The sequence below is a fragment of the Emydura macquarii genome, unplaced genomic scaffold, assembly GCF_026122565.2.
Source record: "Emydura macquarii macquarii isolate MOO-44397 ecotype Brisbane River unplaced genomic scaffold, CSIRO-AGI_Emac_v2 contig_691, whole genome shotgun sequence".
Taxonomy (NCBI): Eukaryota; Metazoa; Chordata; order Testudines; family Chelidae; genus Emydura; species Emydura macquarii.
The window spans coordinates 17,321,481-17,808,466 of record NW_027130828.1 but is presented as its reverse complement, the minus strand read 5'-3'; the positions used below and the strand labels follow the sequence as shown (position 1 = coordinate 17,808,466).

Below are 486,986 nucleotides of genomic sequence, written 5' to 3'. Positions count from 1 at the left end.
CTAAGGATCTTTCCCTTATGTGCCAGCCACTGGGGGCAGACATCACACACACACTTATCCAGCGCAGTGCACTGCGATTAGAGCTGGTAAACACAGCCAACGATAGTTTTGTGTTGCCATTTGAAAGGGATCTGAATGAACCCATTTCTGCTTCTGTCTTTTTAAATTTCTCGTATTTTCTTTTAATTCCTCTCCCTGATATGTAGTATCAGAAATGTTATTTTATCTTATCATTTACCAGAAACCTGCCTTTCTTTATAGAAAATCATTTTCAAAAATAATTGCTGAATAAATTCGATAAAAATGTGATTTTTTTTTTACTTCCAAACAAAACATTACAACGTCTATCATATTTCATGCCTTTTTTAAATTTTTTTGTCCACAGAAAAAAATCGTAGTTTGAAACATTTCAACCAGCTCTGTCTAGTTCATGTCGCTTCTCCTATACAGCTCTGCTGTCTCTTGATTCTATTACCAGATGCACCACTGCAGCTCCTACCACTGTCATACAATTCCTCCCATGCTGTTAGTGAATCATTACCCTCAGCTGCTGCATCTGCCTCTGGAGAACCTTCACCTCTGTCAAGAAAGCAAAGGCTGCTCAATGATTTCCACGTCTCAGATTTGTCTTTACACACACAACAGCCCAATAGCATTAAAGCCCAAATGTGCCTGGCCCCTGCATTGTGTACATTAAAGGGGTGGCTGGGTAGAGTGCACCAGGGCAGAAAGGGACAGCATTTGTCTGGCCACCCTGGGGTGTACGAGAGAGGGCAGCATGTTTCGAGAGTGATGGTGCAAGTCGAAGAGCACTGAGATGATCTCAGGCACTAGAAAGTCCCACTGCCCAGCCTATGGCTCCTTGTGAGGCAGGCCAAGCCATATTCTCCCCTATTTATGCTGGTATTATCCCTAGTGGAAGATTTAACGATCAGCAAGGGCAGCAAACGCTGACTGGACCCCAGGTCTCATGTCCCCTCCCCCTGCCTTCTTGTTACTCTTGAGCCCCGGTGCAGGTTTTTATTGTGGGCCCTCATATGCCATCACATGTCCCACATGCTCACTTCCATCACCCCCTCCCCACTCATCCCTGCCTCTCACCCCCTGCTCTGCTCCTCCGTCTCTCCCAACACCCAGACTCAGTTCCCAGTGCCCAGCCTGCTGCTCCCTCTGGCTAAAGCCATCACCACTGCTCCTGCCAGAGCCAGACCTGCTCCCCGGGAGTCAGAGCCACGAACCACAGCTGCTGCTGCCAGCAGAGCGGGCGTCAGAGCTTCTGGCAAGAACATGTGCCGGGTCCTGCTGCCCCCGTTTGAATTTGCCCAGGCATCGGGAGGGGTAGATGTAGCCTCCGACCAAAACGGAGGCTCTGCGATTGGTGAGCCCACTCATCAGATTTCATGGCAGAGCCCCATGGATGTCCCCCGCCCTGGGCAAATTCAAATGTGGGCTGTGGGCCCAGCTCATGGTTCTTCCGAGAGCTTCCAGCTGGCCACAAACAATAGCAGCGGCCTGTGCTGGGCATAGCTCGTGGGGCCAAGCAGCCCTGAGTCTGCAGGGGCACGCCAAGTGCTTGGGCCCAGAGAAGCTGCATCAGCTATTCTTCTGCCACTGCCCTCTGCCCTCTCCTGCTCGATTCTGGAGCCCCACCATCACAAGTACCTGCACCAGTCACCATGGCAAGGGACCCCTTTGCTGCCTCAGGGCTAATGCGATTGCAGGGATTGTATGGGTCTAATACCACGCCTGGCTGTCATCCCCAACTTTTATAGGGCTCCCAGGGGACCCACCCTCACCCGCCATGCAAAGCCTTTGCAAAAATCCCCCCAGCATTTGCGCATGCCCAGCAATGACTGCTAGGCATAGAAATGTCCTTCCCCATCTTGCAGGGGTCGCAGCCACTCAGCATGCTCCAGTGCTGAAGGGGCTGCCGTTGGGCAATGGTGTTTGTTTCCACAGTCCCCCAGCTCTGTGGGACGCTGTGGACGACATCGACGGACAAGTAGATACAAAAGAGAATTTTGTAAGATTTGTGGCAGTAAATGAGGCAGATGCTTCATCCTTATGTGTGACCAGTTAACTAATGTTTTATTCTGCAAATATGGATTAGACCCCAAATATGTCTGAGCAGGGATGTGAGAGGGCCAGTGTTACGGCTGGAGCTTGTGGAGGACGGCAAGCAAAAATGAGAGAATATCTTTCAGACAAAGAAGTAAAAGTACATGCATCATACTTCCATTACCCAGCACATCAAATTAATTTAGTTTTGGTTCATGCTGCCGAAGATAAGGCTTGTCCAGACAGACCTGAAGGATTTCTTTGCAACTTTGCAGGACATATGTAAACATTTCACAGCTTCTAACTGTTGATGGAAAACCTGATGATTAAGGCTAAAAATAATCTTTGGCTTCAGACTCTTGCTTGAGAGAGTACGGTTTTGCAAAGAGAAGAGGAACTTGCTGATTTGCTGTGGGACCCTGAAAAAGTTGACAGAGCTGATCCATTAGATGAAATTAAACAGGTTTCTGAAGAACGAAGACCCTTGCACCTAATGGCACCATGCAAGACTAGATGAGAAACTCAAATGAAAGCCATTGATAGCACTGACAGTATATTTTCAGAGTATAATTGCATGTCTAGCAAAGACAATGGAGTAGTGAGGACATATATCAGGCAAAAAGCAACTTGTCTGTGATGAATTGGATGCCTATCTCGATGTGTTATGATGGCATAGAATCTTAGTTATCATGGATCCAGCCTTTGGAAGCCTTCTGTCAAAGAAATTGACCTGTTCCCAATCCTCTGGACATTTGAGAGCATGGTGAATGAGCTCAGCAAATTCAGATCTGAAGAAAAGTATGAGGAAATTGTAAAAGAATTTCAGAACAGGTTGGAAGCACTGGGTTTTGAAAATGCAAACTAGCCATGCCACAAGAAGAGATCCGTACACCACATGATGAATTTGCATATGATTCTGTGTTACAATCAAAAGATAACCATTGAAGAATAATATTTGAAAGTCTTAGACAATATGCAGGGTTTGATTTAGGAGCAGGCGACCTAGGCGACCACCTGGCGTACCAGGTTTGAGGGGCATCAGGCTCGGGGGCCATTTTTGTTCTTAGCGACAAAAGGGAAAATAGATTGTTTGAAATAAAATGTTTCAGGTATTCCATGTGTGGATTCATTTTTCACTAATCTCCTAGAATGTTCTGGACCTTTGTAGAATCTTGTGGAACCTTCCAGAATTTCTGAGCATTACATTTTCCCCAAATCTTCTGGAATGTTGTAACCAGGCCCTCACGAGTATATAAGAGGCGAGGCATCGCTAGTCAGTCAATGAGATACAACAACAAAGTGAGGTGAAGGGAGAGCCCAGCTGCAATATTGTGAACCTTGTTTTATTGTGTAATTGTGAAAGTGAACTTCAGTTTTAAGACTTGAAGAGTGTAAGTAGTGACTACTAAAGGACTTGCTTTATGGCTGGTGATCCTAAATTCTGCTGAGATTGATTGTACAATTTTGAACAGGCCAGGGAAAATCGAGGATATGATGTTTCCAGTAAATGAGCAAAAGTGACACTTCTCAAATTCACACTTCTAAAGAGTGCTCGAGAATGTAGAGAAACTGAATTGGCATTGGCTACTTTACTTTAAATCAACCAACAAAGTGTTCTGTTTTTGTTGCAAAATATTTGACAAGAATGCAAAATCGTTGCTTGTGCTTTCTCGGTACAATTACTGGCATAACTTAACTGATGCTCTGAAGCAACATGAAAAGGCACCCGGCCATTTTATGGCCTAGTCCAAATGGATGGAGGTTGAGTCCAGGCTCAAGCTGAATAAATGCACAGACGCAGAAGACCAGCACATTATTAATATAGAGACCTAACATTGGAGGAACATGATTGAGCATCTGATCTCAATTATCCTCTTCCTTGCAAAGAATAATTTGGCTTTCTGGGGCTCATTGGATAAGTTGGTCACTGAATATAATGGTAATTCCCTAGGTTTGGTAGGAAAATATGATGCTGTCATGTGCGAGCACCTGCTTTGAGTAGTTCATGAAGAAGCTATGGACCATTGCTGCAGCAAATCAATTCAAAATGAATTGATTGACCTTATGGCAAAGAAGGTGCTTGATAACATATTGATGGGGCCCAGGAAGGCGAAGTACTGCGCCGTAATAATGGACTGCACATTGGTCACAGTGAAAAGATGTCATTTACAGTAAGATTTGTTGACCATGAGGATGGCTGTATTCAAGTCAAGGAAAACTTTATCTGTTTCCGGTCTGGGGACGACTCTACTGGAAAAGGCCTAACAGAACTGGTTCTGAACGTTGTGAGTGAGAATAATATAAAGCTTCAGGACTGCTGTGGCCAAGGCTATGACAACAGTGCGAACATGAAGGAAAGAAACAGTAGCATCCAGGCAAGGTTCCTTGTGCTGAATCCAAGAGGTTTCTTTGTGCCTTGTGGCTGCATTCCCTCAACTTGGTTGTCTCAGATGTAGCGACATCTTCTTTACATTCAGTATCTCCCTTTGGAGTATTGCACAGAGATACACCTTCTTTTCAGCACCAACTATCAGGTGGAGGATTCTCACGGACACTATTACAAATCTGACCATGAAGCTGCTAAGTGACATGCACTGGGAGAGCTGCACTGACGGCATAAAGCCAGTGAGGTACCAAGTGACTGAGGTTTACGACACCCTGATGGAACTGGTCCAGTCAAGAAAAGCCGAGGCCAGAATCTGACACTAGGCGCAAAGCCTGGCAAACCAGATCACTGACTTCAAATTTTTAGTCTCATGTGTGGTTTGGCACAATATCCTTTCCAAGTAAACCTTGTCAGCAAGGCATTACCAACACAATCGATGGATATTGTGATCGCTGCTACTTTAATGAGAAGCTGCCTTGATTTCATTGTGGCCTACAGAGACAATGGATTTGAAGATGCCGTCACTGCTGCCAAAGAAATGGCAGAAAACTTAGGAGTTGAGCCTGTCTTCAAGGAAACTTGGATTCATTGGAAGAAGAGACAGTTTGGTTATGAGGGCAGAGATGAGGTGATGGGAAGCTCAGAAGTAAAATTCAAGAGGGAATTTTTTTGCTTATCATTGACACTGCTCAAGTGTCCATCAAAGAAAGGTTCAGAAAAATGAAGCACCACGAAAAGACCGGGGGAGGGGTGGGGGTGGGAAAGGGTTGTACGACCCTAGTAAGTTGCCAGCAGATAGGAAAACACTCCTGAGCAATTTTACAGATCTTCACTGGATGCTGACATATGGAGAATTTTCAGACGTCAATGATAAAGACTTCTATGTTGAATCGGACAACATCCGTCACCTTTTGCCATATGGGAAGCACTCGCTACTCCAAGTTCTCCAATACATTCATGATGCGAGCTGAAGAACCCTTTTCCGAACGTGTGCATAGTGTTGAGGGTTCTGCTCCTACTGCCAGTCACAGTCACGAGTGGTGAGCTCAGCTTTTCGTAGCTCAGACTCTTTAAAACATATCTTCGATCGATAGTGGCTGACAAGAGACTGACATCGCTTGCTATTTTATTGTTTGAAAATGCCATTGGCCAGTCTTTGGAGCTCTCTGACGCTGTGCTTCAGTTCATGAGGGGAAAGGCAAGAAAAGTGACCTTTTGAACTAAAGGAAGAGGGTTAACACTCTAAGGCCGTCACCTGCTGTAACACGATTTAATACTGGTCCACCCAATATTGGTGCCTACTTCCATTTCTTTGATGTTGATACATTTCAGTTATTCTTAAAATAAAAAAGTTTCTATAAGCTTAGAGGAAACTAATTGTTTTTATTTGCTTATATATGGCATGAATAAATACAGATTTACAGATCCTAGTGTGCAAATGTATCATTTTATATGACAGAGATATAGCATGAATGCAAATCATGCATAAAAGTAATGAAATGGGATACAAATGCAATAGAAGATAAGGCATCAAAGACGCTTCTTGCCTGGAGTGCCATTTGATCTAGGTCCAGCCCTGATAATATGATCAGTGAACTAAAATCTTGATGGAGGGATTTCAAGAGAGAGCTACTCCATTTGGTTTCCTCCATCCCAGGCAACTTCAAAATATAACCTTAGAAGAATCAGAGGAGGAAGTTCTTAAATTCCTGAGAAAATACTCAATTTTTTTTTCATGGTTCATGAGATTATGTTTTTCAAGATGTGTTATTTTACAAAGGACACAGACGTGTTCATTTTGTCACTTGCATTCCAGAGAAATTTGAATTTCATAGCGTCAAATTCTCTGGATGATGTTTCACCAGAAATGGAAATGTTGAATTGTCTCTTTCATTTGGAGTGGCCAGTGTTGAACGTGCAATGAGCACGTTAAGATGTGTTAAAAATGACATGCATTCAGCACTACCAGAGACATGGCTGAGTGACCTCGCTGTCTTTGCCATTGAGAAAGACAAGACAGCAGGGCTGGAGCCGGACAGCATCAGGGAACAATTGGCCAAGGAAACGTGTTACCCTGGTGCAAGGTACAAATAACTGGAAATACACAAACCAACACGCCCGGCTGTGAAGTGGCTTTGGGGTGAGATTCTGCTTCCTGTGATTTTTGTTTTATGATTTTAAAAAAAGGTTTTATGTTTAAAAATGCCTACGTTGATGTGACCATTGGACACCATGCTGTGTGTATGATGACCAAGCTCTAACCCTTAAATCTGCCCTCGGGCAGGGCCCAAGCATAATTTTTTCAGGCCCAGTACAAACTTGTAACACGGCCCCCTTCCACACACATACCCATGGGGGTTGCAGCCTGGGCTGGGCCCCCCAGGGCCTCCGGGCCCCAGTAAAGTGTACCCTTCCCCCCGCCCATGTGGGGGCCCTGCCCTCAGGGCCAGATTAAAGCAATCCATCTCCCCTAGGCATATCACAAGATGGCCTCCGCCAACTTGGTGTGCAGGTGGCAGGGATTCACAAGCAATGGCATGGCATGTCCTTTTCTTCCCCAGAAGCAGTGGCCTCTTTCTTCTCAAAAGAGATAGAGCTGGTAGCAGGAGGGTCCCCCAATGCTTAACCCAGAGCAGGGGGTTATTCTGTAGTCATGGTGGAGGGGCAGCTGGGCCAAAACTGAGCAATGGTTGCAACCCACATGCCAAGTCCCAATGCCACTCACGTTTGACCCAGCCACCCCCCATTATGTCTATTTAGGTTGTAGAGTCTTTGGGGTAGGGATGGCTGGAAGTTAAGCCTAGACAAATTCAGACTGGAAATAAGCCAGGCACTTTTTAACACTGAGAGTATTTAACTATTTCCCAAGAGCCATGGTGGATTCTCTATCACGGACAATTTTTAAATCAAGACTGGATGTTTTTTAATAGATCTGCTCTAGAAATCATTTCGGGAACTCCTGTGGCCTGTGTTGTAGAGGAGGTCAGACTAGATGATCACAATGGTAATTTCTGGGCTGAGAATCTATTAATTTATTACAGTCTTGTACTATGGGCTTGTCCAGCCCTGAGCACAATGGGGCTCCAAGCTGATATGAGGCCTCCTGTAGCTACTGACATACAAAACATAACAAGAATGCAGTTGGATATTAAATTTACCCAATCCTGCGCCTCTGGGTCACCCAAAGTTTCCTACTGAAGCCCTCAGGAGACTTGAAGGGATGGAGAAAGTCAGCTAAGGCTCATTATTTGGCACCCTACTTTAATAGTTCAGAGGACACATTCATAGGAACTTTGTGAGACAGGATTCAGACTGGCGCCATTCAATAATCAGCGTTGCACAATAGCGCGCTAGCTATGTGGATGAAGCAATAACTCAATCCAGTATTGAACTTGACCTACAGGGGTCATTTAATCAGCGACAGCTGTGAACTTTGTCTATGTTGCAATCTTGAAATCGCTGGATTGTAGTATAGGAAAGAGATGCTGAGAAGGCAGATGTGTGATTAGTTCTGTATGGTGATTGCATATAAAAGGCGTGCAAAACCGTAATGCTAAGTAGAGGAGAAGGTGGCAAGAAAACGAGTGGAGCTGCTATTGCAGAGACCCGCACCAACCATGGGGAGAGCTACCCAGCAAATCCTCATCTCTTTACTCTGTCTAGCAGCAGCTGTGTGTAAGTCTGAGGACACCTGCCCAGGTGAGTGAAAGAGAATCCTGAAAGAGCATTTCATACTATGGTTCTTGCCAATCTGGGCCCTGGAGAACTGGGAACTGTTGCATTCAGCTGCCTTCAACATGTAAGATCTTCAGGAATCTTTGTTGTCCTACCTGTCTATAAAGTGCCTGCTCACGGTGCTATATAAATAATAAGAAGAACAGCTTCTTTGAACAAAATTACTTTGTAAAAATTAATCTGTATTGCAGAAATGGACACCATGGAGGAGAGATGGTCAAAAATAGGACACAGTTTTTGCAAGTAATTTGGTGAAAATGTCTCCTTTTTAATTGAAATTTTCTGAAATTTGCTATTTTTTTACCTGCTCTCCCTCACACTCATTTCTCAACTTCTAACTCCTCATGTTGCTGCTGGAATCTCTCCAGCTAAAGCTCTCATCACCATTGTATGTTGACACTAAAGCATTTTAACGTGGTAATTCACCAACCCACAGACTTTGAAATGTCCAGTTATTGACACATTCTGAAAAATCTAAACCTGATCTTTAAAGCTCAGAGGAATCCTCTGATAGTAGATTCCTGTCCTTTTTAAACCTCATGGTTACTAAATTAAAAATACTTTTAATTTTTAAAAATACTTGTGTTATGTATCTAATATCAGAAATCCACAGTAGAACTCTTCCTATAACGACCCTTTCTCTCATTGCTGCACTTTGGATTGAAAATCCAGCAACATTTGAGGGTTTAATTTTAGTCCACCATGAAATCCTATGATCCTTATTCAGGATTTAGTCAAATTGGTGCAGACCTAATTCAGGCAAACTCGCTTTCAAGGAAATGGATATTTTGCTGAATAAGGAATGAATACAAGATTCACCCTCTTATGGATAAATTAATGTATTATTTCAGAGCAATGCTGCTTTTAAATTTAATTTCTTTACCTTTATGACATTTTAAAAATCATTCACTAGCTGTTATTTATGCCCAAATGTTCCAGGTTAGGAGCAGGGTTCCTATATCACAGGAAATATTAACTATTTTCCCATTCTGTTTGCCTCTAAAATTTCCACATTAATAAAGCACTATGGAGTTGACAGATGTGTTGCTATTTTTCTCCACTGATGTCTCTATTAATAATCTGAAATCTAACGATGGGGGGCACTGTTAAGTTAAAAAACACATTCAGTTTTTTAAAATCTTGCTTGTAACAGCAACTGTATTTAAAATTAATTTATTTTGGACAATTTCTTCACTGAATGGCCGCTGTTTATTTTTCCTCTGCATTTCATTCCACTTGCAGAATGAGAACAGACTAGTCAGTGTCAATTTTGTTTCTCTGTAGTTAATTTCATTAAGAGGTTCTCCCGAACTAGCACAATGCCGCAATGGTTGGATTCCAAAAACTGCAGGAGGATGTGCACATCAAGATTAACGCAAGCAATTTTTTTAAAAACTGCACTGAAACGTTTCTAAAAAATCATTTAAATTTAATAACTCTTTTTCTTTTAACTTTTGTTTTCACTAAAACCGAAACAAATAATAAAAGCCACCACCCAACCCTTTCATTTTTAGGGTATTGTTTCTGATTCAGAAAACTGAAGACAATGTTGCATTTATCACTAATAAAGAAAACAAAATTAAGGAATTATCTAGGCTCTTATTTTCTGGGTTCATCCCTCTGGATTTTTGCACAATGTTTCAGATCCCGAGAACCTCACAAATATTATTTATGGATTCATTTCTTTTCCCAGAGGTGAGGATAGTGGGGCTCAGCGGTTCTGATAAACTCGCCGTTCTCCAAGGCTGCCCTGGGATTCCGGGTGCTGCAGGGCCCAAAGGAGACCCAGGAGCTGAAGGAATGACAGGTACATTCCCAGGCCCTGAATGGGAACCAGTCGTGGATGGTGCTGATGGAAATGGGAGTTACTTATGTAATATGCTCAGACTCTGGAGAGTCCCCCACAAACCCTGATATGAGGAAACTGCCCAACTCACATGGCAAATCTCTCATCCTGTGCTGAGGGACTGGAGCTTCAGTATAACCCGCTCTGAAACGTTGTCCATTCCCTTGGGTGCATCAGACTGGCAATCAAGCCTTGAGTCTAGTTCGTTCCCCATCTGGATCACTGTCTCACTGTATGATCGTGGGCAAGTCACTGCCTCTCCCTGAGCTTCAATTTCTCCCTCTGTATAATGGTGACAATGGTCCTTTATCTCCCAGAGGTTATCTGAGGGGTATTTCATTGATCCGTGTAAAGCGCTCTGAGAACTTTAGATGAGATAAGAACAAATGCTGATTATTATTTTGAGCCATAGAATTTTTAATTTTAATTTTCTGGCACACAGCAAGATGTGCTCGTCCCGTTGACGTCAATAGGCCTCTATGCAAGAGTCCATGCTGGGGGAACCTGACGTGTGACCAGGGACCCAGGGAGCCAGAGGCAGAAACATTATTTGAATTTAGGCACAGATGGGTTATTGTAATTCCAGGCTGGTTGTGGGGGGGGAGGGGTTATACTTAGTATTTATGATATTTGGAAATTATTCAATCTGTGTTTGCAGGAGAACGTGGATCTGAGGGGATCCCTGGGAAGGTAGGACCAGCTGGCCCAAAAGGTAAAGTAACAAAGGGCTGAGAACTTTGTGTTCCTTTTTGGTGAGCTAAACACAGGAAATACGTTTTTAATCAAATGTTAATTAGAGCTATTTATAAAACACCAATTCCTTTAATATCTGGGCTCCAAAACCACCATAGCGTCCCTTCACTCTATATTTGACAATAAAAGGTTTATTATTGCAACAGAACTTTAGATCTGATCCACTGTCAAGATCTCTGTATCTCTGATAAATTTTTATTCTCTTATTTTTTGTTCAATCAGGAGAAAAAGGTGCTGCTGGCGCCCCTGGACTGAAAGGTGAGAGACTCTTCTTAATGCAGAGCAGGGCACTTTATGGTGCTGGTCATAGTGATAGAAGAATTGGGAGCCGCGCATCCCCTTTGTTCCACTGTACAATTTTCCCTTCCAGCTTGTTGCTGAAAGAAAAAGTTGAAAAAAAAACTGGGTCAGGTTGAAGAAGAACTGTCCTTTAACTCAAACCAAAATGTTTTGGATTGGGGTGGTTTTTTTTACCCCTTTTTGTTTTTCTTTAATAGACAAATGACTAAACAAAATGATGTTTCAAAATGAACAGCTGGAACATTTTAATGATGTCAAAACAAAACTTGTTTAGTAAGTGGGAATTTTTTCTCTCATTTATTTTTATTTACTTACTGTGGCTGTGTTTGCCACATGTGACCTGAATTCATGAACTGCTTCGGACATAAATTGTGGTTTTGGTGAGTAATATAATAGCTGAAAACATTTCAGCCAACTCTACTGATAACGTCTGATGTATCACAAGGTCCTAGACAGTCACAGGAAATCACTCCAGGAATCAGATTGTGCTAGGCTAACACATCTTCGCTCATTACATAGCAGCTGGGCAGCATGCTCTCAGCTGCACTGTTGACCTATCCTAAGGGTGAAATTCAGCCAGTGAAGAAGACAAGAGAAGATAAATGCATTACTTAAGGGCTACTTTAACAGATTGTGTTGAGTGTAAGTGATAATAGGCCTTGAACGAGTCCCCTGAACAATTAAACCCCAAGTGGGTGCTGAAATGAGAGTTCGAATTATGGAGATGATCGCTAGGGAAAACAAGGATTTTATTCTGAGTTCTTTCTTTAGGAGATAAAGGAGCATCGGGAACCCCTGGAACAATTGGTGAGACCCTCTACACTCTCCTTTATGCTGAGCACCTCCCTTCAGTTTCATTTCATTTAAGTGGCTTAAGAATCTTGCTTCTTGTATAATCACTATGCCCAAAGTATAGAAGTCACTAAAATTCTTGTAAGTGTTGGAATGTCTAAGGAGAGAAATAGCCCTGCCTACAAAACCAGGTGACTGATGCAGTGTGCCAACATCTGCAACAATTCCAAGCAGATGACCTTTGGTGTTAGATATATTTGGAATGTAAGTAAATCAGCAGATCCAGATGTGTATCCTGGAGAAGATTACTTTCTCTTAACCCTCCTTATACTTCCCACTCCTAGTATGTGATGTGTACGAGTCACAAGAAATTGATCCTGTTTAAATGCTCATTTAAAGGAATGACCTTTTTGCTATTAGTACTGTATTTAACTGATTTCACTTGGAATTTTTTTTAACATATTGACTTGAATTCACAGCTAGTGTAAGCAGGTGTAAAACCCCTGACTTTGTGGGCATTGCTTGTACTTATAGACCAGCAATTAATTTATTCCATTGAGGATGAATTCTTTCCCAGGCAAGCAGGACCCTCATGACAGGGTTACAAAACAGTGTTGGCTAGTTATGAATGCCATCTTTTTTATTCAGGCCAGGAAGCTCAGGTCAGAGATGTGTGTGCGTGACATGCTGTACCCCATGTATACCCTTATAGATAGTGAAAGACTCCTCAACTTTTAACAAGTTTCCTCAACATCCCCTGGGGTGAGGTGATCAGCCATGTCCTGCAATGGGCATGATTTCTTCCACTTAAGCCAAAATGCTCACAGGTGCTTAGGCCAGTCCATTGTTCCTGTATGCATGCCTCTGCTGGGCGTGGAAACACAGCTTTGTGTTCATCTGCATCTATTCCAGCCACCTGAGACACACATTTGGGGATAGGACATAGCAGAGTTTTCATATCTGTACATATGTGTGACATTGAAGGGAACATGCTACCACAACAATAATGTTCAGTGTGTCATGAGCATTCCAAAAACACCTTACATGGCCTACTTTGCATTAGACAATACACAGTTACACTGTAAGGTGAACATGAATGATACACAAATCGCATTATAAGGGTGTACATGAGGTACAGCGTGTCACAGCATGATTCCATTAACACTTGGTTTTGCACAAGTACAAACCTGTCTAGTGCATTTCAACTAGTACATTGTTATCCCAGCTGTCATTGTTGGCACAATTTTAAAGACAATACAATGTTTTCTGGTTCAATTTCACTTCTATTGTTTGTCTTTTCATGTCCAGAAAAGAAGGAGCTAGACAATATACAGTGTAAGACAGGTGAGCATTTCTTATAACCACTGAACTGTCATCTCATTCCATCCAGAGAACACAGCCCTGAAGTCTGAGCCCTAAGGAGTGATGAACAAATATTTTAAAATGACTAATTTGACAACTCGGCCCTTTTCCTGTTCTACCTGTAAAACAGCGGTTCTCAACCTTTTTTTTGCAGAGTACCACTCGGGTCAGGTACAGTCGGGTCAAGTACCGCTTCACCTGACTGTACCTGGCCAGAGTAGGACTTGGTGAAATTGCGGGGTTGCGTGGAGGGATTGATGCCCTCCGCCGAAACCCTTCCGCCATTTAAAACTTTTCGGCGGCAGAGAGGATGGGACTTTCGGTGGCGGCGCGGTTTCTCTGCGGCGGATAATGGGTGGGCTTTAATTGGGCGGCAAAGAGTTTTTGATCAGGCCCTTTGTGCAACTTAGAGCAGCCTACAAATCCGTGCCTCAAGGAGAGTGATACAACCAATTTACATGTTTCAATTCCTCTTTCGTCAAGGAGCAAAGAACTGCAAGGAGCTGTTAGCTAGAGGAAACGTCATGAGCGACTGGTACACCATCTACCCCCGTGACTGTAACCCCATGACCGTGCTGTGTGACATGGACACAGATGGTGGAGGATGGATTGTAAGAATGGAGCATAATGAAGCTCATTGGACATTTTCTCTTGAACAACAAACTTTTCTGTCCCAAGAATGGGAGGTGGCCCTTAGCCAGTGGGTTGAATCTAGGAAACAAGCAGGAGGACAGAAACTCTGAAGCTGTTTGCTCACCATGGCTGGCTGAAACCAAAACACAGACACTTCCTGAATCCTCCTAATCCTTCCCTGCAATATTCTGGTTTGCCAGATACCTTGGTTGGGAACACAGTGGGTTTAATGGACGGAACCTGGAGCTTTAGAGTCAAAAAGACCCCCTGTGTGAGAGGACATTTCTCACTGGCCTGACATGGTTAACCAGGTTTCCCTTCTCCTGGCTATTCTCTGCCTGGCTCTCACAGCCTCCTCAATCGCTGCCCCAGATGCTGGAACCTGAATTCCTTCTTCCTTCCACTTTGGTCACAGTCCTGCTACATCAGCTGCTCTGTTTTTCCGGTAGCCTGTGTCTGAGTGGAGAGAGCGTTCTAGGGAGCTGAGCAGACAAAGGGTTCGAACCCTGTAGATATATCACATTTAAATCTTCTAATTTTATGGTGGTTATTTATATTCCACTTGTGCCTAGAGAATCTGATGAAGATCAGGGCCCCATTGTGCTGGGTGCTGTACAAACTCATAATGAGAGACTGTCCCTATCCTAAAGAGCTCACAGTTTCAATAGACAAGACAGACAAAGGTCAGGAGAGAAACCTGAGGTGATATGATTTGTCCAAGTGGCAGAACTGGGTACAGAACCTAGGCCTCCTGCGTGCTGTAGATTTCAGTCCCTGTGATTCTTGAAGTGTTTGTTGCCAAGACATAATAATATCCTCTGGGACAAGCCTCCCACTGTGACAGTGACCTGAGGCTGAAATAGATTTAACCACTTTAAATCTCAGCAAATAAAATATAGTCTCAGAGTTTCCTGTCTCCTGCTCTATGTAAGATGGAAAATAAGGTGGGATTTCCCAGTTAAGAACTACCTGTTTCCCTACAGGTGTTCCAGAAACGAGTGGATGGCTCGGTGGATTTTTTTCGTAACTGGAATTCATACAAAAGAGGTTTCGGCTGCCGGCTGTCAGAATTCTGGCTGGGGAATGACAATATCCACCTGTTAACATCCCTTGGTAAAGACACCACTGATGCATTCTTTTTCTTACAGCTACTTTCTTAACCATGTTTTCTTCCGACATCCTTCCCTTGGTTACCAGATATAGAGTTGTACCATCGGTAGAGGTGACACTGCTGCTGCAGACACCACTTCCTGTGCCCTACTGTGCATCCCTGCCACACGAAGCTATTGAAATTAGTAACGCTCTGGTAGGTGGGCTGTCTCTGGTCGTGATTCATGGAACAGCATTTGTCCTTTTGTTGTTCGACCATGGTACAGCAACGAGGGATGCTACCGACTGGATGAGGTCATAGATTCTGAACTACTTTGGAGAAGAAAGGCCGGGTTGTCAGATGGAAATTGAATCGATAAAGGTCAATATGAAGATATTGGCTTGATGCAAGAATCAATGAGTGAAATTCTTTGATGTGTGTTATGTAGGCAGTCAACCTCGATGATCATAATGGTGCCAACACAATAAGGTCTGATTTGTGTTTGGGGCCTATACAAAAGCCCCTAGAGAAACAATTAATAAAAGTTAATAACCGCTAATGGAAGATGCTGAACATTTTGCTTTCAAATTGTTTTCTAAAGGAACCAATGAGCTTCGCATTGATCTCGTTGATTTTGACAACAAATCTCAATTTGCCAAGTATGCATCGTTCAAAATTGCAGGGGAGACTGAGAAATACAAGCTGATCCTGGGAGCCTTTGTTAATGGCACTGCAGGTAGGTTCTGAGCTCATCCTTTACCCTTCATGGGAGATGGAAAAATGGAAAGGAAAAGAGATGTAGAATAGTCTATGGCAGAAGCAAAAGGTGATGTAATCTTTGGAAGTTATTCTGTTGCTATCTATTTTAGCATGAACACACATTCTAATGACATCAACTATGTAGTGTAATATGGATATCCTGTCTGGGGAAGCACTGAAAGCAGAATTCTGAGCAGAATTAGGCCCAGCCACCTGCTTGTTGTTTTCCTACATTAGACCTGAATTCCCTTGAAAAATAGCTGAATTAAACCAACTAGGCACACCTGGATTGGCACAAATCACTAAGTGGATGGATATGCACCATTTTGTTCAAACTATGCATCCAGACTCCCACACACCAGAAATGTTTTTTGCATGCAGAGCCTGTTGCATGCCACTGCAGGATTGTTTAGACACATTGCTTAACCACACCAACTTGGCAACTCTTATGGAGGACTTTAAACTAGGTTCAAATGGGGCAGGTGACAAAAGTTCACAGCTTAACATAAAAAGGAACCACCTTAACAAAGGGCTAGTAGTTGGGGGTGAGGGGTACATGTACGGTCATAGGAGCAAGAAGAGGGGGAATCTACTCAACATGTCTATACATAAATGCAAGGAGTATGGGGAATAAATAGGAAGAACTGGAAGGATCAGCACAGTAGCTAAATTATTACTTAGTTGACATCAAAGAGAATTGGTTCGATAAGAATTGTTACTGAAATATTGGTATAGAGGGTGGTGGATTGTTCAGGCGGGGCAGGCTGGGAAGAGGTGTTGCATTACACATAAAAAATATCTACACTTGTTCTGAGGTCCAGAAGGAGGTGAGAGGCAGACCAGTTGACAGTCTCTGGATAAAGATAAAAGTGGTAAAAGATAGAGGTGACCTCATAATAGGGGTCTACTATAGTAGGTGGATGAGGCATTTCTAGAACAAATAGCAAAAAAAGTCAAAATATAATACCTAGTAATAATGGGGGACTATTACTATCCAGAAATCTGTTGGAAAAGTAATACAGCAAAACACAAAATTTCCAGTAAGTTCTTGGAATATATTGGGGACAACTTTTTGTTTCAGAAGTTGGAGGAAATAAGCAAGGGAACAGCCATTTTAGACTTAATTCTGACTGACAAGGAGGAATTGGTAGTGAATCGGAAGGCGGAAGGCAATTTGCGTGAAAATGATTATGAAACGATAGGTTTTATTATTCTAAAGAAAGTAAGGAGTGAAAGCATCAGAAGAAGGGCAATGGATGTCAAAAAGCAGATAAACTTAGAGAAGTGGCAGATTAGGTCCTATGGGAAGACAAACTAGGGGGAAAAGGAACTCAGGAAAGCTGGCAGTTTCTTAAGGAGACAATATTAAAGGCACAACTGCAAACTATCCCAAAGTGAAGGAAAGATATGAAAAGCAGTAAGAGGCCAATTTGGCTCCATCAGGAACTCCTTAATGACATGGAAATCAAAAAGGAATCCTACAAAAAGTGGAAATATGAACAAAGTGCTAAGGAGGAATACAAAAGAATAGCGTCACTGTAGAGACAAAAACAGAAACACTAAAGCACATATTCAGTCAGACCTAGTAAGGGACATAAGAGGCAGTAACAAGAGTTTATTTAAACACATTAGGAGCAAAAGAAAGATGAAGGAAAGTGTAGATCCTCTACTTAATGGGGATGGAGAGCTAATATCTGATGATGTCAAGAAGGTTGACATCATGCCTATTTTGGTTCAGTCTTCACTAAAAAGGTTAATGGTGACCAGATACTCAGCATAATTAATATTAACAATAAGGGGGAAGGAATGAAAGCCAAAATAGGGAAAGAACACGTTAAAGAATGTTTAGATAAGTTAGATGTACTCAAGTTAGTGGGGCCTGACAAAATTCATCCTAGGAACCATTAGTAATTATCTCTAAGAACACCTGGAGGGAGGATTTGGTACCAGAGGACTGGAGATAGGCAAACATAGTACCTATCCTTGAAAAGGGGAACAAAGAGGACTCGGAGAATTATAGACCAGACAGCCTAACTTCAATTCTGGGAAAGATATTGGAACAAATTATTAAACAATTGATTTGTTTGTACCAAGAAGAAAATAGTGTTATAAGGAATAGCCAGCATGGATTTGTCAAGAAGAAATCATCCCAAACCAACCTAATTTATTAAAAGTTATTGGCCTGTTGGATAAGGGGGAAGTAATATACATGCTATATTTTGATTTTAGTAAGGCTTTTAACACAGTCCCATGTGAAATTCTCAAAAACAAACTAAGGAAATGAAATCTAGATGAAATTGCTATTAGGTGGGTGCACAACAGGTTGAAAGAACATACACAAAGTAGTTATCAGTGGTTCATTGTCAAACTGTGTGGGCATATCTGGTGGGGTCTCCTAGGGATCAGTTCTGTGTCTGGTACTATTCAATGTTTTCTTTAATGACTGGGGTAATGGAGTGGAGAGTATTCTTTTAAAATTTGCTGATGACACCAAGATGGGAGAGGTTGCAAGCACTTTGGGGAACAGAATTAGAATTCAAAATGACCGTGACAAATTGGAGAATGGGCCTGAATTCAACGAGTTGAAATCCAATAAAGAAAAGTGCCAAGGTCTTCATTTAGGAAGGAAAAAATCAAATACACAACTACGGAATGAGGAACAACTGGTGAGGTGGTAGTATTGCTGCAAAGAATCTGGGGGTTATAGTGGATCAGAAATTAAATATGAGTCAACATTGTGTTGCTGCTGAGAATTATTCTGGGATCTATTTACATGAGTATTGCATGTAAGACACTGGAGATAATTGTTCCACTCAACTCAGCACTGGTGATGACTCAGCTAGAGTACTGTGTCCACTTTTGCATACTGCGCTTTAGGAAAGATGTGGACAAATTGGAAAGAGTCCAGAGGAGAATAACAAAAATGATAAAAGGTTTAGAAAACCTGATCTATGAGGAATGGTTAAAAAAAGCTGGGCATGTTTAATCTTGGGAAAAGAAGACTGAGGGGAGACCCGATCAAAGTCTTAAGGGCTCATACAAAGAGGCTGGTGATCAATGGTTCTCCATGTCCACTGAAGGTAGGATAAAAAGTTAATCTGCAACTAGGGAGATTTAGGTTAGAAATTAGGAAAAGCTTTCTAACTATGAGGTTAGTTAAACTGTGGAATAGGTTTCCAAGGGAGGATGAGTGACCCCCACCAATGGCAGCTTTTAAAAACAGGTTGGCCAAACACTTGTCAGGGATGGTCTAGGTTTACTTGGGCCTGTCTCAGCACAGGAGGCTGGACTCAACGGCCTCTTGAGATCCCTTCCAGTCCTACATCTCTGTGACTCTGTGATTCTTTAATCCTGAATCTTCTGCCCACTCCCTGGTAAACTGTCAGTGTTAGGAGCACATTGTGCTCATATTACACCATCATTGCCAGGCTGGGCTGTGGGAACTGAACTGTAAAAACGTACTAAATACACACAATTGTTTCCACAGGGGATTCATTGACCATCCACAACAACATGCCGTTTACAACCCGAGACCGTGACAATGACCCGTTTTCAAGTAACTGCGCCGAATCTTTTAAAGGGGCCTGGTGGTACAAGGAATGTCACTGGTCCAACCTGAATGGATTATATCTGAGAGGAGCCCATGAGAGCTATGCTGATGGAGTGAACTGGAAGACAAGTCAAGGGCACAAGTACTCCTTCAAGGTGTCAGAGATGAAATTTAGGCCCGTGTAGCCAATCAGGGAGGCAGTTATAATAATTATACTTAGCTCTAATACAACAAATTTGGGCTTGTCATACTGACCATTTAGTTGGAGATGTGCTAAGATGAATTATTTTTATACCACAATGTTTTCTTTGTCTTTTATGTTGTGTTTTTCTGCTTTTCCAATGAGAGGTGCAGCCATTTATGTAACAGACAGTAGAAATATGGGCTCATTATTCAGACTCATGGAATGGGTAGATCTCTGCAAATCTAATAAATAAATGGTTAAAATACATATGGACCCAAAGTCGTAAGTAGGGCTAGACCCTATCATCACTTCAGCCCCATAACAGCAAACCCCTGAACCAAGGAAGTATCTCTTAGTTACAGGTAATGGGCCATTTTCTTTATGCACTAAGCCACTAAGAGGACACATCAGTTCACACACACACGCACACACGGCACTGCACTAGGACTAGAGCTGTAAAAAATAAGGCAAAAATAATTTTGTGAAAAAAAAATTCAAAATTTCTAAATTGTTTTCATTTCAAAATGAACCTATTTTGGTTTTTTGTTCTTACATTTTTGCAGGGTTTTTTTTCAGTTTCTCCCCCTGAGATGTATTAACAAAAATGTCATTGAATTTTCTCTTTTATCAAAGTCCTGGCATTCTATATACAAAAAACTTTGGTCACCATCATGAGACCATTTTAGATTTAAAAAAAAAAAATGCTGAAAAAAATCAGTAAAAAATATTATGCATTTTTCCTGCCAAGGAAACCAATGATATTTCGTGAAAATTTTCATTTAAAAAAAAAAAAGCTGTTTGTCCATAGAAAAACTCTTCGGTATGTCAACACTGTGATTAAAAAAACCCCAGCGCACCATGTCTCAGAGCCCAGGTCAGCTGACTCAGGCACATGCAGGGATATAAAACTGCGGTGTAGACATTCACCGTTAAAGCACATTGCATCTGCAAAAGGCCTTTCATCCACCTGGATCATCACGACCTGCACTGTCAATTCCCAGTATAATAAGGTGTGTTTCTAGCAGCATCTCCTTACATGCCTGTAACAGGTCTCCATGGGCACCACCTGGGTCCTGAGAGGTGGGGAACTGACTGGGAGAGACACTTTTGGTTAGGAACACTGGGAACTATGTGGTCACATGACATAGAGTGCTTGCCAGCATAGCCTTTAGTCATTATAAAGCATTATTAATAGCGCTTAATATTTGTTTTGCTTGTATATTTCTCTTTAATCAAACCCTTACGTAAAGTTTATAACTTTCTGTTTGCTTATGTGCCTTTGAATTATTGGCGAGTTCATGTGTGGTAGCCATGGCCTTAGGACTGGTCTACACTGCAGTTAGGTCGGCGTAAGGCAGCTTATGTTGACCTAACTCTGTCAGCGTCTACACTACAATGTTTCCCCCACAGACGTAAGTCCACTGTGCCGACTTAATAAACTCCACCTCTGCGAGAGGTGTAGCGCTTAGGTCGGTGTAGTTACGTCAATGCAGTATCAGTGTAGACACTGCGTTGACTGTTCCGGCAGTCAGCCCCTGGTGGCTGACAGACAGAGCCCCGCCGCCCTGGGGCTGATCACCGGACCCTTGCCGTCCCGAGGCTGACAGACTCGAGGTGGTGGGGCTCCGGCTGTCAGTGCCTCACATAAGTCAGTGCAAGCCCTCCTGGTGAGGACGCCCAGCACTGACAGAAAGTGGGTACGTGGACACCAACAGCCGATTTAATTACTGTGACGGCTGTAGGTCAACGTAACCTAAGTTGACTTAATTTTGTAGACATGCCCATAGTGTGGTTAACCCCTTGTTTCACTGGAGGCTCTGCCAAGTAGTTTTATTCTTTACAACACCAGGAAGAGGAGTTGGGCACCTACCAGCAATATAGTGAAATGAGCCCAGGTGACAGAAAATTGGGAACTGTCCAACGACTGTGCGGGACCCCCTCCTCTTCACACATCATACAAAATGGTGGGAGGACGAGTTGCAGAGACCAGTGTGGTAGCTGACAGATGGCAGGGAAGGAGACCCTCATTCCTTTGCTCTGTCTAGCAGCAGTGTTTTGTGAGGCTTGGGACACCTGCTCTTGTGAATGAGACAAACCTCTTAGCTACAGCATGTCATAATATGGTTCTTGCCAACCTAGAACCTGCAGAACTGTAATCTGCTGCATTGAGCTTTGTATCTTTAGGGCTCTGGTCATGTTATCCTACATGTCTATGCAGTGCTTTCCCTGCTAAGGGTGCTTTCTAAACAACAAAAAGAATAGGTTCTTTGTATAAAATTACTTAGTAAAACATAATTTATATGGCAGAAATGGCCAGCACTGACTAGAATTGGTCCAAAAAATGCGACAGTTTTTGCAAATAATTTGGAGAAAATTTTGTCCCTCGTTTTCAGGGGAAATTTTCAAAATTTGAAATTTTTCAATCCACTCTTCTTCAGCCCCATTGTCTGGCTGGTACCCATTTCACATTGCTGCTGGAATCTCAGTCTAAAGCTCACACCACCTTACTTGCAGGCCAAGACCTTTAGCATCATTGCTTCATTGCTAGTACATGAGGCTGGCTTCCAACTGCACCTAATACCCACAGGTGTGTGTAATATTACTGATACTCGTGAGATGGTGACTGGGCTTTGCTTGGCATCTTCTCCTCCTCCAGCTTTGGGGAGGGCAGGGGTGCTTTTGATCAATCTTTCTTTATTAGGTTCCTAAAGACAATCTAAAAAGCCTTTCTGGAGTCATTGTCTCATTTTAATGAAACTTGGGTTATTTAAGATGGAGGCTGTGACCTTCCTGACCTCACTTGGGAGCTGAGACTAGCAGCCACACCCGTTCTAGAACGGAACATAGTGGAGCAAGGCTTTAGAGGGAGCTAATGGTCTCTGGGCATTCGCCTGCTCTAGAATGTGGCTCTGGAATAAGTGGAGCTGTGCTAAACTCCTTGTCATCACCTCCCTTTCTGGGAAATACTCCTCTCCAGAGGAGCTGTCTGGCTCCGGCAAAGTGTGGATTTGGTTCACTCTTCCTCATGACCCTCTGGTTCCCCTCCCTTGACTTATTGTGGTGCAGGAACTTCCACAACAGCTTCTCCACTGAGCTAGCTCAAGCCACAAAAGCTGGTTTCTTTTTTACCAGCCTAAACTGCTCCACAGAAGAACACTGTTTCCCAGCAGCCTCCCACTGGGAGGGGGGGGTCTGCCGGTTCCCTGGACACAGCTCTCAGACAGGGCCTGTAATGGGAGTGGCATCAGACAAAGACCTTTTTTGATGTTGTTTGGGAGTCAGACACCAACTGCTGAATCTGAGTTTGACCTGAACTCCTTCCACACTCTCTTTTCGTCTTTCAGACTGGGGTAGGGGCAGGCTTTCTGAGGGGAAATCAATGAACAGGTCCAGCTTCAAAGCAGTTGAGATCAGAGAAACACAATTCCTGGCAATCCCTGCTCCCGTTCGCCAAAGATGTAAGTACGCAGTCATGTGATCGCAGCCAAACCCTCGATCTCAATGACTGAGGTGGGCCCCTAACAGCGCGCTCTCTGAAATAAGGTGCACTCATCCAATGAAATAACACACAGGGCAACATGTGACCAGACTAACCAATCACAGGACTCTGAACCAAAACATTTCCACATCAAGTCAAAATGAAACAAGATCAAAATGAAACAAGATCAGAAAATCCTTTGTTTTGATTCAAATCGCTGTTCCATTTGGAAGCTTTTCCATCAAAATTCTTTTTTAAAAAGTCATAGAAATCGACATGTTCCCACAAAACATTTAGATTTAGAAGAAACAGTCTTTTTCAGCAGAAAAATGTTCCACATGGAATATTTTGACGGGCCCTACCCAAAGCAATGGACAGAGTCAGTTTCAGACAACAGCTTCCTGTGGTGTCACAGATGTCCTCTTTTGAGCTCCTTTCTAAGATTAGATCAGGTGTCACACAATGAACTCTGTCTACCTGGGTTTAAAAGAACAGTCCTTCCATGTGAGGTACATGAGAAGTCAGTGGCAGAACATCACTGGCTTGAAGTCTAGGGGAGCAAGAATCAGCCCCCATTTGGGATTTTTTCTAAGCTTCCATTTAATTTTTATAACATATAATAGATGCCTGGTAAATTTCAGCATTTGATGGAAGATGCAAAGTAAACTCCCCAGCGCAGGTTCCGTAAAACTTACCACTGATCCACGTAGCAGAGATGAGTGCAATTCTATAGTATCATTTTTTGACATTTTCAGAAAAATGAAAGATTTTCTGTGAAGTTTACACAAGTACAAATGTTGATATTTTGTGCCCAGGATCCGCCCAAACACCACAATTGCAAGGGATTTTCACACTTGGGTGCTTACAGCCTGGCACCTGGAATCCCTATGTGGGCACCTGAAATATTAGTATTTGGTTCTAAATACTACTCTGACAAGTCCATACAAACAACATTGGTTTCAAGGGAAGGGTGATTCAGGTCAACAGATGAGTTGGTGAAGTTAAAAGGTCTGAGCCTTGTGATGGGAAGCGTGATGTAGGTTGAGGGAAGTGTCCGCTGTGTTTAGGGAAACGGGAATCCTATTGAGGGAACTGAGAATCATCTGCAGAGAAGATGCTGACTTGTAATTTTCAGAATCACCACGTTATTTTCCCTTATGCAGCGATTTATTAGTGTCTGAAAAATTAACCAAGGCAGAAATCAGACTTAGGAGAGTCTTGTTAGTGAAGTAATATATTACTTATTCCAGCTGATTCTGATATGGGCTGGATCCTTCTCCCAGGGGAGTCAATGTGATGTTTGCCATTGACTTCAGTGGGACCAGGATTGGGTCCCTGTATCTCCTTCTCATTATTGTCAGGTTCCTCCAGCCACTCGTAAGCAGAGCCAGGGGACCAGAAAAGGAAAGTCTTTCCACATACACTTCTTCTATGCTGTTTTCACTGGGAGAAGCAGCCCTGTTGCATCGTCTTCTGCATTGTCTTGCTTCATTGCCATAAGCCACGTAACCTTAGAGCTCAAATCCAGTGGTATTCCCTTAATGGGTGAAGGCCTGAACAGGACACGGTGGCATGTAGCTAAGATACTGTGTCCTGCGCTTTTAACTGTGAGAAACCCACCTGTCTGCTGGGGGCAGCTGTGATTGGAAGATGTTGCTCGTGTTCTTTCTTTCTTTCTTTCTTTCTTTCTTTCTTTCTTTGTGGTTTTCCTAAAATCTAAAATTAAAGTCAACTAGACCAGGGGTTCTCAAACTCCGTCATGGTGTCAACTTCTCTCTAGCACTGAATCTGTATTGTAGACACCTGTCCTCCTAGGCACAACTGAGCAGAGCAGTTCGTCTATCATTAAGCATCATATAGAATCCCTGTGGCAACTACAGCAATTGTAAAGAAAGGAAGTGAGTGAAAGAAAGTGATATCAGGAAAGTATAATTTTAACACAGTGTAGCCAGCTAGCCACAGACCACACAGGCCACAGTTTGATAACCTCTACTCTAGACCAAGAGGGTGTGGTTTGCTCTATGTGTGTGTGGAAACACTACACTGACTTCCAGAGGAGGATGGGACCATGAAAAAAACCACCAAACCCACAACAAAGAACTCGGAGAGAGTGAAGCAGCGGTTAAAAAGAAAGGGGAAAAAAGAAAAATGGAACCGGCGAAGTGATCACTTATGGAAATGTGGAAGGTTTCCAGCTTAATGACAAAGAGGAATAATTTGAAATATATGTTAAGAACCATCATCAGTATTTTCATGCAAATGCTCCTGACGACATTGGGGGAGGAGGAGGGGAGAGATCAACCCTTCCAAGACAGCTGGGAAGGTGTGATATTTACAGAGACAAGGGAGGAATGGGGAAAATGAGAAGGAGCAGGAGGCAGATTTAGCGATTGCAGGGGAAGGGGGGATATGAGGGTAGAAGCAGGGCCCAAGCATAACTTTTTCGGGCCCAGTACCAACTTGTAACACGGGCCCCCGCCCACACATATCCCACAACCCCTCAGCCCACACACACAATCTCATGAGCCAGGAAAAAAGTTTGAATTCTGAAATTACTGTTACATATTCTACATTTCTGAAAAATGCTCCTCCCCTCCCCTTTGCTATTTTTCTTTAACATAACACTCAGAGTCCTACTGAGTTTGCTGACTCTTTTGTAACTTTTTGGTCATTATAAAGGTATTATAGCCTGTCAATGTCTTGATTTTTTTTTTATTCTAATGGACCAATGTGGCTGCAAACATTTTATAATTAGGCCAATTAACTTTAAAGCTTTATTTTTCTGGTCTTTTTCATTGCAAAATCATGAATTAGCCCCCCAAAGTCAATTTCCCTTGCACACTCAACAGACAAGATAGCTAAGGTGACTTAACCGGTCTTGCCCCATTGTAGAACGCCTGCGGTTTTTGATGAGTGCTAGCTTGCTGAAACTTCTTTCAGCTTCTGCCACAGTCACTGGCAGTGTGCAAAAAATCCATAGGGCTATGCACACTTCACTGAAAATTAGTTGCAGTTGTTTTTTGTAAATCTCATTTAATAAGATAAGTGGGGGTAGTTCATATTCTTTTCCAAAAGTAGGCTTGAAGATTTTTTTCAGGTGCAACATTTCACAAGGAAAATTCCCAGAAAGATCTGTAGGATGCTTGTGAAGTAGACATTTAGAAGCTTCTTCCAGTTCCCCAGGCTCTAGTGTCACATATTTTAGGACTGAACGGAATGTCAAACAAATTTCATTGGTTGCTTTGAATCTGTGTCTAATTGGCAGATGACATTGTCCAAAGTTGCATCAAAAACATTCCTTCTGAATAAAGACTCTGGTTCATTTTCAGAGATGGTAGAACATGATTCCTCAGGCTCAGATGTCTCAGCATGAAATCTTTTCCGTTTCATTCCTCTCTTCTTTGGCAATTGTGCCAAAATTCCCATGCCTTCTGCTACGAGACATGCTTCCTGTAGAATTTTGGGCCACTGATCTCTAAGTTGTTTTATTTCTTCAATAATAGCAGCAATGGAAGCTACCTCTGATTCAAGAAAGATTCCTCCGGCTTGTAAAATCTTGTTTCTGTCCTCAATACTTGAAATAACTTTGTACCAGGAGCTAGCCATCAAAAGGGATAAAAATGAGCTGAAGTACCTTTTCAGTGCTTCTACTTGTGATTGAGCATTATGTGCCATAGACACAGTCTCTATATTGAAATCATTTTCATCTTGATTTTGTTCATCTGCTTCCCTAGTTCGTATATTGCCTAGCTGCAGAAAGACCTTGTCTGATTTGAAAAACTGGAGGATAGATTGGTGTCCTTTAGCTTCTTTTAGTTCCTTTCTTTTCCCTCCTTATGTTTCTGGCTGCCTGATTTGTATTTATAGCCACCACCAGACATGGCAGTATGTGTGTGTGTGTGTGTGAGTGAATTAGACACTTACTCACATGTATTTTGGGCTGCAAATCCTACCAGAGGAAGCAGCAGCACCGGCTCCCACTGTCTTATGGTGCTTTGCTTTGCCCCGCCCACCAGCTGTCCCGCCCTCCTGCCCGTGCACAAGGCACTCTGGGACTGGTAGTTCTTGATTGTGAGATGATAGACCATGTCACAGAGAGGAGCACAAATCCCTCTGTCTCTCAGTCTCAAACGACAAGTCCTAGTTCAACTGCCCAAGCACACACTCTCTGGTCTAGAGAAGGGCAGTGAGGCAGGGGATGGGGGGAAGTTTAGGAGATGGTGCTGCTGGGTCCAGGGAAAGGGAAACCCAGGGGGAAGTAGGACGTGGAAAGAGTGGGGTGGGAAGGTAGGCGAAGAGGAGAACCTCAGGACAGCAGGATGAGAGGGGGAGGAGTCGGGGAGGTGATACTGCCTATTCTGGGGAAGAGGATAAGCACAAGGGACAGAAAGGCAGGATGGGGTGTGTCAAGACAATAAGAGAAAACAAAGGGCAGTTCCCGTATCTAAGAGGCAAGGAGAGGGTAAGTGCAATCTCCCTCTGAGCAGCCAGGGTGATGCATGTGTTTCTGTGTGCGTTAAAGATTGATTTTTCAAACTGAAGTCATCACACACACAACCAGAAGAGTAGAGGGGAGTTAAAAAGTCGAAAGACAGACTAAAAACATGGTTTGACAAAGTTTTTAAATATTCATGATTTGCATGGCCAGTGTGTTGCCTGTTGGGAATCTGACTCATGATTTTTATCTCTTGAGGCGTGATAAAGCCCTGGCTGGGATGATTTAGTTGAGGTTGGTCCTGCTTTGAGCAACGGGTTGGATGAGATGACCTCCTGAGGTCCCTTCCAGCCCTAATAAACTGTGATTCTATGAATCCTGGATACTAGTCAGGTATTTCTTTGGTACCATCCTGTCCATTTACAAAGAATGGACCCAACATCCTGTTTTCCTGAACACAGTTGAAATGTACAACAGCAGGGATTTCCCTTGCTCAGAAATCCCTAAGCCTGACTCTCCAGCAAGTTCTGTGCCCAGGAATCCTGGTCTCTCTGCTTCCTCTCAGGGCCAGGATCATCACTAGTCATCTGGCTTTTTGCCTGTAATACACAAACAGTTTGCAGACACCGTCCTCTAGTCCCTGTGTTTGCAAACCAGAAACCCTTTAGACCACATGGCTTAGCTCTACTCGGGCTTCGCCATGGAGCCCAATGCCATGGGCAGTAGCCTCTTATTCTTTCATAGAGGGGCTTAATTGCAATTTCCATTTAGCCTGAAAGATGCATGCTTAGTACATGCATTGGCTAAAACCAGGTCTGTGCTTGTTTGTAGCTCAAAGACCTTCTTGACAGCAGCCATTTACAAATGCCAGCTTAACACTATGCTTCTAGCATGTCCTCTCACTGATTTCCTTTCTGAAGGCTGTATTACTCTACAAACTTAGGTCAGCTTAACTACATTGACCCGGGCTGTGAAAAATTTCACCTCCTGTGCAATGTACTTAAACCAACTTAAGCTCCAGTGGAGACCCTGCTAGGTAGATGGAAGATTTCTTCCGTCACCTTAGTTACCACTTCTTAGAGACACAGATTCCCTACACTGATGGAAAAAACCCCTTCTGTCCACATAGTAAGTGTCTACACTACAGCATTTCTAACGTAGACCTAGCCTTCGGTAAACCGTCCCAGTCATTTCCATCTCTCTTCAAAGGACAGTTTCCCTCACCTTCCAAATCTTTTCCATCACCATTCTCTGAACCCCCTCTGTTTCTGCAATTTCCTTCTGAGAGAGGCTGAGCAGCACAGCACACAGGAGCCAGTTGAAGCTGCACCACTGGTTTCTCATTACAATTTAAAACACCCTTTTAGAACTCACATGTCCATGTTCTAACATTTTCCCCCTTAAATATTCACCTCTCCTGCTCTGGGACCTGGGCTGCTCACAGATTCTCCTCAGGGCACACAGGAGGAAGGGGTTAGATGAAGGCTCCCAGACAAGCGTCCCAGCCAAGCGTGGAGTGGGGGATGGTGGAAGATCCTTTCCTCAGAGGTGGATGATGTTCTGTTCTGGACAGTGCGGGGTGTGTCAGCAGAAGCCCTACTTCTCCTCCCCCTTTGTGGCCTGGGCTCATGGCAAGCTCGCTCGTTGGGGTAGCAGGAAGGGGAGCGGGGTGAAAGATGTGAAAAGTGCAGGGGGACACTGGAGTTTTTTCTCCAGCTATGAATACGAAATTCCACTCAGACAAAGTTCTCCAAGCAGAAAGCATGTTTATTTCAGCAGAAGCCTCCAAAGGCAGCTGGTGCTTCACTGCAAAATGGCACCGGGGAGGCGAGGCGCACAGCTGCTGCTTCACGCTACGAAACAGGCCTGAATTTCATTTCAGCACGCTTGTAGGAATAGTTATACCCCCGGCCCTTCTTCCAGAGCACACCATGACCAGGGTGATCATGGGCTCCCTGCAGATACACTCCGTTCAGGTGGGATTCATGGCAGTCATTGAACCACCAGGCTCCTTCGAAGGTGCTAGCACAGTTATCTGAACTCAGGTCATTGTCACGGTCTGTGGTTGAAAACTTCATGTCCTCGTGGTAGCTTAATGAATCCCCTGTAACAACCAAACAAATGGGGTTTGAACTCAGCCCTTCCCCTTAGTATAGGGACAGTCAGCTCTGAGAAGTTAATTACTTCCCACGTCACTGTCTCCAGAGTTTGGGCCCTTCAGCTCCCGGGGTGTTTTGGGTCTCTTTCAAGTCAAAACTGGGCCCCAGCCTCCAAACCGCTCTAAACTGGGGATGAAAATCCTGAGTTCTGTACTCGGTCCTCACTCAGCCAAAGTGCTGCTGACTTCAGTGTGACCTGCCAGTTTTGCCTAAGTGAGGGCCTCAGGAGTTGGCCCTGGGTCTGGTGATGGGAGGAACAGGATGGAAATAATTAAACACCAACCTGGGGGTGGACAAGAAGCCAACCTTGCACTGAACAGGTTTATTTTGCTTCTTCTGCAGGTTCTCTTACATTTCTGTTGGAGGGGGGTGTTTTTCCTTTGCTACGAATATGTCCAGTACCTACCTGCATCACCCGCCACCATGTCCCCGAGAACCAGGGTGTAGTTCTCAGACACTTGAGAAATTCTGAATGACTCGTACTTGGCAAAATATTTCATGTTTTCAAAGTCTGTGAGGTCAATGCGCAGCTCATTTTTCCCTGTCAAACACAGAGGCAATGTGAAATGTCTGGCAGGATCCATTAACGTTTTGCACACTCTTGGGTTTACATTTGGTGACCATCACCCATCCGGGCATGAAATACCAGCCTCTTTAGCAGCCTGGGGTTGCCTTGATTAACCCAGTTTCATCCCTGCATCTCATCTTTCCATCGGCAAACCCAACCCCAGCTAACACCTTTCCCCCAGAGAGGAAATCAGGATCGATAGCAGTGAGGGATGGGCAAGCTTTGCCGCCATTCTCACAACTCGAACCTGTAGAAAGGGAGAGTGTCTCCAGGGGCTGAAAAGCAGTGCAGCTATAGCTGATTGGCTGGCATTGGGCAGTCATAGTAGCTGTCTCACCTTGTGGAGATCATAGAGACATGATGGAAGTGACCTTGCATAATGCAGTGGTAGCCACTGGTGGGGCAGGGACAGTTTATGTAGAAACTGGGTTTTGCTGTTAATGCACGAGTCTTTAAGAGGAACCAACCTTTGACTGCATCCATGAGCGCGACAGTGTTATGTGTTCGACTTGTTTTCCATGTAAGGAACAGCCAGTGGTGATTCTGACAGCTGTTTCACCACTATTGGTGTGGATCAGAATGGGCGAGTGGCTACAGCCCTGGACTGAGACTCAAACCTGGACTACATTCCCAGGTCTGCCATTGACTTGCTGTGTGACCTTGAGCAAGATAATTCTTTGTTCTGTGCCTAGGCTTAAGTACCATGATACTTACACTCCCTGGCAAAGCACTCTGAGATCTATAGATGACAATCTCTATAGAAGAGCTACTGTGTTATGATCACTCTAAGTCATGTTGCAAAGGAGGGAAGCAGGGGGATGGAGGAAGTCTTAAGAAAAACTACATCCATGATTTCTTTACCAAGTGATGTCAAGTGGTGAATTTTCTCATTTCCCAACCAAAATTCTGTCAGTTGGCTGCCAAAACCATTCTTGTATGCATCCCAGTCACGACGAAAATCCACCGACCCATCCACCCGTCTCTGGAAAACCTGTAGGGAAACACAAAGGAATCAGGCAGGACGCTCGTCACTTCCCTTCAATAGGTGTTTGCCATAGCAGGGCCTGAGTAAAAACTAAAGAAGGCAAATTCCCACTGCATGAAAACTGAATAGCAATCTCACGATTTGGGCCAATATGAATGGAAGTCAACAGCTACCATTTCCATCCCTAATTACAAAAGTTCTGTGCAAGAAACAGTTGCTTATGTGAGCCTCATGCTTTTATAATGGTGAAGCTTTTGTTTTGAATTCCAAAGAAAGAGATGGTTGGTGGGGAGGAACAGATTTGTTGGCACCATTATGGGCAGGTGGTTCTGCCGTGTCGTCAGTCCCAAAATTGAAGCCATCAGTAGTTATGGTGGGGAAGCAAAACCGAGGGAAAGACAAGCGACCAGGAGTTCTCATTGAACTCAGCTGAATGATGACAGTACAAAGCAAAGATGTGGTTACCATCATGGCTTTTAGCATTTTGGCCATCTAGGAGATACACAAAGTAAGGAAAGGAAGTCTGCTATTAACAGACGGCTGAATGCCATTAGCTGCAAGGCTCTACTGGCCAGACTTTATTTGCTGAAAGAAGTGTTTGGCCATGCATAGCAGCACTGCAGCCTTCATTCCACTTCTGAGGACTCCAAGTGACACGTAATACATTTTAATCCACACTCTAGACTGAAAACTCATCTCTGAAGAAGATCAGTGTGGCAAAGATTTGAATGCCTATGTGCGCTAAAATAAGGAGGTGTAAATGTGATGCTGAAAATCTCCATTGTTATTCCCGTAGCTAATGTCTTTAATAGGGAATTTCCTCTTAGGAGTTTGCTTTGCATTTAATTTTCACTCTGCAGCTCTATGTTCATTCAAGCACTCTGACCTATCAAACACTCTGTGTATATCAAACACTTTGACTAAGGGAGAACTCATTTTGAGACACCTGTTTGCATGAGAGTATCCAATGAGCTTTATTCCGGTCAGTTCCTACTTACAATCCATCCCCCGCCATCTGTATGCATGTCACACAGCACGGTCATGGCAGCAGAACCTTTGGGGTAGATAGTATACCAGCCACTCAGCGTGTGCCCTCTGGCTAACAGCTCCTTGCAGTTCTCTGCATCTGTGCGGGACAGGTATTTCAAACTCTTGATTATACGGGAGATGAATGGTTAGGGTGAGTGAAAAGCATCTTATTCTGAATTTACCATGGTGAGATTTCTGCCTTAATTTAAAATGCATCTAATTATAAAATACAGACGGCATTTGTGCCTGATGAACCAACACGGGTTAGATTTTATCCACAGCGTAAGCCTAGACTCCTATTTCAAAAGACGGCATCAACAATTTCACAATCTTTGTGGAATAAAATTCCTGACCATCCACTGCCTAATTAGCTGCTGTGACAGAGAAACCTGTTGCCAGGCTAGTGTTAACGGCCTTACTCGCATGAGTGAGTAGGGCGGGACTATTTCTGTGGCTGTGAGTAAGGCAAGTAGGATTCAGCCATTTTCCTCCACAGTGGTTGTGTGTAACTGACCCCTTGTTATCCAGTCCTGCTCAGGGTTTCACTTGGTTTCCCTCTCCCATTATTCCTAAGGCCTCATCCAGGAGCAGTGAAAAGGGGATGGGTGGAGTCAAGCTAGCTTGAAGTGTCTCGTGTTAACTGGCACATTTCAAATAACTCCCCATGCCCATCAGGCTCAGTGCTGCACGGGTACATCCATCCAAGGGCCAGATTTGGTTAAGCAATGCGCTCCTTCCCCCTTCCTTGACTCCAGTAGGAACTGGGGATGGGCACAGAGTGGCTGCAGCTGCAGCATGCAACACCTCACACTGTGCCCTTACAAATGGAAAGAAAAAACCAGCATCAATCAGATGCTAACACACAGAGCTGATGGAGCACGGGGCTGGCACACCGGAGGCCTGAGTTCCTACCAGGTGAACTCGGCCAAGTCATTTCACTTATCTGTGCCTCGGTTTCCCCCTCTTTAAAATGGGGCTAATGATAGTGACTTCCTTTGTAAAGCACTTTGAGATCTACTGATGACAATGTCTATATGAGAACCAGGTATGGCTATTGAACAAAGTCAAATCCTGCTCCCCTGATACCAAAGGATACTGCTATTGATTCAGTGCGAGCAGGACTGAGCCCAAAATAGGAAGGTTTAAAGAAAATAATGTTAAAGGAAAAACATTTTCTGCAGCACATTCACCGAACTCCCTTTGGATAACAGACCCTCCTTCCACCTGTGTAGCGCTATATGGTGGCGTTAAGAGGAACCAGTATCAAGTGTCTTTAACGTTCACTCAACTATCTGGGTCCCACCGTCTGTGGCTTATTTCACACCTGACACTGCTTATTACTACTCTTCCAACCTGAGAGTTCTCTATTTAGCCAGGTACGTGAGCCGAGGTTACCAATGTGCAGCCCACTTTCCCATGGAGTTACATATGGAAAGTACAGGAATTCATAGCCCTTTACTACCCCAGAAGCCCAAGCAATGAACAGCCAATTTCTCATACGTGTATGATAACCCAGAATCATTTACTACTTTTAAAGGTGCCGCAAAAACTATTCACACAAAGCACCCGTAAAAGGAATGCTGCCTGTGAAAGTGGTGGAGGAATCATGTAAAATTCAAAGCACCAGGGGACTTAGCACCAGTTAGAGACCTGGATAAACAAGGAGGCTCACCACAGGGCTCAGGCCGGGGGCAGGCAGGGTTCCAGTAAGCAAGGGAGCCAGCCCCAGCCCCAGCCCCAGCCTCACGTGGGGAGGCAGGCAATGCTCAAGTCACCAACAACCAGCCCCACACGGGGTGAGTAGTGACACCAACCCCATATGGGGAGAGGGGCTCAGGTGAGTGGCTTGGGCCAGCCCTATGCAAGGGCGGGGGGGGTTGGGCTAGCCCCACACGGTGTCCCATTTTCCCTTTAGGAGATGTGGTCACCTTACGTCAGGGGAGAATCTCAGGTCTGGGTTTTCTCAGATTATGATGCCCTCTCAGGGAAGGTAGGTGAGTGAGAGTCTAAACTGGTGTAAAGGGATCTGGGCTTTATGCAAGTTACATCCATGTAGACGTAGAGCTTGTCTTCATATACAGCACAGCAGCAGCTCAGCTGCTAAGATGATGGGAGAGCTTCTCCCAGCAGCCTAGTTAATCACAATCTCTGAGCACACCAGGGAGGAATATCCACCTGGGGAATACCCACTGCAATCCCCTCATTAAACTTCTGACATCCTCAGTCACTGTCGCCGTGGACAGCATCACGAAAAGTAGGCCCTGATCCTGCCGCCCACATTCATGGGCATGCACGTGGACATCAGTGCAGCTGCTGATGGGAGGAAGACCTGCAGAGTCAGTGCCCTGCCCACTGCAGTGCTGCTGCAAAGCAGGTGCGGAGCTCTACAGGGAGGACAAATATCCCACGGCTCTCACCTGCAGCTCCAATGAGGCCAGGACGTCCTGACATTCCTGGCAGTCCTGGCATTCCTGGTGGTCCTGGCATTCCTGGTGGTCCTGGTGCTCCTGTTTGAAAACGAAATGAAAAGAATGAGCAGCGATGAATTATTTGTGGCTTAGACACCAGGGATCTGATTCTGACCTCTGACCCAGGGTCAATTAAAAGCAGCTTCAGTGAATTTATTTTGGAGTGAGAGGGAAACCAGGCCCCCCCAAGAGTGCAACTGCTGCTCCTGGGCTCAGTCCCACCTGGAGACCCTTGGAGGGCACAGCTCCAGTGCTACCCTTGAGGAAGACCCAGGGGTTGCCCTTCTCTGAGACTGGCCAGATCCACCCCCTGAAAGTGATCACTTCTGTAGCTCTCTAGGGCTATGTGGTGGGTGCTGCTCTGTGCAACGGGTGTGGGGCAAAGCCGTGCCCTCACCAACGCACCACAGCAGGGAGTGGTGCTGGATAGCTGCAGAGAGGGATACGTGCTCTCAGCTGTACCTTACAACCCTGTTAGCCTTCCCCTTTGTGCATACCCATTTGGGAAGATGCAAGCACTTTAAAAACCTCTCCTGGATATTTAAAATCACCAAAGTTCCCCTCTGCTCTTTAGGATTTTCCCTCTTGCCCCAGGAGCTCATGCCATTGCAGTGAAGCCCGAAAGATCCTGTAGCCCTAAAAGCACAAAAGATTCTGAATTAATGTTTTATTAATATTAAATATTTTATTATTTTACCTCTTGCCCACTGGTAGCAGTGGGTTGCTTGGGGAGGATGCTTCTGCATCTGACCCAGGCCTTACCCTGCATGTACCTTCACCTCACATATTGTGTCTACTACCAAAGCTCCAGGGCAAAAGATAATAGCCGACATTTCAGGCTGTGACTTGGCTACATTCTCTTGCTGTACATTATTGAAGTGAACACAGTTATCACCTCTTTCCTCTTTGCGCGTTGTGACCATTGGTCTCAACTTGCCAGGGTTAACTGAGGAGAGGTTTCTCCTGAAATCACTGATTCTGAGGGATGTTAGCGAAGAAAGCACAATCTCTGAGCACACCAGAGAGGAATATCCACCCGGGGAATACCCACTGCAATCCCCTCATTAAACTTCTGACATCCTCAGTCACTGTCGCCGTGGACAGCATCCCGAAACGCAGGCACTGATGGCACATGGACATCAGTGCAGCTGCTGATGGGAGGAAAAGCTGCAGAGTCAGTGCCCTGCCCACTGCAAAGCAGGTGCGGAGCTCTACAGGGAGGACAAATATCCCACGGCTCTCACCTGCAGCTCCAATGAGGCCAGGAGGTCCTGGCATTCCTGGCATTCCTGGCAGTCCTGGTGCTCCTGTTTGAAAACGAAATGAAAAGAATGAGCAGCGATGAATTATTTGTGGCTTAGACACCGGGGATCTGATTCTGACCTCTGGCCCGGGGTCAATTAAAAGCAGCTTCAGTGAATTTATTTTGGAGTGAGAGGGAAACCAGGCCCCCCCAAGAGTGCAGCTGCTGCTCCTGGGCTCAGTCCCACCTGGAGACCCTTGGAGGGCACAGCTCCAGTGCTACCCTTGAGGAAGACCCAGGGGTTGCCCTTCTCTGAGACTGGCCAGACCCACCCCCTGAAAGTGATCACTTCTGTAGCTCTCCAGGGCTATGTGGTGGGTGCTGCTCTGTGCAATGGGTGTAGGGCAAAGCCGTGCCCTCACCAACGCGCCACAGCAGGCAGTGGTGCTGGCTAGCTGCAGAGAGGGACACGTGCTCTCAGCTGTACCTTACAACCCTATTAGCCTGCCCCTTTGTGCATACCCATTTGGGAAGATGCAAGCACTTTAAAAACCTTTCTTTATTTAAAATCACCAAGTTCCCCTCTGCTCTTTAGTCCTTTCCCTCTTGCCCCAGGAGCTCATGCCATTGCAGTGAAGCCCGAAAGATCCTTTAGCCCTAAAAGCACAAAAGATTCTGAATTAATATTTTATTAATATTAAATATTTTATTATTTTACCTCTTGCCCCTGGCGGACCTGGAGGCCCTGGAAGACAAAAGACTCCAAGTTATTCTGCTGCAGATGACAATAGAGAATTATTTTTTAGAGAGAATCAGGGGGATGGGCCGCTTCCTGTGTGCCTTCTGCAAAGCCAGATTTCAAAATTAGAATTAAATTCCTTCTCTGCCCTGATCCTCAGATCCCTCACTGCCCTTCATGGGAATTTCCCCCGTGCCAGGAACGCAGGATCAAGCCCCTTCTCTCAGCTCTTGCAAAGCTGGGCTAAACAGAATGCCAACGACTCATGTTTTCAGGGCTGGCAGGTGGCTGGGTTGCAAACAGAAAGCCTTCAACAGGCCCCCGAGCATCCCCACCAAAGGAAAGGAGCCATTTCAGCTCCTGAGGACAGCTGCTCCAGAGGACAGATGCCGGCCCCCTTCTCCCACCCCCAGATGTGTTTGAGGGGCAGAGATGGCAGGATGTCTCAGTGTTGGTGACGGGGGGAGAAGGAAGAGAGTCCAGGGAGCAAAGGGGAAAAGGTCACCTGGGATCTTACTGGCTGAGGAAAGGGGCATGGTCCTGTGTGGAGAGGGAGGAGGTGGCAGGAGCAGAGAAGTTGAAGGAGGGTGGCAAAGGTGGTGGAAAGGCAGCAGGTGCTGTGGGTGTGGGGTTGGATGAGAGGAGGGAAGTCCAGCTATTTGGCTATAAAGACGCTAGAACTGGAGGACTAATGAGTGATTTTGTAGTGGAGGAATTCAGCCTGGTCACAGAGCTTCTGCCAGAGATGCTCCGTGGCATGAGAACTGGGGTATGGGAAGAGGTGCTGGGGGTGACCCAGGGCTGGGGGTTGGCAGGATGGGCCGTGCAATGGGAGAGCGGCACCAAGGAGATAAGGGTGGCGGAGAGAGCGGGGTGGAAGGAATCACTGCGTGAGTCACTGGATGGGAAGGAAGAGCAGGGGGCTGAGCGCAGAAGAGAATTTGTGGATACCGATGGATTGGAATCCCAGAAGGGTCAGGTGGGTGATGCTGAGGTGGTGATCAAGCAATGCAGAGACCAGGGAGGATGCAGTATGTGGTGAAGACCAGAGGGAGTGGCCCTACTGGAGAGCAGAGAGCTGGTCCAGGGCTGCAGGCCAGACAAGGAGGTCAGGGCGAGGAGGTGGGAAGCCTGGCAGCCAACCACAAGAAACAAGGATGAAGGTGGAGAATCGTGACGTGGAAATGGAAGAGCAAAGAGCTCCAGTGAGGAAGGAAGGCGGGTGACGGGTCATGGCAACATGGAGCAGGAGGGGAGGAGCTCAGCTGGAGCATCGTTCCACGGAGGAGAAAGATTGAGAGGGAGGATGGGGGAGGGAGATAGTAGAGTTGGGGCTGGAGCTAACTCGTGTCCCAGCACTGTGTGTGGAGGAGGGTTCAGGTTGAGGGGAATGTACCTGGGAATCCAGGAGGTCCTGGGGGTCCAGGAATTCCACAGTCCTTCGAATTCGCCACTGAGGAAAGAAATGAATCAATAGGGGACATTTCTAGGAGTCACCGGATCCCAAATACTTTGCAAATTCCAGTGGTAAATGAGCTCAGCAAATCGAGGCCAGCTCACACTAAGGCAGTTTGTGCCTCTGTGGTGACACTGATGCAAAGCCCATGTCGCACTGATGCGAGACTTCTGCAGTAGAGCCTTGCACTCCTGTTAGCACACTGAGGTACTTACATGCGTGAGATTTTTCCTCTTGCAGACCGGCGCTCAGAACCTACAGGTCACTTTCATTGGCTATAAATTAGAGCAGGTTGGAAAAAAACAAAACAAACAAATACCAGAATTTGTTCACCTATTGTTGGCTCATCCTGAGCCATGCAAACGGCTGCAGCTAGACAGAGGAAAGCAAGGAGGGTTTGCTGTGCTGCTCGCCCCATGACGCTGGTCTCTGCGACGTCAGCTCCGCTAGACTTCTCCTCTTCTCTGCGTTAGCTGCTCACCAGCTGGAGCCTTTTATAGATCAAATAAATGAATAATCATGGACTGTCTCCCCTCTTAACTCCTCCCACCAATCTGCACCTTCCAGCCGTTTCTGCTGCGTCTGCTCTCTGCATGATTTCTCCACCATCTCCCTTCCCGAGGTCTCGTGTGGTATTGCCAGTGTCAAACCACAGTCACTTCCTTCTTTAGCATCCCTGGGATTCCTCTTTGAAAAAGTGTCACTGATTCTTTCCTCAAAGCAGAGATTCTCTGATGGGGGATTATTGATTAGTCCACTTTTTACTGGGCATGGCGTAACATGCACACAGGTCTGATGGCCCGGACACTAAAAGCCCCCACTAACATTAAACAGTGCTAGACTCGGTTTGAGGTTTGTTATACAGAGACCTCAGCCCGCTTAGTACTATGACAAAAGCACTATCCATTTTTTAAAACTCTTTATTACAGATACAGAAAAGAAGGAAAAACGGTTAAAGTATTTGAAATGTAAAGTATTAAATTAGGCTCTCATTTTAACAACATCCCTTGTTCTCTTTTTCTTAGTTGGAGAGAGGTTTTAGAAAGAAACCCCCCTTGTCTGACACTTTTTAGATGGTATCAGAGATGCTAGTAACTATCTTTCTGGGGAAAGGAAAAGAAGGTAGCTGAGACAGGCTGGAGCTGTCCAATCCTGTGTTCTGGAAAACAAGCCAGGACAAACACCCTGAAAAGGGGAACATAGAGAACAGCAAAGATAGAAAATGCAGCTTCTGTCTCTGTCTTTGACTCTCACTTACAGCCTCCCTGCCGGAGGGGAAAAAGGCCCTGAACATTGTTTTATTAGCCACGAACTCGTACCAGCATCAGGCTGTTTAGAGCACTGCTTTTAGCTGCCTCTTTCTGGTCACAGGCTTACAGCAGTATTGCCAAATAGACAGACTTGGCCAGCTAAGTCAGACTCTTATTAGACAGAAGGAAAAAGGAGAGGGATAGGAAAGGGAAGAAATAAGATAGGGAAGGAAATGACCACATAGGAGTGAGAACGTATGTGTGAGTGTGTATGTGTGTGTGTGAGTGACAGAGTGTCCCACATCCCAGGTGCTATTCAGAATTTAGCCAGAGCTGGCGAAGGTGGTGATAGCATCTTGCTCCCTCTCTCTGCCCCTGTCTAGTCAGTACATCTCTCACGGTTAGTAGGAAGAGGGTCTGGGGTCCCAGGAGATGTTGGCGGTGGCAACCGTGATAGTGAAGCTTGCTCATTCCCCTTCCTTTGTCTTTCCATCAACCAACATTCACTTCCATCCATTCAAAGTCTCTTGCTGAGATTCCAAAAGGGAGTGATGGAATAGCCAGTCCTCTTATTATTTTGTCCACCAACTAGGCCTAATTTCTGACACACCAGTTTTGGTTCATTGATTATCAGTCTCACATATCTCCTGTTTACCGGGCATGGATCTTAACACAATCCTTGATTATATTAGTAGCCCTTTCGCTTTAGTCTAATTTGGGGGGGTTTTTGACTGCCTTTTGCACCATTTCCCACTAACATTTGTTATTTTTTGTTATTATGGCATTTTATGAACTTGTACTTACTTTTTTACATTAGCGCTCACCATTAGGACAAACTTGTAGGCCCCGTTATTACAAAGTGCCCTTTCGCAAGATGCTGTTAGCTCAGGGCACCTCGTCTAGATCGCAAACTACTTAGAACACATGAAGTTTGTCTCAAAGCAGAACTCTGGATCTAAACAGCACTAAATTTTGTGAGGGGTTGAAATGTAGATTAGAAATTTTACCCTGAGCCCATTTCTAAGTATCAATCAAATGCATTAGGGTATTTCAAAGAGATGAATTCATCTACCATCTTAAAAAATCTTCATCCAACCTGTATAGAGGATTAGCCATAAAGAACAGTCCTTTTTCCTTTGGATAGGAATTTCAAGTCATTGACGGAACAACATTGGTTTGAAACCTGGGGAAGAGGAATAGGCTACATTTTGGAGTTTTTTAACTGCCTTTGTATTATTTTTTCTCACATCACATATTCTATACTATTGGTAAACTTCAATTTTCAACATAAGCTGCAGAGAATGTTCCCCGGTATGGACACAGCACAACATAACCATTGATTCACCCACTAGAGATGAGGAAATTCTACAATTCCATTATCGACAATTTAAAAAAATGAAACATGTTCCCCAAATTCTGCAGAAGTAAAAATGGTGAGTTTTGCGCCAGGGGCCTTCCCAAAAAGATAATAACTAGGGGCCACCAGTCAAGATTGGGTGTCTAAAGCTCAGAACCTGAAATCTCTATGTAGCCCCTTCAATCAGGATAGGAGGGCCTAAATCTAGTGAGGTGGTTATAACAGGGATTTAGATGACTAACATAAAACAGCCAATTTGGTCTCAAATAGTGCCCTGAGATGTGCATACATATCTACAACTGGCTTAAAGGAAACTGTGGATCCGACTGAAGGGAGCTATGGACTGTGTAAAGAGAAGTGAATGTCGTGTTTAGGGAAGTGTGAATATCTGGAGAGAAAAATGAGCTGACTCATATTTCTAGCGTATTGGCATTAGCTGACCCAGTATATTATTTGTTTACAATCCTAAAGTTATTTCTTCTTTCTTGCTGCAGAAAGGGCAAGGGTATTTTATTGTGTGAGACTTTTAATGTACTAACATATTCATTTGTTAGGCCTGAAGCAGCTAAACCGAAACCCACAGTAGTTTGTGTTTAAAAAAAAAAAAATAAAAAATAAAAAATGATGTGTTAAAAATCAAAAATACTTTAAAACTCAGGGTTTTTGTTATAGAAATCACAGCAGTGATTGTAAGGCCTTGGTCTGCAATCAGATCTACAGTGCATGGGTGGGACCTTGGTGTTTGCATGGAGTCCCATTGAAGACAACAGGGCTCCTTGTGGGCATGAAGCTCCTCCCACACCTATCCAGTCGCAGGATCAGGGCTGTCCACTTGTGGTACATTGTCACTGTGTCAGTGAAATGATGTTCTTTCACTTTATGAATGGGTTGTAAGAACATAAGAATGGCCATACTGGGTCGGACCAATTTAGGGTTAACAGGCAGGCATACCAGAGCCCAAGGACAATGGCAAATGTAAATACCTGATAACTCGGAAGGCCAGATGCCCACTCTGTGATTCTGCCTCACAATGAGAACAGCACATTCTTTACACCCCCTTCTGACACATACCCTTCTATCTGTAAAAGATCCTCCTTCTCCACCCAGACTTCACTCCCGCCCAAATGTAGTCATAGATTCTTTGATGTAATCAGGGTGTCTCTGTATGTATGTTCTGTATCTGTCTTTATCACCTCTGTTCTTTCTGGGTGGAACAGTATCTGTATTTGTAAGTGAATACATAGAAGAAATGTAAATTGATTGTTTAAGTGATAAAAAAACAGTATATAAGTAACCTTTGTCACACCGTGAATTTGAAGCTGTTTAAGGCAGTCTTCCCGGTGCCGTGAATCAACCTCTTCTGTATTATCTTGTGCCACCTGATTCTTGGGGAAAGAATCCTTTTTGCTTCACACATTTATCAGAATAAAGGCAAAATCAGAGTTGGGAGAATCTTGTCAGGAAGGGAAAACATCACTAAGTCTGATATGGGCCCAGTCCTGCTCCAGACAAGTGACATCAAAGAGCTCAGGGAGCAAAGCAGCAGCAACACAGGGAGAAGAACAAAGACAGAAAAGCTACAGTACAGACTCTGCGGTAGGAGGGACAGGGTATCGGGACATGGCATACGCCACAACTGTGCAAAAAACAATGCACAAAGAGGAACGATAGTAAGTGGGGAAAGATTTTATCTGAAAGTTTTTGTGGTCAGAGGTAAAGGGGTCATAAGGATAAGAAATGAGGAATCTACTGAGCTGTGGTCACAAATATAAAGGTTCAGAAAGTGAAAAGGACACACACTGAAACCTGATGTCACTGAAATGACTGAAAGGAAAAATGGTTCCATTGCTTTTGATTGGCTTTAAGATGTAAAGGAAAAGGATTCCAACAGAAGATGAATGTCAAAGTGCAAATGAGCAGCGAGAATAGAGGCACATGCTAAATGTCCCTTTTGATAGATACCTTCAGCACCATCATAAACACAGAGCTCCTAGTAAAGGCTACATTTTTATTAGAAACTTAAAAATAACTTGCAGGGGGGTGTGGGAAGTGTGGTCTTTGTAACTGCTTTCTGTGTACTGCACCTTTTACAAGTGAGACATAGCTACCATGGTTTGTGGAGATGGTGTTCCTACACTGACAGAAAAACCCCTGTCACTGTCAGCTGTGTCTACACTACGGGGTCATGCTGGCATAGCTACAGTGATGTGTACACGTCTGTACTCTTTTGTCTCGTTTTGTAAGCAAATCATTTTTAAGGCTCAACAGCTTTCATATGCTGTGTCTTTGTCACATTTCTGGAGTCTCCGGGAGAGACAGAGTCAGCAACATTGAGGTGCTCAAGTGGGCCAGCATTCCCAGCATGCAAACACTCCTTAGACAGAGACAGAGGCCAGGATGGACCAGCAGGAAGGGGAGGCTGTGTAGAGGACAAATGCCCAGAGGGAAGCAAGGAGGATGATGACAGTGGTGTATGCAGTGACCAGAGCTGAGACTATGCCCCATTCAGACCAGGTTCCTTGAACCAACAGGACCTGGAGTGGCAGAAGCTGCAGCTGGAGGAGAAAGGATTGCTGCTGGAATCACCGTATCATCTTTTACCAGGGAGCACGAACTCAGAAGAAAGAGGCTGTAGAAATGCTGTGATCTGAGCTGGTGGTTCAGAGACTGGGCTCGGTGACCCGTATGGTAAGATGCTGTTAGCCAAGCGCACCTAAACTAGATACCAAATGTAAAGCTTGGTTTTAATGAAGATCATAGATGGGTCCAAAGTGAAGCTGCAATTTAAGTCTCCAAAGGCACATTTGTTGAGAGCAAAAGCTAAGGCGGAATGGGTTTGACTTGGGAATGTTGTCAAGTCATTGTGTAAGTCATTGATAGAAGAGCTCTAGAATGGAAGCGCTGTGTTCAAGTCAATGACAGACACACAGCCTGGTTTCCTATCTCCGTGGGAGTTGGGAGGCTGGGTTCTGTCCTCATCGTTGTTCAGTATTGGTGTTGATCAGTTGATGAGCGCAAGGAGCGGTTGTTGGCGGCATTGAACTTAGCACCATTCCGCTTTGACAGCAAGATGACATTGTCTTGTTGGCCCAGTTTGGTAATCGCTGCAGCTGGAGACCCATCTGGTTGGGGCAAGAAGCAGCATGCATTAGTCTGGTTATTAACCCGGGTAAAACTAATTCTCTGGCCACCACCATCAGGCAGATTCTGAATTATTGGTGAACTCCAAGGATCAACATAAAGAAAATTGCCCAGTACGGACACAGACCAACACATTCACCCACCAGAGAGAGGGGAATTGTGCATGCCCATTTTGCGAAATTTCAGAAAAATGAGAGATTTTCTGCAAACTTTGCTGAAGTAAAAATTGTGAAATGTTGTGCCAAGGACTTTCCAAAACAGCAAAATTACTAGTGGTCAAGAGTCAAAATTTCAAGTCTGGGAGCTTAAGTCTTGGCACCTGAGGTCCCTAGTGTGGCAAAGCTCTTCCTCTACCTCGGTGGGTCCAGCGCTTCCTTCCATCGATAGGTCAGGGAACGGCTTCACCCCTTAGTGTTCTTCCACCCTCTAGTGGTGGGGGAGGGTAACACAGCCTCTCTAAGATGGCCACTCCCTGCCGGCTCCCGATTCTTTCTCTTGTTCTCACAGGCCCTTGCCTCTTCGTTGGGGCTCTTGTCCCTCCAGTGAATAGCTAGGGGGGTGGGGGGGCTCAGTCCCACCCTCGACTCTGGGCCCCAACCCAGGGACCCTACAAGTAGCAGCCTCACACTGTGGCTTCAGGAAAGCTGCTGGCTTCCCTGGGTTACTTTCCGGTGCCCCTTGACTTAATGTCCACACCCTGCTCAAACAGGGGTCCTTCCTGGTCTACTTGCCAGGGAAGGTTCTTCATCCCTGACAGACCCGCTGGGCGTGGTAGTGGTGCCCAAACCAAATGTCCAGTTCAATCTTTCCCTTCTGGAAGGGTCTCTTCCCTTAGGCCTCGCTCTCACAACTCCAGCCACACCCTTTCTCTGCAGGGGAGGCTTTTAACAAGTCCTAGGGGGGACTTTGATTGGCTCCAGATGTGTTAAATAACCTGGAGTAACCCCTGCTCAGCAACCAGGGGAAAAGGGACTAGCTGTGTCTGGGGCTGATCTATTGGCCTGCTAGCACTCTCCAGTAGCCATCTGGTCAGACCCTGTCACTCTAGGAATGTATTTACATTAGGATAGAGGGGCTAGAATTTCAAAGTTATTTAGGCATCTTCAGGTGCAGATAGGCATGTAGTGGGATTTTCAAAAGTGCAAGGCACCTAACTCCCACAGATTTAGGCACCTGGGTGCTTTCAAAAATCTTACTGGGCATCTAGATACATCCTCTGATCTGAAATACCTTTGAAAATCTGGCCATAGATGCTAAATCTTACTAAAGTGCATGAATCTCATATTTAAATGGCTTACTTTGACATCCCAGCTTGTAAATCTGGTCTCAAATACTGCCCTCTGCTATGCACACTCACCTGCCATTGGCTTAAAGGGGAGTGTGAATCAGATCAAGGGAAGTGAAAGTCATACTAAGGGAAGTGTGAATATCATGAAGAGAAAAGTGAAGCATCTGCAGAAAAAAATGAGCTAGCTCACATTTCTAGTTCAGTGGCATTTGCTGACCCAACACCTTTCTCTTTCCTCCAGCAGGAAGGGCAGGGATATTTTATTATCTGAATTTTGCAGTCTGTTAATATAGTAAATGATCAGAACAAAGGCAGCAATTAGGGCTAGGTGAGCCTTGTGAGGGAAATTATCACTGATTTTAGCTGATACAGGCTTAATCCTTCACCTGTGGAAGTCACTGGGGCAATTGCAATTGGCTTCAGTGGGAGACAGATTGGGCCTCTCTATTTCCTTCTGATTCAGCAGGGCAAGTATCTACCTTGGTCTCATCTGGCAGTTTACAAGCTGAGCCAAGGTGCTAGAAAGGGAAAAGTCTTTCTTGCAGGTATGGGAAGAGACAGCCCTTCAGCTCTATCTTCTATGTTGCTGTGCTTCACAGGTCTAGTCCCAAACCTTAGTTCAGATGCAATGTTATTTCCTGATAAGTTTGGGGTAGTGTCGCCCATTAGTGAGAGTGCGGGTTGGTAGGGGAGCCCAGGCCCACCCAACTCTACCTGATTCCAGCCCAGGGCTCTTTAAAACAGGACACTTGCACAGGGCTCAGGGCCTGGTACCCCAAACTGCACTACCTGGGTCACTTCCTACCCTTGTTCCAGTCCCTCTGACATCATCGTGGGTTGGACTTGAGGTCCCTCCTGCGTTCTCCTCTGATAATGTCAAGAGTCTCTTATGCTGGCCCTAGCAAGTCATCACCCTCGGCTCCCACCGTCAATAGGCTTCCAGCAGGTTGGCTATGAGGCTCCATCTTGGTGGTGTGGAGCCCTGGTGACTTCCTGGCAGGAAGTTGCTGCACACAACTGCTCTCCTCCATGGTCAGCCCAGACTGAGATGAGTCGCTACCTTTTAAATGCTCCCTTCACTGGGAGCATGTCCAGCAGCGGTAAGAGGAGGCATGTCCTCTTGGGCCCAGAGTAGCTCTTTAACCCTCACCTCACCAGAGCAGTCTGACAATGGAAGAGAACCTTGATATACACTAACAGTTATTTCTGAAGCACGATGGGATAACAAAACAAAATGAGATACTGTGATACCTGAGAAGGACAGATTAACTCATAGAGGTTAGGATACCTGAAAAATTCCACAGAATGTAGTGAGATAAAATTTCTTAGTAGACAGGACCATAAAGTACAACAGTATCTGTATGGATATGAAACTTAAATCAAAAGAAGAGAAACACTAATGGATTTATACTACCAGGATCAGGATAGTAACTGCATAATACTGAGAAAGATGAAAGAAACATCAACAATATCTACTAAGACAGTGATAAAGGATGGCTTCACCTACGCACATAGCAGCTGATGAAATGTTATATTGTGACACAGTCTAGAGAAGAAATTTCTCAACAATTTTAATAACTTCTTGGAACATCTGGCTCTAGGGGACACAAGAGCTAAGTAATATACATATACAGGCATTAGTTGAAATAGTGACTCCTGGGGGAATTCTGTTCCACTGCACATAATTCACGTCCCCTGCAGATTATTTTTTCTCCGCAGAAAATACATTCTGCAAGAGATGCGCTTCAGTTACACCTTTCACCCACCAGGGGCTGATGTGGCACCAGAATGGAGGGCAGCCAGCTCACCGTAGCAGCCAACAGCCAATAGGAATAGAGCAGAGGCTGCTTTTCTCACAGCGACATACCTGCAGGGCCAGGTGAGGAGTGATGGGATAAGGGGTAGGAGACGGATAGAGCGGGCACACGGGGCTGCTGGGGGAGGTCACATAGACTGGGGTTTAAAAAGGCTAGTGGGGGGGACAGATTGGGGCAGGGGCTGAATGGGAATGGGGGGCAGGGCCACATGGGGATGGGGCAGCAGGTAGCTGAGTAGGGGTGCAGGGACACATGGAGACAGTGACAACGGTTGGTGGAGTGGGGTGCAGGGACACATGGGGATGGGGCAAATGTGCCTCACTGAATGGAAGCCAGTCATCCAGGGTCTGCAGGGGGAGGCTCCCCAACCCCCTAACAATTCCTCCCCCACACACAAAGAAACCTGGTCCATATTTCTCCCACCCACACCCAACAAACCTCCAGGTTCAATTCCAGGCTTGTTCCCAGCAATTACTTCCCTCTCCCTCAGCTCCTCCATTACACCTAATTCCCCCCAATCCTTCGCACTGCTTCTGAGGGGTGTGGGAAATACATTTATGTATTGTAATTTAAATGAAGTATTACTCAAAGTTTTGTATTAATATACCTCGTAAGGAATCTATTTGTCAGAAACATTTCCTGAATCTTTTTTGTTGTCTGTAGTGTTACAGACATACTTGATGACAGGTGTTTCGAAATAAACTACCAAAATAATGAAACTGGCATGATTATATTGTGTTATTTTGACAAAATATGTAGAATTTTGTAAAATTTTAAAATATTGTGTGCAGAATTTTTAATTTTTTGGCACAGAATTTCCCAAGGAATAATGTCTATACAACCCAAGTCAGAAAAATATAAATGCTAGTAAGGGTTTACTACTAGAATCAGGATACGACAGTAAGTTCAAAGTATAAAGGGAAATCAAATAGGCAAACTAGTAAGACGTGGGTATTGTAATACCCATTGGATAAAACAGCAGTAATGTGAGACTTCACCGACTCACATATCAACTGATGAAATATCACACTGGGTGTCACAGGGCTCATGGATCCCACCACTCCAGACGGGGTAAGGCAGGGAGCCTCACGGTCAGGGCCAGGCGACCTAGCAACTAGAGTCCATGGCGGTCCTCACGTAGCAACCAGTGTCAGTAGCTTGCGTTCAGGGGCCAGGCGGCCTAGTAGCCAGTGCAGCAGAAAGGAGGAAAGGCCACCACCGGTGGGTGGCCAGGATAGGAGGGCCTGGACCCTTCCTTCTTTACCAGGCCATGGCCCAGGGCCCTATCAATGACTTGGGCCACCAACTCCTGTGGCAGGCATAACGGCCTGCAGGCCAGTCTGCTGAGCTGCTCCCCTTTATACTGCTGCAGCAGTTGGAGCATGCCCAGTAAGTGCGGAGGGTGTGGCTTCTCCTGCCGTAGTATTGGCTTAACCCCTTCATCTCCAGTGTGGGGCAAGTTCATCCCATCACACTGGGATAAAATAAAAAAAGGAGAAATGTCTTTACCGCATAATGACTTCTTGCAACACCTCGCTCTAGGTAACACAAGACGAGAGGCTAGTCTTAACTAAGTAATATACAGGAGTTGGTTGAAGTAGTAACTATAGTTTAGCCTTTTACTAACAGTCAAGAGTACATAATTATGGCTAAAGTCCTCATGGGACAGCTCATACCAAAACCAGCAGTGTGACATTAGTTTTTATATCCCACTTTCTAAAGACTAAAGAAGGAAGCTCATTAAAAGGGAAACTAAAGTCAAACATGAGGAAATTAAAATCTTTATTCAGCATGGAGGTTACTTAAGGATGTTTTACCACAGAAGTCGGCAAGGAAATAAAACCCCTATCCTCACATGCTGGAGGAGAAATTACAGGAAAAAACCTGCTCTGCTCCTGCAGCCTGGCTGATTGCAGGAAAGGGTGTGTGAGGCCTGCACATGCGTCACCCTATGTGTAACATGTGTCAAGTTTGAGAGAGGTGCATAGACTCTGACAGGTAGAATGTAAGATGGAAATTAAGAAGGCTAGTGGGAAAATGCAAAAAGTAAATAACCAAAGGAATAAAAAAACCCACCAAAAAACCCTCTGTGGTAATAACCGAAGCTGAAAAAGAGCTGGTGGGTGCGCTGAACTAGCAAGAAAGAAGGGAGCTGTTAAAAAAGGAGACTGCATGTAGGGTTAGATCCACAAAAGGACTTAGCTGTTATGAAGCTCAGCATTGCAATACCTAACTTTTAGGAACCTTGAAAATCACTGGACCGACACACCGATCCACAAAGCCTGAAGTAGGCACATAGGTGCCCTATACAGTGAATGGAGAGAGTGATCCACAAAAGCCAACGCTCTAGGCATGGGCCACTTAAGCCTGCCAATGGGACATGTCAATCAGAGCTGATAAGCCCCACGCTTCTCAGGGAGATAGGCACCTAAGCTTGGCAACAGCAGCAAGGGATGTGTGCAAATGGAAGATGCCAACCAGAAGTGTGTATGCCAAGCCCTGCCCCTCTCATGGTGGTAGGTGTCTGAGCTAGCCAATGGGAGATGCTGACCAGAGTGTGGGGGGGGTGCTAAGCCCTGCCCCCTTGTAATGGGGGTGGTTCTCTTATTGCTTTAAGCCCAATGGTTAGAGAACTCATCCAAGATGTGGGAAAGACCCAGGTTCAATCTCCCCCATGCACACCTCATGAACAGAAAGCATTTGAAAATGAGTCTTCCATGCCTCCCAGGATAATTCTCTGAAAACTGACCAATGGGACATTCTGATTGGAGAGGACTCCCCCGGTCTATCCTGTTGCTGCAAGAAGAGCTGCATCAGAGACTGAGCCTCAATGCCAGGCTGAAGCTGGTGAGACTAAGAAAAGCCACTTCAAAAAGCAGAGGCTGAAGGAGCTGAGTGAACAAAGGCCTTGGAAGAAAGAGATTGCCTGCCTGGAAGACAGGGAAGGAGGTGTAGTAGCTCCTCATTTGTCAAAAGGTTGTAGGTGACGTCCAGAAGCTAGACCTGCAAATCATTGAGTTGGGAAAGGGGCAGGAAACTAGGGCCAAGAAGGTCAGAGCACAGCACCCCTTGGCAGAAGCCATGTTGTGGGAAAAAACAACTTCAGAAGCACAAAGAAGAATGCTCTGGAAACCCTGTGCAGACAAATGAGAAGATGAGCACAGAGGCAGAGCACCGAGAGGCTGATGTTAACACAAGGGAGCTGATTAATACTTCAGGTCTCCAAAAAGACCATTCTGCTGGGAGAGTTGGTGATTCAACACTAGGCTATGTATCCCAAGGTCTGAACACTGAGACAGGACTCAAGCCAGAGGCTGCAGTATCAGTCCTGGTTTCTATGTCTACACAGCAGACCCACACAGTGATAGACTGGGGTAAATCAGAGGAGAAGGCCACCTCTGTGGACAGTTTCCAGGCTAAAAACCTCATGCTACAAATCCAGCTCAGTGAGTGCTGGCGGGAGCTGAAGGAGACATGTTTTGTCACTTGGAAAGACCCTGGCGCAAGCCATCTCGTGAGAGCAGGAGCTGACTTGTATGAGAGCGGAGATGGTTGCAGGGGAGCAGCAGTGTGTTCTTTGCTATGGAAGGAGCTAACTACGCTAAAAAAAAAACCCCAAAAAACTGAAAATCCAGGCTAAGGTAAAGAGCATCTAACTATTCTCCACTCCGCCGCTTCAGCCACAGCTGGGGAGAGGATGTGAGGCAGGCACATGGGCTCCCAGCCAGTACTTCCGGTTGGAGCGGTGGCAGCTATTGTACCACCAAGCTCCCTTGTGGGGAGTTGCACATCTACTGGAACCTGGATCTAGCTGCTGATCTTTAGGTGAGAACGGCAAGTTGCTGTGGCCAGCTAGAGAATTCCCTAAGTGAAAGGAGAGACATTTCCATTTACTGCAGGTGGTAAACAGTTCAGGTCCCCCAAACATTGACCTTGACTCCTGGAGTTTACCCACTTCCCTGCTACTAAGGTCCTGATGCAAGTCAGATGCTGCATTACATCTCAAGCACATGTCATTTGAGATGCCCGTTTGCACAGAACAGCCCCTTCCAAGAACACAGCCACAGGTGGCAACAAGTTACTAACTATTTGTATTACGGTAGTGCCCAGAGGGTCCAAGGAGGATCAGGGCTCCATCATGCTGGGCACTGTTCAAACAAAACAGTAGATAGTCCCTGCCCCAAAAAGTCTACAAAAACTTGAGTGTGGCTGCTGGTGCGCTGAGACCACTGCTGATCATGCAGACCCAGTGTTGTCCCATTGTTTCCTTGCACTCCCCTATCCGTCTGTGGCTACCTGTTGTCTCTTAGTCTCAGATGGTAAGGTCCCTGGGACAAAAATTGTGGGGGGGAGGGCGGTTCTTGTTTGAACAGTGTCTAGCACAGTGGGTCCTGGCTCATGAGCAGGGCTTCTCAGCATCATGGTTGTATAAATTAGTCCGTCGTTTAGCTTCTGTGGTAGGAGTCTATATTTTGGTGCTGAAGGTCGAACCCTACACACAGCCTGGGGTGGGGTTGTTACAAGAACACGGTGTGCGTCTCCACTCCTACAGGCAGCAGCAACTCTGAAAACAAAATGGCAGCTCTCTCTGAAGGCAGGCGGCACTCTTTGGCAAGGAAAGGATCATTACACAAAAGAGAAAGGCATCACAATTTAAAGCTACATACACCACACAGGGCTCCCAGGGAAAGGCTTTTGTGCAAGATTTCTGCTTCTTCTCCCTCCAAAGCCAGCCTAAATCAGGGCATGCAGTGAGTCATGAATAGAGAAAAGATGGTTCACTCTTCTAACCTCTGAGTTATTTGAAGCAGAGCTTCAGATCTGTCTTATTTTACCTGAATCGCTTCATCCATTTTCCGTGAAATGCTCCTGGGACCAAGTCCTGATGTCCTCACTCAGTTTTTCCTCTGTCCTTACTCAGTCTACTGTCCATCTAAATCAATGAATGAGGACTGAGTCCAGAGGAAGGATATCCAGATTTGACCCTCAGAAACTGAACCGTGGTTGTAGAGGAGGAGTGTAATTTGCTTCGGTCTCAGGATGCTGTACATTTCCATTGGCTTTGTAGGATTTCCCTGTGCTATGAAACAGAGACCATGTCCAGCACCTGAAATAAAATTGAGGGTGGAAAGATTGGACCTTAGTCGTCTCTTTTCCGAGCTGAACTGTCCCAGTCTTTTTAATCTCCCTTCACATGGAAGCTGTTCCATACCCCTCATCATTTTTGTTGCCCTTCTCTGTTCCTTTCCCAGTTGCCTCCCTCCCTTCTCCCTTCCCTCGTCTGTTTAGCTGGTTACCTAACCAAACTTTCCCCACAAAAGTAAAAAAACTTCATGGCACTAACATGGCACTTTCCAGTCACCCCTGTGCTCACTCTGTATCTTCTGTCCCTTTCCCCTGCCCCTTCTCTATTTAGATCGCAAGCTCTATGAGGCAGGGACTCCCTTACTCGGTGTGTGCTTCTCCTGTGCCTAGCACAATGGGGCCCCAATCTTGTTTGAACTCTCCAGTCCCCTTTGAAAGTAAAGTGCTTTAAATGACTTAAATGCCCCCCCGCTGCTACACACACACACACACACACACACACACACACATTTAAGGATATGCTCCCTGGTGAAGTAGATGTTTTGTATGCAACTTTGGCCTATTTATTTTTGTCAAATAAACTAAATATTTCAGACACGAAGGGGCAGGGAATGCCAATACAATGAAGCTGTGATGGGAATGGGACTTACATCAGTTATCCTTTCTTCTCCTTTGATTGTGAATTGTGTACATACACACACAGAGCAATGCACCGGCTTAGTACATGTGGTCATGTCTCCATCTAGCAGCTGGCCTCGGTAGTGACTGTAAGAGCCTTTTGCTTTCAGACAGCTAAAGGAATCTTCCTTGAGATCAAGTGCCAGGGGTCTGAGTCTCCAGAACTGAAGGGCCTATTTCCTATCCCCGCGAACCCTGTGGCATCAGCATATGTGGCCATGGTTTGCTGCCCAGGCTTGTCTTTAAATAATTCTGACAGAAGTTATTCGATACATTTTAGAATGGAAAGTAATCAAACAAAAACAACTTGGGTAAAATTTTCAAGATTGCCCAAGTGACTTAGGACTCCCTCTCCTATTTTCAAACATGACAAGCATTTAGGGACCTAAGGCTACGTCGACACTTAAAATGCTACCACGGCACGGGTACCGCAATGGGATTGCTCCCATTGTTTTCATTCTTTCATCTCCCCATGAGGTGGTAGTGAGGTTGACAGAAAAATTATCTAGCTGAAACTAACTTATAAGGCTGCCCAGGCACATCTGGGGCTTGATCCAAATGCTGTTGAGATCAATGAGAGTCTTTCTTTTGACTCCCAGGGGCTTTGAACCGGCTTAGAAGTGCAGTGGCTGGGCTGACAAGGAAGCAGTGTTTTTCCTTTGAAGCCCTGCTTTGAGCACTTCTGCATCCCTTTCGTTCCACACTTACAGTCTGTGCCCAGCATAAGTAGTCTGTCGATGTGCTTCACCTCATCATGTTTCTGTAGCATCTAGCAGACCCTCTTTTCTTCCTCTGGCATCCGCATAACCCATTCTTGTTGGTTTTCTGAACTCTTAACATTTGTGTATTGATCCCTGAGAAACTGACAGGCTCTATCAAGCCGTCTCCGCCCTCTGCTCAGGCTGGACTACCAACAAGACAGTCTTCCAGAGGTCTACAAGGGCCAGGAGGAGACCCTGACAAATCAGCGGTCAGCAAGCCAGTTAAGAAGGCTTCTGTCTTCTCAGGGACAGTGTAGGGTGAGACTAGGGCAGGAGGAGAGCTTCTCAGGGCTAGCCCAGAACCTTAGGGTCAGGTCAGGGTCTTCCTTCAAGTGCTGCAACTAAGTTCTTGCCTTTGAATTTTGTTTGTTTAAAGGTGCCAACAGCCAAATTCTGAGTTTATTTTTATTTAATTGTTCAGAGACTGATGCCGAGCTCACAGGACGGGCCACTCTGCTCCAAGCAGGCAGCTACAACTTGTGGATGAAGGCAGGGAGCACCTGCAATATCATGTGTGGATCTGCAGGGAGTGCTACAGAGCAGGTGTCATTTCTGAAGAATGCTTTCTTCCTTTATAGAAACAGAAATCAGTGCTAGAGGCCCAACTCTCATAAGCAACCCTGCAATAACAAATCGGTGTGTAGACTCCAGCTCTTAAGAGCAGCCCTATATATAAAAAACAGTGTCTTCACTCCAATGCTCCCATTGACTTCCATTCCCACATGGACATTATGATTCTTTTTTAAAGATACCGTGACAACATTACAAATTGCTAGCCTGTATTTAACAACTATTATATCAACGTTTGAAACAAGAACAAAAACAGGGAAATTTAACTTGAAAGAGATCGACAAACACTTTAAAGCAGAAATCTCAAATTTCTGTTTCCAGTTCAATTACAGAGCTATGGCTAATAGCACTGGGAATTGCACTTGAGATTTTGTTTTGGAGGTTGCTTGTTGATGTCTTAACTGTTCAATTCCTGTTTCTTGATGTTTGTGTTAGTAATCTTATATATAGTTTACTAACCTTAACTTTCTCAAAGTCATTTTTATAAAAATTAAAAAATGAAATAAAAAGAACTAGGTTTAAACAAGTAAATACATATTACATCTGCTGATAACTTCTATACAGCTATATTTTTTCTAAAGACAACCCCAAAACTCAGGGCCCATACACATTTTCTCTGCTGCAACTCAGAGAAACATAGGTGTGGATTAAAAACTAACAGTCCTTCTGAATTTCCTATAGTCTGCAGGTTTGTATTTGACCTGGAGCACATATTTAACACATTGTACATACATTATCACATTTCTTGGATACCTACATGCAATCCAAGCAAACAAAAAGCCAGGATGTCCCAGTTACATTTATCTGAGGTCACAAGGTAAATAAGCCCTTAATCAAAGAGTACTTTTGTGTGACTTTTAGTACTTCCATGGTTTCCATCCTCATAAATACCTCTCAGGGGCAAGGCCCTGGTTAAACAACATTACTTAGTCCCTGGCAACATATGGTGTGTGGCATGCATGCACGTGTTCCATTTCAATAAGCTAATCAGTCTAAACTGCATCCTATACTAGAGCAGCTTGGAAAGGTATTGGAAATGGCTTTGTTTAGAGAAGGTCCGTTTTTCAAGACTGCTCCTTAGTAACTGGGAATTGTACAGCCCCCTTCCTCCTTCTCCCTGCAGACTGACCTAGAAGTGTCGAACACTAATGGAGAGAAAGTTGGAAGCTGTGATGTGAGTCCACCATGTCTAGTTGCGCCCTCTTTGACGCTAGATGCTCCCTTTTTCTGATGTATCCAGCATGCTCCCCCTCTTGCTTAGAAATATGTGGAAACAGACCTCTATAAGCTCCATGGAGTTAGGGCCACATGGGTCTGTGATAATGAAGGGATGGAAGTATGGGGGGGGACAGAAGCTCCCTGCAACATGCTCCATTTGGGAGCCAGTTAATTTCCGGTTACCACTGACTCCTGCTTTACCGCGTTCCCTTCCCACAGAGAAAGAGTAAGGCGTAGGCCTGGTGGGATGGCCAATAGCAGAGACCAAGCAATGGCCAAGTGGTTAGGGGGAGGCTGTGCAGTAGGGCAGAGCAGTTTCATATCACCACAGTGCTTGGCCGCTGCAATCCCGCCCTCTCCTCCCCCAAACGCCTCTCTGCCATGGGGAGCATTTGTTGGAAATGCCATGAGATGAACTGTGCCAGACTCCTTTGCCCTCACTACATTTTGGGGGGCATTAAAACCAGTTGAGAGTGGTGAATAAATCTGGCTGAAAAAAACAAAAACAAAAATGGAAATATCAAAGACATTTGTTCTGAACCAACATTTGGAATATTTTATGAAAACTTGTTTTTTATTTGGGCAAAAAAAATGAAAAAAAATCACTTTTGGTTCATTTCTAAATAAAATGTTCTGCACAACCCCCTCCACACTCCTCCGATTTTTCAGTTTGGCCACCAAAAAAATCAGTTCTGCCCTCAATTCTAGTCTGAGGCCATGTGGTGTAATGTAAATATAACCCATTATATTCCACACATTAAATACCCACCATCAAAATAATAAACCCCTTCCCACGGCAGGTATTTCAGAAAAACCCTCAACCCCTCCCCAGCCGCAAATACACCAGGAAAGAGATGAACCTTCCAGTTCAACTAGAAAATTAAGAAACAAAACCAAACAAACCCAGTTCAGGAGGACCCTTTTTTGAGGGTGCCCAGCTCATAGCATGCTCCAGTGGAGGTTAACCAGGGGTGGGGCATCTATCTTGTCATCCTGCAGCTCTGTGTTATGCTGTGTCTTTCTTTAAGGAATCCTGCAAGGATGGTTTAAGTTTTTCAATCCTTAGTAAATTCAGGTAAGCCTCCTTTCTACGCTATTCCTTAGCCATGGGAGTAGTCTTACTGGAGTCAACAGACCTACTCATGTGAACATGGGCTTGCAGTATTGTGCTCTAAAAAAGATTCCATGCCCTTACACTCATTTATAAAGTGATCAAGCCACAGATAGAAAAATATTAGCAAGACTGTCAGTCCTTGTCTACACAGTGGTGTAATGTGCTCTATAAAGATGTGACTTCTGAAGCACACTAATATGCTATGCATTAATTGGTCCATACAGACCCTGCTGGTATGCACTAAAGGTTCCCTAGTGCACTTTAACACAGTACTGTTTCAAACGGCAATATGTTGAAGTGCACCAGCAGGGTCTACGTCAACTAATTTATGTGCAACACATTAGGACACATTAGAAATCATATCCCTGTAGAGCACCTTACACCATCATATAGACAAGCATTACCCGTCTGCCTTTAGTGCTGCCCCAGGGCAGAAGAGAGCTTTCAAAATGGGGCAGCTCACGCCTCCCCCTCCCCCAGAGAACAAACACGCACACCCTGTCTTCACTGAATCAAGCAACAGGCATTCAAAGCTGTTTTAGAATCCAGGTCTGCCCTGTGGCAGGAGACCCATCCCTTCGATGTTCTGTGAACAAAGCTCCACTTGTCTCTGCTTCCTTTGTACCCATCACTCCAACATTTTCGGCATGGATTGCTTAAGAATGATTGTTCTTTTGTTTGTAGCCTTAGAAACTTTTATTGGGGCAGCAAGATGATTAGCTACTTTCGCTGTTCCTTTCCACCTTCCTTATTACTGCTAAACTAGATTGTTGGCCATGCAAATAAGTGTTGAAAGGGAGGAAGAGAAAATACAAAAGATAAAGGATTATAGCAGACCTCTCTAATAAAAGAGGTAAATTGCTTTGCTCACCCATTCTCACCTCCTACTCAATGACTGTCATTAAACCGCAAGTACCCGGCTTTCATCCACCTCCCCCATTGTTCTCTATGCACTTGTATATGTATATGATGATCCTATGTTTCTCATTTCTACCTCTGCATCTGATGAAGTGAGCTGAGCCTCACGAAAGCTTATTCCTGCTAAAATTAAATTTGCTAGTCTTTAAAGTGCCACAGAACTCCTGTTGTTTTTGCTGTACACAGACTAACATGGCTACCCCTCTGGAACTTAGGTAGGTTGTGTGTTACAGTAGATGTACATACTGATTTCATAAATTATTTCAATTATTTTTTTAAATCTGTTCATCTCACTTGGCCCATCATTCCTCTTATAAATCGGATGTTAATCTAATGCAGGCAGCGCCTCACTCCAAACCATTTAATTCTTTTATTCCGGTCAATCACATTTCTCAGGTTGGTATTCAGTTTTGCAATCTTTGGCCCCAACTCAGAGAAGCACTTACGCGTGTGTTTAGCTTTAGGCATGTGTGGGACTTAAGCATGAGCTTAAATGCTGCCCTCAGTGGATATGCTTTCTTATATTGGGGCCATATTTATAAAGTATGTGTGCGAGCTGCTCTCACCATAAGCAATGGATAGCTAGGGCTAGAGGGGGCTCTGTGTCCCTGTGCTATGTCCCAGGAGGCACCTCACCGCTACCTGCCCTTAGCATCTGTGCCTCCAGTGGATCAGTTCCCTGATTCCACCAGCCTCTGGCAACACAAGCACTACCTGCCAGGCCTTTCCTTCCCTTGTTCTCTCTGTGCAGGCTAGCAATAGGCACACATGAACCACTGAATCTTCCAAGTGGCAGTGCACAGCTCCTTTTCCACTGAACACTCACAGAATTCTCACAGCCGTTGCTCCCAAAGGAATGGAACACCCCTGACTGCAAGGTTCAGGTCAGGATCCTCACTCTACTTAACACATCACACTTCATATATATAGGCAGCGACAACTAGGATAGGTTTATTATCAGAAAACAGACATTCAAGGAATAGAAAGAGTATTGGAAACAAACGGTTACATAGAAAATAAAATCATAACATGCTTTTTAGGGCCTAAATTTAACTATCAAGGCATTCCCCTGTCTTCTACAAGGCAGCTTACCCCAAATCCTTTCTCCTGCATTTTCAACCAAATTGGCCAAGATCCCCATTTCATAAAATCAAGTTTGCTGGCAGTTTGTCTTCACAGATGGATAGATACTAGTGTGTCTCTCTGCCCCGCAAGTATACCAGAACAGACCTTTGATATTCACCTGAAAATAGATTTCTGTTCCCCTGCTGCTGAATCTCTTCCTGTTAAGTTCCTTCTGAAGTCTCCACCAGCTCTTCATTAGCATTTGACTTAGTATACTAATAGATTTCTGTTGCATGACACATGATATGCAATGGTCCACCAGGGAGATAAGTGTCTCACACTCCCTATCTGGAGAAGTCGGTCTCATGACATGCTACCTTTGAATGACCTGCTTTTAACTACAGACTTAGGGAACATAAATTTTAGTACATTGTACACACACACACACACACACACACAACTCCTCTCATATTTTCTGTACATACATCTCGATGATTATGATGATCAATAGGGTTTCATTACACACCTTACATGCCATTCTTTTGGTGAACCCAGGGGATCCCCGTACCCTTATGTACTCTTGTGCCCTCTGCTAGTTGGCATCAAGAAGCCCCTGGGTCACAGCCCCCCAAATCTACCTACCAGCTTACCAACCTTTCTGCAGTTTTGGCTAAGACCACCCCATGTGCGTGCCCAATTTGATAGGCAAAGCCCCATATCCAGCAGCACAAGGGCCAGAAGGTGGGGGGGAGTATCAGGACAGGAAGGTCTTCCTGCAGAGTAGGCCCCCAGCCTCCTAGACTGAGCTACCAAGCACCAGCACTCCTCTTTCACATCATAAGCTCTGTTCAGCAAGTCCAATTGAGGCCATGTCTAGACTTACAGAGCGGGCAGGTAACGTGGGCCAGTGTGCAACAACAATTCTGGTGCCAGCAGAAAGTAGCAATCTTAATGAAAGGGAGAAAAAACCCCACCATTATTGATATAAGTAGTGCCATAGAAAATACCCAATTAGGGTTTCTTTAATTTCCTGTGAGGCTCCTCTCAGAGAACCAGTACTGACCAGGCTCTGGACTAGATGGACCGCTGACCGGCACAGGCATCGCAGGTCCTTTAGAAAACCTCGGCGACATATCTAGTCTCTACTGGCTCAGGAAGCAAGACTGCTGAGGAATCATCCCACAGGTGTCTGATGTCCTGCTGTGATGTTGGCAGTGCTGCTTGATGTTGGTTCCTCTGCCTGTCCCCACTCCCCAAGGGCCAAATTAAACACAGCCTCTGAGAATGCCCCTTACTCCCCGAGGGTCATTTCCTCTCTCTACTTCCAGACATGAAAGAAAAAAAAACCTGGCAAAAACTCCAACATGTGTCAGATAGAGAGGAACCAACAAAACACCATGCCCCTCCCGCTTTTCCCCACACCCCACTGAAGCCCCTCCACATGACTATTGCATAGGGTTACATCCTGTGGCTACACATTACCCAGACAACAGAAACCTGCTGAAAAGGATATTCCCAGGTCAACCCTAATTATCTGGAAACAAAGAAGTGCAGCCTAATTTGAATTATAAAGTAAGGTTTTATTAGTTCTCAAAATGATCAGCAATGCAGAGCAGACAGAGTGTGAAAGATTTCAAACCTTTCATCCATAACCTGGTCTCACCCCCTTTGTCCTGCCGCTAACAGAACCATGGAAATCTCTGCTGGCAGGTAACATGGGCCAGTCTGCAAAAGCATTATTCAGGTGTCAGTAGAAAGTAGCAATCTTAATGAAAGGGTGAAGAAACCCAAAATTATTGAGAGAAGTAGTGACATAGAAAATAAGTTTACCCAATTAGGTATCTCCAGTGACACACTCACTTTGGTGTGACCACATGTACCTGCCTCCATGTTGGGCTAAACAGGCCTGAATTTCATTTCAGACCGTTTATAGGAGTAGTTGTACCCTTTGCCTGTCCGCCAGTTCACGCCATCTGCAAAGCTGCTATGGGCTCCCAGCCAGTACCTCCCATTCAGGTTGGAGTTGTGGCACGAACTGTACCACCAGGCTCCCTTGTAGGTTGTTGCACATTTGTTTGAACCAGGATCTTGCTCTCGGTCTTTAGTTGAGAACAGCATGTTGTTGTGGCCAGAGAGTGAATCACCTGTGTGAAGTAAATGAAATCACTGTGTATGGCAGGTCACTGGCAGTTTAATTCTTCAGTGGCCAAGTCTAAGACTCTTGGAGTCATGCTGTCCATTTCCCCCTTTCATCAGACTCCCAGAATCTCTTGGACTATAGAAGGGAGTCTGAAGTTCAGTTTAACTGCTTCCACCTCGGTTCCTGACATGGCAGGTGCTGGGGTACATACCAGCTCCAGCTTTCCTGAGGTCCAGGTATTCCAGAGAACACTTTTGGTTAAGTCACCTGATTTGGACTCAGAATATCTGGGTTCTCTACCCAGGCTTGTCACAAATATGCCTGGATTACCTTGGACAAGTCGCTAGAAAGTCAACGGGAGTTGGGTACCTTAGGCCCCTTTTAAAATGTCAGTCATACTATCTCTGAACTTCAGTTCCTTAGCTGTACAGTGAGGACTCTAATTCTTCCTTACTCCCACCCCCGTCTTGTCTATTTAGATTGTCTGTTCTCTCACCGTATGTTCTGTACAGCACTTACTACCTGACAGAACATCTCATTTAAGGCCTTTAGGTGCTGTCCGATCAATAACAGAACAGGCACTTCAAAGAACATGCCCGTTGCTTGTAGCAAACCCATTAGGGCCATGGCCAAATTCCTTTGAGGAAGGATGGGATGAGTTCAGAATCCATTTAGAATCAGAGAACTATACACAGGAGCCCTGAAAACGGACCCATATCAAACTAGAGGGTGAGGTCTAGTATTGACAGCAAAACAGCTAGCTCCTCAGCACCTTGATGGGCAGGATGCCCATCTGCCCACCTTCCAAGCTGGCAGGTTGTTTGGTAGATTGTTTGGTTTCACCAGTAATTCCGCTATATCGATGTTGAATTCTGATGCGAAAATGAAAGGTCAACAACCTAGAATTTCACGTTAAATGGACATTCCCTTTTCCAGTCAGCTTTACTCCTAGAGAAAGGCTTCTGTGTAAGATTGCTACGTCTTTCTGCCTCTAATTTCAGATTAAGTCATGCAGTCAGCAAGTCACGAACATGATAAATACACTTAAATACACTTTTTCTAACCTCAAAAGTTCTCTTCAGCATCCATTTGAGTTTGTGGCAAGATTCAGGTCTTCTCTTATTTTATCTGACTAACTCAATCCATCTGTAATGAAGCCCACCTGCAATTTACCTGGACCAAGTCCTGAGCTCCTGACTGTGTCCTGACCCAGGTGAAATGACAGGTGAAATGACTTTGATGAGAGTTTGCTTGGATAAGGACTGAGAAGACATGATTAAAAACCTCAGGATTTGGCCCTAGGAAATGGCAGAGTTAGGAAATGGCAGAGTTATTGTAGATGAGGAAAAGTTTAATTTACTTCTGCTGTGGGATCCTATACACCTCCAATGGCATTGTGGCATTTCTCTGTGCTATGAGATGTGGAGACCATGTACAGCACCTACCTGCATCACCTGCAAGGAAATCTTCAAGAATCAGTTTGTAATTTTCAGTCTCCCCTAAAATTTTGAATGACCTGTACTTGGCAAACACGTGGTTGTTATCGAAATCTGTGAGGTCAATGCGAAGTTCATTATCTCCTGAAGGAAACAAATTGGAAAGAAAGAAAATAGCTCATCATGTTCCATCAACCTTTTCCATCTTTAGGAGGAATTTTTGGGTGGCCAAACCCAAGAATTTGAATCTGGTCACCCAGTGCAGCTTTTCAGTTCCTTCAGCTTCATTTCACCAACAATCAACACCCAAACAAGAGGGACATAAACAGAACAGCTCTTATAACTCTAGTGCTCTATGTTCTGGAGTCTGGTCAGTCAGCCAGTCTCTCCGTGTCTCATAAGCAGGAGAAGATATGAATGTCTGGTTAGGAATATTTGCCCTTCGATTCATCACTCTATTTGCCAGACCTTGACTGGAGCCACCAGAGCTACAGTGTTAGCTAGTCCAAAGCGTTTTAACAAGAGGACTCTGTAAGTAACACGCATGTGCCACTGTTACCAGCATTTAACATTTTGTGGCTTTGCATAGAATTAACAGCGCACCTTAACAGTTATAGGATGGCAGCCACCATCTTAAATCTGTCTTTCTCTAGGAAAACAGAAAAGGAAAGTTGGTAGCTGACCCATGGAGGGAGCATCCTTTTCCTTATCGGAGAGCCTATTTAAAGTTACAAACGGAAGGCTCTACAATCAAGTACCTAAAGAGAACTTGTTGGGGAAAAATGCACACTATGCATGTTATTTAGTTACCAAAAGATGTTAATAGGTGAATATTGTCATTCCCCAACCAGAATTCTGTCAGGCGGCTGCCAAAACCTTTCTTGTATGAATTCCAGTCACGGTAAAAGTCCACTGAACCATCTGCCCGCTTCTGGAAAACCTGCAGGGAAGTCAAAGGGACACAGGCTGGTTTCTATCCTGAACAAAGCAAGAGTACAAAGCAGATTTTTAAAGCTTCAGCAGGCACTGTTAATCTTGTCACATTCTACTGTGCCTCACAGAATTTAAATGAGAGCTCAGATTGGTATTTAATTACTGGTATTTATTTTCACCTTTGTTTTAAGAATTGAGAAAGTAAATTGATGCTATAATAGATTCATAGATTTTAAGGCGGGAAGGCCTCTTGCATACCCAGGCCACAGACCCTCACCTTGTACTTCTGCTTTGAACCCACCAAGAGAAGTCTAATGCAATGATCAAATAACATTTCACCTCTTCCACACTGGAAAGCTAAGAAATTACTTGTACATGAGGAAAAAGTAAATGATATGAGATAGCAGCTGTGGACAAAAATTAGCCATAAGGAGATTTCTACTGCTGTGTTCCAGTTGGGTAAATGAAACTTTGTGAGCAGCTGGTGCCTTGACTCCCAAAAGGGAAATCCTCCTATTGTTGTGTTAATAGGCTTTAATTGATAATTAAAAGAATAAAATAATACTATGAGCTGGTCAGAAAATGCAGTTCCATTGAAACTGAAATGCTTCATAAAATCTTATTGAATTCCTCAAAATTTTGTATTTTATATTATAATATAAACAAAAGTCAAAATCAAAATGATACATTTTGTTAATATTATTAAAATGAAACATTTTTGATTGATCCAAAACAAATACAACTGGAATTTTCCTTTGGAGAATTTTAAAATTTTCAGGTTTCGTTCTGATTTGGAATTAAGCCAAATTTGAAAGAGAGAAATTCTTTGTGAAACAGAATTCCTCTGCGTGGCATATAATATTTTCCCTCTTCTTTCCCTTTCAACCCCATTTAACACAATGTGCAACGGGGTTTACTTTTAAAATACTATAAGCATTGGATACAAAGGTAACTAGGACCTGTAACACCTTACCCTCTTGGCCCCATCATCCCCTCAAATTTTCCTCACCTTATGTACCTCCTCTTTCCCCAGATTCTAAAGGAACAGATTACAACCATTCCCAGTTCAGCCTCAATTTTATCTTAAACACATTAACAAGTTGGAAAGTTTCCATTTAAAGTCCTGCTCCTAGTAAACATGCATCATTGGGACAGCACGAATAGCTATCACTTTCCACAAGGGGTTACACATGCCTTCACATGGTTGATGTCCTTTCTAGGAACTGACTTGTTTGAGCAAACCCTTGGCCCCAACCCACTCCCTGCGAAATCCATTGGAGTTTTGCATTGACGTGGATGGCAGCAAGAATGAGCACTCCATGCTTTGTTTTCACTTACTATCCATCCACCTCCATCTGTGTCCATGTCACACAGCACCATCATGGCATTACAGTCGTGAGGGTAGATAGTGTACCAGCCGCTCATGATGTTCCCTTTGGCTAACAGCTCCTTGCAGTTCCTCGCTCCTGGATAGGATGGTAATTTAATGTTAATCAATAAACTTTATTGGAATGGATAATTACCGAAGCAGCATTGATCCCTGCTCAAGGAACTACACTAGGTATTTCAAAAAGTTGTCACTTGAGTTTCCAAACCCTGGAGAACTGGATTTCTTTTTAACCAGTTTTCCTAAATCATGACTCCTAATCCTTCAGGATTACCTGCTGTGTATTAGAGTCAATAGGGTTTCTGGTAAAACTAAACCTCATGTAAGTCACTAATGCTAACATAGAAGAAACAGGTGTCAGTTAAATGAGTTGCTATAGAAGTCAGAATGAATTCCAGGCATTTTCAGCTGTGTCTCTACACTGTGAACTGAGCTCCATGCCCACGGAATGGGAAGCGTTGCCAGCTCATGTAATGTGATTCTAGAAAATACTCACCTTTCTTACAGTTTATGTCCTCCAGCTCCTCCTCACCTGTTCAGGAAGGAAATCACAAGGGAAGAGGATTGAAACCAGGAAAAGAATGATTTTTTCCTACACTCCTGCTAAGGCCACAAGACGTATATGTAGCACGAGTTAAGAGACGGTAAAGCATCTTAACACATCTCTGACCCCAGCTACCGATACATGGAGACAAGTTTTACTTAGACAGAGAACAGTATCCTAAATTCTGCCCAACCACAAATTTTACTTCCCACAACCCCATCCATAAAATAACATTCCTTCACCACCTCATCTGTGTTAATGATGAGAAGCAAAAATGTCTCCCAACAGGAGTGGGTGTTCTCTGCACTGAGCATTCTGTGCTTCCATTTCACACACTAACACACAGACGGGCCGTACTGTTGCTGGAACTTATGTGATTAGGGTGGGCAGGGGCAGAATCCTTCAAAGAAAGACTGCATTATCTCTCTACTTACACAGGTCTGGTATGGAAGGAACAGCTCACAACACACATACATAGATAAGAACCCTGGATAGGAGCTGCCCAAATTCCACTGGTCTTGGCACCATGCATGTTGTGCCTTAGTATTAAATGTGGAAAGGATCCCTAGTTCTGATTATGTCTTCTAAATTCCACTCAATCAAGCTATGCTTGGGAAGGAATTCTTTATCACTTATTGCAGTCAAATGCAATTATTCATGACTGTACTGTCCACTAATTGAGCATAGAAGTCCTTTACGTTAAGGCTTCTGGCTTGCATTATAAAATAATTTAGCTGGGTGATATTCCAGGAATTGCAGGATGTGAAATAAATTTTATCCTGTTAATTCCTCCTGCACCAGTAATTAGGAGGTAACCCAAAGAAGCACAATTTCACATATTTGCTGTGATCTGAGCCACCCCAAACTCTCAGGGGAGATCAGTTCTGGATCCAAATGCAGATGCAAATGTGACAGCCCATGCCCATCTCTAATTATTGAAGTCAAGTTTTTTCGCACTTTTGAGACATCTCATCAGATATAGGGATATTAGCGAATTCAGCATTGTGTGCAAACAAATTGAACTCAGAGTTTCCTATGAGGCTCATTTGGTCATGTTTTTAAAATCAAATTAAATCATTCTCTTGCCATAAAGGAGAGTGCAGATATTCTTACTTATAGTTCCAGGTATGCCAATGTCTCCTTTATCTCCTAAAAAAAACAAAAACCCACAAAGGGGCAAATCATTACATAGCCAAGAGACTGCATCCTGATCTAAGTGCTCACCACAGCACTTGGTGCTAATTCCATGTTGGTGTAAGATCCCAGTTCCCGTACAACACCACATGGGGAAAATATTAACCCTTCCAGAGTTTGATAAGCATAACACAAAGGGGAGAAAGCCAAATTCTTTTTCACATCAATGCTGCCCTACTGACGTCAAACGAGTTGAACAGGTACAAATGAGAAGGTAATTTGGGCCACTGTGTATATTGGTTTATTTCCTTCTCATTTTTGATGTGATAGCTGGAATTTCTAAAGAAGCCCAAACAAGTTAAGTGCCCAACTCCCATTGACTTTGAAGCCTAACTCCCTTAGGAACCTATGGAAATCCCAGTCCAAATTGAAATCTCTCTCTATAAACTGTAACTATGTGTCTGCCACACATAAATGATTTCGAAGGTCTATAAAATATCATATTATGGACCAGATTTTTAAGAGAACTTATCTCCTGTTTAGGCATCAAACCAATGGACAGATTTTCAAGGGTGCACATTGGGTGTAGAGCTCCTTTGAAAATCTCTTACCACATCACAACTGCACTCCCTACTGACTCAGTCTCTATCCCTATGGATAACACCATAAAAGACAGGCGTGTAGCTCAACCAGTAAAACTTATTGGAGGTCTCTTACCTTTCAGACCAGGAACACCAGTGTCACCCTTCTCCCCTGGTGGAAAATGGAAAGACTGAACAAAGATGTAGTAATCTCAATGAGCGCTTAGAACTGGGGTTCTATTGGGATAAGAGCTGGGTGAATACAGAAAAAACAGATCTGTGAATTTGTTTGTGAAAAATTACCCACAATGTAACTAGTGTTCATTTGTGGAGTCCGACTGTTTGCTGTTCGTGAATATTTAGATCACTGCTAGTATTAATAAAACTACATTCCAGTCCTGCAAACTGCACAAATTCATACCGGAAGCTCTTCAGTCAACATTCTCATATTAAAACTTTTCAGTCCATTATCCAGGGAGTGGAGACAATACTATGTGACTCCACACCATAAATTACTAATGCCTGTAGCAAGCATTTCACAAAATACCCAATGGCTGGAAATACTTTGGTGAACACCAAGGATTATGGATACATTCTTAGCAATCAAGAACAGTTCATGAGTGAGTCATAAACCAAAGAGAGGCCTAAATTTGATTCAGTTCATGCTCTAAATTTGGGAAGAAATTGGAGAATGGAGGGAAAATTGTTAAAAGTTTCATAAAAGGAAAATTCAAATGTTAAAAATTACTTGATGTTAGTTAAACAAAATTACTTAGTCTTTTTATTACTTTACCTTTCTCCCCAGCTGGGCCCACCTTTCCAGGGATCCCCTGAGATCCTTTTACTCCTACAAATACAGAAAATGAATTTAAATATTTTATAGATATTCAAACACAGAAGAAATTAGAACAGATCTGAGCTCCCATTTCTACCCTTTCTGATTGAATCCTCTGGTAATGTAAAAGGACATAACTCCATTGAAGCCAAGAGAGCCAAGCCAATTTTCATCAGTGGAGGATATCTCTAAAAAAACATGTAAATTACATGCAGGATTTTAATCAGCAACACTATGGTTATTTACTGAGTAATTCATGTTTGTGTCTGCACCATCCAAAGCAGATTCTCCTTCAGTGCTGAGGAACGTACCGTTCATTCCTGCAGCTCCGGGTTCTCCTTTGGCACCTGGGGCACCAGCAATTCCAGGACATCCTTGCAGAATAGCGAGCTTCTCGTTACCGCCAAGACCTACTATTTTCACTTCTGGAGACATAAAATAATCTTTATAAGAGACACAGGATGTGGGATGTTCTGCAAATGGTGAATTCCCGATGGAAGTGTGATCCGCACACAAGATCAAACAGAGCCCTTTACTTGACTAGAAACGCAAATACAAACAAGCAGTGTAGATGTCACGGCCTGATCCAGGAATGGTGCTGATACCAGAGAAATTCCCCTGTCTCCATTTTGTATTCCTGGCTTCCATTTTAAACAAGCAAGAGTCACTCCACCATTAGAAGCTGCAGCTCACAGAGCACTAAAAATAGAAGTGGCGGGGAAAATCAAAGTAGGGGAAAGATCAGCAGATCATAACTCTGAGGTAAACAATGGGCGCAGGCTAAACGTAGAACTGATGGTTTGGAATGACGGGCAGTTGGCATGCGTACGAGTACGATCTGACAGGAAGATATTAACAGACGTGTCTAGAAAGTTCTGACAGGGCAGTATAAAGGTCAGTGTGTCAGTGGACAGCTGATAGTTAGGAGGGGAGGGTTAGGAGCTGACAGTGAAGAAGCAGCAGCAGCAGCAGGACAGCATCAGAGGAAGTCCCGCCCTGCCACTGGAATGCAGAGACGCAGACTGGGACACAGGGAGAAGAGGCAGAGAGCTGAGGAAAAGACAGGGAAGTCAGCAGGCAGAGTAAGCCTGTCAGTTATAATCATAGGATAGGATAGGATAGCATGGGATAGGATGGGATGGGATAGGATAGGATAGTATGTGCTTGGGTTAATAAGGATTTGTGATTGTGTGTTAATTGTCAAAGGATGTATATATGTCAGATTTCGACAACATTTAAAAGTGCTGTCAGCCACCTGTGAACTGATCACTGTAAGCAGCTGCATCACTTAGGATCAACTCAACTGTAAGGAACATGGTTTGGGGAAGCTCTTTAACGTGTGATAAGGGATTTGTGTTTTAGATTACTATTTTATTAGGGATTGGAATTTGCACCAGTAAAGAAATGCCTTCTTTTGGAAAGAATGCTGTTTTGTGTCAATCGTTTATTGGAAGGCGGTATCCGTGTCCTCCAGGTATTTCCTTAGCCACTCTGGAGAACCATATCTTAGGAGAATAGATTGATTAATAAGTGGGCTGTTTTGAGGGAACCCTTAGTAGACCCAGGAGGGGGCAATAAGTGAGCTAATCTGGGGTACCCGAAATCTGTTGTCAGGTTAACATTATAGGCACAATTAGGAGGAACATGCCTCTTGTCCTTCGGACCCCAGCCCCACAGTGCCTCTCTGTGACTCTCACTGTGGAGGTCCTGCAGAAGAATGTTCTTTGGGCCTTAGGGAAGGCAAAATGAAAGCGGAAAGCCTCTGCCCCAAACTCTCCCTCTGCCTGTGGATTTTCTGGCCTGTCCAACTTTGGTTCAAATTCTCCCGTCCTCTCAGTCCATATTTCCTCTTGCTGGCAGACTGAAGTTTCAAGAGCTTCCATAGTCCAGACTGCATTGAAATTTAAACCTCTTTCTCACATATGTGTCATGTAATTTATTGTCCCCAGATTTACAGCACTAATCCTGGGTGCAGAGTGGAGCTTCTGAGAAGTCCACTAGTCTGAGTGATAATTACTTAAAAGTTGGACCTTAGAATGAGAAGTTTATTTCTCGGTCCCTCTAGCAAAGATAATGATGGGGAGATGGGAGTGGTATATTCATGGCACCTGCATGAAGTAAAGATGATTTCATCCCTAAATCCAGAAATGATATCACAGTCAAACATGGCAAATCTTTAACACACTACTGTACATGACCATGATACTCCTTCATTGTGTGAACAGTAGGTTTCCAAGCAAGACTGCAGGAAAAAAAGGTGTAAAGGATCAGAACTTCAGCTGGTGTAAACTGACAAATTGACGTCAATGGAGCTTTGCCAGTTTACACCAGTCCATCTAGTCAAAACATTGAAGACTGTTGTGGGGCATTGACAACTGTGTATTACAAGTTGTCACTGTAAGTTCTAAGGGGTTTCCTGGTCCTGCTTGCAGACTCAGTGGCTGTGAGGGCATCTACACTGCATATTCAGTCTGAGTCTGTGGGACCCAGGCTTGTGGACTTGGTATTTCCAAGCCCACGCCTGAGCATCCACATTGCATTATAAATAGGGATTTACAATTGCTGGACCTGGGTCTTGCAGCTGGGCTTATGCATCCACATTGTACTATGCAGACCTTCTGACTCACATCCTCAGCTTGAGCTGTGTCCACACTGCAAAATGGCACGGCTTGGATCCAAGTCACAGCAGGATTCAGGTGCTGATCTCCCCCACAGCAGGTCCTAGGACCCAAGCCCTGAATGTTTTCTGACCCAGGTCAAACTTGTGTGTGGACAAAAGGGGGGCTTGCACTCAAATCTCAGTCAGAACCCTGGCTTAGTGTGCTGTGTAGATATTTCCTGAGCAAAACATGAAATCTGCGGTCCTCATCAGTCAGTCTGCAAAAGAGCCAGTTTTGAGCAAGGTGGGGTGAGTCATGGCTCTCTGTTTTAGGGACCAGCCTGCTTTCTCTCGCTTTGAATTTGGTTGTTGTGCGTTAGATTTTATTTCTAATTTTCTGTGTTTATGCCACGAACACATCAGCTGTAGGAGGCTATCACTACAGGGGCAGGGTTGGGAAAAGAACTAGAAACATTTTATAAAATCACATTGTGAGAAAGTTATGGTCACTAACTCATGCAAGACATTGCCTATGCAAATACTGAAATGAATAATAAAGCCACCAAGTATCTCCCTAAACAGAAATTGCCAACATTACAACACCTAGGAAATGTGATAGGCGAGAAATTGTGTCTGGGATTCTGCTGGGAGGTTGTTTGTTTATGGCTTTACTGTTCATTTCCCTGTTTTCAATGTCTGTGTCGGTAATGTAACAGGGTAAGCAACTCTAACCTTTCTTACTGCAGCTTTTATGTTTTTTACATATTGAAAGCCATTTATGAAGGCAATCTAGGACCTCGGTTTATACAAGAATGTTTACTCAGAGTGTTGATTTAAAGATATATATATATAGCATGTTAGAGAATGCCAAGCTTTGAATACTTTAAACTATTTTCTGAACTGAAAGTCTATGGAGTAAGAGACTGGATTGAAGATTAACGGCCACACCTCAGAATTTCATGGGTTTGTTGATTCATAGCAGACACTTAGCATGAACCTGCAATACATACTGCCCACCACCAAATAGCTCAATAGATGCAAGTCTGTATGGAAGAAAAAAAAATGGTTTTCCTAGCTATTTGTATCCAACTGTATAGAGCAACTGAGCCTGTAACAAAACAGTATCTTTTGGTGCACACTTTGTACTAAGGTGAAATTTATAAACGTTGAATAGATGTTATAAGCACATTACAAACACGTAATGTGTTAAAAGTGGTTCTAAATACATCAGTAGAAGATGTTACAGATGGTTTTATTCAAAGTATCATTATAGTAAATAACCATTCATATTATTGATTATTATAAGCCATGGTAAGCAGCCTGTTGACCTGATGGACTCTACAACAATCTATAATCATAGACTATCCATGTATTAAAACATGTTAATCATTTACTAATCATTTATAAATGGAACCTGACTAGAATAGAACCTGACTATGTTTTGTATGTGCATTAGTACACCTGCATTTCCACCTTTATTCTACATTAACTGCAAAGCTCTGGGTAATACCTCCCAGGGACAAAGGAGTGAGGAAACAGTGTTGTGTGCCTGATAGATTGGCTTTGTGGGGACTGGCACATAAGCAAGTACTTGATTGAATGAGAATAATTAATCAGGCAGAATCAGAGCTGCTTGGGATGATAGTGGAGATGGTCTCATGTTGAGAAGGGGAATCTTTCCTGGTTCCCCCTTAATAACTGGGAATTTTACAGCCTTGTCTCCCTCATCCTCACCTCCCTAGCTCTGCCACAGTCCTCGGAAGAGTCCAACACTAATGGAGAGAAGTATGATGTGACCAGTTCCTCCCCATTCAGGGCTAGTTGTTCTCCTTCTCTGCTGTATCAGGTGTGCTCCCCGCTCCTCCTCAGAAATGAGCAGAAAATCCTCTCTACAGGCTCTGTGGAGTTGGGGCTCCCTGGCTCTGGGGGAATGAGGGAATGGAACAAGGGGGGCAGATGTTTCCTGCAACATGCTCCGTTTGGGACCCAGTGAATTTCCCATCAACACTAACTGCCACTTCAGAGCATCCCCTTCCCACAGAGGAACAGTGAGGTGTAGGCATGGTAGAGTGGCCATTCAGAAAGCCATGCCGCTAAGGAGCACGGGACAGGTTGTGCAGCACCGTGAAGGAGCTTCCTTTCCCCACAGCTCTCTAGGGTTTGGAGGCTGTGATGCTGCCCTCTTCACCCTCAAACTCCTCTCTCCTATTGGGAGTATTTGTTTGAAACCCTATGAAATGAACTGTGCCAGACTCCTTGGTCCTATGCCCCCTTCCTTTCACTTCAGGTCTAGAGTCGCACTTAGGCATCAGTGGTGGACAGTAACTACTGTAAAGTAGCTAGTCAGACCCATGTTGTTCAAAGGTAACAGCTTTGTTCCTCACTCACCTGGGCAGGTGTCCTGAACATCACAAACCACTGCTCCTAGATAGAGCAAGGCAATCAGGGTTTGCGGGGCAGCTCTCCCCATGGCTGGTGCTGGTCTCTGCAGGGGCAGCTCCACTTGTTCTCTCTCTGCCCTCTCCTCTGCTTTAGCATTTCAGAGCTGAGAGACTTTTCCAGGCAATGCAAATTATAATATTAAGCCCCACCTCTGACTTCTCAAACTCCTCAGCCAGTCTCTATATTCCATGTTTTTTCCCTACTGAGATCATTATACAGGAATTGTGGCCACCTGGATGCAAGGAAATCCTGAAACTGATTTACACATTTTTTTAGCATACAACCTCCTGCGGCCTGCTGGTTCCATTGTTCTGGTTTCCCTTTGGAGAGTGTAAGCTGATTTTTAGTTGCTTGACTATAGTTACTCCATTTTTGCAGCTTCTTTGTTTATAAGGCAAGATCATGTGCACAGATCATGGAAAGTTCTTAGGAATGCAAAAGGAGATAAGCCTCGGCTGAATTCAGCAAGCTCTGCAACCTTGATAGATAAGTTGTAGTTAGCTGCAAAACATCTGTAAAAGTATCTTATGAATAATAATATAGACCAATAGTTATAGAGAAAATAGGTTTGTGCCCTTGTAAGGGGGATATGTATGGTCTTGTCATGAATGTTTAAGTAGCAATAAGGTATAAAACTGTCTGTAATCCTTTGTTCGGGGTCTTTTTCCACTGTCCACTTGTGGGCTTGGGAATTGACCTTCTGCAGAATAAACTCTTTTGAAGACTGTCCAGCCTGAAATCTTGTGTGGGTCTCTTATCGGTGCAGGGTCACGAACCACACTTGGAATCTTTTTCCAACAAGAGCCAGGGAATTTTACCCTAAAGGTAGAGCTTTCGGGGTGAAGGGTTATTAGAAACTTAATTCCAAAATTCTGAGGAACTAACCAATAACTGAGGAACTAAATAAACTTCAGACCAGCCACTTTCATGCAACAGTTAAAGTATAAGCGGTTACCACAGCCAAATCTCTTGTCCTTTATAAAACAGAAGAAGTGTCCATCTGCATAATTTCAATGATACGCATACACATTTGTATCCTGGCCTGTTCAGGTTCTTTTATCATGCCCATCACCCTGGTGTGTGAGCATCTTCCAGAAAGGCACTAAGTCTTATGATGTTTATATTCTTCCTAATGGACTGTCCCACTTGCTTTAGGACCTGAGCCAAATAGCACTGAAATCAATGGAAACCCTCCCATTGATTTCAATAGGCTTTGGATCAGACCCTTAATAAATACCCACCAACAGAACAACAAACCCTTTTGAATGGCAGGTATCTTAATAAAACCCCTCAACTTCAAGGCTCCTCAAATAAGAAGAAGGCCTTGCAAAGTGCTTAGAACTATGCATAGCCTACTGTCCATCTCTCTGCTGTCAGAACTGCCTTCTTCCACTAATTTGGTAACTCCACTGTCTCTACCTGCTACAGTCTCCATTCCTCCGCCTTCTCAGACCAGCTCCACAGCAGAGGAGAACTCCCAGAATAGGGCAGTTTATACCTTTTCCTTCATACCAGTCCACCCTTAGTCCTTGAGACCTAGCGCGTTGTCTCTGCTACATGCTCAGTCTTCACTGGTCCCAGAAGAGTTTCTTTGGAACCCAGTTCTCTCCTGTAGCGGGATGATGTGACTGTGACACACTGTACCTCATGTACACCCTTATGGTGTGATTTGTGTATCATTCATGTTCACCCTTACAATGTAATTGTGTATGGTCTGATGCAAAGTATGCCATGTAAGGTGTTTTTGGAATGCTCATGACACACTGAACATTATTGTTATGGTACCATGTTCCCTGCAATGTCATACATATGTACAGAGATGAAACCCTGCTATATCATATCCCCAAATGTGTCTCACATGGCTGGAATAGATGCAGACAAGCAAAAAGCTGTGTTTCCACACCCAGCAGAGGCATGCATACAGGAACAATGGACTGGCCTAAGCACCTTTGAGCACTTTGGCTCAAGAGGGAAAAATCACGCCCACTGCCGGACATGGACCTGACCTTAGGGGGTGTCGAGGAAACTTGTTAAAAAGAAAGAAACATCTTTGTCTCTGGGGTCTCCCCTGGAATCTATCTTCCAAGCAACATCAAAGACTGGCACCTACTCACAGGGAGGGGGGGTCTGGTTGCAAGACACAGCGCAATCAGTCTGTGTGGTAAGCTAACGTCATAGATTGAAAGAGACTGGAATATTAATTCTAGTTTAGGATATGAGTTATCTTTTAGTTAATTGTGATTAACTCCTTGACTTATTAATAATCTGACTTAGATTCACTTAAAATATTACTATAATCAACACACTTATTTGTTTGTCTGATCTAAAACAGTGCACGTGGATTGAGCGTGTGCAGAGACCTCACTTGGACTGACAGAGCTGGTGCATACCAATTTCTTTGATAAATTAACGGACAAATGTAAATGAGCTTGCAGGGTGCAGTGTACTGCAAGACAGCAGTTCCCGGGAGTGGGGGTGTTTGCCTATCCCATGAGTGGCTGGTCAGAAGCACTCTTTCACTAGGTCAGGGACCAGTTACTCACAGGAGGCTGGGCGTGGGCTGATCCAGGAGTGGGTGGTTCACACAGCAAAGCCGGGTAAGTCGGGGCCCAGGAGTGAGGAATTGGGGTGACACAGCTACACACCAGTCCAGATTGCAGTGGGGGAACGTCACAGTGACACCCAGCCCTTCAGTGTTCTTAAATTACCTGGCTCTGCTCCCTCAGGGATGATCACACTAATGTTATTGGCATGGATTGTGCTTTCAGGGTTGTTTGTTTTATTGTTAATAGCCTTAAGAGTCTTGTTATGGCAGTAAGAGCATTGGCTGCTACCCAAGTTCCTTTCTTTCCACTTAATACTGGAGGACAAAAATAGATTTAGTTGGACAGAAAGGGAGAAAGGCACAAAGAGACTCATATAAATATTAATCTGCCAAGATTACCAAAGGAAACCTATCTTTGTTCACAATGGCTGGAGATAGGGTATGGATGGACGTAACCTGTGCTGGAATATGATTGCAGTGTTTGTCTGTTAGGACAGACAATGAACAATGAAACATTGTGGAACTCAGCACAGGGGGAGTGCCAGACAAAGGGTGTTTTAAAGTTCAAGGATTTTTAAAAATGTTCTTTGCAGTGTTGTTGTAGCTGTATTGGTTCCAGAATATGAGAGACATGAGTGAAGGAATATCTTTTATTGCCTTCAATTACTGAAAGGGGCATGCTTCTGAGCTGCACAAAGCTCTTCTTCAGGTCTCTTCCTCCTGAAAGAAGAGCTCTGTGTAGCATGCGGGCTTGTCTCTCTCACCAACAGAAGTTGGTTCAATAGAAGATGCTACCTCACCCACCTTGTCTCTCTCAAATTTTGAAAAATGGCCGCCTGATCTGGATGATGTTGGACAGGGCTGGAACTTCTGCTGAGCAGAGGCAGAATCTTGACCATGAAACAGAATGTAACATTCTATACTCACAATAAAAAGCAAAGCAAAAACAGCACAATTTAAAATGCTGCAGTCTACTAGCAAATGGAATGAGCCCAGCTTGCCAGCTAGCTGGAATCCCCGATATACTGCAAAACAAGGTCCGCTATCTCTACAATGCTGCAGTCTAGCAGCAGGTGGAAAGCACCCGTTAAATCTCAGAAGTCTCACAGGAGAATCTTTTGTCTCTTCTGGCCAGACACTCTCTTTATCCTGTAACTGCCCTCTGCTGAGAGCTGACAACCCCTGGAAAAACAGTCAGAGTTCTTCTAAGATGCCATCCTGCCTGTTGTCCTTCGCCATCACACGATAGGCGATGCGTGCGAAAGAGCCAGTGAGCAGCAAGACAAAGAGGATGAAGAGCAAGGGCCAGACCCCATATTCGATCCCTTTCAGGAATCTCAGCTTATCCTCTGGGATGGTATTCGTCAGATTCAGCATGTACCCAAGAGCCCAGCCAGGTGATGTGTTACCAACCTAGTGAAACAAAACAGCAGAGGAAGTGTGGGTCCATGGCAAAGGACTAGTGACAGGTGACGGTCAAGTCTGGAATTTCAGACAGACATCTTAATGTCCAGACCCAAAGCTTAGTTCATTTTATCCCAGTTTCTTTGATCTCAGAATTGGGTTAGAAGTCTCAAGAGACCAGGCTTTCTCAAGAGGTTACTAGTTCCTCCAAGACACTTCTGCTTCCAGTCCTGGCCAAAGGCAGGAAGGGCAGAGGTGTGACTTTTTTTTAAAGATGTGTCTAACCAATCTCCCCTCTCCTCTAGAGAATTCAGAATCTGAACCCAAATTTCACAGCTGGCCCCAGGCTCTGTGACAGATCATGCTAGCTCTCTAGATGTGAACACTCCCAAGCTTTGCAAAGCATTCAATAACCAGAAACGGATTAGGATTTTTTTTGGTCTCAGGCCCATCTTTCAACTCAGAAAACCACAAAGTTGTCCTTCTGCTCTTTGTTTTAAATTATCTTCAGGCCACCTTCCCTGATCTACCACCTGGAATGGTGTCCTCTGCCCTACATCACACTGCATTCCAACAGATGACTAATTGCTCGATGCCAGGGTTGGAATTTTGACCCATTCATTCATGATGTCTGTCACATTTTGCAACAGTGACTGACAGAGAGTATCATCTTTCTGTGGGTTAGTCGATGGTCCTGCTTGTCAAACTAGTGACTTTATTTTATTAAAATATAGCACTGGGGTATAGCCGCATAGCTCAGGTTCTGACTGTTTGGGATCCATTTTTTGTTTTATCCAAACTATTTTTCCCCATCACTTTTCCTTGAGAGGAACTGCTGCCAGCCAGAAATGCCAGCATCTGTGTAAGTTATCACAAAAAATAGTCATGGGAGAGGACATACCCCTCCCAGGTACTTTTATTTACCTCACCAAAGAGATATCTATTATCTAAAGCATCACATACTATATTACTGACCTTCTCCTGGAATGTAATCTGGCCAGAGCTGTCCAAGTCAAACAAGTATCCCCTTGTACTTAGATGGTAGATGAATGTGGATACATAGCAGTGATCAGCGAGTCTGTCTGGTCTCATCTGGGATCTCTTGCTCAGCTAATGGCATTTGCAAAAGAAGTTAGACAGGTAAATATTCACTAATTGCATTTCCGAAGCCTCTTAGTATGGTAAAACCCAGCCCTTGTGGCTCTGTGCAACTGGGCGGTGAACTGCAGCAATGCTCAGGAATGCTCTCAAGTGTCTTATTTATGTCTGTGAAGTGAATGCTTCCTGCAGCCTGCTGAGTGGGAGGCTTTTCTTTCACAGTCAGAAAAGGGAGTGACCCTTCTTCATCCAAATCACTTAAAAAAAATTATTTGTCTTTTCAAAGCAAAATCTCTTGAATTCCCAAGGGAAGGATCTACATGGGCCTCCTTTGTGTTGAAGGACCTCATGTAATGGAGTGCTTCATGTGGGAGAGAACTAGAGGAGATGATAGTTTTGAATGGAAAGAAGAAGAGTAACAGGAGATATAAGTATGTAAAATACAGAGAGCCAGTCAGGATCCCCTTTCTACTCCTGAATACAAAGGAAGGAGCACTTGATTAAATGAGAAGCACAGGGAGAAGGGCTTGGATCACAGCACCCATGGGTGATTTATCTCTTCTGCATAACACTGTACTGATTATATCAAAGTCAGGGACCCTATTTGTTCAGCACAATTTACTTATTGTCCAATGCTGAGCACTCAGGAAGCTACAGAACAACTACAAAGCAGTGATAAAAATGTAAAATACAAATAGACAAATGTAGACTGGACACATTTTGACATTTGCGGGAGATTATTTTTTTTTATAACCTGGGATCTCACAGAGACGTCCCAACCATACAGTACAAAACAGCCTATGTGCCTCCCCTGAAGATAAATCCCATTCAAAGCTTGATGGCACCTACATGCCATGCCAGCCTAAACCGCCGAACCATTTGGGCCACATCTTGCTGGCATTAGCAATGAGCGGGAAACATTTCCACCAGGAGGATACGCACAATGGCTAGAATTCTTAGAAGGACTCAAGCATTGGCAATCATGGCCTGATTTTTAAAAGCGCGCAACCTGTGCAGAAGTTGGGTGCTGAGCTCCTCTGAAAGCCTGGCCCTGATTGTGGGTGTTCAGCCCTTGGAAATCTGGTCCTGAGCTTTTTCAGAAACCTGGCCTGGCTAGACCAAGCAGGACTTGTTACACTTAGCTGTTGTCAGAAGCTGGAAACAAATCCAGGCCATCGAGAAGGTTGGAGAGTGTGTCTGCTCCTAGTACTTTCTCTCTCTCTGCCTTAAGGTGGAGCAGGGGCTTGTGCAATGCTTTACGAAGCGTACAAGGAAAGGCTCATCATACCCATCCCCACGGTACCATGTATGGACAGGTGATCGCCTCATGAGCTATACAGACAGAGGCAGAATAGTCCCTGCCTGCATGCATGGAGACAAGAATAGCTCCTATTGATAAGGGCATCCGACAAAAGAGCCAAATAATAAATCAGCTGGGCTTGCTTCTCAGTTGCACCAGTGGAGTCACTCTGCTCAGCCCGACTGTGACCAATAGCACAATCTGGCCCACTGAGTTGTGAGATGGTTTGGGGCTAATTTTGCATTCACTGGATCCCATTTCTTGAAAGTCACAAGGCTCTGGAAATGGGCTAGATCTTTAACCCAGCACCCAAGAGAACCCCACGACCTGCTTTGCTGTGGTCACCTGCTGGCAGAGCTTTCAAGGAGAACTGAAGGTCTGAGACAGGTTTTAACCCTGAAAGCTTTGCCTGCCTCACTTATCCCCACCCATACAATTGGATTAGCTCTCAGTCACCTCTTCCATAGACATCCCACAGAATGAGTCGACTGCCTGTCCCAGGTCGGTAGATGGCATCATTTTCTTCACAAGGTCCAGGGCTTCAGAAATCACCTAGAACAACAGCAAAAATCATCATTAGAAAATTCAGCCCATTTGTAGGATGAATAAAGCAAGGCAGTGACGTGATAGTGTATATGCATGTTTCCAGAACTCTCCCCCCAATACGTCTGTGTTTGGTAGCTGTGTCTCCATGACATGCACCAGGAGATCAAGCAGAATTCACTACACCTGGTTATTGAGCAAAGTTGCAAACAATAGAAATGTCTCTGGGAAGCTGCTTTTCTGGCCGTTAGCCCAGACTAGGGCAGCCCTTGTGGTCTTCAGCACCAGACCCCACCTGGGGCCTGCAGCAGCAGGGAATCACTGGGCTGCAGAACCATCCTGGACATTTTCCCAGCCCCTCTCACTGCTAGCCTTGAAATGCCTCCAACGTGCCCCATGCACCAAGAGTCCGGTGGGGGCTCCCTGTGCCAAGAGTAGGGTAACTGGTTAATCTGGTCCTCCAGCTATCACATTGAATTACTTTCCCTTGTAGCTTGTATGGTAAAGATGTGGCTGCAGCTGCTAGACACAGATCCAGAGCCTAGGAGAGAGTCTGGTCTCATCTAGCACCTTTCACGCTCAAGCTTTCCAAGAACTTGTTGCAGGCAGGTGAGTGAGGTACCAGCAGTACAGTAGCTGCGGCAGTCATTTGTTCAGCCCTGTCTCCCACATGACTCTGGACACTAGAACCTGTGGTTCAGAGAGGCGATGTTGGGCAAAACATCAAAGTCTTTCCCTACACTATGTTTAGAAAGTGCCAGAGGATCTATAGCTTCCACCTGGACAATAAGGAAATATGAGAAAGAATAGCACCTCCAGAAACACAGCACCCCACTCCCCTGGTACTTCATGGCAGGCTCAGACAGCATAAGCCTATGTTCCACCGTGGCACTTGAAGTGAAAGCCTTCTAGCCTAGAGGTCTACTGAGTAAACCATGCTGACACACGTGATGGCTGTCTGGTTCGTTAAATCCGTGCCCACTTAGACACTTGAGAGCTGTCACTAACCAGAAAGCTACCACTGTGTGGAACCTCATAGTGGGGTACAGTCAGATCCTCTTGGCTTGACAGTAGATCTCTACCATTTGAGCTAAAAAAGAATCTGTTGCTGTTATTAGTGTAGGTCCTATGACACACAGTTGAACAGGTCTCATTCCATCCATTAGAGGGCAGCGCTGCACACATATGCTACCCAGATCAATTCCAATTCCACCAAGCAGAGGGCAGAGTACTAATACACACTAGTCAAGCTTTCAATATTTATTAGATGTTGAGCTCCGTCCATCTCTTACGAGCACCATGCTTAAAGCACGCCCTAATGTAATGGAGAACTTACCTGAAATCTAGTTATATTGGGCTGGAAAACTTCATTTGGGGAACACTGTGAGAAGACGCAAAACGAGGAGGAATTGAACAAACTTCCTATGAGTTTCCTGCAGGCAGAAGAGTTGCTGGAGCCACTTATATGAAACACATCTTCAGAGGTAGGTGTTCTTAACACAGTGCTACTGGCAGTGCAGGGCCCAGCATGCACAGAACCAAACCGAACTTCCCGGGAATAGGAGAGAGGCCAGCAGGGATTAGACACATTTGTCACATAGCCATGGTCCTATAGGGATAGAATAAAACAGGAGTACAGAGAGCGAAAGACAGTCCTGGAGTCGGAACAGGACTTTTCAAATGACAACAAAATACAACGAAACTAAGGAGAGTTTGGATTCAACATGCCAGTGTTATAATAGAGAAGGGTGGATTTTAAAAGCTTTGCATAAACCAAGCCCCCAGCCATTCATATGCTCATCCAAACTATCTAACCCTCTGCAAAGTTGGGGCTTAAATTTGCATGATACTGAATATTCTCAGCTCCCGCAGACTTCAGTGGGAACTGCAAGTGTTTTGGCACCTTGTAGGACCGGGACTTGCGGGTGGGAATTTCGCAAACATGCCCCTTGTAAGATTCCTAGTCCTTCTTGTCAGACCAGAAATACAGCTTCTCTGACCCTCCCCTTCCCAGTGCAAAGCAGACATGCAGACACACCGGGAAGTTAAAGAATTTTCAAAGGTCAGATTTTTATCAAAGTTTCAAGAACAGGCCACCTGAATTTGGGATGAATGTTCAGTTCATATTTTATCCCAATCAGTCCAGTCCAACCCTAAAGATAAGAGATCCCTCTGCCCAAACTCTTTTCATCCTTCTGAGACTGGGGAGACACCACTGGGAATTTGGTTAATTACTATGCTGAAGCTCTCAACACACTGATTCTTTAAGCTGACTCAAAATGAAGAATCATCCAGTTGTTAGACCACTAGCTTGAGGTGTGGGAGACCTGGGTTCAATTGTGGCTTTGCCACAAACATCTTGTGTGACCTGGGCATTTCACTTTGTCTCCCCGTGACTCAGTTCCTCATCTGTACAATAGGGAGAATAGCTCCACCTTACCTCCCATTAAAGATTGTGAGACGCTACTCAGATGCTATGATAATAGGTCGTACCATACCTAGGACTAGCATTTTGGGCTGGAAGCCTCATTTCCTGATGAGCCCTTTGCAGGCATGGCCATGTAGCAGGTCACTGAAGAGCCAGTATTTCTGATTCCCATCACTCCATGGTAACACAAATGGGGCAGAGCAGGTTTCTCTGCAAGAGAGAGTTAAATCTGGGCCTAAAATGAGGGCAGCTCCTCATAGGGAGATGCAATTGATTGGTTCTTAGCCTGTATGTGTGTTACTCATACATACGATACACAGTGTCCATACTGCCATGTATGCAGTACACATATCGCTCAGAAGCCATGAAGTAGAGATAGGCTTGGCAGAATTCAATTTTTTAATATATATATAATTTTGTGGGGGATATTGATGTTTATTTTTAAGCATTTTTTCTATTTTTAATTTCATCTTTCACAGTTGCAGAAAATTGGGGGGGGGGGACGACAGACAGTAATTATTTAATGGCAGTAGGTGTTGAGATTCAAAAAAGTTAAAGCTTTATAGCTGTTAAAAATACAAATTGTCACCATCACATCCAGATGTACAAAGAAAATATCCTTAAACCAAACTTTAATAAGTTCTTAAGCAGCGTTTTTCTTACTTCGTCTATCCGTAAATGTCAATTATCATCAATGGAAATATTTTTGTGTGGGTACGGTGAAATTGACATTTAATGATAAAAATATAATCCTTCCAAGCCTAATTATATGTCTGTGTTCATGCCACAGACATGCATTTTATGCACACTATAAACAATGCTTGTATCTTATGCCTGTATACTCATAAGCAACCCCCTGCATTAAAGATGGTGTCTGAGATTACCCGCCTATGTACATACATTGCCATAAGTTATATTCATTTAACGTTACAGCTTTGAAGAAAACATGAAGCACCTGAGTATGATACACTCACTTGTATGACTTTCAACAGCAGCCTCTTGAGGAGCTGGTCCCTGCCATAGCACTGGAAGTGGTGGGTGTAGACCCTGTGTGCTTGCCCGTACAACTGTAGCGTCACCTCATTCTCAGGAGCTGTGCTCCTTTCTTTGATCTTGAAAGTGATCTGGGTTGAGGCTCCTCCTATGGTAATGACTCCGACTGTTCTCTTCCTGGAACGGCTCCATCGTCCAGTCCAGCCGTACTAGATAAAAGGGAACCAGGGAGGTAGATTTTACAAATAACATCCCATACACCTGAGAATATCTGAGCTCAGATGCAGTGAATAGGAAGGAGCTGGCAAATCAACACTACACCTGCCCCTGTCAGATGTGCCAGCCACTGCCTCTGCAGCCCCTGCCATTTCTCCCCATCAGCAGCTTCCCTTCCTTCAGTTTTCTGCTGAGATTTTCTCTCTTGCTGCTATTTCTGTATTGGTGGCAGAGGTATCTGTTTGAATAATGAGAACAATAGGCAGTACCCACATTAACATGAGACCCAGTCACCCATGGAATTTTCCAAAGCTTTACTGCACATCTAGCAAAATCAGCTTCCCACTGGAACATGGGCACAACCTTTAATCCCTCACAGGACATCTAGGAGTCTCAGGTCTTTACACTGAATTGTGATTTTTGAATCAAGCAAAGCTGTTAAGTGATGCCACACTGTGCAGCCAAATGAGTATGAACTGATATAATCATTTAGATTCTTGGAGCAATTTTGTTTCTGGGATGGATCTTGTGTGTTTGCTATTATACCCTTATCCAGCGCTGCCTGTTTGGGAATGCAGGGTTCTGTACCTGTACAGCCTTAGCACAGAGCAAAATAAATTGTAATGAACTGGCTGGAAAGTGAGGGTGCATGGAGATCGGCACAACACTGCCCTCTACTAGGTAAAGTCAGAACTGCTCACAGCCTCAGTACTACCACGGCTAAAGGAGATTTTACCTGAGCTGAAATGCTAGGGGCCTGTGCTGCTGGAGCAAAAAAGATCTGAATTCTGTTCACTGTCTCCAGCAAGTCCTGAGAGGTAACTGAACAGAACCAAGTGACCACCAGTCTGGAACAACAATGAGGAAAGCTGGTGGTGGTTACTGTCTGAGCAAGAGCTGCAAGACTAAGGGTCACCTTGGTTTTTTTGTTTTAAACAATCCCTGAATCTTAGGCCAGATTTGCTTCGGCTCACAAACTCTTTTAAATCCTGGACAAATTTTCATGTGAGTTATGGTGCAGAGAGCAGCACGTACACATCTGTAGAAGCCTATGCTAGGGCAGCCATTCTTTTAGCCTGATTGTAACAGTTTGACCCCTTCCACACTGGCCAGCCAAACGCTATTATAATATAGACTGGCCGTAATTGAGTTTAAGCAGTGTTTAAGAACTGTTTGAAAACTGTTGGAAGCCCCATATTGGCAGAACCCTAACAGTCCCTTCACTAACTCCACTTTATCACTCTTTACTCTTCCAGTGCAGGTCTTCTCTCTGTTATGCTGATGCGGCACTGCTGAAGTCAGTGGAATCACACCAGTGGCATGGAGCGGAAACTCATACAGGTGTCCTAAGCCAATCCTATAGCCTTTACCTTGATGAAGTTCTCCAGGAGATAGTTAACAGTGATCCAGCCAAACACCTCCTCGTTTTGTCTGGACAGAATTTCTGCCCCTTTGAAGTCAAAGGGGTACAACTTCAGCGTGGAGGTGACAGCAGTAAGCAGAGTATCCGAGACAGTGGGACTGGTGAGGCTGGGTGAAGAGGGAAGAAGCACATTAGATGATAAAGGCCCTAAGAACAATCCTCAGGGAGAACAGCCTCAGTACTTCTGCTGTGATGCTCATTTTGGGGGTAAGACAGTATAACAGCTATAATACGGCACCAACCAACTGCACTGATCACCAGCTTGGTCACACTGCTGGAGAGGAGCACACACAGGTTGTGCCCTGGGGAAGCAAAGTGTAAGGTCTTAGAGAGGAAGCATGGTTCAGTGGTTAGGGAACTAGGCTGGAAATTGGGAGACCCAGGTCCAGATCCCTGCTCCACCACAGACTGTGTGACTGTGAGCTAGTCAATCCATGGGACTTAGACACCGAAATACCTCTGTGGATCTGTGCCTCCACTCCTCATCTGTGAAATGGGGACAACAGCACTCCCCTCCCTCTCAGGGGCGCTGGGAGGACCAATAAGTTAGACTGTGATGTGCTTAGATAACGGAGGCCACCTTAGTACCTAAAATGCTTTACCTGTCCAGTGTAGTCAGGGATGAACCACGTTATAAAGCAGAGATGGGGAGGCTAGTTTATAAAACATGTGCCATCGGCACCTGGGTAACTGAAACCTTGACTCACTTCAGCAGCCTCACGCTGGCCGTGGCTCCCAAATAGATAGGAGTTTGCTCATGCTGTCCGACGGGGATTTCCTTCATTGCCTGGCTCAGGCATGGCTTTAAGCTGTTCCCAGCTTCCCACGGGGATCCTGAGTAGCTGGAGATTCCAGGCCCTAAGGTCACAAAAGAAACATAAGAAATATTACGACAGTTGGGGGGAGGGGGGAAGCCGTTAGCCACAGAGATAAATGCACCTTTACAGATATAAGCAGTTCTGTGCAGAGGTTAGGCTTTACTACAGCAGATCTGTAAGGTGATGAGTCACCTGTGCTAGGCTCCAGCCAATCCACAAGCCAGGAACTGATCTGGTGACACTCAGGGCTTGTATATAAGCCTCACAGGCGGAAGAGCATTCATTCTGCTCAATGTCATTTCACAGCTTGGAACTCTCGCCTGACTGATAGTGGCAAGAAACTCCCCAAGCTTTAACCTTTTCCAGCCCTGTTTCTAGTCCTGCTCCAGCCTGGCTCCCAATCCAGCCTTGCTCCAACTCTTCTTGCACTATTGATTCTGGGTCTGACCCCTGGTTCTGACCCCTAGGCTCAACTACCTTGATTCTGACCATCCCCATCACGGTTTCTGACAAGGTCAGACCAGAATCCTGCCTCCAGGAATGGCCAATACATGATGTTTCAGTGAAGAGAGAGAAAAAGTGAATGCATGTAAATGCAACACAATGCACCGAATTAAACTAACAGATGCAAATCTGCCAAACAATGTTTATCAGCCATAAACTACGTATATCAGCCATAAATGACACACATCAGAGATCTGAGAGAGACAAGTGGGAAAGCATGCAGCAGACTGAGCTGAGGCTGACTGTCAGATTCCTTCCTCATGTTCATAGGGAAGTTTCTGCACTGTCATTATGGTTGCTATCAGCAGTTGCACCGGAAGTCTTTGTCTAGGAGGCTGTAGGAAGTGGTCAATGCATGCACCATGACAGTGCAAAAGGAAGATTCCTGGGGCTCTTCAATTAGATTTTTTTCAGAACAGCCAATGTGTCCACTTCCCAGACTGTGGCCACTTGCATAGTTTATCTTAAACACTCAAGATGCTTGTTCTGTTCTAGGACCTCAAGAGAAAAAGCATCTTCTCCTGCTGAGCTCAACTCCTTGTTCAAACCCCAACTTCCATTCAGATATAGGTGCTATTTGTTAGCAATTAGCATGCACGGCATTTTACATAGCAGCTAGAAGACAAGCTCCTTGCCCAGTGCTTGTTCCTCTGAGGCACTGTCTATGCTACAAACAGTGCTGCCAACTCTCCTGATTTTATCGCAAATTCCCAGCTCCTGGAGGAATGTGACTGTGTGGTAATCTCAGCTTTCATTGTGAAAAAGTAAGGTTTTGGCCCACATGGTTGTGGAGAAAAGCTTGAAAATGTGACCTCCGAAAGGCTACAACACCAGAAGACAAATAAAAAGAACTCAAGTTGTTATTTTAAAAAATGGAATGATTTTTTGGGCCCAGGCTCTTGATTTTTGAATGCTTGAGGCCGGTAATGCTGAGATAACCAGATAATTGTGGTTGCTGCCAAATGTCTTCTTTTTTCATATTCTTTTCATTAAAATATTTATAACAAAATTTCTTTGAATTAAACAGCCAGAGCTACAAATATTCCACCTAATTTAACATGACTATCGAATGCCACACAGGCCTAAACAGTGTAACAATTAATATATTGTTAAGCATAATGTGGTGTACCTTCTTTAGAATTATACAGTACTAGCTAAAACAATGGATTGTCATGTGGGATCTGACGTATGGCCACTGAAGTCAATCTGAGTATGGCCCCAGTTCAGGAAAGTATGTGCTTAAAGTTAAACTTTTCAGATTTTCCCAGTTTTGCACTGAGATAACCATGGTTCAGGACCAAAGCAAATGCAAAAGATCAAGCTCAGTGACAGCACATGGCTGTGTGGTGAAAAAAGTTGCTGTGTGGACACCATGCAACTGCGTTGGTTGTAAGTGGGTCAGATGACTATCACAGTGAGTCAGCGGCAGAGGCGGGGATACTAAATCTCTAGCCTGATGCATTTTCTATTAGCACATTTGACAATAGTGGAGACAAGACTAACTGTTGTGGGACTCATAGACCTCCTGAAAGCTATTAGTTCTTGTGTGTGAGTTTAAGTGCTTTCCTGAATCAGGGCCTATCTGAGTCCCAGTCTATAAACAGTTTAGTAGCTTCCTCCGTGTATTCATCAGGCATATATGTTTAAGGTAGTTAATGAATTCTTTCTTGCAGGTTTCAACAGATGGGTGTTTCCCAGAACTCAGGTCCCCCACAAATATAGTGTTGTCATCAGTAATTCCAAGCAGACACAGCACTACTGTGTAGTTCCCATCATTTCATAACAGACTTGTTAAAGTTGGGACCAGAAAAAAGAACTTTGGGTGAAAGCTACTTGCAACAGCATAAAGCAGTTCTGGGCAGATCATAGTTTAAATGTAATCAGCTAAGCTTTAGATTACATTAGATCCTGTACATTAGATCTTGAGAAGTTGAATCCAGTAAACTACATTATCTTATTCTTTCCAATTTCTCTTTTCTACAGAGTGTCACACAAAAATGTTAGACTTTCTGGACTCTATTAAACATCTCCACTGTTAGGATATTATAATTCAGGTGCCCCTTGCTCAATTCCCTTAAACTTTGGTAGAAAAATTCTATCAAGGCCTAAAGCCTAATCTACTAAATCTTTAATCCAATCAACCATTGTTTACAGATTTTATAGGGGGACCAAAATCAGGCTTAAAATGGAAACAGTGCAAATATGGAGTGACTACTGCTGCCCTTGTGTGTCTATGATCAAATCTGTTTGTTTTATTCATAAGTTTTCAGTCCTACTGCTAGCCCCAGAACCAATGCAGATATGGGAGAGCAAGGTGGATTCTAATCCACCTTGTACATCACCAACAAAATTGTCAGCTAAATATCGTTTGAATTACAGAATTGTTTTCCACAGACAGTGGTGTAAGAGGCAGAAGAATCGAAGATGGATTTTCAAATCCTTGGAGGAGTTCGCAGAACCAGCAGTTAGAAACAACGTCTTCATTTGATATGAAAAACCATCCACAGTCAGTTTTATGTCTATCTACATTACAAATTTAACCCATCTTGTAAACAGCTAGTGGCATGGATGGATCTGAACATAGTTTGTGTTCACAGATCACACAGTTTATCTAATGACTTAGGTACTTCCCCTATTGCGGTAGCATCTGAGCAGCACCTCCCAGTCTTTACCGCCTTACAACAGCCCCTAAGGCATAGCAGGATTATTATCTCCATTTTACAAATGGGGAACTAAGGCACAGATAGGCTAAGTGATTTGTTCAAGATCACTGTCTTGTTGCAGAGTAGAGATTTCAATCCAAGTCTCCCATGCCCTGGGCTGGTGCCCTAACTACTAGACTAGCCTGCCTCTCTCTAATTTCTGTCCTTCATACTCACTGGCTAAGCCTACTCTAGGAGCGCTTTACTAGAATAGACTGGCAGAGCACTCCTAATATGGATGCAGCTAGCCTGGTAAAGCTGTGCTTTGTGCCGGTAAAGTAAAACCACACACCCACACCCTGAGCAAAACTAACTAAACTGGTAAAAGCGATTTTTCTGGCATAGCTGCGTCTAAACTAGAGGTTCAGCACAGTTGTCGGTCAGGGATCACACCTCAGCACACCTCTGACTGAGGTCTATGCAGGCAGAAGTCTATAGAGTAGACCTGGCTTCCATAACATTGTAGATAACCATGTTTCTCCCCTGCCAAGGGCCTATGCTGGCACGTGGATATTTGCCTGTAACTGGTTCAGCACTTTGTTTGTGTGTAGATGGGACCTCCTATCTATGTCTGCACAGCTGGTTTGGCCAGTCTTCCTCCTTCCCAGCTGCCTCGTGTGGTAAGGCATCCCAGAGTACACTGCTCCACATGCTGATGGGGCTGCCTCAAGGTGTCTGCCCAGCACTCCTTTCTCTGCCTCTGCTGAGGCACTATGGGATAGCTGTTCAGATTTTTCCCAGCATGCACTGAGATGAACAGGGTTCAGCCACAAAGCAGATGCAGAATCTAAAGCTCAGTGCCAGCACATAGCCGTGTGGTGAAAAAAGTTGCCGTATGGACGCAATTCAACGGCTTTGGTTGTAAGTGGGTCAGATGATTGTCCCATGCTCCTATCAAGAACATAGTTGTACTTGTGATATTGACAGATTTCACACTTTATAGAGAATAAGTGAGATGGGATGGAAACAGAGCTCACACCTCCTTTGTCAAATCAAGTGTGAAGGAAGTGGACTTTCACACCTTGGTTGCTGCCATGTTTTAGCTAGAGGCAGTTTTCTGCAGGGCTCGGTTAAGATGACACCAAAAAGTCTTCTTTGCAGTGAAAAGGGCTAGAAACCTGATTTTGCTGTACATGAAAGATGCAATCTTGCCAAAAGCGGATACAAGAACTAATAGTTTTCAGTAGGTCTAGGAGTTCCACAACAGTTAATCTCGTCTCAACTATTGTCAAAACGTGCTAATGTGAAGTGCACAGGCTGGAGATTTACTACGCAGCTCTGTTGCTGACTCACTGTGACATCTTCAGCAGGTCCCTACCTCGCTGTGTGCCTCAGTTTCCCCATCTGTAAAGTGGGGGCAAAAATTTTTGCAAAGTGTTTTGATATCCTTGGCTGAAAAGCGATCTATCTATCTGTGAGGCGACTCAGAAAAATCTGGCAGCATGGTTGCCGGTATCAGCAGCATCCTGATCTTTCTCTGTAGACCTGAGGAGCTTGCGAAATCAGGCACAGATCCTGCAAGCCACTTCCCATGGATACAGAGCCCCTTAGAGTGGTTGCAGCACAGCGTGAGCTACTGAATTGTTCTCAAACCCAATATCTATTGTTCCCATAACAGCCGACACACAGTACCACTGACACCAGATCCTGTTACCAGTGAAGAGACAATGCCATAAACACAATCAATGCCACTCCTACCAAGACACACTGGCCTCTCATATGCTTCAGCCAGTGCCATTTCATGGAATAGGCAGTTCCACTTAATTTTCCACCAGATGTTTCAGTCATAAGACAGAGCAGAAACAGCTTCCTGGGTCTTTAGTTTGATGGGGATTTATTTGCATCTCATAGTAATTCTTCTGTGCAGAGTTAGGAAAAGGGTATGTGGGGGGAAACGACTATGCAACGAAATGCCACCAAAGGCACGTGTCCATGCATTAGCAGCAGACAGCCGTCTTACCTTGCACAGTGCAGGAGCTATGTTCACTGATCACCCCGGTATTGTTCTCTTTGCTGGCCGACCACTGGTATATGAATAGGGCAGTGTGGGATGGGCCAGCATCCAGCACGATGCCATACTGAAAAACAACACAACGGTCATAAATCAATACACCTCTGAAGACAGGTATTTGCACACTGGTTTGTTATTGTGGGGCTCCTTGGCCTTGTAACTTGTCGTGTCCCTGAGAGCATCCCCAGTGCTCACCGGTGCCAGGTCATGAGTTTCAGCTGTTCTGATCAGTTCAGTGTACTCCAACTCACAGATGGCATAATCTGTATCTAATAGGTGGGATGTAAGAAATCACTGGAAAACGAATAACTCACTGACCATGAATAGTCTTCATGATGTATGTATGGGCTGTGTATTAAGAGTTGTGGATATATGCTGGAATTATGACTAAAAGGTGTTTAGGCCAGGCACATCAGGGGGAGTTACTACACAACACAGGTCTGCCCTTGGCAAAGGAATGTGTTTACTTCTCTGACCAACTCCGTCACAAGGCAGAGACAATAAAGGTCTATCAACATATTAGAAAACAAAACTAATCAATGTCCTATTGTTAATCAATTTGGGTTTTTATTTTAACTATAAACCGGCTCAGTGCTGTGTTTGAAGGGACGGGCGTATTTACCCCAGTTAAGTTAATAGGCTGTAATTCACTTTTGTCTCTTTAAAGACGCAACTAACCTTATTATTTCTCTGAGTGATCCAGGAGAGGGCTGGCCACTTCAGAACACACGGTTTTGGTGAAATTCAGGTCTGGGAGTGTGTTGGGGTCACCCAGCACTTGGTTGGTGGAAGCAGGGTGGGGCTCTTCTGCCAGAGTCTGCGTTCCTGATCCAGGGATGTACAGTGCACAGACACTCCGGGTGTGACCGGTGTGCTTATCTGCTGGCTGCTGGCATCCAGGCTGTGAGCCACAGCAGCAGGGCATTGAAGCACCCATTGTTACCAGCTAGGTGGTGACACAACCCCTGACTAGTCTGGATTGCACCCCAGAACATGACACTCATATGGATAGACTGCAGCATTTGATTTTAAGTACAAAGAAAGGGAGAAGGAGCCATGGGAAGGAGGCGTGGATTTTAGCTGAATTCTCTGTGTCTGCACACATGCAGAGAACAGACCTGTGCAACTTAGAAGAACCCAGAAACAGCCAAGAGTAGGGTGTGGCAGTTACTAGATAGGCTCAGTAGCTGTTTCTGCAGCCTGTGCTGAGGGTTTCCACTGAGGGCAAGCAGTCTTGCAGGTTTCATACATCCAGCGCCTGACAGCAGAACTAATCAGAGCTCAGTGGGGGCAGGGTCCTCTAGGAGGAGCTGGCGGCAACCTGTGGACTTTGCGTGGCTGAATAATATAAGGCTAAGGTGCATTTGCTGTGTGTTCTAGACCTTCGGCATTGCTCCTTAAGAAGTCGCATGGCATTCTGTCTCTGAGGTTTAACTCTGCAGTATATTTTTAAAGTCCTGAACAGACTGGCCCGTGCTTCAGCAGAGCAGAAACCTGAGGAGCAGCAGCACAAGAGCATATTCATTATTCATAATATTATCTCAGCACCTTCCTACCCTGTTATACAAGTGTAGACCATGCCCACTTGGCGTGGCCCTCTGCCCCCTTCTAGTATGTGAGTTGATGAGCCTGCGTCAGGGCTAGCTAACAAAGACAGGACTTTTAGCTCGGACAGTAAAGGCTTTAAGATCTAGAGGTCCCAGTTTCAATCTCTGCTGCCAACAACCCACCCAGAGGTGTTGGTGTTATACAACCATTTCAGAATCAGGACTCAGGCTGCAAAAAATCCAAGAGTATGGCTTAAATCATGAGATATTACAAAATAACACGTGGGGTTGTTTTCATTCTGGTTTCAAGGCCCTTCAGTTTCACTCAGGTCACATTTTCAGGCTTTTCTTTACAACAGGAAGGCTAGAAACGTATCTTTATTTTTAATGAAAACTGAGATGCTCACGTGTTCACATGATTCCAGCAGATAGGGCTTAAAAAAAACCCTGCCAAATAGCAGAGAGCAGATAAAATCACGAGAGCGGGCAGCAAGTGGAGAGCTCCACACATGAAGAAATGTGTGTTTTATAAGCACTCTGAGGGAGTGTCTATTAGGTGTTGTTTGCCAAATGCATCAATTGTCCAAGGAAAATGTCACCATCAAAGTAGTTTTCAGGCCCTTTTCTCCCTTCAGAAGTTTGTAATAATCCCATAAAAGCATAAAAATAAGATCTACTTCAAGCTTCCTTAGCGGGAATGTTTTCACCTCTATCAAATATGCACTTTGGTTTGTTACTGTAGGGTTACTCACTAAGGAGGGCTGAGCTGTGCACAGTGCTTTATGGTTATAATTAAAACTTGGTGAGTACTGCAAGAAAATTCCTGGCCATTTATTCAAAATTTGAAACAGGATTTGAACACCAAGTTCCTATTGAAAGTGGAGATAAATTGGGTGCCTAAATCCTTTAGGCCCCTTTGAAACATCCCAGCTTCAAAGTCTAAAATGTGAATTCTGAATGCTCAGAGTAATAGTCACTAAACAGTTTTCCAGCAAGCCACAGGCTCAATTCTGTTTGCATATAATATTCACTGAGGGCCTGACTCTCATTTACACTAAAGCCATTCTACACTGCTTGAGTCGTTAAAGTGAGATAGATTTACAATTACTTTAAGATCTGCATTTACACTGCCAGAGCTGTGTAGATCGGCCTTTGTGTAAATCAGAACTAGGCCCTGGATAATTTTTGAATGAACAGATTCATGGAAATGGCAATCTATTTGCAGACAAGTCACAAACAGAATGAAGGGCTAAATTTGACACAAAATATCTGCTGTGAATAGTTTCCCCAGCCCTAATTATAAAGCTGTTAGTGAGCATTTGTAAAAGGCTTAGGATGACAGATGTGTAGAAGTGCTAAGTATAATTCCAATCAGTGCTCTCACAGTTATAATAGCGAAAGTCAGCCGGTAAAAGTTACACAAGACTGTTTCATTATTTTATTGCATTCCCCCTACTTGAGGGCATGAAGACTGCTTAACTACATGTCATAAATAGATTTGGGCTTTCAAAAGATTTCCCATACCACCTTGGGCTGAAACCAAGACTTTTGGGGATTGGCATGAAAAACCAGCAAGAGAGACCCATCCTAGACTAGTCAATAGCCTGATGGGGAGGGCATTTCCTGGGATGTAGAAGACTCAGAGGTCTCCCATATTCCAGGTGAGTGGCCTTCCCACCATGTTATTGGCTATAATGGGAGGACTCCCTCCCATCCTGGACCTGAGAAACTTTCTCCACAAAAGTTTCATTGGATCTTGTCCTTTCCCATGAAAGGTTTCGGTTTTCACGAATCGGTATTTTTCAACAAAACGTTTTACGAAAAAGTTCTCGACCAGCTCTAGCCAGAAGCCCTGTGCTGCTAAGGGGTCATTGTCAAAGGGCAGGGCATCACTCCATCCCCTGCTGTCATGGTGACGTTCTGAGGTCACACTGAGTAGCCAAGTGACAGGTAGGCACTCCTAGGCGTCCACAAGTTTGTGACAGCGTGTATACCCCACTTTCACATGATAATAACTGCCCAGAGCAGCAGCTACTAGCTAGCTCCCAAGCAATACAAGGGCTTGCTGTAACTAAACTGCTAATAGCTGAACACATGCTCTCGCCAGTCCACACGTCCATCCTTCAGCCCCATTCGTTCACACCTACCAGACATCTACTAGCCAGAGGACTAAACCCACTAGCTAAATGCCATGACAAGAGATACTGTTCCAAGGCAAAGTACATGGGTGAAGCCAGCTCTCTCCTCCACCAGCTGCTGGGAAAGGGGCTGGTGCTGGAATTCCTGTCAGGTGCTGATTTGCTCAGGGCTCTTTCGTATCTGTCTCTGGGGAGCAAATATCTGATCACTATTAAGCCATCCCCCTCTCTTCTGGGCACTAGAAGGAGTTTTGTCTGTTTCCCACTTGGTGCCTGTTGATAGCTATGAGGGAGTGTGGGGGCGGGGGCTGGGGCAGGGAGAATTACTGTTAATCTACCCCTGCCTTTGCTTTCTCTCTTTCCCAACCTTAATCTTTATTTTTGAATCAACCTCCGCCCTGTAAATAGTTTCAGCCTCACTGCCCTGGCCAGAGCTACCCCAAGCATCAGCAGAATGAAACTGACCTGATTCTGATCAGTTTCACAGGTACCTGCAAGGTTCTAAATAGCAACAGTGAAAACTGAGGAGTGGTCAGTTTTCCTTCATTGAAACCTGGGAAAGCTCTCAGCAGCAACAGAGAAACTGGAGTTGTCCTGCTGCAGACTCAGGCAGGCTTTGCTTCCTCAGTTACACTCCATTCACATTTATAGGCTCATCTTTACAAACATAATGGCTAGAAACCTTTTTTTTAAAATGAGAACAATCATCATCATCAGTGTACATGCAATGTACCCAACCATTTAATGGCGCCATCAGCAGCCAGGTGGAGAGCCAGTAGCCCACCATCAAAATAAGTCAGTGGGCACTGGATAATGATATGCGACAGTCTGAAGTTGACGGCAGCTGCATTGCGGGTCATTAGAAAAACCCCATTTAAAGAGATTGGCGGCATACTTGCCTTATTCGAAACCTGTTCAGAGATGACCACAGGTGCCTTGGCAGATCAAAACTCAGTGGGCAGATGGTTGGGTAAGTGACAAGAGAGTGATTAATGACTGTCATTGCTGACCACTTGTTGTGCCAAACAGATTTCACCGTCATGTCCTGTGGTGGCATGAATGACCGAAAAGAGTGTCTAGAAGGGTGGGTGGCTGAAGAGGTCTGCATACCATGGCAGGTCGCTATTTTCACAGGTCTTGGCCAGCAATGTGACAGAGGCTTTCTCACCGTGAATGTGGGGCAGTGCTATGTTATTAAGTATCAGTAGCCATAGCAATGGAGTTGCCAATAAAGTCCCAGTAACAATCCGCATAAGCTTTGTTAAACTCTACATCAACCAGCTTCATGTGAGAGAAGCGATACCAGACAGAGCACAGCATTCTGCCATTGAATAGCAGAGAGCAAGAGCTGATGTTCTAAGCATCCAGGCACTTGCAGCCCAGGTTAAACTGGCCAGTTTTCTGAGCAGATTGTGCCGAGGGCTGACTTTGGCTGCCATCTTCCTCAAGTGGTTGCAATACGTTAATGACCTGGCCGATGTCACACTGAAGTAAACCAGGTTTGGATCATGCTGCAATGAGAACATTGATTCTCCAAAAGTTGACAGCACTTGTCTGGAAAAAGCTTCCTACTTTTCATGGATAAGTGGATTTTTCAAATCCTGCCTTTTGAGCAAAGACTAGATGACCTGAAAAAAACCCCACCTTCCTGTTTGCCATCCACTGAGACAGTTGCATTCAATGGGAATGCTACGGCTGTTGCGAGCAAGGTTGAAGTTCTTGGAATAGGAAGGTGTAGGGCCCTCGGTTGCAGAGGTCCTTACTGCAAGAGCTCATGATCATGGTCAAACCAAACAGCTGTTGGGGTGTTCGAATGAATGCTCACAAACACTTTTGCACTATTTAGATGGCTTTGCTCTTGGCTACAACCAAGGATGGATCTAATGCAAAGTATTTTCATATCCGATGCAAATATATCATATATATCATATATCAGATTAGAGGTCACTGGAGCATGGTACCTGTACCTGGCCTTCTAATGCTGTTATAGGGAGAGCCCAAGCTGTTAGCAGTCCTGACCAAATGCACGCCTGCATTCACACCCTATACACCATTGTAATAATCTTTGTACAGAATATGTCTTGTAAAATATCATCTGAAAACTAACAACTCACTGGTCAATAATATCATGATGAAATGTGTGCAGTAACAGTATATATAAAGTTACAACCATAAGCTGCAATTAGATCTGAAATGTGTTTACCAGACAAGTCTGGATAAATCTGTTTCTCAAGGATGGAGGACAAAGCTGACACTTCTAGCTAGGTGTCATCAAAGCTGATGGGCCATCACCTATTAAGTGGTCATTCTTTGTCAAGGAATGAACAGATCTGTATCATAGCAAACAACAGTGTGGAATCTTTTTCACCACCAGACTCCTTGACTCCAACCTCGCAGCAGGAATGAACTTTATCTAGGGGTAACCTTCAGGAAAATGCATTTCCAAAGGGGCCTGAACTATAATAGTGAGTCGCAAAAACACCTCAAGTTGTCTCTCCCTAGCCATATCTCTTCTTTTCACCTAAGATGACAAAAGAAACAGCCTTTGGACTTTGAGAGAGGATCCTGGCCTGAGAGTTTGGTTCTCAATGTTACTGTAAACGTCTTGAACCAAGCCTAGTTTGCTAAGTTTAGTACCAGGAAGCGTTTTATCTTCATTTTTCTGACAGCCATTTCTGACTTTAATGTCTTATACTTGTACTCAGTTAAAACCTATCTCCTTGTAATTATGCAACCCTTCTGCCAGACAGAGCCGGCAGCAGCAAGGGCCGGGTTCTCTATCTAGGGGTTCCTCTCAATGATACAGCACCAAACCGGCTCGAGCCCTCACCCAGTCACCTGGGAATTCACACACTATCCCCTGGGCACCCCCAAAAGGCAACACTTCCCCTCTCACAGGCACAGAGTCTGAGTGTAGAAAGTAAACCTTTTACTAAAAGGAAGGAAGTAGCACAGCACTGGTTTGGGAAAACACTGGCTCCTACCACCTGCGGATCCCCTCTGCTGGCTCCCGCTGCCTGCCAGACATGGGCCTCAACTGGCCTCCTCTGTTGGCTCCCGCCACCTGCGGGCCTCCTCTGCTGGCTGTCAATCTCTGGTGGTTTCCCAGCTCTAGTGAGTTTCAGCTTTCAGCAAGTTTCAGTTTCCAGCTCTCAGTTCATGGGGCAAACCCTCTGCTGACACCGGAGCACTGTCCCTGCTATTTAAGAAAACAAAAGACTCCAAGAGGAATAATTAATTCTACCTTTTAACAGTGGGAGGAGATAGTCAATCCATCCCCTGAAGACAGACTTTAATCTGGGCTGTTACAGTCTCAGCAGGAAGACCCCCAACCCTGCCCTGATTGCTCTTACAGTGCGCTAACATCCGAACGCCCCCTTTGTTGAGTTCTGTTTAGATGAGAGTGAATCTTTCATCAGAACAGGCTAAACACAGTTCTGCTGCTTTTGTTCATACCATAGGAGGACAACATTTCATTATGTAAATAAAGTGCCACCCCCTTTCAGTTGGCTGAGTAGGGGAGGGCCATTCAGATACACAGAGCTTGCTTACAATTAAATAAACTTGTTTTATTCTTTAATCAAAACTAATCCAGTGTTGTGAACTGTGTGGGTAACTCCATTTAGGGTAGCAAACTATTGTATATTGATCCTCTTAGAGGGGCATTGGACCTAATTATATCTGGACGGTCCAGGAGAGGGCAGAACACACATTTTGGGGGGAAATCAGGGACTGGGAGCGTGTTGGGGTCACGCTGCAAGGGGTAACCAAGGTTTCTTGAAGCCAGTGTGTGGCTGGTGTCTCCTGACAGGCTGCTAGGGTCAGAGTTGCTGGACGGGGCTCTGGCTCTACACAGACATTCAGGGTGTGACCTGCAGGCTGTTTGTGAGGATCCCAGGTTGGAAGCCACAGCAGCAAAGCATCGTGAGGCACCCCAGGTAGCAGGGCAGTGGTGACACAGGCCCTCGCTGGGCTGGACGGCACCCTGGAACGTCTTAGCAGTAAAGATACTGTACAAAAAGGAAGTTTGCTGATATTAGTCCTTGTCGCAGCTGCAAGGAGTCATGCCAGAGAGCGAGCTTTGTGCTTGTGGTCCTTTGAAGAGGGAGGGCCAGCACTCCTTGAAGTTTGCTACTGAGTTAATTTACTTCAGAGTACAGCGTGTTGCACAGCATAAAACGAGGCAGTTGTTAATGATTTGGAGACAGTGGTACAACAGATGCAATAATCCCAAAGTAAAAAGACAGGCTCCCTTGAACAGGGTGACCTGATTAGACCGTGATGTATGAAATATTCTGTGCTCGCTGATGTCAATATTAACCCTGGCACACCTCATGCCAGGCTAACCCCACCTCTGTGATAGCCATTCCTTACCTTGCACCTGGGAGGGTTCTGCACATCTTTCGTGGTGATACAAAGCAACAGGATCCCAATCAGCCCAGCTAAAATCACCAGGGAAGGGGGAAGAAGCTCACGCCAAGACATCAGGCTCCTTCTCCTGCTTCTGCTGAACAAAAGAGGAACCTGTGGAGCAGCAAGCCCAGAGATGGTACGTGAAAGTTAGTTTCAGCCTTCAGGGGGGGGAGAAAGGTGGAGTCAGATGCTGGCTTTCAACACAGCTCAAGCTGCAAGACTGTGACATGCTGTGTGTAAAGTGGTTTCCTCTTTCCTACCAACAAAGTGAATAAAAATATGGCTTTCTGCTTCTTTCGTGCCTCAAATTCTCAAAGACATTAATAATGCTCTGGATTAGTATCAGCCCCCATCTGTAGGTGGGTCTCTTTCCCTCTGCAATTGTAGGAAGAGCTTATTTTATGCCACTTTTAATTGACACCCGAAAGGCAAAGACACGCATTCTCCTTTGAATTGGCATTGCTGCCTCCTTTATGCGCAGATTATAGTGTGCACAGGAGACTAGATGCATTTCTGTGCTTTCTAGTATTTTCTATGTAGAGTAGAACTTTGCCCAAAAGAAACAAAGTTAAAGTGCAGAAAGTTAAGGGGACGTTCAGCAGAGAAGTTTGTGCAAGCAGCACAGGATAAGTGTTCAGAAATAGCTCTGGCATCAGTTCAAGAGGAACAGAACTACCTCAAATGAATGTGGATCGCGATGGTGGCAGAGGTTTATGGCTCATGAAGAGGGGAAAACCAAGGGAAAGAGTAGGAGTGGTGGTGGGCCAATGAAGTGCAAGTAGTGATCTGAAACAAGAAAATGGTTCATAAAGAAAAAACATAAATCCACCAAGTGTGAATGAAAATGAATGTAAAGAAGCAAAGCAAGCTACCAAGTGGGCAGTGAAAAAGTCCAAAAAGAGCACCCTAGATGTCCTATACACCGAGCTTTTAAATGACTCACATCTGGCTGGCAAAAACATCTACAGCATTGCAAAAATGAGACACAAAAGGAAGGAGGATGGTATTGCAGTACCATTTGTAAATCACACAAATGTAGGGCTGGAAGGGACCTCGAGACGTCATTAAGTCAGCCCCCTGCACTGAGGCAACACCAAATAAACCTAGAGCATCCCTTTCAGGTGTTTGTCCAACCTGTTCTTGGAAACCTCCAATGATGGGGATTCCACAAGCTGCTTTGGAAGCCTATTTCAGAGCTTAACTACCCTTATAGTTAGAAAGTTTTGTCTAATATCTAACCTAAATCTCCCTTGATGCAGATTATGCCCATTACTTCTTGTCCTACCCTCAGTGGACATGGAGAACAACTGATCACAGTCCTCTTTATAATGGCCCTTATATTTGAAGACTTATCAGGTCCCTCTTCAGTCTTCTTTTCTCAAAACTAAATGTGCCCAGTTTTTTTTAACCTTTCCTCATAGGTCAGGTTTTCTAAAACTTTTACAATTTTTGTTGCTCTCCTCTGGACTCTCTCCAATTTAACCATATCTTTCCTAAAGTGTGGAGCTCAGAACTGAATACAGTATTAAAGATGAGGCCACACCAGTGTGAAGCAGAACAGGAAAATTATCTCCTGTGTCTTATATCCAACACTACTGCCAATACACCCCACAAAGATATTAGCCTTTTTTGCAACTGCATCAGACTGACTCACATTTAATTTGTGATTGATCAGAACCCCCAGAACCTTTTCAGCTGTACTACCAACTAGCCAGTTATTCCCCATTTTGTAGTTGTTCATTTGATTTTTCCTTCCTAAGGGAAGTACTTTGCACTTGTCTTTATTGAATTTTACTGTGTTGATTCAAGACCAATTTTCTAATTTCTCATGGTCATTTTGAATTCTAATCCTGTCCTTCAAGTGCTTGCAACTCCTCCCAGCTGATGTCATCCACAGATTTTAAGCACATAGTGTCCCCTCTGTTATCCAAGTCATTAATGGAAATATTGAGTAATAGCAGATCCAGGACTGAACCCTGAGGAACCAACACTAGATATGCCCAGCAGACCACTGATAACTACGCTTTGAGTACAGTTGTGCACCCGACTTATAATAATTTCATTTACATCACATTTCTCTAGATTGCCTATGAGAATATAATGTGGGATTGTGTCAAAGTCCTACCAAATTCAAGATATATCACATGCACTGCTTCCCCCACAACCACTAGGAGAGTAACTCTGTCAAAGAGGGAAATTAGATTGGTTTGGCATGGTATGTTCTTGTTCATGATTCCTTGTAACTGTATTATCCTCTAGATGTTTACAAATTGATTGTTTAATAAATTGTTCCAGTATCTTTCCGGGTATCTAAGTTAGGCTGACAGGTCTATAATCCTCCAGGTCCTCTTCATTCCCCTTTTAAAAACAGGTATTATGTTTGCCCTCCTCCAGTCCTCTGGAACCTCACCAATGCTCCAGGAGTTCTGAAAGATAATCGCTAATGGTTCTGAGATAGCTTCGGCTATTTCCTTAAATCCCCTAGGATGAATTCCATAAGGTCCTGCCAACCTGAATGCATCTCACTTATCTAAATATTTTTAACCTGTTCTTTCCTTATTTTGACTTGCGTTCCTTCCCCCTTGTTAATATTAATTGTGTTGAGTATCGGATCGCCATTAACTTTTTTCACAAAGGCTGAAGCAAAATAGATATTAAACATCTGAGCTTACTTTAAGTCATCAATTATTAGCTCGCCTTCCCAAGTAACCTACACTTTCCTTTGTCTTTCTCTTGCTTCTAATGTATTTAAAGAACCTCTTCTTATTGCCTTTTATGTCCCTTGCCAGAGGTTACCCAAACAGTGCCTTAGCCTTTCTGGTTTTGTCCCTGCATGCTTATGCTATTTATTTGTACTTCTCCTTAGTACTTTGCCCATGTTTCCACTTTTTGTAGAATTCCTTTTTGATTTTCTAGCAATTAAATAGCTCTCGTTGGAGCCATATTGGTGTCTTACTATTCTATTACCTTCCCCTTCGCGCCCCACCATCCCCCAGCCCGGCATTCCTGCCTTTCCTCCTCCTACTCCTTGCCCCCATTTCCCCCGCTCCACTGCCCATCGCTACAGAAGACTGCACCATAAAGTGACATTATTGTGACATTATTATATGATTATAATATTGTGACATTATTATATTGTTTATGGTATTTTTAGTGATGTCAGTAAAAAGTTTACCATGTCAGTAAAAAACTAAAATGCAAGTTCGGCAATCACAGAGACAGAGCTGGGCGGGTTGGCTCTACAGGGTACTGCCATATCCCCTAGACAGATGCCCCTACGTTGCACTGTCTTCAACAGAGATCTACCAGCTAGACATCTCCCATATGCTTTCTTCCTTCAGAGACTTTTTATTGTGTATTTTGTGTCTTGCCTAATTGCCTAGGTTGCCATATCAACAGAGCTTAGCTTGTTGCCTTAGCAATAGTGTTAGACTATTAGGGGATAGCTTAGCCAGTCCTGTCTGGTTTTAGTGTTAGTACAATAAAGACGCTCTCTGTGTTGCATCTCTCTGTGTTCCTGTGCTGGTTTCTCTCTCTGAATACAAGCCATGAAAAGGTTTCAACATAACACTTTTATGCACTTCCCCCTGGAGATTGGCTGTCCTCCATCTCCTAAGAAAAAGTGGCCACACAGGGCTGCCTGTGTAGAGAAGAAGCCAGCAGACACAGGGTGGGGACGGGGGGGTTCATAGCTCCCAATTTTAGACGGGCTGAGCGTGTGACTTTTCGTGCAAATTACTTCCTAAGCCAGTTTGCACATCAGGAAATAACTTTAATCTTCACTTTACGGACATATGGCCTGCCCCCTCCAGAGACAGGACGCAGGGCTGCACAGACCTGGGCGCAGGGATGCCAAAAGCCTGAATGTCACACAAGGTGTGTGACACATGGCAACCTGCACTGGGGCCGGGGGAGGGGAGGGTATAGGGAGGAGGCAGCACAGAGGGGGGAGGAGGCAGCACACCCAGAGGGTCTCTATAGGGGAGCAAGCAGCACAGAGGGGTGAGTAGGGGAGGAGGCAGGAGAGGGGGAGCCATGGGTTGCAGAGGGCCCTGCCCACGCGAGCGAGCGAGCGCCCCCCCGCGGCAGCCAGGAACCTTCCGCGCCAAGACGCTGTTTCCGGGGGGACGGGGCCAGTGTCGGACCCGACGGGACTGGGGGGCAGCAAGCGGAGCGGACCGGGCCGGCCCAGCGTAGCGGGACGGGCTGGGAGTCCCGGGACTCGCTACCGGGGTCGGAGCCGGCTGGGCCCGCCGCCGCCATGTTCGCGGGGCTGCAGGAGCTGGGGGTGGCCAACGGGGAGGACCTGAAGGAGACGCTGACCAACTGCACCGAGCCGCTGAAGGCCATCGAGCAGTTCCAGGTGGGGAGCGCGGCCCGGGGGCTGGGGGGGTCCGTGGGGCTGGAGCTGCTCCCCCCCGGCAGGGCAATGGCCGGAGCGGCTCTCCTGAGGGCCTGGCTAATGCCCGGCTGGTCCCGCTAGGTACATCTGCGCCGCGCCCCGAGCCCCACCGCCGCTCCCCACACGTTTGAGCTCATCAGAGAGAAACACCCCCCCTCCACACACACACCCAGGGACCGCACCCGTCCCCACCTCGGCAGGGAGGCAGGCTGAGGGCACGGCTAGAATTTGAGCATCTGTTTCCATGGAGTCCAGGGTCCTGGAACCTGATGCTTACACATGTTGTGCCACCCCCCCGTTATAGAAATCAGCCCCTTGTTCTGCCAGCGACACCCCTGTGCTGATAACCACTCAGTAAAACGGGGCCCAGACGCCCTGACACCCATTATGGTGGTGGCTGAAGGCTGCAGGTCTTATTCTCTGAAACCTCCTCTGGTTGTGTCTGATCTGGACTCTCCCTGAGTGCTATTCCCTGTAGCTTGACACAGGCATCACTTTTTCACCTTTTATATCATCCTCCATTATGTTGCAGCCTCATTTGCTCTCTGGCCAGATGTAGCAATGCTGCTTACAAGCTGTGGGACAACTTCAGTGAGGGATTTTTAAATGTATCCAGTATTTTTTTAAAAATGTTTTAACTGAGACAAACTTTGGAGGCCTTCATAACAAGAAGGAGAATCTTAAAAATCTGCTTTTAAAATTAAGGAAGTCTCCCCCAATTGAACAGGATTTGACAGTTGTGCAAGCCGCTTTCCGATTTTGTTTTGGCACCATGTATCTTGCAACTTAACGCAGAACAGAATGTGAAAAGGAAGCTTTGGTTACTCTTGGCACTTACTACACGAGTGTTCCATAGCATCTTTCCACCTCTTCAACGTAATTTTCTGTAATACAAATGAAAGCTAGCTCTGTATGTTACATGACTTCTCTAAGGCTTCATGGAGCTATTGCATGAGTAGTTACGCAATGCTTCAGTGTTTTTAGGATTGGGGCATTGGTGGTTTAGCTTTGGTATGTTTCAGCAATGGCAGTTTATATATATAGATCATAAAGCTGGGCTAATGGAGGTTAGCATAATCTAGCCAAATGCATACATTTTAAAAGTCCTGGTAGATTTTTTGAATGATTAGAGTTCAGGCCCCAGATTTAGATATGATTTTAACAAACAAACAAACTTGTGAATGTTTTTGTAAAAGAATGGTTACCTTTTAGTGGAGCAATACTTTTTAAAACAAATAAACATTTCCCTGCACTGTTTACTAGCCATGCCTAGGAGTCAGAGGCATGGATCAGGACTCCATTGTGTTAGTGTGTTCACACTCCAGTGCTGCACTAGTGAATGAGAACCAGAAAAGGAAACTCACAAGTCATTCTTCATTGTGCCGGTTGAGTAAAAAGTAAATAAATGGCATCAGTGATGAAAATTAACTAGATTTTTAAGTTTTTGTCATCATTAATAGTATTAAGGTAAAAACAACGAGAGTCCACAGAACTCTCGTTGTTTTTGCTGTATACAGACTAACACGGCTACCCCTCTGGAAGTATTAAGGTAGTGCTAGTAACATAACTAAGGAATTTTTTTTAATATTATAGTTTCATACTCAATAATTTAGCTTACTTTTTTAATATGTCGTTTTAGTACTCTCGCTTGTTATTTATTGCCAGCAAGGAATTTGTGTTTAATCCAAAACTTATAACTGTGTGTGGTGTTTGTTTTGCTAGACAGAAAATGGAGTCCTCCTGCCCTCTCTCCAGTCTGCTCTGCCATTCTTGGACCTCCATGGTACTCCTAGACTGGAATTTCATCAGTCTGTATTTGATGAGCTGAGAGAGAAATTGCTAGAGAGAGTTTCAGCCATAGCCTCAGAAGGAAAGGCTGAGGAAAGGTATGTTACTGATCTTGCAGTTGAATATTAACTATCATTAGAAATTAATTGCAAAATTAATCATGGCAGGTAAGGTTTTCAAAGCTCCTAAGTGACTTAGGTACTTATGTCCCATTTTCAAAAGTGACTTAGACCTGTAAGTGCCTAAGTCTCTTAAAGTCAATGGTATTTAGGAGTCTAAGTCACTTAGGAGTTTTGAAAACTTTACCTGACAACTTTTCATGCTTGCATGTTTCCAGATACAAAAAGCTGGAAGATCTGCTGGAGAAAAGCTTTTCCTTGGTCAAGATGCCATCTATACAGCCTGTTGTGATGTGTGTCATGAAATACCTGCCCAAGGTAAAATCTCTTGCATCTCCTGGCTACAGCCCATTTCATTCCCTGCTGTTAGCTGGTCTGTATGCCACGTTTGCAAACTCTTCAGTAAGTTTGTCATTCACTGGTAGAGAATTTGGCATCTGCTTTGTTTGATTCCCATATCAGTTAATATAACGTAAGATAGTTCAAAAAGCATTTCGTATGTTCATATTTCCTAAAGGACCCTCTAATTAGAGAGAGAAGGTTGTTTTCTTATTTTTAAAAGGTGCCTGTCCCACTATCTGCCCCCAAAATAGATTGAGGTCAGTGGTGGGGTACTTTTCCATAACTGATTTAAACGGCAAATGGAAAATTGTAAGGATGCAGCTAGATTTAAAAAGAGGTGATATTTATGGGAAAGGCCACTTAAAAGGAAACAAACCCTTATTAAAGACACTATACTAAACTTAAGGTAATATCTTCAAAACCTGTACTAGTGCTATTGTATGCTGTAGAGTTTTGAACTGTCGTAGAATGCTGTGCTCCTTTTTTAATAGGTGTTTAAGACATTTGAAGGACAACTTAATGCTTTATCTAGGAAGCTAAATACTTTAAAACCAGGGTGGTGGAGGAGGGGCAGAGTCACTAAAGAAGGGCCTCTGCTGTTTCCTTGGGTTTTAATTGCACTGGTTGTAGAAGTTACTGGCCAGTTCAAAGTTATGATTTAGATCTGCCCTGAAGTTAACTACCTATCATTTCAAAAGTCAGGCAGGTGAACTCCTAAATTCTTTACTGACTCTGTGCTGTTGTTTGCAGGTTCCTGAAAAGAAACTGAAGTTAGTGATGGCAGATAAGGATTTATATAAAGCATGTGCTGTGGAGGTGAAACGCCAGATCTGGCAGGATAACCAAGCTCTGTTTGGCGATGAGGTGTCCCCGTTGCTGAAACAGTACATCCTAGAGAAAGAGAATACTCTCTTTAGTAGTGATCTCTCTGTCTTGCACAACTTCTTCAGTCCCTCACCGAAAACGAGACGTCAGGGAGAGGTAAGAGCAGGGAGAATTTTTACAGTGAAGTTTGGAATGCAATTCTTCAAACTTTGTCTTGAAAAGGGAGCATATTGGGTTCCTATCCTGCCAGCATCATCAGATAATTCGAGTGTCTATCTGGCCTTACAACTTTGCTAAGTTAAATATTTTGGCTAGTTATTTAATGTTAGTTCATTTTCATTAAACAAGTCTTAATCAAATCCATAGGTTACTCTGTTCAGTATTATTATATTTGTATTAGAATAGCGCCTAGTGACATAAAGTAATAGATTAATCTTTTGTTTAAACATTTTTTTAAAATAACATTTAAATAGCTAAACAAAATATTTAGCCAATAATATTTTTTTCCTGATTCTGTCTATCAGTCTTGGATTTAATACCATGTCCATCGCAATTGGGAAGAAGCATCAAAAGCTGTGTTTATAGCTAACCTATGGAACAGTGTGATCTTCTTAACATTACCTTCATCCTGTCCCCCAGCCACTCTTCCCTTCTATTGTATACTACCCTCATTAACTTGTCTTAAATAAGATTGTAAACTCTTCAGGGCAGGGATTGTGCCTTCCTACGAATTGCATAGCGTCTGTTGCTGTGGGGCTTTTAGACATTCCCACTATACACATTTTATTAAAATGATAAAAAAACAAAACAACCCCCCCAAAAAAAATCTATGCCCCAAGCAGTGTTTTTAACCCAAAAAGGGAGAAATGCCAGAGACTCTGTGAAGTCCCCAAGGGTCTTTGCTATTACTTTTGATTTTGTGTGGTGGGCACTCTGGTGGTCTATGGTGATAGATGGCAGTATAAAACCCTAAGATCACATTTATAACAAAAGCAATTCCTACTGATATGCTTGGTATAACAGGTCAGATTGTTTAGCAAAGGGAACAGAAGATCTTACAATTACAAAAGTCTTGACAAAAATCAATTAAAGCACAAATGGAATAGAAATGCTGAAAAATTCTGGTGTGAAATGCCCTTTAAACCTGTATTGTATATTTTAGTTCAGGCATTCCACAACTGATGCAGCGAAAGCTGTAATGCAGGAATATCTTTTGGTACTAAGTGTATGTTTTTCCATTTGGGCTTTAGGTGGTTCAGAAGCTGACACAGATGATTGGGAAGAACGTGAAGCTATATGACATGGTGCTACAGTTCCTAAGAACCTTGTTCCTTCGGACGAGGAACGTCCATTACTGCACGCTACGGGCAGAGCTCCTGATGTCGCTGCATGACCTGGACATCAGTGAGATCTGCACTGTTGACCCCTGTCACAAGGTAATGAATGCATGAACCAGGCACAAGTACTACTTAGGAATTTTCAGTCTGAGCAGCAGTCTGAAATTCTTATCATCCCTGGAATGACAGGTTCAAATCCCAGCGGCGTAAACTAAGCCTTTTGTGTTTGCATAGTAAATAAATTGTTTGTCATGTTGTTTGTGGTGCTTGGTATGAAGTCTTAGAAAATAATGTACCTTCTGACCTACATGGACACTGCAAAAAACAAAGTTCATGGCACTGGTTTTCCCCCATTGTTCTTGGCCAAAGTTTCCTTCCCTTCCCTGTGCATAGTATCGTGCACAAACTGATGCCCTTTGCCCAGAAGTGGTTGCATTTCATTAGTTTAGTTTGTGAAGTGCTATGGATCTTGAAGTATAAAAAGCATAAAATTAATAATTATTAAAATGTAGGAAGTTTTGCTGTCGTATTTAGCGCTAGGTTGTTTGTAATGTGAACTAAGTCACTCATCCTCTATTTATGCAGAATCACATTCTATTCTCTACACTTACGTCCTGGTTACATTATATACAGAGTTTATTTCTCGTGTAATATATGCTTCGAGATAAAAGATATCAATGATGAAAAATATTTTTAGTATTTTCTGTACAGGGGGTCTCCAAGCACTTCAGAAACATGAATTGATCGAGACTCACAACACCCTAGTGAGGAATATGTGGTTTTAATACAGATAAGGAAACTGATGCATAGGGGATATAGCTTGTTCAAATTTCCAATATAAGTCAGTGACTGAACCAGGGATAAAGCCCCGTTCATCTTGACTTCCAGTCCCATGTTCTCACCACTGCTGCCCCCTCAGCATGTACTCCCTCGTGTGTAAATCCACATTGATGGGGGTGGGAAATGAACTCTATTCCCATACTACATGGTATATGGTACATGTTAATTTTCAGGGATGCTTCTTGTGGGAGAGGAAAATGTGATGCCAGTTGAACTGCTGTACAACAGATTAATAGAGTGGTCCTCTGTCTTTGAATGCCAGTTGGGTTTCCTGTGCTCGTGATGTCAGACTCCCTCTAGAACTTCCCAACATGCGTTGGACACTGCAAGCAGCAGATATGGTCAGAGATTGATGCTGTTTGTATGGATTGGAAACTTTGTTTTCCCCTTTCGCATGCTGCCACGTGAACCCATGTTCTGTTGCACTGATGGAGGCATTGACTATAGTTAGAATAGCTCTAGGAGCATCATGCAAAAGGCTCGCCAGTTAAGGAACTGTTTTGTCACTACATCTGAAGCCTTTGAAAAGTCAGTGAGAATCTTAAAACTTACGTGTGGAGTATTTAATGTTGCAATCCCCTGTACAACTGTTGGGGAGGGGAGGAAAGGCTTATGCAGTTGTATTTAATTAAATATCGAGCCAACTGTATTATAGTGAAACCTTGGGGTGATTCATATATTGTAAAGCTAGTTTAGAGGAGTTGCCATGGGTGTATTAACAAAGTTTCCTTTTGCAGTTCACCTGGTGCCTAGATGCGTGCATTCGGGAGAAGTTTGTGGATAACAAGAGAGCTCGGGAGCTGCAAGGGTTTCTGGATGGAGTGAAGAAAGGACAAGAACAAGTATTGGGGTGAGCAGTTCAGGCTCTTGAAACTGAGGCATTGATAGCGATGCTCCCATTCTCCAAAATGGCTGAGTTATTTCAGTTGTTAGTTCTCCACAGGTGTCTAGTAACAAACCCAATCGTTACCAAACACAGTCCTGAGTGCATTCAGCACAATTACAGGTTTATTCTCTGTATTCAACCCCAGTGCTGTAATTCTAGTCAGTATCCTGAAAAATAAAAGCCAAAAGGATTTTTTTACCAGGCAGAACTCTGACCACGTTTAAGGATCTAATTGGTGATCTAAGGCCAAAACATAATATTTAAGTTGATATAAGAAGTTAGATTTTATCATTTTACATTTTGCTGCCTGTCTTCCTTCCCTGATAGCCTCAATGTATATTTAAAGGGACACTGCCAGGTTAAAAACCTATGTATAGTGTCTCAGATGTAATAGTTTGAACAACAGAAAATGGACATGATCAAAGTTTTGCTCCAGTATACTTTCTTGAGAAGCAGGTATCTTTGGCTGTGTATGGGGTTGGGCTATGAGGTTTGTTAGTAAATATACAATGCATTTCTGATTCTGTTCCCTTCAGGGATTTATCAATGATCTTGTGTGATCCCTTTGCCATTAACACCTTAGCTCTGAGTACCATACGGCATCTGCAAGAGCTGGTTGGGCAAGACAGCTTACCCAGGGTGAGTCTGAGAAACCTTCACAGATTACAAATGAGCCCTCTTCTGGTTATAATGAGACTGCATTTTTCCATGAGGGAGAAACTGATTCACACTACAGGAGAAGCAATGAGCCTGTGTACTGTCAAATGCATGAGTAAACTGAAAGAGAGGAAGAAATATACGTTTTGTTCTAATTTCTTTAATTTATAGTAATTTTAAGTATTGTGTAATTATGGTAGGTACACAATTTTTGGACATATAATTTTCAAGTTGACTGTGCCTCTTTAACATTTCTCACTCTGTACGAGGTACATGCTCTTCTAATTATGCATATGTGCAGGTAACTGCTTTCTGCCTACTTAAATTGCTATAGTTATAGCATTCTTTACTCCCTGTACTAAACTGTTACGGAGTCTTGCTTTACATTGGGCTGTGGATAGAGAAGGGGGGGGAATATAATAAAGTCAGTTCTTGCTGAATGACGTAACTGGAGAGAGAGTTATCTTTATTGTGCACTTAATAATTTTGTGAGGCACTCGCTGTGTGTATTGCTGCATTTGGCTGTCGACAAACCCTCAACATTAGCTGCAGTATTCTCAGGGCTAACCCGATGCCTTGAACATTAGGGGGCCAGAATTGTATCAGGAATGTCGGTTGGCAAGTGACCAGGGTTCAGCCCTAGAAAGGACTTAGAATGTGGTCTGCTGGTTGGATCCTCAGTTTCCCTGGTATGAAGCGGTACTCACGGGGTGTGTGACAAGAACGTGATCCTTTGCCCCAGCGGATCAGGACTCAGATCCTATGATGGGACCCATACAAGTATCTAAATAGATAGAAACACTTCCTATATTTCATCCCTTGGGTTGCTTTGTTTCATTGCAAGCCTAACATGATAAATTATTTATTTTGACAAAGTGCTTAGGGATACATGGTACTAGATAGCTGTAAGGCCAATATCATTTTTTATACATTCAGTACGAGATATTTACAAATGTGTATAGTTTCTTTTTGCCACATGTTGTACTCTGTTATGTCAGATTGGCTAGACACTTTTGAAAAACAGTCGTATGATCAGATTGCCTGAATGTCTCTAAACACACTGTAAATAAAAAGTTCTGCTGAGGTGTGTTCTGTAACTTTTGTAGTTGTTTGGGGCCCTCTGAGCTATATTATTAAAATTATATTGTTTAAATCATAGAAATTGACTGCCTCAGCAGTCTTTGTGATCAAATGTCTCTGGGTAATGCTTCTGAATCCAAGAAAAGCACTGAATATAAACTACTTCCAAATAAATCTCCAGCATGCAGAGCATTGAGGAAGAACTTAACTTTTATTTCGTTTGAATTTCCAGGAAAGCCCAGACCTCTTGCTGCTGCTTAGGATGCTGTCTCTGGGACAGGGAGCTTGGGACATGATTGACAGCCAAGTCTTCAGGGAGCCTAAAATGGTGAGCTTCTTGAAGAGTATTTCCTCCTTGATTTCTTCATCTTCCTCTCTGTTTAAAAAAAACCTTTGGTGTCAGCTTTTCCTAGTGCCTCTAATAAGCACTTGCAAAATTTGTAAATGTCCTGTTTGTATGGACAAAACCTTGCATTTGCGTGCACAGTTAGGGTAACAATGTACACACATGCTCTTTTTTTTTAGTCTTGAACATCTGGGGCTTAACTTCTTTAAAGCTGAATTTTGCCTCTAACAAAATCCGCACCAGTGGCTCATAACTCCTGGGATCTCTGCCCAAATGGCGAGATTGTAGATCAGAATTAATGTGAAAAACAGTATTCCTGGGGCTGGCCTTGAACTCTAATAGCAGCTCATTGCATTGTCATTCAGTGGCTAGCCCTTCTGCCTTCCTAATGTCATGTGATAGGAATGCTGTGGAGGCACCACATTCAAACTCAGGAAAGCGTGTTTTGGATCATTCAAGTGACTCTCCCCCTACTTCCCCTCTGGCTCTCACTCTGAGCAGGTTTGGTAGCTATAGGAGAAGTTATATTCAGCTATCTACAGAAGAGAGGGTAACCACAATGCTGGGCAGTGGGAAGGGGGTTAAAATAGGAACCTCCAAAAATTCCCTTGCTGTTTCTGTTCTGTGCTGCAAAGTGCTGCAAGACTTCCCCAGGGGGATGATTGAGGCACTTACCATATAAACTGCTAGCTGACTGCACGTTTACCCCAGTGATGTACATTTTCCATAGGTGTTTGTGTATTAATAGTCAGATACTAAGGCGATTAGGTATTTACATGGCCCTCGACAAAGCCTTGGCATACTTCTTAGCTCAGTTGAAAGGTTCCTTCTTCTCCTGTTGGTGCTATATGGAGAAAGCCCCACAACCTGCTTCATTTTTAATGAACGTTGTGGTTCCATACACTGCCACTTCCCATTGTTTTGATTTGATACAAAATAAGCAATTTTCAGGTGCTGTGGGAAGGGAGGAAATGAGTATGAACTTTCTCCTGGCACTCCTCCTGGGTACATGACTATGTGCAGTGGTTAATATCGATTCAGGGAATTAACAAGATGATTTGTGCTCATTAGCAAATTACTGGTCCTTACCAAGACCCTCTGTGTCCATCACATGCACAATATAGGATAAGGTCCTCTAGACGAGATATGTGTGTTATGGGGTAATTCTGTTAGAGCAAAAAAAATTCATGCAATAGTGTTTTTGTATACAAAACGAAGTATAGTTTTCTAATTAACTGATTATGTTCTACTGGAGGACATGAAAAGAGGGGAGTAGTGGTTAGTTAGAGCAGGGACTGAGTGTCTGAACACCAGTGTTTTATGCTCTGGTCTACAATTGGTTTGCTGCACGGTCATAGGCAAATCGTGTGCCTTAATTTTTCTAGTTGTATGATGGGGATATTACATGCTCACCTTTGTTAAAACACTTTGAGATGCTTGGATGGAAAGTTGCATAAATGCTGAATTTCTTTTAATATTGCAATGGCTTTTCTTTCCCACTAAGGAACATGAGTTGATCACCAAGTTCTTGCCAATGCTGATGTCTTTTGTGGTGGATGACTATACATTCAATGTAGATCAGAAACTGCCATCAGAAGAGAAGGGGCCACTTCCCTATCCCAACACCATTGCTGAAGCTTTCACCAAGTATGTCATCAACCTATGTACATTAGATCCTTTTTCAAAGCAAAGCATGAAGTAGTTAAGCGATACCATAAGAGAAGTCCATTATATGCAACCTGGCACAATTAAGATAAAAGAATTAACCCTAACTAATTGAAGACTGCATTTCCATTCATGTGGGTCTGTAAGTGGAAAAATTGATTAAAAAGATGCCAGTAAAACTGCAGATCTTGAATAGGTCAATAAAGAGAACCAAAGAGGTCTCTGGCAAGAAATATGAAAGAGGTAGTGCTGCTTTGGAGCCAGGGAGGAAGCTGTCCAATTTAGAAGTTTCCAGTCAGAGAGCTCAAATAACTGTGGCATTTTTCTCAAGGGCTCAGATTGAAAGGCCACTGCACAGGAAACAGAACAAAACACTGAGGCCCTGATTCAGCAAGGTACTTTATAGTCAGTGTGACTACTCATGTAGTTAAAGTTCGGCTCATGCTGAATCGGGGCCTGAGAGAACAGAACAATATTATCTTGGTGCCTTTGGCCTCAGTTATTTCTACATGGACCCTCCTGAGGAGAGTCCATTGTAGACAGAGCTGACATTAAAAAAAATTCACTGTGTAACGTATTGTCAAAATTAATTAACCATGAGCTACTGCTGCTTCAACCAGACTGTGCATGAGTGAGTTAAAGAGACCTTTCAGTGGAAGTAGCACAAGAGGTTTGCTATAGTTGTTAAAGCTTTTGTTACCCCATGGGAAAATGAAGATCAGTTCAGGCCTTCATAGTGGATAGACAGAGAATAGTTCTTTGACTGACAAACATGGCTGCTACTCAGCAGTAACACAAGTAGGGAGGAGTGAGTGACTGATCATCAATACTGGTTTCAAATCTAGCTCAGATTGCTTTGCCCTCATTTTCAAGGAAGCGGAGCCTGTGTCATCCTCACATGAAGTCCTTAGTGGATCCTCCATTTGAAAACATTAAAGCAACACGTGTGAAGCAGTACTTCCTGCCATTAATTTTTATATAGGCCTGGCCTAGGAAGGTGGACCATCGCATTAATGTTTCTTGCTACAACATTTCAGTTCAGTCTTTGTAAAGCAAATGGTAAGATTTGTTTTTTTGCATTGCTGTTTTCAAATAAAGGAGACACTTTGTCCTTCACAAGCAGAGTTCTATGGCTGCTTTCATGGTATTGTTGAATTTAGGTGCATTTGGGCTGACCACCAACACTCAATAGCGAGAGAATGAGCATCTTCAAATGTGCTATTAGAAGTAAGATGTCTGTACGTGTGATGAGAGGATTCAGTTTCTCTTTGAAATCCTAAAGGTTTGGAGGTTAAAAAATAAACTTCTCACACTTTCTCTTTGAACAACAGACAGAAGAGACTTCCATATGCTCAATCGTGTTCAGATCTTACACTTATTCCCAGCACTCTTCTTGATTGAATGTCAGTATCCAGAATACCACCTCCAGTTAGAATCACAGTCACAGTTGTTTCATAACACAGCTGGTGTCTGACCTGGGAAACCTTAAAACGAAACGGAATCAGATTTTCCATTGTGTTTAGCTTGGTCCTGAAGCTTCCTTCTTCTTATTAACTGTTCAGTTACAGTTGATTATTGGAAAGTAACAATGTTTGTTGAATAAATATTCCTTTGTGCCATGGCAGCAAACAGCTCTCATAGATCTGAACACTTTCTCTTAGCCACCACTTCACAGAAGGCTTGTGGTTAGATATTGAGACATTTCCCTGCTTCATTCTCTACATGGTTGTGGAATCCTGTCATTTTAAGGTCCTATTTAGTAAGTGGGTTCTTGTTCTATTGGTTAAGAAACTTTGTTTGTGCCATAACAGATTCCTTCAGGAGCACAGAATAGCTTGTGAAGTTGGGCTATATTATGTACTTCACATAACTAAACAAAGGAACAAGAATGCTTTTCTCAGGCTCTTGCCAGCACTAGGTGAGTCTTGTTTGCCTCTTACGTTTTGTACCCACTTGTCACATATAGAAGAGACCTAGAAGGAGGAAAATAAGGGTTTTGGGATGAGTATGAGTTAGTGTTGACAGCTCTTGAATTCTAGTTTCAGCTCTGCTAATGATTCATTGTGTGAATCTGTGCAAATCCCATGAGTTTACTTACCTGTTTAATAGTGATGTTTTCCTACTAAGCAGGTGTTTTGTGAAGCATTTTGAATGTTTGTAATTCCTCAGATGAAAGACACAGTACAGATTAGCTGTGGGCTGGCTGGAATAGTGCTGGAAGATAAATTGTGCTTCTGAGCACGTAGCTTCCTGCTCTAAACAGTCCCCAAGGGTTGCAGGGGATCAGAACTTCCCACTTTATCCACAAAAGGAACTCACAATGAAACAACACAGAATCTAGCCCAGGCTTAGCTGTTCAGAATTCTTCCTCAGTGATTGCTCAACCCACATCCTGGGTTTTTTCCATATCCCTTTATGTCTGGGTGGGGTAGTGAGGCACCCGCAGTGGCCAGTCAATAAAGTGCACATAAGATTTTTAGCAGGCTTATCTTTTGCTAACATGGTAATGTTTCCAGGCAAATGCTTGCCAGCCTATTAATCATTGTCCTTCATGTTGTGCAGTCGAGACATTCAGTGACCTAGCCTTCAGTGATATTTTCCTGCACCTGCTCACTGGTAACCTCACGTTGCTGGCTGATGAATTTGCGCTGGAGGACTTCTGTACCAGTGTCTTTGATGGCTTCTTCTTCACTGCCTGCCCAAGGTAACTGACTTCCTTCTTCAGAAAGCACAATGTTTATAAGATGAATGGGATGACTCCCACCTCTCTGAGCTATTGGTTAGCCTGTCTGCAGACTCTTCACTTAGCTTACCTTGGAAAGGCTGTGTTAGCTGTTATGGTGTTTTTTATATATTTAGATTTTGCAACCAATTCTGTAGCAGTGAAATCACAGAAAATACAAAGTGTTGATTATAAACGATTACACAAACCCTAAATTGTTGTTTAGAGACAGAAGGTGCAGTGGGGCAATGTCCTCCTTACATTGCAGTAGCAGATCTAATTTCTTCGTTGAATGTTAGATTTAAGTTGTAAATGCACGTAGAGAACCTATTATGACTGCTAAACGATTGTATTAATTCCTTGGAAGCCTATAGAAGCATAATATCCTGTAGCATGCAAGCAATTCCTTTACAACTTAAATATTTTTGATGATTGAAAACAAAACTCCCGATGTTGAACACCCAAACATTGCTCTGATGTTGTAATTTGCTCTCTCAAGTATGATTGTGTTATATACATTGGCTTCACCACTTAAAAATTGCTCTTTACAGAAAAGAGAATGTCCATAGACATGTGCTAAGATTGATACTTCACCTACATCACAAAGTGGCACCTGCCAAATTGGAATCACTCCAGAAGGCTTTGGAACCTACCAAGCAGGTAAGAAGGGTCACAAAAGGAAAAATAATTGCTGATGAAGTCAACTGCATTCCCTGAAGCTGCTTCCTGGAGCCTGGGTTCTGTTTTGATAACAGCTTTCAAAGTGTATGGAATACTGCTTAATTATATCATAACCGCCTCTTCCTGCTCTCCTCTGTGTTGAAACACTCCCAGCAGTCGTAGTACTTAACGTTCCAGCTAATAACAGTGAGAACGAAGTGTGACTCTTCTTTTTCTCCTCCCTCCCCCACTCATTCCACAGAGCGGCGAAGCTGTGAAGGATCTTTATAACCAGCTCAGCGAGAAACTGGAGCTTCGCAAACCCAGTCCAGCCCAGCTGGCTGAGACTCCATCCATGGAGCTGCCTTTGTCCACAATGCCCACTCCAGCCTCGCTGTGAGCCACATGATCGGGTCTCTGAGATAAGAGAGAAACTAACCGTGGCGCCCTGCAGAGTGAAGGCGTGGCAATGTACTGTTAAGTGTCTCTGCCTGCTGCGCTAGAAACTGACCTAAAGCCACTGAACCTTTTGCAGAAACAGGGAACTGACAGACACTGCAGTTTGCCCTTGATCACTACCTCTTGTTGGGTAGAAGGCTCAGTATGCAGTGTATTGCATAGGTTTACTTTGCCTAAGAATAGCTAGGTGGCTTCTTGTGGATCAACATAGCTTGTATGACTTCTTCAAAGGACAAATTTTATTTTTAAACTTTGTATCTTTTTGCATTTTTAGACTTAGTTTTCTGTGACAGTAAAAACCCAGTTGGGTAATCAGGCAGAGGGAGCGAACCCTTGAAGTCTGAGCCTACTTTCTCTCTTTGCCCCAGCTTGCTTCTTTTCTTAAAGCTGAGAGATGGTTCTCAACAGAAAGGAACAAGGCTGCAGATTTTATCCATTGTTCAAAAGTGGGGCTTCCCTGTGACCTCCTGGAGACTAGTGCTGTGCATACCTGTCAGCCAATCCCATCGGAGCAGGGCTGCCTAGGTCCAGCCCCCTCTTTGGGTTGGTGGATTGCTCTCAGACGTAGGGGTTGATGTAGCTTCAATAGACCTGGCAAGTTAGGCAACTACCTCTGATGTCAGGGGCTGGCAGCACACGCACCTGAGCCTCGCCTTATTGCATAGCAGCTGGTAATAGGCAGCCATCCTGGACCTTGGGCATCAGCCCAGCCTGGAAGCAGAGAAGAGGGTTGGAAAAGCTCAGCAGTTTCAATTCAAAGGCATGCTTTTTGTGGAGCCCCAAGATTTCTGGCCACGTGGGGTCTGGTCCCAAAGGGGGCTTCTCAGCACCGCGTCACAGACAGGCTTCGCCTCCCATCCCTCTCCCATCTCGCCACATCATTTGTACCCATCTGCCTAGCTCAGGCTGGCTGCACTGAAGAGCCTGCATGAGATTGCCCCCACTTTGTCCCCCTCCTCCCATGGCACTGGCCTGATGCTGTGGCAGCCTCCACCAGGGCCGTCGCTGGGACTGGAAACTCGGGATGTTCAGTACGAACCAGAGAGGCCTGTTGAGTTGCTGCCAGCAGGTGACTGAGATTCCCAGTCCAAAGTGAGCAGTGCCTGATACCTCTTGTGGTCCAAAGACCATGGCTGGCTGCAGGGATCCCTGAGGCTACTTATTGGCCGACCTGCCAGTTGCTACCTGGTGCTCCATTGGTCAAGGGGGCTCTGGCTGTCTGCCGCTGAAGTGGAGCAATAGAGGAGCAATGGAACGAAATATAAATGTGGGCTGGCCCCTTGGCATGTGCCCTGCCTGAGGCTAGCTGCAGTGAGCAGAAGGCCATCCAAGTAAACTCACTCTATGCTTGTGGTGGTTAGTCACTTGCAGATGGCTTGCATGCGCCAACATGTACCACCAGAAGGGCCCAGGGCTCCTAACAAGACTGTCCCTGCCCTGAGGAGCTAAGACACGAGACAACAGAGGGATGCACCAGACAGACGGGAGTACAAAGAAACTGTGGTCAGCATGGGAAGTAGAAATCACAGCACAGCAGCTGCCTAACCACTGTCAAGTCTTTTTGTAGATGTCACGGCAGAGGAAGAGCTTGAAGGAGGAGAGTGAGGTGATCTTGCAGATGTTTTATGGGGAGCTACTCCCATGTCTGAGGGGTGGCCTGGGAGAAAGTGTGTGTATGCCTAGATGGGGTCTCCTGCAGCCACAGGCTCAATTTCTGCCTCCAGGATACAGGTCTGTAATAAAACCTCAAGTGCTTTTTATCACTAGCACTGTACAAAGGAGGGCAGCAGCATCATCCCCATTGCACAGATGGGGGTAACTGAGGCACAGAGTGTTGCAGTGATTTACCTGAGGTCACGTAACAGGTCAGTGGCAGAGCTGTGCATAGAACCCAGGTCTCTATAGTCTGTCCCTCACCCCCTCTGATGTACTGGGTAGAGGCCATGGTTGGGGCAGTCACTCAGGGTTAGTGGTGCAGTAAGCTAGTTGCTTTAGGACTGTTTCCCTCCCCCTGCTGCAGCACAACCCACCTCTGTGCCCCTACACCAATACTCCCGCTCCAACTGCTCCTTCCCTCCCCATTCCATATGCTACTAACTATCCCATTGCACATACCCTCCCTGGCCCCCTGTAATTTGGGAAGGGAGAGCAAGGAGAGATGGTAGCTGAGGCTGACTGCAGACAAGAGAGAGACCATGGATTGAAGCCGGGGGAAGACTCCCAGTTAGCAAGTCACTGATAGTCAACCAGTCTGCATGCTGGCCCCATATGGGTTTCCCCCAGTGACCACCACACACCCATCTGTCCCAGCTGCTTCCCTTGCTTGGCCATCCTTCATCCTTGGCTCACGGGTTTGGTTGGGGAGGGGACATGTTGGCAGCAGTAGAGAATGGAAGTAGCTGGCATAATCTGTACTTTCAGTGGGTTGGCTTGTTGCAAAAAGAAAAGATGAAATACAAAATGCTGATGCTCAAATAGCTTATATGATGCGCTGATAGAAGTGATAAGGTTTATACCTTCCAAATATTGGAGTTATGGATTTCTCCGTTAAATAACATAAGAGGAAAACGGAGGGAGATGCCCTGGGTAGAGTATCAAGAATGGCAATTTTCAACTATTTATTTTTTTAAATTAGATAATTTTTCAAAAAGCAAACATCCTAGAGTGTCTGCTTCTATCCACAGCTGTTGCTGTGCCGACTTGGAGATGAAAACACTTTCATTTTATTGTCAGAAATTACAGAAACTTCTGCTGTAACACAACACAACAACCTGAACTAAAAGTTGTGTCCATGATGCACTTTCTCTCTCTGTTCCCCCTGAATGCAGGTTTCAGAACTGTGTATTGCTTCAGAGATCCCATCTGCAGTGGATCTTTTGTTTGGTCTTAATGTGTTCTTGTATCAGAGCCTGCCATACTGTGACTCACCTGGAAAAGTAAAACTAAACTATAAAGTAGCGATTTTTTTTCTGAATTCTCATTGTGCCTCCATATGTGAACACACATTGCCTTGTCTGGTGTTGTGGACCATGAGTCACGACGGCAAAGATGCAGTGGTGCATGTTTAATAATCATACATTATTGGTTCCTGGATAGCAGGGAGCAGGCAGCACTTGGACTGCAGTCTATCCTTGGAAATTAAAGTCATTTGTTGCTTCTTAAAGACCTTCCCAAACTATAGTGAATTATGGAGACACCGGTCACAGTTCCACTAATAAGTGTTGTTTCCATTTTATTCATACACCAGGGATTTTTGTATTCTCTCCAAACTTAAGGTACGTACTTTTTGAGTGAATTTTCTGAGCATTTACTAATAAATCTGTTCAATTAGTTTCAGTGAAAATGTAATTTAAAACTTGGTCCTTTAAGAAAGTTAGCATTTGTCAGTCTTTTCTTTGTCCTGAAAGATCTTAATAACAGAGTAATACAGACTACAAACTTTCCAGACAAGTAACATTAATTGAAATCTTATGCAGAGGCTGCATTTGAAGGAATTACGTTTTAATTAAGCTAAGTTACTACCTATTGTTTTTCTCTAATTGTTGCAAGTTTTATGTACAAGTACGTTAAGAGAACATTAAGATTGCAAAGTCAAGCACTCCCAAATGAGAGAACACCAGAATTAAATACAGCCTTAATTCAGCCCCCTTGCGCATGTGCATTATAATACAGTCTTTAATTACATAATCATGTACTGTTTTTTCTAAAAGACCCCTGTCTCATTCAGTGAATGAATCCAGTATTTCTTCTTATCGTCATTCAACGTGTGGCCCACAGACTTATTTACCACACACCATTCAAACCCTGCAAAGAATACAGAATTATTAATTTCCTCATGCGTGTGTTCTCGCCGTGCTAGCTGAGTGCTTCATAGACATTACTGAATCTATCTTTAGGGCACCCCTGTAAGAGTAAGTGAACTGGGGAACTGAGACACAGACAGAGTAAGGCCAGAATTGTCAGAAATGTCCACTAATTCTGGGTGCCCAACGTGAGACACCTAGCGCCTGATTTTTCAGTGTACTGAGCATTTTATAGTACTTTATCTGTTCAAAGCACAGCTCCTAGCCACTTCAGATGCAGCTGTACATCCTCAGCAAGACTCCATGTCTAGCCTCGGCATCATCCCCATTTCACAGATTCTCATGTTAGGTACCCAGAACATGAGGAAAACACAATTTAGTGGCCACTTGTAAAAATTGTGGTTTAAGTCACTTGCCCAGCATCACTCAGGAACTTGATGGCAGAGGCAGGGCTTGAATCCAGTTCTGCAGGGCAGCACTCAACTGTCTCAACCCTAAAACCTTCCTTTCTCTTCCTGCCATCTCCTGCCTCGTTCACTGCACACCTTTCAAGTTCTGCAACAATTGAAGCAGGGAACCCACGGACAACAGCCTCCTTCACTACGCAGCCCTGATTCATCCCAAAATCAGGTCTGGACTATGCACTGAATGAGGATGGGGTCCTATGGAAAAACTAGCATGTGACCATGTAACTAAAGACTGTCATAATACATATGCACAAGGGAGCTGAGTTAAGATTTGTGATGGGATGTATGCCCTCACAGAAGTGAGGAGAGTTAACCGGAGCTGGAGAGCTCCATTAAGGCTTCTGGTTGTAGGGATGCAGGTCCAATTAAAGATGAAACTCAGCTGGGTGGTTTCTATAAAGGAAAAGGTGTGGTGCAGGAGGAGGATGCAGAGAGACAACTGTGTGCAGTGTATGAGAGCGGGGGGAGAGTGGCAGGATTGAGAAGGAAGCCTGGGGGGAGAGTTGATCTTGGGATCCTCTCCTGAGTAGAAGCTTAGCAACAGGCCAGGACAGAAATAGAACAATCACTGGGGTGGAGCAAGCTACGGTGGGGAGTCCTAGAAAAAGGGCAGGATCTGGACTTCCACGGAGTCAAAAGAAATTGTCAAAAGCAATAATGGAAACTGCTGCTGAAACAAGGCAACTCACTGAGTTTTGGTTTAAACACACTAATTAACACGCTCAGAGGAGAGAAAACAAGTCCCCACGTGCTTTGCTACCACAAAATCATGTGGTCTTAACAAAGCATTTGTCAATTCCGTTTGGCACAGATGCCAATTATATGTAAACAAGGGCTCTGGAGGCAGTTATTCAGCACATTTCATGCATGCACAATGGCTTTGCACAAATGGACCCTTGGAATAACACTGGGACAAATGGTGGTTGTTAAAGTATTCTGGACCCAATTCTCAGTTGTGTCAGCCCCATTATGTTCCTTTGGCAGAATAAAGGGGACTTAAAATGGTTAGAATTGGCCCCCTGAGAATACCCATTACCAGTGCAGAGCCTGTAAGTGAGCTCTCCACTATTCCGGCTCATGTCTGTCGTGTTACTGGGAAGTCCCTGTATTTATTAAGCTCCTGCTGCAACACACACTGGTCCACTCTGTAACTCTGGAGGACCAAGAACTCTATAACCAGTCCACAATGGCCCCATGACACCGGGTACAGACCAAGGGTGTGTCAGAGGCACAGCCAAAGTGCACTGCACTACAGCTCTCTTTTTCCAGTTCCCATGGGGGAGAGGGAGCATTGGGAAGCACAGCATGTTACAGCAGCTCTCAGGCTGCATTAATTTACACCAAAGGATGGATGCAGGAAACCTAAAGATGGCTTAAATTTACCTTCCCCCACCTTCTCTGCCATAAGGGCAGTAACTGAGAATCTTATTGTCACATGTACAAGTCTAAAAACAAGTGGCAATGACCTCAGATAGTTTCAGATTCCAACAAAATGCTTTCCCTTCTCCCCCTAAACATGGTTCATCTTAGATTATTTCAGAGCCAAACTATAGGGAACAAGGGTGTACATACGCTAGCACAAGGCTTGGTAAGAAGAATTAATAACCAGTGACACTGTTTATATTCTCAAAGATTCTTAGCTTCCAATACTTCTACTTTTTTAAAAGCAAGCTTTCCACATCCCCCTCAGTCACTAGGAGTGGCTCGTGAGGCCCAGCTGAAGTATTTGCCACTGGATCCCATCTCTCTTCCTCTTCTGCTCATCGTCATCATCATCATCGGACAATGAAAAGAGGACTTCTGTTCCTGGGCACTTCCTTTGGAAGGGGACAGAAAGATTGTCCACACTCCAGAATACATCCTTTTTAGTCCCTGAATCCAAGGGTTCTTGCAGGGTTCCTGAGGGATAGATGCAGCATTCATGGCCTTTCTCCACGGAGATGCAGTGCTCAGGAACTCCAGAAGGTTTTTCCCATGGTGAGGTAAAAGACGGGTCACTGGGTCTTTCTGTTGTGGGATGAGATGCCTGCCCATTCTCCACTGCTGGAGACTCAGCAAGCTTAGAGGTGCTCGAATGCCCACTGGGTAGCAATTCCATGTCTGTGCTCTCATCAGGCGTGAGCGGACGATCAAACCCAGGGATGATAATGGCACTGTCCTTGCTGTCATGAGCTGCCCCAGTATCTTGACAGTTGCTGCGTTGGGGGAGGCTCAGTAAGTCTTCAGCCTTATCGTCTTTGTCTGCTGAGTCCTTGCTGAAATTGAGCCTTGCGACTTTCCCAAGAGCCAGGCTATTTCCAATGCCACGTTTCTTTTTCAGACCTGTAACAATGTGGTCCTTTCCTGATGTCCCTCTTCCCTTGTTGATTATCCCTTGAACCGCTTTTAAAGCCTGGAGTGTCTTTATACCAGAACCTTGTGGCAACGTATTCACACTGACTCCCTGTTCCAGTGCATGCCCTTCCTTTCTTGCCTTTCCTTCCGCTGCACTGCTTAGCTGGAGCTCGTTAGCGGAGAGCATGGGTTCCTCAGTGTTTGGCTGCTGCTGCACGTAACTTCGATTCACTGCTCTCCTCTTGAGGGAGTTCTCTTGATGTCCACGCGTTTCTTCGCTGACGAGCACTAACTTACTGACCTTGTGCGCTAGCTCCATCACGCCGTGTGGCATGGAGGATGTGCGCAAGCTGGAGAAGTCTCCCAGAAACTCACCAGGAACCAAGACAGGGGCACCAGGGAATGGATTTCTCCTAGTTGCAAAGGAAAACAAACACAACGGGACAGCAGTTAGCATGACTTCCCTGGGAAACAGACGGCCGCCTGAGGTTCAGAAAGGAAAATCTCGAGTGGATTCTTTGTTGCCAACACATTGAATTTGTAGAGCCACTCCGACTGATTCACCAGTAAAAATCTCTCCTATGCTGGGACACAATCTTCAAGTGAAGGGGAGTTTGGTCTAGTTGAAACTTGGCATTTCCATTTCGTGGCTAATGTCAATATTTCAACATTTGTTTTCAGTCTGGATTGGCATGAAGACAAGTGTTTTCTACATTTCCTGTGAAAGGGACATGTTGAAAGTTCCATTTCAGAAATGTCGTACTATGTCCTACCACTATTGATTTGTCTTAATACAACATGATTTGCCATATGATGACAAATCTAATAGTTGAAATGTTTGAATTTATTTCTAAATAAATGAGGGCAGCGGCTTCTTAGTACTAACTGAAAAATCTTTTCTTAATCAAAGTGTCTCCTGTTTGTGTTGTAGTAAAATAGTTTGACAACTGATGTCAATGAAAGTTGAACCTATCAGGAGAGTTAATATGTGCTCTCCCTTGTAAATAAGACCCCAGCCTATCAATAATCTGCCCTTGGCTTTGATGGAGTTGGATCTAGCCCTAATGATGAAGTAGTGTTAGAAGTTGGCAAACCTGCTTCTCTGGTAGCCTGTTGCTTAACTCAGTTGTTTCAGTATAAGGGGAACACATGCTTTGGTTCTGACTAAACTCTGCTTTAAACAGGATTTCAGCTTTAGTTGTTTCCTAACATAATTTGGACCTGTCTACACTGGGGTCTCATCTGCACAAGGAAAATTAGGGCCTGAAAATCCCCACCAGGGGTACCAAATACAGGAACTGTAATGTTGACAAGGCTCAGGCAATCTGAACCTCTTCTCCTAGGAGGGTGGTTAAAAAAAATTTGCCCTGGATAGAAACACTATGGTGGTAAATACACCTGAGTCCTGGCTGTGCTACAGCCTGGATTCCTATTTCTCTACAGACAATGTAGCCGGGCTGGTCTGGATGTGTCTGAACCCTTGTAGCTGGGTCTGTGTTTACAGCCCTGTTCTAAAGCCCAGAGATTTGGCTACTGACAGCTCGTACCTTAAGGTCCTATGGTTCTCCTGGTAGCAAACAGGAGGCCAGCTTGTTTGATGGGCTGATTTAGGTGGCTTCAGACCTGGCTGATGAGCTAGATAAATGGAGCGCAGATGCTGCTTCACATTCTCCCTGGTACAATAGTAAAAGGTCTTTCCTGGAATAAAAGTACAATAATCAATATGAGTGTCTCTGCCAGAGATCCTTAGACAAAACAATTTTAAACAAGGACTCAAATGTTTTCCATTCATTGCCTTTGCGGTCCCTAGAGATCACACCCAAGGCTGCAGAGTTCTCCGCCTTATTTTCCCCTGCACCTCCCCCTGTGCTGGGATGTTAGTGCCAGGTATCACTGAGAGCCCGTGTGTGTCATTCAAAATACTTACAGGACTGTGGAAGTGACCAGTCTTTACTGCCTTTGAACCAAAGTGCATAGAAACCACCTCCTGAGTCCTGCCAAGTGCATCCAGGTGTACAACATGTCCTGGCGGTGACCCCATGAAGGCTCACAGACCCCACTCTTGTAATCTTGATGTAAATCATTTAAGAACATCTGACAGAATATACACATATTCCAATCTTGAATTCCAACCCTATTGCCTAAATCAAGTGAATGAAGAGCCCTTTGCAATGAATAGAAAGGCAAAGCAAGGTGGATACATCCAACATCTCTGCACGATTGTGGAGTCCGGTCGTATATGATAACAGGAACAGCTGGAAAGTGGTGATTGATCGTTAGCCCCCAGAGTTGACACTACAAACATGGGAGGTTTGTACTTCTCTCCAGCCCAATCTATAACACGGAGTCACTGTGTTAGCCAGAGATGCTGCACGTGAGGCCAATGTCGTGTATCAAGAGTCAGCACTGCAAGACCTATCCGGTGCCGAGGGCAAGGTGCAGGGCCTGGTGCCAGCCCAGTCTTCCTCCTCCTCCCCAGATGAGGCTGTCATGAGAACTGACATTGTGCCCCCACAGGAGGATAACAAGGTGCATCGAGCTCCTAAGGAAGGTAGCTCAGAACCTGGGCATTCAGGGGGAGAAAATCAGAGAGTCCTCCCATTCCATTGTGGGCATTTTGACAGCAACGGGCCCTGCGAGAGTAGGGTTGCCCCTGAATTGATGCCATCATGGACCCCATCCGAGTATTGTGGCATACCTCAGCATCCCTTCAGCTGACAGCAAAGAAAACCAAAAGGAAATATTTTGTTCCGGCTAAGGCATTCAAGTTCCTGTACACTCACTCACTGCCGGGCTCTCTGGTGGTGTCGGCAGCCAACAAGCAGGAAAGGCAGGGCCAACAGGGACCAACACCCAAGTCAGCCCTAAATGCGGTGAACTCGGCTGCCCGATCCATGGCTTCTGCTGTGACTATGTGGAGAAGCTCATGCCTTCAATCATGGGGCTCACCACGTGAGGTCCAACAAACATTGCAGTACCTCCGTTTTGAAGGGAAGGTGCTCTTTTCTGAGCAGACAAACTCCGAACTGCACAGTTTGAAGGACTCCAGGGCCCCATTTAAGTCCTTAGGTCTTCATACACCGGTCCCTACGAGAAAGCACTATAGTCCTCAGCCAATGGCTCTCTTCTTCCCGCCACATGCTCAACAGGACTATAGCAGGAGGAGAAGCAGGGGCTATAGGAGAAGGCCTCCTCCACAGTCCTTCATCTCCACCTCAGTCCTTCATCTGCATCTGCACATGCACAGCCCAGACACTCGGCAGGTTTAAAGCAGGCTTTTCGATGGGATGCTCAGGGACGATGTGCCAGGATAGTTTGTGGATCCAAATTCCCCAGTTTTTGTGGACCAGTTATCCCACTTCTATCGAGCGTGGGCCTGTATTACCTTGGACCAATGAGTACCGCACACAATAGCACTGGGATACATCCTTCAGTTTTGTTGTTCACCTCCTTCCCACCTCTTCCCCGTCCCTCTTAAGGGACCCTTCTCACAAGCAGCTTCTAGCGCAAGAGGTGCAGTCGCTCTTAAGGGTGGGAGATGAAGAGGAGGTTCCACCAGAGCTAAGGGGCTAGGGATTCTACTCCCACTATTTCCTAATCCCGAAAGCCAATGGTGGTCTCAGACCAATTTTGGACCTGCAAAACTTCAACAAATTCATGAAGAAGCTGAAGTTCCACATGGTCTCCCTGGATCCCGGGGACTGGTACGTCACCCTCGACTTGAAGGATGCTTATTTCCACATTGCAATCTTTCAGAGCCACAGAAGTTTCCTCAGACTTGTCATGAACCACGTGCACTACCAATTTACAGTGCTCCCGTTCGGCCTGTCGGCAGCCCCTTGGGTGTTCACAAAGTGCACGGCAGTTGTTACAGCCTACCTCAGGAGATGGGGGTTCTGGTTTATCCATACCTCAACGACGGGCTGGTTAGAGGTTGGTCCAGACCTCAGGTAGAGGCACATGTGAGACTAATACAAGTGACCTTCCAAGACTTAGGTCTGCTCATAAATACGCAGAAATCTACTTTATCCCCGGATCAAAGGATAGCATTCATTGGGAAATACTTGACTCAGTACAAGCCAAAATTTCTCTCCCGGAAGCACGCTTCCAAGCAATAACAAGAATTATAGAAAGGCTCAGGAATCACCCCATCACCATGGTGAGAAATTGCTTGCAGCTTCTGGCCCACAAGGCATCATGTACCTATGTGGTTCAGCATACAAGGCTTCGGCTCAGACCTTTCCAGGCGTGGCTGGCATTGGTATACTCGCCAAGCCAATATCATCTAGACTCAGCCATTACAGTTCCCCCATCGGTGATTTTTTCTTTTGAATGGTAACCCGCTAGTGTACAGGAGTCCCCTTCTCAAGGCCCCAACCTTCAGTGTCCCTTGTTACAAATGTGTTGGCGATGGGGTGCAGAGCTCACTTGGGGTCCCTAAGAACTCAGGGCCTCTGGTCTCCAGAAGAGCTCTTTTTACACATCAATGTCAGAAAGCTCAGGGCAGTTTGCCTGGCCATCCAGGTGTTCCAACCACATTTTACGGGAAGCTGCGTGTCAGTCCTTACAGACAACACAACTGCCATGTTCTATATCAACAGGCAGGGTGGAGCATGCTCCTCTCACCTGTGCCAGGAGGCACTTCACTTATGGGAATTTTTCATAGCCCACTCGATTCACCTCAAGGCCCTTCTATCTGCTGAGTTCTCAGAACGAACTAGCAGATCACCTCAGCGGGGTCTTTTCCGATCACCATGAGTGGTCCATTCACCCAGAGGTCCTACAATTCATCATCCAGAAGTGGGGAACTCCCCAAATAGATCTGTTTGCAACGAAGCACAACAGAAAGTGTCTCCAATTCTGCTCTTTCCTGGGCCAGAGCCCAGGATCTCTGACAGATGCCATCCTCTTGCCTTGGATGAGCCATCTGTTCTACACGTTTCCACCTACCCCCCCTTCCCCCTCCTCCCACACACACAAAAGTTTTGCTGAGGATCAGACAGGACAGAGCCGGATAGCCCTGGCCTGGCTATGGCAGCACTGATTCACCACTCATTTGAACTCTTGGTGGAAACACCAATTCGACTACCCTAAGTCCCTGACCTGATATCCCAGAACCACGGTCACCTGCACCATCCGAATCTCGAGTCTCTTCACCTCATGGCCTGGGAGCTCCACGGCTGAACCCCTTGGAGCTGGCATGCTTGGGACCAGTTCAAGAAGTTCTTTTAGGAAGCAGAAAGCTGTCCTAGAGCTACGTAGCTGGTGAAGTGGAAAAGGTACTCAATCTGGTCTGTGCAGAAAGGTGTCTTACCCACACGGTTATCAGTGCCGTTCATTCTGGACTACTTGCTACACTTGAAGCAGCAAGGGCTATCCATGTCGTCAATTAGAGTCCACCTGGCTGCAATTTTGGCATTTCACCCTTGGGTAAATGGCTGCTCCATCTTTGCAAACAATATCCATAGTTGTTTTCTCCAGAGGCTTGACAGACTGTACCCCCAGGTACGACAGCCAATCCCACCCTGGGATTTTACTCTGGTATTGTAAAGGCTCATGGGTTCCCCATTTGAGCCACTGGCAACATGTTCTCTGCTCTACTTGTCCTGGAAGGTAGCCTTCTTGGTAGCCATTACTTCGGCCAGAAGGGTCTCAGAGATTAGGGCCCTTACTTCAGAACCTTCATACACTGTATTCTTCAAGGACAAGATCCAGCTGCATCTCCCCCAGCCTTCCTCCCAAAGGCAGTTTTACAATTTCATAGTAACAGGACACATTCCTTCCTGTCTTCTACCAACAAACAAGCAGAGACTTCACTCACTAGATGTAAAATGTGCGCTTGCCTTCTACATAGCAAGGACTACATAGCAAGCACTAGTTTTCTGAAACAATTAAAGTTTCAGAAAACTAAACTTTTTGTGGCTGTTGTAGACAGGATGGGGGGTCTTCCAGTCTCAGCCCAGGAAATTTCATCGTGAATTACTTCTGGTATCCACACATGCTACGACCTGGCAACAATCCCTGTTCCTACCCTGGTGGCACATTCCATAAGGGCACAAACATCTTCAGCTGCATTTGTGGGACAGGTTCCTATCCAGGACATCTGTAGAGCAGCAGACTTCACTCTACACGTTTGCATCTCACTGTGCCATCAATCAGCAGCCCTGGGATAATGTTGGATTTGGCAGAGCAATGCTAGAGTCTGCTTGCGCATGAACTCCGAACCCTCCAGTTGCCCAACTGCTTGGGAGTCACCTACCCTGGAATGACATGAGCAAGCACCAGATTTCTACTGTCATGAGTTCTTACCATCTGCTTGGGGGCCTATGAGAAACCAGCAGGGAGGTGGATTGATGATGACCACATCACAAAACCCCACCCTCACAACTGATCCCCTGTTGGGACTCCTGGAAGGGAGACACTGATTTCTAAAGAGAAGTGTGTATTTGTTTGCTTCTTAATTAATGTGCAATACAATTTTAAATGCCAGGTAGAGGTGTCTTATTGACAAGGCGCGTAGCATATAAAGATTCATTTCCAGTGCAATTCAATCAGCAACATGGAATGCAATCAAGTATCTTAACACAGTGCTCCTACAGCGGTCACCTTTAAACTTTCCAGCTTTGCCCTTGATAATATTATAGTGGCAATCCATATAGGAAACACTGAATATTGCAGTAATGTCACTTGGTTGCAAAGTTTTAAGGATGACTACAGCCTGCTGTTCTGGTTAGAAGAGCTTGTCTGATGTTGAAAGAGAAATTAAAATTACATGATGCATAAGAATCAACTTCCTCTTCTTGTAAGACACTTGCCTATTGGATATGGGCTTCTTACCTGGAGTCATAAACTGGTACTCTGCAATGGTTTGATATCGCTTCTTCTCCAGATCTTCTGGGGTCAGCCTTTAGCCAGAAAACAAGACAGGGAAAGCATCAGAGTTAGACCAAGCATTCACGTCCAGGTGTAAGAAAAGCAGCTCACTAGACCTGAGTATCAAATCATTTCACCTATGCCACTCTCTACTTGCTAATTAGATCACAGAGATTACATGTGGTACAATGTGAAGGTTGAAGAGGAGGGATGGAGTTTTTATCACAAACCCATAAAATACTATTTAAAAAACGTAATGGTGGTTATACCCTGAAAACGAACTCTAAAAATTGCAGGACAGGCTCCAATGCTAAGTCTGTTCTGTCAACAACTCAATATCAAATCTGCTCAGTTTACAAGTAAAAAGATGGTTTCTTTAGCTATCAACCCTCCTTGAGTCAAGCGGAACTAGACCAGCTGGAGGTCTTAGACAATTCAGTTGATGGTGCTCTGACCACATTAGTTCAGCTCCTTCTCCTCAAAGCTGAGTTTGCTCTGCAGGGTTACCAGGAGTAGAAACTTCTTCTTTGCTGTTGTTCAGTGAAATCAGTGGCAATGACTCAGAGACATGCAATAAGATCTCATGAGTAAGTGCTATTTTTTTATAGCCACAGTTCTGACCATAACTGCATTTAACAGGAATACATTGGTTACAATACTGAAAAAAAAACCCCGCTGTTCTGAGAAGCCCATTGGTCTATAATTCCGTTATAGGCTATAAAACAATCAGTTAAGAATGTTAGCAGGAGAATATATTACCTCTTATTCTCCCCATATCTGCTGAAATCATGATGTCTTTGAGCTTGTGATGGCTGTGAGTGGTGTCCTCTGCTGGCTACATTTCTGTCTTCACCTCTTGTTCTAGGCTTATACAGCTTTTCCTGCATTTAAAACGGAAAAGATACGAATAAGAAAAGAAAGGTCGAATGTATTTCCAAGTGAAGTGAATCCCCATGAAACACAAAGGAAAAATCAAACTCAGGGAAGCTGGACAGAGTATTTGTTGGTGGCAGACTCTCAATTTTACTTCTCTTGCAAATAATACCAGGCTCTGAAAGTGAAAGCATTTGTTGCAGGGGATTGTTAGTGGGATAAGGAAACCTTCACCTTTAGGTCACCAGTTCAAATCCTCCTCAAATAGGCAGTAGCCAAAAGTCGTTCCTATCTGATGGGCTATGTGAACTGGGTTTGATGGTTTCAATCCAATCTCTAGTAGACAGATGGCCACCTAATTACAAAGTTCCTATCACAATAGGCCTCCTTGTTGGCTGTCCCGGCAAGAGGCCAAAGACAGAATGGGCCATGGAAACTGACCTACCGTCTCACCCACTAGAAGTGGTCCCACCAGAACAGGGTTGAAACAAGGTAAGTGGTCACGGGGGTATGGTTAGCACCACTGCTGCTGGGCTGTATTGTTCTGGTGTTGTTTGAGGATTTCAGATTCAAATACACACTTTCTCCAGCAATAAATTGTGTGTGTGTGTGTGTGTGTGTATATATATATATATATATATATATGGAGGTACTTACACTTGCAGAGTTCTGTTGGATTGCTGGCTTTGGGGGAGCACTGTAGCATCTGGATTCTGCAGGTGTCTTGGAGTGAGACCCCAGTGTGCTACCATAGCAGTTGCTCAGCTCACTTCGTCGGTTTTGTATAAGCATCCTGTGTGTGAAAAACTAAATATGTTTCCACTTCTTTAATATATGACCCAAATTAATCCCTGTTGTAACCAGTGGTTTCAATGGGCTTGCTCTAGGGATAAACATAGCCCAAAGTTTTCAGGGTAGCAAAGTTGTTTCCTCGGAAAAATTAATATTACGAATAAGTGAGGAGAACTTGAACACCTCACCCAGTTTGCTGTTTGATTAGATGTCTGAAAAATTAGTTTTGCCTTTGTAGGTGAAGTCTGTGTGTTGCAGCTTGGGGTTTGTGACCCTTTCACGCTATTCTTCTGAAGCCTTAGTAAGCCATCTGTTTAGCACCCCCTGTGATTTATGGATTTATGGTTTAAACACACTGCTGTTCCAAGGTATTTTTTTCCAACTCAAGAATGCAATTTTACAGTTTTCTAAGTGGAAGAACTCAATTGCTGACACCCCAGTGTGCATGGCATTGCTAAAACCTCAGCAGCTATGGGATTTAAGGAGTATGGTGCCCCTAAATAGCAGGGAAGTCCATGAGCACAGGGGAGTGCAAAGGAGGCTGCAGCAGTGGGACCAGAGGAGAAACTACTGGATGTTGCCACCATCTGCAAATTGGGGACTTTGTGGCATTTCAGCAGGGATTCTGTACATTTCTGCATGCTCAAATACACGAGTTCCTGCTATTTCTAGGTATCAGAGAAATACAGGGCTGACATTGGTCCCAACCATTTTCTCATAGTAGCTGTGCACCCTAACGTGTTAATTCCATATGAATTGCTGCATGTTAACTGCTGTTACGATATGTCTATACCAGCATAATTTCCAGATCAGGTAGACATACCAGGGCTAGCTCTGATTGAGCAAGCATACAAAAATAGAAATGTAGCTACAGGGGGTGCAAGAAGTAGGAGGAGTTAGCCCACCCATGTCTGAGTCCATCTGAGACTCTAGGTATGTACTTGGACAGCTAACCTGTCCTGCTGCAGTTACAATGCTATTTTTTCTGCTAATGTGGGTATGTTTACTCAAGCTGGAAATTACCCCTTCTTGCTCCAGTGTAGACATATCCTTAGAGAATGAGATAACATAAATGCATGCAAAAAGCAGCTGACAAGGCTTGGTGCATTACCTCTTGTGGGTAATGAAATCCTGGTCCGAAAGAGTTCTCCTCTGTATTGGTTTCCGTCCCACAATACCTGATGCTGGTCGCTTTGTGACCCAGAGGGAAAGTCTGGTTTTCATTTCCTGCTGTTTCTCAGAGTTTTTCTTAATTCTGGGCTGTCTAGCATTCAGTCCTGAATCCTGCCTTCCTCTCATACCAGACTGAAAGAGGATTTCCTTCAATTGGGCTGCTTCTGCCATTTCTTTAAACCGTCTTGATCTTTTATTGTAAAAGTATTTTATTTGTAAAATTAGAGAATTATTCTTCTGAAGCTAAAAGGAGAGGAGAAGGATCATTATATAGAGAGAGGATACCAGACGCACATTAAATGAATAGCTTGTTGTTCTCAAATGATAGACACAAATCAAGGATATAATATTAATAGCAATGTCTGGGTGTGCATATTTGTGTGCGTACACATGTTATGTGAAAGTTTACTATACAGATTTATCAGCATGGCTGCATTACTCCCGAGTAGCAAAGCAATGCAATAGTCAAATTAATACCCAACCAAAATCCTTAATGATCCCCAATATTCTTGCTCACTACTGCTTGTCTCGAGTCTCTCTGTCCTGGACAAAGTCATCAGGAATGTGGTGTCAAACCGACTCCATTTGCATCTGATTTTTGCCAGTAATGTTCTCCTCATCAGGGTTCACACCAGGCTCCCACAAGGAGCCAGCACTGGGTAAAATAGCAGATGAGCGCCTCACAGCCAGTGCCAGCAGACAAATATTTATGCTGATGGACCGTGAGGGAATTTTGACTCATCCCAAAAGAATACTGTCGTGGCCGGTCCCTTCCAGTGCACACACTAATCAACAGTGGTGTCTCTGGCTTACTAGCACAGCCTTTTTACCCCTCTGATCTTCTTCTCAGGACACCTGCCTATAAATATATGGTGATTGTGGCTGCTTTTTTTTCTTAACTCTGTTTCGAGGGCCCCGCAGAACTCTTCAGAATCCACTGATTGACTACATCTCTGACCTCTGGGTTTGACAAAACACTACACTTCCATTTAACCCGAGTAAATGGAGCAATAGTAGCCTTCCTACTTCTTATTCCGATACAGACCGTCTAATCTTACCCGAGCTCAGCGGTGTGTCCCCTTCCGACCCTAGCTCTCCTCAGAGGTGCCAACGGACGAGCCTTCAAATTCAAACTCCCAAAGTTCCGAGTGAACTGGCTGGAGCTTTTGTTCCAGAGTCCAAGCCCCTGGGTACATCCACACTGCATTATAAACCTGGCTCTGTGGGACCCGGGATTGTGGACACTGTGTTTCCAGACTGCATTGTAAATCTGGCCTTACAATTGCTGAACCCAGGTCTCTCAGCCATTCTAATGGGTCCACGCTGCACCACGCTGCACTACCACTACACACTGCACTTCTGACTCGGGCCTGAGGCTTGAGCTGCATCCACACTGCAAAATAACAGGGCTTGGACCTGAGTCACAAAGGGACTCCAAACCACCCCCTAGTGGGGTCCTAAGACCCAGGTCCTGAGTGCTCCCTGACTTGAGTTAGACTGATTTGTGTGTGGACCAAAGGGGGCTTGGGCTCAAACCAGGGCCAGTGCCCAGGCTGAGTAGACATACCCTCTGTGTCTCCTTGCACCCATTATACAATTTTGCTTAACATTTATCCTATGAAAACATCTCATATTAAACAACTTTCAAAGCAACATATAGTTTTCTCCTCAAATGCCAATAATGTGTCTTGCCCCATTCTAACCTACCCCATTATATATTTTGTTTATGCCACATATTTTATAGAAAAATCAAGTAGTTTAAGGAGATTATAAAATATATATTGGTGATTTTCCTCTCTTTCCCCCATTGCAGCAAACCTACATTAGTACTATATGTCTAACTGTACAGGCCTAGAACGGAGAGGGAAATTATAACTAATACATTGTTAAAACCTCTGAAATAGATTTTGTATGCATAATAATATTGTGGTTTTATTTCACGGTGTTTAGAATGGACAGAATTGATGGAATACATCGGAAAGAGAGGTTTTCAGCAATCTGGTGGGCTAACGAATGCATTTCTAGCCCTACATGCTAACAAGATACTAGCCTTTTAAAGACATGGGGCATTGTTCAAAAGTGCAAGCGCAAATACTTGCCCAATTAGAAACTGATTTTATGATTTGCTGAGCTCCTCTTGACTTAAATGTGAGTTGAGGACTTTACAGGACTGAGTTCTTCAGCATCTAGATCTGTAGCCCTTACTCACACAGGCCTCCGTTCTGCAGCACATGTAAGCAAGGGCTTAATTTTAAGCACATGCTGATATGAGTTCTGGTTGTCCTCAGTATTAGGACTAGCTGTTGAGAGTTTCTTTCTTCTAAGCGCTTGATTTGAAATGAGGATTGGGAGGGAAGGAAGGTGTGGGAAATAAAGAAAAGAAATGACTGTGCAATCAGGAAAGGAACTAGGATCTGATCGTAAACCAACGAAGAGATCATTAGTGCCAGTGTATGTTTGGTGGTGAATTTAAAACGAGCTTTTTGTTGTTATGAAAGGCATCATGGTCCAGTGGTTCGGGGTTAGCCCAGGACGTGGGATACCCAGGTTAAATTACCTGCTTTTTCACAGCCCTTCTGGGTAAGCCTGGGCAACCTCTTTGTGCCTCAGTTCCCCATCTGTAAAATGAGGGATAATAGCCCTGCCCTGCCTCACAGCCGTGGTGTAAGGATCAAGATATGAAAACCTGTGAGGCAGTTGGATACTACAGTGAGGGGGAGCCATATAAGTAGCCTAGATGGATGGATGGCTTTCCCGAATTTGAGATCAAGTGAAAGAGAGATGATGATGTGCTGTGTGGAAGGAACACGGGGATGTGCTGATTGCCACACTCTGGTTCCCCCTGAAAGCGTCCGTGCAGACAGCAAGATCCACCTTTTAATTCTTCCACCTCCCCGCTCTCCCCATACAGGTACGTTACAAAGCTCAGCTGCCTTTCTGAATGAGCCTCCAGAGGCTTAAGAGGCGCAGCTGGGCTTCCCTCTGACACAGCGGTTTCCCCATCCAGCATAGGAGGGCACCCTGGGCTGGGGGGGGGGGAGGGGGGGGAAGGGGAAGCGCAAAATGGGTTTCCCAATACAGAGCCCACCCTGGTGTGGAAACAGGGCAGGCGGAGAACTCACCCAAGAAAGCAGCCGCTGCCTAGGGAGAGCAGCAGCTGCCCCTCAGCTGGGTCAGCCCCACAAGGGAACACGAGGTGTGGGGCGAACTGCTCGGGAACGAACGCCTCCTGCTGGCCGCTCCCAGCATTGGAACGTTCAGACACCGAGCGTTCCAGTCGCCCCGCCCCGGAACTTTCAGACAATGAGCGTTCCACCCGCTTCTTCGGGGTTCCGAGGGGCTGGGAAGCGAGAGGTGCTGGGCGTTCCGCCCTCAGCGGGCAAGGTAGCAGAGCGCCTGCTGGCTGGGGGCTGGGGGCTGTGGATGCATGGTTTCAGCACCAGGGACAGCTCCCTGCGTGGGGTGGCGCTGCATCCTGCTCCCTGCCCCTTGAGGCAGCTCACAGATGCGATCACGCTGGGCAACATGCCGGATCTCTGGGGGAAGAGGCTTATCATTGGAGGGGTCCAGGTCACTGATGGGGGAAGGGATCCTCTCTTTGTACCTGGCAGGGGCGAAGAAGTGCCTTTCTCATGGTCATTGGGGGATGAGGTGGTGCTAAGCTTAGCTAATGAGGGGATGCCCGGTGGGAAGAGGGTCTTATCTTGGGACATAGAGGGGAAAGGAGAGAGAATTGTTACTTAATTCCCTGAGTGTTGGGACATGGGGGTGGGGAGAACCCTGAGAATATTCTCCTGACCCCTGTGAGGAAGGGTTAGAAGAACTTACCCTGCTCCATGCGAAGGAACTTTGTTTTAATGCCCGCTGTAATTACAGAGCACAGTCAAAAGGGCAATAACCTGACTGATTATTAGGATCGTGACAGGCTAAGGAACTATATTCATAATAACAGAATAATAAAACAGCCAGGGCATTTTTCCTGCCAACTTCAAGCATCAGTTTTGCCTTAGACACATAATGTAACAATGAGTATTTGTTTCTTCTCCTCACTCCTACACGCACGATCAGATATTTTTACAAACAAGAGAAATAATTGTAAAGTCCCTGCTAGTTCTACCTTTTAAAGACAGGCCCACATTTGCAAGGAGAACAAGCAGGCACAAGCCCGTTGCCTTCAGACAAGTTGTGCCTGCGTCCACCAACACTGAATTTAGTTCAGTAGATTCCAAATTAGACTCTCGTAAAGAATTCCTTAACTATGCAATAGTAGCTGTCATCCCTAATATCTGGTGCTGGGCAATTCAAAAAGAAGTGTGTGTTTCAGTTCCCAAGAGTATGTCTTTGAGAGAGGAGTGATTCATGTTTTCAATAGAGCTGGTAACGTAATTCATATAATACTCACTGTGACATTAGCCTTTATTCTGTTTTTTTTAATCATTCACAAAGTGACCCTTATAGTCATGAATGTACTTGTTCATAAGTATTCACCAAACCGTTTGGAAGAAGAGTTTCCAGCCTGTGGTTTGTTTTGACTATTTGCTATGTGTGAGTGGTCATTTACGTCACATAGGCCTGGTCTACACTAAAACAGGTTTTCCAGGAAGCTATACCAGCAAACCTTCCTAATGTACACACATCTTCTACCCGTTCCATGAAGAAAATAATCTATGCCGGTAAAAGGACTTTTTTTCTTGTATAACTACATCTACACTAATGCTTTTGCCAGAAAGCTATGTCAGGTGAGAAGTGATTTTTTTTTCACACTCTTAACTGACATAGCTCTGCTGGTACAACTTTGAAGTGTAAACTTGGCAATAGTCTTCTTTCTCTTCCTGGACTGGATAAAACTGGATAATACAGGAAATTAATATATAGCAAGTAGCAAATATTTTGCCATGTTTGTGCTTCCTGTGGCTTTTGGATAAAGAATATTTGTGCTAAATACACATTTCAAGATGTGAACATTTTCTGACGTCGCCAGTGGTTGCTGGAATACGCATTATGGCATTATAGTGAAGTCAGGCTGTTTATTCATGAATATACTTTCCAGTCTGTTGGGGTTTAAAATTGTTGTTATTAAACCAGCTTTAATTTTCAAATTAATAATCAAATTTTATGGAAATAATTTTATATTTGCAAGATGCAGCATATCAACAAATAAAACTCTTACGGCCACATTGGGCTTCCTTTATTCAGACCAATGAGCACTTCCTCATATGGGTAGGCTCACTGACTTCATAAGAGCTCACCATTGTAAGTAAAGGGGTCACAGCCCATCCTTTAATCATTAAAAGGTGCAGAGAATGATTTATAAAATTACAGTGTTGTCATTAGTAGGAACTCCCCTGCAACATGAGTTATGCAGTACATGTGAACCTATCTCTTGCAGCCTGGCAACTGTCTCTGTTGCTATAGAAACATAGTTTCACCATCCTTTCATGTTGAACTTCAAGTATTTCTATTCCTCCCTCTTGATAACATTTTATAAATTTCCAAACACCTTCTGTTCGTGTTTATTTTATTCTCTCGATTATATGAATAATTAGGATCTCTTCCCAAATTATGAAATTTTTAAAAAAGTTATTCAGCACTTCTTGTTTCATTAACAAGAATATTTAATAGCCAAATAAAAGTCCAGACACATTTTAAACTACATGATCAGTTTACACAGCGTAACTATCATTGGATGTGTTTAAGATACAGATTTATAACATCATTTTTAATGTGACTCTTTGTGTATCATCATGTACATGCTTTACAAGTTAAATACCAATTGAAGGATTAAATAATGAATAACAGCAGCAGGAGCAAAAAAACGAAGAGAAAAAAACAAGGGGGGAAAAGATATTATGGCTGAGAAATCTATTTAGACAGAATTCGATTTGATCCTTGTCAGCTGTGGATCATAAACCTAACAGAAATATTGGGAGGAGACTAGCAAGAGAATCCAGATCAGTTGATTTTTTGCATATACAATTCTACAGTTCCTAAGTCTACAGGGTAGAAAAGCCAACTCTCTCCCACTCCCGCCAATCAAAATGGATTGTTCTGAAGCTGGATTGCTTGTGTAATAAAAGTGTAGGAAGCTGATGGCTGCAGAGAAATGCAGAAATAGCATGAGAGAGAGAGAGAGAGAAGAAAAGAATCTAGTAGCAGAGGAGATAATCAACAGCATTAAGGGAGACGTCCATAACCTCAGCACTGTGTTTATGCTGCTTTGTGTAATAGGCACCAGCCTTCTATCCCTGGGGAGATTTTACAGCATTAATTTGTTCTGCACAATTCCAGCCAGCAAGACCTTTCCCAACCCTCCACCTCCCTCTGCTACAGAGAGAAAGAGAGGTGCCAGTGGGAATTGCACCACTCCAGCTGACCTTCCTTAGCTCGCCTGGCCCAATGTCTCCTGTGCCCTATGACGCAGATCCCGAAGTGCCCCGAATGGACCCAAGGATTCTGATTTTCCTTCTCTATGTGATGATCCTCCATGAGCTAGTCAGTGGCTGGATGGAGTATCAGAAGCAGGTAACCAAACCTAAGAAGCAAGCGGGTCCAGTTTGGTCCTCTAGGTGAGTTGATGCTTAATATTAAATAAGAAGGGAATAGCTCGATGCTTGATTCATGTATGCAAAGATAGGAAGAGTTGCTTTCTTACAGATGGTTACATTGTGTCTGTATCCCTCCTTCTGCCCTATAGGGATATACTATCATGGGATTAGATCTGTTAGTCTTTTGACCATACACAATATGAACGCATTGTGGATTTGATTGATAGTCACAGATTTATGCTTGTGATTTGTTTTAATGTGGAAATATGCTATAACTCAGTTACTCAAACTCCCAAACATTGGAGTGGAAACATGTGGCTAACTACATTTCATGCATAATATTCATCAGTGTAACAGAAATCTCAATAGATGATTTGTAATCTGAGCATTTTAGATTAAATCACTAGAGATTATGTCAATACCAAGTGCTTTCTCCCCCCACTCTTTGGGTTGTGCCTATTATACCAATCTTTTTTTTCCTGCACAACATGAAATATTGTGTGGGGAGATGAGGCTGTCAAAAAAAAAAAAAAAGCCTCAGATGACCTTAATACTTAATATTAAGTGTGTGTCTGTACAAACATTAGCCTTACATTCCAGTAACATAACATCATAATGTTTGTGATAACCATGTCCTTAATAATTATGGAGTCTTATGATGACATATTATTTGGCATCAATTCATCAGGCGTGTGTGTAACACAAACTGTTAAAAGATTAAAGAAAGAGAATTAATATTAAAAGAGAGGGAAAATCCATTACAATGCCAGTCGAAAAAAGCTGTTCTATTTTCCTTCATTCAGATTTCAGAGCCACTGGCAGTAGCGAAACGACAGTCTCTGGGCCTTGGAGCAAAAGATACCAGAGACACAATTCTCACTGGGTCTCAGAGCAAAAGCAGTAGTGAACCAGCTTGCAGTGAGCCTAAGAACTGCTGAGCGGGTTATTCTTTATGTTATAGTAACACCTAGAGGCTCCAGCCCAGATCAGGGTGCTGCACAAACATCTAGTAAGAGACAGTCATGTCCCCAAAGACCTTACGGTCTCAATAGACAAAGGGTGGGAACAAAAAACAAAGCGGCTTGCCCAATATTGCATAGGCCAGTAGGTAAACCATGAATAGAACCCAGGTCTCTTAACTCCCGCTTCCATGCCCAATCCTCCAGACTTCACTTCCTGCCTAGCAAAAGGACTTGCATTAAGATTAACACTTACAAATACTGGTGAAATGACTTGCACTAGGACTCAGAGGCTGAGGTGCTAGTGGAACAACTTCTGCTAATAAGCAGAGCCACCAGCATTAGAGGAATGACTTGCAGTAGGACTGTTATTGTAGCCGAGTTGGTCCCAGGAGATTAGAGACAAATGAGTGAGGTCATATCTTTTATTGACCAATTTCTGTTGGTGAGAGAGACCAGCGTTCCAGCTACACAGAGCTCTTCCTCGGGTCATAGACTAATTGTGTTCTCATTGACATCAGATCCAAAGTTCTCATGATTTCAGGTGGGACCAGGATCATGCAATAGATATTAGTGAAACAACTGCTCCACCAGAGGCACTGTCACAGGAGTCCTGAATGGAGGAAGGCCCGGCCCCACCAATTGGCCCAGCTACACTATTTAAGCCAGGAAGAGACACAGGAAGTTGTCAGTGCAACTGGGTGGATTCTTGCTGGCTGCTACATTGGATCCTGCCTGATTCCTGAGCCCTGCTCTTCTGCCTTGTTCCTAATCCCTGGCCCTGTTCACTGACTCTGAGTCTGGCTCTGACCCACAGCCAGACTCCAACTCTTGCTCCATTCCTTGGTTTGACTCCTGACTCTGGCTCTGACCACTGGGTCTGAATGCCCAAACCCCGATCATACCCAAACTTGCTGGGGCGCTGGGACCACAAGAGGAGCAGCTCTGATCAGGATGTAGAAAGGCAGGGGATTCTAACAGCGCTGTATCCCATCCCAGCATGATCCCACTTTCCGTCAGAAACACCTTCTTCTAGAGGGAGTGAAGATAATTCTTGGGAGTTCGTTGCTGTTTTAAACAAGCTGATAGGGCCCAACCTGCCCCAAACACTTGTGTAAAAACTTGCACCATTACAATGAGCAGTCAACACCAACGTAGCAAGTAGCCGTAGCACTGACCAAGTATCCAGGGCTGGACTTAGTGAGAGAGAGTGTCTGAAGAAAGATATAAACTAGGGTTTAGCAAGTTTCACCCCCACCCCAGCAGAATATTCTTTCTGGTTCTTCTCTATTCTCCCTTCCCATGTTTAATCATTACTACTATTATTATTTGTATTGCAGTAGCACCTAGCAGTCCCAATATGGGACCAAGGCTTCACTGTGCACACACAAAGGCCTAATGGATAGAGCCCTGGATTGATACTCAGAAAACCTGGGTTTTCTTCCTGTTTTTGCCCCTGGCCTCTCAGTGACCTTCACCTCCGTGCCTCAGTTTACACTGCTGTAAAAAAGGGTACCTCCTTTGTTAAGTACTTTGAGGTCTGTAGGTGACAAATGCTATATAAGAGCTAGCTATTATCATTATTATAACAAAAAGATCGCCCTTCCCTCCAAGAGTTTACACCCCAAGTAAAAGACAGGAGAGAACAGATTCCTCATTCCCTGTAGAATTCCCTTTTCTAGCTACATTTTCTTTTTCGTTCACATGTCTCAACAAGAACAAATCCTGTTTTAACCATGTTGGGTCACTGTTGTGTTGGGGACCCGGTTACAACCTGGTGGCAATTGTTACAGTATGGACAGAAGCTTAGCACCAGGGCACTCAATCGGTAACATGGGGCCAAATTGCCAGTAGCTTTTTAAAAGCACAACTTCACAGGCCTCTCCTTGTTTCTTCTGGGTGAAGACTAGAGCTGGGCAAACAATGGGCAGCTAGCCACATAGTCTGGAAATTTATCTGCCTTTCCTGTTTGTGAATCACTTCTGCCCAGACTGCAATTTTCACAAGCGTATCACTATTCAAAATAATTCAGAGTTTGTAGAAACTAATTCCAGCCAGTGCAATGGATTACAAGCGGTTTGCTGGGTTGAGTAATTAGTTCTCAGTGTCTGACTGGTCAGCCAAGCCATATGCTATTGTCTCTATTCCCCCATTGGATCACTTAAACTTTATTATCAATTACTTCTGCCTGGATTAATTTCGTTTGTCACAGTGGATTTGTTGTTTTGACTAAGATAAAAGGTTTTTTTTAAATTGTATTAACTACCGCATACTAATTCCTTCTAAAACTCTAGTGCCGGCAAGACAATCTGTAGCTTAGCAGGTGCTACCTGATAGAGTTGAAAGCCTAGTGGAGGAGTGTGCCTTGTCTAGCGTTTTAGAAGACATTAGTTAGTATATGCCAGCGAGCACACTCTAAAAAACACCTTTGATCCTAGCCGAGAAAATCCTGAGGGCCAAATTCCCCCTCTTCCAGAGGGCGCAGCACTAAGAACGAGGTGTCACTTAGGGTTCATTTACACTGGAAAAAACAAACAAACAAGTGTGTTCTTAACATGGGTTAGTTAACTTGAGTTAAAACAGCAGTGAAGGTACTCTGCTTTTAACTTGGGTTAGCAGCTTCCCTAGAGGGTTGAGCTGGAGCTGCTAACCCAAGTTAAAAGCTGAGTTTCTGTGTCTTCAATGCTATTTTAATTCAAGGTAAGATCATATCTCTTTTTTTTCAGTGTAGACATACCCATAGACTAAAACTGCACCTAAATGTGAATAAGCCTTCTGCTGGTCCTCTGCATAGAGGTGAATTTCACCAGCATGAATTTTAACTTGTGATTCAGCTAATCTCTATTATGCAGTTCACTTCCCCCAGACATTCCTATGAGCCCAGCATCCCTCACGTGAGTGTTTGCAGGAAAGCAAGCTATAAAAGGGGGCAAACATGGTCACAGTGATACTCTCTTTAGAAGCCACCGTAACATTCACAAACAAACTCTCTCTAATTGCCCAATTCTGGGAGGAGCAAAGGCCATCACGTGCAAGTTTTTAAGGCTGATGAATGCAACCAACAAGCAGGTTCTAGCAACGTATCATGGAAGGCAAAAGTACAAGCAAACGTTAGGTTTGTGCGCATTTATTGTTGTTTTTTTAGAAAAATATCTACCTTTAGGGTGGGATTTTCAAAAGCACCTAAGGCAATTAGCTCCTAGCTTCCATGGGCACGTCTGAAAATCCCACCCTCAGATTCAAATAGACAAGTTCCCCAGGCAGCCCTTGGTATTGCAACATTTGGGCCCTTCTGGTTTAGTTGCTGTTGCAGCAATGGAGGTCCCAGAACCTTCAGCCTTTCAGAAGGCCTAAGAAGAGACGGGCCAGACTTCCACTCCTGTGGTCTTAAACCCTTGAGCTTTAGGACAAGTGCAGGTCCTCATCCAAACTGAGCAAGCATTGGCCCTTCCCTGGGAGTCTTGAATGCTCTGCTCGGGGAGGCTAGAGCGACTCCATTCCTGTGCCTACAGTTGCCAGCTCCCATAGGAGTCCCCACTAACTCAAGAGACTGACGCGTATCAGTAACAATGGCTCCTTTTATGCTTTTTAGCAGCTTCTCAAGATCAAACCACTCTGGCTCCTCCAGGCGAATGATGCAGTCAGCGCGGAGGGAGCGGTACCGGTATTGGAGGAAACCAGGGCGAATCATCAGGAAGGCATGAGGAGGACTCATGGGCCCTTTTGGAAGCTTGGCCTGGGATGCCCACTGATCCTGACGCACACCAGCCCTTGTGAAGTCTGCACTGTGAAGGCCCACCTACCTGCCACCTTGCAGTAGCCAGTGTGAAAGCATCCTCTAGGCACCGCAGTCCCCATCTCTGCCTGAGACCGACCCAGCTTTTATTGCTCCAAGATTGCTGAGCCTGGCATAGCTGAAGAGGCCAGAATACCTTCCTCCAAGGATCAAAGTGCTGCTCATCAGTGAGGAAACACCAGGAAGCGACTCATCACAGCTATTGGGTGAGATGAGCCACGGGTGGGTGACATTTATTTTTGCCAAGCTGCAAAGAGAAGAATGAGCTTATCCACATATTTCTGAAACATCCATTATTGTAGCTTTTGGTAGGGACTCTTCTTTTTCTTTCCCAGGACAAGTGGGTTGCATTTAACTCATGTAGAGTGAAATTCACCCCTCTGTAGAGGGCCAGCATGCTATTTCAGTCCCACTGAAATTCTAATTTGAGGCTTTAAACGATGGACAGGCAATATTTTCAAAAGGCACTGCTGATTTTTGGGTGCCCAACCTGGGACACTTTATAGGGGCCTGATTCCCAGGAAGTGCTGAGCATCCACCCTCTAAAAATTAGTCTCCTTTAAGGTGCCTCAATTATGGCACCTGAAAATTGCAGCACACAGCATTAATCACTTGTGAAATGTTGGCCCTCTGCAGAGGGATGGCTTTTACCCATAGGGAGAACATAACTCTCTCTTTCTTATATCCACCACTATGAAATATATCTGGGAAATATACATCAAACTCACTGCATGGTATAGCACCAAATTAGGAATTATTCCATCAGCTAAAATCTATTAAAATGATCTCGTAACCAGCATAGTTCAGCTGCATCTGAGCAACAATGCCTAATGTAACAGCAGCTTTCGATTGAACAGATAGATGGTGCTGAAAGACAGAGTTTCTCTTTTAGTAGAGTCTGTATTTTAAGCAGGGATATGATGGTGTAGGGACAAGTCTCAGTTTTCATATCCTGCAGCCACATCTAGCAGAGTCAAGTCAAGAATGGAAGAGGATCTGTTAGTATTGGAAGGACTCTTGTAGTAAGCTACTCAGCTGTGTTAAAAATGAACTGTTGCATTTATAGGTAGAGCTGGCTGCCTTCTTAGTTGAACATAAGATTCAGCATGAATGTAGCCCTTTTTTTGTTTGCACCTCTTCATACATCTGATTCCTGCTCATGGATTCATTATGCAGAAGGCTTCACCAAATACATCTGCTCATTTGATTGTTTTCAAATTGTTCGCCTTGTCTATCATGGTGTGTGATTGGCCCCCTAAGTCACATGAGGTTGTGTCTGCTGCCTGACTGGATTATCTGAATTTTTTAAATTTTAGAGAATCCAAATAATGAATAGCAAATCAATGCCTTTCTGGTACTGAATTTCAATGGATAGCCAGTTGTGCCAAAATCTGTGACACTCTTCGAATTTGTGGATATTTTCAGAAATTCCCAATGAGTCATGAATAATAAATAACAGACCCTCTGAATAATAGAGAGCCGGACACAGTGTGCTTTAGTAGGGAAAATATTAGTAAACCACTTCTTTTTTTTTTTCTTTTTCTTCCAAATATCCAATCAGTTTTAGTTCTGTGGGAGAAACATACCGCTGGATCGTTTTTCCCTGCTGTGCATGGTTTGCTGGCCCCTCCCTTGTCTTTTGAGTCTTAACATGAATTTGATTAAGAACAATTGTACATAAAAGGTGTTTTCATGTAATGGTTTGTGCAGTGCATGATGGGGTTTACCCTGGCTATAAAAGCCAAGAACCTGCCTTCAGCTGAAGCTAGTGGTCCTGGAAGCAACCAAGGGTGGTGCAGTCAGACTGTACTGGTAGCTGCTTTGTTAAGGGACCATTAATGGGTGTGAATACTTGGTTATGTTGACCACACGATTGGTTTATGTTCTGTATTGACTTTGTCTGTGTATGTTCAGATAAAGTGTTTTACATATAAAACATTTAGACTGTCTTCCTCTTTGCTCATTCCTTGTACATCTCTCAGCAGTCTTTGCCTTCAGTGGGCAGAATCCACCTCTGTGCTGAGAGGCAGCACTGAGCCCCTTAGGAGACCCAGTGAGACTACTTGTTCAGTATGACTCAAGGTATCAGAACAAGCCTTAAATAAATACACGGTCCTATTCAAACAATAGGACTGACATGTGCAAACTTTCTGACTGTCGAGAGCATGGTTAAAAAGAAGCAAAGGTACTTTGCTAAAAGCCCCAAGCTTAAGGGTGCCTAGTGCAAAAGCCACTCTGCACCGTGGCCATCTGGTATCCTCCTAAGGCAATACCAACATTCAAACCCGGAGAGCTTTTTTTAATCTGCTGGTGTGAGACAGCAGCGGAAAGACGCCACAATCATGGTTAGTTTCACTTGTACTCTTTATATTGCTCAAAGAAACCATTTGTATCTTTGCATCAACATGGGGTATCCTGCAATGTGTTAAAATGATTAGAGCATCCAATCTTACTAATTCTCTTCTCATACCCCTATGGGAAAGCCCAGGCCTGAGGATCAAGGCCAACTCCACACTTAAGACAATTTAGATAGAAAAAGGATTAACACAAATTAAAGATATAAAACAAGCTGATTGATTGGCCTCCTTCAATTACTTGTGCAACAAATATCAGGTACTGCTGGCTCGCAGTTCCTTCTTTCAACAGATATCCTCAAGCGTTTGCTCATAGATAGGGGACAATTGGCCCGTTTCAATTCTCTCACCTCTAGAAGAGCATGTTAAGAAATACGGAAACAAAAGTCACTTTGTAGGTAGCTTCATGTTTCGCATTACTCTCTCAAAGTCAGTCTCAAAGGAAAATGGGGAAATGAACCTAGCCTTACTGCCACAAGAGAAACCTGGGAGGATATCTAGCTTAATAGGAACACTACTTCAAGTCTGTATCCTTGTGATTATTTAAAACCATATATTAAACAGGTATAAATGGACTTCAGAACGTTTATTTAAGGCTAGACTGGCAAGAAACACAGTGAATGTTGGAGATGCAAATAGCCCTATGCCAACCTTTCCCACATCCACTATACCTGTCAGAAATGCATGTGTTCTGGAACACTATATTCAGTGCTCTCACACAAATTTTGTGTTGCTATTTTTCCTTCTCCAAGCTTGTGTATTTTAGGGTTGCTGGATGAGTTGGTATGACCAGACAGCATTAAGAAATGGATTGCAGCAAGTATTTTAGTGGCCAAAAGAATTATTTTGAGAAAATAGAAATTGCAATTCCTCCCTCATATACAGACTGGCTTATTGAGTTCTCTACTACTGCATTAATGGAAAAAATGACTCTGTCTAATAGAAACACTTGGAAAAAAATATGAGAATGTCTGGTCACACATGAAACAACTGCATACTTTTGCAGTTTAGTATATATTAGTCCCTGATACTCAGAGGTTATGTTCTTACTTATCTATTTAGTCACTTTAACACTTGATGCCCTGCAGGACCTCTGTGAGTTCAAGTGTTTTTGTTTGTTTGCGTGTTTGGTTGGTTTTGGTTTATTTTCCCCCCCAGGTTTTACAAATAATGAACACTGAATTTTGTTATTTATATGGTATTGCTATTTTGTGCATGCATTTGTGTTTTGTTTTGTATATATTTATATAAAACAATAAAAATAATGTTTAAAAAAATAAAAATAAAATGATGGCACTTTAAAAAAAACCATCACACACTAGCATTATCAAAGCCATATCCCTAATTAGAGGTGCCACTTCTGCTTCTCTTGTCTACTTTATTCAAGAAGTGCACTTACACTGATCCTTAGACAAGAAGCTGAGAGCTGGAACCAATGCAAACGAACAAGTCTATGGCACGAGACCAGCCTGAGCAACTGCATACGGCTCCCATTATTTCTTTGTTTAGAAAATCAGTCAAAAGGCTGAAATATTTCATTGTAAATTAAACCCCACCTACAAAGAACTCCATGGCCTTTGAGAACAGTTTGACGACTCCTGAAGTACCAAACAACTCCTGGAGCGATATGGCTGGTTGCAGCAGCGGCTTTGTGATCTTAAACACCTGCCCCAAATGCTCATGTAAGGACGTAATAAAAATAATAATTAATAATGCCTAGGTCTTCCAGAGCACTTTTCATCAGAAGAGCTCAAAGTTCTTTATACAAGGAGCAACTGTTTGTAGCTCACCCAAAGCTAAGAAAAGCAATATAGTAGCACACTCTAGGGTTAAGGTTGATCTGATCACTATACTCTAAACCATTCTTACTTTTCTCAGAAACTTCCCCTTTCGGCTAAAACTTCTTAGAGGAACATTGCTGATCTGATCTGATGTGGCAGCCCCAATCCATCTAGTCCAGCATATTGTCTCTAACACTGGCCCGTACTGAATGCTTTAGGGGAATGCACAAGAAACCAAGTAGTGGACAATTATGGAATAACCTACCCATAGGGGAAGTCTCTTACTAATCCCAGACAGCTATGGATTGTCTTATGCTCTAAAGCATAGAGGTTACCCCTTATGCATTTTAATCCTAATTGTGGATGTTTTGTGATTCATACTGAATTCTTGCCTTCAATGATATCTTGTAGCAATGAGTTCCATAGGTTAATCGCACCATGTACAAAAACTATTGGTCTTAGTAAACAGGTGAGTTTTCTTTGAACGATTGAGCAAAATCCATTCACCCATTTTCAAGTTGTACAAAAAAGGAAGGCGGGGACAAGTTTCAACAGTACCTTTTTTAGTCCCATTTTGCAGGCCTTTTTTTGCATACAAACAATTGAAAAATGGCTGAACTTAAACCTGGCAAACTTGGCATGCAGCTGGACCTCAGTGAGAAAGTAATTTTGCTAAACATAAAATAAAACCAGTTTCCTCAGACTTTGTGGACATTCCCTCAAATCAGGTAATGTTTGAAGTGTCCAGTAGACAACGTGAACAAAAATGCAATCCTGAATCCCCAGAAAATGTCAATGAATGGTCCTTCATGATGAGTTGATCTGGATTTCAAGGAATAAAAAAAGGTTTGAAATTGCCCTCATGGCATTCGTGAGTGTGACATCTTTGCCTCTAGGGCTGTGGAAAGCTAGACACACACACATGGCTTGTCTCTAGGATTATAGTGGCGTGGAGCATTACTCCTGGGTCAGCCACGGGGATGCCAGGGGAAGCAGTGTCATCAGTGTCCTCATTGGGTAGGTGAATTCTTTGCTGATCCCACCTGGGCTGACCTCTCTATTCATCCTTATTTCCTTCATGGGACTAGCGTGAGGGCTTTTCAGACACAGTCTTTGAATCGGTACTTCACTGCCCCGCCACTTTTATTAATAATGACTCTTAATAAATATGTGTATTGCCGTAGTGCTTTGAGGCCCCAACTGAGATTGTCCAATTCACCACAGCTCCCAGGCCATCCTCACCTGTCAATCCCTGCAATCAGCACACTAGTTGTGGGCTTTCCACCACCCAGGAAGACAGTGTTAACCCTCTGCCTGCCAAGCCCTGGATGGGTCTATACGCCCTATAACCTTTCCTATTGGCTCTTTACCTCTTCCTGGACTTGTATATATTATTGAAGGCAGGGGGACCACTTCCAAGGGCTGTTTTGGAGCTCAGAGCATGCCCATTTCCTGGCAGACTGATCCTTTTCCGAGTGGTACAATTCCACCTGTGCTTCCACTCCCACATGCCTGAATTGCACGGAGGAAGGAGTTGGGTTATCCCTGCAAGTCTTGTAGACACTGCAGAGGGAGATGGCCAGGAACTCAGAAGCCCAAAGGCGCTTTAGCAAAGCAAGTAGTCAAACTGTTTCCTGGAACGCTGCATCATGCACTTCTTTAGCTGACAGAAACTCCCTTGGCCGCTGCAGTCCTTGCTGAATTGTCTCTTCCTCCTGAGAGTCACTGAAGCCTCTTCCGTCCCTTCAACTCTGCCGCCGTCTGGATGTTTGAATGAATTTGTATCCATGTGATTTCCTGCTGAAGACTTGTCAGCTCAGCTGATGTAGTACAGCGGCACAGCTCCTCTTCCTGAGAAGGGTGGTAAGTCCCCCAGATACTTGTTTGCAAGGGTTTATTAATATTCTGTTTTTAATAATGAATGTGCATAGGACACAACAGCCAAGTTCACCGCTCGGTTAGATCTGGGTAACCCCAGTGAAATCAATAGGGTTGCATGAATGCCAAAGAGGGGAGAATTTTACCTCCAAATAGTAAACCAAAAATATTGTTTTGTTCAGAGACTCAGGGTCAGATTCTGCTCTCGGCTACTCGGGTAGAATCACTCTGGATTTATATTTACACTGCTGTGACTGAGAGCAGAATCTGGCCCTTAATTAATTACAATGCTTATGGGTTATGGCTTGCATAATTCCATTTCAAGTGAAATCGAAAGCAATTGGCTTTTCCTGCTTTGTTTTGTTAGTTTTAAAGCTGCTCTCAACTTACTAGGCAATTCCTAGAACTTTTCTTTCTACATCCCAAAAATACGCAAGAGGAGATTGAATCTTTGCTCTGACTCTGATGCCACCCTCTTGCAGAGTTTGATCCTGCACTCTTTACTCAGACAAAGCTTCCCTTGAGAGCAGGATCAGGTCCAAAGAGGGGGCTCTGAATTGAGCCCAGTTCTTGAGCTACTTAGCCCAGTCTTGATCTCATAAGGGTGTTACACCACTGATTTACCCCATTGAGAGGCAAATGAAGCCGCATAGCCTTTTATCTTTGTACAGTAGGTAGCTGCCAGTCTGAAATCTGTGATCATTCTTTGAGCCAACAAAGCTTCTGCTCTGGAGAGAAAAGGAGTCCATGCCACCTGTGTCCATAGATTTGAAGGATTCGGGCTCACTGCCGCCTGAAATAGGAGGTCCCTCACTTTTGTGGTCTTGGATTTACTTTGGAAAGCCATGTAGGCTTCTTGGTTTGGAGGATCATGTCGGGAGGCAGCTAAGGGTTTATTATAATAATCTGGAAGAATTTGCACCACAAATTTACAAATCCCTACTAGCAATCTGCAATTGTACACCAATAACTCTTCTCACCTGAGCCTCATCAGGGCTTTGCAAACAATAATTGAGCTTGAACAACTGCCAGGACTGGGTAATAATTAAGCTCCCCCATTTTACAGAAGGGAAAACTGAAGCACAAAATGGTTAGAGTGATCCAAGATATTTCCGGACTGATGGAAAAACCTAGGACTTGAACCCAGGTATCCTGATTCTTGGTCCACAGTGCTAACAAGTAGACAACACCCATCTCTAAACTCCCTAACAAATCCTTTAGCCAGTTCTTTTGTGAGCCACAATATAAAGACACTCGCTGGCCCTGAAGTAAATATAAAGATGCAATTGAATTGCAGGTTTCTACCTACAGCATGAACTGTGAGAGAATGAAACTGAGTATGTTCTAAGAATACCTCTGGGAGTGCGTGGAAGCCTATGAACTGTCACACTCACTTCCGCCCACGTACTCCGCCAGCCAAACCCAGCTGGCTAGCTAAGGTCACATAGCTCATTGCTCTGGAGGTGGTCGCTAGAGGCGAAGAGTCTTATGAGCTTCTTATAACCTGTGTCACGGACACAGGGCAAGTAGAACCAGATGCGATAGCTCGCTGATGGTGCCCGGTAGGCAGTCGGAAATGCGTTTCCTTTCAGGGTCTGTGGAGGATTTAAGAAGACTGATAAAAAAGGAGAAGTAGCGTACTGCATGCCGTAGCATTTTGTCCAAAATGCCGTGGAACACAGTGGGGTTTTGGGGGACAACTCAAGCTTCAAACGCTGAGCAGTGACTGATGTTGCGAGGGCCGATTTTCAAACAGGGGTGCCTTAATTCACGCACCAAAATAAGTGCAGATTTAAGAGCCTGAAATGGCTAGTTTGGCGCTTTAATATGGACATACGTACTCCACATTAGGTGCCCATGCTTGAAAAGTGAGCTGTAAACAACCTGTCAATATGGCCGAGGGTTTCATTTGTGTGCATCCAAGCGATGGTAGATAAAATTAACCAAGATTTGTGCCTGTCCAGCCAGAGCTCTGTGTCTTGCCATGACAGTCTAATTTAAAGACCAGCCTTTTTGGGTCCCAAAGGGGAATCCTGTCTAGTCCTTCTTGGCAGGAAGAAAGGACTTTGGCGGTGGAGGGGTTAACACCAGGAAAGACTTCGGGGGGGATGGGAGGGAGGGGAAGAGGGATGGGGGAATGGAACATTTCATCACCACTCTCATCCTCTCTGCCCTGCCTGTGCGGCAGTGATATTCCTTTCTATGGGCTGAATACAAGCCCTACATCAGATAGCACCAGTGCTTCCTGAATCTCCGTACCTGACCAGGGAGGTTTATGCTGCCTAGAGCTGGTCGGGAATTTTTTCCTGGAATGATTTTCTAACTGAAAATACAATTTCTGCAAAATCAAAATTTTCTGTGGGAAAATTTCAATTTTGCCAATTTTCCATCAGTGCAAATGAATTGAAATATTTTCTTTTGAGTCTGATGGACCTGAACTACGACACCCATAAGACAGTGCACTGATAGGGAAATGCAGCTGAATATTTCCTTGAACTGATGTGAAATCTTTTTAAAACGGGTGAGTCCAGCATCTTACAAGTGGTCTGAAATGAATGCAATAGCTTTTGGAACCAAGAGGTAAAAATACATCGTGTCAGGGCTCACTTGTTCCAACCTTTTCCTGGGATAGTCAGTAATATCTTATGTTACTGAAGAATCCCAAAGTGCTTCAGAAAGTATGCAGCACAACTGAAATGCAGCCATCTCTGGGGCAAAACGCAGCAGTCAACCCATGTAAAGCACCTTGCACAACAGTGGGAAGAGGGGAAAATCTTGGCCAAAGACACTAAACTCCTATAACAAGAAAAACATCATAGGTGTTTAAATGTCCATGGGGAGCAGACACGGCTTCATTTGTTAGGACCCACACACAATAATTTGCTTGGTGCTATATACGCATCCTTTTCTCTTTCCCCGTAATATACTGGGAAAATCCAACTCTGGTAGAAGCAGGATCAACTCTGCTGATTTCCATGGGTTTACATTTGCTTATCAAAGGGCTGATTTTGGCCTGCTGTAGCTACTGTATCTCATTCTTTGGCTAGCTAAATACTTAGTTTAATACACTTGGCAGATGCCTTTAGCCAAAGGGACATCGTATTGCAGTGGACTTGCAGGAGCCCGTCACTGTGTAGCTGATCTGCTTCTGCCATACTTACTGGCACTGTTCTAAAATTTGGCTCATCATTATCTCATCACAGGAGCAATGATGGACCTTAAAGGTTTCACTACTTCTTCTTTCTTGCCCCTTCTGCTGTAGGTCAGCCGAAGTATGGAGACTTCTTCCCAAGTCCTTAGCCTTCATTCCATCACGAACACCAGCACCGAGTGCAAGCCACAGGTCCTGCACCCTACCATCCCCATCCTGCTGAGCATGCTCTTCTTGGCTTGCCTCGTTCTGAACAGCGCCAGCTTGTGGATATTCTGGTTCCATATCAAGAAGTGGAATTCTGGCATGATCCTCCAATTCAACCTAGCCTTAGTGGATGCTCTCCTTACTCCCATTGTGCCTCTGATGGTTGCCTATTTCAGCCTGGGCAACAGTTGGCCATTTGGTCAGTTCCTCTGCCAGCTCCAAGTCTTCCTCCTCAGCACCCACTTGTATGGCAGCGTCTACTTCCTGATGCTCGTAAGCATTCACAGGTACCTTGCAGTCGTTCACTACAGCACCAGGACCCTTTGGAAGAAGAAGTCCTTCCTGAAGAAGCTCAGCTTGTTCGTCTGGCTTGTCCTGTGCATCCAAGGGCTGCCCTTCTTCATCATCCTCAAGACGTCGTTCCTCAATGGCTCTGTGAAGTGCCTGAGTATCCATCAGTCGGAGTTGGCCTATCTTTACTTGTACTACAACATGTTCATAGTGACGGTCTCCTTCCTCCTCCCCTTTGGCATCTCCTTGACCTGCTATGCTTTGCTTGGAGCTGCCATTGCTAAAATGAGCAGTGTGAGCCTGCGTGGGCGGGTGATGAAGACTAAATCCTTACAGATGATAACGGTGTCCCTGGTTATCTTTGTCATCTGCTTTGTGCCACTGCACGTGTGCAGGACTGTGGGAGTGATTGTGAAGTATTACGACATATCCTGTGAGCTCCTGCACCAGGTGGAGATTGCCTATTACGCCTCTTGGATTTTCACCATGGTGAACGGCTGTCTCAATCCCTTGCTCTACAACTTTGCTAATGAGAAATTTAATGAGTCCGTTTCAAAATCCCTCCGCAAACTCCGATTCACAAAGTGAACTGGCAGGATTCCGGGCCCGTGCTAACACTTCCAGGGGGACCAGCCAGAGGTGCTGTCAATTCTAGGAGCCAGACTTTTCGCAGTGCCAGAACTGTGCTCGACACAGTTTGGAGACAGCAAAAGTGACTCTAAAGGTGTATCTCCCCTGCACTGATGGGGTATGATTGCAGCTCATGTAGAAACATCCAAGCTAGCTTTAATCTAGCTGGCTTGGGTACCAGAGAAACGAAGCCGTGGCAATGGACACTTCAGTGTATGCCGTGCAAGGCTGCCTGGAGCCCTGGGTAATTACTCGCTGGGTAGCCCATGCTAAAGTGCACGCTGCTGCAGCTTCATTACTCCAGTGCTCGAACTAGTGAGACTAAAGCTAGCTCAGATGTGTCTACTTGAGTGGAATCATACTCCTTGATTGCACTCTAGACATACCTTGATCCCCAGGGCTGCTGAGTGCCAGTTCCTCCCCTGGCATAATTTAGAGCAACCTCAGGATTGCTCTATGCTCTGCCAGCCATAATGATCCTCAAGGGGTCATTCTTACAACCAGGGGATCACTGGAGTGGAAGGGTGCTATTGCCATATGTGTCCTGTTACCAGATTTGCCCTTCACCTTGGGGTATGCTCATTTATTAGGATTACCTTCCTGGAAGGGGGGTGTGATTCTAGGGGTGTGATTCTACTAATGTACTGCTTGTGTTACTTGTGTGTTCATAGGGCTACAAGCCCCTCCCAATGGAGGTATCCTGCAGGACCTAATGTTTTCAGGGCTGGGTTCCTCCAGCACAACCCCCACAGATACGCACACACACAGATACACAGTTCAGCTCAACTTAGTGCATCTGAGCAGACCGGGCTATCAGCACTCTCAGCTGACCCCTTATATGTCCCTGAACTCAGCAGGCTGGGTGACACCACACTCTCAGTGGCTACCCTTATATGCCCCTGTGCAACACACCAGAATAGAGCAGGCTGGGTCCAAACAGCACCTTTTTGGCTACTCCCCTTAATTGCCCCTTGGAATCAATCAGGCTGGGTCAAACAGCACTTGAGCTGCACCCTCATTTGCCCCTGGATCCCATAGGCTAGGCAGAGTAGCACTTCCTGGCTGTCCCCTTCATATGCCCCTTTGCACCACAATTGTTCTAGCAATAACCCCCTTGATGAGCAAACCCCATAGGATTTTTGGGCACTCCAGGGATCTTTGGCTTAGATAAGAGAAGCGTTGCTACAGAGCAAGATAGGGACCAAGAACACAAAGGAAGAAAATAAAGTTTGGAGAGATAGAGAAAGTGGCAACCAGCTTGATTATAACAGTTATTTTATTGCTAGGTATATAAAACTTATGATACTAATAGTAATACCATACAAGGAGAGAAAAACAATCAAACACTTACAGAACTACACAATTACAGTTGGGGTATTGGAGAAAGCTATCCCAGGTTTGATTACAAAAGTAGAAAGTTATACCTGGACTAAGAAGGGGGGGGGGGGGGAGAGACAGAGAGAGACCAGTTGTGTTGGGGGAAGAAGAAGGGGGGGGGGAAAGGGGTTGATCTCACCACTCCAGGCAGTTCAGAGGTTCCCAGGAACAAGTTTGTCAGTTCAAGGTCTGGAGGGCTTTGAGGCTGGCAGAGCCCCCAACACGATCAGTCAGGAAGAGAAGACAGGTTACAGTGGAACTGATGCAGAGTTTGGATCCAAACATCAGAACAGAGGTTTGAGCTTTGATAGGGGATTTGTAGATGCCAGGTTTGTTTATGGATAAACAATGTCTGGACAAAAGGAGCTGATCATTCCTGGAAGGGCGTCCTTTCTTGAGAGAGAGCTCACAATGCAACCAGGTTTCAGTGTTTTGCATACCAATAACTAGAATGGTCTGATAACTGCAGAGCTGGGTGTGCACAGGTGTGAGTCCAGTTACATCGAGAGCAGAGATTTCCCAAAATGCAGTGCTTCCCTGCTTCAGCAATCCCAGAGTTCAGTGCGTGTTCCATCTTTGATGTAGATGAGGCTTCTGTTCTTCATTCATGTGCTAAAGGAGATGCTTATGAGGCATGGGGAGTTGTCTCACCTTTGATGGGAGGGTTCCAAGTGTGTCTCTTGTATGAGGCATGGGGAGTTGTCTCACCCTTGATGGGAGGGTTTCAGTTGTGTCCCCTACCTTTTCATATTGAAATGCCTTTGGTTTCTGGTTCAAGCAGCCTTTGGTTTCTGGTTCAAGCATGGGCTGGTGGGGGGGTAATTCAGGTGAGCCAGAGAGAGAGAGAGAGAAAGAGTTGGGGTTTTGCGCCCTGGTTCCCCAAGAACACAGAGCTGCTAGGTAACAGTCCCCTGGTCACACCCCCTAAACTGACAGCTGTAAGGGGAAATCCTCAGGTAGCTAGATCTGCCAACTATTTTTCCTTTGTGCTGCTAGAATGGCACCGCACAGCCAGAGGGACTGGTTGACGAGCTGGACTTAAGACTGTAAACCAAAAGAAAATTTCTCACGGTCAGCAAACCCAGTGGAAAATCCCATTTCTGCAAATGTTTCCCATTTTTGCAAGAAGCAAAACACTTTGAGCCCTTGTCTTCCATGCAAATCATAACGCAATCTCTCACCAGGAGAAAAAATGTCTCTGAAAGTGACAAGCAATGCAAGGTGCAGGACTGATGGGCTTGTGAACCGAACACCAAATGATATAGGAAAGCGAACCCTCCTCCAGATGGACATCCTACCCCCACGTCATGTCATTGTCTGCAGAATCTAGCTGCATCTCACAATGCAACAGCCAGAGAGGAAGTCGTGTGGTTATAGTGTTTCGATAGCACCTAGCACAATTGGCCTCTATAGGCGACCACAACATAAATGTTAATATTTTTTTTACTTTCTATAGCCAATTACTTGACTATACTTGTGGTTCATTATGAAAAATGTTCAAGAGACCAATTAACCAAACATAGTCAAATGTATTGGCTAAAAACAAAACTGTACAATACAAAAAGGAGAGACACACCTCCTTCCAGGGAGCAATTTTTATCTTGTGGGATGTTCACCTGACCCAGACTTCCAAAATACGCATTTAAGCTAGTGATATTTCTAACATGGCTTTACAAGTTACAAAACTCTCTGTAGGTCACTGAAATCCAGTGCACCCGTTTGCAACGGTTCCTTAACATGTTGTTTTGTTCTTTACTTGTCTTAGTACTATGTTTTGGAACCTGCATTCAGTTGGCAACTGAATGCAGGTTCCAAAACAGAGCTGAGTACTGAGACACAGAACAAATGTATCTTGATTTTGACAAATGTAGTGTTTGCTGGTGCCAGAGCGGACTTCAGCTTTGCAAAGCGTTATGGGATACGTAGCATGAGTGAACAAGAGTCAGCAAAATATCATTCAAACATAAAGCTTTGCGAGAACATTTGTATATAAGATGTAATGCATATTCAGAAGATGTGCAATATGTATAACATACACTTATTGGCTAGCACAATAAACAAGGGATTCCTGGACTCTGTTCCTGTCTTTGCCACTGACTTTCTATTTAAATACAGCTACTACTAACAGCATTCTAGGGGCATGTGCTGTTTCCGTGTCCAAGGCGGACATGGAGCTTTTTTCTGAGACTGCTGTTAATCCAACTGTGCTGCAGAGAGATCTTGCCCCTCTGCTGCCTGCAGCTTTACCAGCCAGCGAGGAAACCAGTCTGGTGGGGCAGCCTGGGAAAAGACATGTATCTTGCTAGTCCACTACAGAATCTATCACAGGATTATAGCACTATTCTCAGACAAACACCTCCATCCGGGCGGGTCCGGGAGAGAAAGACAGGGCCCTGTCTACATGGGGTATTTGTCCAGTTCCAGCTGTTGACGGCCACTTGCTAACACAGCTGCACCAGAGTAGACAAGGTTAGCTGCTATTTGCACCTGTTTGAAACCAGGGAATGCCACCCCAGTGCAAACTACAGCTTACCTTGTGTATACTTGGGTATAAACGGTGTCTGTGTCAGTGTCAGGCCAGATTGCTTACATTGGGGCAAATTCCCAGTGTAGACAAGGTGTAGGATTCTATTTGCAACAGCGGTGTTCAAACAATGGTAACTAGCATGGCTGTGGTCAACATTAGGTTTAGGTAGGTCTTAAATTCTTACAGAGTATTTCTCAGAACCCCCCTTCAGCTCCCCTTCCCCTCCCGCCCAGGAAGTGCTGGGCTCGGGGTTCCTGTGCACACAGAGGGCTAGGGTTCCTTATTTTAAAAGGAAAGCCAAGGTCCCTTCTGCTCTACGGAACTCCTCAACCTCAGTGTCCAAGCTACTGGGTTTTTTTAAAGTTCCAAAATCAGTTGCACCATATCATGGCGATTTTGCTTGGCAAATATCCAGGCTCTCAAGCCATGACCCTTTAAGTGGGAGAAAGTTGAAAGCTTGAGTGACCTCCAAAATGTTCAGTGAAATGCACTGCCCACTTCTGCATGGCATCAGTTGCGAGTCGTTGAGGCCTCTCTGCATTGCGAGATGGTACAGAAATCTACAAGGTGAGAAGTACAGAAATCTGGAGATGGCATTCTGGGTCAATGCCCTAATTTTGCATATTTTTCATAACAGGAAGTGCCCAGATTACCCAGATCCAGCTGATGCCAGCTCCTTTTCTACGTCATATTAATGGCAGAAAGTTGTAATTACAAGGACAGGTTTCCCTGTCTCCTCCTGTCTGGCACTGAGGTATGGAGCTAAGACTCCCTTTGGGGGTGTCTTTCCCTTAGACCAGACTACTATATCTCTCCACTCCATCCATGGAGAGGCTTATTTTTATCCTTGGCTAGGATCTCCCCCACCTCCATCAGGCCATCATTGCCCTGGCTGTAACCCAATTCCAGCCAGGGTTGGCCTCCTGGAACATAGAGACCGGGCCTACGGTGTCACTCTGTCCCCACTGACTTACTTCCACCCATGGCGATGGGGCCTAGAGTTTGGCCCCCAACTCTCTCCCTCAGCACAGACAGATGGCTGGAGTGCTGTTCTACGTGATGCTGCTCTAGCTGTTTCTGTAGGGTTGGGGATAGCACTCTAGACGGGGGGTCTATGGGATCCCGCCTCTAGAGCAGAGAGAAGACCCTCGCCTGAAGTTCCTTATGTCATTAACCCCTTCATACAATGCACCCTGCTCCTCTCTGGATGTCTAAGAAATCTATCTGTGATTCTAACCTGACTCCACAGCCTCCCCCAGAACCTTGCAGCTTTCCCAGTGGAAATGGGTGACAGGAAACCAGGTGCGGAAACCTGAACCAGGGAGTTCCCCAGGACATTCACCAGGGATACACGTTTATCCAGGGATAAATTATCACCAGGGATACAAGTTTGTTAGAGGGTGGTTCCCCATTGGACACAATCAGTGTCTTTGTGCGACAGGATTGCCCAGAGATTTGGGCAGTAGCCTAGGCCTCAGGAGCTCTGAGATCAGTTCACTGCTCTGCCACAGACGTACTGGGCAAGTAACTTAGGCCAGAAGGGCTCAGCCCCTGCACAGGGCCCAGGTTTTCAAAACTGATCCACTCCCATGTGATCACCAACATAGGGGGCCAGATTTTTAGAAGCAGGTTGGTGCCGAGCGCTTCTGAAAATTTTCCTCTTGGTGTTACAATGGGAGTGGCTGAGTGCTGAGCACCTTTGAAAATATGGCTCTGTTCAGGGGCCGAAATGGGAGCTGAACTCTTTGGAAAATCTGCCCTCACCACTGGGCACTTGGGAAACTGGCCTTTAGTCTTTTGGTACCTCCGTTCCGCATCTGAAAAGATGGGTTACTAGTAGCTCCCAGATTGCGAGGAGGTCGGGTACCGTGGCAATGGGGCCACTTATCTAGAATTTCATCATGTAGAAGGTGGTTTTTAAAAGAGCGTCTGAACTGGAAGAGCTCAGGGAGACAGAGATGAGACTTTCTGGGACACAGTAGAGAGGTCCCACCCCCCAGTCTGACAGCCTCTGTGCTGTTGAGGAGAATGAAAGGCTCAGAGAAGGAGAGCATCAAAGCAGAGCAGACAGAAACGATCCCATAGTGGGGACCCTCCTTCCAGATGATGTGATGGTATCCCCTCGTACTGAGGATACCTCTCCGGGGTAGGAAGAGACAGGTAGTTGTAATGGGGATTTGATCATTAGAAATATAGATAGCTGGGTTTGTGATGACTGGGAGAACCGCATGGTGAGTTGCCTGAGGGTGCAAAGGTTGCAGATCTCTTGAGACATCAAGACAGACTTGTGTGCAGTGCTGCGGTGGAGCCGGTGGTCATGGTACATGTAGGTACCAATGACATAGGGAAGGATAGGAGAGAGGTCCTGGAGGCCAAATTGAGGCTGCTAGGTAAAAGATTGAAGTCCAGGACCTTCATGGTAGCATTCTCTGAAATGCTTCCAGTTCCACATGCAGGGCCAATTAGACAGGCAGAACTGCAGGGTGGATGAGACAATGATGCAGGGTTTTAAGGTTATTAGGAACTGGAGAACCTTTTGGGAAAGGAGGAGCCTACATAGGAAGTATGGGTTCCACCTTAACCAAAATGGAGCCAATTTGCTGGCATGTAAAATTAAAAAGGTCCTTGAGGAGTTTTTAAACCAGGGGCTGGGGGAAAGCTGACAGGTACAGATGAGCACACTGTTCAGACAGAGACATCCCTTAGGGGAGGATCTATTAACGGCGATTCTCTATATCCTAGTAAAGGGGAGAGGACAGAGGTTGACAAAGTACAGGAAGGATGTAAAGAGACACAGTCAAATGAAAAAGAGCCCCATTCAATTACATGAAGACAGACAACTAAATACTGAGCAATTTTATAAGCACTTGTATACAAACGCTAACAATCTAAATATTGAGATGGGTGAACTTGAATGTCTGGTGTTAAATGAGGATATTGATACAATAAGCATCACAGAAGTTTGTTGGAACAATGATAATCAATGGGACACGGTAATACCAGGCCATGAAATATATAGGAATGACGAGGAGGTTGTGCTGGTGGGGGAGTGGCAGTTTATGTGAAATACAGAATAGAGTCAAATATAGTAAAAGTCTTAAATGAATCAAAATGTGCCATAGACTCTCTCTGGATAGAATTCCATGCTTGAATAATAAGAGTACAGCAGTAGGACTATACTGCTGACCACCAGGCCAGGATGGTGATGGTGATTGTGAAATGCTCAGGGAGATTTGAGAAACTAGATTACACCAGCTAAGGATCTTGTCAGGCCCTGGCTCTGCTGCCAAATGGGGCATGTGCCACTCAGGTTCGAAGCAGGACAATATGACACTGAGTCACACCATCCACCTGTGCTGAGTGCTCTCTTAGAATGGTAGCCAGTCATCAGCAGACTAGTCACGTTCGCAGGGACACTTGGCAAATCTCAGCCTCAACACTCTCTGCTAAGGTCCTATGAGTGTGGTGTCTGCATGCAATCACTGGGGATCGGCACCATTTCTACAGTCTTTGAGCCAGACTGGGTTACATGGGTGCAAATCAGGAGTAACTCCACTGCAGTCAGTAGAGTGACCCTTGATTTACACTGGTGGAAGAGCAAGCCGCCTGGCCCTTTACTGCGCATTATTTGCAAGTTGCACCTACAGCATCATCCATGAAGCCAGCACACCGCTCAGGAGATGTTGCAGCATCACTGAGTTCTTCTAGAAGCTCTGGGTCTTTCTGAGCAAGTCCTTCTCTTCTGCACTTTCTTCCTTTGGGAGCCCCTGGCCTCTCTTTGCATTCCATTTCTGCAGGGGGAATGGAACCAGCTGTCATGTGCCTGTGTGACAAAGGGGGGATGCCAAAACGAAAGGAGCAGGCTAAATCTCTCTGTGAAGAACTGTACTGTACTCCAAGGGCCAGCCAGGAGCTGCAATCAGAGCCACCTGCATGTAATCAAGGTGGTTCCCTGCTCCACCCAAAGACAACCCTATTTAGAAAAGGAAGCTGAGCAGGAGGAGGTGTAGACTAGAAGGTGGCTGGCGATGGTGAGTGCTGCACCAGCTCCCTGAAGGGTGGGCTAAGCAGACTCAGAGTCTTTTAAGGTTTGAGTAGCCCAGACCTGGGCTCTGAGGTAAGAGCTTTAACTTTTGTCCAAATGCTCCTTTTTATGGCATGCCATTTAAGAGAGCCTTGCCTATGTTAATCAGGGTGTTTGGCTTGTCACTGCCCTGATCAACGCTGGGTAACACCCTGTTGGGGGTAATGTAAGGTCAGGTATCTCTGCAGGGCTGCCCCTGGCTATGGAGGGGGAGTGGTCTTTCCCTTTACCTCCTCTCACAGCTGCAGGGTTGTGATGCTGGTGCTGCCTCCTGGAGGATGGACCCATGAATTAGTTATCTAACAGCTACTCCAGCCTGATGCACCAATCGCCTGGTAAAGGGTGCTGTGGAAATGCAGCGCTTCCATCTCTCACCCATGCACTCAACAGATGCCTCTGAATAAACCAGGGAAGCGGAAGCCCATGTCCAGATTTGAGCTTGTTGTCTCTTGCTTTGGTCCTAGATATTGGCACTTGCTACGGTCACACTGAAGACACTGCTGGTGGAGGAGGACTAGTTAAGACAGGGCAGTCTCCTGAAAAGGTTTAAAAGACAGTTAAATCTTGAAGCATGACTGGGGTTCGAAGTGCTGTGGCAGAGCTGTAACACCACTCAGGACACAGCAAAACCCAGGGGTTAGCCCCATCTCTACAGCAAGCTCAAATCCTGTTTTAACCGTGTCCAGGGATGACGATGCTGGATCTGGGTCCCAATGTTCCACGTTGCAGCTCTGGGTATCCTGCTCATCGCTGTGCTAACAGGCAGCCTGGTCTGTTCGCATGGGGCTGGGGCTAGGGCCCCTCTCTCCTCCCATACCAGGACAGAGGTGTGATTGGAAGATTTATTGGTATTGGTGAAGGAAAGTTAAGGTGTAAAGATGGCTCCTGCCTTTGGATCTGATGAACTTGATCTTCTCAGAAAGGGACCTCCACAATAGCAAATCAGCTGCCCAAAAAGCTTTATCCTCACTCAGCCCTTGTGAGTCATGCTCTTCATTCAGGTAGATAGCAATGTTCTTTCTGAAGTGTGGGCAGAACCTAAATGTTTAGTTACACAAGTACTTCTTGTGCTACAGTACGGGCTAATCCACCAATGCGTGCAAGGTTATTTCAAGCACATCTGCAACTGAAGTTATGACACATGCCTTGTGTAAAACTTAGGCTAGAAAGCTAAACTTCTGCAGATCTGGGACGAATTCCTAGCAGAACTCCCTGCAATTCTCTCTTGACCCCCCGCAAACAGCTGTTAAGTTAGAGATATTGCTAGTCAGGAAATAAGGGTTGTTTCCTGGGTAAACTATGACTTTTTAAAGAGAACCTGAAAACTTTCAGCCAAAAAGTTTTGACAAAACCTCAGCATTTTCTGCAAAAGCAGACCTCTTGCAAAAATGTTATTGTCGTAAACCCTATTTTTCAAAAAAGAGCTTCAATGGAAAAATGTCAGCAACCCCCCACCCACACACTAGATACATGAATGGGAAGCAGAGTTTAATTACAAATCGTATACACTAAGTAGCAAACTGTGGACCAATAGGGAAAAGTGCTTTGCTTCCTTTGACTCCTTACTTACATTTTCAGTGATTGCATGTGGGAGGAAGGACATCTTGTGGTCAACTGAGGACCAACATGCATTACAGGAACATCTTCAACATCCTGACTTAGCTACAGACATAGGATCACAATGATTTTCTTCTTTTAGTTTGTTTTGCTGTGGTTCTGTCTGCTCTGTTCCTGTACACAGGTGGCCCTGCTCTCTTGAATTCGCTTTGTGTATAACAATGGCTAGTTACCTAAATACTTAGATTTTGATTGGTGGGTGACTCTTGTTTATGAGATGAGTTATAACCATGCCCTGGAGTCTATTATTACTCCATTACCAGGAAGCAAACCTTGCATTGTAATGAAATGGGCTCTCCCACTGTTGACAACCTTGAGTAATCAAAAATGATGTCAGGCAAAAAAAATGCAGATTGGCTTAAAAATCATGAGCTCATAATTATACATTAGAGATTCTTTTAATTTGTTTCCTGGTGTTGGAGCATCTAGCAGACACATTTTCAAGTATCTCAGCAATCACAAGAAATGGAAACTGCTTGGTTTGTTTTTTTTGTTTTTTTGTTTTTTTTCATGCAAACTGTGGTCTTGGTGTAGTCACGTGACTCCAAGAGCTGTGGCTTTAAAAAAATACCAGGTATCATGAGACTTCAGATAAAATTATGTGAGCTGGCAACATGATCATCTTTTCCTGATGCTGGGAGGAAAGGAGATGGAGTTTAAAAAACACACTGCCTGATCTGTGGCATCCTTGAAAACACCTCTGTGAGCCCAGACCCACCTTCTCCTGTTCCCCCTTTAGCCATGGGGTGGGACACATTTCAGTGAGGAAAATCTGGAGCTAAAAGCAAAGCTGATAAGGCAAAATGACTGCATCATGGCTGGTGGTACCCCTCTGACCTCATGAGAATGTGGGTATAGCTGGGTGGACTGCATTTTAAGGGTCCGAGGTTGTGGGGCCAGCCAGCCCTGTTTGAGCCCCTTTAAGAACAGGTGTCTCTGGGCCTGGCAGACTATCAGACAGCTGTTAGGAAAGGATCAGGTGATTCCTGTAAAGGGCTGAGAGAGCTCAGTTGAAAAGGGAGTTGTGGGAAGCAGATGGACTCCGACGACAAGTGAGGGAGAGATGCAATGAGTGGTCTCTGGGCCCCGCAGAGGTCAGGGAAATAGCTTCATTTTGCAGTTCCTTTGTGTGTATTTTGTTGGAGGAACTGTGGCCTGAAGGAAGGGTCTGTACAGCCTCTGGGCAAGGCATTTAATCCTTCCTGGATTGGGGGAACAGGCCAGCAGCCCTACAGGGGAATGTGGGGAGAGCAGCCCTTATCAGTCACAACAGTGGAGACTCAGTCCTAGAAATGTTGGGCTGGAAGGGACCATAAGAGTTCATCAAATCCAGCTTCCTGAGCTCAAGCAGGACCAAGTAAACTTGAACCATCCCTGACAGGTGTTTGTCCAGCCTAGATCAGCAGTGAACCAAGGCTGTACTATCTGAGACCAGAGCTGTGATCTCCAGGAAATACGTTGGTGATCTTATTCCAATTCCTAATCAACATGTGGCTGTGTTACAAAAGCCATGGCCATCAGCACTAGCTGGTCCCTAGGATGAGAGCTTCTGTAGAAAAGCCAGGGCTTGAATGGGCAGGACAGTCTGAGCTACCTGCCCCAGCTAAAAATGGGGACACGTCAAGGCAGGGTTGAAGGCCTTCGACAGAATGGTGTGGAGGATTCTTGTGCTATTTCTGTCTGTAGTTTACCTGCTCTAAGGTTAAATAAAGGACCTTAGTCCATAAAACACATGACTCTGATCTAAGCCCTGTTACGTCACTGCTATCGCTTACATGAAAAATGGGTAACACAAGCAGAAGAGGCAAACAAAGGAACAATGGCAGCTGGCTTGGTCCCAGGAGGACTATTTGGCTAAAAGAATCTAACATTGAAATATATTTCTCAAATACACCAACAGTGCAAACAAAGCAAAGTCCAAAAAGTGGCTTAACGCAACCCTCAAGACGGGATACTGGCTCTGTTTGCATTCGGCAGCAATTAAACCCCATTTCCTAGTGAGTAAAGCGCAGATCGAACGGGGGGGAGGGGTGTCCCCAAGTGAGAGCAACTCATACAAGCTGGGATTCCTTGCAAAGCCGTTTAATACATCTTGTGGCAAAGAAAGGAGAAAGCAGGCAGTGACCTACCCTGAAGGCCTGACTCACCAGTTTTACAGTAGTGTCAGAGAGAAAAGACTCAAGGCTGAAGGAGAAGAAACCCCAAAGCCAAATTTTTAAGAAGGATATTGGCTCCCAGAGTGAGATTCATATTCATTCTAAGTCCCTTTGCGCTACTCTGAGTGGGAACTCAGGCCAAAGGGCCTCAGTTTTTGGATGGCCATCCTGAGACACCTTGTGTGGCCTTGTGAATGGAGCACTGGCCTGGGACTCGGGAGAACTGGGTTATTTTTCCAGCTTTGCTGATGGACCGTGCTTACGTCATTTATCTGCTCTGTGCAAAAGTTTCCCCATGCAGGTAATGATACTGACCTCCTTTGTCCAATGTTCTGAGATGTACTGATGAAAAGCACTGCATAAGAGCTCGTTATTACTGTTGCCCCTACACCCAAGTGGCAAGTATTTGGCCCAGTACTTGGGCCTTGCTGAGTTGTTTGTTAGGAGGGAAACTGATAATGAGTAAAGTGTTTCTTTGGTGCAATCCTCTCTATTTACAATGAATGTCTACAACGTTGCTTTCCTGAACGCAGTAGGAGGTAGTTTCCTTGCTCAGAAGTCCAAGCCTACTTTCCAGCCAGTCCTGTATACAAAAGAAGTTCTGTCTTGGCTTCATCCCAGGGCCACACTCACCAGTGATTCTCTAGCTTTCTGGTTCTGTCTGCCTCTGACACACACAAGTCCCCAATCAATACCCCAGCCCCTACAGTTGCAATCAGTCCCAGGGAAACTGCTCTTATTTTCCCTGAGGAGAATACAGTACAGAACCTTGGACAGTGGCTTCTGTCATTTCAGCTATCTCTAAGCAAAGAGGCATTTTATTGCTCCCTTGTTTAACCTGAATGAAAGCACACCCATCCGCTCCTACACAAGCCCTGTAATTGCACATAGATCAAAGACAGTTGCTGGCAGCCATCAATACCCTGTTCCATAACTTTATTATTATTATTATTATTAAAGGATGATTTTTTTTAATTAAACATGGAGCTTACCTAGTTTCCTTTGATGTCACTGGTCATTATGGGAGCTTAGCACCCACAATCAGTGGCCACATTTGGAATTTTTGGCCCAGCCAACTTAACTGAGACCCAAGTGCTCAAAATCACAAGTGCCTTTCATTTGCTTCTTTATTTATTTGCCTGTTTATTTCCATTTATCTAATGGGCAGGCTCACAATAACAGGCATGGTTGTTTATCAGATGGGGAGGGTGAACGCTGGAGGATGGAATAGCAAGATTTGCTCTGCTACCTTGCCGGGCAGTTAAATTCCTGCAGGCTATAAAGATACCCTTTTTCCACACCTTGTATTCAACTGTTACCTAAACCATAGATACCAGCACCTGCAAGGTAACAGGGAAACTAGCCTGTCATACATTCTAGGTACATCATGGCCCTAGAATGAGATGAATTCTTTTTAAAGGCTGAGCCCTGTTGCTGGACGACGGGCTGAGATACAGGCAGCTCCACTGTTGGTATTAATAGTGGACTAGGCAGAGAATTGGGGCCGAGGCCATCTGGCCAAGAATAAAGAGGCCATTTGTAGGCAGGGGCCAGAGCTGCTGCCTCAAGGGCTTGTTGTGGGAAGGGCAGAGTCAGGCCAATATATCCCCTGTCTTTCTGCCCCCAGAAGGAAGCTAGTGGTAAGTGGAAGCCAGGGCCTGTTAAGGGTGAAGGAGGATGAGTGGGAATGAGTGAGGGCTGGTCTGTGGGGAAAGTGAGTCTCATGCCAGAGGATGGGGACTAAAATGGAGCATCTGTTAGCACTTGCTTGGATTTGTGCAGCCCAGAAACCCAAAGAAAGCCTCGACAGCATGAAGCCTGGCTGAACCGTAAGCAGTGGGTTCACGGTTCTTGTCAGAAACCGACAGAGATGCACTGATTTGGGGGGGCAGGAAAGAAGGGTGATTCCGCCTACAGAGAGGAAGGGTGGTCCAGTGGTTAAGGCCCTAATCAAGATTTGGGAGACCTGGGCTCAATTCCCACAAACGTCCTGTGTGACCTTAGGCAACTCCCTGAAATCAGTGGAACTTAGGAGCCTAAATACCTTTGAGGATCTGGGCCGTGATGTCTCAGCACTGTCCGACCTCGAGGGGTGGTTGTGAGGAGAAATACAGTAAAGAGTAGGCGGCTCTCAGATACTACAGCAATGGGAACTGTGCAAGTACATAAAATAGATGCCAGCCAGGAAAGAAAAGTAGCTCCAATCCATGGAGTTTTGCAAAGAATGTCATCTCAGCTATCCATTAATCAGGAATCAGAATTTCTTACTGCTCTTTTATAGTGGAGTTCATTCATCTGACAGCCACCCTACTGATAACACCCAGGACGTCCCTCTATTATCCCCATCAAGGGAGGAAGCATGCTCTAGTGATTAAAGACCAGGATTGGGAATCGGGACTCATGGTTTGTATTCTCAGCTCTGGCAAAGGCTCCCTGGGGCAAGTTATTTAGCTGCTTTGTGCCTCAGTTTCCCTAGCTACAAACTGGTGCTAATGCCACCCACTTCACAGTGGAGCAGTGAGGCTTAATAAATGTTTGTAAAGTACTTTGAGGTCCTCAGGTGGATGGGATTATAGAAGGGCAAAGTAAAATTATGATGATGTATTATCCCCAATTAAATGCATTGGGGGAAGAAGGAGATAAAGGGAAAGGAAGCCTTCTTGGTAGCAGGAATTAAGGCATTAATCCAGGTCAACCTAATCTTCTCAATGACTTCATAAGGAAAATCTTTTCACAACCAGAGGGAGAAATTCCACCTGGACCCTTAAAACAATTACAGAGATGAGCCAACTGTTTCTTGCTTTTTATAATAAACCTTTAGTTTTAGTTACTAAAGGATTGGCTGGCAGCGTGGTATTTTGGGTAAGATCCAAACTTATATTGATCTGGTACTGTGGCTGACCCTTTGGGGTCAGGAGAAACCTTTTCGGTAAAGAGCATAGAGTTTTAAATAACTGGTCTCTTTACTGGACCTAGTGGCTGACTGGGAGCCAGAGACTGAAATGCAGTAAAGGGGGCTGTGTATATTTGTATTTTGGCTTCTTGATAACCAGTGAGTGGAATCAGAAGCACTGTTTGTGGCTGGTTGGGAAGTCTGACTTCAGTGTCACCCACCAGTGTTGGGAGCATCTGCTCTCCTTTTACAGCCTGCCTTACCTTGGCATTTTCAGGTGGCTACCCTAGGCACAGACAGGTCACAGTTTATAAACTTAGAATTTCCTGGTGTGCTTGGTGGCAGGATTTGCTTACTCAAAGTCCTGCCTTTGGAACACGTTTCCCTTGATGTTCTGTCAAAACCAGTACTGGGAGATCTTAAAATGATGATGCAAGATGTATTTACTTTGTTCAGCAGTTGACTGGGTTTGTATTATTCCTGTTATTGTGTGTCAAGACAATAGGCATTTTAGAAAGAATAAGCACTGCAGGAATCTAGTCAGTGTTCATGAACTTTACAAAAGTCTCAATAGTGTTTATAAACTCTGCAGGAGAGCATATGGATTCTTGTGAAGACTTTAAGTCTTTGCTTTTTAAAATCCAGACAATATATTCTGCTGGTTCATATGTGCACTTTATTTAGTCTACAGTGTGTAGTTGCAGACATCCTAAATGCTATCATGTGGGCTGCAGAATTTACAAATGCCAGATTTTTTAAAAAGACTCCGGAATTAACCCACCAGATTTCACAGAATAATGGAAGGCATTAGTTCTCATCCAGGACAATGGTATAAGCCAAATGTGACCAACTCATTTTTGGGACCCCACATGACACACACATACAAAGACAGAAAATGTCCAGGAAGTGAAATCTGTTTTTTGAATGATTAGATCTCACCAAGGCCTTGTCATATTACCTTAAACGTCACCCAAATCCTCCGCCACAGGCCTACACAGGGAGCTGCTCAAACAGATCAGGTTACACCGAGCAAAAACAGAGTAAAGAGCTCAAAATGGTTTTAGCCTCTAACTGCCGGATGCTGGGACTGGACCATGGGGGATGGATCACTCGATAATTGCCCCGTTCTGAAGCCTCTCTCACTGGCCGCCATCAGAAGACGGGATACTGGGTTAGATCTGATCAGTTTGGCTTTTTTTTTTTTTTTTTTTTTTTAAAGAACATTCCACTGGGTCCAACTTGAATTGTGCTGAGACATCACTCTCCCTAGACAACATCTGTGAGAGCAGTGGGTGTGTGGTCTCCTTGTGACATCAGAATATGAAAATGCAGGCCTGAACCAGAGCCCATTAAAGTCAACAGGCATCGTGGCAGGGGGTTAAACGAGATGACCCTTGTGGTCCCTTCTAGCCCTATGGTTCTATGACTCTGTGAATTATCATTGACTTGGAGAGGCTTCTGATCCAGAGCTAAGAGTCAGAACTATAAGCCCCCAATGGGAGTGGCAGCGGACAGCCTACAAAGATGGGATTGCATGTTGTGTGATCTTGGGCAAGTCACTTATGCTTCCTGAATTGCAATAAAAATACGGACTCATTCTTCCCAGGGCTTTGGCTACTTCAGAAGAATGGCTCTCCTTTCCCAGTTATTTCCACTGGCAGAGCCCTTACTCTTTGATTCTCAAGCAGTCAGTGAGTGGAGTGTAATTTCTCCATGGCTGGGTGCTGGCTTGCTCAAATAAGCAGGGCCATTTTCCTCTGAGTCTCACAAATACACCTGGTGTTGCTGGAGGCCAGTTCTGCAGGAAAGGAGTGGAAGGCATGCTTCGGAGGGCATAATAGTACTTTGCCTTTCTGCATCATCTTCCATCGGAGGATCCAAAGGTGATTTACAAACACAACCTCCCCCCTGCAAGAGATAAGTATCCCCCCATTTAACAGATTGGTAAACTGAGGCACAGAAATTAAGTGACTTGTCCAAGATCACACAACATGCCCACGGCAGAACTGGGAATCAAACCCAGCATTACTGACTCCCAGTGCTCCGTCTTCCCTCCGTATGCTCTAAAGAGATTATCACCCCCTGGCCAACTCCTGTGAGCTGGGCTCATACACTACAGATATGAGGGGGTCAAGCTGCAGACGAGAAAGCTTTTCTATAATGCTACCTCAGAGCTGTCTGTCTTAGCCCCTAGTCCCAGCTGCTGACCTGATGCACTAAATCCGTCCCCTGAGCACTCACAGCTCAGTGTACAGGTCTCTGAAAGGACTGAGTTCTGTGGTTTACCCCAAACTAATCCTTCCCCCCGTCCCCCCACTCCATAAGAACGGCCATACTGGGTCAGCACCATAGTCCTTGCTCAGTATCCTGTCCTCTGACAGGGGCCAGTACCAAGTGCCTCCAAGGTAATCAACAGAACAGGGCGATTATCCAGTGACCCATCCCCTGTCATCCAGTCCCAGCTTCTGGCCGTCAGAGACTTAAGGACACCCAGAGCATGGGTTGTGTCCCTGACCACCTTGGCTAATAGCCGTAGACGGACCTCTCCTCCATTGGAGAGGAGCTGGACCTTTGGACAGTCGAATGCTGCAGGCTCTGGGGGTTACTGGAGAAGAGGAAACTGACGTGGGTTCCAGGAGGTACTGGAAGGGCGAGGTTTCTGGATGGAGCCTGTGGATGGGGTTTCTCTGAGACAGGGAGCAAGGGTTAAGAAGAGAAGTGGGCACCTAGTTACTGTGAGGATTGGCACCGTAGTTTGGGCAGCGCTGGAGGAGGTGTATAATGAGGGGGTCTGGCTGTTAGTGGATGGGGGCTAATGGAAGGGGGGTTTAAGATGTTGTTGCGGGAGTCCCCGGCGGAGGCTTTGGGGGTTACTGCAGGGGTGTGTGCATGGTGTCACACAGAGAATAAAGACATGGGGGTACGTCTTGCCCTGTCCTCCATGGGGTGCAAAGCTGGCTTCAGGCCACTGGTGCCTGGCAATCCAGCTGTGCAGAGGGTGCTCGTGGTGTGGAGCCACCCTTGCTGCTCCTGCAGCTCTCTTCCCGTACCACACCTAGCCCCAGATACTGGGTGTGAACTGGGCATCCCTATGCTCCAGCTGCCAACATGGCTCCCTGTGGCCATTGGCTGCCAGCACAACTTAGAGCAGCCTGAAGGCTGCCATGTTTAATGATGGGGACCAGCCAGGAGCACAGAGGTGCCCAGGAATGCAGGGAGGGGCAAAGATCGCTTAAAGCCACCGCTTCTCCCACCCAAAACACCGAGCTGTGCTGCATGCTCCTCACCTATGGCTCCAGCCCCAAGGAGCTGACAGATGAGGCTGGACTCTCTGGTGTGACTTGACAGGGAAAGAGGCCAGTGGGCAATGCAGGGGTGGGCTGGGGAGAAAGGCTCTGCTCCAGAACTGACTCTGCTTCTCCCATTCTCTTTCTGATCCTTATGTATTTAAGGAGCCACAAGCGTTCCTGCTGTTTCTTTTCTGTTTCTTTTTCCCTTCTGATTCGAGGCTGAACATCCTCGCCTGCCAGTGTTTGCTCAGGACAAGGAAGTAAACAAACCAATCAAACATCATACAGGGGATGGAGGGGGAGTTTATTAAAGTAAAGTTAATATCAGGCAGAATTAAATCTCCTTTCCTGTAAATCTGACACATTTTTTTTCTGGAAAAGGCTTGTGAGAATTCAGTGTCATGTTCTTTCCTCAGAGAGGCTGCAGGGCATCGTCTCTCCGCTGCCTGACATCTCCTGCTGCCACAGATCTCAGTCAGCTCCTACGTCAGTAAGTAGGGATGGGCCGGCTCTGTATTTGGCCGGGAGACTAGCTGCTGCAAGAAATGGGTTTAGTGATTCAGCATGTGCGGCTCTTCCCACTGAGTCAGCAGTGTCAAGGGCATTGCACTGGTGGGGAAGCTGTCTCGTAAAACTGGAGTGGGGGCGGCTTGTTTTGCAAAGGCAAAACTAGGGGTGACTCAGCTCTGGTGCCTATTTACTTGGTGCCTGGGAACCGGGCTCACATGCAGATACGTGTTTCTGGCCCATCTCTAATTGTCCCTATTTGTATCATTCAGGTTCCCAGGGCACATCCTGCAACATGGCCACTTGAATAATTGTATTCAACTGCCCTCAAATCCCCCGTGCACTTTTACTGTGTCCTTCACTTCCTGTCCTAAACTCTTTGCAGTATTGCTGTGCAGCTGTTAAACCAGTTGCCCCACAGAAAACAGCTGAGCCCAGAGTGACTGAAGCACAGCCATCGCTTAGCCCTGCCAACCTTGGGCTGTGTTACTTGTGACTTTCAACTGTCGACCAAGGCACTTGTAGGTGAGGGAGGCAAGGAGGAATTTCAGCCAATCTCAGGGGCAAGAACTGGACTTGTCCACATGGCAAAATTAAGCCGACTTAAGTTAAGTCAATGTACAGCCACTGCACTAATTAAAGCGGTGCTTCGCGTCCACACTGGCTCCTTCTGCCGGCAGTGCATGTCCTCACCAGGAGTGCTTCCACCGACTGAAGCGGGGCGTTGTGGAACACTGGCAGGTGGGGGCTGACAGCCTCAGCTGCAGTTGGGGGGCTCACAGCTGGCTCCCTCACCCCATGCTGTCATCGCTGGAGCGCACACGGGGCTGTCAGCCAACAGGCGATGTAAATAACACAGTGTCCACATGGGCGCTGCATTGCCCTAACTACATCGACCTGAGCGCTACGCCTCCCGTGGAGATGGAGTTATTAGGTTGGTGCAATGGGTGACTTACACAAGCAGGAGCACCGCTGCAGTGTAGACGCTGACGGAGTTAGGTCGACATAAGGTGCCTTATGTCGACCTAACCCTGCAGTGTAGGCCAGGCCTGAGTCCTGCAAAATTCTGTACCGCAGGCCAGACCACAGAGCCCATCAGTAAAGCAGTCACACAGGCCTCAAGTACTCGCTGATTCCAATGGGTGGGCCCTACTTAAATAGACACCCCTTTTACCTCTGGTTTTCATCACCGTATCAGGAACCATCTTTTTGTTCTGTGTATGTACAGTGCCTAGCATAATGGCTCCTGGTCCATAACTGGGACTTCTCGGTGCTACTACAACACAAATAAGCAGTTGTAGCAAAACAGAACCCATTTATCAAAGCATTTGCGGTTTTCCCCTGTCAAGGGAAGGGGAGCAAAGAAATGTGACTCGCTGCTCAGAGGTTTTTGAGAAACAAGCTTAAAGGAATCTGTGTAACCTGCTGGGCCTTCTGAGCTTCTGGTAACCTGGACTCTCCACTCACAAATGGGAGAGATTAGCTGAAAGGAGACCGAGGAATTCCTGAACCCCCGCAGGGCTCCGGATGGAACAATCCATAAAGGAAAACATGGTCATTATATTTTCATCACTTATTTTTCTAGGCCAGTCCTGCCCCGCAGACATTTCTCTTGACACGAAAGGTAACGAGGCTGTTGGGACACGTTTGTCTGAGACTTTGGCAGCAGAGGTGTCTGAGGAAGTGAAAATGCCCCTGGCAGCAGGTGAGCTGAGCTGCAGGTGGGGCTGTTTTATGAGCTGATGTCTCGTTTAATGGCTTTTCAGCCTCGCTAAAGCGTGACTTCTCCCTCTCCTGGGTATTTCTCTCTGCGTGGAGTCGTCTGACAACATCGTGCATGTAGGTCAGGTTCATTTTCTCATTGGGAAGCGCAAGGCCGAGGAGGCCAGATTTTCAAAACCTACAACAAGGAACCCAGGGCAGTGGATGGAAGAGGGCAGGGCAGAAAGCACAATGCGTGGGGGGAAAGGAGGAGGTTGCTAGTCTGTTCTCTCCATTGATTCTATAAATATCGGTGTTTTTCTTCCAGCATTTGTGGCCACTGCAGATCCTGGCCCTCTGATTGGGTGAGCCAATGAAACTGACAGCAGGGTTCAGAGCATCTCTGAAGCTGTTTTATATACACCAGGAAAAAAACCTGTTTAGTTTTAAAACCAATCCAGGAGACACCCCCCTCGGGGCAATAGCAGCATGTGACGGGCCAGCTGGCTGGTGCAGCGTGAGGCACACATGCGCCCAGCCAGCTTCTGGAAGAAAACACTGACCTTTGTAGAATTGATGGAGGCACTGGGACAGACCTTGAGAACAGGGGAGATCCTTCTTGGTAAGGACACGTGATCTCCCTGGCGAGGTGGCTGAGAGCATCCTACTGTAGGGACATGAAATACTTTACAGTCTGAAGCCAAAAATCCACATGCTGAGCGAGCCGCTGCACCCATATTTTATTACTCCAGGCCCTTTTCCTATCTGTGTTAAACTCTTTGGGCTGGATTCTGTGCTGTGCTTCCTGGGAATTCCCTGCAACCCTATGATTATACTCCCAGACCTGCCTGTAGTACACCCATTGCTCTGGGGCCAACAAGGAAAAGCAGCATAGGACACTTACACTTACAGTTCTCCCAGAACCTCTTGTGGCTCTTTGGAGTAGGGAACAAAATCAACCCCTTCACCTTAGCAGATCTGCTTTTGAGCCCTCACCATCACTGGGGTTGACACCCAGCCTGCAGCTCAGGGGATGCTCTGACCTCCATGGGTCTGTCCAACAGCGTCCTGCACCAGGAGCTTGCAGGAAAACCCCGAGTTTATCTCTGGGGCTGTGCCGTTTGTCACGAAGCGGAGCACTGATGTCATGACCTGACAATACCATGCCGTCGGGCAATGATACAGCATCAGCGTGAGAAGGACACATCCTAGGTAGAAGCAGATTGAATCCACAGAGAACTTAAACAGGGAGCCTTCCAGATCTAAAAGCCGGACCTGTGTCCTTGTCACTCCTATTGCTGCCCTTCCTAGTTAGCTCCTACATAAAATCATGTCTCATGCCTCAGCTCCCTGCCTCTTCCTGGGATATGCCATAGTCTCGCAATTGACTTCTGTACCTTTGCCAGCACATCATGGGGAACTGAGCAGGAGAGAGGCGATCAGACAACAGATGGAATTCGGCAGCGTTGATTCTGGGAAAAGCTGGCCACCCAATGGAAATTAGGCTCTGTCTTCTCTTCTCTTCGCTTCTCCCTTTGTGTTGAAGTGACTCCCATTTCCTTGATCTTTCCTGCCTTGCCCCTCCCCTGCCCATGTGCCGGAGAGGTGATTATGCGGGGCATATCTGGCTGCGGGCACATAAAAGGGGGCCTCGCTGGCTTCTTTCAAACACTAACCCTGTGGAAGGTGCTCCTGACAAGCTATTAGTACAGCTGGAGAGCTGTAAATCCGCAGGGAATGTATTTAGTGGGCCAGGTAAGCAGCTAAGAGGAGAGGGCTGAATGCTGCAGGAAACTGGGGGAGCAGTCGAGATGAGTTTGCTGCTCTCTGGGGCTCTGCTTTAGAGTAAAGGGGTAACAGGTTGGCCTGCTCGTTTAAGAGGCAGGGGACCTGGGGCAGCCATCCCTGTGCAGTTTCAGATTGGAGTAGGGACCCTGGGACAGGGTCAGATGGTCACTATAAAGGCCTGAGAACTCCCTGGTGGGGGGCAGCAGGAAGGAGATTGTCTGTCTGTCTCTCTCTCCCTCCTTCAGGACCCCAAGGGGAAAAGCCTCAGGCAGCTGTAGCCCAGGGTGGGCTGAAGATCTGTTTTTGTGTTTGATGTTTTGTCGAAGTTTTACATTTGCCTGGAAGAAGACTGTGGGTGTGGCAATGGCTCCAGGGCTGGGAGATAGGCTAGCACCCTGCATGCGGAGGAGAATGCAGGCAGGGAATTCCCACCCCCACTCCCCAGAACTGAGGGGAAACTGAGGCAGCAGCTAGCCTCAAGCCAGACAGGATAAGGTGGCCCTGTGATAACTGATAGTTGGCAGGACTTTTTGAGACACCCTCCTTGGTTGGAGGGAGGGGAATTGAACCTGCTGCTGGGAAAGGGGCCAGGGGTGAAACAGTGGCAGAAGTGATAGCTAGGGAGAGGGACTTGGAGTGGGGGGGGACAGCATTAAAAAAAAAAGCTAAAGGAAAAGGATGGAAGCCATCCTCCGACTGATGGCGGAAGCCAAAGTGGCAACGGGAACAGCAGGACCAGACCCGAAGAGCCAGCCATCGCAGCAGGAAGCCCAATGCCAGCAACGAGAATGGTTCTGTGAAGGGGATTCCAAGGAGCCTCGCTGGTCCTGGAGAAGGTATCTCAGGCAGGACTGGCCATGGGTGGTGAAGCTAGGGGCAGAAGATGGCCTTGAGGCCTTCCTCAGCCTCTTTGAGCCAGTGGCCAGTGCTGCAGGCTGAGAGGTGTCACCATGGGTGGCCGGGGTGGCACCATTCCTGACTGGAGAGGTCCAGGCATCACGCCAAGCGACGAGCGGTCAGGCTCAAATCCTGAGGCAAAAGCAGCCGTTCTAGACAGACTGGGACTGACTCCAGAGGCTGATCGTTGCTGGCTCAGGGTCAAGAAGCTGCCCTGGGGAGCAGGCCTGCGTGTAGTGGCTGAGCCCCTTTGTTGCCTAGTGGGGTTGTACCCAGAGACGAGCTCCGTGGGGAGAATCGTGGACCTGGTGGTTCTGGAACAATCCATGCCAGTCCTGCCCGTGGAGCCCAAGGCAGGGTAAGTGTCTTTGGCCCTCCGTGGTGGGTGAGGTGGTGCTAGCTCAGCCGAGTGCTTTGCCAAACCGGGAGTCTCCCACTGAGGAAGGCAGGAACAGGAGGTTCCCTGAGCTGGGGAGCCTGGGGGAAACTCAAAGGGAGATAGTCCTGGGTGGCTCACGATGGAGGATTTCAGGAGGGTTTTTGGCCCCCTCATCAGTTCTACAACCTACTGAAGTCCCCCTGGGAGTGGCTGGGAAGTCGTGATAGCATGTTACCAGTGGGGCTCACCTGGACACATTAAGAGAAACTGCCCACTAATGGCATGCCTGTGGGGTGCTATTTCAGCAAACGGGGGAGGCTGGGATCTCCTCCAAAAACTCCTTAAGTGCTCTATCGGACAGCCATGGAGGACGGACTGCTCAGAGGGGTGCTTTGGATGTGGAATGGTGGGACAGGTATTAAAGACATGGCCTCTTGATGACTGGGACTCTAGGGAAGTGGGTGATACCCCTGAAAAACAAGGCCCTACAAATGCAGAGAAATGGTTCCCAGGACAGAGTCACAGGGGGCAGGTGGGTACAGCTTGGTAATGGAACTGTGTGAGTCCCGGGAGCCTGAAGTAAGCTGAGTCGTGGTGGAGGAGGTCCTGTCCAGCCCAAGAACATGAGGGAGGGATTGGACCAAGTCTAACAACACCTGCTGAGATGGTGTACCGAGCAAACGGTGAGCACCAGTGCTCGAGGGAGGGGGGGAGGTGATGAAGCTTTCCATGGAAATCCTCCTACAGAACCAGTGCATGGCAGAGAATGATAAGAAGCTGGAGACCCTGGAGGCTGAGGTGATTGTCTTAAAAAGGAAAATACTGTGACCTGGTGAGGTATAAACTGTGGAACTTGCCCTGGGGCTGGGCAAGGTTCTGGGTGGGAGCTGTGTAACAGGGTGGCCTACCCATTTAAGGGACAGCCAGCCCTGTTCAGTTTATCAGATCCAGCTGATATGGGGTCAGGTGATCCCTACAAAGGTCTGAAAGAGCTTAGTAGAGGGCAAGCTGCCCAAAGGAGATGGGCTTTTGCAGTAGACCATGAAGAAGGAAGGAGTGAGAAGCGGAGGAGAAAAGCTTCTGGGAGGTGTAGCCCAGAGCGGGCTGAGGATCTGTTCTTTGTGTTTGATCTTTTGCCTGTATCTTACATTTGGAGAACAACACTGTGCCTGAAAAAGACCTGGGTGTGGCACTGTGTCCTTCATGGGCTGGGGAGACAGGCCTACAGCGATACAGTAGAGTTTGGGGGTCTCAAATTCCTTCACAGAATCCCTCTTCAGAAAGGGATTAACACCCTTGTGGCAGCTGCAGCAATTGTTTACATGGGAAAGTGACGATAGGAGAGAAATGTGCTTCTCCATAGCGGTTTGATGCAGTGTGTTTTGCCCTTTAGGGGAAAAATAACCACATTGTCTGTCTGTGCCCCTCATTTCATCCTCTGCCTCCCACCGGCTGTTTTCCTTCTCCTCCTCTCATGTTGTATGTGCTTCTCTTCCCCTACTCCTCTGCCCCAGCACATGCTTCCCTATTGACTGGTTCTCCTTTCCCCTCCACCTACCTGTCTGCTCTTTCCCCTGGATGTTCTGCCCAGCCACCTGGACAGCCCCTGGACATACTTATTTCTTGTCCTCTGTTCCTTTGGACCTTCATTCCCAGGGGAACCTCTTCACTAAGCACAGCTCCCATGAATGCCTGCCGACCTGCCGCCACCACCACCTCTAGTTCAACTTCTAGCTTTTACAGGCTTCCAAATCTTTCTTTGCAAGGAAGAGCCTGGATACCTGTAAGAGCAGCAGGACGCCACGGCCCAGACCCTCAAAGGTAAGTTAAGTGCCTAACACACCTTTTGAGAATCTGGGCTCGTGGGACCCACTAACTCTGCTGGCCCCCAGCAAGTGCTCTGCTGCACCAGCCGTTGCAAGCCAAACGGTTATGAATTAAAATTCCATGTGTTTAAAAATGCCCATAGCCCTGTGAGAGTGGGTCTGAATCAAACTGGTGGCAGTGCCATGGAATTCTCCTGACTGCTTGTTTCTATGACATAGCTTTCTCTGCTTTTCACCAAGGGTCTCTCTCCCCTTTCCCCAGCCTCTTATTGGCAAATCTAGGGCAGGAGCATGCAAATTGCATGTGTCATGGACACCATGCAGCACTCACCGCACCCTGGAGTGGCAGGGAGAACAGGTTTCAGACCTTTACACCAAACGTAAGCATCCCAGGAGTTGCCCATAAAGAAGCTTCTATAGTTTACCATAATCATGGAAACCGACCAGGTGGGGCTCGTTTTGAGGTCTGTGTTTATGGGACTTTACAGAGGTTCTCCCTCTAGCCTGCTCCTCCAGCTATCTGAAGGGCCCCAGGTTTCACCTGAGAGCCGTGAGGAGTAGGGGTTGTTCTGGAGTAGCAACTCAAAAGCTGTTTATAAATCTGCCCACTTCATGGCTCTTGCTTCCAAATTGGTCTGAACTCCTCACCAGAGCATAGTTTCAAGCAATGAGGGGTTAAACTGGGGAAAATGTAGGGTTACCACCTGTTGCCATCCTTTCCAAGGGGTACTCCCTATTCTAGCCCTGAAACGGCTCTGAAATGTCTGTGGGGTTGATGCCGTGACATGATATTGTTCTGAAATCTGAATCATTGTGTTCCAGTGAGATGGTTTCCTCTTGGAGGATGACATTATGAGCCATTTCCATCTCTTATGCCATCCCTTCTTCCGAAATTCCCTACTATGTACTCACTTGAGCCCCACAGGCTTCCATACTCTCCAGGCTTGTCCACCCAGGCTAGTTATTCCAGAATAAAGCAGGATATGAATTTCAAGGACTATAGCTATTTCAGAATAACTCCCCGTGTGGACACTCTTATTTTGGAATAAGAGTGTCCACATGTGGAAGCACTGTGGAATAAATATTCTGGTCAATTTCCTCCTGTAGACAAGCCCTCAATCGTTTCTTTGACACAAAGAGTATCCAGGAAAAAATAATAAATGGGATTTATTGGCCCTGCCCCTGAGACTAATGCTATTGTGCCTCCTTAGCCTTGTAAAAATTTAGATCTAGCAATCCAGCTAGCACACTGGTGGGCATCCCATGGGACATGGGTTGAAACCTATAATGATCTCTTGATAAAGGCATGGGGCTGGGAGAGTTGGGTTCTATTTCCAGCTCTGCCACACACTTGCTCAGGCAACTCATTAGGCTTTTTGTACCTCGCTTTCCCCCAGCTGCAAAATGGGAATCATTAGATTTCCCACCTCGCAACGGATAAGGCATAGTCCATTGAGGTCTGTAAATGATCTGAGAGCCTTGGAGGGAAGGTGCTGTAGATGTGCAAAGTATTATTTTGCGAAAGACGAGTATCCTATCAGAGTAGTAAGCCTTGGGATGGCTCTGTGGGAAGAGAATGGGAAGCCCTGTGCTTATGTTAATAACTTTAAGGTTCCAGGACTGAAATCACAGTCACACTTATCCCCTTCAGTTATTTGTCTCTCTCATCTCTGGGCGACACCCTTGCATGTATTCCAGCAGCCTATGTTTGTACTCGCTCCAGATATAGATCTGGATTTGGATGTCCAGATCTATATAACCTGGTGTGTGAACCGAAGCTAAGAGTTCTTCCTATGAGCTATTCCCTTTTTGCTGATTTAGCAGCAGTTTCTGGACACCTTGGACCAAATTCAGAGCTGGGGTAAGAGGGCTCTGCTCCTACGGACAGCACATGGATTTGCACCAGCTTTCTCTAGGCCAGGATTTATCTCCTTGAACATGAAGGGCACTTGATAAAAGCATACTTCAGAGTGTCTTCCGTTTTGGCAACCTGTAGTGAGCTGGTGAAATGACTGCAGGAAAACAGTGGAGGTAGGAACAGAACCCAGGCGTCCTGACTCAAACTCATGTATAACCCCATTTTCCCCTTGTGTCAGGTGCTGTGAGAGCCCTTCCCTCCCCTAGCACGAGAGCCGAGCTGGAGTTAACCCCTTATTCACCAGGGACCCGATACAATAATGCCTTTTCCACCCAGCCATGCTGGTAAAAACCAAAGAAATTGAGACATCAGATAGCTAGAATTGGGGCAGGGCGACTCTGAGAAAAAGAATAACAGAATGTCAGTTGTTTTTAATGTCACTGAACCACAAGAAGACACAATTTCCCTGCCATAAATGATTGCTTTGAGGAAGATTTGGTTTGAGAGGTCATGCGGAGTGGCCATTAGTCCACAGTAACACACCACAGTTGCTTCAGGAAGTGGTGCTGCTAACAGAAGAAATTGCTTTAACTGTAGTAATATAATTAGTCTGATCTCGCAGGGGACAGAGTCGTGCTGCTGAACTCTACCAAGGGGAGGTGTTGGGTTTTTTTTTTAATGAGGACATTAGTTTAAAAACAGCCTGGAGGGGAGAAGGAGGAAATTACAATCCATGCACTCAGCAGGCAGGGGAGGAACACACTCCCCTATCAGACCCATAGAGACAGATGCTGAGCCTTACAGAAGCCTCGGGGCTAGAAGTAGCATTTGTAAGCCATGTGCCCCCGCCCCTTAGAAACGATTGAGGGTGGGGTTCTCCCGCAAGCCTGGTCGAGTCTGGTGTGCAAGGCCAAAGCCATTGGTGTGGAAGTTCTACCCCCCAACTGCCTCCCCCACCCCACACCAGCACCCTGGGCTCTCATTCTGTTGCTGAGATCCCCCTGTTGTCACTGCTTCCTCTGGGGCAGGGACAGGGGTTGGAAAACCATGAAAGGGTTAATACAGCCTCGGGGTGAATTAACTTTTCTTGGAAAATTATGGCAGGTTGGACAGGAGGAATTGACACCCCCACCCCCACCCCGACCCCCAGAGACCTGGCTAGAGCAGCCCTCGGAGCCCTGGTGCCATAGGAAGTTGTAGTCTCAATGCACTGTTCTTGCATGGGACAATATCTGGCCTATTACCTAAAGTAGCTATAACTGGAAATGGAGACAAGAAGAGCTGAGAGAGATTCTGAAGCATAAGAATAGCCAGAGATACAAAGCATCATACTTTCTTTGGACCTGATTTTCTAAAAGGCATGCAACTGTGCGCTGAAGTGAGCTGTGCAGTTACATGCACATTGCGCACTCGAGCAGGCCTAGGGGTGCCAGTTTTGGTTGGACATATTCCCGGAGGTTTTATCACATGACACAATCGTTGATTGAAGAGGAATCTTTCATTCCTGGCGACTGTGGGACAATCCGGGGGGGTTGGCAGCCCTAAGGAGGCGGGTGGCCAGTCAGACACGTACGTGGCCGTGTGTGTGTGGATTTTACTTTTCACAGAAGCGGTGAGAAATAAGAAGGGCCAGTGGGAACGTTGTCTAGAGAGACTGATATCCTGGAAAGGAAAAACGATAGTGACCAGCTGGGAGGGCCACGCCTTGTAGAGGGTCATGAAGAGGGAATAGCCTGACTGTGGAGACAGAGACAGGGGTGAGCAACCGAAGGAGGGAGCATCAGCCTGGTCATGAGCTAATCCCCAGACGAGCCCAAGGAGGTTGCCCCAGCGGGGAGTAGTGCACCCCCTTCCAGGCTCCTGAATCAAGGATTTGCATGAAATGAGCAGTGCAGGACTGGGTAAAAGGCACCGTGGCCATTTGAAGTTGGTGGCCGGCCGCCATATTTCAGGCTAGGCCAAGCCACCTGTTATTGACTATGGAGCTAGGGGAGAAGGTTAAACGCAGGATCCGTGGCATGAGAACATCCGTGGGGTGTGACGTCATGAGTGGGCTGCTGCACACCCTCCAGCCTAGCCACTGGCTGTGTACAGGAGTGGGTTGATGCACTTTTGTGTGGATGGAGAATCCCAAGTGAGCTGACTCCACGGGGACCTAGCCATGCTCAGTATTAAGAAGAAAATTGGGGGAAGGTGTCGCAAAAGCTGACCGGTTTCCAGGCGGAAGTGCCACAAAATGAGCACAGGATCAACGAGAGGAATTTTTGGCCCTGCCCCAAAAGGGGAACAGGGTGTTTGAGGGGGTTCTGCCCCCACGGAGGGGGATCAGAATGAGGGGGATGGGATAGACCCAACCTTCACACCTGCTTGAGCTCCAAGTGGAGAATCCTGCTGTTAGATTCTGTGGTGTCCGGCAGGGGTTGCTGTGGGGTGGGCCAGGCCGGGGCTCTTGATCACCACTTTTTGTCAGTGCTGCCCCTTCCCTCTGCTGGAAGGACAGGCGGACAGGAAGCAGCAGCGGTGGCAGCCTGGGCCAGAACTCAGCACAGTGCAAGGCGAGGCTCCGATTCCTGCCACAGGCTGGGCTGGACCAGATTGGCTGGTGCCATGTGGGGCCCTAATCCCTCCCTCCCACCTCCCTCGCCGCCTCTGGGATGGAGCTGGCCCACTAACTCACATGAGCAGCTGGTGAAAATCATAGTCGTGCATAGGGGGCTGGAGGACTTGCTGCCTGTGTGTATCCCATGAAATTCAAAGGCCCATGATGCTGCTGTGAATTTTTAAAAAAACACAATTTTTGTAGGACCTTATTTATCTATGGTGTATCGTTTTGCTTAGTCACTTTGACTCCTTTGTTAAAATTTAAGCATCAGAAGGCCTAACCTCTAGCAGTTCCTCAGAATTACAGCACAAAAAGAGCCATTGCTAGAGTACTGAACTTTGGGGTTATGGGATGTTCTGGGGTTAGTGATCCATACTTGGGTTATTTGAGCAAAGGGTTCCCAAGAGACAGACACTCCTAAAAATCACCTGCTTCTTATCCTGTTGTGTTTCCCCCTCGGCTCAAACGGTATGTCTCCACTGCAGGTGAAGGTGTGATTGTAACGGGGGTAGGCATACCGATGCTAACTTTAATCTACCTCCTATAGGTAACAAGAGTAGCGACAAAGTGGCGGCACAGGCTTGGAGTTGGGCAGCCTGATGTGGATTTGAGGTACATACTCAGGTTGCCAGCTCGTACTGAGGCCTGTGCCCTCTCCCCACAGATTCACTACTATTGTTACCCATATTAAGATAAATCAAAGCTAACACAGATATGCCTTCCTGTACTCCAATCCCATCTTCACCTGCAGTGTAGTCCCCAAACTGATCCCAGATGCTTGGGATTGACTTTACTTGGCATCTGTTATCCACTGCCCCTTGGGGGGAGCAATACTCCATCTTCACTAGCTTTTGGAGTTTAGAAATCCAGGTCAGCTCAAGCCTAAGTGATGCACCAAAGTGAGACGCTTGATTTGTGCATGTGCTGGGTGGGGATGGGAGAGCATCTGTAGAAGTCTATCTGTCTGAGGCCATGGAACATACCTAAAGTCAGACTTGCAGAGCCAGTTCAGACTGCCATGCTACAGTCACTGAACCCAGCCTTGTTTATCACCTGTGTTTCATTCCTGATCCAGGAAGATTTGTGAGAATGATTGCTGAGCACGTTGCTACTTGCTGCCTGTGCGTATAGGGCTTTATGCTTTCAGGAAACTTGCCTTGAGTAGCACAGCTACTTAATTATAGCTTCTTCTTATTTCTAAAAGATAAATGACACGTATGAATTAAAGGGACAGGGTGGGTGAGGTAACGTCTTTTATTGGTCCAACTTCTGTTGGTGAGAGAGAGACACTTTTAAGCTTATACAGAGCTCTTCTTCAGCCCTGGGAAATGCGCTGCCAAATAGCTAAATACAAGGTGTAATAGATTGTTTAGCATATGTAGTTAATTTCAAGGGACCATTCAAGGTGAAGTGGCCCGTTAACATCTCTCCAAAGTACTACCTCACTCACCTTGTCTCTAATATGCAGGGACCAACACTGCTGCAACAATACTGCATACAACATGAGAATTAGGCAGTAATTATAAAACACAGCCAAACATCAGTGTTTTCTGATCCCTACCACCCATATGTCTAATTGCAATGCCTTGTGGATGCCTTAGGGCTGGTCTACACTACACTGTTTTGTCGACAACACAGTGGAGGTGTACACACTGAAATGCTCCTCCCACCGATGTAACTCCCCCGCTATGCCGACATCATAAAACCACCTCAAGGAGACGCACAGGGCTTATGTCGGTGTGGTTAGGGCGATGCAATGTCAGTGTAGACAGGGAGTTCCTTACATCAGCTGTTGGCTGTCATTGTTGTCAATTTCACAGCTATAGCAAGAAAGCAGGGCAACTAGAGCCCAGCTGCCCCCTGCTCCCCTGGAGAGCTGAGCAACTGGTCCCCCCCCCTTCTGGCTGGGAGCAGGGAGGGGAGAAGCCCTGGGTGGCTTCCCCTGGCTCCCATTGCAGAATGGGCAGGGGAGAAACCCAGGCGGCTTCCCCCAGCTCCCAACGGAGTGGCAGGGGGGGCAGCCTGCTGGGAGCCTGTGGGGCAGCCTGGCTCCCAGCAGGGAGCTGCCAGTGGAGCTGAGAGACTGGGCTCTCAGCTCCCTACACTGCCCCTCTTACGTCGGTAGCAATGCTCCGGGTGAGGACGTGCACCCCCGACTTGAGAGTAGCGTGGACATCAGCCACCACAGTGATTAATGCAGTGGCTGTAAGTCGACATATCTTTGTACTGTAGACCAGGCCTTGGTGCGGTTCATGCAAAATCTGCTACGGGGAATTGCCCAAATCTAAGTGATGTTCAAAGAGTGTAAGTGTGCATGTGCGACATTGGGATGGGGAAGAATCTGTAGTCACATACCTGCTATCAGAGTCACAAAGTAGCATGTACCTTACCTCTCTATTTCTTGGCTTTCAGTGGTCCAAGCTTGTGGTACTTTAACTCTCCCTATCTGGCTTTCAGAGATCTGAGCTCAGCTAAACTCAGTGTTCTGGACAGGCACAAGGCAGTACTGGGTGACTTTAACTCTGCATTAGCTGTTTTGGTTTTTGTTATTGACTAATAATAAATGCTATGTACAGCGTATTGGGAAACGACAACTGGGAATCTGCAAATGGATGGGAAACTTGGTGTTGATATATACCCACAAGCAACTGTTACCCAGGGTTTCTCGACCTAGCAACTTTTATTCTCTGTGAGTTGATATCAGGAAATAAACCAAAGAGAAATAAACCGCCTGCTCTATGACTGACACAGACAAGTCAAAACTAAGTGCTTTTAATTTAAATCTTTTCTTTATTGGTCTCCAGTAATTGCCATTGGAATTGCTTTTACTGGAAGTCTCTACTTATTAGTCTTAAGCACATATACACACAATAGGTGGTTAGAGTATCCCAAAACTTGATAGTTACCCCACAAGTCTGAGGCAGTCTTCAGGTGAATCAGTCACAGATTTCCAGCTGGCTAGTCTCGCCGTCTGCACATGGAGATCTTTCCAAATGTGTCCATGAACCGATCTGCCTAACTGAGACTCTCTACCTCACCTTACACCCCAAAAGTTACAGAGGCATGTCAATCAAAAGTTACAGAGACATGTCAATCAAAAGAATGTTGCATAGCTAACCAAACAAATCAATCACTGGGCAAAAGCAGGAGTTAGAGACATGTCATTAAAAATATATTGTTAAGCAAGCAGTCTTAAGTTGTTAGTCTGATAGCTAAACTTCCCCATGCCAATTCTAAAATCTATCCAGACTTCCTGTTTTTCATAGACATTTGCCTCAGCACATTCAGAGAGAGAGAACGCATACAGCCAGGCTCACTTCACATGTTTACTGTCTACCCTTCCCACCTGGTTTGCCTAGTTATGCTAAGTTCCTGCAAAGGTCTGAAACGGTTAAAAGCAGCAAGCAGAATAATTGGTAGTCCATCCCGATAATTGGCAGTGGCTTGGACACCTGGCTGGTTGCTAATATGCTCCTGTTTACAACTGAATCAATGACACCACTTGGGTACGGAAAATGGGCTGTCATATAGGAACTAGGGGTGTTGCACACATAATGTGGGATTGTGCAAAAGTTCTGGGAAGAGATTACCCAAAAAATAAATTGTGTGCTGGACAACAATCAAGACACAACATTTGACCCATGATTGGGATTGCTGCAAACGAGGTATGTAAGGCCTGCCGATGCATTCCTTACCCTCCCGTTGACTGCAGTGGGAGTTTTGGTTGCACACAGAATGCAGGATCAAATCACGTGATCAAACCATTCATCCAGGACATTATCTGTGTGTACCAAATTCTGCATCCCATGCAACTGGACACTTCAGAGCACAGACCAAGGGAATGGAACAAAGAACTGTCCTGTTGTAAAAAGAAAGCAGAGCTTGAGGTAGTCAGCACTTGGCCCAAAACTTTTGAAAATAGTTGGAATCAATGAGCTAATCAATTTTCTCCAAATAGCTTTCTAACATTTGTATTAGGTTGGACAAATATTCAGAATTATCTGCTCTGTGGTCAAGCCCACCTGAATTTGTTGTACATTTTTTTTCAGTGTTAAGAAACCTTTATAATTTATTCTTGGTGTAACATTTATAGTGCGCAACGTGCTCTATAGACAATCCAAGAAACAAGTGGCCTGAAGTGCTTGTAATCAAAATAGGCCACATGTAGATGGGGGTGAGCCATCACCAAAATCAAAGCTACTGAGCAAGTGACATTTCCCACTTCAGTGAAGGGATTATTAGGATTTAGGATCAATTATTATTATTTATTATTTGTATTATGGAAGTGCTTAGGAATTCCAGTCAAAGAGCAGGGCCTGTTGTGCTACATGCTGTACAGACAAACAGCAAAGAAGACAGTCCCTGCCCCCCAGAATGCTCACAATTTGCATGACCGGTAGAAAGCAACAGAGAAAGAGAGTTAGTTGGAAGGAGAAAACAACAGGAAAATGACGAGAGTTTAGCAGAAAAGCAGAAGTCACAGCTTGTCACTTGCCTAAAGACGTCAGATGGAAATGATTGCGAGGCACAGGGAGGATGCATAGTGAGGTCACTTAAGCAGGGGGGGGGGTGGGGGGGGGGTGTTCCTGGCCAATGGGGCAGTGAGAAAGAAAGCCCGGAGACAAGACAGGAAGAAGGACTGTCAAAGAGGCGGCTAATGGTGCAGCATTGGTAAAGCGAAGGAGTAACAGTAAAAACAGCTGGAATTACGGGACAAGCTAGCAAAGGAGGCTGATGAATTAGCGTGGTTGAAAATGTTCAGGGCTATATTAGATGCTTGTATTTTAGGTATGGTTTAGCCATAGTGAAATCAACCCTGCTGCGATGAAGAAAGATAGAGATGACCAGTGGTCCCTTCCAGTCCTAATGTGCTGAGGATTCTGTAGTGCCAAGGAAAGTAATTACAAAGCCAGAGAGTGAATGGAGAATTGATTCAAAACGTAATAAGCTGTGAAAGGGAGCAGAGCAGTGAGTATCAGATTGGAAATGCCAAAGGGAAAGCCAAGAATCCGCTAATGAATAACCAGCTGAAAGACTGAGAACCATGGCAGAGACACAGACGCTGGGCTTGAGAAGGGCTCTGTGCACAGGAAGTATTCAGACTATTCTCACCTTTTGTTGATGAGTCCCTGGGACAGGCTTGGATCCATGCAGCCTGATAAAAGAAATTAAATCTTGTCACCACTGGAAAAAATAACCCAATGTGCAATTTGCCTTCCTGGAGGAGGCTTCTGCCTAGGACCAAGCACAAATGTGTCACTGGATGGGCAAGTGTGTGCATTGATGTTCAAAGGCAGAAATGGCAGATCCCCGGAGTCCTGACTGGATGTCCTGAGCTTTAACCACTAGACCATACTCCCTCTCAAATTATAGTGCAAACCACAGGAAAAGATATTCAAGGAGAGAACAGATTTTCCCTCTCTTGGAAGTTATTGATAACTTAAAGCCAGGACATAGGTAGAAGCTGTCACCTATAACAGGAAAAACCAGGAGTGTCTCCACTGAAGTCAGTGCAATTCTGTTGGAGTAAACCAATGAGGGAGAAGAATCAAACCAAGAGTGTTTTCAGTTGTTGGAAACTTACCTGGTTTTCTCTACAAAGAAACGACTGTGAATCTCTAAATAGGAGAGAGAGAAACTCAAGTTCAGCCAGTTAGAAATAGTTTAGCAACTGTTTCTTCATCACATCCCATACAATTTAGGAAACAAACTGAGTGGGAGAATAAACATGGCAGGTTAATGATTCAAAGAGCAAGATCCCTTCTGTGCCTATTTCTTTGTTTGAAACAAAAAGAAAAGACCTGATAAGTCAAGTGGGGGAGATTGCTTGGGGAGATGCGCAAAAACTCTTCACTAGCTTACATCAATTAAAAGAATAAGCTGTGATCTCTGAACAGATTGAGGACCATCTCTACCTTTAAAAAATCATTTGCTTAAAAGCAATGCTGTCAGTTTATCAGAGGTTTGATCTTCCTCTTGCATTGAGTATGACTCCATTAAAGTTACTCCTGATTTACGGGGGGGAGGGTGAGCAGAGAATTGTGTCCCATAGACTTTTTAAAAAGCCCTGAGCCACCTTGCTCCTAACACCATAAAATCGAAAGATTTTAAAAACTAAATTTCCTATTCAAGCTGTCTGTTTAATTTTTGCATTTCCTTCTTGAGTAATGGGAGGAAATATGGGCTGGGATCTCAAAGGAGCATAATGGAGTTAGCTCAAATCCCACCGAAATTCATGGAAATTAAGAGTTTAACTCGCTGAGCTCGTTTTGAAAATGCCAGGCCTTGTCAGTTTCATTTTTATGTATACATTTAGTTTCTGTTCTTGTGTTGACAATGGCTGAAGAGAGTTAAATTTTGAATATGCCATGGTTAAGGGAAATCATACTCATGCTCTACGAGAAGATGGGCTACTGAAGTTGAATCAAAGGAATATATAGAATTGAGGAAATCTTCCCAAAGAAAATCTTCCCAACAGGGAGATCAACAAGGCTACAAAGTAGACTTCCAGGGGAAGTGGTGGAAGCTTTCTTGCTTGGGACATTTAAACTGGACTGGGAAGAATTCTAATATATGTACAACAGGAGACAGTCCTGCAGTGGCAAGGAGATGGACTAGGTGAATAGACAGGTCTTTTCTCAGAGGTCACTAGAGAGTCTCTGACATTGAGTCAGCTACCTGATTTAGATTAAGGAAGATAGGTCCTGTGGTTCAGGCATTAGCTGAGGATTTGGGAGACTTTGGTTCAGTTCCCTGCGTTGCCACAGGCTACCTGGGTGACCTTTAGCATATGTCTGCACTGTAGCGGGAGCCGGCCGCCCAGCCCAGATCTAGAGACTTGTGCTAGCATCATGCTAAAAATAGCTGTGTGGATGTTCCCAGTCTGGGCTGGACCTGGGGCTCTCAAGCCTGCCCCATGCCCTGTGCCTGACAGCCTGAGCTCCATCCTGAATCAGAATATCTACAGAGCTATTCTTAGAACTCTAGCATGAGCCCTGCCAGCACCAGTCTGTGGCCCCGGGCGAGGATGCTCACTGCCAGATGCAGTGTAGACGTACTCTTAGAGTCAGTGTTTTAAAGGTGTTTAGAGCCCTAAAGATGCAGATAGGCACCTGGTGGGATTTTCAAAAGTTCCTAGGTGGAAGTTCCCTGGGGCTAGAGTCCCAAAGGGATTCAGGTCCTAACTATCATTTTAGGCACCTAAATCCAAAATTTAGCTCCTCAAAATTTCAGATCAGCTGCCACCTAACGCTGTAGATACCTGAAATTCCTCAGTGCCTAAGTTTCCACCAATAAACACCCTTAGGCACTTAAAAATCTAGAGGACATGCACACAGCTGGTTAAATCCTGATGCCCAGCTCACACCTGAATCTTGGCAGGATCCTCATACGAGGCCATCACCCTTAAGGGGCCTGATACAGTGGATGTTCTCAGAGGCTGCATAAGAGCTGAGGCTCTGAGCAAAATGGGGAATAACGATCCTCCTCCTCTAATAACCATTGGCCTAGTGGTTAGCACACTCACCCAGCATATAGGAGACCTTGGTTCAATTGCTCCCCACTGCCTGATCTGGAGCAGTGAGTTGAACCCACATTTCCTAGGAGCGCACCCTAACCGCAAGGCTATGGGGTAGGCTGGTGTGGGACTCTGTTAATCGCTCCTATTGAAGCCATTCCACTTTGTAAAAATCAATAGTTACTAGGCCAGAAAAACAACAGCAATGACTCTATGGCCCTGTGGTTGGGTGATATTTATAGGCTAGGAGAGTCGTGAGTTCAAGTCCCTCTTCTAATGATTACTTGTTTATATGAAGTGGAGCAGCTTTAAGAGAGACCCAGGCTTTACAGCACTGAGCCTGAGTCCCCTTTGTAGAACTAGTCCTAGGTGCTTAACTCCCGAACCAGGCACTAGGTGCCTAGCTGCACCAAAATGCCTTTTTAAATCTAGTCCTTAGTCTCTCAGGCCCAGATCTTCAAAGGTATTTAGGCTCCTAACTTCTAGGGAAATCCACAGGCGTTAGGAGCTAAGTACTTTTAAGGACCAGGGCATCTGGGCTTCCATTCCCCCTCTGTAAAATGGGGACAGTAGCATTTTTATACCTCGGGATGGTGTCTTGAAGATAAACATGTTACAGATCGTGACGCGTGCGCAGGTACTGCGCTAATGGTAGAAAGCTTCTCCATGTGCTAGAGCAGTGCAGCAATGTTTAGCTCCTGGAGCTCTGAGTGCTGTGCTCCAGACGGAATAATTACTGCTTTAACTAACCATTGGCTAGGCAGGGTGGAAGGGTTTGCCTTCCTGTGAAGCACCAGCTGTTGGCTACTATCATGGGTTGCGGTACCGATTTTCCTAGAGTTTCATTAATACGTTTGCAACAGACAAGGAACCAAGCAGAGTAAATAAATGCTCAGAGCTTTATGCTAACACCAGAACTGAATTCCTTGGCCTTGACTCACACACTTGTGTGTATAACTTACTAGAAGGCCAGTCACTTTACAACGATCCAGTAACAGAAGCACTTGGTGCTGGATTCCAAAGGGCAGTCCAGGGTATAAAGCCTACAGAGCCTGTGGTAATGAGGGGGTTAATATCCATCTGAGCTGTACAGGGAGGGAATTCCTCCCTGCCTTCCTGAGCTCTCAGCTGCCTGCAAGAAGGGTGGGAGGAGAGAGGTTCTCAGGTGAGGCTGATTGGGAAAGCCTAGCAAAGAGGGAAGCTGCTAAAAGCCAAAGGGGGGAAGAGCGCTTCCTCTTTCTCTCCTTGGTGGAAGCTTTGCTCTGGCTTCTGACACGCACAGTGAGTGTTATGCCCTGGTGAGAAAGGTAATTGATGTGATTAATTTTTAGTCATGTGATGACCTTACCTTGTGTTAGGCTCTGACAGTGAAATATCTGAAAGACGGTTCAAAGGTTAAGCTAAGTTCTGACATCCTCCCCCCTTACTCACCTGTGATTCCTAGTTATCAGTGGATGTTGATTGTACATAAGCAATGGAAGAAATTAGTCTTTGCTTGTCTTTAATCAGCTAATGTGGGTACTGTTGGGGAGGGGGGGGTCACTTCTGACTGTGCATGAAGAAGGGGGGCTGATCCTTTTCCTGTTCACCTTCTGAGAAAATACTGTGTTCCCAGCTATTTTTCTGTTATGTTCCAGGAAGGAAACAAACTGTCTTTTGTGCATGTGGAATAACACATAGGCTGTAACCTATGGCAGAAATAATAATATTATTATAGAGCTGTCTTACCTTTTCCTAAACTAGGGGTAACCAAATTTACAAAGGCCACATGGGCAGCTGAGAGTTATAACTAGCTTACATATTCCTATTAATAATATAATGTTGAATATAACCCATGGGGGTGCATGATGTTTTACCTAAAATGAAAAAATAGCTAGGGTTCCTACCACCAGGGAACTTACAATCTGTGGTCCTGATCCTACAAACACTTAAGCCTGTGCTTTATTATCACGAGTAGTCCCTTTGATTTAAAGTGAAGCAAATGCATCAGTGTTTGCAAGGTGGTCTTGTGCAATGAAGTTCAGATCAGAACTTTCCCAAAATTCAGGGCTGTTCGTGGCTTGAGGTTGCAGTGTGTGGGATAAAAGTCGCGTAAGAGGATTTTAATTCAGAAGAGAGTATCAGGAGGCTGCTTGTTTCACTAAAAGCCCATTTTATTTATGTCCTTTCAGATGAAGGACTTAACTCAGATGAACTGAGGTTTGTTTTATTATTACTAGCTAAACAGTAAAAGACACATAAACCCATCATTACTGTTCAGTGTTCAAAGAAAAAGCGCTCCGTGTGCTACACTCCAGAACAGCCTACCATAAATTACTTTTAAAAGGTTTCATCACTAGCAATAAAACCTAGCTTGAGTTGTTTGGGCACAGTATAAGTGATCAGAGTAAATATTTTAATGTAATATATAATTAAACCATTATATCAACAAAGGTCTTAATCTTAGTTTAAACAACGAGAGTTCGGTAGCACTTTAAAGACTAACACATTTAATTTCAGCAGGCATAAGCTTTCGTGGGCTTCAGCCCACTTCCTCAGATGCATCTGTTCTTGCTGTATACAGACTAACATGGCTACCCCTCTGGAAATCTTTGTTTTGTTTCAGCCATGGCTGTAAAGACACCCTAATGACTAGAGTCAATCAAGGACCAGATTTTCTGTTCTGTGGAAACTCTGATTTTATTTTTTCTTAAATTCTGAAATGGAAAGAAAACAAATTTTTTAAATATCTTGTGAAACAAGATTTTCCGGGGGAAATAAAAACATTTTGATAGAAACCAAAAATTGAAATGTTCTATTCCGAAAACGTTTTCAGCTGCCTCGTTCCACTTTTTTCTAAATGAAACATTGCCCAAAAATTTGTGTTTCTGCCAAAATTTTGCTTTTGAAAAGTCAGTGTTTTCGGATGGAAAAACACACAGTTGGAAGATTTCCCACCAGCTCTACCAATAGTCTGTTTGCTGCTGGGCTGCTCCCACAAACAGGAATCAAATTACAGCAGCTTCATTCTTTGTATCTTAGGTCCTGATGCTGAACATTCAGGAGGGCACAGAGGTCTGCCTGCCCAAACCGTCTTGCAGGATCGAAGTCTTAGGTCTCCATTTCACTGTTGCCATCTCTCATGTTTTTATCATGAGTCTCGTGGTGGTTGTTCTTTTTAAACCTCCAGCTCCTGGTGTCATAGAGTTCAAGGCCAGAAGGACCATCAGATCTTCTAGTGGTCTGAATTCCTGTATATCACAAGCCACCAACACCACCCAGGACCCGCATATGAAACCCCACAACTGAAATTAGACACAACTTAAGTATGACAGTCCTCAGCAACTAGGCTATTCTGTGTCACTGGCAGAGAACAGGAGGGACCAAGATGCACCAATGCCTTAGACCCTGTAGTGGCAGAGAAATGATTGAGATACACCCAGATAATCCCGGCAAGTGATCCGCATCCACACACTGCAGAGAAAGGTGAAACCTCCCAAGCTCACTGTCAGTCTGACCTGGGGGAAAATTCCTTCCTGACCCCTCCTATGGTGATCAAATTAGACCCTGGGCATGTGAGCAAGATCCATCCAGCCAAGCACCTGAGAGAGAACGCTCAGTGCCACCTCACAGCCTGGCTCTCCCCACCCAATATCCCTTCTCCAGCCATGGCCATCCCTAATAGTTCAGGGGATAGTGCTTCTAAAAAAATAACTACACTGAGGTGAAGAAAAATCCCTTCCTGACCTCAGCAGTTGGCTGGCTGAAACCGTGAAGCATGACCTTTTAGGAAGAGGTGACCTAGGAGTCCTGTGATTATTTAAAGTAAAATAAATTTATAGCCCCCCCAGGTGTGGAGAAAAGCTTGAAAAGATGACCCAAATGCATCTTAAAAGCTCAAAAATGAGAAAGCAAAAGAGAAGAACCCAATTTTTTTTTTTAAAATGTATGGTTTTGGGGGCCTGACTCATGATTTTTTTGGGATGCTTGGTTTGGCAATACTAAGAGCGTATGCTTTTTTATGTTTGTGTTTAGGGAAGTGAATGTGTCTGAAAAAGCATCATCCTAGCCTCTGATTATGTATTTCTTAGTTACCAGACAAGATACAGTGGTTGATATTGATGGGAAATTAGCTGTGTTGGTTGGTTGCTATGCTGCTTTGGGCTTGGTGATAAGTCAGTCTGGCTTTGGTCTGCTCAGATGTATTGTCTCTGAAATCAGAAAACGCTCCCACCTCCCTCCTGGGGGAGGTTATCATTTATAATTGTTCAAAGTCAAGAATGGTTCCTGTGTTACTGTTAATCTGTTCACCAGTTCCTTAACTGACTGACTTTTCAGACTTAGCTGCCTCAGACTTCAGAGAAAGCTGTGCAGTTTTTCACTTGAGTATCTACTTAGTCTTCGCGTAGCTTGCTTGATTCACATTAGCAGCAGTTCTGTCTGTGTTCCTTTCAGTCTTTCTCTTTCAGACTTTTTCCCCTCCCACGCAGAGTGCAAGAGTCAACAATACCGACACTGTCCTTGATGCTGCTGTTATAAAACGCTCGCCCTGCTCAGACTCTTTTCTTAAAGGATGCGTAATATTACCAAGCGTTAAGTGAAGAATAAGTTAACATCAAGGAAGGACAGTTTTCTTCTGTTCTCAAGCTTCTTTCGTAATAGAGCACTCACACAAACTAACACTGTCCTTACTTTGTAATTTATATGAAACAAAGAACAACAGAAAGTGGTGTTGTCAACAGGGAAAAAAACAACCTTGAACTTTATGTTCAGAAATCTATGATCAGTAGCGTTTGCCTCTTGTCCCTTCTAGAAGGGGTTGCTTGGCAAACAACTTGGTCTTAATGATTTAAAACCCTTGTGTGGTTCCTGCACCAGCTGACTGTCATTATTCAGGTGGGTCTTTCTAATTCAGGTAAACATTTTCCCAGAATCCGAGAGCAGGTGGGGTCAGATTTCAGGTGTTGGTTTGTATCCATCTCTAACAGAGAAGTGTGCAATGCTTTTCATATAAAAAATTAAAGCACATCCAGCCATGCTGCCTCTTTTATATCTATTTGCCTAGAGAGATGAATCAAAATTGTTTTCTTCATGAGTCACGGCTTGATTAGTTTTGTCCTTGCTCAGCTGCTATACGGAGGGGGCAGCACTGGGGATCCTTGGCTTACACAGTACAGCTTCCTTTGCAAACAACTCCAATATTCAGACAGTAACATGGCAGCTGCTTTATTATGATGTCCCCAAATGCTCTGACCTTCATTGGTACTGAGCATTTGCAGTTCCCCCTGACTTCAAATAGGGTTTTGGGTGCTTCTGAACGTAAGGCCCTCTGGTCTCTAGCTTATGTGTGCAGGAGGTGATCCCTGATCAGCATGGTGAAGATGAGTGAAATAATCAGTTTTGGGGAAGTACGGATCCAAATTTTGGAGCTGTCCCCATCTCTGTGATGGGTGAAGTCCTGGATATGAACCATCCCAAACTTTGAGAGAACTTTGGGACTTGGGCAAATCTCTAACGTGTATAAACACCTTCCCGAAATATTCCAACAGTCACCAAAGACCCACCAAAGATGCCATTCTTATAACTGGGAGAACGCCCCAAGTTACCACCCTATGAAAAAGGGGTTTGTTAACCTTTGGCCAAACAGAGACTCTCACCAATTATTTCACTGAGTGTATTTGTCCACAAATTAGTGGAGTCTGGGTGATGCCAGGAGTTGCTGTATGTTTCCTGTGGGTAACACTTCTAATGAGAATTGTCCATTCGCTGGCAGCAGGTAAACCAAAAGGTTTGTGCTAAGTTTTTTATAGCCACTTCCTGCATATCTAATGGGCCCTGTATTTTTAATGAGTGGTGTGTATGCATCTATGAAAGCAAATTACCTTATTTTCTGCATCCCGCAACTTTACATTTCTAAAGACTTTGCCTGTGAGCAGAATCGGCAGCCATTCTGGCCTGCAACTTTCTGCAGCTTATAACTGAGGAAGTGCACACACTCCGCTCTCTCAGGGAGACTAGAGTTCATTCTTACTGTTTTCCTTACATCTAAAATAAGCCATTTGAGGTCATCCCTGGTCGGTAACACCCCTGCAATGTTCTGTGCAGGGAAATTGTAAAATTCTGTTCTGTTCAGGCTTTTATACTGCCCTCTTTGATATCATGGTGTCTTTCAATATCTGCCAGCTGCTGTCACTTCCACTGTTTCTGTTGAAGGGCAACCTACCTCCCTTAATTGCTGTGTAGATGTGTCCTTAGCGTCAGGGAGCTAGAATTCCACAATTCTGGGCCTTATGTGCAGACATGACTTCCTGGGCATTTTGAGATCCTTGTATGAAAGCTTCAAAGCATTATCAGTAGCTGACTGCTAGCTCTGAAAGAGGGCATGACGGCACTAGAAGAGTGAAAACAGGAGGAAGTGGTTGGGATGTATGGCTTGTAGATAAGCTGGTCTCTGTCACTGAAACATGTTTTTGCTTGGGGGGGGGTGGGGGGGCTTTCAATCCTTCTGGTTTTACAAAAACAATGCAGAAGTGATCATTATATGATGGTTATGGGGGGAAATGCCAACTCATACCAGTCTGACCATATTGCAACAAAGTCTTATGACGGCTTCCAGCAGGCATCTACACCGTGTTGTCACATGCCACACTAATGCATTCACATTGAGAATACAGATTCATACTATATCACTCTGTTACCAGTCTTATACGGAGAGAGAGAAAGCAAGCAAGCAAGCACATGGAAGGCAGATTAAATCCCTCTCTCATGAAGCGATGGCACTAGAGGCACACCTATTCCATCAGTACTTGGCATGCCAACAGAGACGATACTAAGGCCCTGCCTCCATCCTTCAAGCTGTCTCATGGACTCCTGCACCCTGTCCCGTTACATTAACTTTATCTAGTCTACCTTTGAACACCTCCTATCAGCATCCCAACAGCAATCATCCTGGGCACAGTGTTCCAGTCATGCCACTGACCTCTCTGCCTCTCTGTTTAGAGAAATGTGCTGCACTTTCAGGCCACTGCTTCTGGTGAGCCCAACCTCTCCTGTCTCAAATATTGCATCGCCTTCCAGGTCTTCAAATATAGAAAGCTCTGTCTCCCTCTAAGCTGCACATGCAGCAGAGTTCTCAGAGCCTCTCTTCCTGGGTCATCATGCCTTCTAATCCTTTTATGGTGTTTGCGCCTGTCTTCCCCCACTCTGACCCTGCTCTTTGCCTTCTCTCTAATCTTACCTGTCTTTAGTTTGGTTTAAAGACAAACCTGCACATGTTGTTCCATGTGTGAGCGGAGCAAGGCTCTGTATAGAGGAGATGCTGCCCCCACAGTCCTGTCCCTTGGTTACCCTAGATATGCAATCCCCACTATAGCACTAGTCTAAAGTACTTATCTGGCCACCATTTCTTAGGTACCTTAAATCCCAATTTTGGCTCCACCGCAAACCACAAAACTCCGGCTGACCCCTGTCGGTGCCTAAACTCACTCGACCCCTGTGTTTTCTGTCAGAAGGGGGGAGAGGTTTTGAACAAGGATCTTCTGCGCCCCCCTCCCCCCGAGAGGGCTGAAACCACGGAGCTATGAGGTTCCCTCAGTCTTTCCTGTTGAAGCTGTTCCACTGAGGATGAATACTTAAGTCATTGCAAGAGAGAGAATGACTCTGGTCTGGAGCCCAGCGGTTCGGGGACCTCGCTGGAGGGTGGGGAGCTCTGGGTGCAGTCCCCCGCTCCAACCACTTTCATTATTTATCCACAGTGCAGCAGCTTCAACAGGAGCGACTGAGGGAGCCCACAGCAGACTATCCCCTAGCCCAGTGGTTAGCACATGCTTGTGAGGGGGGAATTAAACGTGGGTCTCCCACATCCTAGCCCGGTGCTTTAAGCACTGGGCTAAAAGCTGTAATGTAGGCAAGGCTCCCTCTTCTTCAAGCTGTCTTGTGTGGAGCGAGGCAAGAGCCTAACTCATTCTCCCCAGGAACCCCTGAGGTCCCTGAGCCACTTGACTCCTGGCAGCAGCTTCCAGTTGTGGTTGTGAAGCAGAGACAGGCCCCTAAGTCCAGCGGCAGGGAGGCACCCATCTCCATGAGAGGGGCAGAGAGCAGCGCGCACCCTCTTGTGGGCATTTCCCATTAGCCAGCTTCAGCAGCTCCCTGCCCAGCGTGCGGGCTGTTGGGGATCACCTTCAAAGGTGCCAATCTCCCCCCCTGAACTGTATAGGGCAGTGGTCCTCAAACTTTTTAAATGGAGCCTCCCCGTGGGCCTTTGTGTCACAATCACTGCCCCCCCCCACCTCCAAACACCCCCCGACTTTTAGAAAAAAACCGGGAAAAGGGGCAAAAGCAGCTGCTGCATTAGCATGGGGAGCGTACCTGGCAGCGGCGGGGGGAACGCAGCCGCGTGCCATGCGGGCCCATCCGTTCAGATGGAGCAGATTGCCCCTCCCCCGCAGTAAGGAGTGGGACAGGACCCGGTTGTCCTGGTCCCCAGCGGGAAGCAAAAATGAGCACCCCAGAAGGATGAGCAGGGACTCTGGGTCTGCCCCTTGTGCAGAAGCGCAAGAAGCTGGGGGTGCCCCGCAGCGGTGGGAGGTGACAAAGTGTCCAGTGCTCCGCCAGCAGCCCCCACACCCCTCCAAAGGGTCCCACACCCCCAACACCTGCCCGGGGCTGCCTGCGTGAGGCGCTGAGGTCCCCACCGCCGCCCGGCCCTGCTCTCAACCCGGCACTCATGGTGCCTCCCCAGGATCCATCTCGTCCCCCTCCAAAGGGGCGCATCCCCCACTTTGAGAACCTCTGGTAGAAGGATCCTGGACCCCTAACCTGGCTCTGTGGATCACAGTGGTGTTCCTGTAATTTTCTAGGTGCTGCAATGCTCAGCACTGCAACACTTATGGCATTTTGTGGATTTGGCCTAGAGAGACTGCAGCCCAGATCTTCAAAGGTATTTAGGCATTTAACCGCAGCTAGGTGGCTAAATATCTTTAAGGATCTGAGCCTAAGTGACTTGTCCAAGATCAGAGGGGAAGCCTGTGGTGAAGCAGGGAATTGAACCCAAATCCACTGGACCATCCTTTCTCTCCATACAGTCTCTTTGCATAGTTTTATAATTAAATCTGAGATCTAATCTGGGGTATATAATTTCCCTCCTGTTCGTTGTTGTTGTTGTTGTTGTTTCACGTATTCTCTTTCACTTCCAGCACACAACCTCCCACAGTGCACCCCTGTACTTAAGCAAGTTGCACTCACACACCCTTAACTCTGACCTCATCAAAATGAACCTGTTACCAACAGACGACCTTAAAGTGTTGTAGGTCAGAGTGAAAATGGTGTGTTTTCAGCCTGACTTGTGAGGAATTGAATGTAGGTGACGGAGAGCAGGATGGATGCTGCCTGATGAGAGATGGTTGTGGAGGTGGATGAGTTCATGCATTTGAGCAATGTAATGTTTGGTGAATCACATGCATTGAGGATGGTTTGGATGTTCATGCTGCTACAGCTGGTGATTTCCTACTGTTGGTGCTCAAAGGAAATACACTTGCTCAGCTTGAGCTCCATGTTTAATGAATATTTTTTAATCCTGGAATATTTGCTTTAAGAAACACATTGATAATATTTCTGGTGTATCTCATTTTAAAGGTACAAAATAGCCAGAAAGATAAAGTCTCAAAGTCAGAGAGATAACGACTGAAACAATGAAAAGTATTTTAGGTCCCTGCCAAATTTACTGATGGGAGCTACAGCCGCAGAGTTCTCCAACACTCCCCTAGTGAGGACCCCAATGCAGCAAAGAGATTGGGCTGGTGGATCCCACTGCTCCTTTCACTGTATTATGCCTCCCTTGTGACAACAAGGGCAACCGCTGACATGGGAAAGGATAATAGCAGAGCATTCCATGGAGTTTTGTTCCTTGTTGTTGGAAGTTAGCAGCTGGAAACAAGGAGAAGGAGGAGCCAGTCCTATGTGACCACAGAACAGCATGGGTTCATGAAGCCTAGCCTGGGAACCACTGGACTACAGCAAGGGAGAAATGAACTGGAGGAAGTGAGAGGCTGCTAAAGACTGGTGCTGTCTGAGCACTGCTAAATTAGGATAGGTCTACACTGGAGCTGAAAGTGTAACTTCCGGCTCAGGTAGACATACCCTGTTAGCGAGCTAAAAATAGCAGTGCAAGTGGTGGGACAGTCTAGCAGCCATGAGTATCGTCCCATCTGAGACCCTTGGTACATACTCAGACCGCTAGTCTGTCGTGCCACCATAGCTACACTGCTATTTTTAGCTGGCTAGGTCAGTCCAAGCTAGTGCCTGCATTTCTATCCAAGATGGAAACTCCACCTCCAGCTCCACTGTAGACATAACATTAGTAAGATCAGGAGAGAGCTAGTGTCAGGGGGGCTGTGCCTGAACTAGATGGATTAAAAGTAACACACTAGAAAGAGGGAGGGGGTATTTGCTGACTCATGGGGCGACACACCTAACCAGAACTTCACTGCCATCACCAAGGACAGGGGTTCTCAAAGTGGGGGTCGTGACTTCTCAGGGGGTCGTGAGGTTATTATGGGGGGAGGTCGCGAGCTGTCAGCCCCCATGCATGCTGGTAAGGATGGCATGGAATGGGATGGGGTCATTGCTTTTGTGGGGGGGTCATCACAGCCTGAAATATTTTCAAAGGGGGTCTGAGCAAAAAAGTTTGAGAACCCCTGACCAAGAAGAACAGAGGGAGAGAGGAGGTCAAACTTCCCTGTTGATATACACCAGCATCATCATTTATCACTCTAGTCTCTCTCTCAGCAAAAACACACCATGAAACCTCCGAAAAGACCTGCACTTCTGCTTGGAATGCCATATAAAGAGCTTGTTGCTAGCCACTGAATAACAGTGACAATGGGTTTATATTTTGTCTTTGCTATTGGTTGGTAGCAATAAATCAGAGTTCTGTTTCTCTACTTCCAGCTTCCTTTATCTCGAAAGAGCCTGCATGTAAAATTGGGCTTTTAATATAATGAGACTGTCTTCTGAAAAGTTCCTTGGAGATTTAATCTGTGACTTTTTTGCCACTATAAGGACATCTATGTTCTTGGCTCCACCACAGAACTCTCATGTCTGACCTTGGGCAAGTCACTTAATCTTTGGTTCATTTTCCTCGTGGTGCATAATATTGACTGTACCTGCCTCGCAGGGGTGTGTGGAAGCTAAATGCATTGTTAAATAATGTTGAGATCCTTGAATAGAAAGCACTTGTAGGACAAAATAGTCTATTACAATTGAAGGGATCTAGGCCTGATTCTGAGTTCACTGACACCAGTATAAATCAGGTGTAACTCTACAGAAGGCAGTAGAACTAGACCAGTGTGAGATGAGACTGAGTCCCACAGTGTGGACAGAAATAATGCAATATCTAGACTTGTAACCACTTTAGGACAGGAACCCTGTTTTTGTTTTGTTTTGTTTTTTCTGTCTAGTACAGCAACTAGCAGACATTTGGTACTTTAATGATAGACTATAGATAATCCTTTCATTTATAAGCATTCTGAAACAGAGTCTGTCTTTTGTGGGCAAATTGAGGGGGACAGTGCATCCCACAATGGGGCTCCGATTCCTGACTGGGTACTAGGTGCTACTGCAGTGCAAACAGATAATGAAAACAGAGTGCGTGTATTCTTAGAGATGGACTAATTCTTGGTATAGATGGGAACTTAACGGCCCTCACTCTGCCTCCCAGACTTGCAGCTGTGTTCCAGGATGTTGCAGTATTGCCATTCCCATAAACTGCCATAACATCACAAGAGTTGGCAACACAGTCTGGCCTAATTCTTCTTTCATGACCACAAGCTGCCTGCTGCCTATCTGTTTATTTTTACCTACCCAGATGTGATTACAAACCTAATTCCCTTCAGTTCAGTGTAGAGAGAGAGAGAGAGAGAGAGACTGGCAGAGTAGTTAGTGGGGGGAAGCCCTCAACTCACACTGATATCTGTGTTGGACTTAGCCACAGGATGCTTCATCCATTCTGGTATTCCCGCTCCTGCTTGACTCCAACTTCAGCATAACAAGCACTACAGTAATCAACAAGGAAGTTTCAAACAAGGAAGTTTCTAAACAAGGAGTGCTATAAACAAGCTAAGGAGTCTGATGCAAAATAGGACTGACTCATCCAGTGTTCATACCAATAGCACATTTAATCTGGAACAGAGAGAGAAGATGGCAGCTCCTGGGACATTCTCTACCCCAGGAATGTTGAAACTTCTCTAACAATATTTATTGGTTGGTTTGTTTTCTTCATACATCACAGGTCTGATAGAAAACCCACTGGTGTTTTTCTGTTTGCATATGGACTGCAGCCTTGTTTATGAAGATGTACTGATGGGACTCAGAATAAGTGAGGTTCTGAAACTGAGTTCAGCTTGGAGAACACAATGCAAATGTTACCACAGCAGTGCTACTGTTGATGGAGTGTAAATCAGGCTTTCATTCAGGGCCTCTGCAAATCCTCACTCCTACATGCTTTCTCATTAACTGAGCCTTGTTGTAAGTGGGCATGACTCCAATTAAATTGCACCTGCTTACACCAGGATTGGTTTTTTTGGCTCATGGTTGAGCACAGTCTTGCTGTCCAAAATGCCAGTCAGGTTTGCTTTTGTTGTGGTCAATCTCACTTCCTGGTTCTTGTGCAATAGCAAACACTTCTGCTTCTCATCTGTCTAAAGTTGGTCCAGAGAAAGATATTACCTCACCCAGCTTGTTTCTAATCAGTTCTGGTCACAGGCCGTCAAAGAGCCTCCTGAGAAAAAACAATAGGATGTTGCTTTATCGCTCTCTGCTATTTGACTTCCCATCAGTGGCAGTAAGGGGTAATTTGTGTTTCGTTGCTAGTTTTAGTTGTCAAGGCAAAGTGATGGCATAGAGATCTTTAACTAAAGAGCGCTCCTGTAAATGTATTTGAGTCAGGCCCCAAAAATCATGAGATTAAAAAAATATTGAGGTGGTTCTTCTTTGCCCTCTGGGTTTTTGGGGGTTTTTTTGGGGGAGGGGGGAGTTGTTGTTTTTGAGCCTTTAGCATTCATGGTCTCAAGCTTTTCTCTGTAACTATGAGGTTTAGAAATGTACCTCTTTTAATAAAAGATGAGTCCCATGTAGGCCATGTCTATACTATGGGCGGTACAGTGGCATAGCTATGGTGCAGTAGCTATGCCTCTGTAATGATGTAGTTCAGATGTAGACTACGATGATGGAAGGGGTTTTTCCACCCCTATAGGAACTCCACCTCCCCTTGAGATGGTAGTTAGGTTGATGGAAGTATGCTAGCTGCCTCTATGCTAGGGGTTAGGTCGGCATAACTACAACACTCAAGATTATGGATTTTTCATACCACTGAGTACCACAGCTATGTCAACCCAAGTTTTAAGTGTAGGCTGGCCTGTAATCACATTACTCCTGTAGCTGCACCTTTTTTAAAAAACAAAACACCATCAAATATCACAAGCCCCATGATAAAATTCCAAGAGTTGGTAACGTTGGCCCTTCGCACCGGGAACTGGTCTGCACACAAATCTGCACAGGCTTAATTTGTGATGTGATTTGTAAACTGACTTATTAAAATGGGTGCAAGCCCCTCTGGAGACACTCTTATTTTGAATTAAAAGAGGGTTATCTGTTTAACTTCAATCAATTCCTACTTATTTGAAGTTAAACTGCAGTAAGCTACTCTTGTACTGAAATAATCTACATGGGTTTGCACTGGGTGATGGGTTCTGCAGCCCTCCCCCTTTTGAATGAGGTTGGGGAGTAGAGCAGAACTGGTCTAGGGAGGCACCATGCTTCAACAGGTGCAGGGCATGGTCCAGTGGAAGAACAGTTTAAAAAGGATCCTGGCAGCCCAGGTGAGAGGAGGAATGAGCCGTATGTGGCACCAGGCAGCTGCTGTGAGCAGGCAGTGGCAATGGCTTTGTGAAGGCTGCCCTAGCATCAGGGACATGGATTCCCCCTCTGAACAGGACACTAAGTTAAGGCAGACCCTAAGAGAGGGAGGAGAGTCTGCTAAGCCAGCGGCCATGCTCCAAACTGGGGAGCTCCAGGCTGGTAGGAAGTGACGTGGCAGTAACTGAATTTGGGGTTGCTCAGTAACTGGGCTGGAGACTTTGAGCGACCCCTGGTTCAGGATCTGGTGGAGTGGGTGGACCTGGGTCCTCCTACTTTCTCCCTCTCCCTGCTCCTTTGTAATGATGAGCTCTGAGAGAGCAATTGGAGCATGGGGGATGATTGAGGCCGCAGCCAGGGCTCCTCAGGGAGGACTAGACCTGCAAAACTTGTAAGGCCAAGAGTTGACCATTAGACTCCAGGTCACCGGACCTTCCTGTTACACACTTGTTCAGCTAAATTGGTTTAGGAACTCACTTAAATTAAACCACTGCTTAACTTGTTTACAGACACACAAACACACACACACAGTGGTTTTGAAAACCCCCTCTCTCTTTTATTCTATGCATGGGGCCTGAACTAAGCTAAGTGTCTGGTTTTAACTTATAAATGGTGCCCAGATGCTTGAGGGTGAATCTGGCAAGTCTGCTAGTCCTCTGCTGGCCAGTACTTTTTCTGAAGAACTGTCCATCTTTTACTCCAGTCTGCTTCTAAATTGTTTTTGTTTTGAACAAAAATTGTCCCTGGTGCTTTTGATTCTAAAAATAGCCAGCAGCCTGTGACCCAAATGTAACCGATGCCACAATGTCCCCCGCCAGCTTAGAACATGTGAATGCCCCCAGTCAGTTCATTCATGAGACAGAAGCCTTATTAGGGTTGTCTATGATGGGGGGGGGGGAGGCCCATGGCAGCAAGTCTCAGTACCTGGTCTACTGAATTTGGGCTTGGGCTCTGGCATTAAAAATCGCCATCTAGATGGTCTCGCTCGAGCACTGAAAACCGCTGAGGGGATGGGTCTCTGACCCCAAATGGGATCATCTCTATGGCTATTTTTAGCACCAAAGCAGGAGCCCCTCAAGCTCCAGTCTGCAGCCCTGGGCTGTGGGAGTTTGCTGCTGCTGCTGGTCTCTTTCTGATGGATGCTAAATGTCAGTGGTTTTAGCCATTTCGGTGCTGATCAAAGCATGCACCCAAGTGGGCTGCTCGAAATCCGCCCACCATTTACTGCGGATGGCATCTTGTTTTGGTGCCATAGGTGGGCAAGAGCTCTGGCCAAAATTGCCATTTTGTCCACCACTGTCCCCTATTGATTTGTACCACTGTGGCGGGCATCTGATAAATGCATCGGGTTTGATTTTGTTTTTAAATGAAAAAAAATGTAAAATGGCAAGCTTCTTTTCAGCCAGGCCTATTCAATAATCCTCCAGCTGCTTCTGCCATTCCCTGCTTCTACTGTTTGTCCATGCTACCATGAACCAGAGACCATGCCAAGGCTAGAACTGATCTTGAAAAGCACCTTCAAAGTGGAGATATTTTGGCATAGGATAGACAGGATGTACCTCCCCAAGTACTGCCAGGTCCAGGCCTCTGTGAGTCAGGTCCCTCAAAATCATGAGCTTAGCTTTTTTTTTTTTTTTTTTTTTTTTAAATCATTTTTAAGGACTTGGGGTCTTTTATTGGTGGGCTGGGTGGGAGTTGTCTTCTGGCTTCTCTGCACCACCAAGGGTTAAAACATACTTAGAAATAGCAAGCTGATCTATATAATCACATGCCTCCAGGAACTGAGGCTTCAAAAACAAACACCCCAACCCTGTGCTGCAAGAGTTGGCAACAGGGATCTTCCTCTCTGCTTCAGACACCGCTCAGGGCTCCTCTACCTCCGGGGCTCCCCTTTCCTCCACTTCCTCTTAAACTTTCTGAAAAAATACACCTTGGGTCCTGTATGCATCTCTCTTCCCCACCAGCCACCGCCTGGCTCCAGCGCACCCCTCCCCCCATTTAAACGCGCTGTCCCAGCCACGCTGCTGCCTAGGCAGCGACCCTACAATAACTCTTAGGCCGGGTGTACACTGGCGATTTATTTTGAATGAAGGACCCTTAATCTGAATGAATTACAGGCGCGTCTAAACTGCTGCTACTGTTAATTTGAATTAAGGTGCTCGTAAAACCTAATTAATAATACTACCTCTGCAATTAATCCGTAGTTGTGAATTCAAATTAGTGCTTGGACCCAGGAACCCGACTTGTTGCAAGTTTCCTAGAGGAAGGGCGGAGCCCGATCGCAAACCGCGCCCGTGGGCGGGAGCGGGCAGAAGTCAGAGCGACTCGCGTCCCTCCCCGGTCGCCGGGCGTGCAGTGCAGTGCATGCAGTGCAGTGCAGCCCGCGGGCCGGGGCCGGGGCCGGGCCGGAGCGGGGTGGGGCGGGGCGAAGGGAGCCCGCCCTCCGCCTGCCATTGCATCAGCGGGCCGGGGGGAGCGCGGGCTGGGGCGCCTATAAGAGGCGGCGGCGGCGGCAGCCGGGCCGCGGGCGGGGAGCAACCAGCGAGTCGAAGCGACATCTCGGCGCTGGGCTTCTGCGCGGCCGGGCAGGGACGGTAAGTGCGGGCCGGGCCGGGCCGGGCCCGGCCCGGGGCCACGAGGTTCGCAGCGGAGCCGGGCGGGCCGCCCCCGATCGCCGGCGGCACGGTGCGCCCCTGCGCGGGAGCGGCCGCGCGTCCAGCCCCGCTGCCTCCGGGCCGGGTGGCGGCGGCGCCGCGGGACTCCCCGCCCCGACTCCGCCGCCGGCTGCCTCCGGGCAGGGCACACGGAGCGCGCTTCTCCGCTCCCCTTCGGCGCTGGGCGCACGGCGGGTCTCCGGGACCGGCTCTGCTCCGCGAACCCCGGCTCCAGGCGGCCGGGCTGGGCATGCCCGGAGACCCCCGAGTCCGGCCGCGCTGCCTTGCCGTCTCCGCGGGGCGAGCGGCTCGGATCGGATCTGATCTGAGCGCCTCTGATCCGGTGCTGAAGCTGCACCCGTGCCGCGGGAGCAGCGGCTGCCTGGCTTGCCCTGCGCCGGTACAGCCCGGCTCACTCCCGCGCGTGTGTGCGGCCGAGCCCCCTGTTGCTGCCCCGACCTTACAGGAGGCGAAGCTGTCGCTGTGTCTCCGTCTGCGTGAACGGAGTCACTTTCCAGCGCTTCCGCCCGGCCCACACCAGCCGCCCTTTCCCGCCCTCCTCCCCAGCCCAGCAATTCTGCAGATTAACTATGTGAACAAAGACAGCACGGGCGGTGGGGGCTGTCTGTGTACAACTAATCACCCGTGCGGTCTGCTCTGCAGGGAGTAGTTTTATGTGGGGAGGGTTTTGTTTGTTTTTTTTTTTAATCAGCTGCTGGAAGGGCTCTGGGGTTTATGTTCAAGGGTTCCTCGCTTCTAAAATGTAAATAAGACTTTAAAATAGGAAATGGCGCCAAAGCCCTATCTGCACAGCGGAAAGGAAATGGTGCAAGAGCATAAAACCAGGCTCTGTTACCAAGGTAATGAGAAATAAGTTGCCTGCCCTCCCATGTACCTGCTGGGGAGGAGTCTGCTATGGGGGCTCTCTTCGCTCCTGGGCTGGGAGCTTGTTTTCCTTTTCTCCCTCTGGGTACAGTACACCTGGTTCGGGAATGGTATCTGTAATTAGGTCGTTTTTCTTCTCCCCTGTTCTCTAGATCCATCAACATGTCTGTGTCACACAGTTCCAAGCTGAACAAGATGGTCAGGGACCAGTACATGAGACTGCCCCAGGGAGGCATGGTCCTGGTAACTTATGTATGGATCGACGGGAGTGGAGAAGGAGTCCGCTGTAAAACTCGAACCATGGACCAGGAACCAAAGTGTATAGAAGGTAAAGCGGGGCCTGTTGGCTCTTTGGAGCAGTCACGCTCTTGTCCCTGTAAATGGAACAGTAATGTAGAAGCCAAGGGTTTAGATGCAAGGCCTGTAATACTAGTAACATTATATGAGGAGCTGCAGTATGCTTGTCTGAATTATTTGATGGCTTAATGCCACGATGTACTGAACAGACCCCCTTTCCCTGCTGATTATACAGTGTAAATGAACTGGGTTGCAGATGTTCTCACCAGGTTGTGTAAGGTGGTATGGTAAATAGCCAGCCTTCTCCAGAATGATCAGTTTGCTAATCCATAATCTCTCCGTCACCAACCTCAGGAGGATGAGGGAGGTGATGTTCTAACCTTTAAGACCGGGGCTTATTTTCACTGGGTAAAGAAGCATGGGATTCCATCGAAAGTGACTTGTAATGGGATTTGGCTAGGTGCTGGGGACACAGAGCGAAAGCACTGGAGGCCAAATCTCTAATTCACCAGGCATCTTTATGGCTGGAATGGAGATGTTAACCCTATCTGGCCTGTGTTATTCACTAAAAATACTGTGAACTGTTGGAATCTACTGTTTTGTTTGAACCAACAAAGAGGTTAAGAGGAGCTGTGGCTGGATTTTTCTCCCCTTCATGGTCAGTGAAGAGAGTGGTGGCTGCAGGACTGGCCTTTAGGTAGATACAAAAGAGTCAAAGACTTCTTTGCTTTCCTTCTGAAGCAGTTTTCAGTGGCACGTTACAGAGCATATCCTCCTCGGGCTCTGGGCTGAGCTCTTCTTGAGATCCTTGAGCATTTTAATATGATCAATTGGAGGGATTTTTAATCTGAGAGGTTTCTCCGTTTCCTCTTGCCCCCAGATGTCCCAGAATGGAATTTCGATGGATCCAGTACAGACCAAGCAGAAGGCTCCAACAGTGATATGTTCTTGATACCAGTCAGGATGTTCAGAGACCCCTTTTGTCTGGACCCTAACAAGCTAGTGTTGTGCGAGGTCCTGAAATACAACAGAAAACATGCAGGTGAGGTTCTTGTTTGTCTGCCCTTGCCTAATCCTGCTGTTACCAGAGCCAATGTGTTACCCAACAGACACACCGGCTAAGTGCCACAGGCATAAACATTTTAGGGCCTCAGGGAAGTTGCAGGTGCTGATGTGCTACGTTTTGCAGCTGACCTAGGCGTGCAAAAACCCTCTAGCTGGTGTTGATTATCGGCATGAACTTGTCTCAGCAGGACAAGGAGAATTCTATTGACTAGTCAAAAAGTGGCTAATGTTCTGCTTGCGTCTGTTGGCAAAGGTCTCCATGCACCTCATAGACCAGACCAGCACCAAACTAGTAACTGTATATTTGGGAATACAGGTTACAATCTCCTTAAATGCCTGCTGTAACAAGATTACTAGAACAGAGCATATTGAACATTTTAATTCAGAAACTTGGCAGTGAAGGTTTAAAAACATTGGAATGTTTGTTTGTGGATTTAAAATGTATTTTAAATAAAAACCGATACGCCAGTAAGCAAAGCTCAGTTAAGGTACCTGGAACCTTAGCTCCACACCACATTGATGTGAAGTTCTCCAGCGGCAAGGGGAGACTATGCAAGAAGGAAGGTCTTTCGGGTGGCTTCTCTGACTTCAAGCAGTTTGATCATATCTCGTATGGCATCCCTCATCCTGGCCTATAACTGGGTACAGTGACATCTCAGGTCTCTCCTGGGCAGGTGTGCAGCAGGAGACTCTCGCATTTTGGTTTTGTGTGAAGTACCGTGGTCTAAATCCTGTCTTCTGGATTTTTTAAAATAATTACTATATCATTGGTTACTGCTGTATTTCCAGTCTAAAAAAAGGCTTTCTTTAAGAATTGCCCTACTTTTTGGGACACCCGTTGAATAACCGTGTGCAGGCTTGATGTGGATGGAAAGCTCAGTCATGAATCTCTACCTGTAACTTATTGTGAAGGTTAAGATTTTATCACGGGTATTTTTAGTAAACGAAATGAGGCTGGCTGGGGCGATGAGAACCCCAGCCCTGCTGTGGGAGTTCGAAGTGTGATCTTTAAAGGAGGATGTCACCGTTGCTTTGTCCTTCTATACAAATCCCTGGGGGTTGTGTCACAGCAGCATTTGGGTCTCTTAAATGAGCCCTGTAAAGGTAAAACTTGTTTGCCTGCAAGCTGCCATTTTCTGTGACCGAGGGAAAGCCTGGTGTGTGTTTGCCTCTTCTCCCTTTTACGTGGATTCTTCCATCCCAGGTCTCACTTGGGCACCAGTTTCTTCTTGGCAAAGTCAGGGTTGTTCGAGTGGGTTTCTGTACCACTCCCATGAGGGAGGAAAGCCAGATCGTCTGTAAACCAAACTGAATGCTTGCCAAGAACGTAGGGGGACATGAGGTGGGAAGAGAGGTCAGGACAGATTGGTTTGGGAACACGTAGGGTAGGAATATGGCCTTCTGCTTAAGGGGCTATATCCATCCGTAAAATGGGAAAACTACATGCCCACCCCTGGTGGTAGTCTAAATCCATACATCCTTGGCAGATGGCCAGATATTGTAGTGATGGGGTTGGGGAGGAGGCAGCAGGACATATGGCTACTTAGAGGTTTGTGGATTTTTGTATCAATTTGAATGGGGGGGGGATTAAATTTGCAGTTCTATATAAAATTACAAACCCTTTGAAATCAAGCACAGTTGTCTTCCTCCGATGTTAAAACAAATGGTGGGTGAGCAGAGAACATCTTATCAGGGAGAGAGGGAGACAACCTTGTGTAACCAGTTATTTTCCTTATTCCCTTTCCTGCTGTTGAACATTTCTTGTGTTGGTTTGGATTTATTGGGCGCTCAACCCAGCTTTTCCACAGCAAGGGAAGTCCTAGTCCTAACTTGGAGACAAGTCTGTAGCCGTGCAAACCAATGCAAGGTGATGCATTCCTAAGGACAAACGGCATTGGCTGCAGATTCCCAGCAGAGAGGCTGGCTGGAGGAGAACCCTCTGTAGCTCAGAGAGGACTGGGCAAGGAAAAGCGCCAACTGGTGTCTTCCGCAGTGATGGACTGAATGAAATGCTGGAGGGTTCCTGTTCCCAGGTTAGCTGTTCCATGTCTAATTAAGGAATTTCTCTTCTCTCCAGAAACCAACTTGAGGCACACGTGTAACAAAATCATGGACTTGGTTAAGGACAGCCACCCTTGGTTTGGAATGGAGCAAGAATACACGCTGCTGGGGATCAATGGACACCCATATGGCTGGCCTGATAATGGGTTTCCAGGTCCACAAGGTAAGAATAGCTAGACTGGACATCCCCTGACTGCCCTCCCCCCCACAAGTATTCCCAGACTCCTGGTAGCTAGCACGGTATGCCCCAAATCCAGCTCTCCAGGCTGCTGGACTGCAGCACCCTCTTGTGAGATGACTGACTCTATTAGGTGCAGCTCCCGTTGACATCTATGGTAGCTAAAGGCGCTCAGCGCCTCCCAGGATCAGGGCTGAACCCTGAGCAGGTCCAGATCAGGGGTCCAATCCTACAATGAGAATGCTGTGGGCAGAGTTTCATGCTCTGTGTGGGTGCAGGTGTGTTTTCTCAAGCCCCATGCATTTCTCATGGCAGGAGCTACAGCCGAGACTCTTTTAACTTGCTGTGTGAGTGAACGAAGCCAAGCGAAAAGCTCTCGCATCCCAAATGCTATTGGTGGGTGGATGACCTTGGCTGGCGTAATTCAGCTGCTCTTCTCACTTCAGACAGCCCAAGCTCTTTCAGAAGGTGTTGATCCAGCAATGGGCTTCTCGCCCAACTCACCCTACCAATTACCGCTCTGAGGCAAACGGATGCAGCTATCTCCCGAAACTTAAATTACAGGCAGCACCGTGCCAAGTTTAGCTAACAAGCAGTGCACACCTGAGCATTGTGTGCCCTCAGGTCACGTGACCTTCAGTGGAGCCACACACCTGCCGCTGCCTGGGATTACAGACTTTTCCATTCTAGAACTCGTTTGGCGAGGATTTGAAAACTTGGCTGGCAAAAAAACTCGCGAGTGGCTGTTAATATAAAGCCTTGCAGTGTGACGGCTGGGGGCATTCCGGCAGATTCCCCCACCTGCTGCACATAAACCGGTTCGGCTGCCTAGACTGGATTGCGTGGGCATAGTGGCGCTAGAGGGCTTTCTTCTAGGTTTTCCCCTAACTCGGATTGATTCTCAACATCTGTTTTCCTTCTGAGTTTGCACTGCAGAGCCATGTTTAATTGCCCCCTTTGAAGCAGGAAAATCTGCACTAAGTTAACACTCTTTTTTAGGTTCCAAGGTTGTTACAATAAACACAGGCAACATCAGCTATGTCAGAACAATCTCAATAAGCCGGCCTTGGTGTTAGGGGTGGAATTCGCCGTAATAGAGCAGTTCATTTCCTTTCTTCCTGCTACCTCCACACTTCGCACACTGGGAAATCCTCTATTTAATTGGGAGCAGTTAGCTTGTGCATTCTTCTGGAACTTTTAAGTCCTAAGGAATGTAATGTCTATAGTCTAAATGAGGCTTGCAGGGAAATAGACAGTTCATCCAAGTTTACATGGGGATCCTGGGGAGACTAGATGGCCCTGAGTGTTGGGAATGGATTTATAGAGCTTTTCACTTCCTAGCTATTGTTCCAATCGGTCCCCTCATTGGTCGTGTCCAAAAGCTGCTCCATCGAGAGCTGTTCCATGGTCTCGGTGCATTTCATAGAGGATGTGCAGTTGTCCACATAACAAAACAACCCTTTCAGTTGGCCATGTTGTTGGCAACCTCAACAGAGGCCAACAATTGGATGTGCCAGGGAGAGTGAGCTGCTCTCGCTCGTAGATGAAGTCCCGTCAGCTCAGTTTGGAGCTGAGCTGGAGAAGCCATTACGTCTCTGTGGCCATTGGGGCTCTTGTTCCCAGGGTTCTCCTTCCCGCAGCTCTCCAGGCATTTCCAATGCCCGCTGTGGAAAGCTTGTGAGCTGGGAAATGAAGGGGCACTTCTCCCTGGAGCTTGACTTGGTTGGTGACTTGTGTCTTCTCTTGTCCTGTCTAGGGCCTTATTACTGCGGGGTTGGAGCAGACAAGGTGTATGGACGAGATATTGTGGAGTCCCACTACAAGGCGTGCATCTATGCAGGAGTGAAGATCTGTGGCACCAATGCGGAGGTCATGCCCTCCCAGGTGTGTATGGAGGGCGCATTTCTCCTTTGTCCTGTCGGGTAGCGTTCATTGAGGCGGGGAGCTGGAATGCTTACCTGGTGCTGCCTGGCAATGCCCCGAGCATTAGCTGTGGAGTGCTGTCCTTGAGGATCTGGTTCTTCCGGTCTGCAGCTTCCCTCTCCCCCACTTACTTGCAGCTATTGCAGCACCTGACCTCTTGCCCATTACCGAAGGGAGCTGTCTGCACATGAATGGTCTTCAGCAAAACTACGTGGAAGGGGGAAATGAGCTCCTCTCCGAGGGGTGGTGCGTTCCTCTGGAGCGTCTGGTCTCCAGTGCTGAAAGGTGGAAGCAGGGCTTTCCCAAGTCACTATGCAAGCTAGATTTTTCTCTACACCAGCATGGGCAGCTTGCTCTCCAAGAGAACTGCCCCAGCTTCACTGAAGGTGTGATTTACCACCTCCCTTCCCCCCCCGCCAACTAGTGCCAACCCTGACTGGACACTACTATTTCAGATTGGCTCAAGTTAATTCCAGATTCTGCACGGGAGGGTGGAACCCATTTTAAAATCGCACCTGAATTCAAACCAGTGCAACTTTCCCATGTAGACAAGACCTAGTCTTGGCAAATCCATGATGAGTTGTTTGTTTTCCCCACATCCCCACCATCTGTGACATAGGGCTGACAGTCATTGGCAAGGCAGTGTGCGAGGGTAGATCTTACCTTGGCTCTGCCTGCTCTGGGGATAAACGGAGGGTTCAGACTGCAGTGTTGTCCACCCAACACCTTAACTAGTTCTGAATTGACTCTAACCTGCAATGAATGAGCCCTCCTGAGCTCCCTGCTCCACTTCCTTCCGTGACCCGCACTTGATCCTTGCTATGCCCTGTGATATCTCCAGATGTTATATAGTTGCCTCTGAAATGCATCCAATGACGCATGCCCCTGTTTAGTCGTCCTGGGTGGAGCAGCTTCTGGCTGCATGTTGGCAGAGCTGAATGAGTCGAGCCTTTGATAAATAGCTCACTGGAGTGCGTGGCAGAGCTCTTGGCAGGAGTCAGCAATGATCCACTGTTGATTCAAAAGCAAGTAACTGAGGGAGAAACCCAAACCTTAGTGATATTTTCATCTTTCCCCTTCTAGTGGGAGTTCCAGGTCGGGCCTTGTGAAGGCATCGAGATGGGAGATCACCTTTGGATGGCAAGGTTCATCTTGCACCGGGTCTGTGAAGACTTCGGGGTTGTGGCCACATTGGACCCCAAACCAATGACCGGCAACTGGAATGGAGCCGGGTGTCACACCAACTACAGCACAGAAGAGATGAGAAAGGAGGGCGGCCTCAAGTGAGTGAACGTCACGGCTTGGCTGGCGTCTGTCTGGGGTTGTTACAGTGGGTAGCGCCTTTTTAAAGGGCTTACTGCCGTGGTGTCTAGGTAATAGGGGGAGATTCCTCCCCCAGCCTGCGCAGAAGGTCAGCATGAAGCAGACACTAAACTGGCTTTGTGGTTTCACAGCCAGAATTCGAGATTTCCCATTTGATTGTCTAGTGCGATTGGCATAACACAGGCCATTGAATTTCACCTGGCTTGGGCCCCGTGACTTCAGTCCCACGAAAACATGTTGCTGCTCCGAAGACCTCTGTTATATGCCCCAGACAAAGAACAGGCGAGACCAAGGTGCCGCCCCTCCGTGAAGCCCTGCATGTGCCTCTTGTTTGAGTAGCTGCATTTGGCAGGACTCACGCTCAATGAGCACTGAAATCGATCAGGTGCCTCCTGCGTACAGCAAAGAGAGCGAAGGTTCCTGAGTTCTGTTGCAGCTGCTGTCAGCAGATGGGGCCGTGAGGCTCCATCAGACCCTCGCAGAGCAGAGCTCTGTAAACAGCTGGATCTGTTTATTACTTGTATTCCGGTAGTGCCTGGGAACCCCCGTCCTAGACCAGGGCTCACTGCTGTCATATCTGTGTTTTAAACTGTCCCTCTTCTCTCTCCTTGGTTAGATCTATTGAAGCTGCCATTGAGAAGCTAAGCAAGCGACACGACTACCACATCTGCGTGTATGACCCCAGAGGGGGCAGAGACAACTCCAGGCGACTGACTGGCCACCACGAGACCTCGAACATCTTCGAGTTCTCTGCCGGCGTGGCCAACCGAGGAGCCAGCATCCGCATCCCCCGCCAGGTGGGCCAGGATGGTTACGGCTACTTTGAGGACCGCCGGCCTGCAGCCAACTGCGACCCATATGCGGTCACGGAGGCCATCGTGAGGACGACGTGTCTCAACGAGACCGGGGTGGAAACGAGAGACTATGCAGACAAATGAGACCTCGAAGAGGGGGTGGGGGGTTTGATTCTAAACTAGTTTCTCATGTGGGTTTTATGAACCTGTGACCTGGTCAGCTGTAAAGTCCAGATTCTTTTTTTGAACTTCACTTCTGGTCTTGTGAAATGGTGGCTTAGAAAAAATATTTCTATAAGTATTTTGGGGGGAGGCAAGGGGGATCCATTTTCTCAACCAAACTCCTGGTTACTGGTTTTTAGCTCACACATGGAGGTTTTTTTAAACTAGGATTTAATTTTTCGAATTGACTTTATACTGTGATGTACATAGACTCCTGTGTAAAAGCTGCTGCTGTTGAATCTTTCCCCCACCACATTTGTTTTAAGGAAACAATAATAAATAGTCTTATTGGCTGACCTATCAGCCAGTCTCAGCTAAAAATAAGTTTTTTTTGTGGGGTTCTTTTGCATTTTTCTATAGCTTCTCCACAGATTTAATTCAGGGATCGCTTAGTCTACCACTGATATGCACCCACCTCTGAGGTGAGATGTGGCAGCTGTTCAATAACGTACAGTGATAATGGCCCTAAGCAATAGTTCTCATTAGGAAACTTTGCGGGGAGGGTGGGGGAAAGATACCTGGTCAAACAAAACTGCTGACTGCAAGGGAATTTAGGTAGCAGTATGTGGTTGCCTGCGATGGAATTTGGCCAGGACAATGAAGCAACCCTGAAGATAAGTGTCGTGAGATCTTTAATGACCAGAGGTGGTCAGGACCTTTGGCTGAACGGCAGCAGCACAGCACGCTGAACACCATGCTGGGGCATGGGGCTGCCGGCCAAGGCCTGACCCTGCTCACGCAGACGGGATCACTACTAGTGTGCTGGAGTCAAGTGGATACTTGCTGAGTCTCCGACCGGGGCAACTGCTTGGGTCCTTGCTTGCAGCGAGCCACCAAAACGCCTGCGTCTGCTGGAAACTAACTGGAAACTGGAGGTGCCTCACCTGAATGAAGGGATTGCATCTGGATCCGAGGGAGGGCGTTGCTGCCCTGTCTGCTCTCGTGGGGGGAGAAGGGGCAGAACAAGACCAATCCCGATGTTTGTCCATCCCTCTTCCCACCCCAGTAGTGCCCCTCTCTTCCCCCTCCCAATCTGGCAGCACCCTGTGGATTTCTTCCTCCCCCGCCACTTTGTTTTCAGCTATGCTTTTAACCACCCTCGTGGGCCTCTGGCAGCTGCAGTCCTTTGTGCTGACAAGTGGCTGGCCTCACATCCGTGCTGCTTGGGAATGTGCCCCAGCACAGCTCGCCAGGGCTGCCCGGACGCTCTGTGGCAGGCATGCGACATGCCTAGCAAGTGACGTGTCCCCAGGGTGTTCTGATCATCTAGAGCTGTCCTGCCGAGCAGAGCCACTTACCAGCCTATTGCCCCATGGAGGAAGTCCTTGGACTATGGGAATCAGGTCTGGCCTCTGGTGCAACAGGCTTCCCTCCTGGGAGAGAAGCACCCAGAGTTGCAAAATTTTCTCCCTGCGGCCTGAGGTTCTGTTCCAATGGGCTCCATAATTGCCCCCTTCCAGGCTGTGGCTCGTGACCAGGTTTCCTATAGGTGGCTGGTGCTGCCTGCACGGCGATCTGTGCATCCTGCATCCATGCCTAAAATAGGCTGGGCGGTGGGTGACGGCCTTGCCCTGGCTCAGTCTGCTCCCCGGAAGCTGAACAGACCATCCGCCTTCCAAGTGATTCTCTGGAAGACAAACACAGCTTGTGCAGCCTGAGCAAACATGGCTGAGGCTGGGTGAGCAGCTGGCAGGCGTTTACACAGCAGGGTGCGGCCGGCTGACTCAGCAGTCATCTCCATGACCTGATTCCTAAGTATCCCAGTTAATGGTGCAGGGCCCTATTTACAGTGAGAGTCCGACTTAGTTTAGCCAGGCCTGAAGCATGCAAAAAAGCCAGGGTAAGTGCTATCCCTGGGGCTGCTTGTGCACCCACCTGTGCTACTCACTCAGGTGATTTGGGCCTTTCTGGGGGCGAGGAAGAGGTGCGAACCCATCACTAGGAGATTTGTCACTTGCCATTGACATCCCTGGCTTCAATGCAGAAATGTGACAGCTGGGGAAAGCCCTGCTAACCCATCACCATCAATTAAGATTCCTTCTTGCAGTTCATTAAGGCAAGGGGAGCCGGGTCCCGCGCTCTGGCTCCAACCAATGTTTTTACCAAGCCGCCTGCATCTTGGTTCCTCCAGATTTGATTAACAAAGAGCAGTTTAAATTAAAAGCCTGAGCAGAATCGTTTCAGTGCATGTGAGTGGGACACACATCACTCGCTCAGCTAGCTGGAGTGAGAGACTATGTCTGAGTGCCCCCCTGGCTGAAGGGCAAGCCCATGGCTATAGGAGGCCCAAGGTACTCAAAATTGCTGTTTCCTTTGAAGGGCAGGGCAAGGGAAAAGCAGATCCGATGTAGGTGGTGAATGCAAACATAGGATGTGTACTTCTCTCTGGGCTGGGCTGCTCCAGGTGGCATGTAGCGGATAGGCAATAAAAAGTTGCACACAGGGCATGATACAACTTTAAGCTCCCACCCCAGATTGGCTGCATCCACAATATTTTTTTTTTTGGCCGCACTGAACCATTTCTTTTTCAAGATACTAAGTTGTGAAGGCCAGTTGTGAAGGAAAACTTGAGCATGAGGAACGCAGGCCGGGCTCCCGCAGGGCTTGTCTATGCTATAACTGTGGCAGAGGAGCCAGTTACAACACAAGCACTCCTTGCCATGATTAAGACAATATCTTTTAGCAGCGAGGGGAACTTCCCCATGTCCCCAAAGAGCCGCCCAGCCTTGCTTGGGGTGAGGTGGTGGCACTGTCAGGGCATGGTATGGAACCGGGGCATCTGCACAGCAGAGTGAGATGCCAACCAGAGCACGGCAACCCCACCTGCCCAAATAACAGACAATTGCAAGCCACCTGGTGGAAAGACAGACAGACAGAAGTCCTGCATGATTTCAAGAGGCTCCTGCAGTGCAGGGTATGGGATTTCTAGAGTCCTGGGTAGCAGCTGGCTGTTTCATCCTTTAATATCTTTCAGTGACTCCGTGTCCAGTAGTGGGGGAAGGCCAGTGACTGATCTTGTCTGAGTGTGAGGCAGGAGCCACTCCATTGGAGTGGATGACATGAGACTGGTATGACACGGCGAACTGGACTCTTAAAAAACCTGCAGCTGCAGGTTACAACCACCACTGCCTTCCGAAATGCAAAACCAGCCTGGCATTGCAAGGATCTCCAAGTGATTTATCTTCTCTCTCTGAACATAACAGAAGCACTCAAGGGCCAAATGCTGCTTGGAGTAAATTTGGAATAAATGCACTGAAGTCCCTTGGTCCGACTGAGACCAGAATCTTCCGCCTAGGCTGGGAGGAGAGCTACGTTGCCAGAATTTTCCATTACGAATTTTTTTTAATGTCCTAACCAGAAAGGGCAGACTGTTCCCTCCTTAGTAGCATGAAATGCTGTGCTACTGGGGAAGGGAGCTTTCTCAACAATGTGTTGAAGGCTATTTACTTTTGGAAAAATCAATAAAGAAATGTAAGTATGGAACAGAGAGACTCTTTATAATCATTTCTCCGGCCATTGCCAGCTTTCGGAGTGAGCCCTTGGAAACGCAGGTTCACCCAAGATTATGTTATACCCTCTGTGCTAAGCTCGCAGGGAGAGGGTTGCATAAACACATAAAGACTGTTTTGTTTTTTTCAACAGTACAAATGGTGGACTAGCTATTTTGATAGCACCACTCCTCTTAGCATCAACCCAGTCACTGGTGGATCTTATTTGCCCAAATCTCCCTGTGAGCTAGGGAAGCATTATCCCCTTGGTATAATGGGGAAACTGAGGCACCGAGAAGATTCAGTGATTTACCTAAGGTCATAGACAGAGCTGGTGGCTGAGCTAGGACTTGTACCCAGGTCTTTTAAATGCCACGCTAGCACGCTATCCGCTAGATCAACCTCTCCGATTTAGAGCTAAAGGGCATTTAGGCACCACCTCCTCAAAAGTATTTAGGTACCTCTCTCATTGATTTCAACAGCAGTTAGGGGCCAAAACGCTTTTGAGGACCTGGCCCCTACCTGCTATTTGTGCTTTTTAAAGCCTCCTCCAAGATATTATGTTCTAGCAGGTACTTTGGGTCAAAGAAATGTCCAGAAGCCAGGATTCTGAAATTGCTCCCTGAACAGAAGGGATCTCCATGCACACAGCCTGGCACCAGGCACTTGAGGGACCCGTTGCAAAGACACCAATGTCATGAAACGTCCTTTGCAAGGCTTTCACTGTGTCCGCCCAGCAACCCTGGTAAGTGTGCGTGCCGTACAGCAGTGGCTATCCCCAGGGCATTCTGGGGTTCCTGAACCATCTAGCCCAAAGACGGGGGTGGCCAAGGGTTTGGAGGCAATGTCCATAAACGAGGGGGCGGGATAGAAGTTGAGCTGACAAGCTGAACTGGTGCAGCCATGATATTTGTCGTTTCCTGTTCGTGCTGCGAAAAAAACCCTGTCTGCAGCTGTAGTTCACGCCACAACTGAACTAAGCCCTCGTCCAAAGCCAGTGATGGCTGGCGGGTGCGGCTGTCGCACATTGGACAGACGCTGCCAGCTCCAATTTGGCTTCATGTTTGTGTCTGCTTCTGTGCTGCAGGAGATGGATGCTTCTGGCCTGGTGACACCAAGATGGCGGAACCCCGTTCTGAGGCCTGAAGTGGGCCCGATTTGGCCTCGTGACTTGAGCCCAGGTAACCTGCATCCTGTTACCATTGCGGCCACTGAGCTGTTGGGTGAGTTTGGGTAAGCCCCGTGGCTGGGCCTCCATAGCCCCACCTGTAAAATGGGGATGATGATAGTGACCCTCTTTTGCAAAGGGCCCTGAGGGCTACGGCCGACGAGCTAAGCATTAAATCCGAATGCTCCCTCATGGATCTAGCTATGTACAGGGAACTTCCCAGCTCCATGTGCACGGAAGCTAAATCCCCACCATCCACCGCCAAGAACGCCTTCATCTGGGCGTGTTACTGCCCAAGTAGGTCAGCCAGGGTGTAATGGGTTCTAATTAGCCGCCCACACGTTGCAACACTCCTGCCTGCAGTCACGTGGCCTTTAGACACGTGTGAACGTCTCCCCATGACCTCACCTTTGGCAGGCGACAAAGGACCTCAGAGAAATGGCTTCCAGGCTGACCACACCTCAGTGGGGATGCGAGACAAACAGCAGCTCTGAAGCCAGGTGGCTTTTAGGGATGGCAGAGTTACACTCCCTCTGCTGATCACGGCATGCCAGGTCAGTAAAACCAAACACTACCTGTCAATAGAAAGCGTTAAGGCCAGCCCAGAAGCCGAGTAAGAGTGCAGCCCGGCACTGGAATCTCTTGGAATTGGAGTTGCAGGTGAATATTTGTCGCCTATTTATATTGCCCTAGCACCCAAAAGCACAGTGAGGACTAGGAGTGCAGCTTGCTAATACTTAGGGTATTAGAACATGGTTAAAAATGACAAGCTACCACTTTAAAAGTGTAATGGGGTTCGTGATCTTGCTTGCAGGCTAAGGGGTGTGGAGGGAAGCCATGGGATCTGAGTCAGCAGACAGCCAAACCAGTCTAAAAAGAGACAGTTTAAAGCAAAGTGGGGTGAGCTGTGCTGTCTTGCCTTTGGGAGCAGCCTGCTTTCTCTCGCTCTGATTTTTGAGGTTCTTGTGTGTAATCATTCTGAATTGTAAAAAATAAAGGAGTGTTACAATGCAACCTTCCAGTAAGAAACTTTATCTATCTTCTCTATGTGTAAGCTGTGAACTTTACAGTCTTAACTAACTAATCTATGCACCTAGGCAGGCAAGCATCATTATCCCCATTTTACAGATGGTGAAACAGAGGCACCCAGAGGAAAGCAACTGTGGAAAACCTGAGGTTAGAACTCTGGAGCGCTTGGCTCCCACGTCCGCTAGCCCACGCTGTCCAGTTCTGGCTTATGGGAAACCATCTGACCAGCAACTAGCCCTGCATGCAGTTACACAAAGAAACCAAAGATTTCTTTCTGGCGTCTGGACCTAGTTGGCTCTGTTGCTAGGTGCTGGGAGCCCTGCCTGGGGAGACAGTGATAGAAATGGGTTTGGACAGAGTTCAGAATGTTCTGATCACTCAAGCGTTCCCTGTTCAACCAGCTGCCTTGAGCAGAGGTGGGACCAAAGTGAAACCACAGATCCACGCACCTGTGAACTCTGCCATCTGGAACTGGATCCAAATACTGACGTTCCAGTTCAGGGCTAGTTCTGACCTAGTGTTCTCCCCTATAGCCTGTCCCCGTCTACACCTGGGGGGCCTTGTGTCCCCAGGAGTGACTCCATTGAATAGGAGGCGTGAGGGGGGGGGGACCTATGTTTTAACAGCGACAACTGCTCGTCAGCACAGTCTAAGAGTGCTGCACAGCCTACACCTGTCCGTCAAACGGTGTCTTGTTCCCAGGCTGTAGTGACTCCAGCTGTTGCCTGTGCCAATAGTTTCCCACCAGCTTGCAGACAATCAGGGTGCAGCTCTGGCTTGCAGAACGTCTCCTTTCCTGGCTATTGTCAGATAAGCCTGGTCCTTGCAGACTGACCGGTGCTCTAGGAGGGCTCCTCTCAAGGCAGCTCAGGTCCCCCTGCAAGGAGCACCTCTGAAACGCAAAGCTCCGATCTCCCCCAGGAGCTCTCCTGCTACCTGTGGGTGGGGAGAGAAAAGGCAGATTGTTTACTGACTAGCACAGCACTTTGGAGGTGCTTCGTCAGGCTGCTTGTTGGCATGACTCCAGCTGGTCTAACCCAGACGTTACCGGTTGTGTAGGTGACTGTATCATGGACGCAGTCCCGCGGGACATACAGGTTATACGGGTTACAAACACACTTCTCTGGATGTTTTGCTGTCCCCAACAAGGCCAGACAGGAATAACACATGCTTAAGTTGCATCTAACCTCAGGCACCTCCTTTCTATATTTGGCCCAGATTCAAAGTCACTCCTGTCAGGGGCTAGGATTTCCTATGACCCTGCTTCTGTCTGTCCGCTGGTTCCTCTCTTACACCCCTGCAGAGGCCTCTTCTCTGGGTGGCAGCTTCAGGCCGGGTGTGGTTCTCTCAGTAACGCCTGCCGGAGGACGGTGCTCTGTGGAAGACAGAAAGCCCTGCTGCACCCAGCGCCCCCATCCTCACTTCCTGCCTGCTGTACAAGAACCAGAGGGGGGACGTTGCTGAAATGAACAGCTGGCAAATTCAGAGCAAACATCAAGAAATGATTCCAGTGGCGTGTGGAACTCCCTGCCACAAGGTGTGGCAGACACATGGTCTCCAACTGAAGATTTAAAAATCAGATCAGAGCTGCCTGAACGTTCTGGGGCACCTGGCGCTGAGGTGCAGGCTTGTGCCTATCTCTAACCCTTGGTCCGTTTTCATGGCAGGGTTCACCAGGGACTTCACAGACATCGACCCGGCTGGAGGCCCCCAGTGGGGAAAGTTACAGAGGTGGGAAGTAGTTAGACCCCACTTCGCAGTGTGTGTTACAGAGTCGTCTCTGTGCTGAGCCGCAGGGGGTAAGAGCTGTTACAGCCCCTCCTCCCCTAGAGGGTTAGCGCATTAGCTCAAACTGTAGCAGCTTATGCGCTGGAGGTCCTGACTTCAGTCTCTGGGGTGGCCAAGAGCACGTGTGGGGTGTGCAAGGGACCAGGCCGCCTGTTAAGTGTCTGGCAGTGGTTGGGAAGTGGCCAGGGTCATGGGAGAGCTGATCATTCAGTGTGTCTTCTGAACAGCACCTCTGGGTGATGGTCAGCCTAGCAGATGTAATTTGCACCTCCCCAGGCCAACATAGGTAGATCCAGCCCCCCCAGAGAGTCAGGGCCTCTAGCTGGGTAACTTATGTTTGCAGGTGCAGGTTAAAGAGGTGAGTGATCAGACATGCTGCCTGGCATACACGGATCCCCCCCCCCCAGGGGGTCAGGAAGTAATCCCCTCTCCTCCTCCACACAGCATCCATTGCTCCACTGACCAGCTGCATGACGGCCTTTTTCACTTTCCTTTGAGCAGGGGGCACTCCCAGAGGATACTGCTCTGATGGTGGGTTGAGCTGGTAAGGCAAATCCTATGGTCCCCAGAGTCAGCCTTTCATACGGGGCAGCCTGGAAGGCGGAGGCCCTATCCCTGCCCAAATGGCCTGAATTTAAAATGGCCAGTGCTGGAGCCCCCATCGCACCCGTGGTGAGCTGCTCCCAGGGTGACTGACCCTCCCTGTTAAACGTTTGCACCTTGATTCTAGTCTAAACTTGTGGAGCTTCCACGTCCTGCCCATTGCATCGTGCGGCTGACCAGCCCTCCAGTGCCTAATTTCTGTCCCCGGGTAGCTACTTACTGATCAGGAGTGGCCAAACCGCGGCTCTTTTACAGGTAAAGTGCAGCTCACGGAGCCCCCCCTCCCCACCACGTTCTCCACCTACCAGACCGGGGGAGCTCAGGGCTTCTGCCCTGTGTGGGGGTGGTGGAGTTAGGGGCTTCCAATCACCCTCCTGCCCCAGGCAATCCCTTTGGGGGAAGCTATTGTATGAAGCTGACGAAGGGTTTATGTGTCCCCATGGGCCTGGGAGTGTCTGAAACTCCAGGGGGTGCTGGGTCAGCAGAGCTCCTCCAGGAACAGAAAACAGCAGGCGGTTGGGCTGTGGGACCCCCATCCCACTGGCAGCGAGGCAAGCCTAACGAGCCCCTGCCCTGGGGCAGCGCCAATTAGGTGCACCTGGAGAACCTGCCCTGCTTGGAGAAGGGGAGCTTAAAAAGGTGAAGCTGGCCACAGCCGACTAGTTTGCCTGGGAAGGGAAACTGCTTGAGAGCCCAGCCTGAGGCAGTGACTCGTCTCCCCTGCCCTCCAGGCTAGACAGACATTGCAGCCCTGGAAGCGGCTCTGGTCCTCTGTTCTCTGTCCATGCCCTGTAGCTAGCCCTGAGCAGCAGTGGCAGGGCCTGGTGGTAATCAGGCTCAGGAGGACGAGGCTCAGCCGTGGCAGAGAACGGCCAGTGGGGGTTCGGGAGAAGAGCTGGACTTGAGAGAGGGCAGCCAGGCTGAGCGCCGGCTGGCTGCAGGGGTGACCAAGGTGAACCAGTGACGTTGTAGCCCCTCCAGGGAGATATAGCGCTGGAGGGGGTGGGTTGCATATACTGGCTCAAACTGGCTTTTCAGAAACCTGCGGAGAAAGGACTCTTGATCGGAAGATGGCTCTGAGGCAGTTCGATGCAGCCGTTTTCTATGAGCCGGCAAACAGCCAGGAGCTTCTGTCCAAGGAGCGGACCCACTCGTGTGTGAAGGTTGGAAAGACATTGGCCTGCCGGGGCCCCATGAGCCTGAGGGGTGACTGCTGGCAGGTTGTGCCTGTGTGTTTTGAGATGTTGTCTCTGTAATGCTTTTGCCCTCTGAATAAATGCGCCTGCCGAGGAAGAGCTGCGTGGTAACGTGACGGCGGGCTCTACGCTGTTCAGAGCCCTTGGCGAGCGAGCTGTGCCCAGAGGCTCGCTGGCAGGCAGTCTGGTTTGCTGGGGATATCACAGTGCGAGGCAGGGAGCTGTGCAGCCTTTAAACCCCTGCTCAGAAGGGAATGGGACAAGGTTCGTTCCCCAGAGACAAGTGATGGCTGGAGACGTGAGACCTGAGTGGGCTCTCCTGGAGTACACCCACCGGGATGCAGGTTCAGTTACCCTGAAACTGTGACCAGCTTCTTCAGCTACATAGACTCCAGGCGCTCCATCTATCACCAGAAGGCAGGGTTTTAGTTTTCCTAATTCTTTAACCATTCTCGCGGCTCTTCTCTGAACCTTTTCCAGTTCACCAACATCCTTCAAGTGTGGTTTCCACACCTGGCCACAGGCCTCCAGCAGCGGTTGCCCCAGTGCCCGATACGGAGGTAAGATAACCTCCCTGCCTTTCGTCGAGATTTACCTGTTTATACACCCAATGGTCACCTGACTCCTTTGGCCACAGCATCACGTTGGGAGGTCATGGTCCACGCTGACCCCTCCTACCCGCCCAAAACACCTGCAAACCTTTCCTATGGTAGGCAAGGCCTGAGTAAGCCACTAGCAGAGCCAGGGATAGAAGCCAGGTCTCCTGGCCCCAGTGTAACATTCTGTCCACTTGATCACACCTGGCTGCTTATTTTGCACAGATGGGGGGGAGGGGGAGGAAATCTGGGTGGAGTCTGGTTTGCAAACCTGACTTTTACAGGGTTTATAAAACTAATTCAATATATCAAAGCTCTTTTCCCCTAGGACTTAACCTATTTACCCGAGGGGATATTTAGTTTCCCGACAGAAATGGTTTCCTGTTGCAGGGAAGCCAGCTGGTGACAGCCGAACACTGTACACATGACCTGGCGTCTAAACTGTAAGGCCGCAGGGTTGTGAGCTGGTCATTCCCTATGCACTGGTCAGCACTAACAACGAGAATCCTGTAGCACCTTAAAGACTAACACATTTCTGCAGGCATAAGTTTTCGTGGGCTGTAACCCACTTCGTCAGATTCAAGAAATAGAAATCAGATGGGGGTCTATATATACATCCAAGGGTAAGAAACAGCAATGGGGAGGGGAGGTGTTAGCAAAGTCCATTCAGTTAGAGTAGATGAGGCCTATTCACAGCCATTGATCAGAAGGTGAGAATGTGTGAACAGTGACAATTACTTCTTGTCATGAGAGAACCATTCCAAGTCCCTGTTCGGACCCAGTCTGATTGTGTCAAGTTTGCAGATCAGTTCCAGCTCTGCAGTTTCTCGCTGCAGTCTGTTTCTGAAGTGTTTTTGTAGAAGTCTGGCAACTTTCAAGTCAGCTACAGAGTGTCCTGGGAGATTGAAGTGCTCTCCCACTGGTTTATGGATGTTACCATTTTTTGTGTCTGATGTGTGTCCATTCATTCTTTTGCGCAGTGACAGTCCGGTTTGGCCAATGTACATGGCAGAGGGACATTGCTGGCACATGATGGCATATATGACATTAGTAGATGTGCAGGTGAATGAGCTCCTGATGGTGTGGCTGATGTGGTTAGGACCTGTGATGGTGTCACTGGAGTAGATGTGCGGGCAGAGTTGGCAACAGGGTTTGTTGCAGGGATAGGTTCCTGGGTTAGTGTTCTTGTTGTATGGTGTCCAGTTGCTGGCGAGTATTTGCTTCAGGTTGGGGGGCTGTCTGTAAGCCAGGATAGGCCTGCCTCCCACGGCTTGAGCGAGTGAGGGATCCTCTGCTAGGATAGGTTGTAGATCCTTAATGATGTGTTGGAGAGATGTTAGCTGGGGGCTGTAGGTGATGGCCAGTGGTGTTCTGTTGTTTTCTTTGTTGGGTCTGTCCTGTAGGAGGTCACTTCTGGGTACCCATCTGGCTCTGTCAATTTGTTTCTTCCCCTCCCCAGGTGGGTATTGTAGTTTTAAGAATGTTTTATGGAGATCCTGTAGGTGTTTGTCTCTGTCTGAGGGATCGGAGCAAATCCGGTTGTATCTTAGGGCTTGGCTGTAGACAATGGATCATGTAATGTGTCCAGGGTGGAAGCTGGAGGCATGAAGATATGTATTGTGGTCAGTTGGTTTTCAGTGGTATTAATGTGAGCATCCTTTATTTGTATTGTAGTGTCCAGGAAGTGGATTTCTTGTGTGGACTGGTCCAGGCTGAGGTTGATGGTGGGGTGGAAATTATTGAAATCCCGGTGGAATTCTTCGAGGGACTCTTTCCCATGGGTCCAGATGATGAAAATGTCATCAAAGTAGCGTAGGTAAAGGAGAGGTGCTTGGGGACGAGTTTCGAGGAAGCGTTGTTCTAGGTCAGCCATAAAAATGTTGGCATACTGCGTGGCCAGGCGGGTGCCCATAGCTGTGCCGCTGACTCGAAGGTATAGATTGTCTCCAAATCTGACGTAGTTGTGGGATAGGACAAAGTCACAAAGTTCAGCTACCTGGTGTGCCATATCATCATCAGGGAAAATGTTCCTGATGGCTTGTAGTCAGCACTGTGCATACTAATATTGCTCCGTCGAAATAACTGCTTCAAGAGCTGAATCGTTACAGCAAAGGGCTCCTCGTAGGCTGCGTGGCAGAAGTCTTATTTGCAGAACACTTGGCAGTAACTCAGCGATGCCACCTGTGTGCTGTGAGGTGCAGAAAAGGAGACAAACAGCTCCAGTCAGGCCTGGAAACCGTCTTTGGATAGTGCAATATAAATACCGGCAGGTTATAGTATTGGCTGTGACCACCAGGGGGAGGTAGTCGAGCTTTTTTTTTTTTTCCATCTAGTCTGGCAACATACCTACAAATGCTCAGATGTAATGGGTGTGTGTGTGGAGGGGGGGGGGTGTAAACAGGACAGAAGTCTCCAAGTTCCTCAGACTTCAGATACTTGTCATAATTATGAATTTTATCATTTTAGTTCAGTTGGGGACTTGAGGTCTTCTCAAGCAGGTTATAAAAAGGACACGAGAATTAATAGCATTAGTCAAAGCCTCTGGCCAGGAGAGGAGTTAGGAGTAGAATAAAGACCTGAACTAAAATATCAATAATAGCTTCTTTGTCCATGTTCCTGGCTGGACATCTTGGCTGGCTCTTCCTTTCAGCGGGCGTTAGTGAGCATTGCAACTGTTCCAAACGAAGACCACGGAAAATCAAATCTCTCTCCTCATAAGCTTAGTGCTGCCTTTAAAGGTCGGTGATAAGAATGTTTATTTTATATAACGCCTTTGATTCCCAAAGGCTGTCAAACCCGTTTACAAAACAGGTGTACTCGATTATCAGCACTTCGCTTGCCACTGAAATGCAGCTATGCCTGGGGCGGAACACAGCCACACGCAACAACAGTGCACAGCAGCACTGAGCAATGCTTTAGGAGAGGAATGAAGGAACATCATCTCCCATGAAGATGCAAGGGGAATTTCAGGTATGCAGAAGGTAACTACCCTGCCTGGAATTTGGCGAGGCTGTTGAGACTAGCACCTCTAATCTTGTGAGGAAAATCTCTCATGATGTCCAATGCCCAAAAGTGGTCAGGAACTTTGGTTTAAATCTCATGCCAAATGGCCAGTGCTTCCCATAGCACAATTTCTTAACACCATGGCAAATGCTCTGGGCCAACGGCTGGCTAATCCCCATAATTAGTTTTACATAATACTTTACATCGTCACAGCCCTGTACAGGCATTACCTAATTAATCTGTCTTGATTCACAGGGACAAACATTTGCTGAGTCACCAGGACCACTTCCTGCACTTGTCACTGGAGTCAGCAGTAGCATGGTCTAATAGGCTGAACCTGAGTGCTGGAACCTCCTGGGTTCTAATCACGAGGGCTCTGACTCACTACGGTGCAGACACTTAAGTGCTCCCGTGCTTAGTTTTCCCAGCTGTGAAATCGGACGAAGGACGGTTGCTCGCTTCATCAGCAAGGATTAAATAAGGAATGCTGTGCTGTGAAAAAATAGAGCTCAAGTGGCAATTTTCCCATTCCTTGCCCTTGCATCTAAGAGGGAATTAACAGTGAATGCTCTTTCCTGCTCTTATTTCTGGCCATTATCTCCTTGACAAAGAGATCAAGAGCTGCTTGTGATTATTTGTTCCCTTAGAACTTAAAGGGCCCATTGTGCTAGCACCCCCTCTCCTTAATTAAACTCATCCAGTCCGGATGGCTGCGACGGGGCTTAAAAAAAAAGAGACTGGTCCGGGCAAAACAAGCAAAACGGGACGTATGATCACCCTATTAAAACTGAGCACCGCTATTAGAATCCAGCTGGACAGCTGACAAGGAGCAGATTCACTGTGAAGGGCGGGGGTTGTTTTGTTAGCCAGTTAAAGTAGCGGGTCCTCAATCATTCTTCATCCAAAACTGGCTGCCGTTTCTTGCCATGATCCCCAGTTCCACAACCTTTCGTAATCTGCAAAGTTCATGAAACTGCAAGATCTATATACATTTACGTACACCAGTTAATCCAATGCTGCTGTCCTCAGGGCAAGGAAATACACCGTGGGCACCCCGGGAAGCACGGTAGAATCCTTTTCAGCTGGAGAACTGGCTGGTGCATTAAGGCGGTGCTTCGAGATGATGCTGACTACCATAGAGGCGGCTATTTCAATGTCCAGGATACTCCATTAATGTGGCAGGGTGACTCAGAGCAAAAGGGCATCAGCCAACCCCCAGGTAATGAATGTGATTGTTGTTCTCTTTAAAAAGAATAACTAACCATGGCGATTACAGAAACATAGGCCTGGAAGGGACCTGGACAGCTCACCTAATCCCTTTGCCTGGCCTGAGGCAGAGCCAACGATATCTAGACCGCTGCTGACAGACAAAAAGCCGCGTGCTTCAGTTACCCCCGTTAGAAGGTAAATCAGAAGTGTTCTGATCTACAATGAACTCACTGGGGTCATGGGCAGAGTGATCCGAGCCCCAGCTTCGACTCAGTGGAGAAGGTACATGTGGATACAGTCACGGGTAGAGAAGTGCTCGAACCAGAATGCTGAGAGGCCAGATCCTCTGCTGGTGTAAATGAGTCACTCCCTTGACTTCAGTGGTGCAATGCCCATTTACACCAGCTGAGGATGTGGCCCTGGAAGCTGTGATATGGATCAGAGTTTGGCTCTGGGCTACCTATATAATAAGTTGAGCTTTGGCAAAGTTTAGATTCAGATCCAAATCCAAACCCAGGGGCTCTGTGGATCGATGGTCACTGGTAAAATAAACCACAATGACAGTTGTCTCTAACCGTGGTGTGTGAACACGCACCACATGGTTAATACCCGGCTACTCGCCATGGCACCTTGCAGTGTTTCATCCCTGCCAATGGCCAAGCCTGGCGTGGGGCTGTCCCCGGTAGGCCATTGCGCACACTATTAACTTTCAGCGTAGATGGGCTCTCTTGGTTTCATTAGTGGAAAGTGATGCAATGGACAGGCCGCGGTGCAGGGAAGAGATCCATACTGAGCATAGATAGACACCCTATCTATGTAGACACCGTGAAGAAAAACCTGCCGACTGAGGTTCACGGGCAGCGGGGTTGTTTCCTTGCTGTGTAGACTTCCGGACTCAGGGTGGAGCCCGGGCTTCAGGTCCCTCTTTCTCCAGTTCCATTCATCATATTACAACCCATTCGGCCGGTCCGCCCTGCTGCTGCCTGTAGATCTGTGTGGTACAACATCACCACGTTGCTCTACGTGCTATTGTGCTGCTCTCTCTGCACATCCCTTGGCCAACTTGTCCCCTGCTACGGCACGATGGGACCTGATTTCCCCACAAATCACTGCTGGAAATACGGTTAGGCTTCCTGTTCACTGCTGGCACCATGTCAAGCTATGAAGAAAGCTGCTGTAGACACAACTTGTAGCCGGGTCAGATGATGATGTGCCAAGCTGGTTAGAAAATCACAGGTGCACTTTATAATGTAGACCGGGCCTACTTGGCTACTCATTTTAGACCAGAGACCTCCCTGAGCAGTAGCCGGGCAGGCTAGTCCATGTAATGAGAAATGTTAGAGCATTTATCACCTGTGTCATGGCAAAGGAGTGCTTTTTAATTGCACCTCCTGCTGTACGGGTTCATCAGGCGTTGCTCATCAGTCTCATGACGAGTCAAATTGAACTAGACTCCAATGACCTTTTCATCTCCCATGTTACCTCATGTAAAATCAGATCAAATGATAACTGAATGAAGCCAAATGTCCTGTGGAGAACATCCTGCTGTGGACAGGTGGCTGGGCTAGTTGGTGTCCAGTCGGGGTTTTCTCTCTCTGGCTCCTCTGGGGTTCTGATCTGAAATGCTCAATGGGAACAGAAGGTCTCTGAACTTCCAGCAGACCCCACCACCAAGACCTCAGCTGGAAGCATTACATCATCTGGGGAAATGATCATTGGCTGATCATGCTCTGAAGGCAGAACACTGTTCCTTGCAGCTTCTGAAAGCAGCTTTGTTTGAGGAATTAACCCTTGCCTGAGCATGATCTTGGATCCAGATTTAGATTGACCTCCAGGCTGCCTGTGGCCCTGAGGAGATGCTCTGGCAATCAGGGGGCAGCTATGTCCCCTTTCCCCTGGCCATGCCCTTGTGCTTGGGGGCTCAGGAGATAGTCAGGCCCTACGCCACCCACCTAAGCATTCTTCATTCAGAAGGTGATAAGGCAGCCAGTTAAACTGGGTTTCCGGCTGCTTTGTGCCACCAAGGAAGACTAGGCCCAATCAGGGCCAGCATGACCTGGGAGTAAGGCCATGTCTACACTAGCGAGCTTACAGCGGCACAGCTGTACCGCTGCAGCTGCAGATCGCTCGTGTAGCTCCTCTCTGCCGATGAGAGAGAGTTCTCCCGTTGACATAATAAAACCACCTCCACGAGCAGTGGTAGCTATGTCGGCGGGACAAGAGACGCTCTCCTGCCGATGTAGCGCTCTGCGCACCTCCACTTATGCCGGTGAAACGTATGTCATACGGGGGTTTCCACATCTCAGAGCGATGTAATTTTTGCCGGCATACGTGGCAGTGTAGACAAGGTCTAAGATTCTTACAGCAAGTGCCGGGGACTCTTTAATGACCATGAGCAGTCGGGGCTTTGCTTTTCATGTCATGCCTAAGGTATTGGTGAGTCCGGCTTGTTGTGAGTTTATAATGGGAACTGCGAGAACAGCAACTTGAACGTGCTTCTCAGGCCTGGAGATCCAGTCCAGTTTGGACTCTTGGTGGAACTGATACATTTCTGAGTACCAAGGTGCTTCTCCTGACTTGGTGAAAGTGATGGCAGGGAATGGGGTGATTAATCGTGCTAAGAAAAGAAGTGGAAGCCCCTGCCCCCACACTAAAAGAAAGGGGGGGGGGGATTTAGGAAGGGAGTCAAACAGAAAATACAAGAAGGTGGGAGCCAGCATTGCAGGGGACAGAACGTAACTACAAACAGCAGGCGTCTGTGGCAATTTCACCACAGCTCTGGCAGTGAATGATTGTGAGATTACTTGATTGAGGCCTCCATAGAACCGTCCTCACCATGGTATCTGAGCATCTCACATTCATCACTGTCTTTAGCCTCACAGCACTGCTGAGTGATAGGGATGTGCTGTCTTCCCTATTATACAGGTGAGAGCCTTCCTGCGCTCAGTCCAAGTGACATGCCCAGGACCACACAGGAAGTCTGTAGCAGAGCAGGGAATTGAATCCTGGCTTCCCAAGTTGTAGGCAAGCTCCTGAATCACTCTAGATCATCCTTCTTTTATGGGGAAAGGATGAACTGAGAAGGAAAGAGTTTCTCTCCAGTGGGAAAAACAGGCAACCTTGTGCGCTATTTGTTGTAAGTGTGTCAGTATTTAAAGCTGGGTGGGTGTGGAGGAGTAGATGAAATTTACTTGGAAATTAGCTTGTTTGTGATAACGTTGGGCCAATTGTGCAAGTCTCACCCTGCGGAGCATTTACTCACATGAGCAATCCCAGCTGAATTACTTGTGTGAGTAGGGGATCATCTCTGCGTGAAGTTCACCCTGTGCGGAGGGCCAACACCTCACTTAAGCCCTTAAAATCGGATGTAAGTAGCGCATCGTCCCTTGTACTGGCCCTTGGCACAGGTGTGAATTTCACTCCACTGTGAATAAAGGATGCACAGCTGGGCAGATTGGTTCAAATCCTGACCACCCTACCAGATTCCAATACTCTTGGTCACACTGAGCAGCGCCGTGCTGCACAAACGGTCTCTTTGAGGTTGATAAGATGATTCCCAGGCTGGGACCTTGTCTTCGCGGTGGGCGAATCTGCACTGGAGTTGGAGGGGTGTTTTCCACGCTGGTTTTGAGCAAGCTAGCAGGCTGGAGATGTCAGTGTCGCCAGATGGTGGGAGGGGCTAGCTGTCCCGGGTTTGTACTTAGGATTTCACACGAGCTCATACTCTGGGCAGCCAGCCTGTCCCACCGCTCACATCGCTGGCGCATGCACGTGTGTCTGTCTAAGCTAAAGATTACACCAACAGGGGCTGTGTAGATGTGCCCTGCAGGGAAAGAGGGGTGTGTTCTCGACTCAGTTTGGCTAACCCAAGCTGAGATCCTAGTCAAGACAAGGCAGTTGCGGTTTTCAGCCAAGTTGGAGGATCAAGCTGGACCCCAGGCTGACGTATAGTCTTTGACTGGGACCTACTAAGTTGGCGCTGCAGCTGCCTCGTCTTCACTAGAATTCGAATTGGCGTTCGCTCACTTCAGTTCAGAACACACCTTTGTTTGCAGTGAAGACAAGGCCTCAGGAACGATCCAGTGGAGACAATGGTATCAGAATGCTAGCCCCTTCAGTCCTTACTCAGGCCAAGCCCCATTGACTTCACTGAGAGCGTAGATTGAGCGAGGCCTGCTCCTTGTAGGGTTTGTAGATGACGACAGATCCACGGTAACTTCCACACCGCCTGGGGCGCAGCATGTGAACTGCAGAGGGAGGGAAGAGAGATTTCCCATCTAGCCGTTGTCCCTGTCTCGGCATTAGAATGCCAAAGTCACAAATAGAAACGTCCCAGCAGAGAAGAGAGCAGAAATCCAGCTCAGCGGATTAGCCTTATAATAACCATACCTTGCTTTCCACAGAGGCTCTCAGGATGCTGTAGAGGCGTTAACCCGCTCAGGCTCACGGCACCCATGTGAGGTAAGTGAGTGCAGATGGAGTAATGGGATTGGTCCAGCTGTGTCCTTGACTTGCTTGCACTGCTCCTGATTCTCTTTGCTAGTTTGGGAGGAGGTGGCTAGCCGGGAGCGATATATCTCTCTGTTAGCCCTCTCACCAGGAGGGGGTGGGCTGGTCTGCATGAGAGGAAACAGTTCTGGGACTCCCACGAATCACCACCTGCCTATTAGTTATCAAAAACATGTTAGTTTAAAATGGAACTACATTACTGTCATCACATACATCTACACACACACACGAGAGTGTGCATGCACGGACACATGAACTCATGCACGGACGTAGACATCTGGACACACACATGCATAAACAGATGAGCATGCACACACATGAACACATGCACATGGGTAAACATGGGAGCGCATACACACCCTCTTAACTACATGTTGAAACTTAGCAGGAAGTTGCACTCAAAGCGGACTGTCTCTCCCAACAAAATCATTAGGAGAGAAATTCTTTCCATCTCAGGTCAGTCTTTTCAAAGGACCACAGCTCTGTCCATGGAGGAAGCAAGTTTCACCTTTATCTTGTAACATACCGTGTTCACTTTGACAGATTCCATTTTACTGGCTTTGATCCGAGATGACTTTATTCTGCAATGTTATTAAAAACTAACACTGAGCACCTATAAGGCATTTATTATGTTCATGGAACGGCTGGAATTTTTTCTAAGGGATTTGCCCAATGGAAGGAATAATTTCTGCTTCTTATAGGCACTGATTCCCTTCTTGAAACCCCTCTTTGCCATGATGCCTACAAAAAATCTGACAACTGTGAGACAGTTGGTGTGTCAGAACCATTGCCGATCACGCTGACCAACTTTGTATCATGGTTTCCTTGTTTTCCCCCTTCCGACTGTCTGTATCCATCTGTTGACTCTTGTCTCATACATAAGCCCGGTTTACATTAGGAAATTAGGTTGGTATAACTACATTGTTCAGCATTCTCCCATCAACCTAACTACTGCTGCTCGGGGAGAGGGATTACCTACGTCGATGAGAAAACCCCTCCCATTGGCACAGGTTCTGTCTTCACTGAAGCGCTACAGCAGCGCAGCTCCAGTGGTGCAGTAGCGTTCCTGCAGCATTTTAAGTGTAGACAAACCCTCAGGTTGTGAATTCTTTGGGGCAAGGACAGGGGTTTTGTTCTGTGTTTGTACCACACCTTGCACAGTAGCGTAATGCAGTGGTAAATAAAGATGAAGACAGGCAGTCACAGGGAACTGGATCACTTGTTAAACTGAGCCCATTCAAACAAAATGTTTTAATACAGCCAAATGCAATGTTACACATTTAGGAAAAAGGAATTCAGGCCATCCTACAGCATAGGGATATAGCATATATCCAGCATACATCCTGGAAAGCAACAGCTCTGGAAAGGATTTAAGGTCCTAGTAGACAAGCAACTCAGCTGGAGTGCAGAGTACAATGTGTAGCAGAAAGGGGTGATCCTTGGGTGTATAAACAGGGAAGTAAGGAACTGATTTTACTTCGGTATATAAATTTGCTAAGATAAATACTGTGTATAGTTTGACGTCCACATTTTAAAAGGGATGTAGAAAAATTGGAAAGGGTGAAGAGAGATTTAAATAACTTAATATCTTTAATTTATCCCCCCCCCCAAAAAAAAGATCGAAAGATGAATTGATAATACTGCAGAAGTACCTTCATAAGGAAAAATTATTGGGTACCAAAGGGCTCTTTAATCCAGCACAGAAAGGCAGAACAAAATCAATGGCTGGAAGCTGAAGCCAGAGAAATTAAAATTAAAATCAAGGCACAAATTTTTATCAATGGGAGTGATTAACCACTCGAACAAACTCCCAAGGAAGTGGTGGATTCACCATCTCATGACGTCTTCGGATCAAGACTGGATGCCTTTCTGGAAGTTATGCTTTAGTCAAACACAGGTTATTGGGATCAATACAGGGGTAACTGGGTGAAATTTAGAGGCCTGTGATACATAGGTCAGACATAGGTCAGATGATATAGCTGAGGTTAGTCCTGCTTTGAGCAGGGGGTTGGACTAGATGACCTCCTGAGGTCCCTTCCAACTCTAATATTCTATGATTCTATGATTCTATGACTAGATGATCTAATGGTCCTTTCTGGCTTTAAACTCTGTGAATCGACGAATGGGGTTCTGCTGTGACTGGGGTTCCTAGATGCTATTGCAATACAAATAATAAAAAATAAAACAATTGATAGGTCAAGGATTAGTGGCAACATCTAAGGAAAAGACTTGGGAGTCACGGAGGACAGTTCAATAAAGACTTTTGATTTTGTTTTATTTTTGGACTGTGCTTAGCACAATGGGTCCTAGTCCATGATGGGTGCTCTCCTACTACAAATAAATAATAACAATATGGTGTGGGGGTCCAAAACTCAGCTAAGGTGTTGCAATGTGCTGAGGACGGAGGATAATGAGGGAAATGTTATAATCCCATTATATAAATAAATGAGTGGTGTGACTTTACCTGGAATACTCTGGTATTTGCCATCCCATCTACAAAAGGCTATAACAGAAGTAGAAAAGATCCAGACAGAGACAGGTCATTAGCTGGCTGCGCAAGGTGTAGGGGAGAAGGAAGGAGGTGTTTTCAGATGAAGCTTCAGCCTGCTGGTATTGGTTCTTGTTATGCCTTTCTTCGCTAGATTAAAGAGTCCTTTTAGTACCCGTGAAGGTGCTTAGACGCTGTAATCAAGTCACCTCTTAATCTTCTTTTTGATATAAATCCAGGGGCCTGATTCAGCCCAGCTGTAAGCTTTGGCTGCCATGGCTATGTCTATACTAATATTTTTCTTCTCCCATCATGGCTGTAGCTCAGGTGCCTGGCTTCTGACATTATGCGAGACTCCCTTACCCTGCAGGGCTTTCTCTCTAGTATTAATACATTGCTTAGAAAAGATAACAAGCCAAAAATTGATCACAGTGCTCATCAGTACATAAATTCCACACAGCTTGCCTGGCTCCCTCAGCACACCCCTGGAACCACAAATCATCTGGAAATGATCCTGTGATTTGCAATTTCACTAAAGATAAACAGGTATTGCCTCACCCTGATGTGTTCACATAACTGGCCTATGTGTATGTGCATAGCATTCCTTATGTAGTTATTTAGGGACATTTCTATAGCACTTCTCACCACAGTCACTGGTTGCCTCACAAATTCAGCACAATCTCCCTTGGTAAGGTGTTATCATCCTCAGTTTGTAGGTGGAAGAACTGAGACACAGAGAGGTGACACAACTGGCCCAAGTCACACAGGAAGAGATGGCTAAGAAGTGGGACTTAAATCTGATTCAGAAGAAAACTCCCATGCTTTAACCATTACACCTTCCCCCTTACAGATAGATATAGAATATGTTAATAATATTTTCCATGTACTGCTGATCTTCTCATGTATACATTGGCATCCTCATTTCATAAGTCCAGCTACTCTTTCAGCTCCCCAGGTACAGGCTGGTGTCTTTGGTCCCAAAGGTTGTGAAGTGATGTGGTTAATTGATTTTTAACCTGGGATTTTGACAACAGTTACATTTTTCCAAGACAAATTTCATATTCTTTAACACTTTTAGTTTTTTGATGAGATTTCCAAATGAAAATTTTGTTTGAAAATTGTGGGGAGAATCCCGTTTCCTCATACTTTTTAAATTTTATTTTTTTCCAGCAAGGGGGAAAAAAAAGAGGAGAAAGGAGATATTTTTAAAAATCTAAGAGAAAGCAGAATGCCCCCCTCAAAATATTTCAGAACAATTTTTTTTTAAATAAAATGTTTAGACATTTTTGTCAAAAAAATTCTGTAAAAATTTCAAATTAAACAAAAATATTTTATTTAAAAAGTTAATATAATACTGTTTTCATCAACTCTAGTTATGAATTTCATTCCTCATGCTTCTTATCTGCAGTTAGATAAGAATTGACTTTCAGTGCATACATGTGCAGATGAGCACACAGACAGGTATGTAAATAGTCTATGAGTACATAGGCAGAGCAGAATCAACCAACAGGTGAGGAGTAGGGAACGGTGAGTGAGTTGGCATTCAAGCGATTATACATTGTGTGCATATAGTTATGTCATGTAAATTGCTAAGCAAATTGCAACCATGAATTCTTGTAGCTCCTGGCAAAAGAATCAGTATTGAGATTTCACAAACATTCATATAAGAAAAATACTCCTTACCCAGAAAGAGAAAAAATATATACATCTGGCAGTAGTATTACTGCATAGGGAGCATACTAGTGAATAGACCAGGGGATAGGTGCCTAGGTTTTATTCCCGGCTCTGCTATTTATTCACACTTTGGTCTTGGGCATGTCATTTCACTTGTCTGTGCCTCCATTTCCCTTGTGTAAAGCGGGGATAATCATGATGTCAGGTTGGAGGGAGGTCTCAAGTGGGGCTCCATAGGGATCTGTTCTGGGTCTAGTGTTAACATCTTTATTAATGACCTAGATGTAGGTATAGAGAGCATACTGATCAAGTTTGTAGCTGACACGCTTGCCAATACTTTGGAGAATATGGAGCTAAAAGTCAGAGGGTGGTAAATTGGAGAACTGGGCTATAGACAACCAAATGAATTTCCACAAAGACAAATCCAAGGTACTATATTTAGGGAAGAAAACCCAAATGCAGAATAGGGGGAAATTGGCTGGGCAGCAGCACTGCTGAGAAGGATCTGGGAGTTGTGGTGGATCCCAGCCTTAACATGTCAGCAATGTGAGGCTATTGCAAAAAAAAAGAAAGCAAATGCAATTTTAGGTTTATTAACAGAGACAGAGCATGCAAGTCACAGGAAGTGATGCTACTGCTCTGCTCCGTACTGATTAGGTCTCAGATGGAGTACTGTGTCTAAGTTTGGTCACCAATGTATAGAAAGGACATAGAGAAACTGGAAAGGATCCAGAGGTGAGCGACAAAGCTCAAAGGGATGGAATGCAAGCCATATGAGTAGGGCCCTACCAAATTCATGGTTCATTCTAGTCAATTTCATGGCGACAGGATTTGAAAATTGGTCAATTTCAGATGTTTTCATCTGAAATTTCATGGTGTTGTAACCATGGGGATCCCAACACAAAATGAGTTTGGGGTGGGGATCGCACATCTGTCGTAGACTTCTGTGCTGCCTTGAGAACTGGGCTCTGAAGGCAGCAGAGAGGTGAGCACCCCAGCCTGGCCGGGACTAGCAGGTAGGGGCCCGACTGGGGCAGTCCCAGCAGCACGGGGAAAATCAGATTTCATGGAGAAGAGCCAATTTCACGGTCCGTGACATGTTTTTCACAGTCCTGAAATTGGTATTGCACTACGTATGAGCAAAGGCTGAAGGAACTGGGTATGTTTAGTTTGGAAAAGAGGAGATTAAGGGGGGATGTGATAGCAGCCTTCAGATATTTGAAAAGCTGCCATAAAAAAGATGGAGAAAAGTTGTTCTCTCTTGCCACAGAGGGCAGGACAAGAGGCAATGGGTTCAAACTACAGCAGAGCAGATTTAGATTAAATCTCAGGAAAAAGTTCCTAACTAAGAACAGTGGGACAATGGAACAGACTGCTTCGGGAGGTTTTCAAAAGGAGGCTGGACAGCCACCTGTCTTGGATGGTTTAGTCACAACAAATCCTGCATCTTGGCAGAGGGTTAGACTAGATAACTCTTGCAGTCCCTTAAACTAAGCCTATGATTCTAGGCCTACTGACTTCAAAGAGTTGTGGTGAAGCTTAAATATTAGCATTAGTAAAGTGCCTTGGATGAAAGCCGCTAGGGATAGGATCATTAATGGGATATAGCACTCCCACTTTTGCTATTATTACTGGGACTGTACCAGTGCTAGTGCAATGGAAGGAAACATTAAGAAATGTGCCAGCAGAGACAAGGCCTTAATCACCTGTGTGAATCCAGCCAGGCAGGGAGTAACCAACCACCGTTCCCAGCTAATAGCTAGTAGTTTCCAGGTGAAACTAACTGGGGTTCAAGTCAATTTCTACAGGATAGCAGTCTCATTACAGGAACCACCATTACACCTGCCAGTGCTGGTCCCTCTCTTTATTGGCAGTCTCAGAGAGAGACCAAGAACAAAATGGGCAATATCAACTGGACTCCCCAAAATGTCTAGCAGTGTGGGGGAAGCTGGCACTGCTGCTGTCTGTGCTATAGCCGTTCCCTAGATAAACAGGGCGTATCTATTTTGCCCATGTCCACAATCTGCCTGCCGTCATCCAGGCCTGAGTTTCCAGGAGGAGCCTTTCGCCAGCACTAAAGCCACCCTCGTTAATTGCTAAATAAAGAACCTGCAAAATGGTATTTTGACGGGCTCAGCAACTCCAACAGGGAGGGAGACCCAGGAAGGCCAGGTGGATAGATGCATGCTGGCTCTGAGGAGGGAGCATTCTCACAACCAGGCACCCGAAGTGCAAGGTGCAGCCCACCCCTAGTTAGCTGAGGAAGGCTGGCTTCTTCATGCCCCCACTCAGGAGCAGGGGGACCGGCCACACTGCCAGGAAATAAAGGGGAGAGGAATCTTATTTTCCAGGGGCACCTCCCGGTTTCCTGTGGTTCGAATCCAGGACAGGTACAGGGCGACACAGGGTCTTTGCCCCTTTCGTTGTTAGCATTGCTAGCCACTGAGGGTGACAGGTGTTATCCCCATGAGGGGGGCCGGGGGAGCCCCTGGGACAGAGGGGGGGCTGTCGGCTGGACCCCAAAACAGAGGAGCGGCGCTGGGGAAACAGGCTTTGTTCCTGGCGGGATCCGGGTCTCAAGGCATCAGCGCACGGGGCGCGGGGGGGTGGGGGAAAAGGGGAGACCCTGGCCCCCCCCATTTGGGGCCACAGATCCCAGGCCCCTCCCCCCGCGCACCGCCCCGTGCGGGCCCTTTAAGGGGCAGGGACATCCCGGGCTGGCGCGTCACTAGCAGGTAGAGCCTCCCCCGGAGCCAGCCAAGCAGCCGCAGCCCAGCCCGGCGCGGAGCGGAGCGGAGCAGAGCGGCAGCAGCGGGAGCGGGGAGCAGCCGAGCCCGGCGGGGCGGCGCAGCGCAGCGCAGCGGGGCAGGTCGGCGGGGCCCGGCCGGGCCATGGGGAAGGTGCAGCTCTTCGAGATCCGCCTGGGCGAGAGCCGCGTCATCTACGGCCCCGGCGAGCCGCTGGCCGGCACCGTCAGCCTGCGCCTGGCCGGCAGCCTGCCGTACCGCGGTGAGCCCCGCTCCTCGCCCCCATCCCATCCCCCGCACGGTCCGACTGCAGGACCATCCCGCCGCCCCTCCCCCGGGGGGGCTGCGAGCTTCCCGGCCGCCGTGCCGGCCCCCGCCCACTGCCTCCCAGGCTGTAGGGCTGCCCTCACCCCAGCACCCTCCGCCCCTCTCCCTCCCGCCCCCTTCCTCGGCTGCGAGCTTCCCGGCCGCCGTGCCTGCCTCGGTTTACCTGTAGTACTGGAGCCTCACCGGTCGCTGGCTCTTCCTTGTCCTCCTGGACCACCACGTCCCGCCCCCCCCCCGCACGCGGAGGTGAAGTGGAGCCATGTTGGGCCCTGTCTCTTCCCCCCCCCCCCCTTTTTAGCAGAAGTTGCATTACTTGTGGCTTTCCAGAGATTGATTTCCATAGAAACCTGTTTTCCGGCTGGGGGCAGGTTTCTGGACCATCCAGCCCGTCCCCTTGCTGCTAGGGCTTTGATGGTGTGGGTGTGTGTGGTATTTCATTCGCCCTCCTGTGAGCTTCAGCAGGAATGTGACTGGCATTTGACCATCCTCTTCTCCATTCTCCCTGCTCCCTGCTGCTCTCAGGGATGGGGGAGGTTTTTCTTTCTCCTGTCATGGGCAGCATGAGCAAAACTTTATCTGCACAAGGGTCTGTGCATGCTGGGAGCAGAATAGTGTTGGTGACGAACTGTGTTTATGCACAGTGGGTGCTAGCAACCGTCTAGTAACAGTCTCCCTGTCCAGTGTAACTATGGATTTCTCATCTACCTCCTTTTGGTGTGAGATCCATCTTGTCAAGTTGAGTACGTGCATGGTCTGCCCTCGGCACTGCTTTGGGGAGCTGTTGCTTAAACACTTCTTAACAATGGCCGTGCTCAAATTCAATTGCTGCTGGCATGTCTCTGACCACAGCCTTGATTTTATGTGGCAGGCACTCGGATGCTGTGGTGATGGGTAGCAATGTAAAACCCTAAAACCGATAGGGAGCATGGACATAAAGCTCAGTTGTGATCTTACTGGAGATAGGTCTTGTCTTAGCATGAGCCTTTAGGGTCTGGTTCTGAACTCCCGCATAAAGATTGGGGAATTGCCAGGGTTTAGAACATAGGAATTGTCAGACTGGAACAGCTCCAGGATCAATGTACTCCCGTACCTGTCTCCAGTGGTGGCCAGCACCTGATGCAGTAAAGTAATGTGTGCTAATCTGTCCCCCTCGCAACAGGTCTCTTCCTAATAGTTTAAGATCTGAAGTGTGAGATTTAATAATCTGGGTTCTGGCCGGTTTTTCTAGTTTGTCCCAACTTGTGTGGGTAGGACTGAAGTAAGCTAAAAGTCCATAGTCACCATGCCTAAGTCGTCTTTTGCTGGGTTGGAGCATATCTTATGTGCTTGGTCCTAATGTGGTATGACTGTGTTTATGCAGGCTGAGCTAAACCACCGTGGAAGATACTTGAACTGCACCCCAGTGTAATTGTTACACTACAGTGATAGCTGCGTTTGTGTTTGTGGAGGGAGGGCCATATAGATCCTTGTACTAAAATCTGAATTCGCCACACCTTGTGTTAACTGTAACTGACTTTGATTTATTTGTGTTAAGGCTCTGTTTCCAATATGGAAGGTGCTCATGGAGAACTGTTTGAAGAGTGTCTTATGTTTTTTCTTTTTAAGAATTATTCACTGTAAAGTCCCAGGTAGGGGAAGTGGGGAAAGTGATCATGTTCTTGCTCTCTCTCCTTGTCTCCTCCCTTCCACCCCCCCAATAACTCCAAACCGCTTGGTTTAAAAAAAAAAAACAAAAAACCTGCCAACAATTTGCTGACACAGGGCTGAGTCCAAAGCTTACTCAAACATGAGGTTCAAGAGAGATGACAAATTGAGTGAGTGGCTTGGAGGCACTGTTCAGTCCATGTGATTCCCAAGTTGTGATTTGGCTGAGGTACCTGTAGAAGCGGCTTCTCGGCGAAAGGCTCGTGTTCGGGAGTGCAGTTGAAAGTGGGATTTTTACATCCTCCCTTGGGTGTGGTTGGACTGTAACTAATGAAAATGACAAAGCCGGCCTGCTACCGTCTGGAGACGGCTGACATGGTGACTTTGGAGCAGGAGAACTGAGGCTTTCCCAGACAGTGGAGATGGGAGTAGCGAGTCTGAGGAGCTAGGGTGTATCATGTCTATGCCAGGCACTATGGCGTTAATCAAGGAAGCTCCCATGAGCTCAGTGACACCTCCTCATTAGCAAATCTGGCTATTGCAAAACTTTCTAGCAGAGCGGGAGAAACCTGAATCGTTTCAGTTTGCTGGAATTCTGCCTGTTAACCCCAACTTAAACTGGAATCTTTCTCTGAAAACTTTTGAACTCTAAAGTGCTGTCTATGGTGGGAGGGAACTATCTCTTTTAAAAGGAATTAAACCCCTTCCCGTCATTGCTACTGCTGCTTCAGCTCTACCAGTGTTCACAGTGTTGGGGATCCTAGCAAAACCGTGCTGCTGGCTACTTCTCGGGTGAAATCCTGTCCCCTCTAAAGTCAATAGAAATTACTATTTATTTCGGTAGGATCAGGATTTTTGCCTCTGACGGCTAGAACCGTGTCAGTTAGACCTGCAGACACCCATGGAATTGACCTGATATGGACAGTGATGGAAAGTTATCTTAGGGAATTTCCTTAGTGTAAACAGGACTTCAGGGTATATGCAGCGAAGAATGGTCAATAGGATGCGGGGGGTGGGGGGGCTGGGCTAAGTGCTCTGGGTTCTGTCTTACCTCTGCCACAGGCTTCCTGTGTGACTTTTAGGGCAAGCCACTTAGGATCTTCCCTGTCTTCATTATTGCTTGCAAAGTGTTTTGATAGCCTCAGTGCTACAGAAATGCAAATAATTATTTCTCTTCTCTCTTCCTCCCTTGTCTGCTGCTCTCCTGGCCTCTGTCTCTGGGACTGTTTCCAAGTATTTAGATTGTAAGCCCTTCTGGGCAGGGACCTTGTTCTGTTGACCTTGTCTGGGAAAACACAGTTGCTATGGAAGCAGGTGTGCCTGTCTTGATTTAAAACACCGCTCCCATGATTGGACTTGGTTTTACTGGCTTCTAAAAGCTATTGTGCAGAAATAGTTAGCACACCAATTCCTATCCCAGCAAAATACAGGCTCAGTGGTGGTGATGGTGGTGTTTTACATCCCTTCTCCTTAGGAAATGCTACTTCCTTAACACTACTTTCAGCATGAGACTTCTAATGCAGTAGTCACTGACTGCTTTTTTCCCTCTCTCTCTCCTGTTTCCCCACCTATGGACGGATTTATTTATTTTTTCCTGAGAACCTGCTTCCATGAACAGAGCCGAGCTGTGGTGTCAGTTCTGTGGGACTAGTCCAGCAAGCCCTGTTGCATTATCGGCCAGCTGTGAGATAACTGGGGCTACGCCAGGCTACTGAACTAGTCTGTTTGCACCAGCGGCAGCCAGAGGCAATTAGACTTCCTGGAGAATGTTCTGAGTGTCCCCCACCCCTCCGCCCCCCGTTTTGTCTTCAGTCAGGGTTCTCTTTAACCCCACAGACGGCTTGAGATCTGTTACATGAGCCCTTTGTGCTTCTGTTTTGGAAACGTGTCCGTCCCCCACCCCCCAGTGACCTCTGTGAACTTGAGTCTAGGGCATTGTGGTGTTTTGCATAAGCTTTAGCTACAGAGCTGGGAAGGCGTTTTTCACCAGCCCCTGCCCTTTCAGTGCCCGCGCAGCGTGTTTGGTCAGAAGCTGGTGCGCCATGGCTGCGAGGGGAGTTGAGCAGGACGTCCGTGGGAAGTGCTAGCTGTTGAAGGCTGCCAATCGTATGCTGGGCTGGCCTCAGGCATAAGCATCTGCCCCAGGCAGAGGGATCAGGGTGACTCAGCAGCTCTTGAAGCAGCCTTATTTCTCTCTTTTCCCCCCCCCCCCCCCCGATCCCCCCTACCCCCCTGACTTTGGCACCGCAGAGGAGGTGGTCTGTGGCCCAGTTTCCCTGTGACCGCTTGAGTGAGTCCCTGCCAAGCTGCACGTCTGGCTCTGCCCTCCAGGGCAGGAGTACAGCCGGCAGTCTGCATATTTTTAGACTGCAGGATTTGGTGTGATATCGCCCTCCTGGCTGGAGTCTGCATCTCTCCAAATGTGAAGCGTGCATGAAGGGCCAGTGGCAGCTGTCAGCCAAAGGCAGGCTGTCTGATTCATTCCTGTGCCGCCTCCCCTAGTGACTTGGCTAGCATCTGCTTTATTGTGCTAGTGAGCTACTAGTGTCTCTCCAACTCTAAGCAGCTGGGTTGGGGAGTGTTGTCATGTCCTCCTCCCCGCCCTGAGCTTTTCTTCTGTTTGCTCTGTGGCTAAAGGCGTTGAGGTTGCTGTATGCCCATTGAGAGGTCCCCTTTCTACAGTGGGCATGCAACTGGTTGCCGCCAGGGGAGGTCCAGTTACTTGTGGTGTTTGTAGTGTCTCCGGGAGCACTAATCGAAGGCCTAGATCCCACCGTCTTTGCCCCAAAAATATAAAACGACCTGAGGCTACTTCATGTTGTGGCTTTTATTGCTGGGTGCTCAGATGCTGTATCTGATGCCGCAGTGGGCCAACGCAGGAGTACCTTGGTGGATCTGCCTTGCCCGGCACGTTGGAAACCTCAAACATGTCCTTTGAAAGAAGGCTTTGGAGACCGGCACGCTCCAGTGCTGGTGCACCTTGAAGATTAAAGTACATGTGTCTCTTATCTGCGCACCTTTTGTTGCCCACCCCACTCGGTGGAAATGAGATTTTGTTTTTAGACAGATGTCTCCCTTAAGGAAGACCCTGCAAGGAAGTCATAAATACTAACTCTGGCCTTTTAAAAACAGCCATCTTGGCAACTGGAGATTGACTCAAATCAAAAGACTCTGCTTTCAGCACATGGGAAGATGGTTTCAAAGTTGAAAGGAAAATACTACAAAGGTGGGTTAGATTTGTGGTTCAACCACTCACGTCAGCTGTCGAGGCGGTGGTGTGGTTGTGTGTGGTGTTTAACCTTTCAACAACTTGGAAACATTCTGGCTTCCAGTGGCAAAACGGATTCTTTCAGTCCTGCTTTCTGTAGTCAAACTGACCACCTCCTGGAAAATATTAGAATAACAGCCCTGCCTTCTACGCCACCACCTGTGAAAGACACACGAATGAAGAAACTAAACGTGTATTTCTAAAAGCAACTCTGAAAATTCCTCTGTATTCCACACGCTTATTTAGCTGTCCAGATTATTGTAGAAATGACTTTCCTTCAAAGTGAAATTTAGAGCTTAAAATTTCAAATACACCAGATCTAAAATGTGTGTGTACCTCTTTAAAAACATGCTGTCTCTTTATCCAGGGAGTAAAATACCGTTAATGATCAGGCTATCCCCATTTTACAGATGGCAAAACCGAGGCACAGAGATCAAGGTCACAAAGGAAGTTGGTATCGAAACTGTGTCCTCTACCTCCAATGCTATAACCTCAAAACCATCTTTCTTCCCCTGGTTTGTCTAGATTAGGAAAAGAGGGTGGGGTTAGTTAACATGTAACCTGCACCCAAACTAGGGAAGAAACTGTGGCTAAGGCCAAGATCCCCATGGGCTAAGAGCTGAAGGTCGACTGTGACCAGCTAAGTGGAAGTGAAAGATATTAACCTGAATCCGCACTAGAGAGGAGGTCCTGATAAAATGATGAAAAGATTGTGTCTGAAGGAGCGCAGTGCCTAAGATAGGGCCCCACTCGTGCAAATGGTCAGTAACTCCAGTAAGAGTGGATCTGGAATATGTTCACATGACTCCATAGCTCCTGGGTTACCCCAAATAGCACTTCTATAAAATCGTTCTGGATGTGACAGTCAAACAGTGGGTCCTTTTGCAAAATGCAGGGCAGGACAGAGCAAACATGCTTGCTGTCTAGAAGTTTGCAAGTGTAGTGTTTAGGGGAAGGACCCAAGAGACTGTGCCCTTCCCTATCCCTAGACACCTCCCCCCATGCATTCAAAGCCAGCTGACTATTCAAACTACCTGCCATTTCTTTGCTGACCTAACTTCCTCCTGGCAACCCCTGCACATTCCTGTACATCACAACGTAATTCCAGATCCTTCCATCAGGCTGGCAGAGACGTAGTAAACAGTTTAAAAATCCATTTCAGCTCCCTGTGGAGTGAGGGGCAGGCTAGCTGTGCGGCTGAGTCCGTCTTCTGAGACGTGGAGCAAAAGGAGATTTCACTGTCCAATCGGAAACTCCACGTAACTAACTCTTCTCTCAATTGCATCGTGTGTCTGGGTCTGTAGCACACTCCGTGCTCCCTCCCTGCCCCCAGCCTCACCTGTGGGCAAAGCTTTGCTGTTAAATTCCTCTTTGCTGATGGAAACATGAGAACAGGAGCCATCTGTGGTGGTTGGTGCATTGCTGGGCACCTGGAATGTAGAGCTGGGTGGCTGAGAGCTTATGGCTAGCATCTGGTATGTTGCCAAATGTGGCAAATCCAGCACTGGGGCATGATCGCTCCAGGGGTAAACAGTAGAAGACGCAATTAAGAGTGGGTTAGTACTGTAGCAGCTTATTGTCTTTGCAGAGTGAAAGTCTGTGGCCAGGCAGGGGAGAGGATTTAGTGGCCCCTTGGTTTGAAGGAATAGCTTTTCTTACTGTTGGCTACCATTTGAAAATGAACATCCTTTTACGGAAAGGGAGACCAAGTTCAGATCAGGATTCTGAAGACCACCCCACTCTATCTCAGGAGTGCTCAGCTCTGGGATTCTGTCTTAGTTCATGTTTACTTTTCTGTGGGGGTGGGGAGATTTGGGGGTGGGTGGAAGGGAAGAATCCAAATGTTCGTTGGTGTATTGTAGCGTAACTTCTCTGGCAGAGGGACACCTAAAGTGTTCTGCAGGACGTTGGGAGATCCTACCCTTTCTTGATAGGAAGTGATGCTGGCTCTCCGGTTCCATGAGAAGTGGAGCACTTTGGGTAGCGGAGTTGAAGTCAAGGTGCGGAGAAAGGAGCGCAGAGGATGTCCTAGATGTGGAAGAGGGCTATAGTAGTTGAGGAGGAGCAGAATGGATCTGATCAGTGACAGAAGAAAGGAGGAGGCTAATGGTGAAGAAATGGGGAAACCAGAAAAGTGATTCCAGTGATTAGCTGGAAAGAAAAGTGACAACGGGACTCTTGCTGCTAGATCTCCATATTTAAAGGGGTTTTTTTTAAACTTGAAGGGCCAGATATTCAGAAGTTGCTGTGCACTCACTGAGAATGGGGGAGAATCAGTCCCCCACTCCACTGTTCTTAGGTCTTAATCTTTTTTATTTAATGCATATCTATATCTGTCAAGCCGTTGCATGACTTCTTCCCCCAGGATCGTCGTTAAAGATAATCATCTCTTCGTGTGGCTTGTCTAACTTCTTTTGTGTGGAAGTGAAAAGTGCTTAGAAGAAATGGACAAAGGATTTAATTGCCTCCAGTCAGCACATTTGTATGTGTGACACATGTATAGTTGTGCATTTATACATGCTCTTCTCTTATTTTCTATTTGTTTCTGGGACCTGAAGCCAGAGATGAACTGGTTTCTGACCATAAAGATGCTCTTCCCAGGCAGACCAATCCGATGGCCACTTTGATGGCCAATTAAAAATAGATGACACTCAAGTGTCTGTGATTTGATTTTGCTGGGTGACTTTAAAGCTTGCAGTGTAAAGGCTTGCCAGAATTGACCAGTTTCCCTCTAATTGTGTAAGGGATATTTGTAACCAGTTCATGGATTGATACCATCTTGCCTAGGACCAAATACTGCCCTTAGATATCGGCACGCAACCACTTCTGGAGCCAGTTGTACATGCTTATGAGAGTTTACTTATGGGACTTGATTAAAGCCCTATAATACAAAGTCCATGGAGGTGCCCATCCTTCAGAAAGCTGGATGGCTGCAGAGACTCGATACTATATTGTAAATATCCCACTGCTGTAAGGGATGCATCTGGTGCTGAGAATGGCAGGGGAGGGGGAGAAGGAACTAGCTGTGGATTGACTTTCAGCTCAGAATAAAACCCTGGCCATGACAAACCCTTGGCTTATCTGATATCCCGTAACAAGTGTTTTGTTATGTCCACAGTGATTTGTACACTTAAGAGCTGTGTACGTGAACAAATGCACACGTTGTCTCGAACTTTGACTATCACCTTGTCAAAATGGGTGCAGGTTATATATATCCTTGTTCTCAACCTTCTCTGCCTCAGTGACTCAAGTCCTGAGACTGTACCCGGTTTACTAATCCTTCAGTTGACAGACAGGTGTTCTTCCCCCCCCCCCCCCCCCCAAAAAAAAAAAAAACCTAAGCTGAAATGACTCAGCTGGCATCACCTTCTGGAGAGAAGCTCAAATGGACGTGTATGGCCATACCTGGGTATAAGCTAATGTTCTGGTGACAGGGCATATTGGAAATTTCCTGTAGCTCTTCCCAAAGGACTGGAGTTCAGCTTTCGGAATCCAAATATTCCCTTTTATCCTGTTGTTGGTTCAGAAACTCAAACTTTAGAGTAAAGGTAGGTAGGTCTCTTCCTAAGCTTGGGTTCTCTATAGAGAGAGCATCCCTGCTTGCACTGTGAGAATCCTCTCTAGTGGCTTCTGCTCTTGGGATCTGATCCTGTGCCCCTTGTGTCTGCTGTGATTTTTGGCTCCTAATGTCAATAGCATTGGGATTGGGAGGGGTGAGGGGCTTATTGATAACTGAAAAATGTTTGCAAGCTTCATTCAGGGGTGAGGGTGAGAGACATTGAGCCAGTGAGGGTTAAACAATCAACAGGCTGAGTGACCCAAAATCAACCTTTTAAGGACACATTAGAGAAGTACTGAAGTGGTAAACAGGGCCATTTCTTGTAGATGGTTATTAACCTGGCTTTAAGTAGACTAAATTCTTTGAAATGTAAACCTCCACTGTTAGAGTATTAAGAATAAGTACTAATTGTATTTGTCTGTTTACCCATAACTTTTTAGTAGATTGTGTGACCTGATTAGCTGGTAGATGCTAAACTGCTGTTCCTGTCTGTTACTATATTCTATTGATTCAGAGATTAAAAAGGAATATTAATTTTTTAGATTAAACTTGTGGTATAATGTTTGTAGTAAACTGGCTATGAACTGCTTGAATAGTTATGCTAATGGATGCAGCTGGTTACCAATATGTGCCTAGGAAACAACAGATTTACATCAAAGTAGCAGTGTATATTACCTATCTTTCATCCAAGGAATGCCTGCTATCATAAACTGCTAGAGAACTATTTAAATAAACAAACTAGGCCCTATTCCTTTATCTCAGATCAGCTTAAACTTTGTCAGGGGAAGCTCAAGCCTTAAGGACTGAAGTCTCTGGTTTAGCTTGGATTCTCCCTCCAAATTCTCATGGCACTCTTCTTTTTACTAAATCTTAGATTAGTTAATAACTGGCTGTAAGCACATTTTTCGGTAAGATTTGAAATATTCATTGAGCTGGTGGGTAATGTGTCCGATCTCCAGGGACTGGTAGAATTTTATGTATGGTGAATAAAATTTTAGTAATCCTCACCAAATAGACTTGGTTGTATGGGTGGGAGCCAAAGGTTGGATTGCTTAAAGGGAACTGTATTTTAGCTTCTTGGTAACCAGTAAGGTATTGGGTTTTTTTTTTTTTTTTTTTCTTATACTGGCTTGGTGAATCTAATTACAAGAATAAACCACCAGTTTTGGGGATCGTCTGCCCTATTCTCTGCAGTTGGCCCTGCTTGAGCATTCTCAGTGTGGCCCCTCCAGAGACCACCATCACAGGGTATCTGAAGAGAACAATGTGGCTGCTTTATAGTTTTGCAAACCTAGATCAAAATGTATAACGTGGAATGGCTGATTTCTCCACTTGATCAAATTACCCAATCAAATGGGAGGAGGGAAGGGGCATAAGTGGCTGCTATTCTTTAAATAAAACTTCATTAAATGTTTTATACGCTGCTGTAAATTGAGGCACTACAGGAAAGACCATTTCTTAAACACCTCTTGGTTATGATGAGGTATTTGAGCTCTGGGCCTCCACCTGTGAAGAGCTACTATGCTAAATCATTTGCAGGTGTCTGTGGAGAAAGTCCAGCTGCTTCTCTTAAATACAGATCTGGGTAGAGGGAAGGACATAGCTAAAGAGAAAACCCGTAATCGAAATGGCTGAGGCGTGCTGGCTAGTGAGAATTTGCTTAGTCTTAAATGCTATCTCCATCCCATGCATGTGGACTGTGGCTCTTCTCATGTATTTTTCAAGTGAGCTTGGTGCTAAATTGACCACCTTGGGGACTGAGGTTTTTCCTCGGGGTTGATTGCACAGGTTCAGCATGGGTATTGTCCATGTAAGCTTCCCTCGCTCTTCATCTGGAGGGGTTGCCTCCTAGGGATAAGAGAAGCTCGTTGTCCATGAGCCACTCACTGGCATCTTTCCTAAGGCTGCTAGCGGAGGAGGGGGCTGCTTATATGATGTAACTGCCTCTCTGCTAGGAATAGCTCCTGAAGAAAACACATGGATCTGAACTGCCCTCTAGGGCAGGGTCCACACTACAGGCTTCTGTCGGTACAGCGTTGTGGGTCAGAAGTGTGAGGAGGTGTGATTCCCTGACCCACCCACTTGTCCCTAGTGTAGAAGCTGCTAGACTAGCTAAGCTGCGCTATTACCGGCACAGTTTTTGTTTTTGTTGGTGGGTGCGTGGCTAGAACATACACTCCGGTAAACATGCAGCTTTGCTGGTATGGCTGCAGCCAACCAAGGAAGGCTTGTCTGGTATAGTGTGCCCGTAAAGTGCTCCTAGCCGAGATCAGGCCTGAGCGGCGGTGTAGGTCCCAAAGCAAAACGACAAGAGTTCTGTGGCACCTGAGCCTAAGAAATTGATTTGGGCATAAGCTTTCGTGGGCAGAACCCCACTTCATCAGAGGCCACTTCCTCCATGTAGGCCCTATGTCTCTAGGGAATGGACTAGGCCATAGTTCATTTCATGCGGGTACCCAAACCTCTTAATCAGGGGTGTTTCATGTACTGTCATCTCTGCTCTGATGCTTCTCTGTTAACTGGTGTTCCAGGTCTGTGTAAGCTGCTGAGCACAGTAGGTACTGTTTGGTATATTGGAAAAGGAAGCCATACCAAAATGAACACACATGCAGGTTGGGGGGGGGTGTGTGCAGTTCCCTGGACTGTAGTAGCTGCTATTTAAATAAAAAAGACAAAAAAAAAAAAAAAAAAAGTGAAAGCGACTCTCCTATGCCTTGCAACTTTTGTGTGCTCACTTGCACGAGTGCCAGGCCTCAGGGATCAGGGCCAACATGAACCATTATTGACTCGGGTATAAACTAACCCATTCAGTGTGGATTTCCTGTCCTCACTGAGGCTGGAAAGGCGGCAGGCTTGTTCAGTGAATAAAGCCCTTTGAGGTGATGGGTGAAATGCTGACTTGGTCCCTCAATCTAATCTATTGTGCACCGCAGTTTGTCAATGCCATGTGGGTAGCACTCCCGTAAACTGCTACGCACGAAGGCGGGTGTTGAGGGGACTTTTGTTTTTCTTCCCACGTCCCTCCTGAACTGGCTTATCTTGCAGTTGGTATTGGCCAGATTCAAAGGACTCTGTGTGTTCCCCGGATGTCTGAGCGCTAGGTCTCTCCGACTGGCTAGTGCTGATCTTTCCCAGTCAGTGAATTGCTGGCTTATTCTGGCAGCCAGACAAGGGATGGGATGTCGGACTTTGTGCTTACAGGGAAAGAACAATAAGTGGATAACGTGTTTGAGGCGGTAGCTTATTAGGCTGCCGCCTCAGTGTGCATTAAAGCACATGTAGGGAATGTTTTTTGCAAGGGCCTAAAGAGTCATTCATTGAAACTTTAATTGAGAATAAGAGCGTGTCCAAATGAGATGCTTGCTCCAGAATAATTTGAGCTATTAATTTAAACCAATATAATTAAACCAGCGCAGAATGAAGCGTGGACTCCTTTATTTCAGGTTCAGCAACCTATTTTGGTGTAGCTGAAGTCAGTTTAGGATCAGGTTTTAGCTAAATCAGAATGAGCCATTTGTAAATCAAAATGAGAGGAAGCCTGGCTCAGTTCACTGCCCAGCTCTGCTACTAACTCCCTATGTCACCTTGGGTAAGTCACTTAAGGGATGTCTGTACTATGGCTTAAAAAAAAAAAAGGGGGGTGACTTGTGGCAGAGTCTCAGAGCTTGGCCCAACTGAGGTGGGCTCATACTATGGGGTTACAAAATAGCCGTGTGGGCACACCCAGCCTGCTTGCTGAGTTTCAGAGCCTGGCCTCCAGCCCCAGTGGGAACGTCTACACAGCTGCCTCTACCTTTGTAGCAGGCACCTGATCCGTTGCCCTGGGTTCTGAGCCGACTGCAAAACATCTGCAGCTGTAATACATTTTATCCTTAGTTTCACTATGCTTCAATTCCCCTCTGAAACCTGGAAGTAACAGCACTGCCCGGGCTCACGGGAGGGTGGGGCTGTTTGTGAGGCTCTCTGGTATATGGCCTTTATCACGGCAGTAAGTATAAAGTGGCTTAACTATAGGCGTTTAAACGGCAGCTCAACTTGTCCTGTGTATACAAGCCCGAAGAGCCATGGTGGGCGTGGGTACTAGTCCTCCACAAACAGTTTTCCCTGGTCCACGCTCTCTACTACAGGACGCATTGTTGTCCTGTTGAGAGCTGGGTTAATACACAGGGCTCTCGTGCACAACCCAAGGAGAGCAAATATGTTCATGTTAAACACTTCTGGAAATTCAGGAGCTGGGGTCCGGTGTTCGCTCTGGCAAGCAGGAGAGGCCTGAAGCCGTAGGGTGAGATGCTCTGCGTCCCGGTTCTAAGCCGGGGTTGCAGGCTGCAAAGAGGAACAAGTCCAAATAAAATGACATGGCAGCGTCCTGTCAAACTAGTCTTCATTGCTGGCTTTCATTTGCGGCCTCTTGGAATCTCTCTTTGAGCCCCTGTACCAGTCGGATCTATAATGGAACCTGCTTCTTGCCAGCCGAACTCCTGGCAACATAACGAAGGTGGGAGGATGGGGTGGGATCTGTGACTGTCAAGAGGCGTTTTAATGCAAACACCAAATCTCTTGTAGAAAGAGTTTTGAGCCACGGAATTTGAATCTGAGCTTTCCCAAAGTTCAGGGGCATCTGGATGTACAGTCTTGGTTCAGGCCTGGCTCTTGTGTCCGTTCCTATGAAACGATCTTCCTTGTTGATACAGTCCTGTCAACTTCCATATCTGTTGTTTAGACTTCTGTTCCGGGGATGAGATTCTCACTCCTACCCCTACACACAAGGGGGAGAAGAATCCCCCATCCTGCCCCCGGGGAAAGGCTGGCACTGCATTGGGCTACCATAAGCGGCCCTACAGATTCCCTGCCTCTTCTCCTCCCTCCCCCCCCCCCGCATTTTCCTTTGCAAACTCCGATCTAGGAATATTATCCATCCAAGACTTCAGTTTGAGGTAACTTTGTGGGGGAGGAGAATGAAGGAAACCTCTGTGCAGCAGGTTGATCCTAAAAGCCCACAATCCTACGTGAGGATCTGGAGTGTTAGAATAAATCTCCAGGAGTCCAGATTATTAGGCAAAAGGGTAGGTCAAAGGTGCAGCTGATCACAGGGCTCTGTAATTTAGTTGCATGGACATGCCCACGGTGCATCAGTGCCAGCTGAATGGAGACAACATACCTCAATAATCTCTTGCCAGGAGCCTACCCTTCTTTTGGGCAAAGCAACGTCCCCCCACTCCAAGTCTTCAAGGAAGCAGGATTTGGAGCTAAACCACAGTCTGAGTTAAGGAAATCCATGTACCTCTGGGGAAGTCTGGGGGTGGCAGTGGGAAATCTTTGAATTCAGTCTTGCGAAGAGAGATGCTGCTGTGTCAGCGGAGTGACAGAAGGGGGTTAAAAATGAGATAAAGTAAAGCTGCTGGATGTCAGTTTCTAGACTCAAGTCCCAGAATGTAAGGTGCTTCCTGCCTGTTGCTAAGAAACTACAGCTGCTGGGAACAGTTTAAAAAAAAAAAAATCATGAGCACGAATTGGTTGTACTTCTCTCATTGCTTCTTCCTTCCCCTCCCCCTCCAAGCCACCAAAGAATCCAAGTGGGACACGTTGGTTCACTTTCCACTCTCCACCTTGCAGCATGCGTAAAGAAACAGGTTTGGCAAACATTCTCAAATCGGGTTGGATTTTGTTCCAGGTGACTCTGTTTTTCTTCCTCCCGGGGCAGCTCGTGTGCTGATAACCCGCATGGTGCTATAAATAAATCTGTTGTGTAAGTAGGGAAAAGCACCTGAGGTTTAAACATGTGGACCCGTTAACTTTTTTCTTTCCTTCCCCCGGGATGCACGCAGAAGAGATCCCTGATGTGGAGGGGAGAGAACAGGCCCTCTTGTCACATTCAATTTGCCTGTGACTGAAGAAAACACTTGCAGACTGGAGAAGATCGACCCATGTATAGCGTGAGGGAGATTCGGACAAGTGAACTCTACTTTCTTTACAATGGGGAAGTGCTACCTGTTCAGCACTTGTGGGAAAAGCTTTATTTGCTTTAATCAAAACTTCTCCTTTGCATGGAGACCCGTACCCAGAAAAACGGATACAATAAATTCATGCGTCCGACGAAGTGGGTTTCTGCCCACGAACGCTTATGCCCAAATAAATTTGTTAGTCTTTGAAGGTGCCGCAGGACTCTCGCTGTTTAGATAAAATAACATAACTCTACTTGACCGGCTTCCTGGTGTGGTGGGAACAGGCTAACTTTCGCAGCTCTGTGCTGAAAGGCCTAGGGAGGGTGAGATGTAGCCAGTGGGGGACTCTCCGTAGGATTCCTTGGAAGTAAAACGTCTGGATGTTGCTAGTGCAGAAACTGCACGGACCCAGATGCGTTCACCTGCGCTGGACTAGCCGTTTGCCTTGAGCCCCAGCGCTGTACCTAATTTGAATATTAGCATGTATTATTCAAAATATGCTCCGCCAGAGTATACGCTCTTATTTCTCTTTCTTGTGGGATGAACTCAAACTGTCTGATGCATACAGCAAGGGCTGTGGGAAACTAGAGATCCAGCTTCATGGTGTGGAGGTTTAGCTCATTGGGGGCTCAGGATAATTTCTCTCCTTCCTCTTTCTGGAGAGAGGACATAGCTGGAGGCACCAAAAATAGCAATAGCCAAGCCATCGACTGACTCTTCTGAAAGCCCATCTCTGTTTCTGGGCTCCAGCTGCAAATACGCAGGAGGCGCACCTGGTCTCAAGGTGCAGCGTATGTGTGCACAGAGACTCTTAATTAAAACTTGGTGCTAGGCTGACTCTGTCCTCTAATTGGGGCGGGGGGAAAGGAGGATGAGAACACTAGGCCCCAAAGTTAAATTTGGCTGGTGTTCAGAGAAATCTCCACGTTGTGAAGCTGAATTTCTAGTTTCCCAGATCATTTGCAGTTCCCATCATGATCCTAGAATGAGTGAGCTGCCCTTCAAGAGACTGAGAAAAATGCCCTTCTCTTGTTCCCTGTGGCATGCTGGCGATGCCCCTCTTTAGCTCCTGGACCCGTTGTGAATGTCAAAGTGCTGTGATAGGTAGGGATATGGTCAGTTTTTAATGTGCTTTTAGCCATTGAGACAATGGCTGGAGAGGCCAGCACCCTGTGGTGTGGGTACCTCTTTGTTTAAACAGCCGCCATCCCAAGCTCTGGGCACCCTTGATGATAAACTTTACATGCAGCGTATTTGTAGACAGGCTCCAGCATTTGCTCAGATAATACAGCGCTAAGAACAACCAACTTAATACGCATGTCACAGCTTTCCCTCCATCCCAACAACTCACCGCCACTCCCCACCCCTTCTCCACCACTGCACTAGTTGAACCTGGGTGCAGGGGTAGTAATGGCAACGCAAGCTGCCTCCCTGCTCCCACAGGGATGCCCTGAATCTGGCCTGAAATATCTAAGGCAGGTCCCTGCAATCTCCAGTGTATGCCATCAGAGTGCTAATGGTTGGTTATTTTTCAGAGGCTCCAACCAAAATTGGGGCCCTATTTGTTAGGTGCTGTGTGGATACAGGGAAGCCGCACTCTGCCCTGAAGAGCTTAAAATCAAAGGGTGGATGGAGAAACAGAGGCACAGAGATTCTATGATTCTATGATTCTATGATAGTGACTTGCCCAAGGTCACCCAGCAAAATAGTGGCTGTGTGGAGGACACAACCCTGCTCTCCTGACTCCTAGCCCAGTTGTCATGGGGATGCTCGTTCACAAAGAAGTGGCTGTGGCAGGAAGACCTGCCTCTGTGAGATGCTTGAGGAGTTGAGTGGTTTTGTTACCTCCTGGATTTCATTTTGTTGCAGAACTTCCTGCTGAGCGTTTGTCACTCCTCGGGCAGGACAGCAGGTGACTTTCCGTGCACATTCCAAAGGTCTGATTAGCACTCTGGGGCGTGGAAGAGACAAAGGGCTCAGATCAATTCTTTGCGACTCTTCCGTTTTCTCCTGCAGGGGAGTGTGCTGTACATAGCTTGTCATGCGCGCACACACACGTGTGTATCCGTCCTTGCTTTTCTCCCACCTAAGATAGAAATTGAGCTTTCCCCGAGGTAGGCTCGCCAACACCCTGAATCAACAGAGAAAAGCAATGTGAGCTCCGAGCATGGCTTGGCTGCTCACCTTAAATCTCCTTGAGGGGAGGCCGATGTGCTCACGCTCCTCTGCCGACTCTGTTTACTCTCCCTACGCAGCTCGACACAGCTGATCTGTCTGCCTTTGTTTCACCCACCCATTAATGCTTGATTCTCCTCCATGCATCTCGTAGACCCATAACATGGGGCCTCACTGGATGCGTGCAGATACAGCCAAACCTGCAAGATAGGCAGCTGTATGGCAAGTGCAGGGCACTTCTGGATTTTGCTCTATGTACGAGTGTGGGGTGGGGGAATTGGGTTTTTTTTAACTTGAATACCAAGTTCACACAGTGGAACAGGAAAGCCCAGAAATATGGGGCTGCTGGTAGCACTCTGGAGACTGTTAGCTTGCTTGTTTTAAATGTGGCTCAAATAACTGAAATCAGCTAGTATGATACGGGAGATTACCCCTGCCCTGCCTCTCCCTGAGAAATGCACACAGGCTGAATGTTCTCTTGGAGAGAGGCAGCTTGAAATCCCTGCACCCATGCATGCCCCTCCAGTACAGCACTGTCAAATGGGGGGATGCTAATCCCAGTGGAATAGGGCCAGAGCAGTGAGAAATGGGATTTCTGCGCCCAGGATATGGAAGGGAAGGTGGGCAGCCGCTCCAGGCCATGATACAGTGGAACGGCCAGGGTGGTGATACAGATATGGTATTGCCAACCCCAAGAGATTAAAAATTGAGTCAGACCCCTTAAAAATCATTAGCTAGCCCCCCAAACGATCAAATCCTGATCTTCTGACTCTCTAACTCCCCACTACTCCTCTACCTGCGGTGTGGTGGTTTCACGTTGAAAAGTCCAGTTTAAATGCATTCTTCTCCCTGGCTGCTCAGATGGAGACTCACTCCGTTTACCCTCTCCTCACCCCGGAGCTAGGGAAACTGCCATCTGTTCCCTGGTACTGCCTTGACTCTCCCCTTTCTACTGTATTTCCTCAGATAAAAGAAGGGCTGGATGGTAAATAACTTGAGAACCACTGACCTGGTTAGGGCATCATGATTCACACTCCCCAGGTGAAGATGAGTTACAGATACACGCTGGAGAACTTTAAACTCTTGTTGGTCGTTATTTTAGTGTTGATATCGTCACTCACTTCCATGAGACTGACGTAACCTTTGGCAAGAAGCAACGCTTCCCTGAACGCCTCCAGCCCCACGTTCTTCTCTGCCTGAGACAAAGCATTTGCTACCCCTGCCTCCTGCTACTCTCCCACTTCCATCACCGCCCCCCAGCCCTGCCCCCCCCCCCCATTCTAGGCCCCTCTCCTGCTCCCTTTCATTCTTCCCAGCGATCATTCAGCCTCTGCTGTCCTGCCCCCTGAGCCATAGAGTGGTAGCCGCTTTCCCGGTGGGTGTGGTTGGCTCTAATCTCATAGAAACCAGTGGGAGGTGGCAGTTAACTTTTTATTAAGAGCAGCTTCGCTTCCAACAAGCAGATGAGGGAAATAGTGGCGCTGGGGCTGGCTTCAGCCCCTCTGAGAGTAGTAGGACATGGTAGCCATTCTGAGTCTCGGGAAATTCAGGAGTGGGCACCTTGCATTGTGTTTTCATGAGGCAAGTTGAATCTCCAAAATCACCAGAGTCACAATAAAATGTGAGAGTTGGCAACTCAGGACTGCACAGTTCTCTTTCAAAAGCCTTTTCCTGCAGTCCTCTGGCCTCTACTGCTCAGTAGGGGATTTGGTTTTAATGGGTGAGGCGGCTGTAGCTTTCCTGTTCCTCTTTCAGAGGCAGGAGGATTTTCCCACCTGACCTGTGTAACTGCGGCTCTGCTCTTGGCAAGGGAATTTAGGCCTTGGTGACCTCCTCCTAACCTAAGCAGGCTGGTGCTCCAGTGCCAGTGCCCGTGTCTGACCTGGAAACCCTGCGTGTCTATTAGCTCTGCCTGTAGCGTGTGTGTGGCTAGAACTGTCAGCATGAACGTTTCCGTAATGGAGACGTGTAACGGGGTTCCACGGGAACTACAGAAAACTGAATTAATGGAGGACAGTTGAGTACAGTGGCTAGCTAAGCCACAGACTTGCTCCTGTCTCCTTGATAGAAAGCGAACGAGTCCCGTAGCTCCGTGCCAGACTAAACCAAACTGCAAACTTGGCTGTGTCCCCTGTGTTCCACGTGCACACATCTGTGCCTAGATAACACACATTTTGGAGCGTGCGCACTCTCTCAGATCAGGCAGGCCCTAACTACCAGGCAGGCAGTAATCCTCTGCAACTAGGCATTACAACAGATGGTGATAGCTTATGAACATTTAAAGTGGCCCTTGGAGGTGTCCTGTTAAGAGACTGGTGTCCTCTGGGACTATGAATATTAGATAGGAAAATTACCATCTTTCATTGTGACAACGGTAAGTGGTGGAAGAGGAGTTGGCTGGGTTTGGGAACGGTTCATTTGTAACAGATTGGGCTGGCTAAGCAGTTGGCGTGAGCTTCCCCCCTGGGAAGGACTAAACCCAGAGACCGGGGCGGCTATGTTTGGAGTGGAAGGATTCCATTAATGAGGAGCAAAGGCTGAATGACTCCACGTTTCGTTGGTGTGCTCTGGAGTCCTGAGCCTGGTAAACCTGGGCTTCCCTCTGCTCTCCTTTCTGGTATCTGCCCCGGTGAGCAGTGACAGGTTGTAGCAGAGAGTTGAATTCCTTTCTCTGTTGTGGGCATCCCCCCCCTCTAAAGCTGCCTAGGAGATTTGGAGGCACGCTTCCCATTCATTTCTACTGTGGGCCTGTCAGGTGACCTGTATTGGCTTGGAGACTGGTGGTTGTCTGGGCATGCAGCACTGACCAAGAGATTATTAGTCTCTCATTTGGCCATCTGCTTGGGAAGTATTGTAGTGTGAATGCGTCCCTCAAACCAGCTGGGCCGTCTGTTTAAAAAATGCTTTTCCTCTGAGCTAAGCCAGGAAGGCTACTGCATTGACTCGTAATGAGACTGGCCCTTTATGGTGCTATCTAAATAACTAGACTGACTTAATCCAGCCTAGTTACATACACATGCCCATCTCCATGCAGCATGTGGGCCGGGAGGGGCATATTCCACCTGTCTAGCTACTGGCTAGTGCAAAAAAAACCTCGTAATGAATGGATCTGCTGGTGGTTGCTCTTTACACTCTGCTCTGTTTTATGATGACAACGGCACTGCAGGAGCAAGCAATCTAATGGCGTAAATTGGCACCTTTAGTCTGAATGAAGGCGGTCTGCTACGATTCTTGGAGCAGTTCTGGGAATGGGGGGGGAGGGGGAGGAGCAAGTAGGCAGGAGTGAAACACAGACTCTAAAGCAGAGACCAGAAAATTGAATGGGGTGCAGTGGTGAAGGGGAAGGCAATGATTCAGAGAGCTGGCGGGGGAGACGCGCTGCAGACTGGGAGGGTATGATCTGGGGGTGAGGGAAGCAGGATAGGAGACTATAGTAACAAGGTGAAGGTTGAAGAGCCTGGCTGAGAAATCTAGCTGCATGGACCTGACATTTTATGTAGCAATAGGGGGATGCTGCTTGCTTGGCTGTGTCAGGAGGAGCTGAAGAGAACTCCTGGGTTATGGGCCTGCGTTGTGGCAGGGAGGATGGTGAGATCACAACAGCAGAAGGGGCAGTTTTAGGCCAAGATGAGGGAAGATGGCAGCAAGTTGCCCCTCCCCCTGCCAGGAGGAGATGCAAGACTGGAGGGCGGGAGACCTCTCGGTAGGGACTGGTCAATCTGAGTCGGCTGCTTCGTGGCTTCAGTTCCTTCGAATCAATGGGTGAGTTTCCCCAGAGATGCTGCCAAAGGAACCTCAGAGTGGGGAAGGATGAGGACCACCACAAAGTGTTGCTGCCAGAGAACTAAAGGAGAACCAGGAGTGGACTGTATTAATACACTGGGTGTAGCCCTGGTCCCATCCTCTTGTATTAGGGCTTCTACTGGGCCTACATGCACCCCCTTGCATCCAGCAGAGAGAGGTAGCACTCCTACTGTAGGAGGATGATCCCTGTATCATAGGCTAGTTTTGCATGTCCATCTGTCTCCATGGTTCAGGGTATGAAGCCATTCTTTGCGTCCAACTCCTCTGACTTTGCAAGACTAACTCCTCTGCCTGATACCTTCTGTCAGAGCAGCCCAGAAGGCATAACCGCTAAAAGCCCAACGTGAAAATGTTTCGGTTTAAGTCTCTTAACTCAGAGATGACGTCCAGAAGCTTGGCCTGGAGACCTGGATCTAATTCTACTATAACCCAGGAAAGATCAGGTTGTGCCCATAGTGCAGATGGGGGCTTCAGGGTGTAGCTGTGCACCAGCAAAGCTATTCTGCAGGAATCCTGCTGAGAGGAGAATGTCTCCAGCATCGTTCCTTCCTTCCAGGATCCGAGTGGTACTCGGTGCACGCTAGAACACCAGATTGGGCTAGTCGTAGCTGTACTGCAAAGCCCATCTTCTACTCCCTACATAGGCAGATCCAGAAACCCAGGGGGTTAGATGAGTTCTCCGTTTTAGGCTTATTCAGCATAGGGTCTTAGCCTCTGATCAGCCCGTCCTTGAAACCCTGCACAGGCACTCGTGACTTGACAAAACACTTCATGAAAGGCCCAGAGCACCAGCCTTTGTTTCAAGAGAGGCCAATGTAAACACGAGCCGCTGACTTCGCTAGCTAGGGAAGGGCCTTCTGGCTATCTGGGGGGCGGAAGCGAGATGTAATGGACGGATCAGCTGTCAGGAAAATTTCCCTCCCCCTCCCAAGTGCTTTGCAAGAAACCAGAAGAGCGGAGTGTTCCTCGGTCATGAGTCTTCCCACTCCCAAGAACGCTCCATGTTCCCTTGCCACAGCCTGCCAAAGAGGATTTCTGCCTCGGGTGAAAGGGTCATAAAGCTCTGCCATGGGGTCACGTCTCCGGGAGATGACTTGGAGCGTGGCACTACGAATTAGTCCCAGGCTCTTAGCCATTACAGGCTGGAGAGCCTGGACAGGATGCCTGGTGCTGCATTGAACGTTAACCTGCCTGCCTGAGACTTGCCCACCCCCACTCCCTTTTACTAATAGAAGGGGCGGTTTTCTGTGCTTTCAGAACCCTCCCAACGCTGGGCAGAACCACCAGGGTGGGACGGATGGTCCAGTGCAGAGTTTCCCAGACGCTGGGTTGTGGGAAGCTTTTAGGTGGGTCATGGGCTTGGTGCAGACTGGTGGCCTCGGAGGTAGGGGGTGGAGAGTGAGTCCCTCCAGCCCTCGCTCTCCAGTGGTGGCTCCTGTCCCACAGGCTGGGCTCTGATTTTCCCCGCTCTAGGCATTCTGACCCTGGAGCGTGGGGTCACCGTGCTGCTTGGGTTAGCCCTGTTTGTAACTGTGACCCTGCGCGCTAGGTCCTGACACCGCTCACGCACACCCCCAGCCTCCCCTCCGGGCTGGGATTAGGGGGCAGAGGGTGCTGCGGCAGGTGGTTGGTGTTCCCTCAGTGGGGTGAGAAGGATGCTGGCTTATGACTTTGGGGGAGCCCCCCCTGAATTTGGACCCAGTGTGGATCATAAAATAGACCCAGTGCGGTTCGTGGGTCGTGTCAGTAACAAGTTTGGGAGCCCCCTGGTGTAGTGGCTAGGATGTTGGCGTGGGACTCTAGGCCCAAGTTCGTTTCTTTGCTCTGCCATGGGTTCCCTGTGTGGCCTTGAGGAAGCTTCTTAATCTCTGCAATGGGGAGAACCTTCTCCACCTCCCCTGGGTGTTGTGAGACTGAAATCCATTAACGTTGGTGGGATGGTCAGATACATGACTCACTGTCACAAGTACCTGTATAAACCGTCTCCGTTCCTATCCTCGGTTTGCCTCCCATCCCGCTGAGCAAGTGGCGTCACTGCCCCTTAGGGAACAGATCAGCCAGATGGTGTCCAAATGTCTCCTTTCTTCACAGGACTGCGAGGTTGGTTTGTGAACTGACCTTGCCAGTCAGGGGCCGGGGGGAGGTGGTGGTGGGCTCGGTGCCTGTTTCCCTTCAAATGAAAGGAGATGAAACCCGTCTCGCCTGAGGTGTTTGAGGGTGTGGAGCTCTTGCAGCTCTCTGCTCCCATTGCTGCGTTAACAGGTCCTCCTGGCTGCCCCGGGTGGCATCCATTCAGGGAAGCTTTGCTAATGAGCCATCCTTGGATCAGTGGTTGCTCTGCTTGTGCACAGGACATCGGGTCTGGAACCATGAGTTACCTGGTCTGAGGGAGTGTTCGAGGAGGGTTAGTTGAACTGAGGGGAGGGGAACCAGAGAGAAATGGGAGAAAGGTGCCTTTGGAAATGTTACCCTAAGTCCCACTGACTGCTTCTGTGAGATTTGAGCTCCTAGTTGCTCTCAAAAAACCTTACCCAAAGGCTTTTAAAATGCCTAGCAAGTGTGATGAGAACAGCTTCATAGAAAATGCCCTGGCTTAGCGGCGAGAGATGCTGCATTTAGAATCTCTCCTTGAGAGTAAGGAGAGAAAATACCCTTTGAACTGAAAGCCGCTGACCTCTGTCTCGTCTTCATTCCCCACCCTCCTTGTGCAGATGTTCTAAAAGGGACCCTGTCAACAGCAGTTAAAGCATCAGTGCACTACTGAAAAATAAATTGGCTGGGTCTCAGCCGAGGAATAAGCGCACAGGACGTGGCTGGATGACATCTGAGACAGGACCTGTAGATTTATTTTACTGGCTTGGAAAGGCCACCGAAAACTCTATTCCCCTATTGATGTAGATGTGTATTTTCTTTTTTTTTCTAGCTATCAAAGTGAGCTGCGTTGGATCTTGCGGAGTGTCCAACAAGGTCAACGACACAGCATGGACTGTAGAGGAGCAGTACTTCAACAGCACACTCTCGCTGGCGGATAAAGGTAAGATCGGCACAGGATGGGGATGTGAGGATGTGCGGTGTTTCATGAGTAGGAAGGTTCCTTCGCTTTGGATACCTTTTTGGGCAGTTTTTTATGGTGCAGGGTTCGGCTTGTGTGCGCCAGCAAGATACCTAATGTCGTCTCCATCTCCTGAAATACTCTCATGTTCAGACTGTCTCAGCCGCACGCAAAGTATAGGTGATTTCCTGTTATCTGGGCTATATGCAAGACAGCGAGGTCTCGTCTACACCATACAGAAAGGCTTTAGAATGCCAGTACAACACATCACCCGCTTTGACTGGCTTTCAAGCGTTGCTTGCAACATCTGGCCCAGGGTCTCTAGCATGTGCCTCGTTTGAACCAATGCAGTCTACAGTGATCTCTCTGGTGCAGTCAGGAGTCTACAGATTGTGCAGCTGTGACATGTATTGTCTTTAGAAATTACAAAGGCCCTGCCTGCAACTTCAGGAGAGGCAAAGTGCACTGGTAGATCCATAGGGATGAGGTGTGTGGCATCATTGTAGCAATTCAGTTGAAGGCAGCACTGCTAAAACCATTGTAAGAACGAAGTCCTTTTCCTCGCTTAGCAGATGCACACCCCGTGAGCGGAGATGCATATTAGATTGCACCTGGCATATATTCCTGCCACAGGCTAAAATGACTTGGGTGTGTTCCAGGGACTCTGGGTTTGAATGAATGCTGCCTTTCAGCTGATAAACAGGTCAATACACCACAAATAATTCACTCTGTATCTAGGTTTCCATTGAAAACCGATCGGTACCGGTATTCACCTGCCACAGCAGTGTATCTAGTGGTAACTTACATACTGAAGAGTGTGTGTGGCAAAGAAACTAATGGGGCTTCATCTCATGGTAAGAGGCAGTAAAACAGGACTGACAGCTTCTGCTAAGTCAGCAGTTCTTGCAAGCAGAGCTTTTAACACATGCTGGGGAAAGGTCGGCTGTATCCTGCAGCGTTTCTTGTGATAAACATCACTCCAGCCCAGACCCCAAAGCGACGAGGAACCATCCGGGTTACTTGCCTGTTGGGTTGGAACACAGAGCAATCAATAGACGGAGGAGTGGGCTGAACCATGGTGGGTTGGGTTCCCCCCTCCTCCCCACATGCAAGGTGGGAGGGGAGTAGGAGAAGCCCCTGTCGCCCTTGGAAATGGCATGGAACAAAACCAGACAGCGCATACGGCATGCTGGTGAATATCTGGGCTGCCGAATCCCAAAGGGCTTTGTAAAGCACTCAAGGTAAAACAGCTCTAAGTGAGTTGAGGGTTTGAGGCTTTCTGCTCTTGGAGTGTAGGGCTTTGGCTGGCTTAAGATTTCATTTAAGTCTCTTTAAAGTGGTTACAGGTTAAAGTTTGAGCATTGGAGTGTGAGGTTTCATGCCAATGATTTCTGCGAGGATCCTGTGTCTGAATGAATGACTGCCTGCTGCTCTGGAAAAGCTTAACCATGTAGCTGCCTTGGTGGTAGGAAGGGAAAGGGGAGCTGCATGGACTGTGTTACTTCGAAGTGCCCCAACCCCACAAGTTTAACTGATGGATTCAGACAAAATAAGCAAATGCATTTGGTCCTGGCGGTGCTGTTGCAGTTAGGCATCCTCCTCGATTATTGTAATGAAGCCTGGGCTGCAGTCTTCCTCCGTTCCCCACCCCCAACCCCGGGGGCAGGAGGCAGAGCCATCCATTGTGGGTGTGCATTGGTGGAATCTTTGCGTCATTGTCAAGGGAGAAACTGACAACTGCACTTCTGTCCTGGCTTCGTCAAAGTAGATGAAAACTGTGTGGCCCTCGGGCTCTCTAAATTAGAGGGAGGAATGCAAATCCCTGGCCCACATTGGGGAGGGGAGGGGGAAAACCCCTGCTGAAGTCATGACAAAGCTCAGACTCTTCAATGTGCATTCAGAATGAACAAAGACTTAAGCCTAGATTTACAAAGCAGCATTAGAGAGTTAGCTGCCTGGTTCCTGTTGAATTTCACTGAGGTGTGGGTGCCCTGCTTCCTGGACTCTTGAAAATCCTGGCCCACGTTCTTAAAATTTCAGAAGTCCAGTAACTGTGCCTTAGCTAACATTTATAAAGGGTAACAGGTGACTGGGAGTCAGGATTCCCTGGAGTCTGTAGAACTTGGAACAAACTTCAGTTGTGTCCATAAGACAACTCACTTAAGACCTGATTTATCTTCAGAGGTGTCGAGCACTTCCAGACCCCCCTGACTTGAACTGGAGTTGTAAGTGCTCAACAACTGTGACAAGTGAGACCTCACTGCTTGTCTTTCACTTTATCCTTATTTTCTGGGCACTTAACACATCTCACAGGGGTGTCAGTGTTGATTTAGATGTTTGTAAGGGGCTTTAGGATGCCCCAAGAGGTGTTAGAGAAGTATTAAATTAAGCCCTAATTTTGGTGGCTTCCTACAATGTGTTGCTTGTTTAATAGATTAAGTAGAAGGAGCTGCCTGGGCAGGGCCGCTTTAAAATCGAGCTAGTGAATATCTGCAGAAGGTGAAATCCGACACATTGGAAAGACTGTCTGCTACACAGAGGAGTCCAGTATCATTCTCTTTTTTTTATAGATTTGGAAACTGATGCGCAAAAAGGCTACGTGCCTGGAGCTGGTGATGTGGACTGGCGCATCAGTCATTAGATGAGAGACTTGGGTGTGAGAACCCAGGTCAGATATGGACTCTGCTGTGTAACATGGGCATGTCGCTATCTGTATGCAACGTGGTTGTAGCCGTGCTGGTCCCAGGATATTAGAGAGACCAGGCGGGTGAGGGAATATCTTTTATTGGACCGCCTTCTGTTGGTGAGAGGGAGGGGAGCTTTTGAGCTATGGAGAGCTCTTCTGTCCGAAGGCAGTATTGCCTCACCTGCCTTGTCTCGCTATCGGAGGTTCAGGGCTAATCGGCACAGCTGTATCGGTACGGTTGTGCCGCTGTAAGAGCACTTGTGTAGCAGCATTATGTTGACGGGGGAGAGAGAGTCTCCCGCTGACACAGCGCTGTCTGCACAAGCGCTTGTGCCAGCGACACTTGAATCACTCGGAGGAGTGTGTGTGTGTTTTTTATTTCCACACCCCTGGGTGACAAGTTTTGCCGGCGTAAGCGCTAGTGTAGACGAGGCCTCGTTACTCCTCAGTAAAATGTGGGGGACGCAGTGATCTTTCTGTTCCTCAGGAATGCTGAGGCACAATAATGCTGTAAAGTGCTTTTTAAATACAGCATGGTACTGAGACCAGTGTGGTTTAGGTGAATGGAGAACTTGTGACCTCTCACCCCCCTCGCTCGTTCCCTAAAGCAGGGATAGTCCATTTTGTTTGGTTTTGGTCAAGGTCCAAATTGCTTGGTCAAGGTATAGGCAAGGTCCAGGCTCCAGAGAAAATCATGAAAATGTTTCGGGGTTGATTCAAAAGCATCTGATGGTCTGGATTTGGCCCACGGTCCACCTATGGACTACCCCTGCCCTAGGGCATGTTACGTTTCCTCTAGTCACCCCTGCCAGCATCTCTTTCCAAATTCTCCAGTACAAAGCTTCGTATAAAAGTGCCTGTCTCAATATTTTGCACACTAGAATAGGAACAAACAATTCAGCAAAAAGTCCACATTTTTAAAATGGCTGCATTTTTTTTAATGAAGTCTCACACAGATAAACTTCAGAGAAAAGTGTATTGTGATTAATTTTACCTAGTCTAATGAAAAATGTATTAGTTTGTGCTGTCATAAACTGAAAAATGACTGTGAAAGGGATATTGTAGAACTCCGTCGTTTTGGTGGTCCAGAGTCCAACGTTGCACACCTGTTCAGATAACAAAGGGTGGGTTTTTATGTGTAAATTGCCATCCCTGCAGACTGAGGTCGGAGATTCAAGCCGGGCTCTTTGAGGCTTGCATGCTGTTGCCAGGAATAGAGTGTTGCGGTTGGCACTTACCCACCTGTCTTGTTTGATGTATGATGAAGAAGAGAATGCAGCTTATTCGCCTGTAGCCGTGTTGTCTCTGCAAGGCGAACAGGAGTAAAAAGCAGCAGCAAATGGGTCTTTGTCAGTGAAGTCAGCAGATATGTCTCAAAAATGCACAGGGAGCAGATCTGAGTAATAAGATGATTTAGACCTTTTATTGCTTTTCTTACTGTAACGGCATTCTAAAGCAGCCATTAGTCACTTCATTTCTCTCCCCACACACCTTTCAGTAATTCTGCTGTCCTGTGATTTGTAGCCCAATCATGGGAAAAGAGGCGTAGTACTACTTCGAACAGAAATTCACAGCTGAGTGACAGGTATTTATGTCCCAGTGACATCCATCTGTACTGACTTTTGCATCTCAGAGCCACAGTGGCACGATCAGTTGCTGTTACCCAGGAAATGTTGGATGCTGAGAGCAAATGCAGCACAGCTGTGGCACTGCAGTGTAGATGCTTCCTACAGTGACAGGAGGAGTTTTTCCATCACTGTAGCTCAATCCATAGATGTCTTCCATTGACCCAACCGGGGCTACACCAGGAGTTAGGTTGGCATAGCCATGGCATTCATGGGTATGCATCTTTTCACACTTCTATTAGCTGTAACTATGTCAACCTAATTTGTAAATGTAGACCAGGCTTTAAGCATGTGTACCATTGGTGCAGTACTCCATGGACCATCTGTCCCTGTTCTCGATCCTGCTTTCCCAAGCACCCCTCTGAGACAGGCTGTGCTTTCCAACTCCTAGATCTAGTTCCTTCCTGCTCACCTACTGTCCTCATTGCTCTTGGCTTGCAGGTGAGGTACAGTCCTGTGGAAATGAACTGTAAATATGAATATGTATAATGTCCACTCGTTGTGCGAGCCTGCCATGAGGTGGAACATACCCAAGTGCCTGCCAAAGGCTGAACCGTTACAGGCCCTTTGAAGTGGTTAACCATCTTCTGGGTATAAGGCAGTAGGCGCGGGAGAGAGGACAAACAGTTCTGTGCAGGATCTTTGATAAAGTTGGATCTTTGCAGGGCGTTCACTGTTGAATGAATGGAATGCACTCATCCTGCAGACTCCCCGTTAGTCATCCTACCTGGGCGACTGTGGAGGAGGAATTGCAGCAGAAGCCGGCTATGGGAGAAAAGCTGGTACCTCAAAGTGGGGGAGAGTGAAACTAGCCCTGCATTGTGTGCTCCTGCTTCCATTTGCATCTTGGCTCCGTGTTCAGTAATAAACTTGCTCGGTGAGCTCTGCAGTCCAAGTTCTCAAGCATGGGCAAGTTGAGGTCTTCTCTTCCCCCATTAAGTCACGTGTGTGGTGCTCTTTCTCTTTCTCGGGGCGATTTATTTTGCCCCTCTGGGGGCATTCGTGTCAGCCATACAGCTTTTATTTTGACACCTATGCGGATCCAGCTTGACAAACTGTCCTTTTATCTGAAGATGACGTCTATGATATAAGCAACTGAACAAGAAAGAATCCCCAATTTTCCATTCACTTAGGTTATTTTCAGGTTTTTTCTCTTCTGTATCACTGCCTCTGCATGTGCTAGAGGGAGGTGGGTGACTTTTTTTTTTTTCTTTTTAAATATGGGTTTCAGGACACACCAGAAAGCATACCCAGAACCCACAATCAGGAAGTGGGTCGGGCTTCTCTTCCTGAACCATGCTCTGCCGGGGGGGAAATCCACTGGAACTTTGCTTTTTTTTAAAATCTCACTGGAACTGAAATTGGGTTTGAACTCACTCCATTTGATTAGCTACATAAGGGTGCAACATGGACTTGTGGCTTGCTGCCGTTTGGAGAGCCACAGGTTTGGGGTGTGATCACGTGCTGTGTTCTGTAGCCTTGGCCTGTTCGCAGTAACCTGCGACTTAACGGGCTCTGACGTTTTCGCACACAAGCTGTTGAAAACTGGTGAGTGAACCAGGTGGTTTGGGATGGAACTGGGCAGGAGGCTTTCAAAGATCTCTTGAGTACGCACTGAGTTAGGTCATCTTCCTCTGACTAAACTCCATTAAAGGGCAGCATTATAATGTCTGCTTTCACTAGTGAGGAAAAGGAGTGTTTGGCTCTTACGTTTTGTCTGTCATTTCCTGTGTTGTATTTGAAACGAGTGGCGTTTCTTTTGTACAACCCCCTGAACACTGGGGGGAGAGAACACACTAGTGTTTATAAACCCGCAATATCTGATGCATTGAGTGGCTCTGTCATGTGGTACCAGCTGACATGCTTTTATCTACCAAGCTGGGCAACAGTTGGGTGATGCATACGGGCCACAAAGGGACCGCTGCAGGCCAAGGGAACTCCTCCGATGGAGGAGCAGCGCAGGACGGCCTGTCAGGGATGGTCTAACTTACGTGGTCCTGCCTCACGGCAAGGGGGCTGAGCATGGTTCTGTGTATGGGGGGCGGGTGTCAGTGTTGCTCCCCCTTCGCACTGTTGGTGTAAGGAGCATGGCAGGATGGAAACAATCTTCAGGGGATTCTGGACTGCAGAGCAGCTCCTAGGCAGCCCTCGCCAGGCTCCCATAACCCAGAACAACCGAGAATTGCACCAGCTGGCAATAGAAGAAGAATCCAGGCAACAAAGGCGACTTTTTCTACCTGTGCCTGCACAGCCTCCCCTCGGGGCTGGGCTGTCTGTGCTCTGGCTCTCCGGAGAGCAGCCCAGAATCTGCCCCATAACGGAGGTGCGAGTTTGGATTTCTCCAGCCCTGCATCATCACAGAACATCCCCTTGTTCGAAGACCGAAATCAGGGTGGAGCTACCTGGAGAGACAGGGAACTCTGCTGACTCATGCCATTAGCACTTCAAGTGCATGAATGCTCCCAGTGGAAAAGGGAATGTGTTGTGTGTTTTTTTTTACACCTGTTGCTAAGAGCAAGGGTGTCTGGGTGCACAGATGTCCTGTGGATCTGTTCCTCGCCAGCCAGGGCGAGCCCACAATCACACCTGGACAGCCAGTGGGAGCTGCAGTTTTTGGGATCTCACAATCAGGCAACTCAACGCAGTGTTGCCAACTCTCATCATGAAACTCATGACCAAAATCATGATGGTTTTCCTTAAAGCCCCAGCTCCTGGAGTCCAATGGGATATGTGGTGATTTCAGCCTTCATTCTTGCAGGGAGAAAAGCAAGTTTCTAGCCCTCGTGGCTGTGGAGAGAGCTTCAAAATGTGACCTCAGGGCACCCAAAGGCTCAAAAGCTGAAGGCAAAAAAGACCACCACATCTGTTTGTTTTCCAAGATCTCATGATTTTTGAAGCCCATCTCGTGATTTTTTTTTTTTTTTTTTTTTTTTTTGACGAGCCTGGCTTGTGATTTTGAGCATTTGGGGTTGGCAATACTTGGCTGTACAGGGGGCTGGAGCTATGTCTCCAAGCTCAGTATAATGAGTCTCAAATAGGCTTTAAAGGGCGATGGAATGGCATGGGTTTTCTGTTCCGGTCTCAGGCTTGGTCTACACTTACCTGGCGATTCGGCGGCAGTCGACGGGAGTTAAGCAGGCTGCGCAGAGTAGCTCGTGTAACTCCCGTCGACTGCTGCGCAGAAGGATAGCACAGCGTCTTTACTGCGCCGATGGGAACCGCGTTCCTGTCGATGCAGAGCTACGCCACTCGAGGGGGTGGATTAACGGCGTCGACTTCTGGATCGATTGAGTGGTCAGTGAAGACCCGCTCAATCGATCCAGTCAGTGTAGATGTACCCGCAGAAACAACTTCCCTCTAACACACACAAGGCTGCTGAGCAACAGCATGGGGGACAGTGTTGCCTAATGGTTAGAGCTCTAGACTGGGACTTGAGATCTATTCCCAGCTCTGCCACTGACCTACTAGGTGACCTTGTGTTTCAGGTTCCCCATCTGTTTTTTTTTTTTAAAAAAAAAGAGGGTAATGATCCCAACCTCCCTTGTATAGCTCTCTTCCTTAGATCTCAAAGCCCTGCACAAAAGCCGGTGGCTTTATGCTGTCTGATGGCGTTCAGTCCTGGAATGGATGGGTGCTCGCATCATACAAACATTCTCTGCTGTGAGCAGCCTCCCTGGGAACCGGGGACAGTGTGACCCCCTCTAAATACAGACCCTTCCGCTCCGGCCTGGGAAGTATGTGCAGAGGGGGTTGATCCTGCTCTGGGACAGAGAGGCTATTGGGATGCTTTTCTTCTGTGCGTTTATCAGTTGTGCCACTAACTTGGATCAGAGCATCCAGGATGACTCTGTGTGAATGCCTCCCATCTGATGCCCTTGTGCTGTGGCTGTATGCGGTTCTACAAGTCCTGACCAACTTACCAGCCGCTCCTGGTCAGAAAAGGTGGATGAACTGAAAATGACCTTTAATCGTACAGCACGCGAGGTGGGGGATCATGTGGGAAGCCCGCTGGCTGACTCACGATTATAACCTACAGGAGAGCTGCTACTCTTGCTGAGATGCCCTATTATTATCTATTTGTATTACCATAGCACTTGGGACCCCGTTGTGCCAGGCATCCTGCAAACACAGAACAAAAACCCCAGTGTCTTGTAACCTAGTGGGAAGGAACCGAAGTCTGCTACGTTTCTGGGGTCTGCCGGAAAAGCTTGCAGTTATGATTCCTACAGAGAAACAAGAAGCTTTTAAGTGGAATCCGCCAGACCTGGGAGAGAATTCTTGCTGTGACAGCCACGCTAACATTGTAAACACCAGGGTTCTGCAGGAGCTTTTCTAGTCTGTCCTCTAATGAAGTCTTTAGAAATGGTGGGCTAATTACAGCGTACGGGGAGGATTGTGCTATTGTGATGGGCGGCAGGGGGACCAACTGTGGTAATTTCTCCCTCTCTGGAGGATTCAGCTGAGACTGTTAATGCATCATCCTCTAATAAGTAGCTAGAGAGAAATTGCCGGGCCTGCTGTTCTCAGATGGAGTCTCGGAAGAAAGTCGCTTGCATTCTTGTTTAAAGCAGCAGCAGCGTTTTTTGTGCATTGGGGGGGAAGTGGAATGCCATCTGAACTGCTCTGTGGGTATCCAACAGCCTCTTGTCTCGCGGGGGGGAACCAGGGCTGGTGCCTCCAGCCTCTCCAATACAGTAAATCTGGTTTTTGTGATCGCAGTGAAGCCTGAATGTAAACATCATGGCCTGCACCTGTTCCACTTGGACTGTGTCCGCAGACAAGGATGAAACACTTTCAACCGTGTCTAGCCTAGGTCTAGTGGTGTGAAAAAAGGGTCATGTTAGCATGTGTAAAAACTGGGGTAGATGAGCCAGCGGGGAAGTGCCAGCAGTGTGGCGTCTGGCCCTGTCTTGCCCTGCACCTGCACTAGCTGTGTGCTGCATTGCTGCCCTCGGAGCTGGCCCAGGATTGGGGGCGAGGTTTCAGAAAGCTGCTTGGGAGACTGAAGGGATGGCGGGGGCGGGAAGACCCAACTTCTCATCATAGCCCTGGCTGCAGACACCACTTCTTCCCCCCCCCCGACCTGAAGGCTGGTGTGAATGCTCCTCTCTTGCTCTGTGCCCAGCAGAAGCTTTTTGTAAAGCAGCTAGGAGGCCCTTGAGGTGGGTGTGGGGAAAGGTGGTGGAGGTGGTTCTGACCACGCACATGGAGAGCGGGAGATGGAAGCCAGTGCTACTGGGAGCACTGCTGCATGGCCATATGCTTCCCCTCCACTCTGGGCTCTAGACCTGGGAGGAGCAGCAGTGGCTGCAGCCATTCAGAACAAAGGACGTTTTTCTGCCTCTCCGGGTGGAGGTTGCTTTTAAGTAACCGTGAATCTCAAGTTAAACTTGGTCCGCCAGTTCTCCCCCTCCCCCAATAAGAGGCCTTCTCAAAGGCCCTCTTACCATATTGGGTCCCATCTACACTGAGGAAAAAATGTCACAGCTACACTACAGTCATGCCTGATTAGGAGTAAGCATACCTACTTGTGTATATCGCACTTCCCATCAGTAGGTCTCACATGGATGGGGACGCTGAGGCACGGAGGTGAAGTGACTTGCCCAAGGCCACCCAACAGGCCAGGGGCAGAGCTGGGGGTAGAATCCAGGGCTCCTGGGTCCCAGTGTGGTGCTCCAGCTTCTAGATGTGGCTCTCTGGCAGATGGAACCGAATCCGGTTCCCAAACAGTGCCCAAGCCTAGAGTTTTGCGGGTGCATGTTGGGCAGTGTGGGATTGGAGTGTCTCCACTCTAAACCATGATTTCCTCTGCATTGCCCGGCTAATCCAGGAAACCACAATACAGGCACTTAATGTCGTGTAAACTGGTTTGAACTGTCTGTGCATCCCCTTCCATCCTGGAAGGGAGGGGGCACATGTGAGTAGGGTTCTCACTGATCCTCTGGCTGCTGTATTAAACTCTAGAATAGCACAGCCTAACTGCATCCGCACTGCAAGTCTTGCTGTTGGAGGAGTGGTGCCATGGTTCCCTCCCCGCCCCCTTTCTTTGGTGCCCATATGTCTATAGACTAAATGAAGTCTTTATTCTTCTGGGAATGCCTGGTACTAAAGGGCCATTAGGGTTTAATTGCTCTGGCAGTCAGTGGACAATGGGGTCAGCCTGGGCCCTTCGCCTTTAGGGTCTTGTGCATCCCGCTGCAAGTGGCTGGTACAGCAAGTGTATTGAGCACATCAGGCCTCATCCCATTTGACAGAAATGACTTGGGGTATGTCTGACTTGGGCTCCAGGCCCCAGGGCTGAAAAAATCACTGCAAGACAAGAGTCCTAGGGATCCGTCTCTGCCCAAGCCTGAACATCTACACAAAGCACAGACCCCTCCCCCCCACAATGAGCTCAGGCCAGCTGCGGCTGTGCAGGTCTTTTTATCCCTGTGTAGACGTACCTCGAGAGAACTGCATGGGGCAGTCAGGCCTGCCCCGAGGGGAAGGGGTCAGGTGGCTGTAGCAGGAACCCATCTAACAGCATCTGTGATCCTCCTGGAATTCTGTTTCCATGTTCTCCCTGTCATCGCTGTGCGCTTTGTACATGGGGCGGTCTCCTTTGCGATCCTGTTGTCATGTAACGGCGTCCATTCAAGGGTCTCAAAGTGCTTTGCAAGTGCTAGTGGATTAAGAGCTGATCTACTCTCTGGTAGGGCGTGCATGTGGCTTTATTTTCACCAGCATAACTAAACTGAATCAGTTACATCAAAGCAAACTCCTAATGTAGCTGCACTTAAAACTGCTTAAACCATGCGTAATCTGGTCACTCACTGAATGACAAGATGGGTTTAAAACAGTTCAAGTGCATCTACATTAGAGGTGGTTTTCTTCTGAAGGTGGCTCAGTGCTGATATCCATTCTGCCATGCAGGCTTGCCTCTTCATCTAGCATGGCTGGAATGCATGCATCTGAACAAACTGCGGGGGTTAAAGCTTCATATGCCCCTTCCATAGTTCCAGCACCTCTTTGGCCCTTGTTTCTGCAGCGTTTGATGCTCCTCACCAACTTGGAAGACCTGGTGCGTTGTTGGACTTAAAATAAATACCAAGACAAAGCAGCTCCATCTTGGAAAAGGGACGATAGAGGAAGTATTTGAAAGGCAGCAATGGTGAAGTTGTACAACAAGTAGAATCTTGTGCATACCTAGCAGCTTGATCAGTGCCAACAGTTCTGTCAAGATAAGATGAAAAGGAAACGTGCCTTAGCCACAAGTGCTGCATGGAAACCGTCAAAATTGGTACCAAAACATACTGTTTTATCAGTCCATAAAGTGAAAACGTATCAGACCAGTGTGCTAACCGTATTACTCTACGGTCTGGAAGCAGCTGCCTTAAATGAAACCGACTCCAAAAAGCTGGAGACAGTAGAAATGAGTTGTTCGAAAGACAAATGTAAAGTGGAGTGACTTTCAGACAAATGAAGACTGGCCTGTCTACATTGCTGGCACTACAGTGCTACGCAGGTACAGCGCTGTCGTGTAGACGCTCCCTGCAGTGACAGAAGCAGTTTTTCTGTCATGGGGTTTTTTTAGCAAGCCACCTCCCTTACGTGTATAGCGCTCTCCAATGGGTTGCAAAGCCCTTCACGAAAGCTAGTACTTACAATATCCGCTGGTGGCTTCAATCCTAGAGCGGCTAAGCGCTCCTATCCTACAAACCTTCACTACAATGAGCAGTGTCCATCGTACATAGTGAGGTGACCAGGCTGGGCTTAATGGCAGAACAAGCCCTGGACAGGAATGAATAACGCTGTACTGTTCCCTGTGTCTGCAAAGATGTTTTGGATGAGGAGAAGGCATTTTAGGGCAGTGATACTCAGACTGAGGCTTGAGTGGGGTCTAATTAGGAGGGAGTTGCCTCAACAGAAAGACAAAGGGAGCGAAGTGGACAGAGGGCAAGTGGAATGAAGCTGAGGTGAAGACTGGCTTTCTTTGCTAGGGTTTTAAAAAAAAAAAAAAAAAAGCCTGTTCAAGTTAAGACAAGGAAGTTTGTAGTTTTCACACCTGGCTTGGAGGGAGCGATGCTGGTGCCACATGGGTCCTTGTGGCCTGACGGGCGGGGTATAGAGAACTGGTACATGTGGGGTTCCAGTAGAGGTCGGGTCGACCCATAAAACTTAGATTGACATAGCTGCATGGCTCAGGTGAAAAATTCACTGTCTGTGCCTCAGTTTCCCATCTGTACAGTGGAGATAATAGCAGTGACCTAACTCCCAAGGGTTTTATGAGGATAAACATGCTAAAGATTGTGAGGTGCTCAGATACTAGAGTGATGGGGGTAGGGGTAGGTTACTTTTGAGTAGCCCACATGAGGGCAGGGGATTTGCATCTGACCACCGGTGGTGGTGGTGGTGATGATGATGACCTCTTGTAGTTTGTGCTGGGGAACTGGAATGGGAGCCTGGCTGAACCAAATTAGCCTATGTCTAGGAGTAGAACCCATGTTTCCTGTCCCCAGGATCTGAGTTAACCGTGGGACCAACCCAGCACCTCCTGCTGGATACCCTAGCAAAGTCCGAATCCATCTTCGAGTTAGTGTTGCCATGAGGTAATGAGGGCGTCCCATCGTTACTTCTGCTGTGGGATCAAACACAAGGGCTGGGCTGCAAAGCAGAGAGTCCCTTCTTCCCAGACAAAATCGTTAGTTGGCCGTGCATGCAATGGGGGGGAAACTGTGAAACCCTGGGGGACCGTTCTCCGCTGTGCACAGTAAGACTGTCACAACTGGTGTTTAGCATAACAACCTTAGTAACGAAGATCAAGCTCCTTCCTGTCTGTGGCAGGTGCCCTCTTCAGCAGGAGTCTGTTGTGGAGAAGCCTCCAAGGCCACAAATTCTACTCTTCAGCCTGGAGGAAAAGCTGCCCCAGGTAGAACCCTCCCTGCGCCTTGCTAATCCAGCTGCCTCTGTTGCATAATGATTTTCTCAAAGGTATTTTTAGCTGCATGTAAACTTCAGGAAAAGCTTTTGTGTTTGGGCACACTACGCCCTTTGTTCAGGCTGCTGGGAATCCTTTGTTAATCAATGGCTGAGGATGGTAACTGTCAACCCCTTCCTCTCCATAGTCCTGTATTTTAAAGCGGTGCTGAGCAGTAAGCACGGGAGTGTCTGACTAGACACCGTCTCAAGAGGACTCTCTTTGGGTATCAAAGCCCAAATGCGTGGGAGGGAGAAGAAAAGGGGTTGAACTTGTGGGCTTTGCTTTAAAGACCTACTTCCCACACTCTGACACTGGGCAATCTACACGCAGGCTTCCTTAAAACAAACCCACATGCTGTCTGGTACAAGAGCTTCTCACAATGCCCTAGGAACACACGCCTCTTGGCCCTGCTGGTTCTGTGTAAAAGCATTTTTAACATCAGGCTGCAGATTAAAGAGGAAATGTCCCTATTTGTATCTAAGGGAAAACCTTTTTTTATTAAAATTGGCTCTTAAAACTTTTGTAGGCAGCACAATGAACACTAGTGAGATCCAGAATAATTTTCTTATGGTGGGTGCCCCAGGTGGGGAATTGGAAACTGAGGGGGGGAGGAACTGGGCGTTTGTCTCACATCTCTCATGATCCCTGCCCCCAACGTGCTGCTTGTCATCTGGGCCTTTCTCGTGCCAGGCAGGGAGTCCGGTGGACCTCCTGGCCGCGAGTGACAGCTGCTGGTTGCTGTATATTGGTGGCTGAGAGATGTAGCAGCAGCAAAGTACAGGACAAAACTCCTCACCACTGAGTGGACTCTCCTGGCAGTGTGCGCTGTGTGCAGAGAGGGTGGATGGAGGCGTGCTGTCCTGTCCCCAGTTTGGCAATCTGCCTGCTTCCAGGAACAGGGCTGTGGATTGTTCCCTCGTCTCTTCGGACTCCTGCCAGGGTGCATCTGCCCAAATCTGTCTTGCACTGTGGCCTTGCCTGCTACAGAAATAAACCAGAAGAGTGGCCCATCTTGCATCCCATTAGCACTCGTGTCTGAGCAAAGCTTCACCCTCTTCAGGCTGGGTATCAAACGCTCATCCTCCAGCAGGGTGAAGATGGCTGCTGCTTCCCCCTTCCCCTCTTGCAGAGGCTTCGGTGAAGGGACTGCAGCAGTTTAAGCCACACCTGCATGGAGTGGGATGGTGAGTTGTGGGAGTCCAGCCAGCCAGGCTCTATGGAGCTAGTGGAGATTACCTTCAGATGCTTTTCTGCAACAGCCTGTGGCTGCTCCCCCACACCTGCCTCCAAACCCTGCTCCCTCCCTGGTATTGGGGGAGGGGGTGTTACTCCCCTCAGGTCTCTGGAGTTGCACCCACAGGGGGCCTGGAGGATTTGTGGCAGCAGTGCAGGATAGAGCTCGTCCCCCGAATGGGCCAGACGTGGTACCTAATGAGAAGTGAGTCTCCTTGCTCTGTGTGGGGGAGAAGGGATCCCTTCCTCCACGGATAGCTAACCAGAGCCACCGGAAGCTGGGAGGAATGGCATGAGTGCTAGACACCCTACCCTCGCTCTCGCTGGTCGTCAAGCCAGCGTCCTGGAATCCCCTGTACTGTGAGAGCGAGATGATCTGTCCAGCAGGGTCCTCTGGCATGTTCACAAATGTCCCTTGAAGCTTCCTACCAAATCTGTGGCTTTGGGTACATCTGCACTGTGCAAAAAACCACATCCCTCTGCAGCAAGTCTTGTAGCCCAGCTCAGCTGACTGGTGCTCGCACTGCGGGGCGAAGAATAGCTGGGTAGATGTGGCTCAGGTTGGAGCTGGGGCTCTGAGCTGGCTGCTACCGGGTTTTTTTGCAGGGAAGACTTACACTAACTCCTTGCTTTGGCGCATAAACCCCTCCTGTCTCCCCACGCTGACCTTGCACTTTGTGTGATCCTGGAAGTGCAAGCCGGCAATAGAGCCGCTCCCAGCGGAGGCTAGTGCTCGCCCAGCATCCCAGCTCTGCTAATGCGCCCCTGCTTCTGCCTTCGAACACCTACTGCTCTTGCAGTGCTGGGCTGTGTCGGGGGCCAGGAAAAGCCGCCGGTGCAGTGGCTTTCGTTTGCTGTGAGCCAGCATCCACCTGCCTCTGGTCTGGGGGTTCCCAACCTTTCTGGCTCAAGGGCCCCCAGTCAATCAGCTCCTAAAACATGTATTGAGGCGCACACCACGAAGGACTGCAAATCACTACAGATTTACAGTCAACATCTTGATGCTACTCCGCTCATTTTTACATTCACTATTTTACACCTACAAATGACTCGCAGTGTGTCGCACACTCGCAGACAAAGCACTAGCGTAGATGAGTGATTGTCGCTACACACTGAAGCACATGGCCTGGCAGCTAAGTCACAGTGGGTGGCCTGCTAAGTGCAGGCCAAACCGAAAGAGTTCTGCCCCTCCCCAAGCATGGTAAGTCCTGGCTGCTCCGCCACCAGCCCCCTCCCCGGCAGCCAGATGGAAGGAGTTCAGTGAGGAGGCTGCCTCCCTGCTGATCTCCTGTCCCCGTGGCTGCAGCAGGGAAACCACACGCGTCCTGTAGTCCCCTGCAGTCCACCTGGTCCCTAGGCAGTGGCTCCCTTCTGCAGCCAGGGGGCCAGATCACTGCTCCCCTCCCTCTGGCTCCAGCAGGGACCCCAGTGCCTAGAGAGCCAGGAGGAGCGCTTTGCTGTGCTCCCTGCTACAGCCAGGGGTGGGGAGTGCTGATCTCCCGTCCCCTTGGGTGCAGCAAGGAGCCTGCACCGGTTTTGTAGCCCGGCAGCAACGTGCTCTGCCTGGGTCCTTAGGCAGCAGCTCCCTTCTGTGGCCAGCAGGACTGGAGCCATGGGCCACTGGGAAAGACCCCGTGGGCCACTTTTGGCCCCTGGGCCACAGGCTGGTAGTCCGATCCCCACTGATAGCAGCCTCTCTTACTGCTCCTGATGTCAGCATTGCTGAGTGTGTGCGAGTGAGGGATCCACCTTCATTCAGCCAGCAGACTGGGCTCATGCCTCCGCGGCGGCTTGGCTGCTGTTATCCCCGCCTTCAGGCTAGGCTACGTGTTGCTCTGCCTGGAGAGAGAGAGAGAGAGGTTGAAACTCTTCGCGCACTCCAGCTTGCACCCCCGTGTACCCAAACACCCAACGGCCTGCCTCTTGAGCAGGGAGCCGTCTGCTGTCTGAGACCCCTGGAGATCTCCTCGTGTACGGGGGGTGGGGGGATCTCTTGGAGTAAAGCTGCCCTACCCTTGGCATAAGGAGAAGGAGGGGGGTATTGCGTAGGCAGGCCGGAGGGGGGCAGGATGGAGCAGCTCCCACCTGGCTCACCGTTCAGCAGCCCTGAGTTGGGGAGCGGCGGCTGGCTGCCTGCAGCCTCTCCCTGCCTGACAAACAGACTCAAGAGCGTCTCGCGTTCTACTGGCTTCCCATTCCGTTTCTGGTACAGCGCAAGAGGCCGGCCCTAGTCTTCATGGCCCAGCCAGGCTTTAATCCATCAGCCTACAGGCAGCTTCTGCCTCCGAGAGGGCTCACTCGAGGGCTGCGGCGGCGGGCAGAGCCCAAGGCGGAGTTCTGAAGGCTCAGGACTGTCCTGCTCTCCTCACGATGAGCCCATGCCCTTGACTGTCAAGCACGGTGCAAACCCATCCTCGAGCAATAACCAAGGCTAATGAATGACCTGTTACTGCTCCGTGGGGGCTGGCTACTAGATGAGGAGGGGCTAGAAAAGTAACGTCCAAGCAACAGCAGTTGAAGTGCAGGATGGGGCAGAGTGTAGAGTTCATCTTCAGTGAAACACCTGGATAACCCAGTAATGGGAGCACCAGAAATGTCTTAGGTGGGTCTTAAGGTACCACCCGTCCCGGCTCCCTTTTGCTCCTCTGTGCTTAATGCTGCTTCCTCATGTGCAATAACTAGAACAAAAAAAGCCTTTCTAGAAGGTGGCAGCAGCGATGCGCATAACTGACTCCAAGATTCACCTCTAGCACAGCTCTTGGAAGGCAGTGCAGCTGTCCCCAGGGTGACATGGTATGCATTCAGCTGGGGCAGGAGCTAGCTGGCCAGCTTCCATCTTAGGGGAGGGCACAAAATGCCAGATTCTCTTTCCACTTTAATTCTTCTCATAAATAGTCTCTGTGCAGTCACTGGAAACCCTTCTGGGCACCGGTGCCTCTCGGAGGAAGAAGGCCCCATGTTGTCTCTTGTGTATCCACTTTGGAAATCCTCCAGAACAGCAAAGCAAACTTTTGATGCTGCAATCATGCTTCCAAACGCCGCTCGGGCTGGGAGGCAAAGACACAGCAGTTGGGGGTCTTGACTGTAGCATTGAGCGTTTTATACAGAACTTTGCAAGTCCATAGTGCTTTGTCTAATCCTTGCAACAAATCCAGTGTAGTAGAGTGTATTCCTCCCATTTTACATGTGGGGAAACTGAGGCACAGAGGTGAAATGATTTGGTATGAATTGATGGTGGCGCTGGGGACTGGAAAGCAGGTCTGTCACCTGGATCTCTGCATTGCGTTGGTAGAGTCGTTTTTTACAAATAGTTTCAGTGCTGCAAGTTCATAGCGTGTTCTTTATCATGGTGTGGTCTGCACTTCCTTTGGCTCTGTCAGTACCAGGCAAATAAGGGTAATGAAACACACACCCACCCACCCACCCATCCACCTCCCCCTTGAGTAGGCCTGCAATGGGAGAGTTGCTACAGAACACCACCTTGTGACTAGACTGGTTCTTACACTTCAGTCTGAACCTTGGTGTGTGGTTGTTTTGTGGGGGTGGGAGGAGAAAGGATTGAAAAGGATTCATGACAGCATGTCTAAAGGGCAAGGTGCTTATAGGTTTGTTCCGTCCTGAGGTGGCTGGGAGGAAATGAGATCTAACACTTGGCACAGTCTGCGTGTCTTTCCATTGGAGGTCAGAGAGGCGTGTTCACTTCTGTATGTACCGAGTCGTGTGCAGCTGAGTTTTCTTGCCCAGCCCCTGCAGCTTGGCTGCATGAATTAGAAACTGAGAGAGTTCCTAGCAAAGCTTGCAACCCAGGGCAGACCTTGGTCCAAACTCCTCCAACTTTGGGGGGGTGAATGAAATCTCTGTTCGGAGTTGTAACAAGGTGGTGTGCTCTTGGGCGGGAGAGCCTGGGGCCTAGGCAACCCTGATCACAGAATGAGCCCCACCTGAGGGGAACTGGGCGACTCCCTATAAAGAGCAGAAGGTGGCTGCAGGAAGGCGTAAGCTCAGGAAATTGTAGAGAGGGCGAAGGGCCCCTGCAGAAAGACCCTGAGATCAAGAGAGCTGTGACAGAAAGGAGGCTCCTGTGGGGAAACCCAGATGGGAGTTGGGCCTAGAAATTTGGGGGCTTAGACGCCAGTGCCAGACAGCTGAGCTCCAGCTGGGAAGATGGCCTCTGAGACCAGACTGGGACAGAATTCTCTGGTGCGGAGTGAGGACGTCTGAGCGACGTGTGGAATTGTGTGTGGTGATGGCCTTTTTTTGGGACACTGAGGAGTGTTTAAGAACTATTTGTTTAAAACTGGCCCCAGCAGAGGTGATGCTGACCCAGAGAGAAGTCTGTGTGGTTCTGGTGCAGCCTTGGAGGGGGGGGGGGCGAACAAAAGTTGGTGTCTGCAGAGGCACCCGGGCTGCAAACAGGCATTCAGAAAGTGGCCAGTCCTGTTACAGGATTCCGTGTTGCAAAACTGTCTCTTCCCCATTTGCAGGGAGACATGATTGGAGTCAGTCTCTTTATCGCTCTCTTCCTCTCCCCCCCGTTCAGTAATCTGCTTAGCCTGCTGACAGAGGGGGTTCTACTACTGTGCTAACAACCTAGCTGGCTGGCAGCTGTCTCTAGCCCACTTCTTGCATCAACAAATGAACCAGCTCAGCTGTGGGTTTTGGATCTGGCTTGCTGGTATAAGTAACCTGCAGAGCAGAACATCCACAGCTTCAGTTAATAGGTAGCAGGTTCCTCTTGCCGTGCTGCCAATTAAAAACCTCCCGTGTCCATGTAAATAACAGTTTTGTAAAACCCTCTTCTGTCTTGCTGTTTCTCTTATTGATGGAGATTAGATTGATAGTAGGTGTAACAGCATTGCTTAGCTGCCCTTAACTGCAATTCATCAGCTGCTGAAGTACTAGGTGGGAATCTAGAAATGAGACCCTGTGCATGGAGTATTGCAGTTGGCTTGTGAAATTTAAAAGGCAGGATTTGCTCATTGCTCTAGCTATGCCAAGCTAATGTTGGCTCTTTGCTGCTTGTTACTTCAGATTGCAAAGACTTAATTTACCATAAGAGCACAATGCCAATAATGTGGTCCAGAGACCACAGTAAGCGTGGTTTGGAAAGGGTGCCGCACATGCTGAAGTGGAGAACTTGATACCAAAAAAATGAAGTCTCCAATACAAAATCGAAACCCAGTGCCTGATCCCAGTGCCTGATCGAATTCAAGTATTCTTTAGTACCCGCAATTGCTAAGGCAAGCCACCAGAATGGCAATCCTCTTTCATGCCACAGTCTCTTAAAAATTCTGTTTCCATCACAAAAGATGGAAGTGGGACCCGCTCGTTAGGCGAGGGCCTGGGGGGGTGAGTGCCAGACCGAATTGAGGGACGGGAGGCTGCCTGAAGTGCTGAAAGCACAAGGATCATGTCTAGGATCTGCAAGTTATAATGCAAGAATCATGCCTAGGTAGGCCTTGTTCTCTGTGTGTTTTATTTTCCAAGTGTGATCCTTGCACTTCATAGAGCCATAGGGTTAGAAGGGACTGCAAGGGTCATCTAATCTAACTCCCTGCCAAGATGCAGGATTTGTTGTGGGACAAATCCAGTCCACTGCACTGAAAACTTTTCAAGCTCTTTTCTTAATTTTTTTTTGAGAGATCTCTGCCATTTCATCTACAAAACCAGGCACAAAACCATAGGGTTTTGTGGCATGAGGAGTTCGAATCTGTACTTTGCCTTTTAACCCTAAAAGGGCTCAGTTCCAGTTTTGGCCCATCACTGATGAAAGCCAGAAACTGCAAAACAACCTGGCTGAAGGAAAGGGAGTTGGTCTCATCTAGGCAAATGGGCTTCTCAAAGGTGAGCAGCATGAGAGAGATTATCGGGGAAAGAAATTTTGGGGAAGATTAAGATTATACTGGCCTGACACCACCAAACCTCCCCCCCCCCCCCGCCCCCGCCCCAACCCACAGGACAGCCAGCAGAACATGCTACATCTGCTGGCCTAATTTACAAGCACCCATCTCCTTCCTAAAGCTGCGTCCTATTACTTGAGAGTAATCTCATTCCTGGGTCCTACACCCCTCATCTGTGGCCAGCCAGTACCCATAGACCTTGCTCCTTTGACCACGGCACCTGCTGCCCTGAGGATCCTGCCCCACAGCTCTCCGGTTGCTGGAATTCAAACAGACAATTGGATCTTGGTCTTCTTCACACACGGAGTGTGAGACTGCTTCAGCTGTGGTGCCAGCAACCCTGCGAGCCCCAAGTGGGGGGTGAAATGGTGCAGGCTTTGCCATAGACTCGTGTCTATAAACGGGTGTCCGATGGAAGCGTACTGACTGCACTCTTTGAATAATAAGGAACGTGGCGTTGTCAACCAAGGCCGTTGGGGCTTTGTGGGGATGAGTCCTGCCCATGTGCTCTCCGCTGACAGTTTGTCGTCTTAGGGTATCAGTGCATTAGCACCAGGCTCCCCAGTTTTAGGCCATGGGTGCCCAGGGTGTTTCGGGGTTAGTATCACCTGTGTCATTTGTCTTTTTTGCTCTGTCTCTTGCAGGGATCCTGACAGCTGGCGAGCACACCTTTCCCTTCCAGTTCCTGCTGCCAGGTACGGTGGAGATACTGACTTCTTGGGATGCTCTTTGGGGCTCAGGGTAGTGACTCCAGTGTTTTTCCAGGAGACTCCACTCTCCTCTGGCTTATGGTTAAAATCGCCTGCTGGCCAAGCGGGGGAAAAGACGCTTGTTGTCCAGCATCTAAGACCTTGCCTCCACTAGGAGAGTGGGTGATGGTTCACAGCTGGTTGGCTAACATGATTTTAAACATGACTCTTGTACCTATTGGATACACTAGGGGGAGCCCAGAGTCAACCACAAACAACTAAGGCGCTCTTTAAGGTGTTAAGCGCGTCCATGCTAGGGGCAAAGCCAGGTTTAAGATCACGTCGGCCAATGTGTTTTCCAACCAGACCTGTTCTCCTGGTCTAGTGCCGGCTTAAGAGCATATTAAGCACTGGAGAGCTCTAGAAATAAGAGAGCAACCTCCATTAGAGAAGCCCTTAGGGCAGCCTCTCCATGCACAGCTGAAGTTTTGGTCTTAAATGGACTTTTTTGCTCTCTTTAAAAGAGCACGTTTGCTGAGTAAAACTGTCCCTTGAAGGAATTCTCCCACGGGAGGTTGTCTTCATTCGAGAATCTCAATGGGAACACATCTCCCCGGGATCTGTAGTGCTGAAGGAAGCCCTAACTTGTGTCTCCACGGGCCAAATTCAGAGCCCCTAAACTCTGCCTGTGATAGTGATGATGGAAGCTGCCCTGTAGTCAGGAGTTGTGCCTCTTAACCAGACCGCTGGCTAACCCTCTAAGGAGCTACTCCGTTCTTCTTTCCTTTGTGCAGGTTAGTCTCTGGGAACCTCTGGTGCCTCTACTGCCCTGTGAACTAAACCGGCGGGCAGTAAAATAAGCTGCTGGAGTTTGCCTGCATTAGCATCCCGGCCTCTCCACCAGAACGGGTGGGAGCTCCGGTGGGAAGTCTGTATTGTAAACTTCTCCAGAGTGTCAGCGTCTGTGTTCAGTGTTTTGTACAGCAGTGAGTCCTGGTCTATGACTGCAGCTCCTAGGCACCACCTCATACGAATAAGAGGAGCTAGTGCTGTCCCGGCTTCTCCGTGTAAGCAGCCACGGTGTATGGCACAGGCTGCCTCGTCAGTTTAAAACAACAACAAAAAGGGAGGCTGCTGTGGTCCCTGTGGACCAAATCTGGTCTCGGATCCTTCACATGGAGGCTCCAATGCACGTGGGAGACCCTGACTCCCAAGGAGCTGCAACGCTCTGCCTCTCCTCTGGCTTTGAGCAACAGGAAAGCGTTTCAGGCTCAGTGGGTAAGGCCTTGCTCCTCTTTTGATTGGTTGAGGCGTTCTCTTTTGACTTCCTTCTCCCTTTTGAATCCAGCATCAGCCCCCACATCGTTTGAAGGCCCTTTTGGAAAGGTGGTCCATCAGGTCAAAGCTGTGATAGATACACCCCGCTTCTCCAAGGACTACAAGTGCAACAAGGTCTTCTACGTTCTCTGCCCGCTCAACCTGAACGACATCCCTGACATTGAGGTAAGAGAGCAGCAGTGGGGAGAGCAAGAGGCTCTTGCACCTTTTGAGTGTCTCCCGTTGGAGCAGAAGAGAAGCCAGCTGTCCCTCTCCCGTGATCCCATGTAGCCCTGCAAAGCGAGGGGAGTAACTAACTCGGAGACACTCGGGGGTTAGCACGTTGTCACCCAAAGCACTGCAGGGCATCACTGGTCTGTGCTGTAACTCCATGGGCCTGTTCCCTCTGCAGTCTCCACTAGCACCATCACCTTCGTGGATGGGCTCCAGGGATCAACATGAGAACCGGCCTTGTTCTAGGTGATCCCACTGGGTGTAGGCCTGTTGTAATGACTCTCTGTGTCTAATGATACCATAATCTGGCTCTTGCCAGTCTGGAATGTTTCCTGATGAGCAGAGCCGTGTCCTGTGGTGACTGTGTCACTGCTGGAGTGGAAGAGAAATGTTCCAGGACTTCACGGACTAGCCCTCCCTGGTCGCTGGCCCTGTACAGCTACACAGATCACCGTACAGCACTGGGGGGGAAGGGGAAGCAGCTGCTTTGTGTTTCTTCACCTATGGTCTTCAGTAGCCCTCTGAGGAACAGTGAAGTCTGCCCTACGCTGGAAGCTGATCTGTGGGGTACAGTAGCGCAGAACGTTGTCCCTTAAGGAGCATTTGTACTTGTACTGATGTGGGAGACGCGGCATCCCGCCTGAGGCGCTCGTAGCTTCATTCGGATGTCACAAAGGGAGGGTGTGAAACGGGCAGCAAAATCTCATGGGATTTGGAGGGGAGGACACGGGCTTGGCAGGAAAAGGGGAGACTCTCCAAGGCTGATCTGTAGGAAAGTGAGAAATAATGCGACGGTGAACCTGAGGGAGCAATGGCCCATGACTGGGAGGAGGAAAAGAGCAAGCCAGATGCCATGTTGATGGGCGTGTCACTGGTGCCGCATAAGAACACCCAGATTGTTGGAAGCCCACTGGTTTAGGATTTGGAAAAAACCCCAAACCCTCATTCCCTCGAACCACTTTTCTGAAAACGGCAAACTCCCTCCTGAGCCCCCGTGTCTGACCTCCTGCTGTCCCCTCACAGCAACCCAACACCGCGTCCGTCACAAGGAAGTTCAACTACAAGCTGGTGAAGAGCGGGAACATCATCCTAACTGCCACCTCGGACCTCAGAGGGTACATCGTGGGGCAGGCGATCCAGCTGCGCACCGACATCGAGAACAAGTCCGGCCGGGACACTGGCAACGTGGTGGCCAGCCTCCTCCAGGTAAGAGTCATCGGCAGAGACTGGTACCTATGCCGGGCTGGCTTGGATGGAGCCAAATCCAGGCAGGTGCCGGGTCTCGAGACCTGCTTTCCCTCCTAGGCGCAATGATAGCAACATTAAATAATGGAAATGGAGTTCTGCCAAACTTTAAATCCTTGTGCATTTCCCTTCTCCAGGTGCATGGCAGGTGGTGGTTGGGAGGAGGTCAGATACATACCAGACCGTTAGGGGGGGAAGCAGAACTAACTAACTGGGACACGGGGTGGGAGGAGAGAGAAGCCCCCATGAATGCTGTCCAGATGTAACTCAGAGTGGGCACATCACAGATCCTCTCCCCACTCTGTGCCTGCTTTCTTTCTAAGGCCCCCCCATGTGCTATCAAAACTCCAGGGTCCAGCAGGGCCTCGGGGTTCCAGGCTTCAGGCAGAGCGTGGGCTCAGTCTTCAGCCCCATGGGGAGCGCCGGGGCTCAGGGTCCAACAGACCCCTGAAACCGGGCGGGCCACAGACCCCTGTTTCGAGACCCACTGTCTTACAGCACCAGCTAGAGAGCCTTGCTCAAACTGTACTAGTTCATGCTTTCAGCTCTGGAATCCCTGATTCGACCCCTAGTGTGTCTGCCAAGATGGCAACTGTCACATCATCCGTTATCAAATCCAAGGCAGAAACTCCATGTTGCTGTCAGTCCTGCCTGACCTCGGCTTACGCTTCCTCAGCAAAGTTTCAGGGATTTCTAGTTCGTGGCGGCCTCCATGGGCCTTGAGGAACGCTGGAAGCCCAGTGAAATGGGCCCTGTGGAAATCTTCCTGCTTAGTCCTTTCTTCTCATCTCTCCTCTTCGCAGAAGGTCGCTTATAAATCCAAGCGCTGGATTTACGACTTGAGGACCATCGCCGAGGTGGAGAGCGCGGGTGTGAAGGCCTGGAAGCACGCGGAATGGAAGGAGCAGATCCTTGTCCCAGCGCTGCCCCAGTCCGTGCTGCATGGCTGCAGCCTCATACATGTCGACTACTATATCCAAGTAGGTACTGCCCGGCCCCTTGCGAACAGCAGAACACCCACAAGTGCTTCCGAGGGGCTGGGCCGGCACAACCAGAGTCCTGGGTGGGGGCGGAGCCAGAGGAGCTTCTGCCTCCGGGAAGCTTTCGAAAGTGTCACGCACTCCTGGGCGTGAACGCCGCCTCCTCTGGCAGAGGCACCCATGTGGTGGGCTTGCCTGTCTCTGCAGCTCCTTGGGTTTGTGAACTTCAGTTCGCTTCTGGGTTTTGGCACTGAGTGGTACTATAATCCCCACTGCTTTACATACCATTTTCCAACCACTAGCCTAAGTGGAGCAGTGCCAGCCCCAGCAAGGCTAGAGATGCAAATCAAGGCTACACTTCTGGCCACGCTTTCAGAAGAGCTCTGCATGTTGGGTGCTGAGTACTTAAAAACCTGGTTATTGCACCAAACCAGGCCATGCGGGCGCTGCAGCGTGGGACTGGGGACCTCCCAGTAACCCGTCTTTCTCTCTGGTGTGTCCGGAGAGACCAGCCCTTTGGCCGAACCCGGCTTGACTGACTTGGCAAAGGCTGCAGATGAAATGGATCTCTCTTGTTTTCCCCTCTCCCAAGGTTTCCCTGAAGTCGCCAGAGGTTTCAGTCACTCTGCCAATTTACATCGGCAACATCGCTGTGAACAGGGTTCCTCTGACCCCGTCGAGGTCGACCCCCCACATTCCATCCGTTGTGGTCCCGACCGCGCCACCGGAAGAAGAGGCTGCCAGTGGCTACCACCCAATGGACAATGTTTCAATCCCCACCAAAAGCCATTCCCAACAGCCATTCAGCTACGCTCCAGGGATGAGCTTCCGGGACCTAATGCCGGACTCGGAACAGACTGGCTCCCCAAATCACCCCACACTTTGCTTGTCGACAGGAGCAACCGTCCCTTACTATGCCGAGGGCACAGTGGTTCCGGTTCCCACCGCCAGCTCACTCATCTTGCCTCCGGAGTACAGCACGTGGGGTTACCCCTATGGTGAGCGCTCCCTCCCGGGGCTCTGAAAGAGGCACTGGCTAGTTTGTGAGGGGGAAATGGATTCAGCGGCTGTTGGAGTATAAAATTGTCCCTTGCCCCGCTGCTGATAGAGCAACGGTCGAACCCCTGCAGCGTGGTGGTGGTTCTTTCCATGGCTTCTGAGCCGGGCTAGGACTGGGGGGAGCCATGTGTGATGAGACCATCCGGGATGTAAAAATTTGGGAACTCATTAGTACATGAGTAGAAAATAATCCGTGGAACCCTGCCTATGCCAGAACTGCCCAGAGAGGCTGGGTGGCAGAACCGGGTTAGACCAGACCAATATCCTAAGGCACTAAGAACACCCTTAGTGCACAGGGTAAAATTGGGGCTCTAGGCATCTTCTTGTTTGTGTGTCAAGCTGTTTCTTCAAGGCCAACCATCCGCAAATGGATGAATTGGAAGGGGCGTGAGAGGATGCTGACTGAGAGGGTGGGTGGGGGTGGGGGGGGGTGCTAATTGAACCGCTGCCTAGCTAAACAAAAGCTATCACTGCTGCTTTGAGAGCTGGTCCCTATGTGTATTCCACACGGGAGTCTGCATGTACACCAGGCGCCTGAGATTGGAGATTTCTAGCAAATGGTGTCTGGTCCACGGCCAGCACAGCTGCCCTGCTTGTGCTCTGAACAGAGGGAGTAAGAGTTGGTGCAGACTGAGACCTTTCCCGTTCCTTCTGGCCACCGCATGGCCTGGGTTGGAGTCCTCTGTGTCTATAGACACCTCTGTGTTTCTTCTTTTTTTTTTTCCTTCAGAACCTCTCCCTATATTGTACGTAGTCTTTAGTGTTCTTAGTGTGTGTTAGTTTAAGCTATACTTACTGCTATAACACAGCTTAAGAACTATATCTCCTCCCCCCATTCCTTCTCTGTGAGCAACAAACAAGCAGTGCTGCCTTTATTGCCAGGGAGAGAATCCACCAAGTGCAGCATCAGCTGCTCCTTCTCTTCCCCCCCAGCCCGAACCTGCGAGGGAGGGGATAACTCCATCTGGGAACACCCTTACGGAGAAGCTTATGAAACCTCAGTCAGATCCAGGCCAGGAAGACGTACCCCCCACACAGTATGTTGGCCTCCACCAGGGAGCATAAGCCCCCCCAGCATGAGCTCCAGAGCTTCTAAGACCAAAGAGACGTCGGCTAGGGCTGCTCATGAATGGGCACTATCACAAGCATAAGGACAGATGTCGTTCCAGGCCTGTCCCCAAATGAAGGAATCCCTCCCCGACTCCATCCAAGTCAGACGAATCCTCATGCTCAGGTCCTAAGGCCTTAGCCCGCTTAACCCCTCTGATGGTGAGGGTAAGGAGTGAGGAGAAAGTCAGTACTGGCAGATCCTACGTCTCTGGTTGATAAGCTGAAGGACTGGCACATCTCAAGACCATCTGAGTTCACCGTTCCTCTTTGATGGTACCAACCTGTCCCTGGACTATGGCCGTGCCGGATCTGTTGGTCCAACTACAGAACACCTCAAACTTCAGGATAAACAGAAACCTCCCCATAGGATATCTTCACCCTTCCCTATCCGCAACCTCCCCGTTTTTCGGGCTCAACTCTCCTGAGAGACATTTTGACACTGGTGGAGGAAACCACCTTGAGGAGACTGAGATTTCCCCTCTCCCGGCCATAGGCAGGAACTTTACCCACGAGTGCCAACGGCTCTGCTGGTTGAACAGGAAGCCGCTTTCTCTTCAGATGGGTTGGAAGCTCCAGATGAATCATCCCCATGTAGAGAGGTGAGATCTGACAGACTCAAAGATCTGGTGTCCATCCTCTACCAGATATGACTATCCAAGAGACTGATGGTACCTGTTTCATTTTGGGTCCCCCCACAAATGGTCAACCCTCCATATTGGTCCTATTTCGGTGCATGGGATCCCTACTTCAGATACCCCGGATCCATCAGGAGTCCCATTGACCCTTTTTTGCACAGCACCAGCCAGCTTCTTCGTAGTATGAAGGAGAAGAAATTAAGTTGGCTCTGCAGGTACTGATGGGTGTTTCCTCACCTTCGTCAAATGAGGCAGTTTGCCTATCTTCCCCATCCCTGCCTGATAACCACAGGCAATACCAGGCGCTCCTGCAAAGGGAGGTGAATGAACTCCGTAGTTCGCTTGGAGATGTAAAGTAATTTGTACTGAGTATCTTGGACATCTTGCATCCTTCTGCTCCCAGCCAGGTGGCCCTCCCAGTAAATGAGGCCATCATGGAACCAGCCAGGGTAACTTGGCGTTCTCCAGCCTCCTGTGCCCAGAGGCAATATTTTTGTACCAGACAAGGAGTGGAGTTTCTCAACTCAGCTTCCTGGTGGTACAAGCAGCCTCTGAGAGATCGAGGCTGCAGCGTCCCAAAGCAACACCTGCAGACAAGGGCTCTAAATGGCTTGACCATTTAGGGGAGGAAGGTATTTTCTTCTACCAGCCTTCGGGCTCAGATTGCTAACTACCAGGCCCTGTTAGCAAAATATGGCTTCAGCAATTACTGGGAGTTCATCCCTGAAGTCCCAAAATCTCCCTCAAGAGGACAGGGCCCAATTTCAAGACCTCAAGTTGCAGTGGATGCTGCTGCCCTTTAGTGGGATGGACACGGGAGTAGTCCCGAGGCATGAGTCGCGGCTGCACTCCTTGGGGTTCCTCCAATGAGCTTCAGAATGTCTTCGAAAAACTTGTCTTTTTAGAATCCAGATTTATTTAATGTGAAGTCTGGTGAGCCTCTATGAACATCGAAAGGCTCTAGAACAGCTCTCTGCTCCCCAGGCATTTACACCCCTGCCCTGAAGAGAACCTAATCAGGTGTACAAGCCAAAACTGGCTCCTCCATCTTTCTACCACCAGCGCCCATTTGAACCATTGCACAAACGTCTGAGGAGGGAATGTGGTTTGCAGCGGTCAGCGTGAAAGACGCACTCACTCATGTGGACGTTCACCTGGAGCGCCGTTCATTGTTTTGTGAAACACTACACATTGGTCAGGCCTCTTCTGCAGATGCAGCTGTTGAGGCAGCAGTATTTCAGACCTCCTGTACCAACTGCATCGTTGGACACCCCGACTCGTGTCTGGAATACTGCTTACCAATCACTGGGGAATACACACAGGAATCCACACTCTAAGAAGAAATGGAGGTTACTTACCTGTATCTGGATGTTCTTTTAGATGTGTGGCCTCTATCTGTATTCCACTACCCCCCCAGCCCCCTCTTCCCCTCTGCTTCGGATTCTCTCTGATTTGGTGATAAGAAAAGAACTGGAGAGGCATTGGTCTGTGCCTCCTCTTATATCCTTGGTTTGGGGCACAAGGAGGGCAACTGGGCAGGCAGGGACCAACAGACGCTACTTGTTAGCATTCTCTGATCTCAGGTGCATGGTGCACTTGTCTATGTACGTGTGGAATTCAGATGGGGACCACACATCTCAAAGAATCTCCAGTTACAGGTAAGTAGCCTCCATTTCCTATGCTGCTTGCTTCTGTTTTGAGGCCACTGTGTGTTACCTAAAAACTTGGGGCACTGTATTTTGGAGGTTTTAATGCAGGGCTATAGAACTCTGGGCTTTATTCCTAGCTCTGACTCCTTGTGACTTGGTGCAAGCTATTTCACGTCTCCATGCCTCAATTTTCCCATCTGCAAAACTCAGTATTAATTCCTGCCAGACCAGGGGGTTGTGAGGCTTAACCTTTAAAGACTTCTGAATCCCTCTGAAGGACTATCTAAAGTGCCTGTGTTGGTGGTGGTCCACCTCAGTAAAAGTACTTTGTCTTGTATGAACAGACCAATTATAGGGGTCTGAGTCTTTCTTTCAGCAGCGATCGCCTCACAAGTGAGCAGTTCATGTGTCTCCAGGACAGAAGGCAGGGCTGGGGGCTGCATCTCTGGTGTTCCAAGGTCCACGCGGAGGATATTTCTTGCCCCTCTGCTCCCCATTTGTGCCCTGACAGGAGCAGAAGGGCAAATTGTCCACAAAAAGTCACTCACCAATTGTCTGTCTTGATGGGCTCTAATCCTGTAAAGTCTGAGGGATGGTGGGGTTTTGTTGTTTTTTGCCACTGGCTTTGGTGGGATTTGGGTCAGGGCCTGACGGGGGGAGCAGCGTGGTGGGACGGAAACCTTCAAAGCAAGCTGTATAATCGGACTCCTGTTTCTCTCCCCCTGCAGAGGCGCCGCCTTCCTATGAGCAAAGCTGCAGCAGCGCCAACTCCAGCCTCAGCAACGGCAACTAACCCTGTGCTTGGAACCCTGAGGGTGTTGCCCCCCTCCAGGCACCACGGCTCCCCCGTCTGCCGCCGCGGCTGGTACAGCGCAAAGCATCTTATACCTGCAGCCCCCCGGGGGGCTAACGGCTCGTCCCAGGCTGAGATTTTTAAGCCTAGTTTTTTTTTTTTAAATAGAGAGTGGTGAGAAGCAGCATGGGGCGTGGTGTGTGGGAGGTGGGGAGGGGGGGAGATGTGTACAGCCCCCTCCCACTCTCTCCTGCTGCACGTAGTGGCAGAGACCTGGGCTGTCTTGCACAATGGTCTATGTTCCCATACCGTAGTCCAACACTTTATTTACTGCTTTATTATGGAAGCACCTGTGATGCCTTATCTAAAATGCTACTGAGTTGTGGTGGTGTCTCTACGGGCGGCGACGGCTGGCTTGTGTGGATTCTTTTGATGGCTGTTTTTTATGGGGTGGTTTTTGGGGTGCTCTTTCTAGGCGGCAATGGGCTCAGCAGACTCTCAGCCATCCTTCCCATTGGGCCTTTGGTGTGTCTGACTCCCTCAAAGCCCCTCCCACGTGCTCTGCACCCCCACTTTACACCGAATGAGTCGGGCGATGTCTGTCCCGCCAGGAGATCTCTTCCCAAAGGTACAGCCACAGAAGAGAGGGGTGAAAAGGGCCGACAATGCCGGCTCTCTGGGTTGCCGTGCTGCGGAGTGACTGGCTAGCTTCTTCCCAACGGTTGTGTGCTAAAACTTTGCCAGTACGTGACAAGTTAAGGGAGACTTCTGTAGCCATGAGCTTGATGATCTAGGCACTTGTCAGTAACCCTAGCAGGGTTTGTACTGGAGTGTCCCTGATGATGGGGAGAGGGGGAAGGAAGGAGGCATATATACAACTGCAGTGATTTACAATCTTTTCCTGGCATTTTTAAGCCAGTTTGTCGAGGTCTCTTGCTGGGATAGAATTCTCTAAAAATCGTATGGGATTTTCTGAGTAATGCAGCATCCTATTGGTTTCATCCCCTTTTTAAATGCTGTGGGACTGTGGTATAAGGGGGATAAGCCCTGCCGTGCCAGTCAAATCAGCTGGGGGCCAGAAACTTCCCAGGCACTTCCGTCTCCCAGTGTCCTGTAGCTCTCGCTCTGGATGGCGTGATCTCTCTAGTCCCACTCTCCACGGCTCTCAGCAGGCTGGAAACTGACAATCAAGCTTCAAACTTTCATCTGACTCTACCTCTGAACTCTCCCGAGATGCCTGATGGGGAAGCCCTGCCCTTTGAAACGACCCGATCCTACAAAAAGCTCTCCTCCCAAAGAGCCTCCTTTGTAGTAGCTGTGTTGGCCGTGCATCAGGTGTGAGCACCAGAAAGGCCCTTGGACTGTGGCCTGCTGTCTGCAGCTCCCTAGCACGAGCTGGGGCTCATTTGCCACTCGAGTGGGGTTCCCGGGCTCACAAGTAGAAATCGCTTTGCAAGCCGCAGTGCCATGCTGAACCAAATGAGCACACGCCGGGGGCGAGGTTAGGGGCATTTAGGGCCAACGTTTTTTTTCAACAGCTGCCTGGTGGTGGTTGTTTTTTTTTTGGGGGGGAGCCCAGCTTGACACCTTACAAGTCTGATCATTAGAAATGCTCATGACCCACAATGGAAATGGATGGGCGCTGTAGCCATTTTTCACCTCTGAGCGCTGAACCCCAGCTAAAGGGTCTCAAGATGCTCACCCAGTCGCAGAAGCCAGTTCCGTCATTCCTGCTCCAACCTGCCTGCATCTCCCAGGGCTGGCTCCTGTGGGACAGCTCACTTTCCTGTGCAAACCTCTTCACTGGTGTTGAGCTGCTTTTGGGGGGAGGGCAGAGGGGCAAGACCCATTCCCTCCCACCGCTGGCACGGTCAGTCACTGTCTGCACTGATGGTTATAGAATGATTAGCCGGGTCCGTGAATCTATATCTCTGAAATACAATCTTGTTTTTAATGACTGAATTCATAACAAATAAAATTTTAATGCTGTATTTAATAAATTATTCTGAGAAAAATGGAGTGATTCTCACAAACTGATGGTTTCTACATGCACATTCGGTGCAGAAATCTGCACCTATGATTTGGGATCATGGGGGGTGGGGAGGGGAACAGGTGTGGTGCTTTAAGTGCAGTGGAAGGTCCATCAAGGTCTGTGTGTGGACACAGCTAGTCATTGGGGGGGGGGGGAGAGGAGGGGTTTAATGGCTGGATCATGTCTCCTGTTCACTAGAGAGTGAATTGCCTGCCCTCAAAGCTACTCGAACATTGGCCAGTCTGGGCCTCAGGTGCTGTGTTCCCTCCATTCCCACTGCTTTGAAGGTACTTGGCACCTTTTTTAGGCTCAGCACAGCTGCTAGATTAGTTTGTTAATCGTAGAACATGCCTTGCTGTGCTGAGAACACACCGGTCATCAAAATGGCCAGCAGGTGTTGCCCGCTCCCTGGCGTAAGCGGAGCGCTCTGCAATTCGGGGCTAGTCTACACTGGAAGCGCTACAAAGGGCCGCTGCACCCCTGTCACGTGTGTAGTGAAGACGCTCTCTGCCGACGGGGGGGGAAGCTCTCCTGTCCGCACAATAAATCCTCCCCTGTGAGCAGTGGTAGCTGTGTCAGCAAGAGAAGCTCTCCTGCGGCCGTTGCTGTCCACCCTGGCGCTAGATCAGTGTAATATGTTGCGCAGGAGAGTGGCGTATTCTCACCCCGAGCGCTGTAAGTTGTACCAAAGTAATTGGTAGTGGGGACCTAGCCTTTGTGTCTAGGTTCAATACGAGCCAGGGAATTAGAGGAGGAAAATCATCTCCAGGAGAAGGAGGATGGAAATGGAATAGCGAAGATTGGGAGAAAAGGTTGGAACCTGATCAGTTTGGGCTCACGCCTAGGAAATGTGTGTGGTTTTTTTGTTTTTTTTTAAAAGCACCAACTATGGGCTGTTGAGCTGCTGCCGCCCTTCAGTTGCATCATCTCGGAGAAAAGCAGAACTAAAGGAAAGCCTCTAGAGAGGAAATTCTTTATTCTCCAGACGCAGCAGCTGCCTGCACTTGGGTTGTGAAAGTGAACGTGCAAGTGGCATGGCTCTTTTAAGAAGGTTTTGATGACATGAGCAATATGTCAAGGGCTTGGGAGGGAAATTAAAAGCCACTTAATGCTTCTGTCCCGGTTTTGAAGGATGGCTCAAACTCCTGCACTAATACATCCTCTCCAGTCAGAGCTGTCTGCTGCCCCACTGAAGGGGCTGGGACCGGTACCTATAATTCATCGGGTGTCCCAGTAAACTCTCTTCTAAAGAGAGGCAAGTTCATCTCTTTTTCTCTTCTTCCCCCTCAGGTACTTTGCTGACATTCTTGTAGGTTGGTCTCGTCAGGATCTGAATGCTGGCTGGGGCCTGTCCCCCACGTGTTCCCTGCAATGAGACGCTACCTCCTCCCTAAAAGCAGTTTTCTCCTGAAAGCGATGCTCACAGTCCTAGCTCTGTTTATGCAGTGCAGCTTGGCAGCTGCCAGGATCCCCACATTTCCTCCTGTGTAGTCTATGCTGCTGCCCCTTTCCCACACCCACTTTGCTCTTGCTCGAGTTCCTCCTTTTAATCCTCCTCCAAATCCCACTGTAGTCAATCATCTGCATCATCGTAGCCCCTAGAAGTCCCTGCGGTGGAGCAGGTATTGAACTAGGTGCTATACAGATGACAGAGATTTGGCAAAGAAATCTATAAGTGGCGATGGGCTTTGGATTAGCATGTGTTTTGGGCAGGTCTCTGGAGCTAGCTGTGGGTTTGGAAGAAGTCAGCATGCAATGTCTCCACTCAGTACTTTGGTTCTGAGCCCAAATCCCCATGCGGCAGGAGCGTGCTTTCTGAACAGAACCCACCTTCTGATCAGTGCGAGTCTCGGGAGAATTTCCTTAGTCAGAAGGGGGGGGGGATGATGATTGCGTGCTGCTGTGAGTGTGTGGCTTTGCTCATCAGGCTAGAGGCTACCGTGGCAGAGATGTTTGCAGGCAGTGGGGCTAAATGCCATGCTCTGGCGCTCCCATGCGGCCCCTTCACGCTCAGGGGGGTTGACGTGTCCTGGGTGTGATGGAGTGGAGTCTGACATAGCGCCTGGGGAGAGGAAAAGCAGGCTGGGGATGGGGGCTGTTCCCCCCAGCCCCCATGTAGGGAGTGGCTATTAAGGGCTTTTACCCACTTCGGCGTCACTGTTCCTCCCTCTCTGGCCCTGGGGGGAAGTGGAGGCTCTCTACCTATGAAGCTCCTTTGCTGGTACTAAATGGGCTCTTCCTGTGTTCTGGGAGTGGGGTCTCATGCTTCTCGCTGAAGCGTGAGCTAGAACTGTGACACCGGAGCCTCTGCAGAATTGAGTCCCTGGCGCACCCTCCCGCTTACTCAGCCAGCACTTGGCCTCCTCGTTTTTCCTTTTAAATCATGCATGTTCCTCCTGCCTGTTAGCATCCGGCACAGAGCACGGCGGAGAGGTCTGCTTTGCCCTGGACAGTCTTGCTTTGGCCTTAGTCTCCCTTGGTTTCTCCCATGTTCTAGAGCTTGCTCACCCGAACTAGTTCCTCTGGAGCACTGGGGTGGTTTAAAAGCCCTGTTGCCTTAAATGGGTCTCCCCTTCCACGCTAAAGAGCAGACTGATGTGCTGCATGTCATATCCCCTTGCTGAGCAGCACCTCCATCTGCAGGCTGCACGGGGCGGCGGGGGGCTGTGGGAATCTGATCTCTGATGGCTGCTGCCAGGAAAATCCGACTCCTTTCTTGATGCATCATGATGAGAGCCGTCACTCTGCTGGCTGCCCCACGCTGAGCAGCAGCAAGCTGACTATCAAAGAATCGGTAGGTAGCCTGGGTGAGATCTCCCTCGTCGGGTGAGGTGAGTGTTTTCAGGGAGGGGCGCTTGCTCCTCAGATGGGCTGTTTGCTGCTCCGGTTTATAATTGCTTAGGGCCTAGTCCTGCTCCACTCGCATGGCTCTGTGAAGTCAGTGGGAGCAGGTTTGGATCATAAATTTCCATTGGATGGCAGCTAAACTAGCTTAGCCTTTTCTGAAGTAGCATCAAGGTTCTTAGGAATTGCCCAACTGGATCAGCTGCATGGTCCATCCAGTCCGATGTTCTGTCTCTGACAGGTGCTCCGGAAGAAGGTGCAAGACACCCTGCAGATGTGTGGGATGACCCTGGCCCCAGGGAAAGCATTCTCCTGACGCCCACTAGAGTCTGCTCATGCTGTTTTGTGTCCCTTTCAAAACTGTTTGTTTAATCTTTACTGTTAGTACTCTGGATGTTCTCGTTATCCATATAAACATCCATTCCCTTTTTGAATCCCATTAAAGTCATGGCCTTGATATCATGTGGCAGTGAGTTCCACAGGATAAATGGGCTTTTGTATGGAAAAAGTGTATTTCCTTTTATCCATTTTGAATTAACTCTTCAGATAGTTCCATTGTGGAAAGGGTGAACGAAGATATTCCTTCTCTATCCCATTCATTATTTTGTTATTTATCTTCTACCCTCTTCTTCGTCTCCTTTCTAATCAGTCCCAATCCTGTCACTCTCTTTCCATTCTGAGAGCTTTTTCCAGGCCCTTGGTCATTTTCCTCTCCTGTCTCTGAATTCCATAACTGAGCCAGAGAGAGACTGTTCCTTGTCCATAGCTGTTTCTGGGCAGAGAATGGCATCCTAGTGCATTGTGATTCATTTAAATTCCTGAATTCAACTTCTTAAACAACTGTTCTACTTAAATAGAGATGGTCGGGGTGTGAGTGGTTTTTGTGTGTTTCTTTTTTGTTTTCTGCAAGCTAATCATTTTCCATACTAAGCATTTAGTGGAGAATACCAAAAATAGCTCCCTTCTGTCCTTTGTATTAGCTGCCTCCTTTTGTCTTTTGGACAGCAGGATGAGAACAAACAAATGTGGAGCTTCCATCTTTCCGGCTCTTTTAATGTTGTTTGTGTTTGGCTAAACACCTGTCACTTTACTCTGTACGTGAGAGGGAAAAGTTGGGGGCATGGCGTCTTTGTCTTGCAGATCAGTTTTTGCCTCCTTGATCAAGCAATTTTGCTTTTTCACCATGCGCGTGCTCCTAAATGCGTCTAAACACGGCCCTGCTTTCAGCCTCTTCCCTTTCTGTTCAAACCGTAATCTCGCTTACTTGATGGCTGGCTGTAGCCAGTTGGATTTTTCACCGTATCTCCTGCCAGGGATGCTGGAACCATGTGTACAGTGTGGGTGCTGAGAGCCATTGAACCAAACTGTAAATGATGGAAACCACTTCAAGACATGGGGGGCATGGCAGCACCCTATTTCTAGCACCTATTTCCTGGTTTGAAGCTATCGGGGAAAACCAGTGTTCCTCAGATAATCTGATCTTTTCCCTTTAATGTGGGGGGAGATTTTTGCTTCTCCTGCACTTCCTCCCTCTTCCCCCCCCCCCCTTTTTTTTTCTTGACACTACATTTTTATTAAATATACTCTGCTAGTGCCTGGGGAGAGGGGAAGCTTCCCTGAACCTCCAAAATCATCTAGAACATATGGAGTGTTTTTAGTGGGCTGCATTTTAAAGCACTCTCTGGTAAGACGGAGAAAATGTGTTTGGAACCTCCACCCGCAAAGTCTAGTAGGAACGCTCCTGTGTCCTTTGTTACAGCAGTTCCCGTGGTTTTAATGCTTCAGTGGCTCTTTTTACCCCCTTCTGGATTTTATACGACAGTATTTCTGCTGGCTCTATCCTGATTAGCACTTTGACGCATTTTATTACATGTTTAAAAAAAAATTTAAATAAATGAACTGACTTTCACACACTCACCAGGGTTTTTTGTCCCAGGTTTTAAACTACCACGTGTAATGACCATTCTAAGACTGGATGTAAATAAAGTTCTTGTTTTTGTAAGATTGCGTGTTGGCTCCAGGTCACTGTGCCCGTTGCCTGTCTTCCTGCCTGCCTCCTGCAAGTGGAGGTGCGGTGGGGGTTTGCGCGCCGTATGTAAAATGCTACAGAAGCCTGGTGCAAGTTCCAGTATGCATTAGTGGAATCCTTCACCCGGCCTCTGCTGGTTTCTACAAAGGACCCCCTAGTTTCAGCAATGGGGCGAGCTGCTCAATATTTGAGCTTACAGCTCTTCCTAATTGGAAACGTTTTCCACCTGGAACATCCATGGTGGGAGTTTGATATGAAGTAGCCCAATCAGTACCAAAGTGTTTATCCTCTGCTAGGTCTTTTAAAAACAAGAACCGGTGCCCCTACGAAGAGGCTGTAGCCTCCTGCTAAGTGCAAGTCCCAGCATTTACCTGCAGTGTAGGACTCTATAGGCTTATTTTAAAAATTACAAAATGCTGGTCTCCGCTTAACACTCTTGCTTCGGGGGCTGGTCTTCATGACAGTTGGAGAAGCTCGTGGGCTCTGGAGATCTGCAGAGAAATTCACATACATCCTGGCATAGGGGGTGGAGTGGGGAGGGGACAGACCATATCGGCAACTGTCATGGTTGTGCTGGCAAAATTCCCGGCGTAAATGCAGCTATAGAGATCGCTATGCCACCAGCAGCACTACAATACTGTTTTGGGGGGTGGAGGTTCCTGCACTGAGAGAGAGATTCCTGTTAGCGTCTGCTGTGTTTACAGCAGGGGACTCTCCTGCCATAGCTATGCCAGCAGAGGCTCTGTGGCATTGCCATAGCCTCAGGTGCCTTCCCTTTCTATAGGAGTTGGGTTACCTTTCTGCTTCCATTGACGCTCTCCTTCTCCTGCCCTCAATACTGCTGTATTTCCCCACGGCAGGCTGTGTGCAGCAGGGATCCCTGTGTGGGAACGGGCAGGGCAAGACGAAGCCTGGCAAACGCAGGTGGCATGAACCAGGCTGGCTCACGCAAGCAGGACAGGAGCACCCTCTTCTGGTCTCTCTGGTACGGCCTCACAACTGAGGCAGAAGAAGCGACGGAGCTATTGGCTGGTTCCCCAGGCTCTTTGTGCAGTACTAGCTGCTGCTTAAACAAAAATGGAGGATGGCTCATACGATGCATTTGTTCCCCTGGCTCTCTCTTCACTGGAGCCTGGGCCTAGAGGCTGTTGATTTTTTTTTCTCGGTGGGTGGCGTCAGTTGATGGCGTTAGAGCTGTGACAGCCGGGCTGGATTGAGACACCTCTGTGCTGCTCTTTCTTTGCCTCCTTCCTGCAGAATTTTAAGCATTCATTTTAAAAAGAGACGTTTCAAACCCTTCTAGGTGAGAAGAAAACTTTCCCCGGCCATGAGCAGAAGCATGACTGTCTCAGGCTGAGAGGGAAGGATACTCAATAAATGCAACATGGGCTAGGGCCAGGCTGAACCAGGCCCGAGGGGCAGAGAACATAGCAGCCTGAGATCACAGCAGCTGTTCAAATCATCCTGGGTTTGAAAAGAGGTGGCGAATGAGGACCCTGCCCTGGGGCACTGCCTGTGCGGAGCAGCTTGTAGGAATGAGGGCAAAGATGATCATCAGCAGGCTCTGCCTTGGAAAGCACCGGCTGACTTTCGTTTAGGTACTGTCTGTCTGTCTGTTACATAAAATGGCAGCGGTGTCCCACAGCTGAAGGTTTAATAATGGTCCTAGCTGGTTCCCTCCCCTCACAGCTTGCAGAGGACCAAATAATTTGTTTCCAGCTTCAAGAGAACTAACTGCCCCATGAAGCTGAGTGGAGGACAGAACGTACCAGCCTTAGAGGTGAAGTCTCCCTTGTCTATTACTAGCATCTGGAACTGGCTCATCCCTTTCCTAGGCCGTATTTTAAAACCCTTATTCTGGATCTCTCCGGGACGGAAGGTGAGTGGTTTAGGGCTAACTACGTCCTCCTTCTTTCAGCTCTGCTGCTGGTGAAATATATGCTTACAATTAGAGCTGGGCATATGCAGTTTCTGGGGCTCAAACTATTCACAAATATGGCTTGAATTCAAGAAGTAGTTATGACTGGAGAAAATAACACCTGCACACACAATGCTGTGTGGAAACAAAAAGTTTCAAGTTTGGCCAACTTCAAAAACCCCTGCCAACAGCCACATCAAAACAAAAAAACCAGAAAGTATTTGTAATCAACTTGAAATGAATTGGAAAATCTGGAGGGGGAAGATTGAGGTGACCTAAAACCTTTGGTTGATTTTTTGAATTATTTTGTTTTTTAGGTTTTTTTGAGTCAACAGAAATATTTGAAAAGCGAGTGGTTTCAGTCTCTATTAAACCAGATGTTGTTCAAAGGTACAACCCAGGGGCTAGCTATTAAATATCCAGTGCCAGTGTTGGTCCAGCTGCTGGTCTGCTCTAGCCTCCTCTTCCTTTGCCTGTCACTAGCGACATTGGAGAGTTGCCAGCCTTTGAATCAGCTTATCCCTGGCCCTGCTTTCTAGGGCCTGGCATAGCTGCTCCACTCTCTTGGCTACTGCAACAGTCAAAAATGTTTTTCCATGTCAGTAGCAGGGTCCAGTGTATAGGGCTTCAGACTGGGGGTGGGGGGCAGAATTGGGGCATGGGTAGTCATGCCTAATGGTCAGGGCAGTGGGCAGTTAGAGACCAGGAACAGCGCTGAGTGTCAGAGCTGGAATCCGGAGTCAGAGTCAAGGGTTGGTAAAGGTATGGGGTTATCTTGGAAATAAGTTAGTATTAAGGGGGCTGCTAGAAGCCTAGAGGAACATCCCAGATGTTTATCAAGCGTGAAGGGGACACAGTCGGGAAAATAGAGGCCTCTGGTTTCTAATGTTTGAAAATGAAGAGAAACATGGATTAATAAATTCCGAGGCCGGAAGGGACCATTGTGATCTAATCTGACATCCAGTCTCATACAGGCCAGAGAAGTTCCCCAAAATAATTCCTAGAGCAGATCTTCTAGAAAAACATCCAATCTTAATTTTAAAATTGTCAGTGATGGAGAATCCACCACAACCCTTGGTAAATTGTTCCAGTGGTTAATTACACTTGATGTTAAATTTACCCCAGTGTCAAATACAGAAGTAAAATAACCTCTCTACTTCTATTCGAGATTTACCTGTTTATGGATCCCAGGATCACATAAGCGCTCTTATCCACAGCGTCAAAATGGGAGCTCATGTTCAACTGATTATCCACCACAACCTCCAAATCTTTTTTAGTGTCATGACTTCCCAGGATAAAATCCCCATCCTGTAAGTACGGCCTACATTCTTTGTTTCCCCTAGATGTATATATGTACATTTAGCTGTATTAAAACACATTGTTTGCTTGCACCCCAGTTTACCAAGTGATCCAGATTGCTCGGAAACAGTGACCTGTCATCTTCATCTATTTACCACGCCCCCAATTCTTGTCATCTGCAAATTTTATCTGTGATCATTTTGTGTTTTCTTCCAGGTCACTGATAAAAATGTTAAATAGCATCAAGCCAAGAACTGATCCCTGTGGGACCTCACTGCAAACACACCTGTTCGATGATGATAGGTCTCAAAATGTAATTATAAATGGGCTATCAGTTAGCTAGTTTTTAATCCATTTAATGTTTATCACGTTAATTTTATATCATTCTAGTTTTTAAGTCAAAATGTCATGTGGTACCAAGTCAAGCACTTTCCAGAAGTCTATCACATCAACACTGTTACCTTTTATCGACCAAATTTATAATCTCATTTAAAAAACAAGTTAGTTTGACAGGCTCTATCTTCCATAAACCCATGTTGATTTGTATTAATTACATTACCCCAATTTAAATTTTTATTCATCAAGACCCGTATCAGCTGCTCCATTATTTTGCCTGGGATTGATGTCAGGTTGTCAGGCCTATAATTATTCAGGTCATCCCACTTACCCTTTTGAAAAACCAGCACATTAGCTTTCTACCAGTCTTCTAGAATTTCCCCAATGAGCCAAGACTTATTGAAAATCAACTTTCATGGTCTATTTCTTCTTGTTTTGTCACCCAGACTCCTAGCATTGGTGTAGAGACCTTTGGTTCCTTGATTAATTCATTCGTTTTTACTTAAACTTGTCCTTCTGGACGAGGCTGGACAGACCCTTGCTGCTTGCTTCTTCCACAGAGAATTGTCTTTGGAGGCTGCTGTGCAGTTTGGGGAGGGGCAGAAGAGACTTGTACCTGCCAGATTCTATTGGGCCTACATAGCAATGAGCTGAGAGCCAAAGGTGACCAGGTGCTGTGCAAGACCCAGGCCACCCCAGTAAGATAAGTGCCTGTGTTAAATACCTACAAACTCTGCTGATGTTTGAGGGTTGTGGTGTGGGGAGGAGAGAGAGAATTCTACAGAGCAGCTAACATAACAAAGGAGATCTATCTGGTAATAAGACTGGCAGTATATAAATGGTTATTAGACCCAGATCTGAGTTGTGCAGAAATATAAATTTCTGTTGAAGTTAATGGCAAAATGCCTATGGATTTTGTTGGGAGTAGGATTGGGCTCATTCTGAGTACTGAGGTCTTTGGAAGAAGAAATAGCAAAGATCAATGTCTGTCTCTCTAATCTAAAGAGATTCAGAGGGGTAGCCGTGTTAGTCTGTATACAACAAAAACGAGAATCCTGTAGCACTTTAAAGACTAACACATTTAATTGCTGCAGGCATAAGCTTTCGTGGGCTGCAACCCACTTCATCAGATGCAAGAAATAAAAATCAGATGGGGGTGTATATAGATACATCCAAGGGTAAGTTAGTCTAACTTAGACTTTGCTAACTACCCTCCCCATTGATGTTCCTTACCCTTGGATGTATCTATATATACCCCCATCTGATTTCTATTTCTTGCATCTGAGGAAGTGGGTTGCAGCCCACGAAAGCTTATGCCTGCAGAAATTAAATGTGTTAGTCTTTAAAGTGCTACAGGACTCTCATTGTTTTTAATCTAAAGAGAGTGTCTTGCCTGCTACCCTGCCCCGGCAGCATGATTTTACTGTAGCCTCCCTTGAAGCTTTCATGTGGTTCCACGAAAACTGTTCAGAAGGAGGAAGCATAAGCAATCCCACTGTGATCTTAATCAGATGAACCCTGCACTCTTGGATATCAGACACATACAGTATCCAGCATGCTCCACTTTTAGCCTCACTTTGCATTGTTTCTCAGCTGCCTTCCCCTCTCCTCCTTTCCCCCGCCCCTTGGACAGCAAAGGTCGAACTGACAGCTGTCAGGTAATTAAAGCACCATGTCCTTCTCTTAGAGCAATGGTTCTCAACCAGGGATCCATGTACCTGTGGGGGTACGCAGAGGTCTTCCAGGGGGTGCATCAACGCATCTAGATATTTGCCTAGTTTTACAACACGCTCCATAAAAAGCACTAGCGCAGTCAGAACAAACTAAAATTTCAGACAGACAATGACTTGTTTATACCGCTCTATACACTGACATGCAAATACAATGTTTACATGCCAACTGATTTATTTTGTAAGTATGTGGCAATAATGAGACCGTAAGCCATTTTTCACTAATAGGGTGCTAGGACATTTTTGTATTTTTAGATCTGATTTTGTAAACAAGTCCGTTTCTAAGTGAGGCGAACCTTGGCGAGTACGCAAGACAAATCCTCCTGAAAGGGGCATTGTCGGCTGGCAAGGTTGAGAGCCACTGTCTTGAACAAAAGACCAGGGTTGTGCTGAAGCGTGTGTCATGAAGATCGCTGTCCTTTAGGGGCTGAGCAAAGAGTGAGCCAGCTAGAGCCATGCACCCGCTCCACTCGCACTGCAAGGAGGTTTTAAAAACCCCCGTAAACCGAGCACCCTTTGCAAAAGACTGTTCTACACCGGCACAAAGTCCCACTTCCTGCTGCACTGCGGCTCCTGGTCTACACGTGGTTCTCAGCCCTGGATGGCAGCAGCCCTCCAGCAGCTCCTGGGGCTCCCACCCTTTTTGCTCCTTTACTGAGCTCCCTGTGACACAAACGCCCTGCTCTGCAGGGATCCTTGGCAATGCTCGGGCCTGCTGTTCTCCTGCCAGTTGCAATAAGGCGTGGGAGAGGGAAGGACTTTTATTTTGACTGCAGCCTTCCCTGCTCGTTCTGCCCTGCTGCCATGGGGTGGCAGCAGCCTGCCTCTCATCTCTGTTTCTCCTCCTGCATGGTGGCCTAGGCAGGCTGGGGCGCTCAGGCCTGTGGCCTCCTGCTTTTGTGCGTCCTGTATTCGGCAAAGGAGCCGTGGATGGCTTTTTCTTCTCCCCTTCCACCCCGTTTTCTGGTGATTCGTCCGTGTTCCAGCCAGGGGACGGAGGGGAGAGCAGAAGGGCCGATGCACCCCTGTGTAGTAGATGACGAGCCTAGTTATACATCCATGCAATGCAAAAATCCGGAGCCTAGGAAATGGGAGTTGCTTGCAAACAGCCATTTGAGTGTGCCTTTGAAATGGCTGATCCTGGGGGGAATGGACATGCTGTCATTGAGGGACAGCAAGAACTAAACTCTGGGTCAGAACCCCAAGCCTGCCATAAGAGGCTGGATGTGTCCCATGGGCTCAGCTGGTGGCCAGAGAGACCGGGCTTAGAGCTGTTGATTGATATAAAGGGAGTAAGAGACTAAACCTGTGGCAATGGCCCTGGGCTGTTTTTCCCTGTGGGGGATAATACCTGCCTTTTGGATGAGCCAGTGCACTCTACAAGCAATATCATGGAGCTGCAGAAAGATCATTGTGAGCTGGGGCAAATCCAGCAGGCCCGGCTGAGCAGTATCGACAAAGAGAAACTCCTTCCGAGGCTGGGAAATAGCCCCGCGTTGGGCTTCGAGCTAGACTCTGTATGGCGACCTACCTTGAAAAGACCGATGCCTGGCATGTGTCCCCTCTGCCAGCCTTGGAGTAGGGAGGCGATTTGCGGGGAGTTGTGTTTTCCAAACACATAGGATCCCCCTACCCACATGGAATGGAGAGAACACTCAGATCTGCTTCTAGTTATAAATAGTAGAAGGCAGGTTTGTCTTGTAATTAGAGCAGGGGGCTTGGAGTCTGGACTCCTGGTTCTATCCTTGTCTCCACCTCTGACTCACTGTGTGACCTTAGGCAAATCACTTAACCAGTGCATCTAAAAACTAGGATATGATATCTTCTTGTCCAGGGAGCTGTGGATCTTTACCCATTAATGGTGGTGAAGCACTTTGGCACTTTTTAATCAAAGGATCACAGAGAAGCACAGGATATTGTTCTATTGAAAACTCCCATCTGATTTTTGTTTTCAGTTGTTTCCTTTTGGGTGGCTCATTTGAAACACATGAAATGAGCCTCCTGGTAACTTTTTTCTTCCTGGCTGAGTCATTTCTACTTTGGACTCAGCGGAAGCAGACCCAGCTCTTGAATATTCAGGGGCGAGTAGTTAGTATGCCATAGAAGTTCTGCTTTTGCTGAGCCCTCCATGGAAATGATGAGGTGAGAAGGAGAAATATATCCCTTTCCTCCCCTTTACCTGGCTTTGTTCGTGCTGCTCCTGGAAGGCACTGGGGTTGCCCTGGGCTTTTAGAAAGACTATGTTAGGGGATTTACCACCAGGAAGCAGAATCAGAAGGGGAAATATTGCACCTGTATTCAGAAGAGGTAGAGCTTAGTCACCTTCGGTCCCGGCCTGCTCCTTTCTTTACCTCCTGTTTTGGAAACATAGATGCCCTTTTTTCTCTGATGATCTATGTGATGGTGTCTATTATCCCTACCTGTGGACAGTGTCTGCACCTCACTGACCGAAAGAATAAAGAACCTCATAAGGCAGCTGCCCCGTCAAAACAGACCCATTGCTTTGGAAATTCAGGAATCTCTGCTTCCTGCCATACCCAGTTCACATTGAAAAGGTACAAGGAGCAACTGAATAAACTGCTGCAGGGTCGGGACAGGAATTGCACCAAACTCCCCCGGAAAATTCAGTTATTCCTTCAGGTTCACAGATTTCTGGTGTCTGCATTTTTGGGTGCTCTACTTAAGCCACCTTAACTTAGGCCATGCTTACACTTGAAGCACTTCATTGGTATAGTTGTTATATCGATGTACTAGATAAGCAAAGTGCTCCTGGTGTTTAGCTGATGCTGGCAAAGCTGTGCTTTGTACCAGTTCAGTAAAACCACCCCCATGCGTAAAACAAGCTATACCGGTAAAAGCACAGCTCTGCCTGTACAGCTGCACGTACAATAGGGACTTCTGCCAGCAAGTTTCTGTCAGGCAGGGATCACACCTCTTCCCACCCTTGACTGGGGGAGCTATGACAGCAGAAGTCTGGAGTGTAGAACTGGCCTGAAGTCCAATTTTCAGAGGTGCATCTTAAGGAAGTTTGGAGTCTGCTGCACCACAGAGAATCAAGTGTAAGACATCTCAGTGAGGAAACCCCAAAGTTGGCAGCATCCCAAATTGGTGAAAACTCCTCAAAATCTGCCTGTATCCCGCAACACTTCAGTTCAGCCTGTGATTTCACTCCAGCAAGCAATCTGCAGGGGGAGGCTGATGAGTCAGGCTTGAACAATTCTCTCTTGACTCAAAAGCTTTGGAACGCTGTGAACCTAGCACAAACAAGAAGAGCTAATGGTTGGCTGTTGAATTAAATTCCAACAGGTGCATAATCTTTCCCGTTGTCTTGTAAAGTTTCATCAGACAAATCCACAAACAAATTTTTCCCTTATTTTGTTACCAAACCATGTCTAAATTCTATGGAGATTTTTCACATTAGCGTGGGTGGAAAATGTGGACCAAATTATGCAACCCTGAAAAAACTAGAGTGTCTCCTTTTAAGACAATTGTAGACACAGGCATAGCAAGGATTAGAATTTGTCCTATAGTGCAAAGGCCTGGTCTACACATAAAGTTAAATCCATTTCATTAAATCACTTTACCTTTAGGGAAACGTGCAACTTCTGGGCAAGCCCTACCCAAGCAATGCTCTAGCGCAGTGGTTTTCACCTTTTTTTCAGTTGCAGACCCCTAAACAATTTCAAATGAAGGTGCAGACCTCTTTGGAAATCGTAGACATAGACTACAGCCCCCCGGGGGTCTGTAAACCACAGGTTGAAACCCCCTGTTCTAGGGTAACAACAACCTTTCGCGGACCTCTTAGAATAGTCTGCGGCCTCCTAGGTGCCTGCGGCCCATAGGTTGACATCATGTAAACACCTACTACGGTAAGAAGATGTCAGTTTCTCTTCTGCAGGGTAGAAAGGGAACTGTCAAGATTCATGGGGAGTTTCTTAAGGGAAAGGGACAAAGCCACACGTACACAAGGAACTGCTTGCCTTTAATACCCCCTCCTCTCCAAATGAATTCTTGGAGAGGTGAGGGCCAGATAAGTTTGAACTGAGGTGATTAGGAGAGGACATAAGGAAAGAAGATGGGATTCTCCTGAGTCTGCGGGTGCCTAACATGTTTGTTTCACATCATAACTCAGGGCCAGAATGGCAGCTTGCCACAGGGATGGGTATCTGCTTATTCTTCACCCCTGAAAGAGCATAGAGGAGGGGTGTGAAGAGATGGAACAGGGGTACAAAGATGCTTAATAAAGATGGGCCCGTTCTGGATTCTAACACTTCTGAACTTTGGGCTGGTGGATGCGCGAGGAGGTTTCAAGTGCGAGCCAGAATGTTGCAAAGGGCCCTTACCACTATAATGGACCATCGCCCTGACTTTGCATCACCCCACAAGTGGGGGGTACTCAGAGTCATGATCTGCATATTGGGGCTTAAACAACGAGAGTCCTGTAGCACCTTAAAGACTAACAAATTTCTGCGGGCATTAGCTTTCGTGGGCTGCAACCCACTTCGTCAGATGCATATTGGGGCTTGTGTACTTCTCTAGTGAGCACCCCATATGGGAGATCAGCAGCTCTTGAAAAGCAGGGCTGGTAAGTAGGTTTTTTTTTTTAGATTAATTAATTTAGTTCTGTATTGTACAAATCAAGCCATTCACTCACACTGCTGGTTACAGTTCAGAGACTCGTGATAAGCTCCTAATTCGATGCATAACGTGATGCCTGGCCAAAGAACAAGCTATGTGAATGCGAAGAGAGACAGGGCAGGGACTGTCTTTTTGTTCTGGGTTTGTACAGTAACTAAGCACAATGAGGTCCTGGTTGGTGACGGGGGCTCCTAGGTGCTACCATGAAACAAATGTATAATAATAGCAATACACAGAGAACCTCGCCATCTGCCAAAGACAAACAGCAGCATCAACACAATATTGCCAGGCCTTTGGTCTGGCTGCACATTTGAACAACCTCCCTGCCCCCAATGGGTTGCGGGCTCTAGGAAATAAATCAATCTATAGGGTAAGGGAGGGGAATATTGTTTCCCGAGGGAGCTGATGTATGTGTAAATTCTAATCAATGGGTGGTGTTGGTTCTCACTTCATAAAATTGGAGGCCCTCCGAAAGAGAGACTTCTTCACAGAAGAGGGGAGCTATGGGGGTTGAATCTGCTCTCCTCTCTCGTCGTTTGTCACTGGTGTTACTCCATTGATTTCTACTGTTGTAAGGAAGATCAGAATCAGGTCCAATGAGCTAATTCAACTGTTAAATTTACAGTATTTACTCCCCTACTTACAGGGTCTGAAACGTCTTTGTCGAATACTTGTAAAAGAGTTAATTGTTTCACATTAGCGGATTTACAATCCTGTGGATTAGGGGATTCCTTTCAGGTATTCCCAGAGGGAGGCCTACTAGCTGTAGGACTTTCACACCATCTTGGTGGGGAATGTGACAAATGCTGGTGAAAATCTTACACAAAACCCCCTCTGGTCCTGAAATGGTGTGTGGGTTTTTTCAAGCAGTTTTTTCTTTATTCAAGAAAAGCTATTAATACATTTCACCCACTCTTTAAAAAGAAAAAAATGTGGGGGAGGTAGAGGGCTGAAAGGGAGTTTGCAAAGATTCAATCCTCTCAGCCTTTGACAAAAGGATGGGGGAACCGTCCTGAAGTGTAGGAAAGAACTGAAAGGTTTTAATTGGCATTAGCTTTTCCTTAGGCCCTAGTGCCTCTCTTCTGGACACCATCAGCTAAAATAATGGCTAATGCTGGGTAATACTACAATATTTTCAGATCTTAGAGACTTTTATTAGTCAGGGACTAACATTTGTATTTGGTTAACAATTAATGGATTTCCCCACTTTCATCCCCACATAAACACATCACCAGCCTTTTCTTTTACAGGGAATGTTTTGAATGAGGGTAATTTTCCATCCTAAAACAGGTATTATATGCAGCAGCCATTCGATCCGATTGATTTTTTGTACAAAAATCAAAGCCCAGCTCTCTACAGAAAAGAATTCTGAGCTTCCAATTACCAAGCAAACCCCTGCTGTGAAATCATAAAAATCAACATTTACGATCTAAAAAAATAATGATCCTTGAGGTACCAAGATTCTCTAGTTACTGTTTGTTTTTTTTAGCTGCTTTATTCCATACGCCTTTCCCTTATTGACTTCACTGGAAGCTGCTGAGTACTTCTCGCTTTTGAAAATCTGTCCACTTATTCAAGCATCTAAATACAGATTTAGGAGGCCGAAATGAAAATCTTGGTTCATGACATTTTGTGGCGCTCACAGGCAAAGCAACAGCATCCAAGTACCCAGAATTTGAATCTGGGCACTAATTGCTTTATGATTAAATAACAAGCCATCTTTGTCTGAAAAGCGAAGTTAATGCCATTTGCCTGGAGAATGTCAGAAAGGATCATAAGAGACACGATCATCTCATGCACTTGACTGTTGTTGCATATTCCTCAAAAATGCCCTCAGCAACCCATAAAAGATAGGTTCCTGTGCTCTTTTGATTAGTCTCAGCATGGTCCATTAACAATCCCATTCATAAGAGTAGAGGATTTGGTCAAAAAGCTCCAGTGTTGTGCGGCAGGCCGGGTGGTTTCTCTTTGCACCTACGAAGCGGCTGACTTCCCGGGGTGCGGTGCATTTTGCTAAATGCTTTGACCTCCTTCAGCCTAACGGGTGAAATGTTATCCCGGCTACGTACAGCTGGAGAGAGAAAGGAGGCACGTAGCCATGCTGGGGAGGATCCGCCAAGAGTGTATTTGATGGGGCAGGCGGAGGGAAATCCTGGCTCAGATGTTAAATGTCTCCTTGAAACACCTGCACCCGGGGGCCTGTGATTTTGTTTAAAAACGGCCCTAAATGATCTTCTGCGGGGCGGAGTGTCTTCTGCGCTGTTCGGGGGGGGGGGGGTGTCTTCACAGAACCGACTCCGGCACCACTTGCAAAGGCATCCTCTGCCTGTGCACCCGGCGGAGATGGGGGGTGCCCCTCCGCCCAGCCCGCACGGGGGGAGTCCTGGGGGGGGGTGTGATTCAGGGCGGGGTGCCACGAGGATGGACGCGGGGGGGGCGGATCCAGCCCATGGCCCCCCCCGTGGCCCCGCGTGGGGCGGACGTCGGCCGGCGGCTGGGTTCGGGGCTAACTTCGCCGGCCCGGCCGGGCAGTGACACGCGTGGGTGGGTGGGACCCGAAGCGGGGCAATCGCTCCTGAAGGGCCGGACCGCACGGGCCCAGACTAAAGGGCTGACTCCTGCCCCCGCCGCTCGCCCGCCACCCCCCCGGGCTCCGCCCGCCGCTCGGATCTGTCTCTGGGTCCCAGCGCCCCACCCCAGTCGCACGCCCCGCTAGGGCCCGCGTGTACGGAACGAGGGCTCATGGGGGCCGCCATGACGCTTCACGGGGAGAAAAGGCCGGGGCAGATGGGCGCCGCCATGACACTAGGCGCATGCGCGCTGGCTCACGGCGGCGCTCCATTGAGAAGAATCAGGGGAAGGGGGAGGGGGCGGAGCCGAGGTGTGAGGCGCCGCCGAAGGGGGCGGGGCTAGGCTCCGGGGCTCCGGCCATGGCCACTGTGGATGCCGAGGTGAGTGAGAGCGGCAGCGTCCATCTACCCCGGGCGGGGAAGAAGGCGGCGGGAGGGGGGGCGGGTTGAGTGGTATCGCCCAGGGCCAAGCAGGCTCTGTGTGAAGGGGGCCCTGCCACCCGCCCGCCCCATGGTTCAGTCCAACTCCGCGGAGGGGAAGAATGTGGGAGCTGCTGCCATTGTGTGCGCCGGGCCCGGGACTCTGTATAACTAACACCCCTCCCCGGCTAACCAGTGGTATGGGCCATGCAGGTGCCGGGGCCCCCGATGGGCAGCATCTATGCAGGTTCCGGGGCCCATGTGGCTGTGAGCCCGGCAGAGGTGGTGGAATTGAACCATACAGCACCCGGGGCCCGCGGGCGGGGGAGGAGGGCGGGCGGGCGTGTGAGCGCCGCGGGGCCTTCCCCCTGCCGTGGTATGGATCATTCAGGGTCCCGGGCCCAAGGCGCCGCTGAGCCATTCGGGAGGCAGGGCCCCATGCGGCGTGTTCTGAGCCATGCAGGGTCCCGGGCCCCGCTCGCGGGGCGGCTGTGAGAGAGAGACAGAGAGAGAGCCGGGCAGGGGGCGGGGCGGTCACGTGGCGGGGAAGGGGGGGGGGGGCTGGGCGGGCTCGCGAGGGGGTCGCTCGGGTTCCCCTGAGCGGCGGAGCGGAGCCCGCCTGGCCGCGCCCGGCTCCGGGGGCTGCGGTCGCTTCCCCGGGCTCCTGGTTGAGGGGGGCAGGAGGAGCCTCACGGGGGTCGGCGGCCCCCGGGTTATCACCGGCCCCCTAGGGCCTGTCACCCCCCGCACCCCTCGTCGGCCCCAGCCCCAGCTGTCCCCGGCCCCATAGTTATCACCGGCCCCATAGGGCCTGTCACCCCCCGTCCCCATCGCCGGCCCCACGGTTCTCACCGGCCCCAGGGGCGCAGCTGGCCCCAGAGGGTTTGTTACCCCGGTGCCCCTCGCCGGCCCCAGCACCCCCCCCCCCTCACTGGGCCCATCACACCCTGACCCCGGGGGGCAGCTTCCGAGGGCCCCTCCCTGGCGGTGGAGGGGTGAGTCTGAGGGATCATTCACCCCGGAGACCGTTCGGGTCCTGCAGGGTTTGGCCCCACGCCTGAGTGAGGAAGGCGAGGGGGTCTGGTCTGTTTCTTACTCACTGATGAGATTTCAAGCACCTGCCAGAGGGGACGCTGATCCCCCCGGCTCGGTAAGCACAGCGGATACCTGCTTGCCTTTCAAACAGGCCCACCTTCGGGGCTGCTCCAGTGCTCAATTTGTAATGAAAGAGGGGCCGGGGCAGTTTTTTTTGCGTTCATACCTGATGCAGCAAGTCCACAGGTGCCGGGTCTATGAACTGCCAAGCCTAGAGGCGCCAGGGCTCAGCTCTGGCAAGCCCTGGAGCAAATTAAGCACTGGGCCAGCTCCATCTCCCCCCAGAATAACCTTGTGATCAGTATGTCAGTATCACTCATGCAGTCCCAAGTAACTCAGGATATTGCCTTAATACTCTTCTGCTCTGCCCTTCCCCCCATTGAAATCAACATCAAATTCCCCTCTTCTTCCAAGTTAACCAATGAGTACAACATAACTCCCACATGCACAACCAATTAATCAAAGGGTGGGGTTTCATTCCTGCCCACACAACTCAGTTATAGGGTATGTGGAGGTTTTGGAGGGATGCATTTAAAATAAATACAACCTCTTTCTTCTCAATCAAACATGAAGTTGGAGGTGGTGAGAAGGAAATACATTTCTATTAAAGAGGCCCATTCTAAATTACATTGAGGAAAATGAACTTTCAAAAAGAGCCAGAAGTTGGCATCCGCAGAGGGCTTGGGTGTGATGGGACTGTGGGGAATGGGGTAGGCAATTTTTCCATTGGAGAAAACAACTTTTAGGGCCTAGGAACTTTTAACGATAAAAACCAGGCTGCTCTTGGTTGCTAAATGTGTACTGGCATTCCTTTCACTTTCCCTTTGCCTGCTTGGCAGTAGTTTAGATGAGGAGAGCTCTGAGTTACTACAGAGAATTCTTTCCCAAATTTCTGGCTGCTGGTTCTTGCCCACGTGCTCAGGGTCTAATGGCTCGCCATATTTGGGATTGGGAAGGAATTACCTCCATCACCCGACCCTCACTGGCAGAGACCTTGAGAGTTTTTTGCCTTCCTGTGCAGCATAGGAAACGGGTCACTTGCAGATTTAAACTAATGTATTTGGGTGGATTCTTTGTAACTTTTAAGTCTTTAAATCATGATTTGAGGACTTCAGGAACTCAGCCAGAGGTTAGGGGTCTATTATAGGGAGTGGATGGGTGAGATTCTGTGGCCTCTGATGTGCAGGAGATGAGACTAGATGATCATCATGGTCCCTTCTGAGTTTAAAGTCTGTGAGTTGGTGCAGCAGCCTCTACAGTCAAGGTTATGTGGATCACAAAAAGGTGATGTTGAAGAACTGGAGAGCCCTCTGGGTCGTATATGGGCTTGGAGGTTGTGACACACTTTCTGGGGGAGGTGGAATGTACTGGAGCTGGAATGTACTGGAGCTTTGTCAGAGATCTGACCGTGAACTCAGACTGTAAAGTTTCCAGCCATGAAGATTTTATTTCGACTCATCAGTAACGTTCAGTAGTTTGAAGTGCACCGAGTCTGAAACACTAGGGAATACATCAAATTCAAATCCAAAATCCCTGAAGAAGTGGTGTTTATTAACTACCCTCACTGCGTGATGGCAATTAGGTGTCAGATTCATACCTCTAAATAGCCCCAAAGATTACCCAGATTCATAGCTCTAAACGTCCCACACAGGAATATAGACATCACCCTGAGCATCTAAGATACCTCTTTGCTTGCTCTGCTACTGAATGCAAGACTAAGACTTTCCCCAAAGCTTTCTTTTTGAACATAGTTTCAGAATATACAAGCTGCACCAAAGGGAAGAGTAAACACTAGCTTGCAGCAGTGAACAAGACCTTTCATGTGCATAAGAGAGCAGACAGGATAACAATGCTGTTGTATATTTATGTATCAACTGGATACAAACTGCTGCAGTTTGATAATTGGATACATCCCCGTAATATCCACTAAGCCCAGTTAATGATTAGTATCCTCCAGCAGCCTACCTACTCCTTACGTTCCAGGTGTGCAGTAGTATATGTTGTAACCTTTCACAGCTTTTTGGTTTAATCCTGTATTCAAAATACTGCCGCATGGTAGAGGGAATTTCACCCCCCTGTGGGATGAAGTTTGTGGCAGAGCTTTACAGGTGATAATATTCGCAGTTCTTTGTAAAATACTTTGAAGGTGGGAAACTCTATCTAAATGCTTGTCCGGTGAGATCTTGAATTTCTTAATCACGGAAAGCTCTCATTAACTTCAGCAGTTGTGCTCCATATACATCGTCTTCAGTTGCAGTCTAAGGCCTGATCCTGCTGCCCTTCCTTATTCATGTGAGTAATAACAGTAGGGCTTTTAAAGGGGACCAGGTATTAAATCTTGCTGTGTGATTTAAGAGTTAGCATCCAGGCAATCCCATCATTTGAATACACCAAATTCTGCCTTCAGCTACAGTGGTGTGACCCCATTGATTGAGGTGGTGCTGCATGGCTGTAACGGAGGGCTCTTTCCCCAGTAACTTTTCATATACAGTTTAGTCTTGCAAATACAAATATACACATACTGTGGGGGAAAATCTCCAAGGGTCTTGGCTGAGGGCTGTTGCGAATACAGTTTGCTGGAGAAAATATTGAGTAATACGGCTCTGAGGTCACCGGCTTAATATCTACAGACACAACAGTGGGATGTGGGGGGAAATGATGAGTTATTTGGATCACTTGCATAATTCACTCTTTCCTCCCCCTCTGTCCCTGCCACCTCCCAAGAAGTTTATGGACCAGATTCTCTCCTGATTTATACCCTATGTAACCCCACCAACACCAGTGGGGATAGAGTGTGTGTAAATCAGGGCAGAATACTGGAAACTGATGCCGATTTTTAGATTGGCGGCTAGCAGTTTGGTTTGTAAGGGTTAGAACGGGAAAGCAGGAACTGACTTATCCTTCTCTGTCATCTCATGACCAATTTGTATCGCCAGATGATAACAATAACACTTAGTGTTTATAGAGCACTTGCCCTTAGTAGAACTCTCAGCACTTTACATCAGAGGTAAGTACCCTAGTGAAGAAATTGAATGGGATTGGGGAATTGTGTTGTGGCTAAAAAAATCATGGTTTGTTCTTTCCTGTGTGAGCTTTGTGCTCAGAAAACAGGGTATTTCTGATTTACCCAAGGGGAAGAAAAAACATTTGTAATCTGTATGGCAAGTGTCCACACCAGCCTTTACAAAATTGTTGAGTACCTTGAGTTACCTGGCAATCCGTTAACTTTAGATAAAAATGTCTAGAGTAATCAAGCCCTCCCCGCCCCCAGCCTCGGCATGGAACAGTATTTAGCATCAACCTCAGCACTGAAAGGCAGGTTTGTTCTCCGTGATTACTATACTGTGGCAAGCCATATAGGGTGGGATTCATAGATTCTGAGGCCACTGTGGTCATCTAGTGTGATCTCCTGTATGACACAGGCCAGAGAACATCTCCAAAATAATTTCTGGAGCAGATCTTCTAGAAAAACAACCAATCTTGATTTAAAAATTGTCAGTGATGGAGAATCCACCATTATCCTTGGTAAATTGTGCCAATGGTTAATTACTCTTACTGTTAAAAACTAACTCCTTAGTTCCAGTCTGAATTTGTCTAGCTTCAACTTCCAGCCATTGGATCATGTTAGACCTTTCTGTGCTAAACTGAAGAGCACACTATTAAATATTTGTCCCCCATGTAGGTACCTATCGACTGTAATCAAGTACACCTTAATCGTATCTTTGTGAAAATAAATAGATTGAGCTTCTTTGCTCTAACATTACAAGGCAGGTTTTCCAATCATTTAATCATCCATGTGGCTCTTCTTTGAACCATCTCCAATTTATCAACATCCTTCTTGAATTGTGGGCACCAGAACTGGTCACACTATTCCAGCAGTGGTTGCACCAGTGCCATATACAGAAGTAAAAGAACTTCTCTACTCCTACTCAAGACTTCTGTGTTTGCGCATTCCAGGATCACATTAGCTTTTTGGCCCCAGTGTCACCCTGGGAGGTCCTGTGCAGCTGATTATCCATCGCAAACCCCAAATCTTTTTGAGAGTTACTGCTCTCTAGGCTAGAGTCCCTCATCCTGTAAGTATGGCCTACATTCTTTTTTCCTAGATGTATACATTTACATTTAACCATATTTAAATGCATATTGTTTTCTTGTGCCCAGTTTACTAAGCACTCTAGATCTGAATCAGTGGCCTGTCCTCTTCATTATTTACCACTCTCTCAATTTTTGAATCATCTGCAAACTTTATCAGTGATGATTTTATTCTTTCTTCCAGATCACTGATAAAAATGATAAACAGTGTAGGGCCAAGAATTGATCCCTGTGGGAACCTATTGGAAACACATCCCCTTGATGATGACTCCCTGTTTACAGTTACATTTTGAGACCTAGCTGTAGCGCCATAGCTGTGCCCGTGTAGCATCTGTAGTGTAGAGATACATACTTTTTTATGATACCTTAAGTAGTTCATCTGCATTGTGACTGATGGTTGAGAGCTTAGTTAATTAACTTTCCTGCAAGTATGATATAGACAACATCCACACAAGGGATACCTGCCTTCTTTACTGCTCCTGCAGATGATCTTTGTCCATTGCAGGTTTTTATGTAAGTTTAGTTTGATTCTTTAGATCTTGGACCTTGGAGTCAACAGTATGCTGAAGATTAAAGCTTGGGGGCTTGACTTGCTTCTTGCGTTCACCAGTTATACCCCATGCAGTGTAGGTCCATTGAGTTTGGTGGAATTATTCTTGATTTGCAGCAGCATGAGTGGGAAGAACCCCAAGCCCTGGGTCTTTTAGAGATGTGCACTTTCTAAAATGATAACTTGGGGAAAAGCTCCCTCACAGTACACGGGGCCCAGGCAAACCCCTAAAGGTTGCGTTTTGTCTGTAATAAATAAGGCGTGGGTACGTCCCCACCCAGACATTTGTGTCAGGGTTGTGTCAGTTTGCTAGTCAAGGCATGTCTTCCCAAGGTCTGTGGATGAACAAAGGTGCTGGCACGTCTGTTGTGTGAGACAATCACCAGCAGGTTCTGCAGTTTTCACCTTGGAGAAGTAGCCCTTACATAAGCTTGGAAACAAGTAGATTACAAGCAAGGATGCAGTTTCTCCTCGGTCCAGAGCAAGTTATGTGAAAATTGGTGTCTAGTTCTGTGCTGAATGTAGGCTTTGAATAAAGTAGCTCTCGTTACAAATGCTTTTTTTTCTTCTTTTATCGGTTCATCTGTAAGATGCTTTTATCTTTAAAGATGCCAGATAGCAAGTCAACCACAAAGGGCCAGATTCTCAAGTGCTCCGCATCCACCAGGGGGACCAGACTGTCTAAGGAGCTCAGCACCCATGACTTCGGTTGTGACACACACGGCTAGCTTTTCAACAGAGGACCAACATGCTGAGCACTTTTGAAAATGTGGCTCAGTGATAAGACTCTTCCCTGGCTTTGAGTCTTGCTCTTAACCCCTGAGCCAGCAAGGGCTGGGCATGCTCTATAATCAGCTCCTGCAAATACTTTGTGTTGTGGATTAAGAGATAGCATTTACTGGCTCCAGCGGCCCCCCCCCCCCCGGCTGGAAGAACAATACTGTAATAGGCCATTGAGTGTAGGGATGCAGGAAGAGCTCTGGGCAGAATGAGAAACAATCACTCCATCTAGGTGACTTCCTCAGAGTTTCCCACTTTCAGTTTTGTAGGTGATGTGTTCTCCTGTGGTTCTTTCAGTCCTGCCCTGCTCTGCCTTCTCTTCTCAGTTACTCTTGGCGGCTGGTTCCCTCTCAGGATCCGTGGCTCACAAGTGAGGAAAGTGCTTTGCTGTGCTTGCCCAGGGCTGTTATTTTTAACACGTCGGCTGCTTCAGGTAGGTTTTAAAATAAGAAAACCTCTTGCATTTTAAATCCCTCTCTCTCTCTTTTTCATATGAGCCATCTAGATGGCCATGACTTGATGGGCAAAAAGAATGTTTTCTTCAATCATGTCAGCTCAGTAGAGTTAGCTTAATGGTAAGTCTGTGTGAGCTTGTCTACACAGGTGAAAAGGGTGTGTTTGCAGCCATATTAGCTCTGCTCTAGGCTAAAATGTGACCAGTTAATACAGCTTCAGATATTTTAGTTGCATCCTTGTCTTCACGGGGGGGGGAAGGTGTTTTTGTCTGTCTGTCTGTTTGTTTACTGCATGTTCGTTAACATGTGGTAAGATCCTAATGTGGACAAGGTAGTTTGTAGTTTTTGCACATGTTAGCAGGTCACAGAAAACTCTGTGGGGATGCCTAGGGTTTACTTAAACCTGTTAACATGTGAAAATTACCAACTGGGATTTTACCACATGTTAGCTAACATGCTAATACACCATCTTTTTTCCTAATGTGGATGCCCCAGATGGGGCTTTAATCATGTTAAGCTAGCACCTTTTTCTGCCCATGTAGACAAGCCCAAAGCCACAATAAATTCTGCTAATATGAATTCAAATGTGTTAGCCTGTGTTTTAAGGAGCATTAGGAGGGCTTTTCAATTTCATTAAGTTAACTCAATTGAGCAAACAAAATTGAAGAAAGCACCCTTTATGCCCATCAAGACAGAGCCTAGGTGGTCTGAGAAACCCTCCAACAAGTGAGAAATATTCTTCCGGGACGACTGCTTGCATTCTTAAGGCTAAATCCTGAGCCCCTCCTTACCATCCTGCAGTCTGCTTCTGTAGTACTTGGTTTTGTCTGAGTCTAAATTTAAACGTAGTTCGGTTACATGGGATGACACATTGCAAGGGATTCCTTGCAGCTCTGACGTAGCACACAGATAACTACTGGACAAGATGAGCAAGTATGGATAAGGAACTGGCATGAAGGGTAAAGAGAGGCCATTCAATATTAAATTCATCTCTTTCAGTGTCTTTGCCAGGGGGATTTCTAAGGGCAGCCATGAGTAGTAACCATTTGGGACAGAGGAGATGGCAAGTGGATTGGAATGGTAAATCAGTGCATTCAGGCCTAGTTCTCTTTGCATATCAACGGTCTGGAAGAAGCAGCATGCAATAAAGGGAGGAAAGTTGCAGGTGGGGAGGAAATAAGTGCAGAGAAAGGAGGCAACCAGATTCAGATTGATTTGGATAGACTGGGATTATAGCCAGGTAAATGCCTATCACTATTCTGTGTAGAGAAATGTAAAGTGATGGGAGTAAAGGCAAAAATTCCAGAAGGGATTATTGCTTCTCAGGTCAGATAGCACAATGCACAGACCAGGAAAAGGATTTGGGGTTTATAGGAGATAGAGCACCCAAAACCATCAACACATTTGGGGCTGAATTATTGGTGCCCAGAAGCACAATGAGAGGCACGTTAGAACCGGACAGCTGTGTTTTGAAATAAAGTATTTTAGCACAGTGCATGAAATCAGTGATTCTGTATGCAGTATGATGTGCTTATTTGTGGTTGTGCTTTGATTAAAAAAGGAAGGGGACACAGGGATTATTCCATGTGTGGAGAATGAATAGTACAGAGCAGCCAGAATTAATCTGTTGACCTTGGCTATACAGAGAGGCATGGGAACCCAGGACTGAAATGAGGGGATCTCAGTGAGGAGCTAATGATGACCTCTGTATGACTTGAAGGGAACAGAAATGCTGTGTTCTTCAGCCCTGTTTGGACTAAGATGAAAGGTGTATTTGTAAAACTTGTTAGCTTGCATATTAGTTGGTCGAGATGAATCCTAAATTACCCTTTATAGTTCACCTTGAGCTGCTAACATGTTAAAATACAAATTGCAGCGTTGCCAACTTTTATATTTGGTGTTTTTTCTTCAAGCCCCAGCTCCTGGAGTCATGTGATTAGATGAGTCTCTTTCTTTCATTTTCTAGCCCTCATAGTTGCAGAAGGAACCTTGAAAATGTGACCCTCTAAAGGCAAAAGGAACATACCCCATTTATTATGTTTTAAAATCTCATGATTAGGGTTACCCAGGATTTTTTAATGCTTTGGGTTTGGCAGCATGAAACTTGCATGGTCTACAGTAGCGTTTAAAAACATATTTGTTAAAACATTTTAGCAAACCAGTTTCAAATAGACACCTTTCATCCTAGCATAGATAAGGCTTTAGAAAGTGTGTCAATTGCAGTAAAAAGGGTGTGTGAATTAGTCTGGGATTTTCAGAGGCCAAATGAATGTAGGCACCCAACTGCCTTTGACTTTAAGGGTGTGTCTTCACTGTGTGTAGTTCTTTGTGCTGCAGTGAGCTGGGCCGCTCTATGATTTATTTTTTTGAAGTGAATTGTGGGAGAACGTGTTGTCTAGGGCACATGGGGGCAGTTGTGGGAAGGCACTGGAGGACTATTAGCACTCGAGTGATTTAGCCTGTATCCTCCCTGCAAAGTGGGCAGGTCACCAGCCTGAGTGGAGTGGAACCAAGCTCTAACCACCCCCAGCTGGGCCAGCTAGTCTGGGTTGAAAGCACCACTAACTCAGGTGAGAGGTTTTTGTGTGTGAATAAGAGGGGGATTAGGGGAAACAAATGAGCGAGAACCTGGGCTAGCTGCAGAGTTAGACATGATTAGGGTATGTCTTCACTGCAGAGTTAATGTGGGTGATTAGCACTCAGGTCTGAGCACCCGGATTAGCTTAGCCTGGGTGTGAGCACTCTCATTGCAAGACCCTGCCCATGTTACCACATCCTCATTGCTTCTGCACTCCCCCAACTGTGTCTGGGGTCCTATCCCATTGTTCTTTGTGCTGAGACACACTGATTCTTTCCTTGTCAATTATGTCAGTTGTGGGAGAACTTGTCTATGCTGTGAGGATAGGGAGGAATTGTGGGAAGGCATCCGAGGGCTATCAGGACTGCAGTGACTTAGCCTGCATACTCACTGCAAAGTGGGAGGGTTCTAGCCCGAGAGAAAACAGAGCCTGGTCTGTAACCCAGTCTTAGTGGGGTAGGGTGGCCTGGGCTTAAAGCACCTCCAAACCCAGATCAGAGGTTTTTCTGTGTGGATGATAGGGGGGTTGGGTTAAAACCCAGGTTAACTGTGCATTGTAGACATACTCTGGGATTTGGAAGATTAACTCCCTTAGATTTTCAAAGGAGCCTGAAGTAGTACTGGGTATGCCAGTGTTGAGGGGTTGGTATGGGCAAGGGGTAGTTACAAATTGCATACCATCAAAAGTGGTTAGTGTAAATGGTCTTTAAAAGGTGTTAAAGAAGTATATAGAGAGCAAAATGTTGACGGGCATGTGCATTGACTAATTTATCTGGTGTCCTATTGCCCTATCATTTTTTATGTAAAGATGTCCAGATTACTAGAACATAGAGCCTGAATCTAAATAATGTATTAATTGAGGGGCATTATTAATATTTGATAAACTAAATTAACATCTTGAATGCTTTGCACAGAGCACCAGAGACAGGCTGTTGAATTGGTGGTTTAGCTCTTGTCTGTACTAGCACTTTTGCTGATCAGTTTAAGTTTCACTGAAAAAGTGCTGGTGTGGACAGTACTGTGTTGGTGGGAGACAGTCTCCTGTCAACATAGCTACCGCCGCTCGTTGGGGGTGGTTTAATTATGCCGGCAGGAGAGCTCTCTCCTGTCGGCATAGAGCGGCTACACGGGAGACCTTACAACAGCGCAGCTGCAGTGATACGGCTGTCTCGCTGTAAGGTCTGTAGTGTAGACATAGCCTAAGATACTAGGAGTTTTTAATTAGAAGCTTGTAAGTAATAGTCAATATCAATTAGTCTGAGTTCTAAATGTTAGGGGAGTGTGAATTCCTTGCACATGGAACTCACCTCCTGGTCCTTGGAATGGGAGAGGTGCTTTTTAATATAGCCAACTTGTAGTGTTGCCATTTGGTGCTTGAAAGATTTTTTAAAAAAGAAAAATATCTAATTAAAGTCCAAAGCTTTGTTGTTCATAAGCAAATGTCTTGTAGGATTTGGAGACTTCACCTTGAATATTTCAACTTCCCTCCAAAACATTGAGGATAAACAATTAACACTTCTTTAAAAAGTGTACCTCACCTATACAAAGCTAGGTGCAGTATTTACTTTTCCTACTGTCCCGTCGTGTGCAGATGGTAATAAGAAACTCCCAATAAGCCTTTCACCCTTGGTGACAAACACTGTGTCCTAGGGGTGCATGTCCTTGCAGAGAGGAGAGATGAGAGGTCATGCTGTCTGTTTGTTTTATTCTTTGAATTAAAACACAAAGAGGCAGCCCCCTAGCCTAGCAAAGGTATATTCAGTGCATTTGCTGGAAATGTTTATGCTTCGGTCCATGAAGATTATACAGTGTATAGAGAGAGTTCAGCTTACATCATTTGAAATGGTGGAGAAAAGCATGCGTTTGTTCCCTCACTGTGTTTTGATTTTCCAGCCACTATCTTTAGTGTTCTGTGTCCGTCTTATGAGTTAGACAACGTCACTGTCATAGCCTTGGCCGGTCTGCTTTCTCCCAGCACAAATATGGGGCACGGTGTTTAGTCCTGAACCTCTGGAATCAGCTGGTCCGTGTATTCGATAGCGTCCTTTCCCAAACAGGATAACCTAGATCCTGGTGACATGGCTGCACTGCTGGTTTCCTAACAGTCCCAACCTCCTTCCTGTTGCAATGTGATGTTTATAGCAAAGTGTTTTTAATCATTCATGGCTCATTGATTTTATTTCTTTCCAAAGTCTTTGCTACTAGACTGAGAATGCAGGAAAGCTGTTTTAAAACACATTTTGTCCGGCTTCTACCCTATGTGGTATTAGACCAGAATTTCATTCAGTGTTTTAGGATGAAAATACCTCTTGGTTATGCATCTGCATTAATATATACACCTCCTATTATTAGTATTACTGTTAAAAACATAAGAACGGCCGTACTGGGTCAGACCAATGGTCCATTTAGCCCAGAATCTTGTCTTCTGACCGTGGCCGCTGCCAGGTGCTTCAGCGGGAATGATTAGAACAGGTCATCATCAAGTGATCCATCCCGTTGGCCATTCCCAGCCTCTGGCGAAGAGCCATCCCTGCCTATCCTGGCTAATAGCCATTGAACTTTTGCATGTTTATTATTTGTATTGTGTTAGTGGCTAGAGGCCACTGTTGGTGATCAGGAACCCCTTGTGCTAGGCGCTATACACAGATATAACACAAAAATGATCATTGCTGCAAAGTGCTTGCAGTTTAAGTGTATGTTTCTATACTGCAGAAAAAGGTGTGTTCTTAACTGAGGTTCGTTTGCCCACATTAACAAACTCAGCTTAAAATAGCAGCGAAGACGCGCAACTCGGCTTTTAAATCAGGTTAGCAGCTCGAGTTATAAGCTGGGGGTTGCACTTGAGCTGGTGATGCGAGTTAAAAGCTGAGTTGTGTATCTTTGTTGCTATTGTTGCTATTCTAACCTTAGTTAAGGACACACCTTTTTTTGCAATGAAGACATAGCTTGTGTTTATGACCCCATCTCACTGTAGTATTTTGTGCAGTCTGGTGAGAAAGGAAAAGATCAGGAGGAGTTGGTGGGCAAGTTTGCCTCACCTGACCTACAAGCCAGATACAATAGGCCCTATCGTATGCATATATTTAGCTAATAAGCACCCACAGAGACACTAAATGTTTTTTAAAATGACAGAAGCTCACTCATCACCAGTGAGAATGGAATAATCCATAATTACTGCTTGATGCAGCAATATCTTTTTTTTTTTTAAAGGATATCAAACAGTGACCTGCTGGCCTACGGTTCCCCTCTTATTTATGTGCTGTGTTAGATGTCTTAGCTTGCACTGAGATGGCAGTGCTGATGCTGACACTGATCTTTGCCAAAGCAGGGAGTACATTTAGGAGCATTTGAGAACATTCCTCTCCTCTGCTTGCTGGATGTTCATTAACATTTTCTTGCTACTATTTTATTAATAAAACTAATTTCTATAGCGCTGTAAATGGTGCTTTGCAAACTCAGAGAAGGAACTGTTTGCTTCCTCAAGAACTTCTGGTCTGTATGTTGCACAGGAAGTAAAATGGTGAGAAGCTGACTATGCTTCTGAGCGCTGAAAGGAAAGAAAACACATTTGTTTTCTCTCTGTAAGAAGGTGCCCCGTTTCAAGGCCGGTCAGTAGTGGTGAGTGTAGAGATGTATGAGCAGAGAGCTAAGGGCCCAGTTCTGCAAACTCTTCATGTGCGGTGCTCTTAGGGTGAGTCAATGGGAGTTGTTGCAGGCAGAGTTTGCAGGATTGAGCCCCTAAAACAGAGGGCTTCACTTCCTGGGCTTGCAAAAGAAGGCGGAACAGTGAACTAAAAATGTTCCTGGGATCTGATCCTGTGCCACTGATGCTAATAGGAGCTTTGCCTTTGCCTTCATTGGGCGTGGATTTAGCCCTAGTACATTTATACATTCAGCAGTTTATAACAAAGTCTCATCTTTTTCTCTTTTCGACTTTTAATACAGAGGCCTTGAAAACTTCCAAGGAAGATTGGGTTGGCTGAGCTTAATTATGAGCTTTAGAATTTCTCTTAACTGAAAAGCAGCTGTGTCCAAAATGTATCAATTGACTTGTTAAATCCAAGGTATCCAAAATTCTGCTAATTGGCCTTGCATCATCATTGCATTACTTTAGTCGATTGCGAACGCTGCCTTTGCAATCCATAGTGCAATGTCTTAACGTCCAGCAATGCACAAACAGCATCGGACACATCTGTAGAAGGGGTGATGCACTGTTCTCTGTGAATTTGCTATTTATGTCAATAAATTAGATTCATTTATTACTGTATATATAAGTCCAGATCTGTGTATTCTGAAGTTGGTGTAGTCATCTGAGGACAAGTATACTGCTATACCAGTTGTTCTCTGATCTGCCATAGCCTTCCTCTGTGATCAGGGGCAAGTGATTTAATCTCTGTCTCTGCCTCCATTTCCTATCTGTAAAATGGGGATAATGCTACTAACTGACCACAAAGAGGTTTAATTCATTAATATATATAAATTGCTTTGAGATCTTAGATGGAAGGTGCTATAGAAGTGCAAAGCATTATTATTGCTATGTATTAGTCAGCCTTCCTCTGCAATTGACTACAAGTCAGGTAGCTGAAATTTTCACAAGGGATCACTGGTTTTATATGCTTCAGTTTGACTGAGACACTTTGGGGCTGATTTCCAGAAGTGCTCAGCATCCCCAGTTCTGATCAGGGTCACCGGGAGCTGCAGATGCTCAGCACTTCTGCATGCAGGCTCTAGGTGTGTGAATTTGGGTACTCAAAATCCGAGCAATCCAATTTACAGCCCCCTTTTGAAAATACTGGCCTTAATCTCTCTGTTTCTGTAAAATGGGGATAAATATACATCCCTGCCTGAGAGGGCTGCTGTGAGGATTAGGTAGCTTATGCCTTCAGAGCACTTTGAAGGAGAAAAAAGCTACATAAGTGCTAAGTATTCTCATCGGCTTTCTTAAATTCTATGTTAAAATACCCTTACAAGTATGGTAGCTACTACACGTTCTGTATATACACTTTTTAACACTGATCATTTACAAAAACAGAATTAGCTCTGAAATATTGTCAGTGATTTTCCAGAGTAACTTGAGAAATGTTTTATAGAAAAGTCACTTTGAATGGGTAACTGTTCAATGAGCTATTTCTTTACCATTCACAGTTTCCAATGCTTCTTTCAAGTATGAGGCAGTTGCACCTGAAGACCATAACCATTGTAAAAGGCTATTCACCATTCGTTGATGTAACCTCTTTCTGCATGGAATAAATGCCCTAATATTTTTAGCAGGAGCTCACTGAATTTCCTTTTATTCCAAGGATGGCCACATTGTGCATTACACAACTTCGTACTCGGTTTAGCTGAAATTCACCCCTGAGCAGAGCACCGTTGTAAGACCAATGTACAAGTTAAATTATAAGGGACCATCAGGTCTACTATAGTTAAGGTCTAAACCAGCTTTTTCTTTAAAGATGCTCTCTTCTAAGTACTCTAATATTTGCATAGTTACTTGAATTGCCTTGAAATTGGGTGTAACTTACGGGTGTGCAGGATAAGGTTAGTGGTCCAAGTCTTACTTAAGTCTTATTCTCAGTTATAAAGCCTTTGCTCTGGCCCCCTCTGCAGGGGTCTTTTTCATTTTTTGTGCCGTAATATTGTGTAATGCAAGTACTAGATGTTAAATTGCGCATAGGGAACACTAACCAAGATAGTATTTTTAATCAGCATTTGAGCTTTGTAAGAAATGGGACATATATGACAGAAGTAAAGGAGCTCTCTGCTCTGCAAGGCAACGTTAAGTTACCCATTAGTTATTTCCTTGGATTAGCAGACACCCATGGGTGAACAGATCAGTTTATAGCATAGTAATCCAGGGAATGTCAGAAGCAGGCCGCCTTTGGGAATCTGTTCATTCTGTAAACAGATTTTGAGGAGGCACAGTCATTTCCCCAGCTTCTTTCTACAACTGTGTTTGAATCGTTTTTATTTTTTGCCCCAGGAACTGCAGGATGATGATGTCCACAATTTGATCTCAGAACTAACTGTTCATTCACCCACATGCTGTCATTTTCTAGGTTACATTTCCCCTCCCCTTACACTCACAACTGCATTGTGGTATGAACCTTGCAAGCTATAATGAATGTCTTCCTTGAAACTAGAATGCTGTCTCTTGGCTGGGCACCTGCGGTGGGGTGGGTTGGGTGTTGGAGAAGTGGATATTTTGGGTCACCTCCAGGACCATTGCAGTCTCTTCTAGGACAAGGGACCCAATGTCACTTGTAAACTATCTCCTGTGCTATCAGCACAGCATGGTACTTATGACTGAGCCGTGTGACATGCCCATGGCCAAAGATTTCCCATAAAAACACAACTCAAAGTGCAAATAAAAATCAGGGTGTCTCTTATAATGCTACAGTGTAGGTTTAAGCTGGGTGGGGGTGGGATCATCTGCATTCTGCTGAGTTTTGCACTCTATAAATACATAATAGTGACAGACAGACAGGGCCTGATCTCGCAGACATTTAGGTACTTGAATGTGCCCTGGGGCACGTCTATACTGCAGCCGCTACATCGGCACAGTTATGGCACTACAGCTTTGCCTATGTAGTGTAGACATTTCCTATGTCGATGGAAGGGGTTTTTCTGTCCGTGTAGGTAATCCACCCCTCGGAGAGGCAGAAGAATCCTTCTGTCAACCTAGCCACGTCGACACTGGAATTAGGTCAATCTAACTACAGTGCTCAGGATATGAAACTTTTCATAGTGACATAGCTAGGTTGGTCTAAATTTTAGGTGCAGATGAGGCCTTAACATTCACTTGATCAGGCCTATAGAGAGCACTAAAACCCAGTGGGCTAATGGCTAAAATACCAGCTTCCTAAACTAGGGATTGCGAGTTTGAATACCTGCTGGCCTAGTAAGGGAGTGTTTTCAGCTACAAGTGGTTGGCTTTCAATCAGTGGTTCTTCTGGACCTTAAAATCCATGAGTATAAGGCACATGGCAAGGGTAAGAGTGAATGCTACAGAGTAAAGGCTTGTCCACGCATAGCTTTTACACAGCTTTCAACATATCAGTTTAAAAACCGCTGTAGTTATACTGATACCAATCCTTGTGTGGATGCAGTTTTACTAGTTAAAGGTGATCGTATTACTAGAAGTCCTGTAAATGTACGGGAATATGCCATATCGATACAAGCATCTGCGTCTCCACATTTATCTCAGTGTAAATATTCCATTATAAAATCGCCCTGTAACCGAAGTGGTTAAATCGATTAAAAAACTGTGCATAGGCCAGGCTGAAATCCGATCAGACCCTTGGGTTAATTTTCTTTCTTAACATCCTTTCAGTTCAGTCATTGTCTTTGCGTGGGCTTTCACTCATTCAGATGAAACGGTGAGAAACTTTTTTGTATAATCCGTAGAAGAGCTAGCGCTTAGCTCCCAGAGCTGGAGCCCAACCCAAAGCCTTCTCGCTATGTATGCTGGGTAAAAGATGCATTGCTGAGCAAAAGAGGAGCCCCATAGGAGGTGCCTTTGGATGGAGAGCTTTTTGGAGCATTGGACCTGCTCTATATTTGCCCTTATCTCCCACTGTACGACACCTACTGCACTGACAGCATCATATACATGAATACTAAAACACCCTAGGAAGGGCTCAAGCGTTGTTAGTAAATTGTTGAGAGGAGCTCGATTCAAAGTCCCCTGAAGTCAGTGGCAATTGTTCCACTGATGTCTCTGGGCTTTGGATCAAGCCCAAGGTCAGATGTCAAAAACTTAGGGCCAAATACTGCAGTACTTACTCAGGTCTTAATTCCCATTGGCTGCATTTGGAGATATGACGGTTAAAGACTGTACGATTTGACCCTTTTTGTCTTATTTCCAATGCTAAGCAATCGCTCAGTTTCTAATTCTGTGACTGAGCAACTTTCTGCCTGTTTCTTCCGCTGTAAGATTGGGATAATAATGCTTGCCTACATCACTGGCGGGGTTGTTAGTGTTAGTCTGGTAACATGCATAGAGTGCTTTGAAATGTAAAGGGCTGTTTAACTGCTAAATAGTATTATTAGCTTGAGATATGGATAACTCTGTATTCAGTAAGCCTCCAGATTCATTTTTACAAGCCTGTGCAAGAGTATTTGCCTTTCCTAGACTCTGCTAAGCCACTTGTGACCTTGGGTTTTTTTTGCCTTCCTCTGCAGCGTGGGTCATTTGCCAGGATTGTCTGGGTGTATCTCACTTAATCATTTCCCAGCCATTACAGGGGCTATGGGCATTGGTGCACCTCAATCCCTCCTATTCTCTTGCTGTGGCACATAGCAGTCTAGTCTCCAGTGGGTTGTAATACTTTGGACTAATTTTGGTTGTTGGGTTTTGTGGGCGGATGATGGATGGTGTTAGTGGCCTGTGAGATTCAGGAGGTCTGACTATATGATCTGACGGTCTTTTCTGGCCTCAAACTCTATCACTTGTCTAGAATAAGAGAGTGCTATTCTCTGTTCCCATGTACGCCATGGTAACCCCTTGGACTTCACTGGCACTCCTCCTGCTTTACATTCAGGTAAGTGAGAGGAGAATCAGGCCCTGAGATTTACTTTTCAATCCTCAGAAGCACCATTGTCTTGAGCAACGATTGTTTCTCTTTAGAGACAGAAAACAAAGTTATACTTGGGAGAATACAAATCCATGAGTGAATGAAGTCCCTGGTGTTTGAGGATCATCCCCCTATTCTAAATTTTTCCAAAATCAAAACTTTTATCACAGATCACATGCCACAATGAACCACAACTGCAATGAACTGTTTTGGCAATAGGCTGTAACCTTATCATGTCATCGCAAAGAACACCCCAATAGGTCATCCTTGCAGTTAGAACTGTCTAACTCCACCCGGGGTCCAACCTTTCTGGAGATACTATAGCAGCAGTACCCAGGCCCTGAGTCAGTCTGTATGATTATTGTTCTACAGAATGCCTATATTCTTGCAAGCAATTGGGACACCCTGAGAATAGAGGAATCTTGGTGGATAGTTGGGATTTAGTCATATTCCACTGGGTGATTGGTATTAACTCTCCTACCTAATGCACTTCCTGGGTTTAGGCCTAATCACAAGTGTCCTGTCAGGGATACTTCCACGAAGCCTCCTTGTGCAAGGATTATCCACTACAAAACCCAAGTAGCAGTTTGCTTAGGTGCAACCTCCTGCCCCCCCCCCCAATGCCAGCTGAAAACGTTTCAAGCCACGATGGTATGTCTAGGCCGAGCATATCAGAATGGATCGTGCAGCGTGGCAACACATCAGGACAGAGCAACCAGGAGCAATGATAGGGAGTGCCCACCTGATGCGGAGCCTTGCTGCCATCATGATGTCACATCTCACAGGTGTTGTATTCCCCAACTTGATCAGCTGCCTCAGGACTGACGTCACCCCTGTCAAATCCATTGTGGTTGGTGGTTAAACCCCTGCTAACACCACATGGAGAAGGTGGGATCGGGGCTTGCACCTGGACAGAGAGAATGTAAATCATTGCCAAGTGAGCATTGTCTGCACACTTATGCCAGTGGCTGTGTTTCACACCCACTACACAGTAGTCAAGGCTGTGGGGGAATCGGGTCCATTAAAGCCAACCCTGCCCCTTCCACCAAGTTGTGTTCACTGCAGTGCATGGTGACTGTATCTTGCTCTAAGGGAAGCAGCTTGTTCCCATTTTATGGCCATGATCTCCTCCCCAGAGAGCATCAGTGAGTCCATTGTGGGACCCAGCCAGAAGTCTTGTTTTATTTTGCTCCTACTGCTAGAATTCACTGCTGTGACCACAACTCCAAATCCAAACAGGAATGGTTCCCAGTGGTAATGGAGCTGAACAAAAAGAAGGAAGCCCACAACAAGAGACCAAGAACACCTTCATGGAAGTGTCACAAACACACTGAAAGTGTGAATGGAGGGTCTTTATAGCCTGCAGTTCTTCATCCCAAATGCTCACAGATACTCCAGTGTTGCTGCCCCAGCTGTGAAAAGGTGGGATCCATATTTCCCATGGGTAAACCCTGGAAGACAGGCCTTGCTCCTGACACTCATGCCATCAGGAAAAGAACTCCTTAAATTGCCAGCATTATTCTTCATTTTGCAGGCTCCACATCCAGCTAATGCACTTACCCAAAGAGGCTGGATATACCTGTCATGCTCTTGACTTGTCATTCACTTTTCTTCCATAGGAAAAAGGCTGCAAGTTTTACCCAGAAGAGATTCTATGGAAAATTGTTTTGACTGATCATATAACCAAGAAATCTGGCTACTGTTCTGCAGTGTGGTTTGTGGGATTTTGTCACTGGGGTTGCATTTTGTGGGTTTGCTGTGAAACAGTGACAGCAGCTCAGTATTGTAAGCTAGTACCTTCTTTTTTTTTTTTTTTCCTCCCCTCCCATGTCCCTCTTTGCTTTGCCATGCAAGAGTCTTAAACTAAAAAGGCAGGGCTAGATGAGGTAGATGTTGCCAGCTGCAATTCTGTGGGTAAGAGGAGAAAGAGAAATCCTTGCAGATTTTGGCATGCTTTCCTACAGCTTCCTGTTGTCCCAGGCAATGATGGGGGGGGAAGAAACCCCCGGAAGCATTTCAAGGCATAAACAGATGAAGGTTTAATAGGCCCAGCTCGGCAGTGATTGGCTACAATAGCTCACTGTGTGTAACCCACCCCATCAAATGTATTCAGTAAGAATGATACAGTTAAAGCAACTCATCTTCTATTCTTCTTCACCTGTTTGCAGTGTTGATGTAGCCTTAGTGGTCCCTAAATCTGAGAGAGACCAGGTGGGTGAGTAATATCTTGTACTGGACCAACTTCTCTTGGTGAAAGAGACAAGCTTCCGAGCTTATGCAGGGTTTTGTCTCTTTCACCAACAGAAGTTGGCCCAATAAAAGATATTACCTCACCCACCTGGTCTCTCCATTTTCACTTGCACATTCTTCCCAAAGCTATGGAAGTCATTTAAAATTGAGGCCACAAGATATAATCATCCCCTTCCCACCCAGATGCCTACATTTTATTGGGTGAGTGATTTTGGTGTCCCATTCAGTGAAGATGCTGCACTAAAGCATATGGTATAGTAAGGAAGAAGGGGTCGATCCTGCTTCCATTGGAGTTAGTCATAACCTTCCTATTAATTCTAAAGGGAGTAGTATTAAGCCCCAAATCCCTGCTCATCTTCATCACCCAAGCAGTCCATTGAAGTCAGTGGGGCAACTGTAGCACCAAGGGGTCCTGATCGGGGATTATGCTCAGCTCTCTTTGTAGTGGTTTAAAGCTCTGCAAATCATACAAACCATCCCTGTTCTTTGTCCTGCAAAAGGGCCTTTTAAAAGTCATCTGCATCTGATAACATAACAGGCTGTCTTGATCTTCAGAGCGGGGGCTGGTTCTCCCCTTATACCGGTGCCAACAAAATGCAAGTAACTCCCCCTTGACTTCAGTGGCACCACTGCTGATTTGCACTGGAGCAACTGAGAGACTTGGAAGAACAGAGAAGTGAGTTTTCATAAGATGAACAGGAATATTGATTCTATTAGATATTGATGGCATTTAAATCCACCGTGGAATTTAAAGAAAAGTAGCTGAGTTTTGTTGGAATAGTGCCATTAAACACACCCTTATCAGTAAGCTTTGCAGTTCTGCTAAAGAGTTAAATGGGTCATAGTCATTTAAGTCTTGAATGGTAAACATTTAACAAGGGCCACTACATTCTGCTCCTGCCTTCCAACTAATTATTCTGAGGGAACAGGTTTTGTTTCCTCTCCCATGTCACCCATTCCACACCCAACTAAAGCTTTCATTATGCCAGTGAAAAATGAGAAGCGCCGTGGACTGATTTCCCAGCATCACTCATAACCAGCTCATGGGGTAGATTAGTAAAGCACAGATTTGCTCATTTGCCAGAATATCACTGGCTTGGTTGCTCTTTTCAGCCAGGTTGCAGGTCGGGCGGCTTTGTAAATGCTGATATTTTAAAATTGAGAAGGGCTTTGATTTATTGACCCATTGCCTCTGCAAATAGAGTTGTCTGGGCTGGCATCTGCAGATAAGAGGCTGTCAAGTAATTGCTTATTATTGATGAATTACCAGCATGGACTATTTGCTTGAAGAAGAATCAATAGCAATCAATCTTCAAAGTATAAACTTTCAAGGAGTCTGACTCATTTCCAAATTGGGAGCAACGGGTCAGGACGACACCATATCTGACATCCTGACTGCATTCGGTTGTAATCCTGCCCTGATGTAGGAAGCACAGAACAAAATCGTTTTCCCATCCGCCTGCTTTCAAGTCTGGGATTTTCCTTCTCTGCATTTCAGGGCCAGATTATGCATGATTCTAAGATCCTCCTGCAGCATACAGAGCACTCTCCACTCCTGTAGATATTGATGGGAGTTGATGGAACTCAACACCTTTCAGGATGGATGCAGGCCTAAATTCACTAAATCCCAAAATCACAGAACAGAAGGGATGGTTGAACAGCCTGTGCTATGACACATCAAAACCAACCAATTTGTCTGCTTTATAAATAAAACAAAACATCTATTTTAATGCATGATAACAGAGGTTTCCTTCCTATGGGTGACTCTATTTAGGTGACAGCGGAGCAAAATATCCACCGTCACCAAATGTGGATGCTGTCACTCTGGTTTGTGTTCATTTTAAAAAGTAGACATAACCCTTATTTAACACTCTCATGACATTTTGGATTTTTAGTGCAGTTTCATAAGAATAGTTTAAAAAAAACAAAATGGAATGTGTGATATTTTAAGAATGTAACGTTCTTTAAAATGTTTAGATCTTTAGTATCAAGTGGGGAAGATTGAGGGCTGGATTCTGGTCTCATACTACTGTCTTCAATTGAGTTAATGCAGATTTACACTGATGTTCATATGATCAGAACCTGTCCCCTAAATCTTCTAGATTGAAGCATCAATCAGAGCCCTGAAATATGAGCATTTAGGAGAGTGGGGAGGGGGGGGGGGGAGCTCAGATTCCTACTGGCTGTGAAGAGTAATTAAATAATGGGACATAAAATAGATGAGGAGACAAAGAGGAAATGTCGATACGATGATGATGCAAGAAGATGAAAATGGAAGAATACATGAGAATCTATTTCTAAGAGATAAGGCTTTGTCTTGCAATTGCAATGTTATCATTTTAACCAAGAAAGGTCTGATTGAGGAGCACAGCCCTGGGGTGAGGGAGAGGGAATTAAGTTGCTCCAATTAAGATGTAATGTAGGGTGGCTGGAGAATGAGTGGACAAGATTACTTCCAACACTCTTGTTTAGCTGTTGGATTTGTTGCTGCTCAGCAAATCCTCATTTGCACTGGCCCTTAATCTGTAGAGTTAGATGTGTTTGGGATGAGCTATTACTTAGTGTGCTGCACTATTGAAAACTATATTTTTAACACTGTTCCTTTTGAATAAAAACACTTCCCCCCTCAAAATTTCTGCCCTTTTTTAAAAAGCAGAGATGAGCCAAGAAATGATGAGGAAAAATCTGCCAGTGAGAAGGAGCTATTTTGACTAAAGCTTCATTAGAGGGACCGTTCGCCAGTTTGTAGGGAGAAAGTCAAGAGCAGGCATTTAAACCATGTGTCTTGTAGAGAAACCACTGTAAAAAAAAAAAAAAAAATGTGTGAAAGTGCACGTTAGTCTGAGGGCTTTTAAAATCATTGGAAGTATGGAGTTTGACAAAGACTCTTGCTAGAAGTTCAGAAAGGGATTAGCACTTGTTTATGAGGCTGTTCAACTTTGCATGTAGTCCTGAAATGGCATTTCCTCATGTCTGCAGCAGCCCTCATTTCATGAAATGGATGCAACTGCTGAAAAAAGATCTCGCGTGAGCATGCTCACTGGAAGATTAATCCTTTAGAGGGAGTTGGAGAGTTAAGCTACTGTAATTTCTCTGCAGTTGGCTGCAGTAAACAACTGCTCTAAAGACACGAGGAAAAAAAATTGACAGAGGTACATGGGACTAATGTACATATATTTTTGTATTTCTACTTTAGCATGGAGGGGTTGATAAAGGTTTTCTCTACAGTGAAGTGGGAAAGAAGAATCTTTGTTATGATTTTATGGGTGACCTTCATGTTGCGGGTTTATTTTGTTTTCCAGGCCAATGTAATCCTATTTCAGTGCAAGGCCATCTGAGAAGCTGGTTTACTTTCTAGAAGTAGGTAGAGCCCCATTCTGCCTTCACGCTGAACTAAACGAATACACCAGTTGAGGCCTGCTGCTCATTGTGCTCTGTTGGCAGGCAGGAGCTGATAACGCTCAGTACTTTTCACTTGTGATCATAACCCAGTGTGATTTTTTTTTTTTTCTCCTTAAATATCATTCTTCCGTTGAAAGTAAATTTGTAAAGGGATTAGCTTTGATTGCTTGCAGAATAATAGTCTTTTTATTCCGTTTTTAAAAAAATGCATAAAGAATGGCAAACTTGTTATGTCGGTGAGATATCTTACCTTTGGTCTAAAGAATGATCACTTTTGAATGCCGAGGGGAGCCTGTGTTGGTGGCGAGGTAGGTTTTGTGTGCACAAGGACTGTGTCAAGGTGAAACTGGGCCATTTTGTTCTTCAGTTGCTCTTTTGTGGGTGCAGCCTGGAAGAGTGAAATCCTCTTGTCAGTTATTAGTCAAAGGACGGCATGATATCAACTCTTGCCCTGAAAGCGTGGATGGAGGAAAACATTATTTACCATCCTTGATGCTTTAATTAACAACATCAGCAACAAGAAGCTTAAGACACTGCAGATGAAGGGCCAGACTGGTCGCTGCTGTAACTCCGTTGAAGTCCAGCCCAGTTTAGTTTCTGTCTTAGGCTGATTCAGCACTGTGAGAGCTGGGAAGGGCAGAGCTGAGTAACCCACAACTTGGGTGTTTGCCATAGAAAACTTCTAACTAATCCTTGTGGGGGATGATGGAATCAAGGTGAACTGATTGTCAATGAAGCATGTAGGGGAGTTTCTTTTGGAGTGGGATGGCATCGACTATTACATCGGTAGCGCTAGTAATTCACCTGTCTTCAGTAGCAAGAGTTCTTATGGATTGCTTCCTAGCTTGTTAGTTCCAGGACTGTATTACTGGAGCAAAAGGGGGGGGAAGGGTGCACTCCTCCTTGTTCTGAGGAAGCTAAAGTGTCTTGCAATATGATGAGAGAGTGAACAGTAGGCAACAGTCCTTTTTGTACTGTCTATGTCATGGAGAAGCTGTGTTGGATGGCTATAATTTAGTCCTGGCATTGCCTGTTGTTCATGAATTTCCAACAGCAGCAGCAGTATGTATGTGTTTGCGATGCTGCGTATTGGAAAATGGCTACTTATGTCCTGGGTCGTGGTGTGAAGAAGGGGATAGTGTTTTAACAGGTATGCAAATATAGATGACTTCCACTAGATTCTTCCTGCAATAGCTGTCAGCTTACATACAATATGAAGGTGACTGTTAATGCAGTCAAATGAGTTCAAAAGGGCATTTCTACAGCAGACTTTGCTGAGCTGTATACACTGTGTTTTTTAGGAAGATTTTGCCAGACTGTTGTTGAGTTTCTTAGGTTTATTTTTCACTCAGAACCATCTTTGTTCACTTCTTTCCAAAAGCTTTGGCTAGCACAGATTGCCAATGTTCTGTGGACATTTTTAGGGAATACTGATGGGTGTGTGCGTAGGGGGAATAATTAGCTACTAAATGCAAATGGATTGTGTTTTACTGTTTTAAATACCATTGTAGTCTCTCCGAGGTTGGGTTAATTATGTCTTCTTTTTGTTGGATGTGAGGAAAGGGTTTTTTATATATATGGGGAGGAGCAGTGTTTTCAGAATATGTTTTCAAATGTGAAGGAACAAAGCCTTGTTTGTCATCTTGGAAGAGCTATAGTTCTGCTGGGATCCAGCAGTGCTGCATAGTTTCTCAATGTGTGTGTATTTCCTAACAAGGGGTTTTTATCTTTTGTCTGATGCCAATGAAAGATCTGCAGGCACTAGAAGGATTTTCATGATGAGAAAGTACAGTTGGCTGAAGCAAAGGGGGCTGTGTTTTCAATTTTTTAAGGTAAAATACAAGAAAAAATTGAAACAAGAAAACTAAAATAGGACTTAAAATCTGATGGTTTTGTTGATGTGTGGGCATTGCAATCAACTCACATTAATTAACTCACCATGTGTAAGTGCTGGAGTGTTTTGCAAGTATAGAATCCAAAGGTCTCATAACACCATGGTTGTGGGCATACAGTGAAGGAGTCTCCAGCTGATATAGGATATCACTGTGATATCACTATGTCTCTCCCAAAGTACAGATAGTTCTCGTTTCCTTCTTTTTTTAGTAGAAAATGACTGTAGAGGCTGGATCAGTGCTCCTCGCCCTCCTCTTTCATCTCCACCTCATCCAGGGGATGGGCAAGAATTAACCTAGTCACTAAAACCATTCCAAATGGTCACCTCAAAATCTCTTCCAGCGTCTGACCTTGTCTCCTCTCACTTGTCCTGTTGGAAGGTGGCCTAGGGCTGTAATGTCTGGCACCAGAAACTAAAGAGAAGACTCAGCACAAGGAGAAATACAACACTTTAATGCACACACCTTTTGGCTCAGAACCGCTTTGCTCTGGTCAGTTTACACTGGGGTAGGACTGACGCTTTGTTCGGTTCGGTTCGGTTCAGACTAAAAAGAGGAATATAAACAGTTTCAGCTTATTTAGCAAGAAGTCCAGGTCTTTGGTGTCACCAAACGTTCAGCTTCATCCTGGTCAAGGCTTGGTTGGACTTCCTCCTGCTAGATCCCTCAAGTTACTTCCCCTTCCTGTTGACGAACCTGTGTCGGGCCTGGTCTACACTTACCTTCAAATTTGGTGGCAGTCGACGGGAGTTATGCAAGTTATGCAGAGTACTTGCGTAACTCCCGTCGACTTCGTAACTCCTCTTCTACGCGGCGTCTTCACTGCGCTGCGCCACTTGAGGGGGTGTTTTTAATGCGTCAACTTCTGGATTGATTGAGCGGGTCTTCACTGCCCGCTCAATCGATCCAGATAGATGGATCTGACAGTGGCAAATTCGCCGCCCTCAGTGAAGACGTACCCTAGGACACCTTTCTTTCCAGGTAGGGGGATGGGCAGCTTCTGCATGACGGGCCAGGCCTCCCACTGGTTTGTTTGAAGGAAATTAGTCATATCTCTGTCTGACCTAGCTTTAGCCTGGACCAAGTTTCAAAGGTGTGCATTTAGAAGTGTTAGCTAACGTCCTAACTAACACACTCAGAAAGTTTAGTGCAGACAAGGCTGTGTAAATTTTAACAAGTGCTAAACTGGTTGAGCCAGAGGCCAGGCTTCCCCAAGTATAGCTCTGCTGCTGGGAGTGTTGGGATAGACTGACTGCCAGAGGCAGTTTGGCCGCCAGGTTGTTTGAACCCCATCTGAGCAAGGTTGGACAACATAGTGATTTAATCACAAGCAACTTGTCTATACTAGTGCTCCCATTGTCGGTGGAGCTGAGCATTGCTGGTGCAGTGCTGGGAAATTGGAAGAAAACGGCAGTGCAGGGAAGGCCTTGCAGTCATTTACTAGACTGCTAGATTCCATTGAAAATCCCACCTAAGAAAGTGAGGTGCTCAAATCCCATTGGCTTTTCAGTGGGATTGGCTTCCTCACTCTCTTAGGCTTCTTTGCAAATCCCAGCATTAGGGCCAGTTTCTGCTATTTGTTCCACTAGTGCAGCTTTACTTAATTCAGTGGAGGAACTGAAAGCCAAACAGGGCCTTACTGACTAGTAAATGCCTACTTCTTTGGCAGAGCATCAGCCACTGAATTTGTTAAAAGCAGTTCATAAGAAATAAAAGAAGGTGGAACTGCCCCGCCTTTCAGACACATGAGACCAGTTCTCAGAAATGTTATAGGGCTCTAGCAGCCATCCAAAGACAAAAGTGACACAGCAAAGAGGACATATGGCGCACATTCCTCAGTCATTACTAGCCAAATAATGACCATTAGAGGCCCATTGCCTTTGCTTCAGTACCTTAACTCCTTCAGCCAGTCATTATCCAATTGGCAATGACCTTAAAGCCAGACATTATGGCTTAAGCATTGTAATTACCCATTGTGCTGAATCCTCTTTTTGCTGGGAAACTCTGCATGCACAAAGTGACTAGGTTAAAGCATGCAGTTTGTCTCCACTTGTGCCTTGTTGTGCCTGTACTAGGAGTGGAATTGTATCACCCCTCTCCTCTAACACTTGTCCTGGCTTGCTGGCCATTTGGGGATCCATTTCAAAGATTGCATTTCGGCTTTTCAGAACCCTCAAAGGGCTCCTAACTGCTGTACTTCCTCTGCTGTGACAGCATTGCTAACTGCCACACCCTCCACCACTGGGGGAAGGGATCAGAGTCCGACCTACTCTTTCGCTTGTGCTACTCATCCAGGATCGCTGTCCTTCTGCCTGAGTCAGGTCCTCACCTTCCCTTTGAGTACCCGAACTCTATGGTGTGTTCTGCGGGGAGCTGTGGTGCAGGGGCAAGGAAATTGGACTGTATCATAAGCCACTATGGGAGCTCTGCCGCAGGAAAACAGCTCAGCCTGCTGGTGTCGTGCCCCAAGGAGGGGATAGAGCAGGGTGTGGGTTACACTGGCTGGAAAGAGGATTTTCATCTGGGCTTATCAAGGCAGGTATATAAAGAGAAAGGGGGAAGTAGTTTAGGAACAGAGGTCTTTTACACATCTGCAAAACCAGGTTAATAACTATGCCATCACCAGGAGGACAAGGTGTAAAGTACATTGGTGTTCTTGGATGAAAGGTGCTACAGGGGAACAAAATGTTATTGCCCATAAAGTATCTTTGAAAAATGATGCACAGTGAAAGGAGAGAGAGAGAGAGAGAGAGAGAGAGCAGTATAGAGATGCGTACGGTAACTTGCAGGGGAAGAACAATACATGAAATAGTGAAGGGAAAGATCTGCAGTGTAAATGGTAAATTTGTGAGGATGCTAGTTACAAGAAGGGGAGAATGAAAAAGCTGGGGAAGGGACAGGTGGATGGGGGTGTAGAGTCAGGAACAGGCAGGTTTTTAAGGTAGTATTTGAAGAGAGGAAGTGACATAGTGGCTTGTGAAGAGGAGGAAGTACACAACAGATCATTCTTAGAGCATCTTTTACTCCCTGACGAAATTGCTGTCAGTAATTTGCTGTTAGAAAGGAAAACAAAAGAAACTGAAGCTCTCCTTAGAAAAGATACAGATCCAGCTATGTGTAATGGTTCTTTCCAGCCTGCCTTCTTCTCCAGAAACTCTGCATCAACTTTACAGAGACAGGGAGGGGCGAACATCTGGAATTTACAGTGAACTCTCTGGAGAAAGTAGAAGAGTAAGCCCAGGGCCCTATATTTCACTCTGGTGTTATGGATCATGATACCAAAGGAGGACAATACTGGAATCCTGAAACCAGACTCAGATTTATCTACCAACTTGAATGTGCAAGTCTCTTAATGCAAGAGCAGCTTTTTCCCCAAGAACTACACACATTACTTAATTGGCTTGCCTGGGAATACATCTCATAATGACACATTATGAGCATTAGAAATTATCTGTCCCTAACCTCCTCCATAATCCATTGCAAACTAAAAGTCTGCTTTCCCTGCTCTGCACTTTGAGGAGCCACCTCTAACTGGATATGTCTTAACCTCATTTTATTTTCCAGATGATCAGTTTGATTTCTCAGTGCTTCTGCAGACCTAAGTGTTCTCAGGAATCTTTGGGTTCATCAATCCTTATTTCTGTGTCTTTGGTTTCCTTGTCAGGCCCCTAGCAATCTTGAAACAAAGTATCCAAACTTTCTGTCATGTACAATCCAGACTGTTTATAACCTGGAATCTTTCAGTAGTGTGTGCAGAACTCTTCCCAAATCAGGCTGAGGTCTTCTTGGTCAGTCAAATTCTGCCCTCTTAATAGTATGAAAATGATGATCTCCTTTCCCCTTTCCCTCCTCTACTGTTGGAGATTGGGAATTAAATGCCAAGCATTTAATAGATCACGTGTGTGTTTAAAGGCCATAGGGTTTTTCAGACATCCCAGTAACTGGATTAATCACAAAACAGAGAACCAACTATCTCAAATAGTTGTGTGGTTTTTGGTTTTTAAGTGATCAAGCAAATTAAACTGAGAGGAGCACTTGTCTACTCTGCATTCAGCACCAAACCTTGTCCAAGGAACCTTCCTCCTACACTTAATTTTAGGTACAGATTCCAACCTTCTCTAAATGGATAGAAATCCAATTGAAGTGAAGTAACTTCAGTAGAGTTACTCCAGATTTATACCAGTGCAAAGGAGAGCAGCCTGGCCCTTAATTTCTGCATTGTTCTTAGCAGTTAAAAAATGGGTAAGAATAATGTCTGAAAGGACAACCATCTCTTAAGTATTCCTCTGGCTGGTTACATACAGGACATGCCATGGGTTAGCGCTCCCAAGTTATTTACCTCCAGAAATTCTGAAGTTGCCTTGCAGGCTTCATCCAAGAATACCTTGAATGGGAAGGAAAAATGAGAAAGTCAGCTGGTTTTCAAAGTTGTCAGTTGTGCTCTTGGCTAAGCTGATTATTTTATTTATTCCAATAATCCTCTCTTTCAGAATAAAAGAAAATTAATTGTCTGCCTATTTCAGGAGTGATTTGCCCTTCAGAGAGAGTTGCTAGGCAAAGTGCTTAAAACCTGGCCTGAAAAGATGGCTGAGTGTTTAAAATCACTGAGCTGCTATAAGGGAGGGCTTGGATTTTAATAGGATAGGCTTCAAGTTGCCACAGAGAGTACCATTTGTTCAGTGTTCTGTAGGATTATGAAGTCCTCTCTCTACGTATTAAAAATGGGGTCAAACCTGTTGTGATAGATAGTGTGTCTTATCGAGGATTTTGTTGGCAATATGGATTGGCTGGAATTGAAGCCCTAAAATTATACAGCATTAAATACAAACCATTTTTTTTTTTAAATGTGGAGCATTGTCGTCGTTTTTCATTGTGTTTACTTGTTTGCCTCCTAGTCAGTTCAGCTGCATTAAACAACTTCAGTGAGCTGTCACTGGACAATGAGACATTTACTGCGTATCATACCTGGCTCTTAAATATCTGTTAAATATCACGTGATTGCTCATCTGCACTGGGAGCATTACCTCCTCACTACAGCAAAATCCTGTATGGCTTCTTTGCAAAGATCAAAAGCACTGTCATCATATTTAGTGATGAGAGTAGCTATTGCAGAGAAATACGTGTGTGCATGTGTGGTGAATAGGAGAATTTCATCTTTATCTTGGGTCATATTGTCATTGATCCTGCTGCTAAATTTTGTTCTCCTTGTTTAGGAATGCTTTTACTCTGGAATTTACACCAGTGTATCTCCATTGACATCTATGGAGTGACTCCAGATTCAGACAGGTGCAACTGAGAAGAGACTCAGCCCCTCCATTTTGCCATTTAGATTAATTCCTAACCCAAACGGCCACATCCCAATTTCCTCCTGCCTTTGCCACGAGATTAAGTTCAGCACAGGACAGAATGATGCATGGGCTGAACAAACAGCATTGCTACTAAATGGCAAACAAGGCTTCTTGTGCCTGATATGATCAGCTTCCTGCCCGCCACCAATGCTAAGCACTCGGGCCTGTATCATTGCACTTGCCAGGAGTGCCTTAGTTTATATTCCAGTCAAAATGTTAATCCTAATACACATTGGTGGTTTCTGCCCATTTCGGACTGTGCTGAGCTTTACATTTGTAGAAAATTTAAAATTGTGAATACTGTCAGATCCAAGGCACGACTGGTATGAGGATAGGCGAGAAGAAGGTAATGAACGGGGGTCGTTTGTCCAAAGCCATTCACTTTCCCCATCAGCATTACGCACAAGGGGCTGAATTCAGACCTGGTATAAGCGGGTGCATCATCACTGAATTCATTGGAGATATTCACTTACACCAGGGCTGAGGCTGGTCTGAAACTTCCCTCCTCACCTCGCCGGTTGATCAGAAGGCAGCAAGGACAGAGCCTTGGTAGCTCCAACACAGTGTAACACAGAAGGGTACCAAGAAACCACATGGCAATAAATCCCTCGTATCTGTTGTGTGTTTCCACCTCCCCTTATTGTGAGGCTGTCCCAAAGTGCTGGAAGTAATCCTTCATAGTAAGGAGCAGGGTCGGAGTTAATTCACTTCCGTGATCTTTCCATCGCACTTAGTCCAACTTGTAGTAATTGTTTTACGAGGCTGCTGCAATAATCCCATAAGGGACCCACTGGGCACAAAGACTCCAGGGCCCAGGAGCATTTCCATCAGCCCAACAGCACAGGTGAGAATCCCTTGCACTTCCATCCAAAATTTGGCACTGTCACCATGTATGGGAGAACAAATGTCCACCCTCTTCATTCAGGATAGATCTTGGGGTGGTCTTTTATTTACATTTAAAGACATAAAACGAGCGAGACAGTTAATTAACAAGGCTCCTAGTGGCTTTCTATTTTGCCGAAGAGTGATTTAAAATTGGTCTGCATAGCATGTTACGACAGAACTCTCTCCTTCCCCTTCTGAAGTCCTCAAGGGATATGTTGCAGCATAAAGCTGTCCGATTCTGTTTATTCTTTTGGTGCTTAAGATGATGGTGACTTGTTGAGCGCTGTTGATGTGCTTGACACTTAACAAACTTTGAGGAAGACCTTGTCCCAGCCCTGCGGAATTTACAATTGCATGGTCTGCTCCTGCTCCCATTGAATTCAACAGGAAAGCTCCCATTGACTTCAGTGTTTCAGGATTAGTCCCTTAGTTAAACACAGGGCCAGTTTCCCTGCTAATGTAAACCAACATAGTTCCATTGAGGTCAACGCTGCTACCCTGATTTATATCAGCTGAGGATCTGACTCACAGGCCGTATATTTTAAATGTTCCTGATACATAAGTTGAAGGCTGAATCTATAAGCCATGCAGAGTTTTGCTTTAAAGATATGATCTGTATGTGGTGTGTTATTGTCAAAAATACTTTTGTGTAACCAACATGGGGTCCACTCTGCAGGGCAGCTTTGGCCAAAAAGAGGCACGCAGAGGAATGCAGCAGGGAAATGTCCTTCTACCCCAAGGGCAGCTGTTCCAAACCCCGTGGAGTAAACACATATGCACCCCGGAATGATACAATGAATATAGGAAAGGGAAATATTTATTTATAGAAGGATGAATGGAGAAAAACGGGAAAAAGATAGGGAGAGCAGTAAAACAGGGTTACACCCAACATGAGGTCCAGATGCTGAGCAATACATCTAGACTCCGAGATTAGGAATCCTGGCTGGAGTTCCAGTCCAGCAGCGAGTCTTGGGTGCTCCTGATCGTCTTCCACACCAGTAAACTTTCCCCAAGAAGCCCTTCAGATGCCTTCTTCTGCTGCTGTCTGCAAACCCACACAGAGTAACCGCCTCCCCACTCAACTAGCTACAACCTCCTTCCTTATTCCCAACGCAAAGTCACAGGCTCCACTGCTGTTGGCCCCAGGCAGTTGTGGGTGATGGTGATACTGGCTCCAGCTCCAGTTTGTCCTTCTCATATGATTCCTTCCTGGCACGGTGCTGCTCCTAGCTCCTATCCTTACTGGCTGCTCTGTCCCTCCCGGGTTTCAGGCTGGTTCTTGGTTGCTTTGGTACATGAGGCCTGCTCGCTGTAGGTCCTCTTGTTTGGAGCTACAGACACACACACTGCCCTATCCTCTCCCGCTCTCGATGCCTCTCCCCCTGGAACAACCAGCACTTCCTCGGGATGAGGTTTTAAAGGTGCCATGCTCTCTAAACCCCCAGGGGTTACAGTTGGAAGGTATGCCTATTAAGAGAGGATCATGCCACGGTGAAATGTCAAAGTTTATGAATTTCACAGCAAAGATCCTGGAAGACCAGAGATTTGTTTTAACCAAAATGGATCGTACATTTTGCCATGTGCAAAACATAAAATGGAGAGGGTGGATGGTAGTAGTCAACATGGGCGGGGCACCATTGGCTTTCTCAGGACCCTAGCTTGTGTCCCTTTCAACCTTCAATAGTCTTTTGAAAGGCCCAGTGTTTTACAGGTACCTCTCTTCCAAGTTTTTCATGGTGCTTCACTGTTGCACCTGCTTTGGCTAACTGGGTCCCATTACTAGTCCAGTGGAGAAACACCACCCCACTGTGATACTCCTGTCCTGTTGTGTCGACTTAATGTTGCTGCCACTCTCCTACTCTGTCTGTTTTCTATATAGGCCTATATAGTGGTACCAGCACTCTCTGAGCTTGACTCTGATCTCTGATCCACTCATGTAAAGCTGGTTCTATCTGGGGAGCCAGTGCGGGGGGACTAAGGAATTCTAGGCTTGCTTTCTGCTATTCTGTAGCAGAGTATTGCTGCACGGTGTGACTCGGCTCTTCACCCAGGACTAGTAGACTGTCAGCTGCATGAAATCATGAATAGAATAACAGGTGCCATGAGACTGACCAACCTTGCTTGGCTGCCAATATCTCCTCTCCGGACAACAGGCAACAAGTCATCTTGCAGAATTTGCTCCATAGGGTGCAAGACATACCACATCTATCCCTGTTTAAAGATGTCTTTAATCCACTGAGCCGCTGTCTCAGCTCAAGGCATGGCACTAGGAGAGTTCCCCTAAGGAACCTTGATATCAGTTCCAGGGAGTATATTAAGGGGCAAGAACAAGCTGCAAACATAGCCAGTGCCTACCTCATTACAGATCCACAGTCCATCCCCCTGGTTTTGACCTTTCATTCCATCTTTGGGTAGAAATCAATTGCTTCAGAAGTGGAATGATCGTGATTCTCCTTTTTGCCCCTGTGGCCAGTTAGAAGATTTAGGCCGCACATTTAGGTGCACCCATCAACAAGCGGTGCCTGGTTCCCTCCTGGACTTGTCCAATGCTGTTCCCTCAGCTGTTGAATGCTTAAGACACTTAAACTAACACGCTTGACTTGACTGTCTATGTAGATGCAGTTGCAATATATATATCTCCACATATTTGCTTTCCCTGTTCCCACTCACAAACATCCCCAAAGCTCTGAAGCTTTGCAGGTGTTATTTAAAAACCTGAATATTGCAGGATTTATAATACAGCTGCACACTCTTCATCCTGAGGGAGGCCAGACTGGGTTCCCCGATCTGCAGCATTGCTCATTATTCTGGGATGACAGGTGCATACCCTGTAAAGAAATAAACTTCCATCCTAAGTATGTTTCTTTCATCAGCATAGGAAGGAATAAAAAATGTAATGGGGCTAGCACACAATGAAGTGGCATTAGTCTACAAAGCCAGTCGGGTCCTACACGTATGCGATATTTCGAATGCTATTGTTGATCCTGTAGTCAACCAAAGCTTCTCATTATTATTAGCTCCCCTGCCATCCAAATTTAGAGGGACCCACTCTGCATGCTTGGCACACTGAAAACTCCAGCTGAAGTCAGTGGGAGGAGTTTACTACTGCTGGGTGCCCAGGAGTACTTCCTCTTGGTCTCATGGCTCACACTGATCATAGCAGCAGTTTACAGTCTGACGCTTCCTGTGCTAAGGGACAATGCTCCACTCATGCAGAGGGAATGGTTTGGAGGATACAATAGATCTTTTCCATCACTAACTACTGTGGTCCTTGAAATGGATCACCAGACATGGCATTCTGCTCTTTCTCTCCCCAAACCCCAAAGGTGAGGACATTGTCAGACATCCTGGTAGACAGGGAAACCTGCTAGTCCTGTCCATGCAGCTTCTCGTCTTAATGAACAGCAAGAGATTCCTTGTTAAAAAAACAGTCATGTCGATTCTGCATATCTTTGGGAAAGGCCCATTTCAACTCTCCTCCAGGCTTAGCCATCTAGCCTGTGTATTTTTCCAGTGGGTGCCTTCTTAATGAGTTCTTGGCATCTCTGTGTTATAAGAATAGATCTGAAGGCATTACCACATACTATGCATGAACTTTAGGTGAAACAGAAAACCACCGTGATAGTGCATTCAGAAGCTTTTTTCCCCCCCAAGTGCGGTGATACATATCTCCATGATTTTCTTAAGCTGTTTTTTTTCCCCTGGTTGTGCGTGTCTTTGTCTCCATGGCAGCTGCACCTTTACCCTTACAGTTCTGCATCGTTCTGAGCATGACTGCTGACTATAAAATTAGAGTTGTGTGCAGGGTGTGGCGGGGGTGTTGCTTATGACTAGTTAAAAAAACAAACTACAGTGTTTCCCAGCAATATTTCAACAGCTGCTGTTTGCCTCTCAGTACTTTTCATTTGAGTTTGAGAAGTTGCATAGGCCCTGATTCTGCAGTCTGTTCTGGACAGGGGGATCCTTATAGGCACATAGAGTTCCAGTGAAGTCAGCGCGGTGGTACTGGGGTCTACCCACATGGTTCAAATTGCAGGATTGTGGCCACAGTCACTCTTAACACAGAGCTATCTCATCAGGATTCACTAGTGTACAGTTGTTGGCAGTTCCAAACTCCTGGCTAGAGAGCAGGAATACTAATTTTTTGGAAAACCCAGACTGATTGAATAAACTTTGTTTTCCGATTTCTGAGTTGCTACTGCACTTTAAAGCAGGTGGAAATGTTCAAATGGCTAAGATCATGGCTTCATGGCCTTTTTAAGGCTACCAGGGCTCAGAGAAAATAGGGGATGGATGCCCTGGACAGAAAAAAAAAAAATCTCTTAACATGTTTCAAGCTCTTTTCTCCCCCCAAATGCTCTTTTTAAAGAATTACAAATGCATGTTGGCATAGAAACTACAGAATCTGACTGAAGCATGCAAATGTAAAAGGAGCCTTTTCTGTGTGAACAACATGGACTGAGTCTCAGAGAAAGCTGGCTAAAATCTTTTACAAGGCAAAGAAAATTGTCCAGATGTTGCTGAATTATAATGGCACTAAATATTTAGGGGTTTTAATCTGCACTTAAAATTCAAAAAGGCTCTAATGTAGGGAATGCAGAGTCATTACAATTGGGTTTTCTTCCCCCCCTCTTCCTTTGAAAGAATTTATGGCCTACAAATATTGCTAAAATCTGTTTGGCTTTGAATAGTGCCAAATCCTCCATAAAATGTGGATGATTCTGTGGTTGAATCTGTTGGAAATGTATCCGAGTTATAGAATTGAACAGTTACGTTAAATTAAGCAATAATATTGGCCTCGCTGTTGTTTGAAATATTAAATGTGGCAGTCGGAACACGCAAGCAAAATGTTTGCACGGTTTAATCACTTAATGATCAATCTCTTCATTTAGTCCGAGACATGATCTGGAGCTTAAAACTGTCCCGGTGCTCCGTTTGGCAGGGAAATATTTGCTTCCTTTCCCCCTGCAACACCCAAAGAGTAACACGGTATCTCCTGCACCTTGCTTCCACTCACTTCCTCTTCAGCTGGCTAGCACAACTGCAGTGCCATGAGCTGAATGAAGCTGTGGAGCATTGTAAGAAAGCTCTCACTGAGCATGCTCCTCAGCACCTACCCTGGGCTTGGAACTCATGGACAGACCAGTGTAGGCCTCTGAAATCCTTGATGAAAATCTTAAAAGCCAGCACAGCCAAAGAGGTATGGACCCTGTCGTGCTTTATTTAAGAGGTTTTTACTGCTGTTTCTTCAGTCCTTTGGGGTTTCCTAAAGACTGTCTTAGAGGAAATGCTTCTCTAAACTTAAATGGCTTAGCAGCACATATCAGTAGTTTGTCTCTCTGATATTTTATCTGCTCTGCTGAAGGCCAGGCTAGTTCTTGGAGCGTGGAACCTTTGCACTTTTCATTTATGCTGCGTAAGGTGTCATTTCCAAGGTGCTGCCTTTTGCTTGCATGCTGCTGCTGTTGGAAATATTGCCTTTTCATGTGCTACTTCAGAGCAGGTAAGGCCAGGAATTGCAAAGTCAGTTGATTTTTTTTTTTTTTTTTTTTTTAATTGCCTGTGGTAAGTTCCACCAAGTCTTTCTCTTTTTAATGCAGCAGAATTAAGGCAACACGTCGTCTTTCTGAGTGTCGAAGTAGGTAGGCAAAGAGAGCCATGAAATGCAGCTTACAAACCACAGTGCCTTGGGATACATTCATAATGTATAATATGGAGAGAAGATTAGAGCTGAGTGGATTTGTTGCGTCGCATTTTGAGGACTATTTACTTTTTCCAGAATTCAGAAATAGTTTTGTTTATTATTTTGTTTTTTTTCAGATAGAAATTAGGGTAGTCGTGATATATAGGCCCATTTAAAAAAAAGTTGTGTCCTTATCTTGGATTTTTGCCTTGGTTTTCAGATTACATTGTATTAAAATGGGCATCTAGATGAAAAGTCTGAGCAGTTTCTTATATAGCATCATTCTAGAATAGTGTTACAGCATTATGTTGCCACTGCCTCGTCTGTGAGTTTATAGCATTCGCACCCCTTCAGTTGGTTGTGTGATCGCTCTGACTTAAAAGGGGCACCGTGTAAGGTCAATAGGCCCATAATCTGATGTGTTTTTTTTCTCCTTCTGTCTTAAAATGCCGTGTAATTCTTGCTATTGGAGGGTTTGCATTAAAATAAATAAATAAAGCATCAGTGCCATTTCCTTTTTATTTATTTTTTTTTTATTTAAAAATTGGCCTCAGTAGCCTAGATCTCATGAGCAACCCTACAATAACAAATCAGGTTGCTAAGTCGTAATGCTGAAAAATCAATTAGTGGGTTTTTTTAATATATATATATAATATAAGACCCCTGGCGATGGTATAAATTTTTCAATAAAACTTGCAATAACAAGCCAGCGCTCAATGGAGGGTGGGGAAGGAAGCCAGCTCAGCCTTCAGGAGGGAAATAGGTTTCAGCCTGTCAAAGGATTCTTCTTGATGGCTCTGAAATGCATCAGAGCAGTGGACTTTGGAGCACTGATGCTTTCCTGTGACGGATGCATAGGTTCTGCAAGGGTGCTGGCTGAAATTCATCCCTCCCATCTCCCCTCTTCCTCCTGCACACCACACAAACCACAATTAATTGGGCTTTGTGCTGGGAATGCCGCTGGGGATGGGGGAGGGACCAAATTCACCCCAGAGACATGAGGGCAGGCATAACTGCTTTTCCAGTCTGCAGACTGGTAAGTGGTCACAGCCTATCCATGCCCCCATGTGGGAGTTCTGGTTACTGTATCCAAGTGCCAAGGTAGTAGTCCCTCCCTGCCATCCTAATCAGGTTTGCTGGAGAGCCCCCAAGCATGGAGCTGGCTTCTGCAAACGGCTGGTTTTATTTGCTCCAGTCCAGCAAACCACTTTCAGCAGGTGCTTAACTTCAAGCATGTGAACAATCCTCCTTAAAGTGCTCTTCACCTGGTAGAATTGAGCCCAGGGTGCACAGGGGATCAGGATATGCACACACACATTGCATGGCCATTCTGCCCTCCCCCCACAGGGACAATGTGAGGCTTAGATGTTGTCTTGCATGGGCCTTCTGCATCTGAATGTTCTTCACCTTTACAGAATAAATATGAGTGCTGGAGTGTTTAATGAGACGGCCTAGGCACTGTCACCTGGAATCTTTATAGGCTACAGAGGGGGGTGGGTGGGATACTGACATTGCCTGTGCCTGTGAGTTAAAACATATGATGTAAGAGGTAGGGACTGTGACCTAGCAGAATCCAGACAAATATAAATGAACAGGAACTCTGCATTTCCAAGGATCCGAATTTTAAAAAGGCTTTTTTTTGATGGGAGATTTTAATTCCAAAATTCATTTTCTCCACCAATTTTTAGGGAAATTTTCCAGCATAGTTTACAGTAAGATAATTATTCTACTATAGTTATACTGGGATAAAGCATGGTTTTATAAGTGAAGTGATTATATTGGAATAAAGTCACTTTAATTCCAGAATAGTGTGTCTGCATGGGGACATATACTGATATAAATACAGTGGGATAATCATTCTGGTATAACAAGCTCTTTCTAGTGGCTGTTCATTCGCTTAAAGGGAAAGAGGTTGGAAGAGCTTTAAAAAAGCAAGGAGCCCTTCCTCCTATTTCCCTGGCCAAACACACACACTCTGCTGTTTGGACATTTAACGAGGAGGAAGATCTGTGTCTATCCTTAGGTTACATTTGGGAAAGGAATGTTTTTTGGAATCCTGCACATATACAGAGAGTGGGATACAGGTCTAGTAAGCTGGGCTTCCTGCTCCCTGGCTGGCATACAGGAGTGTGTATATGTGTTTGGTGGTACGGATTTTACGGTTTCTGAGACTAGGATGGGATTTGGCAAAGTTTTCAAGCAAGCTCACCTGTTTTTGGAAGGTGGCATCTACCAATTAACTCTGCTGTCCAGGCACCTTTGTCCCCTGCATTTTCAACAAGCATGATCTGTGCTCCAACTACTACCACCCGAAAGGATCTATAGGAAGAGGATTAGAGATGGAGCAGGGAGAGAGAGAAAGAATGGCATTGGGGGAGAGGGGAAAAGAAGGTTAAAATAGACAGGGGAAGAGAGGCCAGATCAGAAAAATAAAAACTGGTCCTAAGAGAGATGAGGAAGAAGAGAAATGCACTGAAGCATTTAAGGGGATGAACAGTTATAGACCAACTAGTCCAAGAGAAAGCACAGATGTTAAAAAAAGATTGAAGAAAAGACACTTAAAGATACAGACAAAAAGGTGGAGAATGGATGAAAAGGGCAAAGGAGGTGGGAGGGGGAGAAGCAAGACCTAATAACTTACCCCTGTATTATGTAACAGGATGTTTGCTTTATCCATCATGTGAACCTGTGATTAAATGGTGATTTGGCTGTTTGAAAAAATAAATCTGAAAATTGTCCTGGCATTGGACTGGGGAGGGATGACCCTGCCCTCCCCCCAACGTGACCCCCTGTGGAGGCAGGAGGTTCCTGTCATTTAAGACACTACAGCTGGCTGAGTAATGTTTTGATGCTTAGAGTCCCTGATAAAGCATGTGAATAGCCATGTGGAAAGAGAGTTTAGGAGGATTATACTCTGGGCTAGTGAATACATATTCTGTGTAACTCATGCTTCCTAGGGCATGACAGTAGCATGTCTCTAACACTATAAAATGACTACTACGATCTTTGGCTATGTCTTGACTGCTAAAAGAGTTGTATTTTTACGTCAAGGTGGCAAATGTGAAATAGCTATCTCAGTGTGATATCTTAGTAGAGACAAGATATAGGTAAGTTTGACCTCGATGTAGCTAGTGTAGGTCAACACTGTACATCTGACCTGGGGTTTAACTTAACTAGCAACATCAAGGTAAAAACTACAGTGCCTTCTCTCTGTTGGGATTTTGTATTGAGCTAGCTATCACATGTGAGCTATCCTGATGTAAAACATGCACCTCTTTTTTGCAGTGAAAAGACAGGCACAATTTAAAAACTTTTCCCCTCTCAGGAGGTACCCCTGATTTCAAGGAATGTAACATTTACAGGGGATTTTGGGAACCAGGCAGCGGGAGAGTTTGCTTGGATAGGAAGTATGACATTGATAGGCACTATGAGCTAGGTTCTGATGTAACGGGACACTGAAAATGGCTGCCTGGGTGGAATACGTAATGGAACAACTGCCTTAGCCAAACCTTAGGCTATCACCCTTCTCAATGCATTCTGTAGATCGGACCGAGAACCTGGCTTAATATTTTGCATGGCAAGATGCAGAATATCAGTGCATGGGCTAACATAGAATCATAGAAATGTGGAGCTAGAAGGGACCTCAAGAGGTCATCGAGTCCAGCTCCCTGTGCTGGAGCAGGACCAAGTAAATCTAGATCATCCCAGACAGCTGTTTATCTAACCTGTTCTTCAAAACCTCCAGTGACTAGGATTCAGAAACTTTAAATCCATAGTGATCCTGATGGAGCACTGCTATGTACATAGTTTACTTGGATGTAGTTTTTATTACCAAAGTGACAGTGGCTATTTTCCCTTCCTTTTCCTCAAATAGAGTGAGAGATGCCTAAGTTTAAACATAACTGCATAATAGTCGCATTGTAAGGGATAAAAGAAATTGCTGCAACAGAAATGAAAATGTGCTAGAAATCAATGAGTGAAAAACCAACGTGTGTCTCTCCGTTGTTTAGCATGCATGTGAGTGTCCTCTTTCCACAATTTAGATCTGAACAGACTGTCTGATTTAGTAGCATCCCTCACTGCAGAGATAGCTCTGCTTTATGAAGATGTGGCGGTAGCATTTCGTTACACACTGAGGCATTGGAATTATTCTGAAGCAGGGATAAATAAAGGTTTTTATGTACTTTTATTATTTATGACTAAGAGCCATGTTTCTTTTGTTTTCAGTTTGTGTGTTGGGATGGATGAAGGCGGCTTGTTTGATTCATGACATCCATTTCAGTCTGCTCTGCAGCTGGGAATATTTAGATTAGATATGTAATATGCAGCCTTTAACAGCAATTCCAGCAAAGCTTTATTCACTCCAGAATGGATGAAGATCATTGAATGTTTTCTGAAATGACAGGCATCTTAGATTGCCTTAAAACTGATCTTTCAAAATATTCCTTCCAAAGGGGGATTTAAAAAAAAAGTGTGGAGCTCCAGGCATGTCAGTTTATTGACCTGTAAATATTCACCCTTGTAGGTTTCACACCAACATCTGAGGCACATCAGGAAGAGGGAGTATCAAAAATCCTACCACAGTAATGGCGGTGCCCAAGGGATTTTCCCATTATAACCATCTGAGTTGATATAGTTGTTATCATGATGTGCTCGAGTGGGCCTCCCCCTACTCCCCTTAAAAGGAGAGAAAGGGAAAATGCTACTCGGCAATCCCTCCCATAACCACAAGATGATTCCCTACAAGCAGTCAAGGTTTAAAATACATTTGCATCTAGCTCATACATCTGCTGATCACCTAAACCTGAATCCTGCAGAGAGAGAGAGAGAGATGTGGGCAGACATCTCTGAGGAGCCCTGTTGACTTAGATTAGGGCTCTAGGTGGGCCCCGGAGTCCACCTCCATGATTTCCTTTTGCAGGATTGGGGCCTTATTTAAGACCTGTAGTGTTCAGACTATGCACATATGAAGTGGAATGGGCATATGAATGGTACAAAGTATACACAGAACAGAATGAAAAAGATTATTTTACTTTCTACAGAGGTGTTCACTATGGACCACATTTTGCCAACCCTATACTGAGTTGTGCTTTACTTTGCGAGTTGTCCCAGAGATTTCAGTGGGACAGCTGTGGAGTAAATGCACAGTACCACTTAATGTAAATGAGGGTGGCAGGATCAACCCGTTTTCTTGTGTAGCTGGGGCTGTGAGGTGTTGCCAGCCCAGATTCGCAGTTCCCTTGTTGATGTTGCTCTCTAGTGACAGCTAAAGACACCAGGGGCTCAATAAAGGAGCTAAATAATGTTTGCAAGGTGATCTGCCAGTATTTAGCTTGACATTAACCTGTTTGGGGAAAGATCACCACACAGACTGTGCTGAAGCTTAATGAATGTGCCATGGTAACGCGGTACAAAACACTCACCTCACTGCACTGAGGAGGTTTCTGGTTTGCCTGTTTTCTAGTGCTGACTGTAGGAATAGGATGGCTGTCCTGGGAATCTTTCTGATTGGCTAAATCCTCCCCTCATGGGGTATGTGAGGACAAGATTTAACCCCCTAAGTATAACAGGAGTGATTAGATCAAAGGCCTACAGGTATACATTGAGCAAAGCCATTCAGTCAACTGAGTCTGAAATATCTTCATTCAGGCCTTGTCTACACTAGCACTCATGCTGGCAAAACTTATGTCGCTCAGGGGTGTGGACCCCCCCCCCCACTGAGCGACATAAGTTTTGCCGGCATAAGCGCTTGTGTGGACAGCGCTATGTCGGCAGGAGATGCTCTCCCGCCAGCACAGCTACTGATGCTCTTTTAGGTGGTTTTATCATGCGGGTGGGATAGCTCTCTCCCATCGACATCACATGGCTACACAAGCGCTCTCACAGCGGCACAGCTATACCGATACAGCTGTGCCTCTGTAAGCTTTAAGTGTAGACCAGCCCTATGGCTAGTTCTGGTTTTCTGGACAAGGGCAAGTTAGCACATGACAGAAATGATCCAGCTACTAATAAGCTTCCTGTGAAACTGCAGAGCTTTCACTCACCAATTGGGAAATGTTACCCAACTGCTGGACAAAAAGCAAGCTGGCTTGATTTTGTTTGAGGCCTGAGTGATCATATCGTTGATGACACCAGCTAGTAGGTTCCCTGTCATAAAAGATATTGAGCCTGATCTCCATTTCCCATGCGTTCTGTGCAGTCACACTTATACAAAGGGGGTGTAAAATGCTACCGAATTAGAATGGTAGCATTTTACTCCGACTCCGCACTGGTGTAAATGACTACACAAGGTGCAGGTGAATAGAGAATCAGACCCCTTGTTCCAAAGATCAGTCGAACCCTCTATGCAGGATTATACTTCAGGGCCAGAACCCAAGATAGAGTTGTAAAGCTCAGCACGTGGAGAGCTAGTCTGAGCGTAGCACAAAACATTGCATTGTTGAGCTCTGGGCCTTTCCACTTTTCTTGCCCAATGAGAGTCGGGGAAAGAGCTGTTTTTCTCGCTAGACTAAGTTCACTCCAGTGTAACTCCTTTGACTTTGCTGGATTTACGCTAAGGACAGATATGAGCTACTGTGTCTGAGAGAAAGCAAGTAATAACCAAGAGGCTGCTTTGCTGAATTGAAAACATTTCAAAAGTAAATGGCCATTTTGCCTAGCACAGCACTCTGAAAGCTTAGAATAACGTTACTAATACTTTGCATTGATCTAGCATCTTCTATCTGAAGGTCTCAAAGCTACTCTAGATGTCAAGAAATAAAGCTTCAGATTCTCCTGGGTGGTGGGTGAATAGTAGTATTTCATACCTGGGAAAACTGAAGCACTGAGAGTTTGAGAGGCCAGTTTTGAAAATATTGGTCTAATTTGGGTGCTTCTGGGTTTTTTTGGATTCTCAATCTGAGACACCTGGGGCCTGAGTTTGAGGTGCTGCACGTTTGCAGCTTCCATACGTGCCAGTCAGGCCAGTGGGTGCTCAGCACTTCTGAAAATCAGGCCTACGGCGTCTAAAGTTGGGCATCCAACCTCAGTGACCGCTTTTGAAAACTGGGCTACAGTTGACTTTGGCCAAGAAAAGACAGAGCATGTGGCAGAATCAGGAACAGAACCACTTCTCTTGATTCCTAAGCCTGTGCTTTAACCACAGGCCCAACATTCATCTAAAGCAGCAGGGTCCAGTCTGGTTTAAACACTGGTTCAACGGTTATCGTAAAAAGAAGTGCCGTGATTAAAAGTTAAACTTATTAAATACATTTTTTGGTAGAGTTTTTTTCATCAACTAAAAGTTATTTTGAGGGAAGGGAATATATAAAGAAAAAAAATATAGCTGCTACTTCTGTTTGGTAATATTTATGCTTGTTGTTTTTAAATAATTAAGGCCAGGATTTTTAAAGGAGTTAGATGCCCAATTCCCATTTAATTTTGGAGTCAAACTCAAGGTATCTCAAATTGGGCAACCAAAAGCAGTGACCTAGATTTTGGCCTAAGTGACATGCCCAAGGTGACACAATGGATCAGTGGCAGGGCCTGGAGTAGACTCCAGGTCTCCAAAGACCCATCCTCATGCTCAGTACACTAAACTAAGAACTTGTCTATATTACCCTGCAGTTTGGATTGCAGATGTGTGAATAACAGAGTGCCGCAGAGTGCAGCACTGTAACACCCCCGGATAGGTGCTGGGAGCATGAACTAAAAGGTCCCTAGTTCGAACTAACAGAATCCTGCTTGAAGAGGACTTTGTTAATGCGAACTAGGAACCTTTTAGTTTGTGCTTCCAGCATCCACACGGGGGTGTTACAGTGCAGCACTCTGGTGTACTCTGCTATTTACAACCCCTGGAGTCTGAACTGCAAGACAGTCTCCAGGTATCCCACGGCCACTTTTCAAACTTTTGGCCTTCCTCTTCTCTGTGCCTCAGTTTTTCCAACTGTAAAATGGGTAAGTTTCATTATCTCCACCTTTTTTAAAGCACTTTGGGATTTAGAGATGAAAAGTGCTAATTATTTTTATTATTTATAGTAATCAAATTAAGCAGATCATAATCTTTCCTTATAACTAGTTTTAGGTGATTTTGAATGCTCTGTTGGGTATTTGATCTGTCTTTATAGTTGAGACACATAGTTTATTATGGCAGGGAAATTGTCAAAGCCTCTAAAAACATCTACATTGTTTTGGATAAATCTAGTAGTATAAGAATAAAGTGCTGGAGGTGAAGATGCATATTTGTGGGTGGTTGTCTGGGGAATTTGCCTTTTAGATTACAGTATTTCAGACTGGACTATGATTGGAAAATTGCATTAAACCGGTTAAATGCCATTCACTGTCAATTGAAAAGTCAATGCACTGACAATAGATTTGCTTTTAAGATAGGTCTCTATGCTAGGGAAAATCCTCCCCTCCTCCTCTGGCAGTTTCCCTTGACATATGCAGGTTTTTTAATTTCAAGTTTTACCCTTCAGGCTACTGGCTGGGTTCCACTGTGAGCGTGTTCCAGTGGGTCACAAGGTCACTCCATCAGTAAATTGGCATTTTCAAGCGGAAGGCCTCTTCTAAATCCTTCGGATGTGGAAGAGCTGAAGGTCTGCTTTTTAAAAGTTCCAGGCATCCTGATTGCAGGTGAACCTTGTTGAAGCTTTGGACAGAGTAGTTCTAAAAATTAGGTGCTTGATGCCACGGAAGTCTCAATGCCTTGCTGGCCGTTTACAAGAAAAAAATGTAGTTTTACTGGATAGTGGTGATGTGGTCATACTCTGGGGATCTATAATCTACATAAACAATAAGTGTCAGTATAACACATAAGTCATCAATAATGAGAACTTGAAGGTGGTTTACTTGTTTTATAAACCAAGGAAAGGTAAACACTTGACTTTTACCATTAAAAGACAATTTAAATTGGACAGAGGTTTGTATGTTGCGTCCGCTTTCCCTTCTCTCTAGCTTGTATGGTTTCCTGGGCATCTCATTCTGTATTTGGAAAGGGCCCAGCACAGTGTGGGTTGCATTCAGAATAACAATATGAGGTGTGCTGCTGGGACCAGTTTGTTCCTCTCAGCCGCTTACACTGGTGTATCTCCACTGACTTCATTGCTGTTACTTTTATGATTTACACGTGTGTAAAGGAGAGGAGAATCAGGTCCATATCAACTCAAGCAGAGATTGCAAATTATCCTTGAGTCCCAGCTTGTTTTAATATGAACTGTGCTGAGTCTGTCTTCAGAAGAATATGTATAAGGAGCCATCATTTTATTTGCTCTTTTATTTATGTCCATTTGACTTCCTGAGTCCTGATTTTCAGAGGTACTAAGTCCCAGCAACTGCAGATTAAGTCAATGGGAACCACAGGTGCTCAGCATCTCTGCAAATCAGGCTCTGGATCACTCAGCGCTAATACTTACTGTTTCTCCCTCATTGCCCTTCCTCCTCTTTCTTGTCCACACAAAGAGGTTATGTGTCATCACCAGAGGATTTATAGCCTTCAGTCCGAGGACCTTTTGGTGTGAACAACCCTAGGAGAAGAGTTATGATTGTGTAGAAAGGCTGCATTTGCACATACGCCCTAACGCATGCCTTTGGCCTGAAATTTTTAAAGCAAAACCAACAAAACAAAGCTGTGAAAGGTTACTGTTTCAGGACAATTGCTGCTCTTCAGTCTGTGTTGATGGCAGGTGTATTTTGAACTGTGCTAACATACCTTGTGGAACTGTGTTAAGGGTTTTCCACTTAGTCTGCTCATCTACTGGAAACAGAGTACCTAGTCTAGGATAAGCAATTGAATCTTGATTTCCTTTCTTTCCCCACCTCTTCCCAAGGAAACAAAGCACATGCTTTGGGCAGATAGCTAGTGAAAAGGGGTTTTTATAGCGTGGCAAGCCTGTCTGTCCCCTTGATGAACAGTTGGCTTGCTGCACTATTTGAATCTATTGATCGTTCTGTAAGAACTTTGATGGTATATAAAGCAGCTTTAATTCCTTTTTATCAACAAGAGTTGCAGGTACATCTTCGTTATATTAAAAAAAGAAAAAAGCAATGCTTACAAATTGGTCTTTGTTTCCAAGGAAACAAACCTGACATGCTTGAGCTGCACTAGTTGCAAACACATTCAGCAGACATGCCTTAGGATTATAGGGTCTGAATATTATTTTTAACCTACCTTCAATTTAAAGGGAAAGAGAGGAGGAAGGGGATGGAATTTGTCAACAGACTTTACCAATTTTCACTTAATGAAAACCTATATAATACATTAGATTGGTCTAATGTGGTATAAGGAGACCACTATCCTGCATTGAAAATGATGAACTTACTAAACATTCCCACAGAGACAGTGTCATGGGGCCAAATGGCTACTTCAGTTTGAGGATGGGAGAACTAAAGGTTTGAGTGGACACAAACACACAATTTTTACATTGTAAATTTATCATGTTACTTTACTAAATGTATTATGCTCCAAAAAGTACTCTGGTGAAATGCATCTCACCAGTGCTCTGCTTGAAAGGATGAGTATCGAAAGTGAATGTCACTGCTTTGCGAGTGATATATAAATAAAAGTGAGTTCATTGAATACCAAGTGCAAGCTACATGTGAGAAATGTCCACCTGGCACTTGAGTATGCTGTAGATAGATGAAAACAGTATATTGAACTTGGTTTATTGCATTAAATATATTTTTTAATCCCCTTTTCTACCATTTGGGTGGTTCTAACTGCCTCCTTGGAAATTTAGTTAGAAAAAGATGCACTTTCCTATCCCAACTACTAGCTAAGCTATTCCACGGTTTCTGTGAAATGCTGTATTGTGAATGTCAGGTTGTTCTTCGAAGACCCAAAACATTTGCACTGAAGGAGACGCTGTACGTGAACTAAAGCAGTGCCTCTCAACCTTTCCAGATGCTTGTATCTCTTTCAGGTGTCTGATTTGGTTTGTGTATCCTAAGTTTTACCTCACTTAAAAATTACTTGCTTACAAAATCAGACCTAAAAATACAAATGTCACAGCACACTATTTCTGAAGAATTGCTTACTTTCTCATTTTTCTCATATAATTATAAAATAAATCAATTGGAATATAAATATTGTACTTACATTTCAGTGTATAGTAGACAGAGCAGTATAAACAAGTCATTGTCTGTATGAAATTTTAGTTTGTACTGACTTTGCTAGTGCTTTTTATATAGCCTGTTGTAAAACTAGGCAAATATCTAGATGAGTTGACATACCCCCCTGGAAGACCTCTGCGTACTCCCAGAGGTACATGTACCCCTGGTTGAGAACCATTGAACTAAAGAAGTGCTAGTCATGAGATGCATAGGAAACCAGTGTCAAATAGCAGTGTGCATGGACAGTTAACTGATTTGAGCGTCCAGAGGTTTTTTGATTAAGACCCAAGATGCAGAGTAGGGTGTAAAATAAAACTGTTGGGCGTAATGGCTACTTTTGTGCCCATTCCTGCAAATCGTTACTCAGACAACTAGTCTTTGCTTATGTAAGCAGTTCGGTTGAACTAATGGTACTACTCATGTCAGTAAGGAGTAAAGGTTTGCAGGAGGAAGCTCATAAATCAGTTTTCACAAGGAGAGTAGTTCACAAGATGCGTGTATAGTCTCTCCTGTGCCAGTAGAAAATGCCTGATGGACGTCAGAATTCAGTGACTTTGAGTGCTTTGTAATTTGTAAAGCAGTTTGGAGGGGAAAAAATACTCTCTCTGTATTTTGCTGAACCAGTTTTCTTATTTTGAAAAATGAATTGAGGGTTGACTGGACAACAACAAACATCCTTGTTTGTTTGGTTTTGTAACAAGTAATTTGATGTGCATTGCAATTTTCTTTTCCCATTATGCTTTGTAACTTTCCTTTGGAATAATTTTCCAGGTAATACAGAATAAATTAATGAAGATTTAGTGTTAAGATGAAAAGCACTATTTGCATAGTGTACTAAAAGCATCAGTTTAAGCCTGCTGTAAATGCATATTTTAATGACTTTTGATGAAAATGTTCTAATTTGTGAAAGGCCTAAGGTGAAAATATACTAGTTTCAATGTCACTGTTAAATGCTACTTTTTTCATAACGCTTGCCAGAGACAAGATGTTCTCCTTGCTTTTGTTCTAAAATAACTCTTGACAACTGAAAATGCAGCCTGTGTTCCACATATAGAAAGATTAACCTTGATGACACAGTGGATGGAAACAGTGAGGTTGGCTGGATCATGAAGAATCCTGCACCTTTTTTGCTAATGACACTTCCTTATGCTTACATTTCATTAAAGCTCTGAAATGGCTGAAGATGCCTTTACTGAGCATGCTCCAGGGTTGAAGCTGCACCCATAGAGTGAGATGGATTTGTGGCTGAAGGAGTTATAGGCCTGAAGTCAGGATCTGGAAGGAAACAGCAGCTCTCTTCAGACAGAACCACAGAGGTAGGGGAATTCTGGAAATTTAATTCACGTGCCATGGGGCTTCTGTAGGGATTCTGACTTGGGAGTAAATAGACCAGATGAAGTGGTTCTTGAGGAAAGTGTTGGAATTGATTCAAAAACAGCATAGTTAACCACTCAGATGAGATGGCTTCAAACTGCTTCCTGCTGATCAGTGTGGAGGATTTTAAAATAATGACCTTTACTGACTTGCAAACTATATAAAGAAAGAACCTGTCTAAAGTTAGGGTTATGACATAAAGCAACAACAGGCAGGCCATTTGGAGACAGGGCTGGCAGCGAAGGCTTTGGAATTGTCTGATTGTGCCTTCATGTTGGAGAACATGTGATCACACTCAGTGCAGGGTTGTGGTAACTCGGTTGTTAATTATTATTATCTTTAACACGGAAAAGGAACAGATCTACATTTCAATTTAAATCCAAAGCTGTTTGGGGTTATGGGAGTGCAAAGGAATGTAAAACTAACTCCCTTTTTTATTTTGCATTCCAATGATTATAAACAAAATAAACCCTGCAAAATCAGTTGTCTTTCTAATTTTGCAAGAAGTAGGGAAATTATATATATTTTTCTCCTTAGCATAAAGCACCATCTCAGCCAGTTGTCAGCCTGGAGTCAACTGGATTTAGTGTTGGCAAGGAAGTTTGGAGGAAAGAACATTACCTGTGCTGGGTTGGGTTTTTGCACCGGGTGTGCAGTTGCCAGCTTTTTCCATGGGATTTCTAATTACCAGTTGATTTGTACTGTATGAGGAGGTGATTGACTTCAGTCTGTGTACTAGCAAGCAACATGGTTTAATAATAAAACATTTACATTGGCTGTCAGTGTTTGTCCTAGGGAGGGGTGATGACAATCTTACTTAGTGTAGAGAAGGGGGGAAATTTGATGATTATAGAAACATCTAGTCAGTGCTAAGATACTGTATATACTCTATGGGGAACACTGTATTGGCTGTCCAAATTCAGAGCAGCCTGAAGTTACAAAAGAGGGTGTCATATTTAGAACAGTATGAAGAATGTATCTTTGGAATTATAAAATTAGTGTATTTAGCTTTTCTCCTGAACTGAAGTCTCTCTGATAAGTCCATCTTTAGACTACATCCAGTAAGGTAGTTTGACTCTTTAGGACAACTCTGGTTGTTGTTCCCAACATACTTTAGTGTGTGAATGTTTAAGAGTGAAACCTGCAAGTTTTGATTTTATTGCTCAGTCCCAGATGACTGCCTTACATGGTTAGATCAATCTGTTGAGTGATGTCAGTTTATTACCTAAATTAATTTGTATATTTATTGCCCAAACCTGCATTTCTTGCACATCCAATGCTCCCATTGCCTTTGCTGAGAGTTGTCAAAACATAAGGAAGGCACGCCGCAATCATTAAATAACTTGTTTGGTTTAGCAACTTTGTAGTAACCAGTCTCATTATTGGTGTCCGTTTGGAAGTGCCTTTCAGAAGGTCTGTCCTGAGTCTCGGACATCTACACTACCTGTGGGGATGTATAGCATTTCTCATTAGTAATAGGTGATGGCTGGCTAATAGTGGAGAAATGTATGAGTAAAAAAAAACAACTGTGTATGTGACTGTGCAGTTTAAAAGCTAAGCTTTCATTTTCATTGGCCCAGATGTGAAATGTATTTATAGCTTTTTATAATTGATCTCATTGGTTCCCTCCCCTGCTCCCCAGTCGCTGGTGTTGGAAAAATTGTGGCTGAAATTTCATGTATGATCAAGTCTCTTTGAGGAGGAAATTTGACTTGATAATCATTTCAGACATGAAGTCTCATGTGACATTTTCCTACTGTGTGTGTGAAAGGTAAGATAGTCTCAAAGGCTCACTGCCACCTCATGGCAATCGCTGGCTGAAAAGCAATCTCTTTAGAGACAATTCAGTGTACACATCATGCTTTCTGTATTGTTCTCACCTTATTACTAGTCATATTTGCATGAAGACAGGATCTTTGCTTTTAAGAGTTCATTTCCTCCAGCTTTCCCTCACATAAATTCAGAATGTCAACTGAATCAGTTATAGAGCCATCACCTGTGATACTGCAACCAGAGTTTGATGATTTTGGGGACTGAATAAAAGCAACATGAACAGATGACTCCCCCCAAAACCCAAATATTTGATTTTCATGCTCCTTTCTGTCCCTAAAGCTACAAAATTAGGTGGGAGGTTAGGAGAGGGAAATACAGAACATGTGAAATTTAGAAGCAGAATTGTCTCTAAAATGATCATCAGCAATTCAATGGAGCTGTAGCAAAAGTGAGAGAGAATGGAAGCAGCCATCTTTACTGCTTGCTTTACTGACACAAGACTATGATCATGACTAGTATGACTTTGCTTTCTGCATCCACTGAAATGTCTCTGATCCCTACCGCCTCTCTCCTCCCAAGGAAAAAAAGAATACTTCTCTTTGCTGAGCAAAAGGTTACTGTGGTTAAAGGAATAAGTTTGATCTCTGTTCTTGAAGGTGACGTATGAATGATACATCGTTCAGTACCCTCGCAAAGCTTTATTTGTACAGTACGAGCTTCCTACGTGCAGAAGCTAACTGAAGGGGAAAAAATGGAAGTTTGGGATTTCCAAAATAGAAATGTTGACTGCCAAGTTACTGTGTGTTAAAGCTGAAGGAGTTTGTAAATTTGGACTGTTAGAAATACAGTATGTTTTAAGTTACACCCTGTCTGCCCATTATAAATTTAACCTTTTAGTTCTAGGGTTGCTCTATTAACGACATACTCAATGCACATTCTTATTAAAACACAGAATCATCTTCCAAAGAGCTTTTATCTTACCAGCCATCACCACAGCATAGGTTTTCATAGCATCTTCCATAGGGTGTCATGAGGCATTTTTACACTTCAGAATAGCTAAAAATAGCTTCAAATTTGTTGAGTTTTTGGCTTTAAAACCTTTGAACACACCCAGGTTTCAGATTGTGGGCTGGAATATGATCACAGGTGCATAATTCACTAAAAGACCTCTCAGAATATTATTAAATTATAATTCCTGCGAGGTGCTGAGTAAGCATTCAACACCTTCTACGCCTGTTCGAATCAATGGGAGGTGAGGGATCCGGCCTTCTGTTTAGGACATACACTCCCCTAAATAATCATTGAGTAAGGAAGCAGCTGTTTTAAGAGCTTGAAGTGGAACTGATGAGCAGTTTTTTAACCATGGAAAAGTAAATGAGGGTTCCAAGAGAAGCACTGTCATTTCTAGTGAAAGTTACTCTGTCTCTTAAGATCTCCTGTTTGTTGTACTATTAGGATAGCTTCAGAGAAGACAGAAAAGCAACTTCATTTCTGAGTAGAAGTAAAGTATGAGTTGGAGAGGGAGGCAAAATATTGCTCTTCTTACAGGAAAAAAAAGCCTCTCCTTCTCTCCCGCTTTTATTTCTGTTGTGAAAATGATGTATATAATGGTGTAATTAAGCAAAGACCCCCTTCGGAACCATGTGTCCTTTGTGAAGGAAGGTAGTTGTTCTGCTGTCTTCCTCTTTAAAATGTGAGCCCCTAAAAGGATATTCAAGCCCTGAATCACGGAACTGAGGCCAGGGAGCCAGGAGTTTAAAAATAAGATTCCTGTAGTTTTATGGTCCCCTGTAGAACACATTTTAAAAAAAGAAGCAAGTGATATGCTGTCCCTGGCAAAGACAGTCCACAGAGAGTCTGATGGTGAAATTGCTAGGGTATACTTGGGTTAATTCAAGGGGTGGGGGAAGGGAAAAACCTTACTTGGTACAAATGACTGTTTTGTTTAAATTATGTCCGAATTCATTCAACTAACATCCATTTTAGAGAAGGATTTGATTTTTTTCCTGAGAGGTGGATGGAAAGGAAAGATCAATTCAACTTGATTCTACATGTGTAAAGTCACTGAATAGTTAAATTGTTCAACCATCTACTCGTCTGAAATGTCAGTAGTTTTCTGCTTCAATCTGTGTGTGTGTGTGTGTGTGTGTGTGTGAGAGAGAGAGAGAGAGAGAGAGATGGCTCATCTTAATGTCTTGCAGGATCTATTTAGAAAGAGGTTGTGTCTGTGCACTGCCTGGCTTCCATGAAATGGCTGCAGTTTCCACAGCACTGAGAAGGGCTGAAAGGAAATGGTCTCCCATCTGAGCATGCTTACTGTGGCATAAGAACCTGTAGAGGGAGCTGGGTCATGTGGCCTAAAGCAGGACCGTTGTTCATGTGGACCAAGAAAGAAACAGAGCAAGAAGCACAGTCTATAGCTTCCATCAAATACCAATCACCTTAAAACAACAGTTCAGCTTTGCCCTGGGCATCAAACAATAACATGATAGCGTTGGGGACTGTCAGGACACAGTTAAACTCCAGAGCTGCTTCATTCGTAGGTATTGTAACTGATTATCTCAATGTGACTTGCAGCATTCCATTGAATGTTAGTTCCAAAGGAAGAAAAATTTCTCTCCTGAGACATGATGCACACAACAGTGTTACTTTAGAATATTGGCCTTTCGATGCCAGTGTGATGCAGCTGATGGTATGTGTAGTGTTTTAAGGGCTGCCTACAAGCTATTTTGATCTTTTTTGACTTCTTAAATGTAAAGAACTTGACATCACCAACCAACACACAAATAATCTTGATCCTTTTACACAGTGTCATTGTGAAATGTTCCTGGTAAGATGCTAATTGATTGCTTTGCTTGAGTTTTTAGTGTAATTGCTGAAGCGTCCCACTATGCTGTTTGAGGATCATCAGTGTTTAGTGCTTTGGAGGAGATGCTTTCAAAATGGAGGGGAGATTTGAAAAGCAAATTGGAATCTGCATTAGCTTCTTCTTTCAGTGTATTTTTAGCCTTAGCAGCGAAAATATTTCTAGTGTTGAGATGCAGTAAGAAGTACTGTATTAGTGAGCCAATTGAAAGAATGAATACTGTAGCATGCTTTTGTATAATTTTTTTAGCTTCCTCTGAAAATGTGTTTTGACTAAGTTAGCTCATTGACTTTGCATTTGTAATGAATTTCCCACATTTTTACTGTTATATTTGTAAGTTAATGCCATAAAGAAGTATAGAGGAAACACTAGACCTATTGTAAAACCATCTTTGATTAGAACTACAGTAATCTTTTGTTACATTCAAGTCTGAATTGTCAGGTTTTTTTTTTTTTTTTTTGGTCTTAAATAGGTTACCGTTACAACTTCCAGTGATTGATAGAAAGGTCAGAAACCCACCTCCCCATTATATATGTATTATAACTTAAAGCTGAATCAGACAAAAACCCAGTGGGTGAAAATGATATCCTTGCTTTAATCTGTCATCTCAAGTTTTCTTTATCAATTTTACCTCTCAGCTTAGCCTGGTGTACTTTAACCATTTGGTAGTGAAACTTGTCTGTAGTGCTTGGAGAGGGGAAAAGAATGTCATTTTAGTTGATGCAGCACTATGGAAGATTCCTGCTGCTGTTTAACCATTACAACTTTTCAAAGATGTATATGGGAAAGGGCTCAATAAATACTTGGTTTACAGCAAATTGGGATTGTTTGTTTTCAGGTTTGCGACAATAAAAGATCATGACTGTCACATGCATTGTTAAGGACAGCAATAGAGGAAAGAAGGGGGATCTTGTCAGATATGGGTACATAGCTCATTGTGAAGACTAGAATTTACTACACTTGATTCTCATGCAGTGTCTGAGGAAAATAAAATCATTGGACATTTCAGTGTCTCACTATGGATCTTTAAGGTCCCCTCCACCCCCACAGGCTAGGTTTTCCTCTTCATCTCAGTCTGTTGTGATGCAATAAGTTGAACTAGTGTTTGTTTTAATTTTGAGTCTTAAATGGGAAACTTCTTCAGTTCTACTTGATGGGAGAGTTGTATTTTCCATATTCAAGAACAAACAGGAAATGCTATATTCTATATAAGAATTTCCCTTCCTTCTCTGTTCTCCTCTGTCCTTCCCTATCCCTCCCTTCTCTGTCGGAGGTTCTCCAGAGAAATATTAAACACAGAAAAACCCTTATTTTGCCTTATGATAAATGTCACTTCTTGCATTTGAATCCAGTCCAACTGATCTTTGCTTACAGATGTTCCTGCAAGTTTCTCAGGCAGTTTGACTGGGAACTTTAGCAGATCTGAGGGTTGCCAAGAGTTTGTGCTTAATTGTTAAATGGAACAGAGACAAACCACTTGTGATTTTGAAGCTAAAACTTCTTCTTTTATCTTGTTAGCTGAGCTAGTTGTATCATATGGTTTGACATGGGCTCAGCTCAGAACTACAGCATCTAACACTTTGTTATCCATTCATTGACTTTTCTTTTAAATGGTTTTGATACGTTTTTAAGGCTGGTTATGTGAGGTCATATTGTATTATGAATCCCTGAAGTGAAAAACTGCAGTCCTTCAACTCAGCATATCAAATCTCAAGTTCACTTTCAGTTGGATACTACAAACTTACCGATTAACCCATATGCATTTAGCCCAGCCTTCAGAGGGTACCCAGTTTATTACATAGACTATAATTAGCACGTGAGAGTCCTCAGTTTTAAATGCTAATATGCAGCATCTCCTTTTGCAGGGAAGAGCTACTCTTGAAGGCCACTGAAACAGAACACATTGTATGGTTTTAAAAGGTTTTTTCAGGCTAGTGATCAGTCTTAGGCGTGGCATTATGTCAGAATGCTGACAGATTATCTTTATTAACTGTGTATTGTACCAGGACAGAGGCAGTATCCCTGTGATGCCCGAGATAATAGTTGTTCCAATGGAAGCCCTGGAGTGTAAAGGTTCTCTGTGAAATGGCTGCAGCTTGGAGTGAACAGTGAAATGGTCTCCACTGGGCATGCTCACTCTGTAGAGGGAGCTTTTTGTCACATGAGCAGAAACTGAATCACTGTTCATGAGGATCTGGAATATGCAACTCTTTGAGTCTTCATCAAAAGAAGACAACAGATGTCTGCAGGTACAGTAACTTCTAGTGTACATGCTCCATGTGACATAAATAGCAGATTCCCTCAGATTGTGGCCGCAGACAGACTGTTGTCAGGTAGTAAAGGAAAAACCTTTGAGAGGAGGAAGACAGTTAAGATAATCATGGCTGGATTTTTTTATTTATTTTTTGCCCTTTGCAAGGAAGAACAGCAGAGCAGGAATATATTGCATGTTGATGTAGCATGCAGGATGATGTGGAGGGCTTCATTCAGAGGAGGAGATGTAGAGACTAACCTAGACAGGAGCTTGCTTTGCATACTTTCTGACTTTTCTGATGAATGTTTTGTTCAACAGACTCTGTGGTACACAATTCTGAGTCTTAAGTTATGTCTGTCAAAGGAAGCTAGCACTCAGATTCTACAAATTCAGTGAGTCTTTCACTTATCTAATTTGTTGGGGAGTTCTTTGGGGCTTTTTTAGCATGGGGTGTCTCTTTTGAATGCGAGGTTCTACGTTGAACCTCCCCCCCCATTTCATACAAGTGAGATGAGAAAACTCTGGAGTCTTTAAACCATTCAAAGGCTGATCTTTCAAAGACAAAGGGGATGGCCTGCAGCCACTTTTCACCTGTTTGCTAGAAACATTTTGACAGTCTTTGCTTATGTCAAGCAAGCCTACAGTTTTGTTGTTGGGTAGTGGGAAGATGAAGATTGTATTTTACTGTGGGGGAAAGAATTCTTTTTCAATAGCCTGCAGTCCAGATCAGGGAAGGATTGAACCTTTGATATTTCATTTTAATTTATGGCAAAAGGCTCGTTCTGGCACATGATTGAAAACGTTGGCTAAAATCCTCATGCCTAGTTCTGCCATGTTCCCTTTTCGTTTACATTGTGTGTAAAGAGTCCGGTGGTCTAGTTTACCATGGATAAAAATGAGGACATTCAATGTAAGGGGATAGACTCCATCCTTGACCTTCAGTGTTGTCCCTTGATTGTTGCAGAGTTTTCCAGAATTGTGGGTGATATTACCAAGCTCATTTGGTATGCACAATTGAGGCTTGTAAAATCTACTTAATGCTACTTCACACGCGCGCACACACACACGTGCGCGCGCAGATTGTAACTACGAGGAAAAAGTGAAAATACAATCATAAAGAAAATCTGTCCTGCAAATGTAAGGGAAATGACAGGACAGTCTGTAACACCCTGCTCCAAATGCTTGCTGTTTATGCAATATTTTGAAAACATTCTGAAGGATGTAATTTTTCCTCTTGTGAATGCATATTGAGAGCACGTGTATTAAAAGTGATTGGGGAAGAGACCAGCAAGGTTTGTTTTTCGAAGATAGTAATAAGCAAATTCCCTGCCTGAAAGAGTGTGATCAGTTGCAGTCCAGATAGAATGTGTTTTGGTTGCAAGTAGGCCTGTGATAGAAATGCTGAGATAATGTTGACTAACAGGTGCTAGGAGTGCTCCTATGATATCATGGCTATGATGATATCAGCATGATGGAATATTCTTAAGCATTTTAGGCAGTCTAGCAGTGCAGCCTGAAACCTTGCAAATGCTTTCAAAAGGTGATGCTGAAATGCTCATCTTGTAATCTTCTGTTCTGTTTTAAAATTCTGGGTCAATTTTCAGCGTGTTAGAGTTAATAGCTTGTGTGTTTGGATATTCTTTTTTTTCCCGTCATATGAAACTGATCATGATGCTACTTTATGTAGTTATAGTACACCTGGCCTAAACCAGCCCTCCAAAAACATCATGAAAATGTACTAGTCCAGGCACACTCTCTATTTGCCTGCCCTTGCCCTAGTTATTTCTGGCGAGAAAAATGATTTTGGACTTACCCCCAAAATTATTTTTCACTCTTCCCAGGCCAATGGGTGAGTAGAATTTTGCTAGTGTAATCTGTAAAAATCTATGTAGCTTTCTGGGGATGAGACAGAAATGTAGCTGATGGTTAGTTAGGACTCAGCTGATATATTACTATAAGCATTCACATGCCTGATTTTTCAGAGGTGACCTGCAGGCAGGTGCTCTTACTGACTATTGCTGGAGTTGGGGGTTCTCAGAATCTCTGCACATTAGGGGCCTTGGTGATCAAAATGAGACTTCCAGCTTACCTCTGGCCTCAGCCCTCTTAACTTCTGTTGAATTGGGGATGCTCAGCAGCTTAAAGGATTGGGCTTGTGGTGCAGAGCTGCTGTTTGTATCTGGGTATCGCATGGAATATAAGCATCCAGGCTGGTTGTATTGCAGGTTTTGCATTTTTTCCTCTTCTCTCAGCATTTGAAATCCTATCTAGTTATACTGATTTGCTGCAAGAGTCTCTATGCCAGGGTGACCTCTCTTGCACAGTACCATCTCCAAATGAAAAAAGATAGCATGCATCTTTGTACAATGGAAAGGGAAATATTTCATTCATATAAACAAGGTGTTTAAGACCCTCTGCCATTGTGACGAGCAGGTTTGTGAGAGGGGGACACGGTCTGACTTCAGATGCCTTTTATTGTTTGCTTTGTCTTAAACAATTCTTCCCTTCCATCTCTTCTCCTGTTATTTGCCAGGGTCAAGAAACTAGTGTGGAGATGTCTGTCAGCCAGGAATCAGAGAATAACCTTGCTTTTCCATTAAAGAGTAAAGACTTGAAGCTCTTAAAAATGCATGCTAACTGCTGTAGAGCCTTTTTTTGACGGAGCTTGTGTTCTTCCTGTGCAAACTACTGGCAATATCTTGGAGGCCAATCTCAAATTTACAGCTCTTAATATCATTTTTCAGAGGTCTTTTCTATTCCTGTACATTTTAAAGAGGCTTGAAATTCTTGTGGTGTGCTAGACAGCCTGATTTACCTCTGATGGCTTTGTTGAGGTGGTGTTGGGGTGTGGGCGGGTGAGGAGGAATGGGAAGGTACACTTAGTATATAGTAACGCATGTCAGAACATACAGTAGTCAGTAAAGCAGCAAGAGTGAGCACACACTGTATAAGCTAAAAGGAATGTGTAAAAAACCCAAGTTGATAGCAGGATAGTTTTTGAATGCTCTAGGAGCCAGAATAACAGCTGTTTAGACAGCTCCTTCACCCGCCTCTCATCCAAGGCGATTAATTTTTCCTTCAAATTCCATCATAAAGGTGGAAACAGAGGTGGGAGATGGCGGGGGGGGAGGTGTAAAAGAAGTCTAATATGCAAACATTCCCTGAATCACTGCCATACGGTGTGTCTGAGCAGTCGAATGCCTCATGCAAAGGAAGCATTTAACAAATTGCCCTTGTTCCAAGGATGAGAAAACCTACGGCTCTTCTGGCATTTGCTCTTCTTCAGAACTTGAAGCTGCTTTCATTTGTAAAGTTAGGCATAAAAGGAGAGAGAGAGGACTGGAACACAGAGCAGCTCTGATAACATTGCAAGACTTTTCATGGAACTCTTGGTGTTAAATAAGGAACTTTTCCCCCTCCTCCTTCGTTTTCCTGTGTGCCTGTGAAAATATTCTGGTTTGCATTTAAAGGGAAAAACTGTATTTGCTGGGCTGAAGCCAACTTATTTATTCAAGGGAAATACCATCTTCCCAACCTTTCTTTTTCAGGGGAAGGCTTGTCAGAGGATGGCACAGTGGGCTGAACATTAGATTTCTGGGTGACATTGAGGTGTAGTTATGATTTGAGGAAGCTAAAATCATGGCTGGCATTTTCTTTTGAAGCCCTTAGATATCTCTCTCCCCCCCACCTCGAAAGGGTTAACTCTTTCCCACTAGATTGAATTGTTACAGCAGGTGGATTTTGATCTAAAACAAAAACAAACCCCACAGCCTTAGAATTTGCAATTTCCAATGTTTATAATTCTCCTCCCCAGATTGGATTTTTATTGCAAGACATGAATTTGACGGCATCCTGGTTGTAACAAGAGACTGGGTCTGAACAGGGCTGTGAATTAGCTGTTGCTAGTAGAAGCAAATAGTTGCTTCTATTTTACTGTCAAAAAATGGCAGGTCACTGTGTGTCTGTAAACAATGCAGTTATGAAATGGCAGAGCAAGGCCGAGCTGAGCATGCTCAGGAACAGCCTGTAGGGGGAGGTGATCAGAGAAAGATGATCTAATTCAGTACAGTTCTTGGGATTGAAGGAAAAGACCAGGCTCCATCCTAATGACAGAGCAGAAAGAATACTTCTGGGACTAAGCCTGTAGGCCATAGCTGATAGATTCTGAGGATCTACCTTTAGGATTTCGCATACTGACCAGTGCTGTCTCGCTTTATCATTTTCAAGAAGAATAAAGTCTTGGTGAGGTTTTTCTGTAGTTATTAGAGGGACAGGCCCTAGATGGCTATCTCTTTTTTTGTGTCTCTTTCTCCTTTCTCTCTTTCTCTCTCTTTCTCAGTTTGCAGGAGTCAGTGTAGTGCTACCTGGTCTGTCATCTAGACAACTTACAGATAACACAAAGTTTTGTTTGAAGAGGCTGTGATCCTGAATGAGGGCCTCTCCGCTCCAAGAAATCATATCACTGGGGGAGAGAATTTATTTTGTGTGTCTTTTTCTTGCTTCCACCCCATCGTGGCTTCTGAAGTTGGAAATGCGAAGTGAATCCTTGCTGTGACTTCCTCCTGGAGGGGAAGGGAGAGCAAACTTCTGCTGGATATGACAGTCTGGCAGGGGGTGGGCCTTGTGGCTTGAAGAGGTGGCTGCGTAATTTTGATGAGGGATGCACACCCGTCTTCATCTTCTAAAAGATGTGTGTTTCACATGTTGGGCTTTCACGTTGGGCTCTGCTTCGGATACCCGTTCATATGACATTTTATTCATGTTAGTCTTCTGGGGGGGCCTGAAGTTTCTAAAATGGATGTTTTAGCCAGTGGGCAAGTTTAGCTTTTGCTAAAGATAATGATGGGTTGCCAGGCAGAATCTGACTCTCCGTTTTTTAAGTTTTTTTCCAAAGGTAGGGAGAAGAAAACAGAAGCTGTGAATAATGCTCCAGTTCTTCTGTCAACCTCAGCCTGTGGAAGGAGGGGATGTCTTTGTCTGCACTGATTTTAGGGCTTGTCCATATGCACAAATTGTACTGGCTTAACTATCCCAATATATAGACAAAGTGGTAGAACCGCCTCGTGTGGATGCTGCTGTAAAGTGCTTCTAACAGTATAGCTTATTCCTGGACAGAAAGGGAAGTAAATTGTAAAAGGTGCCTTATCACGGTACGCTGGCATGACTGCATCCACATTAGGGATTGTGCTCAGAGAACTATTTTGGTTTTAAAAAATGCCCCTCCTCCCAACTGCCATAGTTACATCAGTACAAAAACTGCATGTTGAGCAGGCCTGAGTGGGGGGCCCTGCAAAAACCCTGTTTGCATAAAGCCCAAAGACCATTGTCACGAGTGAGTTGTGTTGTAAAAAGTCAGTTTGACACAAATCCTGTTGCGTTTCATGCATGTGTTTTGGCTGTTTCTGGCTTTTGCATGCAGAGACTTTTCCTCTTGTTCCAACCCCTCCTCCCCCACCTCACTGCTGGGAGATGATTTTTATAGCTAGACTAGGAGAATCTCATTGATTGACAGTAAAAATGTTTATCTTTTTAGGAGGGAAGGGAAAGTCTGTGTGATGAACCTGTCCTCGTGGTGTAAATTGCTTGGTGTAAAACAAAAGAATCATAAGACTAATTTGACTTGAAGACCAACTTCAGAAGGACAGCAGTGTTTGTTTTGAATAAGGTTTATTAGCCACAGCTCACATCATTGCGAGCAGCTTGTAAGGAAGTGGCCTCAACCTTAAAAGAGGCTTTGAGAATGGTGACTGCTCTGTAGGCCAGGTACATTGTTGGTTGCTTTTCTTCCCCTTACTGAATGAGATTATTCTGCTTGTTCTATTAAGAAATGGTCAGTGTGACACCAGCAAGCCTTATCCTAGCCCTAGCAACTGGATAGCGGGAGGTGCTCAGTACAGACTCCTGAAATTAACACTCTTCACATGCCAACCAAATCCTTCCTTTTGTGTTTACAGTTGTTTTCTTAATCCTTATTTCCTAAATAATTAGCTGCTAAATGATTATCTTCTTCTTAAGCCCAAGGATATTATTAGAAAGTTGATTTTAGAAAGAAAAGAGGGGGTGGAGGGGAGCAGAGAATGGTGAATGAGAATCTGCTGCTGCTGCAGTTGCATCATTTGTTAAGGGCTTTACCTCTCTTTCTTGCTACAGTACATATTGCATACCTCGCTGCCGCCTTGCACAGTAGGTGAAATTCTGCTTTGTTGAAGTGCTTGCTGGAGGTTTGCCTAGGTGTAGAATTTGATCTGTTGGGAGACCTGATGTTGTAAGGGGGGGAGGGGGGAACAGTAGCAGTGTCATGGAAAGAGGGGCTACATTTCCATGGAGGTTTTGAACCTTCTCGTTGTAGGCTTTATAGGCCGTTCAAGATCATTCCTATGTCATTCTTTCCTAGTCTGCAAACAGATGTGTTGATGCAGATAGTGTCCTGAATGTTAAAGAACATAATTTTATGTGTGCTCTGCCTAGTTTGAGTGGAGAAGGGTTCGTCTACTTCGAATTATTTCCCACCCCCACTCTTCTTCGCGTTGACCTGTTCTAGCTTAGTATCTAAATTAGGATAATGTTTCTTCTAAGTCTAAGTGTACTGGACGGTTAATTTTAGGACAAAAAGAGAAACCTGGTGAAGGTTTACACCTTAGCATGTGAAACTGTGATCCCTTTTCTTGTCCGCCTTTAGAGAGCTCTGGTTCATGATGTAACTCTGGTCTCCTGGGGGCTAGTTGCAGGAGGAAAGCTACACTGTTTTCGAAGTTTTGATATGCATGTGTTTTCTTTTGTATGTAAACCTTAATGGAACCAACTTGCTATGGAGTGAACCTGGATGGCTAATGAAATTCCCAAAGAGAAGGCTGAGAAGGTTTCTTTCTGTTTTTCAGCTCTCTCTTTTTTTTTTTTCTTCCCCTTTTAAAGGCACCCGTTTAGTTTCTAGTTCTGTGTTTGAAAATGCTGCAGACCCTTCGCTTGGATTCACTAAACCCTCTTCCATTGCCTTCTTAGTTTTAAAGCAGCAAAGAGAGCCTGATTTCTTGTACGCAGAAGTGGAAGGGGAAAAAATAATCCAGCCTATCATCACTTCTTGGATTCTCATGGTTTTTAAAGACCTAATTAGTCTCTCTTTTAAGATGCAATAATTTTTATTTCCCTTGAAATTAAAAAAAAAAAATAATGGTATGGCACGAAGTCTTTGTGGAGGCTCTCCAGTGATTGAAGATTAATAATCACTCTGTTGTAGGCAGTGGAATGGAGACAGACGGCTGCAGGAAAGGAGGGGTGGGGAAAAGAGTATGAGACTTTTATTCTGAAGCAGACTGTGCTTGGCAGTTGGCTTTTGTTGGGACTGCTGTTAAAGCAGACATTTCTCTGCTAGGAGGGTGGGTATAAGATTTCTCTGCCAATCAGGAGCCGACAGATTGGGGCATGGTGGAGTGTGAGCAAAAAGGGAAGTTTGCTTTGAATTTAAGGGGAAAAAAAAAATGGAGGTATTGACACTTACAACAAAGTTGCTGCTAACAAGTTTGGGTGGAATTGTGTGCTGGATGGAAATGGATGAGCAGCTAGAATCCTGCTGATTTTGGAGGAGAGTGTGTGTGGGGGGCTGGTTGTATGGACTCTGCAGGGCTCTGTTTGTGTGAATACTGTCTTCAGGCTGAAAAATGTTTGTCATAAAGTTGATGCAACGGACTTTTGATAGACCAAGAAGGGGAAAGCTGCCTCCTCCCCAGGTTTTATGGGAGGCAGACTTCGAACGCTTTGCAGCAATTGTGTGATGTAGCCTCCTTTTGATTAGCATGCTTCACAACTTGCAATGGTCTCCTCTTCCCTACAAAGCTAAGAGGCATTGTGGTGCGTTAGAGGTTGATGTTGGCAGTTCGTTTTGGTTTTTAACAAAGAAATGAAAGTGGTGGTACTGATGCAGCTAATGAGGGGCCATTTGACTGTGGTTCTGAAATATGGGTCTTGTGAGCCTGTCAAAAGCAATCTAGAGTAACACCCTTTGGCGTGGCACAGGTGTATTGGCTATGAGCTGGGAAAGAGATGTGCTGCTAAGTCTTTTTTGTGGTGATGGGAATTCTCTTAGAAGGCTGGTTTTGTTTGCAGGCATTCTGAGCAGCAAGGCACTCTTGTTAATTACAGTAGCTGAGAGCAGGTTGCTGCGGTCAGTTCCGTCTTCAGAGTTCTAGCCTTGGCTTTTCTGTAGGCCTCTGTTGAGTGGCAATACCATATCCCTTGGAAGGGATGAAAGGGGGAGTATGCGTGATTTTTGGGGGTGGGCTGGAGTGGGAAGAGGTGTCAAATTTTGAAGGAAGGAGAATGTAAATCAGTTGAACAAAACGGGCTTATCTGAAATCCTGAGGCTTTTAGTTGGAATCATTTTAAAGGTGGGAACTTAAAAGGGCTTTATTTGTATAACACAAACCTCTGAAAACAGACTGGTTACTGTTGGAGATAATCTGTCTCTTTATTTTATTCCAGTTGCTGTAGTAAGGGCAAGACTATTCATTCTTCATGAGCAAGAACCCCTGGGTCTGTGTGGTTGTGTAGATAGCGTGGGGACTGATTCTGCTCACGTTTGCGCTAGTCTTATACTTGTGTAATATGATTGGCTTACTCCTGATTGACACCAGAGCAAGGGAGAGGAGAATCAGGACCTAAATATACATGTGTGCCCCAAGAATAATGTTTTAACTCTTGGCTTAACAAAAATAAAGTTGACTGGCCTTCAAACTTCAGGCTGTCTTGATGATCATTGCGCTGTGGAAAATATGGGTCCCCCAATGGGCAAAGCTTGTCTTGTTCAGGCAGTTGGATCATATGGCTAAACTAGAATTTACACCGCTCTTTTCTTTTTTTTTTTTTTTTTTAAATACTCCTTAACCTTTTTTTTAAAGTCTGAAAATCGCATGTCTAATATCTGAGTTTCCTCTCAAATGGGATCTCCTGGACATGCGCCAGTCTGGAGTGTCTTTACATTTATGGAGGAGTGTGTATATGTGGAGAGAGAGGGCAGGGCAGGACAGGACACGTATTACTCATTTGAGAACGATCCTGCAAGATGCAGAGTGCACTCAACTCCCCATGCGGGACTTGGGCCCTTGAGGCGTAGCTGATACATTTTTCTAGATAAAAAGTGAGCCCTTCCTGGAAACTTCAGCAAGTGGAGTTCCTTGTGGTTAAACACTTTCTCTTCTAATTAGCTTAGTTAGCCATTGGTTTTCAGATGATGCCAGCATGTTTGTTAATCTTCTGTGCTGTGGCCTTAGTGTCTCCCTGCTTTTTTCCCTGAACAGCCTGTAGCCAGTGACATTAGCACAGGCCCTACAGGATGGTTACTGAATGGGCCAGGTGAGCTTCTGCAATACATAAAGGGAGGGTCTCTCTGCTGTTAACACCTAGAGGAATTTAGCAGTGCTGCTGAGTTCAGATGGAAACAAAAGTCGCACGGTGGCTGGTAATAGTAACACCACGACCAGTTGTGTTGCTAGCTTTGGAAGGTTCAGACTTCGATGACAATGGAGAGCGCACTATTTTGTACGTGTGTTTCTATCTTATCTCCTCCGGTGTTTGTTTTATGGGAGATGGGCTGGTGTTTTCCTTATCACCCAATGTGCTTTCAACCTTTTGATTTGCATGGCTGCAGGCACCATCTGCTCTCGGTGTAGGCCTAGAACATTTGGCTTGACCTGGGCTTATTCTTCCTCTTCAATGCAGGCAGCATGCAATGAACCCTTCACCCTTGCCCGACTCTCAGGACAGACAATTCTGTTTGCTAACCAGATGCAGCTTCGCCAGGCAGTTGCCATGTTTATTCTTTAAACTAGCTTGTCGCTTTAGCCGGAGAACTGTGTCAAAAGGCCCTTCCTCCTATGTGTTTTTTAAAAAAATCCCCTTTTCCTTTCTGTTACTGCTGCACTTTTCTTTCTGGTCAGGCATTTATAAGATAAGCAACATAACTATCAAGCCCATATAGCAGCATGATGCTAAATGTCTCAGTGGCTGAATAACATAGCAGGTGTTCATTTAAAAAAGGCAAAAACTGTAGAAGTTATGTTAGGGTGAGAAATGGACACCATTAAACTTAATAAACTTAAATTGTGTGTTTACTGTTGCTTTCCTAGACTGAAGGTTTAACTCTTGCAAATTGTGTTTGTTCAACCTGGGGAAAATGCCTATGTCTGTGCTTGGCTAAGCTCTTGGCACCAGGGCCAATATTTTCAAAAGTGAGTCTGACTCATTTTTGGGATGCCCACCTGGACACCTTAAATCAGGTTCCTTTAGGATGTGTCAAGTTAGACACCCAAAATCACTAGTGACAAATCTTGGTCCACATCTTTTCCCCATGTGAGTAGATCTCAACTGTACAAGAAAAATCCAGGCTTGAATGAGAAGCAGTGCTGGCCTAGAAAACCTTTGAATTGTTGATCTTTGACCAGTACCTTGCTGGCAGTGTCCTGGAGTTGTTAGTTTGCACTCTGCAGTTTGCCCATGACTTCTCTGCCCTGACATGGGGATGTAAACAGGATATTTCCACCATTGTGTCTTGTTAAAGTGCATAGTGCATGAATGTTGGGCTAAACACTAATTATTTCTGTCCTTCCTCCCGCACCCCAGCGAGCAGTGCAGAGTAAGGCAGAGACTAGGAAAGACGTCTGCATGAAGACTGAGCTGCTGAAAGATATCACCAACAGTAAAGAGGAAGGTAAGTGCATGCTTTGATCTAGGACCACATCTCATTAGTGGGGACACTGCACACGGCATGGTTTAAAATGAACCAATAGATAAGTGACAGTAAAGATATGTCTATTAAGGGCCCTACTCCTGCTCCCATTAAACTCTCTATGGGCTTTTACAGACGCAGGATCACACTCCAAGGGATGCAAATTTGGGTCTCAGTCTCTCTGTCCCTACCCATCACAAGAATTATGCTTCTCACTTCTGCTTCTGTTGTGCTTCTGAAACTGAAAGGAGACTGGGTTACTTTGACCTCCTGATCCATAACTAGTTTGAACTAAAATCTGACTTATTTCTCTAATGTTCATATTATTAACAAATAGTAAAGCAACTTGCTGGATTCTCTGGTATTGAGCTATTTTCACTCAGGAGGACAATGAATGGCTCTTGCCCTATGGAGTTGGTTGCTGATTGTGTCATTATCCATTTTGATTTTTTTTTAAATCTATTGAAGTTTGTTTTCTCCTTTCCTGTGAGCTTGCTGGTTGCTTTGGGAAGCAATGGTGGCACTGGGGAATGAGTGGGACGTGGCCTGTCATTATGGGGCGTGTCCTAGCTTGTGCATTTTTACCCTTTTGCTTTTACTTCAAATGATGCAGCATCGTGCTTTTCATCACATGAAGTATTTGCAACCAGATTCTTTGTGTGTGTGTGTGTGTGTGTGTGTGTGTTTGCACGCATGCACACATAGTCTGAAGATTTAATAAAGATCTCCATTTAAAAACCTATATCTCTTGTTGTTTGTTTGGTCTTGCCTTTCATGGAGTTGTTATTGAAGTCATTGCTTCTGCAGGGATGGGCATAATTTTGTTCTAATTTCTAATCCAGGACTGCGGTTTAGAAAAGCACTGAACTGGCCCCTCCAAAATATTTCTAGTCTTTGCTGAACAAGAGATAGCAGACATTAAAATTCATACCAACCTGAGTACCATCTTGCTTTTCCTTTCTCTTCAGTCCATCACAGAATTACAGAACGATCGAAATGTAGGGCGGGGCAAGACCTCGAGTCATCATATACAGCCTCCAGCACTGAGACAGAATGAAGTAAACCTAGACCATCCTTAACAGATATTTGTCCATCCTGTTCTTAAAAACCTCCAATGATGGGGATTCCACAATCTCCCTAAGAAATCTATTCCAGAATTTAACTACCCATATAGTCAGAAAGGTTCTCCTAATATCTAACCTACATTTTCCTTGGTGCAGATTTAAGCCTATTACTACTTGTCCTACCTTCAGGGGATATGGAGAACAAATAATCACCATCCTCATTATAACAGACCTTAACATATTTGAAACCTTATCTGATTCCCTCTCAGTTTTCTTTTCTTTTCTTTTCTGAAGCCAGAACATGCCCAATTTCTTTAACCTTTCCTCATACGTCAGGTTTTCTAAATCTTTAATCATTTTTGTTGCTTTCCTCTGGACCTTTTCTAGTTTGTACACATCTTTCTTAAAGTGCAGTGCCGGAACTGGACATTGTACTCTGGCTGAGAGCTCACCAGTGCTGAGTACAGTGGGACAATGACTTCCCATGTCTTATATATGACACCTCTGTTCATACACCCCAGAATGACATTAGCCTTTTTTTGCAGCTGCATCAGATTGTTGACTCATATTCAATTTGTGATCTACTATAATATCCACATCCTTTTCAACAGTATGACTATCTAGCCAGTTATTTCCCATTTAGTAATTTTGGGGAATAGCAGTGCATTTCATTTTTCCTTCCTAGATGTTAGTACTTTGCACATGTCTCTTATTGAATTTAATCTTGTTGATTTCAGACCTTTTCTCTAATTTGTCAAGGTTGTCTTGAATTCTGATCCTGCCTTCCAAAGTGTTTTCAATCCCGTGAGCTTCGTGTTATCTTCACATTTTATAAACATACTTTTCACTCCATTATTCAAATCATTTATGAAAATATTGAATAGTATCAGACACAGGACTGACCCCTGCGGGATCCCACTTTGCTGCAGTATCCCAATTTGACAGTAAACCTTTCATATCTACTCTGAGTCCTGCCTTTCAAGCAGATTTGCACCCACTGTATAGTAATTTCATCTAGACTCCATTTCCCTAGCTTGCTTATGAGAATGTCATGTTGGACTGTCAAAAAGCTTACTAAAATCAAGATACATCACATCTGCTGTTTTCCCCCTTATTCACTGGGCCAGTTACCCTATCAAAGAAGGAAATTAGGTTGGTTTGGCATGACTTGTTCTTGACAAATTCCTGCTGGCTATTCTTTGGAACCTTCTTATCCTTTGAAATTGATTGTTTAATAATTTGTTCCAGTATCTCTCTGGGTATCAAAGTTAGGATGACTTCGCCTGTAATTCTTCGGGTCCTTTTTGTTCTCCTTTTTAAAAATAACTAGTACGTTTGCCCTTCACCAGTCCCCCTTCCCAGAACAGAGTCCCATGGCCACTGTTTGTTTTTTTTAGAAGCCCATTTCTTACAAACTGCTAAAGTTAGAGACTAATGACCAAATCTTGCAAGCGCTCGCACACGTGCTTATCATTAAGCATGTTAGTAATCTCTTTGAACTCAGCTCTGGGTGTGCTTAAGTCTTGGCACTAATGTAATGGAGAGGAGAAACTGGTCGTGGGGCCTGGGATGTGGGATATTAAGTTGCTTTTACATGATGCAAATCATTGCTTTCGAGCTCTAGCTGGTCTCAAACAGCAGCCTCTAGGTTCTGATGGGTTAAAAAACCAAGATGTTAATCAGAAGGGAGAGATACTTTAACGTCTTGATACTTCTTGACTAATTTTGGCTAAAAGCAAATACTATGTGTCATAGGAAAGTGGAGAATCCCAGGTGGACAATGGTATAAAATGTTCATTTCCAGTCTCAGTGCTTCACGAGGTATTGGACTTTCAAACCATCCTCCCTCCTTCAGTCTATCAGCTCTTTTGTGGAGAGATGGGACAGAATATTTCAAGTACTGAGGCCCAGACATGTCATTTCCATCCCTGTTGTGTTTTTGGTATTATTTTAACATGCCAGAGTATGACTTGCATGATTACTTGACTGTGTGGCTTGTTTATGGAGTTCTTACCTGACCTTCATAAACCAGTATTGGCTGCCACATGGGTTTAATTAGTTAATGTTCTTCAGTTCCATTACCAATAACACTTAACATTTATATAATGATTTACATTTTCAAGCGCAGCCCAAACATGAAATAATTACTACTGCCTGACAAGTTGGCGTGAAATGGTTTCTCTAGAGGCAGCATGTGATGAAGCAATGGATGGGTCCCTTCCCCTGTTGGGAGGGTTGGTGAAACACCCCAAGGTCTAGATACTTCTTTGAAACTTCTCTCAGCTCTCAGAATCTCTTGGGTCTGTAAAACCGCGCACAAATCGCTCAAGAATAAGATTCCATGTGAAGTTTCTGGTTCTTCTGATCAGGTCTGAAATACCATGAGACAACTGGTCTCGTGTTGGATGAGAACTGTTGCCTATTAGTTAGAACCGGAGCCCATCTGAATTCCGTTCCCTGTATAATGAGACCCCTGGCTGGGTTCTCTTCAGCGATTGAACCAAGGACCTTTGGACTAGAAGCCTAGAGCAGTTACTGCTTGAGCTAAAGGATGAGTGCATGGATTATACACATGTACAATTTGGAAAAGCTTGTCCTGAGCTTCAGAGGTCCACATCAATTCAGATCCATGTCTGGGCAATTATTTGTAACAACCCTGCTTTGTGTTAGTGCGTGTCGTGCCAGCTGTGCCACTGACTCACTGCATGTACCTTTGCAAGTCATGCAACTTCTCTGTGCCTCAGTTTTCTCCATCTGTAGGAGGGGCAAGACAGCTCCCTGCCTCACAGGTATTTTGTGACGCGTCATACATGAAGTGCTTTGAGTTCTTCAAATGAAAGACACTGCAGAGATGCAGTGTTGTTGTAGTTCAGTAATTTGGGAGGGTCTCCTGGCTTCAGCCTAGCAGCACAAAAATGAGAAATAATTAAACTTCACACATCTATCAGTGATCTGGGAGCTAGTCCCAGGCAAAGCAAAACCCTGTATTAACTTCATCTATAGAATAAAAGCTCCCTTCTATCTAAGGCCACCCAATAGAGAGAGAAAAAAGCTACAAGAGAACAGCAAACTGGTGACTAGCAGTGAGATTCCACCATTCATTATGAAAGGATCAAGTTCAGTTCTACTGGGGTAAAAGTTCAGGTCAGCCCTTCCCTTGGGGCGGAAAGGGGTGGATGGAAAAAATGTTGCTCTTGTGTTGTATTAAGGTTGGGCATATCTAGTTCGTCTCAGTGTGTAAAGGACTAATGAATCTTCTCTTACATCTGAATGACTATTGTGTGGCTCCGTTGAAGTCAGTGGAAACTGCAGTGGCTTGCGTCAGCTTGCACCAACGTCTGGCCTGACGTTTTCAGTTCTGTTGCACCAAGAAGAAAAGAGTCTCTCCGGCGTCAAAACTTTCTGATTTCTGGCTTTAACAAAATGGGTGGAGTTTTCCTCTTAATTCTAATACAAAATCTTGATCCACAGTTTAATATCAGCTAGTGCTTATTCACCTAGCATTCCCCTTTCAATTTCCTTTTTCTTTCAACTGAGCTTTTTTCTGCTTTACTATTTCCTTTTGTTTTTTCTCACAAAGAAAGAGTTCTGTTTCTTACCAACAAACCGTAAGACCCACAAACCCTTGAACGACCTCCTGTTAAAAGTTAATTCAGCACGGCAATCTGATCTTGAGGAAATGGCTCTTGTATCTTGATTATCTATACAGGTGCACTGCAAAGCTTTGGTTATGCTATTTTAAAAATAGATACACTTTTATTAAAAATGATTCATAGGGTCGTACCTAAAAATATGTATGTACACTTAACATTTCTTTTCATTTTAAATCAAACCCTTTTAATACACACAAGGGAGCAGGCTATTGCACTTTGCTTACTGTTCGAAGGTGACGTAGGAAATGGCCTAGCAGCTGTGTGTTTTAACAGGGTGCTCTCCCCTTTAAGGGCCAAAGGAGCCTGATGCCAGTTCAGTTATCAGACCCAGCACGGAAGGGGTCCCATGTTGCCTATAAAAAGCAGAGTCTGGAGGTTGGTGTCTGTGGCTGGCCCTGGGGCAGGGTGAGAGACATGGGGATAGAGCTCTGTGCCCCTCTAGGCAGCTTAGGTCAGGGAAATCGCTTTGTTTTGGTGTTACTGGGTGTGTTTTTTGTGTTTGAATTAATTGTGCTCTACAGCAAGGGCCTGAAAGAAAATTGGGTGTGGTGTTAGTCCTTCCTGGGGTGGGGAGACAGGCCAGCAGTTTCCTGGTGTCCTATCTCCAGTAAAAGCCTTATGGTTCAGGGGAATGTATTAAAACCCCCATAACTGAAAACTGTGCATTCACTTCCAAGAAGAGTTTTGCTAACCCCAGTGATAGTGGTTGGCTTATGCCCTGAAGCATGAGGGCTCATATCCCCTAGTTGTTTTTCCTGGCTAGTGTAACTAGGATAGAAGCCTGTGGTTTTCAACAGGACCTAAGGGGATTAGGTGCCCAGCTAGATGGGAGAGAAAGTCCTGGTGAACTAGTCAGCCTCAGCTATCTCTGTAGTGGCAGAACTGTTCCCCTCCGGTTGTAGTCAGAACAGCTGACATGAGCTGTGGCTCATTTGTCATAGAATCCTAGAAATGTAGGGCTGGAAGAGATCTCGAGACGTCATCAAGTCCAGCCCTCTGCACTGTGGCAGGACCAAGTAGACCTAATCATACACCGTCTGCTTGGGGCAGTTTCTGGCAAGCTGACAGTAGCACAGACCATTTCTGTAGCAGCGCAAGAGCCAAATGTAAATCCTGAAAGACAGCAGTCCAACACAAGCAAAGCAAAGAGAAAGGAGCCTGAACTGTGGCAGGCAGTGCTGGGATACGAGGTTGTATGGCATACTGGCTCCTCTCTCAGGATTCTCTTGTTCAGAATCTCTTTCATTTTTTTAAAAAACAAAAAACCACCTCTCTTGCTGTTATGCTTGAAAAGAAACCGTCAGACATGTGGACTGTAACTGATGAGGAGATGTCTACCTGGGTCTGCAGAGAGACAAGAGCAATAGCTGGGAGAGGTGAGAACTGCCCCGCTCATCTCAGTGAAGTGTTGATCTAGAGGCCCCGTGGTGATCATGTAAATGTTGACATTAACGGTTTCATTTCTTGTGTCAGAAAGGTAGGGTGGGGGGAGTCACAGCCATGCACAGTGAAGGAGTGATTGGTAGCATGGGTAGGCAACCTCAAGCCTGCCAGGGACCCTGGCTATGTCCTTTGGTTGCTAACCCGTGCCGCCAGTCTACACCACTGCTGTTACCCAGGGTATTTAAATTAAAGCCAGTGTATGTACTCTTAATCCTGCTACCAACCATTCCATCGCTTGGCAATGCAGACGAACCCTTCCTGTGAGTGACACCTCGTTCTGGTGTCACCAGTGGGTGATGTCTGGGAGATCGACAAATTGAGGTTGGCTAAAATATAGCAAGTCGATGAGAACTTCAGAAGGACCTAACAAGCCTAGGTGAGTGGGCAATATAACAAGAGATTCAAATTCTTTGTTGATATATGGGTCCACTCATACACATCGTCAGTTTCTAAATTAACTGTAACCACTCAGGAAACTGATCTGGCTGTCACCGCAGACAGTTCAGTGACAACCTCTGTTCAGCGTGCAGTGGGGTAAAAAACAAAACACACACAAAACCAACCCCCAAAATTCTCAATTGCATAGAAAAAAAGATATAGAAAACAATGCTGAAAATATTATGATGTCACTGTATAAATTGAGGGTGTGCTCTCTCATGAAATAACGTGCTTTGTTCTGGTTTCCATATCTTAAAAAAATAAAAAATAAAACCACAGATATAGCAAAAATGGAAGGGGGGCTGAGATTGGTGAGGAAAATGAGTGGAGGCCTGAAGCGACTTCATCTGAGGAAATAATGAAAAGACTGGAACTGTTCAGGGAAGAGATGAATAGAACAAGACGCAGTAAAAACGTACAGATCAGAAATTTCTACCCACCCTCCCTCATCATTTGTGAGCAAGGAGATGTTTGATGAAACTAAAAAGAAAATACTTTATGCTCTGCTTAAGTGACCCGTGGAAGTCATTGACACAAGATGCCACCGAGACCAGCATCTTAACAGGAATCTAAAAAGGATTGAGACATTTTGTATGGATAGCCAGAAGAGTCACAGTGTTATTAGAAGATATGAAAAATGTGTAAAGACTATAAAGCCTCAAGCTTCAGGGCGTAAACCAGCAGTTCCCAAACTTCGGGTTGCATCCTCATTCAGGGTTGTGCCATCAGAAGATGGGGTTCCTGTCCAACGAGCCATATTCAGCCCATGAGATAATGCTGTCTGCCCTCTAAGATGTTCAAACCCGCTCCACACTTGCGGCTGTTTTAATGTACAATATGGGACTCCGCACAGTGTGCACCGTATCTGTGAGGTCACGCTGTACGGAGGCCACTGTTTTGTAAAATGGCAGCCTCCTGGCGTGGCATTTGCAGAGCAGGTCTGGACAGGTTGGCAGTACAGATGCCATTTTTCCACTTGCATCACCTGACTGCAAGCATCCAGCTGAGAGACTTGAATCCGGAAGATGGTTATCTGTAGGTAGCATCCTCTCTGTTTGAGCTGTTAGGAGCCTGTGCTGGCCTTTTCTGAGATGGGAATCTGCTGTGGCTTGTAAGCTCCTTAAGGCAGGACCCGTATCTTCTTTTGTGGCGCCTTGAGTACCCCGTTGGCACTTGATAAGGAATCTTCGTAAAGTCGCTGTCTCTGCTTCCCTAGTATCACCACACAGGGCCGTCCTAAGTCGTGTCTCATTTGCCTAGCAGTGAATTCCTCTTTGTCATTTGTGATAAGAGGCACAGTGGGCTCATTTTTATGCAGAGTATCTGCTATAACCTCCAGCAGTGAGTTATGAATGAAAAACGAGAGGGTAAGAAACGTGCTCACAAATATTAGGAAGCTTTCTTTGAGTGTGACTTCACCAGAGTGTGTGTCAAGAATGAAGAAAGGCCAAAATGCCAGCTAAGTCACATGGTGTTATCTCGCAAAGGCATGGAGCCTAAACAACTTAAGCGACCCTTGGAAACCCTTCACAAGGAACACACAGGAAAACCAAGGTAATTTTTCCAATGCTGGGAAGAACTTCCTCATCAACAAGTGCCATTCAGGAGAGCCCTGTCCCTCTCTCGCCACGCTCAAAGGGCATCATTTGAGGTGAGTTACCGCATCGCACAGGCCAAAAAGCCGCACGCAATTGGAGAGACTTTGATTTTGGCAGCTGCAATCAATATAGCGAAGATAATGTGAGGGGAAACTGAGGCAAACAAACTCAAAGCCGTATCACGCTCTAACAACACACTGAAGCAAAGGATTGAGGCGTTACCAGCAGATCACGAAAACACATTAGTGGAGCATCTGAAAAACATGAATGCTTTTGCTCTTCAAGTTTACGTGAGCACTGCGGGTCGTGATGCACATTTCTTGACTTTTGTGAAATACATGAGAGAGAGGATGCAGTTCTTGAAGACGTTCTGTTCTATTTCCATCTTCCTGGACACGACGGCACAAGGAATTTTCGATGTGCGACATGCAAGACCAAAAATATATCATGTGATCACATGGTGGGCTTCTGTACAGATGGAGGAATCCCATCTATGACAGCCCATAAAGCAGGTCTGTGTGCTTTGGTGAAGAAAGTTGCTTTGAAGAAAGTCTGCTGTGTGGACTCACTGCATGATTCAGAGAACAGCTGGCATCTAAAGCTCTGAGTCCAGAACTAGGTGAAGCTTTGTAGCCGGTCTTGTCTATTGTGAACTACATCAAGACGCCGCCTCTTCATGTGCGCGTGTTTGGAAAATTGTCTGAAGGCCACGGATCTGATCACAATGTGGTGGTGTTCCACACTGACGCTCATTGGCATTTGGGAGGAAAAGTATTAGGATACTTTTTTTAACTGAGAAACAAGCTGCATGCTTGTGCAATGGATTGCAAAAAGTGAATTCATTTTTTATGTGACCCAAGGAAGATGTGCTTTCTTGCTGTTGTCAGACATATTTGGGAAACTGAATGAATTGAATACAGGTCTGCAAGGAGAGTGCACCCACATCCTTTAGCTGAGTGATCAAATCACAGGATTCATGTAAAAGGTTTCCTGGAAGAATAATCTGAAAACAAACTATGAATCCCTCCTGCAGTTTTGCAAGTTCCTGGCTGACACTGAAATTACTCAGCCACCCACGTAGGTGATGGCTGAGCATCTCAGGCAGATGGAGGAACAGTTTGCATCCTTTTTCCTTGACTTGGACATGACCAAGTACAATTGGGTGCAAAACCCCTTTCAGTACAATCCTGATGCTACGGATTTGCCAGCAGCTGAAATCAGACAGCTCATTGAAATTTCCTGCGATCGATTCTCACAAGGAACATATGCCCAACTGTCCCGGAGTTCTGGCTCACTGTCAAGAATGAATATCCTGCATTCTCAACACATGCCTTGAAACTGATGATGCCGTTTGCAAGCACGTATTTGTGTGAAGCTGGATTCAGCACACATGTGCGCATAAAGTCTCGGTATGAATCTTCTGTTGTCACATTGGAGATTAGATGTTCAGTTCCTGCTATGCTGCCAGACTTTGAGAAACTGTTGCTACACGCAAGCCCATGTGCACATTAGAGAGCATTAAATAACATACTTAATGTGTAAATTCCTTAGATTCTTCAGTTGCTGTGTTGCTGTCTGGGGTCACAGGAAGCAGTCACTTTCAAAATGAGGTCATGCAGGCAAAAAGTTTGGGAACCCCTGGGATAAGGACCTGTATGTAGTGCCTGGGGTTAGGGAGGATCTTCTGCTCTGGGCTATTTACTCAGTAACTCTCCATGATGCTTCAGAGGAAGGTATAAGAAACATCTGGTGCTGGCCACTGTCAGAGGCCCCATTACAGCAATGTACTTAGTGTGCTTAAGTCCATCTCTGTTCAGCAAAGCAGGTGCTTATCTTTTTAAGCTTCTGGCTACGTCTTATTGACTTCAGTGAGACATAAGCATGGGCTTTGCTGTGTTTGGGATGGACTGCTGACTTGGGGCCAGAGGCAGGATACTAGACTAGGTCTCGCTAGTCTGAGCTGGCGTGGCAGTTCATATGTTTTCATCACAGATCAGGGGATTTCTAGCATAAAAAGAGACCAACTTAATTATGTTACCATCTCTTATTAAGTAGTTTAGGGCTTGACACAAACTGGGTCTTAGTGCGGGTTCTTTCTAATTAGAGGCTTGGGTAGGAACCTGAGAATCCTTAGCAACTCCTGAATGAGCTCATGAAGACGGTCAGGCATTGTCATGATGGCTTTCACAGGGGATTTGTGTACTGCAAAAACACATCTGCAGGGAGCAGCCAAAACTAGTGAACTTCTTCTTATTTTCTTTGATTTAATACTGGTGAAAAAAAGCAGGTTGACAGCTCTGGAGATTATCTTCATTTTCCCCAGACCAGGTACATCATGAGCAACTGCAGTACAAGCTTCATCCCCCATCTGCCTCAAATCTGACCTGAGATGAGATGGAAATTTAAACTCTGTTCATATTAAATCCTTGGCCTTTCTCTGCTGGCAGCACCAACCAGGGAGCCCAGTGATGACAATTGTAATGACAATTGTTGCTGTGGATACGTGTGCACTAGAAACTAGATTGTCCCGACCCTACAACATATTTCACTCATTCCACTGAACAGCAGCAAATTGTGGCACTGTTAATCTGTGTTGTAGACGAAAGCTCGAAGGGGCAGGTTTTGCATTGCCCTGCACTGTGTGCATTTGCTTACATCAATGCAGAGTGGGTGTATAACGCTATGAAATTATTTGGGGGAAGTTCTGTGGCCTGAGTTACACAGGAGGTCAGACTAGATGATCACAATGGTCCCTTCTGACCTTCAAATCTATGAAACCAGAAACATGTTCACTTTGCCTTGCTGTAAATGATTGCAGAAGGTGCCGAACAGTGGAAAAAGAGGCCCCTAGATCTCCTGTCAAGTTCTCTATGACTCTACAGAATATGGACTATTTTCCTTTGTCACTTAGTAAAATTTCCAGTAATGAAAGTTTGGAAATGTTTGTCTGTTCATAAAAAATAATGGCATTTGTTCAGCCAATCAAATGGGAATCTGAACATTTAATAAAAGTAGAAAATTATAGTTTTTTTTTTTCTTTTTAAACTTTAGTCAGGTTGTTTTTTTCATAAAGTCTCTGCATCCTTTATGAAGTAATACAAGTCCTTTCCCCTAGTGCAGTGCTCTAATCTGCCTCGATTTGGTCACTTTTATGATAATTAAATTGAAGGAGCAGAGAGTGCAAAAATTTTGTCAAATAGCCAGTTGCAGAAGCTATCTGATTGCTTCGATGGGAACGCTCAGCAGCGCCAGTCCATCCTGAATTTAGGGCCATGTCTTGCCAGGTGCCGACTGCCCCTCGTAAAACACTGAGAACCCTCCGTTCCCAGGGCCTTGGAAGTCTCGGCCCATAATTCTGTGTTTTCTCCCAGTGCTGCCATTTCTGAAACGAAGATTGAAATGGCTACACCAAGACCAATTTAAAAAAGCAAAATATGGGGGGGATATAAAGGGCTATCAGCTTTCTTCTGGTCTTTAGCTTAACGTTTTCCCTCAGTGGTAGTGAACAGTAACAGAAAAATCCAGTCTTTATCGTTCCTCCTTTCAGTTCACTGCTGGCAAAGGTGCACGCTTCTGCGTCTTACTGAGTTTTTTAACCTGTGAATGCTACAGGAAATTGAAGCTGTCCTGTGTGGCAAGAGTTGGTGGTGTTTTGACTTTGAATCCTACTTGGACATCCGTGAAGCTGCGTGGCTGAGGCAGTTTTGCCTCTGCTCTCCTCCATGTTCTCCAGAACATTCTAGTGAGCTATTTTAAAAAGTTACTCGGATGTCCATATCTAGACCTGCGGTGTCTACCTGGGGAGCTATAGCAGGTCTGACTGTTTCTGTCTGGGAAAAGAAGGCGTTCTTAATGCAGGTTTCTAGCCAGGCAGAAGCCTTAGAACCGAATCCCATGGGAAAACCATGTACATGAACATACTTTTCCACAAGATGTTCAGTGCCAAACATCCGTTGATTTCAATGTGAAATAAGTGAGAGCTTTAGGCTACATCTACACTACCACTTTTGTCATTATAACTTAAGTTGCTCAGGGGTGTGAAACATATCCATCCCCCCCCCCCCCCCCCGGCCAAGTGACATAAGTTACACCGACAGAAGTGCTGGTGTGGACAGCGCTGTGTCAGTGAGAGAGCTTTTCCTGCCATCAGAGCTACCGCAGCTCATTGGGGCTGGTTGAATTATGTCGATGGGAAAGCTCTCTCCCTTTGGCATAGAGCAGCTACATCGGAAATCTGACAGCAGCACAACTGTCCCGATGCAGCTGTGCCGCTGTAAACTCGCTAGTGTAGACGTGGCCTTAGAAGGAGAAGCTGGAATGGCACAGTTATAACCAGTGTTAGGGCTGATGGCAAATGGCTGTGAATCTTATGGGGAAATATTTCTCTTTAAATCTCAGCTGATGACGAAAGGAAGTGGAAGTTCCAGGAAACTAGTTCTAGTGTTTCAAGTGTTAGAATGGTCATGACGTGTGTGTGAGTGAAATAGTTGGATGTTGCTGTGATTCTCCAGGTGAAACTCATTTACAGAAAACGTGTTAAAGACAAGCTGAATACGTTTAAAAATAAATATATAATTCAAAAATTAAGATCTCCTAATATAGGGGCAAATCAGCTTCCTGTTCCCTTTGACGGTGGGTCCCACTAAGGAGGGAACGCTTCATTGCTCCCATTTTTATGACAGCAGAGGTTGTTCTGCGGCCCTTGTTGCAGTCTCCACGGTACATTTTCTTCCTGCAGCAGTGCTCTGCTGCTTAGATTCACCAGCCCCAGCCATGCTTCCAATGCCACCTTTCCACTGGGGCTCAGCAAACCCCGAGAGTTGAGCTCGGAGCCAGGGCTCCAGGTATGTGAATCCCCCAGTGTAGTCCACAATCTCTTCCCATGCTGTAGAACCACACCACCTCTACTCCCAGCAGAAGAGAGTGGCAGGGTTCCCCGAAGAGAATGTTTGGGTGGATCTAAAGGGCCAGGTTTTCAAAGCAGCTCAGTAGCCACTGTGCTGAGTTCTTCTGAAAATCTGCTTCTGCTGGTTCTGAGCCCTTCTCAAAATTCCAGCCTAAAATTACAGATACATATTTAGAAACAAACAGGTTGTAAATTAGTCCCACCTGCCCTGACAGCCCAGTTAGACAGATAGCCCAAAGCTTCAACTGGTATTTTATCCTTATGCTTCTCAGTCTGTCTGGCCTCGGGAAGGAAAACAACACAAGGAATCCCTGATACTAGGTTAGCCTAATAATTCTACAGAACAGGCCAATGAAGTATCGCTTCTGGTTGTCCAGGGAGCTGCTAGTTTTCTTGGGTGGAAACGTTTCTGCTTTACATGTAGTTCATACTTGGATCCTTTTCACTTGGAGCTGAAACTCTGATGGGACAGTTTGTGTGTGTGTGGGGGGAAGGGGGAGTAGGAGCATGTGAAAGGGAGAAAAGAACGGTAACACATCCCTTCCTGTTCTGGCTGTGAATGAGCATTTTGTTCAGTCTGTTAGCACAAATCTCACTGTCATTTGAATTCGATGAATGTTGTTAGCCTAGCATTGTGTTAAAGTGGTTTCGTCCTGTGTTTTTACTCTGCCTTATGCCTCTGATAGGAAACCATGTGTCCTGATCCTGTGCTCCTTAGGCAAGCCAAATGCTCTGTGAGCAGGTCTGCATGAAAACCCTTTGCTGGTATAGCAATGTCAGTCAGAGGTGTGATGCTTTTGATGACGCTTCTGTGCCTGCCAAAGCCTTAGTGTAGACACAGTTATACCAGCACAAAAGTGATTTTGCCAGTGTAACATATTTAAGAACAGCCAGACTGGGTCAGACCAATGGTCCATCGAGCGTGGTATCCTGTCTTCCGACAGTGGCCAGTGCCAGGTGCTTCAGCGGGAATGAACAGAACAGGTGATCAGCAAGTGATCCATCGCGTCGCCCATTCCCAGCTTCTGGCAAACAGCGATCCCTGCCCATCTGGCTAATAGCCATTTCACTCACTGAACCAGTATAAGCGCTAACTGCAGAAGCACTCGTTTGCCAGTATAAGCTGCTTCTACAGTGGGAGAGTTTGTTGGTGGAGCTGTATTGGCAAAACTTTCCTGGTGTAACTCTGGCCTTTGTACAGAGAGCTTTGCCTGAAGTAGGAGTGCAGAATTGGGTAGCTTTTTGTTTGATGTCCTAGGTATTGAAGGGTGAGCAAATCAATGTAGTTATTGGGAACGCTAAAGAGTATTTTGCTGTTGAAAACCTATAGTTAGAAGTGAGGGACCACAACAGATCCACAACTGATGTGAGTTTTCATGGCTCCATTGACTTCAGAAGAGCTACACTGATTTACACTAGCAGAGGAGCCAGCCCAAAGTAACCAAGTGGATAAAAATGATGACCAATTTTTTGTGGGATGCGGATTTGCTGTGACGTATTTACTATTGCAGTTAGCCAGACCTTCCTTTTGAGGCTTGGTAATCTGTAACCCCTCTCTTTCTCTCTCCCTCCATCTCCAGGGTTTAATGCCATGGCTGCAGATGAAAGTGCTACAGAAAAGCAAGTCGGAGAACCAAAAATGGCTGCAGATGGTGAAACCAATGGCTCCTGTGAGCGCAACGAAGCTGGTAGCCACCCAAACCCAACTAAAACCACTCAGGACAATACAAAAGTGAGCCAGCAGGATTCTAGTACTAAATTAAATAGGATAGCAGAGAACGGCATTTCGGAGAGAGACAGTGAGACTGGGAAGCAAAACCACATGAAAGCTAATGACTTCACCCAGACTTCTGTGACAGGGAGCAATGGATATATTTTAACTAAGCAGATGGTGCAGGAGCAGCCCCCAAGGACTACAGGCACCTTTGTTTCTCTCACTGGCCATGCTGCGAAAACCCTCCCAGCAGGAGCAAGCAAAGGGAGGACTCTGAGCGCCTTTTCTCAGATGCAAGGCACAATGCCAGCCAAGCTCGGGGAGGGCAGTAAGGACATGGATGCTAAAAAAGCCACCGCCACTAATGCTGAAGTCAAGGTCCACAGAGCACGGAAGACAATGCCTAAGCCCACACCTAGCCTGGTAATGTATATGCACTGCAGTCAGTTGCTCTGTCGCTGAAAGGTCTTGGGTTTTCTTTTTGATGTGTGGCATGTTAGCCCTGATCTGAGTCAACAGGTGTAATTTGGAAGTGTCCAGCTAAGTCCCTGACCTTTCTCTTGCAGAAGCAGGGGTGATAATAGGGTTTGTAACTTGCTGCTGCTGTTAGCTTCAAACCCCACTCGCCCCAAGTTTGTGTTTCTAAAGGTGTAACTGATCAGTTACCTCCTCCAGCATATTCCTGCAAGACGCATAATTTGCCTTTCAGCCTCAGCTGTGTTGCACCTTCAGTCCTTTTACTAAATCCAAAGGGTCGCTTCTGAAACAGATTCCTTATAAGTCTAACCCAGAGGCATATCATGCACAGCCCTGATGGGAAAACTCTGGGAACTTCCCACTACCTGTGTCTGGGTTTTATTCTCTCGCATCACTGAGTGTCATAGTACCTCACCAGATTGGTAACCCTTTCTACATTTCTTATTTGGTAATGAATATTGTTCATTCATAAAATGGGCCCTTCTGAGTGACCCAGGGTATGTGTCCCTCACTTAATAAAACATACAGCTCTACCTTCTCTCAGAGGCACCATGACATCGGGGGAATGGACAGCATCCACGTCTAACCAATCCCCTTTGAGCAAATGCTTGAGAATGGAGGTGGGCTTTGCTTTGTGCACTAAATAGTAGCAAACTCTGGCTCTGTCAGACCAGCTAGGCAGGGAATGGATTCAAGGGCAGAGGGCTTTCCACTGAGAATGCTTTGCCACCAGCTCTTTGACACTTCATATCTAGGATCTCTTAGCTAGAGCATCCCAGCTAACCTCCACTACTGTGGCTGCTTATGGGGAGAGAGGCAGACTTAGATATCTAGCACCCAGTTAGAGAAGGCTTTATAAGCCAGGTTCAACATTTTGCATTGCATCCAGAAGCAAATAGGAAGCCAGAGCAGTTGCTGAAGGACTGGTGTAATGTGTTCTCTTTAACTACCAACATCTTACACACCAGATGCAACTTCCAAACGGTCCTCAAGCAGAGCCACAAGTGCTGCAATTGGGCAGTAATCCAGTCTGGAGGTCACAAAAGTTGTGGATCTCTGTGGCGTAGTCTGGATCAAAAAGAAAAGGTCCAAGACATGTTGCCAGAGGTAGATGGGAAAAGGTACTGTTAGTTGCCAACACTACCTGTGACTCCAGAAGCAAGAGCACTTCAAAATTGTGTACTCTTGGACATACAACCTCACTTGGAGGGCAGAAAACCACCCCTGCCGTGTCTTCAGTATCACTTCCCCCATTTGCCCTCTGTCTTCTCTTAGTTGCACTTCTGTGAGCTCACTCTCACCTCTGTTTCCGCTTTGGCTAGCGACTGGGGAATCCCAGATGCCACACATCCGGGTCTGATGAACGCGCAGCATTGAACTGCATTGTATCCAGATAAAGCACTACAGCCAGAACTGCTTTTCGGTCTTCCAGGGTGGCTTTTCCTACGCTGTGATTAAGCTGGTCAACAACACAAACCCTTGTGGAACCTCACATAGAGAGAATGATTCCTTGGAGCAGAGGAATAGGAGGAGGCAATTTTCCTTTTAAGAGATTAACCAGATGAGGAGAAATTGCCTCTTGCCTCACTCTTATTTTACTGTAAATCAGACTAACTTGTATGTGAACCCACAAGGCTGAGGGTTTGTTTTAGAAAGCGGGGTGTTTGACATTTGCAAGCAATTGCATGGCTAATTTACGTGCACAGTTACTATGATTGCTTGTGCACGTGGCTGTTTATGGTCATTTGCCACGGCAGTAACTCAACATAACAATTAGGCATGCAGTTGCGCACACGGTTTTTTTAAAATCACATCCTCGAGAGCTCTCCCCATTTAGTTTTGGTTGAGAGAAGCAAAATATATAAAAATACCAAGCCAAAGGATGTTCAAGAATTCTCTGTATATGCTCAAGCCATTGCATCTCAGTTTGAGCACAGGGTTTTAAGTTTTTTATCTGATTTAGTTTCTATAGACAATGAAACATCTGCTCAGTTCAGCCTTAACGATAGTTATTGATTTTTTTCCCCCAATGGCTTTTGATTACATCCAGTTCTGTTTTAAGTAGCACAAAGACCTGTTCCCATTTTTCAGTTTCCTGGTTACCTCTCTCTTTGTCTATATGACCTTCATCACCATAGTATCTCAATGTCTTTTAAAGTAACACACCTGCCTTTTCCACTTGATAAGTAAAGCACATAAGTAGCAGGTGGCATAGCCCTAGCAATAAGTCTTTACCCTTTGGAGACCTGCAGAAGTTGAGGAAAGCTGACAGGTGCGGAGGAGCACATGGTTCGGACAGAGACATCCCTAGGGGAGGATCTATTAATGGAAATTCTCTATATCCTAGCAAGGAGGAGAGTATGGAAGATGATAAAATATGTGTAGGATCTGATGAAAAACTGTCAAATGAAAAAGAGTCTCATTCAGTTACATCACAACAGCAGACAGCTGAAAAGTTAACAACTTAAGTGCTCATATACAAATGCTAGAAGTCTAAATACTAAGATGGGTGAACATGTGTCTCACATTAAATGAGGATATTGATATATTAAGCATCACAGAAACTTGGTGGAATGAGGATAATCAATGGGACACAGTAATATCAGGGTACAAAATATATCAGAAGGACATAATAGGTTGTACAGGTGAGAGAGTGGCACTATATGTGAAAGAAAGCGTAGCGTCAAATGAAGTAAAAATCTTAAATGAAACAAACTAGAATTTCTGTGGATAGTAATTCCATGCTTCAACAATAAGAATATAGGCGTAGAAATACACTACCGACCACGTGACCAGGATGGTGATAGTGACTCTGAAATGTTCAGGGAGATTAGAAAGGCTATAAAAATTTAAAAAAAACCCTCTCTAATGGGAATTTCAGCTATCCCCATATTGACTAGGTACATGTCACCTCAGGATGGGATGCAGAGATAAAGTTTCTTGACACGTTAAATGACTGCTTCTTGGAGCAGCTAGTCCTGGAACCCACAAAAGGAGAGGCAATTCTTGATTTAGCTCAATTTAAATGTATACCCAAATTAGAAAACATAGTAAGAGAGCCAAAAAAGTGCCACTGTGGCTAAACATCAAAGTAAAAAGCAGTTAGAGGCAAAAGGGCATCCTTTAAAAAGTGAAAGTTAAATCCTATTGAGGAAAACAAAAAGAACATAAATCCTGGCAAGTGAAGTGTAAAAAATATAATGAGGTAGGCCAAAAAAGAATTTGAAGAACAGCTAGCCAAAGACTCAGATAGTAATTTTTAAAGTTCATCAGAAGCAGGAAACCTGCTAAACAACCAGTGGGGCCACTGGATGATTGAGATGCTAAAGTGGAGATCCCCAAACTGTGGGATGCGCTCCACTGGGGAATGTTTGGTGGACATGCAGTAGGGTGCAGGCCAGTCCTCATGAATGGGTGGCGCTCCCTCCCTGCTCTAACCCGAGCTCTGTTCTGGCTCCAACCCCCCAGCTTGCGGAGTCAGCGCCTGGCCTCTGGTCGCAGCCCCAGAGCCCTGTGCCTTGGCCCCCAGCTGTGGTACCCGGTTGTGGCCTTGGCCCCGGCTGCATCCCCAGCCCCTGCCTGTGGCACCTGACTGTGGCCCTCAGCCCCGACCACAGCCCCCCAACTGTGGCCTTGCCCTCAACCCAGGCCCAGCTGGCGGAAGTGCGGGGGGTGCAGACAGGGATAGTGGGGGAGGCGGGGGAACATTTCAGGACCACTGTGGTAAAGGAGCACTCAAGGAAGATAAGGCTATTGCGAAGAAACTAAATGAATTCTTTGCATCGGTCTTCACGGCTGAGTATGAGGGAGATTCCCAAACCTGCACCATTCTTATTAGGCCACAAATCTGAGGAACTGTCCCAGATTGAGGTGTTGTTAGAGGAGGTTTTGGAACAAATTGGTAAATTAAACACTAATAAGTCACCAGGACCGGATGGTATCCACCCAAAAGTTCTGAAGGAACTCAAATGTGAAATTGCAGAACTACTAACTGTGGTATGTAACTTGACATTTAAATTAGCTTTTGTACCAGATGACTGGAGGATAGCTAATGTGTCGCCAATTATTAAAAAAGGTTCCGGAGGCGATCCTGGCAATTACAGGCCGGTAAGCCTAACTTCAGCATCAGGCAAATTGATTAAAACTGTAGTAAAGAACAGTATTATCAGACACACAAATGAACATGATTTGTTGGGGAAGAGTCAACATGGTTTTTGTAAAGGGAAATCATGCCTCACCAATCTACTAGGATTCTTTGAGGGGATCAACAAGCATGTGGACAAGGGTAATCCAGTGGATATAATGTACTTTAAAAAAATTTTTTATAGTGTACTTAGATTTCCATAAAGCCCTTGACAAGGTCCCTCACCAAAGGTTCTTAAACAAAGTAAGTGGTCATGGCATAAGAGGGAAGGTCCTCTCCTGGCTCAGTAACTGGTTAAAAGATAGGAAACAAAGGGTAGGAATAAATGGTTAATTTCAGAATGGAGAGAGGTAATAGTGGTATCCCCCAGGGATCTGTACTGGTACCAGTACTGTTCAACATATTCATAAATGATCTGGAAAAAGGGGTAAACAGTGAGGTGGCAAAATTTGCAGATGATACAAAACTACTCAAGATAGTTATGTCCAAAGCAGACTATGAAGAGTTAGAAAGGGATCTCACAAAACTGGGTGACAGGGCAACAAAATGGCAGATGAATTTCATTGTTGATAAATGCAAAGTAATGCACATTGGAAAATATAATCCCAACTATACATAGAAAATGATGTGGTCTAAATTAGCTGTTACCACTCAAGAAGGAGATCTGGGAGTCATTGTGGATAGTCCTCTGAAAACATCCACTCAGTGTACAGCAGCAGTGAAAAAAGCTAACAGAATGTTGGGAATCATTAGAAAAGGGATAGATAAGACAGAAAATATCATATTGTCTCTTTATAAATCCTTGGTACACCCACATCTTGAATACTGTGCACAGATCTGGTCGCCCCATCTCAAAAAAACATATATTGGAATTTGAAACGGTACAGAAAAGGGCAGCAGAAATGATTAGGGGTAGGGGAACAGCTTCCATATTAGGAGAGGTTAATAAGACTGGGAGTTTTCAGCTTGGAAAAGAGATGACTAAGGGGGGATATGATAGAGGTCTATAAAATCATGACTGGTGGGGAGATAGTAAATAAGTGTTATTTACTGCTTCTCTTACAAGAACTAGGGGTCACTAAATGAAATTTGTAGGCAGCAGGTATAAAACAAACAAAAGGAAGTGTTTCTTCACACAATGTACAGTCAACCTGTGGAACTCCTTGCCAGAGGATGTCATGAAGGCCAAGACTATAACAGGGTTCAAAAAGGAACTAGATAAGTTCATGGAGGAAACGTCCATCAATGGCTATTAGCCAGGATGGGAAGGGATGCAAACCATGATCTGGAGTGTCCCTAGCCTCTGTTTGTCAGAAGCTGGGAATGGGCAACAGAGGATGGGTCACTTGCTGATTGCCTGTTCTGTTCATTCTCTCTGAAGCACCTGGCACTGGTCACTGTCGGCAGACCGGATACTGTCTAGATCAATGGTTCTCAAATGGTGTTAGGGTTCCACGGGCAGTGTTGAAGGGTTCCGCGAAGAAGCAGAACCGTGCCACCGAAATTTAGAAAAATCGGGTGCCGCTGAACAGCTGATGGGGCCGCCGAAAACGGCTGAGAGAGCGCACCAACGAATCAAGCCTGCACTGCGCCGCCAAAAAGAGGAAGATTTTCTCCACTTTTCGGCGGAGGGTATGGCATGGGCGCGCAAGGGTTCCGGGGGCATGGCATGGGCGCGCAAGGGTTCCGGGGGGGAAATAGAATTGAGAAACACTGGTCTAGATGGACCATTGTCCTGACCCAGTATGGCCGTTCTTAGACTCTTAAGAGGTGGTAGAAGGCTGCAGCATCCACATTTTCGTGTTTAGAGCATTGTTTTACTCCTGTGAGATCCTTGTGTTGCCTGAGCCCAGGACAGGAAAAAATTGGGATTCCTTTGCCCTCAAATTGTAGAATCTTTTTTCCTGGCCTCTGCAAAAATCTGTTGGGAAGAGAGAGTTGCTTCTTGGATCTCAGTCCTCCTTAACCAAACTTGGCAGCCTCTTCTGCATGAATTGGTTGGTTTTGGTAGAAACAAAATAGGAAGAGATTGGGTGTTTCTGTACCTGGGAATCACTATCAGAGCCAGAAAAGCGGCTAGGAACCAAAAAACAGCTGAAGAGTTCGTTGTTACAGTCCTGTATTGAGGTTGTTTTAAAATAGTGACATTTGTAAAACATCAGACCAGCCACTGTGTTGCACCTGTCTCCTTGCATCTTTTTACCGCATGTGAGGGAGAGTTATTTTCTTTCCTGCTCAGTCCACCTACAGCTTCATCAGGCGCATGAACGGCATTACAAGAGGAAGGAATAGGCCAAAAGGAAGCTGGTTGTATGTTTTAGGCCTTCAGAATTCTTCTGTTGATCATAAACTTTCTGGGGGGGAAGCCCCATACTCTGCCCCACTGGCATGAAAATTTAACTCTCCCTCTCCCCATCCCCCCCAAATTTAACTTCATTTTCACAACTGTAGAAGAGATTAAGAACCTTGATAGTAAAACCTCCTCATATTGTATCTATTGAAATACAGAAAGTGGTGTTGTCTGATGGTTAGATCAGGGGATGGAATCAGGAGACCGAAGTTCTGTTCATAACACTAAAAGATTAAGTGGATCCAGGTATGTTGCTTGGGTGTGTGAAAAATCCATATCCCCTCAGCGATGTACTTAAGCCGACCTGTCCCCTGGTGTAGACAGCACTAGGGCAACGGAAGAGTTACTGCATAACCTCAGGCAAATCAATTTCCCTGTGCCTCAGTTTCCTTTTCCGTAAAACAGGTGTAAATCACTCGCAGGGCCCCAGACAAAAGGTCACTACAAAGTGGTGTTTGTTGCATCAGTGGTAAGTAATATTACAGCTTGGTACCAAACCCCTTCCATGCTCTGCTGTGCAGTCTGCCGGTTCAGAGAGTCCTAGGAAGTCCTTGCACTTGACTAACTAAGAATAGACCATTACAAATCGCCAGGCAGTGAGCATCTAGCATGCCTAGGCATTCTTAAATGTCCTAATTTTGCAGAGAAGGAACTGTCAAAACACGGGGAGTCCTGATTGAAGTGATTGTCTTTGAAGTGGAACGGTCCATGAGCACAGAAAGGATAGTCTCTCCTGAAAGAAAAGGAACTGTACATAACTAAAAAATGTAGCTAACACGAAAAGAATGAGATCTAATTCTAAATGCTCCTAAGGGTTTGTCTAAACGCAGAATAGCATCACTTTAACTTTAATTAAGGCCTTGTATACACTTGAAAATGAACACGAATTAGTGTAGGTTGTGAATTTAAAGTGCAATAACTGTTTTGAATAACTCCATGTCTAGACACTCTTATTCTGGACCAAGAGTGTCCACACATGGAGTTATTCTGGAATAGCTATTGTACTTTAAGTTCACACCGTAAATGAATTCCTATTACCTTTCAAGCGTATACAACCTGAAGTTAACAAGTCTGTGTAGACAAGCCCTAAGTCAGTTTTTAAACTGAAGACAAACTGACGCAATTTTGTGTGTGGACACTCTTATACTGGTTTAAACATGGCTTGTATCTCTTTAACTTGGGTGGCAAGCTAAAACAATATAAGACAAGTTTAAACCAATGTAAGAGTGTCCACACACAGACCAATGCAACTTTAACTAAATCAGTCTAAAATCACATCTTTAGTTTTGTAGATGCAACTTTGCATCTAGACCTGCTCTAAAAGTGCCAGCAGCAGTATAAATACTGTGGCTTGTCTGCTGTGGATGGATACTCAAGTTCGCATTGCAGTGCCCACGTCCGTACCATTCCAGGTCAATGTTTGTGTGCTGTGCCACCGCCAAAACTCTCTACTGCATGTTTGAATTTCTGTAAAGAAAATGGTAATTCTCTGCCAGCCCCAACGTAAATGGTTCGCTTCAATACAACAGTCCTTCAGCTTTGGTGAAGCAGCTTTTTTGGTGCAGTTCATGATAAATTTTAATGGCTTGATGGCCTGGACTTGAATCTCATTTACACTAACGCCGATTATCAAAGGTTGATATGCAAGATGAGGCCCCTGACTGTGAGGTCTAGGGCAGCACATTGGTTGGAATCTCATGGCCCTTCCATGTCCCAGCATCCAGGGAGGGAAGGGATATGGGCTTCTTCCTGAGTGCTGACCTGGCTGCTCTGGCTAATGGGGTTAGTCCCCTGGCTAGTTGGTTAAGTTTTCAAGCTCCTGGCCAATATTGTATTTCAGATGGAAGTCCCTGCAACCTAATGTTTTACTGAGAAATGTGACATGCAGCCCAGCCTGAAAGAGAGGTTATATTTGTAAGTTGCAGATAGGCATATTGGATGTTACGGATGAATGGCAGGGTCCTGCTGATGTGCTCTCTGATGATGCCCTCTTGTGAAATGATTTGTGCTGGAGGATCTTTACCAATATCTTGTCACTGTGACACAGGGGTGTGTTTTTGGTCTTGTTTTCTTTCATTGCTAGTAACTTGTTTGGTAACAAAGGGTCTCTTAATTGTCTAGTTCTGGGCAGAATGCTGTGTGGCATGCCAACACAGGGCTTAATTAGTCATTTTGTTTGCCTCTGGAAAAACTAAGGGTACTCTGCCTTTGCCATCTTTCATAACTTTTTCTGCCGTTCTAAGGGAACTGCATATCAATATCTAACGCCCAATTGATCCCATTACAGTATGGAGAGCCCTTGCATTCCGCTGTACCGTGAATCTTTCATCTCAAGTTCCCTAGAAGTGTGTTCCTGTTCTGACATGAGCAGCTTTCTCAACAGCCCTCCTGAGACACAAAGAAAAAAATCCCTTTCAGTCCTGCCCTCCTTTCTGTCTAGATCTGGGCCTCTTCTGAAACCCTTGCCCAGACATCAGCATGGCTCCCTGACCACCCTCCGCAATGCTCTATGGAAAAATGCATTATTTAGAACATACGTACTTCCATATCATTTTTGTCCTCTCACTGGTGTTATTTTATTGACTTCAGTGGATCTTGGTGCTCCTTCCGTGCACTCTTTTCTCCTTGTGTGGTATTTGAGTAAACCTAAGGCTATACCAGACTGGAATGGCTCCAAGAGACTGAATGTCTAACCCAGAATTGGCATAGTATGGGGATGTCCTGATCACTTATCTCGCTCTCTCTCTGTGAAGTGTAAATGGGAGTAGAACCAGTCTTTGTTTTTTTTAAACTCCTTTACGAAAACAAACAAACAAATCCAGTGAAAACTCTTCCAGGAGAAAAATAAATAAATAAATGCTGTGGTTTCAACAAACCTACATCATTATTGACCTGTTCTAGCCCTGTATGTACTTGTCCTCTGATCCTGTGTAGTCCAGGGACAGAGTTCAAGGCTTCAGATATAGTGGGGGGGACTGGATGGATCAGTGCCCTGGAATTGAGACATAGCGTTTTTAACCTCTAGGTTGCCAGTTCAAACCCCACCAAAGCAGGTGTCAGCTGAATGTTGTTACGCTCTCTGATGGGTTTTTGTTGGCCTACGTGAAACAAGATGATCTCAGGCCAGATTCCAGGGCTAAGAGTCTGTATAATTAAAAATACAAGCCGTTAGCCTTTGTCCCCTTATTGGCATTCTTAGCCAGGAAGCTTACCACTGAATGGGCTGTGGAAGTTCCCTTCTTAGGGTCAGGGCACACTGGCTTATCCTGTTCTGTGAATAAAAGCAGCACCAGGGACTCCAGGTTTGTTTATCCAAAACCTTTCACCAGTGATCAAATCTCACTCAGGCCAGGTCTACATTACAGGCTTCTGCGGGCATAGCTGTGTTGGGTTGTGAAGGAGTCGTGATCCCTGACCTGCATAGCTGTGCTGGCAGTAGACCGTAGTGTAGAAGCAACTATATCAGCTAAACTGCACTTTTATGTATAGTTTGTTTCCCTCGGGTGCGTTTTTACTAGACTGGTACAAAGCACAGCTTTGTTGGTATGGCTGTGTCTGTGCTAGGAGCATTCTGCTGGTACAGTACACCGGTGTTCCTATACTAGTAAAGGGACATGACCTTACTCTCACATGTACTCAGAATTTCAAAGGGGAAATTTTCATTATTACTGAACAAAATGACATAAATGGAAGGAAAATCCAATACATCTGCTGCATGAAGGGGAAGAATTTGGACTTTCAGGAAATGAGGTATACCCATGTTAGGGCTTGATGATGACAAACTGGATGAAGGGTTAGTAAATTACTAGCTATCAGCTTTATCCATGCTCCCAGGCCAATATTTGAGAATCCTTCCCCTGGTACTTTCCCTGTATTAAACTGGCTGTAACTTCTCAAGTCCTCTGCCTGGGGGAAAAAGCAAGTTGGCATTAGGCCAAGCAGCAAGTGTTAGTGTTGATCTTTTTGCATCCCATTATCAATCACAGTGTAGGGCGTTTCACCTCTTGGCCACCAGTTCACATCCTGCCCCAGCTCAGCAGTAAGCAGAAAATCCGTGTCAGCTACAATAACTGCGGCTTGATGACTTCAGTGAAATGAGCTGGTTCCTGGTGCGTAGGCGAGCTCATCACAGTTGGTACTCTCGTCATCGTGAAGCCAGTGACTGAATAGAGACTGAGGCCTTTTCTACGCTACAGAGTTAGGTCAATGTAAGGCGTCTTGTGTCGACCTAATTATGTCTGTGTCTCCACCACAGCCTTCCTTCCGCCAATGTAAGTGCCCTACTACACCGATATCATAACTCTACCTCCGCGAGTGGTGTAGGGCTTATGTTGGGGTAGTTAGGGTGATGCCATGTCCATGTAGACACTGACTTACAGGGGCTGTTGGCTGTAATTCTTGTCAATTTCACAGCTCTTCTCTGCAGTAGGGGGCTCACAGCTGGAGCTGTGAAATTGACAAGAAAGGCTCCTCCTATGAAATTGAGTCCCACACTGGGTTCACAGCTGGCCCCCGCCAGCTGTCAGCGGGGTGGTAGGCTCACAGCTGGAGCCCCTGTCCCCCAGCCCATTGTGACAGCCCCAGCTGTGAGCCTGGGGCTGGGATCAGTTTCATAGCATGGAGCCTGCCAGCCATTCTGGTCAATTTCACAGCTTCTGTTGTGAGCCCTGCTGCTGCTCTGAGCCCGGGCACTGGGCTCTCAGCTGGAGCTGTCACCCTGGGGTGGGTGAGGGGCTCCAGCTGTGAGCCAGGCTGCCATCTAGTCCTTCATCACCATGATCCCCGTGGAGCTAACCAGTGGCAGTCTGGCTGCTGGGGAGCTGAGAGTCCGGGTGGCAGCCCAGCCGGGAGCTCTGTGCTGAGCAGACAGCCCAGGCAGCAATCCCCCACACTTCCCCTCTTCAGTTGGTCCAAGCACTTCTAGGGAGGATGCGCACCACCGACAGAAGGAGGGTAGTGTGGGCATGAGACACCTCAGTAACTTACTGCGCTGGCTGTATGTCGACTGACCTTAAGTCACCTTAAGTTTGTAGTGCAGACATGCTCCGAGATGCCTTAGAAGAGGGGATTCCTTCCAGAATGGGTGAGGCACGTTGCTATAGATAGTGCGGCAGCCTCTTTCTCTGTGCCTGCTCTGCCCATTCTGCAGTAGAAGCTTTCCCCGTCTGTGCTGTTAGTCTGACACTTTTTTCCCCAGTAGTAAATTCACTTTAGCTAAGTGGGGGGGGAGGGGTTATTTTAAAACTTTCCCCCCAAATGTCCCTGCTCCTAGCCCTCGCTCTGAGCTGTAATATCTATTTCTTTGTGTTAAAAAGGAGGGAAGGGAACTCTTCAGCTGGCTCAGAGCCTTGGGTGGTGACTTTTACAATTACAACTGACAACGCTGCATTGTATGTGACACAGCTTAGCTGCAGTAGCACAGAGCCTACCAGGAAGAAGCAAAGCGTGTGTCAGAAGAAACCGGAGAACCCTTCCCCAGCAGATTCCCAGTTGAGAGAAGCACGTGGGTTGGTCTCTGTCAACACTGGACAGCAGAGAAGGTCTGCCCAGTGCAGACACTTGCAACTCATCTGTTTTGCTAGAGCAATTCGGATCAAGTGCAGAGTGACAATTGCATGCCAGATCATCGGCATGGCAGTGAAGGGTGCAATTGAATAGTTTTGCTTGAGCCAGCCCTGGGACAGCTAGATAAGGCTAAGGACATTTTAGGTTGTCTATCAGGAGAAACTCTGACAAGGAGATGAGCCGGGCTGTGAGTCTCCTCTGGAAGCATATATGATTGGACAGGACAGAGCACAAGAATTCCACACTGGTTTCCATGGATTGGACCAGAGGAACTAATAGCATTTATAGCAATTAGAAATGGAAAAGGTCTAAGTGGAATTGTCCATTGAACATGTATAATGATCTTGCAGAAAGCAGAGTTTCATAGGGGGAATGAGGAAGGGCAGTGCCTTATTTCATCTGCCTTTCTCTTCTCCATCATCTGGCTGAGGTTGGGTAAGGGCAAGAAGATTGTTCACACTTTCAGATCTTTGCTGACCCTTGTTAGCCAAATCCCATGTATCTAGGATTGTCCTCACCATGGGACTGCTCAAATCTTCTATCCAGTCAGGCTTTCCACCAGGAAGCCTAAGAGAAAACCAGTAGCATCGCTACATTTAAATGTGCTTTCTTTCTGTTAGTGTTACAGTATGTCTCCCCCAGTAGTAGTTTAGGGAGTTCCCTAGCCACTGGAGTTATAGTAATTCAGATCTCACAACACCTAATTGAATTTGCTACATTATTCTGCGGGGTTTACATTAAAAGTCACTATTTGTCAACAGCTGCCATGCAGCAGTATCTGAGATGCCTTATTTACTTCTCTGTTATAATTATGGGAAAACAAAGTTAATAGCATATTTCTTTTTCATTAATTCTTTGTGTTGGTCCTGGCAAACTCTTGTCCCCCCTTCCTCCATGATCTTGTTGACAGTTCTCAGTGTTTTCAACCCATCTATCCAGATCAATATGCATCTGACTGCAGCTGAATGCTAGGTCAGATATTTAGGGACAAAGAATATAGGCTATATTTACCGGATGGAAGACTATATTCTGGAAAATAATGATTCTTCAAAGGATTTAGGAGGCAAGGTAGATAACCAACTGATATGAGCTTTCAGTTTGATGCTGTGGCTAATAAGGTTTATGTGATCCTTAGATGTATACACATGGGAATATCTGAACCGGGATATATGGCGTTGCTGAGACTAATATTGGAAGTCTGTTTTGGGTTCTGGTATTTATATTTTTAAAAGGAGGTAGAAAAATTGGGAATGGCTGCAAGAGTGATTAGAATACTTGAGCTTCTTAAGTTCAATCCATTTAATTTATCAAAGAGAACATTAAGAGGTGACTTGATTATGCTTTGTAAGTATCTAAATAAGGCGAAGATTTCTGGTGATGGAGGGTTGTTTAATGTGGCAGAGAAAGGCACAACATCTAATTTCTTAACAGCGAGGTCATTAACCATCAGAACAACTTGCCAAGGACTGCGGTGGCTTCTCCATCACTTGACGTCTCTAAGTCAAGACTGGCTAGCTTTCTAAAAGGCGTGCTGTAGCTGAACCAGAAGTTATAGGCTTGATGCAGGAATCAATGGGTGAAATTCTATGGCCTGCTTCATTCAGGTCAGACTTGAATATCAGAATAACTGCTTCTGGCCTTGAGATCTGTGACTAGTTTTTCATGTCCTGCCAGCAGTGCTCCCTTGACAGAGCTGTGATTAGAAGAATCCGTCGCTTCTCCATTTGTTCTCAAGGTCACGTTACTTGAAAGCAACATCTGAGAATGGGTCCCTGATCCTAGACTGGTGGGGGTTTAAAAAAGTCTTCGTTATCTGGCTTCCTTTTTCTGTTTGGGCATTTTAGCTATCTGTCCAGAGCTCCTGTAACAGAAGCCTCCCTCTCTCAAATAGAGCCACATCAAAACATCGTCATCTGAAATCTTGCAATCTTACAGGATTTCTGTAGCACCTTCCATCCAAGGACTTTGTGCTTCACAACCTGCTTCCATCCCAAGCTCCATTTGGCATCAGTCCTCTTCAATGGCTGTGTTAGCAGAGGCAGAGAGACGTTTGAATGGACCAATATTAAGTCAAGCTAGTGTCAAATGCTACTGCATCAGAATGGTCACGTTTTCCATCTGCTGTGCGCTGCTGAACGATGGCACGAGGAGCAAGCAGGGCGGTAGAGAATTAGGCCCTAGGAATCCTGGCTCTGTCTGCTGTAGCTACCAGACAAGCTTAATCCAAACCTTTTGTTTTGCATCTCTATCATGCAAAACAATGAAAGGCCTTCTTTCCCTCATCTGTGTTCTAGTTTATTACCTCTGTTACGATAGAACTAGAGGCCCCAGTCGTGGACCCCAGGACCTGTAAAGCCACAGAACAATCCTCTTCCAGTGTTACATGCAATATTTTAAACCAGAGTAGACTACTTCTCTGCTGCTTCCCATCCACCCTCTGACACGCGGACCTCATTACAGATGTGTGCCGGGGAGCAGGCATAGCTGTTGCATTAACTCCTCTCCTCCAGCAGTGACCAAATGCCTGTGTAAACTGCGTCTGCTGCTTTCCATTATTTACAGATGCTTTGGATCAGTCTCCGTCTGCTAGACACCTCCAGAGTGGAGCCCGTCCTCAGTGAGTGGAGGAGCAGTGGGCTGTCAGGGTACTGCAGGCATTAGGCAAAGAAATGTGATGTGGAGGAGATTGGTGAGAAGAGAGAAGGCGCTCTGATAAATGAGTGGGTCTGTATGCTTCTGCTTTGAATGGAGACTCCCCTCTTCAAGTGGGGGCGGGGTGATGAGGAGGAAGGAGAGAGTGTGTGTGTATGTGTGTCGCGCGCGCATGTGTGTGTTCGCACGCCTTTTTCCTATTAATGTAACTAGCAACCTTTGACCCGGATGCAGAGGCTCACTTTAATCTCTGTTTTCCAGCATGCAAGTAAAGACCCCAAAGAAGCAAGGGACGCCAGAGATCAAAAAGAATCCAAGGAGGAAGGCAACAAAAACGTCTTGGAGTTTGGCAAGCCCCCACCATTGCCCCCTTTCCCAGGCCTTCATCAGTCGCTACCTCAGAACCAGAGCTATGTGGCCACCACAAAATCACAGACAGGTAAAAAGGGCTGAGCCAAAAAGTAATTTAAAAAAATCCCCTTTTGTTGTGTTTGGAAGGAGACACTGTCAGGCTCGTGGGAGTGAAAGTTGCTCTGCTGTGGCCTTGCCTCCATTATCGTTTCCCCCCTAAAGCTCCCCTCTGTTGCTAGTCCCAGTGCCTGTGTAGATCAGACCCTGGCAGTTGGCATTGTTTTAACCATGTTAGCCTGCCTTTGCTAGCACTAATGGAACAACAGTGGTGGGGAATTTGGGGGGAGGCTAGCATAGACACAACCTGTATCTTTAGACCCCCTATCTACGTTACAAATATCTATCTATTCAAGAGGATGGCCAAATATCATTTATTCTGGGCAACATAGGCAGAAAAAAAACTATTGTATGTTGTAATTTTGTTAGAGAACCATGGTTTTTCCCTGGTTCGATACCTAGGGTGAGATCCTGCCCCTTTGTGCACCAGCTCCTTTAAGAGAAACAAAAGGGCTTGAGCAGAGTTAATTAGGTCCTAAAAGCTTTATATCCTGTTTTAGGAGGTTTTCCTCCAGGGCAAGCATTGCAGAAGACAGCAGTAAGGCTGGCCTTCCAGGACCCGTTTGGAACCCCCGGCATAACGAGCGTGTTGAGGGCAGGAATGCAGAGATTCTAGGCAGCGCTGCAACCCATAAGGTGTCTGAGTTATGCTGGGGCCTTATGCTGTAGTTACAGGGATGTGTCGTGGCAGGGCCATAGTGAAGTTTCAGTGCCTGGTCCCAAAGAGCCTGAGCATTTCAGATAGATAATTAAAAAGCACTCTTTTCACAACCCAAATTCCCATCAACTCCTCTGGGAGCTTGGACTGAGCAAGACTGGCAGGGTCTGCCTCCTACACCACTGACTGTCTGCCAGCTGTGGCCTTTGAATAGCTTAGGGCCTAATTCTGCAGTCCTTGCTGAAGTTTCTTCGCATCCATGGGAGTTCTGTCTGTGTAACTAACAGAGTTTCTGAGCCCTCAGTGGGAGGACATCAGCTCTGCTTGCTGCAGGGTTAATGGAGGGATGCAATAGAAGCCAGGGAGAAATGAAGAGTTTAAGAATGGAGTGGGTGAGTGAAAACTCCAAGTGTAAAGTAGTAGCTTGGGCCTCTGTGTTCAGATATTGAGAGTCTGTTCTAGCCTCGGTATTCTGCTTCTCTCCCTTGAGTGTGTAGAGGCACCTGGGCCTTCCATCGCAATCCCCCGCCGTCCCTTGGCTGCTGAAGACAGTCATGGGCCGACATTTAATTTACTCGCTTACTTTCTGGTGAAGCTGATTGTAATAGGCAAATCTGCAGCCCTTCAGTTGTCACATGGGATGTTGCGACACTGAAGACTTTGTTTGGGATTTCTATAACTGTTAATACACACTTTCGTTGGATTCTGATGGTAGTTTACTGCTGATACCTGCTTATTACAAAGTGTCGCTCTGCAATAACAATAACGTGTATTAACACATCTCTTTTAAAGAGAAGAGTTTTTAACATCCTTTAAGTAAAATCAGATGTAAGGAAATGTGATAAAGGAACTGAGACTTTACAAGTGAGCAATAATGTTGACTCCCAAGATAGTCAGTCATTTCTTTGGTTTACATTATTCTTCAAAGAGCCGGAACCAAATATGCATCTGACATGTATTCTCCAAAGACAGCATCAGGCTGTCTTTGAAGTGTGATCTCTCATTTGTCTAGGGGGCTAAAAAAGTAAGGGTTGAGCAGAGGAGTGTAAGGAATAGAACTTGAAACTTGTGTGCTAGGTTTAAAGTGAAGTTAAATAACAGCCATCACCATATTCAATATCTCTGCTCCCTTTGTGTTCTCAAGTTATTCCTGATCACTTTACTGGTTAAAACATATATTGTTACTTTTCTAGGCTCTGAGAGCAAGCTGGAGTCTATTCTGCCTCCTCCATCATTAGCAAAACTGCCAGCTAAGTTCTGAGATGGAGGATCTGTATTGCTGGTGGTGATGTGAGGAGCAGAAAGAATTGGAAGCGAGGGGAGTTTTCAAAACTTAGGTTGAGTTTGCAGCTTTGATGGAAACACACGTGTGCATGCACAGACACTCTTTTGGTTGGCTTGTAAGTGGAGCAGTGGATTCCAGAAGCCTTTATGTTTGTGCTCCATGTTTGCTTTTCTGCCCGTAACCACGTTTATAAAGCACTTGAATGGCATCTTTTCTACTTTCCACACCTTTTCCTTCCTGTTCTGAATCTGCTGTGTATTTTATTCCCCCACCCAGCTGCTGCAGTATCTCGGAAGAAAAAGCGGAGAATGGGAACCTATAGCCTGGTTCCCAAGAAAAAGACCAAAGTGTTAAAACAGAGAACAATGATTGAGATGTTTAAGAGCATAACTCATTCCTCTGCAGGTGTGAAGGTAAGGGCTGAGCCGAGCCTACTACTTACTTGCTTGTTAAGGGAATAAATTGCTTGATTCATTCATCCGTGTATATTTTGCACTGGGAGACCAACCCCATGTGTGGACTTGTGACTATGGCAGCTGCTTGTAGATCTGTATTTTATACTCTACATCTGTAGTATCACTATAACAATTTCTTGTCCTTCTGAGGCTGATGTTTGGGAAAGTTCTGGAAATGGGCAATTACGGGGATTCTTCTCAGGTGCCGTATGTGTTATGGCACAGACCAGCCCTTAAACAAATGAAAACAACCCCGTTTCTGATTTTTGTGCTTCCCATTTATTTCTCTGTGACTTTCTTGGAACTGGGGAGTTCTCAAGGCAACTATGACAAATGGTTCTGCCTTGGCGCCCTCAGGGGAATCAGCCCGCGTGTTAGTGCTTTTTCAAGGCAAAGAAAGGCAGGTGATTTTAAAAGCCTATAGTGGGATTCAGTGCTGGCCTAACTGTGGTTATGCAATGGGAGTTTTACCATTAAATTTAGCGAGAGCTGAAAATCCTGGCCAGTTAGAACTTCTTTTACTTTCAGAGGAACCATCCCTGGATCCTTGAGATCACACAGTGGAACTGTCCTTTTGTGAATAAAATTAGATGCTTTCATTTAACTGGTCAGCTTTAACTCGTGATTATTACTGGGCTGACCAGTGAGCCTGCCATTAACACTCTGTACGGCCATGGGAGCCCAGGATCACTCATGTTGGCATCTCGCTCTCCAGTCTGGTAGAGCTAGGTCACACGCAGCAAAATCTCTGTCCAGGGGTATTAGCAGTATTGGGCTCCGAGGGGAAACTTGTCCTGCACACACCCCCAGCAGGTGTCCTGCTACAAAGAACCTGAGGAGAATCTGTGGTTAGATGCAATGGACCAGTAGTATGAGTTGATGCGGCCTTCATGGTTCATGTACCTGGGTGTGTTTCAGAGTGACAAGGATCTGATTGACACCAGCCCTCACGTGAATGGGGAGAGCATAGAGGTAGACTCGGAAGAGGAAGACTCCGATGACATGGAAGAGGAAGATGAGCATGGAGCTGAACCATCAGCTGCGTTTCCTGCCGAGGACAACAGGACCTCTAAGGACGGCTCATCTGATGCTGACAATGCCAGAAAGGTATTTGGATGCCTTTCAAGTGACTGTGAAAGAGCTGAAGGGGATTTTTGTACAGGAGGACAGGGCAGAGAAAGGAGAGATGAACCAAAATGGAAATGAGGACCTTTCTAGGATTTACACTTGAGATGGCAGAGAATGTGGCTGTGGGAGCAGAGGCCCCTTCTGTGACCTCCTATTTCTCCTCCCTGCTGCTGTGGGGATTTTGGTGTATTGCCATACAAGATTGTTTAGTCTCCTCGCCTGTCTCGGCACAGTGACTAGAACCAGAGGCTTAAGGGATAGAAGCAGAAACCCCATAGTAGACAGTCATGGAATTAACCAATCAAAGGGCAAGTTTCTTCCTAATCCTCTTCAGTTATAGGCTGTCTTATACCCTAAAGCACGAGGATTTATATTTGAAGCAGTAAAACCCAATATCATCATATCTGTTCCTATCACCTCCTCCTGAGTCGCTGGATATTTAAGAGCCAAACAGATGGCAAAGACATGAAGTTCGCCCTGCTTCTGGGAAGCCACTAAGGTTATGACCCACACATCAGATAGCAAAGCTTTTCTTTATGGTGGAAGTGGAGTGTCTAATCCTGCCCCTGCTGTGAGTTAGCAGACAAGGGGATCTTGCTTTGGGAAGCGAATTCTGTTAGTTCACACTCTGGCTAGAGCCTGGATGGTGCTTGGTGACAGAAACCCGATAGTTGCATGATGAGGAGGGTGTTTTGGTTTGAAATAGCTGACATGGCTGACTCTTTCTGTTCTTGGGGGAATGCTAACTACAGATGGAAGATTGTGAGTCTGAGGAAGAACAAGAATCTGAAGAATCTGGGGAGGAGGAGGAAGATGGAGACGAGTCTGACTTGGTAAGCCAGGCTGCGAGATGTTTCTTTTCGATCTTTGCCCTGTAGCAATAGCTTCCCTTTTATGTCCTGCTCGCGAGAGAGAAGCACCATGGTTCCATGCCAGTGACACAGAATCACTGTCTGAAACCCAGCAGAACCACCCACACAGATACCATGTTTTCCATAAGGTGCTTACCTATGATCTGCGATAGAACCAATTGCCTTCTGATGCTCGCTGATGAGCTGTTGTTTGTTTGCTGTTTTCCACAAGGTGCTGACTAGTTTTCTTTTTACGTTTAATGTCAATGGAAATATTTGACAGTTCCTCTTGAGTTCTCATTTAAATACAGACCCGGAAGTTGTAGTAAATCTGTTACTATTTCTTTTATGAACTGAAATTGAACCTTGCTTTTCAGAACACTGTTGAGTTCATTCATTAATCCATGGACCCAGCCCTCATTAGGGCCTGTGAGCCACCATAACACCTCAGGAGAAGAGGGATTTAGGTTTATAAGTAACACACAGAGTCACCTGCCTCAAGCAAAATGGGGAGATAATTGCAACGTTTTATAGTGTCAGACCAAGATGTTCACAAGTGACTTGTGCTTTTTGGGTGTCCAATGTGAGATGTCTCATGGGAACTTGGTTTTCACACAGTGCTCTGAAAATCAATCCCCTTTTTAAGGCACCCAGAATCACTAGTCCTTATGAAAATCTTTAGCCTCAGTCGTTTCTTGCAATTATTTGCATAGTCAATTTATCTGGCTGAGCGGAAAGTTAAAGTTGGAACAAATTGTTGCAACTATTATCATTTCTGTTCAGTGAGGGAGGGAAGGGAAGGCTTCGATCCTGGTCAGTAGTACCAGTCAGTGTGCCCTTGATTCATGTGTTTGTTCCTGGTCTCCAGAATAACTTTTTGCCTGTGCAATTCTTTGAAATATCTCATCATCCCTTCTGGGACAATTCATGGTGTTAGCTTTTGATCTGTAAATCTTTTATGTTTTGGATCCTGGCTGTTTGAGAGACCACTGCTCTCCCAGTGAGCCATTAGGGTAGAACAAGCAGTAGAAGCATTCGACTAATAGTCCCTGTAGTTAAACATCTGGATCACAGTGTTGTTAACAGAGAGCCCTTGGCTCTGTACCTTACTCCTCTCATTGGTCAGGAGGAGTCTGAACTTGTCTTGGGAGCAAAGGCTCAGTACCAGCTATTCTCTGAGTGGTCCCAGTGCCAGGGTAGAGAACGGTATGGAGGATTTTGGGGAGGCAGACAAGATAGATCTGAACCTCTTCCTTAACTTACGTGGGAGTTGTCGGGTTGTTAATGGGCTGTCAATTTAAGTTTGAACATGGATTTAGAGGTGGAGATTTTCAAGGTTGCCTAAGAGATTTGGATGCCCAACTCCCAATTGTAATGGCTGCTTTGAACACCTAGCCTGGGAGGATGCTGTATAAACACAATCCCTACAGTAAACAATAAATCAACCTCAATTTGTAACCCTCACTGATGAGACTGGCCTCCAGAGTGCTGGCTCCTCTCTCTGTAGTGAACGCGATTAGGCTGTGTGTGTACCCAGTACCATGCCCTAGAAAAGCATGTTGAAAGTGAAGCAGACACTGTTTAAATGACAGGAAACATGCCCGTGTGTGTGTGTGTGTGTGTGTGTGTGTGTGTGTGTGTGTGTGTGTGTGTGTGTGTGTGTGTGTGTGTGTGTGTGTGTGTGTGTGTGTGTGTGTGTGTGTGTGTGTGTGTGTGTGTGTGTGTGTGTGTGTGTGTGTGTGTGTGTCTAGTAAGCTCTAGAGACTTCTTAGCACCACTTCGATTTCAAACCCTGATTCTTAGTTACGTTACACTGCCAGAGTGATGTAAGGGGGGTTAAGTGGGCCTTAAAGGAGTGGAAATGAGTATTGGGCTACTTGTACAGGATGCTTTGTGTACAAATGGCCTTTCTGGTTATTCAGAGCTCCGAGTCCAGTGTCAAGAAGAAACTGCTGAAGAGGAAAGGAAAGACGGACAGCCCATGGCTGAAACCCACCCGGAAGAGGCGGAGGAGGAATAAAAAGAAACAATCCAGTGTGTTAGGTAATCGGTTGCCTTTATCTGCTAACTATACTGAGACAGGCCTTCCAGGTAAAGACAAAGAGCTAGTTGAATGGTGGCCTCTACTCCTGGTTGACTGGTGGCCTTGCCTTTGTAGATGTTAAGGATGATAAGTGGGAGGAGGGACAGGCTTGTGTAGAAAACTGTTACAGGGTTAGAGGTTGCCTCTGTTACATTAAAATGCGTATCGGGATTTGCCATAGGAACTAACCAGTGTCCCTGTCTTTACCAGCTTTGAAGAAGACTAACTTAGGGCCAGTTTACAGTAGAACGTCAGCCATGTTGGGGACCCAGGGACAAAAACTACATTTTACTGTGCTGCTTGATTTTACACCACTGGTTGGACATCCACTGCCCTCAAACCACCCACTAAATCTGAACAGTTCGAGATTGTGAAAAGGTCCCGGGACACGGTGGAGCAATATAGAACCATGGTGTAAGCAGGGTCCTCGACACAGCTGCTGTTGTAGAGAGACATTATTATTATTATTTAGTATTTGTATCTTCGTAGCGCCTATGAGCTCTAGTCGTAGACCAGGACCTCAGCGTGTCAGGCACTGTACAGACACAGAACAAAATGACAGTCCCTGCCCCCAGGAACTTACTGAGCGTGAATCCTCTGTGCTCCAGAACACTGATGACCAGCAGCCAGTCGTTGTATGTGAAGCACTTATGGGCACTTCTCCCTTCACAGTGGAATCAGTAGGTTTTGCAGGGGACATGGCAGATTTGGGAATTTGTTTTTCCTCCAAGACAGTAGAATAGCCAACGAAAGGCTGCTTTGGTTGGGTAGAAGGCAGTGGGAGCAGGTTGGCTGCTGCTCCTTGGGTGAACGTTTCCCACTTATTCATAGAACTGTTCTTTTACCTGCCTCGCCCAACCAGAGGAAGAACACCATGATCAGAGCCTGTGGAAGAGAAGGAGCAAATCTGGTGGCTCTCCTGTAATAAAAATTAAGATCCAAGAAAACCCCACAAACTCATCCAAGTTGCAGGGTTAGGTGCAGGGAGACCTTGCTTATGTTCAGAAGGGAAGCAGGGAAACCACCATGTAGACTGGGGCATGAGGTTTTATTGCTCTTGAGTCAATGAGAGGCGCCAGGTTTGGGGTATCCCCTGTTATATGGAAGCAATGCAAAGTGTGTGCTGATGGCATCTTGGCACCTCCACAAAGACAGCAAAGTTCAGTGTGTCAAATTTATTTGACCCAAAATGTGCAGCATACCATAGAGCATACACTGCCTTTCTCCTGTGAGCTGCTGCGTAGCGAGATTGAGGGGAGGGTGGATGTGATCCATTCTTCAGCCGCAGGGCGAAACAGGTTGACAGTCAGCAGTGAAGCCTTTCAGTCAGCTGAGTTATTAAGGGTTCACACTTCTCCTTCACCATTGAATGGTTTATCCAATGGGGGGAGCCTGTCTTTCTGTTTGCAAATTTCCTGCAGATAAACTGACTTTTACCAACTTACTCATAATTGGCTGAATGAACACGGTTCAGCCCGTGGTTTGGTTCATAGTGTGCAAGCGATCACATCTGCTATGCCCGGTGTTTTTTCCTCCGATTGGGTGACGAAAACTTTTTCTTAGTAGGAAGTGGGGGTGGCAATCACTTCTGGGTAAATAGCTAATACTGAAATTCAGGCTTAGGTTCCCTTGCTGGCCTGCAAATAGAGGGATTGGCATGAAAAACAGCAGCTCCCCAGTCATTCAGGTGAACAAAAGCCCGTTGGCACCAGAGTGAGTGGTAGAAGCAAGGAAGAAACAAGTGTGAAGAAGGGTGACTCTGAAGAGGCTTGAATGCAGGGAAAGATTCACAAATATTCCTCCCTCCCCTCCCAAAATCTCTGCTCAGCAGCAGCTTTGCTCATGTAACGGTAGGACTTGCACTTGCCATTCCCCCCTCTCATTAAGCTGGATGTCAGCTGCCCCTTCCCTTCCAGTGTGGTGTGTACATAAGTGGTTAGTTTGCACTGCCGGGCTGGGGCAGTGGCCTAGAGCCCTTGGCAGCAGGTTGGAGGCAGCGATTGTGGGGTAAGTCGGGGTGAGCTACTCTTCCATCCTTTTGCCATGTAAGCTTCTGCTGCTATTGCAGTACGGCAGCAGCCAGATGTGTGCTTGAAAGGCAGGACTTGTTTGTCTCGTTTTAGTCTTTTCTCGTTACCTAAGTGGAAGTGAAAAATCTACCCGATCAAACAGAGAAGGAAATAAGAGATAAGAGATCAATTGTAACATACGTGCCCAGATGTTACATTTTCATTATTCTGTGTGCATCTGTATTGATAGACTCTCTTAGGAGCGTAGCCTGCATACTGCTTGCTTGTGATGAATGTGGCCTTTATACACACACACACTTTTTTTTTTTTTTTGGCTGTATAAATATATGTATTTTTTAATTCAGGTACTGAAGCATATAAACCACCTTTGGGAGGCAGAGAGGGAGCTGGGCAGGAGAATAGCATGGAATACATGGAGGTGTCTCTTGATTCTTTGGATCTCCGAGTAAAGGGAATTCTATCTTCACAATCAGAAGGTGAGTGTCAGCTTTCTAAATATGGCCATGTACCATTTTGGTTCTTTGTTTCCTTGGTCTCATCCTCTGTATTAAGATGATGCCCCCTGGTGGCTACTAATAGGAGAATTTGAAGAGATGCATCATTAAAAAGGCAGCTAATCTCACAGAGGTCAGGGACGTATGTGGCACTGTTACCCTCTGGGCCCAGAGGTTTGCAGAATGGGGTTCAAGGGAGGGAACCCCACTTAAATTAGGTTACTGTGTTTTGTTGGTGAACTTCAAGATTGCAAGCACTTCTCAGGGACAATGCAAGCCTTTATTGTTTTGACTGACTTTCTCTCTCTAGATTTTGCCTGCCTAGTTTGATGCTTTTTGCTTGTTTGTCTTTTGCTTTTAATAACCCTTATTTAACCAAAAAAGCGCCACACCACAGCCCTGCAGTCTCCTACAGTCATAGCCCCCAGCTGCAGTGGGACTATTGCAAAGTGTGGCATCTTGGCTCCAGTCGTTGCTGTAAGTGCTGCCTTAGGAGAGCGGGTAGGCTCCCTGAGGATGGAATGCTTCTCCTCCGCAGCAAGGCCGTGCCAGGGGATCCAAGTACAGGGCTATCTGCCTATTGGCTCCAGAGAGGCCTCTTCTAATGAGAAGGCTGCTGTTCCCAGTGCTGAATTTGTCTTGAGTCCAGTGCTTCATCATCAAACTGACTGACTCCCACATGGTGCTTTCGCTTTGGAAATCTGCCTCCTTCGTTCGATAATGGCACATCGCCGAGCTGGTGGGAGTGTCCACCAGAATGGAAAGTCAATTTCTTTCCCTCCCCCACACTCCAGGAGCTGGTGGTGGCTGTTTTGACTGGACCCGCTGAATGAACGGCTGGACGGCTGTTGAAGTGGCAGCTTGGAAGGAGAAATAAACTGCTCCTCACCTTGCGATCCTGGAAAAGGCTCTTGTTTTCTTAAGTCTCTGTGTAGCTTTTGCACACGAACCTACAGGGACCTTCACCTCAGGATATGCCTTGTACTGTCATGACCTGTCCTTAGTTGGCTAATACAGCTAGTTGGCTGCAGTAGAGACAGACTTGATCCCTGGCATAGAGTGGTCCTTGGAAGCATAATACTTCTAGCTTGGGGACACTCCTTACAAGATGAGAACAGATTGGATTCTAACCCTTAGGATGGTGTCCTTGGGGGGAAAAAAGGAATGTTGATTTTACAGTGGCACCGGAGGAGAATCTCCACCGTGACCTGAATGATTAGTCCTGGTGTTTCAGCCTTTGCCCAGAGCAAAGTAACTCCCCTTTTCAAGCTTTTTTTATTTGATTTGATTTAGTAAATAAAAAAGCAGCACGATTACTTCAGTTTAAGACCGAATAGCTTCCCAGCCCTGGCTCTGAAGAACAAGCCAGTTTTGAATTAGCCAAGGGTAAATGTATAGGAAGTTTAAAAAAAAAAAAAAATTAAAAATGTGTGTGTTTCTGTAACTCAAAAATGTGTAAGGAATACTGTTCAGATAGGAATAAAATATTCCTGTCCTGGCTCAGACCAGATATGCCAAGGAATATTTTCAACCATGTCATAAGCCTCTGCAAAGAGAAGCCAGTGATGAAATACTTTCCTGAAATAAATTCTGTTGTGCTGCTATAATGTAGCTTCAGACTTTGAACTGCAGTTGATTCCCTACTACTGATCTGATGTTTAGAGGAGTTTACTGGAGGTCAGGACTCCTGGGTTCTCTATTCTCTGCCACAGGTGCACTGTGTGACCTTGGGCAAGTCACCCTTTCTGGGTGTGGTTTTCAGTTGTCCTAAGTGTCTGCTTCCGTTGAAGTTGGTGGTAAAATTCCCAGGGGGACCAGAGTTAGACCAACACTGAACACTTGTGAAAGTTCCACGCTAAGTACCTTGGTTCCCCCCATCTGTAGAACAGGGATAAGGACAAGTGTATACCTATGTTACAAGGGTTAACTAATGCCTGTAAAGTGCTTTGAGAACCTTGCATGGAGAGTGCTATGGAAGGACAGAGCTGTGTCCTTCCGTCTGGACATTGTCAGGAGGTAATTACAGAGCTAATGGACTTGACTTTCACACCGTAGGTCTTTCGAATGGCCCCGAAGCAATGGAAGTGGACGGTCTTCAGGAAGTGCCTCTCTGTAGCTGTCGAATGGAAACCCCCAGAAGCCGGGAGATTACCACGCTAGCCAACAACCAGTGCATGGCAACGGAGAGCGTGGACAGTGAGGTAGGAGCCCTTCTTCCTGCTTCTCACAGGCTTCCTCCCATGGAAGGGTTAGCCCCTCGGCTTCACATGCTGGGGACTCTGCCTGATCTCTCTGGGGAGAGAAATTTGATGTGCTGAGCTGGTTTGCAGTGGAGCCAGGGTCTTGACTTTGATAGAAGGAGCCTGAAGAGGTCTGTATTGAGAATGTGAGTGCACTCAGTTTACAGGCTAGTGGTTTTTCGCAGCCTGGGGGACTAGTCCATGCAGAGAGGATTTGGGAACAAATAGGATAAAGATCTCTCTGCCTTGGCTTCTCACTGCACATGTATACTGGTAAAGTGCCTGTCAGCAGCTTGAAAGCCACCTGCCTTGCCTCCTGCTGCTGCCCGATGTCTAGACTATCGAGGGATGTAGCGCAGCTGCAAGAGCATGTGTTGCAGGTGCGCAGAGGCACCAGTTGTTTCTTTCCACTGATGGGGTGTGTAATTCTGGTGAGAGGGGCTGGGGGAAGGGAGAGAGCCAGGAAAAATAATACCAAAGCCCTCCCCTGCTCAGGAAAGGAGCAAAAAGTGAAAGGGGGAAAATACAAAATGTAAAGGGAGCAATGAAAGGGAGGCAGCAGTGGGGAGCGAAGGGACAAAGGAGAGTAGACACATAGCAGCTGAATGGGGTATAATGCAGGGAGCATAACCAGGCCATGCAGAAGGGCTACAGCAGGGAAAAATTGGGAGCCACTCCTTTGTCTGAAGAGTGAGACTTTGCCCCTATATTGGCCTGGGAACCCAAGTTCCAGCACGCCATCTCCATCAGCCCGCCCCTGAAAACAGATGTGCTACTGTTACACCGTGCCCATCCCGCTCTAGGGCCTGGCAGTCCTGGAGAGCGAATGGAGCAAGGGCAGCAGCTGGTTCGGTGCTGCTTGTCTCGGGCGGTGCAGCTGGATTGGCTTGTTAAAATAAAGGCACGCCAAACCAAGTGGAGTAAAATACATTAGCCTGCATCAAACTGAGAAAATCCAAAGAGAGGAAACACGGGAGGCGGTTTCCCTTGATTACCCAGGAGAGAATACAGATGTTTCCCAGTGCTTGGAAAGCGTTTCTGGAGCCGTTGGCCACCCGCTAACTCCCACCTATACCTCCCCTCCCCTACATTACTCTTCTGCTACCAGATTTTCTATATCCCAGAAGCCCTGTGCTGCCTTCAGGTTCAGCTGACTGAAAATTGCTGCACTTGTGACTTGCAGTGAACAGCGGCTGGGCTAGCCGGTTCCAGTGGCTGCCCGCAGCCCTGAAGTAAGCCCACGATTCATTCTCTACTGGGCCTTGGAAGTACCACTTCAGGCAAGAAAACAAACTGTCACACGTCCTTTTCACTGGGCAACGCTTGCCTTTTCCTTCCGATAAGCTGCAGCACACGGTATCGTTTGCTGAGCCGCCTGCCCAGGGCATGGAGTCAGAATTGCTCTAGTTCTTTTCTGGGTGCTGGAAAAAATTGGGGGGGGGGCAGAATAAGTAACAGCCTTTTGCAGCCCACTTGTATCCCAGTCACCTACGCACACACGTACCCCCTGGAAAAGGAATTCCCAGTGCGAGACGAGCTAATCATTGAAGGGAAAACAGCCCTAGAGCCTTGGTGAGGAGAAGGCCTGGAGTCCCACTGGTCTCTAGACAAGGAAGAAGATATAGCAAGAAGCTTCTCAGCTATACAGTTCTTTGAAAGCTCTCTTTCCCCAGACAAATGGTTTTGCGGGGGGATAATGGCCACACTTTATATTAAGGTTCCATTCTGTAAAGTGTTACTTAGTGGCCAATAGATGTTTTAAGCACGTTACCTGACTAGTATGTATTCTGGATGGTTATGAGCACAACATTGGAAGGGGTTATCCGAGGTTATAAGCGACCTGTTGGCCTCTATAGCAGTTAATTGCCAGTTTGATAAAAGAACTGTTAATCATTTATTTACTCTTTAAAAACTACCTGGAAATGGAACCTTAACAAAAAGTGGGACTGAGAGAACATCAGGCCTGCTTCATACAGACAGGCCAACCTGCCATGTGTCTGAGCAGATTTGCTTAGTTTATAGGTAAAACAAGAGAATTTGTTCGTTAATTTTCAGCTCGCTTGGGGGTGGAGGGGTATTTTTATTAATGGCTCTTCTGACCCCAGCAGCGGTGTAGACAGTCACATCAGTGAGCTTTCGGCCTAGATGGTTTTCACAATAGTTTTTCATGGTACTTAAGGGGGCAAAAAAGGGGGGGGGGTTTGGAGGTGGCGGAGGGGAGAATTTAAGGAGTTGGTGAAAGTTTTGGAAACCCAAACATAACCCCATGGTGCCTAGGTTTTGGCATTAGGAAGTGAAAATGACTCACCGTGGAATTGCGAATGCAGCAGGGGGGAGCACTAATCTCTCTGATCCGGCAAAACAAGCAGCATAAGTATTGCAAGGTGAACCCTAATATAGATGATAGCGGAAATAGGTTAATAGTGTAAGGTCGTGGGCGGGAACATAAGGATTCTTTTAATCAGGCATTTATGTTGACATTATCCCTAGAAGGCCAGATTTATTTATTGTTATAAAGGCTTCAAGCAATGTGTTGAGCACTTGTGAAAATCTGGCCCTTAACGTGCATAAACTGGTTCCAGCACGGGGCCTTAACAAGCGCAAGTCATGATTTAATTGTACAATGGTTCTCCCACTGTCTCATTATGATGTCTTCACTTTCTAGCAGTAACGAGCTTTGGTGCATGAGGTCTTGTTTCCTCAGTCATTGGCACCCTCCATTTCTGGAAAAACGAGTGTGAGTGTTTGGTGACTGAAACCCATGGGACTGTCCATTCTGCTGCTACTTGGCTCTTGCGTATTTTCAGTTATGAATATCCTTATGAGGACTCTCAGGTCCATATGCATGTTTGTTAGTAAATGATACATTTCTTCCTGTGAGAGCAGCTTTCCCTTCTCCCCTATTGGATGGCTAATGCTGTCTGGCATGCGTCTGAATGGCTGTGAGAAGGCCATGTTTCATCATGGCAGTGTGCACAAATCTTCCTCAACACAAGCAAAGGGGGTTGTCTGTGTTTTGGTCTCCAGTAATTGCATTTCCTTTCGTTATTCCTGTTCCAGCTGGGCCGATGCACAAACAGCGTGGTGAAATATGAGCTGATGCGCCCTTCCAACAAAGTTCAGCTCTTGGTGCTGTGCGAGGACCACAGAGGGAGAATGGTGAAACACCAGTGCTGCCCTGGCTGTGGATACTTCTGCACTGCAGTAGGTCTCTCATTTTAACCTGGGGGTACCCTTCATGGTGCTCAGACGTGCTGTGGATGCCTAATGACAGAGGCCTGCCTTGCTGCTTTTCAGTGATAACGCATATCTTTTCCCCATCTCACTGCTGAGAAATGTTGCTTTTAGTGCAGTGGAATGGGTAGGGAGGCAGCTAGGTAACATATCATGGAGTATCTTTAGCCTCCAGAGGAACTTCAAAGAATATTATTAACTGATCCACCTTGACATCTGTACCATCTTGGAGGCCTTGCCTAAAAAATTACAGTGGTGTGGGTGGCTTTCCCCCCCCGCTGATCTTTCCCAGTTTACCTTCATAGATTCCAAGGCCAGAAGGGACCATTGTGCTCATTTAGTCTGACCTCCTGTATAACAGAGGCCAGAGAACTTTCCCAAAATAATTCCTAGAGCAGAATTCTTAGAATGACATCCAGTCTTGATTTAAAAATGGTCCATGATGGAGACTCTACATGATCCTTGGTAAATTGTTTCCATGGTTCATTTCTCTCTCTGTTAAAAATGTCTTATTTCTTTGTAAATTGGTCTGTGTACATGCACCTGTTTTACCCCGTGTGCAATGCTTTCTTTGCCATGGGTTATACAGTGAACTTGAGTGGTGTGGTTTAGAGCAAGGCAATGGGTTCTAGTTCCAGCTCTGCCACTGAAGCACTGTGTAGTCTTGGTCTAGTGACTTAACTCATCTGTGCCTCAGTTTGCCTATTTGTAAACTGGGGATAATCTTTACCTCTGTCACATGGAGATTAGGAGGCTTAATAGGGTAATTAATGTTTCTAAAGCTCTTTAAGATCACAGGCTGAAAGACACTATACTGTGTCCAAAGCATTATTACAATTACATTAAATTGAGCCATCATGAGCTTTTCATGCGGAATCAAAAAGACAAATTCCTTGGAACCCTTAAAGGCAAACTGCAAAGCTGCAGTGGAGATTATTACGTTTCTTGGGGAAAGGAGGTGCACTCAGCAGAACAGTAAGTTTTAACTAACCTGTCCGTAAATGTTCTCGTCTCTGTGATTGGCGTGTCTTGGTTCATAAACGCTAAACCAGAGTGCATCAGTCTGTGTGCCATCACTAATAGATGGACTTCAGGTTACACTGGTGTCACAGAATGATGGATTCTCGGATAACGTCAGGTAATCAGGAAGTGTTGAGGGATTTTGGAGAGAAGAGAAGAAAGTTTTAAGAAAGGTAACTCAGTTCTATGCTGAATGACCCTATCAGCCAGCACACAGCTCTAAGGCTTTGTGTAAACACAAAAGTCATATTGATTTAGCTGAATTGGTTTAGAAACTAAAGTTGTTACATCAGTGTAACCCCCTTGCATGGATGCTCTTAAATTGGTTTAGGAGTGTAGCTCTGTGTAGGTAAGGCCATGCATTAACTTCATTGTCAGGGAAGCTTAACAGCACACCCACAAGAGAAGGCCTGCAATAGAGGACAATTGTCAAGTTTTCTCAGTGTGCAGACCTGTCCTCTTTAGCTGTGCTCCTTTCACTGTTGGGAGCATCTTGTGCACAGAGAGAGAATACACTGGGAATGGGGAGGTGTTACTCTAGTGTATAAGCCATTACGACATGCCACATGTTAGAGCTTTTGTTTCTAGAAACACGAGCGAGGGTTTTGGTGTTTGGAGATGTTTGAGCAGAGAACGGGGAATCCGGACTCCTGGGTTCTGTTCCCAGATCTGTTAGTGGCTTGATTTGTAATCCTAGCCAACCAGCTGTTCTTCAGTGCTGCTGTTTTGTTCATCTGTACAATGGTGATAATACTGGCCTACCTTACAGAGGGGTGCTGGTGATACTAAAGCACTCTGAGATCCATGGGTGAGGCACTCAGAGAAGGGCGAAGAACATTTTATTTATGGCTGAGCATGTGAATTCCTTTTGTGTGATTCTCTCCCCTTCCCCTAGGGTACTTTCATGGAGTGTCAGCCCGAAAGCAGCATTTCCCACCGTTTCCACAAGAACTGTGCCTCCCAGGTCAATGACATGAGCTACTGCCCACACTGCGGGGAAGAGGCCTCAAAGGCAAAGGAGGTGACGATAGCGAAAGCAGACACGACCTCCACAATGTTACTGACCTACGAGCAGGAGAAGTCAGTGGTTTTGGAGGGAAGGGCAGACACCACCACAGGGAGGTGAGTTGCTGTTCAGTGGATGCTTCGGGCCCCCCACTGTGCCTTGATATATGTCTGAAACCCTCCTCTGCTTCAGGGATTGAATGGGTTCCCGGTTCTGGTCTTACATGCCAAATCCAGCAGCTGGAAACTCACGGCTGCCGCAGGATGACGCACTAGACTTTCACCTCTGAAGACTTGGCCTCCTGCGTCACAAGTTAAATGAGTTCTTGGTGTCGGTCCCATCCCCAGAGACATTTGTCCACATCATAAAGCCGCTACGTAATTTCAGCATGTCTTGTGTTCTGTTCAAGAGGGCCCCAAAATTAGCAGGGAGCGCCATAGGGACTGAGGTAGATTGGCAGAGCTGTTTGGGAATCCTGGGACTGGAATAGTTGGATGTCTGCAGCTCAGGATTGGGGTTAGCAAATGTGGTCTCAGAGGGCAAACTTAGGTAGCACCTGACCATAACACATGTAGCTCCAACAAACCACCATGTGTGCATAGAGAAAATCAAACCACATATAGAGAGAGAAGCAAACCAGCATCTGTTCCAGAAGTCTTCAGTATTGAGCAGTGCTTAAGAGAGATCTTAAATCTTGAGGTGGATCCGAACCTGTGCTATCGTTCTTTGTCAGTTGCTGCATTTTACGTTCTCAGCAGACTGCTGGACGGTGCTCTCTGCTCCGTGTCCGTGTAGTATCTGCATCCATTAGTATGTTACTAATGTAACGCTGCTTCCAATCCAAGGAGAATCCTGGCCAAGAGGGCCATGAAATGCATTCGTTCGCTTTTCAAAATGGCTTAAACCATTTGCATTTAAAATTCATTTTCTTTCCTTATTTGGCATAAGATACATGTGCTCTTGTCTGAGTTTAATGGTTATGTTTGGCTCTCTCTCTCTCTCTCTCTCACTCTCTTGCTTCAGTGGCACTGGAACACAGTTGTCTGAGGAAGACAAGCCAGAGAGTTCGGCTACCGAGGGGTTTGATTTGGCTGGCTCTTCTGTTTTTGTGAAGCCTGCCACTGGCCTGCCTCAGGGACCAGTTAAGGAAACCTTGGAAAGCGCTTTGATTGCCCTGGATTCAGAAAAGTAAGAATTTGGCCTCCGAGTCTCTCAAATGCCACCCAAGTTCATTGGGCTGGAACAAACCAGTCTTTGGGCTCTTTGGACTTTGAGTCTCAGTGTATTCCTGTTCAAATCGGTCATTCTCCACTGTGGATTATGGATTCTGCACCACAGCTTTTACTGCATCCATCATGCTGATTGATTTGCTGGTGGGATTAGCCTGCCTCCCCACACACCTTATCACCAAGGTTGACCTACTACAGATCCTCATTCACAGGCTTAGCACATGAGAGGTTCTGTAACTAGTTTCATTGAGTGAAACTATTGTCTTCATTTTGAGTTACTTAATCCCTCTTGCATCAGAACGAAATTTGGCTCACTGTGTCCTGTCGTGAGCAATGGTGAAAATTTGCACCCACACCTGTTTCACAATTTATTTTGATTTGGTCCTGGCAGCCTCAGTGTTTTTGCTTTTTGGAGTAATTTCCCAAACCTGTTCCCCTTTGAAAAAACACAAACAATTCAAGCTTTCCCATATATCTCCGCACTCCTTGATCTTTGTCTGAAACTAATTTTGGATGCTCAGAATTTGGGGAAATGGTGAGGGTTTCCCCGTGAAATGGTCCTGTTTTCAACAAGAAGCCACAAAACATAATGGTGGTTCTTTTGTGAAATCTCACTATGACGTTTTACTGTAACGCTTCAGATTCTCCATGTTAAGGAAGCATTCTGATTGTGCGTAGGTACACACGTGTGCATTCAAGCAGAAGAGCACTTTGATATCCATGGATGAAGGATGACAAATGTTGTTATTTGTTGTTGTTATTGTTTGACTGGAGTTTGCCACTAGTGGATCTATTGCAGTGGCATGCTCCACCAGGAAGAAAGTCAGTTTTTCCAGCCGTTTGGGTTTTCCCCACTTTGGAGCACTAAACACATCGGTACATCTGCCCTGCATGCTTCTTTCAGTGGCGTGTAGGGCACATGCACACATAGCCCCCCTAGCATGGTTATAAATAGCAGGGAAGACCATGAGATACGGCTTAGGTGGGCAAAGACACGCCTGCCGGATATGGGCATGCACTCGTCTCTCTGCTCACACAAACCATGCCACACTGTTCACACTGCTGTTTTTAGGAGTGTCGTGGCCCGCTGCCTCCCCGCTGCTGGAGTCTTTCACCTCCTGCAGTGGGGAAAGGCTCTGGCGGGAGGCTGAGAGAGGCTTCAGCAGTTCCCCGTTCCTTGAGCCCTTCCCCACCACAGGGAAAGGCTCTGGCGACGGGAGAGAAACCTCTGTCAGCTGCCCATTGCTTGAGACTTTCCCTGATACCTCCCCTCTGCCAGAGCCTTTCACTGACACATACAGCTACACACTGCAGTGTGGATGCAGCCTCCTTTTAATTGGGTCAGGTAACCAACATCCCATTGCCAGTGGTGTGTACTGTAGATGTAGACTTAACCATGTTCGGTTTGGGGGATTATACAAGCTGAGGAAGAAGGAATGTTATATAGCTGTTGGTTTACGGGATTACATTGGGATTTATACATATTTAAATGTAAAGGAACCAAACCTGAGAGATGTTCAACATAACCTATTGCCACTGAAGAAAATGGGGTAGGGGGCTTAGGGTGCTAAGTACCTTGGATGACTGGGTCCCAAAAGAAGCAGCCTTAAAGCACCCAGGTGCTGAGAAACTAGCCAGGATGAAGAGATGTGTCTCACAGTGCGGCTGCTGTTTGTAGTGGGTAGGTGCCTAGCAATCTCAGCTCCTCTGTACTAGACCCTGTGACAACATGGAACAAAGAGAGTCTCTGCTTAGACCAGCTTACCATCCAAGCATACAATGCATCCCAAAGGTGGTCAGGCTCAGGTTCAGAGCATGGGTGTGCTCTGAAAAGTGAGTCTATTATAATAGCCCAGCCTTACCTGACAGATATGCTCTCTGTGGTCATTCACTTTATATCTGCCGACTCAAGTGGCCACAGTCAATGATCCCGTTAACCCTGCAGAACCAGCACAGCTAGGGGAAAGGGAACTGGAGTTTGTTCCTTCTTGTGCATCATCAACAGAACTATGTGCTAATGCCGAGTCTGCTCTACAAAGTTTTGCCGTTCGAGCTGTGTCAGCTAGAAATGTGAAAAAAATCACACACACCCCCAGCTAACATAGCTGTGCCAGCAAAACCCCCATGTAGACATAACTTTGCCAGCAGAAGAGAGCTTCTGTCAGCATAACTATTGCCATTGTGGGAGGTGGTATTACTGTGCCAGCAGAACTCCTCCTATCGGCGTATGCTGCGTCCATACTAAGGGGCTGTGCCAGTACCGTCATGCAGGCCTGGGCTCTGTAGTGTAGACATGGCCTTTGTCCCATTTGGTTACATCTGTGTAGCCCTAGTCAAGGCGACAGGGCTGCCCCAGGTATAGTTGGAAAACCATGAAGTAGCACGGATGTAACTGAGTATAGCATTTGGCCGGCAGAACCGTTTATTACTGGTTGATGCTGCATGAGTCAGAAAGAACCCAGCATGCCTTTTGGATCCCGGGTTGTTTGCAGCACTGCCAGGGAGGAGGAGACAAACATCTTTTAACTTGTAAACTAGTTACGGAAATAATGGACAGACAGCAAGTCTGGCACCCCAAACTTTTGGTTTTCCTGAGTCACATTTTGGAGCAGAGCGGCACCGTACACGTTTCTGAGAGCGAATCCCAAAGCCAGGAGCTCCCTTGAGCCTTCAGACGGTGACCTAAATAGTAACATCCTACTAGATGTTCTAAGAAGCCCAGAGTCCTCCAAGAACACGAAACTGGTTAGCAGCCATGGTAGAGGTCTGTTAAGAAGCTGAACTCTCTGGAAGGTTCAGGCGAAAGATAGTGCTAAAGGAATCATGGGGAGAAATGCTGCTTCCTGCCTCTGACTCCTTGCTCTGCGTGTGCAGCCGTTTGAGTCCCAGCACACTGTGCTTGGGTGGGTGTGGTAAAAAGCCAGGCTCTTGCAGTAGCTGCCCTCTCTGGCTTTCAGTGAGGCACATCCACAGGTAGCGGCTAGGTGACCCCAACGGCTCTGTTCAGTGGGCTTGGGAATGGGGCTGTCCATGGTACGTCTTGAGGCAGGACGGCAGAGTGTGGCAGAAAAGTGCCCTTCAGGGAGAGGAGATGCACTTGGTACTTCCCAATATTCCTTAGGAACAGATTATGGTTGTCATGACTCGATGGCAGTGAGCGGAGGGCAGAGCTCTTGGGACTTTTCTTTAAGAGTAAATAATAAGCCTATTTCCTGCTACAGGCCCAAGAAGTTACGGTTCCACCCGAAGCAGCTGTACTTCTCTGCCAGGCAAGGGGAACTTCAGAAGGTCCTGCTTATGTTGGGTAAGTGGATCCTTCCCAGAAGGTTGCTAGTTTGGCAGTACTCCAGCTCCCCCCTCCCCCCCCCCAGTCAGTTGCCACAGTCCAGTTCTTCTTCGAGAGCTTGTTCATGTTGATTCCATTCTAGGGGGGTGTGTGCCGACGTGCACGGTTACCGGAACCTTTTTCCCTTTAGCAGTACCTGTAGGGCCGGCTCCAGCGCCCTCTGGCATCACGCGCTTATGCTGCATTATAAGAGGGGTAGCCGGCCCTGCGCCCTCTCAGTTCCTTCTTTCCGCCAGTGACGGTTGCTGGAACTCCCTTCTCGCTTGCATCTGCAAGACATTGTGTTGTAGATTAGCTTTCTTCCCTTTTCTTGGTCCGGTTGGTAGGTTTAAATTATTTAGTCTTAGGTGACTAGTGTAAATAGTTTTAGTGTAAACAGTTAGCTGAGGCATGCCCCGATTCCCGGGGTTTAAACCCTGCGTGGCCTGTAACAAGCCATTTCCGCTGAGCAACCCCCACGACAGTTGCCTTATGTGTCTGAGGGAGGCTCACAGAACAGAGACGTGCGCTATTTGTAAAGGGTTCATGCCCTTCAGGCATTCCTTGATGCGGCGGATTCGGCGGCACGATCAATGGTCTCTGCCGTGTCTATGCACAAGTTGTCATGGCTGCAGTTTCAGGGTTATCACAAGAGGTGCAGAACTCCATCCAGGGCCTTCTTTCGATGGTACTGGCCTCTTCTCAGACTAAATGGTCACGAGGCTTCATGGCTTGAAAGACTCAAGGGCCACCTTGCGATCCTTAGGCCTATTCGCCCTTCAGTCATCGAGAAGGCAGTTTTGGCCCCCATCCCCACAGCAGCCTCGCTTCCAAGGAGTTGCACGATCCTCCTATAGAAGGAGAGAGAGGGACAGAGGATTTAATCGTCGCCATCAGGCACTAACCCCCTCGACCTCGCAACAAGGGTCTTTGCGCCGCACCAGTGGCCGCAGACTGCAAAGGCATAGCGGGGCGGCATAGCAGTCTCGTTCCAGAATCTGAACCGCAGACCTTTCCTAAACCGCCTTTTTCCAGGCATGGCGCTGCATAACATCGGACCGTTGGGTCCCCCGCATGATTGCAGAAAAGTATACCCTACAATTCTCCTCAACTCCACCCAACCACCCTCTTCACCTCCCTCTTCAGGGACCCCTCTCACGAGCATCCCCTTTTCCAGGAGGTGCAGGCCCTGCTAGCTTTAGGGGTGGTGGGGGAAGTTCCTGCAGACCTTCGGGGGAAAGATTTCTATTCCTGCTATTTTCTCATCCCCAAGGCAAAGGGCAGGCTCAGGCCTATCCTCGACCTGTAACTTCTCAACAAATATCTCAAGAGACTGAAGTTTCGCATGGTCTCCCTAGCCTCCAACATCCGTTCCCTGGATCCGGGAGACTGGTATGTTGCTCTTGACCTGAGAGATGCCTATTTCCATAGCTCTATCTTTCCTGGACACAGGAGGTTCCTCAGGTTTGTGGTGGGTCAGGGCCGCTACCAATTCACCGCACTCCCCTTTGGCCTCTCGTCGGCCCCAAGGGTGTTCACAAAATGCATGGCTGTGGTGGCCGCATACTTGAGACATCAAGGGGTGCAGCTTTTCCCTTACCTGAACGATTGGCTAGTCAGAGGCATATCCCGTTCGCAGGTGCAACACAGTCTGGCGCTGGAACAAAAGTCAACATTGTTGCCGGTACAATGGATAGAATTCGTAGGGGCAGTACACGGGCCAAGACATTCCTACCAGAGTCTCGGTTGCGCTCTATGGTGACCCTCATCGGAGATATCCAAGCGTCACCTCTCACTACAGCCCAGGCGTGTCTCCAATTGCTAGGGCACATGGTGGCCTGCAGCTACGTAGGGCAGCATGCCCATCTGTGACTCAGACCACTGCAGTCATGGCTGATGTCGGTTTGCTCCCCGAGCAGGCGCGGTCACATCGAGTGGTGAATGTCCCCCACCAAGGGTATTGGTTTCCCTGAACTGATGGTCCGACTCTCTCTTGGATAGCAGGGAATGCTGTTTGGGGGCCTGAGTCCCTCGCTAACCCTCGTGTCTGATGCCTTATATCAGCAAAGGGCTCAGCGCCCAGGGAAGCTGGTCCCAAGAGGATTGCGAGCTTCAGATAAGTGTCAAAGAGCTCAGAGCGATATGGTTAGCATGCCGGGCATTTCTTCCATATACAAAGGGCGAGGTGATCCAGGTCCTGATGGACAACGCCACCGCCATGTATTATATCAACAGGCAAGGCGGAATCTGCTCTTCAGAGCTGTGTCAGGAAGTGACTCACCTGTGGGACCTGGCCATTCTCAACAATTTCCACCTCGTGGCTTCTCACCTGCCAGGGGTCAGGAACACAGTGGCGGACAGACTCAGCAAGTACGTCTTACCTCACCACGAGTGGTCGCTTCATCCTCAGGTGGTATGTTCTCTCTTCCAGAGGTGGGGAACTCCCCAGGTGGACCTCTTCGCATCCTGCCTGAACCGCAAATGCGACCAGTTTTGCTCCATTCAAGGGCTCGACAGAGGATCATTGTCCAATGCCTTTCTCTGTCTTCGACAGGGCCTCTCATGTATGCATTTCCACCGACCTCACTAATACACAGAGTCCTGTTGAAAATCAAGAAGGACAAAGCAAATGTCATCCTAATAGCACCTGCATGGCTGAGATAGCATTGGTTCTCCACCCTGCTGGAGCTCTTGATCGCCCACCTGCTGCAGCTCCCGCATCGACCGGACTTATTGTCTCAGGATAAGGACAGACTGCTGTACCCGGACCTGACCTCTCTGCACTTGACAGCATGGAGGTTGGCTGGCTGAATGAGAACAAGAAGGAATGTTCCTCGCAGGTCCAAGAGGTTTTAAAAGGTAGCAAAAAGCCCTCAGTGAGAGCATCGTATTTAGTGAAATGGTGGAGTTTCTCTTTCTGGGCTCACGAACATGGACTCCATCCTATGCAAACCTCGATACAGACAGTTCTGGATTATCTGCTGTCTTCAAAACATCAAGGTCTAACAATTTCTTCAATAAGAGTCTGTCTTGTGGCTATCTCAGCATTTCACCCTCTGATACAGGGGAGCTCGATCTTCTCCCACTACGTAACAGGCAGATTTCTCAAAGGCTTAGAGAGGCTCTTTCCTCAAGTACAAGACCCTCTTCCCCCTGAGATCTAAATCTAGTGTTGGCGCAACTGACAGGATCCCCCTTTGAGCCTTTAGCAATGTGCTCCTTGATGCACCTGTTATGGAAGGTGGCTTTCCTAGTAGCTATCACCTCAGCATGCAGAGTCTCTGAATTGTGAGCCTTGACCTCAGAACTGCCATACACCGCCTTCTACAAAGACAAGGTCCAACTGCGACCACACCCATTATTCCTGCCTAAAGTCGTTTCCCAATTCCTTGTTAACCAGGACATTTTCCTGCCAGTGTTTTACCCTAAGCTGCACAATTTGGCCGAGGAGTGTAGATGGCACATCCTTGATGTTAGGTGGGCTCTGGCCTTCTATATTGAAAGGACTAGGCCTTCTCGTAAGACTTCTCAGCTCTTTGTCGCCATACTGGACCGAATGAAGGGTTTTCCAGTTTCATCCCAAAGGATCTCTGCATGGATATCCCACCTGCATCAGGCTATACTATGAGCGGGCAGGAGTGTCGCCCCCTCAGTCTATCACAGCTCATTCCACCAGAGCTCAAGCCTTGTCAGCGGCGTTTCTGGTGCAGGTTCCAGTGCAGGATATTTGTAAAGCTGCTACCTGGTCATCGGTACACACCTTTACGTTCCACTATGCTATAATGCAGCAGGCTCAAGGTGACACCAACTTCGGAAGAGCAGTTCTGCAATCAGCTGATCCATGAACTCCGAGCCCACCTCCAGTGGCACTGCTGGTGAGTCACCTAGAATGGAATCGACATGAGCAAGCACTCGAAGAACTAAAAACAGTTGCTTACCTGTAGTAGCTGTTGTTCTTCAAGAGGTGTTGCTCATGTCCATTCCATGGCCCGCCCTCCAGCCCCACCGTCGGCGTTGACGGCAAGAAGGAACTGAGAGGGTGCAGGGCCAGCTGCCCCTCATATGCCGTGGCATAAGTGCATGACTCCAGAGGGTATCGGAGCCGGCCCTACGAGTACTGCTAAAGGGAAAAAATCTCCAGTAATCGTGCACATTGGTGCACGCAGACCTAGAATGGAATGGACATGAGCAACACATCTCGAAGAGCAACAGTTACTACAGGTAAGCAGCCGTTTTTCCCCTACTTTGCATTCCCCATTAACTCAGGTGGGCAGGTGTTGGAAGCTGAAATCAGTTTTGCCAATAACTTACCGTTTAAAATTGTTTCTTCTCTCTTTGTTGTATGTGGACCCATTTCAACTTGCATCTGAATTTGGACACGATTTTATGCAGATGCCCAGCCTTAGCTACCCTCAAATATCCTCCATGTAATTCTCCAAACTGGCAATATTTGCCTAGCCACATAATGGGTGGGTGTTTACATGCAGTATGGAGAGTGTTTTAGATTAGGACTCTGTGAGTTTACAGAGAATGAAAGATCTTCAGTGCACTAAGCTTTATTATGAGGGTACTTAATAAACTGCAACTGGAGGATAATTTTGAGCTTCTGATACTGCTTTTCTGACTGAGCACATGAGAATATTTGCTTTTTTTTTTTTTTGGTTGACATACACTGTTGAGTAATTTTTTCTGTTGATCATTTCCACTCATCTTCTGTGCTTTGTAATACATTTTTGCTAATACTTTCAGTCTTTTCTTTTACCAAACACCTTTTGTCAAATGTCGACTTCATTGTCTGAGTTCCAGTAGTAGTGAAATTTGATTCATTGGTGTTTTGTTTAACTATGACTTCATTCTACATAACATATTATCATGCCCAGCCATCTTTGCCTGGCCATCATCACCATCTGTCAGTTTCTGCACAGTTGTGAGAATAATGGGCCAGATCTTCAACTGATGTTAATTGGAATAGTTTTATTGACTTCGTTGGAGCCCAATGTTTACAGAGACAGAAGAGGAGCACTAGTGATCCATCAAGGACTTGCTGATGGTTCAGTGAGAGCAAACTGGTCCCATGGTGTAGGCTTCTCCCTGTCTGCAGTGGTTAATACTATCCTAGGACTTGGGAAACTCAGGTTCAATTTCCTATTCTGGCACAGATTTCCTTCATCACCTTGGCCAAGGCACTTAGTCTCTTTGTGCCTCAGTTTCCTGTCTGTAAAATGCCCTACCTCACAAAAGATAAATACGTCAGAGACCATGAAGCACTTTGAGATCTACTGATGAAAAGCGCTACATAAGAGTTAGGTGGTGGTGGTGGTGGTATTATTATTATTATGATTATAAAAGAAGCTACAGATAGAATAAATAAATTTCCGGTTACTTCTCCATGTCAGCAATTGTTGTTGCAGCCCCAGGGATATTAGAGAATTGTGACCAAGAGGGGTGGTGGCATGCAGGATAGCAAATGAGAAGAGAGGTATCCATGAGACCATCTCTCTGTTAAATGGTAGCTCACACCATATCTGAAAACTGCCTCGTCTACAAAAATAGTCACTCTTAGGTTCCATTGTTCTAGGGCTTGGTGATAGCAGTGATGTAACAACAATTTAATTTAAGCTTCCAAGTGAGAAACTTTGTAACAACTTAAAGGTAAATAACCTGTAGATTCTGGAGCTGTTAGCAGTGTCCCTTGTATGTTTCCTTTGGTGGTGGTTCTGCTGATCTCTGTATCCCCGCTGGAAGAGCCTCTGTTTGTTTTTCAGTGGATGGGATAGACCCCAACTTCAAAATGGAGCACCAGAATAAGAGAACCCCTCTCCATGCTGCTGCGGAGTCTGGGCACGTGGACATCTGCCACATGCTGATTCAGGTTCGTTTCTATTTATATCCTTCAAATCAAGAGACTTCTCTTCATGCCATGTCCTCCAACTCCTCGTGACTGAAAGTCATTTGGGAATTAACCTACTGAGCATTTCCCTTCCATTATAACCTCTTAAATCTCAGGATTTGCTGATTTTTTCCCCCTCATCTGAACGTAGGCTCAGTGTTTCCCTTGCAAATCAAAGGCATTGTAAATAATAGTGCTTTTTTTTTCTTTCTGGTCTTTTGAGGGTGAGCTGATGAGATTTAAAGTTTGTATAAAGGGAGACACCTGGCTAACATGAAGAACTGGTATCCAAAAAAAGTGCTTTGCTTTGGAACCCTCTTAAGTAAACGTTTTTAGAAGAATGGACTTTTTAAATGTGTCCTACAGTAATGCAAAATGAATAGCTCATGGTTTCAAAGTGACGAGTGATTTTTGGGTGCTTGGGCTGATATTCAGAAAGTGCTGAGCCTCCCATGCTCTGAAAATGAAGCCCCTCAAGAATCTCAAGTTGAGACCCCAAAAATGGAGACACGCAAAATCAGTGGTCACTTTGAAAAATGTAGACCTTAGGTCTTAATCCTACTCCTTTTATTGAGGTGAGTTGTGCTGTTTGAAGTCAACGTAACAACTTGCGTCAGTAAGGCCTGCAGGATTTGTAAGGCCTTGCAGGACCATTTTAAATGAATCACAAGAATAAAACTTGTTGAAGAATCATTCTGTTCAATGGATGGCAGTGTCAGAAGGATAGAGCATGGGAAAAGTCCATCATCTCATGTGTTTCCTACAGTGAGGGTGTTGCAAGAACACAATACTGGGGCAGTAACATCCGCAGCTCATCTAACCCGAAAACCCTTTCCATGTGAGAATTGGGTGTTTTAGCTCTTTAAAACCAATAAAAACAAAGTTGTCTATTCAAGGGCAGCTGGAAGCAATGGGCCCACCGTTACATGTTTTAGTGAATCTGAGTCGGCCTGTTACTACTGCAGATAGGCTTTCTCTTAACAACAACAACAAAATCCAAACGCCTGCTCTGAATTGTAGAGTTTGGGATTTTTTTTGTTTGCTTGTTTTGTAGCCGCTTGTGAGTTATTGGGCAAAACAGAGGGAATAAACAGGTCGAATGCATTGCACAGTAGCATTCTGAAAGCAAGCAAAGGTAGGAATTTCCCAAGCACTCTGCTCTCATGGAAGTCCATGGAAATTTTACTGTTGACTTCAGTGGAAGCAGTCAGCCCAGTGCTGAGTGCTTTGGAAAACCCCATCCTCAGAATCGATGAATAGGTTGTTCCAGAACAGTTTGTGATGATGGGAAGGGACAATTGTTTGTTTCCTTGTCCTCATGGAGTTGATGAGCCCTTAGGAAGAGAGAGCTTCTCTTTGGATAGAGAGAATATAGAGTTTTTTGAGGCATTATACAGATGATCATCAGAAACCAGCTGTGAATTCTACAATGGCACAGAATGAGTTAATAACAATGACCATCTGACTCAAAAATGTCATTCTTTGTGCTCCTAGTTACTGAATACAGAAGAGAGCAAATAATGTGATTCTCGGACATAGATCAGTTTTGACTCCCCCTCTTCCCCATCAATTTTCTATATGTGGGCGAATCGTTCTCTCAGTAGACAACCTGCCAGCAAATCTGTATTCCCACACCCTTCCTTTGTTAAACAGTAGCTATTATAATGGCTGTTGTGTTTGCCTTGGCCATTTAACAGGCTGGTGCTAACATAGACACATGCTCTGAGGACCAGAGGACCCCCCTGATGGAGGCAGCAGAGAATAACCATCTGGATGCTGTGAAATATCTTATCAAGGCTGGAGCATTGGTAGATCCCAAGGTAGCAACCAATTCCTTGCTTTTCTGCTTGAGAGACTTGTCAGGTTTCCTTGCCTTTCTTGAAGGGGTTTAAGTCTGGATGCAAGTTCCCAGCTACAGGGAAAGGGGGCCTCTGTCATTTGGGTGGGGACTGGCTGGTAGTCATATTTTTAAAAAAAAATTATGTAACACTTAGATTGCAAGCCCTTTGGGGCAAGGGCTGTCTCTTACTACGTGAGTGTACCACGTTTGGGGTCTGCTCCACGTTTGGGGTCTCTGGACGCTACTGTAATAAAAATAATTAATAGTACTGATGGTGAGCTCTGAATTCCATGGGCACAAAGAGAGTTCAAATTCTTCTTCGAGTGCTTGCTCATGTCGATTCCAGTCTAGCTGTGTGCTCGCCTTCATGCATGGTTACTGGAATTTTTTTTCCCTTCAGCAGTACCTGTAGGGCTGGCTCTGGCACCCCCTGGAGTCCTGTGCACATGCCGCGGTATATGAGGCGCCGCCGGCCTACCGCCCCCTCAGTTCCTTCTTTTGGCCTGTAACAGTTGCTGGAATCGCTGTGCTTGCTTTGCAAGTGCTTCTTAACAGTTCCTTCAGTAGTTAATTCATCGTTGTTTGTTTTTGGTTCCTGTTAGTTAAGTAGTTGTTAATAGTTGATAGTTAGATTAGGAATAGTCCTGGCTGGGATTCTTGCCCGGGAGTGGGGCATGCCCCAGTCTCCAGGCTTCAAGCCCTGCGTCTTCTGCAGCAAGGTCCTTCCCTCTTAGTGACCCCCATAACAGTTGTCTAAAGTGCCTGGGGGAAGCTCATAGGAAGGACAAGTGTAAGATCTACACGGCTCTCAGGCCGTGGACTCAGAAGGAGAGGGAAATCCGCCTGAAGGCCTTGTCGATGGAGGCAGCGCTGAGACCGGCCTCCGAATCAGCACATTCCACCTTGGTGCTGAGTGTGGAGTCAGGGCAAAGCGCCCCGTCGGCACCGGCCCCGCCGCGGCACCAGACTTCTTCCTCTTCACCATCGAGGAAGAAGCAGAAGAATCAACATGTTGGGGAGAGGCCGCTCCCCCGCGTCAAAAAAGTCTAAGGAAGTGGGGTGGAGAGCAGGACCCGACCCGGAACAGCGGGCTGAGGGTCGGCAGGACGGGATCGCCGCCTAGAGGTGCGACTCCGATAAGAGAGCCACTCACGACTTCAGGGAGCAGAACGGGGCCGCTTCAGCTAGTGGTGCTGTTGACGCCAGATGCGTTCCAGATAGCGAGAAACTTGATGGACCTGCCTTCGCCACCTTCTCCTCAGCCCCTGGTGCCGTCGAAGGAGCGGGCTCCGGTCTCCAGGGGGAAGCCTGTGATGGCCCCCTGCAGTGGATGCACCACTCCCCTGAACAGAGGCACCTGTCTCTGAGAGCCAGGTCACCGCACAGGGAGTCGACATCACGGCACCGGTCCCCGAGAGCTCGCTCCTCGTCCCCGTTTCCCGAGCATTCCTCAGCCGTGGAGCATTGCCACCACAGATGATCACCGATCGCAGTCTTTGGCACCGAGAACCTCGCACTCCTTGTGCCGGCGTTCCCTAGAAGGGAGCTGGTGCCGTTCCCGCTCCCTGGCATCGAAGAGTTCGCCCGTGCTGGCACAACACAGAACCTGGTCGCCAGAGGGGGAGCCATCACCAAAGGGAAAGTCACGCCGCGAGTCATCAGTCCCTAGGCACTAATCTTCGATGCTGCACTGATCCCACTCTTCCTCGGAGCACAGTTCCCCGGCAGCCTGGTGTTGGTCAAATGAGTGGTACCGCCGGTCATCGTCATCGCGCTGCGAGGTGACGATCATCAAAGTGCCATGGTCCTCGGGGGTCGGGACATCGCTCCTCCACCCCACGGCACCACACCGCAAAGGAGCCAACCGCTGCCCCCACCCTGTCGTCAGACAGTGAATCAGCTTCCTTGAGGGAGGATGGGCATCTTGCTACCCATTCGGGAGCAAGTCCCCGGACCTGCAGCTCCTGGTTGGCCCCAGGGCCGGCATATTGGGGACGTTGGGGGATCCAAGTGGCCCCCCAGGCCCTGTCTCATAAGGGACCGCATGAGTCGGCCCTTCGAGCCTTTGGCTGCCTGTCCGTTACTGTTGCTCTCTTACAGCCCACTCCACCAGAGCTCAAGCGTCTTCGGCGGCCTTTCTGGTGCAGGTGCCGGTGCAGAACATCTGTAGAGCTGCCACATGGTCATCGGTGCACACCTTCACGGCCCGCTATGCCATTGTGCAGCAGGCACGGGATGATGCTGGCTCCGGCAGAGCGGTACTGCAGGCGACTCATCTGTAACTCCGGGCCCACCTCCCAAGTATTGCTTTTGGGTCCCCTAGAATGGAACCGACATGAGCAAACACTCGAAGAAGAAAAGACGGTTACTCACCTTGTAAGGAACTGAGGGGGTGTAGGGCCGGGGGCACCTCATATACTGTGGCATGAGCGTGGGACTCCAGGGGGCGCGGGAGCTGGCCCTACAAGTACCGCTGAAGGGAAAAAAATTCCAGTAACCGTGCGCGTTGACGCAGACACACTTAGAATGGAATGGACATGAGCAACATAGCTCGAAGCGCAAAGTTACAAGGTGAGTAACCGTCTTCTTTTAACCTCTGGTTTTGTGCTCCATTAACTCACCACTAGGCTTTTGGGGGCAGTTTTTTAAACAGGCCTCTAATTAGGTGCCTACAAACCAATTGAAGGCGAAAGAGAGAATTTAGCTTTCCTAGTACCTGATTGTGTAGCTGTTTGCACGCACAAAACTGCAGTGACATAATCAGAAAATGTCTTTAAAGTATAGCCTTTTAATTTAAACAAAGACAATAAAAACCTGGCTGGCTAGCTGCCCATAACATGTTGTTTACTTCAACCCTCTTGTAAAATACATAGACAGATTATTAGTGTCATAAATCAGATGCCATTTGGAGGACAGGAGCCCCTCCCCACTACCAACTTCCTAGAGTTACCACCTGCTCCCTTCAGCTCACTGCCTATGATATTGCTAAGGACCATATCAGTGTACTGATGATGAGGTGCCGACCTGCATCTGTGGGATTATCCTGCTTGTAGGCGACAAGAGAGGCCAGACGCAGTCTGTCATTGGGCCTTCGACAATTCCCCGGGAGTCCTTCTCCAGCCAGCGTGGGAGTGTGCAGGTTCAAATGGGCTGGGGCCAGGGACATCCCCGAGCAATATCCAAATGCCTGTCATCTGATTTAATAATGGCTCAGTGCAAAGATTTTTAATAAAGGTTTTTTAAAAAAAAGCCCTTATCCAAACCAGCAAAAACAAATGAGAACTGTTACAACCCTGGGATTATTATTGAAATTCAATCACTTCTGAAGTTTATTGCGTTAATTAGTTTTCTGGACAATATTAGTCATGTTTGAAAGCAGCCGCCTTGCAGTGCTAAATCAGCTGGGGTTCTTTTGCAGAGAGACAGAAATGTTAGCTGCTGCTTATCTGTCCTCATCTAGCTGGGGTAGACAGATTATGAAGCAAGAAAAGGGAAGGTAATGACCAAGGGCCTTCCTGGGTCCTCCTGGGAACTGCTGAGGGACGTGCTAAGAGGCGCAGCCTCGTCCCATTGTAGTCAGTGGAAGTTTAATATTAACTGTGCCTGCTCGCACGCAGGTGTGTTGAGAGACTACAGTTGCCTCTTGTTAACCTTAGCAGAAAGGTGCTGTTGTTAGCCAGCATAATGTACATCTAAAAGGCTTTTGTGCTTATGCTGACTCTGAACCAGATTCCCAGCATGCTTTTCAGTCACGCCAAACTTGCAGTGAGCTTTGTGTAACCCCGGTTCTTTGTATGTGCGGAACCTGTCAGGAGTCAGATGTACCCATTGATTAGCAGCACCCTGCGGTTGAAGACTTGTGTCTGGGGCGCGTGGGACTCTTGAGAGAGAGTTAAAACCTCCTCTTTGCCCCGGGGAGCTGGCACATTGAAAACGTGCTAAAACCTCCCTTCCCCCATCCAGTGAAATCACTCTCCCTGCAGGCTTTGCCTGTGAGGCACCTGTCCTCTTTTTACTGGAGACCTATTTGGGATGGAGTCTTCAATCTTGTGGTTCAGAGAGGTGAACCTGTGTTGAAGTGTGTTGCTTTTTGTGGGTTCAATATGGAGGGATGGTGTGGTTTGAATTGGGAGCGGGGTGGTTGCTTTTGGTTTTTCGATCTTTTTTTTCTTTTATGTTCAGCCCCCTGGGGCTTGCGCTGGGTTAAGTTTGTGTCAGGGGAATGTTTGGGTGCTCCAAGCACTGCTGGTGTCTGATGTTACACTGTGGGGCTCTCTCTTCCCACCATCCGTCACACCCCAGACCCCCAGTCCTGTAGAAGACCCTGGTACTCAGAGACCTCAAAGGGGTTTTGCTTTCAAAAACTATTTTTGATTGTGACAAGTTTAATCTGATTTTCTCTTCAGCATTTCCGCCCCCTCTTTCAGGCCTTGTCTCTGTGGGGTAGTTCCAGTGCGGGCCCCCCCTGTAGACACACTTCACTGGTGTCAGAAGTGGCCTGCGGCGAGCAGCTGCATCGGTCTAGCAACTGGAGCTAAAAAACCCCAAGTGTAGACAAAGCCCTAAGTTTCTGGTTGAGATTGTCTCTAGCGGGGGGACGCTGTCCTGATGTAAGGAGCCTTATGGGCAGAGGCACAGCCTGTGCTGAAGCTCTGCCTATGTAAAAGAGAGGATCGCTCCCCACCACTTCCCACCCATCTGGCTCCAGTGTGGGGAGCAGTAAGGGACAGTCTTTGGGAGAGGGAGTGGGGAAGAAAGTCACCGTCAGCAGTGGGGAGGGGGCAGCTGACAGCCAGCTCTGCAATCTCTGCAAAGCTGTCAAGGGAGCCTTTTCATCCAAGGCCCTCCTCTTCCTCCCAGCCACACCTGTGCTCCCTGGTGGTGGCTTGTCAGGGCTTTTCGCTTAACCCCCGTTGGCACTGGTTGTGGGCATTGGTTGTGGCTGCCGTTCCTCTCTCCTGACGTCCGCAGCAGGCGGCCACGAGTGGCCGGTGGGCTCTCCCAGCTCCCAGACCTGTGCTCTGACCACTAGCCTGTCTCTTTCTGACATTCCCAAGGATGCTGAGGGCTCCACGTGTCTGCATTTGGCCGCCAAGAAAGGGCATTACGATGTAGTTCAGTACCTTCTCTCCAATGGGCAGATGGACGTCAACTGCCAGGTAAGGCCCTGCCGCGAGGTGAATAAGCAAGACCAGCCTCTTTCCACTGCTCAGGAAGCTTGGTCAGTCCCTGCGGTCTCAGCAGCACGCCGCATGCTTACTCAGACACACTCCACTTGCTGGCCATGAGCCATCAATAATTCCATCCTCCGCTTCCAGCCTTCAAGGCCACCACACAGAGACCCTCCTTCTCTGCCTCCCTAGACGGAAGCTTGTCTGTCCAACGTCAGGCAGCCCAGCCTGCTCACCAGAGTCAGCCGTGCTCTGTACTGCCCGCTGCCTACTACTCTGCTTTTGATTCACTGCTTCCTCTAGGCCTCCACTGACCCTGGGGCCTTTTTCTCAAGGATCCATGAATAAAGCCTTCGTCTGCCCCTGCGGGCACCTCTCAGAACCCCACCTGCCAGCAGTGGGACCAGAGAGGAAGCTGACCTGTGGCCCGTTATGAGTTATTATGGAAAGGGCGGGGGGACACCCAGCAGCCAAGCCATTTTCAATGAGACATCCAGCCACAAAGAGTGAGACAGCAGTGCATCCACTTCCAGGCCTGTTCTGGGCTGCTCGATGGGCCTTCTCAACATGACTGGCAGCTCCTCTGGTGCTTGTGGCGCTGTCTTGGCAGTCGGTCCATCTCAAATGCAGGTTTGGGCGCTGATGCTGCAATCTTATCTGTACAGACAGGCCCTTTCTCCCCAACCCCTGCAGACCCATTTGCAGACTGTGGTGTGACACAGGAATGCAGGCGTGTGGGTGGATGGATTTGAATCACACTGCAGGACTTCTTCCGCACTTTACAGTTCAAGTGGTGGCGTGAGACAAAGGGGGTCAGTAGTTCCCTTTGCACGATGCTGCCTGTCCTGGCTGCAGCCCCGCGGGGCCAGTGGAAATCAAGGCAGGCACTGCCTTGCCCATGCTGTGTGTGTCTCATGCTCTCCTCTCCCCTCCCCAGGACGACGGCGGCTGGACGCCTATGATCTGGGCCACCGAGTACAAGCATGTTGAGCTGGTGAAGCTATTGCTGTCCAAGGGGTCGGATATTAATATTCGAGACAACGTAAGACTCTTACCAGCGTTGGGTTTTTTAGTCAATAAATGATCCTCGTTATTTAAAAGTTCCCCAAACCAATAACACCGATTCTACAAGCCCCTCGGAAAGGACGGTGGGGAGCAGTGGGTTTGATAGTCAGTCCAGTGTGGGAGGAAGTAGCTGGCGAGCGTTTGCTGTGAGAGCATCTGCACTGCTTGCCCTTTAGGTAGGTCCTTGCAGGACAGTCTGCTGACGTTGAACTCCAAGGATTTCCCACTACAGTGTTTAAAAATCATGTCCATAGTCTGTCTCCTAGTCCGCAGAGTAGTAATTCCTGTGCCTCGTAGGGACCGCAGGGTTGAGCCCACACAGAGGACAGCACGCTCCGTGCCCCAGAGAGCTTGCGCTCTGGGGACTTGACTGTCAGAAGTGCTGACAGGTGAAGTCACGGGGGGTTGCAGGTGTGAAGCGCCTGTGAGGATCAGGCCTATGGAGCCCGATTCTGCAAACCCTTCCTCGCATGACAAGTTGCAAATGGGACTGCTTACCTGAATGAGTGCTGCTCAACTGAAACCACGTTCTCTGATCGGCAAGATACAACATGGGGCAGTAATTAGGGACGATGTGGGGAGATGATTGGGGAGGAAGGAGAAGGCAGTGTCCAGTCGTCCTGTTAGATGGGTCAGACCCACCGCTGCTGCTTTATTTATTTATATATTGCAGCGTCTTTCCCATTTCCCCACTCTGTCTCTGAGAAATGCTTTTGAGTCCAGTGGACGTAAGAAGCTGGTTCCTATTGGTCTCCCCCCTTTCTGTGTGCCCCTTTCTGTGTGTCTTTCAGGTGCTGTCAGGGATAGATAGAGGTACAGTATCTCACTGTGCTCACAATGGCTCAGACTGTTTACCAGTGGCCGTCTTCCCCAGCCCAGAAGCCACTCCTCTGTAGGAGCCTCTATTTCTTTGGTAGCCAAGTACTTTCCAGGCATGTCCTGGTCTGACAAAGAATAAGAGCAAGAGAGGGGGAGGGGGCTCTCCAGATTGTTGCAATTAACTTCAAGGACGTAATACAGATTCGGAACAAAACTTGTTTCATGCCTGATCCATCACAGAAGCCTCCAGCTACCAATCCCTTGGATCACACATTAATTGAACAGTGAAAATCAGATCATTCTATCCACCGCTTTATTCACGTATGGATGAGATCCCCACTCAATTGTCCAGAGTTCCAGCGTCTACTCCTAATAGGTCATTAAGGGCCAGCTCCTGCCATCATTACCCACACCGAGGAGCCCCTTATTCCTGGAGTAGCCCTGCTGATTTTAATCAGTGCCACTAGGAATGGCGGGAGCTGTAAATTGGCATGTTCAGCCTGACACGCGCTATGCGGAGTGGTATCCTTGCTGGATTAAATTAATCTTCAGAGCTATGCTTGCGATTGACTGCCTATTTCTAGACGGTGGCATTCAGGGGAGCAGAAGCCATGTAGAAAACGTGCCCTCCTGCTCCCAGGCATCTGTTAATCTCTCCATTAAAGGAAAGATCTGAGTTACTAAGTTGCAGAGAATTAAGTATACGCTTTTTTGCCATCTGTGAAAGACACCCTGTTGTCGTCGTCGTCATGTCGTTACAATCAGCCTCTCTAGTGCTTGTCATGCTGAAGGATTCCAAGGTGTACTACAAATTAGACAGTAACAGAACCAAATAGGATCATCATTTCAAACATCTGGATCAGCAAGAGGAGTGTTCAGCTATTTCTAGTGCTCTAGTGAGAGACTGGAGCACGCAGTATTTAAGAGATGCCTGAAATCAGTTTGCTCTCCCTGTGGCTGGCGTCTTGCTTTTCAACACCTTTGTGCCCTACAGCTTGTGTTCTGCGTGTTCCCACTCAGCGCTCTCTCTCTCCTAGAGGTAGGAGGCGTGCTAATTTTGCCACATGTCTGGTTTGGATGGCTCAGCTCCTAGCCCTTCCCTGGTGCTCATCTGCGTCTGTCGTGTCTCCCTGTGGATCGATCCAGGTCATTCTGTGGCTTAGAGACAAATGACTCGTCTGTACAGATAAGGAAAGCAATGCAGGAGTTTAGATGTAGTCTCCCCATCTCCAGTCAGTGTGGAGGCGGCTGTGCTGAGAACTCCCTGCCTGCCTGTTGCAGGGTTGTGTTCTCCAAGCTAGAGAGAGAAATCCATTAAAGGAGAAGGCCGGCCACGTTTTTAATGTCAGAGCTACAGAGCTAAGGACGGTGGAGTCCCAAAGTGATGGGATCTTAGTGCACTAAACAGCCTCTCCTGTGTTTTCCCCTCCAGGAGGAGAATATTTGTTTGCACTGGGCAGCTTTTTCTGGCTGTGTTGACATAGCGGAGATATTGCTGGCTGCTAAGTGCGATTTACATGCAGTAAATATTCATGGAGACTCGCCACTGCACATCGCAGCCAGAGAGAACCGCTATGAGTGTGTTGTGTAAGTACGGCTCCCCGCTTTCCTTTGTTACTTTGTTCACTTCGTATTTGAACACTGGCTGGCAACTTAAGGAGGTACTATGACATGCTTTTACCTCTGAACACGAAACAAAATAGGGTGAAGAAGAGCCTGATTCTTCATTGCTTTGCACCCAGGCAAAGTGGGTGTGAAATACTAGGGGCTGATTCTCATTAACACTAAGACCCCCTTTGCCCCACTCTGGCAGCGTAAAGGGGACTGAAATTGACACAAGTTAAAACTGCATCCACTGCGAAGCTCCTTTCCACTGCCAGAGTGGTGTAAAGGGGCCTTTGAGTAAATGAGAACCAGGCTCTAGCGTCCTGATTCAGTAGCACGTGCACAGCTGTGACTGACTACACAAAGCGCAAGGCAGTGGAGAAGCAGGCTGAGTTTTTGTAACCATGCGAGTGGAACTCGTGACATCTCCGAGCAGCGGGACCCATTGATAGGGATGTGGAATGCAGGGCCGCTCCATTTGCAGAGCAGTCAAATGGAGGTCCTGAACGCTTTCCTTGTGTTACAATGCATGAGCAATCCCCGTTAGTGAGCGAGAGCTCCATTGAGAGGGTGAAATTCACCCCTGTGCAAAGAACTAGCACAAGGCCTGTGCCCCTTTTAAAGTTCCATTTATGTTCTCAAAATAGGGCTTAAGTGGAACTTAAGTCGTGCCTAGGCCTAGTTTCATGTCCATTTGTAGCTAGGCTGCTTACGAGCAAACTCCTTTTCGTGCCTGATGTAAGGCAAGATTTGGACCCAGCTCTCTAGAACTGGAAGTCCGATGTGCCAGTCTGTTGCCCTACCCAGCATTCCAATTAACCACCCACTTTAGAAAGCGTTGTTCAATGAACCCGCTTATAAAAAGGGAAGTGAAGTGGTTACTTCCCGTAGTGATGGAACCTGTTCTGATTCATCGTTCTCACGAGCCAGTGGTCCTGCTAACGTGACCTCACGGAGTGGCTGCAGAAAGCCATTTGACTCTTCCTCCTCCGAGAAGTTCTTTCGGGGTGGGTTATCTATTGTTGTTGCTGTTTTGCAGCCTCTTTCTCTCCCGGGGCTCGGATGTCAGCTTGAAGAACAAGGAAGGTGAGACCCCACTCCAGTGCTCGAGTCTCAACTCTCAGGTCTGGGTGGCTCTGCAGATGAACAAGACGCTCCGAGAATCATCTACTGACAAACCTGCCCCAATAGAGAAGACGGTGAGCAGGTGAGAGTCCAGCTAGCCTCGCGTGAATGCCAAGTGCAAGCTCTCTAGATTGAGGCGTGAGGCCCCGATCCAACAGCAAGTAATAATTTATAAGTCCGGTTGGAAAAAATGGATTCAGAATGAAACCGAGTTCTTTTCAATCTTAAATATTCAGAGATCAAATACTGCTCGGGATGCCACTCAAGCTGCACTTGTTGCTTTAGTAATTCTCAGATGGTTTTGGGGAGGGGAGGATTGTATTTTTGTTGCATAAAGCAATTATTCTCTTCCTTACCTTTCCCCTGCTGTGACAGAGACATTGCCCGGGGTTATGAGCGGATCCCAATTCCATGTATCAATTCAGTGGACAGCGAATCTTGCCCCAGCAACTACAAATATGTTTCTCAGAACTGTGTGACCTCCCCAATGAACATCGATAGAAACATCACTCATTTGCAGGTTAGATGGGCAGTGTACATATGGGGGTTGGGGGGGAAGGGGGCGACTTTTCTTTCCTGGTATGGAATGTTAGAGGGACTGCAGGATGCCAATCTGAGAGGCAGCTGGAGTGTATACTGCAGAGATGTGTTCCTATAGAAAGGGGTGTGTGTGTGTCTGTCTCTCTAAGTGGACACAGTGATATAAGCAAACATGGTTGAGCAGCTTGACTGTATGCTTGTATTCCAGTGACACATTTGCCTCCTCCACCTTGTTGGTATAGGTGTTTTTGCGACAGAAGAACGGAAATTTCTCCCACTGCTCCTTGGAACTGAGAAAACCTTTTGTTCCATGGAAATTTAAAAGTCAAGCCTAAGAGGTGCTGTGATGCAGGTGGTGCGAGTTTTAAGATGAGAGAGAAAAAACCGCGACTCTTTCCATTTTGTCTTCATTGAAAACCCTGTGGCATTTTTCTGTAAGAACTGGGGTGTTTAACCCAGTGTCCTAGCAAAATTCCAGCTTAGACATTTGGACTCTGCCTCCCTAAATTCCTCCTGCTGTTTATCTTGGATGTAGGATTCCTCATCTCTTCTTTTCTTAAATTGCAGCAAACTGCACGTTGTATTCCACCCTCAAGATGGTTGCATTTCACTGATGACTTACATGGTTCCGATCTAGCTCGTTCACTCCTCTTAGCTGTAGGGATGCTTTAATTAGTCAGTGTTTGTAGATCTTCAGACGACAGAAGCTGTAGATGAGCAAAGTATTATTTTGCAATAATAATAATAATCCACGCTGCTGATGGTGGTGTTCTGTGTGGTATGCATGAAGGCTGTGTGCTCTGATATCATAGTGATGAGCACTGTATAATATCCTAGAGGGATGATCAGGCATTCATGGCCTCCCAGGTTTGATTCTTGCAACTCGTCGTATCTAGGGAAGAAGCCACATGCCCTGAAAAAACTCCAGTTGGGACAGAATTTAGCAGCCCCTCTGCTTAGTTCCTGGCAGCCTGTGCTGCTATCTCCCCAGCGTTTCACTCGCTATAGCATCTCCCCAGCAAACTCAGCATCCAGTTCAAGGCTTGTGTCTTGATATTCAGAGACCTCCAATCGATGGGCCCTACCTACCTGAGAAATCACCCTGCCCTCTGTAACCCTGACTCCCCATGAGAGCTGTTTTTCCACTGGAACAGTGACCCTGCCAGCCAGTGGAGTGGACCATGAGCACAGGACAGACAGCTTTCGCTGGAGCAATGTTGGAATTCACTCCCGAGAGAGAGAAAAATGTATCCAGAACAACCCACTGTCGGAACTAAATGCCAAATTCCTTTCTGTGATCTAGCTTCCTCTCAGTAATGTCATTCATAAAAACCCTGTGAAACCAATGAAGCTGATTGTCCTATTGTCTGATGAGAGAGAAGGAGGGAATTGTTCCTATTTTTAATACTTGGGAAGCTCCCATATTCTTGGTGTTTGGAAGGGGATGGGGATATATCAATAGTTAAGTTGATAGCTGTTTCCTTTCCAGTCCATTTAACCAAGTTGCTCTTTCTGTTGCACTTGTGTGAGAATTGGATCTGCTCCTTGTTTCTCCCTTCCAGTACTGCGTGTGCATAGATGACTGCTCCTCCAGTAACTGCATGTGTGCCCAGCTCAGTATGCGCTGCTGGTACGACAAGGTGAGGACTTTGAGCTTCATTATTTGGTTGGGCCGATATTCATGTATTGAGTTCTGCAAAATATTTATAGTGGTTCATTAAAAAAATTCTTAAGGGCTTTCTAAGTTCCGGTGTATAAAATACTTAAGGCTGTAATCTTGGCTTCAGTGAGTACATGGCAAGAGATGCAATAAATCTCAAGAAAGATTCTGTAATGTCATTTACTTGCGTTGCTTCTATACCAACCGAGCCGTTAATTATACCCACGTGATACGCAGTGTTTAACAATCCATGCCCAAGAAGTAAGCCCCATTGAAGAATGCAGTGTGAGCTGTTCCGGCTTTTAAGTGTTTCTGAAATTTATAAATGAGGGGAGGGGACTAGTGATGGTGGCTGCTCTAGTGGTTCGTGTATATATGCTTAAATCCTCCAGGGAAGTTTTGAGGTTAATCCTTGGGCAGGTTGCACTAAGATCAGATGTTCTCTGAATCTCTGCAAGCTTCTCTCTTGGGAATTTTGGTATCTCCTGGCTTTTGCCAGGTATCCATTTTCATTGTGCTTTAACAGGCTTCACAATCTGAAGTGACATCTCTGCTTGTATCCTTTGGGCATTTATGGCCAAATGTATTAAATATGGTGCATTGTGTATCTTCCACTTTCTTATCTCCACATAACTGGAGGGTACTTAGAGGGACTTCTTATGGGAAGAAATGTGGTCCAGCGGCAAAGACACTGGCTTCCGAGTCTGGAGACCTGGATTCTATTCCAGGCGGTACCACAGACTCTCTATTCCCCAACTGCAAAATGTGGATAATGATGCACGGATGAATAGCACCATATGTGTGTGAAGTACTGTGTTCGTTTATTGCCTGTCTCCTATATCTGATAATCGTGCAGGTAGGCCCAGTCAAACCAGATCTGAACTTCCTCAAACTTTGGGGATTGTCATCTGAATCAACTCGGAAGATGGATCAGCACCAGTGTACGTGCTCCAGATTGACTTAAACTTTGGGGAAATTCAGCTCTGGATTGGAGCTTTCCAGCTTTATCTTTTTCTTTTTCCAAAAGAATACAGGAATACACAATTAATCCAGTCCTGCTCTCCTGTCTCTTCTCCAGGATGGCCGACTCCTGCCTGAATTCAACATGTCTGAGCCACCTCTGATCTTTGAGTGTAACCACGCTTGCTCATGTTGGCGAAACTGCAGGAATCGGGTAGTGCAGAATGGGCTCAGGTGAGAGAGAAGGCTCCTGATTTGGATCATTGCATAAAAAAAGGAATAAAGCTCCCTGGCTGTCTGCTCTAGTCTGTCCATAAATGCAAAGATTTCCAAGCATGAGAGGGAAATGGGGTAGCAGTTTCGTCACTGAAAGATCTAAACCGTAACCAAGCCTCTGGATTCTGCTAGTGAGAACAAAACAACACGCAGGGTTGTGAGATCAGCTGGGATTACCGTCCTGACGCTGGGCTGGACTCTTGGACCTGACTGTACAATTTTGTTAGTTGCTTCCTTTTTTTTTTTTTTTTTCCTCCTTAAAGTAAGTGGTCACTTCACTGACAGCTCAGATGTAGTTTTCAGGGTAAGGTCTCTGAGGAAAATAGAATGAAAATAAAGAAAAAAACACTAGCCATTTATATCAAAATGGTAGGTTAGCAGTTCATATCAGAAATGTAGGCCCAAACTTACAGACCTGGGTTCCTAAAGTTCCTATGTAATTGGTCTGATTTTATTATTTCAGAGATGCTTAGCACCCATTGACTTCAGTGCTGTCAGTCACATTGTTTTTATTCTGTTGCTTAAGTGTGGATGTAATTCCACTCAGTTTGGAAACGTTGACTGTCCTCTTTAAAACACGGGGCCGGATACTATGGAGAACTGACTCTAGATTAAACTGGTGTCGGTGGTGGTTTGTTTTGGTTTTATTTTGTAAAGAGCTGATTGCGGGTTTTTTAACTTTGAAATTTTGATGAAAATTTGAAATGTGTTTAAAAAACAAACAAACCCATCCCACTCAGGAGACCTTCCTGATGAAATTCTTGGCAGAGCTTTCTCTTTTTTCCTGATCAGCTCAACCTTTTTGTTCGCTCAGCTGCTGTGTAGATAGAGTTGTTGCTATTGTTCCCTGTTTGTTAAAATCTTGCTAAGGGAGGCAAGGTTGGCTCTGGACCCTGCTGTTGAGGTTGAGTGATAAGGTCAGATATTCCCAAAGCTCTGTGGGCATCATCCCTCGAGGAATCAAGAATAACTCCTGGCTTCTGATCTGCAAAGTGACTGCTCAGTAATGATGCCTGGGTGCTCCCTCTTCATTCTCAGTGTTTCCCGTATCGCATTAGCTCCAAATTAATGTTACACATCGGTGCACATCTTTCCATCTGGCAGGCCAACCAGCTCTGCCTGGTGTCTGAAAAGCAAGCAACACTCCCTCCGCTTCCTGCGTCACCCCCCCAACAACACAGCGTCCGGGATCCAAAACTCAGCTGTCTCTTTTACTGGTGATGAATGAGGCAAAACCGAATGCAGCTCCCTCAGGCCTGAAGCACAGTGTGACCGCATGTTCTGAAGCTGTTAGTCCTAATGAAAGCGTATCTGCCTTGATTTGTGGCCTGGTACTGCCCGCCCATATTTGAAGGGCCATGAAGTACCAAGGAGGGAGAGGGATTATTTCAGTGCAAAGGAAGCAATGGGATGGAATTCAGGAAAGGAGAAAGTAGGGCTGCAGTGGGAGATGAAGAGGATCAGCGTTCCTGGGGAACGTTAAGTGTAAGATGGTCCTAGGGACTATCCCAACAGTGGCTGGGCAATGCACTGGATGACCTAACAGGTCTTTTCTGAGTCTAGTTTGATAGGTTGTATCAGTAAAATTGCATATAGGAGCCAGGAAACCCAGCAAGGTTCAAGTGACGGAGTTTCCTGCCTACCTCTCAGCTAGTGGGTTAGGTAGGAATGAGTGGGACCCACCAAATTTCCAGCTCTCTGCAGAGGGAAGGGATATTTATATAGTGATCTAGTGTGTTCTTAGGGTGAAAGGAACCGGGGTCACATTGTGACAAAACTAGAAATTGTCTCTTGAAATGAATGTTTTACTGATTAAATTTGAAATTTCTGTGCAAACCTCCCTCCTCCCCGAAAGAGCTGACCCGTTTCCGCCAAACACCACTCTGCTACCCTTAATGGGACCCCTTTACTTGTCTTTCAGAGTTCGATTGCAGCTTTATCGGACACAAAAGATGGGCTGGGGTGTGCGGTCGATGCAAGACATTCCATTGGGAACCTTCGTGTGCGAGTAAGTTCATCGCCTTGGAGTAGCTCACAAAGAAAGCATAAGACTATGAATCTATTCCACGATAACTACTTCACCATAGCTCCCTTTGTGGACATTCTATTCCACAGTAAAAAGTCACTCCGTTCCTGCATAATTAGTGTGCTTTCAGAGCAATTATTCTGGAATAGACATTACTTTTTATTCCATAATAGAGTGGACACATGGGGATCTCTCTGATCTGGAATAGCTGTTGTGGGATTGCTTATTCTTCAATAGCTATTCCAGTCTGTTTTCCCACGTAGACAAGACAAGCACTTGCTGTGCAAAAAGCCCGCCCTTATATGCCTAGAATTCACAGATTTTCCCCCCATGGTCTGGACCAGATTTTAACTGAGTGTCTTCCACCTCATTCATGGTCATTCAAGCCACCTCCCCTCCCACTGATCATTGCAAAATATCCCCCTGGCAAAACACAGTAACTGCTTGCATGGAAAGCATTTAACTGTCTTCAAATGCAGTTTGGCAGCTGGAAACAAGACAAGCTAGCACCATGTGACAAGCTGGCCCTTCCCCAGTTACCAGTAATTGCGTCACAGGCTGAGAACTGTTGCTACGTACTGCTTTGCTAGAGAAACATCCTGTCCCTGCTGCCATCCTTATGTTATGTGTAGGTCCTTGAAATGATATTTTGCCTAGCAAAATTCAATAGTGAAATGTAGGTCATAGGTCCATCCACATACGTACAGTCAGCTAACCCATACCCACACTTCAGAGATGGCTCCACATCGCCAGAGTCACTCCATCTCTGAAACAGGCGCTTACATTATCAGCTCCATGGGCAACCAGCTCTCTTGGGAGAATGGATTTGAATCTATAGTATATTATGTTTCCTTGCTAATAATGTCCCTGTTAATTTTAAAACATTCACAGGTGGTTGCAATAGCTTTTGGAGAGGGTGCTCAAGTTGGTGGGATACAGGGACAGAGCTAAGGGGGATTGTAATAGCTCAGTTTCTATTTCCATACACCATATGTTTTGTGATTTGCCCCTTCCTCTCGCCCCTCCCATAGAAACAACCTGTGCCAAGCAGAGTTTTTACTCCCAAAAAGGGAAAAGAGCCAGAGAGTCCATCAAGTCTTCTAGGGACTTTAGTTTTGCTATTGATTTTACATGGAATGCGTTCAGATACCTAAGGGATGGGGACTATAAAAAACCCTAAAATAAAGATAGATAGATACCTGTTATTCAGCAGCACTTAACTCATCTTCCTACTGACTTCTGATGTGGGGAATCAATGGGACTACTTGCGTGAGTAAGTACTGCTGAAAGTGAAGAGGGGTTGCAGAATTGGGCCCTGAAGGAACATATAATCTAAATCTCAACTTTCATTTTAACTCATTTTTTTTTGTCTCAGAATTGCTTATCAAAAGGATTCCCACAAAATAGAATGCTTTTCCTTGTGCCATTCTTCAGCTGCTTTTTAACTGTCTTCAGTTTTGGCTACTGTGTGACACTAAAGCAATTTTGCTCTATCCATAATCCCCTATTGCTCTAGGTTACTAATGGTTTTGTGATTTCCAGTAATGCCGCAGCCTTATGGGAGTGGTTAATAAATATCAAGATGCACCGAAGGCAAGATGATAGGATTCCACATGCAGTCGGCATCCTAGCATGATATAGCAATTGTGTGCTGGCCTGCTTGAGGTCAGGAACTCTCAGTTAATGCTTCACCCTTTCATCTGCACAGCCCAAGGGTCAAATGCTAGCATCACAAGGGGAAATGCACATAGTTAATGTTGAGAAAGTGCTTGGAAACTGAAAATGTTGTTATGAGTGCTGCTACTAGTAGTAGTATAGAAGTTTCTGTTTTCTCTTCAAGAGACATTTACTCATATTGCTAATCCGTCACTGCTACTTCTTATTTATTCGTATTACCGTAGCACCCAGGAGTCCAGCCCATGGATCAAGAACCCATTGTGCTAGGTGCCGTGTGCGCACACAACAGAAATGTGGGCCCTGCCCCAAAATCTTACAATTTGAGTATGAGACGAGACAACAGGTGGAGACAGGCAGACAGACTGAGAAGCACCAGGCAACATAGACAATAGCACAATGGGATCCTAGTTTCTGACTAGGGTTCCTAGGCGTTACAGGAATACAAATAAATAATAGTAATAGTGATAGCTGGACCAGCAATGCCACAAGCATGGAAGAAGTTACAAATATTTAACCCTCTACTTGAAACAAAGCCATTTCAGATGGAGAGGAGAAGGCTGACATCTCAAAATACTTACTGGGCCTGGCTGTGATCCCAGTTACCCTGGTTTTAGACCAGTGTCACTGCATTAACTCTACATACTCTTGACGTGTAGTGATAAGAGGTCCAATTACTGTACTTAAAGGGATACTATCAGAGTAACTTAGTGCCGACATTTAGATGATGGTAAGACAAGGCTTTAAATAAGTAGCTTCTGTGATCAGTAAAAATATTTCCATGCTTTTTGCACATTCCAACGCAAAGGGTTTGTATTGGTATGTAAATGTCCTCTTAAAGTGTGTGCAACCCAAGAGTTACAGTATTGTAGATGAGAACCAGAAAGTCAGTGGTCCAGTAAACAAAAGCAAAACTAAGTAGTCCGCTGTCACTGGGCAACTGAGAGAATTGCAAAAGGAAACCGTTTTCTTGGGGAAAAGTGGTTTTTTTTTTTAAATTCATTTTTAATGTTCAAAAGTATTATCAGTAACTTGAATAAAGGAATTTTGTTTTTTATTTTAAATATATGGGGCCAAATCCAGCATCTCTCCACTGGCTTTGATGGACTTATACTGATTTACACTAACAGAGGTGCTGGCCCCTATCATACTTTGCACATAAGAGGCAAGGTGTTAAATCCAAGATAGCATCTGTACAAGCATCTTATTGCTGCATTTCCCATTCATCCGACAGGTATGTTGGAGAGCTGATTTCCGATTCAGAGGCAGATGTACGTGAAGAGGACTCCTACCTCTTTGACCTTGACAACAAGGTAGTGTGTTCAAGGGACTCCCTGGCAAAAGAAGAGCCAGAGCTTGCTACTCTAAAGAACAAAAAGGAAATTGTCCCCATCTTGATGGGCAGAGCAATCCAAGAGCTTGTGAGATGAGAAGCACTTCTCACCTCACGGTAACCAAAGTCTATTCACCGCTAAGTAAAGCATGGACTGGATGGCTCAGGGGATTGGTAATGGGGTACAAAGCCTGACTGCGTTAGGTCGCCAGTTTGAATGCAGCTCAGGTCGATAGTCATTGCAGGTTATGCCCATCTGATGGCTCTTTGGCCCAGGTGAATTAAATTGGTTGTCTCGGTCTGGATTCTAATGCCCGTGTATCTATGTAGCAAAGCCCACCAGCCCCGCTGGCACTAACCAACACCCATGTTGGCAGTCGTATTAAATAGCTCACTGGTTAATGAGCTGAAAGACTGAAATACCAGCTTACCTTTAAAGGACCTTTCAGGTCAGGCTTCAGGTACCCAGGCAGGGCCGTGTGGGGAAGCTTGGGCTGATGCTGGGTGTGCTGCACCTGCTCTGAGAAGGTCTGGTGTCTCTGGAGATGTCAGCTCACAGCTTGCTCAGGACTTTAAACTCACTTTTAGAGTATGAGAAACTCTTTGGCAACAGCAACAGCAAACGTGCAGAAAGGCGATGCTGGTGACTTCAGGAAAATGGGGGGAGCTAGAAACCAGCTTCGATCCTGCTTCAGTATTGATTCAGTGGTGAGAGATGGAAAAAGAGGCTTTGCCTTTAAGAAAGGGAGGCACCTCTCCCACCACGAGGGAAGAATACAGTGAGGAGTCTTGTGGCTGATGCTCTGACATCAGAAAAGTAGAAGGACCAACCTCTCCCAGTTAATGCCCAGGGTCAGTCTGTTCATCCATGGACCAGCTGGCAGGCAGCATCTTGCATCTTCCTCTTCCTCCAAAGACTAAACAGGCATCACCTCCACATTGCACCTGCTCTCCATAGGCCTGTATTCTGAGGCATTTCAACATGGCTTCCAACCCGCATCTGTCCTGTGTTTCTTCAGCATGTTCTGCTAATGAGGCTGACTGGGTCTGGGATTGAAAATACACTGTAGGGAACTGGCAGATTGGTAAGTGATAGATGAGAAAACCTTCCTTCATCCTGGCTTCCATTTGGGGTCAAACACTAAGAAATGATGCCAGCACCTGGGAATGTATGGGAGTTCTGTAAGGGGAAATTATGCTAATTTCTCAAGGTATGGGAATCTGACCGCTTCTCCCACAGTTCTCCTGAGCTCCTGATGGCCTTTCAGAATCTCCCAGAAGCCACTGCTTCAGGAAGCTGTGCTAGGAGCTCTGAGATAAACTTGTTCAGTGGCCAGTACAACTGCAACAACATAGAACAGTGCAGATGTGCTTGAAACAACATACAGCTAGTGTGGGCCAGTCACGCCATTGGCACTTAGGCCAGGTCTGCACTACAGACTGCTGCTGTCACAGCTGTGTCAGTCAGGCGTGTGAGGCGTTGTGATTCCTGACTGACAGCTGTGCTAGCTAGTTCCCCTACTGGAGACATGGTTATACTGGCAAGGCTGAATTGACTGGGAATTGGTTTTATTTGTGGTACAAAGCACAGCTTTGCCGGTATAGCTGCATCCATGCTAGAAGTCCCTGGCTGGTATAGCATACCGATATCCTTGTACTGATCAAGCGCTCCTAGTGTAGACGTGGCTTTACACCAGCGCCTCCCAATTTAATTCGCTTATGTAGACAAGGCCTGAAAGATTTATGCATAAACCTGGGCGCATTCCAGATACTTGCCTTGGCAGAGCTTTTGTACAGATGCGACTGTGCGGGGATCGCGGACGCCGGGCAGACCAAGACCGGATAACACCTTATATTGGAGGTTTTTTTCTCTAGAATGATCCCAGTATTTAACTGACCAGCCAACGAGGAATAGCAAAAGCACCTGCTCAGCCTCTCTGGCTGTGCCTGAGACTGGAATGCCTGAGACCCTGCAGTGGTGATCTTCTTTTTGGGCTGCCTCTCATGCTTCCCCTCCCTTACGGCTCCCCAGTGACTGTCCTTTGGCAGAGGAAAGCAGCTCAGGAGGCCATCCAGAGCCCCTTGAGGCTACTCCTGTGTTTTGTGTGGGGAGAGGCAGAACTTGCAGAGCAGTGCAAAGCACGTGATAACACCAGGGGCAAAGGCTGAGCTTGCTCCTTCCAAAGCAAGTCTAACCTCTGCCAGCACGTGGAGGGCGAGATCATAGGTGGGGATCAAATCTGGATCTTTCTGGAGAAGAGGAAAGTGCTGGGCACCCAGCGAGGGAATGGCTGACTTGCTGCACTCCCAGCCCTGGCTGTTCAGCACCTGGACAGCGAGAGCGAGTGGATTCAGCTGTCTTGTGTGGTTGTGTAAAGCGCTACGGGGCTAGCCACCGGGAGAGTCTAACCACACCACTCAGCAGTTTCTTGAGAGGGAACGGAGAAGCCCCCGGGTTATATGTTGCTGATCCAGGGAAAACAGGATTCTCATCAGAAGAAATGTCAGGCAGCAGAAAAGAGGCCAAGCTGATGTATTGGGTCATAGAGTAGCATTTCCTCCTTGTTAGGGCTAAATTTGAGGAGCTAACCAGTCACCAGGCAGGCGATATGAGACAGCAGATCCATTGTAAATCGGCAGCATTAGACTATTCATTATAGTGGGGTAACCATAACCATTAGCCACAGGTAGTCCCGTTTTCAGAAAGCTAGTGTTGAGTTACTAACTGGAAAAAGTAGGCTGTGGATGTCTCTTCACAGGTGTCTGTGGAGTGGAACTGTGTAGGATTTCTCCTCATCATCTGTGGAATAACAGCCCCCAAATGGGAGTATCAATCATAGAAAGAAACCTGTCAGCCAAAACCAGACAGAGGAGGGCAGAATGCAGTCAGGTGAAGGCAAGAAATAGAAGGCAAGGTCCTGTTGGACACTGAGTGATTGTAAATATGTCAAAAATAGCATTACCTATTTTCAGTCACTGATAACTCAGAAGAAAATGATCTGGAATGCTTGTGGATCCATGTCCAAACAGATAAAGCACAAGATGGGGCATTAGTTCGTGTCTGCTACAGACCAAATCACACTAGGGAACAGGATGACCAGCTCCTTATGCACCTATCTGTAAAGTATAGGAAAAGAAAAGCTGTGTGATCATAGGGAACTTCAGTTTTGAGTGACAGATGCTGGAGGGGTCGTGCTGCCAGTACTAAAACATCCTTGGAATTGCTAAACATTGTAGGTGACAATTTCCTAACAAAAAATTGTTGAAACCAGCACAAGGGGATTCCATATTAGACCTTGTTTTAACAGATGGAGAGGAACTAATTGCTGAATGAAAAATTAATGGTAGCTTTAGGTACAAGGGATCATGACTTGATCACATTTATAAGGTGCAGACAGAATAAACTACGCACACACACTTGGTGCTTTAAAAGGGCCAATTTCACCAAATTAAAAACAATTTATGGGTCAAATTAATTATGAGGAAGAATTTAATAAAAAAATGTGAATAGTAATTGAGAATTGCTTAAGAACGCTTCACCATATGCCCAAAAATCCATGATTGAGAAAGCAGGCTGATTGGTTAAACAAAAGACATGGGTTAGAAGGAAAGTGAAGGCAGTTATAAAAAAATGTAACAAATGGAAAAAAGGGAAGTTGATAGTGATGAATATGCATCAGAACTAGGAATTGTAGAAAATCAATAAAGGAAGCAGATGGACACAAGAAAAGATCTATGGCCAGCAGAATTAAGGGCAGTGAGGAGGAGTTTGTAAGTACATTAGGAACAAAAAGAATTCTGAAAATGGTGTTGGCCTAGTACTAGATGGAAATAATGGAATTAATAATAATAAAAACAATGCAGAAAAGGCAGAAGCGCTAAATAAGTATTTCTGTTCTGTATTTGGAGAAAAAACAAATGATGTGGTCCATAACACATTTTTCATTACACTAATATCTCAGGAAGCTGTTAAACAGCAACTACTAAAGGTAGACACTTTTAAATCATCAGGTCCAGATAACGTGCAACCAAGAGTTTTAAAAGACTTGGTGGAGGAGATTGCTGGACTGTTCATGTTGATTTTCAATAAGTCTTGAATGCTGGGGAAGTTCCAGAAGACTGGAAGAAAGTTACTGTTGTGCCAAAATTTAAGAAGGGTAAATGGGATGATGTGGGTAATTATAACCCTGTCAGTCTGACGTGGAGCATGGGCTCAATAATGGAGAGTCTGCCATGGAACTTGATTAATAAAGAATTAAAGGAGAGTAATATAATTAATACCAATAATCCTGGGTTTATGTAAAATAGATCCTGTCAAACTAACTTTATTGATGAGATGAGAAGTTTGACTGATAAAGGTAATAGTGCTGATGCAGTATACTTAGACTCCTATGGTGTTTTGAGTTTATACTGCATAACATTTTCATTAAAAAATTAGAACACTATATAATTAAAATGGCACCCCTTACATGGATTAAAAACTGGCCAACTGTTATGTCTCAAAATGCAACTGTAAATGGGGAATCATCATTGAGCGGGTGCATTTCTAGTGGGGTCCTGCAGGGTTTGCTTCTTGGCCCTATGCTGTTTAACATTTTTATCAACGACCTGGAAGCAAACATAAAATGATCACTGATAAAGTTTGCAGATGACAAAAAAAAAATTGGGGGAGTGGTAAATAAGGAAAAGGACAGGTCACTAATACAGAGCAATCTGGATTACTTGGTAAAATGGGTGCAAGCAAAGGATATGTATTTTAATATGGCAAAATGTAAATGTATACATCTAGGAACAATGAATGTAGGCCATGCTTACAGGATGGGGGACTATCTTGGGAAGCAGTAACTCTGAAAAAATTTGGGGGTTGTGGTGAATAATCAGTTAAACATGAGCATCCAGCACAACGCTGTGGCCAAAAAGGCTAATGCGATCCTGGAATGCGTAAACGGGGGACTCACGAGTAGGAATAGTGAGGTTATTTTACCTCTGTATTTGGCACTGGTGCAACTTCTGCCAAAGTATTGTGTCCAGTTCTGGTGTCTACAGTTCAAGAGGGATGCTGATAAATTGGTAAGGTTTCAGAGGAGAGCCACGAGAATGATTGATTAAAAGATTAGAAAACATGCCTTATAGTAATAAACTCAAAGAACTCTATTTATTTATCTTAGCAAAAAGAAGGTTAAGGGGTGACTTGATTACAGTCGATAAGTATCTACATGGGGAACAAATATTTAATGATAACAGTCTAGCAGAGAAAGGTATAATATGATCCAGTGGCTGGAAGTTGAAACTGGACAAATTCAAACAGGAAATAAGGTGGACATTTTTAACAGTGAGAGTAATTAACCATGTGAACAATTTACCACGGGTCGTAAATCACTCCATCACTGACAATTTTTAAATTGAGATTGGATGTTTTTCGAAAAGATCTGCTCTGACAATTATTTTGGGGAGGTTCTCTGGCCCATGTTATACGGGAGGTCAGACAAGATAATTGCATGGGATGGTTCTGCCCTTGGGATCCGTGAATGAAGGGGGCGTTAAACCCAACCCAGCGAGGCAACAGCTTCACAGAACTCTGTCAGGGTCAGTGGAGAATGGCTACTGAGTTTGCACTGTAGCGCAGTGTAGCGATAGGGGTATTATTTTAGATATTTTTATTTGTCACTGCAGGCTGTGTGCACTGTGATTTATTTAGCAAGCTGGGTCCTACATGCATATTCCGTTCAGTGTTTGAAAGAAGGCGAACATTTGTTTTAACGGCCGAAACTCTCTCCCAATTCAGTTCTTTTGGCAGGATGTTATCTGGACTTCGCCTTTTAAAAGGACAGTCATCTCCTTTCTGTACCAGTGAAATGCAGAGAGAAACACACTCTCAGGAACTTTGGGAAAGATGAGATTGGGTTTTATCAGTTGCAGTCTCTCTTCAATGAAAGTTGCTTACTTTAACGGTAACACTTGACTCTCCTTTCTAGAACCTTTCATGTGAGGCTCTCAAAGCACGTGGCAAACACTAATGAATTACGCCCCCTCTGTGACATAGATGGTATCACCCCATTTAATATATGGGGAAATGGAGAGCTGGGACACATACGTTCGACAACTCCATTGCGTTAGGATACACCTTAGCTAATATAACATAAAACCGTGGCCAGCCAACACAAATGTAAACACTGTCCTTGTCAACACAACGCATCTCATGGGTTCACTTAATGTGTTTAAGACAATGATTTCCCAGCACACCCAGCCCAGAAGGATTAAGGGACTTGCCAAAAGACATCCAGCTGGTGTGTTTATGGCAGAGCTGAGATGAGAGCCCTTGCCTCGTGGCCCCACGTTTTCAGAACTAGGTGGTAGTTCAGTTCTGGATGGTGTTGGAAATGACCTCCCATTTCACAAGTGCAGGAGCAGCTCCTGCAGCTCTTCCTTACGCAGTTAGTCCCATAGCCGTCGACAGTGATCGTGTCCACAAGGAAGAACTTGCCGAAGGATGGCAGGATCAGGCCCACATCTGAGGTCTCACCGTATGGTCCATTCCCTTAGCCTCCCCCTTCTTGTGTTGCTTTCTGTTCGTTCGAAGAGGGAAGGCAAATCAACCCCCAGGTCTCTTTCCCATTCATATTGGTTCTCCCTGCTTCCTGACACGGAGATCCTCATTTTGTCAACACACAGTGATGTTGGCAGGCTCAATGCGCCTGCGGAACACCAGGCACTTACCCTGCTCCTGCTTATCACAGCAAAACCAGGAGAGAACCTGGTGCGCAGAATCACGGCTGGAGAAGCTGAGCCTTTCCACCTCAGTGACTGATTTTCAGGGTTAAACCCTGTCTGAAATCCTAGGGTGGTGGGTTTTATTGTCCTTTTTGCTGTAAACAGCTCCGGCACCTTCAAGTTCTCCTTGTTCTCTGTGGAATGAGCAATATATTCCTCAGCAAACCCTAAGGCAGATGTTTTGTAACCTTTATATCCATCGGATTCCTCCCATGGCCTGACTCTCAACACCCCAATCCCTTCCTCCCTCAGCACGTGGCCCTGAAAATATTTCATTTGCCACACGTCAAGTTTAAAAATCTCAGCCTCAAGAAGTTTGCCCTGCTTCAAAATCCCCATTAAGGAAAACTATTTAGGAACCATTTTTTAGCAGTGTGGGGTCAGCCGATCCAGGAAAGAGCAAAAATACCTTCAGTGGGAGATTCACATCAGCTCATAGAACAAAGTGAGTGGAGACTCCACATTTTTCTGATGGCAGTTAGTTGCGGAAGCGTTGCATTGGTGCCATGGAATCCAAAGGAATGGCAGTGTGTAGATGGGCATGGAATAGCAACCCTGAACTAGATACCATTAAAATTGGAAAGCCTGCTCAATTTTAAAAACTGTAGCAGACTGCTCAGTATAGACCATGTGTCTCCTTCGTATCTTCAGATGTCTTCTCCTGGGGCTCCTGTATCAGTTGGCTGGTAGAATTCTGGCACAGCTGATCCATTAAAGATTGCGAGGTGTTTGCCCAGAAGGGAATGTGAGTTCCAATAATGGATCCTTTTGCTTTTGGCTTCTGTGCGACTGAAATTAGCGTCTGTAATTAAAGCCTGCTGCTTGCATAGTCATTCTCTGCTGGAATAAAAAGCCCTGAGGGGGTCTCTTATTTTCTAGGAAAACAAAATATTACTATTACTGCTGTGAAGGCATTATGGAAGGAGAGAATTTCTGTGTTCTCTCTTTCACTGGAGTCTGCAGGAAGTAGTATGTTTGCTGTAAGCTCTGGCTTTGTGCTTCTCAGCTGTCATGTTCAATTAGCAGGACAGGAGAGATGCTGTTTCCTGAATCCACCGACCTTTTACTCTCCAGGTGTTTGTTTGCATGGAACAGAAATACCACTGTAGCAGATTGGTGCCTTGGCAGAGCAGGTCTAAGGAGAGCCGATATGCTCGTTCAGATCCACACTGCTTCTCAAGTCAGGAGTGTTTCGAACAGCCTCCAGGCCAAGTGCTATGTGTAGAGATGTAATTTTTGTATTGCTTAATATAATGGAAAAGGCTGTATGGTTTGTCCTTTTAAGCCTTCCACTAGGAGATTCCAATAAAAGTCCTCTTGAAATTCCCTTGTATGCTAACTGAAATGACCTGTATCTCAGTGGCTTTTAAATAATGATGGTATTAAAACAGCTCCACCTAATGCAACATTCACTGTTCCTCCCTCTAGGACGGAGAGGTGTATTGCATAGACGCTCGTTTCTATGGCAACATCAGCCGCTTTATAAACCATCTCTGTGAGCCAAACCTTATCCCTGTGCGAGTGTTCATGTCACACCAGGACCTGCGCTTTCCCAGGATTGCCTTCTTCAGCACCAGGCAGATCGAAGCCGGCGAAGAAATCGGGTATGTGCTGCCCACGGGGTCTCTCTTTCCCCTAGGGGTTGTCCTTGTGCGCACATTCCCAGTTTAGGGGGTTTCTGGGTCGTTCTGAAGCTAGGAACAGAAAGGGCTAGAGACGACTCTTTCTAAAGCAACCTGGCTGTCCAGCCTGCAGCTGTGTAAGCTAATGCTTGGAGTGCAACACAGTGCTGCTTGTGTTTGTAAGAGTGGGAAATTCTATGCCTGGGGAAGGGGTAGCGGCCCACTGGTTAGCGCAATGGTTTGGAACTGGGTCATATTCCTGGCTCTGCCAGTGGCCTGCTGGGTGACCGTAGTCAAGTCACTGCCTCGCTCTGTGCCTCAGTTTCCCCATTGTTAAATAGGAGAGAAACGATGCTCATCTCCTTTGTAATGTGCTGTGAGATCCACTGATGAAAAGCACTATACCAGAGCTAGGTGTTGCTATTGATGTTGGTTGCTATTGATTGCAGGCTCCTGCAAGTCTCCTGCCTTGCAGGGTGAGGAGATTGGTGCAGGAGTTGGGAAGGAATTTTCCCTCCTGTGCGTGTCATTGCCCCACTGGTGAGGTGCATTCTGGGTTTGTCTTTCCCTTAATGCTTCCAGGGATCTCTAAGCACTTTGCAAACTTGTAATGAATTTCTTCTCCTACCCCTCACCACCTCTGGAGCTGCGATGTCTCTCTATTTACACCTGGGCAGATGGAAGTGTAGCGGAATAGGGCTTCCGCTGCCTTGCACCTCATGTCGTCACCCACATCTGTGCAGAGTGGGTGTGCCACTCCGCTAGATCAGAGACATGGAGTCTCACGCTTGCTTTGCCCATGTGTAAATGACAACACAAGGTGCCAGGCAGTGAAGAATCAGCCCCAGAGAGCACAGTGCTGCCCTGACTGTCACGCTGTGTAACCCTGTCAGGTTAGAGGGAGTTGCACGGGATGTGAATCATGGCTGAATCCAGTCCTAAAGTGACCCTGACAACATCACAGTGAGCTACTGATACAGCTCAGCTACTCAGACTCCCTGTCTTCTGCTGTAACCACTAGACCATCCTTCCTCTGCAGTGTCTAGTGTTGGTCTTTGCTGGGGTAGCATCTGAGACCTTATCCACTCGGTTCTCAAGATCTCAGCTCAGCTCCAAATTCATCACGGGGGTTTCTTTATTGGCATATACTCAAACTACCCTTAAGTTGACCAGGCTCCAGACTAGGGGGTGTGTATAGGGTGTACCACACAACCAGATTGACACAACAAACCGCGTCCTTTGTGTACATGCACACGTTTCATTGCATTTACTATACATTGCATCACAGGTTTTAGGATTGGCTTGGTTATTCTGCAGGACCCGATCCCTGTGCAGCATGCTTTGTCCACATTTGACTTTACTCCTTACCTCATGTTTATGCCCCTGACTTTTCTTGTCCATTGTTACCTTGTTTTTAGTAAATGGCTCCTTCGATGTTCCCCTTCTTATTGTAGCTAGCTCAGACATTTGGTCTTTTAGCTTACTGACCCATTTACTTATCTTGGTCCAAACACTGTTTTCAGCTTGCTGGTCTAGTTATCTCCCCAGTCCTGTCTTCCAAGAAATGAGGCCTCCTGCATGTTTAATTGCTCACGTCAAGTCAGTCCTACAGCCATTGCCAAAGTCAGAGATAGTTGACTTGGTGGCCTAATGGCAGTTGTTCCATTCTTGTTCCTTACCACCAAGAGTCACAAAATGTAAAACCTTGCAATCGAATCTCCCTTTCCTTCCTCTCCTCATTTAGTTTTGTAACCTAGGAGGCAAAGGACACAGGCAAGTGTAACCTCCAAAACACCTGCGACACAGATTGCAGAGACTGTTGCTAAGCAAATACCCATCGGTCCAATGGTTTTGCCATGTCAAAAGGGCTCTAAATTTGACCAGACGTACAGTTCAGAATCCATCCGCTTTGGAAATGACCAGGAATGTATTCTGGGGGCCTCCCCATAGAAACATGTGGGAGGTCTCCAAAGATCTAACGTTTACTTTAAAGTGAGATTCAGAAGGGAGGCTTGGTGAAGAGGATGTCTTGGCTCTGAGAAAGGTCTGAATTCAGAGGTGATGCAAATGATGATGTATGCAACGCATCCAGGGTGAATTGATCAGAAAACGGGCATGACCCCGTACCATGACCAAGTAACTAACCGTATAAAAGAAAACCCGCGCAAATTACACCAATCTGATATTTTGAAGGGATCAGATTCAGCCCTTGGCGTAGCATGTGCAGTTCCTGTTGAAGTGAGTGGCCTGGTTCTGGACACACACTGGTTTCATGTCGCTGTAACACCATTGATCTCAGTGGAGTTGCTCCTGATGGAAGGGGGCCCAGTGGAAGCTGCCCCTGCTCACACTGTGGCTCCAGAAGCACAGGGAATTGTGCGGCATAAGTTAAAGGGGCGGGGAGTGGCTGCTTTCTTTTGTGTCCTCCTCTGACTCATTTTTCTTGCTTCAGTCCCTTCAGCGTGTAAGTTACACTCTTTTGCATGCTCAGCGAATGGCAGAGTCAGGCCGGTTACAATGCTTTGCCACCCTTCTGTGTTTCCTGACCAATGCACGGCACTGTTTGCATCGCTCCTGACCGTGGCCATCAAAGCCGCTCCCACTGACTCCAGGCTTGGCCCTCTAGTGTCTGTATCGAAAGGACAAGGAAATCTTCCATAACTGAGGCTATTTTTCCTGTCTGATGGAGAGCACTTCCCTCCTCTAGGAGCCAGGGCCTAGAACTAGTGCCAGGCTGGTGCTATCTGTGCTAGTAATTTTTGCCACTGGTTCTGATTCACTTGGTCCCAGGCCAGGCAACTCACTGGACCAAAGGGCATGTTGTCTGCTTGCAGCCTGATTTGTGAAGGTTTTTGGTTCCCCAGCTGGGAACTGGGTTTGAAATAGCAGACTCTGATTCATTGGTTTGATCCCTCGGGTCTCTTATTTTACTTAGAAATCCCTTCTCTCCATTGACTGACACTAATGCGTCTCACCGCTGTAGTGTCATCTCCGCTTTCCTGTAAGTGCCTAAAGAGAATGAGCCAGATTCCAGCCCCCACCCGGTCGCTTTACCTCTCTCCGGCAGTGTAAAGGGGCTACAGGATCCCCAGAAGAATTCGGAGGCTGCAGGGGCAGCAGGCAGCCCTGCGCTAGACTCCCACCAGCCATCGATGCCAGCCGCGCATCTGCTCCCATTATAAACGAGCTTCATTATGCGAGGCTTTTTGAGAGCCGATCCCTATGATGTCTGGCATTTCCCAGCGGCGGGAAGATCCATGTGTTGTAATTAACAATAGAAAAGTACAGCCTGTTATCTGAGGCTTTATCTCTGTGCAGAGGGACAGGCCAGGCTGCAGATGTTGTGTCTTGTGTTTGCCTCTACGGATGGGTTCTCTCCGTAACGTAGAATGCGCCAGGGTCTTTGCCTGTGGCAGGCGGGGTGGCCTGGGGTCATGGTAACAGTGTCGGGAGCCTTCCACGCGCAAGTGTCCCGTTCACATCCGTCTCAGGATAGTAGGAGTGGCAGCCTGTTCTTGTCCGCCGCCTGTTTGGTAGGCCTGCGCGCTGAGTGGGTGAGGCTCAGCAAACTCCTAGTGATCAGGTAACCCCGTCACAAGCATTTCGTCACCGTGTGGGCAACGTTCTTGTCCTGCTGCTTTTATTTCACTCCTAGTAACAATACGATAAGGGGTAGGAGGAGCCACAGAGATGGGTTTCCCCAAGGTGCCTCCTAGGTAGGGGGTACGCACAACCGCCGCCACATAGTCCTCTCCATGGTGGGCATGGGGAACGTGAGACTCAGGTGCACACAGCTGCTGGCATGTGGGATAGAAGGGGGGAACCTTGGTACGGGAGAGGGGGGATGGAGGGCGCACAGTCCCCTGGCAGGGGTGAGACTAGGGGCAGTTGCAGGGCTCCTTACAAAAGACAGGCTGGGAGGGTGGTATCCAGGGAGTTTGGCGGGAGAGGGATGGAAGGATACAGATCCTGGGGCGTGCAATGCGTCCAGCCTGCATAAGCTATGAAGTGTGTGACCCCCTAGTTGTACAGTCCTTTTTGGTTTAGCTCTTTCTGCATCTCTCTGCTACGCTAAAGTATTTGTTGGCATGCACACACACACACCCTCCACTGGGTTCCAATGACCAAATGTTCCCCCCCACCCTCTGTCTTCCAGCTTTGACTACGGAGACCGATTCTGGGACATCAAAGGCAAATTCTTCAGCTGTCAGTGCGGCTCCCCCAAGTGCAAACACTCGAGCACAGCGCTGGCCCAACGGCAAGCTAGCACATCGTCCCAGGATGCACAGGAGAACGGGCTCCCCGACACCAGCTCGGCCATGGCAGCCGGCCCCTTTTGAGGACTCGCTCTCCGGAGACTGAACTGTTTTAACTCTATAGATTCACATACTGTTTGAAATTTCCATTTAAAGAGAAAACACATTCAAGGAAAGCCAAGGGGTTCGTGACATCTAGGGATGCGCCACCGACTGTTACTTGAGGAATAAGTGAAAGCAAATCCTGACTCCATGTTGTAGTTTTCCCCCCTCCCCACCCCTGGAAAGCTGCTGGTTTTACAGTGGGTGCAAAGGGACGGCTGTTGCAGTTTTTCCATGCAGGATGTCCTAGCATCTGTCTCTTAATGTGCTAAGTGTTGTCAGAGCCAAGGGAAGAGAGACCTCTCCTCTGCGGAATGCTATTGTTGATTGAATGGAACCTTCATGCCACGTCATCTCCAATTCATTTGTAATAAACTTTGAATACTTGATGGAACTTACTTTTTAAAGGAAGAGGGGAAAAAAGGTTCTGACATTGGTTTACTTGACGCAGCCCTCGTGGGGCGGGTTCTGCTGCTCTTTTAAACCATGAATTTCTCCCTCACCATGCAGGACATTGGAGCGTGGTCTTTCCTGGCCCCGTCGCTGGGAGCTAGAGGTTATTTGCCTCTCGCAGACACCCGCCGGTTACCAAATCCGCCGATCTATTATTTTTTCTAAAGAAAAATGGAAAAGAAACCTTTTTCCTTAATATTCCTCCAGTCCCTGTCTCTGTTCCAAGCCTGCTAGAGATTTTCTCCCTACCACTCCTGCTCCCCATCAAGCTTTCTCCGTTAAAAACCAGCTCTCACCTCTGCCCCTCGGGCATGTTACAGTCTCAGTGTTGGTTTCACCAGTGGAAGGATTTGCCTCTCCTACCACGTTAGCAATGTTAGAGAGGGAACGTTGACGGGGATTGTACAAGACACTAACTTCTGAAAGAATCATTTTGCTTTTTTTAAAACAAAACAAAGTGATCTGTATTCTATAAAGAACCTCTGACTGGCATTTCTCAAGAGGATGCTTCAGGCTGGGCAAGCATCAGATAGGACACATCCCAGCGAGAGGATACCATCTCCACCAGCTCATCCCCTCACTTTTCTCAACTCTGAGCACCTCCGATTTAATTTTTAAGCCACACACTATGAAGTTTAAATAAATCAATTTATTTTTTACCATTATTAAAACATTGGAGACAAAGCATTAAAAACAAAACAAAAACACACACGCAACAACAAAAAGAAACCACAAAACAAAAACGGTGCTGATTCTGGTGTGATTTTTACTCACCACGTGAATATAAACTATCAATTGTATAAAAAGAACAAAGTGATTTTAGTATAAAATGCAGGAAAAAAAACCACACAAAACCTTTTTTAAATTGTTAGTATTGTAGTGTGAATAAATTTGCCATCACCTTTTGTGTGATGGCTGGGCAGGTCATTATCTTAATTTTTTTTTGGCATATATCTTTAAATACTGTAATTAGTGCAGTAACAGGTTTTTTTGTGCATCTCTTCTAAAACATTCATAATGCCGTCATGTTTATTATTATTATTATTTTTATTATTTTCTGTTAATGTTTTTGACAATTTTAAAGGAGCAGTCTTTTGGCTCTGGTCATTTTCTTGTTCTGTTTTCAATGAAATCAATAAAAAAAAAAAGTGCTTTAAAATGAGTTCGGCCCTTTCATTCACGGGGTTGCCAACTCTCATGCTTGCGTGACAAATGTGAGATTTGGGAGTTTTTTAATTTAAACCCCAGCTCCAGGAGTCATGTGATTACATGAAAAGCTCAGTTTGGGGTGGGGTTTTTTTGGGTTTTTTTGGGTTTTTTTTTTTTTTTTAAGACAAATTTCTGGCCCTGGCTGCAGAGAAAAGCTGGAAAATGTGTATTCTAAAAGTTCAGAAAGAAAACTGAAAATCCCCCAATTTAGTAGTATTGTAAAGCTTGTGCTTTTAAGCCAGTCAGGATATTTTGAGCAGCCTCCCTCATGATTTCTCAGTGTTTGAGGTTGGCAGTGTTGTATCAGAACAGAATTGATCTTCCCCCATCAACCTCCACAGCAAGAAGGCAGACTTGCAGAAATAGGCCTCCATCGTGGGTAGATTGCTGTGTCCACCGAGAGCCCCATAGGCTTCCCTTCCCAGTCCACCCAGAGAGATCAAGGAAAAAACCGAACGAGCCTGTCCAAAGCAATAATAAATCCAGCCTGGCTGAAGGGACGAGGACATTTGCAAGACTCTAAGAGAGCATGGAGATGCCAGGTTTGTTTGTTTTTTTACCAGCTTTGCTTGAGACTATTGGGATCCCTCCTTTAATCACATACCCACTCCCTGGAGCCCTCTGAGCATTGGGGAGAGATGATTGCTTGACTGTCTCCACCGCTGCCAGGGGCTGAGTGATCTATATATGCAGGGCTCCCAGGGACCTTTCCTTCAGTGCAGTTAAAAGGGATCTGCAGATGGAAATAAAAAATGGACTTTTGCCCGTATTGGCTTATTTATGTGTAAAGAAAGGTTTTCCTCCCCGCCCCCACCTTTGTAAGCGGGGAGGGGAGATATGGTTCTGCATCTTGGGGTGGGGATTAGTTTAAAAAGCAACATCTGGGCTTTCCTGGTTGTGCTTGAGGACGCCGAGAGGTGGACTGGGAGCTTTCTCAGTTCTGAACTGAAAGGCTGGGTTAGGGTGGGGAAGCCGTAGGATGGAAAGGGAGGGAGCTTTGCACCCCAGGGCTTGAGTTAAATTGATGGAGACAAAAATTACGGTTGTTTTTTTTAAACCGTCTGAACAATAATTACTCGCTGCTCAACCAAGGGTCTTGTCTCCACCCCGAATCCTGCTAGTTCCCCCAGTGGCTGAATTCCTACTGCAAGAAATCAAAACGGGGGAAAAAATCCTTCTTGGCCACAAACCTAAATGATGGTTCCCTTTCGAGGCTCTCTTTGAGAGGTGGCCCCTGGAGCTCCCTGGCGGTAGCCGGACCAGTGCCCGGGCCCGAGGCCGCTCACCGCAACGGGCGTGTAGGGAGACCCTCTGAGGCCACCTTTCATCAACCTACTGGGGCACATGCGACTCCAAAGCCCAACCCTCTGCCCCCTTTTAACTCTCAATTGCCGCGTGTTAGTAAAAGCAGGGCCCCTGGTTTGTGTGTCCCTCGGGAGGCTGCCACGGGGGGTGTCCAAACACAGCCTGCAGCCCACTAAGCACCTCGTGATGCTCCTTTAGTCTGGGTATCTAACTGGCTGCTCTACAGTGCAGCAGCATGGGCCCATGGTACCGTCAAGCTCCCATTTTCCCGGTCGGCAGATGATGATGTTCGGTGTTAATGGGCTCTCTCTTGGCCACCCTTGCTCTCGGACGGTTCTCATGCTGGCGGGCTTCATCCAATTTCTTCAGCCCTTGGGAGTTTCTCTCTCTGCATAGCTTGATTTTGGGGTGCTCAGTTGATTAACTCTGTAGGTGTTTTTTTTCTGGGTACTTTTCCATTTGGCAGCGTTGGGGAGGGAGGGGGCCAGTGGCTCTGTTGTGTGATTTCTCATTGGCCGCCTCCCTACCCCTTTGCTTTGGGCTTGGTGTGAGTTATTGGTCTATTTGTGCAGGAAGACTGGTAATTAAGTTTTGCGTGGAGCATCCGGTTGTGCTTAGACACAAAGCAACTGGAAGCCTATTATCCCCTCCTAAACAGGGACTTCAGGGCGCTGCACATATTTCACTTGCAGAGACGCCCCTGCCGATGAACACGCTGCGTATCAACTGGGGCCTGCGGACAGAGCGGCTGTGCCTATGAATGGCAACAGGTGGGGGAAGTATGGAAACAGAGCAGAACCGAGGCACCACTTGGAGCTTGAAAGAGAAAGAATTGACTGAAGAGATTCCAGCCAGAGGGCTTGATCCTAATCCTGATCAAGAAATACAGCTCCTCCCCTCCCCCCCACTTCACCTTAGTCTCTTCTAGAGCCTGTTATGAATTGGGTGCGACTATTTCAGATAGTTGTCAGAAACAGTTAAGCTTCTTTATGGTACCAGGTAGTTGAGACTATAGCAGCCTCCGCCCCAAACACAGGCTGGTGCTAGGCAGGTGTGGGCAGAGTGATTTGACTGGGTATTGTTTTGTAAAGGTTTGCCTGTCTGTGAAAGAAGGGCTGAAAAGCCAGAGATGCTGCAAGAGACAGAAGTCCCACTCACGGCCTGAACAGTTACGGGGAATGTGGCTCAGAGAAAAGCCAAGGGACCGCGAGAGCTTTTGGGCTGAGTGCTGGCTGAAAGGGATTTGAGCTGTGAGCAAAGAAACTCTCTTGCTCTTTGAGTCCTGCTGGGTTCAGGGAAACAGGACTTCAGCCATTCCTTTTAAATAAACAGGATTACACCAAAGGAACCTGACTCCATCACCAATTGCTCCTCTTAACTAGAAGAACCTGTGAGACCCCAGATAAAGGGGGTAAGAACACCGCAGAGGACATGCAAAGAGCAGGCCAGGATAGACGGGCGGTGGAGCGCTGTTTGTGCGCTCAGTGACACCAGAGGGCACAAGGTGGGTTCAGATTCAGATGCATACAGAGCTTCTTCCTTCATCACCATGGATGGTCTATGCTGGAGTGAAACTTTGCGGCCCTGGATACAGCCAGAGATGGGCTTGGGGAGGATGAGGAAGGTCAAGAGAAACAGACCCCCGTCCACTTCACAGCTATTATCCTTCCACGGGACGACCCGTCTTTGGGTCCATGGGTGCAGGAGAGGTAGCTGATGAGTGACACAGACACTTCGCTCTCCCCTGTGCTCCCAGCCAGCTGAGGGAATGGAGGGGACCAGGGCTAGAAGCTGTCCTTCCCATTCAGGGCAGGCTCCATATTCAGCACAGCAACACCACTGCAATCAAACTCAAGGGAATTAGAGAGCCCTTTTCCTAGGGCAATCTCCTCCAGTCTCCCCTCTCCCCCAGATAACTACCTCCCAGCATCTCTCCACTAACGAGCAGACTAAGGCCCTGTCAACACTACCATTATGTCGGCAAACTTTGTGTCGCTCGGGTGTGAAAAAAAACCGCCTCCCTGAGCAACGTACGTTTTGCCAGCATGAGCGCTTGTGTGGACGGCGCTGTCAGCAGGAGAGCCCTAGCTACCACCGCGCGGTTTGGTGGTTTTATGATGTCGGTGGGCGAGCTCTCTCCCGCCGACATAAGGCGGCTACTCAAACGCCCTTGCGATGGCGCGGCTGTACCGACACAGCTGTGCCGCTCTCGGTTTTACGTGTAGCCCAGCCCAGAGCTAGCAGGGGATGAAGGCACAGCCTCGCCGTGTGAACATGCGAACGAGCGTCACTCTCTCTGCCAGGTTACTGCTTCGCAGCCTGGCGGAGCGCGCTAACATGCCGGCCGGAATTGCTGTTCCTCCATCCCCTCTCTGACTATTTCGGAGGGACTCTAGTCACTTGGGTTGGGTGCGGGACAGGGCTCAGGTTGCTGTTTTGCAGACATTCACAAAGAAAACATTTTCACACTGTTTCTTCTTTTGCTCCACGCTGGAATAAGACTAGCGGAGTCTCCGCTTCTCCTGCTGCATCCCTGGGAGTGCCACACACCAAACCCTCGTCTTTGGCCCAGCGGTGGTTTTAGAGCCTGCAGCTGATCTCACCAGGCACAGCACCTATTCGGGGGAAAGCACTTGCTAATTTTCCGTCACTGACTTTCTTCCTAATTTTGCCTTGCAGCAAACCACTAAAAACACGAGAGGTCTTGCAGGTTGCTAGGACAGGGAGTGCAAGCCGTGCCCTGAGCTGGCTTCTGATCAGCATCAAACCCACGTTTGAGTGGAGCCCCATTTGCAAGCCGTATTGCGAGACAGTGGGGTTTAGCACCCTGATTAGTTGCACTTAAAGGAAAGGCAGATGGAGGGAGTGTACCTCCCCTTGCGCCCCAGGTTAACTCTGCTGGGATCCTGCAAATTTCTAAGCCTGAGCAAACCTTCAGAGTGGAAGAGATGAGATGGTCAGTAATCAGCACTGAGAGCCTGCCCTGAAAACTGGCACTAGCGAGATGGGAGCTAGAATGCAGAGAGGCAGAAGAAGCCAGATTCCCCCTGCCTCCCCCCCTTGCACACTCAGATGAGTTTGCTCCCTCGTTGGTGACAGGCATGATATAGCAATCTACACTGAAAAGCAGGGCCTGATTCTCCTTTCAGTAACTCCAGGTAAGCGAGTGGCATTGCATTGCTGTAAAATCAGCTGAGGGGCAAGGTGATTCAGACCCACAGCACTGTAGGGGCAGGGGCTCTACAAACTCCTCTGGTACAGAACAGCTCCCCTCTTCCATCACCCTATGCTACGCCAAGCTGGCCCTCTCCTGAGCCGAGGTTTCGAATGGTGGCAGCTTGCACGCCGGTTTTGCGATGAGCCCTATTTTAGATGGGAAGTTGGCTTGTGAGCTAAATAGGATTTGACGCAGAATCTCCCCAGAGCCAAAAAGCACTGTCTGCGCTGCCAAGGTCCCTGTACTACATCCCTCCTGTCCCAACCCCATCCATATTTCATACGTGCCGCAATAAACCTGCAGATCCCTGGCAGTGGGAATAGCAAGCCAGATGGCACAGCGTCTCTTGCGAAACCTGAGGCTCTGGTTGCGGCTCTGCTGCTGTAGGACTTCTGTGTAGACACTCGCTCCAGCAACAAGAGGGGTTCTCCCGTTGCTTTAGTTAATCCAGCTCCCTGAAAGCCCGTAGCTAAACCGACAGACGAATTCTCCATTCAGCCTACAACCGGGTCTTAGGTCAGTGTAGCTACGTCCCGGGCTGGATTTAGAGGCAGATGACCCAGGTGCCGGGCTTAGGAGGGCGGGGCAGAGGGGCTGTTTTTGTTGTTAGCGACAGAAGGGAAAATAGATTGTTTGACGTAAAATGTCTCAGGTGTTCCGTGTGTGGATTCATTTGTCACTAACCTCCTAGAATGTTCTGGACCTTTGTGGAATCTCGTGGAAGCTTCCAGACGTTCTGAGAGCCACGTTTCCCTCCAACCTCCTAGAACGTTGTCAGCCAGGCCCTCGCGGGTATATAAGGGGCGGGGCGTCGCCAGTCAGTCAGTGAGATACAAGAGCGAAGTGACGTTACGGGACGTGAGAACCCAGCTGCGATATTGTGAACCTGGCTTTATTGTGTAATTGAGGAAGGATACTTGTGTTGTAAGACTTGAAGACTCACGAGTGTAAGCAGTGATTAATAAAGGACATTTAATGAGGCGCCAGAGATAGCTATTGAACCCCTTCCAAGGCAACAATAGAAAAGAAATACTGCTACTACCAGGAGCCTTCAGGAACTCAGGCTAAGAAGCGAAAAACTCGATTGCAATTTAGTTTGCAGCACGGAGCAATTTTGATGGGAAAATATCTGAAGCAGAAGAACATAGACCAGATTTTAGGCAGTAGCGATCGTCCCATTTTATTGCTTGAAAATGTCATTGGCCAATCTTTGGATCTCTTGGACGCTGTGCTTCAGTTCGCGAGGACAAGGGTGAGAAATATGAGCCGGCTGTAACACTGTTTAATACTGGTCCACCTGGCGTTGGGGCCCAGTTCAATTTCTTGATGTTGGCACATTTCCGTTGTTCTGAAAATTAAAAAGTTTCTATAAGTTTAGAGGAAACGAATGAGGGATTTTGCTGTCTGCCTCAATCTATCCACCTCCCCTTTCTCTGTATGAGGGGGCAGGGGAGGAGATAGGATCTTGAAGGTGGAGAAACAGCTTCCTAGGCTCTGAGCTGCAGAGAGCTGCGTCTCCTTGAGCTCTGTGTAGCGTGAAAGCTTCTCTCTTTCGCCAACAGAAGTTGGTCCAGTAAACGATCCTCCTTGTCTTTCAGGTTTTTAGAGACATTTCTATGGAAACGTATTGTCTTAATCCCTGTTAAATTCTTTAGGACTTCGGGTAATATCTGTACCCTTGGTTTTCATGCACAGGGTCAGATCCTCAGCTGGTGTAAATCGCTCCACTGACTTGGAGCTCCACCAGCTAATGAGCTGGCCCATTAATTGTAATCTTACTGGTTCAGGAGTCGTTGCTGTAGCACAAAGCATCTTTCTCCTTGATTTTTTTAACCCTACCTAATTTCTAGGGTCTCTCGGTCTATGCCTACACTAGCCCTTTTGTTGGTATAACTTATGTCGTTTAGAGGTGTGAAAAAACACTCCCCCGACCGACAGAAGCACTGGTGTGGACAGCGCTCGGTCAGCGGGAGACATACTCCCACCGACATAGCTACTGCTGCTCCTTGGGGAGTGGGGGGGTTAATTCCTGTCAGCATAGAGCGGCGACACGGGAGCTGCAGCTGTACAGCTGCGCCACTGTAAGGTCTCCAGTGTAGACATGGCCTAACTCGTCTCTCCCACTCTCGTGGGGAGGGTGTGGAAGCCGAGGCTGCATCTTGACCAGGTAACATGTTTTAAAACTTGCCCTGCCCACACTGGGGTTTTAAAAGACACGAGCTAGCCCATTTGAAAACAAAACCAATTTCTTTCCTAGAGTGATCTGAACAGGGGCCAGACTTTCAGAAGTGCTCAGCGAACCATGTCCAAATCTGATCCCAATGGTGGAGAACCTGGCTGCTTGTCTGAGTGGTGCGGTGGGAGCTGAGTACTCCTGGAACCCTGGCTCTGGTGGTGGACACTGCTCAGCTCTGAAAATCTGGCCCTTAATGTCTCTGCTCCAGATCCCCAAAGGTATTTAGGCTCCTAACTTGCATTGATTTCAATGGGAGTTAGGTGCCTAAATACCTTGGACTGATCTGGATCCAGATGGACTCTTTGTGTATTGGACCCGTCCTACTAATACAAGTGAGAAACCCTGGAGTAAAGAGCACATTTTTCCCTATTTCCCCGCCCTACCCCCGTTTTGTCATTGTCTGTAGGAGGCACCTCAGACCACTTTAGGTGCAGAGCTCAGAGGGTTTAATTGATCCAAACCAGCTTCCCATGACGAAGAGAAGAAGCTGATGAGAAAAGGTTTTACCAGCTGGGTGTCTGCTGTTGCTGATCAATCTGGACGGGCATGAGTATCCCTCGTGGTGGTTTCCCTGTCATCAGACTGGCAATGGGCTTGGCCTGGTGTGAGCTTTTCAGCATGTGGCTTCTTAACGGATTTGCTAAGATCCTCTTGCAGACTTAGGCTCCGTGCCCTCCTCCTATTTAATTATCATTCAGCGGGGCCTGGGAGTTTGCAGTGGGGACTCCAAGGACGTTAGCGAGCGGGCCACCTTGGGGATGCTGGTGCTGTCTTAGGCCCCAGTGCAGCGATGGCTGTAACAGTTTCTGCTCCGTTGCTCACCGTGGCGTGGGGAGGCTGTTGGATGATTAATACAAGGGCAGATTGGGATCCTGTCTGTCTTCGGCTCCTGTTTATTATCCGCAGCGTGTAAGGGCTGTGCATGCTCCCAGGCTGATGGGCTGTTGTGCTCTGGGGCTTTTGAAATGCTCACTGACCTCTGTGCAACATGAACCGTTTGTTAGAGGTGCAGGAAGAGTCTGGGAATGGTGATACTTGGGTTGTAAGCCTGGGTCTTGCAGCACGTCCTCTTTCCTTCCTTTCCCCCAACCAGTTTCCTACCCATGTTCCACACAGGACCTGAGCACATGCTTGGTAGGGTCAATGGCAAACTCTGCCTAGTGACTTCAATAGCAAAGATGGGGGGCAGATTCTAGGCCCTTTATGCTGGTCTAGTGTTGTCCAGAGGTGATAAAAAGGGATGGACCAGTTGCCTAAGGAATTCCAGCCGAGGAGGATCAACATGAAGGGGAAGCGGTGCGGGCGGGAGTGTCGTGGGTGCTGGCCACCCTAGACTGCTGAAGATCCTTGGGATGCTTTTACACTGGAGTCTGCGTCGGCACCCAGACGAGCCCTGAATGCAGGAGGCAGAAAGGTGGCTTAGAGTACCTCCTCCGGAGAAGCCCCTCTGGGCAAGATTGTGTTGCACTGGCTGAAGTCTTGCTATAGGCAAGTGCCTTGTGCTGCTGGGTTTCCAGACAAACCCTGCACCCAGGACAAACTTCCAACCCAGCAAGGGGGTGAGGGGATACTGTGGCTCGGCATGGGAGACTCTGTACAGAACGGGGAGCTGAGCGGATTTGAGGGAGGGAATGCCCCTGGTATGGGATGACTTTTCTAAGCACAAGGGGGTGCTGAGAGCAATGGTGTGAAGCTGAGAATGGGAGGAGGAAACGAAGGGGCCCGATGCTGATCTTAGTTACGCTGAGACTCTGACCTAATGAGAGGAGTCAGGTGAGTTGATACTAGAAAGAGAGGACAAAAGGAGGAAATGAGTCAAACAGCAGCTGATGATATTGAATGCTGAGAAACTATTCATCAAGGAGAAATAGCGCAAGATTCTTTTTTGCCAACACTGGTCAATGTTGCCTTTGCCATATGCACCCTGTTTAAACAGAGACCCACTGCCCGGCACCAGACCATGGCAAAAACCACTAAAAAACAGGCTTGACTCAACCACGCCTCAGCTCTGGCGCCTGGAGGACTCATTAGAGAGGCTACGAGTCTGTCGGGGAGCTCACGGATTCCATCGCTTTCCAGGAGCTCTGGGGCAAGGCTGGCGCAGCTGTCAGCCCAGGGCTGTCAGAGCAGCGGCTGCTGGAACAGCTGACCCGCAGCCAGCCCTGGATCCACCGGAGCAGCAGCCCATATTGGGTCAGCCTTCCTGGGGCTGCAGCGGCAGAGATCCGGCCCTGCCCCAGGAGCAGCAGTGGGGCCAGAGTAGTTGCAAACCGGGGCAGCTCTGTTCCCCCTCCCCCACAGTATTTTCAGTAAAAGTCAGGGACGGGCCATGGGCGTCCATGAATATTTGTTTATTGCCCACGACCTGTCCCTGATTTTTACTAAAAATACCCGTGACCTGACTCATTCGAGATGCACAGGGAGCTTGGAGCAAATTTTTAAAATAGTCACCTCGCTCCAAATTTTGCAGGTTCTTGCTTTATAATTGGTGAAACTAAAACCATATATCCGAATGCTCCCAGCTACAGGGTAATTCCGATCCAGATCAGAATTGTGCAGCTAGAGTCCCTCTAAAAAACCAGATCTGCTGAGTTCAAATTATCACTTCAAACTTTAGAAGAGTCACTTCCCTGCTCTGTGCCTCAGTTTCCCCATCAGTAAGATGAGGTTAATGCCAGGGGGCACCAAGGATTGATTGAGTAGTGCTTATAAGACATCTCTTCAGAGGGAAGAGGATAGCCAAAGGCAAAGCCTTATTACGTTTAGTATTAAAACCTCTAAGCTAAACGCCCCCACCTTTTATAGATAGAGTATCTATCATTGTCTGCCGTCCAGCCAATCAGTGCTCTCTGCTTTTCTGTGCCCTGAAGCGTGGCACCCTGGGGTTAACTCTATGATAGAAGTTTTCCTCATGAGCAGTTTGAATTAGGTCCATGGGTTTGCAAACAAATGGGAAACCGTATAAAACAATTCAGTGGAAGCAACCTCCAGGCAACAGAGACAGACGGTACAGTGTGCATTAAAAAAAAACCACACAGATAAGGGTTTTGTAATTTCTTTCTTGATTCCTGACTCCTTTCCAGCACCCGTGTGCAGGTCTCCTGGATCAGTCTGCTAAGGCTGTATTCCAAAAATTCCCCTCCAAGACCTAGACACCCCCCCCCCCATGCCCGAAACACACACACACACACACACATCAATATTCCAGGCCAAAGTTTTGGAACAATTGTGTACAGTGCCTAGCACAATGGACCCCATTCTTGGTTGGTTCTTAGACATGACGGTAATAAATATGATTCATAACAATTAACAGAAGCAATCCCCGGAGGTCATCTCAGGTTTTATTCCCAGACCCAATTTGTGCTGAATTTTTGAGGATTTTGGGGAGAGGTTAGGGGGACAGGAGGCTGGGCTAGATGTGTGTCATATGTATCGTCACTTGTTTTCTGTGCAAGGAGCTTACAAAATGCAAGGTTTAAATTGTACAAGTGTACAGATGTAGGAGAGTGCAACCCAAAATCAAGTACTTTGTCATGTTAAATTAGATGGGATCATTGCGGGTTCCAGAGGGTTTTTGTCTGTGTGCGTCTTTTCGAATAATAAACTTAATACATTCGATGTAATAGTGTTTTATATGTATATTATTAGCAGGGCAACAAAGCTGACGGGAATGTGTACTGTTTCTTTAAATCTGTAGCTGGGCACCTTGAAAAATTAGGCACCACAGTCACTGGGCGGTAGGTCTGGTGGGTAAGCCAAGGGGCTGTCATTAAAGAGATGTAGGTTCAGTGTCTAGCTGTCCCCCAGACTCCCTGTGTGACCTTGTGACGTGTAATCCCTCTGTGTCTTAGCCCCGCATGTGACAAATAGTAGTAATGACACTTCCATTCTCTGGCATGCTCTTTGGATGGTAGCACCTTCAGAGCCGGGACGTCTCTTACTGGGGCTGCCTACACTTCACAGCGGCATGTAGAGTGCAGGCACTACGTCTAGCCACACACCACGGTGGAGAGCGTGTAGCTACATGCAGCGGTGAATGGCTCCCTGCTGCCAGATCCTTTCACTGCAGCGAGGACAGGCTCTGGAAAGAGGGAGGCAGTGGGGAAAGGTTCCAGCAGCGGAGAGCTACCCCCTGCTCCCAGCCAGAACCTTTCCCCGCGGCTTCCCCACTGTCAGAGCCTTTCGCTGCCGAGGGGAAAGGCTCCGGCAGCAGGGAAGCAGCAGAACCCTACACTACTGAAAATAGCTGTGTAGATGTGGGAGGTGTACTTGGGTGTAGACAGAGCCCGTGTAAGAGATCGACCTGGGGCTTCGGGTGTGTAGGGCACTCTACTTATCTCACCACCTACACTGCTATTTATACCCGGGGTAGCTGGGCCTGCACGTGTCACCGTCTAAGATGAGACGTACCCTATATGTGTGCATGGTGCCAACCACCACAACAGTAGCCGAGGTCTCTGGACGTTACTCTAATGCATGCAGTAATGATAGGTCTCTCCAGATGGGCAAATAAAATCAGCTGTCCCTTTTAAAAAGCTAAGCTTTAACTTACTGGTGCCTTAGTTTCCCCATTTGTAAAACTGTTGAATGGCGAATAGAAAACGGACCCATTTTGAACCCTGCGAAACAAAAACAACGTTGCTACTTCTCGTGAAGTCGTTTTCCAAGCTGCTCTAATTAAGAGCTCACAGGAGGAGAAGCTGTTTCCCTGACTGCAGATAAAGTACATTCTGCCCTC

General features: G+C 46.1%; 9 protein-coding genes across 15 annotated transcripts; 6 read left to right on the top strand and 3 right to left on the bottom strand.

Annotated features, from left to right (window-relative positions):
• Window positions 1-8,012: 8,012 nt before the first annotated feature.
• Window positions 8,013-20,710, top strand: LOC137148950 (ficolin-1-like). Its single transcript, XM_067542185.1, has 10 exons — window positions 8,013-8,143; window positions 9,873-9,986; window positions 10,684-10,737; window positions 11,001-11,036; window positions 11,850-11,885; window positions 13,179-13,214; window positions 13,716-13,843; window positions 14,849-14,978; window positions 15,557-15,691; window positions 19,202-20,710. The coding sequence occupies exons 1-10, from the start codon at window positions 8,062-8,064 to the stop codon at window positions 19,447-19,449; spliced, it is 999 nt and encodes a 332-aa protein (XP_067398286.1). The 5' UTR covers window positions 8,013-8,061; the 3' UTR covers window positions 19,450-20,710.
• An 8,406-nt stretch (window positions 20,711-29,116) lies between these two features.
• On the bottom strand, window positions 29,117-38,465 carry LOC137148712 (ficolin-2-like). Of its 2 annotated transcripts, XM_067541631.1 has the most exons (9): window positions 38,342-38,465; window positions 37,949-38,005; window positions 36,532-36,558; window positions 35,815-35,877; window positions 34,520-34,609; window positions 32,072-32,199; window positions 30,950-31,079; window positions 29,927-30,061; window positions 29,117-29,465 (listed from the first exon to the last, which is right to left on the bottom strand). In XM_067541631.1, exons 1-9 carry the CDS (start codon window positions 38,424-38,426, stop codon window positions 29,215-29,217), a joined length of 966 nt encoding a protein of 321 aa, XP_067397732.1. In that variant the 5' UTR covers window positions 38,427-38,465; the 3' UTR covers window positions 29,117-29,214. The 2 variants fall into 2 exon arrangements, with proteins under 2 accessions (XP_067397732.1, XP_067397733.1); XM_067541632.1 differs by lacking the exon at window positions 35,815-35,877.
• A 21,446-nt stretch (window positions 38,466-59,911) lies between these two features.
• Window positions 59,912-73,878, bottom strand: LOC137148949 (ficolin-2-like). The gene is made up of 10 exons (XM_067542184.1): window positions 72,248-73,878; window positions 67,572-67,685; window positions 67,219-67,272; window positions 66,562-66,597; window positions 65,824-65,859; window positions 64,663-64,698; window positions 64,118-64,245; window positions 62,657-62,786; window positions 61,856-61,990; window positions 59,912-60,414 (listed from the first exon to the last, which is right to left on the bottom strand). Exons 1-10 carry the CDS (start codon window positions 72,327-72,329, stop codon window positions 60,167-60,169), a joined length of 999 nt encoding a protein of 332 aa, XP_067398285.1. The 5' UTR covers window positions 72,330-73,878; the 3' UTR covers window positions 59,912-60,166.
• Window positions 73,879-74,753: 875 nt separating this feature from the next.
• Window positions 74,754-98,456, bottom strand: LOC137148947 (ectonucleoside triphosphate diphosphohydrolase 2-like). Its single transcript, XM_067542182.1, has 9 exons — window positions 98,346-98,456; window positions 90,236-90,353; window positions 84,959-85,109; window positions 84,199-84,358; window positions 82,594-82,821; window positions 80,528-80,800; window positions 79,105-79,200; window positions 77,226-77,360; window positions 74,754-76,259 (listed from the first exon to the last, which is right to left on the bottom strand). The coding sequence occupies exons 1-9, from the start codon at window positions 98,454-98,456 to the stop codon at window positions 76,041-76,043; spliced, it is 1,491 nt and encodes a 496-aa protein (XP_067398283.1). The 3' UTR covers window positions 74,754-76,040.
• A 4,165-nt stretch (window positions 98,457-102,621) lies between these two features.
• NELFB (negative elongation factor complex member B) lies at window positions 102,622-116,866 on the top strand. Its single transcript, XM_067542181.1, has 13 exons — window positions 102,622-102,747; window positions 104,509-104,672; window positions 104,912-105,011; window positions 105,786-106,016; window positions 107,111-107,296; window positions 108,775-108,887; window positions 109,460-109,562; window positions 110,893-110,988; window positions 112,511-112,653; window positions 114,483-114,589; window positions 115,234-115,375; window positions 115,945-116,053; window positions 116,316-116,866. The coding sequence occupies exons 1-13, from the start codon at window positions 102,646-102,648 to the stop codon at window positions 116,451-116,453; spliced, it is 1,734 nt and encodes a 577-aa protein (XP_067398282.1). The 5' UTR covers window positions 102,622-102,645; the 3' UTR covers window positions 116,454-116,866.
• A 36,548-nt stretch (window positions 116,867-153,414) lies between these two features.
• LOC137148711 (P2Y purinoceptor 4-like) lies at window positions 153,415-154,377 on the top strand. The gene has a single exon (XM_067541630.1). It carries the CDS (start codon window positions 153,415-153,417, stop codon window positions 154,375-154,377), a length of 963 nt encoding a protein of 320 aa, XP_067397731.1.
• Window positions 154,378-192,655: 38,278 nt separating this feature from the next.
• On the top strand, window positions 192,656-217,053 carry LOC137148945 (glutamine synthetase). 2 transcript variants are annotated; one of them, XM_067542180.1, is made up of 7 exons: window positions 192,656-192,744; window positions 209,019-209,194; window positions 210,044-210,205; window positions 212,306-212,452; window positions 214,224-214,351; window positions 215,474-215,673; window positions 216,330-217,053. In XM_067542180.1, exons 2-7 carry the CDS (start codon window positions 209,029-209,031, stop codon window positions 216,649-216,651), a joined length of 1,125 nt encoding a protein of 374 aa, XP_067398281.1. In that variant the 5' UTR covers window positions 192,656-192,744; window positions 209,019-209,028; the 3' UTR covers window positions 216,652-217,053. The 2 variants fall into 2 exon arrangements, with proteins under 2 accessions (XP_067398281.1, XP_067398280.1); XM_067542179.1 differs by lacking the exon at window positions 192,656-192,744 and adding an exon at window positions 207,814-207,921.
• Window positions 217,054-241,873: 24,820 nt separating this feature from the next.
• On the top strand, window positions 241,874-298,131 carry ARRDC1 (arrestin domain containing 1). Its single transcript, XM_067542178.1, has 8 exons — window positions 241,874-242,489; window positions 265,870-265,980; window positions 287,046-287,096; window positions 288,439-288,593; window positions 289,665-289,847; window positions 290,690-290,866; window positions 291,459-291,864; window positions 296,048-298,131. The coding sequence occupies exons 1-8, from the start codon at window positions 242,372-242,374 to the stop codon at window positions 296,110-296,112; spliced, it is 1,266 nt and encodes a 421-aa protein (XP_067398279.1). The 5' UTR covers window positions 241,874-242,371; the 3' UTR covers window positions 296,113-298,131.
• Window positions 298,132-315,839: 17,708 nt separating this feature from the next.
• On the top strand, window positions 315,840-475,440 carry EHMT1 (euchromatic histone lysine methyltransferase 1). Of its 5 annotated transcripts, none has more exons than XM_067542174.1 (27): window positions 315,840-315,889; window positions 383,478-383,565; window positions 398,266-398,822; window positions 413,849-414,026; window positions 416,275-416,411; window positions 417,372-417,560; window positions 418,334-418,414; window positions 420,355-420,475; window positions 422,890-423,021; window positions 425,095-425,240; window positions 428,340-428,483; window positions 430,429-430,655; window positions 431,563-431,727; window positions 434,990-435,072; window positions 440,859-440,965; window positions 442,681-442,803; window positions 447,881-447,982; window positions 448,932-449,036; window positions 451,311-451,465; window positions 452,523-452,690; window positions 452,984-453,128; window positions 454,711-454,788; window positions 455,887-456,002; window positions 457,966-458,052; window positions 460,979-461,057; window positions 469,277-469,452; window positions 473,627-475,440. In XM_067542174.1, exons 1-27 carry the CDS (start codon window positions 315,869-315,871, stop codon window positions 473,808-473,810), a joined length of 3,894 nt encoding a protein of 1,297 aa, XP_067398275.1. In that variant the 5' UTR covers window positions 315,840-315,868; the 3' UTR covers window positions 473,811-475,440. The 5 variants fall into 5 exon arrangements, with proteins under 5 accessions (XP_067398275.1, XP_067398278.1, XP_067398276.1 ...); XM_067542177.1 differs by lacking the exon at window positions 315,840-315,889 and adding an exon at window positions 324,750-325,470; XM_067542175.1 differs by lacking the exon at window positions 315,840-315,889 and adding an exon at window positions 339,171-339,453.
• Window positions 475,441-486,986: the final 11,546 nt, after the last annotated feature.

What these genes read in the sequence shown, in the direction of transcription:
- LOC137148950 (XM_067542185.1), top strand. Translation starts at nt 8,062, where the DNA reads ATGGGGAGAGCTACCCAGCAAATCCTCATCTCTTTACTCTGTCTAGCA. An exon ending in AGGAGCTGAAGGAATGACAG is followed by an intron (nt 9,987 to 10,683) that starts GTACATTCCCAG and finishes CTGTGTTTGCAG; the next exon opens with GAGAACGTGGATCTGAGGGG. An exon ending in CAATATACAGTGTAAGACAG is followed by an intron (nt 13,215 to 13,715) that starts GTGAGCATTTCT and finishes TCTTTCGTCAAG; the next exon opens with GAGCAAAGAACTGCAAGGAG.
- LOC137148712 (XM_067541631.1), bottom strand. Translation starts at nt 38,426, where the DNA reads ATGGGGCGAGCAGCACAGCAAACCCTCCTTGCTTTCCTCTGTCTAGCT. An exon ending in TGGCCTCATTGGAGCTGCAG is followed by an intron (nt 32,200 to 34,519) that starts GTGAGAGCCGTG and finishes TGTCCCGCACAG; the next exon opens with ATGCAGAGAACTGCAAGGAG. An exon ending in TCACCACTTGACATCACTTG is followed by an intron (nt 30,062 to 30,949) that starts GTAAAGAAATCA and finishes TGTGTTTGACAG; the next exon opens with GGAAAAATGAGCTGCGCATT.
- LOC137148949 (XM_067542184.1), bottom strand. Translation starts at nt 72,329, where the DNA reads ATGGGGAGAGCTGCCCCGCAAACCCTGATTGCCTTGCTCTATCTAGGA. An exon ending in TGGTGTTCCTGGTCTGAAAG is followed by an intron (nt 65,860 to 66,561) that starts GTAAGAGACCTC and finishes TGTTTTTTTTAG; the next exon opens with GAGATAAAGGAGACATTGGC. An exon ending in TGGCATACCTGGAACTATAA is followed by an intron (nt 64,699 to 65,823) that starts GTAAGAATATCT and finishes CTTCCTGAACAG; the next exon opens with GTGAGGAGGAGCTGGAGGAC.
- LOC137148947 (XM_067542182.1), bottom strand. Translation starts at nt 98,456, where the DNA reads ATGTCTTGGCGTGAGCTTCTTCCCCCTTCCCTGGTGATTTTAGCTGGG. An exon ending in TCCTGGAGAACTTCATCAAG is followed by an intron (nt 82,822 to 84,198) that starts GTAAAGGCTATA and finishes CCTTTTATCTAG; the next exon opens with TACGGCTGGACTGGACGATG. An exon ending in CCAATATAACTAGATTTCAG is followed by an intron (nt 79,201 to 80,527) that starts GTAAGTTCTCCA and finishes CTGTTGTTCTAG; the next exon opens with GTGATTTCTGAAGCCCTGGA.
- NELFB (XM_067542181.1), top strand. Translation starts at nt 102,646, where the DNA reads ATGTTCGCGGGGCTGCAGGAGCTGGGGGTGGCCAACGGGGAGGACCTG. An exon ending in AAACGAGACGTCAGGGAGAG is followed by an intron (nt 106,017 to 107,110) that starts GTAAGAGCAGGG and finishes TTTGGGCTTTAG; the next exon opens with GTGGTTCAGAAGCTGACACA. An exon ending in GGACAAGAACAAGTATTGGG is followed by an intron (nt 108,888 to 109,459) that starts GTGAGCAGTTCA and finishes TGTTCCCTTCAG; the next exon opens with GGATTTATCAATGATCTTGT.
- LOC137148711 (XM_067541630.1), top strand. Translation starts at nt 153,415, where the DNA reads ATGGAGACTTCTTCCCAAGTCCTTAGCCTTCATTCCATCACGAACACC.
- LOC137148945 (XM_067542180.1), top strand. Translation starts at nt 209,029, where the DNA reads ATGTCTGTGTCACACAGTTCCAAGCTGAACAAGATGGTCAGGGACCAG. An exon ending in GGAACCAAAGTGTATAGAAG is followed by an intron (nt 209,195 to 210,043) that starts GTAAAGCGGGGC and finishes TCTTGCCCCCAG; the next exon opens with ATGTCCCAGAATGGAATTTC. An exon ending in ATACAACAGAAAACATGCAG is followed by an intron (nt 210,206 to 212,305) that starts GTGAGGTTCTTG and finishes TCTTCTCTCCAG; the next exon opens with AAACCAACTTGAGGCACACG.
- ARRDC1 (XM_067542178.1), top strand. Translation starts at nt 242,372, where the DNA reads ATGGGGAAGGTGCAGCTCTTCGAGATCCGCCTGGGCGAGAGCCGCGTC. An exon ending in CGGCAGCCTGCCGTACCGCG is followed by an intron (nt 242,490 to 265,869) that starts GTGAGCCCCGCT and finishes TTTTTTTTCTAG; the next exon opens with CTATCAAAGTGAGCTGCGTT. An exon ending in TGGTGGCCAGCCTCCTCCAG is followed by an intron (nt 289,848 to 290,689) that starts GTAAGAGTCATC and finishes TCCTCTTCGCAG; the next exon opens with AAGGTCGCTTATAAATCCAA.
- EHMT1 (XM_067542173.1), top strand. Translation starts at nt 352,996, where the DNA reads ATGAAAATCTTAAAAGCCAGCACAGCCAAAGAG. An exon ending in CGGAGAGCGTGGACAGTGAG is followed by an intron (nt 425,241 to 428,339) that starts GTAGGAGCCCTT and finishes TTCCTGTTCCAG; the next exon opens with CTGGGCCGATGCACAAACAG. An exon ending in AGATGGACGTCAACTGCCAG is followed by an intron (nt 447,983 to 448,931) that starts GTAAGGCCCTGC and finishes TCCCCTCCCCAG; the next exon opens with GACGACGGCGGCTGGACGCC.